Below are 576,716 nucleotides of genomic sequence, written 5' to 3' on the forward strand. Positions count from 1 at the left end.
GGATGAATTGGGGTTTGTAGCAAAAGCAGCCAGTGGGAATTTATAAGTATGGTTTTGGTCTCGATTATCGAAAGGGGGAGAATATCATTATACAATTCTAGAGTGGCAGCTATTGATCATGTTTAGGGCATTGCAATAAACAGAGGCTATCACCAGAAATAAAGTAGAATGTCACAGTAAAAACTGTCTATCCCATTAAAGGGTTAATGAAAGGCCTTCTAGACAAGGTGAGCTTGGCCTCACCTCTGAGGTGGTACAGTCATATATCCTGCAAACACAGCACATCTACCTACAATAAAGGGATGTCTCATCTACTGTTTTTTTAAGTGAGGCACTACAGGAGGTGCTGGGACCCATTCACTTTCAACAAATGGAAGGGTCAGGCATAACAATGGAGACATCAACTAGGCCAACCACCATATATAGGGAGCCCTGCCAATATCGGCTAGGGCCTGGTACACTGATGTGTCTAACCTGAGTGGACACAACACTGGGGCTGCTACAGGTCTTCCCAGTGAGGTATGCCACTCATCTGGAGACCATCAAGTGTCTTACCACTCTTAGTGTCATGTATGGTATGCCAAGGATAGAAAGTGATCAGAGCCTCCATTTCACAGACTGGAGGTTCCACTTATTATATAACCCAACACGTACTGGCCTCATGGGAAAAAATTTTAAAAAGCCCTGTTGAAAACCCAATTTGCATGCACTGTCCCAGGCTTACTCTTTAAGGTCCTGGACCAAGAATCTCCCTGAGGTCATGCAGACTTTGAATGGATCACTCACTACCACTCATGGCATCACTCCCTATGAATGGTTGGCCTGTAAAACAGGCCCCACAAGCTCTCAGGGTTACTTCTGAGACTCTAAGCCATGCTCTGAAATAGATGGTCAGACTGTGCTCCTGAGAACACCAGTGGATCTGTCAAGTGGCGAAGGCTGTGTGGACCTGAAGTTGAGCTGGAAAGTGGTCCCATATTGGGTCAGTTTTGTGGCACCAGAGGGCACCACAAAGACTGTCAGAGGGAGGTGATCCCAGCTGCGCTCCTTGATGGTGATGTGAGAGCCTTAAGATATCAACATGCAGCAGCACCAATACTTGCAGGAGCAGTCAGAGTGCATAGTGTGGGCAAGGCTGAAAACTTACCATTTGGCTATTATGCCCAATCCTAAAGAGGGAAGCCATGTGTATGGCACTCTAAGCCAGGCCTGGAGCCTACAAGTGGCCCTTTATAGGGCCAATGAGAAAAAATACAGCAGTAATAATATTATAAGAAATAGATACGCCCATGATGGTCCCTACTAGATACCTGTGTTTGTGCCTCTAAGCTTTTGTTCCTGCTACCCATGGCAACTGGTAATGTCTTCCGTGTCTGGGCTGTGACTACAGAAGCAGTCAAAAATCAGTCCAATTATTGGGTATATGAATATCTCCTCCTATCAAATAATAATGGTATGCCTTAAATAAATACAATGCCATTCTCCAGACAGAAATCAACAGCACCAATAATGCACCCAGGCTCCTTGTGGATTGCATCTATCTGGAGGCTTGATCGCCAATGCAATGGAGACCCAATAGCAGGTGCCCTTATCGGCACTACTGTTGTGCCTATATTCCTGATGAAGAAAATAATGTCACAGATGCTTTAGATCATTTGTCAACTCAGATCTATGACATAGCCTTATTAGATTTCTTTGACTCATTCTCAATTTGTTACATCACACCTTTCCTACTCATTGGAGTTATATTTTGCTAACAGGCATCCTAATTTTAGTCACATTCTGCTTTTTATGCTGCTGTGTGTACTGGGGGTGTAGCCTGCATGTAAGAGTTATGGCTCTACATTATAGACTTGCATAGTTTTTCCCCTAGTACCTCGCTCATTGCCTCTCACATAAGATTGGCAGAAAGAATGCAAGAGCTGGGGACAAGGTGGATTGTAGTGTGATGGGTCCCCCACAAGGTTACTTAAGGGTGAATATCTGCTGCCTAAAACCTAAACTCTGAGCAACGAGCCAAGGAGCAAGTGTCTCTGAGAACCCAAACATCTTGAAGAATATCTGAGAACCTCAGATAAAGTCCCATCACATACACACACACATGCAGTAGGTAAAGAGCAGAAAATTAGCTTAAAAGCAGGTTAGAGGTCCCCAAAGCTGACCTGCTATCATCCAGGAGCACCTCGTATTTAAGTCCTAATAAACTCATTTACTCTCCAAACTGGACTTTTCTGAGTCATTCTTTTGTCTCTCAGCCCCCTCCCTGTTTGGAGGATGGTTTTTGTTTTTGTTTTCTTTCTTTCTTTCTTTCTTTTTTTTTTTTTGAGACGGAGTCTCGCTCTGTCGCCCAGGCTGGAGTGCAGTGGCCGGATCTTAGCTCACTGCAAGCTCTGCCTCCCGGGTTTACGCCATTCTCCTGCCTCGGCCTCCCAAGTAGCTGGGACTATAGCCGCCCGCTCTTTTTTTTTTCAGTTCCAGGTTTTTCTTATTACAATTCTTGTAAGAATTATATATTTAAAATTACATATATACATGTGTATATATATGTGTATACACACACACACACGAGCCAGAAACTACCATTTGTGTGATTTCAGTGATTCCATGCACATGACAAATATTTAATTATCAGCGTTTGCAATTTGTATTGACCAACAGAAAAATGAATGGTAAAATTCATGCCAATAACTGAAAGTGTTAATTTTTATTACAGCAACATCAACAGCATGTAAATAAACATGAGAGGTCAACAAATATTTTAATCTTAGTATCCTAAATGTCCTGTTTCTCCTGTGTTTTGAATAAAGGACTCTGCAAATCATGTTGCCAGTCCTCACAACATTGTTCTATGATGCCTCTGGCCATTTGGGATTAATCTGAAAGTGAGAAGTGCAAATCTACTTTTGTATTGGCACTATAAAGCAGGAAAGATGTAATGGCGATACAACATTTAACTTTAAGGGAATAATTCTGAGTTCTGTATACATTAAAAGGGAAAGAGAGTTAATCCACAGAGTCCTTTGCTGAAAGATACAGATGAAGATCGGTTAATGAAATACTAACATCAAGATATCGTTGATACAGGCCTGTCTAAAATTAACTTGGTCTCTACAGCATTGTTTCCTTGAAAACAGCCACATTAAGATAAACTGGCTGTGTTTTGTCTGCTTCGATTGGAACACAGCTGGTTGAAGATTTGTAAGTTAGCATGCTGACTTGGCTCTGCATGCCTAAAACGGTATAAAACATTGATGGGAAAGGGGGCTCTTGCTTCTCTGTTTTAAGATGACCAACACACTCATTGGCTTTTTTCTGTGAAGCTCTGGGTGAATTAAGGGGATAAAAGACATTCTATACTTGGTAGCTCAAACATTTCCTGATGAGATGAACATGTTGTGCCTTCTGTATCTCCTTCCTTTTATGCTTTTTATAAAGCTAAATCAATATAGCATTAGATTAAACTTATTTGTGTCTCATGAGTCTGGTTGCCAATACAATCTCAGAACCACAGCTGTTCTGCCATAGAGTAGAGTGAGGAATTGTCTAGGCTTCCTTGTTTGACTCTATAGGACCAATCACTATGGTGTGGGCCGGTCAACCCACCTAGGAATTATAATAGTGAAATCTCTGAGGCAAATAACAGGGGATAAATACAACTATTGACATCTGGAGATATAATATTATCCCCTAGGGAATTGTCAAAGTGTATGGTCAAGGAGAAAAATGAGGAGATAATAGCTAAAGATAGTTGTTTGGAGCTTGTATTATTAGCCATAATGAAGGTGAAAGTGCTTGAGAGAGAGGTAGCGAAACCAAAGCAGCAATATGTTGAGTGTCTGAGACAAACATTCACCTTGGGGACCTGGTAAAACATTCCTTTAATCATGGCACAGCTTCATGACTGGTCATTGAAAATGCAATTTTGGGGTCAGATGGTGATAGAACCAGAGGCTGTAGTATAGGTATGATTTCATTGAGAAGAACCTTCAGATACTGGAAATCTCTATTTTTCTTGAATATTAGATTATAATTTCTGAGGGCTAATTTTTTTTATGGATACAGCAGAACCGAAAGGAATGTGTGATCTGTGTAATAATTCAATATTTAATGCAATAGTTGATATTCAGAAATTGCCATCAGTGATAAGAGCAATTCAACTTTTGGATAGAGACTGGAGTGACGTTAATTTTTGCAGAGGAGGAATACTGTCAACTTTCCTTTTGGCTATGAAGTAGAAAAATTCACAAGTCTTCAAAATGAAGTTAGTACTTCCAATAAATGAATCATCAAATTTTCAAGTCAGTTGTGTTATCATCTACTCTTTCTATACTTCTGTAAACAAAACCCTATTATTTACTAATATGTCTCATTCTCTACAAAAAATTCAGTTTCCTTAATAATGCTGACTCTGTCAAAGATACGTCTCAGGGTTACAATGATCTTATTTCAATAGTTACACCCTTACTTTGAAGCAAAGTACTATTGTAATGAAGAGATTGGAAAGAGATTTGACTACTTTTTCATTTTTCCTTTTTAAATTTTTCCTTCAGGCTACAGATCATCTTCTGAAACACTGAAACAATAAAGAGCTGCTATCACAGCAAGAACAGATAAAGGACTGGAAATTTCTCCTGCAAGTGACAAGTGCGATCCTATAAAAATGTGGTTTGTTGTTTTAGGGCAAGAAGAACTTTAGAGTACTTTTTATATCCTGTACTTTTTAGGGCAATTACACATGCAATTCCACTGAATTGAACCCAGGAAATACTTTTTTAAAGGACTGATAGAGCATAACCTAAATTGAACAACTGTCCTTTAAAAGGTATTCTAAAGGAGAAGGTCTTGCTTTTTGTGACTTTTTCATCTAGTGTTTAGGTGACACCCTAGAACAGTTTTTTATAACACTATCCAGAGGTAGAATGTATAGGAACTGTGCTCGATTCTTTAATTTAAAGACTTAGATCTGTCTAATGGTTAAGAATTTGGGCTTTGGTATAAAAGAGTTTGGCTTTGAATCCTGGCTTTGGCACTTTTCAGTTATAAACATGCTGATAAATAACTGACTTTCTAGGACTCTGTTTCCTTGTATATAAATATTAATAAATAATTGGTAATTGCCTAATAGAGGATTGCTAGATTAACTGACACAATGCTTGAAAATAACCTGTAGGAATCCTGACCATCTAGAAACAGCGTATTGCTGTTACTTTCATAGTTTTTATTTCTCCTGTTGTATTGCCCAGCTAGATAGAAAAATAGATGGATAGATAGACAGATAGATAGATAAATCTTAAAACATAAATGGATCAAAATTAAGAGAAAATGAAAATCTGAGGCTTATTAGCAAATTTTGTGTAAAACAAGAGTGAAAATTTAAAAATATGTGGAAACTGTCTATCTCTCAGATTCTTTTAAGAAAGTAGTTCTGTTTGATATTTTTAACCTTATGATATATGGGATCCTCATCTGTAATCCTCACTTGTGATTTAAAATATAGACAATTTTTAATGATTAATTAAGTAAGAGAACATGAGTAACAGCATGAAAATGCATGAGACATAGTATCTTCTTCCTAGTGACTGGAACTTAGTATTACTCATCATCATTTTCAGTGCGTATTAAAAGAGATCTTAATAATGCCATTACACCTAATAATGTAGTAATAGTAATGCTTAACATATATTGAGTGTTTATAATATTGTAGAAATTTCTCTCAGTGATATTTTACGTATCAGCTCTCTTAATTTTTCACTATAACCCTTTGTGAAAATTTTGCTATTATCATTGCCAGTTTACAGAGGAAAAGTTTGAAGCATAAAGTGGAATATGCTGCTAAATCCCACAATGTTAATACACAGTAAATTCAAGATGTGAACCCATGTCATCTTTCTCCAAGATAGGGATTTCGCCATAGACTCAGTTCATTTTATTACAAATGTTGTGTAAGATCTGCAGATATATGTGTCTGTTTGTGAAAATTAAAGAAAACATATAAAACAAGACACCCAATTAATGGTGAATCCATACAGCAGTTGCACTCTGAAGGAACAATAGAAATCTGAAATGTTGAAAGAAGCATGGTACTGGTACCAAAACAAAGATATAGACCAATGGAATATAACAGAGCCCTCAGAAATAATACCACACATCTACAACCATCTGATCTTTGACAAACCTGACAAAAACAAGAAAGGGGGAAAGGATTCCCTGCTTAGTAAATGGTGCTGGGAAAACTGGCTAGCCATAAGTAGAAAGCTGAAACTAGATCCCTTCCTTACACCTTATACAAAAATTAATTCAAGATGGATTCGAGACTTAAATCTTAGACCTAAAACCATAAAAACCCTAGAAGCAAACCTAGGCAATACCATTCAGGACATAGGCATGGGCAAGGACTTCATGTCTAAAACACCAAAAGCAATGGCAACAAAAGTCAAAATTGACAAATGGGATCTAATTAAACTAAACAGCTTCTGCACAGCAAAAGAAACTGCGATCAGAGTGAACAGGCAACCTACAGAATGGGAGAAAATTTTTGCAATCTACTCATCCGACAAAGGGCTAATATCCAGAACTTACAAGGAATTCAAACAAATTTACAAGAAAAAAACAAACAACCCCATCAAAAAGTGGGCAAAGGATATGAACAGACACTTCTCAAAAGAAGACATTTATGCAGCCAACAGACACATGAAAAAATGCTCATCATCACTCGCCATCAGAGAAATGCAAATCAAAACCACAATGAGATACCATCTCACACCAGTTAGAATGGCAGTGATTAAAAAGTCAGGAAACAACAGGTGCTGGAGAGGATGTGGAGAAATAGGAACACTTTTACACTGTTGGTGGGACTGTAAACTAGTTCAACCATTGTGGAAAACAGTGTGGTGATTCTTCAAGGATCTAGAACTAGATATCATTTGACCCAGCCATCCCATTACTGAGAGTATACCCAAAGGATTATAAATCATGCTGCTATAAAGACACATGCACACGTATGTTTATTGTGGCACTATTCACAATAGCAAAGACTTGGAACCAAACCAAATGTCCATCAATTACGGACTGGATTAAGAAAATGTGGCACATATACACCATGGAATAATATGCAACCATAAAAAGGATGAGTTCATGTCCTTTGTAGGGACATGGATGCAGCTGGAAACCATCATTCTCAGCAAACTATCACAAGAACAGAAAACCAAACACCATATGTTCTCACTCATGGGTGGGAACTGAACAATGAGAACACTTGGACACAGGAAGGGGAACATGACACACCGGTGCCTGTTGTGGGGTGGGGGGATGGGGAGAGATAGCATTAGAAGCTATACTTAATGTAAATGATGAGTTAATGGGTGCAGCACACCAACATGGCACATGTATACATACGTAACAAACCTGCATGTGGTGCACATGTACCCTAGAACTTAAAGTGTAATTAAAAAACAAAGTAAATAAAAAAAATAAAAAACCAACTCTCAGTTCCAAAGGAACAATAAGAAATAGTGATAAAAGGAAATACATGAGTTTGTGGAAAAAAAAATATTCAAAAAATGTTGCTTTGAATTAAATCAAAATCTAAAAGTTCTAAACATCATGTATAGCAGTAAAAATTAGTGTAAAATCTCACATGTAGACTGCTTTTAAAAGATGATGCTTATTTTGCAATCCCATTACTGGGTATATACCCAAAGGATTATAAGTCATTCTGCTATAAAGACATATGCACACGTATGTTTGTTGTGGCACTGTTCACAATAGAAAAGACTTAGAACCAACCCAAATGCCCATTAATGATAGACTAGATAAAGAAAATGTGGCACATATACACCATGGAATACTATGCAGCCATAAAAAAGGATGAGTTCATGTCCTTTGCAGGGACATGGATGCAGCTGGAAACCATCATTCTCAGCAAGCTATCACAAGAAAAGAAAACCAAACACCACATGTTCTCACTCATAAGTGGGAGCTGAACAATGAGAACACATGGGCACAGGGAGGGGAACATCACACACCGGGGCCTGTCGAGGGGTAGGGGGCTAAGGGAGGAATAGCATTAGGAGAAATACCTAATGTACATGACAGGTTGATGGGTGCAGCAAACCAGCATGTCATGTGTATACCTATGTAACAAACCTGCACATTCTGCACATATATCCCAGAACTTAAAGTATAATAATATTCAGAAAGAAGATGCTTATTTGATTATGTAATGCATGTTATTTAAAAATTTCTATAACAAAAACCTCACAAGTAAACTAACAATTCAGTATTTAATAAAAATTTAGATACAAATCTTTGCTCACAAAGTGTGAATTAGATAAGTTCTCTTTTCTGTGTTTTGTGAATATTACCATCTCTTTCTATCCTAGTTACTAAACTGGGGTCCCCAGAAAAAGCCTTCCCCACCTACATAAGAAAGAACAGGAATAGTCAAGATGAGACCTATAGAAAATTATATATTTCTTAAGGTTTTATCTTTGGTGCTCCCAATTTTTCCTCTCTGACTCATAACTTCTTATCTACAGGGATTATTTTCCTCACCTTTTCTTGATCTCTCCTGTAAGATCTGAGCAAACTTATTCCCAAGGAATCCCACTATTAGTCTCTGAAAATTTAACTTCCACTTAACTTGCAGTTTTAGCTCTTCTAAAGGGTTACCTATTTAAGACTCCTCTCTCAGTAGAAAGATTGAGAGTCAAGCATTTTGTAGAATTCCTCTCTCGTGAATTTTTTTTTTTTTTTAAATGCTCATAGTGGGATTCTGGGTTTTTCAAACAAAAATCATACTGGTACAGTTGCCATTTTCATCACATAATTTCACAGGTCTACACCATCAACGTGATTTATCACTATCATTGTTGACCAGGATCACTTTGTTGCAGTAATGGTTTTTATATGATTCATTTTTCTACGTTTCTTCACTATACTCTATGGATGAAAGTGTCAATGCACAGTTCACACTTACGGTGTGGGGACTTATGCTCACTCCCTTGAGGATAGAGTATCTACACCAATTATGTGAAGTTCTGCACAGTTTACTTATCACTTCTCCCTTATTTGTTTATCTACTCAGTTATTTATCTATATTGGTATAGGCTCATGGATATTTATTACATACTTTCGGATTATACTCCAGTGCTGCCCTAAGTATTCTACGAATCAATTGTTTTATGGCTTGGCTTATTGGTACTTCTTCAGTTAGCACCTATGTCCTTTTAACAAACCCCCATCAGTGTGGGGACTGTTAGTTTTTAACATTTCCTTGGTTTCTGGTACTACAGCACACTCTAGGTTTACCTTGTATATTTCCTTTCTCAATTTTAGAATCAATCATGTTTCCAAGAAACCCTGATTCCTTCTATTGGAGCATAATTCTGATGCCCGGTATGTTTATTGCTACTGGGTAACATATTTTCCAGGCCCTAACACTTGACAGAAACATATGTGATTTTTATGTAGGCATTTGTATCTTTTTTTTTTTTTTTTTTGAGACGGAGTCTCACTCTGTCACCCAGGCTGGAGTGTTGTGGCGCCATCTCGCTCACTGCAAGCTCCACCTCCCGGGTTCACACCATTCTCCTGCCCCAGCCTCCCGAGTAGCTGGGACTACAGGCGCCCACCACCATGCCCGGCTTACTTTTTGTATTTTCAGTAGAGACAGGATTTCACCGTGTTAGCCAGGATGATCTTGATCTCCTGACCTCATGATCCGCCCACCTCAGCCTCCCAAAGTGCTGGGATTACAGGCGTGAGTCACCCTTGGGCCTTATTTGCATCTTTATTTAGCAAAACATTAGTACATATTTGTGTCTCCAATTCTAACCAATTATCACATGTATAATCATTCTAGGTTAGAATAATTTATCAAATTTTAAAGAAGATTCAAACCAAATCTACACAACCTTCTACAAAGTAGAAGAGGAGTAAATACTTATCAGTTATGATTATGAAGCTATTATTACCATATCAATACCAAAAAATTGCAATAAATAAAACTATGAACCAATATCTCTTATGAATATAGATGTAACTATCCTTAACAAAAGTTAGCAAATAGAATTCATCAGTATGTAAAAAAATATATGTGTATAAGCCGTATTCAAGTCTGTCATGACAAGGTTTCAAGACCGGTTCAATATTTGGTAATTCAATACATTAGAAGCCTAATGAAGAAAATACATATGAAAATATTGATCAATGCAGAAAAACATTTCACAGAATTAACACTTACTTATGACAAAAATGCTCAGAGGAATAGAGGATAACTTATTCAACTTCATTAAGTACATAGACAAAATATGTATAGCTAATATTACATTGAAGGGTGAAAGACTGAATGCTTCCCCTCTAATATTAGAAACAAGAAAAAGATGTCTGTTCTCACTATTTATATTCAACACATGCTGCAAGGTATAGTCAGTGCCATAAATCAAGAATAGGAAATGAAAGGCATACAAATCAGGGAAGTAGAAATAAACTGCCTCTATTGGCACGTGACATTGTTGCCTATATTGGAAATCTCTAGGAATTTACGAAAAGAAATCATACAAAAAGCAACAAACACTTAGGCTCCAAAATTTAAAGAAATATAATACCACTTATACTCACCTCTCTTGCCCCCTTAAAAATGCTTAAATGCAAAGCTAACAACACATTTATAAAACTTGTATGCTGAAAAATATTTTAAAAGTGATGAATGAAATCAAAGAAGATAAAAATGAATGGAAAGTTTTGTTTTTTTCATGAATTGAAATACTCAGTAAAGATAGCAATTTTTCCCAAATTTTCATATAGTTTTAACATAATTCCTATCAAAATCCCAGAAAGAATTTTTTGTAGATATGGACAAGATAATTTTAAAATGTATGTGGAAATGTCAAGGAATCGGATAGTTAAAAAAGTATTTAAAAGATGAACTGGGCCGGGTGCGATGGCTCATGCCTGTAATCCCAACACTTTGGAAGGCAGAGAAGGGTGGATCACCTGAGGTCATGAGTTCTAGACCAGCCTAGCTAATATGGCAAAAGCCTGTCTCTACTAAAAATACAAAAATTACCCAGGTGTGGTGGTGGGCGCCTGTAGTCCCAGCTACTCAGGAGGCTGAGGCAGGAGAATCGTTTGAAACTGGGTGGCGGAGGTTGCAGTGAGTCGAAATCATGCCACTGCACTCCAGCCTGGGTGACAGAGCGAGACTCTGACCAAAAAAAAAAAAAAAAAAAAAAAAAAAAAAGATAAACTAAGTACAAAGAACCATTCTACCTCATTTCAAGACTAATATATAGCTACAGTAACAATATATTAGGCTTATACACTATCTAGTATTTGCAGAACAATAGACACATGGATAAATAGAACAGATTAGAAATCATGAAAACTGATCCACCTAATTGTTCATAAAGGATTTTAATAAAATTGTAAAAGCAACTTAGTGAAGGAGCAATAGCCTTTTCAAAAATGATGCTAGAGCAAGTGGACATCTAAAAGCAAAGCAAAAGAACTTTGATTTCCTTGATCTAAAACACATACTTTATGTAAAAATTAATATGAAATGTGAACTTAAATGTAAAATTATAAAACTTCAAAAATTGATGGAATAAAATATTTGAAATTGAAAGCTAGGCAATTATTTCTTAGCTTTGACAGTAAATGGACGATCCATAAGTGAAAAAAAATGATAAAATAGGCTTGATTAAATTAAAATCTAGGCCACACACAGTGTAATTCTAGAACTTTTGGAAGTCGAGGTGGGAGGATCACCTGAGCCCATGAGTTCAAGACCAGCCTGGAAAGCATAGCGAGAACCCTACTAAAATACAATACAATACAATTAAAATATTTTGTGATGCAAAATATCCTGTTGAGAGAAAAAAAATACAAGCTCCAGAGTGGAAAAATAATTTGGATATTTTTGATATCCAAATGTCTGATAAAAGAATAGTATCTAAAATATATTAAGAACACTGAAAACTCCGTAGTGTTTTATTTTGTAAACTAATGATACACTTAGAAAACAGATAAAACAAGATAAAACAAAACTTAAAGAGAAATTTAACTGGAGACCATTTGAAAATGGAAAATAAGCACATGAAAAGAGGCTCAACACCATTAGCTATTATGGAAATGCAAATTGAAAACACAATGAGATACCGCTACACATCTTTGAGAATGACTAAAATTAAAAAAAAAAAAAAAAAAATAGTGGCAACACTAAATGCAGCAAAGCCAGGGCAATTCTGGACCACTCACACATTGCTGCCATATGTTTTAAATCTTTCTTGATAAGGTTTGCCAGGTCACTAAGAAAACTAAATACGCAAATATGAAATGACCGAGAATTATACTCAAATAGGCATTTGTTTAATAGAATTGAAAATTTATGTTCACACAAATATCTGTACATGAATAGTCATAAAAGATTTCTTCAGGCTAGCTCAAAAAGGGAAACCATCTGAATGTCCTTCATGGTAAAACTATCTGTACTACATCCATACTATGGAATACTGCTGAGAAATGAAAGGAAATGAACTACAGAAATGCAACAGCATAGATAAATCTTCAGGCAATTATTCTGAGTGAAAAAAAAAATCCAATTCCAAAAGATTAAAGCTTTATACTTCCATTTATATAATATGATTGAAATGACAAAATTATATCAAAAGGTAACAGATTAATTCTTGCAAAGGTTTAAAGACAAAAGTAGATGTAACTAAGACATAGATCTAAGAGAATTTAGTAATGGAAATACTGTGTATCTTGGCTGTATCAATGTCAACATCCTGTTGAAGATACTGTTCTATGATTTTGAAAGATAACATTGAGATGATCTAGAAAAAAGGACACATGGAATATCTCTCCATTATTTATTAAAACTGACACATGAAGCTACAATTATCTCAAAAGAAAAAATTGACAAACAAAAGCAAAAATATGTAAAGTATTTATTTGTCTCATTGCTGCTTCCATTTTCCTAAATGTGTTACAATATAATCTTCCACACGTCTTGACCAATATGAAAATGACAAGTATTCTTTCTACTCACAGGAAATTTCCAATCCACTGAGGGCAATGATGTACTAACAACAACAATAAAAAATACAATGTAAACTTGAATATTGCTTTATAATATGTATCATATGTTCATGGAATAGCACATTACATACTTAAAATTAATTATAGCTAAGGTTATATTACATATGAAGAATTTGAGATTCAGAGAAATTAAGTAATCTACCCAAGTTTCCATAGCTTACACAAATTAAGCTAAATTCAGAACCCAGGTTTGATTCCTGGGATAATTTACTTCCAATACATTAATTCATATTGTACATGCACAATTCTTTTTTGTAGATATCGTTCACAAATTTTCATTAAATTTCAAAAGGAAAAGTGGTTGCCTACATTGTCAATAACATATCTAGGTATGACGTGGATTTATCTGTCTTCTAATTCTACATTATTTTCACCACATTCTTGCTTCTACATTAAAAACTATGGGTTAAGTAGATACACCATATTTTACTCAGCCACTTTCTTTTTGTGAGGACAGTTCACTGTTTTCCTATTTCTTCTTATAAAAAAATCATAATAAATATAAATAATATGAATGTATTAGTGCTTTCTGTCATTCTTTTTTACTTTAAGCTAACTGATTTTACAATCAAATTTTTTTTCACTTTTTGCTGAGATTTCTTGTTCAGTTTTACTTTCTCAATAATTAGGTTTTATTTATTTTTCTACTCATCAAACTTGTCAGTTCCACCAATTTTCCTATTATCCATTTAATTTGACTCTACAGTGAGCATATCTTCAACTTCCAGTAATAAATAAGGAACACAGGAATCTCAAGTTGTAGAGAATGGTTTTTTACAATTTTCAAACCAGAATTGTATTTGGACATTTAGAGTCTTTAACTGCTGATGTAAAGGATTTCCTTTTTGATTGTTGGATGTTCTACCCCATTCTCATAGATATATAAAAATGTGCTTTTTACTTTCTGTTTTGAAAGTAGTCTAATGAAGTACACAATTATCAAGAGACTAAGTAGTACATGAAAAATATTTGAGAATTACTGGCTTTAAATGATATTGTGAGTGATCCTTATAACATGCATTAGAAATAATTTAGGCAATCAATCCATTCATAACTTACTTTTTGCATCACTATTTTGTTTGTGCAGTATTGGTGGCCAAGGACAGAGACCTGCTCATGCTAGCTCTGATAAAGTGAGCTTACTTTAACAATATGCATAGAAGAATAAGGAAAAGTTTTATAAAATTAAAAAAATACAAAGTGGAGTATTTGTAAATAGTAATGCTGGAGTTCAGCTCTGCAATAAGGGGATAACTAGAAAAAAGCAGTAGTAGAAGTTTGATGTCTTCATAGAACCTGACCATTAAGGTCTCTGAGCTACAACTCATATGTCTTCTTCTTTCTATTTAATTACTGCCACCTACTTTTTAAATATCAGCACTAGGTAATAGATTTACAAAGAGTTTATCAATATTAAGTTCTAATGAGTCAGCAGAACACATAACTTAGATTTTTAAAATAGTGGCAAGGGGGATAAATTACTTTTAAATGGCTTTCTATGCCACACGTATCTTTAGCTTGTATTAGGACTCTGAATAGGCAATGTCCTTAAAGAGCGTGATTGGGCCAGAAGAGTGATTAACATTTCCATGACAATTATTTTCAATAATCTTAAATCTTTCAAAGATTTTTCATAGAGAAATTTCCCCATTGCATGGAATATCATCCAATACTCTTGCTATTCTTTTTTTTTTTTTTTTTTCTTTTTTCTTTTTGAGACAGAGTCTCGCTCTGTCGCCCAGGCCCGGGCGCAGTGGCTGGATCTCAGCTCACTTCAAGCTCCGCCTCCCGGGTTCACGCCATTCTCCTGCCTCAGCCTCCCGAGTAGCTGGGACTGCAGGCGCCCGCCACCTCGCCCGGCTAGTTTTTTGTATTTTTTTTAGTAGAGACGGGGTTTCACTGTGTTAGCCAGGATGGTCTCGATCTCCTGACCTTGTGATCCGCCCGTCTCGGCCTCCCAAAGTGCTGGGATTACAGGCTTGAGTCACCGCGCCCGGCCACTCTTGCTATTCTTAAAGAAAAAACTGAATCTCAAAGAAGTCAAAGGAGTTACCACAGCTTTTTTTTTTTTTTTTTAAATAGTAAAGTTCTAAGATTGCAATCTACGTCCAGTTATAAGTCCTAGGCTTTTTCTGTTGCATCAGAGTATCTCCATAAATGTCGCCTTACAGTAAGCAAGGTATTTTATATTTCTTGACCGAATAAGGAAATGGAAGCATAGGTAAATAAAATGATTTGCCAAAGCAACAGAAGGAATAAGTGAACAAACTACAACCTTTCTTCTTTAGTTCAAGTCACTGAACTACCATTAATAATTAAAGTGAATCGTTTGTGAACAGCATCAATTTATTTCTTGATTTTTTTTTTTTACATTGTCTGGCAATTTCAACTTTTCAAATGGGATGTAGAGTCCATTTACATTTAAAGTAAGTATTGTTATTTTTGAATTAATTCTATCATAATGCTAACTATTTTTCTTTGGGGATCATTTGCTCTTTAATCTTCACCTGTGTATATAAAGTTACTTACGTATTATACAAAATTATTCTATTACTTTATTTATTTAGTTAGTTAGTTTTTATTGTACTTTAAGTTGTGGCATACATGTGCAGAACATGCAGGTTTGTTACATAGGTATATATATGCCATGATGGTTTGCTGAACCCATCAACCCATCATCTACATTAGGTATTTCTCCTAATGCTATCCCTCCTCTAACCCCCTACCCCATGACACGCCTTGGTGTGTGATGTTCCCCTCCCTGTGTCCATGTGTTCTCATTGTTCAACTCCCACTTATGAATGAGAACATGTGGTGTTTGGTTTTCTGTTCTTGTGTCAGTTTGCGGAGAATGATGGTTTCCAGCTGCATCCATGTCCCTGCAAAGGACATGAACTCATCCTTTTTTATGGCTGCATAGTATTCCATGGTATATATGTGCCACATTTTCTTTATTCAGACTATTATTGACAGGCATTTAGGTTGGTTCCAAGTCTATGCTATTGTGAACACTGCTGCAATAAACATACGTGTGCATGTGTCTTTGTAGTAGAATGATTTATAATCCTTTGGGTATATACTCAGTAATGGGATTGCTGGGTCTAATAGTATTTTCGATTCTAGATCCTTGAGGAATTGCCACATTGTCTTCCACAGTGATTGAACTAATTTACACTTCCACCAACAGTGTAAAAGCATTCCTATTTCTCCACATCCTCTCCAGCATCTGTCGTTTCCTGACTTTTTAATGATCACCATTCTAACTGGCGTGAGATGGTATCTCATTGTGGTTTTGATTTGCATTTTTCTAATGACCAGTGATGATGAGCTTTTTTTCATATGTTTGTTGGCCGCATAAATGTCTTCTTTTGAGAAGTGTCTGTTCATATCCTTTGCCCACCTTTTGATGGGTTTATTTCTTTTTTACTTGTAAATTTGTTTATATTCTTTGCAGAGTCTGGATATTAGCCTTTTTCAGATGGATAAATTGCAGAATTTTTTTCCCATTCTGTAGCCTGTCTGTTCACTTTGATGATAGTTTCTTTTGCTATGCAGAAGCTCTTTAGTTTAATTAGATCCCATTTGTCAATTTTGGCTTTTGTTGCCATTGCTTTGGGTGTTTTAGTCATGAAGTCTTTGTCCATATTGCTTGGCTATAGTTTTTGTATTGCTATTGATTTTTTCAGGGATTTTAATATGCATTTTTACCTTTTTACAGTCTATATTGAATTAATAATATTTCATTTCACAAAAATATAAGAATCTTATACAATTCTAATCCAACTTAAAAACTCTTCCCCTTTGGGCTATCGTTACCATATATTTTATTTGCAAATAACCTTTAAACTCCACAGTAAAACTATTTGTCTTTAAACATCCAATTGGATCTTAAAGAACTTATGAGAAAGTATTTTTATACATATCCACAAATCATCGTTTCTAAGACTCTGTTTTCTTACCAAATATCCATAACGTAATTATTTCCTCAAACTTGAAAAATGTACCCTAACATTTTTGTCAACAAAAAACTGAAAATAAATTATGTAAACTTTGGTTTGTATCAACACGCCTTTAGTGTGCCTTCTGCAGCTCCACTAGGTTAAGAGCTTGTCTTGCTCTTGTGTACTTTTCTAAAGGTGTTTTTCCATTGTCTTCTGGCTCCTATTGTTTCAGTTTAGACATTGATTCTGTTTGCATTTTATACTACTGATGAATCATTTGTTTTTCTCTGACTGCTTTTAAGAATTTTTATTTATCCTTGTTTTTGAGCAATTTGACTATCATTTACCTCAGGGTATATGTGTTTATACGTATGTGTGTGTGTGCATGTGTGTGGGGTGTGTATGTGTGTGTGTGTATTCTCTATTTATCCTACTTTGGAGTTGACCCTTCTGATCAATATTTTAAGTCACTGAAGAAGATTTTTAAAATTTTTCCAGTCCAAACTTCTCCCTAATCTGTCCTTCTGATACTGCAATTACATGTAGATTCAGCCACTTTAAAATGGTCACTGAATCTCTGAATTTAATTAAATTCAGTGAATTATTGAATTCATTTTTATTATATTTATTTTACATCTGTGCTTCTGCTTGAATTATTTCTATATTTGTTTTTCTTCAAATTTTCTGGTCCTTTCTTTTTTTAATTCAAGTTGTCATTTATTTAAACCATTTGTATACGTAATTTTTTCCATTATAAGCACTGATTTTAGTTTTTTATTTGACATAGTTTTCAGGTACCTCCTAAAATCACTCTTCTTTTTTCCAGCATATCAGTCCATCCTATTACTTTCTTGAATATTTGGCATAGATGGTTCAAAGGCCTTATCTATTAATTCCAATATGCACTTTATCTGTGGATTTTGTATTATTGACTGGATTTCCTGCTGGCATAATTTATCTTTCCCTGATGCTATACATGTCTAGAAATGCTGTTGTATTTTAGACATTGTACATAGCATATACACATTGAATTATTTTACTGCTCTTCAAACATGTTGATTTTTTTTTCCTCTCAGGCACTTACATTACTGAGATCACATTTATATTTCAAAATGTAGATTTCACTAAATTGTTAGGACAGGTTAACTATGGTTTTGTTCTTAGTTCTGGGAAAATTTCTTAGTCCACAGAACTAGTCTTTATTACTGAAGTTGGCCTATCTATGATAGCAACAGAAAGCGGTAAGAATTTAATGAGCCTCTGGCATGAAAGGAATCAAATTGCAAATTGTGTCCTACTTCATTAGCCATTGGCACATACCTCTGCTCACGTTTTTCAGTTAGAGAACTGTCTTTTGCCCTGAAATCTCCAAAGTCTCATCTCATGCATGGGTGAATTAACAGAGAGTCAAGGTTTTAAATAGATTTTGAGCAAAGATATTAGGGATACCTTATCACTATGTGGAATCCCAAAAATCTAGCTTCTCTCTAATTCCTCAGCTAAAAAGGATTATAGCTTTCTAAGTGAGTTTAATTTGTTGCCGGAAAAAAAACAGTTCCTTCAGAAGAAAAACTGTATAAACATAAATCTCACCTTATATGAGTAAAAATATTGCTTTCTAGGGTCAAAATCCCTTCAGTTCTGGTTTGCCTTTGATACCATTAAAACAATATTATTATTGTTTCAAAGAGTGAAGTAATTACGCTATTTCTAACAGTAGCAATGTTTTATTATGTTACATTTACATAGGTATTGCATTTGATTTATACAAGTTTTGTCCAGTGTTTTATCATTTTTATAGTCATGAGGGTTATTCTAATATCACCCATTTTGCCTTTACCAGAAGTTAGAAACCTTTTAGATCTTAATTTATGCTTTTGCCTTCTTTTGGTTGAGGATATTTAATCATTTTTATCCTTCCATTTATAATGTGATATCTTTAGGCTATTACAGTGGTCCAAAGGTAAGCATATCCATGAAAAGGGAGAGAAGCCAAGAACTAAGATCATTCTCAAGCCAATAATATGCCCTTGGAAAAAAAAAAAAAAGCAAAACTGAAGGTTGAGTACAGTTAAATTTCCTTCCCTGAAATCCAGAAACGCGTTTTCCCCTTATTGATACTACAGATTTGCTTTGCCAATAGTTTACAAAATGCATTACTGTAAAAACAAACAAACACAAATTTCATTCAAAAGGAAACAAATAAAAGTTTTTGAGAGATTTAAACATTTGAATATTATGGTCTGGACTGAAAAGTCACATAAAAAGGGACAAATAAGAAAACAGAAGAAGAAAGAAAAGCACTGGAATGATAGTTGTTTTAAATCTGAGAAACCAAGGTAAAAATTCTGTTTTGTTGGCCTGGGAGGATATTGACTTTTGAGGAGAAAAGTTCTTTCTCATAGCTTGGAAGGCTCTTCAACATTACTTGAAGAATATCTCCTTTTGTGATCACTTCCCGTCTCTTTTCAGATTTCCCACTGAAAAGGAATTACCTTCCCAGGCCACTGAATATATCCTAGGCAAGTAGGTCTTGTCTGAACATGACTGGTATTACCCACCTCTCTGATTCTGTCAGTCAAGTGCCTCTTTAGAGAGAAAGAGCTACATTGTATTTCAAAACTAACCCAGGAATGAAATCCTTTCTAATTAATTGACTTTTAGATCAATAAGAGAAAAATGTTCAGGTGCTCTGTATAATACAATATTTGGTATTTGGCTCATGAGTTTCATAAATTAGTAAATAAATCCAAATAAGAAAAAACTTTGTTATAATCAAAGAATATAAATAAGCAATAGCTAGCTGAAATGCCAAATTTTTTTTTCAAAATAAAGAAATATGGAAGAGACTTATTAGGAGGAAATACCATATGATAAATTGTTTAAATTCACTAGTGTTTGATATGTTGACTTTCAGAATAATCAAATTTGTAGTCATAAAAACCAGTCCAGTCTTTAGATAATGATTAAATAGGTACTACATTTTAAAAGATGTTTTCTCTTTTAATGTAAATTGGTAAAGTTTTAAGTTAATATCTTCTTCAATAACATACATGTGTGTGAAAATAACGAGTAATTCAACCTTGAATACTTTGGTTCCTTGCTTGTAAGCCTTAAGTTTCATTGTCCTTTGACTTCTCTTAGCCTGTCTCAGAAATAAAGCCTTTAGAACTCTAGTTTCAATTACAGGTGTGAGTGGAGTGTCAGTAAGAAAGTGAAAAAAAGATTGAAAATAATTAAGCTAAAATCATCTATTATTAGTGAATGTGCAAATGTTTTCCAAAGCGTCAGTGATGTGGGTAAACCCAATGAAACATAAAGTCTTACTAAGGAGACATGTTAACTTTTCTGAAAAAGCAGCTCCCTGAGTCCTCCTAGTTCCCAACACAGACATTTATTGGTTTTATTATATCAGACATTATATCATTGATGTTTCAAGAGGTGTTTGAAATAATTCTCAAGAAAGACAATTCAAGTTGTTTTCCCTCTCAGGGTGAAGGTAGTAGTAACACTTTATTCTTATGATGAAAATAATTCCCTTTCTACACTTGCTCTTGAATGGTATCAGAGATCACGTGCCTGACTTTATGATTGCTAAAAAGATATGAACAATATATCCCCATACTTATATGTTTAGTTTACACACAAAGACTATATAAAGGCAGTAGCCTATATATAAAGGTAAGTGATAGAGATGGCAAAGTTGAGCGATGGCTACTTTTCTCTAACCTTCAGAAATTCTCTTCTTACTACAAGCCCCTCTTCCATGAATTCTAGATTCCCAATAGGTCTCATTATGTGTCTTATGAAACTAACCTTCATAAGTCATCTAGAAGTGGCAGACTTTGACTTTATTGCTACATTTGCTTCTCAAAAGTCCTAATCTTGTTTGTCATTGCTACAAAGCTTGATCTCATGACAGTAAATTTTTTTCTTGAACTTGCCCACACTAAAAATATGAAGAATGGTTTCACATTCTACCATTTAAAGAACCTATACGTTTTGATTATTCCTGGAAATTCAGGAAATGAGACTGTGATGATGGAGTTTCCATTATAATGCTGAATGAATTGGGAAAAATAATTCTTCATTTTGTCTTTTGTATCACACAGATATCCATTTATCCTATTTGCCTTTAAAGCTAACTTTGCTTAAATGTTTTATTCCAGCTCTACTATTATATCAACTAATTCAACTACTTTCTGATCACTTAAAGGAAGAAAAGGAAAGAAAATATTGTAATTGACTCATATAATATTCTAAAATTGCTGTAGTCTTGTCCTTACAAAACTTAATTTCCCTTAGATCACTATGACAGAGTGTTGCATTCACGGGTAGGTGTGTGTGTGCACATACATACAAGTGCCCAAGTTAATGCTCCCAGTAGGCTAGGAAGAAAAGTACTGAATTCTGTAGGTGGTGATGAAGCCAGTACCTTACCACTTTGCCCCTTCAAAGATTCTCTTCCTCTTACTCCTTTAACCACCGGCCCATCAGAAGACAAATACTCTGGGCTGCATCTGCAAGAGTGGACCACGCTGTCAGCTGTGTTTGCTCTCAGTGCAAAAGCCACCTGAATAATATGGGAAACAAAATCAAGAAAGAGTATGTGTAGAAATAATAGTAATTGAATTTATTCCATAGCTAAATAGAACAAATATGTATACATACACAATACTGTTCACATCTTTCAGAATGGCTATTACAAGCAGACTAGTAGTTTTTGGAATCACAGCCACAGGTACATGACCCTCCAACAAAGAGCAAGGTCATATAACTTTTAGAAAATAAAATATTGTAGAAATCTAGTAAACATTTTAAAATTAATGTATTAGTGATGTAAGCTTTCCACATACTACATCAGTTTATTCTTGCTCAATATGTCTTGATCAATTTATCAAACAGAAAAACAAATTTTTAGATAGATAACTTTGAACTATAGTTAAATCTGAAAGTAAAAGACTATGAGACTAAATTAAATCTAGCTTATTTTCCTACTCCTTGCCTTTAAAACTTAAATATGTATTTTTAAAACATTTATCGATTGTATAAATAATTACAAAAAACTAGCTCATCTACTAGGTTATTTAAACAAAAGATCATACTTTAAATTTTCACTTGTTGTAAGGCAATCTGCTTATGTAAAAACTGCTTTGATTTGATGACAGGCAATTTGGGGCTACGGGAAACTCCTTAATATCCAGCAGTTTCTATATGTATTAGACATTAAGTTGGTGAGGAAATAATGAAAGCACTGAGAAAAATCCTGCTACCCTCATTTGAATGCAAATCTTACTAATCTAATTCCAAACTAGGTTCCTAGAATATATTCCTTTTTCATTTTGTGTACATGTAGCAACCCTGTTTTTATTTCCTTAACGTAAACCCTCTACCAGTTAAATATTTTAAAATTCTCTTTGGATGGATGTTAGAAAAGTGGGCCTTCCACAAGCACAGCATTGTATTGTATAACGAACTTAGATTCAGATGTTCTTGAATGAACTAGTGATGCCAGCAATCCACCTCAAGAGTCTGGGTTGTGAATATTAACTGTCTCACTCCCATGGTGGGGTGGGGAGAGATGGTATTACAGGTAATTGTAGCAAATTATTTTCTCTTTCTAGATTTTCTTCTTCTAATTTTGGATGGGGGAGACTGGTGTGGATGATGTGCTTTCTAAAGTTATATTTAGAATGAAGTTTCTGTAATTTCTATATGATTTAGCCTTATAAAAATTTTTACTTTCTCAAAAGAATAACTGTCCTTCTTTTAAGGATAAAGCAGCTGAAATCCAGCAAGCTGAAAAGGCTTACTGAGCAGCTTAGATGATCAGCAGCAATACTGAAACGGGAGGAGTTTTCCCTTATCCCGCTTGCAGGGTGTGCAATGGAGGTGTGACTTGCTTCTTAGGAGCTCTGCAGCTCAAACTCCTAGGGCGAGCAGGCAGATGGGTAGGTCTTAAGGAGTGTAGGCTCCGACCCCAAGTGCAGTGTCCAGGATTAAGTGTTTACAGCTTCTGAAACCCCAGTGGGCGTGTAGTACAGTGTGCTCTTTCAGCTTTGCCATCTGCAGGTAGCTTGTGTTAATAAGTTCAATTAGACCTTCTGTCTTATTGCAAAGACAGAGGGCTTTCTGCATCCCAGGGTTCCTTCCCTAGTGTAGCAGAAAAATTGGATCACACGTGGGCTTGGAAAATGAATGCAAGGTTTTATTGAGTGGTGGAAGCTCTCAGCAGACGGATGGGAGCCAGAAGGTGGTCGTCCCGTGGAATCCTGCCACTCAGTGGCCGGGCTCTCCTCCCACTGTCCCAGGCCGAATTTCCCTCGGAGTCCACTTTATTCCACCAACGATAGCATGCTGGCCTCTGTCAGCGTGTTCCTCTGCCAGCGTGTTCCTCTTGTTTTCCATCCGCTTGTGTCTGTTCCTGCTAGATTCTTGGGGTTTTTGTAGGCACAGGATGAGGGCATGGTGGGCCAGGGTGGTCTTGGAAAATGCAGTATTTGGGCCGGGAAACAGAAGTGTCTGTCCTTACTTAGGTCCGTGGGCACAGGACTGAGGGTGGAGCCCTCACCAGGGACGCCGCCCTTCTCTGTCCATCACTACCCTACCCCTTTAAGCCAGTATCAGTACTGTACTAGCCACCAGCCTCTGGATTCCCACTCCAATGCTCTGTTGAAGTTTAGCAGCATTATACACAATTTCTTATTTTAGTTTTAGTAGTTTAATAGGAAGAGCATTCTTTAAATGAAGTTATTGAGACAGTTTCCTTTAGTTTTACATTGCGATGCTAATGTATTTTTAGCATCAAAATTTATAAAATTTTTGACAATTAGCCAGCTCCAAGTCAGTCATTTGAAACTTTATTAATCAATCCCTTATGTACATTTCACTATATTTTTGGCAGAGTCCTAAGCTCTTTGCAAATATTGTCACATTTAATTCTCATAATAACCCTATGTTGTAGGACATTATTATAGATCCATTCTACAATGAGGAAAGCTGAGAAACAAAAAGTTTAAATGACTTCTAATTAAATAATTTTGTACTCAAAGTCACAGGGACAGTAGAAGAAGAAGCCTGGATTCGAACCCTGACAGATTGACTCACCTAATCTATACCTGTCCAATATGGGAGCAAGATAATAGGAAAATTCTAGTTAAAAAATTTCAAGTAACAAAAATCTCATTTTAAAAATATATTTTTTTCTATCTCAAAAGGATGAAGATATTATTTCAAATTAAAAAGGGATTCTTCTGCACAAGTAACCTCATCCATGGCAAATATGTCATTTATGTTCAAAAAGAGCATACAGGCACTGAAATTCTGCTGTCAGTAATGTGTTTTGTGTTGATGGTTTCTAACATATTGATATGAGTGTGTTTACTAGATAGACTGAATTCATAAAATAGAAGAGATAAAAAAATAAGATCTTCAATGTTTTCATAGGGTAAGTTCACCTAGAAAGGGAAAGCAAACATCACAGAGAATGGGGTATATCCATCTCATCAAGTATTTATTCCATGTCTATCAAAACATTTCATGTACTTCATGAATGTATAAACCTACTATGTACCCACAAAATAAATAATAAAAAAATAAAATTATAAATCTGAAAAAAGAAAGGGGAAACCAACAAGCTGTAAAAGATAGAGGCTTCACTCTCCTTTTGCCAATTTTTAGTTGATATTTTCCTCAAGTCAGGCATTCTGTTGATTTTTCTATACCTATAGGATATGAATTCTTAAATGCTTTAAAATCAGACAGTTTGAACCAAAGTATACACCAATAGCCCTAAAATCAATTATTATTCCCATCGTGCTCATATGGAAAGGATAATGGGCTGCCCCTTCTGGGTCTACTTGGCTACCTTTTAGAACACATTCAAACTCCATTCCTACAGAGAAGTCATCATCCAATTCTACATTTGCTGTTCCTTGCTTACTCTGTAGGTTCACTGGTAACTGTCTTATTTGGCTACAAAATTCACCAAGAACACTTGAGGAAGGGAAAATTGAAAATGATTTTGGAAATAGCAAAATTCTAAGAGCTAGAGGTGGCTTTTATGACAGAAATGGTGAAGTAAAATCTAATTTTGGGGATCTTAGCTGAAGTTTTTGATATGCATAGATATAATGTCCTTGATTGTCTTACCATTGAATGTTTCTGGAAGAATGAAGCAAAGGTAGCATTTCAAGTGAAGGACCAACCTAGAGTGGAGCATCTATAGGACTTCCCATTCCCTCCCCACACCCACACCCCCAAAATTCCCCCATCTCCACATATAACCATACAGTCAAATATCTACACATCTATACAACCGTACCCAAATGTTCAATGACACATGCATAACTATACATATATAAACCTGCATGTACTAGTAGCAGAACCATCCAGATTGGAACCTAATAAAAATGAATTGCTGACAATCCATCTTAATAACTGAAGAGCTGGGGAAGGGGATAAACAGATTACAGATACTATTACTAAGCCTTTCATCCAATATGAATTCAGTATGTTTTGAAAAATATGAATAAGCCTACCCCAAAAACTTGATTTGCACATTTTTCTAAACTTGATATGTGTGTGTGCATGTGTGTGTGTATGCAGGTGTGTGTGTCTCTGTGTGTATGTTTCTTTAGCTAATAATAAGTAAATCCATCCTTTTTAATGTAAAATTATAGTGCTGGAGTTAAATATATACAATTTTGGCTATCAGTTTCCCTGCAGAAACCCCTAACTTTGGTGGTCTGAAGAGGAAGTCATGAAGGCAAAGGAAAGCCTTTTGGTAGGACTACTTTTTCTACAGGTCCGTTCTCTGATCTTGACCTGGAGAAAGTTTATGCCAAGGATGAGAAGATGCTGTTTTCCAAGAGATGGGAAAAAACAAGTCTGTTAGGAAAATGGAAATACTTTGCTCCTCAATAGATATTTATATTCCTCCTTTGATCAATGGTATGCTTTCCAGCTGCTTGGCCCTATGTCTTGGTTCTTTAGAAACTGTGAAAGATGAGATATTTGAAGTTTGATTATAATCAATGAAGTAGATTAAACAAACCTAGCTTGTACTTTGTCATCTTTATTATTTTAAAAATTGCTGCCATAACAAGAACAACAACAACAACAAATCCAAATCACTCTATTAATATGCATTCCTTCTTTTATTTAGGATTTTAGTTAATGAATAATTAAGATGTTTTTACCTGAATCTTATTCCTTTTTGTCTTGGCTTATTAGTGCTACAGAACACTTGGTCAGTCTATATACTTATGTATATAGTAGTCTACTACTATTATATACTATATACACATACATAGACTGATGAAATGTCTAATGTATACATATACATGTTAAACCTCTACATGCTTGTTAGAAAGTCACAACATTTTCTTTATCTTCATGTCCTTAACTTAAAGTGGAAATTTTTAAACCATATTTAGTCATTGCACTTCTTCCCCTCACAAGTATGCCCTTTAAAAGAGCTGCTATCATTTTGAATATCTTTCCTGTGCTTAAGGTATTTAAGCATTCTATTGAGTATAAAGTATGTTGGTGTGATGCTCATAAGAGATGCATTAAGTCAGCAATAATATGATTCTATTAGTGTAGTTAATACTTTTATTAAAGGCAATAAATCCTATATTATGACTTTGGTATGCTTTGTATTTTTCCCAAAATGCCATTACATTTTATATGATCTTGTGAAAAATATATTAAAATAAAAATGTATGCTCTTAGTATAATATTGAAAGTAATAAATGCTAGGGAGATGCAAATATAATTTTAAAATACTTATCTATTTTCCAAATTTTAAATTATCTTGTAAATGATAATTTTTTGAAGAAGTCAAAATACACAAGAGCAATAATTAGACTGATACTATTCAATACCTTAAAATATAAATAGGTCAAAGAGCTGCTCCTTGAAAAGACCCTAAAGCTTGGAGTGTAGAAAAACAGATACAGTGTTCACATGTTTATGATTATTTTTCATGCTTGAAATAGATTGTTAAAAAAACACAAATTTCAAAAATTTGGAAATAAGCAAAATTATAATAGAGTATCTTTTCAGTGTTTTACTAGAGCTTAGTGGGTAGGTCTAACAGTCCCATTCAAATATTAATTTATCTGTGGTTATGCAGTTTTCCTTAACTTACATTTTGTTTTTGTATAGGATATTTTACAATTCTGTAAAGGTTGATATTAACTTGTAGAAAAGTGATAATGGTGCAAATAATATTTGTGAAATAGTAAATAAAATGGATTTTGTCCTGTAGAGATACAAATAATTCATGTCTTAAAAAAAGATAATTCCCAAAGTTCACAGTTTTGTTGCCTTGTGGAACATTACCCAGTGTTGGATTGATTTTGGCATTATTATTTCAGTATTAATAACTTTATTTCTCTTACATTCCTTCGAACCAACATTTCCTTCTAGGTGTTCCATAAATGAATTACTTAAGTAAATCTTTGAAACACACTCTCCCTCTCATATTTGTAAGAAAGTCGTGTTTGTTTATTTTATTTTAACCTTTTCGAATCCATATTTTAGCCAGATACAGTGGCTCACACCTCTAATCCCAGGACTCTGGGAGGCAGAGGCAGGAGGATTGCTTAAATCCAGGAGTTCAAGACCAGCCTGGGCAACACAGTGAGACTGCATCTCCATAAAAAAAAAATAGACAAAATTAGTAGGGTGTGGTGGTGCATGCCTGTAGTCCCAAGTACTTGGGAGGCTAAGTTGGGAGCATCACCTGGGCCCAGGAGGTGGAGGCTGTGGTGAGCCAACATCATGCCATGGTACTCAGCCTGGGTGACAGAGCAAGAACCTGTCTCAAATAAAATAATAAATTGTAAAGAAAAGGAAATAAAAGATAAATTCATATTTTAATAAGTTTTTCTTCATTTTGTTCTTCCCACTTTAGTAGAGATACATATGAAGCTGAAATTGCATATAATCTGCTGCAGATTTCTATACTACTACTTCAAGGCTTAAATCTTTCTAATTACTTATTAAAACTTATTAGGTCTCTTTTTAATTACATTTTCCACTACTATTTACCTTCAATTATCTTGAATAATTTCAGAGTCCTCAAAAATTTTGATTTCTAAACATTTCTCTTAGGTTTAATCCTGTGACTTGGCTTCCATTATCTATCTATTACAATTATTAAGCTAAATTGAGTTTATAATAACATCTGTTCATCTTTCTCCCTCATTATATCTTATTTTTAGCCGTACTTACAAGTTTTTTAAACTCCCAGCTTATACAGGGGTTCCCTCAGGGATTTTTATTCTATTTTGTGAAAATTTTACTTTACGCAGTTTTTCTGTTGTTTTTTTGTTTTGTTTGTTTGTTTGTTTGTTTTTTGAGATGGAGTCTCACTCTGTCGCCCAGGTTGGAGTGCAGTGGTGCGATCTCGGCTCACTGCAAGCTCCACCTCCCTGGTTCTTGCCATTCTCCTGCCTCAGCCTCTCGAGTCGCTGGGACTACAGGCGCCTGCTACCACGCCCGGCTAATTTTTTGTATTTCTAGTAGAGACGGGGTTTCACTGTGTTAGTCAGGATGGTCTGGATCTCCTGACCTCGTGATTTGCCTGCCTCAGCCTCCCAAAGTGGCAATTTTTTTTAATGCAAATCTCTAAATCTACTTGGAATTTATTCAAATGCATGAGGAGAACAAAATTGTGCTTTGATTATGTTATTTTTTTTTCTGTTTCGTTACTTATCCTAACACTAATTCTTGACAGTTCATCTTTTTCCCATAAATTTGAGTTGACAACTTTATTGTGTATTAAATTCTCAAATGCAGTTGGGCTATTTCTGAATTTTCTGTTCTGTTTCATTGGCCTATATGTGTTTTCATATGTAAATACCATATTCTTTTAGTGATGCTATACATTATAAAGAGAGACTAAATAAAAGGTAAGACATAATTTTATATGTTAATATAGTGATCTAAAGATCTGGGATGAACTCTTTCCTATCCTTACAACAAGAAAAATGCTGAACAAAGTGAAAATTTATGTTTTCTTAAAATGACCTGAAAGCTGATGTTGAAAGGCAAATCACTAACCCAAAGTTTGGCAAGAAATAAGTACCTTCAGGGAGGAAAAAAAACACTCAAGTATTTTCTTACTTAGAGCCAACCCAAATGGATACCATAAAAACCAGTAAGAAAATCTCCAACCCTGAGCTGATCAGAGCAGGGGGAAAGAGATTTGGCAAGATGAAAATTAAAGAAAAGCTATAGAACCTTTCCAAAGTATTCTTGATGAATAGTGAAGGGGTATTAAACATATTAGTAAAAGGAGGTAGTGGATTTTACAAAGAAGAAATTAAAGACTTTCCTATTTATGCTCCAAAAGTAAAGATTCATCATTGACCTGGTTAACCCATTATCCTCCAACTATCTTGACAATATTAAGTAGGAGCAACAAAGCCAAGACTAAGATATCTAAACAATAGTCAAAATTCTAAGTTTGTAAATTAGAGATTATTATAGGATGTTCATTTCTTGGGAACTAATAAGCAGGCTATCTCCTGAATATTGAGTCACTATCAGATGTCAAGAGCAGCAGGCAAAAGATCTGGTATCTAGGAGTCAAGTAAGAGAACCAATGAATTAGTAGCATGAAACCAATGCTTAGCTTAAGCTCCCACTATCTGGCTCTTTTCATATATTCTGTTAAGGTAGCATTACTCTATGAATTGCCTGACCCCATATCATAGTGGAACAATAGTAATTGTCATATAACATAATAATTATAACTAAAATTAGTTGCATACTTAATGCATCATCAAGCACTCTTCTAAGTGCTACATCTATCTCTCACTCATCTTTGAATTATCCTATGAGGTGAGTACTATTATTAGCCCCATTTTTCTTATAAAGAAACTGAAAATGAGAGAGGAAAAATATCATACCACTTATTATGCTATATATTAAATAAAGTTAGCATTTGGTATTTGTGGGTTCTGCATCCATAGATTCAACGAACCACAAATAAAAAATATTTGGAAAAAAATGGGACTACACTGTACAGGTAAAGACTTTTAAAAATTGATATTATTTTCTAAACAACACAGTATAACAGCTATTTACATAGCATTTGCAATGTATTAGGTATTATACATAATCTAGCAATGATTTAAAGTATGATGGAAAATGTGCATAGATTACATGCAGGTACTGTATCATTTTATATAAGGGATTTGAGCTTCCCTGGATTTTAGTATCCACAGGGGCCCTGGAACCAATCCACCACAGATACTGAAGATGACTGTATTACTCTCTATTGTCACATACAAAGAAAAATGATTTAAATTGGCAGTTGGAGGCTAATTACAAATGTTTTGAAGAATATTGTGTGGTCCATAGTGTGACAGGAGGGAAGTCTGACAACTAGCTGCCATGGACACCATGTGGTGCATCTTCTATACACCAAGGTCAGATCCACATTCTTTTATGTCAGAAACCAACTCACCCAGGGACAATCAGATGCTCAGTGATAGATTCACACTAGGCTGATGGATAATGCTTATTTATAGTCATCCCAGTTCACATATTTACAGAGCAGGATATGTGCTTTAAAATGGGAAGAATGTCATAGTGCTTCCTAGAGGACTTCCTACCTCCAAATTAAGATAGCCATGACATCTATTAATAATCAAAAATTTAACTTATATGAGAAGAGTGACAGTGAAGACAAATGGATAACTGGATATATTTTAACTCAGACCATGGAGAAGCCTGAAGAAATCTCTCTGTCATATACCTATGGAAACATTTTGGTGACCAATGTGGTCCTATCTCCTATTTCCAACATCAAGCCCTATTCACTGCTGCCATCTACTTTTGTCCTGCTGAACTCCTTCCTTATCTGTGTACATGCTTTAGATGGATTGATGGAAGTAAAACTGCTCCTGTATATAAGCTGTTCCTTTACCACTGTCTATACGTTGATTTAATTAGTTTAACTCATAGAAGAGAATATTTTTCCATTATGGTAATTCACAATCTGCTATGTCCTGCTTACAGCAGGGATAATGGCAAAATAAGGAAACATGCAGATGAAAGTGAATTATTGAAAATGACTTTGAATAATTGTATTCAATAGGTACAAACCAGGGACTTTAAATCTGCATTTTTTAGTACGCACCATGCATACTTGTGTTTATTCTGTGGTACCTCAAAGGTTCTGCAGCTTCCAACTCTTCAGTTCTGAAGTACTGCTCTCATTTATTGAATTGTCTAATTATCACTATAATTAAGGGAGGTTAGGGCCAGACACAGTGTCTCATGCCTGTAATCCCAGCACCTAGGGAGGCCGAGGCAGGCAGATCACAAGATCAATAAATCGAGGCCATCCTGGCTAATACGGTGAAACCCCATCTCTACTAAAAATACAAAAAATTAGCCAGGCATAGTGGTGGGTGCCAGCTACTTGGGAGCTCGGGAGACTGAGGCAGGAGAATGGTGTGAACCCAGGAGGCAGAGCTTGCAGTGAGTCAAGATCGCACTACTGCACTCCAGCCTGGGCGACAGAAGGAGACCCCGTCTCAAAAAAAAAAAAAAAAAAAAAAAAAGAAGAAGAAGAAAAAGTTATTCAATTTACTCAAAAATTGTTAGGACCAGATTATGGATTGCTTCAAGTTAGGAGTTACCAATCTCAGGTCAAGAATGGCCAAGATTTTAGACCACAGTTTTCCACAAGGGAAAATTTGCAGTCCAACAAGCAAGCTGTGTTTTGCTTTTATGTACTTACTACTCATAATGGACAGGCACCGTAAATAATGTGGTTATGTTTACAATGTAGAACTTGATGTTCAGATGTTCAAGCCATGTGGAAGGTCACAGTTTCAGTAATAGAAGTCAAAATCAGAGTTGTTTGGTCAAATTGAGTAGGGAAAGCAGATTACATGAGAGCTAGAAAAGGCAGTGGTTTTCACTCAGTACTAAAGCTGGCAGATTACTATTGATCCCACAGCAAGGACTGCCCACCTTATTATTTAAGCAGTCATAGTAAGTGATTGGATAACAACTATTAGGTTGGTGCACAAGTAATGGCAAAACTGCAATTACTTTTTCACCAACCTACTATCTTGCTTTATTCCTTTCATTAGAGCAGAGATTTCTGGGTGGAGAGGATTGTCCTGTAAGTCTACTTTATCTAGAAGATCTTCAGAGTTAAAGCAGGTCACTTGGCATTCTCCTCAAATTTCTAGCTTCTACATTATCACATTCTTAGGAGGCACAAGCAAGAATGCACTGTCTGATCAGTAACAATAATAATATCTCCTCTTTGAGTGAAATAATAGACACTGGAAACTCTAATAGGTGGGAGGGTGAGAGGAATATGAGGCTTAAAAAACTAGCTATTGTGTACAATGTTCATTATTCAGGTAAAAGCCTAGATTTCACCACTATGCAGGTATCCATGCAACAAAACTGCACTTGTAACCCCTAACTCTATTTTGAAAAATATGCTGTGAGCTCTTTTCTTATATGGGTCAGATTGTAAATCTTCAAAGTTTGTCTCTTCTCTGAACTTGTGACATTTATTTTTATGAAAAAAAATAATATTTGGAAATCGTCAGCACTTTGATCTCAGATCATATTTTAAAAACTGTTTATAATAGAATTATTAATGTGCATGGACATATGAGAAAACATTTGATCAGGAGATTGATAACTATCAAAAACAGCATGAGTCAAATGAGTTCTAAGTTTTCTTTGAGTCTAGTATCTTAAGATTTTAAGATTTAGGGCTTGTTTTCTTTATAGTCTCATCCTTTTTAGGAAACTATATTTGCCACTTTTATGCACACCTTACCAAATATAGGATCAAACAAGATGTTTGGTCTTCTCTTCTGTTTTCCACGTCTATTATTGACCAGACAACTCAATCAGGAGAAACAAAGCACCTTTGTTTCCAGCTGAGCTATTTTCTTTTTGATTACTTTTGTCCCGCAGACCTAAAATAAATCTTCCCTGCTTCCTATCAATTGTTTTGCTTTCTTTGTATTTGCTTCATTACATTCTTGAATTGATTTCTTTTGTCTGTTGGGTACATTTGGCTCTGATCTTTTATTCCTCACAAATATTTAAGTGTGTGACAACTATAAAAGGAAGAAGATAATTTATACCTATTATTTATGTTTCAGAGTTTACCACCAGTTGTTCTCCAGCAGCATCAAACAGTCAAATAATCCACTTTGACTTCTAGGTTAGTATTGATAGTATTCAGAAAAATGGTGGTCCTTCTGAAGGTCTCTTGTTTCAGCTGAACAGTGAATCATGACTTAGTTTTCACTGCTCGTTTGACTTTTTGTTGACCACAAGGAAATGGTGAATGTATTCTATTTGTTTAAGCTGAAATTCGAACTCTATCGAAGACAATATATGTTCAGATTCTGAGTCAAACCAGTAACTCATTCTAGCCCAGTGTTTCATCTTTAACATAAAAGTATTCTACAGTGAAGACTTAAATTTTCCTTAAGACTTCATCAGAAATGGTCAGGAATTAACCCAAATATCAATGTTTGAGCAGAGTTTTGATAAATACTAAATATTAATTCATTGTACTAATACAGCAACTGGTGTTCTATTAGAGAACTCAGTATTATTTAAAGTTAAGATGATGAGCTCTGGTGCCAAATCACGTGAGTCTAAATATGTGCTCTGCCTCTTACTGGTTTTGGATTTTGAGTAGCTTGCTTAAATTATCTCAGTGTATTGATTTCTAAAAAAAAAATCTATCTGATGAATTGATGAGAGTCATCTTTGAGAGTGACCTGAAATGAAGAGAATATTCACTGCTGATCACTTTATTATTTGAGCATAGTTCCTGTTCTAAATGGAATACATGGTGTGAAGCAGAAGTGACGTTTTGATGTGGGATTTGTAAATATGTACCATGCCTAAAACAAAAACAAAAACAAAAACATAAAAACCAAAAAACCCAACCTACCTCACAAGATTAAGTGATATAACACATACAAAGTATTTAGAATATTAGAATAGTTTCTAACACATGCTAAGTACACAAAAAATTAAGTATTAAGTTGTATACTGAAAAATATGCTAAGTATGTGTGATGGTTAATGTTGACTGTCAGTTTGATTGGATTGAAGGATGTAAAGTATTGTTCCTGGGTTGTCTGTGAGGATGTTGCCAAAGGAGATTAACATTTGAGTCAGTAGACTGGGAAAGGCAGACCCACTTTCAATCTGGGTGGGCACAATCTAACCAGTGCCAGTGTGGCCAGAATAAAAGCAGGCAGAATAACATGGAAAGACTAGACTGGCTTAGTCTTCCAGCCTACATCTTTCTCCCATGCTGGATGCTTCCTGACCTTGAACATCAGACTCCAAGTTCTTCAGCTTTGAGATTCTTGGATCTTCAGCCACAAACTGAAGGCTGCATTTTCAGCTTCCCTGCTTTTAGGGTTTTGGGACTCAGACTGAATTCTTTGCTCCTCAGCTTTCAGATGGCCTACTGTGGAACCTCACCTTGTGATTGTGCAAGTCAATAATCCTTAATAAACTCCCTTTTATATATACATCTATCCTATTCTGTCGCTCTAGAGAACCCTTACTAATAGTGTGCGTAAGAAATTAAACATTCCTTCAAACATAAGTCTACTGTCCAGAATTAAGAATCTACAGAGGGAAGATAAACTTGTTTGAACCATTACATGTAGCATCAACGTGATCGGCAGTCTTAGCTTATTATTATTACCCCCACCCTATCTTACTCAGAAGGTTGTATTTTTTCCTCCCCCCTCTCAAAAGAACTGTAATCAACGTGGATTTTATTCAAATTTACTTGGGAAGACAAAGCAGCTTAAACTTCCCAATTAGTCAGTATTCCTCCCTTAGTACCTGTCAAGTCTTTAATATTGATTCCCTTCTCTATGAACAGTCCTCATCACCCGCTCTCCCTGTAATATTCTAGATGAGAAAGACTAAGATTCCGTTCTTACTCTACAGGCATGCTCAGATAATCAAAACGTGTTCAATTAGTTAGCTGTTCTCTTTTCTTCCACAAGTTAGACATATAACAGCCTCAGTTTAACAAATTACATTACAACAAGGAAACAACTGATGTGGAAGAAAGAAATAAAGTGCTGTATGACTTCAGAGGTGGAATAATTTATTTCTGTTTGGAGATGTTGTGGGAGGGTTCATGGAGTACATTACATGTGTATAGTAAAAGACTAACTCAGCAAACCTGGATTCTTTGAAATCTTCATATTCCAAAGAAAGGTCTGACCCTTAACTGGATCTAGAAGATAAGTCCTTAGAATATCTTCTCTTTGTTTATTTGGGGCTTTGGGCTAAGCCAGATTATTAGCCAGGTTTATGGTAACAATGTGATGTATGGTGAAGACATTGGACCATACAGTACCATATCAGTTTGGAATCTGGAAAGGCTGAAGATTATGTAAATAAGTCAGCCATGTGGGCACACCATGTCTACACACACCCTCTCTCTCACCCCACAATAAAATATTGGACACCAAGACTTGGATAAGCTTCCCTGGTTGGCAATACTGCAAGTATGTTGTCACACATTATTGCTGAGAGAATTCAGTGTGATTCATACTACTCCCCTTGGAAAGAACAGCCAGAAACAAATAGCAAGTCTCTCCTGGACTCTATCTATTATACCCTTTTCCTTTGCTGATTTTATGCTATACCCATTCATTGTCATAAACCATAAATACAAGTATAACAGCTTTTCTGAGTTCTGTGAGTTTCTTTAGGGGACCTCTAAACCTGAGGGTGTTACTGGGGAACACTAAGAACAATATTTCGTTTGTACTTTCAGTTAGATTTTGAAAAATGAATACACTTTTGAAAACGTGTAAATGAGTGGACACATGATGGAAATAGACAATAACAGGAACACAGGTTGCTTGAGATAGAAAAAACTAGAAGAATGTGAAAAAAGAGGAACACTACACCATATAGTGGGATCAATGAACAGTTTGGCCAAACGCTTCATTAAATGTTCTTTAAAAACAAGTCTATTACCTCAAGAAGCTTAGACAGTGGTGAAAAGATAAGATTCAACTAAATGAATAAATCAAGAATAATATGAGGCAAAGGATAAACACCAAATGGTCTGGGCTAAATAAGTTGGGAGGAGGGACTGTTGTGTGAAACAATATAATGTGAAAGAACTCTATGAAAGTCTCCAGTGGCCTAGATATATGCAGATGGGCTGTAGCCGGTAGTTGTGAGAACAGTGTTCCCAACCCCTATTTTAATGTGTAATAAAAATGAATTATAACATCACTAATTCAAGTGAATAAAATGCACAAAAATGTCTTTAGTGACTGTTTTCTCTGATATCACTATTTGAATTTAAAAGGTTAATTTGTAAAATAAATCAATTTTCATTATTAATGAACTCTGAATTTGCAAATTTGTCTACTTACCAAAATTTATTGGCAACTCCAAAGTCAATACTCACAGTACTTTCAAGGTTTTTTGCAGACATGTGCAGAGCACTGAAAAATGTGTGTTACCTGATGCACACAGTCCCACATGAGGTTGAATGTAGTGATGCTTTGCCTTCTGGTTTTGCTTTCATACTGCAAACAATGTAATTTTCATAGTCTATTTAATATCATTTTTTTTCATTTTAATTCTCTTTTTTTTGGTGATTCTGCTGTTTAAGATGACCCGCAACTGTAGTGCTAAGGTGCTGTCTGGTATTACTAAGTGAAAGAAGGCTGTAATATTGGTTTTGGAGAAAATATGGTATTGAATAAACTTCATTTAATCATGAATGATAGTGGTGTTGTCCATTTTCAAGCAGAGTAAACAGGCAACCCACAGAGTGGGAGAAAATATTGACAATCTATACATCTGACAAAGGACTAATATCCAGAATCTACAACAAACTCAAACAAATTAGCAAGAAAAAACAATTCCATCAAAAGTGGGCAAAGAACAAGAATAGACAATTCTTAAAAGAAGATATACAAATGGCCAACAAACATATTAAAACATGCTCAACATCACCAATTATCAGAGAAATATAAATGAAAACCACAATGTGATACCACCTTACTCCTGCAAGAATGGCCATAATAAAAAAAAATCAATAAATAATAGATATTGGCGTGGATGCAAGGAACAGGGAACACTTCTACACTGCTGGTGGGAATATAAACTGCTACAACCACTATGGAAAATCATGTGGAGATCCCTTAAAAAACTCAAAGTAAGAACACCATTTGATCCAGCAATCCCACTATTACGTATCTACCCAGAGGAAAAGAAGTCATTATACAAAAAAAAAATAATTTCACACTCATGTTATAGCTGCACAATTCGCAAATGCAAAAATGTGGAACCAACCCAAATGTCCATCAATCAATAAGTAGATACAGAAACTGTGACATGTATGTATATATATACACACACACACACACATATATATGAATACTACTCAGCCATAAAAAGGAATTAATGGCATTCCTATTATTCTAAGTGAATGGAAAACCATACTTTGTGTATTCCCACTCATAAGTGGGAGCTAAGCTATGAGGATGCAAAGGCATAAGTATGACACAATAGATTTTCTGGACTCAGTGGGCAGGGATGGGAAGGGGGTGAGGGATAAAAGATTACAAATTGGATGCAGTGAATACTGCTCGTGTGATGGGTGCACCAAAATCTCACAAATCACCACTAAAGAACTTACTCATTTAACCAAACACCACCTGTTCCCCAATAACCTATGGAAATTCACTAAATAAATAAATAAATAAATAAATAAATAAATAGACAACAGGAGTACTATGAAAAAAATATTAAATAAGTTATCTTTAAACAGAAACCACGTAATACATAATATGCATTTATCAGTTGACAAAAATGTTATTTCAAGAGCCTCACAGGTATCTAACTCTGTATTTACATGGAAGCAATGGTTCAGTATTTGTTAATTGTGTTTGTGGTGACTTCATAAAGCATAATTACTACGAATAAAAATAAATGACTATAGTTAAAATATTGTCTTAGCAAAAGATTTTAAAGTAAACACAGGGGCTATATTGCATCTTAACTCATGTCATGTCTTTTGTTTATACTATACAGAAATATAGGGATATGGAAAAGATCTTTTACAAATAAGTAAACATTTTTGTATTACAATTTACTGAAATATTCTTTACTTAAAGAAAATTTAGTTGCAACTTGAAAGCAACAAGGAAATGAGAGAAAATTATCTGTCCATGAAGAAATTATCTACAGAGATTAGTTGTGGCAAATTAAATAAGATGAGTAAGTCACATGGTAATTCTGAACTAGAGGTTGACTGTTAAGCTAGAACTTTCTACCATTAATGCAAAGTCACAATACTTTGTAAGTACTATAGAAATATTTGTAGGTACTGTATTTGTAAGTATGATAGAAATAGGAACTTTCTTACTTGTAGTCTTTTTTTCTTTCTTTCTTCATTTAATTGAGCTTATTCTGTGTCTATGGAATTATATATTTCACTTTATTCAAAGTTGATCAATAATAATAAACTTCAAAACCTAAGCAGTCATGAAGGTAACCTAGAAGAGGCAGGGACTACTGTCTTACCCTACAGCTATAGAGACTAGCCAACTGAAAAACATTTACTCAGACTTAAGGAAGCAGTATAGCAGGGTGGTTAAGAGGACAAACTCTGAAGTCAGAATTCCTCCACTAAATCTTGACAGTTACTAGCTATATGGTGGTAAGAAAGCTGTTAACACTTTCTATGTCTTAGTTTCCTTTGTCAATTGATCTATTAGTAATATTTATTTTTGTGCAATTGTAAAACTTAAATTATATGTAAAGCGCTCAAAATAGTGTCTTATTTATAGCAAATATTCAGTATATTTGCAATTATTACTATATACTCAGCTTCAGCCGACTATTTCTCAATGGCATGCAAGATCAACAGATTTCTTTAAATAATCAGGAATTATTTTTATAAGTTTTTTCTTTCTTTTTTTTTCTTTGAGACATAGTCTGGCTCTGTCACCCAGGCTGGAGTGCAATGGCGCCATCTCCGCTCACTGCAAGCTCCGCCTCTGCTTCCCAGCTTCATGCCATTCTCCTGCCTCAGCCGACCTAGTAGCTGGGACTACAAGCGCCCGCCCCTACGCCCGACTAATTTTTTGTATTTTATTTAGTAGAGACGGGGTTTCACCGTCTTAGCCAGGATGGTCTCTATCTCCTGACCTCATGATCCGCCCGCCTCGGCCTCCCAAAGTGTACAGGCCAGAGCCACCGCGCCCAGCATAATTTTCAATATTTGAAAACATTGTGTAACCAATTATAATATATGGATCAGTTGGTCCACAAGCTAGTAGTTAGCAACTTTTTCATAGCTAAGTAGAAGATTCTTTCCAAATCAGTAACATTAGGCCTCTACTTAATTGTCTAGAATTTCACTTTGAGGATGAATGTATGGAGAAGAAGATGTTTAATTATAATCATTTTATTGTGTTTATTTAATAGAAATAATAAAATAAGTAGGAATTACTAGGAAGGTTCACTATCTGAAAGCCCCCCAATTTTTCTTTCCTGTGAACCAAGTCTAAAGACATTTTAATTTATCTAAATAGTATGAGAGAGAAGCAACAACTCTGTAATATCCTTCTCCTTAAGGACACCATTCATATTAATTACCATTTTAAATAAGTTAACATGCATTATTCTTTCTGGATAAAAGAAAATATTAGCAGATAGAAAACGAAAGAATATCAAGTTACACTTTTTATTACTTTGACAAATTTTATTCATTGGATCAATAAAACAAACTTTTAAAGGTAACTTTTTAAGAGATATATTTAAAATTTAGTCTGAAATCCAAATCAAATGTTGTACAAAGTAAAATATTGTTTTAAAATCATTTTTAAATTGTGATAAAACAAGAAAGATTATTACAATTAATTCACTCTAATTTTTCTAAAGCATCATTTATGTATGAGGAATATTACATCAACTCTTTAGTATAAAGAAATCTCTGTATCCATATCTCCAAGATTAACATTCTGGTATCCCCTCTGAAACTTCTATATGTCTAACATTTCTGCTTATCTAGGCACCAAGACCCTTGCCCAAGCTACAAATTAAACTATTCTTTTTCAGATGTAGGGGTCAAACACAAAAGAAGCAAATACTTTCTTACTTTTTATTTTAGAAATTATGACTATTTAACTGGAGTAGAATTTCTAAAATGTTCTATTTACTATGATTGTAATTTCTAAAATGTTCATGTAATAAACAATATTTAATAAATAATTAGTCTTCAAAATTTCCCAAGAGAATGGAGAAAGTATAAAGAACGATAAAGGGGGAATATGAAGCAAAACCTATTAAAGGCCCATTCATATTCCCTAATAAAGAGGGAGGGTGATATTAATTTGGAAAATATTTTGTCACACATACAGAGAGAGACAGAGAGAAAGGGAGAAAGAATTATTATGGCCAATAGCCTGTGCAAGAAATAAACTTTAGGCACTCGAAAATTTCATCAAGCCGTAAGAATAAAAAGTGTTTCTGTTTTAATTTCCAAAGCACAGAAACTGAGAGTGGCCTCCCATGTTGAAGAAAGTATACTCCTAGACAAATGGTAATCTTATGAGTGTTTCTTTCATAATTGTGGTAATTCATATTTCATATAAAAGATGTCATTTATGTTAAAAGATATTTTAAAGTGACAATTTCTTTTCGTTCTTAGTAAAAATAATGCTAGTTACAGAAATATAAACTAGAGTTTAAAAGTTCTTTTTTTCCTGGAGAATCAAGCAGATGACCAATACCTTACAAGAGATTAGTAACTATAACTAACAGATTAGTAGCAGATTAGTAACTGTTCGCATAAGCAAACTTCCTGATGTGGTTTGGCTGTGTCCCCTCCCATATATCATCTTGAATCCCCATGTGTTGTGGGACGGACCCAGTGAGAGGTAATTGAATCACGGAGGCAGGTCTTTCCCATGCTGTTCTCATGAAGGGGAGCGATTATCATGAGATCTGATGGTTTTGTAAGGGGCAGTTTCCCTGCACAAGCTCTTTCTTTGCCTTCTGCCATCCATGTAAGACATGACTGGCTCCCCCTTGCCTTCTGCCATGATTGTGAGACCTCCCCAGTCACGTAGAACTGTAAGTCTATTAAACCCTTTTTCCTGTATAAATTACCCAGTTTCCAGTTTGTCTTTATCAGCAGCCTGAAAACAGACTAATATACCTTCTTTCTTCAAGAAGTGGCCTAAGACCAATCATCTCCAACCTGACAAATCCTCCAGTTCTGGGGGTTGGAACAAAGCTATTCCCAGAGACATAAAGAGATTAAAAAAAAAAAAAAAAAAAAAAAAAATTCTTAACTTTTTTTTGAAAAGATGACCAAAGGCAAAGTTTACCCAAGTATGCCATTCAGATAACGATTTCTCAATTCATCTGTCCTTTAGGTTTTCTCAAATGTGGACTCATCTTTCTTTTGGCTTTTTCTTAAAGTCTCAAGGCATAAAGTGATAAGAACGGACAGGAAGGCTAGTAAGAAGGCATTTTTTCACTGAGAACAGTTTTTAAATAAGATTAGTTGAAGTATTCTTAAAGGTTTCTGTTTCCTACAAAGCAAAATGTAGTTTGAGCTAGAAAATAAAAAAAGAAATGAATTTGAATTCAGACTGAATGAGGACTACCTCACTGTCATATTTAAACAGATGTCTAAGAAAGACCTCAGCACTACGGAAGTGACTCCCAAGCATGAGGATTAAGTCACCTCAGAGGACTATGCTTTTCTCATTTGAGGACTTCAGCCATAGTAGGAAGGGTGTTTGTACTGGATATCGATGACATCTCCAGGTTTGTCAACAAGCAAAATCTCAAAATCCAGATAAACCAACCAACAAACCAAACAACAGCAACAACAATGTTGAATAAGCAAAGTTAAATTTATTACTCCTACTGCAGTACAAGAAAATCACCTTGATTTTGTTTTCTTAGTAGTGTTATACAGAAGTGAAACACCAAAGAAAATCATTTGTAAGATATTGGAACCTGGGCTTTGTGATTTTAAACAAAGTTTTGCAAGACAGAGAGTTGGTTGAAATTTTAGTTTATAACATAAAAGTTTTAGATTACTTGCCATAGTAAGAAAGGGTCTTGAAGCAATTATTGACAAGCAACCAATTTGTCCAATTAAATAAGCTATTTTAGTTGGTCACAGTCTCATCTTTTAGAAGCAAGTATTTTCTCAATCAAATAGCTTAGTTGACTTTGCTTATTCTCAATATTAGTTAACCTATTAATTGGAAAGTATTCCCTGTTCCAATATTGTCCCACATAGAGACAGGAAATTATGTTGGCTTCAGTTTTCAAATTGTACAGTTAGTGAGGTAAACTTTGATTTCAGTCTCAGAATTTTTTCCCAAAAAGTGCTTAAAAGACTAAACATTTTTCCCAAAGACTAAAGTATTACATTAATTTTCTGAATTCTAGGACAGTTTTTACATTTGTTTCTGCATTATTCAATAATTTTTATGGTATATTATGTACTCAAAACTCACTCTATTGAGCCATTCACTCAGTGTGAACAAATAATGTGGATATAAAAAAAGAATACATGTGCAATATAAATATTTGGTCAAGAAATATACACTCATTATTTCTTGAAAACAATAAAATTCTAAAATATGATGAATATGCAAGTGACAAGAAGGAATAAGAATCACTTGCCTCATTGGATATTTAAATGGCTGTTAGATATTGTATCAAGGTTGTTTTATTTTTCAGTCTGAGAAGTCTAAGAAGCGGAACTGAATTAGATAAATACACATCCACTCTCCAAAACACTCTTTTTCCAAGTGTTAGCCTATTTTTCTGTGATTTTCTGCCAAGCTATTCATGCTTTTATATGCAATGCTCACAGCAAAGCATTCTTGTATACATTTCTTTTTATAAAAAAGCTTTCACCTGCCACTTGGAAAACACTTGATGCTTATGTGCAGAATAGTGATCGATAGTCTTATTGCACCTGCAAGTTTGTAACTCACTTCAGAGTTTTCTGCTGATGTTGTAGATAACAAGAACATCTCTTGAGTACTTTACAACTTGTTTTAAAATCCTGAGATTAAATTTAGAGAATGAGTATTTACTTTATATAAATGTATTTGTTTCCCTAAATGTGAGGATTAAAAAACTATGGATACATTAAATTTATTATCTAAGTATTTAAATAATTGTACTAAAAGAAAGGAGAAAAGTTTCTAATGTAAATTTTGGGTATCGTATTTCAGTGACTTGAAAAGAGAGGAATTACATTTTTTTTTCCTCAGCATGGCAGATTGGAAACACTGTGAGTATGCCTCTCCCACTTGGCAAGACAAAATAACGTGTAGGGGCTCATGCAGTGAACTCGTTTTTCAAGAAGCAACACAGGAACTTAATGGGAAAACTGAGAGAAACCACAGTCTTTTTGAAGGAAGTGGCAGGCTGCAGCATACACTGTGAGACAAGTGGAATACTGTAAGTCCCCGGAGCATAAGAGGAGGAGAAACTGCCTCTGGGATATGCACTCCCACTGGGGAATTTGGCAATCCAGGCCAACAAGGAAGGCCTTAACCCTACCCAGCATTGGAACCGATTTAATGAGCAGTAGGGAGTGTATGAGAAGGAACAACATCGGGCCATGCTTTGCTCTCCCAGACTCCAGCAAGTATGGAAGGTAGCCAGCCATTCCTGATCCTACCTCACAGGGGACCTCACGGAAGGCGGCTCACTCAGGAAGCGGCCACAGGTTGAGAGAAGCTCACAACTGAGATGCATGATATAATCTCAAGCAGGGACAAACTCACTTAGCCAGAACCGAGCGATGAGTGGGAAGTATGTTGTAGCCACAGACACAGGAGCTGGATGCCCTGCTTTGTGAGGGGACCACAAAGGCCATGGCCTCAAAGCCACAGTTTCTGTCTCAGTGGGAAAGGAATATGGCCTGGGTCAGTATTAAGTTCTGGGCACAGACTGCCTTGAAACCTAGCTGACTGTTGCTAGTGGAACACTGTGTGTGTGAGACGTGCCTTGTCAAGTGCATGGAAGCTGGATGGAGCTTACTGCCACCTGCTACTCTCCACTCCCCATATGAACTCTTCTATGCATGAGGGGCAGCTGCACTCCTTCTTGTGGCTAGAAGACTGCCCTTTGATTCCCACTGGGGCTGCTGCTTGTACCAGCACATGGGCATTCAGAGCATGAACTTGCCTGACTCAGCCCTGGCTGACTTTGCCCCTTCACTCGTCCTGGTAGCTGACTTAACACGAAGGGCGGAAACTTTGGGGAGTTCTATGGCCCTATCCATTGCCTGAGAGAGCAGAGTACCTCCCTGAGGTAGCATAAGGTGACACAAGTCCTTCTGCTACTACCACAGTTGGCATTCTTTTGCAAGGGCCATTTCTTGTCTGGGGACCAGCTGACACAGTCCATTTCAGCATCCACAGGCACAATAACAAAATGCCAAGGAAGGAGAAAATTTGTGTGTGACCTCAGCTATCATCATTGCCTGCATCACGCTGGCTAACCAGGATGTCCAGAGTCTGTCTACATGACCGGTTCTTAACTACTACAACTGGCATTGGTTAAAGTCCACACACTAAGGCTATTTATACCCGAAGAATCTCAGAGTCTATGTCACTCCCTTGCCATCAGAGCTGGTGCTGGTACCTGCTGCTGGGAGACTAGAGTACAGCTCACATACATCCTCAAGAGTTGACAAAGTAAATGTGTTGTGTGTGTGTGGGTAAATAAAAATATATACTGTGTATGTATATATATGTATTATATATAATATATACATATTATATACATAGGCATTACATATATTCAATATATATTCCTATATATTCCTATATATTCATATATATACACATATATATATATATGAATACTAATCAGCCATAAGAAAGAACAAAATAATCTCTTTTTAAAATCTTTTGCAGCAACCTGGATGTAGCTGGAGGTCATTATTTTCAAAGAAGTTACTCAGGAATGGAAACCCACATACTGTATGTTCTCACTTTCCCACTTACTTAAGTAGGAGCTAAACTGGGTACACCAAGGCATACAGAGTAATATAATGGACACTGGAGACTGAGAAGGCGGAGAGTGGGAGGGAGATGAGGGGTAAGAAACTACGCATTGGGTACAACGTACACTACTCAGATAACCAGTTTAGTAAAATCTCAGACTTCACCACTATACAATTCATCCATGTAACCAATAATCACTTATACTCCTAAAGCTATTGAAATAAAAGAAAGAAATGAATAATTACAAAGATAATTATCTTTTAAATTCTTTAAAATATATTTGTCAATAGTTTTGCAGTTTCAAATGATGGAAATGTAATCCCAAAGTGAGAATTGTTTTGCTCTCATCTCTGGGAAGAATGGTGATGTCATTGGAACCCATGGACCAGTCAATACATAGATTTGATTCTGTGAGGGCTCAACACTCCACCCTCAGCTTTGCAATTATCTTTGCATTCACTTCACTTTATTGCTCTGCCAGCAGTGAGCAGTTTCATCTACGTAGTGGGAAGTACAACTATCAAGAGCTCTTGAGCTTCATACTTCTCACTTTCTACTACCATTAACTCTCTTTATTTCCAATTAGAAAAAAAAAAATATCATTCAGGTTGATCGGATTTAATCTTCCCATGGCCACAGTTAGAGCCACATAATACACTTGCAGTTCTCATTGGGGAAATACAGATGTAAGTGGGAGAAGGGCAATACGGGGAGAAAAGACAAATGCTGACTCAAAAATATCTGAGATGTTTTTTTTTAAAATATCCTCTGAAAAACATAAAAATGCCATAAGAGTTATATAGCCTTGGTTAAATAACAGAAAAGTTGACTCAAACTGTTAAGCAATGTAGATACAGAGATAGATAGAGATACAAAATACATGAAAAGCCTAGAGGTGTATTTGACGTGATTCAACAACTCAATAATGTCCCCAATAGCTCAGTTACTTTATGTCTCTTTGCCTTGACTCTGCAATATGAACTTTAGCAAAGGGGGCTGTGCTTGCAGTTGTAAGATGATTACCATGAGCTCCTGGACATGGGTATCTTTGTACCAGTATTCTCTCCCAAAGTCCTAATACTTGCACTTATTAAAATATCTTAGACTCATGTGTATCCTGTAGCCACCCTTGTCCAGGGCAGTGGAATATTCTGATTGTTTATGTCCTCCTCTACTTTTGGAGCTGGGAATGGATACAAATTGATAAGTAACATAACTTGAGGGCTTTTGAGAAGCAGGAAGTGCAGAAATGCTTGCTAGAATGTAACCTAGACTACCTGCCATACATCCGTCTCTGTATCATTATTTTTAAGTTATTTTATTGGAATGTTATTTAAATGGAAGTTAATAAAATTTAAATAAAGCCAACATTGTTAGAGCTCATATATGTAATTTACTCCTCCTTCCAGGGAAACCAAACAATAATAAAATACTGGTTGTTGATCACCAGCTTGGTATTTTCTTGATAACTTTTATGATTGAGTTACAAATCACAGTTTAGATTTTAGACTAAATTATTCCTATTCCCTCTTTCCCATTCTATATGTTTGTAAAGGAATAATTGGGTGTACCTATGGAGAAAGAATGAGAGAAATAAGACCGGATCCCTAGAGAGAATATAACTCAACTTATCCAGTTCACTAAAGGGATTGGGACAGCCAGCCTGCCTTAAATACTTGCAGCATGTAAAAGTGGAGCCAGAGAGAGACAGAATGTGCTTTGAAAGAGTGCTGACTTACAACATAGTGACTTGCTCATACATGTCGATTTGCTCTTCTACCTTAGGGAATACTTCAAGAGAGAATGAAGAGAATGACAAAATCTCTTGTCCCTTATCCCCCTGAATGAAATAAGGCAGAAAAATTATGGGTTAAACTTTTCAATGAAGAGACAATAATTGTGTACCTACTTTTTTAAGTAACACATTTCATATCAGGTAAGAAACCTGATAATAACATACACAATTATATATGTGTGCATTTGCAGATTTAATTGTATATACAATAAAATTATATATATGTGTGTGTGTGTGTGCGTGTGTATATTTTTATATTTTATTTTCTGGAAGTTGTGTGTGTCTACATGTATCTTAAAATTATACCTATTCAGTGACAAGGGAAATGGATGAGAGAGAGAAAGATCAATGGCGGAGCTCACTGAAGTGGGCCCTTCACTGGAGTCAGAGTAGGAAGAAGGGAAATAGGCAGAAACAGATTTTTCAACCTGTTTATTTATTGTATTGATTATGTGATGATGAGAATGTGAACATTTTTGTAAGCACAGTTATTCCTAAGGCTTGGGAGTTTATTGATCCACTTCAGAGTTAAAACTTTAGCTAACAGACTGTTAACTACTCTACTTGTTTTTGTGTTTGCTTTGTTTTGTTTTGTTGTTTGTCTTTCTTAGAGGTAATCCACCAATACGACCCATTTATATGTACAATGGAATTATGGTGCTTGGTAAAGTAATAAACAGAAAAAAATATTGACCCAAGTCCTGAAATTCAACTCCTTTTCACCCCTTCTGTTCATGTTTAGATTCTATTTGTTTATACATTATTTTGTAAATGGCATTGCTTATTGACAAGGGCACAGTAGAACAAAGAATCTAGCCTCTTTTAGGCTACTAAGGAGTCATTGCGTTAGGATTGTTCCATGAGAGTTCATGAAAACAGATTTTTTTTAATAAAAAAGTGAAATTTCCTGATCTTACTATGAACTACACTATTTCATGTTAAAGATCTCTAACAGAAATAAGGATGCAAGGACCCTCTGTCAAAAGTCCTCAGGGCACTGTGTGGCCCTCCTAGGTTTTGCCACTTGCCTAGTTTAAGTGTTAGAGCCAAACAAATTGCAAAGACGTGACTCACAAGACTGTCTGTCAGACAAGCATAAAGAGGCCAGGCTATAGGGGATTTGAGTTGCATTAAAGCCAAACTTAAACAGAAGGTCTGTGGCAGATGTGACAATAATTATGTGAAGACAGTTATCAAACAGCATCACTATTTCCCCATTTTTCCCTTCACCTCACCATACTCCTTTCTGGATTCCAAGTGAGACTCCTCTAAGAACAGTATTTCTCTTGCCCTTATTATATAGCCAGGCAGTACCTCACTGGCCTATCCAGTCAGTCACTAGCTTTGTTCTTAGTGGTAAACCTCAAGAGGTCTGTCATAAAACCTGTCTTCATTATCCAGGTGCTCCTTTCTCAGGCAACTGACTGATGTATAAGATTTGACTTGTTACACATATTTCAATGTAGAGTCTACCACATCTAAAGCTAGCTGATATCAACCCAAAAATAAAAGTGCAATTTACATTGTAGGAAAAGGAACATTAGTTGTTCCAATGGCATTCTTTTCTTTAATAAGTGAAAAGGAAACTATGATTTTAGGAGTTTGATTTCTATCAAGATTCTACATCACATCATTTAGTTTCATTTTATTTCACTGGCAACTATTTTAGTAAATTACTATGTAGTAATGATCCTAATTTTTACATATATTTAGAGATTATAAATCTTATTTCTTGACCATCACTGTAAATCTGGGTCCTTTTATATTAAGAGTGTGTCAATTTGGCACCATAAAGTTATGTTTGGAGTATTATTAAATATTAATAGTCTTGTTGGAGTCTAATCTTGAAATAGAATTGAAAATGAACTTGGGCAGGACGGTTAGTATCTACTCCCTCCTCTCTGATCACTCTCAAATTCATTAATGGAAGATAGCATTGAATGGCCATATGTTTGCATAATGATACTGTGTTTCTTTTGCTTCCATTGACAGTGTTAGAATGGGTGTGTCAAACTAAAATATTTTTAAATTCAGGGTTCATTTGTAGAACTTGGTAAATCTAGCTAACTAGATGGTTTGGCGGTGTGTTTGGAAGTCTGTTATGCTGATGGTTCCCAGTGATCACATCTCTTGACATTTACAACCTAAGAATGCACCTTCCCTTGTATCTAGGCTGGGCCTGTGACTTGTTTGAACTATTCGGGTATGGGGAGAGCAATACTGTCTCAATTCTCTGCCTAAGACAAAAGACAACATGGAAACTTTCACGTTTGCACTATGGGGAGCCCTGAACTACCATGAAAAAAATCTGGATATTCTACTGGAGATACAATTTGGAGAGAGCATCTATGGGGAAGGGAGGCCCTAAGACCATCATGGAGGCAAGAAGATGTCAGCCATTCAAGACATCCAGTGCATCTCACCTTCTAAATTGATTGATCAGCTGAAATGTGGCCTTATGAAAAAGTACTGGCACAGAGAGCTGAAGACATCAAATGCAAATGAAATGGTTGTCATTTGAGAGACACAGTGTTTCTGGGAGTAGGGAAAGTGGTTATTTAGAACAGATAGGAATGGTGAAAATTGAGTATCTCCCACCCCTACACCATCCCCAGCCTTAGTCATGCAGTATACAGATTTAGATTCGGGGGGTTGGCCTGGGCAACCAGGGTCTGGGATTTATCTAGTAGTTGGAGTATGAAATGATGAGACACGTTGATTGGACAAAACAGTATCAGGACTCTTACTGAATAAAGTGTGGTTATTACTTATGGAATTATCTGTCCTAATAAGATCCCCTCCTGTAGCACATTTCATGAAGTACTTGCTACTTTCATGAAGTGGTTGCTACTTTGCCTTGAGAAGGAAAAATTATGTGTGCACAGGATATTGTTAGTTCTTAAAATCTTTGCAAGAATCAGTACTCCCTGCATTGCCACAACTTTCAGACACTGCTCTCTGAGTTCATCTTGAAAGGGACATTGCCTTTTGAGTTTCCTTAAAATTCTGCTTCCAGTTGTCTCAATTTTAAATTACTGTACCTGGTGTATATGCAGGGAGGTTATTATATGTGTGTGTCTGTGTGTGCAAATGCAAGCATGTGTGTAAATTTGGCCACAATACTTTGCAGATGCTAAAATGACTTTACAATATGGCCTTCGACTGTATTTTTGTCTAACCATTCAGGCAAATTTGACTATTTTAATTCAAAATGAGTAGATTTTGCTAAGAATATTAAGGGTTTTTCTGGAGTAGCTGTGTTTTAAAAAATATCTATACATACGTCAAATACAAACACTGATTCTCATATTAAGTGTAAAACTAAGTTTTTATAAAAATAATACATAACACTAATGCTGCACATGTAATGAAAACTTGTTAATTGGAAATCTCATAAAAATACTTTATGTTTATTACACTGTCAAATTAAAAGTATGATAATTTTTTTCAGCGTGTAGTATATGAAAATTACCTGGAATAATTCTTGAAAATATGTAACACTAACCCATATGTCTAGATTCTAATTACCAATATGTACCACTATAGAATTTCATTTAAACATATGTTTCAAAGCTACTTACTGATAACTTAGTAAATGAATCAGTAAGAATAATGTAAATATGATATGAATAAATTATATTTTCTATCTTATCAGAATTCTTGTGACACTTTAGTAAGAAATCAGATTGCTATAAAATGCTAAATTTCTACTCATGATTATGTTTGCACCTCCTGCAATTGTGACTTCAGTAATGTGCTTTCACTGTATCATAAAACTTGAACTGGTTGTGGTTTTCAATTGCTGTCTTCTGTTTTACAAAATTACAAATAATTATTAGGTAATATTTATTAACTATATTTACCTTGTATGGATAGTTTTTTATTTCTACAGTGTATGGAGATATATCTTTTCAGCAACAGTATTTTTAAACTGTAATTATTAGTAACTATGTTAACCCTTCATTAACATGGATATACACAAAATTATTTTAAAATTCTTAAGGAATAAAACTTCACTAGTAATTTTCTAGCTGTGAATTTGTTGTAACATAATGTCAAAGCAATCATACTTTAAGTATGTGTGTATTTTTTAAATTCACAGGCAGTTATTTAGTAATCCGAGGTCATATGTTAAATTCATACTCATCTCTTATTATTTATTAAACATTTATATTGATACAAAATGTTACTACTAGTATTTATGTTCTTATGAATTGGTCTTATTATGGGATATTGAGGATGGTTGAAGTAACAATGTTCTGATAGGAAACATCACCCTCAAGTTAGGCAGCTAGAGTAGAATTAACTGACGTCTTATTTAGGGACACCACAGAATATAGTGCTACAAGTTCTACCAATGGTGGAAGCACGTACAACAATTTGGGATGTGGACAAGAGTAATTTTCAAGATCCAGAGAGGACAACCGTATGGGAATGGCCTCCTGTCCGGAGCAGAAACTTGATAGAGAAATAGCAAATCAGCAAGAAAGGAATTTTGAAAACAAATATCCCACCCTCTCTCTCTGACTAGTGTCCATCTCCTGAAAGTGACTCTTTTTATTTTAACTAAGGTCACGAGGCAAGAGAGTCCACTGATACAGTTCATAGTGGTTTGTCTGTTGGGGCACAGAGGATTATAAAGAAAGATGGAGAGTGAATCTGGAAAGCAAAAGAAAATCTCCAGTATATATTGTTAACGAAATTTTGGAGAACCACTGTTTTAATAAATCAGATGTTTCATATAATAATTAAAATATTATGTCACTGATGTTTTCATGTATTATATTGTATGTGCTTTGCAAAGTTGACTTCATTGTAATGTTTAAGCATTCGTGTCTCTAAAAGTTGAATATTGGTTCCATAGCATCTTGGATACTTTCTAACTGAAGCACTATACTAAATCTTGTCACTACTTTTAAGGAGTTTCTCTCATTTTTCAAGGTCAGTTTATATTGATTTTGTGTCTCAAAAGAATTAAAACCTCTATGTACTTCAGAGTTAAGTGGAAAATTGCCAAGAGATATTATTATTCCGTTTTTGAATCACAGATAAAAGAATGACATTTAAAAAAATTACACCTGCCTCAATTTGCAGTAGGTACTCATTCATGATACTATAGAACGATGGATGAGATATAACTAGTAAATCACAAAATAATGAATCTGTTTGTGCACTCTGACAATTTGCTTTACAAGAACAAAAGTCAACTTTCTACAGTTATTTATAATATAATGTTTCATAGTTTACATTTTGTGTTCTTTATTTGAGCATTAGTAGTAGTCCTAATAATATTGACAGCTGAACTTAAAAGTATGCAAAAGCCAAGTTTATCAATAGTTTTAGAAAAGAAGAAAATGTGTAAATAGGAACTTCAAGTTTTAAGTAGGTGGATTAAAAATGTGTAGAAATAGTGGGAGTCTCAGCTTCAACCAGTAGCATCAGGTAAAATTATAAATAGTTTATAAACCATCTTATACTCAAATTCATACTGTATCAGGAAAAACACGCACACACACACGTGTGTGTGTGTGTGTATATATATATATATTCTGTGATACATGTGCAGAACGTGCAGGTTTGTTACATAGGTATGCACGTGCTATGGTGGTTGATGGGTGCACCCATCAACCCATCATATATGTTAGGTATTTCTCCTAATGCTATCTCTCCCCTAGTCCCCCACCCCCAGACAGGCCCCGGTGTGTGATGTTCCCCTCCCTGTGTCTGTGTATTCTCATTGTTCAACTCCCACTTATGAGAACATGTGGTGTTTGATTGTTCCTGTGTTAGTTTTCTGAGAATGATGGTTTCCAGCTTCATCCATGTCCCTGCAAAGAACATGAACTTATCCTTTTTTATGGCTGCATAGTATTCTATTATGTATATGTGCCACATTTTCTTTATCCAGTCTATCATTGATGGGCATTTAGGTTGGTTCCAAGGCTTTGTTATTGTGAATAGTGCTGCAATAAACATACATGTGCATATGTCTTTATAGTAGAATGATTTATAATTCTATGAGTATATACCCAGTAATGGTATTGCTGGGTCAAACGGTATTTCTGTTTCTAGATCCTTGAGGAATCAACACACTGTCTTCCGCAATGGTTGAACTAATTTACATTCCCACCAACAGTGTAAAAGCTTTCTTATTTCTCGGGAATCTACAAGGAACTTAAATTTACAAGAAAAAACAACCCCATTAAAAACTGGGCAAAGCATATGAACAGACACTTCTCAAAAGAAGACATTTATGTGGCCAACAAACATATGCAAAAAAGGTCATCATCACTGGTCATTAGAGAAATGCAAATCAAAATCACCATGAGATACCATCTCATGCCAGTTAGAATGGGGATCACTAAAAAGTCAGGAAACAACAGATGCTGGAGAGGATGTGGAGAAATAGGAATGCTTTTACACTGTTGGTGGGAGTGTAAAAAAACTTTAAATCTTAAATTTTATTTCTTTATATAGCAAAGTGATCTCATCAGATAATGTATACATATTGATCTTTATTTTTCTACCCTTAAAATAAAGAAGTTTGCCATAATATCCTCTCCTGCTTTAGAACATTTTATTTAAAAGTTAAAAATATTCACATTATTATTCTAAATGAGCATCATGTTTCTCTGTTAAAAAACTATAAACTAAACATACGTATTTTTTTTAAATTCTCAAATACCATAAATCTTCTTCAAACAATTATGGTAAAAAATATAAATTCAAATAGATTGTATCCAGTATGGAATCTAGCTTACAAGGCTGGGGAAGGGAAAGCTATGCCTTCTTTCCTTTCAGCCCTGTTTTCTATTACTTGGGTTACTTATGGTCTGTTCTTTTACCGTTTATTTAAAGAATACTGCCTATTGACTACTACATTATTCTCAGTTCAACCATGATGACTCTGTGTTTTCTCTTTGAAACCCATGGTCTTCTCCAATCAGCACATCCATGTCACCCAATAACTTGTTAGAGATGCAAATCCTTAGACCTCAACCAATCCTAGAACAATTGGATCAGAAATTCTGAAATCAGAGCTCATGCTATTTTGCATCACCCTAGGAATGACCTTTCTCCCTTGTCTACTTATCAAAATTTTTCCCATTATTTATGATTTGTTTTGGGCATGATGCATCATAACACAAAGGTAGCTTCTTCCTCTGGATGTGAACTTGTGTCTTATCAGTGGTCATTTTTATCCTGGCACCAAGCATAATTTCCCAAGGATAGAGCCTTCAACTAATAAATAGTAGTTCTAAAAAAAACTTTGTTATGTCTTTGAATTACTGGCAAAAACACAAAAATGTAAAAGAAGGTAACCATTCAAGCAATTGCATAAAGAGTAATAAAGCTTCAAGCCCTAATACCTTATCATCAACTGGTAAGATAAACAGGAGGTAGATCATGAAGAGCTGATTAGCCATGTTCAAGAGTTTGTACTTGGTCTGAAAGCTTTGCATAACATTTTAGTCTAGGCAGAGTGTTGATTGGTTATTGTTATGCTAGGATCACCATCACAGTGGTTCTGTGGTTGGAGACAAACTAAACGCACTTGAAAAATATGGTGGGTTTGTGTATGCAAATATAGAGGGAAGGAACTTCCTAGCAAAGAAAAAAGTACTTTGGACTTTTTCATCATCCTCTATGGTAATGGTAAAGAGTGCTGAGCAAATGATGTCTCTGGCTTACATTCTAATATTTAAATTTAAGAAAGAGAAATTTACCAAAGGAAGACAGAGCTATTTTTTTTTTTTTTTTTTTTTTTTTTTTAGAATACTGAAGAAAGAAATCTGGGAAAACCAAGATTAGCTCACAAATCTAAATAATGCAAGAAGACAAAACTATCATGATCATCTCCAAGAAAAATATCAATGGCAGATAAGAAGAAAGAAAGAAGCAGAACATCAGAGTACACAGGGTGTAAAAACTGAGACATTCCTCATAAATTCACCCATAATCTATGCAAATGGACCTGGCTAGCTTAAGATATGGGATCAAAACTGGGGAGATATATAAAGAGAGGCTCTGAATTAGAACATAAACAAGGCATGTAATATACTTTGGATATTGTCCCCACCCAAATCTCTTGTTGAATTGTAATCCCCTGTACTGGAGGTGGGGCCTAGTGGGAGGTGATTAGATCATGGGGGTGGATATCTCATGAATGGTTTAGCACCATCCCCTTGGTGCTGTCCTCACAGCAGTGAGTGATTTCTCATGATATCTCTCTGTCTAAAAGTGTGTGGCATCTCTCTCTCTCTTGCCTTTGCTTTTGCCATGTGATGTGCCTGCTACCTCTTTGTCTTCTACAATGATTGTTAGCTTCCTGAGGCCTTCCCAGAAGCAAATGCTGCTATGCTTCCTGTATTGCCTGCAGAATCATGAGACAATTAAACCTCTTTTCTTCATAAATTACCCTTCTCAGATATTTCTTTATAGCAATGCCAGAAGAGCCTAATACAGCACGCATGAAGAAAAACAAATCAGATTCAAAAAACTGACACATTCATAATGAGGATAATTTACATACAGAGTTTGGAGACATATTTATAAAACTGAGAAAATAATGGAATATACATTCCTTTCAGTAAGACATATCAGAACAAAAAGGCCAAAATAATAACTGTCTATTTAATTGCCCTGTTTATGAGAGAATCTTAAAAGGCAAGGACAAAGCAGTTTCTGTAACATTGTTCACTTCTTTGATAATAGGATTTAAATAGGTCTGATGATGAAATGTTGACTCAGTTAAATGTGACAACTTCAGAACTGGTAGAGAATGTTAATACCAATATATTTATTTTTCATTTTTCATTTAGCAACAAGATGAGAAAACTGTTTTTGACACTGCATGTATCAGTAATCAGGCCCGTGAGTCAAATGTAATAGCATAATAATATGTTGAGTTATCACAGTGTCTTTGAAATGCATTTTCCATGGCAGCATGATTATCCCCAATTTATAGATAAGAGGGGCATGTACAACTGTCAGTGTAAAAAGATGGATTTTGTGACTAGGCCTCAATAGCTACTGTCTCACCATTTTGAAGCATAATAGTCCTTGCAAGTTTAAAGCTTGTCCTCACGTTTGTCCTGGGTTCATTACTTTTTGTTCCTGGTAGGTTTCTCATTATTTTTTACATACTAGAACTGGCCATGCAACTGTTATAGATTCCTCAGCATCTGCAGTGGAGTGACAATTGTAAATGAAGAAAAGGTTTTTCTCCCTCTGTATTTTTACTAATTGATAAGAACACCAGATACTATAAAGATTATTTTTGAAATTGTCTTTAATTGCTTTTGGCCCTAGAATATGGAAGTGTTTTAACTTTTAGACATCTGAAAAAATGAGAATTTATATAGTGATGAATATGATGATAAAACTAACAAGAGTTTAAAAAGGGTTAGAAACTATCCAATTAGTGGCAGAGCTAAGGTTTGTACCAAGGATTGTTAAATTCTAAAAGTCTCTTTTCCACTAGGTCAAATAGTTGATTAATTTTACACAATATATTGATTTGCTTTATTTGTCAAAAATTTTCAATGTAATAACTTATAACTTCAATGTTTATAGGTTTCACATCTTATTTAATTGATCTTAGAATATTTGGTTTAAATAACAACTTTTGGTCACACACAGTGGCTCACGCCTCTAATTCCTACACTTTGGGAGGCAGAGGTGAGAGGATCTATTGAGGCCAAGAGTTTGAGGCCAGCCTAGGCAACATAGCAAGATCCCACCTCTACAAAAAAATAATGAATTTTAAAAATCACTTCTCTGTTGGAATATATGCTATCAAGAATATTTCACTTCATTTAAATTTGATTTCAAAAGAGCAGTCTTCAAAGATAGAATCTTTAATAAAGAAAAGTTAAATGAGACACAGTGAATGAGCAAATGTGAAGAACCATTTCTGTTAAAGCTCTGGGGTTAAGTAAAGATTTGTGAGTTATGGGAAAGCAGGCTTAATATACATACCTAATGTGTCTATTATAATTTTCTAGATGTAGAAAGGGTATATGCTTATGTATATAATACAGAAGTGAAGTCAGCTGGACTTTCTGGATCGAGTGGGGACTTGGAGAACTGTCTAGCTAAAGGATGGTAAATGCACCAATCAGAACTTTGTAAAAATGCACCAATCACTGCTCTGTGTCTAGCTAAAGGATTGTAAATGCACCAATCAGCACTCTGTAAAATGGACCAATCAGCACTCTGCAATATGGACCAATCAGCAGGACATGGGTGGGGACAAATAAGGGAATAAAAGCTGGCCACCCCAGCTAGCAGCAGCGACCTGCTCGGGTCCCCTTCCATGCTGTGGAAGCTTTGTTCTTTCTGTCTTCACAATAAATGTTGCTGCTGTTCACTCTCAGGGTCTGCACCATCTTTAAGAGCTGTAACACTCACCACAAAGATCCATGGCTTCATTCTTGAGGTCAGTGAGACCATGAACCCACCAGAAGTAAGAAACTCTGGACATACCATCTTTAAGAACTGTAATACTCACTGTGAAGGTCTGAGGATTCATTCTTGAAATCAGCGAGACCAAGAACCCACTGGAAGGAACCAACTCTAGACACATCTTGTCAACCCAGATGGGACTATCACCAAGCAGTGAGTACCATCAGACCCCTTTCACTTGCTATTCTGTCCTATTTTTCCTTAGAATTTGGGGGCTAAATGCCAGGCAACTGTCGACCAGCTAAAAGCGACTAGGAAAGCCATTCAGCTCTGGGGTCCTGACAAAAAGTTGGTTGACCCTGTAGCCATGAGTGGAACCCTCAAATCATGTCGCCCAAGTGATACTCTCCCATCTATCCTATCTGTCCTGATCCTTGCCTCCTGGTTCCTAATGCCTGTCAGACAAACTTCCTCTCACCTCTCTTCTCTGAGGCTAGTTCTGCTTCTAAAAACCACTCCCTGTCTCTTGTGCTTTTCTAGTTTCTCCTGTAAGAATGATTTCTAGTAAAAACTTCAGGACTCTGTTCCTTTCTTTAGGCACCCAGACTCACCAGGGAGAAAGACATAATTTTTGTCCAAAGCCCTATTGGTAGGGGAGAACTATCTGGAATTCAGGATCCCTCCTCAGACTAGCAGGGCAAACAAAAGCTATTCCTGAAGCTAGGATATGGGGAGCCTCAGAAATGATATTTTTCCTATTCATATGAAGAGAAGTGAGGACAAAGGTGTCAGTCTTCCAACTCTGGATATCCCTTCCCTCCCTCAGGGGATGGTCCTCCACTTCATTTTTGGGGTATACCATCTTTATAGGACAGGGATAAGGTCCCAATACAGACAGGAGCATGCTTAGGACTCTAACAGATTTTTAAGAATGTGTCAGTAAGAGCCACTAAATCTGACCTTCCTTATTCCTCTTTGTGGTCTAAGAGGAAAAATAGGGTTTCTGCTGCTGCATCAGTGAGCACAACCATTCCAATCAACAGGGTCCTGGGACCGTTGTGGGTTCTTGGGCAAGAGGGGTTTTTGCTGCTGTATCGGTGAGTGCAACTATCCTGGTCAGCAGGGTCCAGGGACTTTTGCGGGTTCTTGGGCAAGAGGGATTTCTGCTGCTGCTTTGGTGAGCACAACTATTTCGATCAGCAGAGTCCACAGACATTTGCGGGCTCTTGGGTGGGGAGGGGAAAACAAACAAAACCAAAATGGCGGGGTGTTTGTTCCTATCAGATGGGAAACACTCAGGCATCAGGCTCACTCCTGAAATGTATACTAAGCCATTTGAACCAACTTGACCTACAAACCCTGAAAAATAAGTGGCTCATTTTTTTGTTTTTGTTTTTTTCTGCTCTATGTCCTGGCCCCAATATTCTCTCTCTGATGGCGAAAAATGGCCACCTGAGGAAAATATAAATTACAATACTATCCTGCCTCTTGACCTTTTTTGTAAGAGGGAAGGCAAATGGCATGAAATACCTTATGTCCAAGCTTTCTTTTCAATGAAGGAGAATCCACAACTGTGCAAAGCTTGCAATTTATATCCCACAAGATGACCTCTCAGCTTATCCCCATATCCTAGCCTCCCTATAGCTCCCCTTCTTATAAGCTTCCTCTAATCTCCCCTGCCAAGAAGAAAACAAGCAAAGAAATCTCCAGGGGACCACAACCCACCCCACCCCCCTGGACTATTGGTTATGTTCCCTTTAAGCTTTAGGGGGAGGGGAATTTGGCCCAACCTGGGTACATGTCCCCTTCTCCCTCTCTGATTCAAAGCAGATCAAGGTAGACTTGGGGAAGTTTTCAGATGATCAGGATAGATACATAGATGTCCTACAGGGTCTATGGCAAACCTTCAATCTCACTTGGAGAGATGTCATGCTGTTGTCAGATCAAATCCTCGCCTTTAATAAAAAGAACGCAGCTTTAGCTGCAGCCCAAGAGTTTAGAGATACTTGGTATATTAGTCAAGTAAATGATAGAATGACAGCTGAAAAAGATGGACAAATTCCCTACTGGTCAGCAAGCCATCTCCAGTATGGATTGCCACTGGGACCTTGACTCAGATCATGGGGACTGGAGTTGCAAATATCTGTTGACCTGTGTTCCAGCAGGACTAAGGAGAATTAGGAAAAAGCCCATGAATTATTCAATGATGTCTACCATAACTCAGGGAAAGGAAGAAAATCCTTCTGCCTTCCCTGAGCGGCTACGGGAGGCCTTAAGAAAATATACTCCCCTGTCACCCAACTCCCTCAAGGGCCAATTGATCACAAAAGATAGGTTTATTATCCAATTAGTCACAGATATCATGAGAAAGCTCCAAAAGTGAGGCCTAGGTCCTGAACAAATTCTGGAGGCATTATTAAACCTGGCAACCTCGGTGTTCTACAATAGGGACCAAGAGGGACAGGCCGAAAAGGAAAAGCAAGATCAGAGAAAGGCCATAGCCGTAGTCATGGCTCTCGGACAAACAAACCTTTGTGGTTCAGTGAGGACAGAAAATGGAGCAGGCCAATCACCTGGTAAGACTTGTTACCAGTGTGGTTTGCAAGGACGCTTTAAAAAAGATTGTCCAACAAGAAACAAACTGCCCCCTCGCCCATGTCCACTATGCCGAGGCAATCACTGGAAGGTGCACTGCTACAGAGGACAAAGGTTCTCTGGGCTAGAAGCCCCCAACCAGATGATCCAACAACAGGACTGATGGTGCCTGGGGCAAGCGCCAGCTCATGTCATTACCCTCACTGAGCCTCTCATACGTTTAATCATTGAGGGCTATGAAATTGACTTCCTCCTGGACACTGGCACAGCTTTCTTTGTGTTAATGTCCTGTCCTGGACATCTGTCCTCAAGGTCCGTTACCATCTGAGGAATCCTGGGACGGCCCATAACCCGGTATTTCTCCCACCCCCTCAGTTGTAATTGGGAGACTTTGCTCTTTTCACATGTCTTTCTTGTTATGCCTGAAAGTCCCACAGCCTTATTAGGGAGGGAAGTATTAGCCAAAGCTGGAGCCATTATCTACAAGAATATGCGGAACAAGTTACCCATTTGTAGTCCCCTGCTTGAGGAGGGAATCAACCCTGAAGTCTGGGCATTGGAAGGACAATTCAGAAGGGTGAAAAATGCTCACCCAGTCCAAATCAGGCTAGAAGACTCCATCAGTATAATTACAACCTACAACTTCAAGCCCCAACTGATCATAGTAACTTCTGAGTCACCCAAACAGCTCCATTCAAATGGCTTGTCTGCTTCTCAGGAACTCCAAAAATCATCACCTCCTCCCTGCTTAACAAACAGTTCAGGTTTTGTATTGGCAAACATACTTCCTGCATGACCATTCACCCTGGACTGCCTGCAGCAGCGCCCCCATCACTAGTGAATGCCTTCTCATCCCCTCTTTCAATCACTCTTTCAAATGATTCCTAGTAGATACAAAATGGTTTTTAATCCAACGGGAAAATAAAACACAGAGAGCTACTCAGTTTGCTCCCAACACCTCTTTCCAGCCTCTCACCAGAGCTACCTTGGCAGGTACTCTAGAAGTATGAGAAAATGAAAACAACAAACTCACACACCTTTTTAACATACACAACCAGTTATGCCTACCCAGCCAAGGCATATTCTTCTTATGTGGAAAGTCAACCTATATCTGCCTCTCCACTAACTGGACTGGCACCTGCACCTTAGTCTTCCTAAGTCCCTACATTAACATTGTCCCAGGAAATCAGACCCTATCAGTGCTCCTCAAAGCTCAAGCATCAGCACAGAGCCATACAACTAATACTCCTACTTATAGGGTTAGGAATGGCCACTGCTACAGGAATCAGAATAGCAGGTTTATCTACTTCATTATCTTACTACCACAGACTCTCAAAGGATTTCTCATAGAGTTTTCAAGAAATAACAAAATCTATCCTTACTCTACAATCCCGAATAGACTTTTTGGCAGCAGTGACTCTCCAAAACCACCAAGGCCTAGACCTCCACATGGCTGAGAAAGGACGACTCTCAAGAAAAGGCTTCTAAAATTAGACAATGCCTTTCAAACTCTTATATTAACCTCTGGAGTTGAGTAACATGGTTTCTCCCCTTTCTATGTTCCATGACAGCCATCTTGCTATTACTCACCTTCGGACCCTGTATTTTTAACTTCCTTGTCAAATTTGTTTCCCCTAGGATCAAGGCCATCAAGCTACAGAAGGTCTTACAAATGGAATCCCAAATGAGCTAAACTAACAACTTCTACCGAGGACACCTGAACCAATACACTGGCCCTTTGGCCTAAAGAGTTCCCCTCTGGATGACACTATAACTGCAGGGCCCATTCTTTGCCCCTATCCAGCAGGAAGTAGCTACAGTTGTCATCATCCAATTCCCAAGAGCAGTTGGGGTGTCCTGATTAGAGGGGAGATTGAGAGCTGAACCCAGCTGGACTTCCTGGGTCGAGTGGAGACTTGGAGAACTTTTCTGTCTAGCTAAAGGATTGTAAATGTACCAATCAGCATTCTGTAAAAATGCACCAATCAGAACTCTGTGTCTAGTTAAAGGGTTGTACACACACCAATCAGCACTCTGTAAAAATGCACCAATGAGCGTTCCGTGTCTAGCTAAAGGATTGTAAATGTACCAATCAGCACTCTGTAAAAAGGGCCAATCAGCATTCTGCAAGATGGACCAATCAGCAGGATGCAGGTGGGAACAACTAAGGGAATAAAATCTGGCCACCCCAACCAGCAGTGGCAACCTGCTTGGGACACCTTCCACACTGTGAAAGCTTTGTTCTTTCATTCTTCACAATAAATCTTTCTGCTGCTCACTTTTTGGGCCTCCACAACCTTTAAGAGCTGTAACACTCACTGCAAAGGTCCATGGCTTCATTCTTGAAGTCAGCAAGACCACGAACCCACCAGAAGGAAGAAACTCCAGACACATCTGAAGGAACAAACTCTGGACACACCATTTTTAAGAGCTGCAACACTCACCATGAAGGTCTGCAGCTTCATTCTTAAAGTCAATGACACCAAGAGCCCACTGGAAGGAACCAACTCTGGAGACATAATCACAATATTATCATGATGCTACCATAATTTTTCATGGGATATCATGAAGTTCTCTAATAAGCACTTAAAAATTGTGTACATTATGCTATGTTCCTTAGTATCATTACTTTTATCTCTCTACAAAATGCTCTGATCAGTCCTCTGATTTGGATTATCTGCATGCTCCCTTGTCCCCTTTTCTTGACACTTTTCATTAATAGATCTTCCTACTCCAAAACTTCTTTTACCATTCATAGGTTTCCCTACTCAAAAAATTTCTCTTATTTTTCTCCTCAATATTACTCTCTGTCTGTATCTCTCTCTTCCTTTCTTTGTCTTACTGTTACAGATAAAGACAGGCTAGAGCACATCAAAATGTAGTCATTTTTGCCAAGTAGAATCTTCTGAAAAGGATGTGTATGGAAAACTTATTTAATTCAATGGCAAAATAACATCTAGGTTTAATTGCTTTCAGTTTTGAAATAATAATATGTGTTTAACTTTGTATCTCAATAATATTAAAAGACAAATTGAGTTTTTGGGGGTTTATCATGAAGAAGTATGCTTTTATTTTGTTGAGAAAGCAAAAAGAATTTCTCTGTGCAGTCTCAGAATTGAGAGATGACTAATATATCAGTGCCTTATTTTTCTAGTGCGTCTGTCACATTATTTTATTTTCCTTAAGCTCATTCTACTGATGGGACATGAGTATAATACTTATGACATTGAGTAATGAAGACTAAGTTTTCAGTTTTCCTTCAGATGTTTCAGCATTTTCTCCACAATATAAACTCAGAGAAAGATATCAGGGTGGAGAGGGGAAGAGAAAGAGAGACAGAGAAAGGAGGTGGTTTGTTGAGTTCATACACACACACACTTATATTTGTTTTGTCCAATTGAGAATAAAATACGTTAAATTATTATCATTCCATAAGCATCTTCTGCCAACATTTCACTATACCAAACATCCCATAAGGTATAGACATACTTTGGCCATAGGTTACAAGTCTAAAATATACCTATGAACAAGCACAACACACAGAGAGATTTATAGCTAAACTTTAATATCCTTAAAATCAGATAAGTGTAAGCTTTCATAGAGGAGGCCCTACCTATCAATTTACATAAGGGCTCATGCAAAGCAGTTTATCTTCAGGGAAGACAAGATACATTAGCTTAATCAAACAATAATGAGTCCATGTAATAGAGAAGCAACTATTTAAGATATAATAATATGAAGTATATTAATTGTTTCACTACTAAGGACCTTGTACACAGAGGCCACAGAGGAGATTATAACTCTGGGATGACTCATATCACTCAAATCTTTAAGACATGTGGAACCTATGGTAGTATTATTTTATGGTAGTGGCAGAGTGGGATGTGAAAGGGATTTTTCTCATTTTAGGGAGGATGATTTCTGGAGTCCACTGATGAGAAAAGACAAAACCCATGAAAGAAAAGGATAGTTTTAACAGCAAGAGGTCAGTTTAGCCTAGTTTTAGTTCAGCTGCCATGCCACCTGGGTACCCATACAGAAAATATTGGGAACAGGAGAAATCACAGCCATATGGAAACCAGACTCCTACATCAGAAGCAAATATATAGAAGAAGTGGTAGGTTAGGTGTGACAGATTAGGTGTAACAGATTAGGTATGACAGATAATGCCCTCATTGCCACAGGAAACTTAAGAGGTCATGAACAGCTTCTGAGATAGTAAAGAGAATGTCAGTTGGCTCAGTGGTCCTTAGCTAGTTGCAGCCATTCACAAAATTTTACTCTTAAAGGGAATGTAGAAATTGAGCAGTAGCTGTTCTGGGATTTAAGGTGAAAAAAAGTTTGTTTGTTTTTTTTCTTTTTTGAAGATGAAAAATATTCCAAAAAGTTGTTATGCTAAGAGGAATAACTAGTAAAATAGGAAATATGACTGTGAAGGAGAGAGGCCAGAAGGTGAAATCTAGTACACAAATGCAGAGATTAGCTTTGGGATTTTGGACTTGGTGCCCTGTCTCCCAGCCCCTCCACCTCCAGCTGTGCCTAAAAAGGGCCAAGGTCTAGCTCAGGCCACTTCTTCAGAAGGTGTAAGCCCCAAATCTTGGTGGTTTCTATGTGGTGTTGGGCCTACAGGTGCACAGAAGACAACAGAGCTCTGGAAACCTCTGCCCAGATTTCAGAGGATGTATGGAAACACCTCGATGTTCAGGCAGAAGTTTGCTGCAGGCTGGAGCCTTCATGGAGAACTTCTGCTATGGCAGTGAAGAAAGGAAATATGTGGTCGAAGCCCCCATACAGAGTTCACACTGGGACACTGCCTAATGGAGCTACCAGAAGAGGTCCACCATCCTCCAGATCCAAGAATGGTAGATACACCAACAGCTTACACCGTATGCCTGGAACAGCTGCAGACACTCAATGACAGCCATGAAAGCAACTGGGGAATGAGAAGATGTACCTGCAAAGCTACAGGGGCTTAGCTGCCCAAGGCCATGGGAGCCCACCTTTTGTATCAGCATGCCCTGGATGTGAGACATGGAGTTAAAGGAGATTATATTGGAGCTTTAAGAATTAATGACTGTCCCATAGGATTTCAGACTTACATAGGGCTTGTAGCCCCTTTGTTTTGGCCAATTTCTCCCATTTAAAATGGCAGCATTTATCCAATGACCAATTTCTCCCATTTAAAATGGCAGCATTTATCCAATGCTTGTCCCCACATTGTACCTTGGAAGTAACTAACTTGCTTTTGATTTTACAGGCTCCTAGGCAGAGGAGACTTGCCTTGTCTCAGATGAGACTTTGAACTTGGACTTCTGGGTTAATGCTGCAATGAGTTAAGACTTTGGGGAAACAGAAATATAGACCAATGAAACAGAACAGAGCCTGAGAAATAAGACTGCACATCTACAACCATCTGATCTTTGACAAACCAGACAAAAACAAGCAGTGGCGAATGCATTTCCTATTTAAAAAATGGTGATAAGAAAACTGGCTAGCCATATGCAGAAAACAGAAACTGGACTCCTCCTTACATCTTATACAAAAATTATCTCAAGATAGATTAAAGACTTAAATGTATAACACCAAACCATAAAAATCCTAGCAGAAAACCTGAGCAATACTATTCAGGACATAGGCATGGATAAAGACTTCATGATGAAAACACCAAAAGTAACTGCAACAAAACCCAAAATTGACAAATAGGATCTAATTAAACAAAAAAGCCTCCACACAGCAAAAGAAACTAGCATCAGAGTGAACAGACAACCTACAGAATTACAGAAAATTTTTGCAATCTACCCATCTGGCAGGTGCAATATCCAGAATCTACAAGGAACTTTAATAAATTTAAAAGGAAGAAGAAAAAAAAATCAAATGGTGGGCAAAAAATATGAACAGACACTTCTCAAAAGAAGACATTGATGCAGCCAAACAAACATATGAAGAAAAGCTCAGCATCATTGATCATTAGAGAAATGAAAAACAAAACAACATGCCATCTCATGCCAGTCAGAAGAGTGATTATTAAAAAGTCAAGAAACAATACATGCTGTTGAGGCTGTGGAGAAATAGGATCACTTTTACACTGTTGGTGGGAATGTAAATTAGTTCAACTACTGTGGAAAACAGTGTGGTGATTCCTCAAGCATCTAGAACCAGAAATACCATTTGACCCAGCAATCCCATTATTTGGTATATACCGAAAGGAATATATATCATTCTACTATAAAGACACACATACACGTATGTTTATTGCAGCTTCTTTGCAATAGCAAATATATTGAATCAACCAAAATGCCCATAAATGATAAACTGGATAAAAATATGTGGTACATATACACCATGGAATACTATGCAGCCATAAAAAAAGAATAAGATCATGTCCTTTGCAGGGACATGGTTGAAGTTGGAATGCACCATCCTCAGCAAACTAATACAGGAACAGAAAACCAAACACCTTATGTTCTCACTCGTAAGTGGGAGTCGAATGATGAGAACTCACAGACATAGGGAGGGAAAAAACACACCGGGGTCTCTCGGGAGGTGAGGGGCAGGGGGAGGGAGAGCATTAGAAAAAATACCTAATGCATGTGGGGCGTAAAACTTAGATGATGGGTTAATAGGTGCAGCAAACCACTATGGCACATGTATACCTATGTAACAAACCTGCACATTCTGCACGTGTATCCTAGAACTTAAAGTAAAATAAATTTTAAAAAATAATAAAGTAAAAGGAAAAGATTTTGGGGGACTGTTGGAAAGGCATGATTGGTTTTGAAATCTAAAAAGGATGTGAGATTTGGGAGGGGCCAGAGGCAGAATGATATGGTTTGGCTCTGTGTCCCCACTGAATTCTCATCTCAAAGTGTAATCCCCATAATATCCATGTGTCAAGGGAAGGACCCGGTGGGAGGTGACTGGATCATGAGAGCTGTTTTCCCCATGCTATTCTCATGATAGTGAGTGAGTTTTCATGAGATCTGATGATTTCACAAGTGTTTGACTGTTGCTCTTCCACACATTGTCTCTCTCCTGCTACCTTGTGAAGAAGGTGCCTGCTTTCGCGTCTGCCATGACTGTAAGCTTCCTGAGATCTCCCCAGCCATGCCAAACTGTGAGTCAGTTAAACCTCTTTTCTTTATAAATTACCCAGTCTTGGGTAGTATGTTTATACCAGTGTGAAAATGGACTAATACACAGTGGTTGAAAGTTTCTCTTCTAATTTTACTTGGGTCTTCAATTACAATAAAATGCCCAAAGTTTTGTGTACCATTGATTTTAGGTATGTAGAACCCCTTACTGTACAATTTTGCAACAACTGATGTAAAACTCTTAACCAAGGGAAGAGTTTCTTAAAGAATATAAGAGGCCCATCGCACTTCAACTTTGCTGCACAAATTCAGCAGGCAATTGTTGAAAATTTACTCTTAGGTTTACTTATAAGTCATATATATACAGCAATGTGGATGCATTCTGAGAAATGTGTCTTTAGATGATATCATCATTATGTGAACCAAATAGTGTACTTACACAAACCTAGATGGTATAGCCTACTAAACACCTAGGTCCTACAGTATAGCCAATTGCTCCTAGGCTGCAAACCTGTATAGCACATTAGTATACTGAATACTGTAGGTAATTGGAACACAATAATATTCATGTATGCAAGCATAGATTGTAATTAATTTTGGTTCTTATTTGGAACATAGGCTTCTAGGCAAAAGTGATTCTATATTCTACCCAACTGAGTCTCATTTTGTAACTGTTGAACTATAGCATAAGGTGCCATAATATAACCCCAGGAAGTACCATATATAGGTATGCCATTTTTAGAATCTTTATACTGTATACAGGTGTGCCATTTATATTGTAAAAGTACAGTATCTTTTTACAGTGTGCTTACTGTAAAAGTGAGTATAAAAGATTCTAAAAATGGCACACCTATCTTCCATGAATGAAGCTTGCAGAACCAGAGGTTGCTTTGGGTAAGTCAGTGAGTGAGTGGTGAGTAAATGTAAATGTACAGAGAATTACTGTACACTACTGTAGACTTTACAAACACTATACACTTAGGCTACACTAAATTTATTTTCTAAAATAAAGTAATTAGGCCACAGCTTAGCAGCAGCTACATCATCATTAGGTGAGAGTAATTTTTCAGGTCCATTATAACCGTATGAGACCACAGTCATATAAGCAGTTCTTCATTGACTGAAACATTCTCAAGAAGCATGTTACTGTAGTTCTTTCTGTTGACACCGACCCATGTCACCTTGCAATGCAAGAAATTACATCCTTATTTCTATTCACAGCATGATTTGGAAAAGGAATGCAATACTTAATAGAAGGGGGTTCATTTTAGTCTTATTTAAACATTCAGACTCATGAGATTTGGGTAGGCCACACTTAGTAGCAGGTTCATTTAGAATAATACATGATGAAAAAAACAGAACACAACAGCAGGGCAACAGCAGGAATTTCTCCTTAGTGGAAGTACTCAGAGCCGCCCATAGAGCAGTCCTGGGGTTATATTAAGGCACCTTATGTTATAGTTCAATAGTTAGTAAATGAGACTCAGTTGGGTGTGATGTAGAGTCACCTTGGCCTAGAAGCCCATGTTCCAAATAAGAACCAAAAGTTATTATAGCAATCCCACAGACATAGATACTAAGGGATCATTATAAGGAATATTCTCTGTTCCAATGTTACTAAGGAGATTCTAACATAAAGCTCTCAACTGGGTATTTTATTTTTTATAGTGCTCTCAATCCAGATAAACTTTACCAATTAGGGTTCATTTTAAAATAATCAATATTGCCTTGTAACAAAGACGACACTTCATTTTATAATCAGGTTCCAGGGGAATGGAGTTAGAAAGTTATTATAAGATTAAATTTGTCAATAAAGAGAAAGGATTTGTTAGCACATTTCCCAGAGTAAGAGGACTAATGTGCTTTAACTTACAACTATCTCTTTAAACTTTATAAATATTTTATTTTTTCAAAGTACTTTATTGAAGTATGATTGTCATGCAAAAATCTGTGCATATTTAATGTATAAAGCTTGATCAGTTTGGAGATACATATATACCTTGAAACCATAACCAACATCAAGGTCATACACCTACCATAACCTCCCAAAGTTTTCTCTGACACCCTTTGTTATTTTGTGTGTGTGTGCTGTGTATGTATGTGTGTGTGTGAATGGCAAAAACGTCTAACACAAATCTGCCCCCTTAGCAAATTTTAAGTACATAAATCAGTATTGTTAGCTATAGGGACTATACTGTGTAGATTTCCAGAACTTGCTTACCTTGCATAGTGAAACTGCTTACACTTTTTTTTCATAATCTACCCATTTCCCCCTCACTCTAGCTCTTGTCAACCACCACTTCACTCACTGCTTCTATGAATTTGACAGTTTTAGATTCCATATAGTAATTGTCTTTCTGAAATTGACTTATTTTACATAGCATAATGTCCTTCAGGTCCATCCATGCTGTTGTAAATGACAGGATTTCCTTCTTTTTAAGACTGAATAGTATTTCAATGTATGTATATATCACATATTCTTTATCCATTCATCTGTTGGTGGATATTTAGGGTTTTTTTTTTTTTTTCATATTCTGACTATTGTAAATAGTGCTGTGATGAACATGAGAGTGCGGATTTCTTCAAGATCTTGATTTCATTTCCTTTAAATGAATATCCAGAAGTAGGATTGCTGGATCATACAGTAGTTTTATTTTTAATTTTTTAAGAAGCATTCATACTGTTTTCCATAAAAGCTGTACCAGTATGCTTTTCTATCAACAGTGCACATGGATTCTATTTTCTCCACATCCTCATCAACACTTATTATTTTTTTTTAATATTGGTTGTCCTAAAAAGTGTGAGGTGGCATCTCATTGTGGCTTTGATTTATAGTTCCCCAGTAATCAGTGTTGATGTTTCTTATTCTTTTTGTCATATGTCTTTTGGTCATTTTTATGTCTTCTCTAGAGAAATGTCTATTCAGGTTCTTTGCCTATTTTTAATCAGGTTATTTATTTTCTTTTACTTTTAAGTTGTAGGAATTCTTTATATATTTTGGATATTAACCATTTGTCAGATAAACAATTTGAAAATATTTCTTTCCATTCTGTACATTGCCTCTTCATTTTATGGATTGTTTCCTTTGCTGTGCAGAAGCTTTTTAGTTTGAAGTAATCTCACTTGTTTATTTTGCCTTCATTACTTGTGTTTTTTGTGTCATAAGTTAAAAAAAAAAAAAAAAAATCATTGCCAATACTAATGTCAACTAGCATTTACCCTGTTTTCTTTTAAGAGATTAATGGTTTCAGGTCTCACAAAAACTTTCCAACGCAGTCATTAACACTCACATTTCACTGATAAAAGTAAGTTATTTTGCTCAAACTCTTCAACACTCAACAGTTTCCTTGGCCTTTTTAGTGCCAAACCGGTAGTGTGTCTGCAACATTATGGGTAGTTGTGTAATTGGGTTCAATAGATTTTAGCATATTGTTTACCAAGAATTTTATTTCTGGTACCCTTATTACAGTGCTGAAATATGTTCAGAAATACAGAATCTTTAGTGTTCTCTGCACCAGACTGTGAAAAGTACAGTATTATTTTATTAGTAGTGATAGTGCCAAGCCATCAACTTGACTCTGCAATTGCCTTTTTACCACCAAACCCATACTGAAATAGGAGAGTTCCCCGACCCCCCTCACAGGATGTTTGGCAGGGGTGTGGCTCATCTCTTCAGTAGCCACCACTGCTGAAACACCTTATGGGAAGGGGAGCACGCAGATGGACAGGTGCAGGAGTCCAAGTGGGAATGTGTTACACTGTGCTGTTTTTTTTTTTTGGAGACGGAGTCTTGCTCTGTCGCCCGGGCTGGAGTGCAGTGGCCGGATCTCAGCTCACTGCAAGCTCCGCCTCCCGGGTTTACGCCATTCTCCTGCCTCAGCCTCCCGAGTAGCTGGGACTACAGGCGCCCGCCACTTCGCCCGGCTAGTTTTTTGTGTTTTTAGTAGAGACGGGGTTTCACCGTGTTAGCCAGGATGGTCTCGATCTCCTGACCTCGTGATCCGCCCATCTCGGCCTCCCAAAGTGCTGGGATTACAGGCTTGAGCCACCGCGCCCGGCCACACTGTGCTGTTTTAGCATTGCTGTCCACAGATGGCTTCAGCATTAATCCAACTCAGCGGACCCTCTGCCTTTTTGAAAGGACAGAGAGCCAGTGTGACATCTTTCTGTATTTTGAGCTCTCGTCCAGCATCCCAGAAGAGTCAGGACACACACAGATTTGAAGAATGAATGCGGGGGAATTTCTGTTTCACTGAGTGGTGGAGGTGGTTCTCAGCAGGATGGATGGGGAGCCAACAGTGGGGATGAAGTAGGAAGGTGATCTTTCCCTGGAGTTTGGCCATCTGGAAGCCAAACTCTCTCCAACAACCCCAGCTGAACTCCTCTCAGTGTTCAAACATTCCTCCTCTTCTCTCTTTCTCTGTTGAGCCATTCTGCCATTCATCTGCTTCTCTCACCATCTCCTCATCTGCTCATTTGCTCCTGGAGCCTGGGGTTCAGGGTTTATATGGGTAAAGGATAGGGGACATGGCAGGGCAAAAGGCAAGTTTTGGGGCACAAAAACACAAATGCCTGTTCCCATTTAGGGCCACAGGTCTCCAGGCCTGAAGGTGGGGCCTTTGCCAGGGAACCTGCCTCTTCAGCCTAGTATTTCTCTGTCTCCTGTATGTATCAATATTGGGCATCATATGGCATATTACCCTTCCAAGTGCCCTTGGTTGCATTCCTTGTTCCTGGTTATATATTTCTACATATTTGAAAAAGGCATATAGGTCTGTCATTGTGTAATTAGTTGTTTCAGAAAGACTATTAGCCATGGTTTTAACCAAAGACTCTGGTTTTAACCAAAGACCTTTCCAGAGGTCACCTCCGGAAAGTGAGCAAAAGACCCCTCCCACTTTTCCCCAATTCACTTTTCAAAACATACCAGAGCATGGTGCAACTTAAGTGTTCCTCTCAGGGCCACTCATGCAGAAGCAGAACTGGAAAACTGCTGTTGTTGCTAGGTGGAATTTCTTTTGTAAAGCAATGTTGAACAATTTGAAGTAGTCTCTGATCATAGCTGAGTAGATGGCAACACTAGTCAAGAATGTTATTCAGGGGTTAAAAAGAAAGGAATAGAAAGCTATCTCTCCATGTCATTTACCTTAGACTAATATGGTTCACAGTACTGTAGTCCTGAAGTTATAATATTACCCATGATTATTGCAGATACTCAAGCATGACAGAAATCCCTCATTTGGACCACATCCAGCATTGGAACAAGCCATGAAGTCCAATAAATATACTCTGGTGCTAAGCTCTGACTTCTCACACTTTGGGGAAGGTTGGCAAGTATTCTTGTTCTTTACTATTTGGCAAGATGTTCTTTACTAGTTACTAATTCAGTGGATTTGATTATGCATTCAGGGCTTCATCTTATGCTTTATGTATTGTATCCCTTGTTTCAATATAATATTATACAGGATCCTATGTCAGTAGATCAAAACACTCTGTAGTTCTTGGATAGAGAAGTGCTCACCAAAGTTCTGCAGCCAACGAATGCAAACTCATGTCCATAATGGAAATCAGTTGTAATCAACACGAATCACTTTGTTTTTCAAGTGGAATGAACCTGATATGATCAACCTTCCTCCAAGAAATTGATTCCTTCAAAGTATGATTATAGGTCAGGAGTTCAGCATTGGCCTATGGCTGGCAGAATAGTCATGCAACCGTATCTAGGTAAATCAGCCTTGGTAAATGAAAGCTTATGTTTGGGGACTATGTTTAGCCTTTGTCCCTAAATCTATGATTACTCAGTGCATGCATCCATTATACTAGAACTAGACAGGCTGATAGCAGATGCTAGAGGATGTGAACTGATTTAGTAATTCTGTCTATTTGATTATTTAGTGCCTCTTCCATAGTGAATTCTATTTAGGGAGCATTAGCATGGGATTCAAAGATCCTCACATTTTATTATCACGTCTATAAGTTAATCAGCTTGTTTCTTCCTATGTTAAATAGTCCATTTTTTTTTTTCTAGGTTTATGGAATAACCAGCCAAGCTATTCACCATTTTCATTAGTCAGACTATGTTTTTACCTTGTCCTGCTCTTTCTATACAAAGTGGGTGAAATGGTGCCTATTGGGAGGATTTTTTCCTAACTATTGATCTTCAAGACTACTTCTGATTTTAGCTTTAGTGCAGCAGCAGTCCTTTATCAGTTTGCACTCTATGATGAGCAACTCATCTATTAAGCAAGCTTTACCTTTTTCCTTCTTTATTTGTTACTCATAAGGAAACCCAATGGAGACATAGATTTGAACTGAGGAAGAAGCTCCAGCATGACAGTAGTGGATGACATGGGGGCTACCTGCTCATACAGTGTATTTGTGTCCTCTTCTGCTTGCATCTGATCTTAAACATACCACTTCCACCATAAAATAGATTCTTATCGGGCCAGCTCTACCTTTGACTTGTTGGCTGTGACTGAACCTGGCTTATGATGGGGCAGTCCTGATCCAATGGTGACTTCCTGTCCTTCAGTCATACTGTCTGTCTCTGCCAGGCCTGTAGCATATCAGAGATATTTTTGTACACTGTACAATTACTTGTTACATATTTCAAAAGCTGGTCCATTAGTCAACAAGTTCAAAACCATTATTTTCATACTAGGGTCACCATATTCTTCACAAAGAATATTCTAAAAACAAAAGTTAATTTCTAATGTCTGTTGAGTTATATTGATCAAATGACAGGGCTGTTAGAATCATTATCTGGATCTCAAAGCCCTTTCCTATTTTGAGTCCTACTCACACCTGATAATCTTTTATGTCTTTTATGTAAAAGTGGTACAGTATTATTTACAAGTGTGAAATATGCTGCTGCTTGCCTCCAGAACCAAAAGAAGACTATCAGATGCATCATTTCTTTTTTATTGGTATGACATGTAAATGCAATGATTTCTCTTTTACTTCAGAGCCTATGTCCCCACATCCTCTAGACACCTGGATTGCAAAAAAAAAAAAAAAAAAAAAAAAAAAATCACATAGAAGGTGAAGCCTTTAATTTAAAAAATTTACATCTCCTGTGTTCTGGAGCAAACGTGTTTTACCAAATCTTACCTCCAATTTGCTTGTCAATTCTTGCTTATTGACTAACGTGATATTTAGTGGATTATATAGATTGTTCATATCAATTGAGACTATATTATGACAGAGGGCAGGAGATATTAATCCAACTAATCCTGGATTAATATCATACATATACACTGTTTTCTGTCTCATGAGATTGTGAAATGCTTCTGGTCTTCCTTTGTTATAAGGATGGAAAATAACACATTTGCCAGATTCAATTGCAGGTTACTGTATAATTGAGGCCATAATTTAATCTAACTTCCTGTTTCATCCTCTCTTGTTTCAGCATCTGCGGTAGCTGTTTTCATAGCTCTTATCCTGGATAAAAAAAAGCTACACATTCTATAGTTTTTTCATAAATATAATTCCTATGATGTTCATACTTTACCTAAAACGTGATTATCTTCAGCCTTTCACTATCTATTTATGATCCATTGTTTGCTCCAACAACACCATTGAGTATCTCAGATTTTATCATTAATATTTCACCCATATTTCTCAAAAAAAATTAAGACATTGCACCTGCCAGTATGTTTCCTGCCTCAGCAATAATAATGTCCTCATTACCAGCCTGCTGGTGGGTGATCCATGTCCAAAGTCTCACCTTAATATCTACTACCTTGGAGCACTCCTAGTACCAAAGGTCTTATATTGGCTTCTCTAGGAAATAGACTCTATGAGGAGATTTTTGTGCTGGACCAACATATGTAAGAAAGAAGTATAACGGGACACAGAGAGGAGCTGAAATGAGATGCAGCAAGACGAACAGCCTCAGTTAATCTGACAGGGTGCTATAGACTTAGAATGGAATTATTCCCTGAGGAAGAAAGTCAGACCTTTGTACCACTGCAGAGACCAATCATTAGAGTGGGATTGGAAAGGAGTGACCCAGGAAAAATTAGACCTTCCTGACTGATGACAATTCCCGGAGACAGATTCGGCTGAGCATTGTTAGCTTCCAATACGGTCAGAAGCTGGGGATATAAGTACTAAAAGAGGTTTGGGATGGCATACCACAACCTTCAGTAAGAATTTAAAGGACTCGATGAGAATAATAAGATGATAAATCCTCACTGTTTATGCCAAAATTTTACTCATCAAAGATATATATATAGATTAGAGACAAAAAGTGACTGAATATCCACAGTGGTGGGTCATAAGAATAGTGATCAATGAATGTTTTCTTCTAAAGGAACTAATGCTAGAACTTTGAGTAATCAGAGCAACTGTCAGAATAGAGATCTTGAAACTCTATTGTATCTTAAATGACATTTTTATTCTTCAAAAGACTGAACTGTGCAGTTACTGGGATGGTTTTCTGTCCACTTACGTCTCAAATGATCCTCATAAAGGCACTTGTGTAAATGAGTGCCCTTTCTTTGCAAACAAAGATAACAGTTTCTATAAGAGAAATAATATTTAGGAAAAAATAAAGCTTTGCCAAAATTATTTCAGGATGATTTATTTGCCTTGAGTTTTTCTGCTGTCAATTGCTTGCAAACATTTTTTTACAATCGTGATCAAATTAAATCTATAAATATATAATCTATAAAACTAATCTTGATCCTTGTGGTGGGGAACATTGTCTGTAATTTGATTATCATGTCAAATTAAATAATAGTTATCATTTTTAATGAATATAATTTGATGTAAGCAATAGGAAAGAGGTCAATTAAATGGGTAGCAGGGTAATACATTGTTTTAAATTATTTATTTAAACACAAAGCTAAAATTGATATGAGTAAATTTATGTTTGTAATAGCATAAGATCTATATTTCTCTATAAAATCTACATTTCAGCAGCTTATGTACATTTATAAGATATAATCTATTCTGGAAGACTATGTTCTTTTCATTTTTTCCCCATATTGTTGGCACTAAAACATTTTGAAACAATAATTGGGCTTAGTTTGGTAAAAAAAAAAAATATATTAAAGATAATCTTACTAAGTAGATGGATAGTACTTGTAGCATTGTATTTCATTTAATTTAAATGCTTTAAGGTATGTAATTGACACAATTCTGTAGCCCTATATTTACAATCAGGATAAAATCACTCTTTATTCAAGGGTTAGTTTTTAGCAGAATGAATTGCATTTAAATGTAAAATCACTTTTATGAGGGATGCAAAATATTTTTTGACCTGTAGAAATTTTAAAGAGATAATAGAATGGACTGATGCAATGTGGACAAGAATCCCTCAAGTCTTAATCAGTTAAGGATGAAACATAAGTTTGTTGAAGAACATGGTTATGCTAAAATCAGAAACAATTTAAATGTGATTAAAAATAAGAAAGGAGGTTTATGCCATCATTATTTTCAGGTGAAATAAAACAATTTACTCACTAAGTTACTACAGGAAATCAGATGCTGACATCTTTTTAAACAATATTATCTATTTTTGCACATACATTTTGAGCTCTGAAATTCCTATAGATGCATTTTTTTTTCAGGCTTTCTTTTTCATTACTAAAACTGATACTGTGCTGGTGCTAGAGACTAGGCATATCATATATATCAGTCTGGATTTTCTAAGTAAAGAGTGATTTCTAACTGTATGTTTACTTAGTTTAGAAACATTAGAAATGATGTCTCTTAGCAATATTTGGAGAGAGCAAAGTTTAAAAAATCAAAACACTTAATATTTTACATCTTGATTAAGGATAGTTTCAATAGAATTGATATAATACAATGCCAAAAGAACTTGTTCATTTTTGCAATGGCATTAGGTCACATAACTTTTAAAGAGCACATATTATATCTGTAGATATTTTATTATTATTTGATCCTTTTAATTATTACATAAAATAAAATGAATTTATACTACACATGTGCTCTAATAAAAGAAAGAGGAATCCTGCTGAAACGTGCAGGTTCCTTACATAGCTATACATGTGCCATGGTGGTGTGCTGCACCTATCAAACCATCATCTAAGTTTTAAGCCCCACATGCATTAGGTATTTGTTCTAATGCTCTCCTTTCCCTTTCCCCCAAACCCCCAACAGGCCCCACTGTGTGATGTTTCCCTCCCTGTGTTCATGCATTCTCATTGTTAACTCCCACTTATGAGTGAGAACATGCAATGTTTGGTTTTCTGTTCCTGTGTTAGTTTGCTGAGGATGATGGTTTCCAGCTTCATCCATGTCCCTGCAAAGGACAGGAACCTGTGATTGATCAGCCTCAGGCTTTTGGTTAATGGAGACTTCCTACTTTTCCACTGCCTGTAACTTACTTAAGCAGTAGAAATACCTTTGTTTGGCATCATTTTTATTTATATGGCTTATTTATGCAAACAGTCAGAGTCTATCAGAGGAAAAGTAAGAACAGGAGCACACTTCTAATATTTCACCATACTTAATTGGAGTATTGTTGTTTAACATGACAGAGTAGAGAAAAGTATAACTTGAAATATCTGACACGTGTGGTCTAAGGATTGAATAAGTGAGTTATGCTTTCTTAAAATCAAAGGAATAAGGTGAAAGAAAAAAAAGTTTTTGTTTAAATGCTGAACAACTGAAGACCAGTTTCATGTTCTCTTTCCTGTAGCTAGAAACTTACCAATACAATATTTTAGAATATAAAATGCACAGCTTAAAAGCATTAGCATTGACCAAGACATCAAGTTATTTTAAAATATATGTCAGACATAATACACAGAAAGTGTCTGCGTACACTGAATAAAAAAAATTTGAAATTCATGTAAATGTATTCGCTGATAGTTCTGCTCTACCTTTGGGAGCATTTTATACTGCAGGGATATTAATGTATACCCTTCCATTTATGAGCAATAAAACTGGAGTCAACAGCTGGTGCCTCATGAGTTACAAGGTAGTGATACAAATGGTCTGAGATTTAATCACTCTTCCTGTAACTGGAGCTTTTCTCTCTATTGAGCTTACTTGTGCTGGTTAAAAAAAAAAAAAAAAAAAAAAAATCTACTGAGTTTGATTTTACTCGGGTTTCTGGGAAATCTTTCAGACTAATAGATAGACTTGTATTAATAGAGTTTCACTGGAAGGTTAGCATCTTGAATTGATCACAGTTCCTCATTTTGTAACTTGGCATTGTAGTAGAAAACATCTGGATATAGTTCTGATGGCTTTCTGAAGGATACTGTTATAATACCAAGAGTTTAATCCTCCAATTTCTTATTTATTGTAATGTGTCTTCTTCCTTAAGAAAATCAGGATAAGATTTCTGAATAAACAAGGTATATTGAAATGATGCTTTTACTTCCATATTCACCAAATCTCACTAGTGACAGAAAATGACTTCTTATAAACCATGTTTTTCAAAGAAAAAAGATAACAGAAAGGCAAAAAATGTCTTGGAAAATGAAAAATAATAAAAACAAGGGAGAAACTGATCTAAATTTACCTTGTAAAGATTGTGTCCCCACCCTCTCTTTTCACTTGGTTTCTGGAAAGATAGCAGCCAGACTTATAACACGCAGGTATTAGAATATAGTATTATATCATTGTTTGTGGATGAGGCTAGGATATCACCATCCAAAGGGGAAAAAACAATCTTACATGAAGTAAAATAAGTGTTCCCTAATGAACAAACAATACTAGTAAATCCCACAATTTACCCAGCAATAGGCATAGACTCTCCAATTAACTTTTAACTGACCCTCTCATAAACAAGAACAGACAGAAAAAACTCCCCACACTATTAATTGAGCTACTATATCAAAGTCAGAGATGAAACAAAAGGGGAAAAAACAACTTGGAGGAGAAAGAAGAAAGAAAAAAATGTATATTTCAATAATATCCTTAGAGAGAGAAAAAAACATCTAATAAGTAAGAATAGGTACCCACGGGATCAGACGGCTTGTCTTTGCATCCTCTTACCGACCTTAGAGAAGTGTAAAACGGGATCCTTCTGGCCTAGCCTAGTTTGGGGAAGCCAATTATGAAAGGCTGGGCCTACCTGCTTTCCCTTACTGGATAGGATCATCCACAACATCCTTTCCAGGAACATAGTTTACAACATTTATACCTGTTGTCTCAGAATAAGTATTAATAATACCACCTCTCACCTTCAAATGTATTCCACTTTGGGGAGAAAAACATAGAAAAAACTACTTATAGGGTAATTCATCTGTTTTCAGCTGCCTGTTATCCCAGTAGTTTATGAATGGGAAAATGACAGGAGTAACACAACAGTGATACAGGGACCTAGGGCTAGAAATAGAACACGTACCCATGGGATCAGATGCCCCCTGAATCTTCATTTTTTTCTTCTATCCTGACTTCCTCATTTGGCCTATAAATATGGCTTACACATGGTAGGGCTGAGGAAACACTAACATGAAGTTGTTGCTTTCTTCTGCCTGGTTGTTGATGGCCAATTATCTAAGTCCTGTGCTACAAGGGTCCCATCACCATAATTCTATCATAGGTAATGTGCTAATTTTTGTAAACTTAGTGCTAGTGCAAATTAGTATTTTATGACTACTTTTTGACCATGATGGTGAGATAATCTGGTGATAATTAAATGATTTCTTGAACCCTGCTGTGAGGTTACTATCATGGCTACAGGGTATGGTAAGAATGTTTCTAGAATACTGGTTCTCAACTGGTAGTTATTTTTGTCTCCACTGAAGGGACACTTGGCAATGTCAGGGGATACCTTGGTTATAATAATAGGGGCTGTTACTGGATCTGAATGGAGGCCAGGAATGCTGCTAAACATCCTATAATAGCATATCATGACAAAAAAAAATTATGTTCTGGCCCAAAATGTCAATAGTGCAGAGATTAATAAACCTTTTTAAGAAAATGTCTCACCTAGAAAGAAGAGAGCATTTAAAATTGTGGGAAGGAGGGTAAGCTGCATACTCTCTTGAAAGTGAGTCTTCATGGGGGAGAGATTACCCAGTTTACTTTATTTTATTTGGTGCTTCTTGGTAATCTTATCTTTGTAACTCTCCCTGTATCTGCCAACAAGCTGGATCTACCTCAGAAGACCAAATAGCTATTGCAGGTTGTATTAGCAACATTGCTTTGCCTATTAGAGCTGTGGTGTCTCCCAGTGAAATTGACTGTCAACAACGGATCTGAGGCACAAGGCTGAGCAAGTCATGCAGCTGACTTTGCCAGAGATAATTGGAAGCCACTTGAAAATAACGCTGCAGGTTCAGGTAAGCCTTGCTTTAGCTCTCACATTGTAGCCGTGAATGTCTGCGTAGCTAAACCGTTGCCATCAAGAGACAGCCCGCTGTTTTTATTGTTTGTCTTTCTTACACATGGCCATCACAGTTTGCCTCAGAAAGGCATGATCTTTACCTTGGCAGTAGTATCCTTACAATCTTTTCCTTCAGCAAAATCAGTAAATAACATCTCAGCCAGCCCCATTAGAAATTATACAGAATTGCTGAAAGAAGAGAGAGTTTGCTTAGAGGGCACCTTTTGGGATCAATGAAGAGACCAGAAAGGTCAGCATTAAGTTCAAGCTGCTCTACTCCAAGGTGCCTTCCAGGAAAAGAAGTTGATTTCCTATAAACCTCCATTTCATGTCCTGATCAGCTATAGGACATGCAATATAGCCACCTGGTCACATCAATGCTCTGCTATGTTGAATTGCTATTTTATCCAAGCCCTGATTACACTAGGCAAGAGATCAGGTATTTCCTCATCATTCAATTTATAAACATCAGAGACATATGAAAATATAAGGAGAAATAAAGAGTTCAATAACATAAAAGAGCTCCAAGTACACTGTGAAAGCTGAAGAAAAAGCAGTTACAAGTGGTTGAAGGTAGAGACTGAAGTAACATTAGGATCTGGGATTAAACTTGAGACGTAATTACTAAGCAAAAAGGGCTGGGAATTTAAATGGAAAGAAATTAAAGGAACAGGATTACACATTTAGGTAAACACATGTACAAAATTTTTATATCAAAATTTACAAAGGAAAATCTGTAGTAATCTCCTAAATGTGCTGAAGGACAGTGGATATCTTAAAGAAACATTACTCTCAGAATCTAACATGCAGTGTAGTGAGTCCATATCACATGCCAGCACAGTACTTAACACTTCACAGTAGAAGCTCTCTTCATAAGTAAAATAAGGACACATATGCATTTGTGCATGCAGATAAAAATCAATTTAAACAAACTACAATTTTTTTTTAAACTCTACATCATAAAAATTATATTTAAAACTAGATCACTTATTCACCACTTTTTGGATATTTTACTAAAATATTTCATTCAGTATGGATCTGCTAATTAGATTTTCCCTTGTTTTTACCTCAGGTCAATCGTATCCACAAGTCACCTTCCTTGATGGCCATTTTTAATCTCTATAAAATGATTAAGAATGGAAAGTCATTTGGGAATTACTATGAGAAAAGTCTCCTTCAAGTTTATATACATATTCTCAATGTTTTATAATTGTCATTTTTTATTTAATTCAATAGATAATCTTTATATGGAAATTATCTTTATTAAATCTTTCACAGCATTCAAAGAAACATTTATCTAGTCATTTTTATAATACATATTTTTATCGATTTGCACTGTTATGCTAGATTTATTATGTTGATATCCCAATTTTCACCAATCCTTACATTCCTGCCTTACACAATGTAATCATGTAGAGGCTTCCCACTCTAACTCTGGATTCAACCATGTATTTTCCTTTGTCATATGACATATAAGCAGTTGTGACAGGCAAAACTAAAAAATAAAAATTGAAGTGCTTCTAAGATTCGCCTGCACTACCTCTGCATACCTCTGCAATGGCTGTGGAAACATGCCCAAGGTTAGCCTGATAGAAAATGGAAGACACATGGACACATTGTCTCTGTAGTACATGTTGAGGTCTTTCTAAATAATCTGATAAACAGCTGACCTCTACACACGTGATGTAAGCCAACAGTCTTTACAGAACTGCCTGGCCGAACCAGAGCTGATTACAGAAACATGAATGAGCTCAGCCAGATTTAGCCAAGAGCAGCCCAATTCAGCAGAACCCTAGTGAACTGTGAAATGAATAAACCTTGATTGTTAAATGCCACAAGGTTGCAAGGTGGTTTTTCACCCATCATTACTGTGGTCCTATACAGTTGATGAAGAGTTTAGTGCCAAAAGCAAATGGCAATTAAAATAAACAAATAAAACCTAAAAAATTGCATAAACATTATGCCTGAGTGGTACCCAAAAGCAAGAAAAAATGGTGAAGTAGAAGGAAAAATGTGAGAAAACTATTCGAAGAAACTATAAAATGACTAATCACATTCTGTGGTGGCTAAATGTTTGTGAAAACTCTAACCTCTGTTAAAGAAAAAATTGCACCTGACAAGAAGCCCCTAAATAAGTTGATTTTATTCTGATACTCTCACCACCAACAGGGAAGAGAGCACAGATCAAGTAGCCAGAGAGTTGCTAAGAGTTGGGGCGGGGGATAGTGAGCCACGTGTGTTTGCTAATTGTCTTTACCAAAAGAAGTACTCTTTCTTCTATCTTCAAGACAGCAGGTGGTTCTACAACAGGGAGAGAGGAAACCACTGACATTAGGTTTCTACTCTTCCACAAAAACTGGGATATATGGGCTCTATTTTCCTTAATGATTAAATTTCAAAGGATGGCTAGTAGATCACTGAGAAAGACATTCTCGGATTGTCAAACTGGCAAGAGGCTTTATAACAGATTTATATATCAAAGGAACACAGAAATAATTTTGAATTCCGAATTTGCTAAAATAAATATTCCAAGGTAAAGGAGAATGGGTGCCAAAAGTCAGAAAGTTACCTATCTAAAATTTAGTCAAGTGGAGTGGAACATTATGGTTTTCTAGTCACCTGTAGTAACTTCAAAAATACAAAAGTATCTAGTAAACTTCAGTGCCTAAGTAAACAGTTTTCCAAGCAGAATAATACATAGGTTTGCTTTCACAAAATCTCTATAAGTTTATAAAAGAATGATAGTCTAAGAAAAAACATGGCTAGTTTACAAGCAGAATTTAGAGGGAATACAGAGATTCAGGGATTTACTAGAATGATAATTAAAACTGTTTCTCTAATCTAGCCTTTAACAATAACAAAATATATCCAACTAAGACATAGCCTCAGGCTAACAATAGAACCAAAGGTTTGGGTATGACACTTTTTGTTAAGACCTTTGAAAGAATTACCGTAGTGCCACGTTGGACATTTCAGTTGTATACAATAGGCTCTAGAAATATTAAGCATTTGCTAGAGTTTGGGCAGGGGGTGACTTGCATTTATGGCCATCAGAGATACTGGCCTGAAGTTTTGTTTGAAGTTTTGTTTTTGTTGTGTCTCTGCCACGTTTTGGTATCACTAAAACTATAAAAACCTTAGAAGAAAACCTAAGAAATACCACAGGCCCTGGCAAAGACTTAACGCTGAAGACTCCAAAAGCAATTGCAACAAAAACAAAAATTAACAAATGAGACTTAATTAAATGATAGAGCTTCTATAGAACAAAATACACTATCAACAGAGTAAACAGAACCTACAGAATGGGAGAAAATTTTGCAAACTATGCATCCAACAGAGATCTAAAATCCAGAATCTCCAAGGAACTTAAACAAATTAAGCAAAAACCAATCCCATGAAAAATGGGATATGAACAGACACTTCTCTAAAGACATACACATGGCCAAAAAACATACGAAAACTGCTCAACATCACTAGTCATTAGAGAAATGCAAATCAAAATAACCTATAAGATACCATCTGACACCAGTCAGAATGGCTTTAAAAAGTAAAAAAATAACAGATGCTGGTAATGTTGTAGAGAAAGGGAAATGCTTATACACTCCTAGTGGAAATGTAAATTAATTCAGCTACTGTGGAAAACAGTTTGGAGGTATCTCAAAGAACTTAAAACGCAAATACTATTTGACCCAGCCATCCTATTACTGGATATATACCCAAAGGATTATAAATTGATTTGTTCTACCATAAAGACACATGCATGCATGCGAATCACAGCACTATTCAAAATAGCAAAGAAGGCCAGGCACGGTGGCTTACGCCTGTAATCCCATCACTTTGGGAGGCCGAGGCGGGCAGATCACTTGAGGTCGGGAGTTTGCAACCAGCCTGACCAACATGGTGAAACCCTGGCTTTACTAAAAATACAAAATTACCTAGGCATGGTGGTGCATGCCTGTAATCCCAGCTACTCGGGGGGCTGAGGCTGGAGAATTGTTTGAACCCAGAAGGTGGAGGTTGTGGTGAGCTGAGATCACACTATTGCACTCTAGCCTGGGTAACAAAAGCAAATTCTGTCTCAAGAAAAAAAAAAAAAAGCAAAGAAATGAAATCAACCTAGATCCCCATCAATGGCGGATTGAGTAAAAAGAAAATAGAGTATATATTTACCATGAAATACTATGCAGCCATAAAAAAGATTGAGATCACATCCTTTACAGGAATATGGATAGAGCTGGAAGCCATTATCCTAAGCTAATTAATGCAGGAAGAGAAAACCAAATAGTACATATTCTCACACAAGTGGAAGCTAAACATTGAGTACACGTGAACACAAAGAGGGGAACAATAGACACCTGGGCCCACTTGAGGGTGGAGAATGGGAAGGGGGGTGATAGAAAGACTACCTATCAGGTACTATACTCATTACCAGGTGATGAAATAATCTCTACACCAAACCTTAGGACATGCAAATTTGCCACGTAACAAATCTGCACACGTACCCCTGAACCTGAAATAAAAGTTGGAAAAAAAGAAATATTAAGGGTGTTTTCTACAGTATATTACCATGTGAAAATTAGTAGTGATTCAATCTAGAGAAAGAGCCCTGGAAAGAACTCTTGCGTTAACTTTTGTCACATCGAGTAGAACTTGAGAGCATTTTTTAATAGTCAAGAATTTTTGAGACCTTGATATAGAAGCACAATGAGCCTATGTTAAGAGACTAAGATTGGTTAAGATTTATGAAAGCTTCTCATCATTTTATGGAAAGAAAGTAGATTGAGAAAGTTAAGCAAAAGGCATATTTCCTAATACTTTTTTAGAAAGAAACAAAGAGGATGATGTTGCAAAGAAACTCCCTTCCAACAAACAGATTCAAGGGTGCTGCGGAACAACGTACGGGGGAATGGAGAAGAACTGGGGCTTAAACAACATTTCCCATCCCATGATGAGACGAACATGGCAACATTTACCCCACAAGACATTAGAGCTAATGACTGCTAAATGTTTTCAATTCATTCCTCTTTTGCATGATAATTTGTTCTGTATTTATACTATTCCTATTTCATCATTGTCTATTTAGTTCATAACTCTCTATATTGGGGGTGTCACATCCAGACTTGATATAGTTCCTATGATTCTGTACTCTGAGCTTGATTACGATTGGATGAGACTATGAGTATCCTGAGTTAGGATGTGCATATTTTGAATGCAGGAAAATAACTACTATTAGACCGTAAACCATAGTAGTTTGTAAAAGTAGCCCCAGTTCTTCACCTATACCTGTATGCATTCCTTTTGTTGCAAAAACTGTTGTTGCTCCCTTATTCTGATTTCTTGGTGGGTTATATAATTTTCTTTGTCCAGTGTGATGTCAGCAGATATGATGCAAACAGAGACTTGAAGAAGCACTTGCATACTCTTGTTTTCATGTGCAATTCGGTCATAACTATGCCCAAGGTAGCCAGGAGGAAGATGAAAAATAGGCACGAGGCAGGGTAATATTGCCCAAATTATGCCATCTGTAGCCATTCTAGACCAGCTGACAGTCAGTCAACCACTGACTTGAGGACAGCTGTAAGCCAACTGTTAATTGACTACAAATGTTTGATTGAGTCAGAAACCCCAACCAAGCTCACAGTTAGACCCCAATGAATCAAATAAGAATTTATTATTTTATACCACTAATGTTTTCAGTTGCTCATTATGCAACATTATCATGGCAATAGATAACAGATACATTTACTCAAGTGTTGTAACTATAATCACAAATACAGTAAGTGTAAACAGATTTTAAAGTAGATGGAATTGACCTATGATAGCTGAATTGAGAGCATTTACTAGAGATTAGCCTATGAAAGGATTAATCATGAGTAAGTAGGATATTGGTTCTATTGTGTAATCTCTTCAGTGAAGTAGAAATTGGTTATTGTAGATTCTACCATAGTTTTACCATTTAAAGCTGTAAAGTGTTTATTGAATAAAGGAATAATTTTCATTTTATACAGATAAAGCTGAGACTTTGAGAGGATAAGTAGTAGAATTGATGGCAAATCACCATTAATGAGAAGAACCAGAATGCAAAACCATATGTAACTCCACAGTCTATTTTTTAAATAACTATATTATGTTAATTTTCTATTAGATATATTTACTTTCCTCAAGTTATCCACTAACGTTATTTGGTTCAGGACTTTTTGAGAAGGAGGAAAACACATTTTAACTTATTACTGTGAAAAGAAAAAAAAATCTCAGGATCCCAATTTACTATGCCAAAAGCAAAAACTTAGGCTGAAAGCTGAGTCATGCAAGAAATTGGCTTTTCTTTCTTCCTAAGCAGATAGCTACAGATAAAAGGCCAGATATATCTGTCTGCAGGTAGCTTGGTCTACGTTCACTTTACCTTATGTCAAGTGTCAATTTACTGAATGCGAGACAAATACATAATTGATTTCCTGTATCTGCTCCTTTTCTCTTGCAACAACACATGGACTCAGTACGGGACCATACCTTCCTCTTTCCCTTCCAGCCTGCTTTTCCCCTTTAAATATTGAGGCCCTCAAAATCATCTTCGAAAAAAGGTAGGGACCAGATTGTTCCTATGGTTTTTGGGCTCCTTTATTTTTTTCCAGGCATGTCCTTAACTTTGGCAAAATAAACTTCTAAATTGATTGAAACCTGTCCCAGACACAATTTGGTTTACATTTAAAAATGACACATACTAAAGTTTTGGCCTATTGGAAAACAAATTTCTCACTTACATGATATTCTTCATCCAGTCCCTCAGATCATCTAGATACTATGATTCCAGATCCTATGTTGGAGTTACTATTCAACAGAAAATTGAGGTAAAAGAAAAGAAAATGGCAAAAAAAGAGAAGTGAAATTGGAGAGTCAGGAATGGCAATCAAAGTTAGAAACAAAACCTGCATGAAAACTGTGTTTATATGCCTCACCATTAACAGGTAATTGGGCTCAGGTATAACGATTTCTCAAGCAATGCCCTGATTTTACTACTTACAATCAAGATATACACAAATGCAACACACAAACGCACACCCACAGATATCCACTAAAGTACATAACCCTTATTTAGTAGGAAAATAACAAGTTCTCCATTTATCTTATGCTATTGAACACAGAATTACAATTAAACAAAATGTGTTTAGGAAAATTATCTTCCACTATATTAATACACTTGAAAGCATTTTTACTTGCAACCAAAATGTAGATGACTGTTAAGTAAAATTGTGCCACAGTATTAAATTTTTATAGTCTTTTTCATGTCACTAGAAAAGATGCCAAGTGCTTCTTTGCTTTTAATGAGTTTCATGCTGAACTTTGACAGGTAACAAAAGAAAATGAATGTAATGTGTGGGTTGTTAGGACTTTGTAAAAAATCCAGATTATTTTTTGTTCTATTTTAATTTCCAGAGCCTTATAAATAATTATACTACATCTTTAGCTTGCCTTCTTTCACAACCTATAATGTTAATTCATTATCATTTAGAAAATACATTAGTAGTATCAATTTAAATATGAATTTCAATATGACATCAACATTTATCCACATATTTGTCACAAATTTCTATTTGATTCACGTAGGCAAGGGACTACCTAATATGAATTTGATGAGCTATTTCAGAAAATATGGTTGAATAAATCCATTTTTTTGAGTACAGGTAGATGGACAGAGAGATAAGTACATATATGAAATATACTTTTTACCACTACAATTTTTGTAAGAAATCACAATTTTCATATAGTCTGCATATTTAAAAAAGAAATGCAATCTTTTATGATGCATAAAACAGAGCAGTTAATCTGTTGTATATATGGCTTGGGTATTATTTGAATATCAGCAAATTAGTAAGACTTCTCTAAATAATATGTCTCTTATTTTAATGACTAATAGTTTAGGCACTAGTCAGCTGAACTGTACTTATTTTCATAATTACAGTGTCAATCTCTTCAGTTTCTTTAGAGCTACTGTAAAATACAGTTACACAAGTAACAATTTTTTGCTCTCTTTATTTGTGTTTTTTAGTGACAAGATTGATATGTTCTGAAGTTTGTCCCTAATAAAGGGAAAGATGCTAAAAGAAGTTGGAGAGAAATACCACAGTTGCCTTGTTCACTTATACGAAGTTACTGCCCAGACTATTAGGGAAAAATATTAATTGGGCAGAACCCTTTACTCACGTTAGAAGAAATACCTGCAAAACTTATTGTTTTTAAGTATAAAAATTAATATTCAGCAAAAATATTAAATTAGAGCCAAAGGCAAAAATTGGTTGGATGTCAGTATGTTTGTGTCATTTGAATTTTTATAAATAGTATAAAATCATAAAAATCATTTAAGAAAATAATAGCATATGATGAAATAACAATGTGGTCTTGAATTGTATTTTTATAAAAAAGATGAAAAATTTGTGAAACTATAACTGAAACTACTGCATCTCAAGAAAACATTCTACTGTTACTCAGGCTAGTAATGCTCCTTTCTGTTAAGTAATCACTTCATTACTCTTGCAAATGGAAATACATCTCCAATATTAAGTACCTCACAATTGTTTACTTATATCTACTTAAGGAAAAGTTAATGGTTTTGCATCAATTACAAATCTATGCTAAAATACAGTTATAATATTAATTATAACTATTTAATATTACTTTGTCCTTAGAAGTAAAGTGAAAATATTTTTATATTTAGGTCCACACTGTCTGCATTTCCTCCTAGTCTAATGGCAAAATCGTCATGCATTTATTGTAAGGCTATGACGTCAGCTAAAATGTACCATTTGAAGACTTCATTATTTTCTCAAAGAAGTAAATAAATTTTGGCATGGCACTAATTAAATTTTAGTCACTAGGCTTGCTTATATATCTTTTGAAATGTATAAATTATGCCCTTAAGAAACTAAAAGAAATAAAATCACTGAGGGGAAATGATTACATATAATGATACATCCATATAGTGCTTAAGTAGAGGAAGAAATAAATTTGGGAAAGTGAAAATACAAGAAAACTCACAACACTTGGGATGGACAGGGAGGGTCACATAACAAAGAGCAGAAAAGGAAATAGACATACCGTGTACATATTTAGTATCAGAAAGTCTATTTTACCTACTTCAATATATAGTTTGCTGTTCTCTTGAATGATAGTAACAAGTAGAAAGAAATTTCCTCTTCTCAATGGTTTCCAAGTAGAGAATAAAGAAGTTGTAATCGTGCCATATATTAATATATATAGTATACATAATATGTACACATATAATATACATATACTTTTTGTAATGTAATTATACATACATATATACATCATATATATTATATATAATATATGTTATATATGATGTATATTATACATACACATATGTATTCTATATTATATGTGTATACAATATTATGTATTATACATACATCTCCAATATTACATAATGTATAATACATAATATATATAGTACATACATAATATTGTATACAATATTGTATATGTATATATTATATATACAATATTTAAATATTATATATGTACATGTATTTATTATATATGTGTAATTATATATGTGTAGTATATATGTATATTTATTATATATGTACAATGTATGTGCATATAAAATATATATACTTATTTTATTTATAATATGTAGATTTCAGAATATTTTATCTCAGTGTGAGAGACAATAGTATAATGTGTTGCCATATGTCATATTCACTTACAGTGCACACTTGCCTAGTAGGCTACACAAACAAGACTACAAACATTTAAAAAATGGAACAAATTCATTACTGAGAGACGAATCTACTTGTTTAAATTCATACAGTGTAAGGGCCCGGGTTCTAGCTGATATTTTAGTGCTTTACCAATTATTTTCAGATGTACAGAAACTTTTTGAAATCTTATACATTTTCCAATTTAAAATAATTCATTTTTTCATCATTATTATGAAGTTTGTGCATATATGGAAAGATCAACAGTCCTGGATTGTGTGTTTACAGATACTTCAATTGTTGAACTACTTTGGAAATATTTAGGAAGTCTCTTTAATTTATTTAAGAACATTGTGCTCTCATATGACAAATTAAGGCTAATTTATATAATATTAACAATTTTTACTTCTTTAAGTTAATCAGTTCATAAAATCTAATTTTTTCACATCAACCAGCTTATTACAATTTTTTTTTTTTTTTTTTTTTTTTTTTTTTTTTTTTTTTTGAGACAGAGTCTCGCTCTGTAGCCCAGGCTGGAGTGCAGTGGCGCTGCAAGCTCCGCCTCCCAGGTTCACGCCATTCTCATGCCTCAGCCTCCCGTGTAGCTGGGACCACAGGCGCCCGCCACCACGCCCGGCTATTTTTTTTTTGTATTTTTAGTAGAGACGGGGTGTCACTGTGTTAGCCAGGATGGTCTCGATCTCCTGACCTCGTGATCCGCCCGTCTCGGCCTCCCAAAGTGCTGGGATTACAGACGTGAGCCACCGCGCCTGGCCTATAAAAATATTAATAAGCAGTCAAATGAAGGCATACATAGGGCAAGGTCTAGAAAGGTACTGAGCACAGGAGCTTCTGTCCCAGTGGAGTTGGAATGCACCACCCTCCCTGCATGCCACTGATTCTCATCTGAAAACCTGCACATGTTCAGCTATCTGCAAGCTCTGATGGGAGCAGGCCCTTCACTCTAGTGTGTTTTTGTCGGACCAATGAATTTTGGAAGGTGACTACTCTTGGTGATGATTTTGGTAAACATTAAAAAGAGCATTATAATTTAAGAAGACTCATACAACTTTATAAAACAATTTCTAATGTAAAATTCATATTATTGATAAGAGACCAGGTACAGAGAAATAGACTTATGGGCACATTATTTTCCACTTATTACAGAAAATCTTGGTGATTCTATCTTTGGATCACGTGGGTGGTAAAACATATCTGAAGACCGTAGCCTCTGAGAAGAAACAGAGGGATAGAACACAATCCAGTTTGACAAATAATGTTTAATGAAATCAAAACTGATTCAATGTTAAAATTGGTACTATTTTTAAAAAATCATCCTAGATAATAAAAATATTTCATTTATTTTTACTTTAATTAAAACTGGTCAATTTACTGGTATACAACAGTTTTAGAAAATAAAATAAACAACTTTGATATTAGAACAATTTCAAATCTTATTTGTTATTTTTTATATCGTGTTTTATCTTGTTAGTAGTTTCATGGAAAAGAATGAAGCAATGTTCATTCAAATCATTCTGTTTCCATAGTAATAACTCTGATGAGATATTTTATTGTATATTTTGTATAATATTTTATTGTATATATCGGTATAATTCAGGTGTGTTCCCCACTCCCCTGTGTCAAAGAAAGGTCCTTAGGCCTGAAGGAAAAATCTGTTATCAATACGGAATAGCTTGTTATATCAGTTCTCATGATCACAGGACATAAAACTGATAGCTTTGAACTTTTTTTCTCTGATCACTTCTCTGAAGCTTGTCCTGGCTCCCTTTGTATATTTTAATCAATGTTTATACTAATTTCTTTATTTTAATTCTAAATCTATGCTGCTGGTATCATTATACATATCCCATTGTACTGAAATTATTAGCATAAGCTCCTCAATGAGAACTTGCTTAGAATTTAACTACACTAGTAATTTTCTGTATATTTGTATATTTATTTAGCTTGTAAGTGTTCCAAAATATAACCTAGAAGGTAATATGTTACATATCTGATGTATGAATTAAGGATTTTGAATCTATACATAATGTTTCTTTTAAGATAGCGATGTTTGTGAAATAAAAAAAAAAAAATCTTGGTATTCCAAATTCGCTATGTCAAGGGCAAAATTTAGCTTGGGAACTAAGTCACACAAAAAAACTACCTTCCTTTTGCTCGCAAGCAGATACCTGTATTCTTACATGCTCAGTTTATCCTACGCAAAATGTAGATTTACTGAGTATAAGACAAGAGCATAATTGACTTTTTCCTTTACTCCCTTCTTTTTCACATGCAAAATGTAGATTGAGCACTAATCAAAGTCTCACAATAAGATAAACACTTACCTCATTGCCTACCCTCTCTCCTTTATTTTTTCTTCTTCCCTTACTGCTTGCTTTTAACCTTTCATTGAGGTTTCCACAACCATCTTTGGAAAAAGCACAGGTCAGAGATCTTACTCTAATTTGTGTTTCTTTTTCCTGAGTGCATCTTCAACCTTGGCAAAATAAACCTCCAATCAATTGCAATCTGCCTCAGTTACTTTTTGGTTTACATTTCATAGGCCTTTATTTTCCCAATGAGGTGAAATTTAGTTTATTACATACAGTAAGGATAAGGCCTAGCAGTTATGTAACTAATTATTTTGCATACCTACTTTGCCATGTTTGTGCAATCATTTCCTCCAATCTGTGGTTTTGTTTTCTGTGGTTGCAGTTAACTGCAGTCAACCATGCTCTAAAAATATTAAGTGGAATATTCCAGAAATAAATTTATACAGAATTTCAGAAACAATTCATAGATTTTTAAAGTGTGCATCACTCTGAGTAGCATGATGGCAGTTCCCATCATTCCACTTTGTTCCACTGGAAACGTGAATCATTTCCTGCTCCAGCATACCCACACTGTAAATGCTACTCACCTGCGAGTCACTTAGTAGCCTCCTTGGTTTTCAGATTGACTGTAGTTGTATCAGTGCTGTGTTCAAGTGACTCTGATTCTACTTAATAATTGTTCCAAAGCACAAGAGTAGTGATGCTAGCATACTGTTATAATTGTTCTATTTTATTATTGTTGTTGCTAATGTCTTACTGTTACTCATTCATAAATTAAACTATCATAGGCATATATGTATAGACAACAACATTGTATATACAGGGATTGGTACTCTCCACAGTTTCAGGGACCCACAGATAAGACCCACCTCCACAGACAAGGTGGGTCTACTATAATTTATATGAACTGGTTTAGATTTTTCATTTTGTTATATTTCATTCTAAAATGAAAACAATGATTGTAGCAGTCTCATTCACTAAACTGAGTTGATTATGTATATGTTACATATATTTCAATGATTTTTCTCACTTCTGCCTTGTTCTTCTAAGTGAGTTTTCCAACATCTCTCTTCTCTTTATGCCCTTATGCCTGCTAATTTTAAAAAACAACCTTTGTATCTTTGGGATACTGTAGTGGAATGGATAAAACAAGTTTATTTTAAACAGGCTATGATTAATAATACTATCTGATGATTCGAGCTAATACGACAAAAACACAGGTAAGAAAATTGAGAAAATGTGTATATAAATTAAATACTACTTCATTGTTCTATCATAAATATGATCTAAGTGTTTCTATACCAAATTTCCAAAATTAGAAAATAAAATGTCAGTAATTTTCATGACATTTAGAAAAAAAATTACCCATTAACTCTATAAGAAAAAATAAACTAGAAAGAGCAGAGAGAAGGGAAAATAAAATTATAGAAAACACAGAGAAATACTCGGAAAATAAAGAATATTTTTTGTCAATTTTTGTATCTGCTTAAGATAATAAACTATTTTTCCACCAGATTTTTTTAATAGGGGTGAGATGGAGGAGATTAGCAATAGATACAATAATAAACAGCATGCCATCTGTAACAAGCTCATGTCATGAGAAGACGGTGAGTACACGTCTTGCTTACTTAAGATACACTCAAACGATCTTTCACAATCCCTTTAGTTGTAGCCAGAAAAAGATAATAGAATAAAAATTATAAGGCAGAAATATTATTTGATAGCAGCTATATTAGTCTGCTCTCATGCTGCTAATAAAGACATACCCGAGACTGGGTAATTTATAAAGAAGAGAGATTTAATTGACTCACAGTTCCACATGGCTGGGGAGGCCTCACAAGCATGGCAGAAGGCAAAAGAGGAGCAAAATCATGTCTTAGATGGTGGAAAGCAAGAGAGAGCTTGTGCAGGGGAACACTCATTTATAATCAGATCTCGTGAGACTTATTCACTGTCATGAGAACAATATGGGGGAAACTGCCCCCATGATTCACTTATCTCCACCTGGCCCCACCTTTGACACGTGGGGATTATCACAATAAAAGGTGAGATTTGGGTGGGGATAGAGCCAAAATATATCATTCTGCCCCTGGCCTCTCCCAGATCTCGTGTCCTCACATTTCAAAACCAATTATATCTTCCCAACAGTCTCTCAAAGTTGTAACTCATTTCAGCATTAACTCAAGATTCCACAGTCCAAAGTCTCATTTGAAACAAGGCAAGTCCTTTCTGCCAATGAGACATCAAGTTTCAAAGTGATCTCCTTTGATTTCATGTCTCATATCCAGGTCATGCTGATGCAACAGGTGGGCTCCTATGGCCTTGGCAACTACACCCCTGTAGCATTGCAGGGTATAGCCCCCGTCCCAGCTGCTTAGCTCAGCTGGCATTGAGTGTATGTGGCTTTTCCAGGTACATAGTGCAAGATGTCAGTGGATCTACCATTCTGAGGTCTGGAGGACAGTAGCCCTGTTTTCACAGCTCCATTAGGCAGTGTCCCAATGGGGACTCTGTGTAAGAGCTCCAACCCCACATATTCCCTCTGCACTGCCCTAGCAAAGGTTCTCCATGAGGGTCCTGGCCTCTGCAGCTAACTTCTGCCTATATACCCAGGCGTTTCCATACATCCTCTGAAATCTAGGTGGAGGTTCCCAAACCTCAATTCTTGACTTCTGTGCACCCGCAGACTCAATACCACATGAAAGCTGCCAAGGCTTGGGGCTTGCACCCTCTGAAGACATAGCCCAAGCTGAACCTTTGTCCCTTTTGGCCTCGGTTGGAGTGGCTGGGATGCATAGCACCAAGTAGCCTAGGCTGCACACAGCAAGGGGGTTCTGGAGCTTGCCCAGGAAACCATTTTGTCTCCCTAGGTCTCCTTCTTCCCCCAGATACCCTAATCATCTCTCTCAAGTTCAAAGTTCCACAGATTTCTAGGGCAGGGGCACTATGCCACCAGTCTCTTTGCATAGCAAGAGTGACCTTTACTCTAGTTCCCAACAAGTTCCTCATCTCCATCTTCATCATCACCACAGTCTGGACCTCATTATCCATATCACCATCAGCAATTTGGTTAAAGTCATTTAACAAATCTCTAGGAGGTTCCAAACTTTCCCACATCTTCTTGTCTTCTGAGTCCTCCAAATCTCTAGAAAATTCTAAGATTTCCCACATTTTCCTATTTTCTTCTAAGCCCTCCAAACTGTTCCAACCTCTCTCTGTTACTCAGTTCCAAAGTCTCTTCCACATTTCTTGGTATCTTTACAGCAGCACACCGCCACTGGTACCAATTTACTGTATTAGTCTGTTTTCATGCCACCAATAAAAACATATCTGAGACCTTGTAATTTGTAAAGAAAAAGAGGTTTAATGGACTCACAGTTCCACATGGCTGAGGAGGCTTCACAATCATGATGGAAGGCAAAGGAGGAGCAAAGTAATGTATCACATGGCGGCAGGCAAGAAAGAGCTTATGCAGGGAACTGTCATTTATAAAACCATCAGATAGCGATGAGACTTATTCACTACCACCAGAACAGCATGGGGGAAACCACCTCCATGATTCAAATATCTCCACATGGATCTGCCCTTGACACATGGGGATTATTACAATTCAAGGTGAGATATGGGTGGGGATACAGCCAAACCATATCACCAGATAAATTTAAACTTCCTGAAATATAAGATACTCTGACTTACATATTCTTGTGTATTTTAGTGGAATTCATTTAATGCCTTGCACTCAGTAAACAAACAAGTTGAGTGTTTAATGGATACCAGAGTAATGAAAACATTACCTCTAAAGAAACACATAATAAAATAATTTTAGTGGGCTCACCATGTTAAGGATAATTCAAGTGCATTCTCACACAGACAGCAAACATGATGTTATAGGCAGAGTGGAAATAATTATTAATGAATATGTGCTAAAATCCTAATGTTACCAATAATTTATCCATAGACACTTCACTTAATTTTTTGGTATTGATTGCTTTGTATACAGGAAGAAATATTTGAACTAGATAAATTGCACCATCTTTCAAGTTTTATGGCTATATCAATATCTTAAAATATATATAGTGAAAGGATTACTGTCCATTGTAATAAATTTATGACATCTAAATTTTATATATTTATCTTACAGTTACTGATGCCACCTTTATTGATTTTTCTATTGCTACATAACACATTAACACACTTTTTTTTTGGCTTAAAACAATACCTCTTTATTATCTCACAGTTTCCCTGGTTAGGCAGTCTGTGTACACCTTATTTGGATTCTCTGCTAAGGGTCTCACAAGCCTAAAATCAAGGTGTTACCCCCGGTAAGCTTTTATCTGACATTCTACAAGAGAAGGGTCTATTTCTAGGCTCTTTTAAGTTGCTGGCAAAATGCATTTCCTTTGGCTAGAGAATTAAGGGCAGCTTGTTTTTCAGAGTCAGGAATGAAGAGAAAAAGTCTCTGATTCTTCAAGTCTCTGACTTCAGGAAAGCTTTAGACGTTCTCTTATAGGCTGACTTGAATATATCAGCCTACTCAGGAAAATCTCTTTTGACTGATTAAAAGTTAAATCATTAAAAGTCAACAGGTATGTGAAAAAAAATGCTCAACATCACTAACATCAGAGAAATGCAAATCAAAACAACAATGAGAAATTATTTCACCCCAGTTAAAATGGCTATTGTCAAAAGTCAAAAGATAAATGCTGGGGAAAGATGCAGTGAAAGGGAAGCCTTCACACATTGTTGGGGCGAATGTAAAGTAGTACAGCCATTATGGAAAGTAGTATGGTGCTTCCTCAAAAACATAAAATAAAACTACCACATGACCCAGCCAACCCCCTGCTAGGTATATAACCAAAAAAAGAAAATCGATATGTCAAAGGGACGTCTTTACTTTCATGTTATTTGAAACACAATTTCACAATATCCATGATATGGAATCAACCTATGTCCATCAATCAGTGAATACATTAAAAGAATGTGGTATATATACATTATATACATAATTCTATACTTTAGCCAAAAAAATGAAATCATGCCATTTTAGAAACATGGATGAAACTGGAGGACATTATATTAAATGAAATAAGCCAGGTACAGAAAGACAAATAGACACATTCTCACTCATATGTGAAAGCTAAAAATATTGAACTCATGGAGGTAGAGAGAAGAATTACGGTTACCTGAGGCTGGAAAGGATAGTGCCTGAGGCTGGAAAGGGTAGTGGGGAGGGGGGAAATAGAGGGAAGTTGGTTAATGGTTACAAAAATACACTTGGAAGGATGGAATAAGATTTAGTGTTTAGTAGAACAATAGGGTGACTATAATTAACGATTTTATATTTCAAATTAGTTAGAAGGTTTAACATGTTCTCACCCCAAAGATATGATAAATGTTGGTAGTGATGGATACCCCATTTACAAGATTTGATAATTAAATATTGTATACTGTATCAAAATCTCACATGCACTTCATAAATATGTATAACTATTATGTATGCATAAAAATTAAAAACAACTTTAAAAATTGTTTTTAAAAGTTAATTTTAATCAAATATAAAATATCCCTTCACTTTTTTCATTCGCCTTTTCCATATAACATAACATAATCACAGGGTTAATATTCTATCAATCATGTTCTTCTATTTCTTAGAAGGGGAGAAGACTGCACACAGACATAAATAACAGAAGGCAGGGATCATGGGGCTTCTTTAGGGTATGTCCACCAGACCAGCTCTGTGCCAAGCTCCATGCTCTCCTAGGATTAAAAATATATGAGTAAGATAATAAACATTTTTTTAAGTCTAACTTCTGGTTGGAGACATAGGCAAACACATTTAAAGGTTAATAAAAATTTTACTGGTACCAATGATACAAGGGATATGGATAGAAGGGTTCTATTCTAGCGGGATCATCAGACAAGGGAACATCTGTGCTGAATCTTGAAGTCTTGCTCACAGATACGTAGGCAAGTTTTCTAGAACCAAGGAGTGAATGAAGAAGGATTGGGATATGTGAATTGACATGTCCTTGTGTGTTAGGAGAACACTAAACCATTTAATAATTTTTTTTAACTTGAGTAGTGACTATCCTTGCATCTGTACAATATTAGCACAGTGCACAAATCAGAGTGTGTAGTGAGTTTCTGTGTGTGTGTGTGTGTGTGTGTGTGTGTTGTGTGTTGTAAATGTGGTGCCCAGATCTCCACCTTAAGACTGAAATACTCCTTCCTTAGGCTGCCAGGATTTCTGCTTTCTGATGACTCATAGATGAGTCACTCTGGAAATTCCATTTAGCCAAAGAGAGCAACCTTTCTCAAGGTTATGCCTCATTAGATGTGGCTGCAGCTCACATCTAATGACTGGATGATATGGCTACAAAGGCCCTTGCTTTAGTTCAACATATATCATCTGAATGGTTAAATGTGACAGAGTACTCTAAAAGATGCTACAATTCCTTCCATGCTCTCTTACAATGTGGCTTTGTTTATCTCATCACTAACAGGTACCTCCTATTTTGCATCACATTGAATATCGGATGACCTGTGACAGGCTTTGACTAAAAATGTGGCAGAAATGATGTCCTGGCATTTCCAGAGATCAGACCTCAAGAGACCTTGCAACTTATCACTTACCATCACTTCTGGTATTGCACTTAGTAAAATTATACTTCTTTTACTCAAGACCCTAGTCCAGTGGTCTCCGTTCCAGAAGGGAAGTCCTTATATCAGGGGCATAGTAAGTTTCACATTAAACTGTGGGTTATGACAAACACCTAATAACTTTGTATTCCTTGTGCCAAGAGATCGGGAAGAACATTACAAGGAGGTAAAGCTGTTAATACCTACTGGGGACAGTGAAGTATACAATTGGCACCAAGATGATCCAGTGCAGGATCTCTTGCACAGTTCTCAATACTTTTGAAGGTGAAGAAAAAGAGCATGAAGATCAGAGGTGTGTAGATTTCTTAGGGGTGGTGGAGTAAGCTACTATATGAGCAGATGCACTAATGGAAGGTGAGGGGAATCTAGAATGGGTACTATAGGAGAAAGATGTTGAATTTCATTTGCAGCTGCTGAAGCTTTACTTTGCTCCAATGATTGGCAAGTTTTTCTAGGATACAAGACATCAGTACTTGGGAAGCTAAGGTAGGAGGATCACTTGATCACAGGAGGTCAAAACTACAATGAGTGGCGATTGTGTCACTACACTCCAGCCTGACAACAGAGAGACACCCTGTCAAAAAAAAAAAAAAAAAAAAAAAAAAAAAGAAGGAAAGAAAGAAAAGAAAAAAAACCATAATTCTAGTGAAACTATTCCCAGTTTGCATAAATGTATTATATCAAGCAAGTCAATCAAAGATGTACAAAGCTTGCACTAAAGAGGATGCTGTGCTGTGTCACTCAGATCCCCTTTCAGTACTGAGGACTTAATTCCCATGAGAGCTGAAAGTGGTAGCTGCTCCTCACTTGTAGCACATAGGCCCTCACAAATTTCCCAAAGGAAGCCAGCTGTTTGCTCAAAGTCACCTCAATCAACCCCTCCTATGATAGTCAACATTCAAGCACTCATCAATAAGAGAGCCCAAAGCCCAGACTCCCTTGCTTCAATCTAAGGCATCTCTGAAGGCCATCCAGGTTTAGAATTTCTCTGAGTTCTGTCAAGATCGCTGCTGAAAATATACCACAGTAGTTCAACTCCTCCCTCTACTCAATTCTGATTCTGTCACTGCTTTATAAACTTGTAGTTCTGAAAGCCATCCCCAGTAAACCTCCGCATGCCAGTATCTGTTTCAGAATCTGTTTCTGGGCAACTAAATTTACAAAAGAGTGTTTAAGTGTTGGGAGTCAAGAAAATACAGCTTTGTCAATGTAATCAGAGTACTGCCTGCAGAGTTTTAACATCATAGTTTTGAAGTTAGGATTTGAACAATGAGGGCCTCCTTCTTTGCTTGAGAGTGGTAATAATATAATCTGAAGTTCAGGGCTGTGAAGAAGTGGACTAGAGTATTACTATTCTCTTTGTAGGTAAAACTGCATCTCTCATGCTTTATTTTCTTTCACTAAATGTTTTCTTTCAGTACCCTTGTTCAGTACATCTGGGAGAAAATGTGACTGTTATAAAGTCCCCTTAATTGTTGAAATGAGAGAAGTCACCTTGTTACTGCCACTAATGTAGAGATTCACTGTCAAGGGGTTATTTTCTCACCAAGGTCATTGGCTAGAGAACATGTTTCATAATTGCTCTTGGCACAGGGTGAGTGATATAGATAATGGACGAATAAGGAAGCCCCAGAAACAGTGCACTCAAGGGATGATGGACTCCAAAGTGTAGCAATGGACAATTCTGTGCATTTTGCTGATTGAGCAGATCACACACTATAATCAAGACAAAATATATGTAAGCATATAGGTACTCTGTACAAAATGTCAAGAGAAATGACTGCTCTTTTTCTGATAAATACAATACACTAAAATAACAATTAGACTACATTCATGTGCTAATTTAAAATATACTGTAGAAATAATAGGAAATGGACAACAACTAAAAATGGACAACATAAATACCTGAAGAAAATTCTAAGATAAATTACTGGGCAGGAAGAAAATCTACTCTAAATTGCAGAATATAAATTTCATATTACCTCCTTTAAAAAATAATACTCTTGGTAGTCATCATTTTTTGAATGACTTAGCTGAAATGGTCACTTCTTATTGGCAGCGGGGTACAGTCAGTGATTCTGGAATTGACAGGTACTCTGTGACATATGAAAAAAGTGAAGTGCATTTGAAAATTTGGTAGTGACCTTAGTGTTTCCCTCAGCTTGACTAAACTTTTAGGCAGGCTTCTTCCTGACTCTAGGCCCTGACCTTCCTTTTCTTAGACCATTTACTTTTGAAATTTTCTCTGCCTTTTTGAGATGTAAATCTTCTTAAAAGCCTACTGCCAATTTTACAACCCAAGGATGTTTTTCTCAAGGACCTGAGAGTCATCTCATTGTAATGTAATCATCAAGAAAGACAGTGTAACTATCTCCCAGTCTCTAGGGGAGAGTAGAATTCTAGCTGTGGTGGTTGCCCTGCTCCAAGTTATAAAACTAGATGCTGTCACAAATTTAAAAGAAAGTTTACTTTTCCTTTAGAGAAAGATAATTAACAAACTCAGATGGTCTATGATTCCCTGCCCCTAGCTTTTAAAAACTCTCCTGTTCTTTTTTTCCAGCAAAATTGAACCTAGAGTTCTTACCTTTATCTCTATTGTAATAACCATAAATAAAATTTTTCTTGCCTGTTTTTTTCTTGCAAGTTTTGCTTTGAACAACAGCATCAGATAATACTTGAAAAAAAAAAATGTCCAAATGCTGCAATATCAATTCTTTATAAATCAACATTTGGTAAATTTATGTGTTTTATTTGCCAATTAGCATTACTTTTGCAGCATTCCTTACCTTCAGAACTAGTCACTAGGTAGCAGCTTGGACACATCACTGAAATTAGAGACTCATCAAAGAGTCATAAAAGCTCTTAAAGGCAATGTTTATCTCAACAGTCACACAGGGATCAGTGTCTATGAAGGAAGACAGCACCCCAGTGACCCTGAATCCCTTTATAAGTATAGGTGAACCTCCTGATAAAAATTTCACAGCCACTGAAATTATTACAAGGTGCTGAACATTATTCATATTTTATACTATTTTTATCCAAGCCTGCAATATTCATTGTCTTTTACAATCAGAGTGGATGAGTGGCTGTACCGAAAGTTTCATGGCACACTACCATGAGCGGGATTGTGGAATGGTACATTTCCTTTCATTTACATCAGTTAGAGAAGTTGTCAGTAAATTCTTGAAAATCTCTAATTTTTACTCATGACTCAACTCTATATCGATGAATTTAACTGCATCATTTAGCTAAAAATCAGAATACTCTGTAGCCATACATAGTCTGAATTTAACTGATAGATTTGAGATGTCCAATCTTTGTCCTAAAAGAGGTTATTAAATTGCTTAATTATGTAATTCTTAAGCTTTTGGGAATCACAGACACCTTGAAGATGTAATCAAGCTATTTTGTTTTTGGCCATGGTAGGAATGATTTTTAATATTTCACTTGAAAAATCTGCTTTAAGAATTCAGAACAAGGAAAAATCATTCTTCCATGTGAATAGCTATGCTTCCTTCTCTCAGGGATAGCGGGTGGCTTATCCATGGACTCCTTTGTACTGGAAGCCAGTGTCATCACTACAAACAGGAGGCATGGCTCCCCACTTAGGGCCACCTGGGAGAACACTAAGGATAGTCGGGGGGCACAAGGGGCAGGGGCAACATAGGCCTGAGCCTTTATTGTGTTTTAGTTTTGGAGGCGAGAAGTCCAAGATCCAACTGTCAGCATGGTCAGGCTCTGGTGAGGGCCTTCTTCACCATCATATTACATGTCCACAAAATATTAGGGAATTCAGACTCCCCTTACAGCCCCTTCTTTAATCCTGGTAAAATATGCCCAAATACAAGCCCCTCATAAATTGGTACACATTATGGGATTTAGCAAGGTAAAATAACTTTAGATTAGACTTTTAATTAGTTTTAGCATTAGAACCAGAAGACCGTCTCAGAACATTAGTGAATCCTAAATTGTGCACTTACTAACTTCATACCATCTAGAAAAAGTTTAAATATCAACTGGCTTACTCTAAAGCTTTCACAGTACATAACACAGTACATATAAATTGAATATGATTTAATTTATATTGTTATAACTTCATAGCCTTGGAATACACCTTTTTATCAGTGTCCGTTTGTTTTCTCCAGAAACTTAACTCTCCATGGCCTCTACTTAAATTATGTTTCCTCCACTTTCCTGGTCATTTTGATTTTTCTCTGACACCATAGTTTCACTTTTCTAGGTCTCTATGAAATTTGGGTTAGATGTCCAATAATTCACAAGCAGAAAGACACAAAAGTAAACTGTTTTTAATAATCTTCATTATATATTTAGAAACTATTAGCTTTAGAAGAAATAGTAAAAATAATTGAAATAGAATCAAAATGAGAGGAGATTGGAAAGCCTTCTTGACATCACTTAGATTGTTTGTTTCAGAATTTGTCTTCCTCTTCCAAATATGACTTACTGAAATGAGTAGTGCATCATATTTGATTAACTTCTCCTCTTCTGAGACAACCTGTACCTTTAATTTTTAAAAGTTTGTTGCAAAGCACCAGCATATTACCCTTTAATTCACATTTTAAATTTTAAAATATTAATTTGTGATCACTAGTTGTGTTCAACAGGGGAATTTAACAACAAAGATAAAACATATATTCTTTATTAATACATATTTTCTATTCTGTCCTTTGAAATGAGACTGATGTGCTGTGGAAGGTCATGCGTGCAAAGATTCAATGCTTTATCTGTGACATATGCAGTCAATGCTGATTTGATGAAGCTGGTGGGTAAGAACCTCAAGAACAAAATTTCTAAGTACCTGAATTTAATCTTATAAATTGTTGAGCCAGGATAAGTAGCTATAAAATTTATGTTAGATTTCAAATAATTTTCAATATTAATAATAAGATAAAATAGCCCAAATAATGAAATCATATGAGGAATAACAGCTCCTGATGAAAGTAATTTTACTGAACCAGGAACACTGTATTTATTTTAGAAAATAAAAATGGCATCTGTATTTGAAAAAAAAAGAAAGAAAACTTCGTAACTTTGAGTAAACAACATTGGTCTAAAGAACTGTATAGGAAGAAAGTAAATATATATGTCCATTTGGATATTTTGTACTTAAAATGAACACGGTGCTTGAAATATTTCCATTGTCAAGAATAATCAGTATGGAATAAAGACACAGAAAAAAATTAGAAGCAGGCAAGCCTTCCTTAGATGCTTTTTTGAGCTCATATGTTTAACTGTGATTGCTCTACCACTAGATGTTTATCCATAGGGGTGCCGGGTCTTATAGTCTACACATCTTTACCACACAATTAAAGGAATAAGTGATGAAAAATGAGTTCGATTTCTAAATTTAGGAGCCTGAAATATTTTCCTGTTAATGGGCATATAAACGATACATTTAAACTCCTAGATATTCTGGTTACTATGATTACATAACAAAATATGTTATCTAAATATTAGTGGCTTAAAATATCAATATTTTAGTTTGTTCACGTATCTTCAATTTGGGAAATATTTCACAGGTGCAACTTGTCTCTCTTTCACAGAGTCTCAAGTGCAATGATTCAAAAGCAGAGGCTAAAGTCACCTGAAAGCTCATTCACATGTCTAATAGTTGATGGTAGGAGAGCCAAAATAGTTGGTGATTGGAACAATAGAACAATTGGGGTTCCTTGGACAGTACAGTCTTCATGTGGTTTTTTCCCATGGGTTATCAGCAGCATGGATGATTCAGGTAACCAGAGTTTTTACATGTTGGCTCAGAGGTTCCATAATGCTTGTTCTGAGAGAACCAGATGAAATGTGTATTGCCTTCTCAGACCTAGCCTTGGAAGTCATCTAGCATTAGTTCCTCTGTACTATGTTGGTCTACACGATTAAAAAGGAGAGCAAATTTAGACGCTTATCTCTAAATAGAGGGATGTTAATATTGTATTTCAAGCATTTAGGATATGATGTATATTGGTATAGCAAACTTTGGAAAATACAATTGCTGTATAAATGATACATCTCACTTACTTTAGCTTTAAAGTTATTTATTTTTAGCACTAGGTTTAATATTACAATATTACTGCTTGGAGGAGTCATGGGAATTTTTTTTTAAGCTACCGAGTCCTTCATATATACCAGGTGCTGTGATAAGTTCAGCATCTCATGTTATCCCCTCAATAACTTTATGAGATAGTTACTAATGTTCTTCTCATTTTTCAGATGATAAACCAAAGATTTAACAGGGTAGATAATTTTCCACAGGTGTATGGTGAATGCACCGTTTGAATTCATATGTGACTGCTGAGTAATTGCTCTTAATAGCTCAGCTACACCAATACAGGTCCCTCAATTTAGGAAAACACGTTTCAGAAATAAGGTGATTTACTCAAGATCACACAGCTCCATGATCATTGACCTGGGACTAATGTTTAAAGATCTCTGAATCCCTGTCTACACCAGGCTGTTTTTTAATGAATTAAGTAGAACTCAAAATCCTTGAAGGTTTGTTTGCAAGAATTTTTTATAAGGTAACATAATATTTAAATGGATCAGAGTAGGACCAGAGTTTACTCTGGATAATAAGCTAGGCAGGCTGCCAGATCCCCAATGATCAATTCTCTTGATGGAAATGCTCACAAAATTGTTCTTGTTACAAAGGCTCATAGTATCTGTGCCAATACATAACAATGTACCCATGCTACCTCCAGGTGGTGCCCTCAGTCTTCAAGAAAGTCCTAGGATGACCTCCAGCCAATAAATAAACTCAGTCCTAAGTATATACAGATACTCTTGGCCACTTTTCGTGCTTTTGATTTTTTTTTTTTTTCTGTCTCACTTGAACTATATAAGGTCTTTGTGGTCCTTCTTTTCTTCTATGAAAATTAGATTTAAATTAAGAAAAGAAAGCTCAGTAGTTTTAAAACTGAATATGTCTATTGAGTTTCAAAACAACCTCATTTAAGATAAAAGATGTAACTCGATTTTTAAAATACAAAAACGAATTCTGAGTTTTAAAGCAATATGCCAAATAAAATTAAAGACAAATTAAATATTTCACCTTGAGACTTTTGGACTAAAAATGGTGTTTTCTGCACTCTTCAATTTCATTCCTTTTATGTAGAATAAATATGCCTTGATTTCTCCAGTATAGTTCTAATTCATCCTTGTTGTCCTGATGTCATTATTACTGGCATGTTTTTTGACTCTGAGGAGTGTTTTGGTTTGAATGAAAAATTCATCCTTCCTTGGTGCTTCTGGAAAACCAAGCTGAAGCCATAAGTTCCCCTTACCCCACTCTCCACAAGACGTTAATTTGACTAATATCTTGACTAATCTCTGATTGGGTGAAATGCTTTTCTTTTTGTAACGAATGTTTAGGCATTACTGTGTGTGTGTGTGTGTGTGTGTGTGCACGCGCGCGTGTACAAGCAAGTTTGCCTTCTTTAGGAATTTGTAATTGTCTCTATGATCTCACAAGCCAAGGAGGTGGTGACAGATCCTGAGCCCCTGTTAGATCCAGTCTAACCCTAACACTCAACTCATGATTGTCTCAAGCTTAATTTTAAAAACACTTGGCCAGTCTGGTTTAGGTAGGATTTTTATTGGAGCAAATCATGAAATATTGGCTCAATTTTTCCCAAACCAGCAAAGGAGTTTATTATATAAATAAGAAGCTCAAAGGAAGACAAGGAGTTCTCCTGAGGCACCTTTGGAAACAGAGCCTCAAACAATGTCATTAGCACATCATCTCTTTCTTTTAATCTGTCTCTCTTTGTCTGTCTCTCCATGAATACGTTTCCTCCTGTCTCTCTCCTCTCTCTTCCCTATTAGTTGTACTTTTCTCTGTACAATTTTCATTCTTCTCAAGCAGTTTTCCCTGTACTGACTAACAACTCAGAAGAAGCTCCAGCCTTATATTATACCAGAGAATAACGTGATGTTTCTTTACCATCAGTACTGACAAAAGGTGGGGCTGGCCAAGCGTAGTGGCTCATGCCTGTAATCTCAACACTTTGGAAGGTCAAGGTATCAGAAGTGTTTGAAGCCAGGAATTCAAGACCAGCCTAGGGAACATAGTGAGGTCCCATCTCTAAAATTAAAATAAAAAAAAAAATCAAAACTGGAGGCTGATTCTTATTGAGATAGTTTAGGCTACATGCTCATTTCCAAACCTATTATTGTGGTCAGGAGTAGAGGCATTCCAATTTGCCAACCTTAATAATCATCTGTTTATCCTCATATCAGTAAGTGGTATTATTTATAGTCCAAAGACACAGACAGAGGATGGGAGAACAGTCTTTCTCTAAAGGAAAAAAAAAAAGGTGGTAAAGTGGGGAATGGGTGTTGAAAAACAAAATACCTAACTATGTATTGTCCTACTTCTTTGTTCAAGTTAAAAATGTACCTGCATTAAGTGAAATACAGTTTCTGCAATAAGAAGAGTGTTATTTTCCCACAAATCAAGCAAACTGACCTCCATCATAGCCAGTTACATTTAAAAAAAAATTATATTCCCATTCATCCTCAAATATATGGCTGCACATTTGTGATCGCATTTATTCCAAATATCCAGCATATGCCTCTTCAATTTTGGGCAGATTTTTAATTCATTGGGGATATTATTCTATCATCACTCTCTAAGGGCTGAGGCTATGGTTAGGAAATGCTCATTTTTTGCTGTGCTTTATGGAGTATATCGAGGTCAGAATAGATTGGCTTATGTAGGACACCAATAATGATTCTAAATTCAGGATTGTGCATTCACTAAAGCCTGAGCCATCTCCTCATCCTTATTTTATCCTGTACCCCGCTCTACCAGCTTCTTGCACAGTGGTGGGTGATTACTACAAGTATGTTGAATGGTACATTTCTAGTCTTAAATTTTAACATGTCATCTTAATAAAACAAGTAATTGAAAAGAAGACACAGTATCCTGAAAACCAGTTTTTTAATATACAGAAAGAAACAAGTCGTGACACAAGGAATTCAGATGTTTTCTGTTAGATAAATTAAAGAACTTAAAGCAGTTTGACTTATTTATGATACAAAAATTTATTAAGTGCCTCCTTGTGCCAGTCCCATATTATCTAATGTTGATTGCAAGGGGTCCCTAGTCTCAGAGTATAGTCTGTTTACTGAGGCACATGACAGAGAAAATCAATATATGCATGAATGATGTTCTTAATCAGAGGTGAACATCAGAATGACAGAGGTCTTTATCAACATTCACATTCCTAGGGGCAGTTCCTGAAGATTGGGAAGGTCTGTAGTGTAACCTGAGTTGTACAGACTTCTAAAGCTTATTCTCAGGTGTTTGTTGGCAGGAATGCCAGATTAAGTCTGGCTATTTTATTAAAAGATTTTTTAGCTAGAATGGCTCTAGGATCCCTCAAGCCCTTTCTAACCCCATATTTTTAAGTAAATATTAAGATGCTCTACTCAACCTGCACTCGAGTAGAGATGTAAAAAATTGTTAAGATGTATCACTAAAAATTTTTCCACTGTTTGCAGAATAGTAGGAAATGCCTGAAATTTTGTAGAATTTATAGAATTTTTTTTTTTTTTTTTTTTTTTTTTTGGAAATGAAACACATGAAACTGTAGATAAAGAAGAGTGCCACATTTTCTTAATCCAGTCTGTCACGGGGAGGGATAGCATTAGAAGATATACTTAATGTAAATGACGAGTTAATGGGTGCGGCACACCAACATGGCACATGTATACATATGTAACAAAACTGCACGTTGTGCACATGTACCCTAGAACATAAAGTATAATTTAAAAAAAGAAGAGTGATAGAGAATAGTGATTTAACTCTCCTATTTTGTTATGTTGCAAATTAATTCACGGGTTTATTTTTGTTGTGGTTGTAAATGTGATTTTAATATATTTCCCAATGTTATTGTTATGACTGTACATTAATCAGGAAACTATTTAATAGTCATTAAAATACCACTATTGTCCAGGGAAGTTACAATAACCTGTCATTGGAACACATATCTCTCCTCCCTTTCCTCCTTTTATTTAAAAGTGACAGAAACTCAAGTGATTTTTTTAAAAAGGAAATTTATTAATTCATGTAATGCAAAACCACAAGAATTAAGCTAAGCAATGCACTCTATCTTTCTTCCTCCATATGAAGTGGGAGGATGGGAGAAAATATCTATGGTTAACTCCAGGCTTGTATTACTATAGTTCAGCAGTCTCATAGAGGAGAAACTTATTTCATAGAGGAGAAACCAATTCAATATATGTAAACCCGAAAAAGAACAGCCAGCTTTTGTAATAAACCCAATCATTGGGGCCGTTCACCATGACCTTTGCATATGATACTGTGATTAGAAGTTCTACCAGAATGACATGGAATTAAATAGGGAAAAACAGTTCTAAAGAAACATGTATGCGTGTGTGCTTCTGTGTATGATTAGGCAGAGTTAAGGTGGGAGCTGCTTCTAACAGAAGAAGGAGAAAACGGGTGTTAAGTAGAATAAGTCAACAGATGTCCACTACATATTCTCTGAGTACTAATTTTCCAAACAATGAATGCATCTTGGCAGAAGGTTTAGACTCAGAAGTTAAGATTCTTCAGTAAAAACTTTGTTCCCTGGGGTGGTATTTTAGAAAGCCTACAGAAGTCACAGGAAAATATTGGCTTAATTTTATTTTTTTTAAAAAACGTCTATGGACAACAAGACAAAATAGTGTATAGAAATCTAATACTTCATTTAGTCATGTTAAAAGTATATCCAAGGGTTTTTTTTATTATAGCTTTCCATTTGTCACCAGCACAGCCTCAAATGATATTAGTGCCATCACTGCTTGTTTTGGATCTCAAATACATGGTATAATATCATCTTCATGCTGTCCAGCTTCATCACAATATTCCATTATGAGAATGGAAAGCCTTGTAATGAGAAACTTTCATCTTCTAATTTTTATCTTCCTTCTCTTTCTCCTTCATATTTGAAATCTGCCCTCTTCAATATGTGCAAACAAATTTAATATTTCTCAAACAGAAAATAGACCACACGTTTCTTAATATTCTTATCCTCAAGAACATGACACATAAAAATGACTTATGCCTTTTATATTTGCTCGTTTCTAACAATATTCTAAATTCTCTGAAATCAATGTGCATTTCATACTTGACATCAAAGAAAATTTGCTAGCCTATTTTTTATTACCTTTTCTTGAAAAGCTCTTAGGAATACAATGGCTCAAATTGATGGCATTCTAATAGCACAGTAATATGGAATTAACTTTCACAGGAAGAAAGAAGCTGAACAAATACATGTTCCATCAGAACAGCATTAGATTGCCTAGGTTAAATCGTGGTTTTGCTTCTCATGAGCTGTTTGTCCTGGGGCAAATTATTTTGACTTTCTGAGCCTCTCATCTGTAAAATAGCAATTCTATAATTATTTATGTAATGGAATTGTTGTCAGAATTAAATTGGTAATGAATTAAATTAATATTTAGAATAGTACCTGGCATGGGATACATATTATGTATGTATTAATTATTATATAATTTTTAATGTAATTATTAAAATTCTTATTACAGTTAGGCTGTTATTGACATTCTTATTCACAGTACTTTCAATCTGCAAATAAAACACTTATAAAGCAACAGAAGAAGTAGATTCCCATTCTCAGAATCGTGAGAGTTGGACTATTTACATCATCTGTTTGTAAATATGTAATCTAGAGTGGACTGATCATACATTACCTGAAAAGGCACATTTTAGTTTTTTTTATTTAAAAGAAAAAATACAATAAACGAAAGAGTCTGGTGTTATAAGAAGTGTCATTTGTTAACTGAAGTTATTGTGCTTTCTACATTAATAGAAAGCTTAACCAAAGAATAACTTTAATTTTTCAAAGGACTGAAAAATAACACCTTTGCTTTTGATTAACCACTGATGTATTGCTACAAAATGGAGGTGTTTTGTTCCTGCACTTTAGAGTCAATTGGAATAATTGTGCAACTGGGAATATGCTGTAACTATGACAGCAGTAGAACCTGATTACTTCACTGAAATTTGATTGAATTTTCCACCGTTAGGCCCCAGTTGATACAAACACCTAAATTCATGCAGCTACTAAACCCATTAAGTGAAGTCATAATATGCCATGATGCAAATGCAAGGGAGATTCTTTTTTTTAGAGAGAGAGAAAAATGTGTTAATTCTTTAAAAGATACAAACAAATGCTGAGGAAAATGATTATAAATATAAGACCATTAAACTCACTTTGGTTTTATATAAGACCATTTTGCTAAGAAGGTAAAGGCAGTGATGTTTAGATTCTTTAAGATGTCCACTCACTAATGTGCACTAGTTTTTCTGTTTTGTTTTTGTCATTATTAATTTTTAATTTTTTTGTATATGTTCTTTTCAATGTAGTATTCTAATTCCCCAAAATTGGTTTGGTGATATATGTTTGAGTGCTGGTTAGCTTAACCTTAGTAAATAATAATATAATATTAATTGGTAGGAAAAAAATGCTCAATAGTAGAGGCTAAGGCAACCCCATCTTGAATGCTAATCTACCACGTTGACTTCTGATGAGCCCCAATTCCAGGAAGGCCTCTATGTTTTCTAATTTATCTAGTGTTATTTGTGTAAGAGCAGGTATTTGCTGTAAATCTTTCCCTTAGATCAAACAACCTTGATGTTACCACACTCCAATTGTCCTACACATGCATTCTGAATCATCCTTTCCCTTTGGTGTTAATACATAAACTCTGGGTCTGTGGGATTATGGTCCATTGACCCACCATCTTGTCTTACTGTTCCATGAGACACACATGTGGCTTCCGTTTATAATTCCCTATTAAATGTTTCTTCACAAGAAACTGGATTTGCTAGCCTCTTTCTTCCACTTCTCAGCTTCCCTGAACGTTAGGGGAAGGTTTACATAGGCCTACCTACCACTGAACAGTGATTTTGTAAATCAAGGACTGTCAAACACATGTTCATATGTGTGTTTACATGTAATATATACTCAGAAAAAGTGAGAGTATTTTCGTGTGTCTTAATACCTAGCAATGTTGTATGGCATAAACTTAGTATGAAAAGGGGGAAATACCTACCACATACAACACTCAATACACAACTCAGGCAGACTTTAAAATATAGCAAAGCATAAAGAATAAAGGTTTTTTGAGACATAATTTCACAAATAAGGTGCTTATCCATATTTGGGTACTAAATCCTATTATCTATATTTGATGCTGTCTTCTACCCATGATAGTACTTGAAAAAAAATTATAATTTTGGATTTTGAGAATATGTGTAAAGAATTTATGAAGAGTAAGGTGATAATTCCATACTAAAACAATGATCTACATTTTACTGACCTATCAAGGATATATAGTAAATTTTGGTATCAGTCTTCAGTTCCTCCTCACCAAGGTTTTCATGATAACCCTTAACCTGTATGACTAAGGAAACAGTTCTTACTGGAACTAGTTATCTTCTCTTTCCTCTTGTGTACCCTATATTGTTGGGTTCAATACAATCTTACCTAAGTTATCTGCTTCTTTTTCCTATGTTCTTATTAGAGGCAGAATATTACTGTTGTATTGTAGAATTTGCCTGGGTCTTCACAGATCTTGATAATTTGTCACACTTCAGAACACAAATATAAGAGTTTTAGTACAGTATCTTTTAAAATTGATTTCCAAAGAATTACCTTTCTTTCAATGGATTTTCAGAATACTGGCAGATTGCCTTCCTGCTGATCTCAAACACATCTGCATAAAGCTTCAGCTCTTTGGCCTTGAGCGATCTCTCTGTTCTATTAGCATCTGGGTGTTTTTGTCTAACTGGCATCCTCAACATACAGAGACCATGACAGTCCTGTTCACAAACCATTTTGGTTCGAGGAATAATTTCACGCTTGAAGACAGCACTGAGAGGGTTCCTTTTTTAAGTAATGACACTTTTTTAGTAATAATATCAACATTTCTTTAGTTCATAATTATCATAACTTATTCATGTTAATATTTCATGAGATACACCTATTAAAGCCTACAAAATAAAGAGGAAGAATACCATAATTTATGGAACACATACCATGAACTTTTAATGACCAGGGTCATTGTAGAATATCAGTTAAGACAACCAATTAAAATATTTAGAACTTGCATAACTATATCCACACTAGGTGGATGTCAGATTAGCCATTAAATATCAAATAGGTGTTTAGTTGGTAATGTACAAATTTGGTGACTTGAGTTACCTGACTGATACAAATTAGAAAATAGAAAAGAAAATGGAGATTTTTTCTTTAATCTGGTGGCAGCATTAGGGGACTAGCATACCATCTGAAACAGTATCAACACATGTAATTCTATGATTGTATTTGCATGTGAGGTGTAAATGAGGGAATCTGTAAATGTGTTAATATTTTTGAAGGGGTTTATTAGCAAGGGATGTTTAGAAACCACTCTGATTTGAGTAGTTCTGTGGCCAATAAAATAGGGAAAGAGTGAACATCAGGAAAAGTCACTTTGAAAGTATATGCGGCTGGCGCGGTGGCTCACGCCTGTAATCCGAGCACTTTGGGAGGCCGAAGCGGGCGGATCACGAGGTCAGGAGATCGAGACCATCCTGGCTAACACAGTGAAACCCCGTCTCTACTAAAAATACAAAAAATTGGCCGGGCGAGGTGGCAGGCGCCTGTAATCCCAGCTACTTGGGAGGTTGAGGCAGGAGAATGGAGTGAACCCGGGAAGCAGAGCTTGCAATGAGCCGAGATTGAGCCACTGCACTCCAGTCTGGGCGACAGAGCGAGACTCCGTCTCAAAAAAAAAAAAAAAAAAAAGAAAGAAAAAAAAGAAAGTATATGTGAGTTGCATAATGAAGCCAACAAAATAGTTGATTTATGCATGTAATAAAATAAATCCATATATTTACATATGAACAAATTAATAATCTGGTATCTGTTGAACATTGTATTAAGTTTTAAATTTTCACCAGATTAGTATATGATATGGTTTGGCTGTGTTCCCACTCAAATCTCAACTTGAATTGTATCTCCCAGAATTCCCACATATTGTGGGAGGGACCCCGGGGGAGGTAACTGAATCATAGGGGCTGGTCTTCATGTGCTATGCAGGTGATAGTGAATAAGTCTCATGAGATCTGACAGGTTTATCAGGGGTTTCCACTTTTGCTTCTTCCTCATTTTTCTCTTGTTACCACCATGTAAGAAATGCCTTTTGCCTCCTGCCATGATTCCAAGGCATCCCCAACCATGTGGAACTGTACATCCGATTAAACATGTTTTTGTTCCCAGTTTCAAGTATGTCTTATCAGCAGCATGAAAACGAACTAATGCAGTAAGTTGGTACTAGTAGAGCAGGGCATTGCTGAAAAGATACCTGAAAATGTGGAAGTGACTTTGGAACTGAGTAACAGGTAGAAGCTGGAACAGTTTGGAGGGCTCAGAAGAAGACAGGAAAATGGGAGAGTTTGGAACCCCTTACACACTTGTTGAATGACTTTGACAAAAATGCTGATAGTGATAAGAATAAGGTCCAGGCTGAGATAGTCTTGGATAGAGATGAGAGACTTGTTGGGAATGGAAGCAAAGGTGATTCTTGCTAGGTGTTAGCAAAAAGACTGGTGGCATATTTCCCCTGCCCTAGAGATTTGTGGAACTTTGAAATTGAGAGAGATGATTTAGTGTATCTGGCGGGAGAAATTTCTAAGTATCAAAGCGCTCAAAAGTTTACTTGGGTGCTATTAAAAGCATTCCCTTTTAAAAAGGAAACAGAGCATAAAAGTTCGGAAAATTTGCAGCCTCACGATGCAGTAGAAAAGAAAAACCTATTTTTGAGGAGAAATTCAAGCCCACTGCAGAAATTTGTATAAGTAACAAGGAGCCTAATGTTAATCCCCAACACCATGGGGACAATGTCTCCAGGCCATGTCAGAAACATTCATGGAAGCCCCTCCCACCACAGTCCCAGAGACCCAGGAGTAAAAAGTGCTTTTTCAGCTGAACCCAGCGTCCGCATGCTTTGTGCAGCCTGGGAACTTAGTGCCCTGTGTCCCAGATGCTCCAGCCATGGCTGAAAGGGGCCATTGTAGAGCCTGGGCTACGGCTTCAGAGGGTGGAAGACCCAAGTTTTGGCAGCTTCCCTGTGGTGCTGAGCCTGCAGGTGCACAGAAATCAAGAATTGAGGTGTGGGAACCTCCACCTGGATTTCAGAAGATGTATAGAAACGCCTAGATGCCCAGGCAAAAGTTTGCTACAGGGGTGGGGGTCTCACACAGAACCTCTGCTAGGGCAGTGTGGAAGGTAAATGTGAGACTGGAGCCCCCACACAGAGTCCCCACTGAGGCACTGCCTAGTGGAGTCATGAGAAGAGGGCCACCATCCTCCAGACCCCAGAATGGCAGATCCAGTGGTAGCTTGCACCATGTGCCTGAAAAAGTCGCAGACACTCAATGACAGCCCATGAAAGCAGCAAGGAGGGAGACTGTACCCTGAAAAGCCACAGGGGTGGAGCTGCCCAAGACCATGGAAACCTATCTCTTGCATCAGTGTGACCTGGATGTGAGACCTGGAGTCAAAGAAGATCATTTTAGAGCTCTAAAATTTGACTGCCCCACTGGATTTCAGACTTGCACAGGCCCTGTACGCCCTTTTTTGGGGTCAATTTCTCCCATTTGGAATGGGTGTATTTACACAATACCCATACATCTATTGTATCTAGGAAGTAACTAGCTTGCTTTTGATTTTACAGACTCATAGGTGGAAGGGACTTGCCTTGTCTCATATGAGACATTGGACAGTGGACTTTTGGGTTAATCTGAAATAAGTTAAGACTTTGGGGGACAGTTGGGAAGGCACAATTGGTTTTTAAATGTGAGGATATGAGATTTGGAGGGGCCAGGATTGAAATAATATGATTTGGCTGTTTCCTCACCCAAATCTCAACTTGAATTGTATCTCCCAGAATTCCCACGTGTTGTGGGAGGGACCGAAGGGGAGGTAATTGAACCATGGGCCTGGTCTTTCCCATGCTATTGTTATGATAGTGAATAAGTCTCACAAGATCTGATAGGTTTATGAGGCCTCCTGAGCCATGTGAACTGTAAGTCCAATTATACCACTTTTTGTTCCCAGTTTTGGGTATGTCTTTATCAGCAGCGTGAAAATGAACTAATACAGTATGTAACAAGATATTTGAAAAACAAACAGACAAATAAATAAATAAATAAATAAAATTTCACCAGGTAAGTTAAAAATTACTTTTAGTTCTAATAGCCAAAAAAAAAAAAAAAAAAAAAAAATCCTTTTTTTTTTTCTTTTTTTTTTGTTTTTTGTGTTTTTTTTCAGATGAAGTTTCACTCTTGTTGCCCAGGCTGGAGTGCAATGGCATGATGTTGGCTCACTGCAACCTCTGCTTCCTGGGTTCAAGTGATTCTCCTGCCTTATCCTCCCGAGTAGTTGGGATTACAGGCGTCTGCCACCATGCCCAGCTAATTTTTTTTTGTATTATTAGTAGTGACACGGTTTCACCACATTAGCCAGGCTGGTCATGAACTCCTGACCTCAGGTAGTCCTCCCACCTTAGCTTCCCAAAGTACTGGGATTACAAGCATGAGACCTGTGCCTGACAAAAAATAATTCTATATGGTTTATTGTTTCCCCTAAATCCCTTTGTAGTCTAGCAACAATATTTAGGATTTGGGAAGATTATTCATTCTAGGCCTCAGTAATCACAAATGGAAATGTAAAGAATGATGAGTAACCCCCTTATATAGTTAATAGAAGTAAATGAATAAATGTATGTAAAATTATGCTTAGGATAACACTGAGAACTCATGAAATTCACTATAATATTAGCTAACGTTATTATGAATGAACAAGTCATGCTTTCCTCCTTAGGTCTTTGGAAAGTAGAGAGATTATTTCTATAATCTACAACTTATAAATCTACTATGTAACAGTTCCAATGCTGTATTTGGCTGAGTCTCGGAAGTCCTTAATAATTTCTCGTACTTCAGAACACACATAGAATTTTACAGTTTTCAGTCTGATTCAGAGTTCTAGTAAACAATAACGGATTGCCATTTACAATTCTATTTTTACCTATATCTCTTTTTTTCCTTATAGGGAAGATATTAATAACATTTCGAAACTGGTAGTTACTCAATTATTATCTTCACAGAAGACTCTATTAAAATTGTAATTTTAAATTGTTAATAGCATGTTGTTCACTGAGAGTTTATTAATACTACAATAGCCAATCAAGATAATTTCGGATGTTTTATTATTCCTATATATTAGGTGACAGATGAGGAATAACAATTTAGCATTATGTTTCCTTGAATATGAAAGTAGTACATGTCACTGTCTAGCAGATATTTCAGCAACTACAGAATAGAAATTTTTCTCTAATTTTGTCATTGCAGGAAACGTTCTCCTAAAACCATGGACCCCTAAATGTTGTTTAACTCATGTTAAAAACAAAGGAAATGGGTCCTATTTGGCTGCCAAATCTCTACAATTTCCATATAGATGGCATCTTCCACGTATTGCGATGGAATGTTGGCAATGGTTCAGAAAAATACTGGTTTGAGAGGGAAGTTATCTTTAAAATATCATATGCCCATAATGTTCCAAGTTCTACTTTCCCCAACTGATTTCCTCTCTTGATATAACACCACTTATTTTTCTGCCCATAATCATTCAATATTTATTGTTGCCACTCTTTCATGTCCTTGTTCATCCAGTTTTTTGGTTCATGTTTTATATTCTTCAAAAATGCTTAGAGTTCTAGTCCGGAGATGATGTTTCTCTGTTTGTCCTCACATAGTACAACTATAAACACTGGAAATAGTGGAAGAGGCAATCACAGGTGAACTTTAAGAGATTTTGAGAGGAAGGAATACTGGTTGAGACCTAAGCAAGGACTTGGGAGAAATCACAGCAGCACGGTGTTTTATGTCCTCCCACCCAACAGAAGGAGGCAGTTAAAGTCCTGTACTTCCTTACCCAAACCTAATAAGAGAAGGCAGCAGAGGTAAGGTCATTTTTTCCCCCATATAAAAGGGAGACCTTCTGACAACACCAGGAAAGACCATATGAAGAAAACAAAAAGACAAAAAGCAGATTTGGAGAAATATTTGCAAACCACATATCCAACATAGGATTAGTGGCTGGAATACACAAGGAATTCTCAGAACTCCATAGTAAAAGAACCACAAATTTTCATTAGAAAATGAGCAAAAGACATGGCCATACCTTTCACTGAATAAGATATACAGATGGTAAATTATAGCATGAAATGATGTTCAGGATCATTAGCCATCAGAGAAATGCAAATTAAAGTCACAAGGAGCTATCACTGCACCCTTCTCAGAATGACGAAAATAATAATAATTAAAAAAATAAATGCTGATGAGGATGAGGAGAAATAGTGTCACTCATACATTGCTGGTGAAAATGAATTTTGATTCTGTTTGTGGATACATTAATCTGTGTACACATGTAATAAAAGTCTATAGGATTAAATACACATGCATACATCCAAGTAAAAGTAAAAGAGGAGAAACCTTAGTAAGACTGGTGGATTGTATCAAAGTCGATCTCTTGGTTGTGATATTGTACTATACTTTTGTACAATGTTATATTTAGGGGAATATGGTAAAGTTAATGGTATATAAGATATATTCCTATTATTTCTTAAAACTGCATGTGAATCTAAAATTATACCAATACAAATTTTATTGGACCAGGAATTCTAGTCCAATATGGGCAACATAGAAAGACCCTGTCTCTAAAAGGAGAAAAAAAAAAAAAAAAGACTATTTTTTAAATAGAGACTGCTGTGGCTTGAATATTGGTCCCCTCCAAAACTTATGTTGAAATACGACAGTATTGAGAGGTGGGGCTTTTAAGAGACGATTAGGCTCTGCCTTCATGAATAGATTAATCCATTCATTGATTAATGGCTTAGTATGAGAGTGGCATTACTGGCTTTATAAGAGGAGAGAGATCTGATATAGAACGTTTATTCCTCTCTCCACATGATACCCTGTGTCAACTCAGAACACTGCAGAGTCCCCATCAGTAGGAAAGCCCTCACCAGGCCCTCATCTCCTGACTTTGAGCTTCTCAGCCTTTGTAACTGTAAGAAATAAATTTATTTTCTTTATAAATTACCTAGTTTCAATTCAAATATTCTGTTATAAGCAACAGAAAGCAGGTTAAGATAAAGGCCCTGTGTTTTCCTTGCTGAAATTATTTATAATTATTTTATAATTCATGTAGTTATTGTTTTTGGGATTCAAAATGATAATTATTCAAAGGCAGGAAAGGACAAAGTCAGCTTCATTCGAGTAATGTAAGGATAATTCAACATCATTGAACTATTAATACAGTTTATTTTATTTACAAATTATAGGAGAAAATTATTTTATTATTGTAGTTTGAATCTCAGTGAACAAATTCTAATATGTGTGAAATGTAACTTACATCTCTTTATTCATTTGTGATTTTTTTAATTGCCTTGAACATGTTTCATTATTTACATTCTACTTGATGGTAGAAATTTAATTTGAGTCATTTCAGTTCTAAGTTCTTGGAGGTGGAGAGCAGAGTCAGCACTCTATGTGTCACAGTGCTTACAGAGGAGGGGTAATATCTGGTTTTTATTATCATAATACACTAAATCCTTGGATATATGGATTATGCCATCTTGCCCTTTTTTTTACTCAAAATAACTAACCGTTAGATAATCTTTTTTTTTTTTTTTTTTTTTTTTTTTTTTTTTTTTTAACCTAGTACACAGTCTCTGAAGTTTCAGCTTCCTCTCAGTAAATGCCATTCTCCTCTCAAGGGTCAGAAAATATTTGGTTACATTAATTGCTCTCATGTTACTCTGGGTCTAAATGAAATTTACGCAGCTTTTAAAGACTCTGTACATTCTCAGGGCTATTGACAGGTAAATACAGTATTATTCTACTATCACTGAACTGGGTTGAGAAGCAGTCTCAAATCTATCTGCAGAATCACCCTACATAGTGCTCTCAGTATGAGTTTTCTATTGCTTTGTTAAAAAAAAAAATCAGGTCAAAACTTGTTGGATTAAAATGACAAACACATGTATCACCATTGATTCAGGAATTCAGGCCTGTTTCTCTGGCTCAAGTTTTCTTACAAGGTTACAAGCAAGGTGTTATACAGGGCTGCAGTTATCTCAAGCCATCTTATGTGGTTGTTGGCTGACCTTGGCTAGAGACCAGTTTCTTTCCCTGTGAATTTCTCCATAGGACCACTCATCACATGATAGCCAACTTTCTCTAATTTGATGAAACAGAAAAAGAAAGGAGAATGATGGCAAGGTGGAAACCACAGTTTCAGAAATGACATGCTATTAATTGTGCTATATTCCATTTGACCGAAGGAAATTATAGATTCAGCCCATGTTCAAGGGAATGGGATGACACTAGGGCCTGACATTTGGTGGCATTGACCTTTGGAGGCTATCTCACAACCTACCACCTACATGCTGTGTCTGCCGCCTGGCAAAGGGGACATCTAGAGTTCCACTGCTCTCTTAAGAAAGGCCAGAAACAAATATCCTCTACTCTGGAATGATCAGAAGTCCAATGTCCTGCTGCCCTGCAGGCTCCTCTCCCTCTTCACAAATATACAAGTTGGACCAGGGATGGGGATAAATCAGGAAACAGGAACCTAATTCAGTGTTCCCTCTCAAGTTTATGACTTCTTTTCTTCCTGCGAGCTTTTATTTAATATGGCAGTGAGGCAGTTTGCCTCTTCATCTATTTTTTAAAATCTATTGTTTATGCCCTGGGTCCTTCAAGGTTTGGACTTTTAAAACCCATGGGCATGGCATTGACTTTATTGATTTTCACATTCTGCTGTGTCCTGCTTTCTCTGAAGCTGTAAGCAGAGAACAACTTCGCTCCTGCTTAAATAAGAGAAATATCATGAAGTAAAGTCAAGAGTGAAGGGAAAAATAAACCTACTACAATGCATCAAATGTTTATCTTGCTATATAATTCTACAGAATAATATTAAGGAATTTCAAAGAAATGATCATGAATTTTTAGAAAACATACATGTATCTAGAAGAAAATTTACTAAAATATGGTAGTTTTCTACAGAAAAATGGGTGTACCTATACAACCTTTGTCTCAAACCTGAGAAAGATCAAAATGTCACAGTATTCAGTCACAGAGGACCCTTTCAAGAGGTGAAGTGTGTGCTTCACAAATCCTGTCAATCAAACTGTAAGGCCTCTAGGAATTCGGAGGCACTTCAGCCATCTCAAAATAACCTAAACATCGAGAAAGGATTATCATGAAAAATAAATGTGGATGTGGCCTTTGTATAAAGACATGAACACCATCAAAACCCAGTGAAGACCACCCCTCTGCCCAAGTTTTCAAGAAAAGTGTTTCAGCAAAAACGCTGCCAGATGGTCCTAAAAATGACGAGTACAAAATGATGGGAGCCTGTTGGGTCTGCAAATGCTACTGGTGCTGAAGCAGGTGGACATACCACTCAGCAGCAAACACATGCAAACCATGTTTTACAGTTGTTTTACTATGGACTAAGAGTGAGATGGGGACACCTGTGTATGGCATTTATTTTGCAAAAGTTTAAATAATAAGATAGTTTTTCCACAGACAACATTCACTGGAAGAACTAGTTGTAGAGACTGTGTCATCTACCTGTTCTCAAAGACATTCAACATTTTTCTGATACCATCGAGTGTTCTCAGTATTTTCTGAGAGGGTTGATTTCAGGGTCTCCTAAAACAGGTAGGAGAAGAAATGACAACCAAGCAGACTTTTGTGACTAATAGTTATAAAAAAAAAAAGGCTTTTTGAGAAAGCTGTATTTGTAGATGTTTGCTAACAGCCTGCTTTTCTGCAGAAATCTCCCCAGGGCTAGAGATCAGTATGCAGTTTACAGATGTAGTTGATAAGTTAAACCCAGAAAGCTTTCTGGTAGAAACAGATGTCATGGTTGTTCTCTGGGTTAGGGTTGGTGCCCCGCCATAGAGAGAAGTGTTTTTGAGGTAGTAGTGTAGTTTTTAGATTGCTATTGATTTGAATGAGGCACTAAATTATTTGATTATTGTTTAGCGAGTTCTGTCAAATCATCCTTGGATAAAAATCTTCAATGGCTTCTTACCACATTGAGAAAATATATTTAAAATTCCATGAGATTTTGCCTTAGTATGGTAACTGCTTACACCATTATTATTGTGTCCCTCTTGTCTCTTGCGATGGTCTAACTTCACTATTCTGTTTTGTTTTGTTTATTATTTTAGTTTTTCCAGATGGTCAGACTCACGTCTGGGTTTTCAGGCAATACAATAATTTCTGGCTTAAATGTGTGTTTGTTCTCTTGCCTGAAATACACACATGCACGCATACACTCCTGATATTTTAAAAAGTAATTCCTACTAATTTATTTAGGAAACTTTGTTTACTTTCAACCTAAATTTTATCTTCCTCTTGAAATTTCTAATAAGTAGTGCTTTTCCTTCCTTGCACTCATTATATTTTATCATTATTTACTTGTGATATTTTAAAGAATCTGTTATTTCTGCTGCACTATAATTTCCATGAGCATAAGGATATTGCCTGCCTTATTTATCATGATTAACCTGTGTAGGTCACTACACATAGAATACATAAATATTCAATCAATATTCAGGGATAAATTAATAAAAGGATATATAAGTGAACCTTTCTTAATAGAAATTTTTGTAAACATATATTTAATATTTTGTACACATGTATTTAATATTAGCATTCTTCTTCCTATTATTGCTATATGACCTAAAATTTTTGTAACTTAATAGAAATTTTAAATTCCTGTTTATGTGATTGTACTTTGAAAATTCCCATTTAGCCTAATGAACACAGTAGTTTGCTGCTACTCACATGTTTAAGATTTAAACCTTGATCTGTCTTCTTCCAGGAACAAAAGATCTATAAATAGTTTCTGATTATTTGCATAGACAAGGAGAGAGCATGACAGCACTTCTTAATACATTGCATGTAAAAAGATACATTGTTTAGGAGAAAGGGAAATTGGTATCATCTAAAATTTTGTAACCTGAGACTTTGATGAAGTTTCTTATCAGCTTAAGGAGATTTTGGGTTGAGACGATGGGGTTTTCTAAATATACAATCATGTCATCTGCAAACAGGGACAATTTGACTTCCTCTTTTCCTAACTGAATACCCTTTATTTCTTTCTCTTGCCTGATTGTCTTGGGCAGAAGTTCCAACACAATGTTGAATATGAGTGGTAAGAGAGGGCATCCCTGTCTTGTGCCAGTTTTCAAAGGGAATTTTTCCAGTTTTTGCTCATTCAGTATGATATTGGCTGTGGGTTTGTCATAAATAGCTCTTATTATTTTGAGATACATTCCATCAATACCGAATTTATTGAGAGTTTTTAGCATGAAGGGCTGTTGAATTTTGTCAAAGAACTTTTCTGCATCTATTGAGATAATCATGTGGTTTTTGTCTTTGGTTCTGTTTATATACTGGATTACATTTTTTGATTTGCATATGCTGAACCAGTCTTGCATCCCAGGGATGAAGCCCACTTGATCATGGTGGATAAGCTTTTTGATGTGCTGCTGGATTCGATTTCCCAGTATTTTACTGAGGATTTTTGCATTGATGTTCATCAGGGATATTGGTCTAAAATTCTCTTTTTTTGTTGTGTCTCTGCCAGGCTTTGGTATCAGGATGATGTTGGCCTCATAAAATGAGTTAGGGAGGATTCCCTCTTTTTCTATTGATTGGAATAGTTTCAGAAGGAATGGTACCAGGTCCTCCTTGTACCTCTGGTAGAATTCGGCTATGAATCCATCTGGTCCTGGACTTTTTTTGGTTGGTAGGCTATTTATTATTGCCTCAATATCAGAGTCTGGTTATTGGTCTATTCAGGGATTCAACTTCTTCCTAGTTTAGTCTTGGGAGAGTGTATGTTTTCCAGGAATTTATCCATTTCTTCTAGGTTTTCTAGGTTATTTGCGTAGAGGTTTTTATAAGATTCTCTGATGGTAGTTGGTATTTCTGTTGGATTGGTGGTGATATCCCCTTTATCATTTTTTATTGCATCTATTTGATTATTTCTCTTTTCTTCTTTATTAGCCTTGCTAGCAGTCTATTAATTTTGTTGATCTTTTCAAAAAACTAGCTCCTGGATTCACTGATTTTTTGAAGGATTTCCTTAAGCTAATAAGCAACTTCGGCAAAGTCTCAGGATACAAAATCTACGTGCTAAAATCACAAGCATTCTTATACACCAATAACAGACAAACAGAGAGCCAAATCATGAATGAACTACCATTCACAATAGCTTCAAAGAGAATAAAATACCTAGTAATCCAATTTTCAAGGGATGTAAAGGACTTCTTCAAGGAGAACTACAAACCACTGCTCAATGAAATATAAGAGGACACAAACAAATGGAAGAACATTCCATGCACATGGATAGGAAGAACCAATATCATGAAAATGGCCATACTGCCCAAGGTAATTTATAGATTCAATGCCATCCCCATTAAGCTACCAATGACTTTCTTCAGAGAATTGGAAAAAACCACTTTAAAATTCATATGGAACCAAAAAAGCCTGCATTGCCAAGACAATCCTAAGCCAAAAGAACAAAGCTGGAAACATCATATTACCTGACTTCAAACTATACTACAAGGCTACAGTAACCAAAACAGCATGGTACTGGTACCAAAACAGAGATATAGACCAATAGAACAGAACGGAGCCGTCAGAAATAATACCACACATCTACAACCATCTGATCTTTGACAAACATGGTAAAAACAAGAAATGGGGGAAGGATTCCCTATTTAATAAATGGTGCTGGGAAAACTGGGTAGCCATAAGTAGAAAGCTGAAACTGGATCACTTCCTTACACCTTATACAAACATTAATTCAAGATGGATTCGAGACTTAAATGTTAGACCTAAAACCATAAAAACCCTAGAAGAAAACCTAAGCAGTACCACTCAGGACATAGGCATTGACAAGGACTTCATGTCTAAAACACCAAAAGCAGTGGCAACCAAAGCCAAAATTGACAAATGGGATCTAATTAAACTAAAGAGCTTCTGCACAGCAAAAGAAACTACCATCAGAGTGAACAGGCAACCCATAGAATGTGAGAAAATTTTTGCAATATACTCATCTGATAAAGGGCTAATATCCAGAACCTACAAAGAACTCAAACAAATTTACAAGAAAAAAAAAAAAAACCATCAATAAGTGGGCAAAGGATATGAACAGACACTTCTCAAAAGAAGACATGTATGCAGCCAGCAGACACATGAAATAATGCTCATCATCACTGGCCATCAGAGAAATGCAAATCAAAACCACAATGAGATACCATCTCACACCAGTTAGAATGGTGATCATTAAAAAGTCAGGAAACAACAGGCGCTGGAGAGGATGTGGAGAAATAGGAACACTTTTACACTGTTGGTAAGACTGTAAACTAGTTCAACCATTGTGGAAAACAGTGTGGTGGGTCCTCAAGGATCTAGAACTAGAAATACCATTTGACCCAGCCACCCCATTACTGTGTATATACCCAAAGGATTATATAGCAGGCTGCTATAAAGACACATGCACACGTATGTTTATTGCAGCACTATTTACAATAGCAAAGAATTGGAATCAACCCAAATGTTCATCATTGATAGACTGGATTAAGAAAATGTGACACACATACACCATGGAATACTATGTAGCCATAAAAAATGATGAGTTCATGTCCTTTTTAGGGACATGGATGCAGCTGGAAACCATAATTTTCAGCAAACTATCGCAAGAACAGAAAATCAAACACCACATGTTCTCACTCATAGGTGGGAATTGAACAATGAGATCACTCGGACATAGGAAGGGGAACATCACACACCGGGTCCTATTGTGGGGAGGGGGCAGGGGGAGGGATAGCATTAGGAGATATACCTAATGTAAATGACGAGTTAATGGGTGCAGCACACCAACACGGCACATGTATACATATGTAACAAACCTGCACGTTGTGCACATATACCCTAGAACTTAAAATAAAAACAAACAAACAACAACAACCAAAAAAAACACTTTTATTTTAGGTGGTCCATGTGAAGGTTTTTACATAAGTGAATTCATGTCATGGCGTTTGTTGTACAAACTATTTCATCACCCAGGTGCATCGTTCAGTACCTAATAATTTTGTTTCCTGTTCTTCTCCCTCCTCTTACCCTCCATTAAGTAGATGCCAGTGTCTGTTGTTCCCTTCTTTGTGACCATGAGTTCTCATCATTTAGCTCCGATTTGTAAGTATTTGGTTTTCTATTCCTCCATTAGTTTGCTAAAGATAACAGCCTATTAATGTTACTAACTCTCAATAAACTAGGTGTTGAAGGAACATACCTCAAAATAATAAGAGCCATCTATGACAAACCCACAGCCAACCTTATACTGAATGGGCAAAAGTTGGAAGGATTCCCCTTGAAAACCGGCACAAAACAAGAGGCCCTCTCTCACCACTCCTATTCAACATAATCTAGGAAGTGCTAGCCAGAGCAATCAAGCAAGAAAAAGAAATAAAGGGCATCAAAATAGGAATAGAGGAAGTCAAACTATCCCTATTTGCAGATGACATGATTCTATATCTAGAAAACCCCATAGTCTTGGCCCAAAAGCTCCTTCAGCTGATAAGCAACTTCAGCAAAGTTTCAGGACACACAATCAATGTAAAAAAATCACTAGCATTCCTATACACCACCAACAGCCAAACCAAGAGCCTAATCAGGAAAGCAATCACATTCACAATTGCCACAAAAAGAATAAAATATCTAGGAACACAGCTAACCACGGAGGAGAAAGATATCTACAATGAAAATTTTAAAACACCATTCAAAGAAGTCAGAAAGGACACAAACAAATGGAAAAACATCCAATGCTTATGGATAGGATGAATCAATTTCATTAAAATGGTTTACTGCCCAAAGCAATCTACAAGTTCAATGCTGTTATTATCAGACTACCAATGAAATTCTTCACAGAACTAGAAAACACTATTTTAAAATTTGTATAGAACCATAAAAGACCCTGAACAACCAAGGAAATCCTAGGCATGTCTAATAGACCTTATCTCAGGCACCTGCTGGCAATGCTTCTCAATGATTTGGTCATTAAGCATCTGCCTTTGCTACTTAGACTTGTCTTTCCTATATCTGGCTAACCTCAGAATCTCCAGGACGTTTTTACTTAAATACCAGTTGCCAGTAATCATTGCTAAAATGAGTCTGTGCTAGGAGCTCTAGAATCTGTATTTTTAAAAATTTCTCCAGAAGCTGACATAGACAAAATGTCAACATACTGGGTAGAGACTTGAAAAACCTGGCTTATCCAGTGCCTCAGAGATGCTGATTGCTTTCTTTTCTTTGCAGTTGTAAAATTAATATATAAAATTGTAGAAATCTTAGAAAATACAATTTAAAAATCCCATATTACTCATAAAATCAAAGTATAGCTATAATTAATAATTTTATTTTAATTTATCTAATATATACTCTGTTTCACAAAAAATATATTACACATGTATATGGTATTATGATAATAGGTTCATATTATTGTACACCATTGTCTTATTTAAGATTTAATGAACATTTTCTCAAAGTATTAAAAAGTCTTTAAAAATAGAATGCAATAACATTTTTTGATATGTGATTTATGTCATGGCCACTATTTATCATCTAGCTTAATTATTGTCTCATAAAAATACTGTAATCAATGCTTTTAGTTACGAATGTTAGTCTTTTCTTATTTTCATAAGTAGAAAGTCAAATAACTATGCTAAAATGAAAAACCTATGTGGACCACTGCCAAAGCCCGCACTGAGTTTGTCATTGCCCTGAGAATTTAAAAGGTAAGAAAGAAATGGACAAGGTTGTGTAGGAAGGTATTCATGTATAGTTAATAGAATCTTAGATTTCTCCTTTATAGAGAACAACTACAAAAATATGCATCCTCAGCAAAGATGTATTTCATAAGTAAAAAAAAAAAAAAAAGTTATGGCTGGGTAATGTGAAATTGAACATGTAACCTGTTTTCCTTTCTCCTTTTCCTTAACTGCTCTCTGTGACACCTACAGGTATTTTCAAAAATTTATTGAAAGCTATCTCAAAGATGGCTAATCTTCAACAAATGATAGTTTGAAGCGCATTTGATTATGAATTTTTTTCTGAGACTAATAATTTCAATAATTCCAGTAGTGTGTTTTATAAATCCAGATGCTTAAAGATAATTGATTTGTATCTTTTATGTAGAAATGAAAACAATTTCAAGTACCTTGTGAAAAATTCTGAGTCAGTACTCATGAGATAAGCTGTCAAGATCAGCTAATCAGCTGACCTCAGCTCTACTGAGAATGTGAAATTTCTTTGCATGGCTTTCTTTTTTCTATTTAAGATTTATTTATATTTATATTAATCCCTCAATGGCTTATATTCTGATGATCTTTCTACTTTCAATGTTTCTCCTAAATAGGATTTTTAATTAAATTGCTGACTGTCTATATACTGTTTTGAGAATGGTGGAAAATGGTTAAGAAACACTAGAATTATAAACTGAAATCTGAATATTGCTAAATCTTTTCTGATTATAAAAAACCTAGAGTTGGAATATTATGTTCATAAAATAACTGGTATTAAAAATATTATATGTCACATCTCAGAGTAGGCTAAAAATTTAAAAAGTGACCCTGGAAGAATTTATTTGTGTGATTAATTTTTAATAAAAATTTCTAAAGCAGTGAAGTTTGATTTAACTGTACAATAGAACCAGCAAGGTGAGAAGGAGTAAAAATAAAATGGAAATAACATTTAATCAGTGTGTGCCTGTTGTGAAAGATAGGCTAGCAGAATGAAGATGGCTCCACTTAACTTCCTGGGAAGGACCTCAGACTCCAGCAGACTTTGTGTACACCCAGCGTGCTAGGCTGGAATAAGCAGACGAAGGTGTCCTGCATGGGCATCCATCTGCAGCCTTGCTAATTATAAGAGAGCTGGGCTTAACTGATGAAATGCTGCAAACACTAACTTTTGACAATGAGAGAGGATTTTGAAATTAGAAGGGTTACGTTAGTCTTCAACTAAATCTTATCAGGTAGCACAAGTGACAGTTAAATCATTCTCAGCAAGGCAGCTTGCTGCTCCAAACGTGTGGTTTTCTCATAGTTCTGTCCTCTGAAATCCCCTCCACAGAAAAGGGCCTCTACATGTTTGTAAAGAGAGTAGCTCTAGATTATAACTAATTTCTTAGCCTGCTAACTGTACTTGCATTACATGAACAAACAGATAAAATTTGCAATCAGGTTTTAAAAATTATACATTCACAGGTTTAAAAGGAACTTTCTCATTTCACAAGAAAACTGGGAGAATCCATGTAGTTTGCCTAAGGCCAAACAACTAATATGAATCGGAGCTGGTGTTGGAACCCTGGTCCGTTTACCCCAAGTTTATGTAATTTTATCAAACCATACTGCCACCTGCTTCGAGCATTTGATGAAAACAGAATGTCAGCTGCTCCAGCAATTCACAAAATCTTAAACAACCATAATAGCTTTCAATGAATGTTGACTTGTATTAATTCAAGCTACTATCACGCTGTGATAGAACCATTATATCACAATATCAAATGCTGATTAAAAAATAATGGTAAGTTGACTTTGTTTCAGCAGTAGTCCATATTCCATAAATATCATTCTTCTAAGACATTTTAAGTTTCATTCTCAATATGTATGGCAAATTATTTGCATCTATTATAGTCTTTCTTCTAAAATATTTCCAATCTAAAATACCTCAAACTTGCCTTCCCCATGTTTGTATCTTTTATCACTAACATTTTTCATGCCTCCTATTCATTTATGTGATTTTGATTCCTGCAACTTTGTGTTCACACTGAAGACAAAGGCAAGGATTTTACACTACATTTCCAAAATGTTTATTCCTTTGGAACTTTGTTCTTGTCCCCCTGCCCCTACATTCATTTGTTTATCAGTTGCTCTTATTTCACAGATATGTATTATTGCCTGTTTTTCAAAATAATGAAGAAATGAGCAGTTGTGTAACATAAGGCACATCGGCTTCAGAGCAAGGGTTTAACATTTTTCTCACTATTACATTTAATACAATAAATCAGTTAAGTTGAAATATCTTAATGTGTTCTATATATTTTAAAATTTATTTGCAAATGCTGTGTCATATGGTATTTACACATTATATGGTGTTAAGTTAGAGAGTCTCTTATCGTGAGACCCGAAGTCTCACTGTCTGTCTCTTAGTAAGAGAAAGTGGGGAAATACATTAAGTATATAGGGCTCATGAATTTACTATTTAACTTAAAACAGTAATACGATGGTACATTCAGGAGTTTTATGGGAAGAAATTGCCTAAATACATCACTTAGCAACAACAGTTTCTCACTGAATAACTTGTTACGTTGAGAAAAATAAGGATTGTTGTTTTCTGTTTTTTATTTTTATTTTTATTTATTTTTATTTTTTTGAGGTGGCGTCTTGCTCTGTTGCTCAGGCTGGAGTGCAGTGGCGTGATCTGGGCTCACTGCAAGCTCCGCCTCCCGGGTTCACACCATTCTCCTGCCTCATCCTCTGGAGTAGCTGGGACTACAGGCGCCCACCACCACGCCCGGCTAATTTTTTTGTATTTTTAGTAGAGACGGGGCTTCACCATGTTAGCCAGGATGGTTTCGATCTCCTGACCTCATGATCCACCCATCTCGGCCTCCCAAAGTGTTGGGATTACAGGCGTGAGATAAGGATTGTTATTATGTTTTCTAGTAAATGCTTTTCATGTCAAGCAATAATAGTAAATATCCAAATAGTTGTATCCAAATAATACATATTAGTATAATCGATCATATTAAGCTACTTTTTCAGTCATACTAAAGCCCTCCCAGTTTCCCAATTATTTTTTGATTGCACTGCGGGGCCACTATCATGACAAATTGTGTCCACATATGTATAAGATTGTTTCTGAACTCTCTAGTCTGTGTCACTGTTCTATGTTTCTATCTTTGCACAATTATCATAGCACTTTTTAAAACCATTCATTTATAATGAAACTTTGCATTGTGTGTCCCAATTTTCCACAGTCTCTCTTGTTTTCAAGCCCTATCAGCTGCTTGAATATCTACCACAGAACACCCCTCCAATGCCATCTATTGTCAAGCTGGCTCTTATTCATACTTTATGCCTCAGCAACAATTTCGCTCTTCTAGCAAGTTGTACTAATTCCTTATTAAATATCTGGAATGACTTTACCAAAAGAGATGTTAGGCCACTATTATGATTAATTATTTGAAATTAGAGAAATCTAAATAAATAGGGAAAATATGTAACATTTTTGGGTTTGAAGGTTTAGTATCATCAAAAAGATTTGCTTTCCCCAAACACGATTTATAAGCTAAATGCAGTTCCAAGAAAAATCCCTAGTTTTTTATCGAAGAAACTGAAATGTTAATTCTTAAATTTATATAAAAATATAGAAATAATAATCAACATAGTTTTGAAGAGAAAAAAGTTATAGCACTTAAACTACCCAACACAAAGCTTCATTATAAACATACGGTTTTAAAAAGTGCTATGACAATTGTGCGAGGATAGAAACATAGACCAGTGGCACAGATAGAGAGTCCAGAAACAATTTTATATGTATGTGGACAAAATTTGTCATGATGGTGGCCCTGCAGAGCAGTCAAAAAGGAATAATATTGTCAAAATGAAACAAAATATTAACATCAGCCCCTTTCCCATAATGATAAACAAAAATCAATTCAATATGTTTTTTAGCTGTAAAAAAAAGAACTCTACCACTTTCATGACTTTAGGATAGGCATAACTTTCCTAAACAGGATATAAAAAATAGTAACTATAAATAAAATCATTGATAAAGTATACTAAAATTAGAAACTTCTTTTCATCAAAAGACACAATTTGGAGAATATAAAGGCAATTTACAGAGTTAGCAAATATTTAAAATACTGAATATAATTAGCAAAGGACTTGTAGCATGACCATTAAAAAAAAAAAAAAAAAAAAAAAAAAAACTTCTACAAATCAAGAAGGAAAAGACAGTCGGCGCTCTAACAGACAATGAGCAAGAGGCCAGAAGAGGATATCCAAATTACCAATAAATGTATGAAGCGGCTCTCAAAGTTGTTAATATAAGAGAAACACAAATTAAAGTCACCATGCTATATCTGTACACATTCATCAGAAAGGGTAAAATTAGACAGATTAACAACACTAAGTTTTGGTAATGATGTGTGGCAAATAAACCTTTCACATGCAGCTGATACAAGCATAAAAAGGTACAACCATTAAGAAGAAATATTTGTAGCTTTCTAGGACAGCTAAAAATATAGTACAGCTACATATGTATAAACATATTTAGATATGTATCCACAGAAATGCCATGGAAAAATTGTTGCCATAGTTGTTCACAGTTGTTTCATGGTTATATTTTAATGCCTTAAGGATCTGTAGTGATGTCCCCTTTTCGATTTCTGATACCTTCTCTCCTTTTTCTCTCTCTCTTTTCTGCTTTTCTCTTTCTCTCTCTCTCAATATTTCACAGCAACTGCTCTGCTATAAGCTTCTCCATAATTCCTTGTGTCTTACCTCGTTTCTCTCTGGCTTAGCTCTTTATTATACAGACCCAGGGAGCTTCTGCCTTGTTCAGTGTTCCTTTTTCTCTGCTTCCCAGATTCTTCATAATTGTGAAAGTTTCCGGGTTTTACCCTGCAAGTTGGAAGCCTCATCCTTAGAAATCAGGGAATTACAAAAATTCACAATTGAACATGTCTTTATCCTTTTTTATATTTAGACTAACATGGCAAATTTTCCTAGTAAAATTCATGTGTGGAAAGAGTAACAACTGAAAACAGCCATCAAACAACCTTTAAACTTTTGGACAAATTTGGGAAGTAGAATCTACAGAAAGGAAAAAAAGAGGAAATGTTAATGGGAAAAGTAACTTTTTTTTTTGGTGGCAGATGAGCAGAATGCAGGACTTTATAGAGTAATGAAAAAGAAGGAACCCAGTATTAGATAAATGAAGAAGAGGAAGCAACAGGGAAAAAGTAAACATTTTGTTTTCCAGTTTTTCTTGTGCAAAGCTTTTTCTTACCTCCAAATGCTTAAAAAGAGTGTTGTGAAGAGACAGAATAGTAAGAATTTTTCATGGTTTAGCTGGCTTTCTTTGCTTTGTTTGTAACCTAATTACTCAGAAGGGAGAATGAAATTTTGTTTAAGTGAGAGGTATATCATGTTTAACTATTAAATCATCAAAATAAAGGGTTAGAACATGGAGATGATCATAGAAAGTTTGCATTTAAAAAGTGTTTATTTTTTATTTTCTATAAAATGTTTTAGTAACACAAATTTTAAAAAAGTATTTTGGTTTTTCTCTGTCATTGCAGTTCTTATTTTCTTATAATAACTTAGCAATACTCAGGATTTCTAAATCACGAAGCTTCTTTTCATAGCATAGCACAGTAATTCCCCTTCATTAATACTGAGTCTTAATTATTTGCAACATTCACATATGGCACTTTCACCATGTTTCTGTTCATTCATGACTCATTCTATCGGGTCAAGTATGAGTCTAAAACCAATAAATTAAGCCATAGTAGAAATTCAATAAAAATAACTTCCCCCAGAATTGGAAATAGGCACACAGAGGTTATGTTACAAGCCTAGAAGGAATTGTGTATTGGTGGAGAGAAGAGAATTAAAATGTGCACTCAAAGTAATGATTATGGTATGATAACATGACACCTAATCTCCCACAGAGGGAAAAAACATTAAATGCCTTCATGTTACTATAGTGTTCATGATTAACAGCTTTGAATATGAATGTTCTCCAATAGCAAGTTAAGCAATTTAAAGCTAGAGTAATTTTGGAGGAAGATCTCAATGGCAAACTCTGGCAAAGTCCCAAGAGTGCTTTATATTACACTGTATGGTACAATAATTCAGAAGAAAAACATTAATAATCTCAGGGTTAGACTTGAAGAATTTTAATTTGTTTTAATTTACAAAGCAAAATGAATGTGTACATAAACATTCTGGGTAAATAAGCTCTTCTAAAACTGTTAATGCTATTAACATTATATATTGCATCTGTTAGCATAATAAAACTTTGGATTCATTTTTATGATCCAGTATATGAGATCATTTATCTAGTCATTACCAAAGCATTTATTGTATAGCAACTATGGCAAAGTTTTTGTTTGAGGAAGTGAATGTAAAGATTCATAAAATACATTTTATGCTCTCAGGAGTCATAGTATATTATGTTGGTTAGTAATTTTGTCGTCATTAGTGCTGTTTACTATTATTCTAGACAAATAGTAGGATAGAACTTCTGAGATTCCTTGGAGTTAGGCACAGACTTATGACTTGCTCTCACTAATAAAATGTAAGATGGAGTGTCTTGTGTTATTTGTATGTGACGAATGCTCCTTTACTCTGAGATATATATATGTGTGTGTATATATATATGTGTATATATATGTGTGTATATATATACACTTTAAGTTCTGGATTACATGTACAGAATGTGCAGTTTTGTTACATAGGTATACATGTACCCTGGTGGTTTGCTGCACCCATTAACCCGTCAGGTACATTAGGTATTTCTCCTAATGTTATCCCTCCCCTGGCCCCACACCTCCCGATAGGCCCAGTGAATGATGTTCCCCTCCCTGAGTCCAAGTGATCTCATTGTTCAACTCTCACTTATGAGTGAGACCATGCGGTGTTTGGTTTTATGATCTTGTGATAGTTTGTTGAGAATGATGGTTTCCAGCTTCATCCATGTCTCTGCAAAGGACATGAACTCATCCTTTTTTATGGCTGCATAGTATTCCATGGTATATATGTGCCACATTTTCTTAATCTAGTCTATCATTGATGGATATTTGGGTTGGTTCCAAGTCTTTGCTATAGTGAATAGTGCCACAATAAACATACATGTGCATGTGTCGATATAGTAGAGTGGTTTATTATCCTTTGGGTATATGCCCAGTAAAGGGATTGCTGGGTCAAATGGTATTTCCAATTACAGATCCCTGAAGAACTGCCACACTGTCTTCCACAATGGTTGAACCAATTTACACTCCTACCAACAGTGTAAAAGCATTCCTATTTTTCCACAACCTCTCCAGCATCTGTTGTTTCCTGACTTTTTAATGATCGCCACTCTAACTGGCATGAGATGGTATCTCATTGTGGTTTTTGATTTGCATTTCTCTAATCACCAGTGATGATGAGCATTTTTTCATGTTTGTTGGCTGCATAAATGTCTTCTTTTGAGAAGTGTCTGTTCATATCCTTTGACCACTTTTTTATGGGGTTGTTTTTTTCTTGTAAATTTGTTAAGTTCTTTGTAGATTCTGGATATTAGCCCTTTGTCAGATGGATAGATTGTAAAATTTTTCTCCCATTCTGTAGATTGCCTGTTCTCTCTGATGATAGTATCTTGTACTGTGTAGAAGCTCTTTAGTTTAATTGGATCCTATTTGTCAATTTTGGCTTTTGTTGCCATTGCTTTTGGTGTTTTAAACATGAAGTCTTTGCCCATGCCTATGTCTTGAATGGTATTGCCCAGTTTTCTTCTAGGATTTTTATGGTCCTAGGACTTACATTTAAGTCTTTGATCTATCTTGAGTTGATTTTTGTAAAAGGTGTAAGGAAGGGGTCCAGCTGGCTGAATAGGAACAGCACCAGTCTGCAGTTCCTTTACTCTAAACATGGAAACAATTAAAGTTCCAAATATGAATGTTTTATCAGCCGGGATCCTTGATTAGAACACTATAAAGCAGAGTCCTCTGCCATCCCAAGATGGCCACGAAATTCAAGCAAGAGACAAATTAACATTTGCTATTTTCAGGTTTAAATTTTATTGCTGCAGTTGCTATTATAACATAGTTCAATGTATTTTTTTTTTTTTTTTCTGTTTTAACTAAGTTGTTACACCATAAGTAGCCTCCTCTGTCTTCATGGTGGTTCCTTCTATGAAATAATCTGTGTTCTAGGTTCTATGGACATGGATCAGGGCCATGTCCATACACACACAAGGTGGGGAAAGAGAAGACATAGGCTATTCCTGCTAGGGAGGGAGTGGAGCTATGTGGGTAGTTGACAATCTGGGAACAATGTGCAACTAGGAGAGATTGAATGTGGAACAAGGCACAAAACAAACAGATGTCAAAGGGAGCCCGAGTCACCAGAGAAAACCGAGGACAGAAGAAAAGATTGAAAACGTATTACAATTACGGGAGAGATTCAGGACTCCAAGAGCTAAGAGGATGAGGAGGGAGAGGATGTAGGATCAGACAGAATGAGGAGAAGCTAGTGCAAGTTGTGCACAGAAGTATTAACATCTCTATCAGCTAATATTTATTGAGCATTTATTATATGCCAGGTATTTTGCTCAGCATGTGCCATACTTAACCTCATGTAACCCTTATAACAACCTTATGAGTTAAGCACTATTATTTCTCACACTAAAACTAAATAAATTAAAAATCAGAAAATTTGAATAATTCATCTAAAATCATAGAACTTTTAAGAGAAGCTAGGTTTCAAATCGTGTTTTTCCTGAGTCAGTACTAATAACTGCAAGTGTTATATTTTCTAAATTAAAATGACAAGAAAGAAACCAAAGGACTTTCTATTACTAGGAATTGCAGAAAGACCTCGAATTTTTTTGTATTTGCTTAGGTTTCAGGTTTCAAGACTCTCATTATAATTTCATATTTCTTTATCTAATTTAGTTTCCACCAGCTTGATATACCAATTCTACCTTTACTGGTATTTGTGTAAGATACAGTATTCAAATAATCATTGTTCATGAGGAATTGTTGATTTGTACTTGCTCAGTCTGAACTGCAGAATCTGATCGTGACAATCACGTAGAGGCCATGACATTCCATGGTCTTTTATAACTTAGAAAGTTATAAAGGAAGGAAAAATAACAATAGTTGCTGAAAAGGTCAAATTTGCTCTTGAAAGGAGAAGTATATACATTTTTACCTCTTCATTTATAAAAATTATTTTTTAAATTGGCATTTCTGATATTGGTGCCTGTTTTTGTTGCTGCTACACTTGATTTTCCTCAACTACTGTAGTAGGAGTATAGTTTGTTGTGTATCTGTAAGTCCATTTTTGCTTCAGGTAGTTATTACAGAGCCTTACATTTTATACATTTTCTTACTTTTAATATTAAGCATTTGATAATTGACTTCTTTGGAAGATATTGCTTTTCAAATATCCTCTCATTCCTCAGCAGCCCAAATAGTTGATAGTAAGCCATTGAATGCCTACAGTGTATGGAATACACATGCAAAATGTTTGCCGCAGTTACCTAGGTTTCTCTTTTCTGTTTGGTTTCTTGTTTTTGTCTTTGAATCTATGTTTCAGCAATAGGAAGGGTCATAAGACTTGTTTAGTTTGGCATGCAGAAAAGAAAACCTTCTGAGGTGATATAAAAAGTTAGTGATTCTCGCTTGAACCCAGGAGGCAGAGGTTGCAGTGAGCCAAGATCACACCACTGTACTCCAACCTGGGCTACAGAGTGAGACTCCGTCTAAAAAAAAAAAAAAAAAAAAAAAAAAAGTTAGTGATTCTATATGATTTTCAAATTTCACTGGTAATCTGTTTTTCACCGTAAGATTTCACAACCCAAAATTTTGCTATGTAATTATGTCAGGACAAGTATGTGTTTCGAATACAACAGCTCCGCTTTGAGCATGGATGGTAAATGAGATCCATTTACCAAGCCAGTGTTAGTAATTTGGAAGTGACTACCTTGCCCACCCTCAAAAGAAAATGAGTACTAAAGTCCATTACATGTCTGCCACAGTTGTAGGAGGGAAAATGACAACCTGGATGCATTGGGATATGGTAATATTAATTTATAAAGAAAAACCCTTTCTCTTATTTTCTGTTTTAAACCTTATTTTTAAATTGTTTAAAAGAACTTTAAAGTTATATATAATATATCCTCATTTTGAAATACTTAACTTGATATTTTAATTTAACTACAAAAACAAGGAAAGGAAAAAAGTCCTACACCTATAAGAAAAGCAGAAGTAAAGGAAATGTTGGGTGAAGTGTTTACATCAATCTCTGGTCAGACTTACTGCTATTAATAGAGATGGTCTAAGCCAATTGACATCCTGGTATAGGAAGATAATTCTCGATCCATTTGTCAGCCACATCAGAGTGTGCTGTACAAGCTTCTCCAATCCTTCCATGTTCCAAAATAGAAAGAAAAAAAATATCCATCTGATGAATACAAGAAAAATCCTCACCTACAAGAGTAACAAAGGGTGTTATCTGTCTTCTACTATTATTCATTGATTATTATGATCTCAGCTGAATCTTGTCATTTTGCTCAAGTATAATCTCTTCATTTTCTATTTTTATTCCCAGTGACATTCTGATTAGCACTGATGCTAAGCTCTTGCAATGGAATGATATATTTATTACAATGATCAATATGAAATAAGCAGGATAAGCCCATTCAGAGTTGATAGTCTGTGTCAGGCTCTCAGATGGAAATCATTAATATAATTAATATGAAATCAATTTGAGAAACATGTTATAATTTGCTGTGTAAGTCTTTTAATTATGTTTTTTTCTTTTGTAATAAAAACAACTAAATGTTCACCAATTATCTCATTTCATAAATGATGTTCTCATTGAACTCATCAATAAGCTCTCAGATGATAAATATAAAATGATCTTAGTAAGAAAAAAACAACTGTTCAGTATTGGAAGCATCCCAAAAATGTATTTTATGTGGTTTAAAACTGACAGTATTCTTTCACCAAATAACAAAGATTAGGTACTTTTGTTTGGGAAATTGTTTGCTTTAAAAGTACTTAATTTTTAGTGCATGTTTCATTTACCATTGACCATCAGTATAATCAAATTTGCATTTGAATACTACATATGTGACCTACAGTTGTTCCTTAACCTTTCTGAGTCTTAGGTTTTGCATTCATCAATGTGTATCTAATAAGGTTTTTGTGAGAATCAAAATAATGCAAGAATATAAAATAATAGAATGAATATAGCTTGATAATTGACTGCATAGATAAGCTCTGTAAATGAATAGACCTGGCTTTAAACTAGACTTCATCACTTACTAACTGGGTAAGCTAGATGTGTAGCTTGTATAAAAAAACCTCAGTTTTTTCACTGGCAAAGTGAGAATAATAATAGTACCTACCAACAGGGTATGATGTTTCTGAAATAATGCATGCAAAATACTTAGTGTGGTGCCATGTGCAGTCTTTGAATCAATGCTTGCAATTAACACTTTTGTTGTGGAAATCAAAAAATAATAGATGTTCTCTTTTTAATTTTTAAATTCTTTCTTCATCATTCATCTGCCTTGGGAATGCCCAGCTTCAACCCAGGATTTCTTTCTTTCCATTATTTCTTCATACTGATCTTACGAAGCTCCACTTTCTTGTCATCAATTTTCTTTTTGGTTGTCAGTGACCTCCCCATCTCTCACCCCTATGTGTCTAATACAGTATATCTAAGCTCTAGGAGATAAAGTTGTGCATTGTCCCAGTGGCTTTGGTAGTACCCTGCATATAGTATGTAAAGAATAAGCCTTTGGAGAAACATAATTTACTTTAAGCCTTAACTTTTTTCCATTTGTAAGAGAAAAATACTCCTACAAAAAGATAATTAATACATATGATGTAGGTTTCTGAACTGTTGGAATAAGATAACAAAGCTCTTAACACAGTATTTGGTGCATTGCATGTGTTTGGCAAAAGGGAGCTAATTTTACTCTTACTGCTTACCAACTCCAATTTTAGAAAGTGTCTCCTTATATTTCTTCAAGGTTTGCCTACCTCTTTTACTTGCTCTTTGGTTTTATAGTTATCATGTGAAGCAACATTCAGTTTTTTATGTCCCTTTAGATTGAACAGTTCTTCAAAAGGTGATTCCCTAATAAAAATGTTGAAATAGCACAATATATTTGGTTTTAACTATGGAACAAAATGCTATTTGTATTAAATAAAATAGAATTTCCTCTCCAATAATTTATGACATTTAAGATAAACATATACCTCACAGTCAAGACTGGATATTACCGATCAGCAACACTTTGAAGGAAATCACTAATGAAAAAATATAGGAGAATGGGAGAAGTCTGTCTAGAGTAGCAGTATTATTCTCATGTGTGTTACCTCTGCAGTTCAATACTTTGTCCAGGCAGTTATATTTAGAACCATTATGTCTAGCAAATGTCGCAAAAGCGGGGAAGATTTCTTAAAATATAATGCAAGCAGCATGTACCAACTGTCATTTTTTCAATTTCCACAAATTCCTGAAATAAACCTTAAAATGTACAGAAAACACTAGGGCATGAAATTATACACAAGGATTTGTTTTCACAGCTCCTTTAGAGAACAGCAGGATGTTCTAACAGTTGGGAATTCCCAGAGATCCACTCTGTGTTTTCTTTGCATCTTTATATCAAAAGGCCAGAAGTAGGGTAAACCAAGTGAGGTACCTACAGTGTGAAATTTAACGGACAATTGCTTTCATCTTTTTTCTTGGAGTTATACTGATATACTGATTATCATTGATGGGCATTTATAAAATCTAACTGGTAGACTTGCTATTTTCTTCTTTGGAGGAAATTTATTATCATATAAATCTGTATATCCCTCAAGCATCATTTGCACTTATGTTACCTAAGGCAAAACCAACAGAGCTCCCCTGAAAAATGCTGCCTCCCTATTCCCCTTCCTGCTATAATTTTGCATATTTTTTACATTCCTATTAGGATCTGGTGACTTAGAAATTAAACAAAATAATACTAGTGATGATAAATATGTTTTTAATAGTTAATGCTAGACACTCTTTAAAACAATATGCATATTTTGACATTTAATTTTCTTAACAACACTATGCATTAAGAATAATTATCACCCCCATTTCGAGATGTTGCATGTAGGATAAGTAACCACCCAAGGTCATGTGACCACAAGGTGCAGGTCTATTATGGCATCTGTGCTCTTAGTCATGAAGCTAGATTGCCTCTTAAAATACACCTTTAAAAAATCTGTTGTTGTATCACACTGAAGTATTATGGTTTATCTTAGTATTTTTTAGCTGCATGTTTATGCTACAAATTGAGTTTTATTGATGTTACTGTTGTTTGCTGCTGATGCTTTTTTCTCTATTTTTCTCTTCCTCCATTCGAGTGATTATTCCACCCTTGCTTGGATCTCATGGCTATGATATTTTAACTATATTGAAGTGAATCCAAGTTCCAGAGTTTAAACTTTATTTTTTAATGGGTATTATTGCTTGAAACCTCAAAAGAGGTCAGAAGCAAGCACTTCCCAGAAATCACTCATACATAATAGTCCAGACAGGGTAGTTTAAAATAGAGTTTACAAATACTTGTACTATGAAATTTTTAACTATATCTATACCAGTGAAGCATGACAAATTATATATTTCTGGGAACTTTTCTTTGATTCTGTTTATGAGAAAAGTCCCAAAACAAAAGTGTTCTTAAGATTAATTTGGAATTTTTCCAAATTTTCTTTAAGGCAAGAAAAAGTACTACAAGGAAATTAAACAACTCATAAAATGTCTATCCATGTAGTAATTCATTCATTCAACCAACTTTTATTTATATAGACAGGTAAAGGTTTAAATTTTGACTCATTACTTAGTAGCTATGTGATCTTGGGCAAGTGGCTTAAAGATTTAAGTTTTTATAAGATAGAAATATAAAATAAAGCTGCAGGTGCAAATGTTCACATGCACCCCAGTGACTCCAGCCCCATCCCTCCTCCACCACTGTCACTGCTGCTGTCAATGCCCACAAAGAGGCTGGCAGCCTCTGGTCGACCAGTGCCCTACCCCAGCCAATGAGTGTACACCCCACCACGCTGCCACTGTTGTTGATACAAGCAGACAGACATGGATCTCACTGCCACTGCTCAATGAAGGGTTTTGGCTTGTACAACTCATTGTAGTGCTGTCGCCAACAGTCTTGGAACACCTAGATCCTGCCAGCAAAGCAGGTTCCCAACCTTGAGGGGTCAGAGAACCACTCTTGGGGACCAATGCCAGCTCCACAGAGTTAGAAAGGTTCCCAACCATGAGGGGCCAGCGAACAAAGTCAGGGGACCAATACCACCTCCCCAGAGTTAGAACATGCAGCCCTGTGGAAAATATGATTCTTACTTAGAGAACTTCATAGTCTCTGCCCAAAAGCTCCCTGATCTGAAAGAAAACTTCACCAAAGTTTCAGAATACACTATCAATGTACAAAAATCAGTAGCATTCCTGTACACCAACATCAAGCTGATAGCCAATCAATAATGTAATCCCATTAGCAATAGCCACGAAAAAGAATAAAATACTTATCAATACAGCTAACAAGGGAAGTGAAATACTCTACAATCAGAATTACAGAACACTGCTCATAGAGGTCAGAGTTGACACAAACAAATAGAAAAACATTGTATGATCATGGATAGAAAGAATCAATATTGTTAAAACGGGCATACTTACCAAAGCAATTTTAGATTTAATGCGATTCCTATTAAACTAACAATAGCATTCTTCACAGAACTAGAAAAGTCCATTTTAAAATTTATATGAAACCAAAAATGAACCCAAGTAACAAAGGCAACCTAAAGGAAAAAGAACAACACTGGAAGAATCACAATTACCTGACTTCAAACTGTACCATAAGGCTACAGTAAACAAAACAGCCTAGTAGTAGTACAAAAGCAGACACATAGACCAATGGAACAGAATAGAGAGCCATGAAATCATGTCACACACCTACAACCATCCTGATCTTTGACAATGTGGACAAAACAAGCAATGGGGAAAGCACTCCCTATTCAATAAGTGATTCTGCGATAACTGGCTAGTCATATGCAGAAAATTGAAATGGGACCCCTTCCTTTCACCATATACAAAAATCAATTCAAGAGGTATATAAAACCTACAACTATAAAATCCCTGGAAGATAACCGAGGAAATACCATTCTGGACATAAGGACATTCTGGGAATGTAAATTAGTTCAGCCATTGTGGAAAGCAGTTTGGTAATTTCTCAAGGATCTTAAAACAGAATTACCATTCAACCCAGAAATCCCATAATCAGTTTTCAAAAGAAGACATACACATGGCCAACAAGCATATGAAAAAATTCTCACTATCACTAATCATTTGAAAAATGCAAATCAAAACCACAATGAGATGCCACCTGACATCAGTCAAAATGGCTATTAAAAAAAAAAAAAAAAAAAAAAAGCAGATACTGGCAAGGTTGCAGAGGAAAGACAATGCATATACCCTGCTTGTGGGAATGTAAATTAGTTCAGCCATTGTGGAAAACAGTTTGGCGATTTCTCACAGAACTTAAAACAGGATTATTTTTTGAGCCAGCAATCCCATTAGGAAGAATATACCCCAAATAATATAAATCATTCTACTTTAAAGATACATGCATGTGTATGTTTATTGCAGTTGTATTCACAATAGCAAAGATGCCCATCAATGGTAGACTGGATAAAGAAAATGTGGTACATATACACCATGTCATACTATACAACCATAAAAAAGAATGAGATCATGTTTTTGCAGCAACATGGATGGAGCTGGAGGCCATTATTCAAAGCAAACTAACACAGGAACAGAAAACTAATCATCACATGTCCTCCCTTATAAGTGGCAACTAAACATTGAGTACATATGAACACAAAGAAGAAACAAAAGACACCAGGGCCTACTTGAAGGTGGAGGATGGGAAGAGGGTGAGGATTGAAAACCTACCTACTAGGTACTATGCTTATTCCCTGGATGATGAAATAATCTTTACACCAAACCCTCATGACACGTAGTTTGCCCAGGTAGCAAACCTGCACATGTATCCCTGAACCCAAAATAAAAGTTAAAGGTAATAGTGCAAAATAAAATAAAATAGAAATAGCATATCTCTTAAAAGATTACCTGGGTCACTAAATGAGGAAATGTATAAAAAGTACATAGTACATTACTAACATTGGTCTTCTCATTTATTGTGGCTTTCTCTCTTAATCTACCCAGAATTCTACTGCCATATGAATAACTTAATAGTGTTAAATTCATCCATCTTTGTGGTAATCGTTTATTGTTGCATAACAAATAATCTTCAAATTTGTCACCCTAAAAGCAACACACATTTATATTCATATAGTTTCTGAGACTCAGAAATCTGGGAGAAATTTTGCAGGGCAGTTATAGTTCAGGGTCTCTCATGTGGTTGCAATCAAGATGTTAAGTGGGCTATAGTGTGTCAGACTTGATTGCAGCTAGAAGATGTGCTTTCAATCTTAGCTGCATGACTTTTGGCAGGAGGCTTCTGTTCTTTATCATGTGTGCCTCTCCATAGAGTTTATGACATGGCTTCCCAAGTATGAGGGAAGAGCGAGGAAGACAAAAAAATGAAAGAGAGAGAGCAAGATTGAAATCATAGTATGTTTTATAATCTAATCTTGGAGGGGGTATATATCACTTCTGCCATATTCAGTTAGTTACAAAGACAAAATTGTAGTACACTACGAAGTTGGGGAGGGTACCATAAAACTGTATGTATACCAGTAAGCTAGAATCATTGTAGGGTATCTTGGAGGCTGGTTACCAAAATCAACATTCCCCTATTAACAAAACTTTACAAGGCTCTCTTGTTTTTGTAAATTGTTTGAATTATTTATTCTGATTTCCCACTACTTTGAGAAAGATACTTGAAACCAATTTGTACAATATCACCAAGTAGCACCCATACTTGGTCTCGTTTCCTCTGGTTCTGCTCTGTAAGATGCATGCTAGTTCCTAGGCAAACCACAACATGCACTCCATGCTTTTGCGTACTCCTTTTCTGCTAAACTGCCTATCGTCTTTTCCCCAGAAACTGAAACTCTCTCCACTCATTCCAAGTCCAGTCTAAATCCTATCTTCTCCACAAAAACTTTCTAATTCTTACAATGGGTTGTTTTACTCTTTTGGAATCCCAAGTGTCATTTCTATAAACTTCTTCAATGGCAATTATATTATGCTGTATGATATTCCAGTATTAAATTCTCCAATCTTCATGAATGGATGAGGTAAGGTGAGGTGAAGTTATAAAACCTAATCTTTGCTTCCCATCCAGTGTCAAGCACAGTGTGTAGTAGATATAATATACACATCAAATACGGAATCACTTCATGGATGCCAGTGTGGAAAAAGTAATAATGGAAGGGCAGTAGCATGACTTTCACAGTGACTGACTTTTTCGAGATCTTGTCAATTCCCTTTACTTTTACCAACAGATGGACAGGTAGCGGGCTCATTTGGTTAATTTTAATGGTGTCAATTTGGTTATAATTTTGAATGGAAATCATCACATTTTATTGTGAATAATTGTGTTAAAATGTCACGTAATGGTATACACTTAAGCAGAAGGCAATGAAGAGGAAATAATAGCATTAATTATCTTTATTCTACATTGCATATTTTCTAAGTATAAATATCAGTAGGACAATTTGACATATTAAAAAATTTCCTTCATATTTAGGACTACTCTGTTAGAAGTAGAGTTCAGTTTTGCAGCTTTTTTAAGGTAACGATAAAAACAAAGACTGGTACAACTTTTGGGGATTTTCAGTTTTATTAATACCATAAGGTGGTGGGCATGCCAGGGAAAAGTGATCAGATATTGCTTTCTTTTTTTCTACTTTCATATTTTAGTGCTTTTATAATAGAATAAGCATAAAATAGACCATCACATATCATTTTATACTTATCTCTGGAGAAAAAAAATAGTGCTAGGCAAATGCTGTCTTTCACATGCTGCTTTAAGTTTAAATAATTTGACATGCAGTTTCATGCAAAATGTAATAAAAGATACTATTATAGAGAAATGTAGCTTAGATATTTCAAAATATAACACAGTTTACATTACTGAAGCCTATGTTATTATTGGATCTTAAAAGGATAAAAGATACTTTGTATCTAAAGGAGTATATTTTCTTTATTCAATAATACATTTATAAGCTAGTCTGCTTCCTGTATTGTAGTATTAAAAACAATCTTGGAAGTTCTTTCTCTATCTAACTCAGAGGTAGAGTTGGCAATTTTTCCAAGTATATTCTGTATGTGACTGTTTTCCTGCCTCTGAATACTGAAATAGACTAAAAAGGGTGTTTCAGATTATCCCTAAAATGGCACTGAACCTCAACAAATCGCTGAGGTATCTGTCGCTATCTTTCCTGTATTAATAAGAGCACCTGCTCTGACCCAGACATTCCGCATATACTGTTTCATTTAATTTTTTCTCATAATACTAGCATGTGCCAGGATTATAACTCCCATATCTGAGACAACAATACTGAGTTTCATAAGAGACTATTAAAATTAAAAACAACATTCCAATTAGACAAGGGGAGAGATATTAATGAAGAACTGATGAAGATACTTATGAAGAAGTGAAGGAAAACAGCTATTTATTTACCTATATTTAATTTCAATTGGTTCTGGAACTTTTGTGTTGAAGTTGAACCTTTTATCAGAAATTTAAGAAACAAAACACATTTGAATTTCACTATTAGATATCTATGCATTTCAGGTGACCACATCAAAGTCTTACTCCATATGAAAGGACTGGATATAATAGAATACAATCAAAATTTAATTTTATGTTCCATAGTCACAGCTCTTTAGCTCCAGTCTGATGCGTCCCTTTAATGAACATTTTACTTCCTAAACTCCATCTCAGTATCTGCTTCTGAAAATTCAATTAGTCAAAATGGATAATGAGTCAATGATTACATAACTGATTTGTCCAGCTCTTAGCAAGTACTTTCCTTTAATCAGTGTGAAAAACAGATCTCTAAAACCTCCCCTAGAAAAGGGAGAGGAAGTTAACAATAGTTTTATTGAGATATAATTAACATACCATATAGTTTACTCATTTCTAGTGTACAATTCTATGATTTTCAGTAAATTCACAGAACCACAATCAATTCACAGAATTACAATCAATTTTACAACAGTGCCATCGACCCAAAGGAAACTTCGGACTCTTTAGTTATCATTCCCCTACTTCCCCCACCCCCAACTCCCCTAGTTCTAGGCAATCATGAATCTACTTTCTAAATAAGATTGAGCTCTTCTGGACTTTTCATATATATGAAATAATACAACACAGTCTTTTGTGAGACTGGCTTCTTTCACTAAGCATAATGTTTTATAGGGTCATCCTAGTTAAGCATGGTTCTTCATTCATTTTTATGGCTGAGCAATATTTCATTGTATGGATGGATAGGCCCTATTTTTTTATCCATTCATCAGTTGATTAACATTTGGGGTGTTTCTATTTTCTGGCTATTAAGAATAATGATGCTATGAATTTGTGCAAGTTTTATGTGAATGTATTTCTTCATTTCTTTAGGGAAAAAGTTGGTGCAAAAGTAATTGTAGTTTTGCCATTACTTTTAATGGTAGAAACCACAATTACTTTTACACCAACCTAATACATAGGCATGAAATTGCTAGGTCGTATAGTAACTCTGTGTTTAACTTTTTGGGGAACTGCCAGACCTTTTACCACAGCAACTATGCTATTTTACATTCCCACTAGCAGTGGATGAGGGTTTCAATTTCTCTACATCAACAGCAACTTTTGCTACAGCAACTATGTCACTTAACATTCTCACTAACAGTGTATGAGGGTATCAGTTTCTCTACATCCTCATCAATCTTTCTGGGTGCATGTTCTATCTCCACATACTAGTACCTGGGGAAGGTCAAGGACAATTCTTTTTTTTTTTTTTTTTTTAAATCATGAGGAAATTGAGTCATACAGATGGAACGATTTGTTCAAGGTCACACAGCCTATTAGTGAAAGGACCAGGACTAGACCTTTATGGTCTTATGAGGTTCAGTCCCTTGGGGTCTCAATATTCACTGTATCTAAGCAATGACACTACTCAGGCCGAGACAGTGGTCTAAATTTTATTTTATTTTAATGGAAATTTTTATGTAAAATTTAAGAATACAGCTTCTTCTTATGTTTCTTTCTTTTTTTTATTATACTTTAAGTTCTAGGGTACATGTGCACAACGTGCAGGTTTGTTACATATGTATACATGTGCCATGTTGGTGTGCTGCACCCATTAACTCGTCATTTACATTAGGTATATCTCCTAATGCTATCCCTCCCCTTGCTCCCTCCCCACAATAGACCCCGGTGTGAGATGTTCCCCTTCCTGTGTCCAAGTGATCTCATTGTTCAGTTCCCACCTATGAGTGAGAACATGCGGTGTTTGGTTTTCTGTTCTTGCGATAGTTTGCTGAGAATGATGGTTTCCAGCTGCATCCATGTCCCTACAAAGGACAAAAACTCATCCATTTTTATGGCTGCATAGTATCCCATGGTGTATATGTGCCACATTTTCTTAATCCAGTCTGTCACTGATGGACATTTGGGTTGACTCGAAGTCTTTGCTATTGTGAATAGAGCCGCAATAAACATACGTGTGCAGCATGATTTATAATCCTTTGGGTATATACCCAGGAATGGGATGACTGGGTCAAATGGTATTTCTAGTTCTAGAACCTTGAGGAATCGCCACACGGTTTTCCACAATGGTTGAACTAGTTTACAGTCCCACCAACAGTGTAAAAGCGTTCCTATTTCTCCACATCCTCTCCAGCACCTGTTGTTTCCTGATTTTTTAATGATTTCCATTATAACTGGTGTGAGGTGGTATCTCATTGTGGTTTTGATTTGCATTTCTCTGATGGCCAGTGATGATCAGTATTTTTTCATGTGTCTGTTGGCTGTATGAATGTCTTCTTTTGAGAAGTGTCTGTTCATATCCCTTGCCCACTTTTTGATGGGTTTTTTTTTTTCTTGTAAATTTGATTGAGTTTTTTGTAGGTTCTGGATATTAACCCTTTGTCAGATGAGTAGATTGCAAAAATTTTCTCCCATTCTGTAGGTTGCCTCTTCACTCTAATGGTAGTTTCTTTTGCTGTGCAGAAGCTCTTTAGTTTAATTAGACCCCATTTTTCTATTTTGGCTTTTGCTGCTGTTGCTTTTGGTGTTTTAGACATGAAGTCCTTGCCCATGCCTATGTCCTGAATGGTATTACCTAGGTTTTCTTCTAGGGTTATTATGGTTTTAGGTCTAACATTTAAGTTTCTAATCCATCTTGAATTAATTTTCGTATAAGGAGTAAGGGAAGGATCCAGTATCAGCTTTCTACTTATGGCTAGCCAGTTTTCCCAGCACCATTTATTAAATAGGGAATTCTTTCCCCATTTCTTGTTTTTATCATGTTTGTCAAAGATCAGATGGCTGTAGATGTGTGGTATTATTTCTGAGGGCTCTGTTCTGTTCCATTGGTAGAGATCTCTGTTTTGGTACCAGTACCATGCTGTTTTGGTTAGTGTAGCCTTGTAGTATAGTGTGAAATCAGGTAGCGTGATGCCTCCAGCTTTGTTATTTTGACTTAGGATTGTCTTGGTAATGCAGGCTCTTTTTTGGTTCCATATGAACTTTAAAGCAGTTTTTTCCAATTCTGTGAAGAAGCTCATTGGTAGCTTGATGGGGATGGCATTGAATCTATAAATTACCTTGGGCAGTATGGCCATTTTCACGATATTGATTCTTCTTATCCATGAGCATGGTATGTTCTTCCATTTGTTTGTGTCCTCTTTGATTTCACTGAGCAGTGGTTTGTAGTTCTCCTTGAAGAGTCCTTCACATCCCTTGTAAGTTGGATTCCTAGGTATTTTATTCTCTTTGAAGCTATTGTTAATGGGAGTTCACTCATGATTTGGCTCTCTGTCTGTCTGTTCCTAGTGTATAAGAATGCTTGTAATTTTGGCACATTGATTTTGTATCCTGAGAATTTGCTGAACTTGCTTATCAGCTTAAGGAGATTTTGGGCTGAGACAATGGGGTTTTCTATGTATACAATGATGTCATCTGCAAACAGGGACAATTGACTTCTTCTTTTCCTAACTGAATACCCTTGATTTCTTTCTCTTGCCTGATTGCCCTAGCCAGAACTTCCAACATTATGTTGAATAGGAGTGGTGAGAGAGGGCATCTCTGTCTTGTGCCAGTTTTCAAAGGGAATTTTTCCAGTTTTTGCCCATTCAGTATGATATTGGCTGTGTGTTTGTCATAAATAGCTCTTATTATTTTGAGATACATTCCATCAATACCGGATTTATTGAGAGTTTTTAGCATGAAGGGCTGTTGAATTTTGTCAGAGGTCTTTTCTGTATCTATTGAGATAATCATGTGGTTTTTGTCTTTGGTTCTGTTTATATACTGGATTATGTTTATTGATTTGTGTATGTTGAACCAGCCTTGAATCCCAGGGATGAAGCCCACTTGATCATGGTGGATAAGCTTTTTGATGTGCTGCTGGATCCGGTTTGCCTGTATTTTATTGAGGATTTTTGCATTGATGTTCATTAGGGATATTGGTCTAAAATTCTCTTTTTTTGTTGTGTCTCTGCCAGGCTTTGGTATCAGGATGATGTTGGCCTCATAAAACGAGCTAGGGAGGATTGCCTCTTTTTCTATTGATTGAAATAGTTTCAGAAGGAATGGTACCAACTCCTGCTTGTACCTCTGGTAGAATTCGGCTGTGAATCCGTCTGGTTCTGGACTTGTTTTGGTTGGTAGGCTATTAATTATTGCCTCAATTTCAGAGCCTACTATTGGTCTATTCAGGGATTCAACTTCTTCCTGGTTTAGTCTTGGGAGAGTGTAAGTGTCCAGGAAGTTATCCATTTCTTCTAGGTTTTCTAGTTTACTTGCATAGAAGTGTTTATAGTATTCTCTGATGGTAGTTTGTATTTCTGTGGGGTCAGTGGTGATATTCCCTTTATCATTTTTTATTGTGTCTACTTGATTATTTCTCTTTTCTTCTTTATTAGTGTTGCTAGCAGTCTATCAATTTTGTTTATCTTTTCAAAAAAACAGCTCCTGGATTCATTGATTTTTTGGAAGGTTATTTGTGTCTCTATCTCCTTCAGTTCTGCTCTGATCTTAGTTATTTCTTGCCTTCTGCTAGCTTTTGAATGTGTTTGCTCTTGCTTCTCTAGTTCTTTTAATTGTGATGTTAGGGTGTCAATTTTAGATCTTTCCTGCTTTCTCTTGTGGGCATTTAGTGCTATAAATTTCCCTCTACACACTGCTTTAAATGTGTCCCAGAGATTCTGGTATGTCGTATCTTTGTTCTCATTGGTTTCAAATACCATCTTTATTTCTGCCTTCATTTTATTATGTACCCAGTAGTCATTCAGGAGCAAGTTGTTCAGTTTCCACGTAGTTAAGCAGTTTTGATTGAGTTTCTTAGTCCTGAGTTCTAATTTGATTGTACTGTGGTCTGAGAGACAGTTTGTTATAATATCTGTTCTTTACATTTGCTGAGGAGTGCTTTACTTCCAACTATGTGGTCAATTTTGGAATAAGTGCGATGTAGTGCTGAGAAGAATGTATATTCTGTTGATTTGGGGTGGAGAGTTCTGTAGATGTCTATTAGGTCCACATGGTGCAGAGTTGAGTTCAATTCCTGGATATGCTTGTTAACTTTCTGTCTCATTGATCTGTCTAACGTTGACAGGGGGGTGTTAAAGTCTCACATTATTATTGTATGGGAATCTAAGTCTCTTTGTAAGTCTCTAAGGACTTGCTTTATGAATCTGGGTGCTCCTGTATTGGGTGCATATATATTTAGGATAGTTAGCTCTTCCTTATTAATTGATCCCTTTACTATTATGTAATGGCTTTCTTTGTCTCTTTTGATCTTTGATGGTTTAAAGTCTGTTTTACCAGAGACTAGGATTGCAACCCCTGCTTTTTTTTGTTTTCCATTTTCTTCGTACATCTTCCTCCATCCCTTTATTTTGAGCCTATGTGTATCTCTGCATGTGTGATAGGTCCCCTGAATACAGCAAACTGATGGGTCTGGACTCTTTATCGAATTTGCCAGTCTGTGTCCTTTAATTGGACCATTTAGTCCATTTACATTTAAGGTTAATATTGTTATGTGTGAACTTGATCCTGTCATTATGATATTAACTGGTTATTTTGCTCATTAGTTGATGCAGTTTCTTCCTAGCATCGATGGTCTTTACATTTTGGCATGTTTTTGCAATGGCTGGTACCTGTTGTTCCTTTCCTTGTTTAGTGCTTCCTTCAGGATCTCTTGTAGGGCAGGCCTGGTGGTGACAAAATCTCTAACCATTTGCTTGTCTGTAAAGGATTTTATTTCTCCTTCACTTATGAAACTTAGTTTGGCTGGATATGAAATTCTGCATTGAAAATTCTTTTCTTTAAGAATGTGGAATATTGGCCCCCACTTTCTTCTGGCTTGTAGAGTTTCTGCCGAGAGATCTGCTGTTAGTCTGATGGGCTTCCCTTTGTGTGTAGCCCGACCTTTCTCTCTGGCTGCCCTTAACATTTTTTCCTTCATTTCAACTTTGGTGAATCTGACAATTATGTGTCTTGGAGTTGCTCTTCTCGAGGAGTATCTTTGTGGATTTCTCTATATTTCCCAAATTTGAATGTTGGCCTGCCTTACTAGGTTGGGGAAATTTTCATGCATGATACCCTGCAGAGTGTTTTCCAACTTGGTTCCATTCTCCCCATCACTTTCAGGCACACCAATCAGACATAGATTTGGTCTTTTTCACACAATCCCATATTTCTTGGAGGCTTTATTCATTTCTTTTTACTCTTTTTTCTCTAAACTTCTCTTCTTGCTTCATTTCATTCATTTGATCTTCAATCACTGATACTCTTTCTTCCAGTTGATCAAGTCGGTTACTGAAGCTTGTGCATTTGTCATGTGGTTCTCGTGTCATGGTTTTCATCTCTATCAGTTCATTTATGGACTTCCCTGCATTGGTTATTCTAGTTGTCCCTTCTTCCATTCTTTTTTCAAAGTTTTTAGTTTATTTATGCTGGGTACGTAGTTCCTCCTTTAGCTATGAGAAGTTTGATCAACTGAAGCCTTCTTCTCTCAACTTGCAAAAGTCATTCTCTGTCCAGCTTTGTTCCATTGCTGGTGATGAGCTGTGTTCCTTTGGAGGGGGAGATGCACTCTGATTTTTTGAATTTCCAGCTTTTCTGTACTGCTTTTTCCCCATCTTTGTGGTTTTATCTGCCTTTGGTCTTTGATGATGGTGATGCACTGATGGGGTTTTGGTGTGGGTGTCCTTTCTGTTAGTTAGTTTTCCTTCTAACAGTCAGGACCCTCAGCTGCAGGTCTGTTGGAGTTTGCTTGAGGTCAACTCCAGACGCTGTTTGCCTGGGTATCAGCAGCGGAGGCTGCAGAAGATAGAATATTGCTGAACAGCTAGTGTTGCTGTCTGATTCTTGTTCTGGAAGCTTTGTCTCAGAGGTGTACCCAGCCGTGTGAGGTGTGAGGTGTCGGTCTGCACCTAGTGGGGGATGTCTCCCAGTTAGGCTTCTCAGGGGTCAGGGACCCACTTGAGCAGGCAGTCTGTCTATTCTCAGATCTCAGCCTGTGTGCTGGGAGAACCACTGCTCTCTTCAAAGCTGTCAGACACGGACATTTACATCTGAAGAGGTTTCTGCTGCTTTTTGTTTAGCTATGCCCTGTCCCCAGAGGTGGAGTCTACAGAGGCAGGCAGGCTTCCTTGAGCTGAGGTGGGCTCCACCCAATTCCGGCTTCCCAGCAGCTTTGTTTACCTACTCAAGCCTCACCAATGGCAGGCGCCCCTCCCACAGCTTTGTTGCCACCTTGCAATTAGATCTCAGATTGCTGTGCTAGCAATGAGGGACGTTCCATGGGCATGGGACCCTCTGGGCCAGGTGTGGGATATAATCTCCTGGTGTGCTGTTTGCTAAGACCCTTGGTAAAGTGCAGTATTATGGTGGGAGTTACCCAATTTTCCAGGTGTTGTGTGTCTCAGTTTCCCTTGGCTAGGAAAAGGAATTACCTTCCTCCTTGCACTTGCCAGGTGAGGCGATACCTGGCCCTGCTTCAGCTCTCACTGGTTGGGCTGCACTAGCTGACCAGCACCAACTGTCTGACACACCCCAGTGAGATGAACCCGGTACCTCAGTTGAAAATGCAGAAATCACCTGTCTTCTGTGTCGCTCATGCGGGGAGCTAGAGGCTGAAGCTGTTCCTATTCAGCCATCTTGGGTGCTCCCTCTGCTGGTCTAAATTTTAACGCTTAAAAATGTGGGAGCCTAATATTTTCCTTTTTAATTCCAAAAGAGGGTCTAGTAAAACTCTATTGCCTTAAAAATTAAAAATAAAACTGCCCCTGTGATCTCTACCTCCAGATAATCACACCCTTGTGTAACTCCCCAGCCCCTTGAGGTTGGGCTGAACCTAGTGGATTTCTTTAAGCATAGAACATGAAAAGGTTGATGCAATATCCCTTCTCATCTATTATTATGTTACAAAGGATTATGACCTCATATTGCTAGCAAACTCTTTTGCCTTCTTGACTTGATACAAGCTGTCGTGTTGGAGAACCTGCCTGGCAAAGAATTTTGGTCAGCCTTTATCCAAGAGCAAGCTAAGAACTGAGGACCTCAGTCCAACCGCCAGTAAGAAATTAAATACTGCCAATGACCATTTGATCTTGGAAATGAATCCTTTCCCAGATAAGCTGTGGAGTCACTATCATGCAGCCACCACCTCAATTTAAGCATGTGAGAAATCCTAAGGAAGAAGATCCGTACATTTCCAGATTCTCGATCCAAAGAAACTATGAGATAGTAAATGTTTGTTATACAACTCTAAATTCTGTGGAACTTTTGAAACAGCAATATATAACTAACAGAGATGTGCTGTTAGGAGATAGTTTGCTTTTAATTATTAGACAATTATTTGTATGTGAATTAATGTATACATCAATTATGTTGTGGATTCAATAAATATTTTATTAAGTCTTTGCAACAAACAGTACAAAAGGAGAAAATTATAGAGTCCTGGATTATCTCTCTTTCTGTATATTATATATATGAGAAATGATTTGGAGATTATATATATTATTTGTTATATATAATTATATACATAATTGAATAACATATTATTTGTTATCATGATAGTATTGACATAATTATTCCAGAGTATATGAGAGTATATGAGACTGTGTGCATATCTGAGTGTATATATTTGTGTTGATAGGTATGGTAGAGAATAAGTCTATTGTCATTGTTGACTTTGGCTTTTTATTATCAGGTGTTATTCATAGACAATAGGAAAACTCTTGTTTTGTTATATTAAAGATCTTATTGTACTTGGATGAGCTAATCTAAATATTGTTGTGAATTCCTACATCGTAAAAGGAGAATTCTACTGCTTCCTCTGTCCCTTGTAGGCTTCATAGAACAAAGTAAAATATTTTTTTGATTACAGGAAGTGTTCTTCCACCACAATATTCAAATGTCATGAGTAAATAAACTCTAAGAATAAAGCTAATTTAGTATAATTAAGCCACCTGGCCAACAGTTGGGAGTGCAATAATTTTCCTGCAATAATTAAAAGGTCATACACTGAGTAGAAGTCCCCTGCCACATACACACACATTATGGCAATAGATATATCACTTTTAAATGATACAGATATGACGGTAAACTCTGTTTTTGGACAACTTATCCATTTCACAGTCATGAATGAAAAGGAGGATGAGTGGTCATCACAGCCTCTTATGGCTAAAGGGCTTCATGTGGGTGATTCTGGCTGAGCTCCAAAACATTCTGATTAAGATTGAGGAGCCCATTTGTGAGCACTTCACTATGCCAGTAGGGATAAATGGAATGCAAAACACTGGTTTGTGGCCTAGTAACGTGAAAGAAGCTTCAAAGAGCAAAGCTAAGGTGTAGCACACTGTACAGCAGAGTTTCTTGAAGAAGAAAGTCAGATTGAATGTGCCTCCATTTATCAAAAGAAAAACAAAAGGAGAAAGTTACAGAGTCCTAGAAAGTCTCTATATATACACATATAGATATATTTTTTCCAAATTATTTATCATGAGAATATTGGCATAATTATGCCAGACTATATTATTTTTCTATATAAGAAAATATACCCTGGAAGGATACATAGGTGGTCTAAATTTACAAATATACCATGAAAGAGTATCTACATAATCCAAGATAAAAGTTTAAAATAAGGAGCAATGCCTACTGTTTTAGTACTTGTGTATATTTTAACTCCAAGAAAATATAAATATAGAAGGGAAAACAGTGTACATGTTCATTATTTTTATTTGCTTAAGACTACAAATTCAAGAATAAATTTTTTCTATGAGGTTCTTGCTACAAATTAACTCTTCATATCTTAGTACTTAATATAGGTAAGATTTTCACTATTAAATTATTTAGGTGAATTTAAATTATAGTTGCTGAAAGCTGATTTTTAAAATTTGTATTTTTAGAAATATTCTTCGTTCAGTTTTTGGTAAAGAAATTGTTATCAAGTATTATATATTTTCTTAGAGATAAAATTAAATATATAATAGCAACTATTTTATGAGCTAAAAAGCACAGAAACACATTAGAATAACATAAATGTTATTTACGTTATGAACATTTACTTACAACCATAAATGTTCATATGAGATGGTAGACATTCCAGGCACCACATTGATAATTTGGGACTGTATATTTTTGCTTGGATCGATGATTTCTAAAATATTTATTCTAATAGATTGAGTTCTGATACTAGTACTACACCTCCACTAGGCATTTCCTTGTCAGTAAAATAGATGATGCAGTACAATTAGTTTTTCGGTTATATTCTACATACATAGTCGGTCTTTGCCAGTCTTCTCATTCTGCCTTGCCTAAGTGTGTCTCAGGAACAGGTCAATAGACACTATTCATAGGACCTGTTTCTTATTCTTATTTTGATATATTTCTTGTAGATAGTATTGTTCCACATGTGGTATTTGACAAAATTTGAAATTAAATGTAAATCTTAAAACCTAATATAATCTATACCTATTAGTCTGTCTTATCACCACACTTGGGAATTTATTGTTCCCTGTGCTTCCAAATTAATTAATGTATTTTAAAGAATTTTAATTGTGAGATAAGAAACCTTCACATTTGGAGAGGTGACTATTGTACTCTTAGGGAGTATATGTGATCTTCTTTGAATATGTTAAGAAAAAAGACTTAAGTATAAATAGGCGGACGATATGTCCTTGTTTGTCTATTTTCACCTGTTACCCCAGTACAGTTATTATACGTATTCTAGTTCACACCCAAGTACATTTGTTTTGTAAGACAAATTGCATAGTCATCCTACAGTAAATCAAACTGATGAAAGGGTGAGACTCACCATCTCCTATTCAAGTAACATAATGGAGAAAGTGGTTTTGTAACCAAATACTTAGAAAGTTATTTGTATATCAATGATTTTATACATCAATTCCATTTGTGGAGTCAATAAATATTTCATTAAGTCTCTATAAGCCAAGCACTAGGCCAGGCATTTGCTGGTTAGTACTGATACACTTTCTAGAGGGAAAGATGGCAGTGTCAGCATAGATTTCACATCTCATTTGAATACTTCTATAAAGACAGAGAGGACATTTAAATATCAGAACCAAAACCAAATAGAAACATTTACAACAGAGGCATCAAGATATCTCTACTATGTCCAAAACACAAATAAAAATATAAAATACAAAGGGCAACAAAGAGGCTCGTACCTGCATCTGCTCAGAACAAATGACAGGAAACAGCAGGGAATCTGGGGATCCTGAGATGTGGAGGACTCCAAATTACCAATAAGGTAATCACTAGAAGGTTGGATGGACCAATCTGAGAAAATCAGCCAAAACTAGGGAGGTGAAAATATTTGTCATTTCCGATAACAAATGATTCTAACAAGACACATGGTAATACTGAAGACTAGAGTAGTTCTTGCTTGTTAACTCTCTAAAGTGACTTACCAAAGTTCCCTTCCAGTTTAGGGTCAAAACTGAAGAGAAATTGTCAAGAATGGAATCAAAATTGACTGTATGGGGGAAAAGATGGTGGAAATAGAAGTTGCAAATGAAAGCAGGGAAATAGGACAGAGTCAGGAAATCTCAAAAACAAGATAACATTGTTTTTGTTGTTGTTTGTTTGTTTGTTTGCTTTATTTTACAATAAAATAACGGAAGAGGGATCTAGCTCTGTTAGGAAAGTTACTCTAAATCACATATTCTTCTAAACATTCAGGAAAATTCATTACAAAAAATTAAGCAGCAGAAAAATCAAATACAATACCAGGTCATTATAATAAAAAATTATAGGAAAAATAAAAGCATGGCAGAAAAGACATGATCAGAGCAAACCTCAAAACTGTAATTTTTATTCCAAAACAAACTAAAGAAACATTAAAGATAAAGGTAACACATAGAAGTTATCATATGTCAAAATTAGAAGACACACACATTTGAACTGATATAGCTCGGGAAATAATTAGAAGAGAAAAATAAATCATTTCATAAACAAACTGTAAAACACAAGAAACACTTGAGTGAATGAACAACAGCTAATGCCTTAAGAAAAACAGAAGGTTATAAGGTAGAGCGAAAGTAAAATAAAATAAAGAAAAAAAATTTTGTTAAAACACATTTAAAAGAAAGTGATAAAAATTAGAATGGAAGAAAGATATCTAACATATGAATAATAGGAGTCCCTGAAACAGAAAAGCAATTTCACAAAATAGAACAAACTAGAAATAAACAAAAACTTAGAAGCTTCTTAAAAGTATATAAAACTATATATAGAATGATACGAAACTACATGTAGAATGATCATATCATATATAGTACTTGAAAATATCCCCATCAAGCTACCAATGAGCTTCTTCACAGAATTGGAAAAAACTGCTTTAAAGTTCATATGGAACCAAAAAAGAGCCCGCATCTCCAAGACAATCCTAAGTCAAAAGAACAAAGCTGGAGGCATCACGCTACCTGACTTCAAACTATACTACAAGGCTACAGTAACCAAAACAGCATGGTACTGGTACCAAAACAGAGATATAGACCAATGGAACAGAACAGAGTCCTCAGAAATAATACCACACATCTACAGCCATCTGATCTTTGACAAACCTGAGAGAAACAAGAAATGGGGAAAGGATTCCCTATTTAATAAATGGTGCTGGGAAAACTGGCTAGCCATAGTAGAAAGCTGAAACTGGATCCTTTCCTTACTCCTTATACGAAAATTAATTCAAGATGGATTAGAGACTTAAATGTTAGACCTAATACCATAAAAATCCTAGAGGAAAACCTAGGTAGTACCATTCAGGACATAGGCATGGGCAAAGACTTCATGTCTAAAACACCAAAAGCAACGGCAGCAAAAGCCAAAATTGACAAATGGGATCTCATCAAACTAAAGAGCTTCTGCACAGCAAAAGAAACTACCATCAGAGTGAGCAGGCAACCTACAGAATGGGAGAAAATTTTTGCAATCTACTCATCTGACAAAGGGCTAATATCCAGAACCTACAAAGAACTCAAACAAATTTACAAGAAAAAAACAAACAACCCCATCCAAAAGTGGGCAAAGGATATGAACAGACATTTCTCAAAAGAAGACATTCATACAGCCAACAGACACATGAAAAAATGCTCATCATCACTGGCCATCAGAGAAATGCAAATCAAAACCACAATGAGATACCATCTCACACCAGTTAGAATGGCGATCATTAAAAAGTCAGGAAACAACAGGTGCTGGAGAGGATGTGGAGAAATAGGAACACTTTTACACTGTTGGTGGGATTGTAAACTAGTTCAACCATTATGGAAAACAGTATGGCGATCCCTCAAGGATCTAGAACTAGATGTACCATATGACCCAGCCATCCCATTACTGGGTATATACCCAAAGGATTATAAATTATGCTGCTATAAGGACACATGCACACGTATGTTTATTGCAGCACTATTCACAATAGCAAAGACTTGGAATCAACCCAAATGTCCATCAGTGACAGATTGGATTAAGAAAATGTGGCACATATACACCATGGAATACTATGCAACCATAAAAAAGGATGAGTTTGTGTCCTTTGTAGGGACATGGATGCAGCTGGAAACCATCATTCTTAGCAAACTATCACAAGAACAGAAAACCAAACACCGCATGTTCTCACTCATAGGTGGGAACTGAACAATGAGATCACTTGGACTCGGGAAGGGGAACATCACACACCGGGGCCTATCATGGGGAGGGGGGAGGGGGGAGGGATTGCATTGGGAGTTATACCTGATGTAAATGACGAGTTGATGGGTGCAGCACACCAACATGGCAGAAGTATACATATGTAGCAAACCTGTACGTTGTGCACATGTACCCTACAACTTGAAGTTTAATAATAATAAATAAATTAAAAAAAAAAAAAAAAGAAAATATCAAAACAGAAAACCAATACTCACTGTAATACAAGCTACTGGAATTTCAATTATTTTCTCTAGATAACTAGCCAAATATAATAACTAGGTAGTTATTTATAAGGGGAAGGAAATTAAATCATCATTAACTTTCCTGGTAGCAGAGGTTTAGGTCAGAAGATCTTGGAATGAATATTTAAAACATTCCAAGGAAAGAAATATAATAAAGCCACACTGAGGTCAGTGGCAGATAATTCCGGAAAGAGAGACCAGTTTCTCCAAACACAAATACAGGAACACAAATGCATGTGCACATATACTCATCAACAAATATGCATACACAAATACATGTATGCACACACATGTGCAAACACACACACAGTATAAAGAGTTAACAGTGTATTTTAATGATTTAAAAGTTTTTTGTTTGGGTACAGAACAACCTGGCTATTTTTCAAAAACAAAACCCAAATACTACTTTTAATCTTTATGTATATAATCCACATATTAATTTACACAAAGAATTTATAACTCTAAGAAGAACTTACTGGAAAAAATTGGAACAATTTAATATTCAAAAAGGATGATGATAAAAATTTATTGAAACCCACCAAAGAGGTTTAAATGAGTGAATTCACAATAATATATTTTTTAAATGACAATAGTCATTTCTTATTTGCAAAGGACATGTTCCAAGACCTGCTGGATGCCTGAAATTGTGGATAGTATCAAACCTCATATATACTGCTTTTTCATAGACCCACATACCTATGGTAAAGCTTAATGCATAAATTAGGCATAAAGACAAACAATAACGATAATAAAACAAGATAGTTATAGCGATATGCCAACATTACTTTTGCACTTTGGGACCATTATGGAGCAAAATAAGAGCTACATGAACACAAGCACTGTGATACCACAACAGCTTACCTGATAACTAAGAGGATTACTATGTAACTAATGGAGTAGTAGCATATACAGCCTAGATATGCTGGGTGAAGAGATGATTTGCATCTTAGTGGGCCTGAGTGGGATGGTGCTAGATTTCATTACACCACTCAGAACAACACACAGTTTAAAACTTATGAATTGTTTATTTCTGGATTTTTCCATTTAATATTTTCAGACCATGGCTGATCAGGTAACAGACCACAGAAAGTGAAACCTCAGATGAAGGGGATTATTATAATTTGAAAGATAATTAAGAAAAATTCTTTATCTAGAAAACCTATACCTGAAAGATAAAGCTCTTCCCTTTTTATATGAATTTGGTACCACTGGATAATCAAATAGCAGATTAGGAGAATTGTTCCTTTACATTTACTAATAAGTGAAAAGAGATGATAAAGAGTTTCTCCTTCACCTGACTCAAGCCAGTCTCCTTTGAACCATTTCTCGACTAACCCTCCATCTTGGCCTATAAAGACTAGAACAAAACACGAACATAGTTTCTAAAAGCTCAGGGCCGCAACTCTAGGATGACACCAGTCTTCCTCAAAGGCTGGAAAAAAAAATTAAAGTTTATTCCAATTAGTACTTGAAGATTGGGACCCTGGCTCCCAGGCTCTGGCGTTTAAGGTAGTAGAAACATAACATCAATAAGTGCCAGTTAGCAAATCCAGATGAATTTCACACAGATCAATGCCTACTTCCTGCTTTGGCTTTTAACAATGCTTAACATTCCTGACTATTGAGCACCTCTTCTCTTTCTCCCACCTCCTCATTCCTTCATTCTATCTTTAAAATGCCCAGTCACGTGTATAAAAATCAAAGTTGAATTCAGGTCATGCTGGACTCTTTTCTCTACTGCAATAGCATACTACTGAATAAAATTTGTTCTCACTATTTAACTGATCTCCAATATGGCTTATCTTTGAAAGACTTAGAATATCACTATTCTGCAAATCCAAATGAAATAATGGATGTAGGTATGACACTTGAACAACAGCTAACATCAAAAAAAGAGAGAGCAGACATTAGATTTCTCTTGATAAAAGAATGCAATAGTCTGGCCCCATTTATGCTTTCAGCTCCCAATTTGCAGAGAACACAGAAGATGCTTCTCTGTAAACTTATATACATCAAATGCTCTGGGTTCTTTACCAGATTAAATGTAAGGGAAAATAATGGTTGAGGGGAGATGTGTAAAATAAAGGGGCTTAAAAGATAATAAACTATGAAATAAATACAAGGTAGTGGTGACTTTGAAAGTCAGATGATGGTTATATTTATGGGAGGAGGCAGGGCTTGTACTTGGGATGTAACTATAAGTTTCGTTGGTGTCTGGTGGAGTTCTGTTTTTACTGGGTGGTGGCTACAAGAATGACTACACATTTTAATAATCATTAAGCTATCAATTTGTTTTTTGGGATTTTCTGTATCTGTTTTTTATTATGTTCAAAAATAAAAATTAGCATTATATTCTGCCCTACTACATTATAAATATTTTTGTATGTAACTTATCTCTTTTAAATATCTATCAGTGCCTGGCTGACATTTCATGATAGATAAATGGAACCAATAATATAATATTAATAATATTGATAATCATGAACATTTACTTATTATTCTATATTCCTGATACAGTGGCCTTCTTCACTCCCACAACTCCCAAAGCTAGATATGTTCTTTCAGGCGAAAAAGCTTGTAACCACAAATCTTATATCCTCTATCACTTTCCAGCCAAGCAAGAAGTACTAAAATCTGTTCTCTGATTCCTAAGGCTAGAAAGACTATAACTTTTTGTTTGAATACACCGCTACTCACTGTCTCTCACTTCCTAGACTGCCAAGTGTTTTTTGGCAAAAAGTTACAACCACAAGTATAAATTGGTCCAATTCCTTTCTTCAGGCTCCATCTCTCTCCAGTTTCTGCCTGCTTTAAGTTTCTCTCCAGTTCCTTCATATTGTTGCTCGCTTTTTTAACATCTTTTCCAGATTATATAATTTTTATCTGAGCAATGATTATTTCAATAGGAGCTACTCTTAGAAGAAAGAAAAAAATTATGACTGGGTAATTTCTCTGTTATTATTTATGTATTTTGATATTATTTAAATACCAATTGTCACTACACTCTTGTTAAGAGAATAGTTCTGAAGAATAAACAACACCTTTACTCCACTAAGAACATTTCTGTAGGGAAAAAAGATGTTAATAATTTTGATGAATGGGATTATTACATAGTTGTAGCTCCATCCAGAGTATTTGCTTGCTTGGTCATTTCCAACAGACCAATCAGTAATTACTTTGATTTTGTTGAGAAATAATACTCTTAGAAATAATTAAATACATGTTTAACCAGAAGAATTAATTGTGTATCATTTTCCATACTAAAAATAGAGACTTTAGAATATTATGAATTGTACTGTCTTAGAACACAGAATTTACATATTCAAGTGACAAAAAAACTGCTTTTGTGCTAATTGCTTCACTTTGTGTTTGCCCAAATGTATTACACCTTTATTTGTTTATTTTTATTGATTGATTGATTGAGATGGAGTTTCACTCCTGTTGCTCAGGCTAGAGTGCAATGGCACGGTCTTGGTTCACTGCAACCTTTGTCCCCTGGGTTTAACTGATTCTCCCATCTCAGCCTCCCAAGTAGCTGGGATTGCAGGTGCCTGACACCACGCCTGGATAATTTTTGTAGTTTTACTAGAGATAGGGTTTCACTATGTTGGCCAGCCTAGTCTCGATCTCCTGACCCCAGGTGATCCACCCACCTCAGCCTCCCAAAGTGCTGGGATTACAGGTGTGAGCCACCGTGCCCTGCCATATTACCTTTATGACACAATGAATTATACTTCTTGTCTTTCCCCTATGTCCTTTGGTCAAAAAATATACCAAATGGGGTGAAATTTTTACTTTGAATCAAAGAATATTGTGTTTTTATTTTTAAACTTATCTCCCATAATTTCTGATAAATTTTGTTTTGTTCTTTGAATTTAATTATCACCTAATCCTTAATATAATAGGCCATTCATATCACAAAAGGTCCAAAAATGAATATTGTCTAGAGTCAGATTTGCCAGACACCCAAAAGAGATGTAGAGTAAAAAAATTGATAAAATATCAGAATTTAGCTTTCAGCAGGATTTGACAAGTCATTGTTAGGTGCTCATCCAAATGCATGACCTTTTTTTCTTTTTTTCTGCATACACAGAAAGGTTATATTTCCAGCTTGTTTTATAGGCAAATTGTAGACTTTATCTGGGGGTTCCAAAATATATATGCAAATATTTTCTAAGATTCTTTCAAGCTTGGACCCTAAAATATCTCACAAAATTCTTAAATTCTTTTTTATATTTTCTCATCAAAATGCAGAGATGCATGTCTTCAATGATGGAGCTACTAGAACATGAAAGAGCCCTTTCCGTCTGATTATGGAATGACTAAACAGAAAAATTTCCCTACCCTCCAAAACCATCAGACATGCATTAAATCTCCATTATGAAAATACATGAACCTTTTTATGTTATGCCACAAAGACAATAATGATGAATATAGTTTCACACCCAAGCCTAATGTATCCTGATCAGTACAAGGAAAATATCTTGGCTAAGTGCCAAATCTAGGAGGTGAAATAGTATGATCAGTGGGAAAGGGATTTCCGAATGTATGATCTCTGAAGATTAACTGTACTACCTTTTTTTTTTTTTTTTTTTTGCTTTTAATGATTATTTTACGTCTTTTTATTTAGAATTTCTGTATATCTTTTAAAAGGTCACAGTTGAGGCTGTCACATGCTAACTTGGTGAACTGAGTTTTTAAAATTTTAGTTCATTTTCATAAATCTGCATTTCTAGGCATAGACAGAATATCAAAAATGTTTCTTTTCTCAATCCCTTAGGTGACCAGCTGAGTTCAGCCAAACTCAGTGTTTCTAGAGTCCTGTTCTCTGTAGACATAATGTTTTTAGCACAGGTTGGTGTTATTATCATTTCTACATAGCAAATTACCCCAAATTTAGTTAGATAGAAAAACAAACAAATAACAAAGCAAAACAAACAAATGAACAAAAGCCCATTGCATATTTGTTCATGGGTATGCTGGTTAGAAATTTAGAAATGATACAACAGGAGCTCCTTATCTCTGCCCCATGATTCTTCTGCTGAAAATGTTCAAAACCTAGAAGTTTCTTGATCGCTCAAGGCTGGAAACGTCTGAGGATTTATTCATTCCTATGCCTGGCACCAAGACTAGGAGGACTCGAAGACCAGGACTGCCAACCAGAAAACCTACAGATGGCCTCTCCAAGTGGACTGGCTTTCTCACAGTATGGTGGCTTTGCATTAGATGGGCTTCTTAGGCAGTGGTTCAGGACTTCAAGTACGAGTTTTCCAGCAAATAAAGTGAAAGATAAATCAACTATTATGAGCTAGCCATGCATTGTCACTCCTGCCAGGTTCTTTTGGCTACAAATAAATCATAGGCCACCTAGATTTAGGGAGATTGACATTGACCTCCATCTCTCAAAGGGAAAAATATGAAGAAACTTGGGACCATTTGTTTTAGAGTCATCATGGTGAGTACCCCATGGCTTCTTAAAGTGTAGGAATCACCTGAATTTACATGCAAAATATTTTATGTATATGTACTTTCATTTTGAATGGGTCTAAAATTTTCATCTTAGAAATTATATTAGAATAATCAAATCTCATTCATTATTTTTGTGACTGCATATGCAGGTATCACATTCATAAACTGGGGAATTTTACTCACCCCCATTTGGTACATGAAACATTTAGAGTGGTTTCTTGCAAAGGCCTGCCATCATGTGGAGGTATAAAATGGCTGCAAGTTAAAATGTAAATGAATGTAAGGGGCATCTGTAGAGAATGCATGACTCAGAAACCTCTGCAAGATGTTAGGATTTAAGTTGTCTATGAAAGTTATTTAAATATCGTTAGAATAACTTTTTTTTCTTAATTTGTATTTAGGGCTCTAGTGATGTTGAAATGACCCAGAGACAATTTTTCTTTATCAGTCAGGAGCTCATTCTTGACAAAAACACTCCTCCCAGACTAAAATACTGGTACCTTTTACATTCCAACATATGTTTTAATTTTTTTGAAGATTTAATGGTAGCTTTCTTTTTATGTGACTTTTAAAAAGTGACTACAATACATTTAGATATCTTGTATATTTTTAACAAGGTTGGTTTGGTTTTTAAAAATTATCTTTGAGTAAAATACAGAAGATGCCAGACAATAATAAATAGTTCTCTGCAGTTATCATATTCATAATTTAGCAGTAATATTTATTTCTACTTGATTGGGATGGGATATGTGATCAGACAGAAACAGAACATGATGTGTTTTAAAAAATGGATTGTGTTCATGAGGCCATTCACTTGTTGCTTACCTCTCACACTGATGGCTTCTTTTTTCAAGCCTACTGACTTTTCTATTTTTAAAGTAAAGTGGATGCCTACATTTGGGTTTGAAAATTTAGAAAATAAGCTTCTAATAAAGGAGTGACAAAAGTACTTCTGGGTACCCATATCATATTTATAACCTTAGCTGTTTAGGTATATTCTTTTCCAGGCTTTAGGATTAAGAAAGTACTTAGAGAACTAAGGCATTGAGTTGACAACGAAAGGGAGGATTGCACAGGTAAACAGGAGATGGACAAAGAGTGCTCTAGGCAGAGTGAACGGGATAGATTAGGCAAGAAAGAGGAGAGACAGCTTGTTCGGGTTTATATGGAAAACAGCAGGAAAATAATTATCAACACAATGTAATGGTTGAGATCATATTACTGAATTTCTTGAATGTAGAGACACTATGCATTTTGGCTTGGGGAACTACACTATTAAAACTGTGTCTTATGCATATTAGATTTGAATGAAGGTTTGAATTAAAATGAAGTGCAAGATAAATTTGCAGCCCATTTATGAGACTAAAATTTTTAAGAGTTGTTTCCTGTTCAGGAAATCTTGATGAAACATTGTCTCTGCAAATTACCCAAATACAAACTGCATTTAATTTGTTTGAGACATATGTAAAAATAGTGATTTTCCTCTTCAATTAACAAAAGAAAAAAAGTCACAGCTTTTTCTGGGAAAAAAATAGTACCATTGTGTGTGTATGTATATATGTATGTTGTAAATTTCTGTTTAGCTACCCAAATAGCCAAGAAGAATAGTTAGAACTCATCTTTCTAAATAATCATATTATTATTAGATTATAGAGAAGGGCTACTGGACTATAGCAAGTTCTCACAAAATCAGAAGGGAAAAAGCAATGGAATATTAATAGAAAATAAAATAATAAAACAGGAAGCAGAAAAGCGTACCCATTAAGAGATAGAAAGCTTTAAAATCCAGTGTGTTACAGAGGAAGTCTTTAATTCATCTTGAGTTGAGTTCTGTATATGGTGAAAGCAAGTGGTCCAGTTTCAATCTTCTGCATATGGCTAGACAGTTACCCCAGGAACATTTATTAAATAAGGAATCCTTTCCCTATTGTTCGTGATTGTTGACCTTATTGAAGATCAGATGATTGTAGGTGTGCAGCTGTATTTCTGGTTCTCTAAGGTGTTCCTTTGGTCTGTATGTCTGTTTTTGTACCAGTACCATGTTGTTTTGGTTACTATAGTCTTGTAGTATACTTTGAAGTTGGGTAGTGAGATGCCTCTGGCTTCATCCTTTGCTTATGGTTCTTTAGGTTACTTGGACTCTCTCTTGGTTCTATATGAATTTTAAAATAGTTTTATTCCAGTTCTGTGAAAAATGATTTTGGTAGTTTGATAAAAATAGCATTGAATCTGTAAATTGTCTTTAACAACTTTGATTTTAACAATATTGATTCTTCCTATCCATGACCATGGAATGTTTTTCCAATTGTTTGTATCATCTCTGATTTCTTTCAGCAGTGTTTTGTAATTCTCACTGTAGAGATGTTTTACCTCACTGGTTAGCTATATTCCTAGGTATTTTATTCTTTATGTGACTATGGCAAATGGGATTGCATTCTTGATTTGACTTCCAGTTTGGACATCATTGGTGTATAGAAATGCTACTGACATTTGTACATTGATTTCACATCCTGAACTTTTACTGAATTTATCAGTTCTAGTAGCTTTTGGGCAGAGACTATGGAATTTTCTAAGTGTGGAATCATATCATCTGGGAAGAGAGTTTGACTTTCTTTCTTCCAATTTGGATGCATTTTATTTCTTTCTCTTGCCTGATTGCTCTGGCTAGGACTTCTAGTACTATGTTAAACAGGAGGAGTGACAGCGGGCATCTTGTCTTGTTCCAGTTCTCATTGTGAATGCTTCCAGCTTTTGCCCATTCATTACAGTATTGGTTGTGAATTTGTCATTAACAGATGTTAATATTTTGAGGTATGTTCCTTTGATGCCTAGTTTGTTGAGGGTTTTTAACCTGAAGATGTTGAATTGTATTGAAAGCCTTTTCTGTGTCTATTGAGATTATCATGTTTTTTGTTTTTGGTTCTGTTTATGTGATGAATCATTTATTGACTTACCTATGTTGAAACAACCTTGACTCTCAGGAATAAAGCCTACTTGATCATGGTGAACTGCTGGATTTGCTTTGCTAGTATTTGATCGAGGATTTTTGCACCTATGTTCATTAGGAATATTGGCCTGTAGTTTTCTTTTGTTATTGTATCTCTGAAACAGGTTTTGGTATTAGAATGATGCCGACCTCATAGAATGACTTAGGGAACACTCTTTCCTCTTTGATTTCTTGCAATAATTTCAGTAGGTTTGGCTTCCTTGCCATCCAGATTCTGAATTCTATGTCAGTCATTTCAGCTATTTCAGCTTTGTTAAGAATCATTCCTGGGGAGCTAGTGTGGTCATCTGGAGGAAAGAAGACACTCTGTCTTTTAGAGTTGCCAGAGTTCTTGTGCTGGTCCTTTCTCATCTGTGTGGATTGATGTTCCTTTAATATTTAAGTCTGTTGTTTTTGAATTGGGGCTTTTGCTTTTATATTATTTGATGCCCTTGAGGATTTGACTGTGGTATAAGTTGGGTTTAGTTGATTGGCTTCATTTCTGGATGTTTTCAGTGGGCCAATGCTCAGCTCAGCACTCCTGGGCAATGTGCCTAGTGAGTTAGAAACAGGCCTGCAGCTTTTTATTTTGACCCTTTGAGGTTAAGCATCTGCAGCACTGCTGGGGCCAACGTGTTCTCAGTCTGCTGACAACAACACTTCAGTGGGGGCTCCTAGTAAATGTGTTCTAGTGGGGCAATAGTCGGCCCAGCTTGTGTGTGCACTGGTGGGGTGCTGGGGAGTTCACATATGCATGCACACCGGTGAGGTGGAAGGGGGAGGCTGCTGGTGACTACATGCCAGCAAGGAAAGACTGTGGGCAGGTGCGCACCAGCAGGCGGAGACTGTGGATGGGTGTGCACTGTCAGGGGTCTATTAACAAAAGCTCTCTGAAGATTAGGTGAGATTTGCTGGTGAAAGAACTGTAGATGTCAGTGGGCCTTAGCAAGTGCTTCAGTTGGGCAGCTAACACTGCGCTATAAGAAGGTGCAGCCAGGTAGATAGAGGCCCTGGGAGACGCCAGCAGACACTGGGGTGCTCAGATAAGACTGGCCCTATCCTACTTCCAAGACAACCCTTCTCTGTTCAGATCTGGCAGCCAACAAAAGCTAGAGTTGCCTAGAGAAATATGGCGCACTTTCAGGTTTGGGTGCCCATGGCCATGCTCCACTGAAGCCATTATGCCATGCCAAACCCTCCAGGCTCCATGCAGTCTGGAGTTCTGTCTCTGCAAACTCTCCATTCAGTTCTCCCTGTCAACTCAGATGTTTGTCGGGGTCATGGCGTCTCCCACAGCTAGGATGCTGGAGGTTCATAGTAAGAGTTTGCCACTCTATGCCTATTTCACTCACCCCTTTCCTACAAGCAACTCAGGGCCAGGAATAAATCCTGGCACTCAGCAACCCTTGCAGGATTTCCAGTTTCCTCTCCTTTAAGCCCAGGTTCTGTGTCTTCCCTGTCTTCACCTTTTTTTTTTTTTTTTTTTTTTTTTTTTTTTTTTTTTTTTTTTTTTTTTTTGAGGCAGAGTCTCGCTCTGTCTCCCAGGCTGGAGTGCAGTGGCAGGAACTCGGCTCACTGCAAGCTCCGCTTCCTGGGTTCACAGCATTCTCCTGTCTCAGCCTCGTGAGTAGCTGGGACTACAGGCTCCTGCCACCACGCCTGGCCAATTTCTGTATTTGTAGTAGAGATGAGGTTTCACTGTGTTAGCCAGGATGGTCTTGATCTCCTAGCATCGTGATCCGCCCGCCTCAGCCTCCCAAGTGCTGGGATTACAGGCATGAGCCACTGCACCCAGTCCCTCTCTTCACTCTTAAAGCCTCCTTTCTGAAGATCTGTTCAGTGTGTGTCAGTCTACTTGATGGTCTAGTGTCTTTAGGTGAGAGAAGCTGTTCCTGGCTGCATCTAGTTGACCATCTTGCTTGAGTTTTCTTATTTATTTAATTACGTTTTCGAAGGGTGGAGGTTTTAATTATGAGAATATGAAATTTAACTTTGTTTTAAGATTAGTATATTTTTGTGTCATAATTGGTGTTAACTTCAGGAATAGTTTTCACCTTCCTTGTTGGTTACATCCTTAACTGATTATAATAATATTGCTTGCTATTTTCTAGAATATTTATTTTGATAAAAGGCCAAATTGCTTGACATGCATTGAGCAGATCAGTATGACGAGGTTGCTCCCTGCTGACATAAACCGACAGCTTCTCCAGCTAGGTGGTCTTCGAAGAGTAGCAGAGATACAATGAAGTATTGCTAACCAAATTCAAATTCATGAATATTTTATAACTTTCAATATGATGATATGAAGAATGAGAATTTTTCATGTAAGAATAAGTAAATCTACCTACTTTGCTTTATTTTCACTTTATCTCCCTATTCTCTAGCCAAAGATAAATCTCTAAGAAAAGTAAACAAATGTATGTCTGCTTATGCAACCATAAAGGGATGCCTATCTCAGCATTGGAAAATCCATGAGTTGAGAATTAACTTTGATTGCTATGCTACCTTCATACATTCAACAATTGAATAATTATTGAGTGTCTCCCTTCTATCACCATGTGCAAGTCTAATAGACTAGTGAGCAAAAAACTATATAGTCATATAACTACAACATATATAACATAATTTGAGAATTGCTAGACCATATATATATATTTATGAAAGTCCATAGACTGGAGTTTCTAATTAGTTGCCAAAAATATCCAACATTTTAAGCATGAGAAATACACACACACATATACACACGTATGTATATAAACACATGTATACACACACATATATACGTATCCCCCACGCATATATACATACACAATCTGTGTTCAACAATTTACTTTATGCATTATCTAATTCAGTCTTCTTCCATAGGTAATATTAGATTCAACCATATTTTGTAAGAGAAGAAAGTAAGATACAGAGATTATAGCTTGATCACACATGTGCCAGAACTGGAATTAAAATTCAGGCTGCTTGTTCCTAAAGTTCACTTCCTTACATGGTATGTTAACATCTCCTAATACTTCTAGAGGACTCAAACTAAGCTTCTCAGGAAGTGACATGCTAGCTAATTATGAAATGACAATCTGAAGTATAATAGAAGAAATTCTAGACATATTGGATGACACACAACAGGACATACAAAAAAATTAGTGTGTTCGCAGAATTGATAAATTCTTGAGAGGCTATAATAATGTAGAGATAGAAAGAGAGCTTGCAAGAAGTACAGCTCTAATTGTAGCCAGGAGATCAGCTTATTATATGGAAAAATGTGTGTCTTCCCACTCCAACCTTTTTTCTTTATTTCAGATGGCCTTGAGCTAACGTCTGTTGAGGGAAAAAGTAGAATAGGCAACAAATAAAATAAAATGAACTTTCAGTGTCTAAACTATGTCTAAAGGAGATGTTTGGCTTGGGATCTTGAACACAGAAATGATTAAAGCAAAATAACCAGAAGAAGCCTACTAAGACTTGAGGGGATTTTATTTATAAATAAAACAAGTGCTTATCCCTAATTTCTATGATTTCTTCATTTCTAAATCAACTCCTAGGCCCCTAAACTTATGCTAGCAGAAAATTATCTGCAGATAATTCCTTACAATCCTGTATGAACACTTTAACACCTAAATAGAAATAGCTATTCTTACATTAGACTGTGGTAGTTTCTGTTTAAAGAGTCCCCAAATGAAAGTAGTTAAACAAGATAAATATTTATTTTTATATGTAAAATTTAGGAGAAGTCAGCTCCACGGTCATCAGAGACATGGGTTCCTATTTTGTTGCTCTCCCATTCTCAGTATGCAGTTTTATTTTGTGGCCCAATAAGGCTGCCACCTTCAAATCTGCCTTTCAGCCAAAAGGCAGTGATTGATGAGAAGGAACAACATACTCTTTTTCTTAAGTGGTTATAATTTGTATACTGATATATAATTTCTAAACATATTCCATTTGTTACAACATAGTCATAGAGCCACCTTACTGTAAAGAAGGCTCGAACAGTCTCTTTTTTAAATTTTTGGGTTTTATTTTAGTTTATTTTATTTTAGTTTATTTTATTTTATTTAGATGAAGTCTAACTTTGTCATCCAGGCTGGAGTGCAGTGGTGTGATCTTGGCTCACTTCAACCTCCGCCTCCCTGTTTCAAGCAATTCTCCTGCCTCAGCCTCCTGAGTAGCTGGGATTACAGTCGCCTGCCACCATGCCCGGCTAATTTTTGTATTTTTAGTAGAGACAGGGCTTCACCATGTTAGTCAGGCTGTTCTCAACTCCTAACCTCAAGTGATCTGCCTATCTCAGCCTCCCAAAGTGCTGGGATTACAGGCATGAGCGACCTTGCCTGACCTCTGTCTCTTTATCTCGGAGAACATATCCCTAGTGAAACACATTTTTGTGTATAGAGTGGGAGATTTTTACGGGCTGTTTAAATGATGAGATTTTATAAATGTGCATAGGATCTTAAGATAATAAAAAAGAAAAATGTAAATATTAGTCTAATAGCTTATATAAAATTTTAACATGTGGTTCAGACAATAGCCAAATGAAATTAAAAGGGAGGAGAAAAAAGTGTGTGTTGTAAATATAAAAATTTTGATAATGTGATAATAAATTGTAGCAATCAATAAAAAGAATCCCAATATGATAGCCTGACAGAATAAGGAGCATAATATTTCTCAAGATAAGAAAGACAAATAGTGAATGACATAAAAAATAATAGTAATAAAGGCAATAGCATAAAAATAACAGTAATTAAAATAATAGCCATCCTCTGAGAACAAAATATATACCATATGCATAGCTATGCATATCACTTACCAGCATTATGTTATAATTTTAACAACCCTATAAAGCAGCTGTTATTATTTTCAACACATCTAATATTGAAGTTTGTGACTAGGGTGACAAATTCAAAATCACAGAGGTAGCATATTACCAAGCCAGGCTATAACCCCACTTTTGTGTTACTTCTGAGTTAATATCACATTTTACTCTTAAAGGGAAGGAAAAAAATGCCCCATTAATAACCTGACAAAGCCAAATTAATGCAATTTATAAGACTGTAAAATGGATACTACCAGTAATACATAATGCAGCTATGGTATTATAGACCAACTACCTCAATTACATATGATTATTTTAAAATTAATATTATTAATTTGGAAATAATTTGTCAAAATAAATCTTAAATAATTTATAGTAGCAAGTTTTTCAAAGAAGCAATTATTTAACAAAAAGAAAAGACATAAGTATAGAGAGCTACTTTCTAATATAGAGAGTATTAGGAAGATAAAAGATTCAAATTATAGTTACAAACTAACCAGTAGAACAAAAATGGATATCATATTATTTTTAAAAAACAAAAAAAAATGCCATGAAGTAGATAAAATGTAATAGTATACTTAAGTGAAACAAAATACTTAAAACTACAATGTAAAATATTCAAGTATAACTAGGATATCACATGCCTATAACAACAATTAATGTAAATGAGCTATATCAATGTATCCAAATAATGAGATAGTGGTTGGGCACAGTGGCTCACACCTGTAATCTCCGCACTTTGGGAGGCTGAGGTGGTTGGATCACTTGAGGTCAGGAGTTCGAGACCAGTCTGGACAATATGGTGAAGCCCCGTCTCTACTAAAAATTCAAAATTAGCTGGGGGTATTGTTGCTCACTTGTAATCCCAGATACTCGGGAGGCTGAGACATGAGAATCACTTGAACTCAGGAGATAGAGACTGCAGTGAGCTGAGATCTTGCCATTTCACTCCAGCCTTGGCAACAGAGCGAGATTCCGTCTCAAAATAGTAATAGTAATATGAAGAAGATATTTATGTTAAATTTCAATTTAATATAATTTTATGCTATGCGCACATATGTGCTATATAACAATGTCCTTTATATATCTATATGTATATAGATGTGTATATGCAGTGAAAATAAATTAATTTTAGAAGCATTACAATGCATTGGGGAAAAAACCTACACTTAAAAGAAGAAATCAATAATTTAGGAAATAAATACAGACATAATATATAAATTTAAGGACTGATTCTTGGAAGTCATGGAAATAGATATGTCATTAACTATATTAACGAAAAATGTTGAAAGTTGGAGGAGAGTCATAAAGCAAAAAAATAAAAAATAAAGTAGTAAAAATAACCACAGGTGCATACAAAACTGACATATTCTTTGTTCACCTCTATGCAGAAAATCAGAGTTCAAGTGACAATGATTTCTAGGTTATGATAATTAACAACACTGATCTTAAAAAAGGTAGAAAGAGTACTGATTATTAGAAAATAAATTAAAACAATAAAATGATAATTCTGAGTCTCCTGTCCAGTCAGATTGCCATCCCAAGTCCTAATTTGTTGAAATGATAAACAGTTGATACAGCTTTAATAGAAATCATATGATGCATATATAAAGCTAAAGCTGTTTAATGATGAGGGAACAGTACTTAATTGTTCTTTTTATATTAAAGTTGGAATGTACATCTAGAATAGTTGTATAATGCTATTATTAGTAAATATCCATTAACTTTGTTGTTCGTGTGCATGTTTTCCTGAGGTGATTGTTTTGGTAATTTGACTAATCTCTTTTGTTTTCCCTAATTATCCCTATTGTTACAGAAACATTACATGCTATTCAGTTCTTTCTACTTAATAGTTCTCTACTGAATCATAGCTAAAGGAGAAATTGTTTCTGTATTACAAATAATGTTACAAGGTCTCTTGTCAATAGATTTATATAAAGCAGTTATTTCATTAGAAAACATATTTAACTAACTGGCAGTTTCTCTATCAACCACATTGTTCAACAGTTAATTATTATTTATTGAATTTTTTTTTTTACTGCTCTTTTCCACAACTATTAGTATCAAATAATTTAGACCTGAAAGAGACTTCAACATGATTTGATACAAGCTTATCCCTAGGGGAAAATACCTGAAAAATATTTCTGACTTAGCACCATTCCATTTCATTTAGTTCCATCAGTGACGAATAAAATATAATACTCAATGCAGCCATTTCTAGCATTGAATCCCAGCAATTATTCATTCCACATCGTTTCTGGTTCTGCTTTACAGAGGAAGAATACATTTATGCTAAATATAATTCTACCTCTTCAAAAACAATTGTGCACCACCTAAGGTTCATTACCTCAGTGATTACTTCTTTTGGTTTCTTAAAATATCTATTGCCCCATTCTGCTCCCTGTCAGTGGGTCTCATCTTGCTTTGTTATAGAAGGATCAGGAAAAGTAATCCAACTTGTAGGCTTGTTGGTAGCAACAAAGCCAACTCATAAAGGCCCTTAAGAGAATGAGGTTCTCTATTTATAAACAAGGGATGTTTTTATGTGTGAATTCTAATTTGTACCGTATGGACTCATGAGTACTTGGTTTATAGACACTGCTCTTAGAAAACACTCCTGAGCTACCTAAGAAAGTATTCACATGCAAGCTTTTCCCCCGCCTCTTACTTCTTTTTTTTTTTTTTAACTGTTTAACCAAATATTCACCTACATGTAATTATTTTAGCTTTCTTATATTTAAATATAGTTCTTAGATTTTATCTATATGTATTTTGTATTTGGTCATCTATATTAAAACAATGATAACTTTTTAAATATTTTACATGATACATGGTATGTATGCATACTTATAAGTATGCACGCTCATGTATGATATTTTGTTACATGTGTAGAATGTATAATCATCGAGTCAGAGTATTTGGGGTATCCATCACCTCAAGGGTATGCATCATTTCTATGTGATGGGAACATTTCAAGTTCCCTCTTTCAGTTATTTTGAAATATACAATACATTGTTGTTAACTATAGTCATCCTACTGTGATATTGAACATTGGAAATTATTTCTTCTATCTAGCAACATGTTTGTACCCACTAAATAATCTCTATTCATCACCGCCTCCACCCACACACCCTTCCCAACCTCTGACATCTATCATTAACCTCTTTATCTTTATGAGATTAACTTTTTTAGCTCCCACATATAAGTGGGATGTCTAAATGTAATGCTAGGCTTGGGAAGTTTTCAGAGATTATTTCATTGAATAACTTGTCTATCCCTTCCATGTTTGCTTCACTTTTTGGGACACCAAAACCTGTAACATTTGGCCACTTTTTGGTGCCACATATATCCCACAGGCTATGTTCATACTGTTTTATCCTTTTAAAAAAATTTTTGTATGACTGGGTTATTTCAAAAGTCATGCCTTCAAATTCTGGTATTTTCTTTTCTGCTTGATTTAGTCTATTATTAATGCTTTTGAACATACTTTGTATTTAATTCAAGGAATTATTCAGTTCCAGAAGTTCTGTTTACTTCTTTTTTGTGTGATATCTATCTCTTTGGTAATTTTTCAGTAACCTGAATTGTTTTTTCTCATTTGTTTGTATTGTTTGTCTTTGTTCTCTTGTATCTCACTACACTTAAAAAATCATGATTTTGAATTCTCTTTCTAAGATTTCATAAGGTTTATTTTCACTGAACCTTACGAATTTTCTTTATGCTGGAAAATTATTGTGTTCTTTGGAAGTGTCATATTTCCTTGCTTTTTAACTTTTCTTGTGTCCTTATGTTGATATATGCATATCTGTTGTAACAATCACTTCTTTCCATTTTCAGAACATGCTTTCATTGTGAAGCATTTTTCCCTGAAGTTGTATGTACCATTTGTTGGTTAGGGCCCTTTGGCTTTGAGTCTTTGTGTGTGCAGTAACGTAGTCTCTGCACGATTTCTTCAGCTGTAAAGAGCATCAGTGGTGTTTGTGATGTATTCATCGTCTTAGGTTATGGTTATTAGTGGAGGCTGTGGTGAAGTTTTCCTGGGGATGAGGATGCCAGATGGGCCAGTCATTGGTTCCCAGTGATGGCAGCAGCAGGTTAAATGTGACTTTCCTTGTGCTGTGTGGTGGCATATGCTGGCACAGTTGTAATAGGATTAGGTAGGCCCTTTCTTGGACCGTAAGGAGGTTTGTGTAGGTGCCAGTAGTGGCAGTGTTGGGCTGGGCTAGTGAGTGGGTAGTTGGACCCTTGGGCAGTGGGCATGGTATAAAAGCTGGCAGTAGCAGTGGTGGGACAACCCTCTGGCTTCCATGCAATTCAAACTGATGTTAGTGGTGGCTTCAACAAGAGGATTAGGCCAGTATGCAGGCCCATATGTGGTACATTTGGGTTGGTTCCAGCTGTGGTGGTATTGCCAGGTTGTATGGGCTCAACCTTATGGATCTAGGAGGAGCTCATGTGCCAATGAAGCTAGACATAGCTGGGCTATTCCCAGTCCCTCGGACAGCATGTGTGGGGACCAGTGTTGGGGAGCAAAGCTGGACCAGCTGGATCAGTTCTCACGCCTCCTTGCAGGTGCTACCCATGGCGTAGATATGGACATGGTAATCCTAGGCTCCTGGTGAAATTCTCAGGTTGGGAATGCAGTGGCTGTGCTTTTGTCCTGCTACTAGGAAGGGTGGGGTAGCTTTTAGTGACAGCAGCCATAGCATAAGCATAGGGTGCTTTGCTCCCAGATGGCAGCTGTGGGCAAAGTAGCCTGTCCTCAGGGTGCTTGGAAATGTGTGGTGGTTACACTGCTGGGAGCAGCAGAGTCATTGCCAGTGGCTTGTACTTTGGCCTGAGTGGCAGTGGCCAGCAGTGGTGCCAGCTGTAGGAGGATGATGTCAGTGGGACTCCAGGAATGTGGAGATTCAGAGGCTATTGGGCCCCAGGGCAGGATGCAGTCTGGTGTGGGCTGGGCTCTCAAAATGGAAACCTGCTCTGGTGCCTTAGAGCTATAACATTTTTCAAAAAATACATTATAACATTAGGCAAAGCCCGATATAACATTGTGTGAAACTGAGTATTAATTCTCAGTTTGTGTTGAAACTGGGAAATAACTTTTGATTGCCATTTGAAAAATTAATTACAATTAACTAGTGTGCAGTATACAGTCTTTGATCCTCTCATTAATGGCAACTGATGATTCTACTGTCCTTTCTTGCTTTGAGAACCCTGTAATGGCTAACTGTTCTGGCTGCTATACATTTTTTCTCTAAATTCTACCTGAAATATAAATACTTTTTTCTTTAATTAATTTATGTATTATTTCATTTTATTATAGAAAGATAGAATAAACCAGATTGCATTTTCAACATTCTATTCAAAAATGTCTTTAGCTAAGTCGGCAACATTATTAGGTACAGTCGACCCTCCATATTTATAGGTTCCACATCCATAGGTTCAACCAAACACATGGAACAAAAATATTGAGAAAAAAAGTGGATGATTGTGCCTGCACTGAATATGTACATATGTTTTATTTTCATTATTCTCTAAACAATATAGTACAATAGCTATTTACATAGCATTTAATGTGTTAGGTATTATAAGCAATCTAAAAATGATTTAAAGTATATGGAGGATATGCACAGATTATGCACAAATACTACACCATTTTATTTAAGGGACTTTAGCATCAGCAAGTTTTTGGTATCCACATGGTGGGGATACCTTGAAACAGTCTCCAATGGATACCAACGGACTACTGTACTTTCTCTTATTTTCCACATCACCACAAATAAATGTCTTCCACAACTTGACAAGGGCTCCCATTTCCCTAGAATTCCATAGTTATTTTCTACATTTTACTTCAGAACTTTACCAACAGCCTCCTTAAACTTCATTATGCTTCACTAAGGCCCAGTCCAATAATCAGCACTCTATGTTTTACATTTTGTTTTGGCAGCAAACTTCTTTCAGTTACCAAATTCTGTTCTATTTATCAGTTTAAAGCAAACCACTCCAAAGTTTAGCATCATATATCAATAAGTATTTTATTATGCTCAAACATTTAGGGTTCAGAAATTTAGAGCTCACTGGGGATGTCTTATCTCTGCTCCACGATGGCTGAAAACTTAGTTGAAAAGACTCAATGAGCCCACCACGAATTGAACACCTTAGGGCTAGAATCATGTGAACATTTCTTCACATATATGTAAGGCATCTGTGCTGAAATAACACAAATGTTAGGCACAGTTGGGAGTTGGCCAGGGTGACTTTGAGTGTTCTTTCCTTTGTGTAGCTTGGAATTCCTTGCAGCATGGTACTCTCAGGTTTACTCTGACTTCTTACATGAAAGCTAAAGACTCTGAGAGCTAGTGTATCAGTAAACAAAGTGAAAACTTCCTGGCATTTTATCACCTAGCCTAGAAAATACATAGCATCACTTTTGTCACATTCCATTGCATAAATCACAAACCAGCCCAGATGGAAGAGTAGGAATATAGATCCCTTTCAATAGGAGATATATTGAAGAATATGTAGGCATATTTTAAAATTACTGGATTTGTAATATTGAGTTCTTAATTATGTATGAAGTGAAGCCTCCTTTTATATGTTCATTGCCATCTGTGTTTCTTCTTTTGTAAAATGCCTCCTCAAGTTTTACCTATCTCTGTGGGTTGTATACCATTTCATTACTGACTTGTTTTATTTTATGTTAAAATTTGATCTAACATCCTGCTATTCATTTAGCACACAGAATACATGTATATTTTAATCAACCCAGACTATTTAGTTATTCTTATGAGAAGTTTGGACCATATAAACTCATTCAAAAATTACTCAAGGTGAAATTCCCAGTTTTTCTCTCTGGAACTGTTCGGGGGCTTCCTTTTATGCTTAATATTCTGTAATTTCTCAAATTTTTGATTGGGTAGGAGTTTTTGTCTTGATCATTTGAGGGACATATTCAGTCTGAAAACTCATGCACTTTAGTTTTAGTAATTTTATGTATTTTTGTTATGATTTCTACTTACGTTTTCTCTTTTCCAAATGACACTTTATAGTTTTACATAGAACCTTCTGAATTGATCATTCATTTATATTTTGTATGATTTTCTACGTTTTAACAATACTGTTATCTATTACTGTTTTTGAAATATTTTAATGCAATTTTTACAGTTTCTGGAAAGTTCTTTGTGTTCAGTTATTTTTTTTTCTTAACACCCAATTCTTGCTTTATAGATTGAATATACATTCAGATGTTTCTGTGTATACAATTTAGTTTAGAGACTTTTTTCTAGCCTTTTTGTTCTTTGTTTATGGAGGAAAAAAAGATAGTTGACAACTCTATATTCAGTCTGGAGCTTTTTATTGTTTCAGCTTCACTAATGATGAGGGTTACCAACTGCCAGAAATTAGAAAACTTTGTACTTCTTTTTATCCAGCCAGGTATACAGAAATTCTAGCATTTTAGTATGTATTTGTGTGTGTGTGCGTGTGTGTGTGTGTGTGTGTGTATTCCTTTATATCTTCTATATATAGTTATATTTACTTACTTTTATTTTTAATTTTTTCCAAATTTTAAGTTCAGTGGTACACGTGCAGGATGTACTGGTTTGTTACATAGGTAAGCATGTGCCATAGTGGTTTGTGCAGCCTCAAATTTAAATTTTTAATTCCTACTCTCCTTATTAGCTAGCTATTGGTTGAGAAGACACTCTGTTTTTTTTACTAGATCCTTTTTAGTTATATCCTACTTAACATATACTCTAGGCTAAGTATGTCTCTGGACCGCTTTATTGGGTATCACTATTCTTTCTGCCTATCAGATATTTACCAAAATCTTACTGTATTGATGTTTCCCTTCCATTCTCTTCTGAATTGAAGATTTATACCATTTTTATATATTTACTTTCATTTTAGTGGAATCTTGGAATACAGGCACAGTCATTTATTCAGTCTTTAATCTATACTGAGACTTCAAAGTACTTTTTTACTGAGGAGCCCAAGATTCCTTGGGTGATTCTGGGAAAAGGGCATCTCTTTTCACTGTTTTATAAAATCTTGGCAATGGGGAATAAAGTATATGATGGAATACTGGGTAGGGATGTAAATATTTTGAGAACAGTATGGAGTTACCATATCCTGGTATCTTCCTGTCTCATCCCTGGGGTTCAGATTGCATCTCTTCATAGTGGTAGCTTTGATATGAAAGTACTGGTCCTCACCAAATGTTCATAGTTGACGTACAATCTAATATAATAGGAAAAAAACTAAGTTTGTGCTTGATATAGTTTACATGAGTACTTTTGAATTCACTCTATTAACGGAATCCATGCAAGTGAGGGCTAGGCATTGAAACCATTGAACTCTTAGAGCCTACATGATCGTGATTAAATGATGGCTAAAATGAGGATCTAAATCTATTGTATCATTACTTTACAATCAGAAATAAATGATAAAAGTAAAGTATTTTATTAACTTGTTTCTGAGGTAATAGAAGAGGAATATGTATGATGGGGAAGAATGAATTGATTTGGACTAGTAAGGAAATGTGATTTTAAGAGAAATTTGCATGCCTAATTAGTATGCAGGAAGGTATGGAATGCACAAAAGGCCTGAGATAAAATTAATGGCTTAAAAAATTATGAGAGCTGAAACAGCCATGCACCATTCTATTCAAAAACAAAATAAGCACATGCTGAAACATTTCTTATCTTTATGTGAGGAAAAACTTGATGTGCCAGAAATAGTAAAACACAAGAAACCATATTCTCAACTGATAGAAATGGAATATCTTGATTTATCAAATATTATAGAACTTTGCATAAGAAAAATATCTTTTCTTCAGAAATATGTACTTGGGACCAAATTGTATCACTTAATATTATTTAATATTTTAACTATGAGATTTTTCTAGGACTTGACTTTAGTCCTTAGTGTATCATTGATTAGTAATTCTTGCTACAGTATGATGAGGGCAATGACATGTTTGAAAATTTAACCTTAAATTTTGGCTAATTCCAGTAGTAGCAAAATATTTATATACCCCTAAATAAATGTTGAGAAATCAAAGGGTGATACATAATAAGTGAATATATGTAAAATGTTGGTTGCAAACAAAAGAAAGATGATTTTCTGAGAGAAAATAATTTGTCAGGGCATTTTATTTGCAGGTTGTAAAAAACAAATACAACAAAACTCAGTGGTCATAAATTAAAATGAAAAGCATTGATTCTCATAACTGAAGCACATCAGACTATATACTAATGTGGGAAAGAGCATTTATTTTAGTTACGTTATTAACTAGCTATGTGACTTTGGACAAGTCACTTTATCTTTACTTCAGTTTTCTTATATATAAAATTGGACAATAATATCTATCTCATAGAGTCCTTGTGAGTATTAGATACATTAATCTTATAAAGTACATGAAATAATGCTTAGCACATAGTATTTGCTATATGAGTATTATTTATTGTCAATAGTATTCTTATTAAGTATCTAGATTTAGAGCTACCCTCAGGCTCTACTGAATACAGTATGTAAGAAATTTCTAATTGTAACTTTCTCTTTTCTGTTTTGCATACATTTCTTGCAGGATTACCTGAAGAAATATTCTCAGTATTGTTCCACATCAAGATGGCCACTAGTGAGCTTGTATCTTACTAGCTAAGCTACTTTTTCAGAAAATGAACATTATTTTACTCAATAATTTCAACAAATTTTCTAGTTAAGTTTCTCATTAGACTAAGTTAAATCATGAGCATATTACAAAATAAACCATATGGTTAATGGGGTAGCATCTTTATTCTGGACAGGTTGAAACATATTATAACCACTGCCCATGATGATTAGGTCAATTGCTCTCACATGGTGTGAAAGAGAGGTAGAATTTCAAAAAAGATTGAAATGCTGCTACAGAAGAAAAAGAAAATACTGAGATCTCTATAATCACAGATATTTATGTTATAAGAAATCAATATAGATTAAAAATTAGGTAAGAAAATTGATTTACTAATAATCTTGATCTTTAGCCACAATTCTCTGCAATAAATTTGCTCTGATGCTGTGATGGGGATTAGCAAGCTACGTTTTCCAAGTTCCTTCAAGTGGGATCCTGCTAGGTTCTGCTATTGGGAGGTACTAAAGAAACACAGAAAGGCAAGAGCATGGAAGAATATATCTCCTTTTCCTGTTTGTTTGCTGTCCTTGCCAATATTCTCCCAAGAACATCCCCTTGCCCTAGAAGCAGTAATTGTTTCAGCTTACCAATTTTTTCAGAGACCCAGAAAGTGCCTCTTCAGAGGTAATAGCAGCAGTTGGAACATATCTCTTCCTCAGAGGTCTAGCCTCAGCTCAGGAAGGCTTTTACTCTGAGTTTACAAATTTTGATAACTCCAGTCTCTTCCCTTTGTTCATCTAAGCTTCTGAAGAGGCCCCTATGTGGCCTCCTTGTAGAGATGGTGGCGATAGTTGCATCTTGCAGTCATTTTCTTTGCTTTCCACAGTGTTGTTACTTTTTTCTCCTATTTCCTATGTGGTCATTTTTTTTAATATTAACTCATAGTCATAGTGTAGTGTTAATACTTTATGTGAAATGAAATGTTTTATATAATGTAGCCATGACCTACCAATAGCATATTTTCTTTTAAATTTGATAACATATATTTTGCTTCAGTGGCTTTATATTCTTTTTTGTTGCCCAAATTAGTTTTTTATATACAAAACGTCCAATGTTATCCTGGTCTCATCATTTCTTCTGATATCCATTGTCCTGCGATTTGTCCTGGAAAGTGAATTATTATCTGTCCATTTCACTCTGTGAAGTCATACAGATGGATCTATCTAGAACTCCTGTGCTACAATTTATTCCCTATGTGAAACTGGATAATTTATTAATCTGGGAATATATTTCTTCATGTGCAAATCAGAGATAACACTTACCTCATAACATTGTTTAGAGCATTAAAAGAAATATAATATGTTATCTGGCACACAGAATTTCCCTGGGTGTGAATTGAGCAATGCCAGTTTTTCTCCCATTTAATGTGAAAACTGACTATATAAATAAACAAAAAGGACAACAAAAAATGTATAAAAGAAGAAACAACAGTATCAATAAAAATCATTATAAAATGTGTATACATTAAAATATTATCAAGAGTCCTATATAAATTGAGTTTTTAAAAAATAATAAGGATTGTAACTTTTATACTGTGGTAATGCAAGGAGCATTATCAAGGAGAATCACATGTCTAGAGCAAAGTGATATTAATAGTGTTTATGTTTGAACCAGATGGAACTCCTCATAGGAGCACACAGTGCTCATCTCCTCCCAACTTTGAATTCAAAGAAATCATGTTCATAGGCCAAAATTGGTCACAGAGGAAATATTCAACACCACTAAATTAAGCAAACTAAAAATACAGCAGTTTTTCTTAGTGACATGGTTGTTAATACATACTAAACCACCACTAGGTGGTATAGGCCCTCATAAATGACAAAAGAAAAATGGGACTGCTTAGTTTCTATTTCATTACTCTCTTTATTTCTGAAGAGAATGACCTCAAATTTTAACAGCAGAGAAAAAAATATAGCTATGAGAGAATCAGACTTTCAAGTATGTGAGCCTGTTTTAAGGAAGGACATAGATTTTCTAAATTTATCCTAGCCAAGAAAAAAAAAGTGCTTGGTTGGCTACAAATGAAAATCAATAAAATCCTCCCATAGGATTATTGATCAGTCTAAACCAAGGGTCAATTATTTTTTTTTTTTGGTAAAGGGTCATATTGTAAAAATATTGGTCTTTGTCAGCCAGTTTCTCTCTCAACTAACAAACTCTGCTGCATTAGTGTAAAAGTAGCCATAGACAAAGAATATAAATGTAAATGAATAAATATAATTGTGTTCTAATAAAATGTTATTTGTATATCAAAATTTAAATTTAATATAATTTTAGCATGTCATGATAAGTTATTCTTTGGGTCTTTTTCAATGAATAAAAAATGTATAATCTACATTTAGTTTGCTTGCTATACTAAGTGAGGTGGGGGGCCAGATTTGGCTTGAGGAGGTTGGCTAGCCAAATCTTAGTGTAAATAATATATATACACAAATATATTATTTAATATTCCTTTGAAGTCAAGAACTTGGTTATAATCATGATAAGCTAACAAGTGAGTTGTAAGATAAGGCCTATTAGGGGACTATATTTGTTAAGGTTCTACGGAGAAACAGAACCATAACTGAGATAGATAACTAAGATAGATGTAGACATAAGGGTAGACATAGAGATAGAGGAGATAAAGATACAGATAATAGAGATAGATATAGATGAGACAGAGATACACGGGCAGATGAGGTAGAGATAGAGATAGAGATAGAGATAGAGATAGAGATAGAGACAGAGACAGAGATAGAGATAGAGATAGAGATAAAGATAGAGATAGAGATAGCTAGAGGAAGATAATTCTTGGGAGGAATTGGCTCACAAGGATGTTGAGGCTGTGAAGTTCCACAATCTCCTGCCTGCAAGATGGAGGCCTAGTTGATGATATAGTTCAACCTAAGCCAAAAAGCTTGAGAAACAGGTGTTCCAATATTGGAGGACAAGAGAAGATTGATGTTTCAGCTCAAGAAGACAGATTAAATTCAACCTTCCTCTGCCTTTTTGTTCTATTTAGGCTCTGAATAGATTGAAGGATGCCCATAGATATTGGTGAGGATAATCTTCTTTACTCAGTCTACCTATTCAAATGCTAATTTCTCTGGAAACACAGATACTCTCAGAAATAATGTTTTATCAGCTATGTGAGCAACCCTTAGTCCAGTAAAACTGACACATGAAATTAGTCATCACAGGGATGTCTAGGAAAATGCACGTCTTTCTTAATTTAAATAAACACATGAATAAATTATTTTCTTTCTCTATGTTTTTTCCTTCTTCTTTCTCTTTCTTTCTTTCTTTCTCTCTTTCTCTTTCTTTTTATTTTTAACTAAAGGGCATTTCGTAAGCACATGAAACCAGAGAATTGCAGTAGACATATGGCTACTATGAGGTGAGAAAAAGGAAAGGTTTTGCATCCTGTGGATCTGCCCCATCTATGGCCTTTGTGCTAACTGAGATGACAGATCTGTTACTATCTAAGCTACCTTTAGTAAGGTCTTCCACTACCCTTATGTTAAAACACTTTAAAAGATAAAATTAAAAATATAAAATTTTGTCATTTTAGAGTGGAATAAAGTTGGCTTCCATAAGCTCAGATGTGAATTTTACAGTGATTCTGGCCAAATTTTTCAGATAATTTTAGAAAATTATTGAAAAATGCTCTATAAATCTACTGTTAATTATTAGACTTTTTTCCAAATGTTGTTAATATTATAGTGTTAGATGAAGAAAGTATAATCATTAGGAATGAATCTAATTTCTTTAAAAAATACAGATATCAGGATCCTCTAATAATACATTAAATGCCCACTGAAGTCAGAAGTATGTATTTGGTAATGTACCTTACTATATTCTTTTAGACAAGACGAAGCAATACGGATTAGGTAATGGAATAATTTGGTAAATTATTTAATGGTTAATATATATATATTACTAACAAATAAAATGGTTTTAACCTGAAAAATTCATTTTTGTTTATATTCTGGTAACATTTTCATCAGTGCTGTAGACATGTTCATCTGTCAAACACATGAAAAATAAAACAGAATTATAAGGATTATCTAATAGGTTGAATGGCAAAATAAAAACCTATATAGAGTCTGCGCATTATAATTATGGAACAGCTTTTAGTCAATAGAACTAAATAGGAAAGACCCTTAAATATTACATATTTAACAATAAACCACATATACACATAATGACAATGCTAGGATGAGAGATATATGTTTTAAAAAGCAAGGTTTTACTACAACAAGCAGTGTTTATCTAGCTAGGCTGTAAACCAAGGGTTGGCAAATTATGGCCTGCAAGCCTTATCCAGCCAACAGACTGGTTTTGGAAATAAAGTTTTATTGCAGCATGGACACACTCATTCATTTGTGTATTGTCTATAAATGTTTTCTCACTGCAACAGCAGAGACGAATAGTTGTATAGAGATTATATGGCCCACAAAACCTAAAATCTTAGACCCTTTCCCTTTACAGTAAAGGTTTATTAATCATGCCTAAAAACAATTTAGCAGAGTAATTTGGCTATAAGGAAAATAAAGATTTTCTCTTATAAGTTTAATGTCTGGACAAGGTTAATGAGAGTTATGTTTTTCTCCAGGTATACTATACAGGACATGCAGTTTTTATACATATTTTAACAGGAAGACACTAAAGAGTGTTCAAATATAGGACATCCAAATGATATAGTGGTTTAAAATAATATTGTCAAGTGTGGCTAACAAAACTAGGGCCACGTTTTTCCTAAAGAATAGAGGAAAATGGCAAGATAGGATAGTTTTGGCACATAAACTGCATCATATTTTTGAGAGTCCGTCATTTGAAGGCATGGTTTAGTCTAATCTTGGTTTATCTCAAATGTAAGTTCAGAAATTATGGATGTTACAGCAAGACATAATTTGACTCTAAATCAGCAAATACTGTCAAATATTCAGAACTATCTGGAAGTGAAAACAGCTTCCTCTGTAGACTGACAGCAAGTTTCTTATCTCAGAGCCCTGTAGATAGACCATCTGTGCAGGTTATAATCAGGAGATTCGAGTGTGATAATGACAACATGGTCACAATGACAATGAGGCTTTTTGTCGTACAGATTAAAGTAAATATGTACTCTATTATGCAAACCTCCTAGCAATTGAGAATAAACTTAATCTTGGGCTACAAATAGATACAAAGTATTCCCAGTTACATTTTACATGTATACATTTTGAAATTATTATTTTAAAAAAAATAAACAATGACTTTTTAAAAATTTTACTTACTTATTCATTTATTTATTTACTTTTTTCTTTTTTTTTATGGAGTCCCACTCTGCTGCCCAGGTTGGAGTGCAGTGGCATGATCTCAGCTCACTGCAACCTCCGCCTTCCGGGTTCAAGCAATTCTCCTGCCTCAGCCTCCCGAGTAGCTGGGACCACAGGCATGTGCCACCATGTCTAGCTAATTTTTGCATTTTTAGTAGAGACAGGGTTTCACCATGTTGGCCAGGTAAGTCTCGAACTCCTGACCTCAGGGGATCCGCATGCCTCAGCCTCCCAAAGTGCTGGGATTACAGGTGTGAGCCAGGGTGCCCAGCCAATTTTCTCATTTTTGATACACTAATTCTAAAGTAAACTTTCCCCTTCATTACTTGAACATTTATTTCAGGTGTTTTTCAATTCCTCCTAATTTCAGCTCCTCAATTCAAATTTGGCTCACATTATCTGTTCTTGGCACATAGAAAATATAAAAATAGGACTTTTACTGAATTCTGTTTTTTAAAAGTTCTAAGGAAAAAGCTATTACATCCACATATATGTGTAAAATGAAATGTAGACCTAAGAACTACTGTGAATAAACAGCTTGACTTTTAATAAAAGAGAGTATATTGAATTTATGTTAAGGCTAATAACCAGGGAATTCTTAAGTACTGCCTGCCAGGAACACTATTATGTCAAAAATAACAAAAAGGCTTATTTGACATGATTTGCTGATCACTAAGCCCACTGAGGGAAGCCCTCCAAGGCTTACGTGAGAAGTAGTCAGTTTGTTTTTGTCTTACTGGTGCAGAAGAAGTGCTTTTTATTGCCTATGGTCTCCAAGGATGGTACTGAGCTCCACAGAGCAACCACTGGGGAATATCAGGTAAATAGCATGAATCTGTTGTTATAAAACAAGCACACTGTTTCGAAAACATATTTAAAGTAATTCGTGAGTTGGATGTTTCCTGGTAGGTATACTTTTCAGCTTAGGCATTTAAAAAGAAAAAGTCTTTTGTGTTCCTTTATTTTCACTTTTACTTTGGTGTTTTGATGTCTATAGAAATGAGCAGTTTCTCTACTTCTTTCCCAGAAATTTATCTCCAATGCTGACATGAGCACAAAGACCTTATGTACTGTGCTGGAAAATATTTTGTGTCTTAAGAATAAAAATTTTCATTAGAGTTAGTCAATGCATCATAGATATTATCCTTCCTGACAAGAGGAACACTGAAGCACAGACACTGTGTTGGGCTATGGTTCTCAATGGAAAAATAAAGCTTTTCAAAATGTTAGTCACTGCCATGCTAGATGTTTCTTTAAGTCATTTTTACAACCTGTTTTGATAGATTCTAAGAATCAGTCTTACATTATATTTTTCTATGGCTTACTATTAAAATCTTATTCATAAAATTAACTATCATGCATGGAAGTAGTATATACCAACATCATAAACAAGAAAATAATTTATATTTAACCCTCATAACAATACTTCAAAGTAGAAATTATCTCATACTGTAGAGGAAACACAGGCTCAGATAGGATATAAATTGTCCATATCACAAAGTTAGTAAGTGATGGAACTAGAATAAAAACAAGATCTGCCTATTTACAAAAATCAATAATTTTCCTCCATAACATATTGTCATTATATGCCTTTGGTTTTTAAGTGAAATGCACTCAACCTCACATTGTAAAATATGCCACAAATGTACCTATAAAGTAAGTGAACATGACTATTGAGTGGGATCACAATTATTAAAAAGTTTGCCTTGGGAACTTTGTAACAAAGACAGTATACTGTATCAGGGAACTGAATTACATGCCCAAAGGGAATATGTGCCATCTCCCTGTGCTCAGTTTTGGCTTTCTGATATGTGCAACACCTATTTCTGTTTCTTTAAGCTTTCCTTTATAACTTCCAGACCTACTTCTGATGATGATGAATTCTTTCAAAACCTAATCCTAGATATGGGGTCAGCTTTAGGCACAATTGTGAGCTGCTAGCTAACAAAAGTAGCTAATATTTTCATGAAATGTCTTATTGTTAAGCTAAATGCCACGCACTATTCATCACATGTATTAATCAGTTTAGTTATCACAATTTTATGAAGTAGTTATGACCATCATTTTTATTTATCAGTTGAAGAAACTAAGACACAGAAAAGTTAAATATTTTACCCAAAGTCATGTTGCTTGTGGAGAAGTTATAATTCATCTTGGTTATCTTGACCTAGAGTCTGTATGCTGGATGACTATTTTAGACTGCTATGTGTGCATGCAGAGTTCAGTGCTTGTCTAGTCCCACTCCCTCCTACCCTTCTGTCCCCTAATGACTTCATCCTGTTCCCTACTTCTCAAGACTACTCCTCTTCATGGACACTTTTCATATTCCAGAACTAATTATTGTGTTTCTTTTTTTTTTTTTTTCTGCTCATCATGCCAAAGGCAAAGTTAGGAGGGTAGCTGAAATACAGGAATTCATACTGAAAAATGCCATGCTCAATTTGTAAAATTTTCCAGAGTTAAATAGGTAGAGTGAAAGGTATAATTTCTTCTTTGAAGAAAACAAGGTTGAATTTTACTTAAATGAATGATAAATATAGTTTTGACATGTATTTACAATCTGTATGACTAATATCATATCCTATCGTGCTTCACATTCTCACACTATTATACCATTAATGATCTCTACATCTGTCCCCAATCATCTAACATCTTTCTTCCTCAGCTGTGTTATGTCAGGTCTGAAAATTAAGTTTTAAAAGTAGTTCCAAAGTTTTAAACATTTATTTATTTATTTATTGTTTTTCCTGGAAGGACATGATGAGTAACCTGATTGTCAGCAAATGCCTTAGGTATTAAGGAGAACAATTCTAATGGCAATAGCTAATATTTTTTGGCAGGGCCAAGTTTTAGTGTCTCTTTGCAACTGTGTGACAGCATTATTATATTAATTCTTATTACAAACCTATGAAGTGGCTATCCACTTTATTTTAATTTTATAAAGGAAAAAACAGGTCCTTAGAGAGTGTAAGTAACTTGGTTCTGGATTTGAACTTCAATCAAGCTATCTCTATAACTTGACCTTTAAACATTATACCACCTTATATGTCAAACTTACCTTGAAAACCAACAAGCAAACCAAATAAATAAAACAATAGGAACAATTTATAATAAAAAGTCTTCTCAGCCGGGTGCAGTGGCTTACACCTGTAATCCCAGAATTTTGGGAGGCTGAGGGGGGAGAATGGTGTAAGCCCAGGCGTTTGAGACCAGCCGAGGCAACACAGCGAAACCCCATCTCTACAAAAAAAAAAATATATATATATATATAAAAAATACAAAAACTATATAGGTGGACATGGTGGTGCTCACCTGTAGTCCCAGCTACTCAGGAGGCTGAGGTAGAAGGATTTCTTGAGCCCAGGAGGCAGAGGTTGCAGTGAATCGAGATCATGCTACTGCACTCCAGCCTCAGCAACAGAGAGAAACCATTTCTGAAAAAAAAAAAAAAAGAAGAAGAAGAAGAAAAGAAAAGGACTTATTGTTATTGAATTCAATATATTCTGTAATAAACAAAAAATACCATTGAATGAATGGTGAAGAAAATTAGATCAACTGCTTTGAAGTCAACTTGTTTACTTCTGATCAAGAAATAGCAGCAGATTATACCTCTGTGGTATTAGTAAAATCTATCTTTGCCTTGGTTTCAAATACATTTTTTAAATGTTTGATACATGGGGACACATCACAGTGTATACTATCAAATTACTTTAAGTGAGTTATAAATAGAAGAGGAAAATCAAGATAGGAAAATTATAATAGCCTTAAATCTCTCAGTTGATAATAAAAATACTAAATTCTGGCAGCTAGGATAAAATTAATGTAAGAAAATAATAGATACAGCACTCACTTTTCTATAGCCCCAGTGTTTTAATTATTTCTATATTTGGAAATGAATTCATAATCTATTAGTCACATTATTTGAAATTTCAAATTATAATTTTATTTGTTTCAGAAAAAAAGCCTCATCCTTTGAAAACATACGTTTGGATGAATAACCAAAGCAAGCTTGCTATGACTTTCATATAAACTACTTTATCATCCTATATTGCTCCATTGAGTTAGTGAGGTCCAGGGTTTTGATAGAATGAGAACATTCATACAGTGAATTGCAGATATATTTGAAGGTTTTAAAAAATGATGTTGTCTTTGTCTAGGGCTGAGGATGATGGTGCAGGGCAAGTGTAAAGGACAGAGTTACGTAGAGATTCCTGAGAACTAGAAAGCAGCCAGTGAGTCCCAGCATCTGAAGGCAAGGAAGTATCAATGTAGTTCCGTATAAATTTAGTAAAACATAAAGCAAGCACTCAATTGTTTTCCAATACAGTATGCTAATTGGAGTGGAAGAATTGCATGGTAGAAAGAACATACAAATGACAAATATATTCACAACACTATACCAAGTGCAATGAGAGGTACAGTCACCTAAAGACATGCATTTTCAGACATTATAGTCAGTTTGAGTATTTAACATATTAAATACTCAAATATTAATCACGTACAGAGATCTGAAATTTTCTTGAGTACCTATTATGCATGTTGAATGCTAGGAAATGTGTACTAAGTATTTTTTTTTCTGGATTCTCTCAGATAAAACTGACCTCATAGCTCTGAGTTAAGTAATTTTACATTTACCACATAAGAACATTGAAGTGCAACTTGTCCAAGACTATACAGCTGCTATGCAGAGCACCTGGGATTCAAATCTAGGAATGAGTGAAGAATTGTATTACTAATTGCGTAAGTAAATACATATGTCTAACCCAGTAATATATTCTTTGTTGGTTCTATGACCCAATATTGCAGAAAATAATGATAGAATTAGTAGTAGTAGTAGAGAGGTTGAGTCTTAATCCCAGTGATCTGACAGCAGTGATCTCATTTGTGGGTACGATTCCAGAATCACTGTTGGAGAATGTGAACGCATATTTAGACAATGCATAGTTCCTAGCAACAACTAGAGTCTTATCTTGCTCTGGGAGTAAAGAAAATACATTATGATAACTTGGTAATACTGTAATGTGATCAGCGTAAAAGAATAACTTACAAGAAAAATATTAAGAAGTTTTCTGAAGCAAGCTTCTCTTGTGGCTTCCAGATTAATGTGCTTGCATATTCTAAGCAGTGTTTTCCACAGACAAATTTTCTGTGTAAGCATAAATTGGCTTAATTTAAGGAGGTAGAAAGGATGGTAGAGTATTTTGTGTTCACTACAGAGGTTGGCTGCCATTTGTTAGTGCAGTAAAATTTTGTAAAGCTGCTCTGAGATTCTTTGAAATTCATTTATAAAAACGAGACTGGATACTTTACCATCTGCTGTAAATATTTCCTAGGAGATTTAGTTACTCAAGTTCCCTACTTTCTGTAGTTTATTTCCATTCGATGATTGTTTGTCTTTGAAATAATTTCAACAATTCAATCTGTTTAATTTATCTGCTTCTGAGAAAACATTAGCTAGCTGACAAATTTAACAGTTTAATCCAACAGGCCTTGAGTGGTATATATCTTCATGTGCTACTAAAGGAGTCAAGAAATTAACTCCAGCTCTTAAACATTAAAAAAAAAGGAAAAAAGAAGGTAGGGGAGGGAATCTTGATAGCCACCTTGGTAATGAAGCAAAGTGAGAGAAAATATCATCCTGGAGCTCAAGGGTGAACATTTTAGTACACTTAACGGCAAAAGAAGTGAGAACTGACCACCTGTTCATCCACATAGTGAGATATGGACAAATACCTCTTCTTGAGAATGAATGAGTAGATATATAAATGAATAGGTGAATGAGCAAATGAAGGCTTATCTATGGATAATCAAACTGGAAACCCACAGTCAGTTTACAAGCCTCTTGAGGATTTGGTCATAACTTGAATATCTCACTGAGATCTAACCCTTTATATGGACTTAGTTCATTTACTTTCTCATTTGCTGTTGAAGGTCCTTAGTACCCTGCTCAAAGGCTGAATTCTTAAAAATATACTACCACCACTAAAAAATAACAGAAGAAAATTTTTGGAAGTGAATAAGTATGTTCAATACCTTGGTTGTGATGATGGTATTGGTGTATGCACACATATCCAAACTCATCAAGGTGAATATATTAAAGGTATACAATTTTTATATTAATTACACATCAATAAAACTTCTAAAAAATTATTTAAAACTAAACAGCAAGAACAACAGAACACTTAGGAAACAAAAGAAGTGTCTGTCCCTAGTATACATATGTAACAAACCTGCACGTTATGCACATGTACCCTAGAACTTAAAGTATAACAATAATAATAATAAATTAATTAATTTAAAAAAATCGAGTTGATGGGTGCAGCACACCAACATGGCACACGTATACATATGGAACAAACCTGCGCGTTATGCACATGTACCCTAGAACTTAAAGTATAATAATAATTAATTAATTAATTAAAAAAAAGAAGTGTCTGTCCCTGTTCTAAATGTTAAGTTTAAAGGTTTGATTGAGAATTTATTTTTTAGTGCAGAAACATGATTTTCTTTTTCAAAACATAAACATTATAATACAGAGTTAGTTAAAATCTACACATTTCCCTTCATAAAGGCAGAGACCCTCATGCAACAATCATCTTTAGAAATAGAAGTCCCTGTAAAACCACAATGCATGGCTTTTTGATTGTTTATGCATTAATAGCATTTTTTTTGTTTGTTTTTAGCCTTGGAAATACATCATAAATAGATCTCCAGACTGTGTTTGCATAGGTCCCTTAGAAATGACTTAAATATAAGCAATATTACTTAAACAATGTTAAGCTATGCTGTAGCACTGTATTACTGCTTTAAGAAATTCATGTAGTTAAACTAAATATTGTAGCAGTAATTCATGTTCATAGAAAAATCGATCAAAGGTTTTGACAAGTTTGAGGCAAGAAAGGAAATAAAGGTCAGGTACTATATTACAAGTTCCCTGTTCTAAATTGTATTTCTTACAAATAGGCTTCTGAGGTCCCATAGCTTTAGCAGGCCTCTTACATATGCCTTCATTTTCTGTTCTTTCAATGACATTCAGACATTTATTTCTTTCTCCCTCCCATTGTGTCCGAGTCCCTCACACTGTTGAACTTGTGCCTCTCTCTCCTCTTCCTTCTGTCTCTCTTTTTAATGCCCTAATGCAGCAGCAATGGATGGTGGGATGCATTTTATTCAGCTCTCAAGGCAGTCAGAGTTACACTTGAGTTCATGTAGCATCTGTTATAACAAGGTTAAAATTACGGAAAGTACACAATTTTATTCCCTTTAGCTGAAGGACAACAAAGGTGGATTTTCATATTTCCTTGTAAAGTGCTGCTTCAGAGAAAGCACATTTTGGTATCCACTAATCTCAAGTAAAGTGACTTGGTTCCTGCTGTTGGTTTTGCCATTAACCTGGTGGCTTTGTTAGGTTATTTATTTTCTTTAAGCCCATCAACGCTTCAGTTACTCCTCATTCTGCCTACTTGTTAGTGAAATTTAAAAGATCTCCTAGTAGCTCCAATAGTTACAGTATAATAGAAACAAGCAAATACTCCTTTAAAAAAAAAATTCTATGAGGGTAAAAACACTTGGATTCAAAAGTGATTTTGGACAATATCTACCAAGTGGTAATTATATATACTCAGATTTTAAACTAAAAATACACCATAAGAGTATTGTACCCTCCTACTACAGTCCCAAGGATTACTGAAAAGTTGGAAGAAGAAAAAAAATAGTGGGAACTTCTTTTAGTTAAAATGCACATCTTATCAGAATTACCATAATAATTGTAATTGTGACCTTTAGTTTGAATTTCTTTTCTGGAAATATAAAGTCTTAGGGAATTGTGATATAAATCCCAAGGCTAAAATAGGTATCCACTGATGGTTCTGATTTTTATTTGATAATAGTCTTCCTAAATAGACTATTATTCTTATAAAATGGAAGGAGCAAGTTGGAAAGCTTAAGAAAACTTCAAAGAGCAGGCATTTCTAATTAGGAAGCTATAGGAGGAAAGGCTTATGACTATCCAAAGCACTTACGCATCTGATGTATTATATGGAATGTCTTTCTCTCTTTCCTCAGTTATTATCAAAGACAGAATAAGTTTAATGGTATTAAAACAAGAAAAAAAATAGTCTTAGTTGGATTAAATAGGCCTTCAAAGGGCTCTCTGAATGATATACTCATGAAATTATTATACAACTCTCAAACTTAATCTATATGAAATAAAAAACATGTAGAAGACATCCCTGAGTTTTTAAGGGAAACTCAAGGATTTTCTAATATTGCTCTACGTAACTGCTTCTTTATTCCAAACTTTACCTTCTGTAACAACAAGCCATGATATAACAGACTCAAGAGCTAGACAGTCCAATGGCAAGAATGCTGACAAAGGTAGTTGTATAAGAAAGAATGAATCATATTTTGAATGACAGAAATGATTAAAATCTTATTTCTTGCGTTTTTATATTGACAATTTTTTCTATGTTTTAGAAGAATTTAGAATTAGAAGGTTGATGTATGAGAGCATGATTTATAAGAGTATAGGCAAATTTAATTCAATTTATTAAATACTTATTGAATCTGCAAAACATTGTGGAGGATATAGAAAATTGTTACAATATGAATCTTATCCTCAAGGAGCATAATCTCCCAATAGGAAGTTTAAGAGACTACTAAAAATCGATCTTCTTGTTAGAACAGATTATAATGGATTTTGCTCCTAAATCCAATGTAATAATGGCACATTTAGAAACTGAGATAAAAATGTGAAATAAAACTTAGAACTTATTTGATATAAAACTTTACTGGGCAAATCTATTAACAGCAGATATTATGAAGAATTTAAATTCACCTACCTCAATTGGAAAGCAATAAGGTCTCATTATTATCTTATGCTCATGCATAAAATCCAGTGCATTTTCAGTTAACCCTTGAACAACACAGTGGTTAGGCTGCTGACCCCTATGAAGTTAAACATCACTGGTATCACTTTTGACTTCAACTGCTGTTAATGTAATAATAGTCTACTGTTGATCAGAAGCCTTTCCAATAACATAAACAATTAATTAACATATGTTGTACATGTTGTATATATTATACACTTCATTCTCACAATAAAGTAAGCTAGAGAAAATGTTATTAAGAGAATTACAAGATCTTCACTATTCACCAAATGGAAATAGATCATCATAAAGGTCTTCATCCTCACCATCTTCATGCTGAGGAGGCTGAGGCACAAGAAGAGGAGGGATTGATCGTGCTGTCTCAGGGATGGCAGAGGCAGAAGAAAATCCATGTATCTGTGAACCCATGCAGTTCAAACGTATGTTGTTCAAAGGTAAAGTATATATGGAAATTATAGAGGGGGAACACAATTAAATTAATTCAATATTTAAGTACATAGTTTACAGACACAAAACCAAGAAGGGGGCAATACACAAATCTACACAAATGAAGAACTGTTAAGAGTGTGGTGCGCGCGCGTGCGCGCACAAACGCGCATGTATGACAGGGAGAGAGAGAATATATGAAAATGAAAATGTGGATCTTTTCATAGTAAAAGAGGGGTTAAAAGGTCCAAAATTAAATTAGCTAATTCCTGATTAAACTGCAATGCCCATATGAAAACTTTGTAATTCATCCATGAACTTACAAGCACACATATACATATACTTCCCCCACACGCATTTATGCACTTATAGAGACATAGATAAATAGGCAGATAGATCAATAGACCACTTCTGTAGTAGTTAAAATCATTGCCAATGGTAAAATATGAAAAACTTGTATGGTGAGAATAAGAAGATATTTAAATCAATTATTATCAGAAATATATAGAGAGAATCAGTAATGAGAGCATGTGACTATCAGAATAAAAGTTGCTTCAGTTTCTAAATTTTCTTTTTTTATGTATAATTCCAAATTATTATTATTATTTTTTAATTATAATTTAAGTTCTAGGGTACATGTGCACAACGTGCAGGTTTGTTACATATTCAAATCCCAAACCCTGTGTTTCCCAGAAAGCTAACCCTTGAGTGCCACAAAATCTCATCTTAGAAATGACATACCATCACTACTGGTATATTCTACTGGTCATATAGATGAACCCTGGTACATTGTGGGAGGAAACCATACCAGTGCATGTATACCAGGAGGAGTATACCTTCTTAGAGGACAGTTACTGTAGATTGCTCTCTGGCTCCGAGTAATGCGCACACCTCACTAATTGTATCCCTAACTCTACCAAAGCTTCATCTTATTACAGCATTAGCATGAAGTCTAGAATCTTGTCATTTAAATCAGGTCTAGCTGCAAATACAACTCCTTGAGTATGGTTTGTCTTGATTTGAAGACCTTTGAAACTAAAGAAACAACTTACCTTACCTATCTTTCACACATCCACCATAAAATGATGAGACAGGCATAGAATAATCATCATAGGCACTCTGATTTAATAGAGGAAAAAGAGAGACATACAGAAGTCAGCAGTCAATGAGAGTTCTGAAATATAGCTGGGGAAATGTTAATTTTTTTCTTTTTTTGATGAGGATTTAATCCTACTCCTATCTATTAATGACTTTATATTTCTTGATTCCACTGTCTGGTTTCAGTTCTATCATTTGAAATATTCCTCCTTTTTCATAAAAGTTAGAATACATTTAAGTCTGACTAGTTTACTCAGCCTGCTATCTGCTTAAAGAAGTTTGGGTGGCCCACTTTAAAATGGCTCTGGCTTAGTCAGTTTAAATTATCAATAGTTTTACATATGTAATTTAACTTCAAATTTTTGTAGGTTTACTGTGAATCTTACTGAGATTCACTCATACACAAAGGCTAATTCAGTAACCTTTTCAGAAATATGCTCTTCTCTTTCTTGAACTTTTGTTGAGAAGGCTGTAGAGCAATGCTGTGACTTCATGCAGGTCCTATTGTTCGATTGAGTTATCTGTATATCATATACTTTATATTTTAGAGGACTGTTTGTCTAACTAAATGGCATTCCAAAGCACCACCTTTGATCTTTCTGTAACATATGGAAAATTTTAAAGTTATCTTTTTGGCTACAATTTTGGACCATACTTTCCCGACAGTGCCCTGGATTCTATCTTTGCTTGAAAGTCATTTATTGATTTTAGCATCATTTGCCATCTGGTGAATCTCAGAATTTTCTTTTTTCTTTTTTTTTTTTTTTTCTTTTTTTTTTTTTTTTTTTTTTTTTGAGATGGAGTCTCCCTCTGTTGCCCAGACTGGAGTGCAGGGCGCGATCTGGGCTCACTGCAAGCTCCATCTCCCGGGTTCATGCCATTCTCCTGCGTCAGCCTCCAGAGTATCTAGAACAACAGGCGCCCACCACCACATCCAGCTAATTTTTTGTATTTTTAGTAGAGACGGGGTTTCACCGTGTTAGCCAGGGTGGTCTTGATCTCCTGACCTCGTGATCTGCCCGCCTCGGCCTCCCAAAGTGCTGGGATTACAGGCGTGAGCCACCGCGCCCAGCCGAATCTCAGAATTTTCAAAGCCATTACATCTATTATTTTTAAGTTAATATGATTTATGTATTATAAAAACAAAGGGTACATATATGCAAAAGTAGTACATTTTGAAGTCTATGGAATGTTTTAATCAAAACTAGGTTAACAAGTAATTATTGAGCATCGCTTTTATGTTATGCAATCTATTCTGTGATGTAAAAACAGATACAAAGTACTTACTTCCATAATGATTACCTTATATTTGATGTAGACAAATAATAAGTAAATTCATATTTTTTGGATTTTATCAAGTACATTGAATAAAGAAATAGGGGGCAATACGAGCATTGACTGGTAGTCTCTGTTTCAGCTAAGATATTCAGGGAATGGACATGATGACTGTATTTGTCAAAGTTATGTAGAGAACAGAAAAAATGTGTATATATACACATCCATGTATATTCAACGTAGGTAGCCCTCGTCCAGTCAAGGACTTTGCTTCCTCTTCTAGGGAAGGAGTTAGTGCATTTTTGGTTGCCACAGAATAGTTGTATCACATCAGGCAGAATTATGACCTTGCTATTTTCTTTATTTGACAGTTAAGTATGGTTTAGTGAGATACATAGGTGCCACGTTGACAAGCGATGAACTTATAATAGCAAATTTTATGTGTTGATTTGTCTAGGCTATGGGGTGCCCAGATATGCTGACAAATGTTATTAAGTGTATCTGCAAGGGTGTTCTAGATAAGATTAATATTTAAATTCATGGAGTGAGGAAAGCAGATGGTTCTCTCTAGTGTAGGTAGCCCTTATCCAATCAATTGAAGAGGTGAATAGCACAAATAAAGCTGATTAAGAGAGGGATCTTCTTCAATGTTTCAAATAGAAATATTGTCTTTTCTTGGGTATTGAGCCTGCCAGCTTTTGGACTGAATCTTACTCTACCAGCTCTCCTGGTTCTCATGGGTTTGGTCTCAAACTGGAACTACGTTTCATCTCTCCTGTGTCTCCAGTTTGCCAACTGCAGATATTGAGACTTCTCAGCCTCTATAAGGATGGTGTGAGCCAATTTCTTATCATTTCTCTCTCATCATATGTTTCTCTAGATAACGTTGAGTAATAGAGTTATCATATCCATTCCATGACGATCTTAGCTGTATATAGCTCGCGCTCTCTCTCCCTCTGTCTGTCTCTCTCTCTCTCAATATTGAGGGATTTGATAATAGTGTTCCTAAATAGACTATTATTCTTATAAAATGGAAGGAGCAAGTTGGAAAGCTTAAGAAACCTCCTAACAGCAGGCATTTCTAATTAGCGAGCTATAGGAGAAAAGGCTTATGACTATCCAAAGCACTTAGGCATCTGATGTATTATTATACGGAATGTCAATATTGAAAGAGAAAGAGATTACAAGAAATTGGCTCACATTATTATGGAGGCTGATAAGTCTCAATATCTGCAGTTGGCAAGCTGGAGACACAGAAAAGCTGAAGTTTAGTCCCAGTTTGAGTCCAAAAGCATGAGAACCAGGAGAACTGATAGTGTAACCTTCAGCCCAAAAGCTGGCAAGCTCAATACCCAAAAAAAGCTCATGTTTCCACTTGAATTTATGTTTATTGCTGCACTATTCACAATAGCAAAGACTTGGAATCGACCCAAATGTCCATCAGTGACAGACTGGATTAAGAAAATGTGGCACATATACACCATGGAGTACTATGCAGCCATAAAAAAGGATGGGTTCGTGTCGTTTGTAGGGATATGGATGCAGCTGGAAACCATCATTCTCAGCAAACTATCGCAAGAACAGAAAACCAAATACCACATGTTCTCACTCATAGGTGGGAATTGAACAATGAGATCACTTGGACACAGGAAGGGGAACATCACACACCGGGTCCTATTGTGGGGAGGGGGTAGGGGGGAAGGAATAGCATTAGGAGATATGCCTAATATAAATGACGAGTTAACGGGTGCAGCGCACCAACATGGCACATGTATACATATGTAACAAATCTGCACGTTGTGCTCATGTACCCTAGAACTTAAAGTATAATAAAAAAATAAAAATAAAAGCAAGAAAAGACTAATGGCCCAACTCAGGTAGCCAGGCAAGAGGAGTCCTCCCTTAAACAACTTTTTTGTGCTATTCAGGTCTTCAATTGACTGGATAAGGACTACCTACTTTAGAGAGAACAATCTGCTTTACTCACTCTATGAATTTAAATATCAATCTCATCTAGAACATCCTTGCAGATACACCAATAATATTTGTCTGCATATCTGGGCACCCCATGGCTTAGTCAAGTCAACACATAAAATTAGCTATTATAAGTTTATTCCTTGTCAATATGGCACCGATATGTATCTTTTAAAACCATATTTAATTTTCAAATAAAGACAATAGCAAGGTCATAATTCTGCCTGAGAGGATACAACTATCCTGTATACAACCAAAAATTGCACTAATTCCTTCCCAGAAAGAGGAAGCAAAGTCCTTGAATAATGTTCAGTCTTCTCAATATCCCCTAACTTAAATACTATGATATAAAATTAGCATTAAATACTGTGAAACAAAGTCAGTACATCTCATATTATATGATAAAGTCATGAAAACAGAAAGCAACCATCTCGCTACGGAGTCACTACAGATAGGTGATAGTGAATTCTGTCACTCTCATTTACACTCCTTGATTCCTGGAGCCAAGAATTCTGCTACGGTAAAAACAGCACCATATATTGAATGCTGATTCAGAACATATATAGCTTTATGGAGAATTTGTCCCAGTTCTGCAAGATATTGCCACCTACCTGGTGCTGCAGCAGAGTTTTTAATAGGCTGTTACACCATTCTATGAATCCAATTGCTTCAGGGTCATGGGGAATATGGTAAGACCATTGGATCCCATAACCATGGGCCCATTGCTGACATCTATTGCTAGGGAGTGAGTTATTTGATTACAAGCAATGGTGTGTGGTATATTGTGATAGTGTATAAGGCATTTGTAAGTCTGTCATGGTAATTTGGGAAGAAGCACTGCATGCAGGGAAGGCAATCCATATTCATAGTGTCTATTCCTGTAAGAACAAAATTCTACTTCCATGATGAAATTCGTTCAATGTAATCAGCCTGTCCCCAGGCAGCCAGCTGATTACTCCAAGGAATGGCACTGTATCAGGGGCTCAATGTGTCCTCTGCTACTGCCAGACTGAGCAATCAAGTCAGGCTTGGTGAGTGGAAGTTCATATTGCTGATTCCATGTGTAACCCCCATCACTACAATTATGACGGCTTTGTTCATGGACAATGAAGGGAGTGACTGGGGAAAGAGGCTGAATGGTTTCAACTGAACAGTTCATCCTATCCACTTGATTAGTGAAATATTCCTTTGATGATGCTACCTTTTGGTGAATATACACATAGGACAAAACATTACATTGTTCTCCCATTTACAGAGGTCTGTCTACATACTTGTTCCCTAAATTTTCTTGTCACCAACTTTTCTATCATGATACTTCCCGGTCGACCATCCAGGCAAACCATTGGCAAAGGTCATGAAGTAGTATATAATCACTAGTCTGGCCATTTCTCCTTCCAAGCAAAGTAACTAGCCAGATGCGCTTCTCGAAGTTCTGTCCACTGGGAGAGTTTCCCTTCACTACTGTCCTAAAAGGTTGTACCAGAAAAGGGGTAGAGTGTACAAATGTCTACTCTTGAGTGGTAGACATGTAGTGTGCACTACCACATAGTGCAGAATCATCTGTAAATTAAGTCCAAGTTTTATTTTCCTCTGTCAACTGATTATATGAAGCCACAGGTATAAGATTGGAGAGAGAAGGACGAGTAGCAGGCACAGGAATTATGAGCATTTAGGCTACTTCATGTAACTTAGTAGAGACTTCAGGGCTTGTTTGGACCCAATTATGTATATATCACTTCTACTTAATAAAGAGATGCACATTTAATTTTCTGACTTGGTGAGTCACACAATGCCCAGTTGATAATAGGCATCTCAGGTCACATGGTAACTTGGTGGCCCATGATTAAGTGTTCAATCTCTACTAAGTCACAGCAGCAGGCCAATAGCTGTTTCTCGAAATGGTAGTAATTATCCATATAGGATGGAAGGGCTTTGCTCCAAAATCCTAAAAGGCTTCACTGTGGTTTACCTTAGGATTCACCAAAATCCTAAGGGCCTTCCAAACGCTCCAAACGTCTCTGATACTTCAAACATCATTGGATCTGCTGAATTAAATGGCCCAAGTGGCAGAGGAGCTTACACAGCAACCTGGATCTGCTATGGAACCTTCTCTTATTTTGAGCCTCCTCCCAAACTCGCAGCTTTTGGTGACATCTGGTAAATAAGTTACTGCAACACATCCAAATGAGAAAAACATTATCTTTATCTTTAGTGTCCAAAAAGACACAGTAGTCGTGCTTCTTCTTTTTTTTTTTTTTTTTTTTTTGGTTTTAGGGGCCAGGTGCAGTTGATCCTTTATGTTAAAAGGAATATCTTGACATGCCCTATACCACTTGTACCCTAAAAATTTCACTGAGGTAGAAGCCTCCTGAATATTTTTCACATTTATTTCCCATCCTCTGACACACAAATGTCTTAACAATAAGTCTAGATTGGTGGCTAATTCCAGTCTCTAAGTCTAATCAACATAATGTAACGTATACGTGTGATATCTTATGGAAGGGAAAGGCAATCAAGATGCTTGAAAACTAAATTATGACATAGTGATGGAGAGTTGATATACGTCTAGGTGGAACATTAAGGTGTATTGCTGGTCTTGTCCCCTGAAAGCAAAATACTTCAGGTGGTTATAATTGACAAGGATGGATAAAAATTTATTTGCAATATAAATACCTGCATACCAGGATCAGGAGATGTGTTAGTTTGCTCAAGCAATGAAACCACATTTGGTATACCAGCAGCAATTAAAGTCATTACTTGGAGTTTTCAAAAATCACTGTCATTCTCCAAGATCCACTTTTTTTTTTTTTTTTTTTTCTCCACAGGCCTCATAGGTATGTGGTTGGGATCACAACCCCTACATCTTTCAAATCCTTGATGGTGGCACTAATCTAGACAATTCCTTAGGAATTGCAGTTTTTCTTTTGTATTTGTGTTTCTTTTCATTTTTGTTTTCCTAGTTTCCTAAGCAGTTATAGTGGCTTCCACGTGGCCATTTTTACCGTAATAGTCCTCGGTCCACAGGTAAGAAAACCAATATGGAGATTCGGCCAGCTGCTGAATATATGTATTCCAATTATGCATTTCAGAACTGGATAAATAACCAAAGGATGGGTTTGGGAAGCCACTGGATCCATTGTAATATAAACATGAGCTAAACCTTTGCTCACCTGACTTCCCAAAGTCCCTACTCTGACTGTGGACCTTAGTGACTGTTTGGGTCTCCTGGAATTAGTGACAGTTCAGAGCCAGTGTCCAGTAGTCCCTGAAAGATCTCATTACTTTCTTTTTCCAAATGTAGAGTTACTCTGGTAGAAGACCATAGGTTTATTGAGGAAGACTTGGAGAAAGATTAACAGTATAAATGTTTTAGCAGCGTACCTGGGTTTCTTCTAAGAATAGCAGCCTACCCTTCATTTAAGGGATTCTAGGTCTGCCAACTGACTCAAATCTGGGAATTAATTGATGGATTATGATTCTCCCTCCCTATGATTCAGGTTAGATTTTTGTGCACCTGACCTACAACTTTTCTGCTTACACAGATTAAGTAGTAATTTAGTAGGATTCCTAACTGTTTCGCTTCTAGGAACACCAAAATCAACTAGCTGAGACCACAATTCTGCAAAGGCAGATGATTTTAACTGCTGCTTTGACTCTGCTGTCCAAGCCCACCTTGCCTTTGTGGTTGAACACCATAACTTGGCCCCTGCTGCCCCCAGGATCCAGTTACTTCCACTGCATTTAGGTTTTCCAATTCAGTGACTGTGATTCCCATTATAAGGCATGCCTACAGAAAAGAGTGACCACAGAACTCTTCAAGGATGCTAGGTTTCCCCTCACAAATATATTTTCCACAGTCATGATGAAAGGTATGTCTTCTGGCCGCTTCCAGTGTGGGTGAATATATCTGGAATCACAAATTCACTCTAACATTCCCATCTTCCTAAGCATTTCAAACCCCTTGTCTACATTAAACCAAGGCAGATCCAGCATTTCCAAATTGCTATATACCATTTGTGAATCCCATTTTGACCTATGTTTCAGCCAACCAATCAAATTGTTAGAGTTCTTCCTATCTCTTCAAGCTGCCACGTTAAATTGGCAGGTTCTCTGCTTAGAAAGCCTATATCAGTAAATTCAGCCAGACCTAACTTCATATTCCTTCCACCACTATCCCACATTTTCACTATCCATTCTCACACATATTCACTATTTATGGATAAATTAGAAAACTCAAGTAGTTATCTTTGAGTGTAGTGTAACTCCTGGGTCACACTTTGTACCTCACCTCTAGGGGACTGCTGTGATGTGAGTCTAGTTATACTTCTAGAAGGAAAAAGGGTGGTGAGGGTGAGTCCTCAGGAAAATCAGCATGATCTTGCATGACAACTGCCTCAGGGGAAGCCATCACAGTTTTCTCAGATAATGCAGATTTAATCTTCTCTGACAGGAGTGAAGAGGAATAGAGTTTAATAGAGTAATGTTTAATAGAGTAATGAGGAAAGGCCTACCTCAGGAGGTGTCACTTGAGCTAAATGATGAAAAGGAGGTAGTAATGTAATGGTCTGAGTGTTCAAGATAAATAACAGTATGTGCAAAGACCCTGAAGTGAAAAAGACATTGGCATATCTGAAGAAAAAGAACTTTCATATATAGTTCTTCTGTGTAGATGTGTCTTGGATATGAAGTTAAAATAAAGAAGAAAACCTATTTTACACTAGAGTACAAACTGGAGTAGATAATTTAGCAAAATTTGCAATTTTAATTCAGTAGCAATTTTGATCTCCCCAAAGTTATTTTCTGCTATAAAATTGTTTGCTTAGAGTCTAACTTGATATATTTCTCCTTAGAGTCACTGAAGCTCAAAGCATATTAATCTTTCGTAGTACTGCTATTGCTGGTATAAAGATTTTATTCAATTGTATAGGTTATATCAGATTCTTTACTAATTCTTTACTAATTCTACCCATTCCTACAAATGATACATCCTAACAACGTATGTTTTCTGTTTAGACTTGACATGCAAGACTTTGAAAAATAAAAATTAGGATGAGTAATACATCACAATGAAAATTTCTAGAATTGATACCTTAATGTGTCTTTTGTAATAATTCATAAATCTATGCGTGTCTGCACTAGAAGCATTTTCCCTAAAGAAAAGACTGACCATTTACTGTTCGGATTTTAAATATGCATCTTTCCTGATCTTAGGTATTATAACCAGACTTCCAGTATCAGACACACAACACAATGCTCATATTCACAAACAGCCTCAATCCATAAATAATATTATTTACTATCTGGAAGAGAGCACAGAAAATTAAGGAGCTGTGATGGCAAAGATTTTTACAAGAGTTTAAAAGGAAATAACAAGATGAATACACACTTTGCCATTACTTGTTTTAAAATTATTAGCTTCTGGTTTAGCCAGCACCAGCTTTCTCTACTTCCTGCACACACACACACACACACACACACACACACACACACACGTGTGTGTATATACATATTTAAGTAACATTAATCGTGTGGGTAACCATGTGGTTGTTCATGGATTTTATAATATTTCAATTGTATATTGATTCATTAATGTAACTATAAAATAACATATTAAAGCAAGGATTTTTAAAAAGCTGTTAGCTGCACTTACTGAGCCCATGAAAATAGACAAGTAAACACAGAAAACATAATTGCCAAATTATTTATGAAACTTTTCTTAGCATAAGTATTTTTAAGACTGCCCATGTATTTCCAGATAGATTTGACAGCAGATAACATAAAATTATATAATTAGAAAATATAAAAACCGTTTCTTCAGCCTTGAATTATTCATCAGTATCACTAGGATATGTGCAGAACAATGGTTACAAATGTTGATTTGTACTTACTGGACACTGAGGTAGAGTGAGAGCTTGTTAGGATATTGGTATTCAGGAACAAGCAATGACTTAGAAATCTGTATGACTAAGGTTGAAGTTTATATATTTATCACTTTCTAGAATAAAGAATTGAAAATCCAGAAGATCAAAAATAATGATAATGAAAAATGCAACAGAAGATATTTGTTTTCTTAATATTTTAATACTCAGGGATTAGGATACCATTCGTGGTCTACTGTAGAAATAGAATTAGAAATTCAGAGAAGAAAAGGAAATTTTGGCTAGCAAGTTCCTTTTGGATGTTTTTTTAAACAATTGCAACTTGAGTCGTGGTGCAGAAACCTTAAAGTGCCAATAATGAGGTGAAAGTCATTTCTTATAATTAGAAGTCTGAAACACTTGAAAGGAAGAACTAATTAGGACTAGAGAAAATTTTAAGAGAGAAGATGGCAGACTAAATGGCCTAGTGAGCTCTCGATTTTAGCAAAAAGTATCTGACTTTTTTTTCAGTACTATAGATATAAATAAATATACTTTGAGTTGACCAAGGAAAAGATCACTGAAATGCATTTTGGCTATCCTTCCTTCTATGTCTTGAAATCTATAGAGGTATGCTGTTTCCCAGTGTGTTCTTTTCAAGATATTCTTCAGATTTTGCAGTAATATTCCTGAGGACTTTCATATGAGATGGACAGTGTAATTTTGAGTTCCTTATTTGAGAGTATTGAATGCCAGAGCATGTTTGAATGAGAGGTCAAAAAGAGGCTATACGGGCAGAAAACTTCCACTTCTATCCTCTTCAGTTTTTAGTTGGGTCCAAGAATTACACTGACATAAGAAAGGTTTTATAAAGCTCGGGAACCCTCATAAAGAAATGAAGATCAGAAGAACCAGAGTCAGTTACTTACATACTATATTGGACAAAGAATACTAAACAGTGAAAACATGACTAAAATATGTGGAAGTTTAAAAGATAAGTTATTCTAGCAAAGTCTCTGCTGAATTCTCTTAATTTGAACTTCTTGTCCTTGAGGACATGGATGCTACATATGTCAAGTATAGAAAGGGTTTCTTTCACACAGTAATTTCATCTTCTGCTTTTAAGAAACAGTCTGAAGATCAAAGTGTTTTTCTTACACCTGCTATTTTTCAAGTGCCTTTTCTTAAATAGTCAATATTCCAGAATAGCACAATATTTAACCCTCTCAAACCAAATACTTTGTTGAAGTGACTATCTTTCATGCTGGGTATCAAATTTTAGGGTTAGAAAATCAGAGTTATTGATGTAAAGCTAAAGTTATCAAGTAACTTTACTGCATTATTATACATAGTTAAGGTGATCATAGAATTTGTCTAAATGTGAGATTCTTTAAAGGAGAAAAGAGGAGGGACAATTGCTTAGTTATGTCAGGACATTAAGACAACATTAGTAAATGAAAACTGCACAGAGCAAAGTAAAATATAAGGGTACCATTGAGAGAGGCAATTGTCTCCTCTTTGTATACCTATTCTCTTGTCCTAACACTTGTGGCATGTTGAGAACTATTCTGAGTGGTATCTTAATCTGAAATCTACTTGTAACTTAGTAGCTTTTCTCCCTGTCTTTATTATCTGTGTTTTTCCCCTCATGTAGGCATATCATAGCATCCTAAGAACCATTCACGGATGGCACCCATCAGCACTTTCAGCTTTCTCTCTTTGTTTGATTAGAAAACAGATGCATTTTCTATCAGAGTAAGCTTGTTTGTTTATACTTGCTGAAAAGAAACACACTGAAAACAGAGAGACATGGTTGCATATTTTCTTGAGAAAAACTTGGTGGCATTTTTTCTTTATTTACAACATGCTAGAAATGGAATACTCTTAGGATTTCTATAAGAAGATAAAAGCAAATATTTACATTTTTAAGTATCTGAAATTCTGTAACCATCTTCCCAGAAGCAAATCTCAAGAGTTTCCTTTTGGTTTATTTATTTTAAATAGTTAATAATATGTAAATTTTGATCTCAGCTTCTCTGGAGACAGAGTAAGGAAATGGCTGATTCAAAATTATGTTGATCTTACATCCAAATGTATTTTCAGTGATAAAATTGATTTTTCTATTCCCTGCAAATATAGTATTCAGTCAAGAGAGATTTATTGCTATGTTAGTAGTTAATTCTTACAGTCTGGATGAATTGTTCAAACATCAGTTTGTTAATAACAAATATATTTATTCATTTATTTCTTTGAAGAATACCCCACTCTTTTTACTGCGTTTTAAAGAGAAAATAAATGAACCTTATCAGAGTCTCTATGGTGAGAGAAGAATTACACTCACATACAGTAGCTGTAGTCCAGAGTTCACTGCGTTAGAGTTGAAAGTAGATATTACAATACTCTAACCCCCTTCCAAATTTAGGAAGTTAAATATCTGGAAGGATTGGAAGTCAATTAACATTTAATTGATAGCTGGCAACAACTATACATAGAATAACTATCTGAAACATACGTTTAAGTTAGAGTAGATAATTCTGAATATATTCATTTCATTTTAAATTAGTAACTGATGTTGATTAGCAGAATTCTATTAGTTGATACAAGTATAATGAAAACCTCTTGTAGAAATCTACCAATGAAGTTTGGTGAGATCAAATGGCTGGATAGAAATAGGAAAGGCCTTGGTGAAAAGACCCCTTGGACAATGGGTGGGGATTAGACATGATTACCTCTAAAAAAAGAAAGTGAAATACCAGCATTTACCCAAGTTAGAAGTGGGAAGAAAAATCTCAGAGACATGTAATCCTACCCTTGAATACAGCAACTACTGTCTCTTTTACCTGTATGGTATGTAAAATGGAAATTTGGAGTGTCTGGGTATCTGGAACAGGGGTGAGGAAACAGAATCTCCATCTGGCATATTTCCCAAATATGTCAAACCTTCTTTGATTCAGAAAAAGTCACTTAGAGGGACAACAAATCTAGAAGTTCATTTCCTTTCTACTAGTTCATTGTGTCACTCAGGATGAGGGAGATTGTTGCTTATTTTGCATCCAGTCCATTTGATCACCACTGTCTTAGCTGCGACACCTAAAGGACTTCCTCATACCCGCCTCTGTACTCTCTACCACTCAAATCTATTTTTCGTATTGCCAGTCAGAATTATTTTTCTAAAACATATGTCAGATCATATCATTTTCTTACTTCAAAGCATTTAGTGGCCTCTGATCACCTATGAGTTTTGAACTGCCTTCATCTTGAGATGAACTGCCTGCATCTACAAACCCGTCATGTCAACTCCTTGTGGTTTCCTGAGTCCCCAGTGGCTTTTCTATCACTGATTTGGTAACATTGCAGCCATCTTAAGCATGTTCAGAAATCTACATATGTGCCATTTTACTTCCTCATTTCCTCACTAAATATTTTATATGTGCCCTCCATATGCATACAGAAGTACTAGAACAGGAAAAGAACAGTGAACAAGGCACTTACAGACTCTCTCCTCAGGGAACCAACTAATTCACCAGGCACTTTTACCTCTGACTGGATTAAATGCTTTTCTTCTGGGTTCCCACAGCCTACTCTGCATACCTCTGTCTAAACCAAGCTTTTCTAACCTGTGGCCTATTGGCCACATGTGGCCCAAGATGGCTTTGAACGTAGCTCAACACAAATTTGTAAAATTTCTTAAAACATTATGAGATTTTTTTTTTTTTTTTTTGCATTTTTTTAGCCCGTCAGCTATTGTTAGTATTAGCGTATTTTATGTGTGGCCCAAGACAGTTCTTCCAATGTGACCCAGGGACACCAAAAGGTTGGACAACCCTGGTCTAAATGCTCATTAAAATATAGCAAAATATGTTGTTTATTCCCTTGTAATCCCAATGTACCATGAGCTCCCTTAGGGGAGTACTAAATTATTTGCATCTTCATCCCCAACATATGTCATGATTCTACAAATTGTATTGAATTTACAAGAGAAGTGCCTACATGGTGTTTTGAAGACATATAATGATAATTGTCATCTGCATAACAAGCACGAGTTATAAAACAACAGCTAATAGGATTTCACATAAAAGGCAGAATTGATATAAAATGTGAACAAAAAACCTTACTGAAGAGTAAGAATATTTTACTTCTCAAGTAAAATAAATTTGAGAAGAGAAATACTGCAGTAAATAAATCTGTCATACACCAAAAAAAGAAAAAGAAAAAAGAAAATCAGAGAGAAATAACGTGAAATGTAGACAACATTAAGGAAATGGAGATGAAATAATTGGAATGTAAACCACAGGGACAATCTAGTTATTAAGTGAACCAACTCAAAGTACGAAGATGAAGTATTACGGGATGGATGAATGCTGATGAGAAACGGTGATGTATCATCAGTCAGTGAGAGAAAAATGATGATAATTTAGTACAGAACATTAAGAATAAGAAGTGCTTAAATGAAAATATGGAGACGAGTTTGGCTGAGGAATATAAAAGAGGAAGATATTGAAAAGGAATAGCACCTTTCATTTATATATTTAAGTAAATTCTGGACAAAAGCTAGTCAAGAGGATCTGTGATAAAAGAAACAGAATGGCTAGTACAACATATTGTTTGGGTTCTGAAATAATAAAGAGTCCTTAAGAGTAAGATTGGAGGGGGAAGACATACATATCAGCATAAATAAGGATTGGAATTTATGCCAGAAGAAACGTTAGAGCATCTTGCAGATCAAAGCTATTCAGGTACTACAGGAGAAGGGAAGGGTAGCATTAAGATATCAGACAGGAGGAAAAAGTGTAAAGCCAGTTAGAAATGAAGAAGGTGGGCACACAAGAGGCAGTTAATCCAAGTCCAAGGAGAGATGTGCAGAAATGGCCACTTAGTCAAATGACTTGAAGAACTGGCAGATCCAGGCTTCTAGGAAGAGTCAATTGAGAGCATCTGGCTGTAGGAAAAATGAAAAACTGTATGATCTGGCCACTTTTCAATGACAGCTGGCTTTTGAGTTTTATAATCGCTATTGGATAAACAGAAAAAGAAGAGATCTTTATAGGCAAGGAAACATTTTCTAGTGTCAAGGCAAAATACATCTGAATAGATAAGAAAGGGATTAAAATAACCAATAATGGGTTTAGAGGGAATTGTTCATAAAATAATGGATGGGAAAACAAATATCAAGGCAAGAATTTTGATTTACGGCAAACGATGACTTAACAGTTGTAGAACTAGTGTACAGACTTGCGATCCTTGCCTAGCACCAGAAACTTCTTTTTTTTTTCCTTTTGGAGACAGGTTCTCACTCTGTCACTCAGGCTGGAGTGCAATGGCATAATCATAGCTCATTGCAGCCTTGATCTCCTGGGCTCAAGGAAGGATCAAGAGATCCTTCAACCTCAGCCTCCAAAGTAGCTGGGACTACAGGCACATGCCACCATTCTTGACTAATTTTTGTATTTTTTGTAGAGACAGTGTTTTGCCATGTTGTCCAAGCTGATCTCAAACTTCTAAGCTCAAGCAATCCTTCTGCATCAGCCTTCCAAAGTGCTGAGATTATAAGCATGAGCCACCATGCCCAGCCCAGAAACATTTAACAAGTAATTATGGAGAAACAAGAATAGATAATTGAACCACACTCAAAAAGTAATACTGTAAGTGTTCAAATATATAATTACCAACAATAAAAATGCTCTTTAAGATTTAAAGATATTCCAAAAACTTCTCACTCATTTGTGTGAGGATAGTGGTTAGTTCCAGTTGGAAAAAAGCTGTCAAACTAATAGAAAATGGCTTTGTCCATCTTCCTGCTGTCATAAATTCAGAAATCTATAAGGAAAAGGCTAGAAAAAATATCAGTGAAGCTCAGAATGTCATCTGAATTAGAGAGTCAGAGATGTAGATAAGAGTGTGAAAACAACTAGTAACAATTAGGAGAGGAGGTGGAGCAAGACGACCAAAATGGAAGCTTTCACTGATCATTCTCCCTACAGGAACAACAAATTGAACAACAGCACCTTCATAAGAACACAAAATCCAACAAAACAGCACCTTCAAAAATCAGTTTAGATACCAGCTTGGCCACAGTGGGCTAAGGCAACCAGTGGGCACTTGGGATCCCTGATTCCAGGCCTTGCCTCGTGGACAGCATTTCTAGACCTGCCCTGAGTGAGAGGGGAGCCCACTGCCCTGAAGGGAGAATCCCAGGCCTGGCAGCATTTACAACAAGCTGACTGAAGAGCCCTTGGGCCTTGAGTGAACACTGGTGGTATCTAGGCAGTACTTGTCGTGGGCCTGGGGCAGTGTTGGCCATGGAGAGAGACTCCTCTACTTGTGAAAAGGGGAGGAAAGAGTGGGAAGAATTTTGTCTTGTGGCTTGGGTACCAACAGAGCCACAGTAGAATATAGCACCAGTTAGATTCCTAGGGTTTTCAATTCCAGACTCTGGCTATCAGACAGCATCTCTGAACCCACCTGGGGCCAGGGCCTATTATGGGGAGGGGGGTGAGGGGGGAGGGATTGCGTTGGGAGTTATACCTGATGTAAATGATGAGTTGATGGGTGCTGATGAGTTGATGGGTGCAGCACACCAACATGGCACAAGTATACATATGTAACAAACCTGCATGTTGTTATGCACATGTACCCTAGAACTTAAAGTATAATAAAAAAAATAAAAAAATAAAATAAAATAATGGGTTGTAAGACATTATTAGAAAGCCTCGTGGTAACCTCAAATTAAAAAACATGTAACAGATACACAAGCAATAAAAAGCAAGAAATTAAAATACATCACCAGAGAAAAATACCTTCACTAAAAGGAAAACGGGAAAAAAGTGAAGTGAGTCTGGCACAGAAATACAAACTTTTCATTTAATCACTTATTTGTGGGAGCTAAAAATTAATACAATTAAACTCATGGAGAGAGAAAGTAGAATGATGGTTACCAGAGACCCAGAAGGGTTTCCGAGAGGGAGAAGGGAAAGTGAATGAGTACAAAAACATAGTTAGATAGAATGAACAAGAGCTAGTATTTGATAGCATAACAGGGTGACTACAGTGAATAATAATGTATTGTACATTATAAAATAACTAAAAGAGCATAATTAGATTGTTTTTAACACAAGAAAAGATAAACGTTTGAGGTGATTGTTACCCCATTTACCTTGATGTGGTTATTACACATTGTATGCCTTTATCAAACTATCTCATGTACCCCACACATAGGTACAACTACTATGCACTGACATAACTTAAAAGTAAATTTTTTAAAAAATATTAAAAACAAGAAAAAACATTTAATTTGAATACAAATGATAGTACATAGAAATAGCATTTACAAAAAAGGAGCAATGACATCATGTGACAACAGTGGTGTATACAATAAAGCTCTAAGACAAAGTGACAACAGTAATAAAGAATGAATGCACCTCCAAAGGAGAACTGAACATTTCTTTCAATCAACTAACTAAAAACTAATAATAATAATAATTTCTGCTTTAACAAAACCTATCTTTTATATTTGCCTACTAATCTTGAAATACCTCTGAGAACAACTAAATTTGATATATCAAGAATTTAAAAAGAAAAATCATAGCATTTCTTTTGGTACCCAATCTGGTATAATTCTCCTTTTAAAAACAACTTCTGTTGTGAAAATCAGCTTTTAGGTCTTAGTTGGGAGGAAGCCACATTATCATATTAAAACCAAAGGTCAGACATCTGTGAAACATTATATTAAAAACCAAGAAGCTGAGGCAGAAAAATTATTTCTGCTTCATCTCAATATAAATTGCAGATCATACAGTGACCTGGATTTACAATGGCCATCCAATCTAAAATGAATTGTATTCCATTTAACATCTAAAATGTCATACTGGGCCTTCTGTGTGGTTTTAATTTTCAACTGCCTCAGCCTTGTTCTTGGTGTTTGTAGCTTCCAAATGTGTCTCTTCACCTTCAGATGATAGGATTTTATAAACAGAATGAACAAGTAAATTTTTTTACATTCATTGTTGTCAAAAATTGCTTATTTGCTTGTTCATTTATTTTAAAAATATATTTACTTTGTGAATCAACAATAAGAAATATAATTTTAACTAAATTATTTTAGTAGATGGTAACCTACGAAAATATTTTTAACATTCTGTGCAACAGGAAATATTTGAAAATGGGAACTTGAAACTCATTTTCTCAGCAATATCAAGAATTAATAGCTATAACTATAATAATTAGCACACATTTCATGTCTACTCTATTACATATTTCACACTGAGGGTTGATAAGCCTCATAATGTGGTTGTTAATGATGTTCTCAACTTTGTTAGTTTCTGCAAAAAAAGTAAGTTACTATGAAGATAAATTAAAACCACCCCTACAGAAGTTCACTTTGGAAAACCAAACTTATAAAAGGAGAATGTTTTACTTCCTTCACATCAGATTTTCCCAGACTAATTTCCAATACATGTTTGCCTAAAAGTAATGCTGAGGTTTAAAAAAACAAAAAAACAAAAAAAACAAAAAAAAAAACAAGCACAATCAAATAAAAAGAAACACTTTTCTTGCAGTTTTTATTAGTGTAAAGGAAAGCAAACCAGAGGAAAAAAATTCGTTATGCACAAGTAATAAAAATGGAAGCAAAAAATCCAGCAGACTGAATCAGAGGCAATATATGAAAAGTGAAAGAATGGGCTTTGGAGGCACACTTGTGTTTGAAAATCAAGCTCGTCCACTTACTAGTTTTGTTAACTTGGAAAAATTTACTTTCTGAGCCCCAGTTTTCTCATGTGTAAAACAGGTTTGATAATGCTTACTCCAGAAACTGCTAGGAAACATATTACCTAATGCCTAAAAGCAGGTGATATAATGTAGAATCAATAACGTGTAATTTTTACTGTTAAAGCCATTTTTTAGATGAGTTGGATTTGCTGTCATGCAATCAGCAAAATAAATATTGTTTCTCATCATTCTATCACATGATCTTACAGCTTTTCAGGCAATTTTTCTAGTCTGGGTAATAGTCAAATATTTAATAACATGTTCAACATGGGCACTAACACAACACAGTCAATCAACAGGACTGTGATGCTGGGGAGTCCCTCCTACACCAAGCACTAAAAGAGTAGTTGCAAAATCGTGGTTAGGGTATGGGGTACCCAGAATATCTCAGAGAAGTTCCTGGTGTGGCTAGAATAGTAGAGCACTTTTCGGCCACTACAGAAAACTTCATTAAAAAAAAAAAAAAGACAATACTGCTACTAATAACACAAAAGAAATGAATATCAATCTTGCTCTCAGAGGTGAAAAATCATTCCCTTTTATTTTTTGGCATTTTCAAAAGCCTTGTTTGGTATATGAATAAAATTTTAACACCTTTGTTGATTTAATATTCAAGATTGAATTTGGCTAATTAACCTGATATGGAAAACTTGAAGATGAAGGAGCCGCTCAGTTGCATAATATTTCTGCCTACACTCTGCCTCCTTCCTGCATCCTCCTCCACTCCCTGTCTTGCTTCTGGTACTGTTTGGGTTAAACCAAAGCAGGGGAGGAGAGGTAAGGAGTGTAAAGGGCTTATAAGACTATAACTTTGCATTTTGGTACTAGTGCTATGTGTTCTTCAGGACCCCTCTCGGCACTTTCATGAGACAGGCCAAAGTGCAAGCTTATACTGACCTTGTTAGATTTCCCTCTCAATTTCTATTTCAATATGTTTCAAAATAGTTCTATTTTGGGGAGACATGATACCCTGCCAGTCATCCCCTTGGCTAGGGTCACTTTGAATATGCTTTAAACCTCACAGCTTTCTTCTGTCTCCTCAGGAACTTTGCACTTTTACTCTTCCAACTTGAAAGTGCAGATCACCACCGTCCTTTCTTCTCAATCTCCCACCAGAGGCAACTCCATCCAGCCTCATACCCTTTAGCTTTTCAAGGCAAGAGTCAGGCACAAACCTGTAGCTTCTACTAGCTCCAGAGGACTCATATCAGGTTCATCAAATAGCTCTTTTGAAGCTGCTTTCTCATGGCTTGGATGTGGGGTATGGCGGGAGCTGAAAGCTCCCCTTTCTCTCTGATCTTGTCCAACTATCTTACTTATCTGGGGATGTACTATATGGACTGTTTTGCATACTCTGTTTTGAATTCCTTTGCATGAACTATTTGCATAATCAGACACTTCTCTTTAGACTACATGAAAATTTGCTTTTAGTTTTTGGGGCCCAATTAAAATTGAAACACACAGAAAAAAAATCCCTCTTACTCTTACTATGCTGTATTTTTGAATAAGAAAAAGGAATACTCTTTTTTTTTTTTTTTTTTTTTTTGAGACAGAGTCTCGCTCTGTCGCCCAGGCTGGAGTGCAGTGGCACGATCTCATCACTGCAACCCCTGCCTCCCCAATTCAGGCGATTCTCCTGCCTCAACCTCCCAAATAGCTGGGACCACAGGCATGTGCCACCATGCCCGGCTAATTTTTTTGAGGAATACCCATGTTCTGAAGCCTACTTCTGTCAATTCGCCCATCTGATCCCCTGTCCAGTTCTGTTCCCTTGATGGAGAGACATTGCAATCATTTGGAGAAAAAGACACATTCTGGCCTTTTGGGTTTTCAGCATTTTTTCATTGATTCTTTCTCATTTTCATGAGTTTGTCTAGTTTCGGTCTTTGAGGCTGCTGACCCTTGGATGGGGTTTTTGTGGAGGCCTTTTTTGTTATTGCTGGTGGTGCCATTGTTGCTTTCTGCTTGTTTTTCTTTCAATAGTCAGGTCCCTCTTCTGTAGGGCTGCTGCAGTTTGCTGTGGGTTCACTTCAGGGCCTATTCATCTGATTTGCTCCAGTCCCTGGAGATGTCACTCAAGGAGGCTGGAGAACAGCAAAGATGGGTGCCTGCTCTTTTTTTGAGGACCTCTGACCTCAAGGGGCACCCACCTGATGCCAGTAGGATCACTCCCATATAGGGTGTCTGGTAGATCCTGTTGGAGGTCTCACCCAGTAGGGTGGCATGGAGAATAGGACCCTTTGTTCCTTGGTGGAGGGGCTGTGCTTTGCTGGGCAGAAACCCACTTGTCTGGGTTGCCCGGATTCCTCAGAACTACCAGAAGGATAGCCTAAACCTGCTGGTCCGTAGAGACTGCAGCCACCACTCCCACTAGGGGCGTAGGCCCAGGGAGATCTGAATTCTGTCCCTGAGCCTCTAGCTGCAGTTATTGGATATACTGCAGGGAAGCATCACACAATGAGCAAGAATGGGTCAGGTTTAGCCCTGAAGAGGCATTCTGGCTGCAGACTGCCACAGCCAGTGTGTTGGGCTGTGGGGACAAGTCTTGGGACCCAGACATCCAGCCTCCCTGATTCCACCAGGGGAAAAGTGCAGCCTGGAGCTATAGAAATGGGTGCTGCCCTTCCCCCCGCCCAGGGAGTTTAGCTTATTAGGCAGTTGCCAGTCCCAGTGCTGACTGCTGCCCCTCCCCCAAGGAGTGCAAATGGCTTAGACAGCAGGCAGCTGCTGCTGGTATTGGTCACCCCTCCTGGCCAGGAGTTCCCTAAGCATAAGCAGATTCCAGCTAAGAGGCTGTAAGAATCTGCACATTCCAGGGTTGGGACACTAGGCCCCGGTGACGTGGGTTTGAGAGTGGGATCTTCTGATCCATGAGTTGCACAGTTATGTGGAAAAAACACAGTTTCTCCAACTGGGTAGCACGCTCACTCACTGCCTCCCTTGGCTGGAGGGAGAGGGTTCCCCTTCCTCCTGTCGCTCTCAGGTGGGCCCCTGCACCACACTGTTCTTCCTTCTCTCCGTGAGTCACGCCAGCTTCCTAGTCAATTTTGATAAGAGAACCTGGACACCTTGGCTGCCGGTGAAGGATTCACACGCTTATTATGTTTTTGTTTTTGTTTTTTTTCATGGGAGCCTCCAAATGCCACTGCTTCTAGTCGGCCATCTTGGCTCTGCCCCTTCCTTACACTTACACAAAAATTAACTCAAGATGGTTTAAAGACCTAAATGTAAAACCCAAAACCATATAAACCCTAGAAGAAAACCTAGGCAATACCATTCAGGACATAGGAATGGGCAAAGACTTCATGACGAAAATGCCAAAAGCAATTGCAACGAAAGCCAAAACTGACAAATGAGATCTAATTAAACTAAAGAGTTTCTGCAGAGCAAAAGAAACTATCATCAGAGTGAATAGGCAGCCTACACAATGGGAGAACATTTTTGCAATCTACCCATCTGACACAGGTCTAATATCCAGAATTTACAAGAAACTTAAACATGTTTACAAGAAAAAAATCAAACAACCCCACCAAAAATGGGCAAAGGATATGAACAGACACTTCTCAAAAGAAGACATTTACACAGTCAACAAACATATGAAAAAAGCTCAACACCACTGTTCATCAGAGAAACGCAAATCAAAACCACAATGAGATACCATCTCATGCCAGTCAGAATGGCAATTATTAAAAAATTAGGAAACAATAGATGCTGGCGAGGCTGTGGAGAAATAGGAACACTTTTACACTGTTGGTGGGAATGAAAATTAGTTCAACGATTGTGGAAGACAGTATGGTGATTCCTCAAGGATCCAGAACTAGAAATACCATTTGACCCAGCAATCCCATTACTGGGTATATAACCAAAGGAATATAAATCATTTTACTATAAAGACACATGCACATGTATGTTTATTGCAGCACTAATTTACAATAGCAAGGACTTGGAACCAATCCAAGTGCCCATCAATGATAGACTGGATAAAGAAAATGTAGATACACAGCATGGAATACTATGCAGTCTTAAAAAGGAATGAGATACTGAACTTTGCAGGGACATGGATGAAGCTGGAAGCCATCATCCTCAGCAAACTAACACAGGAACAGAAAACCAAACATCACATGTTCTCACTCATAAGTGGGAGTTGAACGTTGAGAACACATGGACACACAGAGGGGAAAAACACGTACCAGTGCCCGTTGCAGGCTGGGGTTGAATGGAGGGAATTTAGAGGATGGTCAATACATGCAGCAAACCACATGGCACATGCAGAACTAGGTAACAAACCTGCATGTTTTGCACATGTATCCCATTTTCTTTTCTTTTTTTTTTTTTTAGAATACAGAAAAGAAAAAGGAATACTGTTTTCTCTTTTTCTTTTAGCAGTCAGGAAATCATCCTCCTATCCTACTCAAATTTCCACTCACATTTATTATATCAGACATCTATGAACCATCTTTAAACATCAGGAAACAAATTAGGTCCCAACAGTCTTAACTGGGATTTGCCTTTTGTAGTGATTTGAGGGAGAATAGCAGGCTGTGGTTTTCGAACTTGGGAAACCTATTCTCTAAGAAGCAGCTCATTTGTTTTTGATGAAACGAAGAATATTACCATTCAGCACAGGCTCTGCTGCCTGCCCTTTGAAATTTTCATTGTACCTCCTGTATTGTTTTTCTTCCTTTTAACTGACTTGAATCACTGTCTTGCTGTAAACCCTGAATTCTATGTAGTCCATTTCTCTGGATGGCTTACCTGAACTTTCATCCTATTATTTGGTTTTGCCTCTTGTGTGATGATGCCACCCCAAATGGCCAAAAAACGACAATGTGTTCAATGTTGGTTATCTCTCTTAAATTTTTTTCAGGTAGATTTTTTCCTTCATTTTTCCTCTTCTTTATTGTATTGTGAGTTCATATTTAAGCAAGAATTCTATGCACCATTATAATAATAAATAAAAATCTGGAGATAATCTCAATATAAAACAGTAAGTATTTAGCAAAAGTTGCTAAACAATATAAGTAACATAAGTATAAATATACAAAATTGCTGAACAGTGATAGATTACAAAATAGTATGTTTAGTATACAAAAAATTAAAGTGTATTAATAATTGAAAATATATCTTCTAAGAACTCCTAATTTAAAAGATTAGAAAAACAGAATATTACATTTAGCTTTAAAATAGAGAACAAAAGGAGAATTCAGAAAAGAAGTTCCAAAATAAAAATCCTACAAAATTCTAGATAATTTTATGTTTTTAACTTTTGTTTACAATATTTGTTTTCACAAAGCAATAGTCAGTCACTAAAGAAGACAAAATACACACACTCATAAACAAAGAACATACACAAACTGTAGTCATCATCCATGAACCACTGCATCCCTCAGGTGTACAACTTTTCAAACTAATTTTAAAGTGTGGGTGGTTAAAATTCATATCTACATAAAAATAACCTTATAAACCTGTCTGCTCTATAGGTACAAATAGATGGAAGGGGAAAGAGAAAATAAAACCCCAAATTTGGAAGTTCTTTATTGAAATCAATAAAACAAGTATAGATAGATAGGTCTTTCTTTTATGAGAGTCATTAATGAGACCAAATACATAAATAAAAGTTCTAAGCTTAGCAGAAAACAGAGAATAAACTTCTCCAGCAGAGTAAAATAATGGAATTGAGTTTTGAAGAACATAAAGAAATTAATGAAGTCAGAAAAAATAAATATGTTGGTAGATATTAAGGGATGTGTGGGTAAGTGTCTAACTTAAGTACAGGCATCAAGCTACATCATATGGCATTCCAACACATGATGAGTACACCTCCTGCTGTTTTTGAATTCTTCATTAAAAGCTGCAGGTACAGAAACACCTCTGAGTCCTTCAGAGTTAAATCAAAGTGAGGAAGGAGAGGTAAAGGCTGAAAAGAACTTACATGACTGGCAAATGGTTTGGTTTGGTTTTAATTATGGGAAGGGAGAATCCAAGACAATAGGCTGTGTTCCACGTAGGGATAAAGTCTCAACAGAGGAAAGAGGATAACCATGGCAATTATAAGATGAAGTCAGTTTTCTAGATCATGAACAGAAGTAACCATTACAATGAAGTCCACAAAGAAATTCATGAAAAAAATTAATATTATTTGACTTCTCTAAAATCAGAAAATAGAGATTTAGTATTTTAGTAATTTTTATTTATATTTATTAACTTATATTTTCAATCTAGTTGAATAATAAATGCACCTCATCAAAATGAATTCATAACAAAATGTCATCAAAATAAATTCATAACAAAATACTATGTTGTATTTTATTATAATTTAATTCTCTACATTAAATTATTTTAATTTTCTTTTTCTTTTTTTTTTTTTTTTTGAGACAGAGCATAATTCTGTCACCCAGGCTGGAGTGCAGTGATATGATCATATCTCCCTGCAGCGTCAACCTCCTAGGCCCAAGGGATCCTCCCACTCCAGTGCCGCTATACCCAAAAATTTTTGTAATTTTTGTGTTTTTTGTAATGAAAGGATCTCGTTAAATTGCCCAAGATAGTCTGAAACTCCTGGCCTCAAGCAATCCCCTCAAAGTGGCCTCCCAAACTGCTGTAATTACAGGAATGGGCCACCACACCTGCTCTAACTTCCTAAATTTAACAATACAATATGAATAAGCTACCAGCGAGTTTGTTCTAAAATATTCAAGAAAACAACTTACAAATCTAAAAAAATAAACAAACAAACAAAAACCTCACGAATATGTTTTGGAGAAATTTTCTTTAATAAATTATTATTTCAGTTCAACTTTATTCTAAATATGTTTTCAGAAATATTTGTGTTGGAAACACAAGAAAACAGGGTAACAGATTACCCGCTACACCCTCTAGAAGGAACATAACCCTGCCAACCTATGTTAGACATCTGACCTCCGGAACTGTAGGAGAGTAAAATCTGCATTGTTTTACGTCCCTGTGTCTGTGGTAATTTGTTATAGTGGCAATAGGAAATGAATATAATATCCACTGAAAAACATCTAGAAATAATGAACAATTCATTTCCAATGTGTCCACTAGACACTTACATTCTGGAATCTGAACACAATTTTCTATCAAAAGAAATCAATCAGGTATCCTTGGAGAATGGCTGATTGAGATATGGGTTAGAAAGTATACAAGATGTTGCTATAACATCTTATAGAATCAGATAGCAAAAGTGATATGAGACGACTAGTGTCATGTTAAAAAGTCCTAGAGACCAGTTTGAAGAGTTTCTCCTTGGATACAGTTGAGATAATTTGACCATCAATAAGAATGATAACTGCAATAGATTGAAATTTATCAAACATATTTAAATTTATGAGTATATAATGATATCAAAAGCCAACACCAACCAAACAAACAAACCAAAATCAAACAAAAAATAATCAATGGTTACAATTAGAGAATAATAGGTAACTAACTCATGATATTAAATACTGGGTAATAAAAGAAAAGAATCAAAGAGGTTATCTCTCCTTACTATAAAAACTGTACCTCAATTCAAATAAATAATTGATAAGAAAAAAATTATAAAATTATGCCAATTACTTCTTTATGAGAAATGGTAGAAATAGAATATCTCCATAATCCAACTTCCAACAACATATTGGCCCCTAGAAATATCATCAATGGCTGTCAACAACACATAAACAGAGGCAACTAGATGTTATGTGTTTTCTGATGGAAATGTATACCATCTAAGAAATATTCTTTCCAAAACACTGATCCATCTCTTTAAAAATATTTTTCTCATAAATATAAGAGACAATCTAACATTTAGCACTTATGTAAGGTTACATGTAATACACAAATTCTGAGATCTCTATTGACAAATTACTTGAAGTTAAGTAACTTTTTTCAGATATTAGATGATTCCTATGTCTATTTAAAACATTCTTGTCTTTTAGAAGATACACGCTACATACTTGCATCATTGTAAATTACAGATAAAAATGGCAGACATTTGCTTTAAAATGAATCAGTACAGAAGTACAGATGCATTAAGATTGGCCCTGAGTTGACAATTCTTAAGCTGATGAAACAACTTTTTTATGAGTTTGAAGTTTACCCTGATGAAAAAGGTTTAAAAATTACAATTATTTTCATAATTTCTGTAAAAAAAAACTGAGAGAATCAAATAACATAAAGTGTATCTTCTAAATAATCACACATGCCATTTTAAAGTTAGGTACTATTGCAAGCAGCATATGAATAATTTTGGAGACACAATGAGGAGACAGATATATCCTAAGAGTACACACTTGTATATATTCCAAGAGTATACACCTATACAGCAATGAGCAAACAATGAAGGTTTTAAAACTGTACAACTGATTGCTTATTTTAAAAATTGGCCTGATCTTGATGTGACTTGTATAAAATCAGTTATTTCACTATTTTGCTGGTGATTCAAACTAGTAGTTTGAGTTAATTTTTGTGTAAGTGCAAGGAAGGGGCGGAGCCAAGATGGCCAACTAGAAGCAGTGGCATTCTTGGATGCTTTTGTATAACCCATCCTAAAACTAAAGAGAAAACTTTGCTAATACACACAAACAAAAAATTGACAACTCACAGGCAATCCTTGGAATAATTGTGTGAGACGAACTGAAGTAGATTTATTTCTCCCTGAAATGATGAAGGAGATTTAGCTGCTATTGAAACCTTTGAAGGCTGTTAACTTAAATTATAGATACTTGTAAAGATAACCTCTTCTGAGCCCTTTCACAGATTTCACCATGTGAAACACAGGAATCTGATCCCATAACTCTCTTAGCTCTGTTGTGCCTAAAGATCCATAATGAATTGCATTCTCCAGCCTCTGCTCTGAAACAGAGCCTTATAGTTTTAATATCGTTTACCCTTACATTTATTTCCAGGACCTTTAAGTCCCTGAAATTTAGTTTTTGCTCAGTAAATATTTATTGAATGTTTGATAAATGTTTTCTTATTCTTTTGGTTTCAGTTTATGTACTTGGTATTTTTATGAGAAGTGATTAGAGGAAGTAAAGAAAAATATTGTAAAGTGTTCACAGCTCATAATTCAAGTATCATGAAATGCAGGGTGACTCTTTGTATAAGAGTCCTGTTGTTGCTTGCAATGACATGAACTGTTTATGTTCCCCCAAAATTTATAATGTTGAAACATAATCATGAATGTGATGATATTAGGAGGTGTGCCTTTGAGAGATAATTAGGTCATGAGGATCTACTGTGTTTTATCAATGTCCTTATGAAAGAGGTACCATAAAGCTACCTTGCCCCCTTCCACCATGTAAGGACACAGACAGAAGCCACCATTTATGAAGCAGGGAGCAGGTCATTACCAGACACTGAATCTGTTGGTGCCTTGATCTTGGACCTCCCATCCAACACTGTGCGAAATACATTTCTCAACTGTGAGAAATAATTTCTCATGTTCATAAATTGCCTAGTTTAGCGTATTTTGTTAGAGCAACCCAAATAGACTGAGACATATGAAATTGCTGTAAGACAATTATGACTAACATTATGGGTTACAACAACACAAACTTATTCTATGGTTCTGGAGGTCAGACATCCTAAATGGGTTTCAAAGAGATAAAATCAAGGTGTTAACAAGGTTGGGTTCCTTCTGAGGCTTTCAAGGAAAATACGTATCCTTTCTTCTTCCTGCTTCTGGAGGTTGCCTGCACTCCTTGGCTCATGATCCCATATTCCATGTGCAATGTCAGCAGTATAGCACCTTCAAATATCTGACCTCTGCTTTCATCTTTACATTTTCTCTCCGACTATGACCTTCCTGTGCTTCTCTTATAAGAATACTTATGATTACATTAGACTCACATGGGTAATCCAGAATAATCTCTCATTTCAAGATCCTTAATGTAATCACACATGAAAAATCATTTTGCCATGTAAGGAAACATATTCACAGGCTCTGGGTTAAGACTTGAACATCTTTGGGAGGTTATTATTCTGTCTATGGTAATTTACTTTAATACAAATAATGAACTGCTTCACTAAGAATATCAAAGTACTCTAAGCAGCTCACTTATGCTTAAGATTACTGTCTATGAAAGATTGACCAGGCACCATTAGATTACACAGAAACCCAAACAGAGGCAGAAAAAAACTCTATGTAAAGGTAATTTAATTATAAATTATATATGCATAAATTATACATATTTTATATATATGCTTTTATATATATATGTATAATATTTCTTTATCCTCCCATTCCACTACAAGCATAATATATTAAAGGATGAGTTTTTTTTGTTTTTTGGTTTTTTTTGAGATGGAGTCTCGCTCTGTTACCCAAGCTGGAGTACAGTGGTATGATCTCAGCTCACTGCAACCTCCACCTCCCGGTTCAAGCAATTCTCCTGCCTCAGCCTCCTAAGTAACTGGGATTACAGGTGCCCACCAACACGCCTAGATAATTTTTTTTTTTTTGTATGTTTCGTGGAGATGGGGTTTTGTCCTGTTGGCGAGGGTAGTCTCAAACTCCTGACCTCAGGTGATCCGCCCGCCTCGGCCTCCTAAAGTGTTGGGATTACAGGCATGAGCCACTGCGCCCGACCTGACACTGAGTTTTCTATTACTAAATAAGTAAATTAAAAAAGTCATTTAAATCAAATTGTTCTAACCATTCTATTTTACTTTCAAGGAATATGATTGACCCTCCTGTTTGCTATGCATTCCACCTATGATTTAACAGAATGATCTGAAGTCATGACACATAAATTGAACTCTTTCTGTCAGTTATTTAACACAGGTAGTATCAGGCAGGTTGCAACTTCTCTGAGACACAGTTCCCTCTAAGAAAGCAAATGAACTCATGGCCACCCCCTATGTTTGAAATTATAAAAAAAAAAAAAAATCTAGAAGAGAATAGTGTGAGGAGAAATTTAAATTATATTAAATCAATTAAAGAAAACCACTGGACGGCCTAAAAATTAATAGGAAAGTGATACCTAGACATTAAAACTGCACTGCTACAGTTTGGATTTAATAACCTGGTAGATGAAATCACATGCGAAAAATCTCCAGTATCTATACGGAGTTTAGAGGTTTAAATATTATTTTTTATGCATTTCTAGAGATGATCCCCACATAAGCTTGCTAAATACATACCAAAAAAATACAATTTACTTTCTCTACAGATGAGGAAACAAAGCTATATTTCACATTTTTCATTTATTTCATTTATTTATATATTTATTTAATAAGCACAAATGTATTTGGCATCTTTTATGTTCCAGGCAATGTGCTGGATGTTAGGTATTCAGTAGCAAGCTAAAGAGCCAAGATATTTGCCTTCATTGGATTTATTTTATATTCTAAAAAGAGACATCAACAAAACAAATGTATGCAGACAAATAAATGTATAGTCATAATTTGCAAAAAGTGTTATGAATGAAAGAACTAAGTTATATTACTCAGAGTTCTCCATATACACACACACACACACACACACGTATATACACACAGAGACAATACACACACACACACATATATACAGAGACAATATTTTATATATATATATATATATGTATGTATGTATGTATACAATCTGCCCTCTATAAGCTGTAGACCCAGAAGAGCAAGCCAGTAGCATAGTTCCTGTCCAAGTACAAGTGAGGATGATGTCTCAACTCATAAACAATCAGGCAGAGAGAATGAATTATCCCTTATCTCGTCTTTTGTTCCATTCAGGCCTGCAACAGATTGGGTAAGTAAAACCCACTCACATTGGAGAAGACAATCTGCTTCATTCAGTCTACTGATTCAAATGTTAATCTCATCTAGAATCACCCTCACACTTACACCCAGAGTAATGTTTAACCAAATATTTGGGCATCATGTAGCCCATTCAGTTTGACACATAAAATTAACCATCCTATAGATGCTATAAAAATAGCTAGAAAGGCCCTTTTTTGAAGGTCTTGAGATTGGAAAGATAAAAAGGAACAAGTCAAGTGAGAAATGAGAAGAGTGTTCCTGGCAGGGGGAACGTGATGTTTGAACCTCCTATTTGCTAGTATAGCTCAGCTCTATTAGTGGCATTGCATGGCTGTGTTTGTATAGGGAGGGTATGTTGGGGAGTCTTTCAGGTCTCTATCACAGATCTCACTTCCTCAGAGCATGACCTTTTAGCTATCTTTACTGTGAAGCTTTACATAAGACTATAAAGTAGAAGAGACTGAGAGGGCAAACAGAGAAACTGGTCATGTATAATACTTTTGAGTACATGCAGATCTCAAGTACAGGAAATTACTGTCCAGTCTTAATGCTCTGTACATGGATTTTTGGGGGCCAAATTACCCAAGGTGAAGAGACAGGTGTCACATCAGTAAGATGTTCCATATACGATGGCTCAATTTTATCTTGCAATGTGACACTAAGTTATCTTATATCATGGCAAGAAGGTGATACCTCTGTGGGGTTTCCTAGGATGCAGAATTTCCTCTCTCTCTCTCGCTCTCTCATTTTATTTAGCTATTTATTTTATTTTTATTTGTTTCTTAAAATTGTATTCTGCATCAAGAAAACCTATTAGACTTTTCATAAAATCACTGAAAACATGTATGAGTTCTTTGAAGTTTCAAAGCCTGTCTCATTTATTGCATAACAGTTTTCCTCCCTTGAGGAAAGATTAAAGTATTTTCTGTGAAAATGAGAGAAATAGAAAAATGAAGCACTCAAAAAAATGTGCCATTCTTATGCCATTCAAGTAATCAACATTTCCACAAGTGATTGATTTCAAAGGAAATTGTCTAAGGAAGCAAAGATAAATTTACTAAATTGATTATGTACTTCTAGTAGGCCTCATTTCCAATTGTAGCTAAACATAAGATGGTGAAATTATAAGCACAGCAGAATTTTATATATTACTGAGTGCAATTTTAGGATTTGAAACTCCACTGTGGCAAATCTAAGGAGATTAATTTTATGGTAATAGAAGATGGAACACGTGCCTTATATTCACTGCATATGAAGTTAGTTTTGCTTACAGACTCTCAAACCTGGTGACTGAAAATGGATATGGATAATTCCAGAATAAGAGCCTAGTCCACAATGTAATCAGAAGTGTTACTGTCATTAACAAGTAGTTCTAACACAAACCTAGAAGTTAAAAGGATCTATGCTTTCATGCTTATCCCTTTCTTTATAAATTTCTACCTTTCGGTATAGGCTTGAGCCCAGGAGTTTGAGACCAGCCTGGGCAACATGGCAAAACCCTATCTCTACAAAAAGATACAAAACTTAGCTGGATGTGGTAGCACACACCTGTAGTCCCAGCTACTGAAGAGGCTGAGACAGGAGGAGCCCTTGAGCCCAGGAGATGGAGGTTGCACTGAGCCAAGATTGCATCACTGCAACAAAAAAAAAAAAAAAAAGAAAGAAAAACAACAACAAAAAAAGAATCAGCTTTAGCATCACCCATGTTTCATCTCTGAAAACATTCCATGCAATTATTTGAACAAAGGATCAATGATAGTTAATTTTAGTTGCCAATTCGGAGGGTGTATTTGGATGAGATAAACATTTTTTTATTTATTCATTTTTTTATAATTTTTTAAATTTGAACTATTATTTTAGATACACAGAGTACACATGCAGGTTTGTTACATAGCTATATTGCACCCAGATGGTGCATATAGTAAAATAGGTAGTTTTACAACCCACATCTCCCTCCTTCCTTCACCCCACTGGTAGTCAGCAGCGTCTATTGTTCCCATGTTTATGTCCATGAGTGCTCAATGTTTAACCCTCATTTATAAATAAAAACATGTACTGTGTAGTTTCCTTTTCCTGTGTTAATTCTCCTAGGATTATAGCCTCCAGCTCTATTCGTTTAATGCAAAGGACATGATTTCATTCTTTTTAAGACTGAATAGTATTCCATGGTGTATATGTACCCCATTTTCTTTATCCAATATATCCATTGATGGGCACTTAGTTTAATTCCATGTCTTTGCTACTATGAATGGAGCAGTGATAAACATATGAGTGTATGTATCTTAATAGTATAACAATTTAGTTTTCTTTGGGTTTATAGCCAACAATGGGATTGCTAAGTCGAATGGTAGCTCTAGTTTAAGTTCTTTGAGGAATCTCCACACTGCTTTTCACAATGGCTGAATTAACTTATATTTAAACCAACAGTGTATGAGCATGCCATTTTCTCTCCAGCCTCACCAGCATCTGTTGTCTTTCTACTTTTTAATAATAGCCATTCTAACTGGTGTGAGATGGTAGAGATTACCATTTAAATTGGTGATCTTTGAGTAAGCAGACTGGCCTCCATAATTTGGATGGGCCTCATCCAATCAGCTGAAGGCTTAAATGGAACACAAAGACCAGCTTCTCAGACTGCCTTCAGGCTTCATCTGCACATCAGCTTTCCTCGGTTTCCACTTGCCAGTTTTCAGATGAAACTGAAACATCAGCTCTTCTGGGTCTCAAGCCTGCTGGTTCAGCTCACAATTCAGATTTTGGACTTTCCAGCCTCCATTATCATATGGTCTAGTTTCTTATAATAAATCTATTTGTATATATAAAGGGTTCTGTTCCTCAGGATAACACTAATATAGGACCTGATATATACTTTTCTAGAAAATAAACACAAATATTGAAATATGTAACTTTATTACTATAACTGCATTGCTTTTACAATATATTTTCATTCTGTCAAACATAAAAAAAAAATCCGGCAGTTTGGATTAATCCCATTTATTTGTAAATTTCTGCAGCCAACTCAAGATTTTTCTCTAACTCTTTCCACTCTAGAAAGATTCTAAATCCCAGGGGCTTTTCACAGTGAAAGAGTGATAGCACAGGAGCGACAACTATGACTTGGACATTTTTCTGAAGACCGTCTATTTATTTATCCAAATTTACCATTCAAATATCTTTTGTTGAGATCCATATTTTAAGAATTTCTCTTCTCTTGTAATTTGCTTTCTCATTTTTGTGGGATGTATTTCCCGTTAGCTTCCTAAAAACTGAAGCATTAGAAAAAAATATTTGAAACTTTGCAAATGCTTTTTCTACTTTTCCTTTTCATGCTAGTTTGGGCATTAAATCACATGTTGAAAGTAATTTACCTCAAGTAAATGTAAATTTCAAAAATAAAATATTTTTCAGTTACCAAATTGGAAAAATTTTTAAAGTGTGGATATTACTACGGTAGTAATTAGTATACTATAATGGAAATTATTATAATGTTTCTAAAAAATTATTTTACTCCAGTATTTATAGTCATTTTACTTCATTTTGTTTCTTTCAGAAAATATTACAAATGAAAAACCTGAGAATGTTGGCAAAGATGTTTTGTATAAAATATTTTTTAATTTAATCTACATAATTTCCAAATTATTATTTCCAGTCCAAATCTCTATTTAATGTATAAACTGTAACATTTTGAATATTAACTTTACCTCTAAGTTTTTCAAGTTCTCATCCTATACACATTTTAAGCCAACAGTTACCTCCTTCATAGATATATAATAAAGATTAATGAGGTACATTTTAAAAGTTATCTTTTCATTATAACTTTGCCGCACGTTGGGCAGTTGGACTTGTCTCTAGAGAAGCTATAGCTATTAGCTTTGTAAAGTAGAAATAATATCCTATTTTTAAAAAGGAAGGATTTTGTGCATTTGGGAATTTTTTTTTACTAATTAATGACTGACCATGTCACTTAGATTTAGTAAAAATGTACCATCTTTATTTTTTTGAGAAAGAATGGAACACACAGTTGAAAAATAATGTGATTAATGTAAACTTGCATAAGTGTTTATTCAGCACATAACTATACCCCGAAGCTCACAAATAGGGTTACTACATATGAATACAGTATAAAGTGGGAAAAACCACTCACTGAATAAGCAGAAACATGGAAAAAGAAAACAGGCATTCTAAATCCTAAGTGATGACTTGTTAGCTGTGTTCCCATATCTAAGTCACTTGACAGCTCTGGTTCTTGCTTCTGAAATGGAAATTACAAATTTCCATTTGGAATTTGGGGCCTTTGGGAGATGATTAGGTCATGAGAGCTGAGCCTCATGAATGGAACTAGTGCCTTTATGAAAGAGGACTAAAGGAGCTCATTCCCAGTTTCCAACATGTGAAAACAGGGGCAAAAAGATCACTGTCCAAGAACCAGTAAGCAGGCTCTCACCAGATACCTAATCTACTGCATCTTCATGGTGGACTTGTCATCCTCCTAAAATGTGAGAAGTAAGTTGTTGTTTATAAACTACCCAGTTTATAATAATTTGTTATAGCAACCAAAAACTAAGTCTTATGGTTTTTCAAATTTGTGGCACATTATTCGAGCTCCACTTACTTTCACTAGTGATACAGAGAACATCCCTTGGATTACAAATCCAGTCATTCAGCAATGGTTAATTACACAGTGAACTTCTGTGTGTAAGTTTTTAGGAAAGAGAAATGCTCACATACATTTCTTATTCTCCCTTTTTATTCATTCTGCAATTATTATATTCATTTTTGTATACTTACATATATTTTTCATGAGAAACATAGCATAGTTTCATAACTGTTAAATATGGCATTATATATTTTTAAAATTTAAAAATGTTCTAAGTCTTTTAATTTGTTTAATAACTACCCCACGTGCACAAACACATATCCAAATGCCTTTCCTTCCCTCAATAATTTAATGTGTGTGTACATGTATTTATTTTATAATGAAAAGAGGCACTGACTAATAGAGTGAAGTTATTAATGCAATTTATGGCCCTCACTCTTAAAACACAAACGATTATTTGCCCAAAGTATTGTTTAGTGTTAATATCTGTCCATGATTCATTTTTCTAGACAGGGAAATGAGATAAAAACATTCCAGTATTTATAATAGGAAACAAAATTTCATTCCCAATGAACAAATAAAGCATGACACAAAAATGGTTCTAGGAAGAGTAAAAGTGATCTAATCAATTATTAAATAAAGGAATGTGACCTCTAGTATAATGATTAAATAATTTTGGATGGTTCAAAGTTATGGAATCATGTTGTATTTCCAATTGATAAAATGTGTGTACTAATCTTCTTGGACTGCCATAAAAAATGCCACAGATTTGGGTGGCTTAAGCAAAAGAAATTTATTTTCCCACTCTTCTGAAGCCTGAATGTCCAAGATCAAGGTGCTGGCATGGTTGTTTTCTGCTGGGATCACTCTTCTAGGCTTGCAGACTGCCACCTTCTTGCTGTCTCTTCACATGGTCTTTTCTCTGTGTGCATGTATTCCTAGTTTTTCTTATTATTACTGTAAGAACAGTAGTCTTACTGGATTAGGGACCCATGTAACTTCAATTACCTCCTTAAAGTCCCTATGTCCAAATACAGTCATATTGGGATTAAGGACTTTAACATATGAATTTTGGGGGAAGATAATTCCGTCCAAAACAGTATGGACTTAAAAAAATATTATAAAATACTGTTTATAATAGCAGTGACTACAACTCTAATTTAGGGTCAGTACTCTTGGACTATCCACACATATGTTACTATCAGTCATCTCAGCCATTTTTTTTTTTTTTACCTAATAGATTGCAGGTTTGTTGGAAAATGTATCTAGGGAGATTGCTTAAGTTATATTTCATTTAGTCCATATTTTGTTTATTTATGTCCTACCTCCTTCCTAAGTAGGATTGGAGGCTGCTCATTTTTTCTCTGTATCTGGTGTGAGATAACATTTTTTTAATCAGTATAAATTATTATGATGATGATGACGCTTTAAGTTCTGGGGTACATGTGCAGAAAGTGCAGTGTTGTTACGTATGTATACATGTGTCATGGTGGTTTGCTGCAACCATCAACCCTTCACCGACATTAGGTATTTCTCCTAATGTTATCCCTTCCTTAACCGCCTGCCCACCCCGGAGTGTGATGTCCCCCTCCCTGTGTCTATGTGTTCTCATTGTTCAACTCCCACTTATGAGTGAGATCATGCAGTATTTGGTCTTCTGTTCTTGCATTAGTTGCTGAGAATTATGGTTTCCAGCTTCATCCATGTCCCCGCACAGCACATAAACTCACCCTTTTTTATGGCCGCATAGTATTCCATGGTGTATACCACATTTTCTTTATGCAGTCTATCATGGATGAACATTTGGGTTGGTTCCAAGTCTTTGGTATTGTGAATAGTGCCACAATAAACATATGTGTGCATGTGTCATTATAGTAGCATGACTTATAATCCTTTGGGTATATACCTAGTAATGGGATGGCTGGGTAAAATGGTATTTCTAGTTCTAGATCCTTGAGAAATTGCCACACTGTCTTCCACAATGGTTGAACTAATTTACACTCCCAACAAACAGTGTAAAAGCATTCCTATTTCTCTACATCCTCTCCAGCATCTGTGTTTTCCTTACTTTTTAATGATCACCATTCTGACTGGCGTGAGACGGTATCTCATAGTGGTTTTGATTTGCCGTTCTCTAATGACCAGTGATGATGAGCATTTTTTCGTATGTTTGTTGGCTGCATAAATGTCTTCTTTTTAGAAGTATGTGTTCATATCTTTTACCTTAGCCATTTTAATGGATGATGTTAATACATTTCTGCCCAAAATTATCATGGCATTTTGAGTAACATGAAAAGTATAATGTAAAGAAATCTGAACTGTTCTTCTTATTGTATAATTTATACACAGATAATAACATTAGTAACTTATATTAAGAACTCACTGTGTGCCAGTGTATTGGTTCACTCTCACACTTCTATAAAGACATCCTGAGACAGGGTTATAAATTAAGAAGTTTAATTAACTCACTATTCTGTGGGCTGCACAGGCTTCTGCTTCTGGAAAGGCCTCAAGAAATTTAAAATCATGGCAGAGGGCAAAGGGATAAACAAGGCATGTCTTACATGGCAACAGGAGAGAGACAGAGAAAGAAAGAGAGAGAGAGAGAGAGAGAGAGAGAGAGACGGCGGGGGGGAGAGAGAAGAAAGCCACACACTTTTATACCATCAGATCTCATGAGAACTTACTCACTATCATGAGACTATCATGGGGGAAACTGCTCCCATGATCCAATCACTTCCCACCAGGTCCCTCCCTGGAAATACGGGGATTACAATTTGAGATGAGATCTGGATGAGGACACAGAGCCAAATTATATCACTGTATAGCTGTTAGAAGTTTTCCAGACCCTAAAACTTTGCCAAAGCCTGTGACCCCCATTTAATTGATCAAGATCCAATGCTGAATTCTATAGAATTAGCAATTCATAAGCAAATTAATTTTTAATGGGAAGACATGAGAGAAAGAGGCATAAGTCAGATCTTCCTGTTGTTTTTACCAAATTCATTAATTAGATTGATAACCCCAACTTCTCTGGATTGAATAAGGAGAAGAGGCAAAAAGGAAGGAGGAGTGCTCACATGAAGGAGAAAATCAAGTGTAAATGATAGGCATTTTCTCCCCCAAATCCTGCCTCAGTTGTAAAAATTATTTGCATACATTTATGCATGTACATTACCAAAATTTAGTTTGACTAAAATTACAACATGACTATATTATGTGAGTGTAAGAGAGAGAGAGAGAGAGAGAGAGAGAGAGAGAGAGAGAGAGAGAGAGAGAGTGTGTGTGGACAGTGGGGTAATAAAAGAGATTTGGATCCTTATCTGCCATACATGGATATAGAATATTCTTTAAATCTGAAAAATAGGTTTAATTATATTTTACATGTATGAAGGAAAATATTAGGAGAAATAGCTATAAAAGTTCAAAGTTGTTGTTTCAAAGGAGCATAACTCAGGAGTGGGATAAAGTGGTGGCTAGAAAAATATCTCACTTCTTTTTTAAAATTTGTAGTATTATTTGATCTAAATAAATGCATACTATTTATATGGCATAATTTTTAAATACCATGAAGTAATAACATTAACAATAGAGTCATTACCTGTTTTATGGATGCATAAATACAGCCAAGAAAATGTCCAAAAAAAAAAAAAAAAAAGGAATAAAGAAAACCAAACCAAACCAAACCAAACAAAACAAAAACTAACAAAAGCTGCATCTGGGAGCAGGCAGAAACTTATCAGCAAGTCAATACAATGATATGGCATGACTGTAGGTTCCTTCTCACAATGAGAAAAGAGAGAATGCTGTAGCATAAATATTTTCAAAATACATTTTTAGAGACATAACAGCTTTTAAGTTTTTTAGAGTTGCACTGTCCAGCATGGTAATGATTAGCCACACGTACTTATTTAAAATTCGGTTTTCAAAAAATTAAATTTAAGTTAAATTTAAAATTCTATCAGTCACACTAGCCACATTTCAAGTGCTCACAAGCCACATATGGCTTCTGGCAATCTTTTTGGATAGCAGAAATAGACATGTCCATCATTGGAGAAAATTCTATTAGCATTACTTACGGCTTTGTTGTTTTATTGGTTGAATATACATGGACACTATGCCCTGAAGCCCAGTCTTGAAGACAAATGAACAACTCTGCCAAGGCCATGGATGTCTTCACAAAGCTAAGCATTTTGATGTCATTTTGAAGCAAGTTTAATATTATAAGCCTGAATTCACAGTAGTTTATTCAGATTCTATAGATATTTGTTGAATACCAACTCTATGATACCTATGCTGCACAAGATGATCAAAACCCAGAAGTGATGTCAGCAAGATAGCTGAATAGTAATCCATAAATCTTGTTTCTCCACCAAAACTCCAACTTAAAACAACATATGGTCCAAAAAATCTTTATAAGAATTCCTGAAATCAGGGTGATGCAAGCTCCAAACCAAAAACAAACACATTGAAATGGGTACGAAAAGCCATTTTGACCGTGTCAGCTTCTCTCCAAGTCTGGCATAACTGGGAGAAAGAGACCAACTTCTGGCTTCTCTCAGAAAGTAAAAGGAAGAGTAGAATGTTCCAGATTTTTGGTGTGCTGTCTGAGGGACTAATTTCTGTCTCATGTGATTCAGAGCACAAATGGGTAACCATCATACCTTGAATGCTTTGGGACATAGAGAACAAGAGAGCTCAGTGGCTTGTGATAGATAGCATGAGAACACAATGAAAACCACACAAAAAAGCACAAAAACCACAGACAAAAACCAGCATGATTCACTACTTCAGGATTAAGAGACTAAGTAATGGCTTGTCCCCTGGGAGGGAAAGAAAAGAGTGGAATATGTATCTAATTGCATAGTTTTTCAGTGAGCTGTGAGAGGGACTGATTTCAGCCTCACCTGACTCAGAGCACTGACAGAACAAGCATACCTTAGATACCTAGGGGTATGCTGAGTATAAAACAGCTCAGCAGTGGACTTAGTCAAACAACTTGCAATACCAGAGATAGACACCAGAAGGTTGAAGATAATACAATCTCCTGAAAAAGAAAAAAGGAAAATTTTTAATTGTTAATTTGCATGCACAATCCCAGAGAAGACACATCCCCAGAAAAGACTGGAAAGGCTGCTAGCATCTTTAGCCAGTCTGATTACATACGTGTTTCCTAGTATGAAACCAGAAAGAATGGAAGAGGTGGCTGTTATTTCAAATGTGGGAGTCCCAACACAAAATTACAAGGCATACAGTAAAACAGAAAACATGATCTAATCAAAGGAACGAAATGAATCTTTGGAAACTGATCCTAAGAAAAATTGAGGCATATTAATTACCTAACAAAGAATTCAAAGTAACTGTTGTAGAGATGCCCAATGGGCTTAGCAAACAAACAATGAATGAGAATATCAAACAAGAGACAAATTTTGTTTTTGAAAAATCACAAATTTTAAAGCCTAAGAACACAATAACTGAAATAAAAAATTTCATAGAGAGGCTCAACCCCAGACTTAATCAAGCAGAAGAAAAAACCTGCAAGCTAAAAGAAAGGTAATTTGAAATTATCCAGTCACAGGTACAAAAATAAATAAATACATACATACATATACACATATACATATACAAAGTGGGACTTCTGGTATACCATCAAGTGGAACAATATGTGCATTATGAAGGACTTAGAAGGAGTCTATTAAAATGGTATAAAATATTCCATGAAAATAGTAACAAAAAGAGTATGGGGTGAGTGAGCACACTAATATCAGATAAAATAGACCTTAAGTAAAAACTGTCATAAAACACAAATAATAACATTATATAATCATGAAATGGTCCATTCACCAGGAAAATAAAATAGTTATAAATATATATGCATCCAATATCAGAGGACCCAAATATGCATTTTTAAAATAGTGACAGAACTAAAGGGAGAAATAGAGAGCAACACAAAAAAAAATAGACAATTTCTAAACCCTACTTTAAAAAACTGATGAACATATAGATAAAAATTCAATAAGGAAACAGAGGACATTAATAAAATATAGAGTAAATGAATCTTATGAACATATAGAGAATACTTTATCAAAAAGCAAGACAGTACACAGTTTTGTCAAGCATACACAGAACGTTTTACAGGATTAATTATTTGATAGGTCACGAAACAAGTTCTAACAAATTTTTAAAGTTTTAAATTATGCTAAGTGTATCTTCCAACCAGAATCGAGTGAAACTACAAATCAATAGCAAAAAATCATCCTAAAAAGCCACATACATGGAAATTAAATAATACACTCTCAAACAACCAACAGGACAAGGAAGAAATCAAAAGTGAAATTAGAAAATATTTTGGAATAACCAATTGGAAACAGAACATACCAAAATACACGAGATGCAGCGAAAGTAAAAGTAGTAAAAGATGTAAGTTTTTAGTGGTATATGCTAACACTATAAAAGAATTTTTTAAAATGAACAAGGTTTCTGAGAAATATGAGATTAAGTAAAGTGACCAAACCTACACATTATTGGCATTCCTAAGAGAGAAGGAGAAAAATTAAACAACCTGGAAAACATATTTGAGGAAATAATCCAAGGAAACTTCGTTAATCTGGCCAGAGAGTTAGACATCCATATACAAGAAATCCAGAGAACCTTTGTGAGATACTATACAAAAGGAACATCATCAAGGCATATGGTCACTGGACTATCCAAGGTCACTGCCATAGAAAAATTGCGAAAAGGAAGCTAGGGAAACATTTCAGATCACATACAAAAGGAGTCCCATCAGGCTAAAAGTGGCCAACTCAGCAGAAACCGTACAGGCCAGGAAAAATTGAGGGCCTATTTTCAGCCTTCTTAAAGAAAAGAAATTCCAACCAAAAATTTCATATCCTGCCAAAGTAAGCTTCATAGGAGAAGGTGAAATAAAAATCTTTTGCAGAAAAGCAAGTGCTAAAAGTTTTCATTGCCACAAGTTGAGTATTACAGGACAACCTTAAGGGAGTTCTAAACATGGAAACAAAAGAACAACAACCACTACCACAAAAACAAACCTAGGTACATAGCCTGAAGACTGTAAAGCCACCACACAGTAGAAACTGCAAAGCAGCAAGCTAACAACTTTATGATAGGATCAAAACCTCACATACCAATATTACCTAATATGTGAACAACCTAAATGCCCCACTTAAAAGCCACAGAGTGGCAAGGTGAATAAAAAAACAAAATCTATCTAATTGCTCTCTTCAAGAGACCCATCTCACAGGTAATGACACACATGGACTGAAAGTAGAGCATTGGAGAAAGATTTACCATGCCAATGAAAAAAAAAAAAGAGCAGGGGTCACTATTCTCGTATCAGAAAAAAACAGACTTTAAATCAACTACAGTAAAAAAGGACAAAGAATGGCATTACATAACGAAAAATATTTCAATTGAATAAGAAGACTTAATTATCATACATTTATATATGTACCCAATGTTGGAGTACCCAGATTCATAAAACATGTACTTCTAGGCCTATGAAAAGAATTAGGTAGCCACACAATAATAATCAGGGACTTTAACACCCTGCTGACAGCGTTAGACAGATTATTGAGGCTAAAACTACCAAAAATTTCTAGACTGAAAATTGTAACTAGACAAATTGGATCTAGTAGACATGTACAGAATGTTCTGCTCCTCAACCACATTATACAGATTCTTATCATCTGCACACAGAACCTACTCCAAGATCAACCACATGCTTGACAATAAATCAGTCTCAGTAAATTAGAAAAAAAGAAAATCATACCAACCATACGCTGGAACCACAGTGGAATAAAAACAGTGAACAATACCAAGATAGCTCAAAACCACACAAATACATGCAAATTAAACAGCTTGCTCCTGAGTGACTTTTAGGCCAACAAATAACATCAAAGCAGAATAAAAAATATTTGAAATAAATGAAAACAGAGACACAACATACCAAAATCTCTGGGATGCAGAGAAGCAGTGTTAAGAGGAATGTTTATAGCACTAACGCTAATCTCAAAAAGTAGAAAGATGTCACATTAACAATCTAACATCAAATCTAGAAGAACTATAAAAACAACAACAAACTCACCCCTAAGCTAGGAGAAGAAAAGCAATAATTAAAATCAGAGCAGAATTGATTTTATCCATACAAAGAGTCAATGAAAATCCATACAGAGTCAATGAAACCAAAAGTTGTGTTTTTCAAAGGATAAACAAGATTGATAGACCTCTAGCTAGATTAACAAAAAAGAGAAGATACAAATAAGAACAATCAGAAATGACAAAGGTGACATTACAACTGATCCTACAGAAATACAAAAGTTTCTCAGAGACTATTATGAACACCTCTATGAACACAAACTAGGAAAACTAGAGAAAATGAATAAATTTTGGAATTGTACAATCTCCCAAGATTAAATCAGGAAGAAATTGAACCAATGAACAGACCAATATCAAGCCTGGAACTGAACGAGTAATAAAAACTCTACAGGCCAAAAAAAAACACCAGATCAGAAGGATTCACAGTCAAATTCTGTTAGACATATAAAGAAGAGCTGGTACCAATTCTACTGAAACTATTACCCAAAAATCAAGATGGAGGGACTACTCCCTAACTCATTCTATGAAGCCATCATCACCCTGATACAAAAACCTGGCAAAGACACAAACAACAACAATAGAAACTATAGGCCAATATTCCTGATGAACATAGATGTAAAAATCCTTAACAAAATATTAGCCAACCAAATTAAACTGCATATGAAAAAGTTAATTTGCTGTGACCAAGTAGGCTTCATTTTTGGGATGCAAGTTTGGTTTAATGTACACAAATCAATAAATGTGATTCAGCACATGAACAGAATTAAAAATGAAAACACATGATTATATCAATAGATGAGGAAAAACCTCAACATATATAAAAGCCATATATGAAAATCCTACAGTAACATCATCTTCAACGGTGCAAAACATACAGCTCTTCCTCTAAGGTTAGGAATAAGACAAGGGTGCCCTCTATCACCACTTCTATTTAACATAGTACTGGAAGTCCTAGAAAGAGAAATGCGGCAAGAAAAATAAATAAATAAACCCAAATCAGAAAGTAAGAATAAAATCATCTCTGTTCACAGATGACATAATCATATATGAAGAAATTCCTAACGATTCCACACAAAAATTGTTACAACTAATAAATTCAGCAAGGCTACAGTGTAAAAATAACACAAAAATGAGTGGTGTTTATTTATACCAACTAAACAATTTGAAAAGAAAATTCAGGAAACAATTCCATTTATAATTGTATCAAGATTTATAAAATACTTTGGAATAAACTTAACCAAGGAAGTAAAAGACTTGTACACTGAAAACTACAAAACTTTGCTAAAATAAATTATAGAATATGCAAGTAAATGGAAAGGCACTTCATGTTCTTGGACTGGAAAATCTAATCTTGTTAATATTTTCATACAACCCAAAGTGTTCTACAGATTGAATGTTATCCCAATAAAAATCTCAACAGCATTTTTTCCTTCAGAAATAGAGAAAACAATTCTATAATTCATATGCAACCAGAAAAGTCCCTGAATAGTCAAACAAACAAACAAAAAAAATCTTGAGAAAGAACTAAGCTGGAGGTCTCACAATTTGTGGCTTCAAAACCTATTACGAAACTAAAGTAACCAAGTCAACGTGAAACTGGCATAAGGACAGAAATTTAGACCAATGAAACAGAATAGAGTCCCTAGAAATAACCCAAAGTCTATACAATCAAATGATCCCAGACAAAGGTGCCAAAACTACATGATGAGGAAATGATAGCCTCTTTAACAAATGGTGTTGGAAAAACTAGATATCCACATGCAAAATAAAAGTGGACCTCTATCTTACAAACTGCACAAAAGTCAAATGAAAATGGATTAAAGACTTAAGTGTAAGATCTGGAATTTTAAAATTGCTAGAAGAAAATGGAAGGGAAAATCTTTATAACATTAGTTATGTCAATAATTTATTAGATATAACACCAAAAACACAAGTAACTAAAGCAAAACAGACAAGTGGGAATAAATTAAACTTAAAAGGTTTCTGCACTGATAAGAAAACAGTCAGCAAAGTGAAAAGCCAATGTATGGAATGCAAATATCTGATATAGGGGTTAATACCAAAATACATGAGGTGCTCCAATAACCCAACACAAAAACAAATGATCCAATTAAAAAAAGGACAAAGAATTTCAATAGACACTTCTCCAAAGAAGAAATACAAATGGCCAATCAGCATATAAAAAGATGCTCAGTACCACTAATCATCATGGAAATCTAAATAAAACTATAATAATTTATCATCTCATACCTTAACAGGTATGGTCATTATAAAAATAAAATACAAACGGGAAAATGTCATAAATAACAAGTGCTGATGAGGATGTGGAGAAATTAGAAGTCTGTCAGTGGGAATTCATACTGGTCCAGCTGCTACAGAAAACATTATGGAGTTTCTCCAAAGAAATTAAATAGCAGAGCTACCATATGATTCAGCCTTCATACTTCCAGATATTTGTCCAAAAGAATTGAAATCAGAACCTTGAATGGAATATATCTGCACTTTAATGTTCATTGCAGCATTATTCACAGTAGCCAAGAGTTGAAAAGGATCTAAATGTCTATTGATGGATGAATGGATAAAGAAAATGACACACAGTGTCATTTTTAAATGACATTATATTATCCACTTTTTAAAGACAGAGAGAATATTTTCATATGTCATCATATGAATGAACATTGACACATAATACTACGTGAAATAAAATGATCACAGAAACACAAATATTTAATGATTCCATTTATGTAAGGTATCTAATGTCTCAAACTCTTAGAAACAGAAAGTGGGATTGGGGTTGACTAGGGTTAGGAGGAGAGGGGAAATGAGAATTTGCTGTTCAGTAAGTATACAGCTTGAGTCCTGAAAGATGAAAAATATCTACAGACCTGCTATACAACCATGTTCATATAGTTAACAATTATATACTGTACATGTAAACAGTTTAAAAGGTAGATTTCATGTTACATATTTTACCACAATTGACAACATGTTTTAAAATGTTCTAAATCCATGAAAACCTAAATATGGCTATATAATATTGTTTACAACTGCGTAATAAGAGCCATTGTAAGACAGTATATAGAGAGTGGTATGGGAAAATAGAGAAGCAGCATGTAGCTAATGTCCAATGGCTGTCAGGATCACCAGGAAAGAACTTTCAGAAGAACTGATATCAAAGCAAGGGATGGCAAATGAGTGGTATTTTTCACATAAGTATGCAGGTTTTGATGACATGATATTTCAGTCAAAATGAAGAGCATATGAGAAAGGTTAAGGGCAACCAAAAGCAAGTTTTACTTTAGGGTAGGGGGATATAGGTAGAGAAAAATGGGAAAGTGAGGAGGGGAAAATAAATAGGAAAATACTTTTAAAAGTCATAAACAGTCATTATCATGTAGGGATTAAAAAAATGTTTAGAGAGTTTGGTCTCTCAAGCATTCACCTAATAGACTGTAACTTTTATATCTGTTTTATTCAAACTCTGTACCATATTCTCCACATTAGTACAATGTGTTGCACACACTAGATGTTTAATAAATATGCATGGAAAGACTTAATAAAGCAATGAAAATATACAATCAGATTTACATTTTAGAAAGCCCTACTTATCTTTGGGGAAGGGATTACAGAAAGCTCTCAAAATATTAACCCTGAACAGTCTTCCAGCTTGCATCTGAAGAGCAACCATGGTGTCATATATACTCATGAAGCATACTATATATATATATGAAGGACGGTGTACATAGCTATGCCTCTAGCAAAATGTTTTAATGACACATTTATACTTTTACTGACAATTTTATTCTGAATTCCAAAATTTAACACTCTTTATATAAGTTCATTAGTTAAGTTTGGGGGTCAAGAGAATAAACATATGCACCCTCAGCATATCCCTAGTGACTTCTTACATAAAAAGGTTAGGTGCTAATGGAATATCAACAAGGCAAAGTATATTAGTTATATCCTTTAAACTGGGAACAGAAGTTCCAGTAAAAGCACAGACTGCATTAACAGTTGGATAGGCATTAACCATGACACATTTGTCCTTGATGTTCAAAGATAATAGCCACTGGGTGGGTTTCTCTCAATGTGTGAACATATTTGGCAAACCAAAAGTGTGTGACCAGCTGCTCACAGGTGAAAGCTCTGTTGAGCCTTTCATTTTTTGGCAGCTCAACCTCTTTGACTCATGCCCTACATATGCCATTTCTTGAAAAAAATGTACAGAATCCCCTATTGTTTTACACCAATTCAATTGACTTGCTGCTGTTTCCTACTAGTGCACAGCTGTGTCACAGGGCTTGCATGCTGCCTCAGAAGCTACAACCATAAGCTTAATAGCAAACCACTTTTAAATGGAGCATCAATTATGGCTTTCAGATAGACTGTTTAAGACCCAGAACATACGTGACTGAAAGGGACAACAAATTTTCATCAGAGCCTTCTCTTTTATAAATTTAAAAATGTGTTTATAAAACTTAAATTCATTACCAAAATTATGAATTGGCTAGCAACACAAGTAAGGCTGGTGTCTTTTCCAATATATAATATTGTTATTAGAATAGTCCGTTGACATCTTTCTTTCCTTTCCGATTTTCTTCATTCATGACTTCTTTTCTTCTTCTTTCCTTTCTTTCTTCTTTCCTTTTATTTAGGCAACCACTTAACTTGTTAATTCATTTACTTATAATTTTACTTTCCAAGCACTTATTACGTTCTAGGATCACTGCTAATTTTGAATGATATAAAAATATGCTATAATGACAGCTATAAATAAAGTTTCAGAAAGAAGATGGTGTTGATTCACTTTTTTCTGTTCCTCTTCTCTAAGTATAATTCTATACTCTGCAAATTATTTAATAGACAATAAAAGGATTCTGAAAGCTGAAAAGAAGGCAGACAGGCTAGAGACTACAGGACTTGAGAAATAATAATGTGATGAGTTCCCTGAGATTTCTTTTTATTTTCTCTATATTGCAGGTATTGGAAAGGCCTGTAGCAAGGAACAACCAATAGGCATAGAAGAAAAAAGGGGAAAAACTTGCTCTTTCTGACCAAAGGCCAGGCAGAGTAGAAGCCAAGAGACCTAATGGGGATTGCTAAGAATTTTCCACAAAAGAGGCCTCTGTTAATGATCAAATTCATTACCAGCAGTGAAACAATGAATCCTCAGCCATCTCAGCCTTTGCTCCATGACTCAGGCCAGGTGGGTGTTATGGTCTCCCAGCAGCTGCAGAAGTAAAGTCCAAGTTATTCAATCCCCATTTTGGATCCTGGGCCCTGAGAGTGGCCCCATCTGCTCACAGCTACAACAATAGCAAAGCCCTGTGTCTCCTTGGCTTCCACCCAGTAGCATAAAAAGGCAAGATTCAGTAGCTTCTAGCTTCACCCCAGAACGCTGTCCAGTGATCCTGCAGATAGCACTGGTTGGGGGCATTCAGCAGGAGGAGCTCCAGCAGCATGAGAAAATAGAGCAGCCAAGAATAAGACTGAAAGGGTTCGGGAACTAAACTTTATGAGAATGAAAGTTCACAGAAGTAGAACAGAACTGACACATCATTAAACTTAAACTAACTTCCTGATAAAACAGAAGACTTAGATAGAAAAAAGAATTACCTAACAGAATAACCAAAATGTCCAGGATACAATAAAACATCATTCATTATACTAAGAAGCAAGATAACTAAAATTTAGCGAGAAAGATAAGGAATGACAATATGGAGACGAATTGGAGTCATTTGGGGGAGAATTTTAAAACCACTATCATAAAACTGCTTTAGAAACCAACTACAAATTCTCTTGAAACATAGGAAAATAGAAGATCTCAGCAAATATACAAGTTATACAAAATAACTAAATGGAATTATGTAGCTCAAAATCCCATCACTGATAATACATAGACATCAACAAACCTCACTTATGTAAACTGATATATAACAAATACATACACATAATATACTCTAAATGTTAAAATGTCTAAACATGCACATTAACAGACAAGATTTGACAGAGTAGATTTTTAAAAACCAACTATATGTTCTTTTTAAGAAACTCAAAATAGCAACACAAAGATTAAAAGAAAAATTATGCAAAAAGAATATATTCTGCATATATTAATAAAAATTGAAGCAGTGCCTACATTAGCATTATAAAGTTAGGCCTTGGAACAAAAAAAAAATTACTAGCAGAAAATATGGGCATTACCTTATAATTAAAAATTTTAAAAAACCCATCAAGAACATATAGCAATATTATACGTGTATGAACCAAACTCCAAGGCTTCAACCTATGTGACAAAAATACAGATAGAACTGAAATGAGAAATAGACAAATCCACAAATACTGTGGGAAGTTTCACCATTCTGTTTTCAACAATTGGTAGAATGACATGACATAAAATATGGATGATAGAACGATATCATCAACCAATAGTTTCGATTTTGTACTTATACAACATGCCAGGAAATATTAATAATAAAGATACAAACATAAATCAGTGTTATTGAAAACAGAGAACATTTATAGAGAAACAATAAGCCCAAAGTTATTTCTGAAAAAGAAAGTCTACAAATGAATACAACTCAAGCTGGCTAGTTAAGAGAAAAAGAGAGAGGAAAGAAAGGAGAAAGAGAGAGAGAAAGAGAAAGAGAGAGAGAGAGAGAGATGGAGACAGAGACAGAGAAAGAGACTACCAGAAATAAGAGAGGATAAATTACTACAGATCCTCAAGAAATCGAAGGCCAGGTGCAGTGGCTCATGCCTGTAATCCCAGCACTTTGGGAGGCTGAGGCGGGCGGATCACCTGAGGTCGGGACTTCGAGACCAGCCTGACCAACATGGAGAAAATATCTCTACCAAAAATACAAAATTAGCCGGGCCTGGTGGTGCGTGCCTGCAATCCCAGCTACTCGGGAGGCTAAGGAAGGAGAATCACTTGAAGCTGGAGGCGGAGGTTGCAGTGAGCTGAGATAGTGCCATTGTACTCCACCTTGGACAACAAGTGCTAACTCCATTTCAATCAATCAATAAGAAAAGAAATGGAAAGATTATAATTTAACCCTTGTGAACACTTTATTCTAACAATTTTGACAATTTAAAGAAAATAAAGAAAAGTCTTGAAGGATATGAATTATTAAAACTAGTTAAAAGAGAAATAAAATATAAATAAATCTGTACAACTTTATCTACAACATGTTGCAGACAAAAGGCAAAGAACATATTCATGATTTGAGAGTTATCTATGTTCATAAATTAGATGATTCAAAACTGTTAAGGTGACCATTCTCACCACCTTTATAGATTTAATGGAAACTCAAACCAAAACTAAGGAAATCTGTTGTAAAATATGATGTTAATTATAAACTGTAAATGGAAATGGAAATGACAAAAAAAGCCAAAACTATTTTGAAAAATGAACAAAGCTAGAGGATATAAACTAACCCACTACAAGAATTAATATTAAAATACAGTAACTAAGACTCTGGTATTAGTATAAGAATAAACATATACATAAATGAAACAAAAGAGAAACTCCAAAAATATATCTACTTAGATATAGTCAATGTTATTTTTGACTAAAATGTCAAACTAATTCAAAAGTGAAATATATTTCAAAAAATGGTGCTCAAACAATTGTACAGTAATATTAAAAATGAGCCTCAACATCTATCTCATGCTACATCAAAAATTTACTTGATATTGATCATAAATATAAATATTTGAGTGGAAAACATAAACTTTCTGCCAGAAATATTTAAGAAAAATGTTTTGGCCTTGGCTTAGACAAATATTTCTAAGATGATATGCATAAAAGTAAAAATCATAAAATGTATATTTGATGTAATGGACAACTACTTTATAAAAATTTTCTTTTGGTAAGATATCATTAAGAAAATTAAAATGTTTGTGACAAAGACAAAATTTTTGCAAACTGTACATCTGACAACAGTCTTGTGTCCAGAATACATAAAAAATACTTGTAAGTATTATAATAATTACAATAGAAAGTCAAACCCCATTTTAAAAAATCGGCAAAAGATGTAATCAGACATTTCACAAAGAAGGTTTTATTTATGTACTTCAGATATCTTTAATAGTCCCTAAATACTCATGCTAAGACTGTTCCCTAAGGAAGGCCTATATCCAGATAGATGACCTATTAGCTCCTAGAAAAACACAAATCATTAACATAATTAAGAAAAAATGCTTAATTTCAATAGAAACCCAGGCAAATATAATTGTAAAAGTATAATACTTGGAAGAATTTTAACGAGCAGAGGATTTGTAACGCACCTTTGATTTAAAATCTTAAGATAGGGAATAAATATCTTTGTATACCTCAATAAAAATTCCTATCTAGATATCAAAAATCAACAAAAGAACTGAGAAAAATGCCAGTATATCACTACTTTTAAATGGCACAGCACATTGTGACAATGAAATAATGAAAACCAATACTGTAATTACCATGATTTTACAAATTTTAATTACCTGGAAAACTAATTGTTCAAATTATATTGGTTTTGGACATAGAGTATTAATAAGATAGAGAGATATATGAATGGGGGGAAAGGCAACAAATAATTTGTTTTTTAATGTATTTTCTTCAATGGCAATACAAAGTTACCTGAAGATTTATGACATTTCCTCATAAACATTTTTTTTTTAATTTATTATTATTAAACTTCAAGTTGTAGGGTACATGTGCACAACATGCAGGTTTGCTACATATGTACACTTGTGCCATGTTGGTGTGCTGCACCCATCAACTCGTCATTTACATCAGGTATAACTCCCAATGCAATCCCTCCCCCCTCCCCCCTCCCCATGATAGGCCCCGGTGTGTGATGTTCCCCTTCCCGAGTCCAAGTGATCTCATTGTTCAGTTCCCACCTACGAGTGAGAACATGCGGTGTTTGGTTTTCTGTTCTTGTGATAGTTTGCTAAGAATGATGGTTTCCAGCTGCATCCATGTCCCTACAAAGGACACAAACTCATCCTTTTTTATGGCTGCATAGTATTCCATGGTGTATATGTGCCACATTTTCTTAATCCAATCTGTCACTGATGGACATTTGGGTTGATTCCAAGTCTTTGCTATTGTGAATAGTGCTGCAATAAACATACGTGTGCATGTGTCCTTATAGCAGCATAATTTATAATCCTTTGGGTATATACCCAGTAATGGGATGGCTGGGTCATATGGTACATCTAGTTCTAGATCCTTGAGGAATCGCCATACTGTTTTCCATAATGGTTGAACTAGTTTACAATCCCACCAACAGTGTAAAAGTGTTCCTATTTCTCCACATCCTCTCCAGCACCTGTTGTTTCCTGACTTTTGAATGATCGCCATTCTAACTGGTGTGAGATGGTATCTCATTGTGGTTTTGATTTGCATTTCTCTGATGGCCAGTGATGATGAGCATTTTTTCATGTGTCTGTTGGCTGTATGAATGTCTTCTTTTGAGAAATGTCTGTTCATATCCTTTGCCCACTTTTGGATGGGGTTGTTTGTTTTTTTCTTGTAAATTTGTTTGAGTTCTTTGTAGGTTCTGGATATTAGCCCTTTGTCAGATGAGTAGATTGCAAAAATTTTCTCCCATTCTGTAGGTTGCCTGCTCACTCTGATGGTAGTTTCTTTTGCTGTGCAGAAGCTCTTTAGTTTAATGAGATCCCATTTGTCAATTTTGGCTTTTGCTGCCGTTGCTTTTGGTGTTTTAGACATGAAGTCTTTGCCCATGCCTATGTCCTGAATGGTACTACCTAGGTTTTCCTCTAGGATTTTTATGGTATTAGGTCTAACATTTAAGTCTCTAATCCATCTTGAATTAATTTTCGTATAAGGAGTAAGGAAAGGATCCAGTTTCAGCTTTCTACTTATGGCTAGCCAGTTTTCCCAGCACCATTTATTAAATAGGGAATCCTTTCCCCATTTCTTGTTTCTCTCAGGTTTGTCAAAGATCAGATGGCTGTAGATGTGTGGTATTATTTCTGAGGACTCTGTTCTGTTCCATTGGTCTATATCTCTGTTTTGGTACCAGTACCATGCTGTTTTGGTTACTGTAGCCTTGTAGTATAGTTTGAAGTCAGGTAGCGTGATGCCTCCAGCTTTGTTCTTTTGACTTAGGATTGTCTTGGAGATGCGGGCTCTTTTTTGGTTCCATATAAACATTTTTAAACAAAAACTTTTGAATGGATTAGTAACATCTATAGCAACATTGCAATATTATAGAATAGATGGATTTGAGTAAAATGGGGAATAATCCTCAGATTGTCCTCATTATTTTAGTGATTTTTCCAAACCACTCACTTTGTGCACCTATGAAATACTGGCTGTCCTGGGGTGAATCTTGATAGCTATTGAGTGGCAAACCAAATCAACTTTGTGTTCAACCTGAGTTCTGAATAATAGATAACTCTTCTTAAATGGAAAGAGTTTATATAGATAGGGTGAAATGATCTCCCTTGAAAATTAGGCTGAGGCAATAAGAACAACCCAAACATGATTGTAAGTGCAACAAGTATGTAAAAATAAGTTTGCGACTTTAAAATAATCCCTTTAGCTTTCAGGCACTTTTCATGGTGTTTTGGTTTATTACTAACATAAAACAAAAAGGAAGAAGCTGTAGGGCTAAATCATGATTAGAAAAAATCCAAAAGGTTTCATGTGCATTTGCTCCTAGTGAGAAACCCTTTCTCATGAGGGCACTGCAATTTAGTTCTGATGGTCTGTGTCCAAATTGCATGGATGCTGAGCATTGTTAAAGAAATGACAGACTAAAATAGGGAATTGAACAGTGTGTAAGTCAGAATCTATCCATCTGGAACTAGCAAACCAAGGCAAGAATTACCTTATGATCTGCAATTTAAATGCTAAACATGAAGATCCCTCCTAAAACAAAATGCAGTATCTTGATCTGAAAATTCCGGCAAGTACAGCAGTAGCTAACACCACTGGTGACTCTCAGAATCATAGTTCACAGAAGAGTAGTACCAGCTTTCTAAGCTAAATTTTAAGCTTCTAGAATGGTATTTCTTAATTATTATTTTACTGAAACTATAAATTAGAGTTTTAAGTTTACTGAGGAAGTTGACATCAAAAAATGAATAATAGGAAACAGTGAAAGGTAAAGATTGTAAATTATAGTAAAAATGCATTTGAAAGAGATAGTGTATTGGAAAACTAATCCTTGTTGTATACTTTTTAGCATTTATTAAGTTCTTACATGAAAACATATTCCCAAATGATTTCCGCAGTTTTTAATGTTCTGGCTTTATGTAAATATGACCTGCAAAAGAAACTGATGAAAACAGAAACAAAAATGTTAATAACATCCACTGTGTGTCAAACCTAAGTTGAGGCATTTTCAAAAATTAACTTTTATGGTTTCTCGTAAGAAATATTCTAGGCTGGGTGTGGGGGCTGACACCTGTAATCCCAGAAGTTTGGGAGGCCAGAGCGGGCGGATTACCTGAGGTCAGGACTTCAAGACCAGCCTGGCCAACATGGCAAAACCCTATCTCTATTAAAAATACAAAAAATTGCCAGGTTTGGTGACAGGGGCCTGTAATCCCAGTTACTCGGGAGGCTGAGGCAGGAAAATTGCTTGAACCTGGGAGGTGGAGGTTGTAGTAAGCCGAGATTGCGCCATTGCATTCCAGCCTGGATGACAAGAGTGAAACTTCATCTCAAAAACTAACAAACAAAAAATTATCATCACTATAATCATGATGTAATAAATAAGAAAACTGAATTACTAAGTAAATTATCCAAGGTTACAAATGTGCTAGGTATTTTAACTTCAATCTCTTGTTCCAAAGACAAGGCTCTTTGCATTTTGCCATGAATTGTGCTGTAAGAAATCTGACGATAAACATCTTCAGGGGAAAATTCATTCTCTCTGATCAAAATAAATAAATAAATAAAAGCCTCCTTTAGCTAAGGTTGGCCTTTGGTCATTCTTTGTCCCAGTCAAATTTCCTACAAAACACATTTAGAAAATATGGTTGAAAATAAAAAATATTGAAAACACTGGTAATTGGAATGCTGTGAGGAAGGGTATTTCAAAGACTATTTGTACTAAAACCTCTCGGGTCTAACTCCAATTGGCACATGTAATACAGCAGACTTTGATGTGACACAGATTTGACTCAGATTTATATTTGCCACTTCCCACCTCTGTGGCTTTAGTAAGTTAGCTTTCGTGAGCTTCTGTTTCCTTTCTACTGATTTGGAATAATAAAAGTCAATTGAGAGAGTTTTCTTTGTGGCAACTAAATGAGAAAATATGCATTTTTGAAAGCCTAATATAGTGCTGTTGGATTGATACATGTGAATTTTGGTCACGCAATCCATAAGATGCCAGGTTAAAGAAGAAACTGGTCCTTTTCTGAACTTACAAAATACGCATCTCAGTTTTGTACTTGCTGTTGCCTTTTTCAAAGCACTGTGACAATTAGTACTTGAAATCTGCAGAACAGAGTTTTGTTTAAATTTTTATTAAGGAAAAAAAAAATCACCTAATTGTTTCATAGCAAAATATCTAGTTCTGTCAATATAATCTTACTGAGAATAAAATATTTACACTTTGTGCCTACTTCCTTTTAAACAAGGTGAGGTTATTGTGTCAAACTGTTATCTGAGTATGCATTTTTTTCTAAAAGTCTAACTTTTCCATGTGTATATGTGTATTTTAGATACTTATGTAGATAAAGAAGAGCTTAACAACCTAGCATTCAGTCTCATCAATTCCAGACAATTCCTGGGGACACTTGGGGGTAACATTGGTTCAGTGTCTTACACAATAAGAATGTTAAATATTATCTGAAAATTATTGGCAGCCAAGCTTTTAAATACCATATAGAAGTGAAAATGCAAATTAAAAATTTTAAAAACAAAGAAAAAGAACCGTAACTTATATCTTCCAATCTAATTAAATTTAATCTCTAAAAAAAAAAGTCCCAGCAGGATTTTTAGCAGAAATTGACAAGTCCTTCCTAAAATGTATATGAAAACGCAAATTACTCAGAATAACCCAGATATTTTTATCAATGGAAAAGTTGGAAAACTCACATTTCCCAATTTCTTAATGTACTATAAAGGAGCAATAATCGAAACAATGTGGTGCTGCCTAAAGAACAGGAATACTAATCAGTGAATCAGAGTTGAGACTACAGACACCAAAATACATTTATGGACAACTGATTTTTAAAATTTTATTTTTATTGATACATAATAATTGTACATATGAGGTTGTGATATTCTGATACATATGTAACAATCAAATCAGGATACTTAGGATATTCATCACCTATAACATTTGATATTTCTTTGTGTTGGGAATAACTGTCTAGAAGAGAAGATTTGAAATTGCAGTAACTTATATGGCCCATTGATTTTTGAAAACCGGGGTCAAGGCAATTAAGTGAGGAAAGAATAGTCTTTCAACAAGCATGCTGCAGAAATTGAATATCCACATACACAATGATGAATTTAGGCTTTTGCCTTATACCGTATACAAATATTAGCTCAAAGATAATAAATGTCGGAGCTAAAAACTAAAAAAAATATATATATATATTGAGAAGAAAATACTGAAAAAACATTCCATAACTTTAGTCTGGCAAAATGTTCTTAATAGCCTAAAAGACATTTCAGAAAATGAAAAAACAAGTCACAGACTGGGAAAAAACATTTTGCAAATGATGTATCTGATTAAAAAATACTTCTATGTAGAGTAGAAATAACTCTTACAACTCAATAGTAAGAAAACAACCTCCCTTTTGCAAAATGGGCAAAGTATCTGAATGGACATTTCATTCAAGAGGATAGGCAGATGATAATAAACATATGAAAATATGGCCAATATAATTAGTCAGGGGGGAAATGCACAATAAAATCACAATGAAATACCACCTTAGACCCACTAGAATGTTTACAATCAAAATTACTGAACACACCATGTAAAGATGTGAACAAATTGAAACCCTCGTATATAGTAGGTGGGACTGTAAAATGGTAGCACTCTAGAAAATACCTCAGCACTTCCGTGAAAAGTCAAAACATACATTTATCTTTCAACTCAGCTATATCATATCTAGTTATCTACTCAAGGGAAATGTCAACATCTGTTCACTCTTTTTTTTTTTTCTTTTTCAGATAGGCACTTTCTTTGTCAATCAGGTTGGAGGGCAGTGCACTGTTGCAGGAATCAGAAGGACTAGAAAGATTACGGGGTGAATAAAGGAGGATCTTTAGTGAGTGCACTCAGACCTAGCGTACTTAACATCTAAAAACTGGACTAAGAAAAAAGTCAGGTCTTGGCTTTTATACACACTTAAAAAAGGAGGTTGGCTAGTTTGAAGCAAGCTTACAGTGGTGTGAAGTGTAGTGGCATGAAAGAAGTGTGTAGAAGCAGAACAAAGACAGTTAATCACATTGTATCAGGTGCATAACTCAGGATTATATACGACATCTTGCTATGTGGCCTAGATGACTGTTACCTAGGTTTTACTCAAGTGCCTTGTAGGGGCTTATCTCATAACTTCTGCTATGGCACCTAGGTGGCTGTAGTTCGGGCCTGCTCAGGCTTCCTATGATCTTCTCTGTCACTTAGATAAAACAGAATACTTGATGTTACTAGTTGCAGAGAATAGGAATCCATAAACTCATAGGTTTACTCATATCATTAGAGAAAATTTGTTTTTCTTCTCCTTATGTTCAAGGAGTGTTGAGAGAGTCTCCAAAGCACATTCCTTTGAGCCCTGGCTTCTTAGATAATGTTATCAGAACTTTTGCCTAGGTCTAGCTTTTGCCTGTCACTGCCTTGCAGATGAGTCAGCTGAATACAGAAACCTTATTCTTTCTAATTTCATTCTCCTTTCTTTCTTTAATTTCCACCTCACACAATCAGGGGTCACTGCAACCTTGAATTTCTGGGCTGAAGCAAATCTTCTGCATCAGCCTCCCAAGTAGCTTGGACTACAGGTGCATGCCAGCACACACAGCTAAGTGTTGTATTTTTTATAAAGACAGAGTCTTGCTATGTTGCTCAGGCTGGTTTTGAACTCCTGGCCTCTTCTGGTCAGGAAGACCTTCTGGTCTCAGCCTCCCAAAGAGCTGGGATTACAGTCATAAGTCACGCTCCTAGCCCACATAAAAACTTCTAATGGAAAGTTCATAGCAGCATTATTTATAAAGGTCAATAACTGGAACAATACAATTTCTATCAACTGGTGAACGAGTAAACTGTATCTGGTATATCCACATAATGGAATATATTCATCAATAGACAGGAACAAATTATTGATGTATACTACAACATAGATGATCCTCAGAAACACTGTGCTAAGGGAAAGAAGAAAGATGCAAAAACCTACATATTGTGTACTTCCTGAATGTGCATAAGAGGCCAGTCTTTTGTCTACAGTCTTAGACAAAAACTGTATCATTGTTTTTTCTGGACCAGGGAGTAGGAACTGCAATTCACTGCAAAGAGACAAAATGGATCTCTCCAGGGTGCTAGAAATGTCTTACAACTGATTGCAAAATTCTGTCAGTGTAATAAATCACTAAATTTTATACTTACAATCAATACATTTTAGGCATGTGATTTCTACTTTTATAAAACTGTTTTAAAATGTAGGTAAAATAATGGGGATTCCTTATTCCCAAAGCAACACTGAAAACACACAATAAAATCAGAAAAAATATATTCATTAGTTTATTAAAGCAAAAGTATTTTGCTCATCAAGAGTCTGAGTCCCTAATGAACACTTTTTTTTATTATCTGCCATTTAAGTTTACTGTGTAGAAGTTGTGATCAAATATAAAATTTGCTTTAATGCATTCAAACACCCAAACCAAAGAAATATTTATCAAGTTAGTTTGTTTGTTTTTTGAGATGGAGTCTCACTCTGTCACCAAGGCTGGAGTGCAGTGACGTGATCTCTGTTTACTGCAAACTCCACCCCCTGGGTTCATGCCATTTTCCTGCCTCAGCCTCCCAAGTAGCTGGGACTACAGGCGCCCACCACCACGCCTGGCTAATTTTTTTTGTATTTTTAGTAGAGATGGGGTTTCACTGTGTTCACCAGGTTGGTCTCAATTTCCTGACCTTGTGATCCGCCCACCTTGGCCTCCCAAAGTGCTGGGATTATAGGCGTGAGTCACCGCACCTGGCCCAAATTTGTTTTTTAAATAAAATTTTTATCATTTTGTCTAGTTATGGAAAAATGTTTTTCAAAAGTTACTATGTCCAAAAGTATCTTTTAAAAAAAAATTCAGCAGGTTAAAATAAGTTTTAAGACTGTTTGGAGAATATTTAAGAAATAGTGGAAAAACATCCATCAGTTAATGGATGTGATATAAATGTAGAAATATTCCATTTAGGAAGGTAGAAGAAATATTTTTGACAATTACACAACACATGGAATATTTTACTGTATATATTTAAGGTGTACAATATGATGTTTTGCTATACATATACAAAGTGAACTGATTTCTACAGGTGCATTTTTAGGCATCCTTTGAAATAATTATAGCACATGTGCTTTATTTAAGCCATTATTGTTTAAGCCTCTAAGTTAATAAACATCACAATAAAATTACATTTTAGCTACCTGTGAATAAATGTGACACAGGAAGCAAACAATCAGAGATTCTATTCAGAAAAAAAGGCTAGTGTTAAAATTCAAGGAGATAATTAAGTGAATTTCAAGATATTACTTTTTAGATAATGTTTACAATGTGAGATATTCACATGCATGCAAAGATATATGTAGACTGGGTAGAGAGAGAGAGGCAGGGAACATATGTATATATTAACATACATATGTATTTTTATATAATATTTTATTTATTGGGTTTCCATGACTCATTTAGATGATCTTGCCTCAAGGAAGTGATGATCTGGAAATATAGCTTCGATTCCTAAAACAATCCTGAGAAAGATAAACACAGCAAACAGAAGTTTCTATGCAATAGAAATAGATTCCAAAAGTATGATGTTGGTTTTGATGTTTTATTAAGTACTGGAGGAGTTCTGCCTATAGACAAATGCAAAGATATGTTTTATCTGCTTATTTATATTTGCTTAATGTTCTATAAATCTACATGAATTTGCCTCCAAGCTCACTTCATATATTTTAATAATATAGTTGGATATTCTATTTAAGTGATAATGCAACTATTTTCAGAGCCATTTCGTATGTGCCAAACAATAAAAGCTGCATATTGGACAACACAGAAAGAAGTAAGACTTAGATTCAAACTTTTTAATTGATCTACTGTTATTTTCACTAGAATTTTAGGCCAGATCTCTCCCAATCAGAGCCAAGTGGAGGAGGAAACAGAGTTGGTAAATTTATGCAGTATGATATTTAAAGTCCTATTTTCCAACTTCACCTTGTAGCATATCATTTTGACTTGCAATTTGTTGTTTTATCCTTGAACGGTTTGGTCTTCAGTTTAACCAAACACTATTTAAATTTAGATGTTAACAGTGATGTTATTGATATATTTGGAAAGTATCTTATTCAAAAGGCAGTATCTTCACAGGAATTTGTGATAAATAGATCAAAGGGATCTAAACTCTCACACATAAAGCCAATCCCTGCCACTTTAGTCAAACTGTGCATTTTAGGAAGTGTCATTTCTCTACTGTATCATAAATGTAAAATAGGTAGACAGTGTTAAAAAATAGACACATCAAGTAGAAAGAACTCTTACTAGTCAAGCAAGAAGATTCTTTATGGAATGCATAGGAAAAATGTTTTTCACTAAATCAGAAGTATGCATACAATACAAATTGCAATGGAGAGCATTAAAACGTTGGCAAATGAAAAATTGCTGAAAATTCTTCTAAGAATTTTCTGTATTACACATCTCAATTTATTTATTTTAATGCTTCTGTCACTGTAGGTACTGCTCTGACACTAGAAACTCATCTGTTTTCTACAAATCCACAATATGTCAGTTACTCAACTATACTGATTCTAGCATTCTTTTCTTTTTCACTCTATAGTCAGCATAGGGAATGCCACTGATGGCCACAGTTTCAATTGCCTATATATTTATGTTGATCAAATATATATTTCCAGTTCTCACATTTTTCCAAGCCCTAAACCTCCTTGTTCATTCAAGACACATCCAAGTGTCTTTTAAAAATATACACATGAATAGCTAAAACACTTCCAATAGGTGGGTCAACAAAATCAAGTTGAAGATCTTCCTCTGTCATTTGTCAAATAGAATTATCTTCCAGGAATCACTATTTAAATAAATTGCATCACAGTTCATCCAGTTGCACCATCAGAAACTGAAGTAACATATTTTATACATAGTTTAGTAACTCCAACGTATCCAATGAATGATAAAACCTATGAATTATTTTACATAAATATATTGAGCTATTTGTATCTTTAGTGCCAAGTTACTTATTATAGAATCCAAAAATGTTTTCACCTTTTACTAAGGCCACTGGAATAATAACATTTTTCAACCTTTTATTTTTCCACCCATGATTGAGGCTTAACTTTGCAATACTAAAACCTGACTTGCCATCTAATTATGAATAAACTTTCAATAGATTTCTACCACGTTTATATAAAACCAATATCCTTAAAGTGGCCTACTGTAGCCTTGCATAAATTGTCCCTAATATGCATAGAACAAATTATTATTACTATCAACTATTAACAAAAATAACTTTTATCCTCAATAAGCTTCTTAGAAAAGAAGAGATATCACTCAAATAATTCTACAAGCAGATGTAAAATGCAACTGTGACAACAGAAAAAGTCTGTAGAGCTTTGTGAGCCTATAGTAAGGAGGTCTGATATAGGCATATAGGTGAAGGAAAGTTTGATCGTGTCTGAAAAATCTGAGCAAAAATCTAGATCGTGTCTGAAAAATCTGAGCAGAAATCTAAAGATAAATTGGGAGTTAATTAAGTCTAAGAAAAATACTGCAATATTAGCATACATCATCACATTCAATGCATATAGGAGGCTATTTAGATCATTTACAAACAAAAAACCTAAATATTGTGTATTGTACTATTCATTTATAATTGTTCAGGCTAATTTTATGACCCATAATATGGACTTCACTGTTGGGTATACACCAGAAAAGCATGACTATTCTGCTGTTAGGTTCAGTGTTCTATAAATTATTATAAGTGGCTTACTAAAATCTCAACAATGACTATGGATTTATCTATTTCTCCTTGCAGTTCAGTTTTTGATTCATGTATTTTCATGGTCTCATATTAGGTGTACAAAAACACTTATGATTAAGTTCACATGATTGACCCCTTTATCATGATAATATCACTTTCTTACTTCTGGTGATAGCCTTTCGCCTAAAAAAATATATAAATATAACATATAAATATATATATAAATATTACATATAAATATATATTATAAATACATATGTAAATATCATAAATATGTATAAATACATAAATATCATATATAAATGTGTATAAATACTATATAAAAATATGTATTATATAAATATATAAATACTATATATAAATGTATATTATATAAACATATATAAATATACAAATGTATAATTATTCAGCATTCATCTAACTAATATAAGCATGGAATATTTTTTCCATCTTTTTTTTTTATATTTAGTGTACTTAACACAATTTTGCTGTTGTATCCAATCTAATAATCTCTTCCTTTCAATGGTATAGTTAAGATATTTACATTTAATGGTGATAACAAATATGCTTAGGCTTACCCCTATCATTTTGCTATTTGTTTTCTATTCTCTTCATTTTTTTCTTTGTTCGTCTTCACTTTTTCTGCCTTCTTTTGGATTAGTTGTTTATATTCTATTTTACCTCCTTTATTGATTTGTTAGCTACAATTCTTTGTTTTAGAAGTTTGCCATAGTTTTCTATTCTTGTGTAACAAATTATCACAATTTAGAATCTTAAAAAACACATTTATTATCTCACAGTTTCTATAAGTCAACATTTTAAGACAGTTTCACTGGGTCAAGGTTTTGCATTCTGCTCAAGGTCTAAGTTTTCAATCAAGACGTTTAACTGAGTAGCGTTATTTTTTATTTGATTGTTTGTAGAAACGTAATCTGCTCAGGGCTGTTTGACTGAGGGCCCCATCTACTCATTGCTATCAGCTCAGGTCTATTTACAGGTCCTAAAGGCCACTCACAGTTCCTTGCCATGTGATACTTACCACAGGCAATTTACAACATGATTGCATGCTTCTTCCAGGCCAGAAGGAGAATCTCTCTTTTTTTAATGCAGTCTGCTAAACTTCTGCTATACATGAAAATGGAGGCATGAGTGGAATGATATCCCCTCTGCCTAATAAACAACCTAATCAATAGAATGACATCCCATCACCTTTATTGTATTCTATTGGTCACAATTTCTGTCTGCACTAAAAAGAAATCACACAAGGAAATGACTCATTGGTAGCCCCTCTAAGGTGTGTTGGCACTATTGCTTCAGAGACTCTACTGCACAGTTTAAACTCATCAGTTCACCTTCAACTGATACATAACCTTCAGAGAAACTGTACAAGCATATAAATTTACTTTTATTTCTTCTCTCCCACACTTTGTGCTACATTTTACTTTTACATGCTATAAAACCCACATCACAATTTTTGTTTTCTTTAAAGATAGGGTCTCATTCTGTTACCCAGGCTGAAGTGCAATGGCATGACCAACTCATCACAGCTTTATACTGGGCTCAAGTGATCGTCCCACCTCAGACTCCTCAGTAGCCAGGACCACATTTCATTTTTTTTTTTTTTTTTTTTTTTTTTTTTGAGAAGGAGTCTCGTTCTGTCGCCCAGGCTGGAGTGCAGTGTCCGGATCTCGGCTCACTGCAAGCTCTGCCTCCCGGGTTTACGCCATTCTCCTGCCTCAGCCTCCCGAGTAGCTGGGACTACAGGCGCCCGCCACCTCGCCCGGCTAGTTTTTTTATTATTATTATTTTTTAGTAGAGACGGGGTTTCACCGTGTTAGCCAGGATGGTCTCGATCTCCTGACCTCGTGATCCGCCCACCTTGGCTTTCCAAAGTGCTGGGATTATAATCGTGAGTCACCACGCCTGGCCTAGTTAGCCTTCATTTTTGAAAGCTGTTTGCTGGAAATAGAAATCAAGGTTGACTTTTTTGATTCTTACAGTACTTGAAAGATGTTACTCTATTGTCTTCCTTGCATTGTTCCAAAAAGAAATTTCCTGTAATCCTGATATTTGTTTCTATGTAACATGTGCCCTAACACCCCTAATTACTTTAGAATTTTTTATCAATAGTTTTAGGTTATGAATTATGGTATAACTTGATGTAATTTTCTTAATATTTCTTTATTTGAGATTTGTGACGCTTCTTGAATATATGAATTACATTTTTCATCACATTTTAAATTTTTTGGTCTTTATTACTTATGTTTTCTTGTCCTCTCCCCTTGCCTCTCTCTCAGAGACTTCACTTTCAAGTATATTAGGCTGTTAGAAGTTGTCTCACAGCTCACCACTGATTAGTTCATGTTACTTTATTTTCATTTTTTAATATTCTGTGATTCATTTTGGGTAGTTTCTGTAGAGCTATGTTTCACTTTCATTCTGCAATGTGTAACATACTATTAACACCATCTAATTCCATCTATCACATTGTAGTTTTCATCTCTACAAGTTTGATTTAGGTCTTTATTACAAGCTTTGCGTCTTTGATTAACTTTTTTTAACAGCTTTTATGACAGCAGTAAAGTGTAAATTTAGTGGTTTTCTGTATAGAATTGTGCAACCTTCACCATAACTTAATTATAGAACATTTTATTTACCACTTTAAAAGAAACACTATATCCATTTGCAGTCCCTCCCCATACTCTCTCAACCTCTTATTCCCACCAATTCCCAGCCCTGGACAAGTACTATATAAATTTACTTTCTGTTGCTACAGATTTGTCAAATCCAGACATTTAACATAAATGAAATAATATATTATGTGGTCTTTTATAATTAGCTTCTTTCACTTAGTATATTTTCAAGGTTCGTTCATATTTTAGCATGCAGTAACCGTTATTTAGCATGTAATAAAGTTCTCTTTATTACTGATTAATACTTCATTGAATGAAAGTATGTGTTTTCACTCACCAGTTAATGGACCTTTGGGTTGTTTTTACCTTTCAGCTTTTGTGAATAATGCTGCTATGGATGTTTGTGTACTTTTGTGTCTCCATGTTTTTATCTGTCTTAGATATATCACTAGGAGTGAAACTGTGACTCTCATGGTAACCCTATGTTCAAAGTCTATGCAGCATTTTACATTCCCATCATCAACATGAGAATTCCACTTTCTTTACATCTTTACCACCACTTACCTTTTTCATTATAGTTCTGATAATCTTTTTTGAAGATAGGGGATACAGTTACAATAACTGTTTTAATGTCCTTGCCTGTTGATTCTAACATTACTTCAGTTCTGATCAGCAATTGATTTTTCTCCTCATTATGTCTTTTTTTTTCTTTTTCTTTTTGCAAGCTTGGTAATTTTTCATTGCATGACATATGTAAATTGCACTTTAACTGGTTTGTGAACATTTTTCTATTTCTATAAATACTACTGAAGTTTGGTCTTGTCATCTGTCATGGTTTGTTAAGTTTGATCCATTTGGGTCTTACTTTTAAGAGTTAGATGGCACTAGAGCACTGATCAGCTAGGACTAATTACTGCCTACTAAATAATTACTAAACAACTACTAAATCAAGACTTTTTTTTGTACTCTATCCAACGTCCAATGGACTATGAAGTTTTCCACCCTGGTCAGTGGAAATAGTGACTATTTCTGACCCTCTGTAATGTCCTTTTTTTTTTTTTTTTTTTTTTTTTTTTTGAGACGGAGTCTCACACTGTCACTAGGGCTGTAGTGCAGTGGCGCAATTTCGGCTAACTGCAACCTCAGCCTCCCGGGTTCAGGCAATTCTCCTGCCTCAGGTTCCCGAGTAGCCGGGATTACGGGCGCCCGCCACCACGCCTAGCTAATTTTTTTTTTTTTTTTTTTTTTTTTTTTGTACTTTTAGTAGAGACGGGGTTTCACCATGTTGGCCAGGCTAGTCTCGAACTCCTGACCTCGTAATTCACCTGCCTCGGCCTCCCAAAGTGCTGGGATTACAGGCGTGAGCCACTGCACCCGGCCATGTCCTGATACCTTTAAAAATCTTTTGGCTAGTTTATTGAGACACATACTGCTCAGTAGTCAGGTGAATGAATACCGAGTTCTCTCTGAGCAGTTCTCTTTCTCCTGTACTCTGCAAAGAACATTACCTACCTTGGTTTCCCAAGAATATCCGTTCTATTTTGCCAACGCAGGCAATCCGCTGGGCTCTGCTTGAGTTCACTCTCCTGCATCTCTTCTATAAAATATTAATATCTCTGAAAGCAGCTCGCTTTTTTGAGCTCAGATCATTTGCTTCCTGTATCTCCCGGATCACTATTCTTCTTTACTGATTCCCAGCGTCTTATAAACAGCCCCACTGTTTTTCGGGTTTTTTTTTTTTTTTCTACAGCAGTAGTAAATATTTTAAATAAAGTGTCAATGCTGTAAGTGTCCCCTAAAACGCAAACTCAAGGAAATACTTTCCCTCTTTCGAGTAGAGCAAGAACTTCACAGCGCGCGGCAGAGTTCAAGCCCCACTTAAACAGTCTCTGGCACCACTTACGGTCTAGCGCGCAGGCGCAGAACCCGTGCGCGCCTAGCCATAACCGCGCTTGCGCCAAGCAGCGAGGCACGCCAACGTGCGAATCTGCGCCTGCCAATTAGAGCGCAGAGTGGTCGTTGATGCCCGCCCACTAACCCCTGCAACCAATCGCCTGCCCCGGCGCGAAGTCGACTGTGAATTCAAAGTATACCTAGGGATTGTGGGAAGGCGGCTGAACGCGGAGCCTAGAAGGATGGAGGCGGCGGAGACAGAGGCGGAAGCTACAGCCCTAGAGTAAGTGTTTGCGGCCAAGTGGCAGCTGGGGGCGGGCCTGGGAGGACCTTGTGGGCCCCTATGTGTAATGATTGCTGCCCTCGACCTTGTACAGCTTTTGAGGTTCGACCCTGCCGTGAATTGATTCTCACCGCAGTCCCGTCTTAGGTTCCTGAGGTGACTGTTGTGCTCCAGGAGTACGGCCTTTGGGGGACCGTTCGCCGCTCCCCACACCCACATACTCCACACGATGTGCTCTAGGAGACTGTTTCACTTCTGTCTTCCTGTCCCAACACGACACATTCCCAATCACTTCTCATCCCCATCCCTGCCCTCTCGTAGACTTCTCCAGTCCCTAATAATGAAAAACCCTAGAGTAGAGCCAGGCATCCAACCCTCTGCCCTGAGTCCTTTCTCAGCTTTTCCAAGACCCTGCCCCAAGGCTGGTGCTCACTGCCAGGAGGGATCCCAAGGCCCAGCATTCTTCCCCTTCCATGCATATCTCCCCGGCTTCCTTCACATCTTGACTCAAATGGTTTCTCTTCAGTGAAACACTCCCTATTTAAAATCTCAGCGTTTTTCTCAAACTCCTTATCTACTAACCCTGCTGATTTTACTTTGGGCACGTATTATCACTGTGTGCCCTCCGTGCACTCCATTCCTGGTTGCAGGCTGTAGGCCCTTCAGGCCCTTGTGTAAACTCTGGTCAAGGCAAGACTCTCAATAGTATACATACTGATATACACATCCACATTTGTGTACACACAAGAACTGTAGAACTAGCATCACAAGAAACTGCAATTTCCTCTGTTTCCTTACCCCTCCAGGGTCCTGGCTGAGGTGGCAGGCATCCTGGAACCTGTAGGCTTGCAGGAGGAGGCAGAACTGCCAGCCAAGATCCTGGTTGAGTTTGTGGTGGTATGTACAAGATGAGAGCGAGCCTTTCAGAAGCCAGGGTCTGGTCCTGGCTCCTCTTATTGAGATACAGGGCAGCACTGGCAGAGAGCAGACTTTAAGGAAACCCGTAAGGAGGTAAGGACGTTCCCTGTCTCTGCCCTCCCTCTGAGCAGGACTCCCAGAAGAAAGACAAGCTGCTCTGCAGCCAGCTTCAGGTAGTGGACTTCCTGCAGAACATCCTGGCTCAGGAGGACACTGCTAAGGGTCTGGACCCCTTGGCTTCTGAAGACACGAGCCGTGAGTAGGCAGGGGATTGGAGTAGCATCTGGCCTGAGTGGGGAAGGAAGGAGGATTTCAGATAGGTCTCCCATTTGGCTAATGGGAAGGAGGCCCAGTGTTGCAAGGAGGCAGGCTAGCAGGCCACCCTCACTCATGTTCTCATTCCTGGTGGCTCATCTCAGGACAGAAGGCAATTGCAGCTAAGGAACAATGGAAAGAGCTGAAGGCCACCTACAGGGAGCACGTAGAGGCCATCAAAATTGGCCTCACCAAGGCCCTGACTCAGATGGAGGAAGCCCAGAGGAAGCGGACACAACTCCAGGAAGCCTTTGAGCAGCTCCAGGCCAAGGTACACCCAGGGGTCCTGAGTACAGGGAGGGAAGGGCAGTCAGATAGGAAGAGGGAAAGAGTGAGCAAGCTGAGTTGTGCCAGCTTGCAATCTCCCAAAATTCCAGCCAGAAAAAATAGACTTCTTCTCCTGGTCCCTCTCCCTTGCTTATCTGCAGAAACAAGTGGCCATGGAGAAACGCAGAGCAGCCCAGAACCAGTGGCAACTACAACAGGTAGGTTCATCCTCCTAGGAGAATATCCTTTCCCACCACCATGCCATCGTATGGACTGTGTCCCCTGTCTAGAAAACCTTCGTTTTGCTTCTTCCTTTGAGGCACTATAATATAAATACCAACATGGGCTTGAATCTCAGTATCACCACTTACCACTGCATGACCTTGGGCAAGTCACCTAACTTTCTGTTTCTTTATCTAAAATGGAGGCAATAATACTACCTACTCTAGAGAGTTATTAAGATGATTAAATGATCATTACAGCAAGGGCTTAAAATAGTACCTGGCACATAGCAAGTTAAATAAGTTTTATCACCTTTGTGCCCCTTCCCTCCAAGAATGCCTCACCCTAGGACAGCTCATTCTGATCTTTCCTTTTCTCTAGGCCCCTACTCCACTCTGAAGTGAAGAGAGTCCCTCTTTTCATCATTGAGCCTGAGCCCTGAGCTGGGTGTAGGCTGGAGGGGTTGGAGGGATGGTTCTAAGACCTCAACATCTGATACATAATGTCTGCACACTCACTCCTGGCAGGAGAAGCATCTGCAGCATCTGGCAAAGGTTTCTGCAGAGGTGAGGGAGCGTAAGACAGGGACTCAGCAGGAGCTTGAGGGGGTGTTTCAGAAACTTGGAAACCTGAAGCAGCAGGCAGAACAGGAGCAGGACAAGCTGCAGAGGTAAGGTTGGGAGCATGGGTTGCGGATTCAGAATGATCCAGCTGAGATTCCTTTCCTTCACACTTACCTCCTCTTTACAGGTACCAGACCTTCCTCCAGCTTCTGTATACCCTGCAGGGTAAGCTGTTGTTCCCTGAGGCTGAAGCTGAGGCAGAGAATCTTCCAGATGATAAACCCCAGCAGCTGACTCGACCCCAGGAGCAGAGTACAGGAGACACTATGGGGAGAGATGCTGGTGTGCCCTTCAAGGTAAGTGAGAGATGGAACAGGTGGGCATGGGCAGGCAGGTGGAGACAGAAGCTGGGAGACTGGCCTTACCCACTGTCTATACTGTATTTCTCCAAGGCTGTGAGTCTACAACCTGCTGGAGATGCAAATTTGCCGTGACTTCCCGGAGGACAACAGCATGGAGAAAGATCCTAGAATAGGTCAGACCCAACTTAGGCCTTGGTGTCCCTGGATGCAAGTGTGGAAAGAGGGAAAGCCTCTCTGTGCATCTGAGCTCTGCTACCCATGGAGCAGATGGATGGTGGGAACAGGAAAGAGCTTATCTTACAGTTTAACACCTCATTCTTCTTCCCCAGGCCTCTGACTTCCCTCACCACCCTCAACCATCATTCCAGGAAAGACTGAACTCCTGAGTTCAGCCTGATTACTGACTACATCCCAGCAAGCTCTGGCATCTGTGGATTAAAAGCCCTGGATCTCTCTCAGTTGCGTATTTGTTCTTCTTCATATGCTGGCAGGAAGAACTATTAGTACAGATACTCAGAAGCCAATAACATGACAGGAGCTGGGACTGGTTTGAACACAGGGTGTGCAGATGGGGAGGGGGTACTGGCCTTGGGCCTCAGGGGTTGCTTCCCCCTATGATGCAGACATGCTGAATTTAATTCAAGGAGGAGGAGATTGCTTTAGGCAGGTGGTTATATGTGGGAAGATAATTTATTCACTAATCCAAATTTTATTCATGGATCCAAATGTTTGTTGAGTCCTTTCTTTGTGCTAAGGTTCTTGATGTGAACCAGAGCTGTAACAGTGAGCTCATCTGACTGTTTTAGGTTGTATAGCCTAGTGTTAACATTCTTAGTGTCTTTTTGTGCCTTAAAACATTTCTTGATCACTGGTTTCAGATGTTCATTTATAATATTCTTTTCAAAGATTCAGAGATTGGCTTTTGTCATCCACTATTGTATGTTTTGTTTCATTGACCTCTAGTGATACCTTGATCGTTTCCTACTTTCTGTTTTCAGATGGAGAAGATGTACCTTTTTGTAAACTCTTATTTTGTAAACTCTTATTTTTATCAGATGATCAACTCATGTACTTGAATATTTGTTTTCTCAAATAAATATTTAAGGCTATACATTTCTTCTGACTTCCTTTATTTTCACAATCATTCAATTCATAGCATTTTCTATATTCTGTTATAATTATTTCATTGATTCATAAATTTCTTTGAAAAATAATTTGGTCTTCTATTGATTGTGGGAAGATAATCTAAGTTTATAGAGAATGTCATCTATTTAACAAACTTTGAAATTTGGTGAGTGAATTATAGCCTCGATGTAGTGATCTTTTTTAATGTTTTACATAGGTTTGGAAAGAATGCTTTTTAGATTGTATGTAGTATTTTCTATTAGATTATGTTGGCAATTTTTGTTTCAATTTATATCTTCTATATACTTAATTTTTTGTTGTCTGAGTATCACCTGAGAGAGGTGTGTTCAAGTCTCCAACTATGATAGTGGATTTGTTCATTTCTCTTTATAGTTCCATTTTCTTACATATTTTGCAGCTCCTTTATTAAGGTATATGTAAATTTACATTTATATTTTTCTTCAGAACTGAACTCTTACCTTTGTGTGGTAGCCTGCTTCATCTATAGGCTAACGTGTTTAGCCTTGAAGACTAATAGTTTTAATATTAATATAACTTTGTCACTTCTTTTGGTTACCCTTTGCTTGACATCCTTTCTCTTGAATTTCAATCCTTTTTTAGTTTCAACCTTTCTTTATATTTACCACTTGTATATTGCATTTAAAGGGTTATTTTTTAAAAAAAACCACAGTTTCACATTTGTCTTTATGATTTTCTAGTTGCGTCAATTTTTTATTTGCTTTTTCTTGGTTTTTTATCCCTTTCATGCCTTTTAATTTTTTTATTGTTTTTTCATGCTTTTTTTGTTGTTTGTTTGTTTAGAAAGTCTCATTTAGACCTGCTAGTTTAGCTTTCATAGTTAGCAATGTCTCAAGTAAGGTAAAGAATTAATTAAAGACTCTTGATCCTTTTCTTAATAAATGAAGCCTAAACAGCTGTAACCATTGACAGATCATCCCACTCTAAACTATTAAGGTATTTTTGTCCAGTTTATTACTTCTAGCCTGTTTGTATTCTCATAAATTATTTTTTTAAATTATTTTATACAGTCAATGCTTTATTACTAATTTATTTACTATTTTTGCCCACATTATTTTTACATTTCAGAGTCATGTAGAATACTTTTTCCAGCTGAAATAAATGTCTCAGAAATTCCCTTAGAGTTTGTAGACTGTATAATGCTTTAAATTTTACTATGAAAATATTTTTATTTCATCCTCATTCTTGAGAAATGTTTTTATTATGTAGAGAATGCTTGGTAGTGACTTAACACATTGAAGATTAACTCACTGATTCTTTGGTCATCTGGTTTTGGTCCTTGATGAGAAGTCAAATGTCAGTTTAAAAGCCCTTCCTATAATTTTTTTTTTACCAACTTGGTGCTTATAACACCTGTATTTAGTGCTCTATAGTTTTACTATATTGTGAATAGTTTGGGACTCTGGTTTACTTATTTATTCATTCATTCGACTTGCAATTAACTGTGCTTTCTAAATTCCCACTCTTTCAACAATTCTGGAATATTTTCAGCTTTATCTGTTTAAAAAGACACCTCTTATGTATTAGCTTCTTCTAAGATGCCAATTAGACATCAATTAAATTTTCTAACTTTTTCCTTCATGTCATGCAAATTTTCTTTTGTAGTTACCGTTGCTCTTTCTCTTTAGATTGCATTCTAGATACTTTTCCTAAGTCTATTTTAACTTTGTATACCCAAGCTATTGTTTTATCATCCATTTCTTAATTTTTGATCTTTAATTTTCATTTCATTAAGTTGTATTAGATCTCAATTTACTACTGCTTTTGGATATTTTCTTCTGGCTTACATTTTGAGCTTTAATTTTTTTAATTTTTAATGTATTTGACTATACAGTAGGTACACATATGAACTTATTTTTTATTATCTTAATATATGGACACTTCGTTTTCTTTTTTGGAAAGGTTCTTAATATATAACTTTTTTGGCCTATCTCATACTCCCTGTTTAATATAGTTCATGTAGTTTTACTTCGAGCTGCCTATTTTTCCTGAATTATACCGTTATGGCCTGATACAAACATTGAGAGAATTTGTGTTCACTTCTGTCAATAGCTTGTGGGCATTACCTGTATAACGCTTAGAAATGTTAAAATGAATGTTTGTAATGTTTTTTATATCTATGTGCTATCCCATTTTTCATTCCTGTTGTTTGTTTTTTTTCTTATTAGTATTTCCCAGAGGCTTCTTTTCTACTATATATGTCTTTCAAAAGTACAGGTGTTGGCATTATTTTCTTTAATGTTGCTTTTAATACATTTTAATTACTTTTTGTCTTTATTATTCCCTTCTGCTTTTTTAATATTTGTAGGATTTTAAAAAATTAATATTTGATAATACATATATGTTCTTATATTCCAACAAATGCATTTACATATTTACATTTTTATTTGACCACCACTCTGAGAATAATTCATATATTTTAATACATAGGCCATTCATTATTATTTTTTTTTTTTTTTTTTTTTTTTTTTTTTTTTTTTTTTTTTTTGAGACGGAGTCTCACTCTGTCGCCCAGGCTGGAGTGCAGTGGCCGGATCTCAGCTCACTGCAAGCTCCGCCTCCCGGGTTCACGCTATTCTCCTGCCTCAGCCTCCCAAGTAGCTGGGACTACAGGCGCCCGCCACCTCGCCCGGCTAGTTTTTTGTATTTTTTAGTAGAGACGGGGTTTCACCGGTTTAGCCAGGATGGTCTTGATCTTCTGACCTTGTGATCCGCCCGTCTCGGCCTCCCAAAGTGCTGGGATTACAGGCTTGAGCCACCGCGCCCGGCCTCATTATTTCTAAATAGATTATAATTTTAGTATTGATTTTATTTTAAATCAAGGAAGTTTCATTTGTTGCTGTTGCCTCTCAAACGTATTGGGAATGGTGTTTAGTTCCTCAATGGATTTAAGATAATTTTCTGTTATTTTTAATCCACCAAATTTTGTAATTTCACTCTGCTTTTATTCAATTTGCTTCAAATGGTATGACACTTGTGAATATTGTTCCTTAAAATTTACTGGTTACATATGGACTTATGTATATGTGTAGTCATTATATATGTTCTTACAGGGAAGAGACTTTATCATTTTTGTTCATCACTGAACCCACAGGTTCAAGAAGATAGAGGGTAGATCCACAGACATTGGTGAAAATGTAAATGGTTGACAAAAATGAAAAAGGAACACAATGCATACATGAAGTATTCCAGATTTTTAGTGTGTCTTGGAGGTTTGTATGAGATTTCACAGAGGTAACCCACAAAAAAAATTTTACTTCTATATTATGACTTCTATTACATCCAGTTTTTCCAAAATTCTATTTTTTTCTGACAGAGTTCTAAACATTGAAAATCATTTAACACAATTTAACACATTACATTCAGTATTTCTGACCATTTTTATCTAACCAGTTACCAGGATGAGTTTCTAAAAAACAACATGAGAGAGATAAAACTTGTTCAAATGTACCCCCCTAAAATTATTAAGGTCTTCTATATTTATGTGACTTATTCCTATCAGGTAGATATTCTTATTATCCCAGATAGTGTCAGCAAAGCTAATACTGCACATTCTGTCTGTACAGTTTTGAAATTTATAAAACTAAGGTTTCATTTCTAATATTCTCCCCTGCCATAACAAGATGGGGATTTTCCGCTGCTCTTTATTTCTTATAGTGCTAAACTTGTACTTTTTGCAGCAGTGGTGATCAGTGAGGGTTTTGAATATCTCTAAAAATAAATGGCTTTCTTCCCTGTACTACAAGTATATAGTCATACAATACTAGGCGTATGTATCGTATTGAAGTTTTGTTTTTATGAGCTTGTTTTTCCAAAAGGGAATAAAATATCTACAAAGTGTGTCAGTGATAACTTCTGAGAAGTTTCTGCTAACTCTGAAAATGCCGTAACTATTTTCACACAATGTTAATTTTCTTCTACTGTAGAGCCTTTCTGAGGTTAATACACCACATTCCTGTCTTATAGAATTTCTATAACTTGTATTGAATGTTTATGTCTCTTCTTTGAGCCTTTTTATTTGTCTCTTTTATGTATAAGTTCTGAGATATGAGTAGAGTGTGAAATTAAATAATTTTATTTCATTATTATTCCCAGTCCAGTTTTTAAATGATCTTTTGTATAGATAGAACATTGGACTGTGAGGAACTTCCTATTTGAGTTTGTAATTCATTAATTAACAAACATACCCCACTGATACAATTTGCTCTTGAAACCCTGACTATCCTAGATTGTTTTGAGACCCATTTAAAACTGTCATAAATTCATTATGTCCTTAAATTTATAACTGTTATCGAAATTATGAAAAAGCAAAAAACCTTCATAGACCTCTGTAATATACAAAGACTAGATTTTGGATGCCATGTTTGTATGCATTTCTAAATTTTAAATTGTCAGATGAACTCTAGGAAACACTATCCAAGGTGTGTGTAATTCATTTCATCATGCATTATGTAGTAATTATACCCAAATGTAGAAGTTGATTGTTTACATGGGTAGATTACTATATACCTAAAATCATGTTTGATGAAACCAGAGGAAATTCAAGATCATGCTTTCAGAAAGTGATAGGACTATTAGATAAGGTTATCACTAAAATTTTTAAAATAAATGTAAAAAATATACTTTAGTGCAAACATATTATGTTTATATATACTATAAAAAAATAACATGAAGTGAAATAATTTGTTTTCTGAAAAAATGAATTGTTTAAAATATTCTGTAGATTCTCCAGGTTATCCAATATATGAAATTTTATTGTAAAACTGGGTCTAATCTTAATAACCAAACAGTAAATGTCAATTTTATTAGTCTAGTTAAAAAGCCGTAATATTAAATATTCATACTATCACTAATCATTGAACAATAATTTATTTTTTATATGGGCATTTGAAGAAAAATACTTCTCTTTGGGGATAGAAGCCTGTCCACAGTCTCCATATGTATGAGGGCTGGATAAAAGTAATTTGAAATAATTTATTTACTGAAATATAGCATTATCTTTAGTAGGTTCATTCTGTTACTTCATAAAGATAATAGATGGTGGGGGAAGATACATGGGTTTCTAGCTTGAAAATTCTGTTAATAATTACAAAGCATAAGTTTGTTTCAGTATGTTTTCAACAGGGAAATAAGAGGAAAAGGAAAGAAATGATAAATTCACTAGAGAAATTCAATCGTAAAAATACAGAACATGTCTGTGTATGTGGTATTGTTACAGGGGGTCTTTGTTCTTCAAGCTCCCAAGATGGTGGCTGGCCGCTCCTAAGATGGTGGCGGACCTTTTCTCTGACCTGGGGTTCTTGGCCTCAGGGATTCCAAGGAATGGTACCTTGGGGCTTGTGGTGAGTGTTATAACTCTATTAGAAGCTGTGGGTCACGGAAGAGAACCGTGGAACCCAGCTATTTGTGTTCAGCTCAATTAGGACGAACCCAGGCACTCAGCTGTGCAGGAACAATGGTGAGCCTTTAGCCGGATGGGGAGCAGCAATGGGTGCCTGGCGGGATCAGGAGGGCAGCAGACACCCTGCCAGATCCGGAGGGGTATAAGTTAGCGTCAAGTCTGCAACAGTCGCTTTCAGCAGTGGTAGACAGTGAGCGAAAGCACAACTGGAGCCGGAACAAATAGGGACCAGAAGAGTGTGCAGTTGCAAGATTTAATAGAGTGAAAACAGCTCCCATACAATGGGAGGGGACTCAAATGGGACTGCCCACTCCCAGCTCGAATACCTGGGGTTTATATCCCACTGTCCCTCCCCCTGTGCTCTCAGGCGATAGATGATTTGATTATTTCTTTATCTCCTGTTTTTAGCCTAATTGGTATTTTAGTGAGCTCGCTACTACCTAATTGGTTGGGTGTGAGCTGAGTTACAGCCTCATGTTTAAAGGGTGGTGCAGTCACTTTCCCCAGCTAGGCTTAAAAATTGTTAGTCAGCCTAGGAAATCCAGCTAGTCCTGTCTCTCAGTATGTCTTTGTACATATATACATACATAACGTAGCCAGGGATAATGGAAATAAAATGGAAGAAGTAAGTGACTACTTGAAGGATATTATGGTATTTTTCAGATTCAGACCCTGCCATTAACCACTTGCTCTCCTAATTCCTGTACACGGGGACATAACATCTTTGCATCCACAAATGAACATATATCAGTACCTTCAACATTAAATATACTTACTTAGTAAATGTTCATTGTATAGTATTAGGGAATATTTTACAAAGAGCTGCCTCTTAAGCTTAGCTTCAAATAGATGAAATTATCCAGAGGCAGATTTCATCAAACATTTATTGAATGTCAGCTATGTGCTGAACATAAGTTCTAAGAATCTTTTAAAAAGCAAAAACTCAATAGTCCTACCTTCTTTGAGTTTAAATTTGGAGTCAGGCAAGAAAAAAAATTATGAAAAATAATTCTATTAAAACAGTGTTTATTATTTTCAAAGACTAAGAAGCAGGATGGTTTGGCAGCACCAAGGGTAATCTGTAATACTAAGCAGGGGAAACATAAGTGAAATAAAGGAAGTGAGAGACTGGTAGAATCAGGAATGCAAGTGGCCAAGCAGAGTTTGGAACAGAAGATGGAAAGGAGGAAATGGGAATAGTGAGTTCACAAGGACTTTATCTTTACCCTGATGACTATAGGGATTCAAAGTCTTCACCCTGAAGCCATGGAAACCTCTTGAAGTTTTCTTTCCTACGTTGTCAAATAATCTCCAGGTGCAATTTAGTATATTGAAATAGAGCTATCAAAGAAGTCACACCATCGATGGGCACATTTATGAGTTCTGGGCAGAATTCACATTTAGAAAGCAGTGCAAATGCTTCCATCCTCCCGAAGTAAACACATTTCCCTGAGTAACCATTGCTTATTATTGGAGCTTGCTATAATGACAGCAGCTAAAGAGCTGAAATCCATTTAGACAATTAGATACACTAAAGGAACATTGGAGTGGCACCAGAATGGAGCTTCTATTTCTAAATGCTTAAATGCCTCTATTTAAACATAAGTCACTACTTAAAAATACAGTTATCATAATTATGAATAGCTGTACATGCTAGCCACTAAAATAATTCCCAAAGTAGTTAAATGGCACTAGTATTCCTGGATGGTCACAGCAATCAAAAACACATCTACTGGAAAGTGATGAACCATCCATCCCACAGCTCAGTGCTTTTTGGTATATAAGTCACTGAAGACTCATGGCTTCCTAAGAACATTGGAAAGCATTTTCAGCAATGCAAAATCACTTGTGCCTGAGCAACAGCCTCCTTATCAAGGCTTCAGAGACTAAGAATTGAAAATATGGAAAAAAAACTCATCCATAATGAATTTGTATTAAATGTTTGTATTAATAAAGAATAATACAAAATGTTTGTATTGAAGAATACTAATCTATTTCACATTAATTAGCAAAATCACAGTTTTTCAACAAGACTCTATTAATAACTTTAATTTTAACAATTATGTTCAACAGTATTCAGATTCTTGGAATTTAAAGAGAAAAAGTGCCATACATTAGGTGCCTATGTCATCCTTGGCAGTAGCAGGAGGGTGCTGTAATTCTTTTGAGGAAGTAATAATAAAAATTGTATTTGATTTATACAAAGTTTCATTGGTATTATAAGAAGAGGTTTTCTCTTTTACCCACTTCACTCCTGTGTCTATCACCATCTCAAGAATTTTCAGGAACTAACTAGCTAAATCTAACTCTTGGTGTGGTGGCAGTGGTGGTGGTGGTAATATGAAAGAGTAGAAGTAGTAAAGAAATGTTATCACAACAAAAAGGAAGGTTTAATAAATATTCAGGTAATTCTAACAATCATCATTACGTACTGCATATATTTTGTATGATACACAAACTGAAACCATGGGGTTCCATGCCCCTCGAGGCATACCTTTTGTTTTCTATTTAAATAATAAAATGATTTGGGCCTTTGCATTGCATTTTATGTATTTCTAGAAAACTTAGTCTCCAATAAGAAAGGTGTTATTTAAGAAAAACATCTTCATTAAAGTTCTTTTCAATAAAATAATACTGTCTGTTAAAAATGTTAACTTAATTTTTATCTTGTAAACATAGGTTATAAAGCTGTTTGATGACCTGGTTTGGTTTATCTAGCTAGGTATCTTAAAGTGTCAAATATATTAAAAATATATATTCATTTACATATATTCTAAACTGTTGTCAGGCATCCTTCTCTTCATAATTTAATTTATTTTGCTTTATTTTTTAAGAAGTCATTTATTTCCATTAAAAAGACACCTGGAAGCTACAGGAAACTCATCTAACTTAGTTGCAGTTCTGATTGCTATCAGCTGTTTGCTATTTTTTACCTGAGTTTCCTGTTTATTTGTAAAGAATCTAAATGGCAGCCTGGTTCATTTTTAAATTTTGTATTAGGAGCAGCATTCACATTTTGTGCTGTGTTTGAATTCAAGAGATGTTTGTCCCTTGGGTGTTTGTCTTAGTTGAATAATATTTAAGTTTTGTGAGGAGAACAGTGTACTTGTTTTACTTGGTCTCAGTTGAGGTCTATATAACATTTGTTATGTGGTTATATGAAATTATATGAAGGTCACTGTAATAGTCAAAATGTGTTATCTTGGAAGATAGTACCACTGAGCTTTTAGTTCTTAAAATTTGACGTGCAATAGAGCCACTTGGAAGTGGTTTTTAAAATGCAGGTTTCAGTCATCTCTGAGAGATTGCAATTTTCAATTCCTGGTTTAGATTTTCAAAAGTTACCAAATGCCTCAGGTGATTCTGATGTAGTGGATTTAGGGAACATTTTCTGAGAAACCCTATACTATTACTCATTAAGACTTTAGCATATTAACAACTCACAAGATGATACTTAAAACTATGCAACAATAGACATGTACATTCTGAATAGGACTGGACATCCAGAAAGGAGTTTAAAGTACTGTTATACTAGGAAGAGCTGGGTATGATATAGTGATGGTAGCACTGAGTTCTGGCCTAAGGCTGAAGTCAGAAAAGATGTGCACCCTGAGGCAGAAAGATGATGCTGAAAAGATAGTAATGGTAGAGTGAAAACAAACTTCTGCTTTAGAGTGTTTTAGCAAAGTAATATTTTTATTAAACTCACACATGCTCGCGTGCACGCACACACACATACACACACACACACACACACACACCTGAAAAGCAGATGACGTTAGATAAAGTGAGTATAAAATCTTGTTTTGTTCCCATAAGAAATAAACTCAGAAAATAGAAATCCTTATCTATGAAAAGATAAATTGCCCAATTTACTGGCTGTTCACCAAACACAGAGCTCAGTGACAGTCCCTATCCTCCTTTGGGATTAGATGAAACCATATGACTGGATTATAGCTAAAAGAGTGTGGGAAGAAATGATATATACCACTTTAAACTCCAGCTCATGAAATCCTCCCACATTCCGTCTTCCATTCTTTTTCTGTCTACTGACTAATTAGACAGGACACTGAGGAGCATGAGGAAGGTAGAGTCACAAAATGGAGAGAGACTGGATCCTTGTCACTTGGAAGAAAATGGTTTAAGTAAGGATAACTGTGTTGGATTACTCTGAGTGAGACATGGGAAACAGAAAAACAACATTATGATTATATGAAGTCACTGAAATATTGAGGTTGTGATATCAGAGAGTTTAAACATTCTGAACACTATCCTGATTTCCCCAAGCCAATATTTGAAGAAAATCTCTGTAACTATTGTTGATAATAATTAAACATGTGTTGGGCTAGGAAAAGCTAATCTTTGAAAGATCTTTACCTTCAGTATTAAAAAAAAAAATTATAGGCACACGCAATTTTCAACTGGAATTTCCACTTTAAGACGGATTTTTGTCAAAGGCAGGAATGCTTGTTGCCTCAAATTCTCCATTTCCCACATTAAAGGTGCAAAAATGTGTTACCATATAGTGCTTTACTCACTATTCCTTCAGTCTCAAATATTCTGTGCTTAAATCCCAAGACATATTGATTTGAAAAATTGATTGCTGGGCTATTTATAGTTTAAAATATATGGTAAGTCAAAATATTCTTATGTTCTTAGGAAGACTGAACAGTTTGAATCATTTGAAAGATACCCAATGTTTATAAACTCTCTAAACATGAGTCTTGCCATGACTAATGAATTCTTTGATCCCTGACCAGATAAAAGTTTTGTTTGTTAGGTTTATAATATGCTCAGCTTCAACCTGTATGTAAATCAGTGAAACTTCTAATTGTCACTCTGAGTCTAGAATATTTTGTTCTTGTACTTTCTTTGGGAAATTGTTTACTCAGTTGCTGCATTTTTCCTGCTGTGAGTCATTTAATTGTACACATTTATATCAGCATTTGTGCCACCCCTTTTTTCTTATCATATCACTTGCATGACTATCTTACCTGTTTGTCAGTTTCCTGAACCCTGAAGAACTTATGAGAAGGTGAGTGAACCAACATCATAAATGGTTATAAAATTTGTTTAAAAAAAACTTACAGTATTATGATTCAATGTTGTTATTTTGGATCCTCCTCTTGAAGCTTTCATGTTTGAAATGTAAAGTTTATATTAAAGACTCTACAGTGATTTACTTTTACCTGCTTTCAAATTTCAAATTTCTAGAAGCCACATCTCATTTTTTGTATTGTAATATATACTTTGTAATTACTTTCCCCAGCCTCTTTCTGCCCTTCACCCTTACCCAATCAAACATATACACATGGGGATAAGAACTCGCTATATAGGATGGTGAGGTTTGGGGGTGGTTTTCCTTATTTTTTTCCCTAAACTCATTGTTGTTGAATATTCTGTTTACCTATAGACAATAATTTCTAATATTGTCTTTTGGAAAAATTGAACAAAGGAATCTCAAGTGTTATTTTTATTTTAAAAGTATGATAAATAATAAAAGTGAAAATGTTGATTTTCAATAGTGTGATGTTTGAATGTAATCTCTGAATATTTCAAAATAATTGAGTTGCTATAGCAATACCTGTTAGTGCAAATGCAAAAAAAAAACCTTTTGATAAGAAGTGTCTTGATTGCATCTCTTCCTAATTGATACTGTATCATATCCATTATTTTCATTAGTTGTTTTTGTAACAATGTAATGGGGTAGATATGTATCAGCAATAAGATGTTTTATAGATAGGGAAACTATCACAACTTTATAATGTTTATCTTAAAAATACAAAATATATTTTAGCACTTTGACAGATCCTTAAAAAAACAATGTATTTATCAGTTGTCTTCAGCATATCTCAGGACAAAGTGTGAAGATTTCCACTGCATCTGAGCATGCAATGTGTGAGTTTAGCACTCACCAAATTTTATTGTAAGTATTATTTACATTTCTAATTTAGTGCTAAAACTTTCTCTTTTTTTTCCATTTATTATTACTGCCAAATACAACAGCTATTGCATAGTAGGTATCCAAAATTATTTCTTTGCAATGTATGATGATGTTTGTTCTTCTTATACTTTTTAACCTATATGTCAGTGGCATGGACTGAATTCATCAGGCACTCTGTCAGGATACATTCAAAACTAGAAATGTGTAAGGACAGATCGATGGGGCTTTCACAATGATCTCCAAATGAGTAAGAGTGTCTCATTCCCAACAACAGTGTGACATTCTAAAAGATATAGATGCAATTTTTATTGCAGAAAGATATATATGTGTATATATTTATATATTTGAACAAAATATTACCAAAACTTACATTTTAACTATTTTTAGGTGCAGAGTTCAGTGGCATTAAGTGCATTCACATTGTTATAGAGCAATCATCACCATCCATCCCCAGAACTATTATCATCTTCACAGATTGAAACTTCATACACATTAAACAAAGCACATCATTCCTTTCTCCTCTAGGCACTGGCAACTACCATCTAATTTCTAGGAATTTGACTGTTCTAGGTACCTCGTAAAAGTGGGATCATACAATACTTGGTTTTTTGTGCCTAAACTATTTCATTTTGCATTATGTCCTCAAGGTTCAACCATGTTGTAGCATGTCAAGTAGTTTCCTTATTTTTTAACGTTGAAAATAACACATTGTGTGTATATACCATATTTTATTTAGCCTTTCATCCACCTTTTGGTGCTGTTGTGCCTATGGTATGCAAATATCTGTATGAGTCCCTGCTTTGAATTGTTTTGTGTAGATGAACCAAAGTGAAATTACTGGATTATATGGAAATTCTAAATTTAATACTATTTTCTACAGTGGAGGTACCATTTTAGATTCCCACCAGAAATGTACAAGAGTTGCAATAAATCCACATTCTCATCAACACTTTTTATTTTTTGTTATTTTGATAATAATAAACCTAATGAATGTGAAGTGATTCCCTCGTTGTGGTTTCAATTTGCATTTCCTTTTCCATCAGTGATGTTCATGTCTTGAAAAACATGTCTATTCAAGTCCTTTGCTCATATTTTAATTGGGTTTGTTTTTGCTTTTCAGCTGTAGGATTTCTATATATATTCTGAATATTAATATTTTATTAAATATATGATAGTAAATACTTTCTCCCCTTCTGTGGGTTATCTGCTGACTTCATTAATTATGTCATTAATACATAAAAATTTAAAATTCTGAAGAAATTTAATATGTCTACATTTATCTTTTGTTGCCTTACTTTTAGTGTAATACCCAATAACTCTTTGCAATCAAATGCAATAAAGTTTCCCTCTATGTATTCTTCCAAAAGTATCGTGTTTTATTTCTTAAATTTAGGTCTTTGATCCATTTTTGAGTTAATTTTTGCATATGGCATAAGGTAAGAGTTAATTATTTTGCATATAAATATTCACTTCTCCTCGTACCATGTGTTGAAGAGACAAATCCTTTCCTCATTGAATGGTTTAATGCCCTTGTTGAAAATAATTTGGCCACATATGCAAAGGTCTTTTTGTTTTTTCCACCTGTGGTCTGTATTTTATTTTTTTCACTGATTAAGATGTCTGCCTTTAGTAGCATACTCTTTTGATTGTAGCTTTTCTTCTTCTTCTTCTTCTTCTTCTTTTTTTTTTTTTTTTTTTTTTTTTGAGATGGGGTCTTACTCTGTCACCCAGGCTGGAATGCAGTTGCAAGATCTTGGCTCACACCAACCTGAACATCCTGGGCTCAAGCAGTCCTCTTGCCTCAGCCTCCCAAGTAGCTAGACTACCGTCATGTGCATCCACACTCAGCTATTTTTTTAATTATTTTGTAGAGACAAGATCTCACTATGTTGCCCAGGCTGGTCTTGAACTATTAGCCTCAAGTGATCCTCCCACCTTAACCTCCCAAAGTGCTGGGGTTACAGACATTAGCCAATGTGCATGACCCTGATTACTGTACCTTTGTAGTAATTTTTAAAATAAGGAAGTATGAGTCCTTTGATTTTTTTCTTCTTTTTCAAGGCTATTTTGTCTATTTGGGGTACATTGAGATTTCATACAAATTTTAGGATGAATTTTTATGTTTTTATTTTATGTAATGCAATTGTTATTTTGGTAGGGATTGCAGTGAATGTGTAGGTTACTTTGGGTAGTGCTGACATCCTAAAAATGTTATTTTCTAGTCCATAAACAGGGGATGTCTTTCCACTTGTATCTTTAATTTCTTTTGGCAGGTTTTTGTAGTTTTCAATGTACCAGTCTTTTGCCTTTTTGCTTAAGCTTTTTCCTAAGTATTTTATTCATTTTGATGCTGTTGTAAATGAAATTGTTTTTTTAATTTCCTTTTTAAATTATGCATTGTTCGTGTGTAGAAATACCACTGTTTTGAGAGTTTGATTTTTGTATCCTGCAACTTTGCTGAATCCATTATATTAATTCTAATGTTTTTGCCTTGTGGAATTTCTAGGATTTCCTACATTTGAGATGATGTCAGCTGGGATCAAAGATAATTATATTTATTCTTTTTCAATTTGAAAGGATTTTATTTACTTTTCTTGCCTAATTGCTCTGGCTATGTCTTTCAATATTGTGTTTAATAAAAGCAGTGGCATCCTTGCCTTGTCTGTGATCTTAGAGGAAAAGTTATTCATCTTTCAACACTGAGGATGATGTTAACTAAATGCTTTTGATATATCGCCTTTATTGTGTTGAGGCAGTCTTCTTCAGTTTTTAGTTTGTTGAATGTTTTTGTCATGCAAGTGCGTTGTATTTAATTCTGTCAATAGATAAGAAATAATTCTGTCTTCCTTCATCAACTGATATTCTGTTAATGTCAATTCTTTCTGTTAATGTAGTGTGTTTCATTGATTGATTTTATTTGTTGAACTGTCCTTCACCCTAGTAGTAAATTTCATTTAATCATTGTGAATAATCCTCTTAACATGCTCTTGAATTTGATTTGCTAGTATTTTGTTGAGGATTTTTGTGTCAATATTCATGAGGAATATTGGTCTGTAATTTTGTATGCTTTTCTTTTAATGTCTTTGCCTTTGATATCATGGTATTGTTAGCCTCATAAAATAAGTTAGAGAGTGTTCCCACATCTTCAATTTTTTGAAGGAGTTTGAGAATGCTTGATGTTAATTCTTTAAATGTTTCTTAAAATTCACTAATGAAGCCATCTGATCCTGAGATTTTTATTTTTGGGAAATTTTGCTTATTGATTCAATTAACCTACTAGTTATATATCTATTCAGGTTTTCTAGTTTTTTTATGATTCAGTCTTACAGGTTGTTTGTGTGCGTGTGTTATAATGTTTAAGTGAGGGAAATAAGGGCCTGGACTTTCTTGGTCAAATACTTTGTTGACATCACTCTCTCTTGAATTACTTTTACCTTTGTGTTATTAACACAACTGCTACCTCTTTGTGTTCTCTAATTAGCATTCTTCAAGTAAATTCATTCACTTGTGTTCCCTTTCCTTAGCATCTGTGACCACGTTCTATTACATTGTATGATTAACCAGAACTACTCAATTGTAGAAGTGTGTCTCAAGACCCCCAGTACTCTGCTTAGCTGCATCACAGGAAGAAAGTTGTCATCCAAGAAAACATCCATTAGCAAGTAAGCATTGAGTAGAGTTTTATAGTCCTATTATGCTCTACTTCTTTAAGTATACTGTCTTTTTATTTTCTTTTTATCTTGCAAAGTCAGTAATTATAAAAATAATCTATACTTTCATTTTTTAGTACATAAGTTAATATGTGTTTTAAACCTACTACATGGTGCTGTCCTATGTAATCTGGTGAGTCCAAACAGCATTTTATACATTTTTCCATGAATGGTGCATAACATGACCTGTCGAAAGCCATGTACACTTTTACGTGTACGACTTGAAAAATAATATTTGAATGTTAACATTGAGGGTAGTCTTGGCTTATGTCTTCCTTAAACACTTTACCCAACTGCCACCACTAGGAACAAAAATCAAACACACACACACACACACACACACACACACATTCTCATCAACTGCCTTTTGTTTACCACTACATTTTTCTTCTGTTAAAATCTAAAGTTTATATGTTTTTCTTACAATCAAGGACTCCTAAAGATGCAAAGGAAATTTTCAAATATAAATGCCTTGAGAGCTATCCTATATAAGTTCATGACAACAGAACACAAGCTTGTATAGTAAGAGCTAACTTTTCTTGTTTTCCAGCCGAGGGATCTCTTCCATGTTTTCAACATTGAGTGGGTATATATGATTGCACCATTAAAATTAATGATTAATGTATGCACAGCTCTCTTTCCATGAATAAAGTCAGCATTTTATACTGAAGTCAGCACATTTTAGTGCAGAGAGTAGCAAATTGGCTTTTGAGAAACATGGGCTCATGTTCTAAGCCTGGTGATAACCAACACTGATATATTTGGGACTCAGTCAGTTCAACTATAAAATGAGAGTGTTGAATTAAATTATTTCTAAAGGCCCTTATATATCTAACTCTTCATGATTCTATAATCAGATAGTTATTAAATTTTGAATCTAGGTATCATAGTATAAAGAGAACAAGAAATAACTTAAAAGCATATCCATCTGAAACATTTTGAATTAGGTTACCAGAAATCCTCTACAGAAATAGCAAAGGAGGCACTAGGGTGAATTATTACAGCTTAAGACAACAGAATTAGACTCTTAAACAAATTTGTATACCCAAGTCTTTCAGAAAATGGTACAGGTTGTCTGCAAACTTTACCCTGAAGGTAAAATAGATCACATCTCTGGGAGTTTTCCTGGAGGGAATTGCTGGCAGGAAGGCTCTTTGGAGTGTAACATTACAAGATACAGCTCAGATATACTTTGATTCATTCCTAGGAAAACATGGTACAAGTTTTTAATAAAAAGAGATATAAGAACCTTAGAGAAAAAAACCCACCTTTGCTAAAATGTTATAAAACAGGAAAGGAAAAGAGCAATGAAGAGCAATTTCAACCTCAATAGGGAAGGAGTGTCTTCTCTATTTAGCGATCATGACATGAGAAGTAAAGAACAAAATATACCTGAAATGATTTCAAAAAGCAAACAAAATTCTATAAATACTCAGTTTACTAAAGATAAAAATATAATACTATTGAGTAATGGCCTAAAAACTTTCTTTTTGTTAATATCCTCTCTTATTGGCTTATAATTTACACATAACTGAAAATTGTTATAGTTTATAAATGTCTAATGTGCATTGCTATTTATGTAACATTTCCATGTGCTATTCAAAGATACAATGCCATTATCTTTCGTTTCTTCAAAAATTTCTCTATTTCACATTTTCATATATATGGTAGTTAATTTATATTACTTTCTCTGCTCATGAGTTTTAATAATAATGGAGAAAAAACATAGCTGAAGAATAATGAAAACATTGAAGAGTCTATTTAAATTTGAATAAAATAATTCAAAAATAGGTGAAAGTTTATGAATTTTGCAAAATGTATTTTACATAAGGTTACAAATGTGAATTAAAAACTAGGATATTTTGGCCAGGATTTCAGTCTTCAATCCAGGATGTAACTTCACATTTTTTTCTACAGTATAAGAAATGAATTCATTGGAAAATCAATGATTACTTTGTTTTGAGACATACAAGTTATAGAGATGTAATTTTATGACATAAAAAAACAAGGGTGTGGGGACAGAACTGTCAAGGAGCAGAGGGTTTTTTTGTTTGTTTGTTTGTTTTGCTTTTTGGTTTTTTGTTTATTTGTTTGTTTTGAGACAGATTTTTTCACTCTAGTTCCCCAGACTGGAGTGCAATGGCACAATCTTGGCTCACTGCAACCTCTACCTCCCTGGTTCAAGCGCTTCTCCTGCCTCAGCCTCCTGAGTAACTGGGATTACAGACATGTGCCACCACACCTGACTAAGTTTTTGTCTTTTTGGTAGAGACAGGGTTTTTCCACATTGGTAAGGCTGGTCTCAACCTCCCGACCTCAGGTGATCTGCCCATCTCGGCCTCCCAAAGTGCTGGGATATCAAGCATGAGCCACTGCATCTGGCCTTAGTTATTTGGAGAGTAAACAAAACTGACAAAACTTTAGCTAAATTGACAGAAAAAAAGACTCAAATTAGAAAAATCAGAATTTAAAGTGAGAACATTATTTTCAATTCTAAAATAACAAAAAAAAAAATCATAACATAGTTCAATGAACAAGTATACACCAATAAATTGGATACCCTAGATGAAGCAGAAAAATTTCTAAAAGCACTAAACTAAATCATGAAATATAGAAAATCTGAATATATCTGTAATTATGTCAGTAATCAAAAATCTCCCAACAAAAATGATTATTCGAGGTGATGCCTTCAGAGATTAATTCTAGCAAACATTTAAAAGTAAAATAACACTAATCCTTCTCAAACTCTTCCAAAAAATTATAGATCTAGGAATACTTTCTAACTCAATCTCTGAGGCCAGAATTTCTCTGATATTAAACCCAGATACCAAGACACTTTAAGAAAACAGAACAACAGACCGATGTCCCTTATCAACATTAATATAGAATTTCTAGACAAAACATTAACAAATTGAATTCAGCAGTATATTAAAAGAATTATATACCATAACCAATTGGAAATTATTTTTGAAATGCAAGGATGCTTCAACATATTAAAACCAATGCAATAAACTCCATTAGCAGAATGAGGGAAAAATATTACCAGGATGATAATATTTATTGATGGAGAAAAAGCATTCAACATAATCCAACACTCTTTCATGATAAAATTACTCAACAAAAAAGGACTACAAGAAACTATCTCAACATAATGCAGGCCATATATAAAAACCCATAGTGAACATTATATTTAATATTGAATGACTGAAAGTTGCTCCTCTAAGATCAAGAATAAGGCAAGGAATCCTGCTTTTAATAGGTCTACTCAACAAAGAATTAAAAGACCTAGCCAGAGCAATTAGGCAAGAAAAAAATAAATGTCATCCAAATTTGAAAGTAAAATGTTAAATTATCTCTGTTTGCAGCTTGTATGATGTGATATGTACAAACCCCTGAAGATTGTAGAAAATTATTTAGAGCTTATGAACAAAATTGCAATATAGCAGAATACAAAATAAACACAAAATTAGTTGCATTTATACACACCAACACTGAAAAATCTAAAAAGAAAATTAAGAAAAAATTGTAATTTACAATAGCATAAGATTAAAATACGTCAGAATTGGCTTAACAAAGGAAGCAAAATAATCATAAAATAAAAACTACAAAATATTGTTGAAACAAATGAAAGAAGACATCAATATATGGGAAATCATTCCATGTTCATGAATTGGTAAAGCTAATATTTTTAAGATGTCAATATTAGCAAAAGTAATCTACATATTCAATTCAATCCTTTTCAAAATCACAATGCCTTTCTTTTTTACAGAAATAGAAAAATCTATCCTAAAATTTGTATGAAATCTCAATGGACTTCAAATAGAAAAAGGACTCCTGAAAAATAAAAAGTCAAAGGACTCACACTTCCTTTGTTAAAAAATTACTACAAACTACAGTAATCAAAACAGTGTGGTACTGGCACAGAGACAGACGTCTTAACCAATAGAAGAGACTAGAGACTATGGAAAAATAAAACATTGTATATATGTTTAATGATTTTCAACAAGTGTGTCAAGACCATTCAATGAGGGCAACGACAATCTTTTTAAAAATATTACTAGGATAATTAGATTATCTATATGCAATAAAATGAAGCTGGGCATTTACCTTGCATCATATACAAAAATTAACTCAAAATGAATCAAAGTCCTAAATATTAAGACTATAAAACTCTTAGAAGAAAACATAAGGCAAAAGCTTCATGACTTGAGATTTGACAACATTTTTTTTTTCCAGAGGAAAAAGACACCAAAAGCAAAGACAACAAAAGAAAAATATAAACAAGTTGAAATTTATTTTAAAAATCAATCTTAACAACTATCCATACACAGAATTACCTTCACAAGAGCTAAGAAAACCAGGTAAGAGATCACAGAACCTGCTTGTAGCACAACAATAAGAAAAGATAAATTGAGGTTACATAGAAAAAAACAGTATTATATTATTTACATCACCCCTATCTCAACCTCAGGTGGCACTGTGTGAAGAGAGATACCATTCTTTGGAAGCAAATAGAAAAGTGAGCATAGGACTTTGCCTTGGACACAAACATCACGTCCATCACAGTAAAACCTAAAAATGAGTAGACTTCCAGAACCCAGGCTCCAGGCTAGTACCCACAGACTGAGCCTCTATGACTGCCCTGGCACCAGGCTTCAAGGCTGCATCACTGACACCTGACTTCAGAGACCCTATGCTCTAGACAGCACTCAGTGACAAATGGGACTCAATGGACCCTGAGCTTCTTGTGTGCCCCAGTGCCAAGTTGATCAGAGCAGGTCCTGGGCTTTAGATCCATGCCAGATGGCCTGCCTAGAATCTCTGGACAGCTAATGGTTGAAGGGTTTTCTGAGAAAAACCAATCTGTGAAGATGACAATAAATACATACTCCTTCAAATATGGAGACATTGATTCATGGCCAAGGATCAGGAAAAATCAGGGAAACATAAAATCACCAAAGGAACAAAATAGAATACCAATGACTGACTCTAAAGAAATGGAGATACATGGTATATCTGACAAAAAATTTACTTTAAGGGAGCTCAGAGAACTTCAAGAAGAGAAATGATTCAATCAAATGAGGAAAATGATAAGTAACTAGAATAAGAAATTGAATGGAGAGATTGAAAAAAATAAAAATAGATAAAATATAAATCCTGGAGCTGAAAGATACAACGAATGAAATGAAAATTGCAATAGAAAAACATCAAGAGCAAAATTGGTTAAGCAGAAGAGTCTGTGAAATCACAGATAAGTTATCTGAAAATATGCAGTCAAAGGAGAAAAAAAAGAGTGAAAAGTAATGAAGAAATTACAAGATTTATGGGAAAGCATCAAAAGAGAATTATTTTTAGTCAGGAGTTTGAAAAAGAAGAGAAGTATAAAGAGTAGAAATCTTATTTGAAGAAACAGAAGCAGGAAACTTTCCAAACCTGGAGGAAGATGAAAGTATACACGTAGACAAAAGTTAAAGGTCTCTAATTAGATTTAATCTGAATAAGACTATTTCAAGACATATTATATCAAACTGTCAAAAATCAAAGACAAATAGGGGACTCTGAAAGCAGCAATAGAAAAGAAGCAAATAGCAAAAAGAATTTCCAATATAGCTAGTAGCAAGATTCTCAGCAAAAACCTTACAGTCCAGGAAAGCATAATGTGATATACTCAAAAGTTTTGAACGGGAAAAACCTGACAACCAAAAGCCCCAAAGTACTATTTAGAACAAAACTGTCCCTCAGAAATGAATGAGAAATAATGACTTTCCCAGACAAAGAAAAGCTGAGGACCTGTCCTACAAGAAATGCTAAGGAGAGTTCTTCAAGATGAAAGAAAAGGATCCTAATGAGTAACATTAAATCATATGCTAGTGTAAAAATTACTAACAAAAGTAAGCACATAGATTCAGAATAATACTATAATGGTGGTGTGTAAAACACATATCTTAATATAAAAGGGCATACGATAACATTGTTTTTTCTTTGCATTATTCATATTTATGCTGCTATATGAGTTTCAGAACCTTATTACTTTAACTGTCTCCATGGTCCTACTTCTGTACAACTGAAGCTCAAATTTGATTGTCATATTTATCAGTCTTGCCTTCCAGTCTACTCAGACTACCTACCTACAGTATTACCTACAGTATTATTACACTGTAATAATCATTGACAATAACACAACTTATATTATTGTCTATGACAAAATAAAGCACCGATTGATATGCCTCCTGATGAGATTTGGCTGTGACCCCACCCAAATCTCACCTTGAATTGTAAAAATTCCCACTTGTCAAGGGCAGAGCCAGCTGGAGATAATTGAATCACGGGGAGTGGGGGATGATTTCCCTCATACTGTTCTCCTGGTAGTGAGTAAGTCTCACGAGATCTAATGGCTTTATAAATGAGAGTTCCCCTGCATAAGTTCTCTTGCCTGCTGGCATGTAAGACGTGTCTTTGCTCCTCTTTTTGCCTTTTACCATGATTATGAGGCCTTACCAGCCATGTGGAACTGTGAGTAAACTAAATCTTTTTCCTTTATAAATTAGCCAGTCTTTGGTATGTCTTTGTTAGCAGTGTGAGAAAAGACTAATACACCTCCAAACTCTATTTAAATTATAAAATGTGCAAATTAGCCACCTCTTGTATAAGATTTTTTTAACATTTAAAGTGCATGAAGCACATAAAGTATAAAAAAGAACAGCAATATCCTCAGGGTTCATAGAAAATTGTATTCTGGGTTACCACTCCAGACCTTCTGAATCAGAGTATCTGGGGTTAGAAGCCATGAATCTGTGTTTTACTACGTTCTCCAGATTATAGTTATGCAAAATAAAATGTGTAAACAGGCAGCTTATTTTTTTCTGTAGCAAAATAACATGAGACTTTCCTCGATTATTTCACGTAGTAAAGAAAAAATTTGCAGGTAGTTTAGTATTGAATTACTTGTATAGATGAATGATTAATTTTTTAATAGAACGATTGAAAATTGTGAAAATTGAATAACACATGTACGTAACACATAACACATAACACTATGTAACTCATTATTATTTTCATCATCATGGTATTTTAAGATAATCATTTTTATATTTTAGTATATTTTAAATCAGTACAATACTTATAACCAGTGCAATTGGAACATTTATATATTGATTTAATTTATAGCTGTTTTCTTTCTGGAATGTCTTAAATAGAATACTGTATCTTGCATAAGCATGCTATATCATCATTCCTTTTTTTTTTTTTTATTTCTGCCTCTGCTGTATATGGAATGTAGTAAAACATTGTTTTTATTGGTCTTAGTTCTGTCATGAACTTACTGTGATTCCTTAAACAAGTAACTGAAATTATGCAAGCTTCAGGCTCTTTCATAAACTAAGCAGTCAAAACTGCAATTTCTTCATCTATAAATTAGGGAGACCAATTGTCTCTCTAACTCTAATGTTCTATAATTTTATGAAACACTATTTGAAACAAGACCAATTTATGGTGATGGATCAAGGAATTATGGGTTGGAGGACTGAGTGGGCTAGGAATCTCCTGAAGAAACAGTTTTGGACAATAAGTAACTGTATGGCCTAGACAGATAGAATGAAATGAAAGGGAAAGCCATTATAAATCTAAGAAAAATGTCTAGGATCTATTCCTTCTAGCAACAGTGGAAATAATTTGGTAATTGTGTCAGCTTCCAGAAAAGAGTTTGCCAAGGAGAAAATAATTTCTATGCAGCCTATGAGTTACCCAAACAAGAAAACTCCTTGATAACCAAGGAGTTAGGAAGGATGGTTCTGTAAGGATAAATGTCAGAGAGTTGTGGCTACTTCCAGATTTCAGAGTCCACTGAACTGTCACAGACAAACTGGGATAATTAATATGGAGGGCAAGTACATCTATAATTTCTATATATACTTCTTGGAAATAAGGATGAAAGCAACAATGTTGTGTTTAATTATATTTCTTAATATGCTTTAGAGCAAAATTTGCTTATTCCATATTTAATATATTTTCTGAAAGTACTAGAGGTAAAATTAAGTCACCTCAGATGATTTCATAGCATTAATTGTCTTTATTTCAAATCACTCTGAATAATTTTTATACAAATAATTTATTTGGAAGGTGATTCTAGGAACTTTTGGATTTGAGTTTGAAATAAGAGTGGGACAGGAAGAAAGCCAACACAGCATTTAATCAGTATGCTATAGATGTAGGAAATGAGATGCACACCCACTGTGATTTCTAGGTGATGGCATACAACACCTTTCAGAGTTGTTCAAATGGAGTGGTAAGAAAGCTGGAGGGAATATTTAACATTTTCCAGTTTTCATACATTGAAGTTCCTTCCAAAAGTTTGAACTTCCTGGTACCTATACTCTGCCATATATGTGAGTAGAATATGTTCTTCCAGCCGGGAAAAAAAAAAAAAAAAAAAAAAAAAAAAAAAAAAAAAAAAAAAACTATATGTATATATATCAGAGTTAGGAATAAGATACATTTGTGCCAAAAAAAAAAAAAAAAAAAAAAAAAATTTGAGTGGGATGCCAACAGTTTTTTCTACAGCCTACTACTTGCATTCTTCAAATCCATCTGTATCTCACATTATGTTTCTCATGTCTTTTCACTGATTTTGCAAGATCACAGTAAGTCACAGTTTTAAATACATATTTACAGCAAGGGAGTTTGTGGTATAAAATACAGAGAGCACTGCATTTTTTTCCTGATTACTTTAAAAAAAAGTTTTATTTTGAAATAATAATTGTAAATATACATACAATTTCAAAAGATAATATAGAGATCCCATATACTCTTCACACAATTTTTCCTAACTACAATTAACCTTACGTCTATAATTAGTAATCATTTTCTCCCTTTGAACCGCAAAGTTTAGATTTCCTTCAACCTCTGTCAACATATCTGGTGATTTAGATTTCTGGCTCAGCAGAATAAAATAGATATTTAACTCTGAGGTATTTTAACAACAAGTTACTCTGTTCTTTTCAGCTCCTTCGTCTATCTGTACTTTACTGGTTCTTTACTTTCAACACTTTCTACTCTGACTGTAGGAAGAGGAAATAAAGTTATTTTAAAATGTTACCAGGTAGACCTTTTGTCTTACAAAACATGCTCTGAGTTAAAAGGTTTGCCTAAGTCTCTTTATTTTTTCTTCTAGGACTACTTTGATTTATATTTACATTTGGCCTGAAATCCTATAAGCGCTAGAGATACTGTGAAAGCTAATGCAGGCTCTTCCACCATACCGGCTATGGTCTGAATTCTTAGTCCCTCCAAATTTATGTTAAAACTTAATCCCCAGTGCAAAAGTCTTAAGTGGTAGGCCTTTATGAGATGATTAGGTCATGAGGGTGCTGCCCTCATGAATGGGATTAGTACCTTATAGAAGAGCTCAAGGCAGCTTGTTTGGCCCTGTTGCCCTTCTTACTATGTGAAGGCACAACAACAAAGTCCTATCTTGAAGTAGAGAGCAAGCCCTTACCAAATGCCAAATCTGCTAGCACCTTGATGTTGGATTTCTAAGCCTCCATAATTCTGAGAAATAAATTTCTATTATTATAAATTACCCAGTTTAAGATAATTTATCATAGCAGGACAGACAGCCTAAAACAGAAAATAGTTCTGAGAAGTGGGATGCTGCTGTAATACATGTCTGGAAACGTAGAAGTCCCTTTGGGACTGGGTAATGGGCAGAGGATGGAAAAGCTTGGAGATGAATGCTAGATAAAGCCTGTATTGCCATAAATGAAGTGTTAAGAATGATTCTGGGCCAGGCATGGTGGCTCAAGCCTGTAATCCCAGCACTTTGGGAGGCTGAGACAGGCAGATCACAAGGTCAGGAGATCGAGACCATCCTGGCTAACAAGGTGAAACCCCGTCTCTACTAAAAAGAAAAATACAAAAAAACTAGCCGGTTGAGGTGGCGGGCGCCTGTAGTCCCAGCTACTCGGGAGGCTGAGGCAGGAGAATGGTGTAAACCCGGGAGGCGGAGCTTGCAGTGAGCTGAGATCTGGCCACTGCACTCCAGCCTGGGTCACAGACAGAGGGAGACTCCGTCTCAAAAAAAAAAAAAAGAATGATTCTGGTGAAGAAGACTCAGAAAAGGAGAGCTATAGAAACAGTCTCAATCTTCTGAGGCATTACCTAAGTGTTTGTAAAAAGAATGTAGAAATATGGAGCATTACTATAAAGCAATGGCTTTAAAACAATTGCTATAAAGCAATGAAGAACTATGAAGAATTGTGTTTATGTCCTAGTGTTTCATGGAAAGAAGAACTTCTGAGTCATAAAATAAAATATTTGGCAGAAATCTCTATGCAAAGTCTTGAGGGTGTGGCTTGGCTTCTCTTAACTACGTATAGTAAATGTGAGAAGAGAGAATGAAGTAAAGGCAGAATATATAATTAAAATGGAAGTAGAATGTAAAGATTAGGACAATTCTCAGCCTGGCTATGTAATACGGAGTGGAAAAGCATGTTCAGGTGAGAACACCAAGGATGTGGCTAAGCAACCATTTGATAAGGGGATGAATATGGATAGGCAGAATCCAAGTGCTATTCTTCAGTATAATACAAAAATGACTCCCAAGGCATTTTGGAGATTATCAGTGCTGCCCCTTCTATCACAGGCCCAGAATGCCAAGATCTGGGGGACAGAACTATGTCAAAAGAGGAGCCTTGGGTGCTAGAGAGACCACGGCACTACTGTCCAGTGCTGCCTCAAGTCTCCGCTCCCCATATTCTGGTGCAGCACTCCTTTGCTGCCCCAGGTGTGACTCAAATGGACCCAGGCACTTTGATCTTGAAATTCCCAGTCTCCAGAAATGTGAGGAATAAATGTCTACTATTTATAAATTATTGTTATATTTACTGTTATAAATGTCTATTATTTATAAATCATATTACTGTTATAAATATAAATATATTAGTATTTATAAATTATTTTATATTTAATTGTTTACTTTATAAATGGTTATTTATAAATTACCCAGACTAAGACATTTTATTATAGCAGCACAAATGGCCACCCTAAGACAATACTTTATCCCAGTTTAATATAAATGTATCTTAGAAATTTATTTTTACAACATATCATGGGTTAATACTAGGCAACTTATTGTCCAGGCAGTGATCATTCTGTTAGCATGTTGTTGAAAGATGCCATATTCCCCACCTAAAACTCTGATTTTTAGAGCCACATGTGACACCGTCTTAGTTTAGGTTCCAACAAATGAGACCCTGATACATAAATTTGAGTTCGAGCAGTTTATTTTGGAGGCAATCTCGAACAACACTGAAAAATTGGGTAGTTTGCACAGAGTATAAATACACGTGAGTGTGCCACTTCCATGGATAACTGATTCTAAAACCCTTTTGAGACTCAGTGGAAACAACGTATGACAGAATTCTAACTGAAGCATAAGGAACCTGGATCATCTTTGGTTGCTTTCAAGGGCATCATCATTTTAGCAACTTGAAACTGCTTTGCACATGTGCCAAGAAAACTTCCTTGGGCTGAAAGAGTCATCACTCATCATAGAACTGCAGGTCCTTGCATTAGGAAATAATTGATATGTATAGAAAAGACATGAGTACATATGGGCATATGGTTATTTTTAGTACTATCACACCACTCTTTAGACAAATTAATAAAAACTCACTGGGATGAAAAGTCATTTATTTTAAATAAAACTAACAAGGAGGTTATACTTTATTTTACATCCTTTACATCCTAATGCATTCCAGTGCATTAACTATACTTTTGAGGTAGATTGAGATTTCTAGCATCACAAAAGTAAACAATAATGCTAAATTCACCAAGAACAAGTAGCTGGGTATAGATTTTCACCAAAATTTGTTTGAAACCAATGGCTAGAGAACCTCAGATGCGACCCAGGCTATTGTTTATTATGTGATATTAAATTATGCAATTATCAGTCTTTTTTGTGGAAACTCTGAGCTTCACAAATAACTAGGTAAAAATAATTGCTTTCTATTCAGTTTCATAGATGGAAAACCTTCAGGCATTTAATCTCAGCTGATGACTGGCAATACAAGGAAATGGATCATGGTAAAAAAAAAAAAAAAAAAAAAAAAAAAAAAAAAAAAAAAAAAAAAAAAAGATTTATTCTCTGTAACTCAAAGTTTAGTTCACTTTTCCTCTAAAATTACAGATCTTTCTAGGGGAAAAAACCCACAAGAAATACTGAAGGCAAGTGAATATGAAAGGATATGTGTATTTGCAATCAACTTTCTGAGTGATAAACAAAATACTCTTATTTGAACAATTTTCCTTCATGTGTTTTCTAATTTGAGGAGCTAAATATCTAGGGATTTACTCCTTATAAAATAATAGCATTATTATCGTCATCTCCATCATCTCAGAAAAATGCTAAATTAAGTGATGAAAAGCAGTAAAGAGAGTGGTTGGCCCATATGTAATTGAGTCTGCAGCTTAAGAACCAGCCTTTTACCTTACTTGAATTTCGTGTCTATTTGTTTCACATTTTAAAATTTGGTTGTGGTATTTCTTAACTTCATCCCTACTTAAGAAATATGCTTATAGTGTTGATAGTTTGGGCCAGTGATTCATATCAGCAAGTTACTTTTGTTTTGATTTACTTAAATACATTAAAGATGCCAACAATAAATTCATTTGTTCTTAGAGCAAAGTCAGTGCTTAATGAGTTCCATGTTTTGTTCTTACCACTTGGTATCCAATGGTGAAACCAAATCCAGTGAATTATGAGACTGAGCAATCAGAAAATAGGGAATGTAATGTCATGGAATCCTATGAAGAAAAAAAATGAAAGTAAAGGTAAAAGAAGAAAATAAAAGGACTTATATTAGATACGTGGTTAGCACTGATTAAGTGACATCTGAGCATAGACAAAAAAAGACACGGCAGGCAGAAAGCCAAAGGAATAGAGTCTTGGAGGGAGGAAGTATTACTGCAATGCGTTGAGACAGAAGAGTATTTCATGTCTTTGTGGGATAGTTAGAAGAGCATAATGGTTAGGGCAGAAAGTGTAAGGAAGAGGGAGAGAAGAAATGAAATCTGAAAGGAAGTTCAGGTCCATGTCATATAGTAGCTTTACAGTCTATGGTAAGAAATTTGGATTTTATTCTGAATGAGTTAGGAAGCCAGGAAGGATTTTAAACGAGGGAATGGCATGGTCTGACTCATTTTAAAAGACTGTGTAGCTGCCATGTGGAAAATAAAATGTAGCGGGTTGCATCACTTGGGAGAGTAACATTGGAGGTGGTGATAAATGGTCAGATTATGCATATATTTTGAGACAAGATCTGGCGTAGTGTGTTTCTCCCAGGTTTCTCTCAGATATATAGCTATAATAAAGTTTTGTGGTCAACCAGTGGTCTGGTGTGTGCAGTTCACTGTGGCCAGTTTGTCTGAATCTGGAGAGATGACACACCCACACAAAACAAGTTACATGAGGCGAGCTTATTACTTACAGGTAGGCATCAAGGGAAAATAGCTTAGGATTTATTGCAAGCTGGCCTTCCAAGGAACAGAAAAACTGCTCCAGGGAGGAAGGGGTATTGTGTGTATGTGCCTTACTTGTACCACAGCTGAAGGACTCCTGAAAGCAGTTTGTCCTGAGTTTTATGCTCTGGGGGTAACATGAAACATTAGGCCAAAATGATGAAGGATAGCTTGTTTCTAATGACGACTGGAACCAAGTGCAGGCTCTTCCAGCCAGTTCCTCCCTACTCAGGATTTTGCAGTCTTTGCACATTCAGCAGTTATCCTTGGGAAATACAAGTGAGAAAGAGTAGGGAACTAGGTTGACAAAAATCCACCCAGAAAATTATCCTGCACTATGGCCCACTAGATTTGACAGAATTTATCTAGTCTATGTTTTGACATTCCTCCAATACTTCACATGGCACCAGGTGGCATATTGAAAGTAATAAATATGATAGGATAAAAGAGCTGACAGGAAGAAACAGAAGAGAATCTTTTCTTAAATTAAGCCCCTTGTGACTGGAGGAGGTCGATGCAGTTGCTTTAGCCTAGACAATCTCAGACTGTGGCTGTCAAGCTTGTCTTTCATCCTTCTCTAGTGATACCCTTGCCTTGGTTGCTGGCAGTGGAACTGGATGGTTCAAGTGTGTCTTTCCTTGACCATTATGTTCAAGGATTGCTAAGGGAGGCTAGTGAGAAATGCACACAAACAACTATTTAGAAAGGGCTCTGTTGGGAAGATGACCTGCTGAACTTCCAGATGGAGGTCATTCTCCACATCTGCACTCATCACTGTGGAGGCAGCTGTTCTCACTGACATATCACACTCCTAAAGGGATGTTTGTCCTTGATAGTGAATGTTCCAATAATCAGGTTCAGAAGGTCTTGGAATTTAAGTGCTGGAGTATCTTAGAGACATTTTATCTGATGGATAAGCAAACTAAGATATCAATGTTAAAGATAATAACCTTCTATCACCACACAGTTGAATAGAGACAGAGCTAAGACCAGTTTATACCTTCAGTGGCATAGATGGCCTATTCTTTCAAGAGTCAATCTGAATTTGTAAAGATTGAATTAAGCAAGAGTTGTAAATTGAAATCTGGGACTGGATAAGACCTTTAACACCAGAACGTCATTATTCTTGGTGGGATTGTAATTCCTAATATTGATAAGAACAGGCTTTCCTCTATTTTTGTAGGTATCTGAAAACGTAGTCCCACTTTTTTTTTTTTTTTTTTTTTTTTTTTTTTTTTGAGAGAGTCTCACTCTGGCTCAGGCTGGAGTTCAGTGGCATGGTCTCGTCTCACTGCAACCTCTGCCTCCTGGGCTTAAGCGATGCTCCCACCTCAGCTTTGTCAGTAGCTGGGACTACAGGTGTGTGCCATCACACTAGGCTAATTTTTGTGTTTTTGGTAGAGACGCTTTCTTCATGCTACCCAGGCTGATCTGGAATTCCTGAGCTCAAGTGATCTGCCCCCTAGGCCTCCCAAATCCTGGTATTACAGGTATTAGCCACTGCACCTGGCCTTATTTTTTATTTTTGTTTTTTTGTAAACTATGTCTTACTGAAAATTTCAGTGGAATTATAAGAATAGCTCAAAATAAATCACAATATTCAAAAAACTTCCATAATCCTGAAGAACTGTACAAAAAGTCCCCAGGCAATTAATATTAAACATTTACATGTCATTCAGTTTTTTTATGGAGAATTGGAATGTGAAATGTGTACACATTATGAATTATTGGGTGAGAAATTTTTACTAGCCAATTTCTTGTCTCTCAACTGTGAGAAATAAAACACAATTATGTCAGTAAGATTTTTCCAAACTCTATAAGAACACTTTACCATACAGGCCAGAATTTCTACCTACCAATAAAACTTTTTCACAGGAAACTTTTTTCAAGTATACTGTTAGGAAAAACATTGTCTTTAGATTTTTTTTTTTTATTTACTTATTTTTGAAAATTCATGGTCACTCTTAATTTTCAGGGTCATTCTATACTTTCATGATGTAACGTGTCATATGAAGCTCAAATGGGACTTTCAACCATTAGTTTTAAAATTTGTCTCTTTAACTCATATTTGCAAGCTAGCAATAATGCTATTTTGTCTTGCTTTTGCGCATTTGTAAATGTTTTATATTCAAAATTGTGCTGATAGACCAATTAATTTCAAAAATTACATTTTTAAATAAGATCAATAACATTTTTAAAGAGATCAGGGAGTGGAGTAAAAAGAAAGAGGAGTTGCAGGACATGGGAAACTAAGGCCATGCAAGTACAGGAATAAGAATATACAAATGTTTGTTTCCTGTGGAGAACTCCCAGGCTACTAATTATTGTGCTCCTTCTTATTTTCTTCTGTCTTTTTCATCCTGTAAATAATGATCCTGTAAGGTAATATGCAACATTCACCATTCTTTATTTTTGTCTTAATAGCTAGAAATTACAAATATCATTACTAACATTAATTAATGCATGCTAATAGCTACTTCTATGAAACATATACTATGTTAAGTACATTTCATCTATTTCATTTGTCAATAGTTTAAATTTTGATAATTTATCTTAAAGATAGGGAAGCTGAGGCTCAGAGATATTAATTATCCTCTTCAAAATGGCTAAGTGACGAAGCAAGTATTTAAACTCAAGACTGACGTTAGTGTCTTAGTTTGTTTTTTCTTCCTATGCTGTGCGTTCCAATCAAGTCTAAATGGAAAAGAAGTTGTTCTTTAAAAAGCTGAATATTCAGCACTTAGTCATATAACTTAATAGAATTGCTAAGAGTAAAACTATTACTTTCCTAGGTATCTTCTTGAAACTTATTTTTTGTGTGTGTGAGGAAAAGTGGATTCTTTCTTGTTGTTATGTTAAACTCAGTTCTCACCTTTGGCCTTAGGAAAAATAAGAACATACACCCTCAGATTTCTTCCCTTGAATTTTCCTCCTGAAAATGGAATCTTTAGTTCCTATCACACATTTCTAGCATAACTACAATAAAATTATTTAGCTCAGAAAGGTTGACTCCACTGTGGGGAATCAGACATTTGGTAGAATTACCCCCAAAATTCTGAGAATCTATGAAGTATGATATTTAAGGGCAGAAGATGATATTTTCCTCTGACTCCATATGATCCACAAGTCATGTATTGATGCTTAAGATTTTATGTTTAGAATTTAAAATGTTTTTCTTAAAACTTTTTTTTTTTTTTTTTTTTGAGACGGAGTCTCGCTCTGTCGCCCAGGCTGGAGTGCAGTGGCCGGATCTCAGCTCACTGCAAGCTCTGCCTCCCAGGTTTATGCCATTCTCCTGCCTCAGCCTCCCGAGTAGCTGGGACTACAGGCGCCCGCCACCTCGCCCGGCTATTTTTTTTGTATTTTTTAGTAGAGATGGGGTTTCACCATGTTGGCCAGGATGGTCTCGATCTCCTGACCTTGTGATCCGCCCGTCTCGGCCTCCCAAAGTGCTGGGATTACAGGCTTGAGCCACCGCGCCCGGCCGTTTTTCTTAAAACTTTTAAAGCACATTGAGGTATTTTTGAAAACCCCAAATATAAATTTACCCACTGAACATTTTTCTTTCTAGCTGCTCAGCAAGGAATGGTCCTGCTGAGAAGAATCTGGCTTGTTATCATCAGCAAAAGCCAGGTGTGGAGGAATGTGAGGTCTCCCCGCCAAATGATGGTAGACCAGGTTGCACTGCCTGAATGGGGGCCTCCTCAGCTGAGCATAAGTTTGGCACGCTTGATTCACATCAACTCTGTTTTAAATTCTACTCTGCTCATTTACACCGCATCTAGGGATGTGCTTGCTTGGCAATCACAAGCACAATAGCAAGTACTTTTCCCAGTAGCAATTTATAAAAATAATTCAGATGAAAGACTGCTCTCAGAATTGTTAATGAAGTCAGACACAGAAAATGCCAGGTTTTCTTTTCTAAAAACTCACATTGTTTTTCAAATTGCCAGAAAGCTTTGCTACAAAGCTTTGCTCCAAATTTCTTGTGCCTAAATAAATACTACAAAATGGAGGAAACTGCATTAAAAAAGACTAAGTATTAGTGCACCATAGTGTTGGACTTTAGATTCCATTTTCTTTTTCAACATTTTGTGCATGATTTACAACTTTAAAAATGAATTTCAGTAGACAAATATTGAACCAAGATACAATTGTAAAACTATGATATTTTCTTTCATATTTTATACACTTATTTCATGTCTTCTATCATCTGTTAATACTAGGATCTCATTAACCTAAACTCTCATTGGTAGTTATGTGTTCAGAATTTGTCTTCTTCTCTTCCAGTATTCCTTTGATTACATTCTAGTGCAGATGTTGAAACAAACCAATAAATAAAATATAATGGCAAAAGTGCTATGAATAAAAATACAGCAGAGAGGAAGAACACATGGTACCAATGGGATAAAGGGGAGTGTCACTGTTTGTGGTTTTGGTTAGAAAAATATTTAAATAGAATCAGAGAATGCTGCGCTGATAAAGCAACATTAGTACGAAGACCTGAAGAAAGTGAATAAGTGAGGCATTTGGATATATGGGAATAAATATTGCAGGCCAAGATAAAAACAAGTACAAAGGACTATATGGAAGAGATTTCAGTGCATTTGAGAAACATATGAAAACTAGTGGGGATGATGCAGAGTTAGAAATGTGAGAAAAAGTAACATATGCAACTTGATCGTATAGAACTTTGTAGGCCATTATGAGGGCTTTACCTATTACTCTGAGAGAGATGCCTGTCACGGTAGAGTTTTGAATAACATTATCTGATTTACATTTCAAGAGAATGATTTTGACTTCTATATGTAAAATCGACCTGAGGATAACAGGATGAAGGAGGAAAATTTTATAGGAGGTTATGATTTGGGTCAAGGTGTTGGTGACAGAAATGGAGATAAATGGTGAGTTTATGGATAGAGTTTGAAGGTAGAGCCAACATTGTTTCCTTATTGATTAGATGCAGAGTGTCAGAGAAAGTGATATGTCAAGGAGATCTCCAAAGTCTTTTGTTCTGAGGAACTAGGAAGATAGAGTTACCTAATACTGAGTAGTGGAAGAATACTTTGGAATGGAGATCTGAGCCAGATATCGGGTGTTTAATTTTGGATGGATTAGGTTTGCAATGCCAAATAGAAATTCAAGGGGATAATTAGGCAGTTGCATCCACAAGTCTGGAGATCACAGGTGACTTTCAGACTGAAAATATAAATTTTGGTTGCTTCTGTAAATAGATCTTATTTGTAACCATTAGAGTAGAGGGAATGAGCACAGAAAAAAGGAAAAAATAATTACAAAAACTAGAAGGAGTACAACCTTTAAAGATAGGAGAGAAAAGGAAAACTCATTGAAAAAGAAGTTGATAATGAAGGAGATACAGTAGAGGAGAGGCTGGTGTGGTAGGTACTAATGGGATGCCTCTTCTGCTGGCTTTTATTTTTTCTGGTGAATACAAAACGCCACCAGCTTTTCACATATTTATATTATGTGTGTTGTACTCTGCAAGAAAAGGAAAAAAATGTTGTCCTGGGGGATGGATGGTTTATCCGCTGAGAATAAGAACTGAACGGATGTGATGGAGATTTGAAAAGACAAAGTCTGAAGGTGTTGTCTAGGAGAGTTAAGAATTATTGGACCATGAAAATGTAGTAAGATTGTCTGTTGGCACTAAGAGCCTGTCTGAGGTTCATGGCAATGAAATAGGTCTAATATTAGACCTGTTTGCTCTATTATGCTGTATAGGTGCAGGTACATTGTAGCCTAAGAACTGAATTCAATGAGAGAATAGTTTGACCGAGAAAAGATTATTAAAAAGTCTCCTCTTGGAGATAGTCATGGCCATGTGATTTGTGTGGCCAATGAATTGAGAACAATATGACTTCTGGGCAGAAGTCTTTATAAACCAATTCTCTATGCTTTGTTTCCCTGATACAGCAAAACCTGAAGTATCATGTTGAGAAAAAAAAAAAAAAAAAAAAAAAGACACGCTACAAGATGTAGTGTTCTAGAATGGTGAGTCACTATGTAGAGGAAGATTCCCTGGAGAATCTTGGATCAATGAGATTGTGTGAGAACAAGAAATAATATTTTGCTGTGGTAAGCTACTGAGATTTAGTTTAGATTGTTACCATAGTGTTATCCAGCTTCTAAATGAGTAGATTTTAACTGTGCTTATCACAAAAAATAAGTATTTGAGATAATGCCTATATTACACAGCTTGATTTAACCATCCCACAGTGTACACATATATGAAAACATCATATTGTACTCCATAAATATATACAATTTTTACTTGTCATTTAAAAATTTTTTTAAATGCTTATTTTTTTAAAGTAGAGGTATACTTATGATAATAAATAGCTGAGGTAAAAGAAGGATAAGATGAGAAAGACCAAGATATAGAAGTATCATTGATATGAAGACTTAAATCACCAAGAATTATGAGGGGATAAGTGATAGAAAAAGTAACATTTACCCAGGAGATAAAATGAGCAAAGAATAGAGGAAAGAACTTGAAGGTATGTATATGGTTGATTGTATAAGTATGTCAGTTTATTCTCTTACTGAGAAAGAAAAATAAAAGTCTTAGTATCTTCTCTGCTCAATTTTGCTATGAAACTAAAACTGCTATGAAAAATAAAGGCTACTTAAAAAATACAGTCCATTTGTTTCCACTTATCTGAATTTATATTCATTATAATTTTTATTTCAAAAACTCTATATCATATATTTGATGAAATGAATTTTTTTTTTAAATTTTACTTTATGGTCTGGAATCTAGAACCAGAAATACCATATGACCCAGCAATCCCATTACTGGATATATATTCAAAGGATTATAAATCATTTTACTATAAAGACACATGCACACATATGTTTATTGCAGCATTATTTATGATAACAAAGACTTGGAACCAACCAAAATGAATCTTTATCCCCAAGTATTTGTTTATTATTATTATTGTTTTACTTGGGAAAAAAATTTTCTTTGTTGCTTGGCAAAGTTTACTACTTTGAAGAATTTAGAAACACAGAGAAGTAAAATAATAAATACTACATTAGCATTGCCAATATTTTTGCACACATTATTTGAAGTAAATATTAAGTGGCAATTATGCCACAAGTAATAGAGAAAAAGCTAAGGTAAGAAGAAGGATAAGATGAGAAAGACCAAGATATAGAAGTATATCTTGTCTTGAGTCGTATTTCAGTGAAACTTTTTTAGTGACCTTGAAAAACTTATCAACTTACATTGACTATAGATAAAAACTTGCTGACAATGAAACCTACCTTAATAAAAAATATACAAGTTTGATCTCATCAATGCCATGATACATGATTAAAATAAATAAAAACTTTCATCATCAGTTCTGTTTAAAAACTAAAGTTATTTGAAGTATTACAATTTTTACAAATATACTCAGTATAATAACAATTCAATTTTTATTTTCAAAAACTTAAACATTTGATTATATATAGTCATACAATTCTTTCTATTTTATTTACTTATTACAGAATTTTTCAGAATTCTTAGAATAATTTGCATAATTGCATGCTAATTTAAGTTTGGCTTTCATTCTCTAGGAAATGAATACAAAGAACATCTATAAAATACTAATTTTTATTTTATAAAACATTTAGAACTTTTCTATTTTCTTCATGAAGCAAATTTTTTAATATATCATCTTTAAAATTTTCTTTCAAATTCATTTTTTAAACAATTGTTTCACTAAAATAATTTTGGTTACATCTTTAGCTATAAACACAATTTCCTTAATGCACCATTCTCAGAAAAATCTGAACTATTTGTCTAAGAGTTCCCTATTTGCTACCCCTCTCACCCAAGTTTGCTAATCCCCCTTGATTCATTATATATAATACATCTTATAAAGTGTATTAATGTTTTTTAAACTGAATGTTAAAATTTGCCCCACCAATCAGAATGAGGATGGAATATTTTATAATTATTTCACTACCAATTTTTATCAGGCTTTGCCATATCCTTAGTTCTTTAATAACTTAGTAAGAGAGCTGTTATTACAAGTAAATATCTATCATGCTCTGTTCTTAATAATTTACATTTACTCTTCACCAAAACTTTTTGAGATAAGGTAATTACCTACTTTTACTGAAAACTTAGTTTCAGTATCATGTTCTGCTTATATTTACATAGCTAAGGTATGACAGTTTAGGACTCAATCATGAAGGCTGCCTGGTTTCAAAGTCCACCTCCTAACCACTGACCACATTTGCCAAAATATGGTCTTCAAATTATGCAACAAACTTCTTTAAATACAGTTTCCTGGGTGCCAGTTTAGATCTAGTGAGTCAGACTTCAAAAAGGGGTAGGAATGGGAGTCTGAATTCTTACAATGTATTCCAAGCAATTGTTCAACACCTGAAATTTCAGAACAATTCCGCTCATTTTACCGTCTTGATTCCCCCAGTCATGCATGGTTTGGTACCATACACTGTTTCATCCTATCTTAGTTCTCAAAGTTATTCTCACCTGCGGCAAAAGTAATGAAAAACTGACATCAAAGAAATTAGTGACAAGCCAGTGCTGAGTCTACCATTGCTAAATGAACTTCTGTCCAGTCCCCTTGGCAAAACAAAACAAAACAAAACAAAAACAGAAATGGGTCATTGTAAAGATTTTACAGTCTCACTTATTTGAAAGGGCTAGGCTGGAGCTTTACTATTTTTATTCAAAGTTTAGATGCTATATTTAGTACATTTTGGCCCATTTACTTTTGGATGCATTGTCACCGTGTTCTGCCCATATTTGGGTAAGTGCTACCAACTGCTATTGTAAACTGAAGGTTTGAACATTGTTTTTTTTTTCTTTTTTTTCTTTTTTTTTTTTTGGCTGAACTGAGACTTCTTACTACCACATGCAACTGAGTCTACCCTACTCAGCTCCAGTGACCCAGATCTGGATAACTTTTGTCCTGTGATGTGTCAAGTGTCATTTGTTAAAACACAATACAGCATAATTATATGTAATTAAGGGAGATGGTAAATAACAACAATAAAAATTTGGTCTAAGCCCAGATGAATCACAGGAATCATGCTTTCTTAGGCTCCAAGACCAGTGTATTATGAGGAGTTTTAACCTCACTCATGTATTATAAGTGTAAGCAAAGGTTGTCTGATATAATTTCACATAGGACAGAAATTCCACATTTTTAATACCTACTTACAAATTGTCAAAGTCCCTCATAGTACAGTACTTCAGAAATTCCATAATACATCTAGATGAGTTTTGTCCTTTTGCTGAAGCCACCATGATAATCCCATTAAAATGACTTTTATCAGGATAAAGCAAATATTTTTAAATCTAAATTTGGTTTAAAAGTATACTGTCTTGGTCAATTAGGGTTGCTGTAACAAATACTATCAACTGGGTAGCTTAAACAGCAAACATTTATTCCTCATGGTTCTGGAATCTGAAACTCTGGTAGGATGCCATCATGGCTGGTTTCCTGGTGATGGCCTTCTTTCAGATTAGGTCCTTACATAGTCTTTCCTTGAAGCATGCATGCAGAGAGATCTCATGTCTCTTCTTTTTATAAGGTTAGTAATCCCATCATGGGGATCTACTCTCATGACTTCATCTAAACTTAATTACCTTCCAAAGGCTACATCTCCAAATCTATCACATTGGTGATTAGGGCTCCAACATATGAATTTTAGGGGGGAAACAAACAGTCCATTTTGTGTGTGTGTGTGTGTGTGTGTATGGTGTGTGTATGTAATCTAAAGCAAGGCATGTAGATATATACACATATATAATCTAAGATCATTTAAAAGTGAAATGTAATAAATAAATTTTAATTTTAAATCTTACAAAATAAAACCCTTTTGTCTATGTACTTTTACTACTGACACAGGATTCTTTTAGAACCACTTTGCCAGTGAAAAGTCTCTACCACTGGCACCTCTGCCTGGGCTTTCCTCAGGCCCACAGGACTGGTTCCACCTACTTGGCCTGACAGGCTGAAGTCAGCTAATGCTACCACCAGAATCCTGCACCAGCTGTGGCTCTGGGTTCAGCCCAGAGGCTGATGTTAGCATGGTGCAACAAGCTTCTGCCTTGGGCCCTGGCATCTGGATAAGGGGGATGCAAAGGTACCTGAGAACTAGGAGATGCCAGCAACCACAGAGGCCCAGGGAGAGTTGCAGCTTTTGCTTGTGGAGCCCCAAGGTCTGAGCCCCCAGGAGATGTTACAATTCTCGCCTGTTCCTGCTGCCTACAGCTTGGTGCATGGGGGTGTGTGGCATTCAGCAGTTTTTTCATTCCTGTAGCTTGGTGAGCAGGAACGCGTGTTACAGCTCCTTTCACACACACCTTTTGGTGTGTTCCGAGTTGTTATCCCACAACCAAGAGGAATGAGGTGGACAGACACCAGAGAGCAAGCAAGACAGAGAAGAATTTTATTGAGTGACAGAAAAGCTCTCGGCAATGAGAGGGGACCCAAAGTGGTTAGCCTTCTGTGTGGCAGAGGGAATGAAAGCAGGTAGCCCTCTGCGAGGCTGAGTCCAGGATTTGCATCGGCTTAGAATGGGGGAATGTGTGCTAATGAGTCTGTGGGTGGGCCTATAAAGTGCACCATTTGATTAGCTAAAAGGCAGGGAGGAAGTTCTCACTCAGGTCCTGGACTCCATCCAGAACTGGTGGCTCAGTTTTCAGGCTTCAGGCTGTCTTTGGGTAGAAGGTCAGATTTCATTGAGGACCCATCCCTGCCTGCCTAGGAATTTGTCTTTCTACTGCCACTATCACCATTTCCAAACTAATCACATAAACTGTTTGTATAATTTTCATCATTATATTTAAAGCTGTATGGAATAAAATTAATTACACTTATTTAAAGTGTACAGTTAGATTAGTGTTTATATATCTATACATCCTTGAAATAATCATCACAATGCATGAAACAAACATATCTATCTCCACCAGAAACAATATCTTCATGTTACTTTGTACCTCCCTGGTTTTCTTGTGCCATCTCCTCAATACAAAAGAACTTCGGAGCTTGGTGTTCCATGACCCTGAGTCACAGCCTGCAGACTATCTCTAGGCAGTAAGGTGAAGCAATCATAAGGATGACTTCATTATTATTCTCTTCCCCAGAAATCTCCACCCCACATCACCTGATGTAGAATGTCTGATAACAATTGTTTAATTTATTTGTCTAGTTTTTTAGTCATTTCCAGTGAAAGTGTAGTTCCTATCCCTCTTAACTACACATGGACTATAAGTGGAAGACCCAGTGGCAACCACCGGATGTTCATTTAATTTGCTGCTCCCTTTTCATCATCTGTTGTTTATCATGTCGTCTTGTTTTGCTTCCCAATTCTTACCCTTTGCTGTAGTTTGAATGTGTTGTCTTTAATATTTAGGTGTTCAAGCTTAATGACCAATGTAAGCATATTAAGAGGTATGGCTTTAAGAAGTAATTAGGTCACTAGAGCTCCTACTCTTGTGAATATAATTAAAGCTTTAGTAAAAGAATCTTCTTAAAGTGTTCAGTTTGCTTGCTCTCCTGCCTTCTACTATGTGAGGAACAGCATTCCTCTCCTCCCAAGAAGCCAATTTAGAAGCAAAGATTAACCCTTATTAGACAGCAAATCCTGTGAAGGCCTTGATCTTGGACTTCCTAGCTCCTAGAACTGTGAGAAATAAGTTTCTGCTCTTTATAAATTACCCACTCCATATTTTGTTATAGCAGCAAAAATGGACTAAACCCTCCTGTTAGGCATGTTTATTTGTTGGCATTATTGGTATTGATTCCAGAATTGTTTATGGATTTAACTGAATATATTACTAAGTATTCATAGGTGAGCTAAATAATTTATTTTCAATGATCACTTGGAAAGAGTTAATTGCATGCCTTTTTATGGGAGAAAACTATTCATAAGCTTCCTGTGTTTCTGCATGCCTTTCAAGCAGAGGAAATAAATATTTTTGTTCTTAACACTTTTTTCAAAGATGTTTCCATGGAGACTGTCCATGGAAGACACAGATGATGTCTTTTTCTACAGTAAAGGGCATGTTTGCTTACAGTTTTGGACGATAGAGATGTAATCTCCCTTCAGGGCAAAGGTACAGCATGTTTACTGTTCATTATAAAACATCCATGATCCTTGACTTTAGTGTTCCTCTCTGGTAATATAGCCCACTGTACAGGCACCTATTCTTATTATTTTTTTCATGTAGCCCTATGGGAATTAAGGCTTAAACAAACAGCACAAGAAAACGTTAATATTCTGACTATTGCTATTTCTGGGAGTAATAAAGTCCTTTGCCTCTAACACAGAAGTCTTAGTCTTCTGCCAACATTCTTGATATTGTGGCAGATTAAATTCTTGTTTGAACGTAGGGCAAAAATCTCAGATTCTGTACAGTATTGAAAAACTTTTGTAAATGATTTGTAAACCCACGTTGAATGCAATTATTAATTGAAACGAATTTTGATAGGTTCTAAATCATTACTCATGTGTGAAAGCTATATAAAAAGAGTGTTTTCGACCACACTGGTTCACTATAAAATATTATTTTAGCATCTCTTGAAAGTGAGTAAGTGAAATGGATAAAATGTTTTATTTCAATTCTATTCTGAATTGATTGGTAAATTTAACATAATGCATAAAGAAATACACTAAGCACGCACTAAGGAAGCTTTTGCTGCTTTCTTCACAATTCTGTCCTGGACGTATCAAAACATAGCAAAGGCAGAAAAATACAGCCTATTGAATAGAAAAAAGTGTTTATTTTCTTCCTCAATTCTTTTCAGTAGACCCTCAAACAAATTTTTTTTTTTTTTTTTTTTTTTTGAGCAAGAGAGCAATGTGAACTATAATAAGATTGTGGAACTTCCCATGTCTGGATATTTACGCCTAAGAAATTGTAACTGCTTTGATTAAGCAACCCAGATTCAATGTAAATCACATTTATTCTTGAGTGTTTTCTAACATATTGAGCAAAGTAAAATCAGCGTAAATACAAAAGGCAGACAAACAAAAGTTACTTAACCAAAAATAATTTTGTGTTTTTACTTGAGGAAATGATTTAACCTTCCTGCAGTTCTGCTTTCTCATATGTAAAAAGCAAAATAATAATATTTACTTCACCGGGTTGTTGTAAGAATTAAATTAATTAATGTATGTAAGAAGGTTAGAACACAAGTTTACACTTAGAAAGAGATATTATTCTTTAATTAATCATTGACTTTAGCTATAAAGGAATAGACATGATGTCAAAGAAATTGAAAGAGAACAATAAAATTTTAAAAAGTGAACAAAAGAAGGTATAGCTTCCTATGGCTGCAGTAGCAAATATTATACATTAGATGTCTTAGAACAAGGGAAAAGTTTTGTTTCATAGTTCTAAAGGCTAGAAGTGTGAAATCAAGGGATGATGGGCCATGCTCCCTCTAACCCGTAGAGAAGGTTACTTCTTTGCCTCTTCCTGCTTCTGGCAATCCCAGATGTTCCTTGGTTTGCAGCAACATAATTGCAATCTCTACCTCCATCTTCAGTGGCATTCTCTCTGTGTATCTTCATCATCTTCCCTCTATGTGTCTGTGTCCAAATTTTATCTTTTCTATAAGCAGCCCAGTCATATTGGATTAGGATATCCTAATGAGCTCATTTCAACCAGATTACCTCTGTGATGATGCCATTTTCGAATAAGTTCACATTCTAAGGTCCTGGGGGTTACAATTAGTGTATCTTTTTTACATGACAGAATTCAACACATAGCAGAGAAAATTAAGGTATATATGAAAATAGTGTAGATATTTTATTTAAATATATATAATATTAGATAAATAGGTATGTCCTGAAAACCTTTAAAAATTATCATATTTCAGGATAATCTTGACAATACATAGAGAATACTTTGTGTCTTAGCTATAGTGATGCCACCTTTGTGACAGTGTAAACACAATTTACAATTTACTTCAGTTGGCCAAATTTTCTTGAACTTCTGGGATTTGTGATCATAGCGGTGAGGGCCAAACAGTTTTGTATATGATCATTTTTTTTCTTAAAAGTCTATATCATGTTCTATCACATTAACATAATTTGATTGACATAAAATATTTCACTGTGTAGCTGGAGCATTCTGAATGCGTTTGTACAAAGCCAGACTTGTAGGTAATATCCATTGGGTCAATAGGTTTTAAGGCTGCTGCATTTTAATATTATATTTCTAAGTATTGATTTGTTATAATTCATATGATATTGATTAATGATATATAAGAATAATTACTGGCCGGGCGCGGTGGCTCACGCGTGTAATCCCAGCACTTTGGGAGGCCGAAGTGGGCAGATCACGAGGTCGGGAGGTTGAAACCATCCTGGCTAACACGGTGAAACCCTGTCTCTACTAAAAATACAAAAAAATTAGCCAGGAGTGGTGGCGGGCGCCTGTAGTCCCAGCTACTTGGGAGGCTGAGTCAGGAGAATGGCGTGAACCCGAGGCAGAACTTGCAGTGAGCTGAGATCGCACCACTGCACTCCAGCCTGGGTGACAGAGTGAGACTTTGTCTCAAAAAAAAAAAAAAAAAAAAAAAAAAAAAAAAAAAAAAAAATTTATATCGAATTATTTTGATACAAAACGTATTTATTATCTCAGCTATGAAAAAAGAACTAAAGATATACATTAGACTTTTGCTTTCATTACTTTAAATACCTTTGTATTTAAATATTATTAGTTTCATTTATTATTTACAATCACAGGCTGATAACCCAATTAGAATGTCAAAAATATTGTCAGAAAACTGTGCCCTCTAGGTGGAATAGAACTCTTCTCTGGTATTCCAAATTCTTCTTTGTCAGTACTGCGTGAATTGGGGAAAACAGCTGACACCAGATAATCAATACTTTTGATCAAGCATTCTGGCAAAGAGAAATATTAAAAGGATTAATGAAAGTACTTTGTTACCGCAAAATCTAGGCCTGTGTAGGACAAATGCTAAAATATTTCAGATATTTTATGATAAACCGAATCAGAGAACTACAGATATTTAGGGTATTACTTCTCTACATTGTCTTGGAGTAAGATTTCTCTTAGAACTCAAGGGATTGGGCCGGGCACGGTGGCTCACACCTGTAATCCCGGCACTTCGGGAGGCCGAGGTGGGTGGATCACGAGGTCAGAAGATCAAGATCATCCTGGCTAACACAGTGAAACCCCATCTCCACTAAAAAAAAAATGCAAAAACTTAGCTGGGCGTGGTGGTGGGCACCTGTAGTCCCAGCTACTTGGGAGGCTGAGGCAATAGAATGGTGTGAATCCGGGAGGCAGAGCTTGCAGTGAGCAGAGACCATGTGCCACTGCACTCCGGCCTGTCCAGTCTGGGTGACAGAGCGAGACTCTGTCTCAAAAAAAAAAAAAAAAAAAAAAAAAAAAAAAAAAAAAAAAAAAATTAAAAGAAAATAAAAAGAACACCGGGGATTGAATATAGTCAGCTACAAAAGAGTAGAAAAGAATACATGAAGATGAATATATCAGAAGTTGTGGGTAGAATATTCCAAGTCTTTCATATAGTTTAAACTTAAGGGAAAATTGATTTTCAAGTTAGGCTCTAAGGTATCATTTACAGTTAAATTATTTTTAATACATTCAGATTCTTCTAGGGTGGGACAAAATCTCACTGACCTGGGACATCTCTATTGTATCATCAAAATTATACAGCAATGTCAAATATGCAAAGCACATTGCTTTACTAAGATAAATTAGAGTATAAGATATTCTGTAAGTTCTACAAATATGTAGGAATAAGTAGGAGAAAGAGGTAAACCGAGTGGAATAAGGGCCTAAGGAAAATTATGGAAATGTGGGGTTAGCTTTTATGATGGTAGCTACAACATCTAAAGCTCAAGGAAAAAAGGGATGTATGGGGTATGAACTTGATTTAGAAATATTACAATATTTATTTATGTATAAGAATAAAGTAATTGTAACTACCATATTTTGAATACTCGGTATGTGTCAGACACTGTGAGAAATATTTGGTGGATAAATCTTTAACTTGAAACAACTTACTGAGTTGATAGCATTATTTCCAGTGCAAAGATGAGGAACATAGGACATCATATATTGAATAACTTGGCATAGCTGAAAAGCTTCAACTTGATGGTAGAAGTTGTTCAGGCAGCAGAGAGCAGTCAAGTCATCCATTGTTCCTAGTGAGAAGTTCACATACAGCATGAAGCCATAAGGTTACAGGGCATAAGGGAACCAGAATCCAGCCTGAAAAGAACTAGGAAGAAGATAAGGATTTCCACTAATTATATTGAAGCTATAAGCATGAATTCTGTCCTAATACTGAGTTAGAGTGTTAGACACCAAAACAGGGGTCATTTAGTAGTTAAAAATAATAAGGCCAGTTACGTTTTATGAATTACTATATAAGCAGAACTATGCTACACAATTTACATTCATGCTTGTATACACTTGGCAAATTACTTTTCTAAGTTATACATACAGTGACTGTCTCAACTGGGATACAGACCCAAATTTACCTGATTTCAAAGACTATTTGATTTCCATTATATTTGATTAATTTACTCACAGCAGTGAGGTATAAGGCCACTCATGGTCCGTAAATGTTGAGGTTGTTTGAAAGGAATGGCATGAGTGACTTCAACTGGCAACATGATTACTTTATGGAATATAAGGAGTATTCTACACTTCAAAGGTTGAGAGAAAATGCTTCTATTCTTTTGAGAAGTAAACTATTTTATTTTTATTTATTTTAAATTTTGAATTATTTATTTATTTTTTAATGTTTAATTTTCTAACTTTTATTTTAGGTTCAGGGGTATGTGTGCAGATATAAGTAAATTGTGTGTCACAGGGTTTTGGTGTACAGATTATTTTGTCACCCAAATAATAAGCGTGATATCTGATAGGTAGTTTTTCGATCCCCTCCCTCCTCCCAACTTCCACTTCAAGTAGGTGCCAGTGTCTGTTGTTCCCTTCTTTGTGTCTGTGTGCACCCAATGATTAGCTCCAACTTATAAGTAACAGCATAGGATATTTAGTTTTCTGCTCCTGAATTAGTTTGCTTGGGAGTATGGCCTCCACTTCTATCCATGTTGCTGCAAAGGACATGATCTCATTCTTTTTATGGCTGCATAATATTCCATGGTGTATATGTGCCACATTTACTTTATCCAGTCTACCATTGATGGGCATTTAGTTTACTTCCATGACTTTTCTATTGTAAATAGTGTGGCACTGAAGATATGCATGCATGTGTCTTTGTGGTAGAATGATTTATACTCCTTTGGCTAAATACCAAATAATAAGGTTGCTGGGTCAAATGGTACTGTTGTTTTAATTTCTTTGATCAATCGCCACACTACTTTCCACTATGAACTAATTTACATTTAAACCAGCAGAGTATAACCATTCCCTTTTCTCTACAACCTTGCCAGCATCTGTTATTTTTTGACTTTTTAATCATAGCCATTCTGACTGGTGTGGGATGGTATCTCACTTTGGTTTTGATGTGCATTTCTCTAATGATTAGTGATGATGAGCATTTTCTCATATGCTTGTTGGCCACATGTATGTCTTCTTTTGAAAAGTGGTCATTCATGTCCTATGTCAACTTTTTAATGGGGTTGATTTTTGCTTCTTAATTTATTTAAGTTCCTTACAGATTCTGGATATTAGACCTTTGTTAAATGCATACTTTGCAAATATTTTCTCCCATTCTATAGGTTGGCTATTTACTCTGTTTTGGTCTGCTTTGCTGTGAAGAACATCTTTAGTTTAGTTAGATCCCATTTGTCATTTTTTGTTTTTGTTGCAATTGCTTTTGGTATCTTCATCATGAAATTTTTGCCAGGATCCATATCCAGAATGGTATTTACTAGATTAGCTTCCAGGGCTTTTATAGTTATAAATATTGCATTTAAATCCTTAGTTCATCTTGTGTTGATTTTTGTATATGATATGAAGAAGAAGTCCAGCTTCAATCTTCAGAATACGGCTAACCAGTTATTCCAGTATCATTTATTAAAAAGTTAGAGTGATGGGTTGATCCATGCAGCATACCACCGAGGAACACATTTACCTATATAACAAGCCTGCACATCTACACATGTACCCCAGAACTTAAAATTAAAAGAAAAACAAAAAACAAACAAATAACAACAACAACAAAGTGAGTCCATTCTTTATTGTTAGGTTTCATCAAACTTGTTAAAGATCAGATGGTTGTAGGTGTGTAGCTTTATTTCTTCATTCTCTATTCTGTTCTATTGGTCAATATCTGTTCTATTGGTTGAACCAAACAGTATGATGCTATTTTGGTTACTGTAGCCTGGTAGTATAGTTTGAAAATGGGTAATGCCATATGTCCAATTTTGTTCTTCTTGCTTAGGAATGCCTTGGCTATTTGAGCTCTTTTCTGTTTCTATATGCATTTTTAAATAGTTTTTTTCTATTTTTGTGAATAATGTCATTGGTAGTTTGATAGGGATAGCATTTAATTTGTAAATTATTTTGGACAGTATGGCCATTTTAACAATATTGAATCTTCCTACCAATGAGCATGGAATATTTTTCCATTTGTTTGTGTCATCTCTGATTTCTTTGAGCAGTGTTTTGTAATTCTCATTGTAGAGTTCTTTCATCTCTCTGGTTAACTGTATTCTTACGTATTTTAATCTTTTTGTGCTTATTGTGAATGTTAATTTGGCTCTCAGCTTGAATGCTGTTGAAGTATAAAAATGCTAATGCTACTAATTTTTGTACATTGATTTTGTATCCTGAAATTTTGCTGAAGTTGTTTATCAGATCTAGGGGATGTTGGGCAGGGACTATAAATCTTTCTAGAAATAGAATCATATAGTTTTCCAACAAAGATAGTTTGACTTCCTCTCTTCCTATTTGAATGTCTTTTATTTCTTTCTCTTGCCTAATTGCTCTGGCTAGGACTTTCAGTACTATGTTGGATAGGAACAAGACACATAGTCTTCAGATACTCCAAGGTGGAAATGAAAGAAAAAATCTTAAAGGCAGCCAGAGAAAATGGGGCAGGCCACCTACAAAGGGACCCCCTATCAGGCTAACAGCAGATCTTTCAGCAGAAACCCTACAAACCAGAAGAGATTGGGGCCTATATTTAGCATTCTTAAATAAAAGAAATTCCAACAAAGAATTTCATATCCAGCCAAACTAAGATTCATAAGTGAAGGAGAAATAAGATCCTTTTTAGACAAGCAAATGCTAAGGGAATTCATTACCACTAGACCTGCCTTACAAGAGGTCCTTAAGGGAGTGCTAACTATGTAACTATTGAGAGAAAAGACCATTGCCCGCCACCACAAAAACAACCTTAAATGCATGGACCTCTCACAGTTTAAAGCAACCATATAATCAAGCCTTCATGATAACCAGCTAATAACTTAATGACAGAATCAAACCTATATGTATCAATATTGACCTTGAACGCAAATGGTGTAAATGTCCCAATTAAAAGGTACAGAGTGTCAAGTTGGATAAAGAATCAAGAACCAACTGTATGCTGTCTACAAGAGATCCATATTACAAGCAATGGCACCCATAGTCTCAACGTAAAGGAATAGAGAAAATTCTACCAGGCAAATAGGAAAAAAAAAAAAAAAAAAAAAAAAAAAAAAGCAAGGGTTGCTATTCTAATTTCAAGCAAAAGAGACTTTAAACCAATGACAGTCAAAAAGTACAAAGAAAGGCATTACATCATGGTAAAGGGTTCAATTCAGCAAGATCTAACTATCCTAGATATATATGCACCCAATCAGGTAGCACTCAGATTCATAAATCAAGTTCTTAGAGATCTATGAATAAATTTAGACAACAGACAATAATGTTGGGAGATGTTCAACACCCCCCTGACAGTATTAGACAAGGACATAAAACTAATATAGATATTCAGGATGTGAACTTGACATTTGACCCAATGAATCTAACAGACATCTAGAGAACTCTCCACCCCCTGAAAACAGAATATACTTTCTCTTTATTTGCACATGACACATATTCTAAAATCTACCACACAATTGACCATAAAACAATCCTAAGCAAACTTTAAAAAAAACCTGAAATCATACCAAACACATTCGTGGACAACAGTAAAATAAAAATAAAAATCAATACTCAGAAAATTGTTCCAAACCATAAAATTATATGGCAATTAAATAGCTTGCTCCCAAATGACTTTTGAGTAAACAGTGAAGGTATGGCAGAAATCAAGAAATTATTTGAAACTAATGGGAACAAAAATACAACATACCAGAATCTCTGGGACACAACTAAAGCAGTATTAAAAAGGATATTATTAGTGCTAAATGTCCACATCAAAAATACAAAGATCTCAAATTAACAACCTAACATCACAGCTAGTTAGAGAAACTAGAGAAATAAGAGGAAACCAACCCCAAAGCTAGGAGAAGAGAAGAAACAACCAGAGTCAGAGCTGAGCTGAAGGAAATTGAGATGAGAAGTAAACAATTTAAATAGAAAAGTGAACAGTAAGTCAGTAAATAAATACATTCTGATATAGTCAATTATTTTCAAATATGAATTGTTAAATCCAGAATTTATAAAGAGACATGGATATGTTACTACTTTATTTCCTCGCCCTCTTTGCGTATCATAGTCACACTAAAACTCTGCTTTCAGCCAGCACTATAAGGTAGATTTTGTGTATGAAAATCAACAGTAGACTTTAATTAGATTTCTGGGCATGGGCATGGTGGCTCATGCCTCTAATCCCAACACTTTGGGAGGCTGACGTGGGCAGATCACCTGAGGTCAAGAGTTCGAGACCAGCCTGGCCAACATGGTGAAACCCCATTTCTACTAAAAATACAAAAAATATTAGCCAGGCATGGTGGCAGTCACCTGTAATCCCAGGTATTCTGGAGGCTGAGGCAAGAGAATCACTTGAACCCAGGAGTTGGAGGTTACAATGAGCTGAGATCGCACCATTACACTCCAGCCTGGGTGACAGAGGGGGACCTGATCTAAAAAAAAAAAAAAAAAAAAATCTGAATTAAATAATTCTGAATTTGTTTTTAGATTCAGCCAGTTATGTTGACAAAACCCCAACTCTTGAGACCTAGTTCCTTTGTCAAATGAAAATAGATATCAATGTCCACAGCATAAATTCATTGAAATAATGCAATATGTTACAGTATCATAATTTTCATCATTTTTATTAACAACTCTCCTTTCTCTCTACCTCACATATCTTTGCCTTTGGGTGTGGAATAACTTACTGTCTCCTCTAGGACACCACAATTTATTCCAAATATGTTCAATAAAGTTTAAATTCTTATGTTATTTTAAGATTCTCATGCCCATGCTCCAACTACTCAGCACCTCATTGTGATATTTGTTTTTAAATCAAAGGAGGATTTCAATATTTTACATAACCCCTTACTGATGACAAAATTTGTCTTTTTCTGTTTAATGGGTTTAATGAAAACAAAACCCTAATTTTACTTTTTGCCTAAATGAAAGATTAAGTACTTTTAATTTATATCAATAGTAACATTTTGCATGTCAAATAGGAATTAATACCAGCTTGATTAACCTTGACAGTGTCAAAATTTTATCTAGCATCCCCATCGTTCAGTATTCTGTGGTTATTGATCATTTGGCAGAAGCCTCTGGAGTGAAACAAGAAAGCAAACAGGGCTGACCTAACAAATATTGTGATTTTTCTTATTTATTTGGGAGAGATTTTATGGAGTTTTTATGGATTCTGTACATGTTAAAGGTCAGTTCTAAAAATGATAGCTGGTCTCTTATGCTGTTTTTTTTTTTTTTTTGGTTTTTTATTTTTAGTTTTAGTTTTAGTTTTGAGACAGAGTCTTGTTCTTTGACCCAGGCTGAAGGCACATTGCAACCTCTACCTCCCAGGTTCACACAATTCTTCTGTCTCAGCCTCCTGAGTAGCTGAGATTACAGGCATGTGCCACCACACCTGGATAATATATTTTTTTTAATTTTTATTTTTTGATATAGACAGGCTTCACTCTGTTGGCCAGGCTGGTCTCAAATTCTTGACCACATGTGATCCACCTGCTTCGGCCTCCCAAAGTGCTAGGATGACAGAAGTAAGCCACCATGCCCCCCTATTCTTTGATCATTCAAAACACATCGTTATGTTGTACATCTAATTGCTGGCCAGTGAGGATGGATCAAAAGTCGATTGTTGCTCAAATTTTATGGAATAGTGATATCTTGCATTAATGTTCACTTTGAAAATTGATTAGCATTACTGGCTTCCACAGGGAGTTAGAATAAAGCATTATAAACAGGAAAGATTGTAGGGAAATCATATACCCCCTACTCTTTTTAATTTTTTGAGGCCTCTCTTAATATGTCTTTGGTCTGAGAAAAAAACCTCTTAACAGGTTACAAATAGCACACTAGTAGACCAACAAAGATGAAGATTAGGTCATTCTAGACATGCAGAAACGCAGATGCTAAGTTTTTATTATTTCATTCCATATGTTTCCTAAACATATGATAAATTATATCTTATACATAAATTTTACCTTCATCAGACTATGAGATTTTCAAGATTAGGCTCCTTTTCTACTACTTTTAAATAATTTTCTCATAAATTAGCATAATTTTGTACACATACACAATTTTGTTAACAGATTTTAGAGTGTTGAAGGTTTTGATAATGCACCAGGCACCCTTTAAAGACTTTCAAATTTTGAAAATACAATTATATTCCCATTTTTACATGAGAAAACTGATAATCAGAAAAATTATTTAGTATTTTCAATGTTATACAGCAAGTGAATATTGAATTCAAAATGTAAAATTATGTCCATTTGACTCTAAAAGTCATTCTATTAATCAATATGATGAAGCTTTGATAACCCTATTTAATAAATATTTATTAGTTGTTACTTGATGCATTACTAAGCACATTTTAAACTTATTTTTGGCTCCCATGAAAGACTCAAAAATATGATTTTAGATAATTATAATTTAAGTAATACACATGCCTATCAGATCACCTTACACTGAATTTCTTTTCAGGATGCTGTATCCTTTAGGAATATATTTCGAATGCGACAATCTTTAGCCCTGGTTTTCCACAAATGACCCACATTTTGAAAATGTTCAATCAATGTGTTTGGGGCAAATACATTTTACTAATTTAGAGGTTATGTCCTTGTAACCTCAAACTTATGAAAAATAAGAAATGATTAAAAAGAAACTCAAATTTGCCAGAGTAATTCTTTTGCTTTTAACATTTGTGAAATTGATTAAGAATGAGCATGAAGATCAATATTATGTAACTGTTTAGAATTTTGCTGAATCACAAAATGTAATAAAAGATCAATATGTAAAGTAAGAGGAAGAGCAAAAGAAAAAATCCAGGCACAACTCACATCTACAACTCAGTGCTGCACTGTTTTTCTTTATTTACTATGTATGGAAAAAATGATCTAGAATATAGCCTATCGCATTAGATATACTAACATTTATCACAGTGGTGATGAATAATAGGAAACAAATTATATTAAGATCTCTTCCCTGAAAACATCAAGAATCTACTATAATGTGTTCTCCATTGAAAGTAACTTAAAATTGTTAAATAAGTTGATATTAAATATTTTACCTTCAATTACACAGAAAATTCACAGTGCTGATTAACTCATTATTCCTAAACGAAAGACAATTCATAAATAGACTATACTTTTAGATAGCCATTTATACATAGCAATCTCTATCTTTAAAAATGTCAATAACTATTTTCTAGGAATAATAAAAAAATTATGAATTCTGGATTTATCTGAAAATAAAATAGGCACACACTTGTAGATATGTAATATAGACATATACAAATATACACATCTAAATACATAAAATACATTCATAATAAATATTCTGAAAAAATTGTACAACTCAAACTGAGCTGGTTATTCTCTTTTCTAAAGAGGATATGACAGATGTCTCTAAAGACTACAAGAAATCTGGTGTCCAGATGCATGCTTCTTATTACTAAATGTAAAACCTCCCTTTGACAGCTGGTGACTGCAAATGAGTTTAGGAAGCAGATGATGGCAATAAGTTAACTGAAAACAGAAATTCTCATAATAGCCAGCTACCCTAACTGCTCATATCAGACTATCACCCACTGGGCTTCCAAGCATGACAAAAACTTCTTTCAAGAAATTTCATTTTTTGAATTCAAACTAAATGTCATGCAAACACCTAGTGTTTCTCATAAAGATATCATTGTGGTTGCCAGATGACTATGAAATGTAGCTCAGAAAGGATATTATGGAGCGCAGCTCAGAAAGAAAACCTACACTCTTTCTCAAATACTCCAGGCTACACATATTCGACAGTAGCACTTACTTATATTATACAAAGTACACTTTGATTTGGTTTTCCTTGAGTTGTTTCATTTTTTAGTTAGTTACAAATAGACTGTGGGTGATTGTAGAATCTAGATCTAGAATCTACAATCTAGGCAACAAGCTGAATGCCTAATAGACTGCCTTTAGTAATTAGCTACACTTCCATTTTTCTGCCACCACTTCCATCTATAAATGAGAAAATGTTTTATCTTCTATAAAATTAGTATATTGGACTCAAAGGTACCTAGTTTAAATAAGCAATGAACCACCTGAAATTAAGTATTCCATTCTAGTTTAGAAGAGTAACATGTAAGAGTCAGGTAAAGCATAGGCACCATGAGGGCAAGAATACATTCATTTACTTTTCATGTTCCCCTCAGCACTGGTTAACATGACCTGCATATCCTCTTGGGAGGTTCATTCATACCCGTTGGCCTGTTAATCCAGTGCTGGAGATATAACTGATGAATAGACAAAAAGTCTACCTATGACTTTCTTTTCTGGGTTACATCTACAACAAATTAAACGGAACTCTCTTAAATATACAAGCTTTAACCACAAGAAATGTGAAAGTGGAAAAATAAAAAGATGTAAAGACACAATAGTGATAATTTGAAAATAATCTTAGCCACAATCCAGAAAATATGTATATCTATGTATATTTTTAAGTGTATTTTACCCTAGTTGCCCCAAAAAGTACTTCACACAATAAAAGATGCTCAAGAAATTTCTGTTGGCTTGATTATTTTTTAATTTAAGCAGTTGATAATGGCAATTGTATTAATGAGGTCAGTTATTAAAGCAATGCTTACCTCCTGAAAGTTTACATAATCTACATGTGGAGAACTATTTAAACATTTTGGAATTAAGCTTCATCTGAAAGTATCTTGTCATTTGTAGATGCTATTGGTGTCCTCCAGTCTTGTATCATTATGTATGCAACACAGCCTAGAGGACAGAGGACTGGAAAAACAGCAAGAATTATGTTAACTGTAAAAGAGCACTACCAACTTCCCTGCATAGCTTTGATGCACAAAGTTGTCATTCTTCCAGCCTACTAACAGAAACAGCAGTACATATAGGTAGAAGAAATACAAAAAATACCTATAGGGATAACAGAATGCAGCAATATAGGAACTCTTTTCTAAAGAGTCTGTAAGCTGGTACACACAATAGAAAACTGTTGGAATTGTTTGGTAGAATCAAAAATGTACAAAACATCTTAAATAGATTAAATGTATAAAATAGTAAGGTAAATCTGAATGGCAGTATTTCATAAGTATAGGTCTAACTCTGAGTTGTTCCTTGAACACAGACTCCTTAATAAGTACTACATATATCAAGAAATGAAAACAGGAAAAAATCTCATGTATGCATATTTCTTAATTATAAAGAGTGACAGTTGATATTACAGTAATTGTTCAGATATCTACAAGATTCTGGAGTCCCTTGGGAAAACATAAAAAACAGGAGTAAGCTGGATTTCATTACATTTCTGAATAGAGTGTATTTTGTTAAATGCCAATATTTTGATGACTAGCAAACCACAGGAATGTTGAATGTAGAAAACGTTTATTGATCATCTTATCTGAATACGACAGTGTGCTAGGTGATTTGGGGAAAAAAGATAAAAGATACATCCAAGTTTCTTATAATGTGTTAGTGGGGCTAACAGAAAACACAACTATTTTATATATTCCCTTACTAATTTGGAATAGTCTTACTTGTAAATAAAATTTCAAAGTTGGATATTGATAAATCTGATTTTTGGGTGATAAAAGAGAATTTCAGATAATTTTCTTAAACAGAGAATTAGTCTCAAAAAGTCAAAAGTAATCTTCACTGACTCCCTATTGCTTTTAGAATTAATTATAGATTTTGCTACTTGTTCCTAAAAGTATTATACATCATGACCTAAATCTATGTACTTTCTACCATTATTTCTCAATACTGCATATGTAAATGCCTAACAAAATAGAATTTATATTTCCATTCCCTAACCACAATCTGTGCCTACCTGAATCAGTAGCTTGGTTTATGTCCTAGAATATCATTCACTTTACTAAAAACTTTATCTCCTTTTCAAGGCTTAAGTCAGTCCATCAGCTGCATTAATATTATTTTGGTTTCTTTTCAGAGCTGCGTTGATACTTCGCTTTAATCTCTCTTTCAAATTACCAATTATGCAAAGTGAAAACACCTGGCATGATGCAAAGCCCTATATAAATACTGGTTTTTCTTATTTCCTCTCTCTTTTTTCTGACTCTTCAAATATGTGATAAAGTAGATCACAAGGTATCAAACTGTTGCTTGACAGTAGGCATCCTCAAAGAACTCAGTCAGTATCAAATGACATAGAGGGATAAGTAAACTGACGTTTATAGTATAGAAGAAAAATGACTACGGGAGTAGTAGGAGAAGGAGCAAACATATTGAAACATAAAACACAGACTTGGGAAACAAAAATGTCTTCCAAAATTCAAGTACTAAAGTATACCTGAAAAAAAAAATAATGTGTTTGGAGGAATCATAGAAGATGAGTCTAAAAAGAATAAAAGAAAATTATGAACTGTTATGTGTGATAAACAAATATCTTTGAATCTTATTCTGAAAGCTGTAATTAACATGGAAAGGTTATAAGCAGATTAGATCTGTGTCACAGAAAGACTATTGTGGGATCAGTGTGAGTCATAGTTGAAGACCAGATCCTCTTCTATAGAAAGGGTCATGTGATTAGGTTAGCCCTACTCATATAATTTCCTCATTTTAAGATTAATTGGCAAATGACCTTGATTACATTTGGAAAATCATTTTTGCCAAGTGGGATAACATAATCAAGGGAGAAATGCCTGGGTATACAAATCATGAGAGCCATTTTAGAATTTTGCCTGCCACAAAAAAGGGATGTTAATTGCCATACATAGTCACTATACATAGTTTAATTTAGATGTAAATAAAATGAAAATTAACCAGCCAGTGATTTCCAAAGATACTTTTTACTGTAAAAGTATGTTCTCATTGTAATTATAACAGGTTCTCTCATTTGCTATGGATCCACCTTTAGGTACAGCATATACATATCTAAATAAAACACATCATAATGTTTTTTATGTATTTATTCTTGAAGACTGCTATCATTTGGGATGACAATCTCTATGTTTTTATTTTTACTATTTTTGCCAGTAAAATTATAGACCTTATTTTCAACCATCGGGATAAGAGCTAATATGAAGTCTTTAATAGTTAAAAGTAACATAAAAATTTATACTTTTTATAACCTATTTTATTAGTAGTTCTAAATATGAGTATTTTGTATTCAAACACTTAAAGATAACTTGTGGCTTAATTTATATGGCAGGTAAGATATCTGGAATACATGAATTTATTTTATATGGAATATGCAATATATTTTGTTTTCTAAGTACCCTAGGGCCTTGAAGTATATCTTATCAAGACCAGACAAGTGCTCAGAATAAATATTACTTAGTACAGGGGTATTAGTATGTTATTCAGTGTTGATTCTCCAATAGTTTTGCATTTTCAAAACTAATTCTATATACATACATATACTGATCCTATAGTCATATCATTAAATCAGTTTACTATTTTCCCAGTTTTTTCAATCCATTTAGGTCAGAGCTATGCAGGGATACCATATCACATAATTTAGACAATATATTTGCATAGTAATGTCATATTATTTTATTTGGAATTGCATGAGATGTTTTCACAGTCAAGTGCATTGTTGGATTAGTAACTTGAGCTCACTCTAAATCAGAGAGTCGAGGATCATATTTAGAGTCATGAGTTTAAAACACAACCTTTGTTTGTATAACTAGCCACCCTTTTATAAAAGAACTAACCAAGTAAAGTTGACCCTATTAATCAATCAACAATAGCAATACGAAAAATCAGTTTGTCTGAAGCTGGCTGAGTTGCTCTTTTTGGATGAAGATAGTTTTAACCTTATGTTTCTTTTACTTCCTTAACCCTACCTATTTTACCACACACACACACACACACACACACACCCATTATATTGCTTATAACAATTAACTTAAGAATAGACCTAGGAACCTTGAAGAACAGTCACAAATACATGCTGCATTGGATATGAGAGGCTGTTTTAATTTGTTTGTTTATTTGAGCAAATATTGACTATAGATTTTCTGGGCAAGTACAGAAATATTTAGAATTAGTTTGCAGACTCTCACTTAAAATAGACAAAGAAATAAACTCAGGTTTTTGTGACCCAGAAAATCTGAAAACAAAATGCATGATTTTGGAAAGCCATGCATTTCATAAAAGGAACAATGTAGAAATGAACATAACCCCATTATATTTAAAAATAGAACTAAATATTCAGTTACTTAACCCTTTGTAAAATCATTATATAAGCATAATTTAAAGAAACACAGTACCTGCCTTAGAAGCAAAGAATGCCTAGTGAACTTCAACCAGTCTCTTAATTCATGGCTTCCAATAGTTGGAACCATATATATCAGTGGAACCATATATATTTTTGGCACCAGGTTTTGTGGGAGATTGTTTTTCTGTAGACAGAGTCGGGGTGGGGGGTAGTTTCAGGATGAAGCTATTTCACCTCAGATCATCAGGCATTAGTTAGATTCTGATAAGGAGAGTGCAACCTAGATGCCTCTCAGGCACAGTTCCCAATAGAATTCTTGCTCCTGTGAGAATCTAATGCCAGCTGATCTGATTGGAGGTGAGCTCAGGCGGTAATGCTAGCTAACCTTCTGCTCATCTCCTACCATGCCCTTCCTAACAGGCCACAGAAAGCTACCAGTCTGAAGCACGGAGCAAGTCTGCGGCCCGAGGGTTGCAGACACCTACTATATATTGTAAGGAAATTTGAGGATTTTTAAAATCAATATTCCTAATTTGGTTATAAAAATGTGTGTGCTTTATAATTTCAAACAATTAATATTAAATAGAGAAGGAGTTTTATTGAAAACTGAGGCAATCCAAAAGGCTTTTAATTTCTTTTGTAAACTTAAGAAGAAAAAAATACCAGTATCGTCCATATAACATTCCTCAGAATATAAAAGCCTATAGGGAGGTAGCTTGGGACAAAGAAGGAAACGTGGCACAGGCAGTACAAGCTAAACTCCAACTGGGAGCTGTGTGAACTTTGGCAAGTTACCTCTGCTCTCTGAACCACAACTCACTCATCTATTTAAAAAATATATATATTTTTAAATAGATATATATGTCTTAAATATGTTGGAGTTTTAAAGGTCAGAATTTTTATAACGATCCAGTGAAGTACTTATAGAAGAGGAAATAAAAAATCAGAGTCTTGTTTGGTGTCAAAAATTACTTCCGTATAATTTCATGTAACTAATGGAGACTCTATCTGAGCTCAAAAGACACAAAAAGCAAGTCCTCAATAATTTGAAGACAGCTATGATCTTCGAATCCATTGTTGTATGTTTTCACCCCTAAACTACACCTCTTCCATTTCTTTAACATTTGAGCTGTTTAAGATATTTGACAATTAACTCCCTTAATTACATTTCTTTAGTTCGTCTCAGAATAGAGCTAAAAGTGAACATCATACTTAAGCCATGATTTGACTAGTACAATTTGAGGAGTCTACCTTTCTGTTCTTAGGATAGAATATCTTCATTAAAGATAGAGGACAGGAGTAGTGAAGATAATTTATCTTTCAATGTGACTCACATTGAGCTTGTCCACATCAAATCTTCACATTCTTTTCAAATATGCTATTTTTTGTGAAATGTTTCAATCTATTCACATTTTCTGTATCATATTTAGAGTTGTATAATTCACCTAGTCTTCAATACCAGTGTCTATAGAATAATTTTTTCTAACGATGCTTATTGCACTTCAGATAAAAACAACATCAGATAAAGCAAATAATTAACTTATGTGATTCAACATAATGATCCTATTCAAGAAGAGAATGACACAACATATTAAAATAACATAGTGCTTTGATTTTTTACATAAAAACTCAAGTACTTCAGACATGTGGTTTGTTCATAGGTAACACTGATTTCTATAAACAACAAAAACTACAAGCCCCTGGATCTTGATGGCATTATCTTGCATACAAAACTATTGCTATGGAAACAGAGTTAAAATTATTCCAATAATGTTACACTGACTTTTAGTCAGCTCAAATAAGCTCTTGTGACCAATTGATTCAGAAACAAATTGCTAGATAGTCTTCCAATTGAGAGTAATTTAACAGACTTCATAATTAAGGTAGATATATCTCTCATTTGTGACAACATTGGACACTTAAGATTTAAATTTAATTTAAAATTTCTCCATTATTTCTAAGCAGTCAATGATTTTGATTTACTGTTGCTATTAAAATACATGACATTAACTCTAAAGAGGTTCGTATAAATTACTAAAAAAATAATTTTACTAAGGGGAAATATTAAGGTCCTTAATCTGAGAAATGAGGTAAAATTAATGAGTAGATGATGTCTTTTAGTATAGTATTTTCACCTAACATTTTATTCCTGACAATCATAAACAAATAATTTGGGAACAGACTTACTGTCAGTGATTATCTTAGAAAATATTAAACAACGTGATAACGTTAAGCACTTAAACCCTGGAGTTTGATGTTCACATTCCAAACCTGCTCTAGCATTATTAGCCACATAAGTGATTGAGTTCATCTGTGCCTTAGCTTTCTCATTGGTAAAATATGAATTATAATAATCACTATGTTATATGATTAAAGTAATAAGGAATAGATGAGACTGTGGTTTTAATATTACTCAGTACAGCATTTGACACCTTAATAATTATGGCTGTGGGAGAAAATAAAACCTCTCAAAATGAGAAAAAATAATTTTTATATCCTTAACCATCCACTCAATAACAAGTAATACTACAGGACAAAAGAATCACTGGGGATCACTGTTGGCATCCTGAAGGCAAAGTTAAAGAAACAAAGATGGCAGAACAGATCCCACAGTAGTTAGCCTTATATGGACCCTGAGAGTTAGGGAGTTGTGGTGCTTGCCTATGCTGAAGAGTTCTAGGCTAACCCAAGGCAGAGGCCTTATGCAAATATCAGCCTCAACACAGCAACAATGGTGATTTATTTTGAAACCTGTAGATTTATTGCATTGCGGAAGACAAGCTCCCAAGGCTAAGGATGAGAAATTCTTGTCTATTTTCTTTTCTTTTCTTTTTTTTTCAAGTAAAAAATACCTCCCTAGAAGCCCAGAAATCAGTCTGTAATTGCCAGCCTATAGTATCACCTACTTATGTTACCTATTTACTTCACATTTTACTGTTCACACATATCTTTGACACTCTGTTTCGAATCAGGATGTCTTACTTATTTATTCCAGATAGCAAATAAGTAATAGGGCCAAGATAAGACCTTCTAGTCCCATTTTATTTAACGATTTCTCATAATGGCTGAAGCTAGTCAAGTAATGCACTGACTAGCTTTAGTAGGAGCACGGAAATAATTTAACTTATTGTATTATTATATTAAAAGACACTGGTGGGGTAGAATATAAAGAATATTGGGCAGTAACTTAGTAAAGGATGACTAGGGCAGGAAATTAGGAAAATAGTAGAAACTATGTATCTTAATGTCTGCAAATTCCCAGTGGCCTACTGAGTTATTGATAATAGCAAGAGGAGACTTGGAATCTAGAAGAAGTACTACAGATATACTAGAATAGGGCATATCTCAGAGGTTATATATTCCAAAACAAATTACTTCCAGTATATTTTCTTCAGGTCCAGTATTTATGGCATTTTCATATGTTATTTTAAATTCAGGAATTATTTTATTGAGTCAATAGCTCATAAAGGCTATTATACGACCTTATAACATATTTGGTAGAAATGTGACATTTTTTTCTTCTTTTTACGTTTAAAAAGAAAGGCAAAGGCGAAAATATCATAGTATTTTTTTGTGTCCTAGTGCTCAGCTGGGGTTTAGCGAGGTGGCCTTTTTATAGGCTGTAGTAAACTTTCCATGCTGTCCAAGTGGGTTCATGTTTCGCTGAATTACAAAGGGCAGTTATAATATACTTACATGTGTGTTGTGGATTCATGTTTCTCTGAATTACAAAGGACAATTATAGTATACTTACATGTGTGTTGGAAACCGATGCTCCATAAATATAAAATCCCATTCTTTCATGAGACTGATTGAAATCTCAGTGCTGATTGAACAAGTAACACCTAGATTGCTCCTCTCATTGCTTGGATCGTATGGACAAGGCAAGCCATCCATCAACATAGACTGGCATAGAGGAAAGGATGTTGTTTCTGACGTGAAGGCTACCACTACATGCCAGAGTTGGCTTATGAAATTAGTCATGAGTAGGAGTTTACATTGAAATGCAGGAGTTATTTTCTCTATAAGATGGTACAGACATTTGTTTAATGTCTGTTAAATGATGTTTACCACGGTCTACTAAGGTTCATCAATAGTCCACATGACTATTTTAGCTCTTCAAGATGACCTAGTCACCTTCTTTATAAGAGGAAAATGAGAGGTGAAATGAACAGTGAACATTTAACCACCAGAAGCTAGGAGAGGGGCATGAAACAGATTCTCATAACACCTTTCAGAAGGAACCAACCCTGCCAATTCCTCAGTCTTAGAATTCTAACCTTCAGAAGTATGAGAATAAATTTCTGTTGTTTAAGCTACCCAGTTTGTGGATTTCTTTACTGCAGCACTAACACAGTACACACTGACCAAGAAATTTAAAAAAAGAAATAGGACAATTAACAAAAAATGTGAGCCAAAAACCACGTAAAAATTCTAGAAATTTAAGGCAGGCAGCACTTCCTCATACTGTATAATTCGGAATTTTAATTGTCTTTATTTTTCTCATTTGTTGAAAGATGTTATGTTATTTTGTTATCAACTTTTAAAAAAAAATAGCATAAATACGTATTCATTGAGTATAATACCTAGAGTTTCACACTTCTAGAGTAAAACTATAAGAACATGGACGAGTTATATTGATACCTACCTGTGCTAACTATATGCACAGATCTTTAGAAATGTTTAATCTCAGAAATGTGAAATTCTGTATTTGTTGAACAATAACTCACCTTGGTACTTTTATTATCTTTTATGTACTTATGGTAAGAAAATAATCACATATTAAATATGGTTTTTTTTTGCTTCTAGAAGACAAAATATATTTTTTATTAATAGTATATATGTAGGGAGCCATATAGGATCCCATGTGGGACACTGGTGGTAGAAATGGTTCATGCATTGATGGTGTTAGATCCATGACTTCATATACAGCTATGAAAAATAACTAGGTTTTTCTTCTTAAGAATATGTCATGGAACTTGCTCATCACTATAGATTTTATTATTTTCCCTTTGAGTGTCCCAGAGTCACACAGAGTGCCAATAAGACCTTTCTTATTTTATGACACTGAACTACACAGGAAACAACAGGAGGACAAATTCCATTTGTGGCTAATATGATGTTCAAGATTTCTCTTTTGAAAATAAGAATATTAGCTATGAGATCCATAAATCAGAGCTCAAATCTGCTCACATTTTAGGGGGATATTAACAGAAAGAATTAGGTAACTCATTTAGGACACATGCCTTTCTTCTCAGGTGGCCCAGGGTCTAAATTCTGCATAATTGTTGTACAAAAAGCCTGTAACTTCACAAAACAAATTCATATTTTTCATGTTAATCCTAAAAGCAAAAGATCCTGCACAGACGCAAACCATTCAAAGAAAAAGAATGCGAGTATGGCTTCATAGGTCTTAGGGTAAAGGAGATTCATTCCCTACAGTGTCAGATCAAATGCATCATGCTTTCCTTTAATGATTCGTTTCCTACCACACCCTCTAAGGCAAATACAATGATAGCCCATTTATAGGAGGTCAACTTGCAAAATAATTGACTTTTCTAATAGGAATCAAGGAAGAACTTATGATATAGATATACATGGTTTTCTTTCTGGTGATGCTTAGTGTTTTGTTTTTTTGGTTTTGTTTTGTTTTGTTTTGTTTTGTTTTTGTTTGTTTGTTTGAGACAGAGTCTCACTCTGTTGCCCAGGCTGCAGTGCAATGGCGTGATCTCCGCTCACTGCAACCTCCACATCCTGGGTTCAAGCAATTCTCTTGCCTTGGCCTCCCAAGTAACTGGAATTACAAGCACCAGCCACCACCACCACGCCGGCTAATTTTTTGTATTTTTAGTAGAGACAGAGTTTCGCCATGTTGACCAGGCTGGTCTTGAACTCCTGGCGTCAGGTGATCCACCTGTGTCAGCCTCCCAAATTGCTGGGATTATAGGTGTGAGCCACAACACCCGGCCTGGTGATGCTCGCTTTTTAAGGAATTAGAAATAGTATGTTATTGAAACTATCCTGATAATCATATTCATTCTTTCCAGTACCACCAAATAATGTCTCTGTCTTAATTTTTGAAAAAGGCATTGTTGAAAAAAAAAAAACAAAGTACATATTTTATTATTTAAAAATACTTCATTATTGATGTAATACGAGAAAAAATCTCCAAACCTTTTTTGCTTAAAATAGAAGTAATATTTATAGACCTTAAAAACTAAACATTATAACCTTTTACAGGAAAGTACATGAGGTTTTGAAATATTTGTAGAGAGATTTAAAGATTTTTGTAAGTGTGACCTGGAAACTTTATGGGAAGCATTTGCTAAGGCAAATATAGTTCCCCGGCTGTTGAATTTCTGCAATTTTAATTTTAAATTCAGGTAATGGTTGTAAGAAGATTTTTTATCTAACTCAGAGTATTTTAATTTACAAATTTCAAATATTTAAATTTTTGTTTTATGGATAGGTTTGGTATTATAAGAAAAGCTAACTTTGAAAAATATAATCTTACTTCAGTAAATAGCAATGTTAAAACTAAAATTTACTGGCGACATCATAGTAATGCTTATAAAAGCCCATAAACCTTACAATAAGATATGTCCATTTATAATTTTGGAAATTAGGAATCTGAAGTTGTTAGTGTTAAAAAGAAAGGAAAATTAAAAACCCTAATAAATCAGGGAGATTCAGAAAAAATAAAGATAGTGTGTGGAATACCTAAAAGAATTCAAAATAATGTTATTGAGAAAGCTCAGTAAGATACAGAGTAAAAGATAAGCAATTCAAGTAAATCAGAAAAAGAATTCAGGATATGAATGACAAATTTGTCAAAGAGATGTCATGAAAAACTAAAAAAGAAAATTTGAAACTAAATAATTCATTGGAAGAAATTAAAAATACTCTTGAAAACTTCAACAACATACTAGATCAAACATAAGAAATAATCTCAGACCTTCAGAACTGGTCTTTTGAAATTGCCCAGTCAGAAAAAAAAAGAGAAAAATAACGAAGTCTACATTACATATGAGACATTATAAAGTGAACAAATATTTATGGTGTCTCAGAGGCAAAGAAAAAGTTAAAGGGATAGAAAACTTACATTACAAAATAATAGCAGAAAACTTCACAAGTCTAACATGAGATTTAGACACCCAGCTACAGGAAGGGCAGATATCTCCAAACATAAAATTCAAGAATGTGTACTACACAGTACTTTATAATCAAACGGTCAAAATTCAATGACAGATAATTCTAAAAGCCACAAGAAAAAGTGTCTAATCACTGATAAAGAAACTCCCATCAGATGAACAGCAGATTTCTCAGCAGAAAAGCTACAGGCCAGGTAAGAATAAAATAATATGTTTCAAGTACTAACATTTTAAGACAATTAGTTAAGAATAGTATACCTCCCAATGCATACCTGATGTAAATGACGAGTTGATGGGTGCTGACAAGTTAATGGGTGCAGCACACCAACATGGCACAAGTATACATATGTAAGAAACCTGCACGTTATGCACATGTACCCTAGAACTTAAAGTATACTAATAATAATAAATTTTTAAAAAGAATAGTATACCCAGCAAAGTTATTCTTTATGAATGGAGGAAAAATAAAGTATTTCCCAGACATGTAAAACCTGAGTAAATTCATACTAGACTAATAGCACAAGAAATGCTTAAAGGAGTCGTAACCTAGAAGGAAAAAGATGCTATCTAATACCATGGCAGCACACAAATGTATAAAACTGACTGATGGAGAAAACATTCACTATACAAAACAAAAACAAACGCTATACAAAACAACCTGAAATCAATTAATAAAATGACAGTAATAAGCCCTTACATATCAACAACAACCTTGAATGTAAATGGAATAAAATTTCAACTTAAAAGTTATAGACTTGCTCAATGGATTAAAAAAAATGACCCAACTATATGATTCCTATAAGAAACCTATATCACTTGTAAAGACACACATAGACGGAAAGGGATGGAAAAATATATTTCATGCAACAGAAAACAGGAACAAGCAGGAGTAGTTATACGTATAAGACGGACTTTAAGTCAAAACAGTAAAAAAAGATAAAGAACATCATGATATAATGATAAAGGGATCAACTTAGCAGGAATATATAACAATTCTAAATGTATATGCACCTAATACTGGAGCACCTAGATATATGAGGCAGATATTAGTAGACCTCAAGGGAGACTCCAATATAATAATATTTGAGTACTTCAGCACTTTGCTCTCAGCATTAGAAAACCATCTAGACAGAAAATTAAGAAAGAAACACTGGATTTAAACTGCACATTAGACCAGATAGACCTAGGATATATTTACAGAACATTTTTTTCAAGACCTCAGAACACACATTCTTCTCCTTAGCCCATGGAACATTTTCCAGAATATGCCATATGTTAGAGAGTTCAATACTAAGAGGAACTCTTAGTTGATAGGTTTCCAAAGTTGGAAATCTATCAAATACATAAAAATTAAACAACATGCTTCTGAATGACTATGGGGTTAAGGAAGAAATTAAGAAGGAAATATTCCTTGAAAAAATGAAAATGGAAACACAAAATACACAATATTAAAACCTATTGGACACAGCAAAGGCAATGCCAATATAGGAGTTCACAGAAATAATTGCCTACACCATAAAAGTGGAAAGATTTCAAAGAAACAATCTAACAGTGCATCTCAAGGAACTACAAAAGCACAAACTCAAAATTGTTGTAGGAAACAACAAAGTTCAGGGCAGTACAGAATAAAGAAGAGACTAAAAAATTAATACAAAGGATCAAGAAAATAAAAAGATTTTTTTAAGGTAAACAAAATCAATAAACCATTAGCTTGTCTAATGAAGAAAAAAAAGAAAGAACGAAAAGACACAAATAAACAAAATTAGAAAGAAAAAGGGGACATTACAATGGGTATCACAGAAACACAAAAGCTCATTAGAGATTATTACGAACAATTATACACTAAAAAACTGGAAATCCCAGAGGAAATGGGTAAGTTCCTAGTCACATTCAATCTACCAAGAAGGAATCTGAAAGAAATAGAAAGCTCGAACATACCAAAATGAGTAACAAGTTTGAACAGCAGTAAAAAGTCTGCCAACAAAGAGAAGCCCAGGACGTGATGGCCTCACTGCCTAATCCTACCAAACTTTAACGGAGGAATTTATACCAATTCTCAAACTATTCCAATAAGTAGAAGACAGAATTCTTCCAAATCATTCTATGATGTTAGCATTGCCTTGATACCAATCAGAAAAGAACTCAACAAGAAAGGAAAACTACAGGCCAACATTTTTAATGAGGATAGACAGAAAAGTTCTCAACAAAATAGTAGGAAACCAAATACAACAGTACATCAAAAAGTCATTTATCACGATAAAGTAGGACTTATCCCAGGGATGCAAGATTAGTTCAACATACACAAATTAATAAACATAATAGAATGAAAGACAGTCATCAGTAGAATGAAAGACAAAATAGAATGAAAGACAGTCATCAGTAGAATGAAAGACAAAAAACTATCGTCTCAATAGATGCAGAAAAATCATTTCATAACATTCAACATTCTTTTATGATACAAATGTTCAAATATCTTGGCATAGAAAAAAATACCTCAATATAATAAAGGCCATATATGATAAACCTACAGCTAACATTATACTTAATTGGAAAAAAACTTAAAGCCTTTCATCTAAGAACTAGAATAAGACAAGAATGACATTACTATTCAACATAGTAATGGAAGTCAGAACAATCAAGCAAGAGAAATAAATAAAAAACATCCAAATTGGAAAACAGGAAATCAAGGTATCCTTCGTTGCAGATGTCCTGATCTTATATCTAGAAAACTCTAGACTCCACTAGAAAGCTTTTACAACTGAAAAACAAATTTAGTAAACTCACAGGATACAAAATCAACGTGCACAAATTAGTAGCATTTCTATACACCAATGACAAACTAGCTGAAAAAAAACCCAAAAAAAACAAAAAGGTAATACCATTTGCAATAGCTACCACTAAATAAAATACCTAGAAAAAGATTTTACCAAGGAGGTAAAATATCTTTACAAGGAAAACTATAACTCACTAATGAAAGAAACTGGAGACGACACAAAAAGCAAAAAGAAATACCATGCTCATATATCAGAATAATTAATGTAGTAAAAACAATCATATTTCTCAAAGAAATCTACAGATTCAATGCAATTCCTATCAAAATACCAATACCATTCTTCACAGAATTAGAACAAACAAAACAATCCTAAAATGAAAAAGAGGAGCATAAATAGCCAAGTCAATCCTGAGCAAAAGGAACAAAGCTAGAGGCATCACACTATCTGACTTCAAAATATATTGCAAGGATATAGGAACTAAAATAGCATGATATTGGTATAAAAACAGACACAAACTAATGGAACAAAATAGAAAACCCAGAAATAAACCAGTTTTAAAAGCCAACTGATTTACAACTAAGGCACCAAGGATATACACTGGGAAAAGGACACTCAATAAATGTTACTTGGATCCCAGCACTTCGGGAAGCTGAAGCAGGCAAATCACTTGAGGTCATGAGTTCAAGACCTGCCTGGCCAACACATTGAAAACCCACCTCTACTAAAAGTACAAAAATTAAGCTGGGCATGGTGGCAGGTGCCTGTAATCCCAGCTACTTGGGAGGCTAAGGCAGAGGTTTCAGTGAGCTGAGATTGTGCCACTGCACTCCAGCCTGGGTGACACAGCAAGACTCCATCTCAAAAATAAAAATATATGTTACTTGGAAAACTGTATACCCATATGCATAAGAATGAAACTGGACTCCTACGTTTCATCTATACAAAAACCCATATCAAACTGGTTTAAAGACTGATATATATCAACTGTGAACATTAAAAGTACTAGAAGAAAACATAGGGAAAACACTCGAGACCATTGGTCTAAACAAACATTTTATAGCTAAGATGCTCTAGAACACAGACAAACAAACAAAAATAGGCAATTAAAACTATATTAAACTAAAAAGTTTCTGCACTAGGAAGGAAATAACCAACATAGTAAAGAGACGAACTGTTGAATGGGAGAAAATATTTGCAAAATATTCATCACCAAAAAACTGGTATCCAGAATGTAAAAAAAACTCAAACAACTCACCAGAAAATTTTCAAACAATCCCACTAAAGAGTCTGCAAGTGATCTAAATAGGTATTTCTGAAAAGAATATATACAAATGTCCAACAGCTATATGGAAGATGCTCAACATCAGGAATCACCAAAAAATCAAAACCGAAACCACAATTTGATATCATCCTACTCCAGTTAGCATGATCACTATGAAGCATTGTAGTGGGAATTGGGTTTTCCCTTCATCTAGTTGTTTATTGTCTTTATTTTCTTGAAATTATGTCCTTAATTATTGAAGAACTTTAAGCTTCACATTGTGTATTCTGAGCTAAAGCAATAGCATTCGGAGTAAAAGACAGGTTTAAGGCTTAGCAGATTCATCACACCTTGGAAGTCTTTAGGTCATTTCTAAATCAAGACAGGCCCTCTCTCCAGAGTCAATGCTCATAAAGTATACTGAAGTGAAAGGGATTCACTTGTGTTTCTCATTGGTGGGTATTGGGCAACTTAAGGCAGGGTGCAAAAGTGAAGTAAAACAGGTGGACAAAGTGTTAGATGACAGATTGGAGAAATGAAGTCACTGAATTAAATAAACATGAAGGAAGTGAGCAAGGAACAATACAGGTGCAATTGGCAGTTTGGATTACTTGATACCCCAGCCACCGTCTTCCTGTCCAGAAGATTGTATACTGGGATTCTACAACATCTTAGACCTCTCCTAATAAGTACCTTGCCCTGAAGATTGTATGCTAAGAGTCTACAGCATTTTACACCTCTCCTAATAAGCACTAAGCAACCATTTGAAATAGAAAATAAATTCTAAATCACTGAATAGTGTTGCTCACAAAGCACGTTAAATGAGGTTTTATTGTTAAGAATCAGTTCCAAGATATAAAAGACATTGAGTGGAGATTATTTTTTGCCACATTCTCACATATACAGTCACAGTCTGAATTCTCAATTTCATAAAAGCTCATGGAAAAATTCTCGTCACTTTTTATGTAAAAATGATTAGCTGCAGAAGACTAACTCTTAAGAGCATATTCTCTTTATACAAGTACAGTCCCTGTGATCCTGTTACATTTTGAAGGAAAATTATTTAAATAAAATTTGGGATGTATCTTTTAGTAAACATGGGAAATGACAAGAAACAAAATAATTATATGTGTTTCCTTCAGTGTAAGAACAAAAAATGCTGTAAATATCAACTATAATGACTTCATATTTGGTCATAAATTCCAAGAAATTTGGAGGCACTATTCTGATAAAATTTTCTGTATCTCTCTTTTTTCTTACATGAGGAGGCCCTACTTTTGCTATATAGAGTTTATAAAATTTATGTGTAGTAGCTGTTCACTGAATGGCATAGGTTGAAAAGTATGAATAAATCCAACAAACATTAATTCAGTACATTAGCACGAAATCAATGAGAAATGTAAATTTAAAATATTATAGGTTGGATATTTCTGACTATTCTGCTGTAAGCTATCAATGAAAGTAGGTTGAGTATCTAAAAATAACTAGGATAAGGCAAGACCAAACTAAAACAAAAATGTCTCAATTCATCAGCTATACATCATTATACATTTTTAAAGCAGATTTGGAAAAAGAGTACTAGAAATGGTAAAACTCTACAAACAAACATATATATATATATATAGTTTTATATGTGTATATATAAAAACATTGAAAAATATCAGGGAAATAAGAAAATCAGAAAATCTTAGATATTGAGTAAAATATTTACAAGAAGACAGTTTCTCTATCTGGAGAATTATGATTTATCTGACAAATCCACTTCTGCAATTTAATTTGGATATAGAAACAGAAAAAAAAATTATATACACACACACACACACACACACACACACACACACACACACACACATGAATTAACCACAAAAAATAAGCCAGGACCTGATTTATTAGTTTTATAAATTTTAATGATATAAAGAAGTTAATAATTTGATAATCTTTTGTTAGTATGGAAACTGTGAGAATTATATAGCTTCACTCTACCAATATGAACATTGAAAGCCAGCCATTTCTTCTCTAATGCTTTGCTCATATAAAAACATATATGTATATTCATATTTTTTCTGATAGTTTTTTAAAATGACACGTAAGTAAATGTTACTTCTTCTGTGCAAGAAAATTTGTCTAACTTTTTGTCATAAGAATTTTCCAAAAATAATATACCCTTTTTAGAGATGTATTACAATGATGCCTTGCTATGTTTATTATTATATTTATGACTCATTATTGCATACATATATAATTTTGTAACAGTAAGGAATTAAGTAATACCCTGAGAGTAATATGAGCCTTACTGATTAATAACATGCTAAGCAATCTCAAATTACATAGGAATTCTTGTGTCAAAGTTATATAGAACTTTATTTTCTTGATTTTCTTTAATAAGTTACGTAATACATTTTTCAGTTTGTTTGCTGTTGCATTGAGCTCTCTCTCTTTAATTTAGTGAAATTTGAAAACTCAAATATTGAAGTTTAAAAACATTGTATGTAAAGTAAAAGCTAGTTAGTATCCTGTGAAACTTCTATGTTTTACTTGGGGAAAAAAAATCATTTGCATTTTCCCAGAGGATATTGTCTTATAGGGTTGAAGTCTTTTTAGTAAAATAATTTCCTACATTTTAGAAGAATTACACATATTTAGTGCATTAGATAGTGGAGATACCATTATACACTTACTGATAGGAATTTCAGTATTATCAATTTATCCTTATAAAACCATTTTTTAAAATTGCTCAGCCATATAGCATGACAATCTAAGCCTGCTGAGTATTTATGACAAGATTGTAATTATATATTCAAATAAAAACAGATTCATGAATTTATCTCCTAGTAATAAAGAATGTTACCTACATTTTTACTATAGGTGAAAACAATAATTTCTAATTAATTTAAACAATTTTATTATGTTTAATGTTAGACTAGGGTAAAAAAAATGATACATTATTTTGTAAATGTCATCCTGCCAATGTTTCATTATTTCATTAATATTCTTACAAAATAGTGTTGAAATATTTTTCTTCAAAATATAGCATGCAATCAATTAAATAGGAATATATTTGCCTAACATAAAATATTTTCAGCAAACATATTTACAGAAAATATTAAAGGAACTCACATAAAGAGGTACATAAAATATTTCCTTAGAATTATTACAGATGATTTGAAAGATATGTGTATGTTTAATAATAAATATAGTGTGTGTATATATATATTTTTTATATATATATATTCCAGGCAACCATGAAATAATTAATTCTGTTCAGGAATAAATAAGAATAACGTACTGACAACATATAACATATAGATGTTATATGTTATATATGACTGACATATAACAAAATAGACGTCTCTCAAGCGCATTACTCTGAGTCAAAAATTTCGGATACAAAACACCAAATACAGTTTGATTCATTTTATATAAATTCTAGAAAGGGAAAAAACAAAGTGCTAGAAAGTAGGGACCATAGGGCAGGGGTAAAGGACTGACTGAAATGATAGAATTCTTTGGGATGATGGAAATGTTCTACACTAATCATATAAATTAGTCAAATTAAACTTGACAAAAAGTCTTTGAACTGTATTTTCACTTCTATATTCAACACATAGTGTAGCAATTAGAAAGCTAAGTGAGATCATATAAATGAATAAACCTTGACATCATATACTACAACAAGCGTATATCCAGTTTCTTTGTCGTATATATTGCCTTAAATAACTGGTATTGATAAACCATACCAGAGTGTACAATGCACATCATACCCAAAACTAAAGCAATACTCAAATAAAGCAAGAAAGACCTTTTGTGTATGTCATCATCATATGGAAAGAAATTTAAAGTTTCTGAATTATGCTATTTCCTGAATATGGCAAGTTTTAATTTTACTGGTGGCACTTTGGGGATGACTAAAGAGCAGATAGCACTTTTTTTTTTTTTTTTAATCAAAGATACTATAAAATTTTATTCAAAAAAGGGTGTGTTACTATGCTATTAAAATAATTTGTTTCCTGTTTCATCATAGTTATTTGATTACTTAAGAACTGACAGATAAAATATACTAGGGCTATCCAGTAATGTAAGCAGATCTCTAATAAACAAATTATACCGAAAAGCAAAAGGTTAATGTAAAGCATAAATAAGAAGGCAAAATAACACAAAATGTCAATTTGAGTCTAATAATTGTATAAAAGTTATCAAGCAAGTAGGTGCCCATGAATACTTACCATATATGCTTGCATTGATTAATGGCAAGATAAATAAAACACATACTTTTTAGTTTAAAAAGCAAAAGTCTCTAAAATCTTCACAGACTGAATCTCATAAAGCAGTGTTTAAATATTCTAATATAGCTGAAACTATAGGAAAGAAAACATACTATAGAAATTCTGATAGACAACTAGCTGGTATATACAAATCAATGAGTATTTGGAAGAGAAGGAGTAAGATTTGCAACACTCTAATAAATATATCAGCCAGGTAGTCAAAAACAATGAAATATTGATAACACTGCTTCTCAAAAGTTTAACAGATTATTAAACTAAAAACAATAAATAATTTAAGAGTGTATCATTTTCTAAAATGGACTGATCCCTGAAATTGCTTATTGAATAGCACAAAATCTTTAAACTTGTTACATGAAGCAACAAAATCAACCACCTCCAAAAAATCTACTTTTTGCATCTTAATTCTATTTCTGTTACAGTTTTTCTAAAATATGCTTTCACATTATGGGTAAAGCAAATTGTAGCAAAACATGTTTTCTATTTTTTTTGGCGAGTAAGAAAATACACATAAAAAATACTCCTAAACAATAAAAGTCAGAACAAAATAATCTCTACTTACATAAGCATTCCAAAGAAATGGAAGATGTAGAGGTCTAAGTAGGCATTTTGGGGAAAGATCTATAACACAAGACTTACATTGCTTAATTGTTGAGTGTTTTGATAAGTAGAACATTTTGTAATTACCAACAGAGCTGATACATGGTGCTGAGTCCTTGGAATTAAATATGCCTTTTAGTGCCCAAGCTGATTTTTGGTTGATGTATAATGTTGTAGTTAAAGGACATACTCTATGTCAATAACCATTAAGATTGTAATAAGATGAGAAAGAAAATCTATACAGTCAATTACTGTAATATAATTTCATTGTTAATGCTAGATTGCCTGAAAAATCATCAAACAAACAAGAGGCACAGCAAATGTTCTTTCTGACATATGCTATGTGATCTCTTATCTGTTGTAATGGAGTTGTTATACATTATACATTAATAGAGTTGCTCTTTCTAGAAAATAAAGAAAACAGTCAACAATAACATGGTAAAAGCTCAACATCACTGATCATTAGAGAAATGCAAATCAAAACCATAATGAGATACCATCTCACACCAGTCAGAATGACTGTTATCAAAAAGTCAAAAAATAATAGATGCTGGCAAGGTTGTGAAGAAAAAGGAATGCTTATATTGGTGGGAGTGTAAATTAGTTCAGCCATTATGGAAGACAGTGTGACGGTGTGGTGATTTCTCAAAGACCTAAAGACAGAAATACTGGTCAGGCACCGTGGCTCACACCTGTAATCCAAGCACTTTGGGAGGCCAAGGTGGGTGGATCACCTAAGGTCAGGAGTTCAAGACCAGCCTGGCCAACATGGTGAAACGCTGTCTCAACTAAAAATACAAAAAAAAAAATTAGCTGGGCATGGTGGTGGGCGCCTGTAATCTCAGCTACTTTGGGAGGCGGAGGCAGGAGAATCGCTTGAACCCCGGAAGCAGAGGTTGCAGTGAACCAAGATTGCATCATTGCACTCCAGCCTGGGCAACATGAGCAAAACTCTGTCTCAAATAACAACAACAACAGCAACAACAAAAAGAAATACCATTTGACCCAGCAATCTCATTACTGGATATATACCTAAAGGAATATAAATCGTTCTATTATAAAGACAAATGCATACACATGTTTATTGTCATGCTATTCTCGGTAGCAAAGACATAGAATTAACCTAAATGTCTATCAGTGATACACTGGATAAACAAAATCTGGTACATATACACAATGGAATGCAATGCAACCATAAAACAATCAAACAAAACAAAACAAACAAACAAAAAAACAAGATCGTGTCCTTTGCAGGGATATGAATGGAGCTGGAGGCCATTATCCTTAGCAAGCTAACACAAGAACAGAAAACCAAGTGCTGCATGCTCTCACTTATAAGTGGGAGCTAAGTGATGAGAACACGTGGACACATGGAGGGGAATAACACACCGGGTCCTATCAGAGCGCAGAGGGTGCAAGGATGGAGAGGATCACAAAATATAACTAATGAATACTAGGCTTAATACCTAGGTGATGAAATAATCTGTAAAACAAACTTCCATGACACAAGTTTGCCTATGTAACAAACCTGCACATGTACTCCTGAACTTAAAATATAAATTAGAAAAACATCTGTAAATGAACAAAAATCTGCCAGACAAATTAGTTACTTGCTTCACAAATTGCTCTCCACCTGTCTTCTGACGCCAATGTCTATTTTCAAAGAAAACTAATATTACTGCTTTAGTAATATTTCATAAGCTATCTCAAATATGGAAATTGTCATTTTTATGTGAGCATATTAGTTTTCTAGGTATGCTGTAATAAAATACTCCAAATTAAATGACAAAGGAAAACAAAAATTTATTAATATTTTCTCACAGTTCTGGAAGTACTTTAATCCTGAAATCAAGGTATCAGCAAGGTCATGGTTTCTCTGAAACCCATAGGGGAGAACTCTCTCTCATTTCTTTCAGGCCTTTGGTGATTTGCTAGAGATCCTTTGTTTCTTAGCTTGCAGCTTCAGAACTTCAATTTCCACCTCCTTTGTCACATGGTGTTGTCCCTTTATGTGCTGTGTCCCTGTGTTTCTTCTCATCTTCTTATTAGAGCATCAAATATATTGCATTAAGTAGTCACCCTACTCCAGTTACATTTCATTTTTACTTAGCTAGTTATATCTGCAATGACCTTACTTCCAAATAAGATTACACTGTGAGGTACCTGTGTCGAGAATATCAGTATATTTTTTATTTTTGGAGAAGGACACAATTCAAGTCTAATGGTCAGAATTCTATGGTCATTCATGGCATTCATGGCATTTTTGTGGACATCTTTTACAACAGTTCATTTAATACTGGTTTGCATGCTCTATGAAAGTTGACATGGTACTTATTCATTTTTGCATTTCTAGTTATTAGCATAGTAAGTTCAAAATGCATATTGCTATGTGAATGTAGGACCTGGATTGGGAAACATTCTGAAGTTTAAATAAAATGCCTTTTTATCTCATTTTTTATTACTGCCCTCTTGCGTTTCTACCCTTCATAAACATGAACTATATCATGAAATAAACATGATAGTGTATATAGAGTGCTTAGCAAGATGCTTAACAATCAGTAAGCATCTAATAAGTAAACCAACTAGTATGATCATAACTTCACTCTGATTTATTCTTCATCCCCTCACTCTAAATCCAAATCTTTCTACTACAACTACTCAGCCAAAATTTGCTTTCTATTGATAGCAGTCTCATATCAATTTATAGGAGATGATAGCAGGTGAAACTAGAATTTAGAGGTAAGGAATATGCTTTTGCAACATATTAAAAAATATACCACGTGAACTAGGTGTCTTTTGAAGACACCACTTTTCCCTGAAATATATCTCCTGGCTGGTATACTGCTATAGTGCAGTAACAGAGACACATGTACCTCTGTGGTACTTTATATGATAAATGTAAGTATAAACTACTAGAAGAACACATTTGAGAAATCAATTAACTTCAAAAGGAGAGATTAAACTAAAGATATTACTAAGTTACGTTTCAACTAACCCTTAAAATATGAGAATACAAGTGAGGTAGTGGTGTTTCTGAACAAAATCACAAAGGCATGAAAGTTTATTGTGCCATTAGAGAAACATTAATGAACATAAGGGCCCACATATAGGGTCTGTTAAGGGTAAAGTATGTGTAGATACTACTGCTAAAGATAATAGATGCATGTTTCCGTGATGTCAAATGTTAAATTGAGATAATTCGTTCAAGATTTCAAAGCCTATTTGATACGATCTAATTTTAGAAAGATAGTTCATGGGGATAATTTATTTCAGTAGAGGCGAATGTTTGCAGAACTGTCGTAATAGTGCAGCAATAAGGTAAGTAGGGTCAAAACAATAATAACAATGGGAGGGAATACAGAATTATAGAACTTAGAGCTATGTCCTAGGCAATGTAAATAGAACACAGCTTTAAATGCCTTAGGACCAAAATCTCATCTGATATTAGTTTGGTGCAGCAGTAACTGCAGGTTTTGTCATTACTTTTAATAGCAAAAATCACAATTACTTTTGTCCCAACCTATAATTATTGACATTATCAGTCTGGCCTTTGGCAAATATTGAAATGTCTGTCCCTTCTTTGGAGATTTCCAGTGAAATTTAACAAATTGGTGGTTCTGAGAATTTCTTCAAGAAAAAAATGATTAACTTATTTTTGTCTGGGATTTTCTAAAATTAATTTGGTTATGAGGTCCTTTTCATGTATCACCATGATGTAAAAATATTTCATGTAAAATATTTACAAGATGTTTATAAAATACATAAATTTTCTATATAGCCGTAAAGAGTATGTTATGTATAGTTGTAGCACAAGCATATTATTAGTTAAAGACAAAAAACACAGGTGATGCAATCTATCCTATAGCTTCAGGGTGTGTATAATTAAAACATAATGCAGTTATTTAAAGCAATAACAGTGTAAATTAACATTTTTCATTGGAAATCTTATTTCACTTTGGAAAGTGACAAAAATATATGCAATTCTTACTCTTGGGCATAGTGTCACTTTAAAAATCAAAATTGCCTTATTGTGTCTATGAAGAAAACAAAATCATATCACAAACATGTCTCAGGACTATCATATTGTTAATATCAGTGCAGTATCTTCTAGTTATCCCCATGACACGTAGGAAAATGAGTCTGTGTAACATAATATTAAATTAACAATATTAAATTAAATGATAAATGATTAACAGCATTTATCATTTTTTGACTATAAAGAGATCCTCCCCTAAGCAAGCCTTTTGAAATTCAAAGACTCATTAAAATATGTCTACTCTATTATTGATTTTGTAAAATTAGGAGTTGTAATACATTGTCAGCATAAAATTTAATTACCATGTTTAGTTTGAAATTGCAAAACCAATGACATTTGAGAGACATATCGGGAAAATGAAAAACAGCAATATTAATTATTTTACAAAAATTTAAAGTTTGTTTATATTTTTAAAAACATCTTCTATCACAGAAGTCCTACTCTTGGCTAGTTAATTTCCCCTATTTTCTACTACTTCATTGCCTTCCATCACAGGTTTTTTCACAAAAATGTAGGTGTGAAAATTTATCAAATTCTTGTAGTGTTGGGAAAGTACTGCTTATAATTCAGTACAATACAAAGCAAGGCATTCTGTTCATACGCATTTATTTTCCACTGGTTATCCTTGAACAGGTAAATATTGCTTGTTTGCCTGCTAAAATTTATATTAAAAAGTCACATAATATTTATTACCTTTCTGAGGTCCTCTAAAAATTCTGCAGTTTGTAATTATTAGGGACTGAAATCTGCATAAATCCTTGCCCTATATTCTATTGATGAGCAACCAGTAGTTATTGCATGTTTTTAACATTAGGAAAAATAATGCTTTGAGCCATACTATTAATAAAATATATTTATTTAATAAATTAAATGGAATTAATTTATCAGATGAAAGATAGAATTCATACCAAACAACTTTCTGTCTCTGTTCATTGTTAAACTCTATTTTCAAGGCAGTACTTTTGTTTTTTCTCTTCCCTCTCTCTATCCCTCTATTTCCTCATCCCTACCTCCCTCCATTCCCTCTATTTTTGCTTTTTAACACATTATTAACTACTGTTTGTGAGGGCATAATAAAGCAGGAACTTTCAGCCTTTTCAATGGAGAGCAAAATGTGAATGTGAATCCAAAATTTCAGAGTTCCTAAGCGCTGATGTGGTGACTATATTTCTGGAAATGCACCTGTATTAGACTCCTAGGGATACTAGAACAAAATACCACCGAATGAATGGCTTAAAAATTAAAAATTTATTTTCTCATGTTTCTTGAGGCTAGTACAATCTCAAAGTATCAGAAGTTTTGGTTTCTTCTTTAATATATGAATTTTGGAAAACATCGTTTTGTCCATAATAACATCAAAATAATCAGAGAAGTTGGGTACCTTTTATGTAAACCAAATATATTGCAGCTTTATTATTTAACGTGGAAACTTGAGAATGAATTAAGTGCCTAGAAATATATAAGAGTTATAGAAAGTATGTAATATCCATATAAATTTAAAATTGTAATTAAAATAAGATTTAGAAACCGTTTTACTGACATGTAATACAATATATTGTTAAGTGAAAATAGCCATTTACAAAAATATATATTCAATGTTTCCAGATTTGTGTCATCTAAACAAGTAAATATGTCAACAAAATCCATCATTTAAAATTATTATTTCTAGTTGAGATATTTATGAACATTTTTTCTCTTTATCCTTTTGTCATTTGAAAATATTGTACCATTTAAAATTTTAAAATGCCTTAAAATATGCCTTCACTTTCATACTTCAAATTAATAAGAACATCTAAAAGCTTTATATATGCCCAAATATAGAAACATTATTTTAATAAACTATATAAATTGGACAATTCCATAAAATATTTACTCCTTCAAAACTGAACTCATTTAATCACTACATAAAAGTAAAAAGTCAACATGAAGAAATATAACTCATCTGACACTTCTAGGCAAAATTAAAACTTTTAAATGCCAAGACTAGGTTTTGAAGCTATGGTCATTGCATATATGACCTTCATTATCTTTACACCACACCTCTTTTAAGAGATAACCAATGTCAGCAGAAAGTTAAAGGTGCCAGTGAAAGACCACCAGAGAACAGGATGCTCAAGTTAAAAGCAAGGCTGTCCTTACCATCTGCTAGTTAGTAGAAAACATATTACAGTCTCAGACTGGTCATAAGAAAGTAGAACAGGAATGTGAGACAGGACATAGGGAAGAACTCAGTCAACAATTCTTAGTTCTTAGGAATAGTGACTAAGAATAAGTAAGTCCCAAAGAAATGTATTCTGCGGTTCTGGGTTTATAAAATAGGAGTGATTTAGTCCAGGTGCTTGTTAATCTTTTTTCCCATAAGGTGTCAAAAATATATTAACAATTTAAATTATACATGAAGAACTATTATTTATTGCATCAAAATTAATTAAAAGATGAAGAGAAGGGCAGAACTTAGGGCAAGAAACATGCCTTTAATTTCTAGACTCTCTTTTCTTATACTAGTGTGTCTTGTTTGCTATTGATCCTAAAACAACAATAAAAGTAATGATTTCCAGACCACACAATGCTTTATGAGTCACAAATATACAGAGTAGACATAAAGTCTGAAAACATAGATTATATTCTTTATATTGTTACAGAGTGAAGTTTTTCTGGGCAATAATTTGTATATTTACCTTTTTCCTTCTGAATTGATAGACATACTGTAGTAGTGTTCTTATAAAAATAAAGCAACCTCGTGAACAATGGGAAGAAAATCAATACATTGCATCAATGGGACAGAGACTTAAAATCAAAGCTTTCTATTGAAAGATATAAAATTCCATAAATGCTTTAGAAATTTCTCTTAGTGTTAGACTGCCTGATATTGCTATTGATTTTCTAAAAAAGAGCTTCAGAAACCCAAGTTGCTTGATATACTTCTCCAATTTTCCTAAGCTCATGAACGATTTCTTCTGTGTTCTTTAAACTAAAACCTAGAATTATCGCTTGTTGACCTCCTACTCTATGCTTATAGTCCTCTTGTGAAGGGGACCTGACCCTCTTGACAAAAGCAGGAAGCAGAGACAAGAACTTAAGCAATATTACTTCTCCAATATTTGCTCTGATGCTTTGACAATTCACAAAGACCAAGTACTGAGTAATTTCTATATTTTTTTTCAGACAGTATTCCTTTCCATATAATAAGATGGACAAAAGGAATAATTGTGCTAACAAAGACCCACAAAACTGTTTGTTTTCTTTATATTGTAAGCAGTAAGTCTTTATTACATCAAAAATATCTTACGAAAACAAACTCAAAACAATATTTTATTTACAAGCTGCGTTCATCCTATTGGGATTACATTTTTTTGCTCTTCACAATTTCCTCCCAAAATCCTTTCTAAAGTTTTGGTAAAAGATGAAATTTTTAATTTGCATATGATCAGTCAATAATTATTACTGTTTAGTTAATTGCCCTGATACTTATTTTATTCTATTATCATTTATATGGGCAAAGGACATTTTATCCAAAAAAACCCTTCTTCTAATATGTGTTTAGCTAATTTCAATCTTGAGGCCACAAGTATATAATTTAATTTGATTTTATCTTCCAATAACCAATATAATATTTTCTCCTTTTAATGCTACTTTGAATAACTCAGCCAGATACTTAAAATATCAATAAATACTAATCTTTACCTGTATTTCTTACCCCTTCCAAAGACTACTTAAAAATAAAATTGTAGTGAATAAAAGTATATATGTAAAGATGCAATTTATTATATATTCCCATTATTTTATCTCTAACAATATGAATTACCTCATTTATACATGCAACATCCCATCAGAACTACCTCCAGCTAAAATGAGATGCAAGGAAAGGTTTATCATTTGTGAACACATGCCAGTTTGCCAAGTCTGTACTTCTGTTTTATGTCTTTTTTTACTGAGTCAAATTATAAAAATATTTTCTTCCTGCAGAAGTCCTACTATTAAAAGAAGATATTAATATCTCTCATTTTCTCTGAAATAACACTCCTTTATCTAAATCAATACACATTCCTTTCTTCTTACAATAATATGTTTGCTCAGAATATTATACTGTCAGTTTTCATCTCCCTTTTCCAAAGTTTAGCTAGTTTTCAGTTGATTTATTCAAGTAGACTTAAAAGACTCAGATAATAATGACTACTTTAATAACATCTTACTTCCATCAACTATGTCTACATTTTTACTTGGGACAGCTGAAGAGTCTTTTAATCCAAAAACTGAACACTTGAATGATATGCACTGAAACCATGAACTTCCCACAAAATGGCAGGCTTGATTACCATGGACACTTTTTTCCATTCCTAACAGAAAAGTCTCGATATAATACAAAACTTCTAATTTTTTCAATAACATTTTTATTTTAGAATAGCTAGAGATTCACAGAAAAATTACAAACCCTGGCATCCATTCACCTTTTGTCCATTGTCATAGTTTTGCCTTTTCCAGTATGTCAAACCATTGTAATTATCCAATATGTAGCCTTTTCAAACTGACTTTTTTCATATAGAAATATGCATTTAAAATTCAAACATGTCTTTTATGGATTCATATTTCCCTTCATTTTATCACTTAATAATATCAGTTCTACAGATGCATCATACATTTTTTATTCATTCACTTATTGAAGGAAATCTTGTTGGCTTCCTCATTTGCCCGTATGAATAAAACTGCTCTAAGTATTTACTTGCAGCTTTTGCTGTAAATGTAAGTTTTCAAATCAGTTGGTGAAAATCATGGAGCATGCAGCCGTAAAAAAGAATGAGTTCATGTCCTTTGCAGTGACCTGGATGAAGCTGGAAACCATCATCGTCAGCAAACTAACACAGGAACAGAAAACCAAACACCACAGGTTCTCACTCACAAGTGAGAGTTGAACTATGAGAACACATGGACACAAGGAGGGGAACATCACACACTGGGGCCTGTCAGGGGGCAAGGGAAAGGAGAAGGAGAGCATTAGGACAAATACCTAATGCATGCAAGTCTTAAAACCTGGATGATAGTTTGATGGGTGCAGCAAACCAAAGTGGCACATGTATACCTTTGTAACAAACCTGCACATTCAGCACATGTATCTCAGAACTTAAAGTAAATTTAAGAAAAAAATCATGGGGCATGATTGCTGGATTATCTGATAAGACTATGTCTAGCTTTGTAAGACACTAACAAATGGTTTTCAAAAATGGCTGTACCATTTTGCACTGCCATCTGCAATTAACTGAAATTTCTTTTGGTCCACATTCTTGCTAGTAATTGGCATTGTCAATTTTTAAATGTTCATTCTAATAGGCATAGTGGTAACTTATTATCTTGACTTGAGATTCCTTAATTATAGAGGATGTTGAGCTTAATTTTTTATATCCCTATTTGCAGTACGAAAATCTTCATTGCTGAGGTCAGGCCTCTTGCCCATTAACATTTTTTTCTTATTGTGTGTTTTAATAGTTGTATATTTTGTATTCAAGTCTTTTGCCAGATATGAGTATAGAAAACACTTTTTTCTCAGTCTGTGGCTTGTCTTTCAATCTCTTAACAGTGTCTTTTCAAAGTATAATTTTTAAAAATTTTATAAAGTCTACTTTCTATATTTTTTCTTTCTTGAATCACACTTCTGGTGTTATATAATTAAACTCACAGTTACATAAATTTTCTCCCATGTTTTCTTTTAGAAGTCACAGCTTTGCATCTTACATTTAGATCTACAATACATTTTGAGTTAATTTTCATGAAACGTGTAAGGCTTGTGTCTAGGTTTATTTTTCTGCAGACAGAGGTTCAATTGTTCTAGCACCAATTGTTTGAAAGACTCATTTTTATTGAATTGCCTTTGCTTCATTGTAAGATATTCTTTATATATTGTGTGAGTCATGTCTGGGCTTTATGGTAAGTCCTTAAATTAGATGAGTCCTCCATCCTTGTTCTTGCTCATCAGTTTTGCGTTGGCTAGTCCGAGTCTTTTACTTTTCCACATAAAGTTTAGAATCAGATTGTAACAACAAAGGCAAGTCCCTGAGCTGATTCCTCAGAGCTACCAGACAGGTCAAAATACAACCAAAGTTTCTTTATACCAATGTCTATATTGACCCCTGAAGCATCCGCGAGCCACAGGAAGAACCGGGGCAGCCATTCTCACAGCCACTGCAGAGATGTGGAATGTGAGATGTTTTGCTGTTCTATTGCTGGGTGAACATTTTATTTACCTTCTGAAAGTGTTCCCAGACCCAATACTCACAAGGAATTTCGTTCATAGCTACCATTCCCATTCCATCCTCTACTTAGAAAATATTTCCTCTTATGTCTTACTCCCCATAAAAGCATCAGCTAATTGATGTTTTTGTTATAACTTCTTCACATTTATATGGCAAATTTTTAACATACTATATGTTATAATTGAGCCAATAAGTAAATATTTATTGAATGAATTGGCCAAGAAGCAAAGGTCATGCAATAATTTTCTCATTTTATCTCATTTCTGCTCTCTTTAAGAAACATCTTTCCATAATTTTTAATAGATGACATGCTTTAAAGCATACATTATGGTAAATAATTAGAATCACTTAAAGAACCAGCATGCTTAGGTATCATGTTGTCAGACTAAAGCCTGAAAAATATTGAAGACTTATTAAATAATATTATGCCTAGTGCAGGTAGAGTGAAATAAAATTTTTGTTTTAATTTGGAAAAGTTATCCTGGAAAAAGAATAAATTCAGTGAATATGTACTGCAGAAACTGACACTGACTGAGAGTGAAAGCTTTCTTTTATTCTTCCAGAACAGGAGATAAAATATGAGAGAATAAGTAGTTTGGCTCTTGTCAGACACACCAAGAGCCATTTAAAGTAATACCATGTTTATACAGTTCTGATTTCTGACAAACAGTGGTTATGATAAGGAAGAAGAAGTTGTCCATCCAGGTGCAAAATTTGTAAAAGGACAACCCACAGCAAAGTCTTGTGAGCTGTAAAGAGGAAAGAGAAAAATTGACACTAAAAAGCAATACAACTTCACTGACAGTTCATATTGCAGCCTATGATATTTGTGGAAGCATGAATTGAGGATATGTTGAGATATACTTCTATGAGGAACAACAACAACAAAAATCCTTATTTTAAACATAAGATGCTAGTCCAAGGGATTTTTAACAAAACACGTTTTTTTTCATATCATTTCACTGACCTTTCTGTGAGATTTTTAGATTGCATATGCCATGTTTCAGAAAGATAAAGTAATAGCTCATAATGCTAGTCATAGATGTATAGAAAGGGGAAAAAGTGCTGTCCAGTTAGGGCAAGGTGAGAAGAAAGATAATTGTTTCCATTATTTTGAGAAAAATACTATATATATATGTGTGTATGTGTGTGTACATATATGTGTGTGTGTATATGTGTGTGTGTATATATATGTATAATTCTATAGCACTGGAAAGTATTAGAAAACTTGTGTGGAAAACTAAAGTCCCTAAGTTTACAGATTTGTGTTTCCCTCCAAGTGCTCTTCACTGTTTACCTTATATTAAGATTTGGTTTGCTATTTATTGACTAACCTATCCCTCCTGATTTAGATGTTTTGGCTTTGTCTAATTGTGTCACAGAGCTTGTAAAAGTAATGTGTGTGTCTTTGAGAGTTACAGCAAAAATTAGACATATTTCTCTTATAAGTGTTTGATGGAATTGTTGCCTAGGTTGTTAGTCTTTTTTTTTTTTCCCTCTCAAGTGTCAAGCCACCTTTTTATAAGCATATGTTTCTCTTCCCCCAAGGAAAATAGATACTTAATGTTTTCTTAGGTTATGATCACTGCATTTTTCAAGGTAAAGACATTTTCTTCCACCTAAATGTTATTTTAATAAGACCCATACTCTAATTCTCTAAGCCCCCATATTCCCTTGCTTTCTCCAAGTGAATGCAATCATAAACGGGGGAAAAATGAGCTTGCTTTGCTTTTCTATTTGCAATGATAGAAAAGATTTTTGCTCTGGCAGGTGATTTTACAGCTTAAGGCTTTCCTTTCAATATTTCTCTGTTTTCCTCTGGAGTCGCAGCATATGAACTTGCCCAAGTTCACCACTTTTGGAAGGTTTCTTATTAAGCTTTTGAGAAGCTCTTATTCCACCTGTAAGAAATAGCTGCCAGGAGCAAATAATTCATTCTGGGCTTTAACAACATCCAGTCTCTGTTGTGAGATATAACTTTAGTTTTTGCACTTTAACAGCTTCACCACTAAGAGCTCTCAAAGGAGCTGTTTCTTGCAGAAAAAAAAAAAAATGACTATAATTTAATTTCTTGTAGAAAAATCTTTCCTGCATGTACATGTGTGTGCATGTGTGTATATGTATGTATATATGTGAAATTAGGACATTTATTTATTTAAACTTACTATTCTCTATTCTCTACATTCTCAAGAAAGGCATTTCTTTTATTCCCTAACTTTCCTCACTCTTAATAGCAAATTAGACAATTTTAGAGGAATGTGTTACTTAATTTTACAGAATTGAGGTAATGTAATTTCAGGGAATGAGAGTCTGAACAAGACTGAAAAGTGAATTGTGAAATAGCATTGGGATGAAGTTTTAATGTTGGAATTCAAAGAAATAGAATATTGATTTTAAGGGCCAATAATTTGACACAGATATAGGTCTAAGAAATGATTTTAAGACCATCCTATGATTTCCTTAGGGTTAAGAAGTAAAAATAAATATTTCCAGATCTATTGTCCTTATGTATGATGAACTGTTCAATAACTAGTCAATCAAGTTCTTGATGCAGATCAATAAATACTTAGTGATTAATTTGTAATCACCAGTATTAAGAGTAATGAGTGAGTAATGAAAAGTATAAGATATAATTTCTGCTTTCAGTGAATATGTTACATAGCTGCAAACACTGGCCACAAATCTAAAATAAAAGACAAATAATAATAATAAAACAGTTGCCATTTTTTATATTATTCAAAGTGCTAGGTACTATTCCAAACTATATGCACACACACGTGCACACACAAACACACACACACACACTCTCTCTGTCTCTCTCTCAATTCCCATAAAAGCATAGTTAACATGATCCACATTTTGTAGACAAAGCAACCTAGGAAGCATGACTTTAAGTAATTTACCCGACAGTGCACAACTGGTATGTGTGGAGCTGAGATTTTTTGGCACCATCAATGCAGTTTTGCAGTTGGTGGTTTAAACTATGAGATTATTCAGTACCTGAAAATTGTGAGAGCACAAATAATGATTAAGTGTGAGGATTAAGCAGAAAAAAATATAATAACTACGATTAAACCTAAGAAAATCTGAGTTAGAAACAATTCCATTTTTGTCTAGGTATGTGTCTTAGACTCACTGTTCCTGAGTTTCTTTGTCATAAAATTTATAAATAACATTTACTAAACACTCACTATGCTCCAGTCACTCTGCTGATCATTTTAAATCTATTATTTATGTCATCCTGTTATCAAGAAATCAGATAGAAGTTATTCTTTGCTCCACTTTGGGGATGAGAGAACTGAAGCTTTGAGAATTTAAGTATTTGCCTTAGGTCACATAATTAGTATATTCACAGGCAGTCTGACCCATATCCTCTCTTAACCTATAATGCCATGGACTGTGGTGAAAGACTAAAGGAAAAAGTTGGAAAATCTGAGTACTATTATTAATTATATTCAATGATACGCAGTTTGAGATTTGTAATGGTGTATAAATTGAGAGATTTCAGTGTAGGCTGTGAAACAGAATGGCTTTCCAGATAAAAGTAAGCCTGACTCAACCCTAAACGAACTTGCTGTAACTCACTTTTTGATACATTTCATGGACTTAGAGGATTAGAGTACAAATTTAACCCAGCTCTACTCAAGTGCTGTCATAACCTCATGCTGATTGAGTGCTTCTAAACTGTTTTGGCCAGGTCCCAGAAACTGAAAATGATTAAGTTTTATTGGCAGATGTGAGTGCAAACTGGCTTAGAAAATGAAAGACAAAACAAACAAACAAACGTGAAATGAACAAAAATAGTCTGAGTCTACAATTTTATGGTCTGTTTTGTGTCTCCCTCCTTTATTTCTCTGAATTATCTTTTCTGCCTTCTGTTTTATTATTGAATTACCTTTTTAGTATTTCATTTTATCTATTGATTTGGTAAATCTGCATTTTTTTGTAAATTGTGGTTACATTGTGTTTATAATATGCATATATAACTTTTCAAAGTTTATTTACAGTTAGTATTACTGTAATTTAACAAGATTTTAACTAGAGAAAACAAGCACATTTTAACAAGAGGAAATAAGCATATTAAATTCACCCAGAAATGTACAATTTCTGTTGGTTTTCCTGTATTTTAGGGGGCTCACATTTGTCTCTGTTATTTTTCCCTTCTAGCTGAAGATCTGCCTTTACATTTATTTCAGAGCAGTTATACTGGCAACTTTCTTACTCTTTTTTCATAGGAGAATGCACTTTTTCACTTATTTCTAAAGGATATTTTGACTGGATATGGAATTCTATCTTGACAGTCCTTTTCTTTCAGCACTTTGAAATATCTTTCAACTGTCTGTTGGCCGCCATGGTTTCTGATGAGAATCCTCCAGATTTTTGAATAGTTGTTTACCTATATGTAATGTGCTTTTGTCTTTGGTTGTTTTCAAGGTATTTTTCTTTATTTTTGGTGTTCTGTGATTTATGATGCATTTTTCCATGATTCTCTTTGAGTCCATCCTGTTTGAAGTTTGCTAAAGTTTTTCATTTTAAAATATATGTTTTTCACCAAATTTGGGAAGTTTTCAGTCATTATTTAAATGCTGTTTGTGTATTAATACTTTTGTCTTCTTTTTTCAAGGAATCTAATAATAGCATTGTGTCAAAACCTCAAAGTTCTATTTATTTCTTTCAAGGAATCTAATAATAGCATTGTGTCAAAACCTCAAAGTTCTATTTATTTCATAGTCTTTGCTGATTATTTCTCAGGTTAAACAATTTCTACAGATTTTAACATTACCGATTCTTTTCTCTGTTGACTAGTTTTGTTTGTTTTGTTTCTGGGTTATTTTATTTTCAGTTTTAAAGCATTTTTTGACTGATAACTTTTCACTCCCCAGTTAATTCAAGAATGTTTGCTGTTAGTTCATGGAACTTGGTTTTAGTAGCTGTTTTGATGTCTTTAATAATTCCAACATTTCTGTAATTTCAGAGTTGGTATCTGGGTAGTGTGTAAAATAGAGATTTAATTTTCTTTACTTCTACATGTTTAGTCAATGATTTCTCCAATATGTGCTTTTTGAATGGCCTCTTGTTTTCTAACTGCTCTGCCATTAATACTCTTACAAATATAGCTTTGTTATATAGCTAATTATATGCTTATGCTAGAGTTTGCACTTTGTATTATATTTGTCTACATGATTAATAAAATGTGTTGTTCACGACTTAGTGAGCAACAGAATTGTATAATTGTGTGTGTATGTTTGTGTGTGTGTGTGCACATGTATGTGTGTCTTAGTCTGTTTTGTATTGCTATAAAAGAATACTCAAGACTGGGTAGTTTATAACCAATAGAAATTTATTTCTCATAGTTCTGCTAGCTCAGAAGTCTAAGATTGAGGGATTGGCCTCTGGTGAGGGCCATCTCACTGCATCATATCATGGAGAAAGATGAAAGGACAAGAATGGGGCAGAGAGAGCAAAAGATGGCCAAACTTATTTTTTAATAATGGACCCACTCCCATGATAAAGGCATTAGTCTGTTCATGAGGGCAGAGTCTTCGTGGCCTAATCACCTGTTAAAGGCCTCATTACATTTCAACATGAGTTTAAGAGATAAAAAGCATTTAAATCATAGCAGTGTTTGACATTTTATATACACAATAAATATTATTACAGTTTTATTATAAGTGAATAAAAAGTTGTATGTATATATGTAATCGAATAATAATCTAATTTATCTAGCAGGGTATGTGCCTCTCTCTATTTTTTGTGTAGGATGTTCTTGTCTATTACTTTTCTCATTATTCTTCCATATAAATATTAGAATGAGATTGTCTTTTGTTTACAAAAAAACAACCTGATTTTAGAATTTGACTTAATCTTTACAACACATAGGGTATAATTGGCATCTCTGCAATAATATACTCTTAAAATATAAAGCATAGTCATTATTTCCTTTTTAAAGTCTACCAATAAATATTTATACATTTCTTACCTTTATGTATTTTTTCACATAGATCTTACATGTATCTTAGCAGAATTATTTAAAATTAGATAAATATATAGTGGAAATGGTATTTTTATGTGTTTTTAGTGTTGTTGGTTTCCAATTATTTTCTTTTTAATAGAAAATTATTGATAACTCCAAAAGACTCTAAGCATAGCTTTTACTTTTAAAATATAACAATAAAATCTCCATAGAAAAAAGTTTTAACTGAAGAATGAATTTTCATTAATAGTATTGTATCTATCTTTGCTTCTCATTTATTTCATTCCTTTGTTTCACATAGATAAGTAGGAATTTTCTAGAGTTTTGCAATAAAATTTTCTGGTTACTTGTCTAACCATATTACAAATACTTATTTATACTGTATTGTTTAAGTTTTTAGCTTTATAAAATATACTGTATATTATTTAGCCATCTGGGAATTTTATATTTATCTACAATTATTTTTCTTACTCATCTATGATGCATATATTCATAGTTTATTTATTTTCTACTGTGGTATAAGATGTTAAATTATTCAATCTTTTGTTCAATATTAATTTTGCAGAAATTAATATATGATTGAAAAATTAATACAAATATACTTTGTAAAAGTGAAGAAAAACTTAAAAATGAATCTCAGTAGAGACTGTGGGACTTTAATGGCTATATTGTAAATCACATGACTTTGTATTCTTAATATTATCTATCAATATTTTATATTAGTGTTGCTACATAGTTGCTAAATATCTAGAAATATTATGCTAACTTTTTTTTTATATATACTGCAGGAAAAGTACACTTTAGATAATGTAATTTTTCTGATAGAAGGAATTTTTTGTCGTGTATTCAATACCCTTCTTTGCAGTTGAGAGAATTCATTTTCCAGAGAGGTTAGGTCAGTCAGTGAAAATTAAACAGTTTGTCAACAAGTTTTCCAACATAGTAGTTTAATGTTTAAAATGTAATAAGTACTTATCATAAATTTATTCCGAGTGGAGTATGATTCTGTAAAGCACATTCATTTTGGAAAGCATCTAATGGCTTTATTAATAGAGGTTATCAATAAAAATATTGTTTTATTTTATTTTATTATCTTCTCTGTACTACAGCATACACTATGCATCCAGAAGCCATTGTTAAATTCAGGAAAGAGAATGGTATACACACAATATTTTAAGGAAGATAGGTGTCATCACATTTGAGATGTCTTCTCACCTATATTCTGTAAATATTTTATTTTTTTTAATTTGTAATACCAGCAAGATATACGCTATCTCTAAAATTTCCTTTTTAGATATAATATTTATTACTCGACTATAAATATGAAACTGTATATATACATTTTATGGTTATGCTCTGTGTCCCATCCCAAATCTCATCTTGAATTGTAATCCCCAGGTGTTGAGGGAGGAACCTGGTGGAAGGTAATTGGATAATGGGGGCAGTTTCTCCTATCCTGTTCTCATGATAGTGAGTGAGTTCTCACAAGATCTGAAGGTTTTATAACTGTTTGACAAGTTCCTCCTTTGCTGGCTCTTCTCTCTCTTGCCACGATGTGAAGAAGGTCCTTGCTTCCTCTTGGCCTTCTGCCATGATTGTAAGTTTCCTGAGGCCTCCCCAGCCAAGTAGAACTGTTAGTCAATTAAACCTCCTTCGTTTATAAATTATCCAGTCTTGAGTATTTTGTTAAAGTAGTATTAGAATTGACTGATACAATACATATGTATTTGGTTATCATATTTTCAAAGATTTAAAAGAGTGATAGTGTGTGCTGGCAAAAATTTCGGAAAAGTGACGTTTTATTCCCTGAGGGACTGTAAAATAAATAATATTTTTAATGAAATTCGACGATGTGTATCAATGTTTTAGATCTTCATTTCTTTGATGTAAGAATTCCACTTCCAGGGCATGTGTGCAAATGTGCACATGTTTATGTAGTAGCACATTCATTAAAGCATTGGAACTAACTTAAAATTGAAAAAAATGTGCATTTATAGACCCTAATTATGTAAATTATGTATTATAGAGAAAATTGATTGTTAAATACAAACAAATGACAGAGTAGAATGTGAATTTTTTTTTTTTTTTTGAGATGCAGTTTCTCAGTTGTTGCCTAGGCTGGAGTGCAATGGAGCAATCTTGGCTCACCACAACCTCCACCTCCCGGGTTGAAGCAATTCTCCTGCCTCAGCCTCCCGAATAGCTGAGATTACAGACATGCGCCACCACGCCTGGCTAATTTTTGTATTTTTAATAGAGACAAGGTTTCTCCATGTTGGTCAGGCTAGTCTCGAACTCCCAACCTCAGGTGATCTGCCTGCCTCAGCCTCCCTAAATACTGGGATTACAGGCATGAGCCACAGCGACTGGCCATATGTGAATATTTCTTTCCTATTTGTTTATTTGTTTTTCTTTTCTATTTATATTGAATATATAGGCATTGAAATTCTCCAAGGATGTAAATTTAAATATTTCTAGGATACATCTTGAGGAATTGTTTCTGGGAGGATGAACAACTTCATATTTAAAAATGTATACCTCAATTTTCTGAATTACATTTTTAATATATATGTATATGCATATATATACACACACATATACATATATACACACACATATATACATATATACATATATACACACACATATATACATATATATGTATATGTTAACTGGGCAACAAAAAATGAAATATTGTGTGTGTGTGTGTGTGTGTGTGTGTGTTAATTGGGCAACAATAAGATGATATATTTCCTTCTTGGCAAAAATATTTTTAAATTTTCTAATTTTTTTTCAGGCTCAATATTTCTATCATTTTTTTAGTGCAGTGTCCTGAAGGGTAAATATTTCTGTTAAATAAAATATTAATTCAGATCTACTAATGTCAACATCTGCCTTATTTCCATTGTACTGCTTTAGGAATGTGGTCCAAGATTTCTAAATTTTATGCAATAAGAATTCATATAAATTTAACATGAAAACTTTTTTTTTTAGTTTAGCTAAAAAGTACACAATATGTTGATATTCATGTAATTCATGTTAATAATTGCTCAGAATTGGTGGTGGTCTATCACTGCTCACAATTTCTTATTATAGTCATTCTTACTCCCATCATTTGCAGAAGCAAACCTTCAATCTGATTGTGATGTAAGAATGTGGGTGTTAATGAGTTGAGTAGCTTGGATATCAGAAGTAAGGCATTTATAAAAAGAATAAAATACAGTATTTCACTAGGCCATAGATCCAGTGTAAAAACAGAGATTACGAGTAAAATGGATAAAAATAAAGAAAATAATTGAGAAAGTGTAATTTTCAGAATGATATTCAAGAACAAAAATATCTATCAGAATAAAGAATGAAATACTTTTCTGTAGTTGCACAGTTGAAGCAGCTTCCCAACTGAAAAAGTTCTGTAATCTGGTCCCATCCTACTGATGTGAACTCTCTTCTTGACTAAAATTTAGACAAGTTCCCCTGAACTCATTTTTGTAGGCCTTGACCTTGGCCTGCTGCTTATTCTTGGCCAGCTGAGCCCAGTTTTTAATAATCTTTATCCAGAATCTTTCCACCCTTGATTTCTGATCAAGATCCTCATCTCCACCTTTGGTACCTAAGTCTTTGGCCTGCCTTTAGCAATAATTCTGTTAAGAGAGTTTAGTAAATATCTCCCTACACTTGGTGTCTAATAAAGTCACTCTTCATAATTTTCTATCCAGTGATCCCTTCACTCCATTAACTATCAATCCCTAGCTGTGTTTGTTGTGTTTGGAATTGATCTCAGAGTTCTATACTGAACTCTGTTTCCCCTATAGGAATAGCTCAAATAAAATGTCTTACTATTTTTCATATGTGTCCAGTCCAAAGTTTTTCTTTTAAACTACCTTTCAGAACTTGTAGATTTCCCCAAATAACCAACATAGTATCTCCTGCATGGAAGTTGCCATATCATTCTACTCTTATTTTTGCTCATAGTTTTACTTAAATGTATTCTTTATAACCTAAATATAAATTCCTTCTAAATTCATTCAAAAAAATTTCAGCAAGCTCTCCAGCTCATACAACTATTCTTCCCCCTCAAATTATCTACTTACCTTATGTCATTACTGTTCTGAGTGAATCTGGAAACTCACTGTTTCCATTCTTATATTAGCTAAACCCACAAGTGCATTAAACAACAGCCTGCAGCATCTTCTCAACTTTTGGGAATTCCTTCAGATTCTACTTTGTACTCATAGCGTCGATAGTTTTCCTTTGTCCAGATTATAGCCTTTTCTTCAACTCTCTTATCTCATGACTAAAAGTGACATAAAAGGGTATTTAAATTATGTCTCCAAATGAAACTGTCATCAGCCATAAACAAAAATAAAAGAAAAAAAAATTTAAAAATGAAAATATTTTAAATAGCATTGGTATTTCTACTCACTCTTCCACTCAAAGCATTTATGCCCTAGAGTGTAACTCTAACTTTTAAATCCAGCATACCTCTTAAGCTCACATTAAATGTCATGTAGAAAGATTAAACTGCATGAATGTTGGAGAGAGAAAACACACTGGCTGTGTTAGATTTATTAACAGATGGTATAGAGTATTGGTCTATAGAGTACTAATTTTCTAAAGTGGTTTAAAAATAATTTTGACATTTTCAAATATTGCCTTTTCAAAATAAATTTATAATTTGGCCCCTCAGAAGCTGTGATGTTTTACCTAAATTATTCCCCTGCCCAGCCTTGGAAGACATTTGAACTAAATTGTTTATTACCTATAGTTTTGAAATATTTCTTTCCAGACTCCACAAATGGATTAATCACTTTCTCCACTTACTGCTTCCCAACGGCCAGTGGTCATTGAAGAACTCAAATCAGATGCAGCCTTGACCTCCTGTGCTCAAGCCTTCCTCCCACCTCATCTTCCTGGGTAGCTGGACTACAGGCATGCACCACCACACCTGACTAAATTTTTGTAATTTTTTGTAGAGATGAGGTCTTACTATGTTGGTCCTGATCCCCTGGGCTCAAGTGCTTCTTCTCCCTTAGCCTCCCAAGTCCTGGTATTACAAGCATGAGCCACATTCCTTGTCTAGAGTACAACTCTACTTAGTCTAACTTTATTATTTCAGGTTTTTTGTGTTTAATTTTTATACCTCCTGTTCTCAACCTGCAGTGATTTTACAAATGAGACACTTGGCAAATATATGGAGATACTTTAGGCTCTCAGAACAGGGTGAGAGACCAAGGGCTACTGGCATCTAATGAGTAGATATCAAGGATGTTGCTAAATATTGTAATATGCACTGGACAGCCAACAATAATAAATACTTGACTCACCTAAAATGTAAATAATGCTGAAGTTGAGGAAAATATGCTTTTCGTAGATCATTTGGTTCCCTGGGGGAATTGTAAGCTCTTGACAGATGAAGCAAATACTTTCTATTTCATTTGGAAACCATTCATTTTACAAACAGCTATGTATTGAGGGCTTCCTATCTGTTAGATAATTTACTAAGTTCCAAGCACAAAATTGTGAACATCCTAATGAGATGTACAAGGGATCTGTAAATACTAGTTCAGTGAATGCCTTATTTATCACTTCTTAACCTATATATAGCACAAGACATGACATAAAATTTTCTATTTAAATTTGAGTTAGTTTTGATATTAATGGAGGAAAAAATATAGCACTCAAAATGTCAAGGGAAAAGGAAGCTTCTGTAGTAAATGCATTGAGGTTTCTATAAAAGGTTGCTTGATTTCTAATATCAAATACATAGCTGTTTCTAGTATATTTCTGCAAATAACTCATTCTTACTCCATTCTTAGTGAAATTGTAAGGAATTAAATTCATAATTTTGTGGCAGAAAATTCACTCTATTTTGGGGGGGGGGGAAGTTATGACTATTCTAATCTGATTAATGACTTGGAATGCCAAAAATTCATTGTTCTTGGAGCAATATGTGTTGGAGCATATTTACAACAAATTATTTATATCATCAAGTAGCTCAAGCTTAGTATATAAAATAGCTTACAAAGACCAAAATAAAGCACAAATAGTGTTTCTCAATACAATTATAGGCAATATTTTGGAGCTATTTCCATAAAAGATATATGACTTACATATTATACCAGCAGGATGACCAACTTGTTCCAACTGATCCAAGACCTTCCTGGTTTTAGCACTGAGAGTTCCATGTCCTGGATATCTGTTAGTTCAGATAAACTGGAGTGGTGGGTAATCTATGTGGAGTGTTATTTCAACACTAGTAACTGAATTCTGCGCAGCTATGAGTTTTGAGATATTTAGTGTAAGTACAGCTTTTGCCCATGATTAAATGTTCTGGCAGCAGTCTGCAGTTTTATTAGTTTATGTAAGAAGTGTCTTACATGTTCATTCGCATACATAAACAAACATATTGTGAACAGTTCTGTTGAATAAAGTATTTACAAGTCCATTCCTCAGAGTTCCACATGTGGTATTGTTTCATTGAAGCTTGACATATAGTTCTGTAGTTATATATTTTATTTATTAGTTATTTGATTGAAATTATATGAGGATTGGCCTTGACTAAGATAGTATTGTCCTTTACCAAGAATGGAGCTGCTGAAATACTGAATGCAAAATCTAAGAATTTGCAAAGAGAATATTTATTTCAATTTGTTTGTGTTAATGTATGAGAGTGTCTGGAAAATACCAGAAATCAGATGATAGCATAAAGTGCCTGTCCCACATAAAGAAAACATTCCATAAATGCCAGGGACCATTTATGTCATAATATTCCTGGCCACAAATGCATAAATAATTTCACAAACTTTTATGTAGAACAGATCTACTGAATCCATGGGAGTTTATCTTTGTTACAATATCATTCCTGCATCCTGTCTATTCTAGCAAAACATTTTGTTTAAACAGAAAGAAATTTTGTAATAATCAAAACAGATAGAACTGTTCATTATTTCAAACCTCTGGACGACTAAAAAACCATTTATTTAGTTTCAAAATTCATAATTTTTAGACATACTTATATACAATTTGAGTTATGAAGAAAAACATCTCTTCCAAAAATGCTCTTGTGGCATATGCAATTCAAGCAGAGTTATTACATATCCCCTCAGGTAGAATATATATATTCGGAATATATATTATGTATACTTTCTGGTAGAATATATAAACTGAAAATTCACTGGCTGCCAAAAATCCTGGATTTTAAGAGGTAATATGGATATATGTTATATAGACAACAAAGTTCTTACTGTATGTACCTGGCCCTGCTTAACTCCTATAAAGACTTAACCTCTTTCTGGGCATTGCTAGTTGAGCCATATATAAAAGCAATGACCTTAGTAGTTCACATTCATGCAACTTTCTTCAAAGCTGCTTTCATTTCCTTACCTTTTACCTTCTCCAGTCCTTTGCAATCACTCCTCATTAACCATCCGTTTTTCTCTTAACCCATGATATAGTTTGGATGTGTGTCCCCTCCAAATCTCAAGTTGAAATGTGACCTTCAATATTGAAAGTCGGCCTAGTGGGAGGTATTTGGGTTATTGGAGGAGATCCCTTTTGAATGGCTCGGTGCCATCCCTATGGTAATGAGTGAATTCTCACTCTGGTAGTTCACATGACAGCTGTTTGTTTAAAAGAACCTGGAACCTGCACTCACCTTGGTCCCTCTCTCACCATGTGACATGTTGGCTCCCCATAACCTTCTGTCATGCTTGTAAGTTTTCTGAGGCCCCCACTAAAAGTATTAATAGATACCCACACTATGCCGAAAAGTAAGGAGGAGGTACTCCTCCTTGACTCATACCACAAAGTCAGTATCATCGTAATACCAAAACTGGCAAGTACACCACAAACAAAGAAAACTACAGGCAAATATTTCTAATGAACATAGGTAGAAAATGTTTACCTAAATGCTAGCAAACCTAATCTAATAGCACATCAAAAAGATAGTTTATCCCTTCCCGAGTCCAAGTGATCTCATTGTTCAGTTCCCACCTATGAGTGAGAACATGCGGTGTTTGGTTTTCTGTTCTTGTGATAGTTTGCTAAGAATGATGGTTTCCAGCTGCATCCATGTCCCTACAAAGGACACAAACTCATCCTTTTTTATGGCTGCATAGTATACCTGATGTAAATGACGAGTTGATGGGTGCTGACGAGTTGATGGGTACAGCACAGCAACATGGCACAAGTATACATATGTAACAAACCTGCACGTTATGCACATGTACCCTAGAACTTAAAGTATAATAATAATAAATAAATAAAAGAAAAAAAGAAGAAAAAAAAGATAGTTTATCACAATAAAATGAACTTTATTCTTGAGATGCAAGGATAGTTCAATATATGCAAATCAATACATATTATTAACCACACAAAGAGAATAAAAACAAAAACCATATGAATATTTTAATAGATGTTGAAAAATCTTTCAAGAAAATCCAATATTGTTTTATGATAAAAACCCTCAATGACTATGTGTCAAAGACACATATCTCAAAATAATAAAAACCATCTATGACAAGCCCACATCCAACATAGCACTCAATAGAAAAGCACTGGAAGCATTCTCCCTAACAACTGTAATAAGACAAAGATATACACTCTCACTACTCCTATTCAAGATAGTATTGGAACTCTTAGAGCAATCAGACAAGAGAAAGAGATAAAAGGCACACAAATAATAAAAAAAAAGCAGAAGTGAAATTATCTCTGCTCACTGGTAATATGATTTTATACCAAGAAAACCCTAAAGATCCCTCCAAAAGACACATAGGCTTGATAAATGATTTCAGTTGCGTCTCAGGATACAAAATTAATATACAGAAATCAGTAGCATTTCCATACACCAATAATGGTCACATAGAAAACCAAATAAAAAACACAATGCAATTTACAATAGCCATTTAAAAAATACATAGGAATACATCTAACTAGGGAGGTAAAATGTCTCTAGAAGAAGAATTACAGAAAGCTGATGAAGGAAATTATAGGTGTCATACACAAATAGAAAAACATTCTATGATCCTTAATTGGAAGAATTAATATAGATGAAATGTCCATATTCCACAAAGCAATCTACAAATTTGATGCCATTCCTATCAAATAACCAATGTCACGTTTCAAATGATGAAAAAATCAATTCTAAATTCATATGGAACCAAAAAAATGTCCGAATAGTCAAAGCAATCCTTGGTAAAAAGAACAAAGTTGGAGGTATCACATTACTTGTCTTCAAACTATACTATAAGGCTATTACCAAAATAGTATGGTACTGGTACAAAAATAGACACATAGACAAATGGAACAGAATAGAAAACCCAGAAATAAAGCCACATGTCTACCACCAACTGATCTTTTACAAAGTTGATAAAAAGAATAAATGAAGAAAGGATAGCCTATTTAATAACTGCTGCTGGGATAGCTGGCTAGCCACATGCAGAAGAATAAAAATGGACAGCTATATTTCACTATATACAAAAATTACCTCAAGATAGATTAAACTTTTAAACATAAGGCCTCAAACTATAAGAATCCTAGAAGAAAATCTAAGAAAAAGTCTTCTGGACTTTGGCTTCTGCAAATAATTTATGGCTACGACCTGAAAAAACAAAGGCAACAACTCAAAATTTGACAACGTGGGCTTAATTAAACTTTTTTATTTAATTTTTTTATTATACTTTAAGTTCTAGGCTACATGTGCATAACATACAGGTTTGTTACATATGTATACTTGTGCCATGTTGGTGTGCTGCACCCATCAACTCATCAGCACCCATCAACTCGTCATTTACATCAGGTAAAACTCCCCATGCAATCCTTCCCCCCTCCCCCCTTCCCATGATAGGCCCCGGTGTGTGATGTTCCCCTTCCCGAGTCCAAGTGATCTCATTGTTCAGTTCCCACCTATGAGTGAGAACATGCGGTGTTTGGTTTTCTGTTCTTGCGATAGTTTGCTGAGAATGATGGTTTCCAGCTGCATCCATGTCCCTACAAAGGACACAAACTCATCCTTTTTTATGGCTGCATAGTATTCCATGGTGTATATGTGCCACATTTTCTAATCCAGTCTGTCACTGATGGACATTTGAGTTGATGCCAAGTCTTTGCTATTGTGAATAGTGTCGCAATGAACATACGTGTGCATGTGTCTTTATAGCAGCATGATTTATAATCCTTTGAGTATATACCCAGTAATGGGATGGCTGGGTCATATGGTACTTCTAGTTCTAGATCCTTGAGAAACTGCCATACTATTTTCCATAATGGTTGAACTAGTTTATAATCCCACCAACAGTGTAAAAGTGTTCCTATTTCTCCACATCCTCTCCAGCACCTGTTGTTTCCTGACTTTTTAATGATTGCCATTCTAACTGGTGTGAGATGGTATCTTATTGTGGTTTTGATTTGCATTTCTCTGATGGCCAGTGATGGCGAGCATTGTTTTATGTGTCTGTAGGCTGTATGCATGTCTTCTTTTCAGAAATGTCTGTTCATATCCCTTGTCCACTTTTTGATGGAGTTGTGTTTTCTCGTAAATTTGTTTGAGTTCTTTGTAGGTTCTGGATATTAGCCGTTTGTCAGATGAGTAGATTGCAAAAATTTTCTCCCATTCTGTAGGTTGCCTGTTCACTCTGATGGTAGTTTCTTTTGCTGTGCAGAAGCTCTTTAGTTTATTTAGATTTCATTTGTCTATTTTGGCTTTTGTTGCCATTGTTTTTGGTGTTTTAGACATGAAGTCCTTGCCCATGCTTATGTCCTGAATGGTATTACCTAGGTTTTCTTCTAGGGTTTCTATGGTATTAGGTGTAACATTTAAGTCTCTAATCCATCTTGAATTAATTTTTGTATAAGGAGTAAGGAAAGGATCCAGTTTCAGTTTTCTACTTATGGCTAGCCAATTTTCCCAGCATCATTTATTAAATAGGGAATCCTTTCCCCATTTCCTGTTTTTCTGAGACTTGTCAAAGATCAGATGGCTGTAGATGTGTGGTATTATTTCGGAGGGCTCTGTCCTGTTCCATTGGTCTACATCTCTGTTTTGGTACCAGTACCATGCTGTTTTGGTTACTGTAACCTTGTAGTATAGTTTGAAGTCAGGTAGCATGATGCCTCCAGCTTTGTTCTTTTGACTTAGGATTGTCTTTGCAATGCGGGCTCTTCTTTGGTTCCATATGAACTTTAAAGCAGTTTTTAACAAGGATATCCAGGAATTGAACTCAACTCTACACCAAGTGGACTTAATAGACATCTACAGAACTCTCCACCCCAAATCAACAGAGTGTACATTCTTCTCAGCACCACATCTCACTTATTCCAAAATCGACCACATAGTTGGAAGTAAAACACTCCTCAGCAAATGTACAAGAACAGAAATTATAACAAACTGTCTCTCAGACCACAGTGCAACCAAACTAGAACTCAGGACTAAGAAACTCAATTAAAACCACTCAACTACACGGAAACTGAACAACCTGCTCCTGAATGACTACTGGGTACATAATGAAATGAAGGCAGAAATAAAGATGCTCTTTGAAACCAATGAGAACAAAGATACGACATACCAGAATCTCTGGGACACATGTAAAGCAGTGTGTAGAGGGAAATTTATAGCACTAAATGCCCACAAAAGAAAGCAGGAAAGATCTAAAATTGACACTCAAACATCACAATTAAAAGAACTAGAGAAGCAAGAGAAATCACATTCAAAAGCTAGCAGAAGGCAAGAAATAACTAAGATCAGAGCAGAACTGAAGGACATAGAGACACAAAAAACCCTCCAAAAAATCAATGAATCCAGGAGTTGGTTTTTTGAAAAGATCAACAAAATTGATAGACTGCTAGCAAGACTAATAAAGAAGAAAAGAGAGAAGAATCAAATAGATGCAATAAAAAATGATAAAGGGGATATCACCACCGAACCCACAGGAATACAACCTACAATCAGAGAATACTATAAACACCTCTATACAAATAAACTAGAAAATGTAGAAGAAATGGATAATTTCCTGGACACTTACACTCTCCCAAGACTAAACCAGGAAGAAGTTGAATCCCTGAATAGACCAATAGCAGGCTCTAACCAACCAAAAAAAGTCCAGGACCATTTGGATTTACAGCTGAATTCTAGAGAGATACAAGGAGGAGCTGGTATCATTCCTTCTGAAATTATTGCAATCAATAGAAAAAGAGGGAATCCTCCCTAACTCATTTTATGAGGCCAACATCATCCTGATACCAAAGCCTGGCAGAGACACAACAAAAAAAGAGAATTTTAGACCAATATCCCTGATGAACATCAATGCAAAAATCCTCAATAAAATACTGGCAAACTGAATCCAGGAGCACATCAAAAAGCTTATCCACCATGATCAAGTGGGCTTCATCCTTGGGATGCAAGTCTGGTTCAACATACGCAAATCAATAAATGTAATACAGCATATAAACAGAACCAAAGACAAAAACCACATGATTATCTCAATAGATGCAGAAAAGGCCTTTGACAAAATTCAACAGCCCTTCATGCTAAAAACTCTCAATAAATTTGGTATTGATGGAACATATCTCAAAATAATAAGAGCTATTTATGACAAACCCACAGCCAATATCATACTGAATGGGCAAAAACTGGAAGCAATCCCTTTGAAAACTGGCACAAGATAGGGATGGCCTCTCTCATCACTCCTATTCAACATAGTGTTGGAAGTTCTGGCTATGGCAATCAGGCAAGAGAAAGAAATCAAGGGTATTCAGTTAGGAAAAGAAGAAGTCAAATTGTCCCTGTTTGCAGATGACATGATTGTATATTTAGAAAACTCCATCATCTTAGCCCAAAATCTCCTTAAGCTGATAAGCAACTTCAGCAAAGCCTCAGGATACAAAATTAATGTGCAAAAATCACAAGCATTCTTATACACCAGTAACAGACAAACAGAGAGCCAAATCATGAATGAACTTCCATTCACAATTGCTTCAAAGAAAATAAAATACCTAGGAATCCAACTTGTAAGGGATGTAAAGGACCTCTTCAAGGTGAACTACAAACCACTGCTCAGTGAAATAAAAGAGGACACAAACAAATGGAAGAACATACCATGCTCATGGATAGGAAGAATCAATATTGTGAAAATGACCCTACTGCCCAAGGTAATTTATAGATTCAATGCCATCCCCATCAAGCTACCAATGAGTTTCTTCACAGAATTGGGCTTAATTACACTTAAGAGCTTCTGCACAGATAAATAAATATCAACAGTGTAAACAGACAACTTACAAAATGGGAAAAATATTTGCAAACTATACATCTGACAAAGGACTAATATCAATAATCTAATTCAAATTATTCAAAAAGAAGGAAATTACATAATTCAAAAAGAAGAAAAAGCAAATAACCACATTAAAATGTGTGTGAAGCAAGTATATATATGTAACAAACCTGCACGTTATGTACATGTACCCTAGAACTTAAAGTATAATAATAATAATAATAAAAAGTATGCGAAGGACAGGAAAAGACACTTTTCACAGAAGACATCCAAGTAACCAACAAACATATGGAAAAGAAATCATTCTAACCAAAGAGACACATGCACTGGTATGTTCATCACAGGACTATTTGCATTAGCAAAGACATGATATCAACATAGGTGCCCATCAACAGTGGATTAAATAGAGAAAATGTGGAACATACATAGCATATAATGCTATGTAGCCATGAAAAAGAATTAAATCGGGTCCTTGCAGCAACATGGATATAACTGGAGGCCATTATCTTAAGCAAATTAATGCAAAAACCAAAAACCAAATACCTCCTTTTCTGACTTCTAAGTGGGATTCAAATAGTAGTTACAAATAGACATAAATGTAGAAACAATAGACACAAAGGAATCCAAAAGCAGTGAGGAAACCAAGGGAGCAAGGGTTGAAAAGGTCTATTTCATACTATGTTCACTATTTGGGTGAGGAGTTCAATAGGAGTACAAACCTCAGCATTACATAGTATATCCATGTAACAAACCTGCACATATATCTTCTGAATCTGTTAAAAATCCCTACATTTTAACTTCCTTTGGGAAGTTTATAAAAATGTCATTTGTCAGTATAATGACAAGGACATTAGTAACGTCAAAGATCATTCTCAATAGTAAATGATTATACCTGAATTTGCCTTTTGCTGCAGGGAAAAATTGGCTCTTTTACTATTAATATATTTATTTTCCAAATAAATTTGTTTAGTGTAGAAAAAAATCTGTGTTTAAAATGAATATTCATGATTTTAGACCTCTTTATTAATATACGCTTTTGTTTACTTAAGTTAGTTGTGTTTGGCTCAGTGTACAATTATATTTATGTCCAAATTGGGGACGCTTGGGCTATTTGCATGTAGATATAAAACCAATTTATGAAATGATGGCTATAATAGTACAAAAAAGAACAACCTATTACATATTTCCATAGATGTTAGAAAATCTATACTACACATATAAAATTGAATGAGGAAATTTGCTATAACCAAGAGGATGTAAAATGTTTTTGCCTTAACCAAAAGTGGCATCAACCATAAGTGTTTGAAAACATAAAACATCCTCTAAAAAGCTCTTTCCCAAATTGATTTTCATGGGTTCCTTTCTTGTGTGATAGTATGTGTTTCAAGATAAAATGAACCACATCATTCAAAGTAAAATTCAACTTCAATTAATGACATTTCCTCCCTTTTTTGAGTCCTAAACTTTTAATGCCTACATTGAATTATATACAATACTTGAATTATGTCATTCTTCCCTGTATTGAAATCTTGTATTTATGCAGTTAACTCTCTTAGGTTTCTTGTGATTCATTATGGAATTTTCTCTTAGTTAGTTTGTGTAGTCTAATAAAAATTCAATCAGGTATGGTATTTAGTTGAATTCCTCGATTCTGGAAATCAGATTTTAAAGATAACTTGTTTAAAGAGCCATTTTGAAAGTGTCCCGAGGGAGCAGTCAAGATGGCCATGGAAGGAACAGCCAAGATGACTGAATAGAAACAGCTTTGTTCTGTGGCTCCAACTGAGAAGAATGAAAACAGAGTGAATTCTTCTTCCTCAGTTTAAATATCCAGGTTCTCTCATTGGGACTGTCTAGGCAGTTGGAGAGACCCCAGAGAGTGAGAAAAAGCAGAGTGGAGTGAGGGCCCACCAGAGCTGCACTGGGCAAAGGGAGCTCCTCCCCAAGACAAGAGAGACAGTTAGGTATTATGCTACCCTGCCCTGAAAACTACATATTTCCAATGGGTCTTTGCAATCCATGGAACAGGAGGTCCCCTCCTGAGCTCATGCCACCAGGGTCTTGGGTCTCAAGCACAGAGGTATGCAGACTCATGGTGGCTGCTTGAGTGGGCAGAAGCTCAGGCAGTCACTGAGACATAGAAGTTTTTGCATACTCTGGCTCTGGGAACTCCGGTGAGGCAGGAGATCTGTCCACTCCTGTGGGAAGTGGACTGAAGCCAGAAAGTCAAGTGGCCTCTGTCAGTGGGCCCCACTCCCACTGAACCCCACAAGATAAAACCCACTGGTTTGGAATCTCTGTTGGCCAGTTCAGCAAGCTGGAGGCTGCCAAAGAAGACTGAGTTCTCGGGGGGAGGGGCAGCCATCATCACTGTGGCTCCAGTTCACTATTTTCCCCTGCTGCTGGTGCCAGTGAGACTGGGCAGTTTGGACCAGGAACAATTCCACACAGTGCAGCACAGTGGCTGTGACAGTGTGTGGCCAGACTGCTTATTTAAGTGGGACCCTGAACCATTCCTCCTCACCAGGTGGGGCCTCCCTGCAGGATTTTCAGCATCCCCAGCCAGGGATTTATGGACAGATCTCTGATCTCCTGGAGAGGAGAGGTGGCTGCAGTACTGTGGATCAGCAGATCTTAGTCTTTTCTGCCTACCGGCTGTGGAGAGTCAGGGCAGCCTGGATGAGGGGGATTCCCCCCAGTGCAGCAAAGCTGCCCTACCAAGGGGCAGCCAGACTGCTTATTTAAGTGGGTCCATGATCCCATTTCTCCTTACTGGATGAGACATTCCCAACAGGGTCTCCAGACACCACATACAGAAGCATTCTGGCCAGCATGAGGTTGGTACCCCTCTGAGACAGAGTTCCCAGAGGAAGAAGCAGGCTGCCATCTTTGTTATTCTGCAGCCTCCACTGGTTATACCTTCAGGGTTAGGAGGGACCCAGGCAAATAGGGTCTGGAGTGGACCTCCAAACCACTGTCAACCTTACAGAAGAGGGGCCTGATTGCTAAAAGAAAAACAGAAAGCAACAATAACAATCAACACCCCACAAAAACCCCATCCAAAGGTCAGCAGTCTTAAAGATCAAAGATACATAAATCAATGAAGATGAGAAAGAATCAATGCAAGAAAGCTGGAAACTCAGAAAGCTACGGTGCCTCTTGTCCTCCAAATGACTGCACTACATCTTCAGCAAGGGTACAGAACTGGGATGAGGCAGAGATGGATGAATTGATAGAATTAGTCTCCAGAAGATGGGTAATAATGAACATCGCTGAGCTAAAGGAGTATGTTCTAACCCATTTCAAAGAAGCTAAGAATGATAACAAAACACTACAGGAGCTGTTAACTGGAATAACCAGTTTAGATAGGAAAATAAGTTACCTGATGGAGCTAAAAAACACGACAGGAAGAACTCCACATTGCAAACACAAGTATCTAATAGACTGAGCAGAAAAAAGGATATCAGAGCTTAAGGACTATCTTGGTGAAATAAGGCAGGCAGACAAGATTAGAGAAAAAAGAATGAAAAAGAATGAACAGAACCTTTGAGAACTGCAGAATTATGTGAAAGGAGCAAACCTACAATTGATTCAGGTACTTGAAACAGATGGGGAGAATGGAGTTGAGTTGGAAAACACACTTTAGGATATCATCCAGAAGAACTTCCCCAACCTAGCAAGACAGGCCAACATTCAAATTCAGGAAATACAGAGAACACCACTAAGATACTCCCTGAGAAGATCAACCCCATGACACATAATCTTCAGGTTCTCTAAGGTCTAAATGAAGGAAAAAATGTTAAGGGCAGACAGAGAGAAAGTCCGTGTCATCTATAAAGGGAAACCTATCAGGCTAACAGCTGTGGAAACCCTACAAGTTAGAAGAGATTGGGGGCCAATATTCAACATTTTTAAAGAAAAGAATTTCCAATTTAAAATATCATATCTGGCCAAACTAAGCTTTATACATGAAGGAGAAATAAAATCTTCTAGATAAGCAAATGCTGAGGGTATTTGTCACCACCAGGCCTGCTTTGCGAGAGCTCCTGAAGGAAGCACTAAATATGGAAAGGAAAAACCATCACCAGTCACTACAAAAGCACACTGAAGTATACAGACCAATGACACTAGGAAGCAACAATATAAACAAAACTGCAAAATAACCAGTTAGCATCATGATGACAAGATCAAATTCACACATAACCATATTAACTTTAAATGTAAATGAGCTAAATGTTTTAATTAAAAAACACAGAATGGCAAGCTGGATAAGGAGTCAAGATCAATCAGTGTTCTGTATTCAAGAGACTCATGATCCAGGAGCACCCAGATTCATAAAACAAGTTCTTAAAGATCTAAAAAGAGACTTAGACTCCCACACAATGGTAGTGGGAGACTTTAAAACCCCACTGTCTATATTAGGCAGATCATTGAGACAGAAAAATAACAAACATATTTAGAACTTGAACTGAGCTGTGGATCAAGTGAACCTCATAGATATCTACAGAACTCTCCATCCCAAAACAACAGAATATACATTCTTCTTAGCACCACATGGCACTTAATCTAAAATTGATCACATAATTGAAAGTAATTCACTCCCCAGCAAATACAAAATAATTAAAATCATAAAAAATAGTCTCTCAGATCACAGCACAATCAAATTAAAACTCAAGATTAAGAAAGTCACTCAAAACCACACAACTACATGGATTGAAAAACCTGATCCTGGATGAATTCTGGATAAGTAATGAATTAAATTAAGGCAGAAATAAAGAAGTTCTTTGAAACTAATGAGAACAAGGAGACAATGTATCAGAATCTCTGGGACACAAGTAAAGCACTGCTAGGAGGGAAATTTTAGCACCAGATACCCAGATCAAAAAGCTAGAGAGATCTCAAATCGACATCCTAACATTGCAACTAAAGGAACTAGATAACCAAGAGCAAACAAATCCGAAAGCAGGCAGAAGATAAGAAATAACCAATTTCAGAATGGAACTGAAGGAGATAGAGGCATGAAAAACCTTTTAATAAATCAGTGAATTCAGGAGCGATTTTCTGAAAGTTAGTAAAATAGATCACTAGCTAGACTAATACAAAAAAAGAGAGAAGAATCAAATAGACGCAATAAAAAATGACAAAGGGGATATCTGACTCCATAGAAATACAAACAACCATCAGAGAATATGATGAACACTTCAATGGAAACAAACTAGAAAATCTAGAAGAAACGGACAAATTCCTGGACACCTACACCTTCTCAAGACTGGAACAGGAAGAAATTGAATCCCTGAATAGACCAATAACAAGTTCGGAAATTGATGAAGTAGTAAATAGCTTACCAACCAATAAAAGCCCAGGACCAGATGGATTTATAGCTGAATTTTACCAGAGGTACAAAGAAGAGCTGATATCCTTTCTTCAGAAACAATTCCAAACAATTGAAAAGGAGGGACTTCTCACTAACTCATTTTTTGAGGCAAGCATCATTCTGAAACCAAAACCTGAGATACAACAAAAAAAGAAAACGTCAGGTCAATACCCCTGATGAACATTGTTGCAAAAATTCTCAATAAAATACTGGCAAACAAAATCCAGCACCACATCAAAAAGTTTATCCACCTGATCAATTTGGCTTTTTCCCTGGAGATGCAAGTCTGATTCAACATACACAAATCAGTAAACATAATTCATCAAATAAACAGAACTAAAGGCAAAAATCACCAGTAGATGCAGAAAAAGGCCTTTAATAAAATTCAACATCCCTACATGTTAAAAACTCTCAATAAACTAGGTATCGAAGGAGCACACCTCAAAATAATAAGAGCCATTTATGAAAAACTGATTGCCAATATCATACTGAAATCTGGAAGCATTCTCCTTGAAAACTGTCACAAGACAAGGACGCTTTCTGTTACCACTCCTATTCAACATAGTATTGGAAGAACTCGGCAGGGCAATCGGGCAAGAGAAAGAAATAAAGGGTATTCGAGTGGGAAGAGAGAAAGTGAAATTGTCCTTGTTTGCAGTTGACATAATCCTATATCTAGAAAATCCCATTGTCTTAGCCCAAATGCTTCTTAAGCTGATAAGCAACTTCAGGAAAGTCTCAGGATACAAAATGAATGGGCAAAATCCATAAGCATTTCTACACCACCAATGAACAAGCAGAGAGCCAAATCATGAATGAAACTCCATTCACAATTGCTACAAAGAGAACAGAATACCTAGGAATACAACTAACAAGGGAAATAAAGTACCTGTTCAAAGAGAACTACACAACATTGCTAAAGGAAATCGGAGAGGACACAAACAAATGAAAAAATATTCCATGCTTATGGATAGGAAGAATAAATATCATGAAAATGACCTTACTGCCCAGATTAATTTATAGATTTAATGCTATTCCCATTAAACTATCATTGACATTCTTCACAGAATTTGAAGAAACTATTTTAATATTATATGGAACCAAAAGAGAGCTCATATAGCCAAGTCAATCTTAGGCAAAAACTGGAGACATCACATGCTATCCAACTTCAAACTATATCACAAGGCTACAGTAACCAAAACAGCATGGTACTGTTACAAGAACAGACACATAGACTAATGGAACAGCATAGAGATCTCAGAAATAAGACCACACATCTACAACAATCCGATCTTTGACAAACTTGATAAAAACAAGCAACGGGGAAAGGATTACCTATTTAATAACTGGTGCTTGGAGAACTGGCTAGCCCTATGCAGAAAATTGAAACTGGATTCCTTTCTTACACTCTGTATAAAAATTAACTCAAGATGGATGAAAAACTTAAATGTAAAACGCAAAACTATAACTATCCTAGAAGAAAATCTGGGCAATACCGTTCAGGAAATAAGCATGGGCAAATATTTCATGACAAAAACATCAAAAGCAATTGCAACAAAAGCAAAAAAGTAACAAATGATATATAATTAAACTAAAGAGGTTATGCACAGCAAAAGAAACTATCATCAGAATATACAGGCAACCTGCAGACTGGGAGAAAATTTTTCAATCTATCCAACTGACAAAGATCTAATATCCAGAATCTACAAGGAACTTAAACAAACGTACAAGAAAAATGAAACAGCTCCATTAAAAAGTGAGCAAAGGATATGAACAGTCACTTCTCAAAAGGAGACATTTATGCAACCAACAAACGTATGAAAAAAAAAAGCTCAATGTCACAAACTACAATGAGATACCATTTCACACCCGTCAGAATGGCAATTATTAAAGTCAAGAAACATCAAGTGTTGGTGAAGTTGAAGAAAAATAGGAGCGCTTTTACACTGTTGGCAAAACTGTAAAGTAGGTCAACCATTGTGGAAGAAGGTGTGGCAATTTCTCAAAGATCTAGAACCAGAACCAGAAATACAATTTGACTCAGCAATCTCATTACTAGGTATGTACCCCTGCAATATAAATCATTCTATTACAAAGATATATGCACATGTATGTTCATTTACAGCACTATTCACAATAGCAAAGACATGAAATCAACCCAAATGCCCATCATTGATAGACTGGATAAAGAAAATGTCATTCATATGCACCTTGGAATACTAGCAGCCATAAAAAGGAATGAGATCATGTCCTTTGCAGGGAAATGGATGGAGCTCAAAGCCATTATCTTCAGCAATTTAATGCAGGAACAGAAAACCAAACTTCGCATGTTCTCACTTATAAGTGGGAGCTGAACAGTGAGAACACATGGAGACAGACGGGGAACAACACACACTGTGGCCTGTCTGAGGTCATGGAAGGGAGAGCATCAGGAAAAATAGCTAATGCATGCTGGGCTTAATATCTAGCTGATGGGTTGATAGGTGCAGCAAACCACTATGGCACACATTTACCTATGTAACAAACCTGCATATACTGCACATGCATCCCAGAACTTAAAATAAAAATAATTTTCTTTCAAAAAAAGAAAATGCCTAATTTTTATTTTATATGCAATTATTATGAGAATTTGAGGAAAAATGTTCCTGTTTCAAATACAAAATATATATATTTTCCTCCATTTTTTTAACATAAAATTTATATGGGCCTACTATTATGCATATATTTTTATGTTTTCAGTTATATTTTTGTTAAATACATCTGAAATTAAATGAATTACTTAGGAGAAAACTTAATTTTGGAAGGTCAATCTACTCTTTAGTCATCACTGTCAAATAGAAATATAATGCCCGCTAGATATAAAATTTTAAATTTTCTCATAGCTATATTAGAGATTAAATGTATATCTAAAATTTATATTTTAAATAACAAGCAATGTAAAATATTAGTGCAATGTTATGCATTAGTTTTTAGTCCTCTCTTCAAAATATAGCAGGTTTTTACCTTTTTTAGCACATCTCAATTGAGGCTACCTCCATTTTAAATCCTAAATAGCCAAATTTGGAATAATCACTGTATTGGCCATAGTAGCTATAGACTGCAAGATAGAAATGGAGTGAAATCTGATACCATTCTAAGAACTTCTGTCATCACACCAATATCCAAAACATGCCTTATACTTAACACTCAGATCTAGTAGGATTATGTAGGACACATACATCAATCCTGGACATCTGGGCTTAATCCCTTAGGCTTTCCTTTGTTCTAAATATTTTCTCCAAAATTGATTCCTTGGTTTACATTCTTTGAATACCAATCTCTCTTTTAGTCACCAGTTTGTTGTCTCTGCTTTTCATTTAGGATAAATTATAGACTTAGGGCAGGTGAATAGGGCCTGGATTGCATTCTACAAATCTGTTTTTCTTCTTATATAAAACACATATGAAATTGTTACAGTGTCATAGGAATTCTAAAGAAAAAATACACAATATATAAATAATGATGAGTTTTGGCTAAGCGAGGTAGCTCATGCCTGCAATCCCAACACTTTGGGAGGCCTCAGTGGGTGGATCACTTGAGGCCAGGAGTTCAAGACTAGCCTGGCCAACAAAGCAAAATTCCATGTCTATTAAAGATTAAAAAAATTAGCCAAGCTTGCTGACATATGTACCTCTAATCCCAGCTATTCTAGAAACTGAGGCACAGGAATTGCTTGAACCGAGGAGATGGAGGCTGCAGTGAGCTGAGACTGTGTTACTACACTCCAGCCTGGGAGACAGAGTGAAACTCAGTCTCAAAAACTAAACAAATGAATAAAATAAATAAGTAAATATATAAATAAGTAAATAATGATGAGTTAGCATTTTATGTCTATGTAATAGCAAAAATTTCAATAAAGTTTGGAGCCTTGATTTTACTTAATCAAAATATGGTCATGTCTTTTCAAAATGTAAAATGTTATATTATTTTTCTTAAAACATATTAAGATGTGTAGCACATTATGGTAATTTTCTACTTATAATTAGAAGTATATGTTACTTTTATACTACAGATCAGTGATTGCTTATTAAATATACATGTAACCATTTAGCACACTGACAAACAAGGTAATCTGTACAGACAAGTCTGATTATGTGAGTTTAACATAAAAATATATTAACTGTACAATTCCTCACTTCTCACATTCCCCCCACATTCCTGTATGAAAATCTGTTGCCAGGTAGCATCACAGCTTCTTCCACTAAAGAAGAAAGTATATATTTCCACTCCTTGACTTTTAGATAGGCTGTGAAACTTGTTTCAGACAAGAGAATGTTCATGGCATGATATGATCAAATGCTTAAAACTTCCTTGTGTATTTGGGATTCTTGCTTTGTACCACTGTCATTTTCAGGGGATGAATATACCTGGGCAACTTATTTTTCTTTTAGGGAATATAAATAGCATGTAAAATAGACACAGGATAAGCCTTGATCAGTCAGCCTTTAAATAACTTGAAGACTTGTGAGCTACATAAATGCCTTGTGATATTGCAAAATACTACTACTAATAAATGATAGCTAATCCTATTAAATGCAAACTAATTTTAGTGATAGAAAGTGATAAAACTTTTGGGAGTGAGTAATATGTTCATGTTCTTGATTTTACTGATGGTTTCACAGGTGTGATAATATGTAAACATTTATCAAATTTTACTCTAAAAATGTGCAGTTTGTTTTATGTCAATTCTAGCTCAATAAAACTATTAAAATGCTTATTGTCGTATGTGCAGAGGTTAGGGTGGTTAACCAGCATGTTGTGGCCATAGTCTGAATAAGTACTTTGTTCTATAAGTAGGAGCTGTACCATATCTTACTTTTGTTACACCATGATTGTTTTAATACTAAAGGAACATAATATTTGCAGCATAATTTTGAATAATAATATTATTTTCCTATGCCTATTGATATGATTTGACTCAACCCAAGTCTTGTCTTGAATTATAGTCTCTATAATCCCCACGTGTGGTGGGAGAGGGCCGATAGGAGGTAATTGAATCATGAGGGCAGTTACCCCCATGGTGCTGTTCTTACAAGATGTGATAGTTTTATAAGGGGCTTTTCAACTTTTTGCTTGGCCTCTCTCCTTCCTGCCATCATGTGAAGAAGGATGGTTTGTTTCCCCTTCTGCCATAATTATAAGTTTCCTGAGGCTTCCCTAGCCATGTGGAACTGTGAGTCAATAAAACCTCTTTCCTTTATGAATTACTCAGTCTCAGGAAGTCCTACATAGCAGTGTGAGAACAAGATAATGCAACTATATCAGTAATATTAGATGTCATTTGTTGGTTAAGCAAATATTTATAAATTGCTAGCTTTGTTCTAGGCTTGGCTCTAGGTTCTGGGGAAATAAAGTGAATAAAAAAGTTAAAACATTCACTCTGTCTACATATAACTTAAATTCTTATGGGTAAAAGAAAGACAAATATGAGATTAATATTTCATTTTTCTCCCCAAATTTTATTTTAGCTTTAGAGGTCACATGTGCAGTTTTGTGTATGGGCAAATTGCATGTCAAAGAGGTATGGTATGCAGATTATCTCCTTACCTAGATAATAGGCATAGTATCTTGTGAAAGGAAAATAAATCTTGGTGCCACCAAATCACTAAACTAAAGTAAAAAACCAAGCTGGGAACTGCTTAGGGCCAACCTACCTCCAATTCTATTCTATATCACCTCTCTGCTCACTGAGATAAATGCATATCTGATTGTCTCTGTTGTAGAGGTTAATCAGAAACTCAAAATAATGCAACAATTTGTCTCTTATCTACCTATGATTGGAAAGTCTTGTCCCTGCTTTGAGTCTTCCTGCCTTTGCTTTGAGATGTTCCACCTTTCCAGACCAAACCAATATTCACCTTGCATATGTTGATTGATGTCTCATGTCTCCCTAGAATGTATAAAAACAAACTGTGCTCTGATTATTTTGGGCACATGTCCTCAGGACCTCTTGAGGTTGTGTCACAGACATGTGTCCTCAACCTTAGCAAAATAAACTTTCTAAATTAACTAAGACCTGTCTCAGTTTTTCAGGGTTCACAACCATCCTTGCCCTCTTCCATCCCTTCCATGCCAAGTAGGCCCCAGTATCTACTACTCCCTTTCTGTGCTTATGTGTACTCAATTTTTAGCTCCCACTTATCAGTGAGAATATGTGGTATTTAGTCTTCTGTTCCTGCATTAATTTGCTTAGGATAATGGCCTCCAGGTGCATTCATGTTGTTGTAAAGGACACAATAACATTCTTTTGTGTGGCTGTGTAATACTTCATGTATAAGTACCACATTTTCTTTATTCAGTCCACCATTGATAGGCATTTAGATCGAGTCCATGTCTTTGCTGTTGTGTATAGTTCCATAATAAACATATGCAGGCATATGCCTTTACAGTAGGACAACTTATGTTTTTTTGAGTTTGTACCCAGTAATGGGATTGCAGGGTCAAATGGTAGCTCTATTTGAAGTTCTTTAAGAAATCTCAAAAAACTTGTTTCCACACTGTCTAATCTAAATTACATTCTCATCAACATTGTATAAGTACTCCATTTACTGCATATCTTCACCAGTATGTTATTTTTAGACATTTTAGCCATTCTCACTGGTGAAATGGTATCTCATTGTGGTTTTAATGTACATTTTTCTAAAGATCAGTGATGCTGAACATTTTTCATTTGCTTGTTGGACACACAATGTCTTTATCTGAGAAATGTCTGTTCATGTTCTTTGTCCATATTTTAAAGGGTTGGTTTGTTTTTGCTATTAATTTGTTTAAATTGTATGAGGCCAGCATCATACTGATACCAAAGCCTGACAGAGACACAACAAAAAAAGAGAATTTTAGACCAATATCCCTGATGAACTTCAATGCAAAAATCCTCAATAAAATACTGGCAAACCGAATCCAGCAGTACATCAGAAACCTTATCCACCATGATCAAGTGGGCTTCATCCCTGGAATGCAAGACTGGTTCAACATATACAAATCAATAAACGTAATCCATCATATAAACAGAACCAAAGACAAAAACCACATGATTATCTCAATAGATGCAGAAAAGACCTTTGACAACATTCAACAACACTTCATGCTAAAAACTCTCAATAAATTAGGTATTCACAGGACTTATCTCAAAATAGTAAGAGCCATTTATGACAAACCCACAGCCAATATCATGTTGAATGGTCAAAAATTGGAAGCATTCCCTTTGAAAACTGGCACAAGACAGGGATGCCCTCACTCACCACTCTTATTCAGCATAGTGTTGGAAGTGCTGGCCAGGGCAATTAGGCAGGAGAAAGAAATAAACAGCAGTCAATTAGGTAAAGAGGAAATCAAATTGTCCCTGTTTGCAGATGACATGATTGTATGTTTAGATAACCCCATCATCTAAGCCCAAAATCTCCTTAAGCTGATAAGCAACTTCAGCAAAGTCTCAGGATACAAAATCAATGTGCAAAAATCACAAGCATTTCTATACACCAATAACAGACAGAGAGCCAAATAATGAGTGAACTCCCTTTCACAATTGCTTCAAAGAGAATAAAATACCTTGGAATCCAACTTACAAGGGATGTAAAGGACTTCTTCAAGGAGAACTACAAACCACTGCTCAACAAAATAAAAGAGGACAAAAATGGAAGAACATTCCATGCTCATGGATAGGAAGAATCAATATTGTGAAAATGGCCATATTACCCAAGGTAATTTAAAGATTCAATGCCGTCTCCTTCAAGGTACCAATGACTTTCTTCACAGAATTTGAAAAAACTACTTTAAAGTTCACCTGGAACCAAAAAAGAGCTCACATTGCCAAGACAATACTAAGTCAAAAGAACAAAGCTGGAGGCATCACGTTGCCTGACTTCAAACTATATTACAAGGCTACAGTAACCAAAACAGTATGGTACTGGTACCAAAAAGAGATATAGACCAATGGAACAGAATAGAGCCCTCAGAAATAGTACCACACATCTACAACCATCTGATCTTTGACAAACCTGACAAAAACAAGCAAAGGGGAAAGGATTCCCTACTTAATAAATGGTGCTGGGAAAACTGGCTAGCCATATGCAGAAGGCCAAAACAGGATCCTTTCCTTACACCTTATACAAAAATTAATTCAAGATGGATTAAAGAGTTAACGTTAGAACTAAAACCATAAAAACCCCAGAAGAAAACCTAGGCAATACCATTCAGGACATAGGCATGGGCAAGGACTTCATGGCTAAAACACCAAAAACAATGGCAACAAAAAGCCAAAATTGACAAATGGGATCTGATTAAACTAAAAAGCTTCTGCACAGCAAAAGAAACTACCATCAGAGTGAACAGGCAACCTACAGAATGGGAGAAAATTTTTACAATCTACTCATGGGACAAATGGCTAATATCCAGAATCTACAAAGAACTTAAACAAATTTATAAGAAAAAATCAAACAACGCCATGGCTGTGCTGCAAGTGGGTACAGCGAAGCAGGGACCCAGGGAGAGGCCAGCAGTCAAGAGGAAGTTCAGATCAGACTGTTCCTATTCCATATGCAAGACCACTCGGCTCTGTCCAAGTCTTACCATCAACAAAGCAAAACCATTTAGAGGAGCATGGTGAGTTTTGGGGGATGGATGTTTCTGGCAATGCTCCACTCCAGCCGTTACTGTGCCAAACCATCTGGGTTCAAAACTGGTTGGAGCCCTGTCCCTGTCACCACTCCATATAGTAATTCCTGTCAGCTCAAGTGTCCATGGGGGTGGTGAGGCCTCCTGCTTCTTGGAATCCTGAGGTCTATGGTGAGAATGGCCCACTCCTCACCTGTTTAACTCACCCATTCTCCAAGAGCAAGTCCTGGTGCTCAGAAGCTTTGTGAAGGGTTCCAAGCTTCTTCCTCCTTCATCATGGGGTCTATGTCATTTCTTTATTCATTCTCAATGCCTTCTGTCTGAAGTTCTGCTCGGAATATGCCTGTCTTTGTAATGATCTGGTCTCTCAGCAGGAGATGCTTTTCTTGACTGTATGTAATTGGTCACTGGGGAGATAAATCTAAACCATCAAATGCATTAGGTTTTGATTACTCTGAAAAAAATAAAATAGGATAAGAGAAACAGATAAAATACTGTCCAAAAATGGGAATAATTATAATTGTGTTCAGTTTCTATGTGAAGTAATTGTATCTTGTTCAGTGGTTGGACAATCAAGATGTCTTCTTACAGCAAAGTTTGAATGAAATTCAAAATATGTTTATTGTTCTAGAAACCTTTAAGTACCTATTTATACTAAGCAATATAAAGATGAGGAATGATTCAGAGGTGGTCATGTTGGAAATAATTAATACATATGCATAAAACCAAAATAAAACAATTTCAATTATTTAAAAAGGGGTAATGACTTCAGACATCTTCAGGAGGTAAAGAATTAACTACAACCTGTGAAAATACACAAATATGAGGTTGTGGGGGTATAGTACTGATGATGATCTCACTTGCACATGCCCCAATTACAGGCATTCTTATTCACTCTTAAAAAAGTATCCAGTGTCTTCTAAACACCACATGCTTGCACGTTAAATACAGGCCTTGAATTTCCAGTCTTTAACCTGTGACAGTATTGTTTAAATGGTAATGTCTTTAAATTAGTTCTGAGATAATTTCAAGTAGGGGGTACAATCTCAATGACTTATAAAACAAAATCTTATTTGTTTTTCATGTGAAACCCATGGCAGAATTCTTAGTTGGGTAGTTTTTGTACTTGCTATCTTTTAGATAAGCCTAAGGGACCTTGTTTCAATAGTGTCAAAATCCATTCCTAAGCAAATTATTCTAGTTCCTGTTGGTACAAATTAGCCACAGCCTGCAGTTATTTGATGAATAATCACTTTCCTCCCATGTGGGGATAGTATTACTTTCATCAGGTTCTGCCATTTTCTATCAATCGTAGTCTAGAACCAATGAGGAGAGATAGAGGCAGGTCTTCAGGGGGATAAGAATCGTCTTTTCAGATTTTCACCTTAAATGAAGCTTTCTTCAGGCTACAGAAAGCAACTATAGTTTAACAAGAGATAGTAGGAATTTTAATCTCTGGGTGTTCATATTAACTTTGGGGTTTAAATTATTATGCATTTATATGTCTGTATTAAAATATCTCATGTACCCCATAAATATATATACCTACTATGTACCCACAAAAATGGAAATAAAAAAAATTACGGGTTTAGAGTCTCAAACATATCCAGCCCGAATGCACCATCCTAGGCCTCAAAGGTCCTATTTCTTTATTATTTTCCTGACTTTTGAGTTGGAGATCTGCAATAGTTACTAATAATTTGGTCTACCTTCTAATTCTTGCACATTTAATATGAAATATTTTGTTTGACTTTAAGCATAGTCTGTCCTTCAGTTATTGTCCCATAAACACTGCTTCTACAACTATTGCATAAGCTAGTATATTCAAAATCTGTATTCCACCTTGGTTCACCACAGGTCAATCTTAGTAATTCTGATACTATAGCATATGAACATTTATCACTGTTTCATCAGGGACATGAGATCCTCATTAATATCTGCCCAGAAAGTAGGCCGGGCCCAGTGGCTCATGACTGTAAACCTAGCATTTTGGGATTTGTGACGGGCAGGTAACTTGAGGTCAGGAGTTTGGGATGAGCCTGGTCAACATGGTAAAACTCCATCTCTACTAAATATTGCAAAAATGAGTGTGGTGTAGTGGCAGGCACTTGTAATACCAGCTATTTGGGAGGCTGATGCAGGAGATTTGCTTGAACCTGGGACGTGGAGGTTGCAGTGAGCCAAGATCGTGCCGCTGCACCCTAGCCTGGGAGATGGAGTGAGACTTTGTCTCAAAAAAATGAAAAATCTGCTAAGAAAGTAATCCAATTCTGGCTGGGCACAGTGGCTCATGCCTGTAATCTCAGCACTTTGGGAGGCCGAGGCGGACAGACTACCTGAGGTCGGGAGTTCGAGACCAACCTGACCAACATGGAGAAACCCTGTTTCTACTAAAAATACAAAATTTGGCTAGGTGTGGTGGCAGATACCTGTAGTCCCAGCTATTCCAGAGCCTGAGGTAAGACAATCACTTGAACTTGGGAGATGGAGGTTGCAGTGAGCTGAGATCGCACCATGGCACTCCAGCCTGGGCAACAAGAGCGAAAACTCCATCTAAAAAAAAAAAAAGAAAAAGAGAAGAAAAAGAAAAAGAAAAGAAAAGAAAAGAAAAAGAAAGAAAGTAATCCAATTCTGCTAAATCTATGCATGCATGGGCTCTACTTCCTAGGAATTTGCCAGTCTCAGCTATTTTAAGATATATTTCCCCAGGAAAAGACTGAAATAAGTTTTTATGTTCCAATGCAGTAGTTATTTGTAAGGTAAGAGGTGGTAAAAGTTTGATGAAAGCCAACGTAATGTGCTTTGTTTAGCAATTTACCACTCTAATCAATTGAGATTCTTGAATTTGGATTTTGCAGTCATTTCAGCCAAATGTAATCTTAACTCACAGAATTTGTTGTTTGCTATCAAGAGCTCTGACTGCTCAGGTACATTTATTGAGTTTTTTTTTTTTTTTTTTTGGTGACAGGCAATGTGCTAAGATATTTATATACACTGTTATTTGATCCCTTAATAGTTCAATGGAAATGCTGTTATCTGCCTTTTACAGAATATGAATTTGAAGCTCAGAGGATTGCCTCAGTTTCCTTAAGTTACACATTTGTTAAGTGACACTACCACGTCTTGAATTCATATCTGTCTGAGTAAAACAATTCATACCTTTAATACTGTAGCACTTGATATGTGATTCTACATTAACAAAAAAAATCATGCTTTTATTGAGATGAAATTTGTATTGCTCTAGCTTAGATTCTTTGTGTTCATACAATGCCATTTACTATTGTACCTCTCTCTCACCTGAAAGCTTATCAAATACTAGACTGTAGATTGTAAAAATCATATCCCCTAACTCATCACTGTTATTCTACAGGCAAACACATTATTTAGTTTCTGTTTATTGTTGTTATTATCTAAATATAAGCATGCTTTAAATTGTGTCTTCTAACAACTACTATCTAGAACAAAATATAAAATTTCCTACATAGTCTTTCTATGTGGCATATCATAAGATGATCACCTCACCTTTCTTGTGGAATATTTATTAGAATAAACATTGTTTGAAGCTTTATCAACTTTTGAATCATGTTGAATAAATTTAATTTTTAACCTTTTTATATTAAATACCATTTTACTAGCTTTCTCTATTCTGAATGTATCATGCTTTAGACTTGGGTGTAGAATCTTGCCGTTATCAATGTTTTATGTTGCAAATATTAACTAGTAGTTTTAGGTCTGCCAATATCTCTTTCAATCTTGAATTTATCAAATTTATTCTAGAATCCATCTGGATTTGCTTGCTAGAGATACAACAAATAAAAGAGAAAACTTCACAGCAATATCCCTTATGAATGTGGATGCAAAAATCCTCAACAGAATACCAGAAAACCAAATTCAGCAGCACATCAAAAAGATAATGCACCAAAATCAAATAGCACTTATTCCTGTGATGCAAGGTTGGTTCAACATATGCAAATTAGTAAGTGTGATTCATCCACATAAACAGAACTGAAAACAAAAATCACACAATTATTTCAATATATGTAGAAGTGGCTTTCAATAAAATTTTTACCTTTTTCTATCAGAATGGCTTGGAATGGGAAAAAATAAGAAAGAAGTACCATGTCTGGAAGAAAGTCAGCAAACACACCAAACTTGTGTTGCCACTTATCACTCTGCTACGGGAGACATTCGTAATCCATCCCTACACTGGTTCCTACTGAGCTCCTTTTCAGAAACACAATCTTTATCAGCACATTGACCAGAAAGCCACTGTCAGTCAGGGGGTGTTTGTTCCCAAGACATTAAAGAGTTTTCTTACTTCAGTACATAATAGGAAATTTGACTATATTTTAAAGTTGTAATGTATCAAAAATATTCCCTGCCCTGTGTACAAGTGTTCTCACATGTACCCTAGAATTTAAAGTATAATTTAAAAAACAAATACATAAAAGAAACATATATATTTGTTAGCTCTAGAATTTAGCTCTAGAATGCTAAAAAAAATACATATATGTAATATATATAATTATAATATAATATAATATAGGTATTTGTTTTTAAGTTATAATTTAATAATATATATTATATATAATATATATATTACTATTCTCAGCAATAAAGCTTTAAAGACTACACTTCTTTCCCATCCACCACAAAAAGAAAGCAGAATGTCATGTAAATTTAGAAGTGCCAGCATCCTCTTTCTTGAAAAATTGTAATGATATTGATTATCAACAATAATTGATTTAGAGACAGTTTACTATTTCAAGCCTTGTGCTAAGTAATTAATTTCATGGATTATCTCAAGTTTTATTCACAGGGATATTATGAGAGAGATATCCTCATTTACAGACGAGAAAATCTAAATAAGGGAATTTATTTGACTTGTTAGATATAGTATAGACATTGAGTGGTGGAACCATGACATAAACCTGTGCAGTCTGAATCTAAAGCTTTCATTCTTAAGATTTATTGGTTTTTTGACAATGGCTAATCTGAAAATACACACCCTGATTAAGTTTTCAGTCTCCCTCTCCCTCTGTGTGTGTGTATATTATATAATACATCTATAAATAGATGTATTTTATATATATACACATACATATTTTTATATATGTATTATATATGCATATACTCAGTATATGTATTATATATGCATATACTCAGTATATGTATATGAGTAATCTCACGTACTCAGGAGGCTGAGAAAGAGCTTAAAATGGGCAACATTTGATTTGCTTCTGGAATCAAACTATTTTGTTAATCCCACAAATGGGTAAAACTGCTAGAAAAAATTACTCAAATACATACTATATATATACATACAATATAAATATAAATATGTATATAATATACATACTATATATACATACAACATATAATACATACAATATAAATATACATACAATATATAATACATACAATGTAAATAGATATTATATATAATATATAAATATATGTACACATATATAATCCATATCTAAATATATATGTGTATATTATATATAATCCATACATAAATATATATTTGTGTATATTTATATATATTTGTGTATTTCACTGTGTGTGTTTGTGTATATATAATGCATATATAGTGTGTGTTTTTGTGTATATTATATATATAATATAATATATTTTTGTATATATTTTGTGTATATTATATATATAATATACACAATTTCATGGATTATCCCAAGTTTTATTCACAGGGATATTATGACAGAGATATCCTCATAATATATTTTGTGCATATTATATATATTATATATTATATATACACATATTGTATTATATATTATTATATATACACATAACACACACATACATATACACATGTTGTACACATGTGTATAATATATAATATACACAAAAACACACACAGAGTTAAATCTCTTAAATTTAATATTTTTTATAGAAGTCCTGGCCGGGGCTGGGCGCAGTGGTTCACACCTGTAATCCCAGCACTTTGGGAGGTCGAGGCGGGCAGATCATGAGGTCAGGAGTTTGAGACCAGACTGACCAACATGATGAAACCCTGTCTCTACTAAAAATATAAAAATTAGCTGGGCATGGTGGTGGGCACCTGTAATCTCACGTACTCAGGAGGCCAAAAAGAGCTTAAAATGGGCAACATTTGATTTGCTTCTGGAATCAAATATTTTTTTGTTAATCCCACAAATGGGTAAAACTGCTAGAAAAAAATATTATCTTATGAATCATAGTTAACAAAGGCAGAAAATAATAAATAAGAAACGACACAACCTAGTATCTTTAATTGACATCTAGTTTTTTTCCAAAACGCTTTTTATTCTTCAAAAAAAGCAACAGCCACATTGGTTTGATGACTATTTTACCAGGCTGACCCTTGTCTTTCAAAACACACACACATATATTTTAGGAGGAAATACTTAGCTTTGACCATTGGTTTGATACTCAGTGGGGCAGAAATATTAGCGATTTGGTATCACTTGTCCATCTAAAAGAAAGTTATTTTCTCAGAGGATAAAAAAAATTTCTAAATCTGTTTCTAAAGTTATGAAAGATCAAGCTCAGAGCCCTAAGTGCATACTGATGCAAGAGGCTAGCATCTAAAGCCAAAGTGATTACTTCTTATTAGAATGGCATAAACTAAAATAGGTAATCATTGAAAAACATCAGCTTTTTGGAGCACGCCTTTTCTTTGGGTGCACACAATCCTTAGAGACTTGATATATCAATTTTACTTAATTTAAGAAGAATACAGAGAATACAGAAAATAACACAAAAAGATGTGAAAGGTATAATGCAGAAAGGCTTTTTGGAACTAAGAGAGGTGTAACAGCTAGATATGTCTGACTATTGTCAGACGTTTTACCTATTTGTGGGATTAACCCAAAAAAAAGTTGATTTCAAGAAGCAAAGCAAGTGTTCTCTGTTATCCTCCAAGTGTCCTGCTGCTTTGTATCTTAGGAACATACTTATTTCCATTCAGCCCTACCCAGGCTATTTTCCTGGATTTTAGTAGTATATATTAATTTCTCCCCACATCTGTGTACTGCTAGTCTTTTTGTAAACTACCTTTTAATGATATGAAGTTGTTTACAAGGTGCTTGGATTAAACTTAAAGATTTAAGACTTGGTTACTAGGATACGTCAAGCTATCACTAGTGTCTACCAGAGGTTGGCAGGCTCTTAAGTACACAAAGTCCAGAGAACCTGTTTTAGCAAAGGTATGAATTTGGAACTTGATAATAGCACAATTTTAAAGCAAAGCAGAATCTGAGATCACCTCAGACTGGGCAATATCTTGGAACTCTAATAATCAAATAAGTTGAACATGGTCAAGATGCTGTGTTTCAAAAAAAGTGTTGACTGTTATGTACAACAGTCCTAAGACACCACTACACTTCAGGATATAGTTCCTAGCAGTCCTTGTTGTATAGCTTTTCATCAAGATTCTGACCCTTGAGAGACTGAAACTGGAAAGTTTTCCCCAAGCCAAATGCAAAGAAAATACATTTTTGCTTTTCGCCATTTGACACACCAACCTTGCTCTTCATTTTAGATATTCTTTCTTGCTTGTATTGTCTCCATTCTCTGTGGTATTCTTATCTTGCATTTAAAATTCCCAACTGCAGACAAGTTTTTAGGAGAAAACTGAACTCTGTCTCTGAATTTCAAATTTCATTTTCTTTCCCTTACAGATCATTTGTGAAGAGGAGGACAGGCAAGGACATTTTTAATAGTATTCATTAAAGTGGATTACTTTCTAGGTGACAATTTAAATAAAATTATTTCATTTACATGAATGCCTAGTTTAGTTGCTGAAATATGAATATGAATAGAACAGTGCTTTAGCAAAGAAGGTGGATGCCCTATAATACAGAATGGTGAAATTCTATTGAAATGCTGTCTTTCATTTAAAGTCTGGGAGTAGTGGTCTTAAAAATAAAAACAAGTTGAGTGCAGCTAGTCTGTCTAAGTGGCATGCTGGATAGTAGATGAGGCTATCTAGCTGCACATTTTCTCTTCTAATGTTTATGCCAAAACCAGTTTTCTTTCAGTGTGATACAACCTTTTTTTCGTGTAATTGAGAGCCTGGGATCTTATTTGTGAAGATTAAGACCATTATTCTGCCCAGTACTTTGTGATTATCTTTTACTGACATTTCACTTTTCCTATATTTATGTCGTTAGTATCCAAACCAAACAATTTTGAAGGGTATAGGCTCTATACATGTTTTCTTTATTTTAATCTCTCCCTATACCTAGAAAGGTGGTTTTTAAATAATAGGTATTGAAACATTTGTTTGTTGTTTGAGTATACATTTTCTGTTTCTAGGAAAAATGTATCTTCCTTCCTAAATGCTACTTCTGGATTAAACGTCCCTATATTCATATACTTTTGACATTGAATATTATATGAAACCCTTATATTTCAGAACAAACTAGTATTTTGTTCTAATAGAATAAGATCAGTTGTGTAATGTCTAGACTCTGGAATTTATCCCAAAATTGAGTAATCCTTTATTGTCCTTTGCTGTGGAAATATCTGTTGACAATAATATCAGTGATCTATAAAGTATAAGTTGAGAGGGATTTGGCTAGGATAACAAAAGTTCACACTTTTAAATAATATACATATCATACACATCATTTGGCCTTACAATCTTTTAATTGATTTAATTCTGTATCTGAAAACCATTTTAGATTTTGTGCTGATTTTTCTAATGGACATTCATCTACTCTTAAACTTTGACTTAAAATGTAACTTGATGTTATCCGTAAGTTTAAAGTAACCTAATAAAGTAAACTGAAATATGAATATACATAGAACAGTGCTTTATCAAGAAGGCGAATGCCCTATAATACAGAATGGGGAAATTCTATTGTAATGCTGTCTTTCATTTAAAGTCTCGGAGTAGTGGTCTTAAAAATAAAAGCAGGTTGAGTTCAGGTTTTAGCAAAGGTATGAATTTGGAACTTGTACATAATTAATTTAGTGAATATTTTGTTTTATTTGGAACTAAGTACATACTTTTCAACTTACAAGACACAATCTGTAGAATTGTCTCTACTGAGGCTTCATCAACTTTCATCAGATCAACTGAACACTTAATTTATAATGCAAAACAGTAATTCCATCATATAGCTATCTTAACAAGAATGATCACTACTCTATATGACATAATGGACTCCAGATTCGGTTAAATACACAGGACATAATGATTACCTAGAAAAATAACCTTTCCTAAGATTACTTCAAAATGGTACTTGGATAGTGTCATGAAATCAGATCTGTATAAAGTAGGCTTTGTCACAAAACAGAATAGTTTATTGACCCCAAAGCCTGCACATTGTTTTAAGTTTTTCTGTTGTATTTGAATAATCTATACATACAATATAATATGATCATTCAAAGAGCAACATTTAGTTTTGATCCACACAAGAAATTATTTTCTGCAAGTGTGCTACCTTTCCAGTCACTCCTTTTCTGAATAATGGGTGACTTTTTCATCTTTAGCATTCATCTTAAGCACTCATTTTACCCCACTCCTTTGAATTTCTGTAAAAAGAAAGCCAAATGCACTATTTGATTTTAATTTCCATATTTGGTATCTAAGTTAAGTGCCCACAAGATGACTTACTAGCTGTTTAGAATATAGGAGAGAAAAAAATCCTCAAATCCATTTCCAACATTATTTCTCCTGGCCCGATTAGTTTTGAGGACTTTCTATAGTGTCATGCCACACCCAGGATGTATAGCTTTTAGGGGCAGCATAGATGAGAGTCCACAGGAAAAGGGGAAGAGTGTAAGTAAAATTGTGTTGATTACCAAATGAATCAGGAATCATTATTTAATAATCTGTTTTTGAGATGTAAGTTTGTATTGACTCTAATATGAGTTATAATATATAAATTGAGCAATGAAATATAATTAGTCAAGTCTGGTGGAAGCTAAAACCTTTCAAACCTGGAAGTGGTTTACATATAATACATTCCTTCTACTGAAGTTAAGATGACTCCTGCTAAAGAAACATGCTTCCAGAACAAAAATGGCCAACTCTAAAAGAAGAATCTATATGTATAAAAGTCAAAAGATGCACCTTTCTAATTGTTTTCTTATGTTTGAAGATTGTCCTAAAGCCTCATGTGTTCCAGTAACATCTAGATTTCTCAGAATGCATGAAAATATTGCAGATAATTGTATAGCAAGAACTTACAAAAAACAGGATCTCTCAAGACAAATAGTAAAGATTGCAACAAGCTCTGCTTTTCGTGATAAAACTGCTTTATACATGTTAAATAAATTTGTATACCTTTTGCCCAATTGGAAACAAAAGTACTCTCAGTCTCTCCTATCTCCACTGCCCACCTCAACACACACACACAGGTCAATCATACTGTTTATTGAAAATAAGAAGGAAAATGTGAAGGATGACAGAATCCTTAGTTGTTATTTTAATTTTAGACCTTGCTAAATCTAGTAAAATTCTCTCTGGGTAAGTCTTGGTACAGGCATCACTTGATCACCATGGCATGCCAGGCACTTTATGGTCAATCCAATATCTTAAAATATTGATAAACAAATGGTTTTTATATAAACTATGGAAACACAGGAACCATTGCTTTGGAAGAGAAAGAAGATAGGATAGGAAAGGGTCATATACCCTTCACAATCATATTATAATTGCAGGATTTATGACTTATGGATAATCAATAAAATTTGCTCAGTTTTGGAGTTAATGAGATACCGTATTAGGTAGTAAAATTATATGAAAATAAGAAAAAGATCCAAAATGTTAAAGCTGAAAAGATAGCATAACAGCTAAATAAATAAGAAAGATACAAGAAAGCAGATTGAAAAACTAGTGAAAGAAAAGATGGAATAAGGTTCAAACAAATAAAACACAATATTCACTAATTCAATGAATATTGAATTCCAAAATCTTCAGGAGTCTTTCTCTCATGTATAGCATGAATTATATCTCTGGTTCTTGGGCCAGTTATTAAAGGGATGAACCACATCGACTCAAATAGTAGGGCAGCATAGCAGCTTTAAGGACCAATGACCTTTATCAGCTTATCCAACCAGGAGTCTCTCCATGTGATGGGAACATGAAGGCAGGTGTGATTCCAGGCATTCAGGAAATTAATAAATAAATAAGTTATTTAATTTGAGCTATGTTATAATGACTGATTATTATAAAATGCTTCATCCATGTGCATATTAATGAAACAGTGACTTTAAACATGACTATTTTCTACTTTATAGACCTCCCACTCTATGTTTTTGAAACCTTTTTTTTTTTTGAGAGGAGTCTCCCTCTGTCGCCCAGGCTGGAATGCAGGGGCCTCAGCCTCCGAGTAGCTGGGACTACAGGCGCCCGCCACCACACCCGGCTAATTTTTTGTATTTTTTAGTAGAGATGGAGTTTCACTGTGTTAGCCAGGATGGTCTCAATAACCTGACCTCGTGATCCACCCACCTCGGCCTCCCAAAGTGCTGGGTTTACAGGCGTGAGCCACAGCGTGGGGCCCCTTTTTGACATCTTTAAGCTATCGCCTGAAGATTCATTTTGTTCACTTACTGTCAACACCAAATAGTTGCCCTCTTTGATGTACTTTATAGATTAAACTCTCTGAATTTTGCTTTTCATACATAGTAACCTTATATATGAAGCTTTCCATTCTTAAAGTTCTTTGGATAAATCTAATTTTTAAATCAATAAGAATATATATTCCTTACCTCACAAAGTGTATTTCCTCTAGAAAATGTAAAATTAAGATGTGGAAATTAGATTATTTAATAAAGTATTAAAATCCATGGAATATGTATGTTACACAATAGGGTGCTTTGGAAGTCATCAGGTCACACTACATAATAAGCTTCCTCTATGAGACTTATTCTGCTTACCTCTCCTACATTCTTCTTACTAAAATCATTCACTGTGGATTATTTTGAAAGTATATCTTGAAAATAAGAATCTATTACCTAATCATCATTAATTAGGAATATTTTTATCCCATGAAACCCCTAATGTAATAAAATGCATCATGATGTTTTTTCTAAATGTTTAATGTCTCAGGTTCCTAATACAATTTGTATCCCAGGAATGCTCAGATTTAAAAATCAGGCTACAAGCAGACTACCAAAACTCTGGGAAATAGTATGACATGTAGGTAGTAACATTTCATGAGGAAACTAGGAAAACAGACAGAAATTTCAGTGAGCTAAAATATGAAATACCTGAATGACCTACCACACGTATTCAAAAACACTATAAACTCTGTGTTTCAGCATTGAAATACGGCTTTAATTTGTCATTTCTAACTTTTCATCCCATCCTTTCTTCACTCTATTCCCTTGCCATTGGTTGATGTTATTGGATATTTTCAACTTGAAAATAGAAGTTTAGAAGTAAAATAATAATGAAAGACTCTATAAGCACTGCAGAGTCAACCTAGGAACCAAAATTAAATTGAGTTTTTTCTACATATTGCCACTAAAAACACTACTATCAGAACTTTTAAAAAAAATGCTGAAGATGCACCATGGGAAATGGAATCCACACTTTTCAGAAAATATGTTATCTCTCTGTAATGACCAAGCTGAGTCCCCAAACCAAACTATATCCTTGATTCTGTAGAGGACTGCCTGACTGTCTAAAATGGGGAAATATATAAAATCAGGAGAGAAAGAGACGTTCCCATTTTAGTATTTTTCCACTCTTTGAGTATAATTTATATACTTGTTTGTTGATTTATGATTGTTAGTCTACATATTTTTTATACCTAAAAATAAGTAAACAAAAATGTTAAACATCTGAATGACTGGCACAATACACAGATACAGTCTACATATGAAAAGCTATTTACTAATATTTCACTAATCTGTGTGTTTCTTTACTATTACTAAAAGCAAGAGTGTGATTTTTCATATATTTCATCAGGTTAGAACTCTTTAATGTATTTTAGACAACATCCTAACCTACAATATTTGGAAATAAAGGAAAATTTAGTGAAATACAATTTCCTATGTTTTTATTTAGTAAGAAAAAAAGTTATAGTGAACTAAGTAAAAGTAAACAGTAATCGATGTATATGTATACACAAGACAAAGAAAAATCCTTAAGAACATTATGGGGAGAGAAAAAAGAGAACAATCCAGTCCTAGCATCATACTTTTAGCAGAAAAAATCAACCAGTGATCTCTGATTCATCTGTACAGATTATCTTTTACTTGTAATGAATTTGTGTTTCCTCCAAAATTATTTTTAAAAAATACTTACATAGGCATTTAGAAGTGTTTCATTGAGGGGGCATAGGTCAAAGAACAAATAAAGAGGTAAACTTCATTTACCCTTTTGTCCTCTTATCTCTCAGTGCATGTGTGTATCCAACTATCTACCTTACAGGCTTTCACCTGGGAGTGATTCCAAAGTTCCTTCCTATGAGGGCAATAATGATACGCTTTTTATATCATTTATTTCTCTGACATATACCTTACTCTTAACTGTGAGGCTTTCATGGTGGTGCTAAGAGATGTAAACCTAAGTCTGAGCAAGGTTGATGTCTAGGCATGAATTAAACAGAAGTTTGAGAGGTATTTCAACAACCTTTATGTTAGAATGTCAAACACGAATGCAAAGAAAACAAGCATTAGCTGTTGGACTCGGAGATGAAATCATCCTGGATTAGGATGCACCCTAAAACCAATGACAAGGTTTCTTAAAGAGAACGGAAGGAGACAAAAAACAAAGAGTGGAAGACCACATGAAGACAGAGGCAGAAATGAATGTTATGTTGCCACAAGCCAAAGAACATTTAGAGCCACCAGAGCCTAGAATAGGCAGAAATAATTCACCCCTAGAGCCTTCGAAGAAAGAGAAGCCCTGTCAATAATTTAATTTTATATTTCTGGGCCCCAGAACTATGGGGAGATATGTTTTTGTTATTTTAAGCAGCCAATTTTGTCATAATTTGTTAGAAAGCTCTAGAATGCTAATATAAAGACCTACCTCTCTTACATAGTAACAGCTAAAAAGAGCATTTCTCACATTCTTAAATGAGAGCATATCTGTCATTGTGCTTGGATAGCCATCAACTAAAGACTATCCTAGTTGGTGTATTTCTAGTGTTTCATGCAAGAGATAATTATGGCCTGAACATAGGTACTGATGGTGGAAATGGAGATAACTGAGCAATACTTAGGAGTCAGAAGTAGTAGGATTCAGTGATTCTTAAGATGCCAGTGGTTAAGGAAGAGTGAAAGATCAAGGATGACTGTCAGATATCTGCATTCATGAAAATCAGATATACAGCATAAGCAAATTATATATCTGTTACTCAGTGTGTCAGTAATGGATTAATATTAAAACAAGAGATAAATTATGTGGTGATGGTGGAATGTCACACCCCATCAAATATTAAATTTGGGGAATATTTAAGAAAAATGATAATGGCTACGCTTTGAGCCATTTGGTTGAACAGTTGCATTCTTTTCATGTCACTTTAGAGTTGTATAATAATATTTTACTTTATCTCTGCAGCAATGATCTGAGTACAGATATTTTATTTTACACTGGAAATTCCCATTGTATTTTACTATTTTTGTGACTGAGAATTAAGAATTCATTACTCTCATTCATATGATAAAAGCTATTTCTCTTCACAGAGTCACATCTTTGCTTCTGTCTCATTCCCATGCATTTAACACACAAGAGAACACTTCTAAAGAATGTTCCAATTCTGACCCTTGTTTCAGAACATTCACGTACGCACAACACAGACGTAAAACACACGTTCCTTGTTTCAGAACATTCACGTACGCACAACACAGACGTAAAACACACGTTCCTTGTTTCAGAACATTCACGTACGCACAACACAGACGTAAAACACACGTTCCTTGTTTCAGAACATTCACGTACGCACAACACAGACGTAAAACACACGTTCCTTGTTTCAGAACATTCACGTACACACAACACAGACGTAAAACACACGTTCCTTGTTTCAGGCATTGAGGCCAGCCTTAAAAGCAAGTGAAACTAAGTTTAAAATTAGAGTCCTATTAAAAGGTCCAGATAAAATCTAGCTAATAATTACACGATGGCATCAGTTTGCTAAGCTCGTCAAGAGTCCTGCTGGTGTAGAATATGAATGAAGGGTGACTCCCCAAGAAAGTACTTGATGACTGTGATTCTCTTATCTGATCAAGTCATTAAACAAGAAAAAAAATGATGTGAAGTATTACAGTGCAAGCTTGGAAAAACAAAACAAAGTCAGACATGTTCCTCAGAAATCAGTATGATGGAAAAGCTGTTCTACTTCACCAATAATGATTCTTCAGTCCCATGAGTCTACGCTTGTCCTGCTCTCGCTATACATATTCATCTCACTTTTCAATTTTTTTTTTTCTTCAGAAACTTAGCAGTGCCTCCCCAAGGTGAAATTAGGTGCATTTTCCACTTACTAAATCCCACTTACTAAACCTTACTAAAAAAATCACTTGCCATTTTCATTTTATTATTACCAGTATTGTCTTTTCTTCTAAAGTGGCAGTGTCTGTATGTCAGGGGGTCCGTTTTCACTCCTGTATTTCAAATTCCTAGCATAATACCTCATATTTATTGGCCAGTCAATAAGTGTTTCCTAATTTGCCTTAAAGAAAAACTTCAATCTCATTTTATGAGATGGTCTAATTCCATTCCTTTTCACTCATAAATCTAAATTCTGTTCCTCTTTATGCTTCTGGTTCATTCTTAATCTACTCTTAGAAACTACTCAAACTCAAGATTTTTTTCTCCTCTACTCTCCTAAAGTCAGTTAAAGAAACCATAGGTCTTCATTTTTTCAAGACAATTTCAAATTTGTATGTTTGTTACCTATATAAAAAACTACCAATCCTGATTCTTAATCTTTGCCTGATATTGTATTACACAGAAATATCTAGATAGATTTTACTAAATTTGAGATTGGTTGATTTAAAATATTGACTACATAGCAAGTATTAATAAAAGAAAATATATTTGGAGGCTCTGGAGGGAATTAAAGGATATATATACACACATACATACATATATAATAATCAAACATATATAATGATACATATGTATATAGTAACTAATATAGTAATAACATATACATATATGCAATAACATATATATACTTATATATGTATATATGTACAATAATATATATTATTGTATTATTTCTTCAAACAACTGTAGGTACTTATTGGTGAAGAGTTACAAGTGGGCAACTCTGAGTATAGTGGTTCCCACTTATCCACAGGAGATACGTTCCAAGACTCCCAATGGAGGTCTGAAATTATACATAGTACTGAACCCTATATATACTCTGCTTTTTCCTATACATAGACACCTATAATAAAGTTTCATTTAATTAAAATTAAGTTAATCTGGTTCAAAATATTGACATCAATCACAACGTTTTCTATCCATGTCTTCTACCCACAAATATAATGCCTTTTTCATCTTATGGCAGCACTTACAGTTTTCCAGTTTGATACTTAGCAACAAAACCAGCACAAATTTCTTTTTTCTTCACAATTTCATGGACAATATTTGTTCTTATTCCAGATCTTAGGAACCTCAGCATATTTTTTTGTTGTTGTTGTTCTTTCTTGTCAAGAACTCTCACCGTTTCAGTTAAAGAAAAGTATTTTATGGCTTCTTTTTGACATATGTGAATTGCCAGTGTCACTTCTCTTACACTTTGGGGCCAGGAGTAGTTTAAATAAGGGCTACTTACATAAGCACTGGGATACAGTGACAGTGGATCCAGTAGCCCAGAAGGCTACTATGTGAGTAAGGGGCGAAGACTGTGGACAGCGTTGACACACTCAACTGAAGGAGAATTCGCATCCTGGGCAAGACAGAAGGTGTGGCATGAGATTTCATCATGCTACTCAGAACAGCATGCATTTTAAAGGTCAAGATTTATTTCTGGAATTTTCTATTTAATATTTTTGGACTGTCGCTGACCAGGATAATTGAAGCCACAGAGAACAAAAGTCTGGATAAAGGGGGGACTACTGCAGTGTATTTTATGGTAAGCTATGGCAGGATTTCCTTATTACAGGAAGGAAAATGATGAAACCATATGGAGAAGCCTATTTTCACTAGTAAGACAGATATTCTATATAGACTGAATTTCTCCATGGATTGTTTTATCCTTGGATTATCACTGCCAAAAAGAGTAATGACACAACACGAAGTATACTTTGATGATCATTTGCTAATGGCTAATTCGTGATCTATTTGCAGATGGGAATACTGAGTTTGAAAGAAGATAAGTTACACTTCTACTATATATCCACAAAGATATACTCATAATTTAAAATCAGACCTCTCTAAATTAAGATTAAAACATCACTTTGTAGCCAATATAGTTTGCAGCAGATGATGATTTAAGATGAGTTAACCTAGAAAATAAACAGAATAAAACATTAGATAAAAGCACATGTAACCCCAAATTTGTTTTGAAAAAGACAGAAACTTTTTTGATGAGGCCTATTTATTTTGTTATGATTTTTTTTCTTTTCTTTTCTTTTTTTTTTTTGCTGAATACATGCTACCTCTAATACTATATGTTTTCAACATGTAATTCTCAATTTGTTTGATATCTTCTTAAAAGTTTGTTTTGTCTAATTTCTTTTTAAACCATCTCAGAGTTTTCTTTCCTATTAAATTCCAGCGTTATTTACTGATTGCATGGGTGCACAACTGTAGTTAGCAGCATTTTTAGAAATAAAACAACTTGTGACTAAAGTTTTAGAAATTATATGTTTAACCATTCATATCTTATTCTTGATCTTAGGGAAAAGCAATTAATATTTCACCCTTAAATATCATGTTATCTGTGGATTATATGTAACTATCTTTTATGTTGAGGAAACAGACTTCAGTCCCTACTTAATTGAGTGCTTTTATCATAATAAAGAATTATTGATTTTTGTAAAACACTTTTCTCAGTGTGTATTAAGATGATCTTTTTTTTTGTCATTTCTTCTATTTATGAGATACATTTAATTAGTTGATATTAAGAGGTTAATCCAACCTTGGGATATATTATGATTTTCATGTTGTAAAATTCTTTTTATATTGTCGAATATATTTTCATCAATATTAATAAGATACATTGGCCTGAAGTTTTTGTTTCTTTTGATGTCTTCATTTGGTTTTGGTATCAGAATAATCCAGAACTCATTACTTTTTAGTCTTTATGAAATACTCCAGTAGATTCAGGTTTAGGGTAAGGCAAATTAGGCACTTGACTTGGGTGCAAAATTTAAAGGATTGACAAAATACTTAATAATCCAGTTAAATATTAAAATGCAGTATTCTGAAATACCAAAATTAATGCAAAATTTATAATAAACAGAATAGCAGGCTAAAATAAAGATAAATCCAGTTTTTGTCTTCCTTTTCCTAATTCTCTAATATGACTCACGTAGCATTGCTCTCGTCTTCCATGTCCACATTTCCATACAAAGGGATAAAGATGTGAGGTATCAGTCTTACATCTTATTTGTTTGTTCTTTCTAAGTGACTGAAATTGCGTGGTGCTTCAGAATAATTCCAGTTTTAAAATTCGATAATTGCTATAACAAGTTTAGTTCTCATCTGACTTGGGCTAACATGTTAGTATGCTCAGCACCCCTGCCATATAATACCCTGTGCTATCATGGGACTCTTCAGAGAGTACCTTCCAGCAAGAAGGTTCTCACCAGATGGGCTCCCGCCACCTTGGACTTCCCAGCCTCCGTAGCCATAGGAAATACATTCCAATTCCTCATTAATTACCCAGTTTCATGTGCTACAAGAAACAGAAAACGAAGTAAAACAGAAAGACATAAAAAATTATAGGCCAAACATACTTGTGGAAATATGCTCACGAAAATATTGAAAGCAGCACATACAAAACGAGAAGCTTGTTTACATGAAATTTTATCATATTTATAATTAGTTGTACATTGAAGCAATAGATGTTTTTAAAGATGAAAAGAAAATGGGTATAATCATTTTCTGGACAAAGACAAAAATAAACTCAACATATTGCCATATTTAAATCTTATCCACCAATTAGTGTTCCACAAAGACCAATATCAGCTTTGCCATGATGTTGCCTCCTATTCTGTCAAAACAGATGGGGAAAAAGGAATTTTACTGTAGTAAACTCTAATAAGGGTGCTTATAGGCATAGGAAAAAATTGAGTGAATTTTTAAGCACATTCTAAACATGGTGAATGGCCTATCTTCTGTCAAGATAGAGATCACTCTTATTGAACATAAGATAAACAGGAAGAAAAAAAAAAATGGCTTCAGATAACCACAGAATGGTATATGTCATTATTGCTTTACTCATTCATACTGAAGAATAACACTCCAGGCACAATTAAGAGATATGGTATGTATGGATTAATATAAGAAACATTTCTCAATTGTCAGTTAATGACAAAAGGTGTTTATTTCATACTGAGAATTGAATATATAGAGATTTAAATCTCCTGTCTTTCTAGAAGTCTCCACTGAAAAATTATGTAAGCAGTGTGAATCATGGATAAATAAAATTAAACATATCTCTCTTGATGTTACAAATGAAAACTAAGACAAGAGCCAGATAATTAAAGTGTTTGTTCCCTTAACCACTATAAATTAGATTTTCAAGGATACATAATCTGTTTTCCAAAATAAAATTAATTCATAATGACATTACCAAGCAGTCTCTCTCTTTATATTTTCATTTCTTTAGAAAATATTTTGGACTGAGTATTATTATCAGTTGAAAATGTCGAAAAACAATTTCTCAACTAGAAATGCCATGTATATTTTAGCTCCTTACCTGGAAATAGCATGTATATATGTTAGTTTATAGAATTCAATCAGATCATTTATATAGATAATATGGATATAATAGTTTTAGTTCTGAGATAAGTTATACTGGAAAACAGTAATTAATTTTTGAATAATTCAGAAATGCATAATATAAACAAGTCACAGTTGTCAGACACATAAAAGTCATGGTTCGTGACTGGAATTATATTGTCCCAGAAATAAATTGGTAAATCAGTATTAACATAAAAATATAACATAAAAAATACTCATGTACCCCTAACTTCCAACAGTGTGATATTGTGTTGGCATAGGTGGTGAGTTTAGTGTAAATGTTAAAGATGAATCTAGGAGCAGTTTACATGGAAAACTAAAAGAAAATTATAATTTTAACTCATTTGCTATTGCTCTCATTCTATCCTGTCAGGTGAGAGGAATTATACTTCTAAATTTTTAGCCAAGTTTCTGTGATGTTGCAGAATTAATGATTTTTTAATAAATATTTTTTCCAGAAATAAGATTTATGTACAACTATAACTTAACTGTGAGCAGGGGGGCCTCACTGTCAATCCTTATCTGAGAAAATTATCCAGTCTGTTCTCTCAGCATCATGGCCTGAGGTAGACCACACAGACTTTCCAAGATTTCAGCAAATTCCCATTGGATTTTCACCATCCAATGGGATGGTGAAACTTTCACCTCAAAACATATTACTTCTTTCTTTCCAGTTTAGCCAAGCAAGATACATGATTCATCCTTTATATGACAATATATGAGAGATTTTGTAACTTGTGTACAAAAGGGATTAAAAATTATTAAATATGTACCCGTTTTCAGGTAATGAAAACAAGTTCAAATATGATAATATTCTTATCTTGTATCAATATTCACTTAGACCTCTCTTCAGCTCAGCTAGTTCAAGCTATTATCCATCTGAACTCCACATCCTTTATCTTCTCTGTTACTCATAATCTCTGAGGGGAAGTAAGTCTTCAATTTTCACTTTATTTAAGTGCAGAATATGTTCGTCCTGTTTTGCCTTGGATAGTAATTTGTTTGCAAGAATCAAAATTGTATGAGGATGGTCTTTCAGACACCACAGATCTAGGCTAAGTAAATCAGAAGATCTTCCAAACCTACATTAATGTAAGTTCTCTAAATAGTAAGTTTAGAACTGTCTAGATAAACAATTTACACTACACTCAACAAAATGCTTTCAGGAATGGATGCTTTGGTACTATGAACAAAACATGAGTACTATGAAGAGTGTGAATTCAACTTTTTGATTAAATGCATGGGCATCATTTTAGAACTATATATTTTTTAACTAAATTGTTAATACCTGATGACTAAAATGTATGTTCCATGAATGCAATTTTTTTTTTTACTTTTAAAAAAATATTATAAGTCCTCTTTCCTAGAACAGTGATAAGTGCATGAATACATAATAAATATTTGTTAAATAGTCTACATGCAGAAGTTAAGTGTTTTATGGTTAGACTGAATAATAGCCTTCAACCATTTTTATGATTATATCGAAAAATAGTTCTTTCCTGAATGCAAAGAGGGTAATAAGAAAGGGATGTTATCAATGATAAAATAATGGTTCCAGCTTTGGACATTGGGAGATGATGTGGTTTGGAACTGTGTCCCAACCCAAATTTTATGTTCAACTGTAATCTCCAGTGTTGGAACTGGGGCTTGGTAGGAGGTTGTTGGATCATGGGGGTGGTTTCTCAAGGTTTAACACCATCCATCCCCCTTGGTGATGTCATCACAATAGTCAGTTCATGAAATTTGGTTGTTTAAAAGTGTGCAGCACCTCCCCGTATCTCTCTTCCTTCTGCTCCAGCCATGTGAAGATACCTGCTCTGGCTTTGTCTTCCACTATAACTAAAAGCTCCCTGAGGCCTCCCCAGAAGCAGATGCTTCCATGCTTCCTGTGCATTTTGTGGAACCATGAGCCAATTAAACCTCTTTTCTTTATAAATGAGCCAGTCTCAGGTATTTCTGTATATCATCGTGAAAGCAAATACAGGAGCTCTTTAAGAGTGGCTTCTATGATCTTTTTTATGATTATATCCTTAGATTTATTTTTTTTTCTGATCATTTCTTTAAGTAATCATAATACATTCCAAGGTCATCTTGTAACTCACATTGTCTCTGCCCCAGTCTTGGAATCAATATGTTCTTGGCTAAGACTTTCTGCATGATGTGAATAGAAGCATGGTTTTGAACCTGAAAGGGAAATGGCAAAATCATTTCATTTTTCAATTATTGTATGAGTTAGCTTTAGGTCTTGCTTTTGTTTTTTTGTGCATTTCTGTTTTTGTTAAATACCTTTAACCAAGGTAAAGAAGTTGCCTTAGATTCTTTGTTTTCCAAGGGTTACTGCTTTTGAATTATGATGAATAATGTCAAATGCCTTTTCTGCACCTATTTAGATGAGTTTTTATTCTTTGATCTGCCAATATGGTGGGTGATAGTCATCAATTTTTAAGTGCTCAATAAATATATTTTTTCCTTGTGTTACCCCTCCTTTCCTTTTATTCATGAATTTAGTTTTCTAATTATGTTGAGTATTTTTGTATACATGTTCATGAGAGATTTGAGGTTGTATTTTTCTTCTCTTGTACATCTTGTAACCATTTGGAAAATGCTGGCCTCATAAAATGAGTTGAGAGTATTTCTTCTTCTAATCTCTGAGAGATATTGTGAAAAATGAACATTACTCTTCTTTAACTGTTTAATAGATATTTGCCACTGGAAAAAGAAATCTGGATCTGAAGTTACTTTTGTTGGAAGTTTTCTAACGAGGAATTCAATGTAATTTAATAGTTATGACTATCTACCTTTCCTTGGGAGGTTTGTTTATGTCTTCATGAAATTTTTTAAAAAGTATTCCATGTGTTCTGTTCTGGTTATCTATTTACCTACCTTAAGAACTCTTAAGATTAGTCACTGGCTAGCATCATTTCAGAAACTATAGTCCAAAATAATATGGAAAAGTTTTTTTAAAGCTTAATTTTACTTAATATATCATTTGCACCATAAGCCACATTATTAAAGCACATACACAATTAGAATAGTTTATTTAAAATTAAGAGTTTTCTAGCCTATGATGAGCCTCTGAGAAAGCATGTTTATATTTGCCTTTTATAGCGTCATATGTAAATTCATTAAATATGAAGCAGTAAAGAAAATGCTTTAAAAAGGCAAAACAAAAAACAGAAATTTAAGAGTTTGTATATATTTCTTTAGATTATAAGTTTTTGCTATGTTTTATTTAATCTTACTACATCAAACTTCTGTGAAGCCCAAAAGAACTAGTTGAGTATAATATCCTCTAGATAAATCCCAAGACCCATAGATCTTTTAAACGAAACAGTAAGAAGCCATAGCAGTTGAACGCATCAGTTCATTTAACAAGATGATCCTAGTGTCATCAAGGGAAGACACTGACTTTTGATATGTAAATCTTAGAAATGATGAAAACTTAAATTTTAATCCTTGAGTAGACATTTCCAGTTGGTAATTTGTTTTAAATGTTGCTTTCCAAACTCTTAAGCAAGGATTAAACTGATAGACCAGTATTAAAATTCAATGCAATGATCTATATTGGAGAAAAATTAGTTCATTTGAGAAACTGAAAGCCATGAATAGCCCTTGGACAAGAGAAGAATTGAACTACAACATCCGAATCCTAACTCAAGCCTCTTAAAATCACTAAACCATTAGCTTTCCTTGTACTTAATAATTATCTCACCATATATAAAATGCATACAACTAGTAAGTTTTAAATGTTATTATTAAAAAGTCAAACTGCCAAGCCAGCTGCTATGCTGAACAGAAAACCCTGGCTAGATGCCGAATAATGAAAGATAGCACAGGAAGGTAGAGGATACAGAGGAACCCTTAGAAGTCAGTCATGTGACTAAAGCTTTCCTGGATGTTGAGCTCAGCCCTACCACCAACTAAAGATAGTCCTGCGTGTGAACACAGCCATTACTACGGGGATAGCAGAGAAACCACCTAGTTAGCCACCTCCCACACCAATTCTAAGCCTAGAGAATTATAAGAAAAAATAAATTGTTGTTGCTGTAAGTCACTAAAATATAAAAAGTCAATAAATTCCTATGCCAGCATCATGGTATTTTAAATATGTAATAAAGTTATTTCACAATAGTCATATTTTCCAAAATATTTTTGTTAAAATTGTATGTTGAAACCCATGCTCTAGAATGTTGTTGCATATTCTGATTGCAACAGTAATATAAAGTCATTGTTAAACTTTGATAATATAAATATTTTGTTTTATTAACATGCTAATATCTCTGCCTTGTTTCAAATGTGAATGTGCAAAGATTTAGTTAGGAGGCATTAAATACAGAAAACAACTTTGCAATATGCAGATTAAAGCAACGTTATATAGAATTGTTTAATATAGGAATCCTCTGACCCTTTTTTCTATAACAATATATATTATGAATCAGTAGGAAATGTATATAAAATGCAGTGGCTACATAAAATGAACTGAAGTGCATACCCATTTTATTATGAAAACCTATAACTGGTTAACAATACAGGTATATAGATGTATAGACACTCCTGATGTAATTATTAGGTATGGACTTTCAACAGCAGGTCTCTTTGGGACATATTCTTTTTTCTTCAACTTTATAGGCCATTTTCCTTTCTGCACATAACCATAAGGTGTACATAACTCTAGTAAAATAGAATATTAATACATATCTGAGGATATCTTTATTCTTACTTTTTATTATATGTTTCTATTTGTTAGAATATTGAACTTCTACCATACATGTCTTTGTTCCATGTGAAAGAGCATCTTTGCTCAACACCAAGCAATGATATTTATAAACAATAATGACCGCAGTTTGCAGAGTCCAACTTATATATTTTCAGTGCCTTTGAAACAAATTTTATTTTTAACTTATTATTGGGTATATTTTCTGAACTGGGTCACATAGAATCTTTCTAATTTTCTGTCATTAAATAGAGCAAACGTCAGGATGAAAGCTAATAATGAATAACCTTTGAAAACGCATTCATTTAATGTTACATATCCATATCCCATTTTAGAAGGTTTGAATAAATTAAAGCAATTTAAATTTACTTTCAACCTATGTTTGGAATGGTAGTTCTAATTTATTAAAATGAATACTTTAACTCCCAGTGTGCTCAAATAAATTTTATTATTTCACACTGCTCTCTGTATTACAGTCTTATTCTCACCAATCTTTTTCAAAACCACTCTTCTGGCTAGATTTCTCTAAGAATAATGTATAATTCCATTAAGTGTCAGCCTAATGAATAATGGGTAAAGAGGAAGTTACACTTGGGTGATTTAACTTCACCAGTATAAGCACAGAGGTTTGTGGTTTAGAGAGGTTGTTGAATTCCAGTCTTAGAATAGAATTATACCAAATACATAAATGAATAAATAAATAAATAATAGACCTAGATAACTAATATAAGTTCAGGCAGAAGATTAGGTTCAAGAAGTAATTACCCAAAGTTATATGGAATAAGTCCCTTACAACACACCAGAAAAACACTCAGAGACGCCAAATGTTTTGCCTGGGTTTCAACCTATTCATAAGTTACTTCCTCAGTGTCTACTACACTTTCTCTCTTCACACCAAATAAATATTAAAATATATAGCTTGTCTTAGACACTAGTTTCTCATAACAGCTTTACTTGACTTCCAGATACTTGTTTAGGTTCTCCACCTACATGTTTCTTGGCAATCTGCTTTCAGATTGTAGGTATATGTATCATACTTTATTGCAGTAATTGTGTACTTTGACATCTTCCTTACTAAATGGTAAACTTCTTCACGTTAGGGACTCTGACTCTAAAATAATTAGTTTCAGTTTGTTATTTTTATATCTCCAGTTGTTGTAACAATGTCTAAACATTGGATGTGGCCAATGGATAAATAATTAATGTAAAAATCAAAGAAGTATTTAGAAATCATTTTCATTTTGTAGCTTTCTAACTGAAGGTATCGTTATTATCTTGGCAATCTCAGCAAGGAGACTGTGCCATTTGTGTTTTTTAAGGCGTTCAATTTTATCTGGCTTTACGATCCTTTCAACTAATTACTGTTGTGTATTTGCATTGGCTTTCCAGATTTGTGTCCCAAAATCTGTTGTTCATGGTAACAGAAATTAGATAATAGAGACTCCCAGGAAGACTACAGAAGTCTGGGACTATTTTTGGATTTCTTACTTTATCTAATACTCTAGCATATTCCCTTTATTTATATTTAGTATTGAGAGAATCACACACTCCTAACAACTTACACAATTTTAACAAACACAGTCTCTGAAAATATGCTACTTCCTGATATCCATTTTTATATTTAAGTGGGTATCATTTCGGTGGTCATACTGAGATTCACTGCAACAAAGTTAAGCAAGTGAAATAGGAATGTACTAAATTTTAGCCAGCCCAAGACTAAATACATCTTTACAGACGTCCAAAGGGATGATCCTGAAACTCCCGTTTTTTTTAATGTATTGGGTATCTTTCTGCTATTCTTAAATGTAGAGTCACCTACTCAAATAAGACAAGATCTACTGTTATTGACCATTAAAAACCTGTCATTTCTGTTTGAAAAAACATATGACACAGATTACATAGGAAAATATTTTGTAAAGTTAAGAAATATGTAGTACTGGCCGGGTGCGGGGGCTCACGCCTGTAATCCCAGCACTTTGGGAGACCCAGGCGGGCCGATCACGAGGTCAGGAGATTGAGACCATCCTGGCTAACGCGGTGAAACCCCGTCTCTACTAAAAATACAAAAAAATTAGCCAGGCGTAGTGGCGGGCGCCTGTAGTCCCAGCTACTCGGGAGTTTGAAGCAGGAGAATGGCGTGAACCCGGGAGGCGGAGCTTGCAGTGAGCATAGATCGCGCCACTGCACTCCAGCCTGGGCGACAGTGCGAGACTCCTTCTCAAAAAAAAAAAAAAAAGAAAAGAAAAGAAAGAAATATGCAGTACTTATTAAACACATGTGAAGTATTATTTCAGTTTGCTTACTTGGACTCCAAATTATTAGGATTAAATGCTTTTTTTTTCCCATTAAAATATTCCAGACTAAAGGAGAAAATTACTTAGAAATATAATTTTAAAAAAACTGCGATTTAAGATATTGAAGTTCTACTGAATGCCTGTTAACTTACTCTGACTGTTGCATGTAACTGCAATGTTGTTCACTAACTGCACAGGACATTTTAAGTACTTTATAATTCAAAGTAAAAACCATTGTCAATTTGAAAAAGTTTCGAATAAACTATAGATATATGACAGGATAGCCAATTTTTGATAGTTTTACTGCTAGATAGTCACACAACAATTTTAATTAATTTTCTGAACTGAATCTGAAATAAATATCTGTATTTAAGTGTGTTATTTTTAAATTTTATCTTTTGGGAATAATCTAAATGTCTAGTCAAACATGTAAAGTTAAGTAAATCATAGTACATGTGCCTGACACAACCCTATGTGGTCATCAGGAAGTCACAAAGATATTATAGAGATATGCCAATTATATGTTAAATATTTATTCATTATGCATAAATGCAAAGCTATACAATAATTTCATACATGCCTACGTACATACATACCTAGAGATGTCTTAATATTACATGTCTTCATTTTGATATTTTTCTCCATTTATGATATATTGCTTCCATAATTTGAATTTAATTTTTTTATGTTTCTGGAAATTCCCCAAAAATAATAAGTATGATGCTCAGGACTGATTGACAGCAAAGAGAGATTCAAACTTACCTTTTGCTATTTTGCATTTTTCTTTTTTTATGCAGAAACAGTATTTTCTGTCTGAATAGAGAAAATGAACATAATAAGAGGAATCTGAATTTTCAAATAATTGTAGAGTTGCTAGGAGACTTGATCACTATAAATGAGTCCCATGGTCTTTATCTGAATGTATGAACTCATAGATTAGGGGTTAAGTAATGGAAAATGTGATCATTACAGAGCTAGGGAGAACAAGAGAGGAATCAAAAAGCTAAAGATGGGCAAATGATTAGGTTCCCAATAACACCAGTGTGAATAGTATATAACATTTGTCAGTAATGTTAAAATAAGTCACAGATAGATTTTAGGATGCATATTTTAGATAATGTATCAGTCATATCTATAGTTATTATAGGAAGATACGGTTTCTTAAAAACAATGAGTTACTTTCCATATATGCTTTTTAAAAAACACTATTTGGCATACAATTTCTAGTCTAGAAATACAATAATGATAGTGAAACTGGATTTGAGCAAAATATTTGATAGGGTTTCTGAGATATTTTTATGAGAGAGTGCTGAGCTACATGCCAGTCTAATAGGATTTTAGTCATTATTTAAAGTATAACACTCAAGAATAATTTAGAATTAATCTCAACTTGGGTATTTTAACTACTATGTTATATTTAGCCTGTTTCAATTGATAATTATTTTGTGAGGTTATAACAAACTGTTTTACTTGGAGAAGACACAAATATTGATGATTTCTTGACTAAGTTTGATAGGTTAAAGATTGAGAGAGATATTGGTAGATCTAAAACTGCTAATTAATATTTACAACAAAAAGTGTTAACTGCAAGATTCCACATTCAAATTGACAACATAATACATTCAGAATAGAGAAAGCTAGTTAAATGGTAGTTAATATATAATAACGTTAAAAATTCAATGTATTCGACATGATTCAAAAGTACGATACAGCTTCAAATAATGGTTGTTTTAATAAATATTTCACAAGAGAGGTGAGTTGATCACCCTATGATAGAACACATAGAAAGGCTCTCTAGGATATTTTCTTTTGTTTTCCAGATAGTAGTTATTAGAAGACACAATCTATGCTTATTTTTTCTTTTCTTATTTATTTATTTATTTATTTATTTGAGACAAAGGCTGACTCTGTCACCCAGGCTGGAGTGCCCTGGCACCATCTATGCTCACTGCATCCTCCGCCTCCTGGGTTCAAGCAATTCACCTGCCTCAGCCTCCCGAGTAGCTGGGACTACAGGTGGGTTCCACCGTACCAGCCTAATTTTTTGTATTTTTAGTAGAGATGGTGTTTCACTATGTTTGCCAGGCTGGTCTCGAACTCTGTACCTCAAGTGATCTATCCTATCGGCCTCCCAAAGTGCTGGAATTATAGGCATGAGCCACTGTGCCCAGATCCCGATTTTTGTTTTTTTTTTTTTGATCAATTTCAATTTTTATGGCTACGTAGTAGGTGCATATATTTATGGGGTGCATGAAATATTTATTTTAATACAGGCAGATAAATGCATAATAACTTAAACTCCAGAATATATTTGAACTCTATGAGATTAAAAATCCCTACTTTCCCTCGCTAAAATAAAGCTGTTTTCTATGGCCTGGAGACTATACAAAAGCTTCATTTATCATGAAAATCTAAAAATTAATTCTTATTCCCCTGAAAAGATGTCCCTGTCTCCCCTCATTGGTTCTAGATTATAACAAAGAAATGAAGGCTGTGACTAATTTGTACCAACTGGAACTAGAATAATTTGCTTACAAATGGATATTGAGACTATTGAAACAAGGTCCCTTAGGCTTATCTAAATGATAGCAAGTAACTATAGTAAACTCCCCAACTAGAATCCTGCCATGGATTTCACATGAAGAACAAATAAATTTTTGTTATGTAAATCATTGAGATTGTACCCCTTACTTGAAATTATCTCAGAACCCAGTTAAAGACATTACCATTTAAACAGTACTGTCGTGGGTTAAAGACTGAAAATGCAGGGCCTGTATTTAGCATGCAAACATGTGGCATTTAGAAGACACTGGATAATTTTTAAAAAGAGTGAATGAGAATGTCTGTGATTGGGGCATGTACAAGTGAGATCATTGTCAGTACTATCCCTCACAATCTCATATCTGTGTATTTTCACAGGTTTTCGTTATTTACATACTTTTCTAAGATGTCTGAGGCCATTATCCTCTTTTTCATCATTGGTATTATTTTATTTCAGTTTTATGCATAGGTATTAAATATTTCCAATATGAATACCTCTGAATCATTCCTCATCTTTATATTGCTTAGTATAAACAGGTACTTAATAAATGTTCCTTGAATAATAAGCATATTTTGAATTTTAGGTAAACTTTCCTCATCTTTATATTGCTTAGTATAAACAGGTACTTCATAAATGTTCCTTGAATAATAAGCATATTTTGAATTTTAGGTAAACTTTGCTGTAAGTAGAAGACATCTTGATTATCCAAATACTGCAGAAGATACAATTATTCTGCATAGAAACTGAACACAATTATAATTATCCTCATTTCTGGACAGTCCTTTATCTGTTCCTTTTTATTCTATTTTATTTTTTTCAGAGTAATCAAATCTAATGCATTTGATATTTTAAATTTATCTCCATGGTGACCAAATAGATGCAGCCAGGAAAAGCATCTCCCACTGAGAGACCAGATAATCAAGAAAACAGGCACACTCTGAGCAGAACTTTGGAGAGAGGGCATTGAGAGGGGAGGAAGAGTGAGTTAACTAGGCAAGGAGTGGTCTGTTCTCTCCATGTGCCTCAGGATTCCTAGTTGCAGGAGACCCGACTACTCCCATGGACATTTGAGTTGACAAGGAGAGCTGCATGGAGAGGTGACAGGAGCAAGACTCTAGACATTTTTGAACCAGGATTGTTTGGTACAGTAATGGCTGCAGTAGAGCACAACCAGCAACATTCACGCCTCAAGACTTACCATGGTCTTCTAGGTGGCTTTACATTTTGTTGATGGTAAAACCTGGACAAAGTAGAATGGTCTTGCCCATGGAATGGGAAAAGTCTAATCTGATCACCCTCCTGCTTACTGGTCTCTCCCAGGGTTCCTGCTTCTCTGTATCCACTTGCAACACAGCCTTGGATGCTCAATCATAGCACATCTTGAGGACCACCACCATAGCTCCTTCACTGGCAGAACTCCCTAACCATTGGAGAGCTTTAGCAGACAGGTCTTTACCAATGTAAACTCACCAACAGCCTCACTCCACCCAGTTGTTGCCATAGGCATGAACATATGTAGACCTTGCTGTCACTACACTCCCCCAACATTGGCACAGGTGTACACAGCCATGCCCCTGATGCTGCTGCCTCATACATGATTGTGGACACTGTCACATTGCTACCACTGTTGCTAGCATATGCACACAGACTTGGCACATCACTCCTGCCAGCTTGAAAGAATCCAGCTGTGCCGTAACCACCAGCATATGTGTGTACATGGAAAATGGTGCATCACCAGCACAGGTGTGAGCGCGCCTGTATGGATGCCATTGCTCCACCACTGCTAGCGCATGCATACCCCACCACAACATCACCCCATCAGCACTAGTATGTGTGGATTCTGCCATACCACCACTAGTAATATAAGCTCACAAGCACGGATCCACCGCCACTACTCCAACAAAGTGCTTTTGCTGGCATGCTCCCTTGGAGTGTTGTTGCCAATGGACTAGGAACAACGTGGCTCCTCCAGTATAGTAGGTGCTTAGCCTTGAGGGGCCAGAGAACAAAGCTCTGGGCCTGATATCAGCCAAGCAGGGATAGAAGACACAGCACAGGAGTGCTGAGAGGAGTGTTGGCCCACTGAAATTATCCAGAAGTGAATTCAGTCGACTGAACCCATCCTTATACTACAGCCTAATCCTCAAACGAATTAAACAATATAAAAGTAAAAATCTTACCTGAAAGATAGCAACTTCAGAGATAAAGGACTATCAGGCCACACAGACGCAAAAAAAACAGAACAAGAATTCTGGCAACTGCAAAAGCAACAGCGTCTTCTTACCTCCAAACAACCACACTAACATCCCAACAAGGCTCTTAACCAGGCTGAAATGGCTGAAATGAAAGACACAGCATTGAGAATATGGATAAAAGTAAAGACCACCAAGATTTTGTAGAAATCAAAACCCAATCCAAGGAATCTAAAGAATCCAGTAAAATGCCTTAAGAGCTGAAAGAAGAAATAGGCAGTTTAAGAAATAATCAAACTGATCTGATAGATCCGAAAAACTCACAAGAATTTTCTAATGCAACTGGAAATATTAATAGCAGAACAGAGCAAGCAGAGGAAAGAAATCTCAGCGCTCAAAGACCAGTTACTTAAATCAACTCAGTCAGACAAAAATAAAGAAAAAAGAATATAAAAAAATGAATGAAACCTCTGAGAAATAAGGGATGTTATAAAGATACCAAACCTATGACTCACTCTTGTCGCTGAAGGAGGCAGAGACACAGAAAGCAACTTGAAAAACATATTTGAAGATAAAGTTCATGAAAATTTTCCCAATATTGTTAGTGGGGTCAACATTCAAATTCAGAAAATTCACAGAAACACTGTGAAATACTATACAAGACAACCATTACTGAGACAAATACTTGTCAGATACTGCAAGCCAACATTAATGAAAAAAACAGAAAAAAAAAAAAATTAAACACAGCTAGAGAGAAGGAGAGGGTCACCAACAAAGGAACCCCATCAGGCCTGTCTCCCCTCATTGGCTCTAGATTATAATTGATAGGTAATGACAGAGCCTGATGAAAATAACACTGTCCCAACATGGGAGGAAAGAGATTATCTATCAAAGAAATGAAGGCTCAAACTAAAGGAATGGAATGGAAGAAATTTTTTTTTTTTTTTTTTAATTATACCTTAAATTCTAGGGTACATGTGCACAATGTGTAGGTTTGTTACATATGTATACATGTGCCATGTTGGTGTGCTGCACCCATTAACTTGTCATTTACATTAGGTATTTCTCCTAATGCTATCCCTCCCCCTCTCCCCACCCTACAACAGGCCCCGGTGTGTGATGTTCCCCACCCTGTGTCTCATTGTTCAATTCCCACCTGAGAGAGAATATACGGTGTTTGGTTTTCTGTCCTTGCGATAGTTTGCTCAGACTGATGGTTTCCAGCTTCATCCATGTCCCTACAAAGGACATGAACTCATCCTTTTTTATGGTTGCATAGTATTTCATGGTGTATATGTGCCACATATTCTTTATCCAGTCTATCATTGATGGACATTTGGATTGGTTACAAGGCTTTGCTACTGTGAATAGCTGCAGTAAACATACATGTGCATGTGTCTTTATAGTAGTATGATTTATAATCCTTTGGGTATATACCTAGTAATGGTTGCTGGGTCAAATGATATTTCTAGTTCTAGATCATTGAGGAATTGCCACACTGTCTTCCACAATGGTTGAACTAGTTTAAACTCCCACCAACAGTTAAAAGTGTTCCTATTTCTCCATATCCTCTCCAGCACCTGTCATTTCCCGTTTTTCTAATGATCGCCATTCTAACTGGTGTGAGACGGTATCTCATTGTGGTTTTGATTTGCATTTCTCTGATGGTCAGTGATGATGAGCATTTTTTCATGTGTCTGTTGGCTGCATAAACGTCTTCTTTTGAGAAGTGTCTGTTCATATGTTATTCTAATTTCAGGCAAAACAGACTGTAAACAAACAACAATCAGAAAAGACAAAGAAGGGCAATGTATTAGTCTCTTCTCACACTGCTAATAAACAAATACCTGAGACTGGGTAATTTACAAAGGAAACAGATTCAACCGACTTACAGTTCCACATGACTGGAGGTGCCTCACAACCATGACAAAAGGCGAAAGACATGTCTTACATGGCAGCAGGCAAAGAGAGAAGGAGAGCTAAGAGAAAGGAGTTTCCCCTTATAACACCGCCAGATCTCATGAGACTTATTCACTACCATGCGAATAGTATGAGAAACACTGTCCCCATGATTCAATTATCTCCCACAGGGTCCCTCCCACAACATGTGGGAATTATGGGAGCTACAATTCAAGATGAAATTTGGGTGGGGACATAGCCAAACCATATCAGTCATTATGTAATGATAAACGGTTCAATTCCACAGGAAGACTTAATTAGTATAAATATATATGCAATTAACACTGGAACACCCAAATTCACAAAGCAAATTCTCAGAGACCGTCGAAGAGACTCAGATAACCACACAATAATAGTGGGAGACTTCAAGACCCCCTCACTGATAGCACAAAACAACTGAGGTAGAAAAATAACACATATTTTGGACTTACTTTCAAAACTCAACCAAGTGGCTCTAACAAACACGTAGAGAACAACCCACCTAACAAAAACAGAATGCACATTCTTCTCCTCTTCTCATTTGCATATGGCTCATACTCTAAAATCAACCATATGCTCATCCATAAAATGATTCTCAACAAATTAAAAAAACAAAAACAAAATCATCTAACCACATGTTCAAAACACAGCTCAATATAAATGGAACTTAATACCAGGAATATCTCTCAAAAATGAATAAATTACATGCAAATTAAACAACCTGCTCCTTAATGACTTTTGGATAAATAATGATATTATGACAAAAATCTAGAGATTCTTTGAAACTAATGGAAACAAAGACACAACATAAGAATCTCAAAGACACAGTTAAAGCAGTAAGACAAAAGTTCATAGTAGTAAATGCTCACGTCAGAAAGTTAGAATGATCTCAAATGAACAACCTAACATCACAACTAAAGGAACTAGAGAAATGAGAGAAAATCCACCCCAAAGTTAACAAAAGAAAAGAAATAGAAAAAATCAGAGCTGCATTGAATGAAATTGAGCCTCAAAAAATCATACGAAAGATAAATCCAACCAGAAGTTAGTTCTTTGAAAGATAAAATAATATTGTTATAGCATTAGCTGGACTAATAAAGAAAAAAAAGAAGAGCCAAATAAACACAATAAAAAATGACAAAGAGGACATTATCACCAACCCCAAAGAAATACAGACAACCATCAGAGACTATTATAAGCATCTTCATGCACACAAACTAGAAAACCTAGAAGAAATTGGTAAATTCCTGGAAACACACAAACTCCCAAGATTGAACCAGGAATAAAAAAAAAACCGTGAATGGACCAATAACAATTTCCAAAATTGAATCAATAATAAAAACCCTACCAATGAGAAAGAGTGCTGGATCAGATGTGTTCACAGCCAACTTCTACCAGATCCATAAAGAAGAACTAGTACCCATCCTACCAGATTTCTTCCCCAAAAATGAGGAGACGAGACTCCTCTCTAACACATTCCGTGATGCCAGCAGTGTTCTTTTTTTTTTTTTTTTTTTTTTTTTTTTTTTGAGACGGAGTCTCACTGTGTCACCCAGGCTGGAGTGCAGTGGCCAGATCTCAGCTCACTGCAAGCTCCGCCTCCCAGGTTCATGCCATTCTCCTGCCTCAGCCTCCCAAGTATCTGGGACTACAGGCGCCCGCCACCTCGCCCAGCTCATTTTTTGTATTTTTAGTAGAGATGGGGTTTCACCGTGTTAGCCAGGATGGTCTCGATCTCCTGACCTCGTGATCCGCCCATCTCGGCCTCCCAAAGTGCTGGGATTACAGGCTTCAGCCACCGCGCCCGGCCAACCAGCACTGTTCTTATACCAAAACCTGGCAGAGACACAATCAGGAAAGAAAACCTCAGGCCAATATCCCTGATGAACATCAACTCAAATATCCTCAACAAAATACTACCAAACCAACTCCAGCAGTACATCAAATCTGTGACAGTCAAGTAGGGTTTATTACTGGGATGTGAGGTTGGTTTAAAATTTGTAAATCGGTAAATGTGATTCATCTCATAAACAGAACTAAAAGCAAAATCCACATGATCATCTCAATAGATGCAGAAAACTTTCAATAAATTCAACATCCTTTCATGTCAACAATCTTCAACAAACTTAGAATTGAAACCTAAAATAATAACCATCGATGGCATACCCATAATCAACATCATGATGAAAGGGCAAAAGCTGGGAACATTCCCCCTAAGAAGCAGAACACGTCAAGGATTCTCATCTTTATGACTCCTATTCAGCTGGAAGTTCTAGCCAGAGCAATCAGGGAAGAGAAAGAAACAAAAGGCATCTACATAGGAAGAAAGGAAGTCAAATTCTCTGTCTTCACAGATGATATTATTTTATACATATAAAATCCCACAGTTTCTGCCCAAAAACTCCCTCATGTGATAAACATCTTTAGCAAGATTTCAGTATACAAAACCAATGAACAATAATTAGTAGCATTTCTATACAACAACAACAAAACTAAGCTGAGAGCCATATTCTAGAATTGAAGCCCATACACAAGAGCCAACAAAAAATAAAATACTTATGAATACAGCAAACCAGAAAGGTAAAAATATCCACAACAAGAATTTAAAAATGCTGCTGACAGAAATCAAAGACAACACAAACAAATGAAAACATATACCATGCACACGGATAGCAAGAATCAATATTGTTAACATGATTATTCTACCCAAATAAATCTACAGATTCAATGCTGTTTCTACTAAACTGCCTATGATGTTCTTCACAGAATTAGGAAAAACTATTCTGAAAGTTGTATGGAGCCAAAAAAGGACTTGAATAAACAAAGAAATTCTAGGCAAAAAGAATAAAGCCATAGAGATCACACTACCCCACTTCAAACTACATTACAAATGTACAGTAACCAAATCAGCAGGTACTGGTACAAAAACAGACACAAAACCAGCGGAACATAATACAGAACCAGAAATAAGGCCCTACAATAAAGCCATCTGAACTTTGACAAAGGTGACAAAACAGGCACTGGAGAAAGACTTTTATTCAATAAATGATGCTGGGATAACTGGCTAGCCATATGTAGAGGACTGAAGCTGGACCCTTCCCTTACAACATAAACAAAAATCAACTCAAGATAGACTAAGGATTTAAATATATGACCTCCAATCACCAAAACCCTACAAGAAATCATAAGAAATAACCATCTCAACATTGGCCTTTGTGAATAATTTTTGGCTAAGTCCCCAAAAGCAATTCCAATAAAAACAAAAATTAATGAAAGGGTCCTAATTTAACAAAAAATCTGCACAAAAACAACAAAAAAACCTATCGGCCGGGCGCAGTGGCTCACGCCTGTAATCCCAGCACTTTGGGAGGCCAAGGCGGGTGGATTACGAGATCAGGAGATTGAAACTATCCCGGCTAACACTGCGAAACCACGTCTCTACTACAAAATACAAAAAATTTAGCTGGGCGCGGTGGCGGGCGCCTGTAGTCCCAGCTACTCGGGAGGCTGAGGCAGGAGAATGACATGAACCCGGGAGGCGGAGCTTGCAGTGAGCCCAGATCTCGCCACTGAACTCCAGCCTGGGCTGCAGAGCGAGACTCCGCCTCAAAAAAAAAAAAAAAAAAAAAAAAAAAAAAAAAAAAAACTATCAACGGAGTAAACAGACAAACTACAGTATTGGAGAAAATAACTACAGTATTGGAGAAAATATTTGCAAGCTCTGCATCTGACAAAGGTCTAATATAGAGAATCTATAAGGTAGTTAAATCAACAGGCAAAAAACAAATAACCCCATTAAAAATGGGCAAAGGATAGAAACAGAGACTTCTTAGAAAAAGATACATATACAGATACATAAAACAAACATTAAAAAATGTTCCACATCACTAATCATCAGAAATGCAAAGCAAAACCACAAGGAAATACCATCTCATGCCAGTTAGAATGGCTATTATCAAAAAGTCAAAAAGCAACTATGGTGGTGAGGCTTCAGAGAAAGGAGAATGCTTATATTCTGTTGGTGGAGTTGTAAATAATCTACCCACTGCGAAAAGCAGTTTGGAGATTTCTCAAGGACTTAAAGCAGAGGTACCATGAGATCCATCAATCTCATTACTGGGTTTATACCCAAAGGAAAATAAATTATTTACCAAAAAGACACATACACTGTTATGTTCATTGCTGCACTATTTATAATATCAAAACCTGTATTCAAACTAAGTGCCAATCAGTGGTAGATTGCGAAAGAAAATGTGGTTCATGTACACCATGGAATACTATTCAGCCATAAAAACAATGAAAGTATGCCTTTTTAGCATCAGGATGCAGCTGGAGGCCATTATTCTAAGTGAATTAATGCAAGAACAGAAAACCAAATACAGCATGTTCTCAATTATAATTGGTAGATAAACACTGAGCACACATGTACATAAACATGGGAACAACAGACATTGCAGACTATTTAAAGGGAAAGTGGAGCAGAGAGTGTGTTGAAAACTAAACAAACCTCTGGGGGTGGGAGTTGGAGAATTTAGTTGTTTTATTAGAACTACATGAAGGCAGAATGGCATAGTGACCAATATAGACCTGGATATGAATGCTACTATTGATCAAACTAGTTAAATACACTGAGACTCAATTTTATTGTCTTTAATAAAAGGAGTTTATTTTTCTTGTAATAATGTTGCATCAGGAATTCAATAGAGATGATATATGAAAATATCTTATTAGCCTGGCATTTACGAAGCAATCAAAATACAATCTATTATCAACTGTAACATAGCCTATATCATCTTATGTTAGAGATGATTAAAATGGTGGCCCAGAGACTTGAATTCGTTTTGCTTAAGGATACCTAATAATTTAGCTGAAGAATTGGACTAGAACCCAGAGATACTTAGTTCTAGAACAGTATAAAAATTACATTAGTGAAAGAAAACATTTGCTGTATAGTAGTTTAAAGAAAAATTCCACAAATTAAAAAAGTGTAACAAATCTTGGTTATTCAATAATATTTGATCAATATTGTTAGAAATACATTATTCAAAAATAAATTTGAGAAGGTGAAAATCTTATTTGCAAATCTCTTTTATTGACATTTCAGTCTGGCAATTTTCAGTCCTGTTTTTGCAATACATAAATTTTTAAAAGTTTGGTACTCTTTAACACATTCTCATTTCAATTTATTAAGAAGACCCTAGCTAGAAGACAGGTAGGGTCTACTTAGTATTACCTTAACGAGGTAATATTATCTATAAGGCCTGGCCCAAAGCCAGGTTTTTTCACATTTTCTACATCTTACTATGTGTTCTGAAAGATTGGCTCAACTTTTATTTCATGTGTTATTTTTTGATATGCATACACATACATGTGTTTACACATACATATACAAATATAACTCTGAAAACTGTATTATTTTTAAGAAAATTTTTAATTTTCTTTTTTTCATTTGGAAAGGAGAGCTTTATTTCTCACAAAGGGCTACAGCCTTAAGTGTGGCCATTCTGACAGGCTGGAAAGTAAAACCTCCAACCAACCAGAAGCCAGAAACAGATACTTCCTAATTTTCTGATGATAATTTCTTCATATGTTAATAAACTTTTTAAAAATGAAAGTATTATTTTCTCAAATCTCACAGAAGATATTTACTTTCTAAAGTTACCTCTACTCACTAAATTATATCTGTTCTCCTCTCCACCTATATGCATTTGCTGTTTTTCTTCTTTATCTTTCATGTTGTTAATTTCCCTCACATCTGTAGGTTTTATGGTTTTATAATTAATATCCATGTTTATTCGTATGCATATTTGCAAGTGATACCACAGATGCTGGGTGAATAGGTGCCTTGCCTCCATAAACTTGCACGTGGTTGAGCGGAGTGACTGGGAGTGCTACATCTTTGGCTTGTGCCTACCGAACATTTCACTTCAGCGGCTATAAATAGAATCAGCCTCAGGAGCTATTATGAGAACGGCTTAACTGATGCCATTTGCTATTCTATAATTTCTCACTTTCCTCAGTTATTTCTGTCCACTAACCTTCAAATTTTCCATGAGTAGAACTTTTTATTACTCTATTTTCTAATCCATATTTCATTTTGCACTCTGCGTCTGCAATTCATTAACAGTGAACTCAGCAGCTCTCTGGAGTGTCTCTGCCTCCAAAGTGGGTGCCTCACATCTTCCCAAAAGTGAGGCATTTTCTATTGGTTTCATTGTCAACACATTCCTATTTAGGTTTATCTGAAAAATTATTTAGCTTAGAGATTTTATTGGACTCTTAATTATCTGCTCATATGCCAATTAATTTTTAATTTGTTATTATTGTTATCTTCCCCCCGCCTCCTTTGGGTTTTCTTGTTAGACCCATGGTGGGCTTCCTGTGTCTATAATAATGACCCTTAAAGTTATCTATTATTTTTTGTCTTTTTATTTTTCTCAATAGTTCGGGCATTTCAAGTGTCACTAACTGCTGCCTCAGCTTTTGTAGGCAATAAACTTTGTTGGAACAAATATCTTTACATAATACTTAAAAGATTAACTGCAAAGTATAGCGGACCTACCAAAAACTAGCCATATATATTTTCCAATGTTTCCAATAATGCTCAACGGTCCTTTTTATTTTCCAATGAGGATCAAATTTCAGGAAACCAATAAAACAAATAATTTTCCTCTTGATGCCCAGAGTTCAAATTTTGGACCCTCTGCGACCTTCTGAGTCATATGGATCTTAATGTAGTTATTTTCAAGAACAAATACTAAAAGATCATTCTAAAATTTAATCATCAGTATTGAAGTAGCTTATATAAAACAGCATTCGTCTATTATAATTGCATAGTTTAAAGAGTTTAAGATATGTACGTATACAGTTATATGAACACATTATATATAAATTATATTTAAATTAAATATGTTTAAATATGAATGTCTATTCTGGCCACATAAAGTAATTTGGATGTTTTCCATCATTGTCTGTTCTCTGAAAGTGTTTAGGAAGGATTTTCTGACTTGAATATTTGGTACGATTCATCATTTTAGCAATCTGATACTGATGTTTAGTTTTAATTTATTTTTTAGTTCCTATTTTTTATTTTGGTGACAATATTTTACTTATGAACTCAAACTATTGTATACGTATAGCGTTTTAATTAATGTTCTATTTTTCTCTTGACAATCTTGATACTTGAGTTTTCCACACAATTTATGTTTTATAACATTCTTCTATTATTTACTTTGTCAGTAGAGTCTCTGTTGAGATATATCTTTTCTCTTTCTGATAATTCTAATGAGTTTCTTTATCTTTTTTTTATTCCTGATAGTTCTAACGAGAGTTTAATCAATTGTTTTGTTCTTTTCAAAAAGTATTATTCAATTTTTCTATTGTCTGTTCATTTAAAAATTTATTATCTGTGCTCATGTGTACATTAAATATTGTTCTACTTTATTTAGGTTTAATTTGTTTTTATTGCTTCTTTAATATTTACATAAGCCCTTTTAATCTTTTAAAATACAGACATTTAAAGTTAAAGATTTCACTCTAAGCCTTATCTCAGCTGCATCTTACACATTTGATATATTGGATTTTCATTTTCATTCAATTTGAAATATTTTCTAATTTCCCATGTAATTTATTCTTTAACATATCACTTATTTAGAATGATCTTGTTAATTTCAGAATATTTAGGATTTTCATGTATTATTTTCTTAATTTATAATTTAATACCATTATGGTCAGAGAATACATTCTACATCATTTTATTTCTCTTACACTTATCAAGAGTTGTTTTGTACTCCAGCACATGGTTTGTGTTTGAGAATTTGCCATGTACACACTTCAAAATACACTTTGAAAGAATGTGTATTTTACTATTTTATATGAAGTGGTCTACAAATGTTAAGTGACATCGGTTGATAGCATTGTTCAAGTCATCTGCATACTTACTGATTCTCTGTCCACTTAATTATTGATTACTGAAATAAGACTACAGGAATCTCTAATTGTAATTTTGGATTTATGTATTTCTCTCTTCGGTTCTGTCAGTTTCTACTTCTTTATGCATTGTCTAGTTTTGTAATAAAGTTCATATACATATACAATTCTCTAGGACTATTGTTTTTGTCTTGATATTACATTATCTGATATTAGTAGAACCATTCTAGGTCTCTTCTCATTAGTGTATGGAATATATATCTTCTTCCATTCTTTCAGTTTTATTTGTTTGTTTATATTTAAAATTTATTTCTTTTGAAAAAGATATAATTTGGTCATGATTCTTTTTTTTATTATTTGGTATACTTTAAGTTCTAGGGTACATGTGCACAACGTGCAGGTTTGTTACATACGTATACATGTGCCATGTTGGTGTGCTGCACCCATCAACTCATCAGCATCCATCAACTTGTCATTTACATCAGGTATAACTCCCAATGCCATCCCTTCCCCCTCCCCTCTCCCCACCATAAGCCCTGGTGTGTAATGTTCCCCTTCCCGTGTCCAAGTGATCTCATTGTTTAGTTCCCACCTATGAGTGAGAACATGCGGTGTTTGGTTTTCTGTTCTTGTGATAGTTTGCTGAGAATGATGGTTTCCAGTTGCATCCATGTCCCTACAAAGGACACGAACTCTTACTGAGGCTTATAATCTCTCTCTGAATTACAATGATTTTAGTATATATTAATTATCATTGTGGTACATTTAAGTCTACCTTTTTGCTATTTGTTTTCTAGGTATGCAATATGTTCTATATTTCTTTTATCTGTTATCTTTCCTTTGTGTGATTTTTTTGTTTGGTTTTGTTTTTTGATCAGAAAACTAATTGAAAATTTTACTACTTAGGTTTTCATATTTTTTCACTACTGGCTCATTATCTGTAAATCTTTGTTAGAAAAAATATGTTAACATGTATCTTTAATTTATCACAATCTATAGTCAAGCAATATTATACCACTTCAAACATAATGTAAGAAACTTACGTAAGTTTATTTCCATTTGTCTCTTGTTTTGTGCTGTTACCATGTATTGTACTTCTGTATTTATTTAAAAACCAAGACTATATTTATAATCATTTTTAAATTTATTTTTGCTTTAGTCAGTCAAGTTTAAATAAACATGCAAAGTATGTTATATTTATCCACATGTTTACCAATTCTGGTTTATTCAATTCCTTTTTGAAGATCCAATTTTGTTTACGGCATGTTTTTCTTTAAAAGCACTTCATTTAACATTTCTTGCATGGAGATTCTTTCACTTACATTATATATATTTGCCAGACACAGGCTATTATTCAATTTTTTATTTCATCACTTTAAAGATGCCATTCCATTTTCTTCGGCTTTGAATTTTTCTGATTAGAAATTTGTGATCTTTCTTTCTAATTTGTCTTTCACTCTTGTTTACTTCAAGAGTGTTTCTTATAACTGCTTTTCAGCAAGGTGTTTTGATGTGATTTTCCCTCTGTGTATCTGGTCTTAATTCAGTCTGTCTCTTTAATCTTTGGGATTATAGTGTTCAAAATTTTGGAAAACTGTTAGTCATTATGTCTTCAGTTCTACATATTTTAAACCACTCTATATTATTTCAGCATTCATTAAGGATCTTTTCCTCATTTTTCTTGACATAGTTTTCCCTGGGTCCTTCAATTTAGATAGTTTCAATTTTTAGTTAGAAAATGTTCTTATTTTGACCACTGATCTTATTTTCTGGAACATAATTGATTTGAAGCCCATTCTATGTATTTTTAATTTAGATATTGACATTTTTCTTCTTTAGAATTTTGTTTCTTTGATAGTTCTTCATTTTTCTATTATGATTCTATTTTTCTTTAATCTGAGTGTGTTTATAATTACTTTTTTAAAGTACTTGTCTACCAATTCTTACATTTCCATTATTACTGGGTATTTCTGTTTTCATTTCTCTTTCCTATGGTTCACTTTTTCCTGATTTTTTGCATGTTTACAAATTGCATTAGTGAATAATTAGTAAACACTGTATTAACTTGTATGCTTATTAATATAATTGTATGCTGTTAATGTTACATTATCGCGTGTTTGGATTTAGTAATCTTCCTTTTAAGAGTGTTAAACTTTGTTTGGGTGGGCAGTCAAACTATTTGTGGGTCAGCTTAATTCTTTTGGGACTTGTTTTTAGCTTTACTAAGATAGGTATAAAGTAGCTTTTGCTTTTGTCCTAGATTCTTCTACTAGTATTGCACTGCTGAGTTCTTTATTGAATACCGTCATGTTCATCAACGTACCTCTACTCTGATTGATTGTAACTCAAATTTCTTCCAGCACTGTACAGATTCTGTGAATGTCCAAGTTTATAATTTCTCAGGTACTTTTTGCTTTGTCTTATAAAATTTTACCTTATGTGTCCTTTATTATGAAGTAACAGACCAAAGGAAGTTCAGTAGAAGTTGTTGCAGCTATTTCCCTAACATCTTTTTACTCTGCCCTGAGAAGTGTAGTTACTTTGGTCACCTCTAACACTGATCTAAATTTTCTCAACCCAGTGAGACTGCCAGGTTTTGTTTATAGTGACCTTCCTTGCTGCTTGCAAGAAATTCTCTCTGGGAAGAAATTCTGAGAAATCATAGTGTTTCTGTCACTATGTCACTTATCAGACTCTTACATATTTTGAACAATGTCTGCAACATTTACTTGTAGTTCTTTTCCAATTATTTTTAGTTATTTATGGAAAAGTCCAGCTATTGTTAGTAGAGATGGAAATCTTCTAAGTGTTCCTGTTGATTATACTGTTTATATTATAAATCAGACATGTCTATGCACTTTAGGTGGTATCTTTTATAAGTATTATCAGAAAAGCAAACACTAATTTTGGAAGTTACGAGTTATGAAAATAATGCTACCTAATGAAAGCCCTTAACTTTAGCAGTTGAAGTTATATATGCATATACTTAATTTAATGAACCTATGTGAAATTTAAATTTGAAGTTAAAATATAAAGTTACTAGGTGTAAATTAGATATTTTTCTCTACCAATATCCTAAGTGGAGTTTCTATGAAGATATCAAACCAAAATATTGCAAATAAACCCTGACTTTTATAATGAACATTTCAGGGCACAATTTCAACATGTGACACTTCTCAGTGTCTTCTATAATTCTTCTAATTGTGAAATGAGGAAGGCAGGTTTTTCGTAACATTTTCTCCTGAGATATATTTGCTTCAATATTTTTCAATGACTTATTTTTATGTAACTCCATTTTCCTTATATCAAATTCCCATCCATTTAGGGTGAAATTACTGTCATTGAATTCTATTATCTGTAGTAATAAACATCCTATTTGACTGGAGTTTCAGTAGCTTTGAAAGTGTTTTTCCTTTTACAAGACAGTAAACATTTTTAGTATTATGTTCTCAAAGTTACACCAAAATGTGAAATTGATATAGCCTTATGTAAGACACATTATTCTTAAGTGAATTTAAAATCTTCTTAGAATGAATTTAAATTTATAGATGTATTTATATGTTAATGTGTTTATGTGCATGTATATGCATTGGCATCTACAAGTGTGTGTGCACATATAAACAGTGCGCATTTAGTATAAGTAAACACTTTTAGATAAAAGTGTGTGCGTGTGTACATATAAACAACGTATTTATATTAAGTAAACTTCAAACTTAAAATAAGCTTAGTTTTAATTTCAATTAAAGTTAACAATGCATATGATTTAAGATTTCAAGTATTTTCATAAGATTTTCTAAAAGTTGCACAATTCTACATTTCTTTCCTCTATCATTTTTTCCCCAGAGGCAATCATATTCAATTCCTTTAGCTGATTATTTTAATATCCCTTCATATCTTCAATGTTTGCAATTTTCAACCTTTAACATATAGATATGATATATTATTTTTTTTTCACTTATGGAAGATTAACATTTAGCATCCCACACTGTCTCTACACATATTTTCAGCACAAATCCTCCCAATATCACTGTAAGTATAGCCACTATACAGGCTTATCATTTGATCACCACAGAAAAAAATTCTGAGCTGTCCATGCAGTATTCTATGATTGCTTTTCATTTTCTTCACAACGTATTTTTTTTTTTGCTAGCAATAGTATCTTATTTCCGTTTACTTAGTTTTCTATGTTCGTATTTCAAATTCAACCTATGACTCTGAGTTTCGTAAAGCTTCTTCATAATATATGCTGATACATTAGACGATGCATTGATTTTATTTTTTTAAATAAATCTTTCTCAGGCCCTCTGAACAATTTAGTTTTACCTTGTTGCTTTTTTTAGTTTGATGCAGAATTTTTATATAGGTATATTTTTTCGATGTCATTGTGAGAATTCTTTTTGTCTGTCATCCATTTGAATTGCTCGTTTCTTGATGCCTATAACTTTTATATTCTCATTTATTTCTTTATTGTAGTGGAAAATCTCCTCCAATATATTTCTGAGAGAAGTTCATTGTGTAGAAAAGTTTCTGAAACATTGTATATGAAAATGCCTATATATGCCCTCCTCTTCAAGCATATAAAAGAAGTTTGGGGGATAAAGCGATCTAAGTGGGAAATATTCTTCCCACAGAATATGAAAGACATGTTTCTTCATGTCCTAGGATTTAGTGCTATCATTGCAATCCCATTCTGATTCACATTCATATGTATGAAATGGTATATTGATTATGCCTTTCTTTGCACTTAATTTTGAAATTTTTCATTGATAAACTATAGTGTGGATTAATTTTGATGAATTTTCTGGGTACTTAGTGGCCATTAAAATCTAAGAATGTAGCCATTAAAATCTAAGTAGCCATTAAAATCTAACAATGCCTATCTTTTATATCTGGTAAATAGTTTGATTATCAATTTCATTATTATTTTATTTTCTTTGAGAAAATTATAGATTCATATGCACTAATAGTCCTGTGTAAACATTATTAATTTTCTTCTGATATCAAAATTTTTGCCAAACTATAGTGTAATGTCACATCCATTAATATTGATATTATATAATCAGCTAATTTAGTGTAGATTTCCCTTATTTAACTTGTGCTTATTTTGTGGGATGTATCTGTATTTTCAGTTCTAGACAATTCTTTCACATATGTAGTTTTTTGTATCCATCACCACAGTCAAGATATTTAACAAATCCATCAACATAGGCAACTTTTGTGTTTCCATGTTATAGCCACATCAGTCTCACTCCTACATCCCTCTTATCTTTAACCCTTAATAACAATAATCTGTTCTTCATTTCTAAATGTTGTCACTAAAAATGCTATCTAAAAGGAATAAAATAGTAATAGCTTGAGACTGGCTTTTCTGACTTAAATCAATTCCCTGAAGATTCATCAAAGTTGTTTCATATACCCTTAGTTGTTCTTTTTTATTGCTGCATATTATCCCATGTATGGATGCATGTATAGCAATTCATCTGTTTGTCCAACAAACATATGAAAAAATGCACATCATCACTGGCCATCAGAGAAATGCAAATCAAAACCACAATGAGATACCATCTCACACCAGTTAGAATGGTGATCACGAAAAAGTCAGGAAACAACAGGTGCTGGAGAGGATGTGGAGAAATAGGAACACTTTTACACTGTTGGTGGGACTGTAAACTAGTTCAACCATTGTGGAAGACAGTGTGGCAATTCCTCAAGGATCTAGAACTAGAAATACCATTTGACCCAGCCATCCCATTACTGGGTATACACCTAAAGGATTATAAATCATGCTGCTATAAAGACACACGCACACGTAGGTTTACTGCAGCACTATTCACAATAGCAAAGACTTGGAATCAACCCAAATGTCTGTCAATGACAGACTGGTTTAAGAAAATGTGGCACATATACACCATGGAATACCATGCAGCCATAAAAAAGGATGAGTTCATGTCCTTTGTAGGGATGTGGATGTAACTGGAAGCCATCATTCTCAGCAAACTATCTCAAGAACAGAAAACCAAACACCGTATGTTTTCACTCATAGGTGGGAATTGAACAATGAGAGGACTTGGACACAGGATGGGGAACATCACACACTGGGGCCTGTTGCGGGGTGGCTGGAGGGGGGAGGGACAGCATTAGGAGATATACCTAATGTAAATGATGAATTAATGGGTGCAGCACACCAACATGGCACATGTATACATATGCAACAAACCTGCACGTTGTGCACATGTACCCTAGAACTTAAAGTATAATAAAAAAGAAAAAAAATTTTAAAAAAAAGAAAGAAAATGTGGCACATATACACCATGGAATACCATGCAGCCATAGAAAAGGATGAGTTCATGTCCTTTGTAGGAACATGGATGAAGCTGGAAACCATCATTCTCAGCAAACTATCACAAGAACAGAAAACCAAACACCGCATGTTCTCACTCATAGCTGGGAATTGAACAATGAGATAACTTGGACACAGGATGGGGAACATCACACACTGGGGCCTGTTGCGGGGTGAGGGAAGGCGGGAGGGACAGCATTAGGAGATATACCTTATGTAAATGATGAGTTAATGGTTGCAGCACACTAACATGGTACATGTACACATATGTAACAAACCTGCATGTTGTGCACATGTACCCTAGAACTTAAAGTATAATAAAAATAATAATAGTAATAAAAAACGATTCATCAGTTTGTATAATAATTCATTTGTTGATGGATAGTTGAGTTGTTTCCAGTTTTTGGCTAGTAAAACCAAACTGCTACATATTTCAATATATATATTTTTTTATGTGAACATAAATTTCCATTTCTATAGGATAAATGCCTAATAAAAACACAGAAAGTCCTACTCAGTACAATCAGGCAAGAGAACAAAATAAAAGGCATCCAAATAGGAAAAGAAAAAGGACAAATTATCTCTCTTCACTGACAATATGGTTCTATACCTAGAAAACCCAAAATACTTCTCCAAAAGGCTTTTGGAATTGATAAATGACTTTGGTTAACTTTCAGGATACAAAATCAATGTTTAAAAATCAGTGAAATTCCTGTATACCAGTAACATCCAAGTTGACAGCCAAATTTAGAGGGTAATCTCATTTACAATAGCCACAAAAAATTAAAATACCTAGGATATATCTAACCATGGAGGTAAAAGATCTCTAAAAAGAAAATTACAGGACACTGCTGAAAGAAATTATAAATGACAGAAATAAATGGAAAATACTTCCATACTCTTAGGCTGGAAGAATCAATATCATTAAAATGTCCTTACTGCTCAAAGCAATCTACAGATTCAGTGTTATTCCTATCAAACCACCAACATTTTCTCACAAAATTCGAAAAATAAATATTCAAATATGTATATGGAACCCTCAAAAAGAGCCCCCAAACCAAAGCAATCTTAAGCAAAAAGCTCAAAGCTAGAGGCATCACATTGCCTGAATTCAATCTATGCTATAAGGCTACAGCAACCAAAACCATATGGTGCTGGTACAAAAACAGACAGATAGACCAATGGAACAGAATACAGAATCCAAAAATAAGGCTCTACACCTAAAGCCATCTGATCTTTGACAAAGTCAACAAAAATAAGCAATGAGGAAAGGACACTCAATTCGATAAATGGTGCTGGGATACCTGGCTGGTCGTATGCAGAGGAATGAAACTGGGCCCTTATCTTGCACCATATACAAAAATTAACTCAAGTTGGATTAAAAATTTAATGTAACGTAAAACTATAAGAATAATAGAAGAAAACTTAAGAAATACCATTCTGGACATCAGCATTGGGAAATAATTTATAAGTAAACCTCAAAAGCAATTGAAACAAAAACAAAAATTGACAAGTGAGACTGTGTTCTCATGCTGTTATTAAAAACTACCCAAGACCGGGTAATTTATAAAGGAAGGAGTTTTAATTGACTCACAGTTCTGCATGGCTGGGAAGGCCTAAGGAAACTTACAATCATGGTAAAAGGGGAAGCAAACACGTTTGCTTCTTCACATGTTGGCAGGAAGGAGAAGTGCCGAGCAAAGAGGAAAAAGCCCTTTATAAAATCATCAGATTTTATGAAAAATCACTCACTATCATGAGAACAGCAGCATGTGGGTAACTACCCCCATGATACAATTACCTCTCACCAGTTCCCTTCTACTACATGTGGGGATTATGGGAATTACAATTCAAGGTGAGATTTGGGTGGGGACACAACCAAACCACATGAGGGACCTAACTGAACTAAAGAGCTTCTGTACAGCAAAAGAAACTATCAACAGAGTAAACAGACAACCTACAGAATGGGAGAAAATATTTACAAGCTATGTATACAACAAAAACCTAATATTCAGAATCAGTAATGAACTTAAACAATTGAGAAAGAAAAAAAACAAATAGCCGCATTAAAAAATGGGCAAAGGACACGAACAGACATTTCTGAAAAGAAGACATACAAGTTACCAACAGATATATAAAATAAATGCTCCAAATCACTAATCATCAGGTAAGTGCAAAGCAAAGCCACAGTGAGATACCATCTCAAACCAGTCAGAACGGCTATTACTAAAAAGTCAAAAAACAACAGATGTTAGCAAGGCTACAGGGAAAAGAGAATGCTTAACACTGTCAGTGGAAACATAAATTAGTTCAGCTGCTGTGGAAAGTGTGGTGATTTCTCAAAGAAGTTAGAACTACTGGTCTACCCAGCAATCCCATTACTGGGTATATATCTCAAAGAAAATAAACTGTTTTACAAAAGAGACACATTCACTCATATGTTTACCACAGCACTATTCACAACGGCAAAAATATGAAATCATCCTAGGTGCCTATCAGTGGTGGATTGTATTAAAAAATGTGGTACATATGCACCGCATAATACTACACAGTCACAAAAACCAATGAAACCTTGTCCTTTGCTGCAACATGGATACAGCTGGAAGCCATTCTTCTGAGTGAATTGATGCTGAACAGAAAACTACATATGACATATTCTCACTTATAAATGGGAGCTAATATTGGATAGTCATGGACATAAATAAGGCAATATAGACACATAAGGCTACTAGAGGAAAGAGGAGGGAGAGTGGCAAGGGTGGAAAACGAAAAACGATTGGGTACTGAGCTCACTACCTGGGTGATGTCATTCATACCCAGACCTCAGAATCACACAATACAGCCATGTGACAAACCTGTACATGCACTCCCTGAATCTAAAATGAAAGTTGAAAATTTTTTTAAAAAATGCAGTAACTGGATTATGTCAGAATTGCAGTTAGTTACATACAAAACTGACAGACTGCCACAGTGGAGTATTTTGCGTTCCCACTGTTGTGGAATTTTGCTCCTTAGTTTAGCTAAACCCAGGTTTTCCTCATGCCACCAGGAAAGAAGGCTCACGGACACATTGAAGCGTGAGTAGAGTGGGATTTGTTGGGTAAAAAGGAAAAAAAACAAAAAAACAAAATCTCAGTAAAGTGAGAGGCAGTACTGCTAACAGGCCCCAACCTCACAGGTTGATTCTATGCCACAACACAGGAATTGAAGATGCCAGCCTTCCTCTCCGTGAACAGGGCTCGAACTTCTCGTGGCTCCACCCTATTCCCCCCGTGCGCATGTGGGCATTATTCAGAAAGAATCAGTTGGGAAAGTCTGGGCTACCAGGGGCAGTTGTCTCTCTGGGTCACATGTTTTATCTGGGACCAGGAGTTCGTTTTTTCAGCACTCATTCCCTTTTAGGCTTGAAGGCAGGGTTTCACCAGGGACCCTTGGCTGTCTCCTGACTCTATCACCAACAGCAATGTATGAGTGATCCAGTTTCTCTAATTCCTCCCTACTATCTAGTGTTATGATAATAACAATTTTTTAAAAATTCTGAAAGGTGTGTAGTGAGATCTCGTTATGGTCTTTGTTTGCACTTTTTGGGTGTTGAACATTTTCATGTGTGTATTTACTATCTTTTTATCCCTTTCCGTGACTTGCTTGTGTCTAGTTTTAACACTGAAATTAAAGTTTTGCTTTCAGATATCTCTAGTTTACTCTGGTGACTGACCTTTTAAATTTAAGCTCAATCCAAAGTTCTGTCTCTAGGTTATGTCTTTCTCCTTATTGTGGCGGCCTCAGCTGAGTAAGGCAGCCCGTGTGTACAGTAGAAGCAGACTAGTGTGTTTCTCAGCTCAATAATGATACAGTAAAGCTCCTGATATTTGGTATAAATAGGTCTCTGCTGTAGCAGGAGTGTGTATTCTTCTGAGAGGCAGATATTGATGTTCAGTGTCTAAATGAGCCCCCTAAAAACATTCAAAACACGTTCTGGAATGAGGGAGAAATGTATGGGTTTTTTTCTAGGCTAAATAAGAGTAATTTCAGTTTTCTTCCACTCTCTTCATGAACTGGCAGAGAGTTACATCAGGTCAGCAAGAAAGCCCTAGGTATAACTTCTAAATCTAATTCTTATTACAGAGGCAGACAACTTAACATCTTTTCTCTTCTTCAGATCTCTGGCTTCTCATAATTGGGACAAAAATAATTACGTATTTAGAAGAGTTGGGTGTTGGAATTCAGGATTGTAAACAGAGAGTACTCCTCTTTAATATTTTAAATTACAGGTCATTATAACTGAGCAAAATTTACTTACCTTGAATCTTGTTGTCCTTAAGTAAACATCGGTTCTAAGACTCTAAGAAGAATTTAGTATCAGTTATTAAGCAGGAAAGAGAATACTGGTGCCGACACTATTGATGCACCAATTACAGAGACATATCCTCAATACAAGTGAAGCCAGGTTAGACTGCCACTAAGTCATCCTAAAATAGTTTAAACTGCTTTCTTCCAATAAAAAATCTCAATAACACTTAGTAATTCCTTCAATTTTAGAAATAACAAATAAATCCAAGATAATATTTAGTCAATGGATTTATGATCGATCTACCTGTTGGAAAAAATATTACATAAAATGTAATTATATAAAAAGCTATTGAAAATTTGATTTCTTATACCCTGAAACAGGTCAATTAAAACATAATTTCTGGAACTGGACCCTGTGAAACTGTATTGTTTTTAAAGCTTCTCAGATGACACAGATATTCATCCAGGCCTAGAAAACACTGAGTTGGAATCCAGACAGGCAACAAGTCCAGAAATAATATGTTTGTAAGATATTAAAAAGCCAAGGAAAAACTATCAAAATTATAACTAGAAATCTGGAGCATATGGTAAAACTACTGTGGTATTTTCCAAATCACTGATTTTTTATAATTGTTTTGTATGTGTCTGATAAGATATTATTTTGCTCTCCTGAAATGATTATGACTTTTGATGATGATGGTTTATTAAATCTAAATGTTAACATTTTGTTTCCATGAACCATATCAGTTATGGGAGTAAATGAATCCTCATTAGTTATGGGAGTAAATGAGTCTTATGAGCTGGAAATGATTTCTTGGCTACTTTAATGTATTAGACATTTTTGGCCAACAGATGAGTGAAATAGACTTGGAAACCAAGAGATGACTTCAGCTAAAATAACTGGCTTTCTCTAGAAGTTGCCAAGCAGCAGTAAAATTTGCTGAGATAGCTGTACAGTGGTCCCATACCTCTCAGAGTTGTTTATTATAGTGAAAGATTTTGTATCTTGAAATCAGTGTGGACAGATTGTTGCTTTAAATTCTATGTGCATATGTGGGTGTGTGTGCATATACGTATGTAAATAATAATAAATAAATCTCATTATAAATGAGATGGGGTGTGTGTATATATATTTATTAATTATTATATATTATATTTATTATTTTTATATTATATATTAAAATGTTATTTATATAATACATTTATATTTATATATAATATACACATAATATACTATTTAAGTTAATATAATGCAGAATAATAATGCCCATATTTTGGGAAAGTATTCTTTTGAAATATTTTTCTTCCCTGTGCATTTTATTTTTATTCCCTGTGCATTTTCTCGTCACTACTTGTAGTATAAGAGCTCATAGTTACTTTCTCTGTGAGAAAAAAATTATGTATTTATTTCCACATTATCTATAGTGGTCATTATTGTAAATTTTTTAAATTTAACAAATATTTACTATTATATTTAAAGTTATATAAATGTACATTTCTACCTAACAGTATTCACATTATATAACACTTAAAATAGAAATTTTAAAATAATAAAATAAGGTTAACATAGGTAGAAGTTAAAATATTTTCTTCTGAAAATCTAGTAATAATTTTTGGAAGGAGACATTCAACATTGAGGCTTATCGGAATGGACAAAATAAGGAGGGTCACTTTTTGAAGAAAATATCACTCTAATCAGATTGGGACCACATTGGTTGTCACCAATAACTAGTCAATTTAGGGATGACCTAGGTTACAGTAGAGCAGGATCATTCAAACTTATGACTTGCTATTCCCATTCCCTTGTAGCTATAAGTAAAATGCACAGATTGCTAATTTTAATCGATATTTAACACATATTATGAATTAATGCTTCCTGTAACTTATAAACTACTTTCTTACTCATTATCTACATTTACCACATCCTCTGAGTTTCAAATTGATTTAAGAAAATGCTAGATTACATACTATTTATGCTTAACTTTTTATGTGAATTTCATCAATCTTACTTGATTTTTTAACATTTATAATGGGAAAATTCAATATTGCTGGATAATACAACTAACATATATTGTACCTATTCTAAAATATTCAATTCACTAACACATCATTACAAATAAGTTTCAAACTAGCAATTACAAACATAAAACATCATCTTTATATAGTTCACCACATCAACCTAAGCACAAATACTCAAGTCCCCCCAAAGTCCCAAGGACAAGCTTTCCAAACCAATGACTACTCTGTATCTACCTAACAGTGATATTTGTGCCTAATAACATAGATGTATGTTATTACATAACTTTATTTGAAAACACAAGATGTTTTGCTATGTGGTTGTAATATTTTACACACCTATCAGCAAGTTATGAGAGTTCCATTTGCTCCACATCTTGACAACTATTTATGTTGCTGTTCTTTTTTATTGAAACCCCTTTAGCAAGTTTAAAGTGGTAATCAGTGTGGTTTAATTAGAATTTCCTGCTAATTAATAATTTTGAACACATTTTCTCATGCTATTCATATATTTTATTTTACATAGTCTGTTTGAATCTTTGCCTAATATTTGCAAGTATCAGTTGTTTGTCTTTTTAATGAACGTTCTTATATGTATCTTCATATAGGTTTTTCTGGGCATCTTTATATCTTATTTAGTGAAGTCACTGTCCAGATCATTTCTGCCTTGTTTATTGTGATGGTAGTGAACTTAATCTTGAGTTGAAAGATTTCTTTATATAATCTAACCACAAGAGATTATTGATATACATGCTGAGAATATTTTCCCCAGATCATGGTTATATATTCATTTTTTGCAGGCATTGGGTGTAGTGTTCTGTAAATGTCACTTATGTACTTGGTGAGAACTTTTATACTTTTATTAATTTTTCTCCTGCTTGTTCTATCAAGTACTATCAAATACTAAGAAAGGATATTTAAATATGCAAGTCAGTCTGTAAATTTGTCTAATTTATTTTTTGAATTCTGTCATTTTTGCTTAATAGTTTTGAAGATCTCTTTTTTAGGTACACATACATGGAGAATTTTCTATTTTCCCTTTTGGAGGGTGTGAATGGACATTTTCTATTTCCACTATAAAATGTTCCTCTATATCTTTAGAATTTTTTTTATTTAAAGGCTATTTTATCTAATATTAATCTAACTACATCGGTTTTCTTATATTTAGTGTTTCTGTGTTGTCGTTGTTTTTTCATTTACTTTCATCTTATACTTAGTGTCTCATCTCATATTTAGTGTTTCCATGTTGCTATTTTTTCATTTAATTTACTATCGTCCTAACTGCCTGTAGAGTAAAATGTGTTTCTTATAAATAGCAAGATTTCATCTTGCTTTTTGTGCATTTTTACTTCCAAAAAAATCTATCATTTTACTCTGTCTTTGAAATAGGCTGAAGAGTTCATTATAGTTAATATAATCAATGATATAATTACTTTAAATCTTTCTTATTTGCTTTTGTTTTAATTTATGCAACCTGCTTTTATTCTTCAGTTCCTTATTGCTGCTTACTTTGTGACGAATTGCATAATTTGTAGTATTCTATTTCTCATTCCCTCTCTCCTTTTCTACACATACACACACACACACACACACACACAAACTATACCTCATGTAGTCTTGTCTAGTTGTTGCTGAAGAAATTACAATATTCATTTTTGAACTATCATATTCTACCTTCAAATATGCTATTAGAGAAATCATACAAGGAACATCTACCTATATAATTCTACTTATTCACTTCCCACCCTTTTCGTTCTTATTGTCTTGTATTTTACTTCTGTGTATTCTAAACCCCACAATATATTCATGTAATATTGATGTATTTTTGCTCTAAACAGTTATTTTTATATTAACCCAGATATGTTCTCTTAATAATGTTTTCATTTTTGTCCTACAGATCCAGGACTCAATCAGACATCATTTCTTTTCACACCAAAGAAATTCTGCTAGCTTTTCTTGAAGTGTAATTCTGCTGGAAACAAATTATATCACTTTCTGTCTGTTTAAAGATACATTCATTTTGCCTTTATATCTTTAAGAGTAGTTTTACTTGATATGAAATTCCTGGCTCACAGGGTTGTTTTCCTTTTCCTTTGTTTTCGAGAGTTTAAAATTTCTAGTATTTTTATTTTTTTCTGTCTTATAGTTTCCTTGTCTTTGCTGGAATTTAACATTTTGCAGCAAGCTGTCTACCCTTTCACTATATCTTTAGCCTTCTGTCATAGCCACTATAGAGCTATTACATATTTGTTCATACAATTTTAATATTTGGGTAGTTTCTCATCCTGCTTCTATTCACTTCTCTCTTGATTGATTGCCACTTTTTTCTCTTGTGTCATATTATCTTCATGTTTGTGCCAGACCTTATGTATAAAAGGTGTACCTTGTCTTCTGCCGGGCATCTAAAGTGAAATCTATATCAATCTGCTATGCATATGAGCAGGGTCTGAACTTTGCTGCAGCTTTATTTTGATTCAGTTTACTACCGCCTTCGTATGTTTGGGAGGCAGGATCAGGTGTTTTGTTTTGTTTTGTAGAGCCAAGAAACCAAACACATGTAAAATCCTAGACATCTGCCCTTTTTCACAGCTCAGATGCCTACTTCCAGAATTGTAGAAATTTCTGTCTGCTTTACAGACCAGACACCAGGGTTTTTGGTCACTGGAAAGTAGTCTTTGCTCTCTTGTTCCTCCTTTTTTTTGGGGGGGGGCGGGGGGAGTGAGGGGCGGTTGTTTTAATCTAAGGGAATATATTTTAGCCCTGTTGTTCCTCTTATGCCCTCCTCTGCTTCCTTCCTTCCTTCCTCTTTCTTTCTTTCTCTTTCTTTCTTTCTTTCTTTCTTTCTTTCTTTCTTTCTTTCTTTCTTTCTTTCTTTCTTTCTTTCTTTCTTTCTTTCTTTCTTTCTTTTCTTTCTTTCTTTCTTTCTTTCTTTCTTTCTTTCTTTCTTTCTTTCTTTCTTTCTTTCTTTCTTTTCTTTCTTTCTTTCTTTCTTTCTTTCTTTTCTTTCTTTCTTTCATTCTTTCTCTTTCTTTCTTCTTTTTTTCTTTCTTTTTCTTTCTTTCATTCTCTTTCTTTTTCTTTTCCTTCCTTCCTTCCCTCCTCCTCTTCCTCCTTCTTCTTCTTATTTTTGTTCTTCTTTTTCTTCTTCTCCTCCTTCTTCCTTCCTTTCTTTTCTTTTTCTTTCTTTCTTTTCTTTCTCTTTCTTTCTCTTTTTTCTTTCTTTTTCTTCTTTCGCCTTCCTTCCTTTCTCTCTCTTTTTCTTTCATTCTCTTTCTTTCTCTCTTTCCTTTTCTTTCTTTCTCTCTTTTTCCTTCCTTCATCCTCCCTCCCTCCTTCCTCTTTCTTTCTTCTTTCTTTCTTTCTTTCTTTCTTTCTTTCTTTCTTTCTTTCTTTCTTTCTTTCTTTTCTTTCTTTCTTTCTTTCTTTCTTCTTTCTTTCTTCTTTCTTTCCTTCTTTCTTTCTTTCTCTTTCTCCCTTCCTTCCTTCCTTCCTCTTTTTCTTTCTTTCTTTTTTTTTTTTTGACTAAGTTTCGCTCTTTTTGCCCAGGCTGGAGTGGAATGGCACAATCTCAGCTCAGTGCAACCTCCGCCTCCTGGGTTCAAGTGACTCTCCTGCATCAGCCTTCCAAGTAGCTAGGATTACAGACATTTCCCCCACCTTTCAAAGGCATTGATCTAACACTCTTTGAAGGCATGTAATAGCTTGAAGGATTCTTCAGCTCCAATATCAGTTATTGTTTGTTGAAAGTTGGAAATGCATCTGATAAATTACACTTACCTTGCCTACTTTGTGCCTGCCACCTGAGGAAACATTCTATTTATGAAAGAACTGTTCACCTCACAGGGATAACTCTTAGCTCTTATTCTCTTCAGTCTCCTAATAACCCTCAGCTGTGGCCCAGCTACCCACCTCTGCTGCACTTGAAGGCTCAATTAAAGAATTGGTAAGTGGTGCAGACTTTTATTAATGGGCCTACTCAGGATTCTAATCTATCATGACAGTTTTATATATGGTCGTTTAAAGTTTCTTAACAGTTTGCCTAATTTTGCCATGTCCCCCTCTAACAGATTTCTTTTTCAAAATTTTGCTAGGAATATGAGCAGCCCATGAATATTTTCCCTCCTATAAAAGGCTTATTGTTTTCTGAAGTTTAGTTTATTTACATTTCTTTGTATCCACAGATCTCTGGTAAAATTCTAAAAATCATTATTTTGCAGCAAAAATTAGCTTTTCTTTTATTTTAAGTTCAGGGGGTACATGTGCATGTTTGTTACATGGGTATATTCCATACTGTTGGGGACTGGGCTTCTAGTGTACCTATTACCCAAACAGTGAACATTGTACTCATTTGGCAAATTTTCAACCCTTGCCCCCCTCCCACCCTCTCCCATTTTGGAGCCTCCAGTGTCTGTTATTTCTGTCTTCATGTGTATGCATGCCCATTGTTTCACTTCCACTTATAAGTGAGAACATGTGATATTTGGCTTTCTGTTTTAGTTAATTCACTTAGTGTAGTGGTCTCCAGCTCCAACCACGTTGCTGCAGAGGACATGATTTTATTCATTTTATGACTGCATACCATTCCATAGTGTACATATACCACATTTTCTTTATCCAGTTAACTGTTGATGAACACCTATGTTGGTCCCAGGACTATGCTCTTGTAAATAGTGCTTCGATTAACATATGAACATAGGTGTCTTTTCTTTATAATGATTTCTTCTCCTTTATGTAGATACTCAGCTGGGGGGTGCTGGATCAACTTGTAGTTCTATTTTTACTTATTTGAGAAATCTCCATTCTATTTTCCATACAGGTTGAACTAATTTCATTCCCATCAACAGTGTTAAGCATTCCCTTTTCTCTGTTTCAGTGCCAACATCCGTTGCTTTTTGACTTTATCCTTTTTGACTGATGTGAAGTGGTATCTCCTTGTGTTTTGATTTGCATTTCACTGATGAATAGAGATATGGAACATTTTAAAATATATTTGTTGGTTACTTGCATGTCTTCTTTTGAGAAGCGCCTATTCATACCCTTTGCCCATTTTCTTTTTTTAATGGGGTTGTTTTTCCTTTTTGAATTGTTCAAGTTCTTCATAGATTCTGAATGTTAGGCCTTTGTTGGACAGATCATTTGCAGGTATTTTCTGCTATTCTGTAAGTTGCCTGTTTGCTCTACTGATAGTTTCTTTTGCAGTACAGAAGCTTTTAAGTTTTAACTAATTCCCACTTACCTATTTTTGTTGTTGTTACATTTGTTTTGAGGTCTTCATCATAAATTATTTGCCTAGATAAATGGCTGGAAAAGTTCTTCCTATGTTTTCTTGTAGGACTTTTATAGTTTTAGACCTTTATGCTTAAGTCTTTAATCCATCTTGTGTTAATTTTTGTATATGGTGACACATATGAGTCCAGTTGCATTTTACCCATATGGCTAGCCATTAATTTGCTTCTTAAAGTTACTATTAAGGAGAAAAATAATCTCTCATGAATTTCTACATCTGAAATTAAGGTTTACCCTGTTATGTATATTATGGTTATAAATTCCAGGGAATCAAGGCCAATTGTGTAAATGAATTAATGCATGAAAGATGCACTATTACTATTCGTTTATGCTATCATACCTTACATTAATATAATCATTTTTAGTTTTAAAGGCACTTTTATACATAAATATATACTTTATACTTAATAATAATAGAGCTAGCCGAGCGCGGTGGCTCACGCCTGTAATCCTAGCACTTTGGGAGGCCAAGACGGGCAGATCACGAGGTCAGGAGATCGAGACCATCCTGGCTAACACGGTGAAACCCCGTCTCTACTAAAATAAAAAAAAAAAAAATTAGCCGGGCGCGGTGGCGGGCGCCCGTGGTCCCAGCTACTCAGGAGGCTGAGGCAGGAGAATGGCGCGAACCCGGGAGGCGGAGCTTGCAGTGAAGAGAGATCGCGCCACTGCACCCAGCCTGGGCGACAGAGTGAGACCCCGTCTCAAAAAAATAAATAAATAAAAAATAAATAAATAATAGAGCTAAGGTTTATTGAATGTCATTTCAGTGTTACACATTGAGCCAAGTACTTTACCTAAAATATATTTCACTGAATCCTCACAATTTATGAATTTTCTTAATTCTCAAATTACAAGTAGGAAAATGAGGAACATCAATGTTTATAAAACATGCAGAGCTATGATTTGAACCAAGATTATTCTGCTTGAAATTATCTAGTTATTAAGTATAAAGTACTGTTCTTTCATTTGTATATCCTTTTCCTCAGTAAAAACCTCTCTTTTTCTCTCTTTGCTTTCTCTCTATCAATCATACAGCTAGCTAGCTATCCAGTAATTAGCATTTTAGTTTAGTAATTCATAATTCACTTTCTAATGAAATACTTCTGTATTCTAAGAAAGCTTAAAAAAACCTCATACTGAGAACTAAGACTGACAGCCAATATGTCATTTTAATGATCTGGAGGGTCAAATTAAAACTACAATTTAAGACTTTCTTCACTCAAATTACATTTTAATGTTATAATTCCCCTCTCTCCTCAAAAAAAAAAAAAAAAAATACTAGGTTCACAAAACAAATATTCGCCTTTCATAGGTTTCAGCTTCAACAGTTAAAATGCCATAAAATAATTCAAAGAGTAAAGTCTTGATTAAAATTAAAAATGCTTACTGGGGAGTATCATTTTTCATTCTCTTTATCATTTCATTGTGTCAGAAAATTAGAGGAGTTAGCAATAGATTGAACCTCCTTCCAGCAGAACCATTTAATCATGTAGATGAACTTAATTACTTTTTAATTGAATTAAGCCTGGTTCCCTTTTTTTGGCAGCATAGTAGGAGAAGAAACCCTATGAGGGAAATGCATGACATTTGTGTTAATTTGGAGTGCAAACATGGAGGATTTTCCTCAGATATTGTACATGATCCTACCCTGCCATTATGTTTTTGCTTTTACTATAGATATCTACCTAATCTGACACTTGTTAATTTATTTTACACATATATATCCCCCAACCTGAATGCATGCAGCTTAAAGAAGTGATCTTGTCTCTTCTCTTCACCCTTGTATCTTCAGTACAGTTTAGGTTCTCACACATGGTAGGTGCTCAATAATGGTTAATAAATGAATGAATGGTATATACAAATGCTTTAGTGTAGTCCTTTAAACATAATGTTAAAAAAATAGTAGGTACTATATTTTTAAAGAGATGCTGTCTTGCTCTGTCACCCAGGCTGGAGTGCAGTGGTCTGATCATACTATTCTTAATACAATATCAAAATATTAGTTTTTGGATGTTAATTGTCACTAATCAATTCAAAATCACATTATGCTATAGAATGGTGGGGGGTTAGTTGGATTGGAAATTTCAATTCAATATGCAAAAATAACTTAATGGTGGAAGAGATGAGTCAATGAGACAATTTAATTATTTCAACTAGCTTATGGGAAAAAGTAAAAACTCAATTATAACCTTCTAAATGGAAGAGTCTTTCCTTATGTATCTGTTTCTTATCACTGAACCCAGGACCGTGCCTGAAATACAGAAGTCATTAGTGAATGTTACTGAGTGAGGAATTGCAGACATGTGTGTATTTGTGCACATATGATACTATGTAACTAAGGAGGATCAAAAGGTAATATGAGGAAAATTTTCATAAACTCTGTTTTTATTTGAAGCCATTTTCCAAAAAAGAATAAAAATGTATTCAATTCAATACAAACATTTTTTATGATCATCTCTTAGCCCCCACCCAACCATTCCAAATTCTACATCATCAGTATCCCTATTCAGTAAATCATTCACATGGATTTGAGGAATTTGAATAATTTTAAGAGTCTAAAATAAACAAGGCACCAATATCAAATGCTCAGAACACTTAGAAAATTGTCATGCACCTCATATTAAATTTTTCTTTGTTTTAGATATTTAATCTTCAGGTTAAACCGACAGTGTGTACTTTTGCTAATTGAGACACCAGAGGTTTGCAGATCTCAGACAGTGTCGTTAATAATGTCATGCTGGCAGTTCGTAGCATGATCATTAGTAGCAATGGACTTCACACTGGTAGGCTCTGACAGCGTAAGTCAGGTCGTGCCAGCATTTCCCTGCGTTTCCTGTTGAGTATGCAGAGCTGGATGGAATGCATGAGGAAAGTGTCAGCATTCAAGTTGATACCACTGGTTAACTTATCAACTGACAGTATTTTCTCTGACCACACTGAAATAGCTCCAGGGGAGAGAGAGAGCACATAATACCAAAAGCAATTAAGATAACAGACATTTTTGTTTTTCAATTTTTTTTTTACCTGAATCAAGTTAGACAGAATAGGCATGCTAAAGAATCCTCAGTGGCAGCCTGCCTTTGCTCTTTCCACTTGGACAGTGTGTGAAATCTTTCCTCAGAAGAGTTGGATTTGGCTGATTTTTGCATTTTTAAGAACAAGTTATCCAGTTGGATAATTTGTAACTAGGAAAAATTACAGGTTTCAGAGATACTGACTATTCATAAAAAGTCTTCCTTGCTTAGTAGCTTGTGAGAAACTTAAAAAAACATCAGCTGGGTTTTTATTTAAATAATCATTTAGATAAAATTGTATCTCAGCTTCTCAATAGTCCAATTACTAATATGAAGATGTGCAAATCTTGGCTAATCTACCCTGTGTCATTTGATTTGCATGAAGATGTGCAAATTTTGGAAAAAAAAATAGATAACTATACTAATGTGGAGACAACTGCCTGCTGTGAACCTTTTTTTTGTCTGATTACATTTCCTATACTTCAGCTGTTTTTATTTCTAGAAAATGTAAGCACTTTGACATTTAATTTTCCAATTCATATTGATATGAACGGATGAATAAAGTGCAGCGTAAATGTTCCCACTACTCATAAGGAAGACGTTTAAATATATAAAACTGGGTTTATTGTTTTCAAAACTCAAAAAGATGGAGCTTTCTTTGGGGCTTTCATGAAATGTCTTATTATTATTTCTTCTTCTAAATTTTGTTCTCTTCATTTGAACAGTAGAAGTTATTATTACGTTTTGTTTTGTTTTGTTTTTCCTGTCTCTTACAGAGCTCTTTGGTTCTGAAATATAAACCAAGCATTGCATCTAAACAGAAGAAAGTCTGAAAGTAAGGTTAAAGTTTGTATGGTCCGTCTGGGCGTGGTGACTTACGCTTGTAATCCCAGGACTTTGGGTGGATCACTTGAGGTCAGGAGTTCGTGACCAGCCTGGCAAATATGGTGAAATCCTGTCCCTACTAAAAATATACAAATATAAAAATTATATAAAAATTATACAAAAATTAGCCAGGCGTGGTAGCAGGCGCCTGTAATCCCAGCTACTCAAGAGGCAGGAGAATTGCTTGAACCCGGAGGCGGAAGTTGCGGTGAGCCAAGTTCGCACCATTGCACTCCAACCTGGGCAACAAGATCAAAACTCTGTCTCAAAAATAAATACATACATACATACATAAAAGTTTGTATGGCCTACCCAGTTTGTCTTACTGAGTCCAGTGAGTCCAATTTCACAAGCCATTAACAGTCTGAAAGGGGAAATTAATTTGAATGTTATATTCTAGAAAGAGAGACAAATATTAGAAATTAGTGTTTAATTGCTTTGGAAAAGACAGCCTAATAGAAAATGCATTTATATCATTATAAAATAATGAGGTGAATTTGTACAAAGTGGTGCAGGATTCTCCTTAAATTGTTTATTAATAACTTCAAAAATGTCCTCTTCATCCTTGGGAAACTACCAGGAAAACTAAAGAAAACAATGTAGGTTGCACAGAGCGCTTTCTAATAAACTCAGTAATAAATAAGAGCATGTAGGACACGTGAATTAAAATGTGTGTAACTAGGGAGACCTATAGAGTGGTATGGAATTAGTGTCAGGGATACTAAAATATAGAACGGTTTTGTCCTTGGACATTTTTCAAAACCACAAAGTGAACTTAAATGTTATCAATCACATAAGAATAGCAAATGATACAGAATTGGCTACCTGCTTAGAGTTGGTGGCAATGATTCAATAAATCATAGAGAGGAATGTATATTAACTTACTTTTTCCTTAATTTTAACTTACTTTTTCCTTAAGTTCCTTAATTAAGGAACTTACTTTTTCCTTAATTTTTAAATTAAGATATGCTTACATAAAAATTAAATTAAATTAAATTAAGATATGCTTACATAAAAAGTACATGTGTGTTACGAATACAGTTTGTTTTGTCAAATGTTTAAGCAGCATACCAACTAAGCTATAGAACATTACTTTCACTCCAGATTTTTACAAACTATTTACTTGTTGGATGTTTTTATCTATTCTGGATCAAGTTTTGTTCAGAAATGTATCTGTGAATGTTTTTTCCTGCTTTTTTTCATATTCTTGATAAGGTCTTTTAATAAGATTGCTTTTTGTTATTATTTTTGCATTTTGGGGGTGTCCCCTATACTGGAAAAGATACATTAACTGAGAAATAAACATCCTTTTGACTCTTCTTGGACTGAAAAATAATAATAATACAATAAAAACATTCCTCTAAAACCTCGGATACTAATTATCATAGTCAACATGCGCTCTCTCTTTTAGGGCTTATTGAACTCTGTATTACTTTTAAAATAATATAATATATTTCTTAAAGCAGTTATAGATTCACAGTAAACTTGAACAGAAGGCAGAGATTTCTCATATACTCTCTACCCCCAAACATGCATTGTCTTCTCTACTATCATTGTCTCTCACTAGAGTAATGCATTTTTTACAATTAATGAACCTACATAGATAAGCCATTATCGCTCAAAGTCTATAGTTTACATTAGGTTTCTTTCTTGGTATCACACATTGCATGGGTTTGGACAAATGTATAATGGCATGTATTCACACTCACAGTACTATATATATAACTTATATGTGTATATATAACATATATATATATAAAGTTTCATTGCCCTAAATGTTCTCTGTTCTTGGCCTGTTTATCCTTCCCTTCCCACTAACCCCTGACGACTACTGATCTTTTGTTTCTCTCCAATGTCTTGCCTTTTTCGAGATGTCATATACTTGAAATCCAACAGTATGTAGCCTTATCTGATTGGTTCCTTTTACGTGGTGAAGTGAGACAGGGTGGCTTAAAGTGGGTGGAGTTGGGCGTTTCCTTTCTCAATGTTGATGGCTAGAGGGTGCTGGAATTAAGCATTTGTCTTCCTTCCCATGGAAAGCTAGATGATTACTTCCCTTCCCCAGATCTCCTAGACTCCAATAAAACCCCAAGAAGTTAAGCCTTGTTTAAATAGTTTGTCCCAAGGGCAGAAAACAGAAGGCTCTGTTATATTTCATAAGGATGTCTTTTCTCTTTCCCTTGCCACAGCGCGAGAGGATTTTTCTCCAATATTTATGTTTAGATGCTGTTATAGCTTCAGGTGGTAAAACTCACTAAAGTGTGGGGGCTTTTGATGGCTGGAATTTATAACTCTTAGACGTGTTCCCCTGAGTCTCCAGGAATTTTGTCAATTACATTTTAGGTTTTTCTACTTTAGCATTGGTTCCCGCAGAAGTTTCATTTTATGGATGTCTGTTTTGGCAGGCTGTGATTCTCAGTGTTATTCTGTCTGTCTCACTTTTATGGGGCAGCAGTTTGCTCTATAACCTCACTTTTATTAATGTTACAGTACAGGCTTAAGAAGAGTTGTTAATTTTACAATTTGTTCAGATTTGTACTTGTTAGGAAACAGTCACATCTGAGCTCCTTATATGTTAAACTAGAAACTGGGAGTTCCCCAGATTGTTTTTATATAAAAGTCAATTTAGCCATGTATTTTTAAAAATGTTTTATTTAAATGTTCTTCAATACTTTATTTTAATAGCTGTAATTTTCCTTGTATATTTATGTGTGTTAATTTTTGTTATGAAGTGATGTAAAGTTAACACTGTTCCCCTTTTTAAAAATTATAAATAGGCAATTGATACACAATAATTTGTGGAAAAATTATTTTACTCCAATTTAGATTAATTAATATCTTTGTTAAATATAATTGGACCACTCAATGTGAATTTTTTTCTAGTTAATTAAACCTTTTGACTATTCTTATTCTGATACTACACTTTTACTGTAACGTTATAATAAGTTTAAATTCATGTTACACTAATGCCTTTGACTTTGCTCTGTATTTACAGTAGTGTTTGTATAAGTCTATACAAACTTTAGCATTAACTTGTACATATCTGAAAAAAGTATGCTGAATTAATTCAAATTTGAAGGAATACATGTCTTTACAATATCGAGGCTTCTCACAAATAAGCTTGTAATAATTTTCCAAACAGTTAGTCCTTTATTTCCCTCAGCAATGTTTTGTGACCTTCAGTGTAGAAGTCTTTTAGATTTTGTTAAGTATATTTTTAGATATTTTACATTTTTGGTGCTACTGCAGATAGTATATTTAATATAATCTTTGTTCCTAAAGTAAATGAATTACTTTGTTCTTAGTGTAAAGACCTAGTGATTTTTATAGATTAATATTATATCCTGAGACTATGAATTTACTTTTTATACCTAGCAAGTTTTTTGTACATTCTTTTGAACTTTCTAAATGTGCAATTATGTAATCCACAAATATGTATAGTTGTGATTATTTATTTCATGTATTTATGACTATTATTCATCCTTCTCCCTCTTCTTTATTCTGTGTCCTGTTGAATTGCTAAAATCTTCCAGTAAAAATATTAAATGGAAGTGGCAAGAGACTATAATCTTACTTCAGATACAAAGCAGGTGTATATGCAGGGAAAATCTTAACATGTTAAAAGACTAGGAAGTGTGTACTTGGAAGGAGGTTGTTTAAAGTAAACAATTTTTACACAGATGATAAAACTGATACCTACATAAATAAAATGATTTCCAAAGATCTCCCAGACATTTAATGGAAAACAAAGACAAAATATTTGTTTCTTAATTTTCCATTGTATTTGAATGTGTGAGCATGTTTAAGAGACTCTCTGTCACACTATAGTATTGCTTGAATTTATCCATTTGAGAAAACTATATATTTGTATAATAATGTTGTTGCCTGAAATGTATTCCATATATATTAATGGATGAAGATGCAAGCACATTATTCTGAATATAGTGAAAGTCAGAAAACTGATAGTAACTGATTAAAGAAGAAACATGATTTGAATATTTCAATAGATATTATTAGATAAGAGTAAAATTCAACAACCTTTTCTGAATTTTAAAAAATGCCTGTAGCTTAATAATAATAAACACTAGAAAAAGTATTCAATATTATATCCTGAGAATTACTATATTCTTATTTACTTAGAGTATTTACCATTACTCATTGAATGCCTTTAAAAATAGCTCTTCTAAAATATTTGTCAGATAATTCCCATATCTGTGTCATCTTGTCATTAACATTTTTAATTGTAATTTTTCACGAAACTTGAAATTTTTCTGTTTCTACCATACACTATGGTTTGTGCTTTAGAAATTTTCAGTATTTTGTTATGACACTGCAGATCTTTCTTTAGCCCTATGGTAGAACATAGATACCTTGTTTTGTTTTTGTTCTGGCTTAGAACTCAACCACCTCCTTGAACTCAGTCGACAAATTCTGATCAGCTTTCTGTAGGTTGTGGTTTCAGTGTCAGGTAAAAGTTTTCAGAGCGTCTGGAATCTTATTCAGGTCTTTGCCTATAAATGCCACTCAGTTGCTTCTCTGAGATTTTTGTTTGATCTTTGGTTCTCAAAATCCACTTATGTTGTTTCTGGTCATATCTGTAGTTGTGAGCCAGTACTTCCTCAACAACATTAATGGGTTGATTCGGTAAGCTCCTATGTCTCCATTCTTACTGAGATTTTCTGTTGTGCTGGGCTCTTCTTTCAGGTATTTTGGCAAGAAAGCTTTTGTTTCAGTTGATTGAATTAAATGCCAGATAATGACAAGAAAGAATAATTTCTGAAATTTCAACTTTGTAGTCATATAGAGTATCTATTAAACTTTTAGCATTTTCACGCTTCTCAGTCCGCACAAACCTTAAATAAACATTTCCTAGTCAGGAAAACCCAATAATTAAATAAATAAAGCATCTCTGTATTTTATTGGAAACAACATGATTTCAAACATAAAAAAAATGAGCAGTTTTATACGAAAAGTTTGTTTATTCTAACAGAAATTTAACTCCACTTAACTAGGAGAGATGCTGCCATACGAACCATCAACAAAACATAAATCATAGTATTTGTACCCACTTGAGACGAAAGGTCACTTTTGAAATACAAAGTTGGTTAATTGAATGATTCTGTGTGTGAAATCCAGAAAAGTTAGCATTACTCAATATTATCCTCTGTACACAATTTAGTTGTTACAATGTAATTAAATTACTGTAATATTTTTTGTAGTTTCCTACAAATGAAATCCAAAAAATGAACTATTATTTAAACAATTTTTTTCATATTTCTCTTTCACTAGTAGAAAATAAATTGTTGTAGCTGAAAGTGTAGCTATGAGCTTAACTTCTAGTGTATCTTTTAAGTGGCTCGAAACTATTAGAAACCCTCAACTAATGTTTATGCAATTATAATGAATAATTTATGGAGAGCAATTAACTGTACATCAGTTTGAAGCCACATGGAAGTTAATTTTCTTTGTGTTGTAGGAAAAACAAGTTTTTCTTTGTTTTTGTGTGATGAAAACTATACACTTTTGATGTGGAGTTTGCTTTAAAGCATTGCAATCAATAAGAATGTGGTCATATTTTCTAGGAAATAGCCCAGTTGCCACTATATACAAATGTAGTCTATTCAATAATCCCTTGATTTTTTGATAGAATATTAATTAGCTCTCACAAATGGTCAATAGCAACTGTTTATATTGACGTTAACAGCTTGGAGAATAATTGTTACAATATATAATGATTACTCCTGAGTAAATTGCTTTCAACCACTTTAAAAATCTATGTCTCAATAAGAAATTTGCTATTTGCAAATATAATTTGGAATCTCCAAGTGTTTTATTTTCAATTTATTTTTTATTTCAAGCGTTCTGGTTATTTTTAAAACAATTAATGGCTTATGCAAAATCTCTAATATCATGAAAATGCTTTATTTAATAGGAGTTTCAGAACACTTAGAATAAGCTGGCTTATTTAATTACTGATGTAGCTTGAGCAGACATGCTAGATCTTGGGTTCTGCAATTTAGCATTTCTTTAGCCCTCTTGGAATCCCAGTGTAGTATTTTACTTAGTGATCTCTGACTAGTGATCATCCATGAATATCCATATCAACTAAACTTCAATTACATAATTTAAATTTGGGTATGGCTGTTCTTAGAAGTCTTGTACTGTTAGATGACTGAAACAACAAAAATGACAAAATACAATTAAGAAGTCAAGCCCCAAGACAAAGAAAAAAAAACTTGCACTAGTATTTTAGATTTTGAGACATATATGATCAATGTGGAAAGATCTGTTCAGTTTCCTTAAAATGTGTACAATTGATATTATGCATGTGTAAATCAGACTTTAGACTAGAAACTGGAGTTTTGTCCAGCTGAGTTTGTATAATCATCCATTAAATAAGCTTAATAATCTTCTTGTCTGAGAGATTTTTGTCAAAGTTATTAAAGCCATTACTACCAGTTAGTTCAAAGAAGTTGTGCCATGAAGCCTGCAAGTCTTCACTTAGCTGATCCATGACCAACCTCAAAAAACAAAAACAATAAAAGCAAAAAACTAAAAAGCAAATAAACACACAAAAACCCTGCTTTAAGAGAAAACCTGATGGGCGCCGTGGCTCACTCCTGTAATCCCAGCACACTGGAAGATCCAGGCAGGTGGATCACCTGAGGTCCAGAGTTCGAGACCAGCCTGACCAACATGGTGAAACCCTGCCTCTATTAAAAATACAAAAAAAGTTAGCCAGGCATGGTGCTGGCCACCTGTAATCCCAGCTATTCCAGACACTGAGGCAGGAGAATCGCTTGAACCTGGGAGGCAGAGGTTGCAGTAAGCCGAGATCCCGCCACTGCACTCCAGACTGGGTGACAAGAGAAAACTCCCTCTCAAAAAAAAATAAAATAAAATAAAATAAAATAATAATAATAATAAAGAGGAAACCTAAGAGTTATTGTAATGGAGGAAATTTAACATTACTGTCATAGCCCAGTATTGTGTAAGTGATGAAAAGGATATTAAAATCTCTTGGGAACAATATCACCAACCTATTATGGTGATATGGTTTGGCTCTGTGTTGCCACCCAAATTTGAATTATAATCCCCACGTGTACAAGGAGGGAGCTGTAATCCCCACTTGTAAAGGGAGGGAAGTGATTGGATTATGGGGGCAGTTTCCTCCATGCTGTTCTCATGATATTGAGTTAATTCTCAGGCAATCTGATGGTTTTATAAATGGAAACTTTTCCTGTGCCCTCACTCTATTCTTTCCTGCTGATTTGTTCCTGCTTTCCCTTTGCCTTCTGCCAAGATTGTAGGTTTCCTGAGGCCTCCCCAGCAATGCAGAACTGTGAGTCAAACCTCTTTCTTTTATAAATTACCCAGTCTCCAGAAGAATCTTTATAGCAGTGTAAAAATGGACTAGTACATAGAGAAATATTTTTGCTATACTTTTACTTCCAATCAGGTAAAAAAAAAAAAATATTGAAACTAATTTCTTTTCTATATCTCAGTCTTCGTTTTAGCTTTTTAAAATTTTCACTAAGTATGAAACAATTAGATGAAAATCAAAGTCATACAAGATAAACCATCTGTTTTTAAAATACTGAAAATAACAAAATGGTCGATTATTGTGTTTTATTTATAATATTACCAAAATAAATATGTGAATAGAAATAAGCATTGTTAAGCATTAATCAGTTTGAATTAATCATGAGGAATATTACCAATAAGACCTAAAAATCCAGGTTTTTAAAGATAATCCAAGTAAAACTTTCCACATATGCAATTCCAGATGAGGTTGGCTTCTTGTCTTGTAACAGAAAAGTAAAAACAAAAGCAGAATTCTACAAACGAAGTAATAAGGGGATGTGTTATTTCATATAACAAGAGGTTAGTGTTAAAAGAAGACTCAAAGCACAGATGTCAAGAGTTTAGCTCTTCTTTTCTCTAAATATTTTTGGTGCCACTCCTTCTCTGTATTGGCTTCCTCAGGAGTCTCATAGAAAAATGGCATAAAATTTTGGAATGTCCTGTCCAGTCATAACAATTTCCAGGGGAAGGAAGAGGAATCATCTCTCTGTGTGGATTTATGAGGTGTTAAAGAGACCTTAACAGAAGCTCTCTATTATAAGAAAATACAGATCAATACCCTACAAGAGTAAAAATACAGAAACCTCAACAGTATATTAGCAAATCAAATCTACCAACATATAAAAATGATAAAACATCAAGATTAAGTGAGATTCATGCCTGTATTACAAGGTAGATTAAACAACTGAGTATAAATCAATGTTTTTTTTTAATATTAAAAGAGGAAAAAAGCCATATAATCACATTAATAGGTGGATTTTGTAGGCTAAATAAAAGCTCCCCAGAGCTATCCATGCCCTAATCTCTGGAACCTGTGAATATGTTACCTCACATGGTAAAATAAAATTTTCAGATGTGATTAAGGTAATGATTTTGAGACTGGGTATTGCTAATAAAGCCAATGTGTTCAAAGGTATCTTTATAAATAGGAGGCCGGAGAATCAGAGTCAGAGAGAGAAGATAAAGATGATGACTCAAGCCATGGGATGTAGACAGACTCTAGAAGCTGAAAAAAGGAAACAGACTAATTTCTAGCACACCCAGAAGAAATGCAGGCTTGCAGATGTCATGATTTTAGCCCAGTGAAACTGATTTTGGACTTCCGAAATCCATAACAATAAAATAATAAATTTGTATTGATTTAAACCACTAAGCTTGTGGTAATTTATTATAGCATCAATGGGTAACTAATACAATACAAAATGAGTATTTTTAATAATTCAGCATTCAGCATGGTAACAACTGTGATTGAAGTGGTAATTAATGAGAAATTTATCAACTTGTCATACGGCATCTATTAAAAACCTATACCTAATATCACAGTTTTTAGTAATACAGAATGTACTAATTCTATGATCTGTCAATAAAGTCAAATAACCAACTTTAATCAGTGCCATTTAACATTGAAATGGAGGTCTTAGGCAGTACAACATGACAAAAATATCAAATCAAAAAGTTCATGGTTTGAAAAAAGAAAATTAAATTATTTCTATGTGGTGCTGGAGAAAGATTAGGCAAATAAATCAGTGGAAGAAAATAGAGGATGCATTCATAAGTCTACACATATATGGTGTATTAGTCTGTTCCCATGCTGCTAATAAAAACATACCTGAGACTGGATAATTTATAAAGGAAAGAGATTTAATGAACTCACAGTTGGCTGGGGAGGCCACACAAACATGGCAAATGACGAAGCAGGAGTAAAGTCATATCTTACATGGCAGCAGGTAAGAGTGCTTGTGCAGCGTAACTCTCATTTATAAGACCGTCAGGTCTCATGAGACTTATTCACTACCGCAATAATATGGGGGAAATTACCCCCATAATTCAATTATTCCCACATGGCCCTGCCCTGGATACAGGGGGGTTATTACAATTCAAGGTGAGATTTTTATGGGAACACAGCCTAACTATATTATATGGTCAATTACTTTTAGAAAAAGTTGGGAAGCCACTTCAATGGAGAAAGAATAGCCTTTTCAATATTCATACTGAACAACTATATATAAACAACGAACTTCAAGTCATACCTTTTATTATATAAAAATAAAATTTTAAGTCATTCTGGACCTAAACATAAAACCCAAAACTGTAATTCTTCTAAAAGAAAATAATAGAAGAGTGTATTTGCAAGTTTTGAGATGGGCAAAGATTTCTTACATTGGATTGAGAAAACACAAAACGACAACAACAATAGTAATACATTACAGTTCATTAAGATAAGAAAGTCTACTCTTTAAAAGATATTGTAAAAACATTTAAAGCAAATCACTCACTGAAGGGAAGCTTTGTAAAATAATTATCTGATAAAGGACTTCTAACCACAGTAAATAAAGAACGCTAACTCAATAATCAAAAAGTTAAAAATGATCAAGAACTTTCATTATAGACTTCACCAGAGAATATATAGAGATGACAAATAAAAAACAAATGAATTGATGTTTGACAATATTAGTAATTAGAAAACAGTAAATTAAAATTACAAAGTAATAGCACAGCACACCTATTAGAATGGCTAAAATACTATTTAAAAACTGACAATATCAAGTGATGACAAGAATATGGAATGACTGAAGTCTCATGCAATACTGGTTGGAATACAAAATCGTGTACTTATTTTGGAAAGCCATTTATTGATTTTTAAATAAAACTAAATGTGTACATAATATACAGCCTAGCACTCTCATTCCTTGTTATTTACCCAAGAAAGATAAAAATAAGCAAAAAAGGGATTTAGCCTAAGAAAACATGAACTTTTATTCCATATCTTAGGTATTTAAAACTGTCAACTATTAAGTTTGTATAACACATACATTTCTCCTTTTGTGGCAAAGTCTTTTCCCCCATTTAAATATTCTTTTGGTTTGATGTCAATTACTGCTCACTTATCCAGTCACAGGTATAGCCATGTGATACAGACTGGTCAAACTGTAGTGCCCCATCTTCCTGAAAACTGTGGGAACCTGTAGTGATGGGAACAAAACATAGGCAAAGCCATTTTGATTTCTCCTTTTTGTGTAAAATACGTAGAGTTGTGTTACAATAACTGGAAATTAAAAGTCTTAAAACAAGATGAAATTCTCACCATTATCCATAGGTCCTATAAAGTCTGACTCTCATTTGCTCTTTGATCACAGTTTCTCCTATATTAAACTAACTTTTCTTCTTGATATCCCTTGATTACCCCCAAGCAAAATTCTGCTGCAGAGCTAGTATATTAGGATCCTAGCAGCCAGGATACAGATATTTTGATTCCTCCAGATATCTAGGACACAGATATTTGGATTTACAAAAGCCCTTGTTTCCTTTACATGTTTCTTTGAATGTTATTTTTTTTTTTTCCTGTAAGAAGTATTCTGACCACTATATATGAAATTACAAACTGCCCCATCAGTATTCCAATTTCCCTTACTCTGCTCTATTTACTAATAGCATTTATATTCTCCATTGCTATATATATATTATTCACCTACCTATCTGTCATCTATCTATCTATATTTATATATTACATTTCAAAAACACCTTACTGTTTAAAAGTTCCATCCTGGCACCACTATTGAACTGCAAGTCCTACCAGGGTAGGGGATTCTCTCTTTTCTACTGTTCTTTTTCTGGAGGCTAGACTATTACTTGCCACATACAAGTAAATCAATGAATATTTGTTGTAGGTAAGGGGTCCCTAATCCCTGAGCACAGACTGATACCAATCTGTGGCCTGTAAGAAACTAGGTCGCACAGCAGGAGGTAAGAAGAGGACAAGTGAGCATGACCACCTGAAGGCACTTCTTACATGGTGACAGGCAATAGAGAGAGTGCAGGGGAAGCTGCCAGTTATAAAACCATCGTATCTCATGATAAGTCACTCACTATCACAAAACAGCATGATTGAAACCACCCCCACGATCCAATCACTTCCCACCAGGTCCTTCCCTTGATACCTGGAGATTAGAGTTTGAGATATGATTTGGGTGGAGGACACAGAGCCAAACTATATCTTTATGTCCCTGGCCCCTCCCAAATCTCAATTCCTTTTCAAAACCAATCATGCCTTCTCAAGAATCCCCCAAAGTCTTAACTCATTTCAGCATTAACTCAAAAGTCCAAGTCCAAAGCCTCATCTGAGACAAGCCAAATCTCTTCCACCTCTGAGCCTGTAAAATCAAAAACAAGCTAGTTACTTCCAGGATACATGGGAGTACAGGCATTGGCTAAATGTTCCCATACCAATAGAAGCACTTGGCCAAACAAAGGGGCCATGAGCCCCACACAAGTCTGAAACCCAGTGGGGCAGTCATTAGAGCTCTGAAATTATTTCCCTTGACTCCATGTCTCACATCCAGGGCACACTGATGCATGGAGTGGACTCTTTTGGCAGCTCTACCCTTGTGGCTCTGTAGGGTACAACCCCTGCAGCTGCCCTCACAGGCTGGCATTGCGTGCCAGCAGCTTTACCAAGCACGTGGTGCAAGCTGTTGGTGGATCTTCCTCTGGGGGCTGGAAGACTGTGACCCTCTTCTCACAGCTACACTAAGCAGTGCCCCAGTGGGGATTCTATGTGTAGACTCCAACCCCACATTTCCCTTCTGCAATACCCTCACAGAGGTTCTTCACTAGGGTTCCACCCCTATAGTAGACTTCTGCCTGGACATCCAGGCTTTTCCATACATCTTCTGAAATCTAGGTGGAGGTTTCCAAAGCTCAACTGTTGTCTTCTGTGCACCTACAGGCCCAACACCATGTGGAAGCCACTGAGGGTGGGGCTTACACCCCCTGAAGCAGTGGCCTGAGCTGTACTTTGTTTCCCTTTAGCCACAGCTGGAGATAGAATGGGACACAGGGCACAAAGTCCTGAGGCTGCAGAGAGCAGCAGGGCTCTGGGCCTGGCCCAGGAAACCATTTTTTCCTCCTAGGTCTATGGGTCTGTGATGGGAAGGGCTGCTGTGAAAATCTCTAATATGCCCTGGATACATTTTTTCTATTGCCTTGGCTGTTAACCTTTGGCTCCTGGTTACTTATGCAAATTTCTGGAACAAGCTTGAATTCCTCTCCAGAAAATGGGTTTTCCTTTTCTACCACATGGTCAGGCTGTGCATTTTCCAAACTTTTACACTCTGCTGCCCTTTTAAACATAAGTTCCACTTTCAGATCATCTCTTTGTGAATGCATATAACAGAACACTTTCAGAATAATCCAGGTTACCTGTTGCCTGCCATTGAAATTTCTTCTGCCAGATACCCTAAATCATGTCCCTCAAGTTCAAATTTCCACAGATCTTTAGGTTCAGGGCAAAATGCCATCAGTCTCTTTGCTAAAGCATAGCAAAAGTGAACTCTGCTCCAGTTCCCAAGAACTTCCTCATCTCCATCTGAGACCACCTCTGCCTGGACTTCATTGTCAGTATCATTATCAGTATTTTGGTCAAAACTATTCAGCAAGTCTCTAGGAAATTCCAAAATTTTCCTCAACTTCCTGTCTTCTTCTGAGTCCTCCAAACTGTTCCAACCTCTGTCAATTACTCAGTTCCAAAGTCACTTCCACATTCTGAGTTATCTCATAGCAATACCCCACTATCTCGGTATCAATTTACTGTATTAGTCTGTTTTCACACTACCATAAAGAACTGCCTGAGACTGGGTAATTTATAAACAAAAGAGGTTTAGTTGATTTACAGTTCTGCATGGCTGGGGAGGCCTCAAAAAGCTTATAACCATGGTGAAAGGCAAAGGGGAAGCAAGGCAACATCTGGTGGCAGGTGGAGAGAGAGTGCGTAGGGGAAACTGCTACTTAGAAAATATATCGTATCTCGTGAGAACTCACTCACAATAATGAGACCAGCATGGGGGAAACCATCCCCATGTTTCAATCACCTCCCACCAGGTCCCTCCCTCAACATATGGGGATTACAACTGGAGATGAAATTTTGGTAGGGACACAGAACCAAACCATATAAAGTGCAAACCCTAATGTGAACTGTGCATGAGAGGGATTTAGGTTGTATTCTCATTATGAGAATCTAATGCTTGATGATCTGAGGCACAAAAGTTCCATCCTGAAACCATTCCACCATACTCCTGGTCTGTGGAAGAATCGTCTTCCATGAAACCAATCCCTGGTGTCAAAACGGTTGGAGACCATTGTCGGTGTTCAATAAAAATTCAGTACACAGGCATAAGAATGAGTCACTTTCTCTGAGCATGCCTCAGTTTTAATGTATTTAATAGGCATAAAATAATAGCCGCTCTCTCCATATTTTACATGTATTGTACACATCACATATTTTTATTTGAAAGTGTTTACAAAGTTATGTTTGGTGATATAAGGTCATATTTTCAGAGCTAACTCTATATACACACACGTAGACACACAGAAAATACATTGTTAGCCTTTTTTTTATTTTTAAATTACCCAACTCAGCTTTGTCTTGCTCCTCAAGAGGACAGCTAATAGTTAACAAAAAACAAATGTTTTGGAGAAAAGTATTTTTCCCATGATAATGTCACAAATATTTGTTCTTTAAAATTATTTTAACAGTTACTTATAATGCTATTAAATTTTAAAGTAATTGAATACACTGCTATTTACCTTATAGAATGAGACTTTTTAATGCAATTTGATTCCATAGTCAAATTATTGACATAATAGAAGACTTAATATATAATTCATATATTAGTCATGTTACTGAGAAAGCAATAGGTGAAACAATAATTTTATAATATCCTGTAAAAGAGTTTAGCAACAGTGGCAAATCTTGAAATCTAGTTGTGGCTATGTGTATAACATGGATCATAACCTTGTGCAAAATATCTTGTTTTCATACTTTGTTTGCATTTATCAAATGTGCTTAGTATCCTTCATATTTTGAGGTTCTTTTAGAGTCACAGTTGTTAATACCTGTATAGAATACACACACAGACACACAAACAAATATATATGCTTTCTAAGAAAAACATTCTTAGAAAAGTAAACAAAAGATATCCTAGAAACCAGATAATGACTTCAGGCAATCATCTGCAGTAATCACAGATGTTCTCTTTAGGGTAGTACTCTTTGAAAAAAAGAGTTGTTTTCCTTGCCCATATTCTGACAGCTCTCTAGTCAAGCCATGATCATTTTCCTTAAGGCGTTCAAAACTGCCTGGATAACCTTCACTTCTTTCCCCAGCACTCACTCTCACCAGAGACAGTTGTTATGCTTATCCACAGCCCTCAACCTTATAGGCCACCCTTCAAAAGTTACACAAGTGTCAAAGCCAGAAATCACAGAGGAAAAGACTGACAGACTAGACTTCAAATATCTTTTAAACATCAATGTAACAAAACTATCCTCAACATGTAAAAAATAAAAAAATTGCAAATTTGATAAAATATTGTCACGCATAATATACAATAGGTTAATATCATTTCTAAATAAAGATTTCATATGCATCAATAAGAATGAGGTAAGAATTCCAGTAGACAGTAGCATAAGGTGTTCGTTTTTAAATTTTTAACAATATTTTTCAATTAAATAATCCAAAAATCAATTTAAAATAGTGCTATGTTTTTTAAACCTACTTATTAGGCAATAATTCTAAACAGAGAATGATTTGTGTGGATAAGTAGGTGAGGTACAAGGCACACTATAAACATCAAAAAAACTATTTGGAAAGCTAGTTATCAAAATGTGACTATTTTCAACCCACCAGTACAATCATGAAAAATATGTATTTAGAAAACAGTTGTACAAGAAAGCACAAACTTATGTTTCAGCACATTTACACCAACTGTGCCATTTTAATAGTACTCCCCCTAAAAAAACAATTAGATGGCATAAGATAGAAAACTGGTAAACATTTTTTATAAATTAATATGGACAATGATATAACTCCTTGTGTAAAATAGTCCTGCTTTCATTCTTTCTTGGCATTTATCGAATTTGCTTAATAACCCTGTCTCCAACAGTATTTCAAATTTCTTTTAGAATTACAAGTGTTAATATATAGGTTATATATATATATATTCTATCTATATATGTATATACACCCATATATATATACACACACACATGCACATCATCAAAAGGATGATAAAAATCTATATTTTTAACCTCAAAAGATGATAAGGATATATTGGTTGAAAAAAAAAGTCTATAAGCATCACGAAGAACTTTTTGTAAATAACTTTTACAATATTTATAGTTATACATAAACAAAAATATATATATTTTTAGAAGTGTTTATGCTATTAACAATTGTTATCTATAACTTCAGGTTATACTGATATTTTGATTTATATCTTTGTATATAGCCTACATTTTAAAATGAGTATATTATTAAACAAGATTATATTAAAAAGTAAACATATTATCAATGAACATTATGCTTTACTTTGGAACAAAAAGTAGAGTAAGATTAGTTGAGACACAAATAGAAAACACATTAAAGTTCATATGTTTGGGGTAAATACTTTCCTCTTAAGCTTAGTAATATCCTAATTATATTTGCCCCCTCTCATTGTCTACTTTCTAATTGTAATTTTTTGGTCTCTTAATCATCTTCTTTTTGTCTGTCTGATCAGTACATCAAATATGACACCAGCTGGTAATGAGGAACTAGTTTAAATGTACAATATGGCCTTTCAAGTAAAACAGATTTGGCTTTCAAATTACAGCTCGATCACTTTGTTAGGATATTAATGTGAGATGAATTAACCTCTCAGTGCCTCAGTGTCCTCTGTTATATTAGTGACAGTATACTATTCGGCACATAAAAGTTACTATCGACATAGTAGACCCATCTTCCCCTTTCCTGATCTCACTTGATTCGGAGCCAGCCCTTACTACCACTCTTTTTGCTACTCCTCAATCTAGTTAGAGTCCTATAATTTATTGGCTATTTAAACCTTGCTAGATTGTCCTCATATTTATCAACTAATCTTGCAACAAAGAATTGGGAGAGGTAAAGACAACTATAATGAACAAATGCTGTCTGATTAAATGTTAACCTTCTGGACTTAAATAATCTTTCCATCTTGGTTTTCTGCTATCTTCCTGGTCTAGCTCAAAGGTACTGCAAAGGCTGAAGGGTTAACATTTCTAAAACACCATTTTATTATGGTTTGTGAATATTTTCTGATAACTGTAGTAAAAATTATTATGACACATTCAAATGCAGATGAAGTGCCAAGGAAACACTGTGCCAGCAGATATGCCTAACAGAATTACAAAAGTGTTCATGAATATTTACTAGAAGCATAATTGTATTATACGTCTCCTAGCTCTTTTAACATAATCTTTTGAGTTTTCTAACATGGGTGTTATTTCTGCTGAGTTATTTCTTTGAACATCATATAATGAAATGACTAACTAACATGCATAAGTTCCTTTCAAAACAAATATGTAAAAGAGTCAAGCAGTCTTTCCTAAAGACTTCAGGAAGTTAAAAAATAGCTTGCAGTCTGTGCTTCCTAAATTCACATTGAGTTCCATTAATAATGATGGAAAAGTTAAAGCTTTAAGTTTTTGGAGATGAGAGTTACACACATATGCACACCCAGCATACACATTCACTGACAAATTTCTATTACATTCGTAGCACAGAATCTCCACTGTGAAAATACACATGGAATTAAAGTAATTTGGAGGGACTTACGTAATAAGTGCTAAGTATTGCATTATAAAGGCACATCCTTAGAAATTTCACGTGCTTCACTTATTTTTATTCCTACATCTTCAAGAATACCTAAGAGATGTGATGACTGTACTTTTCTGGACTCCATAAATGGAGGCAGTTCTAGTACTTGAAGAGAGTTCAAAGGAAAGTCTCCAAGAAAATTAAATGTCTATAAAGTTAAATGCATTATGCAAAGCTTAAAAGAACTTTTGTTAGAGGAAGCAGAGCAAAACTGACCTTTAAGCAAACATGGCATGTGTGCAACATGGGACAAGAGTGAGGTGACTCTACTATCACATGGACTGGTAAACAATGCCAACAGTAAGTAAAACTAAAATAAATATAAACATAAAGACATAAAAATGACCAAATGGATTAAGTAATAATTGGTTTCATGGTGCTTGTGTTATGTTGATTTATGAAATTTTAATTAACAAAGTTGAAATTAGCAAGGACTTTGATTACCTTGCATACTACTTAGTAGTTATTCACAACATATTCCCAACAAACAGAACCGAATTTTGGATGAAGGGTGTAATCAATCTATCTAAAAAATCATGCAAAACATAAAACAAGACTAAGAAGAAAAGCATTGAGAAAACCTTTCATGTTTCTGGGCATCTTTGAAGCTAAAAATTTCCTTGTGTCACAGCTCTGTATATAGTCAGTGAGGTATTTTTGCCTTTAAGCTTCCCCTCATTCTTCTGGATTGTAACATGGGTGTATATTTAATTCTATTATCTCTAGGATTTTGAAACTAAGAGACTTGCCCGAGTAGCCTAGCAGCAAGATAAAAATTAGTGCAATACAGTTCAAATGGGATTAAAAAAATGAGAGGCACTCTTATTCCAAGCAGCAGTGGTCTTTCCATGGGGGGCAGAGAGTCATCAGGGTTTCCTAACGTAGCATGGGATGAGAAGTGGAAAAGAAGAACCCATGTGGACGCTCTGGCAAGTAACACGCTAGGAAACACTTTGGCTAGAGAAGTGAGTTGGAACTGTGAGCCTCTGAGTCAGAAGAGGCGTAATGATTTTTCTCTAAGAGAAGGGAACTGCACTCAAGACTTATATTCAAATTTTTACTCAGCTACTTGTTAACCCTATGACCCTGGAAAAGTTCCTAAAAATCTTTGTTTGAATTATTTTGTTTTTAAATAAAGAAACAAAAAAACTTCACAAATATTCATATGTGAAGATTACAGGAATAACCATATATTGATTATGCTTCATGTACATATTCTATGTGCTGATGAGGGCAGATAAAAAGAGAAAAACACATTTTCTCTTGATAATGTCATAGGGCCTATGAATATTTTGAAGAATTTGAGACCTGTGAATGGTGATTTTCCTTTTTCTATGTACAGAGAAGTAGCATAAAAATATTATTTAAAACTCATCTAAATATTTGCTAATGAAATAGTGAAATAAATATTCCTAGAGTGATGTCATAAATAGGGTACATTTAAAGGTATTTTCCAAAAAAAGAAAACTTCCACAGTGTAATGGTTTGGTGCATCTTAGTAATTGAATACAAGGTTTTAAGACATAAAATATTTTATCTGAATAAATTTTATGAAATTGGATGAAAGCAAGAAAAGAAAAAGAGGATAAGAGTACAACTTATGTTATGATCTGCTTCTGGGGGCATAAAATGACTTTAATAAATAACTTTCTGTAAAGCCATCTACTTTTCAACCCTTCTCTATTCTCTGTATCTAGAATTCCCATGCTTCCATCATACATCTAAAGAAATCTGAGGGGGAACTCTCTTCTTATAGACATAAAAAGTCAAAATATTTAAGGAAAGTATAAGAAAATAATTTGTATTAGAGATTATTAGCAGAAACAAATTAATTTTTCTCCCAAAATCATGATATTTTAAATTTACAGCACATACAAGTGATCAAATGTTGCATGCATTCCTAATCGAGATAATTATCTATTAAATATAGATTATAAAGAGATAAACCCAATTATAAAGTAGTCATAATAAGCATTTTGACATGCTAATATTTCTGATAATTTTATGAAGAAAACAAAGAAAATCAATTAGGCTGACAAATATATGTGGAAGGCAGCAAATATTAAATTAGCAAGGAAACATTAAAATTAATCATACATTATTACTTACTCCACAGATGGTCAATTCTTTGAATTTCTCAGAGTAATCAGAATTCAAGGATTTTCTTTATAGTAAAGAACACAGGATTTCAGAATAGCTTAGAATTAGAAAACAGACTCAATTATAGAAGCAATCATTCTTTTTAACCATAAAAATGATGGACAGCAGTACCTCTATTCTTTGATGTTCAAAAAATTTTTTAAAAATCTTAATTTCACTATTCCACTTGAAGCAATTACCTCAATGTGTTTTAATCTACCCTGGTGGTTGCAGTGTGAAAGATTTCAGTAAAAGCCTAGATGTTATCTTTTTATGATTTCTTAAAATTCTATTTGCTTAAGTGTATATTAAAATAATTGTTACCAGATTGAGCATTTATTTTAAACACAATAATAGTAAAACTAAGGAATATAAAATATGTTTTAGACACTGGCTATTGTGTACAGAGAATAAATATAAATGTTTTATTACTTAGAAATATTGATCCAGTTATACCTGATAATTTGAATACCCACTTAAATATTTATAAGATGTTAATTATTTTATGCTAGTTAAGGACTTACATAGAATCTAAAGCCTAAAATTAGTCTTTTCTTTCTTGAGTTCTAATATTTTAAAATTAATGCTGATTGAGATTTTATTCTGATATGTTTTCATTAACTATATGTTAACATCAGAGTGTAAATTAAACTTTAAATATTGCTTTTAAGTATTGTTATTTAACACACGAACTTAAATGTTGTCAGCATGATTGCTAAAATAGATTACTTATATTTACCTCTAAATTTTCTTTACTCATATTGAAAAAAGTACATATGCAAACAATCAACCACTACTATCTTCTTTTAGCTTGATCATCTTCAAACAAATTTGTGTAACTGGCTTATGTAAATACATCTCAAATGCAGAGAGAACCTGTAAGGAAAAGCAGGTCCTACAAGGAAATTAAACTAGTGGGTCCAGCTTTAACCTAAATGAACAGAGATGACGTTATCATACAACTTTCCCATAAATTCTTTGGCATATAGTTAAAGAAAGGGAAAGAGAGAGAAAGAAGAAAAGAAAGAGACAAAAGAGGGAAAGGAGGAAAAGAGGAAAACATCAACACAGGGAAGGGGAAAATGTATATATATATACACAGACACATACACACACAGAGAGAGAGAGAGAGATTTAGATATAGATTGAGAAAGAGAGAAAAGTAAAGCAAATAGGAAAGGAAGGGATGAAGAATGGGAAAGAGAGAGATGGAACCAATGGAAGAAATTCCATTGTATAATTACTTAGAGAAAAATTATCTAGTCCTTTTACAACCAAGTGGTTCAGTTCTACACATCCAATCCCTTCAAAAAGTGTTTCAGGAGTTACAGTTTAACTCCCAGCTACTCTTCTCTGTTCTAGTCCCTGCCCACAAACTTCTTGTTCTCTCCCCCCTTATTTTCTTTTTAAAGACTGTTTAATAGTAAACGTTATTTCACAGTTACATATAGTCTAAATAACCACCAATAATTCTACCAGAAGTAAATGCTAATACAATGTGCACAAAAGGAGGCACAGAGTTTAAGCCAGGTCATCCAGCTGTGGTATTGGATGCTTCCTGGACCACCTGGAAGTTTCTCAATTGCCTAGCCACACTTATGTTGTGTTGTGTGGCCAAAAGCTTTGATTTCTTCTGGTAAAATGTGAGTATAACAGGACTAGAAAGGAACAAATTAATGGTAATTAACATAATTATTAGGGCTTTAGATCCTTAAGGAAAGCTTGGTATAGCTAGTACAACATTCTCTGAATGACAAACAGAAAAGTTCATATCTGTGTAATTTAAAAAAGTCACAATCATAGCATTAACAAACAACAACAATAAAAAGGCCCAGCATTGTCACTAAGTAAGACTGTGTTAGAATCCACATAAGAAAAAAAGGAGTGCTTTTCATCAAGAGTAGTAATTCAGTTTGTTTTCATCTGATTTTGGAATAGCAGGTTTTCTTTACTCTCACAACAGTGATCTGAGAAACATAGGATGCAGATTGCTTTATGTCAACAAATAATTGCTGAAAACTGTAAAAGTATGAGGCTCTGGGATTTATAAATGCCCATCATTTTATTTGCTGTTAGGAATTTTTTCTTTACAGGTAAACAGACATGTCAGGCAACCGGCCGTGTTTGACATTTTATATCAGGTCAAGCTTAGAAGTTTTAAAATTCTTTTAAAAAGGTTAATATTTCCCTGCAAATATTATTTTTGCAGGTTTAAGGAAAATGAGCCAAAATGAAACCCATAGAAAGGTTGCAAGTACAGTACAGAAAATTTTTTTTCCGAATCATTTGAAAGTAAGTTAATAACCTAATGACCCATCATCCTCTAAGACATAGATGTGCATTTCTCATAAACAAGGATATTCTTCTACACAACTCCACTATAACCATTAGAATCAGCTATATATCTACAAGAAGCCCCGAATCACTGTAATGTAAAATAATACTTAGAAGTCAGGATCTGGCGCTAGTTTTACACATTGCTATTGTAGTAGCACTGTTCCCAGATCCTCTAAATGAACATAGCCAGGGAATATATATATGTATATGTGTGTGTATGTATGTGTGTTTATGTGTCTGTGTGTTTGCATTAACTTACATATATTGAAGAACTATGGGTTATTAATTGTTCCCGGCCGGGCGCGGTGGCTCAAGCCTGTAATCCCAGCACTTTGGGAGGCCGAGATGGGCGGATCACGAGGTCAGGAGATCGAGACCATCCTGGCTAACACGGTGAAACCCCGTCTCTACTAAAAATACAAAAAACTAGCCGGGCGAGGTGGCGGGCGCCTGTAGTCCCAGGTACTCGGGAGGCTGAGGCAGGAGAATGGCGTAAACCCGGGAGGCGGAGCTTGCAGTGAGCTGAGATCCGGCCACTGCAGTCCAGCCCGGGATACAGAGCAAGACTCCGTCTCAAAAAAAAAAAAAAAAAAAAAAAAAAAAAAAAAAAAATTGTTCCCAACACTGTTACCACTGCAATATTCTCTTTTTCCATATTTGTAAATTTCTGTACATCTGTAAATTTGTATATGTCTTCTGCACCCAAAAACCCAACTTTTATTACTCACATTATCACCAGTATATTTACTTAGAGCCATTTTCTGTATTGGAGCTTCCAGATTCACTCTTTTTTATCTGAAATCCAAATTTAATAGACATTGTTTTATAGATGAGTTTTAGATTCATAAAGTCATTGAGTGGAAGGTACAGAGATTTCCCATATACATTCTGCACCCAGGAATTTATAGTTTCTTCCATCGTTAGCATCTCCCACAAGAATGGTACATTTGTTACAATTTGTTGAACGTACATTGGCACATCCTTATCATCCAAACTCCACAGTTCACATTAGAGTTCACCTTGGCGTTACACTCCAAATTTAACTGGTTGTTCTGTTCTATCTGATAACCCATCCTGTATATAAACAAATCCTGGAGTTCTCACTGCCCTGACTCTGACACAGATGCTCTCCTTCTCCACATTCAGTCTCTGACATCTGTGCTGCTATGCCTCTGTGGTGTAAACACCTTGTTCACCTTGCTTAGGCTCTGACACTTGCCTTAGGTTGCCCCTCCATGTGTATGTTTTACTCATCCTGCTCAGATTCTGAGACCTCATACTGGTTCTCTCCTCTGTAGACTTAAGGACTGGTCCTCCTTGTTCTATATCTAATGCTCCACCTCCCCCTTACATGCATCCCTTCCTCCCACTGACCAGGTTCTGACTCCTGTGCCAGGTCACCCTACCTTGTGGAAACAGGTTGTACTACTCCACGTCCTCTTAACCTCCACATTTCATCTTACTTTCTCCCTCAGAAACTAATTATTCATACTGGCCTACCCTCCCCTGGATGTCCTTATTTTTCCTGGCCTCCAATACTCTGTATTTGGATACCATATCTTTCCTATAATAGCTGTGATACCAGATTTCTTCTGCTCCACATGATGCTTTTAAAACTGTTTCCATTTTTTTTTCTAAATCAGGGAGAAAAGAGAAAAGGAAAGAAGTGATGAGGATTAACAAAATTTTGTGTATGAAATGGTATGAAGAGAAAATTTATGATGTTAATGTATTACAACATAAGAAGATGAGAACTAGGACTAGGATAGAAAAAATGGCCTGGCAGAGGCAATGACATGAGTGCCAAGGTGTATTAGTCAGGGTTCTCCAGAGGGACAGAATAGGATGGACATATATATATATATATAAAGGGGAGTTTATTAAGGAGTACTGACATACAAGATCACAAGATGAAGTCCCACAATAGGCTGTCTTCAAGTTGAAGAGCAAGGAAGCCAGTTTGAGTCCAAAACCCTCAAAAGTAGGGAAGCAGACAGTGCAGTCTTCAGTCTGTGGCTGAAATTCCAAGATCCCCTGGCATACCGCTGGTGTAAATCCAAGAGTGCAAAATTTGAACAACTTGGAGTCTAATATTTTAGGACAGGAAGCATCCAGCATGGGAGAAAGATGTAGGCTGGGAGGCTAAGCCAATCTAGTCTTTTCAATGTTCTGCCTGCTTTTCATTCTGGCCACACTGGCAGCTGATTAGATTGTGCCCACCTAGATTAAGGGTGGGTCTGCCTTTCCCAGTCCACTGACTCAAATGTGAATCTCTTTTGGCAACACCCTAACATACACACACAGAGACAATACTTTGCATCTTCAATCCAATCAAGTTGATACTCAGTATTAACTATCACACAGGGAAACTTTGTTTATGGTAGGGGTAAATTATGAAGAGAGCATTCATAGTGGAGGCAGCAAGGTTTAAAATGAGAGAATGAGTATTGCATATTTAATGAGAAGAAGCTATGAAAATATCCCCAATGTTGCTGGCCTTGCTTACTGCCTAGAATTCACCAAAATCATGATCCTAGGAAGGGAGGCAGCTTGAAAACAAGAAAGGAATTCAGTGCAAGACATATCACAATTGACACCCCTTAAAACATCCACAAACTAGGCAAATGAAAGGGTTTTTGTTGTTGTTGTTGTGTGCATTTGAGCAATGGAGAAAAAGAAGCATAATTTGCAGGTTGTAATAATTTTTCAAACTATGCAGAAAATAGTATAGAAAATATGTTGACTTTGGCATGGTTTAACTGGTAACATTCCAGTTGAAGTAGAATTTCAGAGAAATAATTAATTTTTTTTTCAGTAAAAGCATATTTCAAATACTCTATGGGGCATGCTTACACTAAAAATATTTGTTGTTAAATTCAAATTGAATTGGGTGTCTCTCAGTTTTATTTGCTGAATCTGTCTATCTTTATACTTGAAGAGAAAGAAAAATATATTGACATATTCTTTCATTTAATTGCTTTGGCCTAGAATACTTTTGATCTGAGATTTGTAATAACTCAATCATGCCAAAATCTAAGCTATATCTTCAAATTACATTCTGGTTTTCATTATTAAAATTCAGTACCAAAAATGCCATATATATGAAATTCTTGCATTTCACTTATCCATAGACAAACACACCAATTGCTACGGGGACACCCCCCAGTCTTTAAAGATCTCATTTTATACATTTTTGCACTGAGAAACTCAAAGAAAAGACAATAAAACTATTGTGTTTCTAAAACCTAAAATGAGTTATTTAATATGTTGATCAAATCAAATGGCTTAGTGCTAGGTCACGAACAACTGCCAGTCAGAATAAGCCAGAAAAAAAAAAAAATATATATATATATATACACACACACACACACACACACATATATGGGAGTTGGATCACTGATGTTAGCTTGAGCAGAATGCAATGGATGGCATTCAAAAACTAGGTTTCTGTGGTGACATAAAGCGCTTTATAGAGTGGTATTCATCACTAGGTAACTCAGAAGGGTCAGCTCTGATGAGATCTAATCTGTCATAATCTGTCATGAGGCTACCAAAAAGCAAATCCGGAGTAAACAGGGCATAGGTTCATTGTTGAGTAATTAATTCTTTAAAGGAGGAAGGAACAGGGAAGAAACAGACAACCATATTCACAAGGAAAATCCAGATTATAATTAACCTTCCAGTGATGAAAGCTATTTGAATTCTACTTTTTGAGATATTTGGTTTTTCACCAAAGTGGGCTGGCAGGAATGAAGCAAAACTTACCTGCCAGTATGATAATAAAGGTCGATTGTGGCAAAGGTTTGGCTATCCAAAAATAAGATGAAAAGAAAAATAAAAGTATAAGTAACCTCTCATTACTTTTGCATTTAAATAGGAGAGATCAGAGATCAATTTAAGATAAATCACAATTTTACCTTTTTATTTTATGCCAAGCAATACAAATGATAGAATTGAGAACCATACATTTGGACTTAAAGTTGTTTTTCTCTTATAACATTTTTAAATTTGCAAATCAATAAAATATTCAAAAAAAGAATGAATTACAGAATTGTAAGACATATTACAAGTAGTATGAATCAATAAACAGATAGAAAGATGTTTCCTTATTGTCCTTACCCTGTAACTAGTAATACCAATATAAACCTACTTTAAAACACGTTATGGCAATTTTCTCCCACTCTGTGGGGTTGTGTATTTTCTCTGATCACTGTTGGGACTAATATTCAGAATCTACAACAGACTGAAACAAATTAGCAAGAAAAAAACAATCCCATCAAAAAGTGGGCTAAGGACATAAATAGACAATTCTCAAAAGAAGATATGCAAACGGCCAACAAACATATGAAAAAATGCTCAACATCACTAATAATCAGGGAAAAGCAAATCAAAACCACAATGCAATACTGCTTTACTCCTTTAAGAATAGTCATAATAAAAAAATCAAATATAATAGATGTTGGCATGGATGTGGTGAACAGGGAACACTTCTACACTGCTGGCAGGAATGTAAACTAGTACAACCACTATGGAAAACAGTGTGCAGATTTCTTAAAGAACTAAAAGTAGAACTACCATTTGATCCAGCAATCCCACTACTGGGTACCTACCTGGAGGAAAATAAGTCATTATACTAAAAAGATATTGCACATGCATGTTTATAGCAGCACAATTCACAACTGCAGAATGTGGAACCAACCCAAATGTCCATCAATCAATGAGTGGATGAAGAAACTGTGACATGTATTTATAATGGAATACTACTCAGCCATAAAAACGAATGAAGTAATGGCATTTGCAGCAACCTGGATGAGATGGGAGACTACTATTCTAAGTGAAGTAACTCAGGAATAGAAAACCAAATATTTTACATTATAACTCATAAGTGGGAGATAAGCTATGAGGGTTGAAATGCATAAGAATGACACAGTGGACTTTGCAACTTTGCACACTCAGGGGGAAAGTTTGGGAAGGGGTTGAGGGATAAAAATTACAAATTGAGTGCCCAGGTGATGGGTACACCAAAATCTCATAAATCACCACTAAAGAACTTACTCATGTAACCAAACACCATCTTTTCCTCAATAACCTATGGAAATAAAAACATTAGAAAACAATAAAAGTAAAAATTATAAAAATAAAATTGTTTTTAATTTAAATGAAACTCTTTATGGCTATAATGGCATGACAGAGACAAGAGTGATCCTGCCACTGTAAACAAACAGAACGACAATCTGTAAAAATATATGAACAAACAATTTCATACCAGAAGTGTAGCACTGGGATTCCGGAAATAAAGGAAACAAATGGTAAAACCTATAATATCACAGATTTTTGACTGGAGAAACATTCCAGAACACATGACAGTGAGGAAATTAGAGACAGTATAACAAGGAAACAATAATAAAAGTTCAAGAGTCCTAGGAGACTGGAAGTTGTAGAACAGAATTCTACTATGCAGAAAAATAATTCCAGAAATCTTCATAGAGGTACCACTGAGTTTCTCTAAATACTAAGCTACTCATGTATAGGGTAAAACTGCACGAAACCTAGCAAGGAGTGAAAAGGGAGCTAAACACTGAGTATGAATGTGTGATGGTTAATACTGAGTGTCAATTTGATTGGATTTAAGGATGCAAAGTATTCTTTCTGGGTGTGTCTGTGAGGGTGTTGCCAGAAGAGATTAACATTTGAGTCAGTGCGCTGGAAACAGCAGACTCACCCTTAATCTAGGTGGGCACAAGCTAATCAGCTGCCAGCGTGGCCAGAATAAACATCATGCAGAAGGTTGAGAAAAGACTAGACTGACTTAATCTCTCAGCCTACATGTTTCTCCCATGCTGAGTGCTTTCTGCCCTCACACATTGGACTCAAAGTTCTTCAGCTTTGGGACTCAAACTGGCCTCCTCGGTCCTCATATTGCAGATGACCTATTGTGGGACATGGCAATTGTGTGAGTTAATACTCCTTAAATAAACTCCCCTTTAGATACACATCTATCCGATTATTTCTGTCCCTCTAGAGAAGCCTGACTAATACAGAATGCTAATCAGAAATCATACAGACATGTGAATTCTATCCAGCCAGAGTGGAGAATCATTACTGATAACTAGGGCCTTTGGTGGAGACCACAGAAAGACTTAGTAGTGGGTCTAATCACGCGCTAAAGAATAGAATGGTGAAGATGTGACAAAAGATAGATAAAATACTTTCTTAGAAAGGTCCAAGTACATGATACAAAACTGAAGCACCTAATGAAATGAAGACCAACACTGATTAAAGGAAGGCAACACAATAGAAGTAGTCAACATTATAAAACTAGAATTTCCAATATCAAATCAAAAATTACTAAGCATATAAAAAGAATGGAAATTTGACACAAATTTAGAAGATAATTCATCAATAGAAACAAGCCCAGAAGTGACAGATATTGAAGCATTAGTCAATAAGGACTTTAGAAAACAGCTATTATATTTACTCTGTTGATAGTTTCTTTTGCTGCACAAAAGCTTTTTAGTTTAATTCAGTTCCATTTGTCAATTTTTGTTTTTGTTGCAATTGCTTTTCATATCTTTGTCATGACATCTTTGCCAGAGCCTATGTCCAGAATTGTATTTCCTAGGTTATCTTCCAGGATTTTTATACTTTTAAGTTTTACATTTAAGTTTTTAATCCATCTTGAATTGATTTTTGTACATAGTGTAAGAAAGGGGTTCAGCTTCAATCTTCTGCATATGGCTAGCCAGTTATCCCAGCACAATTTATTGAATATGGAGTCCTTTCCCCATTAATCGTTTTTGCCATTTAGTTTAAAATCAATATTCAGAATTTGTGAGGAACTTAAACAAATTAACATACAAAAAACAACCCCATGAAAAAGTAGACAAAGGACATGAATAGACAATTTTCAAAAGAAGACCTACTCATAGCCAACAAGCATATGATAAAATGCTCAACATCACTAATCATCAGTGAAATGCAAATAAAAAAACAAAAGGAAATACCATCTCACACCAGCCAGAATGATTATTCTAAAAAAGTCAGAAATAATAAATGCTGGTATGATTGCAGAAAAAAAAAAAAAAAGGATTGCTTGTACACTGCTGGTTGGAATGTAAATTAATCCAGCCATCATAGAAAGCAGTTTGGCAATTTCTCAAAATTAAAACAGAATTACCATTTGACCGAGAAATCCCATTATTGGGTATATATTCAAAGGAATAGAAGTCGTATCATAAAGTCACATGCACATATATGTTAACTACAGCGCTATTCATGATAGGAAAGTCGTGGAATCAATCTCGATGCCCACCCACAGTAGATTGGATAAAGACAATGTGGTATACATATACCATGCAATAATTTGTAGACATAAAAGAATAAGGTCATGTCTCTTGCAGCAACATAGATGGATCTAGAGGCCATAATCCTAAGCAAACAGAAAAACAAATACTGCATGCTGTCACTTGTAAGTGGAAGCTAAACATTGAGAACACATGGATACAAGGAAGGGAACAACAGATATTGGGACCTACTTTAGGGTGGGGGGTGGGAGGAGGTTGAGGACTGAAAATGTCTATTGAGTACTATGCTTACTACTTGGGTGATGAAATCATCTGTACACCAAACTGCCATGACGTGCAATTTACCTATTTTACCAATAACAAATCTGCACATGTACCCCTGAACCTAAAAGAAAAGTTAAAGTAATCTACCTATTATGACTTGGCTTAAAAAACATGCTTATGACAAGGAGACAAATGGAATATATATTTAAAAAACTAAATAGAAGTTTTACAGAAAAAATGTACAATATCTGAAATGTAAAGTTTACTGGATGAAAATACCAGCATATTAGACACTGTGGAAGAAAAGGTTAGGGTGTTTGAAGACATAGTAACAAAGATTATCTTAAAGCACAGAAAGAAAAAAATTATGAATGAATTTGCAGTCTCAGTGACCTGTAGGGCAATAATAAGTGATCTGATAGGTGTGTACTTGAAGTCCCAGAAGGGATCAGCTGTGGAATTTAAAAAATCAATGACAAAATTGAGCTATTAAGACAGAGACCATATAGCCAAAAAAGCTTAAAATATTTAATGTCTAGCCCTTCAGAGCAAGCATTTTGACATCTTATTTAGATAACTGGGATTAACAACGTCAAATAATATTGGTATATGAATTTCTGATGCTTTGAAGACAAAACAAATTTTAATTTTAGTTACCATTGTTAATTCTACTTCTTCACTCACTTAAAACTCTAACCAAGAATCTCATTTCCGGATTTTCTTTTCTCCATTTAGGCTGCTCCTTGGTATTTGTAATAACTCAGTAGCATTTTATATTTTTGATTATCTGATCAAGACTCTATACACTAATACTTTATTATCCTAAGGATGACAGTTCATGCTGGCCTATGGAATCTGAACATCTCTTGAAAGGAATAGAGAATATTGAGAGGACAAATAATATTTTCAACTTTGGTGACAATTTTTGCTCTATTTCTTAGACTGTTTGGGGCTTCCTTATATCTTCTTCCTCTAGATAAGTCTTCATTTCAAGAGCAAATGATAAAAAGAAAGGTAATGGCAAGTTAAAATAATATTTTTGATAAGGAGGCTTTTTATGAAAGATAAAGCAATCCAGGATGACAGCCCTGCCACAGGACACTGGGTTGTTTTAACTTTTAAATGAACATTCTGAACTAAGTAAAAAATATTAGCTAGTGTTTAGTTTTTCAGTGTTCAAATTACAGAATAAATGTTTTATTATGTATCTCATTGGGATTTAAAGTACTCCAAGGAAGGTTATTTTAAGAATTTAGAGTTGTATGGCAACTCATTTTCCCCTCCAAATCTCAATGTTGTTACAAGTTACCTTCCTTTATATTTTATCATTATAACTCACAGAAATGGAATAGAAAATACACCTGAGTATTTCCTTTGAGAGCAAGCCTGCTTTAAATGTCCATTATATTAAGCTTTGAAAGATAAAAGAAAAATAATGTGACACCACAATCTACATAATTTCTTAATATTTATCATAATAGGCTATTTTGCCAAGTTCTTATTGAGTATTGGCATGAATCTCTTGCTTGTTAACATTATTTTCTTCATTTGAAAAACTAATCTTCCACTTTCTATGACCATGAGCTTAATTGTTTTTATTTTTAGATCACACAAATAAGTGAGAACATGTGAAGTTTATCTTTCTGTGCATGGCTTGTTTCACTTAACATAATGACCTCCAGTTCCATCCATGTTTTTGCAAATGACAGGATCTCATTCTTTTTTTTATGGCTGATTATTACTCCATTCTGTATAGATATCACATTTGCTTTATTCATTTGTCTGTTGATAGACACTTAGGTTACTTCCAAATATCGGCTATTTTGAATAGCGCTGCAATAAACATGGGAGTGCACATATCCCTTTGACATACTGATTTCCTTTCTTTTGCATATGTACCTAACAATGGGATTGCTGGAACATATGGTAGTTCTATCTTTAGTTTCTAGAGGAATCTACATACTGTTCGTCATAGTGGCTGTACTAATTTGCTTTCATCAGCATTCATTATTGCCTGTCTTTTGGATAAAAGCCATTTAACACGGGTGACCTATCTCATTGTAGCTTTGATTTGAATTTATCTGATAATTAATGATGCTGAGCATCTTTTTATAAACCTGTTTGCCATGTGTATATCTTCTTTTGAGAAATGTCTATTCAGATATTTTGCCCATTTTTTCATCAGATTATTAGATTTTTTTTTTTTCTGTAGAGTTGTTTGAACTCCTTTTATATTCTGCTCGTTAATCCCTTGTCACATAGGTAGTCTGCAACTATTTTTTCCCATTCTGTGAGTTGTCTCCTCACTTTGTTGATTGTCATTGCCTTCTTTTCTGGGCAGAAGCTTTGCAACTTGACGTGACCCCATTTGCCCATTTTCACTTTGGTTTGCCTGTGCTTATAGGATATTACTCATGAAATCTTTGCTCAGACCAATGTCCTGGAAAGTTTCCTCAATGTTTTACTTCAGCAGTTTCATAGTTTGAGCTCTTAGGTTTAGATATCCAGTCCATTTTGATTTGATTTTTGTATCTGGTGAGAAATAGGGATCTAGTTCATTCTTCTGCATACGGATATCCAGCTTTCCTACATCATTTATTGAAGAGAGTGCCCTTTTCCCCAATTTATGTTCTTGGCACTTTTGTCAATTCAGTGTTGGTGTATGGATTTATTTCTTGACTCTCTATACTTATTCCATTAGTCTATGTGTCTGTTTTTATGCCAGAGCTGTGCTGTTTTGGTTATTATAGCTCTGTAGTATAATTTGAAGTCAGGTAATGTGATTCCTCCAGTTTTGTTCTTTTTGCTCAGAATGACTATGGGTATTCCGGGTCTTTTGTGATCCCATATTAATTTTAGGATTTTTCTTTTCTATTTCTCTAAAGAACGTCATTTTCTTTTTGATAGAGATTGCAATGAATCTGTAGATTGCTTTGGGTAGTATGGACATATTAACACTATTGATGCTTCCAACTCATGAATATGGAATATCCTTCCATTTGTTGTGTCCTCTTCAATTTCTTGCGTCAATGTTTCACAGCTTTTATTATAGAGACCTTTCACTTCTTTGGTTATGTTTATTCCCAGGTACTTTTTTTTTTTTTTTTTTGTAGCTATTGTAAGTGGGATTACTTTCTTGATTTTTTTTCAGATTGTTTGCTGTTAATATATAGAAATATTTCTAATTTTTGTGTGTTGGTTTTATAGCCCACAATGACCACTGCCTGGCTGTCACTGATGTCCACTCAAGGCCCAAGGACTTTTCATTCAGCTTTTGGTAACGTTAACCAGCCTGACTTTCTTCCTATAGAGGCAATGGGCTCCCTTTGGACCCTGGATGGGTCTATAATTGCCTTCCAAGAGCCAAGGCTTAGAATTTGGGATCCAGGAGCCTATTTGGTGCTCTACCCTACTGTGAGTGAGCTGGTACCCAAACTGCAAGACAAAGTCTCCTTTACTCTTTTCTATTGTTTTCTCAAGCAGAAAGGGTCCTCTCCCCATGGCTACCACAGCTAGGAATATGCTGAGTCACACTTGAAGCCAGCACAGCACTGGGTCACACCCAAGGCTTGCAGTGAGTACTGCCTAAGTATTGTTGATGTTTATACAAGGGCCAAGAACTCTTTAGTCAGCAGGTCATCCTCCCAGAACTGGGTATATCCTTTCAAGGCAGTGGGTTCCCTTCTGGCCAGGATATGTCTAGAAATGTTACCCAGGAGCTAGGTCTTGGAATGGAGACCTCAGGACTCTGCTTGGTGCCCTGTTCTACTGTGGGGCAGTGGTTATCCAAGTTGCAAAGCCAAGTCCTCTTCACTCTCGACTCTCTGCACCTCAAGTATAAGTAAGGAATCTCTTCTGAAGCAGCAAGTTCTGCTGCCTGGGCTTGGGATTTATGTGATACAAGCACCATACAAATTTCAGGATTGTTTTTCTATTTGTATGGAGAATGTCATTGGTATTTTGACAGCAATTCCATTGGATCTACAGATTGCTTTGGGTGGCATGGTCACTTTTTACTACACAATTCTTCCAGTGTATTAGCATGGGATGTTTTCCACTTGTTTGTGTCCTCTTCCATTTTTATTTAATCAGTTGTGTAGTTTTTCTTGCAGATTATTCACCCAGTTGGTTAAATTTAATCCTAGATTGTTTTTGTAGCAAGAGTAAATAGAATTGCTTTCTTGAATTCTTTTTCCACTATTTTGTTATTATTGTACAGAATTGCTCCTGATTTTAAAATGTTGATTTTATATCCTGCAAATTTACTCAATTTGTTTATCAAATAAAAGCATATTTTTCTGGAAACTTTAGAGTTTTTTAAAAAATCTAAAGTCATGTCATCTGCAAAGAGAGACAATTTGGCTTTCTGTTTTTCACTTTGGATGTCCTTTATTTCTTTTTTTCCTTCCTTGAATGCTCTGGCCGGAACTGCCAGCACTATGTTGAATAAGAGTGTTGAAAGTGAGCATACTTTTCTTATTCCAGTGCTTAGAGAAAGGTTTTCAGATTTCCCCATTCAATATGATGTTAGCTATAGTTTGTCATATAGGCTTTATTATGGTGGAGTATGTTTTTCTTATGCCTAATTTGTTGAGAGATTTTATCATGAAGGGTTGTTGAATTTTATCAAATATTTTTCTGAATCTTTTGAGATAATCATATGATATTTATGCTTCATTCTGTGTGATGTGATGTATCACATTTATTAATTGGTTACATTGAACTATCTTTGCATGCCTGTAATAAATCCAAGGCCTTGCTGCTTTGTGTAGTCTTGGGCCTTGGTGCCCTGTGTCCCAGCAATGGCTAAAAGGTCCAACGTAGGACTCAGGCTGTTGCTTCAGAGGTTGAAAGACCCAAGCCTTGGCAGCTTCCATGTGATGTTGAGCCTGCAGGTGCACAGAAGTCAAGAACTAAGGTTTGGGAACTCCCGCCTAGATTTCAGAGGATGTATGGAAATGCCTGGATGTTCAGGTAAAAGTTTGCTGCATGAGCAGAGCCCTCATTGAGAACTTTTGCTAGGGCAGTGCAGAAAGGAAATGTGGGGTCAGAGCCCCCACGCAGAGTCCTCACTGGGGTACTGCCTAATGGAGCTGTGAGAAGAGGGTGATCATCCTCCAGACGCTAGAATGGTAGATCCACTAACAGTCAAAGGAGATCGTTTTGGAGTTTTAAGATTTGACTTCCCCACTGGATGTCAGGTTTGCATGAGCCTGTAGCCCCTTTGTTTTGGCCAATTTCTCCCATTTGGAATGGGTGTATTTACCCACTTCCTGTGCCCCCATTGTATCTAGGAAGTAACTAACTTGTGTTTGATGTTATAAACTCATAGGCAGAAGGGACTTGCTTTGTCTCAGATGTGACTGTGTACTGTGGACTTTTGACTTAATGCAGAAATGAGTTAAGACTCTGAGGGACTGTTGGGAAGACATGATTGGTTTTGAAATGTGAGGACATGAGATTTGGGGGGAGCCAGGGGTAGAATGATATGGTTTGGCTGTGTCCCCATCCAAATCTCACCTTAAATTATAATAATCCTCACATGTCAAGGTGGGGCCAGGTGGAGATAATTGAATCACGAAGGTGGTTTTGCTCCATACTGTTCTCTTCGTAATGAATAGGTGTCATGGGATCTGATGGTTTTATAAATGAGAGTTCCCCTGCACAAGCTCTCTTGCCTGCTGCCATATAAGAAGTGTCTTTGTTCCTTCTTCCATGATTGTGAGGCCTCCCCAGCTATGTGGAACTGTGAGTCAATTAAACCTCTTTCCTTTATAAATTACTCAGTCTCAGGTATGTCATTATTAGTAGCCTGAGAATGGACTAATATAATTCTGGAGGATGTTTATGTACTGATGAAAAACATGTATATTCTGTAGGTGTTGAACACAATGTTCTTTAAATTTCTATTAGGTCTATTTTGTCTACAGCACAGATTAAATCTGATGTTTCTTTGTTTATTTTCTGATTTGTCCAATGGTGAAGGTGGGGTGTTGAAGTCCCCAGCTATTAACCTACTGAGGTCTACATCTGCCTTTAGCGCTAATAATATTAGCTATTTAAGTCTAGATGCTGTGGTGTTGAATGCATGTATATTTGTAATTATTATATCCTCTTTAAGAATCAGTCTGTTTGTCAATATAATGATCTTCTTTGTTTCTTTTTATATTTTTGACATAAAGTCTGTTTTCTTTCTGCTATAACTATAGCTACTCCTGCATGCTTTTGATTTATTTTTATGTAGAGTATATTTGCCATCTCTTCACTTTCAATCTATATGTGTCCTGATGAGTAAAGTAGGTTTCTTACAGGCAGCGTATAGTTGGGTTTAAAAAACCCCATGTAGTCAGTCTATTATTTTAATTGGGGAATTTAGACTATTTACATTCAATAATGTTATTGATAATAGGATTTACTGTTATTTTCTAAATATTTTCTGATTGTTTTGTATATCTTTTGTTCTTTTCTTTATCTTTTATTGTTTACTCTTACAATTTGTAGTGTTTCTGTAGTTTTAATTTTTTTTTTATCTTTCTCATCTGTGTATTTGTTGTTTCTGTGAGTTTTATACTTTAATGGGTTTCTATGATGGTTGTTTCTGTACTTGAGTTTTGAGTTCATTTTCTGTCCTTATATATTATGCAAAATAATTTAAACCTAACTTCTATATACCTGTAAATGGTTGATTCATAATATTAATGTGGCCATGTGTCTCTCTAATTTCATTTTTAAACTATTTATATGTAGTATATAGAAAAATCATAACTAGTCCAATATAAAAGATCCTTAAAAATCTCCCATTTCTTTATTTCAGAAACTTGATCTTCCTTAATGTCATCATATCATTTTGGACTCCATTGATTAAATAAAGCATAACCATGATGTTCCATGCTTCTCTTATGACTACATCCTTTCCTAACTATACCATGTGTTTTCCTTCAATTACACAAATCTTATACATTTTTCAAGAACAGCCAAGGTCTCATGTTGAATAAAGTAAAGTGACAGTATAATGTCATCTAAATTAAGCTATGCAAAGAGGGAAAGGGAGTAATTAATAATGATATTGGGGCACCACTTGTAAAGTGCGATTTTCCTGGGCACTTTGACCCCTATGGGCACTGTAGATTAAGGTCTTCCTTTCTCAATTTGTTTCAATTCATGTAAAAACTCTATGAGGCACCATATTATACTTGAAATGTTTATGTGAATATCTTCCATGTTTAACTGTAATCTCATGAAGACACAGATTGTTCTTTCATCATCTTTGTGAATATGTGTTACCATGACAGATACTAAAGATGACTACAAAAAGTAAAGAAATTGACTCATAATCTTCATTATTAATATCAGTTATCCAACTCTTGTATTACTGTTGCATCTTCAGTTTCCTGAGGGATAAGATTGCTAACCATCACCTTATATGTTCACAGAAGCCATCAAGTCAGGTGTAAGTGTGTGTTTTGCAGTTGCCCCCTTAAGTGTCAGTTGTTCCTTGCTTGTAATGGCAGTATCTATTTCCCATTTTTATCAAAGTTATCATTGGCAATGATTTAGAAAACATATCCTTGGGCCGGGTGCCACAGCTAATGCCTGTAATCCCAACACTTTGGGAGGCTGAGGCCGGCAGATCATTTGAGGTCAGCAGTTTGAGACCAGCCTGTCCAAAATGGTGAGCCCCTGTCTCTACTAAAAATACGAAACTCAGCCAGTCATGGTGGTGCACACACCTGTAATCCCAGATACTCAGGAGGCTGAGGCAGGAGAATCAATTGAACCTAGGAGACAGAGGCTACAGTGAGTCAAGATTGTGACACTGCACGTCAGTCTGGGTAACAGTGAGACTCTGACTCAAAAAAAAAAAAAACCTTTTATCTCTCTCACACACACACACATGCACTGTTAAAAAAATAAAAATTACATTTTTGGATTATGCTTGGGAATTTAGAAATCTGGAATGAAGCTAGCTCCCACATGCAATGTCAACAATAAAAAGCCTTATTGTCAATATTCTATGACAACCTTTCTAGAGATTAGAGAGCTAATGTCACAAGGCAATCAACTACTTAAAAATCGAAAAATCACTTGTGCCTACAAGAGGAGTTAGAATATAAGCACTTGCTGACCAAGGGTGGTTGCAGTTGGACACTAGAAGGAAGAATTCCACTATTCAGTTAATGATTTAACACAGGCCAAACATGGGTTAGCAAGTGAGTATAGAATTCATAGGGCCACAGTTACAGGGGAACTTCACATGCTCTTTGCTGGCTTTTTTCCATGGAGTTCACCAGGTGTTCAAAAAATGATTGTTGAGTCTTATAGTACAGGCCTAAGGCTAGTATGGGAAATAAATGAAATGCATCCAATTCCCTCTCCCTTATGTCTCTAGAAAACAAAGGCCTTAAACTCTATTGAGAAGAACAATACATACTGTCACCTTGATAAAAGGGAACATAAAAATTAACTCTGACCCCCTAGGAGAGTCAGAAATACATACTGAGTCCAGAACCACAGCTGAGGAGAACAAGGTGAAATGTGAAGGACACCTCGCTGAGACACAGAAAAAGAGCTTCTGTGTAAGAATGAGGCTTAATAAGGAACAAACCAAAAAACAACAACAATAAATTAAAACATAATAAATTAGTAAATGTGTCCCACCACCACTAATAAGCGTCACATAACACATTTTGGTGGGGTATTTCTGAGACATAGAGAATATGGAGAAAATTCCTTTTTGAAGCATAGCATAAAAACATACTAAAAGCTGAAGGCAAGATTATACAATATTAGAAAAAAGGAGAATTATTTTCTGGAAGACTAATCATGCCAAGCACATTAAAGGAAGTTATTCACTCAGAAAGAATATTACAGGAGTCATGTATTTTTCTATCAACTAATAAAGATAATTCAAAATGTAACACATGAAGGTAACTTTTTTTTTTTTACTTTTATTATCATAAAGGTAATTAACTGTCTACAGCAAGAATAGTAGTGAGGCATTGTGTGTTTTCAGCATATAAAAATAAATCAATGATAGCAATAGCTCAAAGAATGGTAGGTAGAAATTGGGAACTGATTAAGATCAGTGATAGTCTTATACATATGTGATGGTTAATTTTATACTATGTGGTGGTTAATTTTGTGTGTCATCTTGACTGTATCACAAGGAACCCAGATATTTTAAACATCATCCTCAGTGTCTGTGGTGTCTACGAGGGTGTTTCTGGATGGGATTAACCCTTTAATTGGCAGAATGAGGAAGAAGATAGCTCTCTCCAATGTGAATGGGCCTCATCCAGTCAATTGAAGGCCTGAATAGAATAATAGTAGAGAAATGGAGAATTCACTCTTTTTCTGTTTGATTGTCTTTGATCTGGAACATAAATCTGTCTCTATACATGGACTTAGTGTAGATGTTATACCAATGGATCTCCTGGTTCTCAAGCCTTCAGACTTAGACTGACACTATACCCCTGGCAACCACTAATCTGTTCTTCATCTCCATACTTTTATCATTTCCAGGATGCTACATAAATGGAATCATACAATAGGTAACCTTTGGAGATTGACTGTTTTCAGCCTACTGTCCTTAAGGTTCATTCAGGTTGCTGCATGTATCCATAGCTCATTCCTTTATATGGCCGAGTAGTATTCCATTGTTTGGGTATGCCAGAGTTTTAAGCATTCACCCTTTGAAAGACATTCAGATTGTTTACAGGTTTTTGCCATTACAAATAAAGCTATTATCAGAATTCATGTACAGATTAAAAATTTAAAAAAAACAAAAACAAGAATGAAATATGCCCAGAGCACACTCTAAAACAAATGCCCACTCAACTGAGGAAAGAAATTGTCCTATCTTATTCCTCCTGGGATAATGTGTTTCTGCCTCTCCAGACCCCTGTAAACTTCCTGTGTTTACACAGGGATAGAGAGGCTAAAAAACACTGATGAAAGTCACAGTGTATATGGCACAAGCTCACTAAAACATTGACATAAAATTTTAAGATTATAGAATTTCCCCTCCCCCAAACCTTACCATCATAACAACAGCACTCCAGTGTAATAACAGTAGATTACAGCCAAAAGAATTGCAAGACACAGCTTATCTTTGGGCATGAGTACTTAGGGAAGCCAAAAGCTAATAGAAGAGGCAAAAACAAGGACACTAGAAGAATCTGTCACTTATAGCTACAGCAAACATTAAACACAGGCCAACTCTGAGCCAAATTATCATGAAGTCTCACACTAAGGACCTATTTACCTTAGTTCCTATTACACAATACACCAAGTCTGGATTTCAATAAAAACCGTTAAGATGCAAGAAAAGGCAAGAAAAAAGTGGAAATTGAACAATGAGCTCTCTTGGACACAGGAAGGGAAACATCACACACCGGGTCTGTTGGGGGGTGGGGGGTCGGGGGAAGGAGAAGGGATAGCATTAGGAGATATACCTAATGTAAATGATGAGTTACTGGGTGCAGCACACCAACATGGCACGTATATACATATGTAACAAACCTGCACATTGTGCACATGTACCCTAGAACTCAAAGTATAATAATAAATAAATAAATAAATAAATAAGAGAGAAAAAGCAAATATCAGAAGCAGAGTTAGATATAAGAGAGATGTTGGATTTACCATAAAGGGGATTTAATATAGCTAAGATTAACATATTAGGGGCTGCAATAGAAATGTAGACAACACTCAGTAACAGACAGGTAATATAAGAAAAGAGATGAAAACTTTAAGAAAGGATCAAAGAAAATGCTAGAAAAAAAGAAAACAAATGAAGACTGTCTTTAATGTGCTCATCAGTGGACTGGACATAGTTGAGGAAAGAATTAGTGAGTTTAAAAATAGGTCAGTAGAAACTTCACAAGTGAAAATGTAAAGCAAAAAAAAGAAGAATGAATATTGAACCAGAACAGCACATCCAAAAACTACAAAATTTTCAAAAGAGAAACATAGATAACTGACTTGCAAGAGTAGAAGAAAGAGAGAATGGACATTCACTATGGTAGATCACACTGTATGTAAATAAATACTACTTGAAGTTACTAAAATAATAAAAACAAAACAAAGTAGTTTATGAAATCACAATGGAATGAAAATAGAAATAAATATCAGAAAAATATAGCTAGAACATCCCCAGATACTTGGAAATCAAACAACACATTTTAAATAACACACAGGTTTTTCTTAAATAAAAAGCCCCAAAATAAATTTTTTAAATGTTTTTGACTATACAGACATGAAACACAAGTTTTCAGAATTTGTGGGATGCAGCAAAAGTAGTGCTTAAAAGGAAATTTATATCATTAAAGACATTTTTTAAAAAACATAAAATCAGTGTTATGTTCTTTTTGGAAACTAGAGAAAAAAGAGCAAGGTAAGCCTAAAGTAAACATAATAAAAATATATAAATAACAGAAATCAGTGAAATTGAAAACAGAAAATCAGAGAAAATTGAGAAATCCCAAAGCTGTTTTTATGTAAAGGTAAGTAAAGTTGATAAGCTTCTAATCGAGTTAAACAAAAAAAAAGCATCAACATGTAGGTTATTAATGTCAGAAATGAAATCAAGGCCATTACTACTGATACCATGGGCATTAAAATAACAATGAAAGAATATTCTGAACAACTCTTTGTGAGAATTTTGATAATTTTGATGAAATGGACCAATTCCTCAAAGTCAATTACTATAACTCACACAAAGGGATATGAGTAGTATGAATAAGTCTATACCTACTCATGAAATTGAATCAATAAATAATAACCTTTCTCCACAAAAATCACTGGGCCTAGTTGGTTTCACTACTGAATTCAACTTTAAAGTTTAAGTTAAAAAAAAGATACCAAATAATTATCCACAATAACTTCCAGAAAATAAAATCTGAGGGAAATCTTCCCAATTCCTATGCCAAAAAAAATGAACCTAGACACCACTAAGCTTGCATCTTTCACAAAAATCAACTCAGTACAGATCATAGACCTAAATGTAGAATGTAAAAGTATAAAATGCTGAGAACTAAACATAGGAGCAAGTCTATGTGACTTGTAGGTAATAAGTTTTTAGACTCAACACCAAAAGCATTTGTGTGAACTAGCTTCAGAAGTCGTATCCTGTTCTTTATATGGTATACTGGTGGTTACACAGGTTAGTCTTATTCAGTGAGCAAAGTGACTACACAAAGGGTGAATATCACAAAATAAGAATCTTTGAGGGACATCTGGAGGCTGCCTACCACTGTCATTCAGGTCAAAATTTCGAACTCATAAAATCTGATTCCAAAAGCCTATTAATTCTGGCACTGCCAGTCACCAGCTGTGTGACTTTAGGTAAATTACTTTAACTCTTTTCACTTCTCTTCATTTCAATTTTGCACGCATGAAATGAGGATGGTGAAAGTACCTCCCTACAGAGTTATTTATAGAATGAAATAAGAAAATGCAAGTAAAGCAACACACAGACTACAACCTAGTAAAATTTAATAATAGCAGCAGCAGCAACCATCACCACCATCACTACCATCTTTGAATGCATAGATTGTATTATTTATTGTACTAACTGGTTAAATGCTTTCCACATATTCCCTCATTTAATCCTCAATTTACCATATTAATCCATTTATAGTTAGAAAACTTAAAAGGTGCAATATTTAATCTACTCATTTTAAAGAAAACTACTTTGTAGTTTTAAATTTAAATTTAAATTATTTAAATTTATTTAAAAATAAATCCTGAAGATTTATTTTTTCTTAAAGTTATTTCAATATCAAAGAATGCAGTTTCTTAGGGATAGTCAATGAGAGGAAAATCATACTGTACCAGCTAAGTAGCCTAGTAGCCTGTAAACAGACTTCTCCTTAACCTGTAATTCAAGCTCTGGATAGCAAGTGCTTTCTGTCTGTCTCTCTGTCTCTCTTCATATATCTATAAATTTATACTTGAACTTTTGGCTTTGAATGTTGTCAGACTTAAATCTCAGGATCAGAAAAACTGTTAAGTAAAATGATTACCAAGCTAAACTGGTGAACATCACAGAAAGTTAACCTGTAGAATTTAGGCTAATCTCTAACTCGTCATCCTTTGATAATATTCTGAATTTAAAAAGAAAGCTTTAAGAAATGAAACTTGCCAGGCATGGTGGCTCACACCTGTAATCCCAGCACTTGGGAGGCCTAGGCAGGCAGATCACCTGAAGTCGGGAGTTCAAGACCAGCCTGACCAACATGGAGAAACCCCATCTCTACTAAAAATACAAAGTTAGGCAGTCGTGGTGGCGCATGCTGTAATCCCAGCTACTTGGGAGGCTGAGGCAGGAGAATCACTTGAACCGGGGAGGCAGAGGTTGAGGTGAGCCAAGATCACACCATTGCACTCCAGCCTGGGCGACAAGAGCAAAATTCTGTCTCAAAAATAAAATAGAATAAAATAATAAAATATAGAAAAAAAGAAAAGAGATACAAGAAATAATAACATAATAACTTTTGCCATCATGCTTTAACTATCTGAGAATTTCAAACAAGTGGTAACACTGAATAACAAAGAGCAATATAAAAGGGACATTGATTCTATGATTTACCAAAAATGGGGCTGGAAAGATTCAGCCACTTCAGTTGTTTCTTTTGTCAGTTTTGTATAGCTATTATTTTTTCAGTGTAAACTGTAGCTCCATGGATTACATAAGAGAAATTCGAAGAGCAGCATAAACTTAAATCTTAGATGTTTCCTTTCCATGATTAAGAACGATTATTTGGGTTTGTACTTGCTTCACCATGGCTTAGTAAGAGCAACCTAATTCAAATAGAGCACTTAGAATCACAGTATCATAACATTTTTTAGAGGAGAATGGTGTCTGTATATGTTTATGATATCATCCATCTTATTTCACAATTTAGAAAGCAAGAATGCTGGAAGTGAATATATTTCTCAAAGTTTATAAAGGCCAGAAATCACCAGAGTCCTAAAGATTTTAGTATTACAAATTGACACACTACTAGTCCTATATAAATATGAACTTTTAACGAATAATTTTCTAAAAGGTAAAATCATGCACATATAAGACAACATATACCAAAGATTTTATGCAACATATTAATTAATGAATCTCTAAGATGTTCAAATTATTCCAAAGAGAAGTTTGGAAACAAAGTGTTTATGGGTAACGTTAGGATATCACTCTTGGTTGGATACAAAACTGGTTAATATTCAAAATACCATAAACTATTATCAGTGGAATTGTCTGTTCCACTGGACAGAAATTATTCGAATCTCTACTGAGTGAAAATCTCAGAGTTTCAGATCCTAAAGAACTGTAATATAGAATATATAACACAAAGTCTCCCAGCACCTCACTGAAAGAACACCCAGTAATTTGTTGTTCTCTTTTTGCACATTTTGAATAATTTTTCTAATGGTTTTGTTTTTGGAAAGTACATTTCCAAAGTAAAACTTTCTCTTTTTCTTTTAAAGGCTTCTGAGAATTACATGAAATGGGAAATTATAAGTGAAAATGCTATGTAAACTAACTAAAAATGCAGATGTCAAGCTGATTTTCTTCCTAAATATATTTATTTTATGAAATAAACCATTTTTGTTAGTGTTGATGGTGTATATTATACATTTTCTTATAATAAAATTATCACTTAATTCCAATCAGTGAAGCTCTTATAGCAAACTCCACTCTGCAGAAATACAGCTGCCACCTTGGAGCCACTGTCAAATGGCATTCCCCTTTACTATAAAATAAAAGTATATCATCTGTTTCTCCAAATGCCTGGACACTTCTGCCTTTTGCAGTGTACATTTAGTGAACTTTACTTTGTAGTTAAGAAATTGTCACCTTTATAGATTTTTATAGCTTTTTTCCAGTATATTATTGACTATCGTGTGCTGGCTAAGTGTTATTAAACATACAATTGAGAAAAGCCATATCATTTTTGCCAACTACTTTAATACTGTGTACCATAAATGCCATTTCTAATGGAAAGCCCAGGAAAGCCCTGCAGTTAACCTCCTGCTTCTCTATTTGGCGAATTGAAAGGTCAGAGCCTGAAGGCAATGTCAACACTCGATCAAACTAAAAAGAATAAATAAAGATACAATAATAGTCTAACTCCTTGTTGACAGAACGTTTCTAAGCCCTTTTGAGAGACAGTGTCAGTTCTCTGCAAATATCAATCCATGTCTGATGCTTCCTGACAAATGAAGAATGATACTTACAAAATTGTGAAAAAAGGTGAGTTTTTATTTGAAAACTTTACAAATCCCCTTTGCAAATCTCCCTTTATTTTCAATCTCTATTTACTGTGAACCCCTGAAGATGTCAAATATAAACAATTATAAAGTCCATAACATATAAGGATATAGCCGATAAAAAATTGTGCATGCATGTGTCTGCATGTGTTGTATAATTGATGGGCTTTCAGGGAAATTTCTGTGCACATGCATACATATGCTTTTTTAAAATAAAACTTTCTTCAAATTCTTCTGATTGTGCCCATCCTTCATTGTGAGCCATATGTTGCGAGGAATTTTAACTAAGAAAAACTGAAATCTGTATTATGTGAACTGTATGAATATACTGTGTGAAATATCCTGATTTTTAATACTGGACTAATTTTTATAAAACATGAATAACAGTCAAACAAAACATGTCTGACCAGAATATGTGTGTGTCATGGCAGTAATAATGGCAAAATTTAGTTACTCGTTTTAACTATAAATACTTCATTATATTTTACTTTGATGGAAGTAAAAAAGAAGCTGAATTGCATTAGAAAAATATTTATTTTTAGCTTCCTCACAGAGTTGTAAAATTTATTTAGTATTCAGTTACTAGGAACAGAATTGGAAAACAAAAAGCATTATCATAAAATTCCAATATTTAAACAATTAAACTAACCTATAAATTAAAATAATTATGCAAGACTTTATAATTGTTTAAGAAGTAAAATTTTTCCCAAACATAACTAAAACTTGTTATTTATTCCCCTTTGATTCATTTATTCAAAAATCTCATTCAGTGGAAAGGTGGAATATAATATGTAGTGATTTTGCCTAGTAGCATAATGTGTCGAAATGCTTTGGCAGAAATTTCTAGTCAATTAAGGTAAAGATGAGATGGCCTGGAATTCCCATTAGCAAAACTTTGCCACTCAGTGAATTTGCCAATGTCATGGCGTCCACTTAAAATGAGTAAATCGTAAGACAGCAAATATAACCAAATTCTGCTAAATGCGCTCCTTCTTTAAGTTAAGCCTTGTTTAAGTTAAAGTTCATAATCCTCTTGTTTTAGCCTGGCCTAGATTTCAGTCACACCTCTTCCTTCCCTACTTCTTATCACTAGCTGGTGTTGCAAGAGTCAGACCATCTTACAATATTTAGTAGAAGAGCTTCGCGGTGGCTCACACCTGTAATCCCAGGACTTTGGGAGGCCAAGGCGGGCAAATCACGAGGTCAGAAGTTGGAGACCTGCCAGACCAACATGGAGAAACCCCCGTCTCTACTAAAACTACAAAAAATTAGCTGGGCATAATGACTGGCACCAGTAATCCCAGCTACTTGGAAGGCTGAGGCAGGAGAATTGCTTGAATCCAGGAGGCAGAGGTTGCAGTAAGCTGAGATCATGCCACTGCACTCCAGTCCGGACAACACAGTAAGACTCTGTCCCCCAAAAACAAACCAAAACAAAAAAGAACAAGAATTCTGGGCCAAGTAAATTAATCTCTTAAGTCTCAGCATCCTCATTTATTATTTTTCAAGTTTCAGAATGCCACAATTTCTAGTTTTAATTTCTGAAAAATAATTAAATGTATATTGTAAGAAGTAGGTTATTTATTTGGTAGAAATCTGTCACCTCTGGGAAAATAAGTAATATGTAATTACAGTAGAAATGTCATTTTTGCTAGGCCTGGAAATACACTGATGGTAAAGTTTAAAAAATCACACACCAAAGAAGATCAAATAAACTTTAATGTATTTAGTACCTCAATTCCCCACAAGTAAGGCTAGACTTTTTTCAATTGAAGTGGTCAGGTACAGTCTTGGTCTGTTTTGTCTTGCTTTATATCCGAGACTGGACAATTTATAAAGAAGAAAAGCTTTATTTGGATCATGATTATAATGGTTGGTGAGTTCAAGATTGGGCACTTGCATCTTGTGAAAGTCTTATTAGGCTGATTTTTTTATTATTATTAGACTTTATGTGCGCAATGTGCAGGTTTGTTACATATGTATGCATGTGCCATGTTGGTGTGCTGCACCCATTAACTCGTCATTTACATTAGGTATATCTCCTAATGCTATCCCTCCCCCCTCCCCCCACCCCACAACATGCCCCGGTGTGTGATGTTCCCCTTCTTGTGTCCAAGTGATCTCATTGTTCAATTCCACCTATGAGTGAGAACAAGCGGTGTTTGGTTTTCTGTTCTTGCGATAGTTTACTGAGAATGATGGTTTCTAGCATACACCATGGAATACTATGCAGCTATAAAAAAGGATGAGTTCATGTCCTTTGTAGGGACAAGGCTGATTATTTTTATGACAGAAGCTGAGGGGGAGTCGTATTGTGCAGAAATCACACAGTGAAGGAGGAGAAAAGAGAGAGGTGATATGCCAGTCTCCTTTAAACAACCAGCTCTTGAAGAAACCAATAAAGAACTAACTTACTTCTGAGGGAGGGCATTGATCTATTTATGAGGAATTTACCCAAAACACCTCCCAGCAGGCCCCACTTCCAACACTGGTAATCAAATTTCAACCTGAGGTTTGGAGGAGACAAACATCCCAGCCATAGCAGGTACCTAAATCATCTCATTAGAAAGGAGTCGGAAAGGCTCAATTGAAAATAATCAATTCAAAAACAAAACAACTAAATAGCTTTAGTCTCTTAAGTGCCATAAAGAACTATACAAGAGTTACTGTATTATTTAATATAAATAATTATTTATTAGAGAAAAATAAAGAAAACATAAAGAATAAACTTTAAATGCTCATTATTCTACTACTCAATTACAAATACAATATTGTAGTAAGTTTCCTGATTTCTATCTGTGATGTTTTCTATTAACATTGCTGTAATCGACATTTAGATTTATTTTTTCACTTGGCTTTGTACTGTAAACATAGTGTCATATAATTAAAGAAGGTTCTATTAACTATGTATCATGATCACAAACTCACATAACCAATAACCAATTACAAAGAAACCTTAGTGACTTAAAGCAATATAAATATTAATATATTATCTTGCAGTTATGGAGGTCAAAGGATTACAATGGGGACTGCAGAGTGGCATTCCTTCTGGAGGCTTTAGAGGAGTCTGTTTCATTGCATTTCCAATTTCCAGGGAGAGCTTGTGTTGCTTAGCTCATGATCTTTTAATCTTCAAAGTCAGCAGGGGTGCATTTTCAATTCCCTGTGATCTCTTGCCTTCTCCCTCATAAGGAACCTTTTCAATACATTAGGCCAACCAAATAGGATGATACAAGACACTTTCCCCATTTCAGGATTCTTAATTTAATTTCTGCAAAATTTATTTTACCAAACAAGATATCATGTTAACAATTTTGAGGATTAGAACATTGACATCTTTGGGGCCATTATTTAGCTTACAACCTAAACTCTATTTTTGACATGTGTTTTTATTTTTTCTTGTTATAACTAACTCTGCATTTCATATATGGATGAATATACATTTTCTACTTTTTTAGATAACTTCAAAAAAGTATTTGCTTTGGTTTGCTTTCAGGATAAATCTTTAGGAGCATAATTATTCAATGTAGATTATTAAAAACACCATGGTCTTTAATTCATTTCCCAGTTAACTTAAAAATTTACATTTTTACCTGCATCAATTTACATTTCTCCCAGCAGTTTGAGAGTGTTGAAAATGGCTTGCAAATTGTAAATGGATTAACAGACTATGTTAACTCTTAAATGAGCTGAGGCTATGTTAAAATACCGACAGCTTTTGTTCCCTCACTCACTCACACACAGCCGATCCCTCACTCACTGCAGCCAATTCTTCCTCCTTTCACAATTTTGTCCGTGCCCATTCTGACTTGCACAGTACAGAGATATTTAAGATTCATAGTGTATCCCCAGTTCTCTTACACCTCTACTGTTATAGGGTCTGCCTCCACTGCCTAAAATTTTATTGTACTCCAAGTCTATGTAACAAACCACTACACAAACTTCAGGTCTGTCTGCCTATCAATACCATTAATAATAATAACAGAAAACATTATTTGGAAAATATTTTCTAATTTACAAATAGCATTCACATCCTAATCCTAAACACCTAGTCCTAAATGCTGAGATTCATAGATCTGCCCATGTGTAGATGATGCTCCAGAGAAGCTGACATTTGAGTTTAGAGGGAGAAAAATTCCAGAGAAATGTTTAAATATTATAAATTATTTTGAATCTTGCTTTTACTCTATGATTATAAAACTCTTTCCATGAATTAATGTAATAGCTTTGCTGTTGCTGCTGTCATTTTTGGTTTTATAAAAACTATTTTTATTTTATAATAGTTAAATATTCACAAGAAGTTTCAACAATAGCACAGAGATGTCCTTTGTACCCTTCATTTTTATTTTTGCAGTGGTAATATCATATATAACTGTATCACTTCATAACAGGTGAACTGACATTGGTACAATGAGATCATAATTAGAGAACAAACAGGGTTGCATGCAACATGGTTCCATCTCAGTTTGTAAGTATAATTTATGGAGACGTAGGGTATGGATACTTCTGAATTTCCATTTATTTTCAATAAGTTTCCCATAGTTCAGAGACTATATTCAGCATACAATTTTCATTATTGTTCTGTTTTCTCTAAGACTTCTACATGAGTGATTTGCAGTTGTGAGAAGTAAATATTACCTTTTTAAATATCTCATAGATATTAAAGTTCCCAGGATATAGGAAGCCTTGGGCATATTATTCAATCACCCTTTATACAAAGGCTTTTAAATCATGTAAAGGCTTTAGATTGGAGTCATTCTAGTGAACCTCTACATTTAGCATTCTGTGATCCTGTATACTTTCAAGATACAAATGTTAAATTATGAGAAGTTTGCATGTGAAATGCCTAATTTGACAGTTCTCATTGAAAACCTTGGCGACACCACTCCACTGTCTTTCCAAGTAAAAATGGTATTTCTGAACATGATATTTTATTTTACTTATATATAAATAATCATTCTTACTCAAAAGATAGCAACACTCTTCAAATACAATGAAGTGTGTGCCTTTCTTAACAACAAGAAATATATTATTTGATCGTTGCTTATTTGTTTAATCAGAGCAAGAGTTGTATTTATTTGGGACTATTAGATCACTTGTGAGTGCTGATGACCTTAAAAGGAATCTTGATTTATATTTGAGTAGCTAACAAATATATTTGCCTCTTTTATCTTTTCTAAACATATGAAAATCTTCACAGAAAAATATGGCAAAAAGATGAACTAATTACTAGATTCTCAGATGTTATATACACAAACATAAAAAGATAAATCATTGCCATAGGAACAATAATAAGTTATGGAGAAAACCCATTCTATGGTGTAATTAGCTTTGAAATAAAAGATCCACTTACTGTTATTTATAACAACACTATATTTTTTCTTAAATTAATTCACTCTTCTATTTGTAATAACAATACCTGAAAATTTTTAGAAAAGCAACAATATAAGAGGATCGTCGGACTGGGTGCGGTGGCTCAGACTTGTAATCCCAGCACTCTGGGAGGCCGAGGCGGGCGGATCACGAGGTCAGGAGATGGAGGCCATCCTGGATAACACGGTGAAACCCCATCACCAATAAAAACACAAAAAAGTAGCCGGGCGTGGTGACACGTGTCTGTAGTCCCAGCTACTCAGGAGACTGAGGCAGGGGAATCATTTGAACCCAGGAGGTGGAGGTTGCAGTGAGCTGCGATCGAGCCACTGTACTCCAGCCTGGGTGACAGAGAGAGATTCATCTCAAAAAAAAAAAAAAAAAAGGATTGTCTTTTGGAATTTTTTTCAGAATGTACATTACATTATATTATTTAAAAATGTATTTAGAATAACAACTACATGAAAGGCACTGTTGTTTAGAACTGAAATATCACTAATCTTGTACTTTTAGATCTTACTGTTCATATCCATTTAGTATAAAGTTTAACAGAACAACTTGAAGGTCAAACATTCAACTCGTTACTTTGTTTCTATCATTTTTTGCTTCTTTAGTAAGCAACTTGAGTCCAAATGGACACACATACAGACATGCAAACACACACACACCCATATGCATACCCTTTTTCTCCTGTAAAATTGTTAGATATTAACATGCATTAGTAAGAAGATAAAAGAAGCAGAAGCACTGTTATCAGATTTATCAATCATCCAGTTTTAGATTCAGTGTGATTTTTGTGACAAATCACAGCTATTTATAGTTGATTATGATAAACTTAATGTTATTCTGGAGTGTATAGTTTAGGTAACAATGACAAAACAGTATATATATAGAAGTAGTGCCTAGTCTATTTAGAGAGATAAAAGCTAAGAATGTGAAATAAATAGAGAAGAATGCACTTTTGTATGAGCAAATAACTTTTAAAATTGTGTAATGACCATCTCTCTGACATTCAGATGCACACACAAACCCACACACACCCACACATACCCACACACACCCACACACACCCATACACACCCACACACAAGAGATTCTTATGGGATAAGTTAGAAAAGAGCACATGTTAATGATAAAGAATAACAAGTAGATTCATTAGTTTTTACATTCTTAGCTTGAGAGTGATTTCTGGAAGTATCACACAAGTATATAGTAAGTGCCGACTATGTGTTTAATACTCTTCAGAAAAATATAATTCAGAAAAGAATCACTTAATAGAGTTTGTTTACAAGTTATATTTAGTTTCCTTTGAAATAAAAAGCCAAGCCATATGAAATGAATAGTAAAAAATACAATTTTATTCCACCTTTAATAATACATAGAGCCTCCAGATAGAAAATCAATAAGGAAGCAGCAAGTTTGAATAACATTGTAGACCAAATAAACTTTCCAGACATATACATACTTTTTATCCAACAACAGAAGAGTACACATTCTTTTTAAGTGCATGAGAGAGAATCTTGAGGATAGATCATATATTAGGTCAAAAAACAAGTCTTAAACATTTAAGAAGACAAAAAAATATCAAATATCTTTTCAAAGTGCAATTGATGAAAACTGGAAATCACTAACAGCAAGACAATGTGTATAAATTAATAACATGCCCTTGAACAAGCACTGGGTCAAAGAGAAACTCTAAGGAGGATTTATAAATATCTCAGGATGAAAACAAAACATATTCAAACTAATGGAATGTAGCAAACATAATGATGAAAGGAAATTTTATAATGCTAGTACTGTTGGAGGACTTTCCCTTTAGTTCAGCTAAAAACAGGATCCTTGTCACACAACCATGAAACATTAAGCTTACAGACATTTTGAGAGGTAAGAAAAATTGAATTTATTTGGCAAAAGGGAAAAAAGGGGTAACAGGGACTCTTCGCAGAGTGAGAGTCTTGCTAGTACAGGCTTCCCACCCTACAGATTGAGTTCCAGTTTCCACCTAGAACAAGAGAGGCCAGGCTCCTCCCCCCTGCAAATGATGCTGACTTCCTGAAGCTCCACCCCAGTGCGTACTCCTCCTGGTATGCAGGTCGGTTGGAGTTTCCCTGAGGACTTCTTTACATTTGGCTGTCTTAATACCTATACTGTAAAAGATATATCTCAAATAAACAACTTAACTTTACAACTAAAGGAACTAGAAAAAAAAAAAAAAACAAATTAACAGGAAGAAACAATAAAGATCAGAGAAGATAGTAAAATAGAGAATAGAGAAACTATAGAAAATATCAACAAAACTGAATTGTTTTTTCTTTTTCTTTTATTTTATTTTAAGTTCCAGGATACAAGTTCAGAAAGTGTAGGTTTGTTGCATCGGTATACATGTGCCATGGTGGTTTACTGCAGCTCTCATCCTGACATCTAGGTTTTAAGCTCTGCATGCATTAGCTATTTGTCCTAATGCTCTCCCTTCCCTCACCCCCACCTCCTGATTGGCCCTGGTGTGTGTTGTTCTCCTCCCTGGGTCTATGTGTTCTTATTGTTCCACTCCCACTTATGAGTAAAAACATGCCGTGTTTGGTTTCTGTTCCTGTATTTGTTTGCTGAGGATGATTGTTTCCAGCCTCATCCATGTCCTTGTAAAGGACATGATCTCATTCCTTTTATGACTGGATAGTATTCCGTGGTGTATATGTACCACACTTTCTTTATCCAGTCTACCATTTATGGGCTTTGGATTGGTTCCATGTCTTTGCCATTGTAAATAGTGCTGCAATAAACATACGTGTGTATGTGTCTTTATAGTAGAATAATTTATATTCCTTTGGGTATATACTCAATAATGGGATTGTTGGGTCAAATGGTATTTCTGGTTTTAGATCCTTGAGAAATCGCCACATCATTTTCCACATAGTTGAACTAATTTACATTCCCACCAATATTGTAGAAGCATTCCTATTTCTCCAGAGCTTCATCAGCATCTATTGTTTCTTGACTTTTTAATAATCACCATTCTAACTTGCATGAGATGGTATCTCATTGCGGTTTTGATTTGCATTTCTCTAATTGTCAGTGATGTTGAGTTTTTTTTTTCATGTTTGTTAGCTGCATAAATGTCTTCTTTTGAGAAGTGTCTGTTCATATCTTTTGCCCACTTTTTGATGGGGTTGTTTGTTTTTTGCTTATAAATTTAAGTTCCTTGTAGATTCTGGATATTAGACCTTTGCCAAATGAGTAGATTGAAAAAATTTTCTCCCATTGTGTAGGTTGCTTGTTCACTCTGATGATAGTTTATTTTGCTGTGCAGAGCTCTTTAGTTTAATTAGATCACATTTGTCAATATTGGCTTTTGTTGTAATTGCTATTGGTATTTCCATCATAAAGTCTTTGCCCATGTCTGTGACCTGCATGGTATTGCCTGGGTTTTCTTTTAGAGTTTATATGGTTTTAGGTTTTATATTTAAGTCTTTAACACATCTTCAGTTAATTTTTGCAAAAGGTGTGAGGAAGGGGTTCATTTTCATTTTTTGGGATACTGCTAGCCAGTTTTCCCAGCACCGTTTATTCAATAGGGAATCCTTTTCCCATTGCCTGTTTTTGTCAGGTTTGCCAAAGATCAGATGGTTGTAAATGTGTAGTGTTATTTCTGAGATCTCTGTTCTGTTTCATTTGTCTATATGTCTGTTTTGGGACCTGTACCATGCTGCTTTGGTTACTGTAGCCTTGTAGCATAGTTTGAAGTTAGGTAGCATGATGCCTCCAGCTTTGTTCTTATTGCTTAGGATTGTCTTGGGAATATGGGCTCTTTGTTGGTTCCATATGAAATTTAAAGTTGTGTTATCTAATTCTGTAAAGAATGTCAATGGTAGTTTGATGGGAATAGCATTGAATCTATAAATTACTTTGGGCAATATGGCCATTTTCATAATATAGATTCTTCGTATCCATGAGTATGGAATGTTTTCCATTTGTTTGTGTCCTCTCTTACTTGCTTGAGCAGTGGTTTGTAAATATCTTTGAAGAGGTCCTTCATATCACTTATTAGCTGCATTCCTAGGTATTTTGTTCTCTTTGTATCATTTGTGAATGAGAGTTTGTTGATGATTTGGCTCTCTGCTTGTCTATTGTTTGTGTATAGGAATGCTTGTGATTTTTGCACATTAATTTTTTTTTATCCTGAGACTTTGCTGAAGTTGCTTATGAGCTTAAGGAGTTTCTGGGCTGAGACGATGGGGTTTTCTAAATATAGAATCATGCCATCTGCAAAAGGAGACAATCTGACTTCCTTTCATTCTATTTGAATACCCTTTATTTCTTTCTCTTGCCTGATTTCCCTGGAGAACTTCTAATACTATGTTGAATAGGAGTGGTGAGACAGGGTGTCTTTGTCTTGTGCCAGTTTTCACAGGGAATGCTTCCAGGTTTTGCCCATTCAGTGTGATATTGCCTGTAGAACTGTCATAAATAGCTCTTATTATTTTGTGATATGTTCCATCAATACCTAGTTTATTGACAGTTTTTAACATTAAAGGGATGTTGAATTTTATCGATAGCCTTTTCTACAGCTATTAAGAAAATCATGTGGTTTTTGTTATTGGTTCTGTTTATGTGATGGACTATGTTCATTGATTTGTATATGCTGAACCAGCCTTGCATCCCAGGGATGAAGCCGACTTGATCATGGTGGATAAGCTTTTTGATGCGCTGCTGGATTTGTCTTGACAGCATTTTATTGAGAATTTTTGCACTGAAGTTCATCAGGGATGTTGGCCTGAATTTTGTTGTTGTTGTTGTTGTTGTTGTCGTTGTGTCTCTGCCAGGTTTTGGTATGAGGGTGATGCTAGATGAGTTAGGGAAGAGTTCCTCCTTTTCAATTGTTTGGAATAGTTCTGGAAAGAATGGTACCAGCTCCTCTTTTTACCTCTGGTAGAATTTGACTGTGAAACTGTCTAGTCCTGGGCTGCTGTTGTTGTTGTTGCTGTTGTTGGTAGGCTACTGATTACTGCCTCAATTTCAGAACTTGTTAATGGTCTATTCAGGGATCAGACTTCTTGGCTTAAGTCTTGGGAGGGTGTATGTGTCAAGGAATTTATCCATTTCTTCTAGTTTTGTTTTTTCAAAGAACAAAATAAACAAACCTTGGCTCAACTAACTGATTAAAAAAGACAGAAAATTCGAATAAAATCAGAAATGCGGGAGAAGATATTACAACAGGTGCTTCAGAAATTTAAAAAAGGATTTTATGGGATAATTATGAATAATTATAATCCAACAAATTGGATAATCTAGAGGAAACAAATACATTTTTAGAAACAACCTACCAATGCTGAATTAAAAATAAATACTTTAATAGAACAATAACAAAGAGATTTAAGTAGTAGTAAAAAATAATCTCCCAACAAAGAAAAGTCCAAGAACAGATAACTTCCTGATTAAATTCTACCAAACGTTCAAAGAATTAATACTAACTTTTTAAAAACTCATCCAGAAAACAAAATCAGAGGAAACATTTTCAAACTCATTGTATAAGCCTGCATCACCCTGATACCAAAGCCAAACAAATATACAAGATAGCAAGCTACAGGTCAACATGAACACACATGCAAATCTCCTCAATAAAATAGCACCAAACCAAATTCAACATCACATCTAAAAGATTACACACCATGACCAACTGGAAATGTTTCCAGGGAGGTGAGACTGGTTTAACATACACAAAGCAATCAACATGATACACCACATTAACAGAATGAAAGGTGATGAAAGCACGTACTTATCTCAATAGATATAGAAAAAGCATTGAAAAAGTTAAACCATCATTCATGATAAAAACTTGCAATAAATAGATTAAAAGAAAATTTTCCTCACAAAATATGACCATTTATGAAAATTCCACAGCTAACATCATAATCAATGAAGAACTATAAATGCTAGTCCCCTAAGATATAAAAATAGGCCAAAAAAATGCCCATTCTCACTTCTACATAACATGCTATTGAGAGTACCAGCAAGAGCAACTAGAGAAGTAAAACAACAAAATCACATCTATATCAGAAAGGAAGAAGTACAAATATTCCTGTTTGCAGATGACATGATAGGATATATGTAGAAAACCCTAAACTTCATAAAAAATAGAGTTAAAACTTACTCAGTAAAGTTGTAAGATACAAAATCAACATACAAAAATTAGTAGCATTTCTTTGCACCAGTAACAATCTGTGCAAAATGAAATTTTAAAAATCTCATTTATGAAAGCATCAAATTAAAATCCTTAACATGAGTTTAACCAGTAAGTATCAGATCTGTGTGATGAAAACTATAAAACACTGATGAAGGAAATCGAGAAAGACACAAATAAGTGGAATGATATCTTGCATTCATGAATTAGAAAACTAAGCATTGATAAAATGTCTGTACTACCTAAAATGACATAAAGATTAAATGCAATCCCTATTAAAACCCCAATTTTCATTTTTTTACAGAAATAGAAAAAGCAATCTTAAAATGTGCATGGAACTCAAAAGACCCTGAACAGCCAAAACAATCTGGACAATGAAAAAAAATGAGGGATGTCAGACTTCCAGATTTTAAATTATATTTCAAAGCTATAGTAATCAAATAAGTATAGTGACATAAAACCAGACACAGAGACCAGTGGATCAGAATAGAGAGCCCAGCAATGAACCCAAACCTATACAGTTAACTAATTTTCAACAAAGCCACCAAGAAGATGCAATGGGAAAATAATTATTTCTTCAAGATATGATGTTGGGAATACTATATCTATATGAAAAATAATGAAATTGGACCCTTACTTATACCACACACAAAAATCAACTCAAAATAAATTAAAGACCTAATTCCATCACTTTATACCATAACACTTATACAAAGAAACATTAGAGAAAAGCTCCTTCATATTAAAGATAGCAATAATTTTTAGATACCACACCAAAAACCGATGACAAACACAAAAATAAACAAATGGGACTACATCAAGCAAAATAAGCTACTGCACCACAATCAACAATATGAAAAGGCAGCCTAAAGATTTGGAGACAATAAATTCACACCATATATTTGATAAGGGATTAATATCCAAAATGCATAAGAACTTCACACAACTCAATAACAACAACAAAATCAAACATTTAAAAATGGGCAAAAAATTTCAACTGACATTTTTCTAAAGAAGACACACAAATAGCCAACAGGTGTATGAAAAGGTGCTCAACATTACAAATCAGGAGGAAAATACAAATCGAAAAACACTATATCACTTCACACCCTTTTTAAAATTTATCTATTTATTTATTTATTTTTGAGACAGAGTCTCACTCTGTTGCCCAGGCTGGAGTGCAGTGGCACTACCTTGGCTCACTGCAAGCTCCGCCTCCCGGGTTCACGCCATTCTCCTGCCTCAGCTTCCCAAGTAGATGGGAATACAGGTGCCTGCCACCAAACCCGGCTAATTTTTATATTTTTAGTAGAGATGGGTTTTCACCATGTTAGCCAGGATGGTCTCGATCTCCTGACCTCATGATCCACCCGCCTCAGCCTCCCAAAGTGCTAGGATTACAGGCATGAGCCACCGCGTGGTTACCAGCATCATGAGGTGGAAGAAATTGGGTGAAGTAGGTCACCCAATTTGCTATTATGATAAATGAATAAGTCTAAAGATCTAATGTATAGCTTAAAAATCGGATGTTAACCAGCCAGGCGCGGTGGCTCACTCCTATAATCCTAGCACAAGCACAACCCTGTACACAAGCACATCTTTTGAATGCCTTGCAAATTACATAATTTAAATAAAGTGTTTCCATAGTAAATAATTTCTTCTGCCACTATTGACCATGCTGTAAGGAAGAAGTTACACTTTTAAATCATTTGAAATAACTGGTTTTAAGTTTATAACAAAGACTAACAGAACATGCAGAGTAGAATAGGATAGTACAATAATAGAAAGTACAGAAATTTGAAGCTGTCCATGTAGTGAGTGGGCAAATTTCAAAAATCATCTCTCGTGATCCTTACCTGCTGGTATTTTACCTTTATGTTATTCTCTTCACTTTGTATTTGGACTATACTTAGCCACTTATAGCCTCATTATATTGAGAATATAACATTTTCATGTTCAGGATACAAAAGATTGTGGTATTCCTAATACTTCAACTCACTTTCAGTTTTATTGGTATTCTACCTTGCACTCTTCCATTCAAGAAGCTATCTGTCATGTTTTGAGAGAGTTTTCAGATAGGACTATGAGTCAAGAAACTGAAAGAGACATTCAGCCACAGCTCCTGAGGAACTGAGGCCTTAATTCAAGAAAAACTGAATTTTGCAACAATCATGTGAGTGATCTTGGAAATAGACCTTCCCTGGTGAAGACTGCATATAAAACTGTAGCCCTGGCCAACACTTTTACTGCAAACTTGTGAAAGATTCCTGAGACATAGGTACCCAACTACACTGTGTTCAGTTTCTGACCCACAGAAATTATGAGATAATAAATATTTATTGTTTCAAGCTGCTGATTTTGAGGATACTTTGTATTTGTTGTGCATTAATAAATAACAATTACAGTAAGGAATTAAAAATTCCTTTAAGCACATTAAAAAATACCTTATAATGCATTATTTCCCAATTTTATTTGAGGTTATATAACCAAACTTAGGTTTGGCTGCTTGCTGCTGGAAAAATCAGACACAAGAAGTTGTATTTTAGTAAGTCCCTATCATCCAATTGCAAATTCCTTAGGTATTTTGCCAATATCTTACCAAAAATAGTGGGCGAGTTTTTGAACCCTTGCGGTAACACCATCTGACAGCATTGGAAAGTCATCTTTGTTTCTGGGTCTTGTCATTAAAAGGCATACATCATTTGGACTCTTTCTTCAATTGAAACACAGAATAAAGTATCGTTTAGATCTAGTACTCAGAACCATCCACAATTTCCAAGTATAGAAGTAGGAGTTGGGCACAGATGACTGAATGTTTTGGACAATATGATTGACAACTCTTAAATCTTGTACAAACTGATATTCATTTGACTGTGCTTTTTTCACAGGTAGGATGGGGTATTATATGGGGGACCTGCAGGGACAAATTAGATCATTCTTCAGAAATTTTTCTGATACACGTTGTATTTCTTTTAAGGCCTTCCTTTTTATTTTTTTCATTTGTAATTTTTTTTAGGTAACTTAGGTCCCTCTTTCATTTTTGTGTGCACAATCTGTGTATTCTTGGCCTTGCCTGGAGTCTCATCTACCTAGACACTTTTACTCACTTATTTATAGTTCTCCAGAGGGAAGAGTTTCTCTCTTTCCTCCTTGGAGTGAGTGATCAACATGTGCAGGACCTGTTCCATCAGGACCTGTAGGTGAAGCTTCTGCTTCTCCAAAGAGAAGGTCCCCTGGGCAGCTTCAGCCCCAGCAGAGGATTTCGATATTCCAGCATATAAAGGAAGCTGTGTCTCAGCTTCAAATCTCCTAGCCTACATTCCAGAAGCTGGAGGAAAGCCTTTTACTGCTTTTATGTTACCAGTGACCTCTGTTACAGGTTCCATCATTTTAGTACTTCTTGTCTCTCTAATGTTTAGAATTAAATTGCACCAGTCAATATCAATTAGAAAGTCAGTCAATTTGGTCTACACTACCAGTTGTACTAGGCACTACAGGGGGAAATTATGATCCACTCTGAAAGATTTAGGGGACCCAGTGGGCTTTCTTATTCATTACTGGAATCATAGTTCTGTTCCCCATCTGTAGATGTGCCTTTCCCTATTATTATCTGTCTTTTTTCCTGATCTTTCTGTTTTTTCTTCAATTAGGGGCAGTCAGATTTCCAGTGACTTTTTTCTTAACAGTAGGCATATTGGTCATAACCTAGAACTTTGCTCTGACTGACACTTGCCTTTGATATTTTTTTCTCTTTGGAGTAAATTATTTCCCACCATTTCCTTGTACATCATGACCTGTTTTAGCTTTCTAGCCCCCTGGCATTACGTACACTAAAGGCAATATTCACCAATTGAGAGTTCATCCCAAATGCTCCCTCTTGTTTTGTAGTTTCCTTTTAATATTGGGCTCATTCCGTTGGATGAAAGTCGTGTTTATCATTCTCATATTTTCAGGAGCCTAGAGATCAGCACAGGTGTATTTGCAGTAAGCCTGGTAAATATGTTCTAAAACTCCAGAAGGGTCTTTATCTGCTTTCTGTTATTTTTTTTATTTTTATTTATTTATTTTTTTTGAGACAGAGTCTCTCTCTGTCGCCCAGGCTGGAATGCAGTGGCCGGATCTCAGCTCACTGCAAGCTCCGCCTCCCGGGTTTACGCTATTCTCCTGCCTCAGCCTTCCGAGTAGCTGGGACTACAGGCGCCCGCCACCTCGCCCGGCTAGTTTTTTGTATTTTTTTTAGTAGAGACAGAGTTTCACCGTGTTAGCCAGGATGGTCTCGATCTCCTGACCTCGTGATCCGCCCATCTCGGCCTCCCAAAGCGCTGGGATTACAGGCTTGAGCCACCGCGCCTGGCCTGTATCTGCTTTCTGAACCAGTGCCTGAACTTTATTTAAACTTTTGTGTTTTGGTGTTCCTTTCTTTAGTCCTGCCAAGATGCATTTTTTGTTATGGTCCATCCAGGGCATTTTCCCATGATTATGGCCTTAATTAGAATCCACGGGTGGAACAGCTCCCTCAAGGTCAGGAGTTCTATTTGGATTTTCTTGGCGGAGGCGTCAAGCCTCTTCATTGGCTTTACCTATTACATAATACGAGCCTCTTCTTGTCTGCATTTGAATGATGCTCAATAAAGCCTGTACATCTTCACATGTAGGTTGGTAGGTAATAAAAGTGGAGGTGAAAAGATCAGCCATTCCGTGTAGATTCTCCCTAAAAGGCAGATTGGAACTTTTCCAAATAACAAGTCAGACATTGAGAATGGGCTGTAGGCCAATACTATTTGGCAGGCTACCCTTATTGTTTAATCCACTGATAGGATACTGTCTTAGTGGATATTGCCCTGCTTCAGTCACAGTCATATCCTGACCAAATTGGGTGCCCTGCTATGTCTTAGAGGGGAGACCATTCTTATTCTTATTCTCTTGCCATATTGAGATGAGGCCAGCATTCCTAGTACAAGGCCTGATTCATCTGTACCAAAGGGGCTGGTGCCACTGGTGGAGGGGGATTCCAGGCATTTATGAGGTCAATATCACAATTATCATTTTCCTCTTGAGTTTTACTTTCTGGAAAGGGAGAGGCTTTCTCCCCGTTCCTCTGTATAATTAACCTAGATCCTTCATGGGCTGTCGTTATTGTGTAATAGCATAAATGCCTAGACATGTGATATGTGATATATCATCCAATTTTTCAGACTTTCAATAGAATGGCTTCAACTGTAATATAGTGTAATCCTAGAGGGAATCATTCAAAGGCCACCATTTGTCATCTAACATGACATAAGCCAAGCAGGGTTTCAATAAAATAAAATATTTTTAGTCATGGGTTCATAACTGTAAGTTTTCCAGTCACCCAAGATGTGGCCCCAAAGGGCTTGTGGGTGGTCTGGAAACTGAGCTGCCCATGTGCAGAAAAGAAAGTAAAGGATCACAGACACACAGATATTAAAATGAACAAATGGAGTACCCCCAAACCAATTAGCCTTTGGAATTAGATTAATCTTTGGGATTCCCATAGACAAGAGACTGGAAAGCTAACAAATTTTATCTCAAACCAACTGGTACCACAGATGTCTTATATTAGGTACAAATGGTAAGGAAAGTCTGAACAGCAGAGATGGGATTTCTGGCATACACACCTGTTCAGTCCTGAAGCCCATTAACTTCACGATGACATTTTTTTCTGCACCAACAAAATGTTGCAAGCAGCTGACGCCATGGTGAGGAGAGGAGAGAGAATCCCTAAGAAAAAGAGGTCTCGGTAGCTGCTGGGACATCCTCAGAATCCCAGCTGTGGAGGCAGCTAGCTGCGAACAGCTGGCACTCACAAGTGGTTGTTTCTCTGTTCAGTGGTGTACCAGGTGAGCCCTAAGGCCCTGCCATTGACCAGTTTCTCCATCTGTTGTAAGCAGCAGGCTAGACCACTTGGGGCATATAGCTCCACATTAGGTGCTAGATAATTATAACCAAACTCAGATTTGGCTGCTCATCACTCAAATAGCAAGATAGGACAAGCAAGTGTTGGCGTAAGGAAAACAGGTTTATTTCAGTGCTAGCGGCCTGAGGATATGGCCTAACTCAAGTCTTTGAAAAAAATCTCAAATTTTAGGCTGGCTACAAAGAACTTAAATGGGAAGGTGGCATGGATGCTATGTGCAGAACTGGTGCAGGGTGCAGGTCTGCTTGTCATTTTCTGACATCTCTCTTTTGTAAGAGACCATCTGGAGGTCTAGTGGACATCAATACAGTGGAGTCAGGTTATGGATTAACTACATGTTGACTTCTTGGAGGAGGGAAAATAGCAATGTCATTGCCACTTCATGCTTGGATTGTTTCAAGATTAGCCTTTGAAATTCCTAAGCAAATAGGTAGAGATAAATGTGTAATAAGAAACAAAGCAAGGGGGAAGCTACTTTTTGAAGCAAGCTAACTGACTGTTTGTACTGGTTACAGTTAAAATGTCTTTTATTCAATACTGTTTGTACTCTATAAATCCCAAAATTAAAGCTTTGCCTTTTGCACAATACTGTACTAGATGTGCTTTCATTCCTTGAGCAATCAGAATGGTCTTACAAGGCAACTTCCTCAAGGGAAGTCATTACACTTTCCTTAGGCAATGCAAGATTAATCCTCTAGGATGGCTGTGGAGCAGTTTCTTCTCCTGAGGGTGATTCTACTAGGGAAGAAGAGTCATCAGAATTTCAGGGCTCAATATATGCACTTCTTCTCACTCTTGCCTTTTCCAACTTTCTGGATCCCTTTCCTACTAAATCAATGCCCTCGTTTTAACAATAGATATCCTAAGAGCCCAAATTCAAGTTGCCTTGTAATTCAGTCATTTTCAGAATGAGAGTCTAGATTTGTTTTTTAACAATCCCAGGCCTATAGATAGATACAGGAGATAAGGGTTTCTTTTAGAAACCACAAAGACGCTTTCAGGTCATTTAAGGCACTGCTTAAGCTAGAAATCCAGATCCCTGAACTCACTAGTCCAAGAACCAATTCGGAAAATTTATCCTTAAGATTCTATACCTCTAAAATACTTCTCAATACCAGAATCTATATCTATTAACCCAGGTTTTCAGAGAATCAGAAACAATAGGAAATTATATTTATATATGTAAAAACATAAATCATAATGTATTATTAAATTATGTATTAATATGTAACATATGCATAATTTCATACATATATGTATGTGTGTGCATATATATATTTTATGTATATATATATAATTTCATGTAGAATGAGGAAGACCCGATGTTGCAGACAAAGTCTCAAGGCTGGAGAATTTTCTTGCTTAGAGGTAGCTACTCTTTCTGTTTTACTCAAACCTTTGGTTAATTTCACGACCCATATTCTGGAGGCAATCTACCTTATTCAAAGTCTATTTATATAAATATTAATTGCATCCCATAACACCCTCACAGAAATATCCAGAATAATCTCTGAACAAATATCTGGGAATTGTGTGCCCCAATGAAGCTGACCATAAAATTAACCATTGCAAATACCTATAGCAGACTAGAAATACAAAGCTCGACAGTTGAAGGAAGTCTGTTGAAATTTTGGAGACGAGAGCAAAGCTTAAGATTCCACAGATTTTACCCATGCTTATAAGAGTCACAAAAGAAATTTACATATAAATTTTTAAATTATATTGAGCTTAGAATTTTACTGCTTAAAATAGCCCTAGTATTGAAGAATGTAGAGCAAAATTCAGTATACCAATTTATCTTTATATATTCACATTTCACAGTCTATGATAGACTCATTATGACCACCTTAAAGGTTAGTTTATATGTGTGACTCCTCTACTATAATTTTCTCAAAAATCAGGATATTTACTACCTCACTGTCCATACTTTTGGACACAGCATTCACTCTGTAACAATCATCAATCAATACTGGCAAACCAACACAATTTTTGACTAAAGTTTGCCATGTAAAATCTACAGTTTTAATTTTATTAAACTAGTTGATAGGTAATAAGTTATTACTTAACTTATTTTCTGTTAGAAATGTGTAGTTTCCCTCTCTTGAAGGTAAAATGCTGACATTTTCTGGGCAGCTTCTCAGAGAGCACAGATAAAACCCTTCGTACGACAAATGAGGCTACCAAGCTTCAGAGAGATACATTGATGGCTCAGATTAAAACTCCTGTGGTCAGAGTCTAATCTTAATGCTTTTAAAGCTAACCAAACGTGTTTCTACTCCATAATTTTTAGAAGATGTTACAGATTACCATGATTATTCTGCTCACATTTCACAAGAATAAAAGCATGCTTTTAACCTGTAGTTTAAAAAGTTTTTATCTTAAATGACAATGTATTATATTTTAACATCTAAAAATAGTGTTTCTTTTTTCCTTTCAAAATTACAGGACATATTATTGAGGGAGTCACTGTTCCTTATTATTATACTAAATTATACAAAGCAAATATAGGACAGTCTAAGGTTTAGTTTAAGATACAACTAATTATTAGCATTTTTACAATACAATGTAATGTTTACTAATGAGGATTCTAAATATAAAACCATACGGTTTGCTAACAAATTGCCTACGCTTTTTCCGAAACTTAAACCTTAAATCATGACCTTCAACAATCTCATCACAATAATTACATTTTATTGCAACAATCTGCCTTCCTGGTACTTGTCTAGATTGAATGGCAAACATTTTCTGGTGACAACTGGTGATATTGTGATGCTGATGTTTGAATGTTATGTGCAGTGGAGGATGTTCAACCACAACTTGTATTGCTGAGCACTAAAACCAGTTGTTACTGCGATAATTTAGCAGTCAGGGTGCCACTTAGCTACACAGTAATCTAAATATTAAATATGATATCTTCTTCTAGTCCTGTCCATTTCCACTTTCTAGTATGTCTTCAGGGTTTACGATTAAAAATTTCTGGCTTCTCATCAAGCTCAAGGGATTTGTGTGAAAATTTTTCAATCTCAAGGCAAGTGTCTAAGAAATACAACATTGCTTTTGTAATGTAGAGACATATATAGATTAATACAGGTATTTCATTACTTATTTGTTTGCTAACTGTTTTGGTTTAGAGAGCATATTTAATTACGTTGACACTGGCAACTGTCTTCCCAATGAAGTTTTAGATTGTAAATTCAACTACTATAATTTCGAGAAAGTACAGAACTATATATACACACATTAAATATAAATGTATTAATACAAATATAAATTTGAAATTCAGTACTATTTTAAAACTTCAAAAAATAGTCTTTTTCTAGGATTACTGTGAAAACATTTAAGTTAGATTAAAGATGAAATTCAACTGTCAGCTTGTTATATTTTCCATGTTAAAAAGGCCTCTACAATTCCTTTGGTACTTCCTGCCCTATGTACCACACCCAAGCCTTTTTCTTTTTTATGGTACTTTAAGTTTTATGGTACATGTGCACAAAGTGCCGGTTTGTTACACATGTATACATGTGCCACGTTGGTGTGCTGCACCCTTTAACTGGTCATTTACATTAGGTAAATCTCCTAATGCTATCCCTCCCTCCTCCCCCCACCCCACAAAAGGCCCTGGTGTGTGATGTTCTCCTCTCTGTGTCCAAGTGTTCTCATTGCTCAATTCCCACCTGTGAGTGAGAACCTGTGTGGTGTTTGGTTTTTTGTCCTTGCAATAGTTTGCTTAGAATGATGGTTTCCAGCTTCATCCATGTCCCTACAAAGGAGGTGAACTCATCCTTTTTTATGGATGCATAGTATTCCACGGTGCATATATTCACATTTTCTTAATCCAGTGTATCATCGATGGACATTCAGGTTGGTTCCAAGTCTTTGCTATTTGGAATAGTGCTGCAGTAAACGTAAGTGTGCATGTGTCTTTATAGCAGCATGATTTATAATCTTTTGGGTATATACCCAGTAATGGGATGGCTGGGTCAAAAGGTATTTCTAGTTCTAGATCCTTGAGGAATTGCCACACTGTCTTCTGCAATGGTTGAACTCTTTTATTTCGTTGAGCAGTGGTTTGTAATTCTCCTTGAAGAGGTCCTTCACATCACTTATAAGTTGGATTCCTAGGTATTTTATTCTCTTTGAAGCAATTGTGAATGGGAGTTCACTCATGATTTGGCTCTCTGTCTGTTATTGGTGTATAAGAATGCTTTTGATTTTTGCACATTGATTTTGTATCCTGAGACTGCTGAAGCTGCTTATCAGCTTAAGGAGATTTTGGGCTGAGACAATGGGGTTTTCTAAACATACAATCATGTCATCTGCAAACAGGGACAATTTGACTTCCTCTTTTCCTAATTGAATACCCTTCATTTCTTTCTCCTGCCTGATTGCCCTGGCCAGAACTTCCAACACTATGTTGAATAGGAGTGGTGAGAGAGGGCATCCCTGTCTTGTGCCAGTTTTCAAAGGGAATGCTTCCAGTTTTTGCCCATTCAGTATGATATTGGCTGTGGGTTTGGTTTGTCATAAATAGCTCTTATTATTTTGAGATACATCCCATGAATACCTAGTTTATTGAGAGTTTTTATCATGAAGCGTTGTTGAATTTTGTCAACGGTCTTTTCTGCATCTATTGAGATAATCATGTGGTTTTTGTCTTTGGTGGTTCTGTTTATATGCTGGATTACATTTATTGATTTGCATATATTGAACCAGCCTTGCAACCCAGGGATGAAGCCAACCTGATGGTGGCGGATAAGCTTTTTGATGTGCTGCTGAATCCGGTTTGCCAGTATTTTATTGAGGATTTTTGCATCGATATTCATCAAGGATATTGGTCTAAAATTCTCTTTTTTCATTGTGTCTCTGTTAGTCTTTGGTATCAGGATGATGCTGGACTCATAACATGAGTTAGGGAGGATTCCCTCTTTTTCTATTGATTGGAATAGTTTCAGAAGGAATGGTACCAGCTCCTCCTTGTACCTCTGGTAGAATTCGACTGTGAATCCTTCTGGTCCTGGAGTTTTTTTGGTTGGTAGGCTATTATTTATTGCCTCAATTTCAGAGCCTGCTATTGGTCTATTCAGGGATTCAACTTCTTCCTGGTGTAGTCTTGGGAGGTTGTGTGTGTCCAGGAATTTATCCATTTCTTCTAGGTTTTCCAGTTTATTTGCGTGTAGGTGTTTATAGTATTCTCTGATGGTAGTTTGTATTTCTGTGGGATCAGTGGTGATATCCCTTGTTGATATCCCCTTTATCATTTTTTATGGCATCTATTTGATTCTTTTCTCTTCTCTTCTTTATTAGTGTTGCTAGCAGTCTATCAGTTTTGTTGATCTTTTCAAAAAACCAGTTCCTGCATTTATTGATTTTTTTGAAGGGTTTTTTGTATCTCTGTCTCCTTCAGTTCTGCTCTGATCTTAGTTATTTCTTGTCTTCTGCTAGCTTTTGAATATGTTTGCTCTTGCTTCTCTAATTCTTTTAATTGTGATGTTAGGGTGTCAACTTTAGATCTTTCCTGCTGCTTTCTCTTGTGGGCATTTAGTGCTATACATTTCCTTCTACACACTGCTTTAAATGTGTCCCAGAGATTCTGGTATATTCTGTCTTTGTTCTCACTGGTTTCAAAGAACATCTTTATTTTTGCCTTCATTTTGTTATGTACCCAGTAGTCATTCAGGGGCAAATTGTTGAGTTTTCATGTAGTTGAGCAGTTTTGAATGAGTTTCTTAATCCTGAGTTCTAGTTTGATTGTACTGTGGTCTGAGAGACAGTTTGTTATAATTTCTGTTTTTTTACATTTGCTGAGGAGTGCTTTACTTCCGACTATGTGGTTAATTTTGGAATAAGTGTGATGTGATGCTGAGAAGAATGTATATTCTGTTGATTTGGGGTGGAGAGTTCTGTAGATGTCTATTAGGTCCACTTGGTGCAGAGCTAAGTTCAATTCCTGGATATGCTTTATAACTTTCTGTCTCATTGATCTCTCTAATGTTGACAGTGGGGTGTTAAAGTCTCCCATTATTATTGTGTGGGAGTCTAAGTCTCTTTGTATGTCTCTAAGGACTTTATGAATCTGGTTGCTCCTGTATTGGGTGCATATATATTTAAGATAATTAGCTCTTCTTGTTGAATTGATCCCTTTACCATTATGTAATAACCTTCTTTGTCTCTTTTGATCTTTGTTGGTTTAAAGTCTGTTTTATCAGAGACTAGGATTGCAACCCCTGCCTTTTTTTTGTTTTCCACTTGCTTGGTAGATCTTCCTCCATCCCTTTATTTTAGCCTATGTATGTCTCTGCACGTGAGATGGGACTCCGGAATACAGCACACTGATGGGTCTTGACTCTATCCAGTTTGTCAGTCTGTGTCTTTTAATTGGAGCATTTAGTCCATTTACATTTAAGGTTAATATTGTTATCTGTGAATTTGATCCTGTCATTATGATGTTAGCTGGTTATTTTGCTTGTTAGTTGATGCAGTTTCTTTCTAGCATAGATAGTCTTTAGAATTTGGCATGTTTTTGCAGTGGCTGGTACTGGTTGTTCCTTTCCATGTTTAGTGCTTCCTTCAGGAACTCTTGTAGGGTAGGCCTGGTGGTGACAAAATCTCTCAGTATTTGCTTGTCTGTAAAGGATTTTATTACTCCTTCACTTATGAAGCTTAATTCTACACACACACACACGCACGCGCACACACACACACACACACGCTCCTCTTCTTTCTCTTTCTTCTGTTTCAGTATTATTACCTATAAATCAGTAGTTTCCAAATGAAAGTTTCAGAAATTTTTATCTCTCTATAATCACATGAGGAAAAAATTATAATTCCAATGTAGCCTACATTTACTTGCCAATTTCAGGCTAACATCTGTCCTTCTTAGGACAAATTTTGTATAACTTTAGGATTATACCCTGCCAATTTCTTAGAGTCAAAATCTGCTTTATGAAAATATGATGATGCTTATAATATTTACATTGTTGTAGTGTTTATCTGTTTGACGTTGTTTGGGAAAAAATAAAAACTAGTATCAATTTTTTGGACCCCTTATTTTATTGAGTATCTGAAATTGAATAGTTGGAAAATCACTGCATTGTTTACAAAAATTATTTTAAGCTTTGAAATCTTAGAAGTTTAGAATCTTTATTTTAACTGAGAATTAACTGAGAATTAGACTGACAACATGGCAGAGTCACAGGATCTGTATTCCAATTTAAGCTCCATTACTTCTAAGATCTATGATATTTACAAGATTATCTCTGAGTCTATTTATCCATGAAATGCAAATATTAACTCTTGACTCAAACAAGCAAGATTTATTGCCAATTTGTAACATTGGTTTAACATGTGAAAATCAAATCAGTGTAATACAGCATATGATAATCTTTGATGTGTCAAGTTGAATAGGCAGTTAGTCAGTAAAACACATATTTAGGGGTTGTGAGTGTATTTTGCAGATATGATTAAAATCCATAATCAGGTGACTTTAAGAAAGGGGGATTTTTCTTGATAATCTGGAAGGGTCTGTTTCAATCAGTTGAAAGGTTTTAGAAGCAGAGTTCAGCCCTCCCTGAAGACGAATAAATTCTGCTTATGGATCATAGCTTCAGCTCTTATTCTAGAGCTTCAGGCTATCCTTTCTTATAGCCTATCTTACCAATTTTGGACATGCTTAGCCAGTCTTCACAAATTGTGTATACTTATTTATTTTAATACATTTCTTCTAATAAATCTCATAGTATAAATCTCTTCATAGTTCTGCATATCTGATTGAACTCTAATTAACCAATGCCCACTGTCTTAATAGAATAAACACAAGAAGCATCTGATCATTTAAACAGATTCAGCAGAAACATTTGACAAAATGCAACATACTTTCATAACAACACTCAACAAACTAGAGATAGAAGGAACTCTCTTCTAGCAGATAAAGAGTATCTATGAAAAACCCACAGTTAACATCATAATGATGAAAACTTCCTTAGGATCATGAACAAAACAGGTATCTGCTCACACCACCTCTATTGAATATTTTACTAGGAGTTCTAGATAGAGTAAATAAGCAAGGAAAAGAAATGAAAAGTATCCAGATTGGGGGAAAAAATTAAAAGGTAAAACAATTGTTATTTGTAAAAAGCATGTTGTGCATAGAAAATCCTATTAAAACTTCTTAATCTGTTGGAACTGAAAAATGATTTCATGTGAACTATGGGATATAAGTTCAATAGACACAAAGGGACACCAAAGGACCATCCTGATCTGAAATACTGAAATCCTATTGTAGAAATGAACAATTGGAAAACCAAACACCGCATGTTCTCACTCATAGGTGGGAACTGAACAATGAGATGACTTGGACTCGGGAAGGGGAACATCACACACAGGGGCCTATCACGGGGAGGGGGGAGGGGGGGAGGGATTGCATCGGGAGTTATACCTGATGTAAATGACGAGTTGATGGGTGCTGACGAGTTGATGGATGCAGCACACCAACATGGCACAATTATACATATGTAACAAACCTGCACGTTATGCACATGTACCCTAGAACTTAAAGTATAATAAAAAAAAAAATAAAATAAAATATCAATAATTTCCAAAGAGTAGATATACTATAAAACCAGCTTCTGATCAAGCACATAAGGGCAAACCATTAAAATAACAAAATAAAGCATCACAAACATGGAAATTAAAAAATAAATGAACAAATAAAATAATATTTATAGTTATTGACTCACAAACTAAACTGTAATTGCCGAATATTTATAAGATTATTTCTATAAAAGATAAATATTTCTATTAAACAGAAACTTAACAATAAATTTCAGGAGAAATGGAAATTATGGAAAGTAGATCAATTACCACAATAGAATGAAAGAAAAACATCAGATTTCTACTCATATATAAAGCATCAATCCTAGGGAATTTTATACAGAAATTTTTCCTAATGTACTAAAAGTCATAAGAATGTCATTTAAGCTAACCCATAGAATAGAGAAATGAAGAAAAACACTAGTATAATTATTTGGAGAAAATAATATTGGCATCAAAATTTATTAATTGAAAACCTATAGATAAACATGATGGATATATCATTTAAAAATTCTTAGATACAATAACTGGTAAATTTTGGAAAAGAAGACTAATAAAAGGAGGCATGACACTGCCAGATATCAAAGAATTGCACCAATGAAAAGAAACATAGCACTAGCCCATAAATAGAAAGTCCAGAAATATTAAAATGCTTAATTTAGTTTGTTGTACAACATAATAATGGGATAGATCACTTGAAATAACTTTTTAAAGAGTGAGAAAATCATGGATATACCAATAGAAAGCATTGGGACAACTAATTGTTTAGATGGAAATTAAAAAAAAAAAAAAGTAGTCATCAAACTGCACATGAGTATACGATTACAAAAAAATCACAATACATAGTTAAAAAAAAGCACAAGTAATTATGTAAAACAGAAAAGGGATATTTACATACACACCTGTGTTCTTTACTTTTCATTTTACCTGGGAATAACTGCACTTTTAAAGATAAATTATCACCTTAAAGTCAAAGGTAACAAAACCTGTTCTTAAATGTCTATTCATTTTTGCGTTAAATTTGTAGCATCAGAATTGTGCACGCATCTATGTGTGTGTTTGTGTGTCTATGTGCATGCACACATTTAGCATTAGTGTTTTATATTTTGTGTTTCAATTTTTGCGATGACATCTGTAACTGGTAACCAAATTATCATCTGTTTTTAAATATTTAAGACGGAGGTTAAACATTGTTATTTCCACAAATGATTCAAGTTGTGAATACTCTTGCTGGTGTGGCCTTGGTGTTTATCAATTAATCCAAAATATATATTAATACAAAAGTAAGATAATTTGAGATACTCAAATTAGACATTCGATTGTATTGATTGCTATTCACATCTGTTCCAGAGCTTTATGAATTTCTGAGCTTACATGCAAGAATTTTACTTTCTAATGTGGAAGATAAGGTCAAACATTCACATGCACACACACGTACATAGAAACACACACAGGGTCAAAACACAATTATAAAGTACTTGAGATTAGCCATACCAATGGCTGGATGTAAGAAGTTGTAAATCCTAGTGGAGGTAAATTGTCTAGAAACCTTAAAATAATAATAAAATTGACTAATAGTCTGCTTTTTGTCTGATCTTGATGTGCAGGCAAGCCCCAAAAAGACCAATTATGTAATATTCTTCCCTGAAATATAATCCTTTTGTGTTCTAAATTTTACACCTCGTGGTTGTAAAAGACTTTTATTAATCTATGCTTTTGTATTAATAAATACACATATTCAACATAGGAATGTTTTATTAGTTACTTATTAAGAAACTTTGTGGTTTTCATGGATGTTAATTAGAATAACTGACAGTTAATCAAAATAACTCAAAATGTGGGCTTAGGGACACCAACCTTTAATGGAGAGTATTTTTGTAATTGGGAGTTAATACCAGATATGCTTTGTGTCTACTCCTGTGCTAGCTCCCATTTATTATTTAAATAGTAGGTTCAAAAATCAATAAAGACGGCACAATGGTTACAATGGTTGTAAAGAGGAAGAAATAGAATCTGAATTATTTCAATCCACTCATTCTTTGTAACTATTTAGATATTTTGTGTTTCAAATTTTAAATATTAAAATGTAATACAAACCACAAGATGTAATATCTTTATTAAGGGGAAAATTTTGAATTATACATACAATGTTTTACAGAATCTGAATAATATGCTTTAATTGAAATTTATCATTTTAAAGTCATTAATTGTTTAAATCTAAAGGAATCAAGAAACTACTATTACTGAACTATTATATAATTATTATTAAAAATGCTTTTATTCAATAAGAAAGGGTTTTTAAAAAATTATCTGCTCCTGGTGCCAAAAATCTTGTTACATCACTAGAAGACAATATAATAATTTGCAATGCATACAAGAGTGTGTAGGAAATAGTTATGTCCCCACATGGACCAACCTTACTTGGCATATTTGGTTTAATGTTTATTGATTACTAATAACTTTCTGAAGAGGAATGACCAGGAACTATGCAGCGACAGGTGAGCAAAATGGGGATGCTGTTCTTGCCTTACTTAAGTCTTGGGATGTATTTTCAACCATACGATATTTGCCTGCAAAATCTTTGGTTTCTAACATGCATTATCCAGCTTTACTGAGGGTCAAAACTATGTCACAATGAGGGTAGCAGATAACCAGCATCTAAAGATACTACCATTGCATGACTTGCTAAAACAAGTGTGAAAATGCGAGTCCAACATTGTTACTGACAACTAGAAATATGCCAAAAAATTCTTCAAGAACAATAAATACCAGTGTTAATTTTATCTGAATAGGGAAATTGCATTAACTGTTTCTCATCACAAGCGCGTGGCTCAGGCTAACTGAGGCAGTAATCTCCTGTTACCCAAGTGACTCATTAAAATTAATACTGTGTTCAAAATGTGCCTTTTTTTTTTTTTTTTTTTTTTTTTTTTTTCGCCTTCTCACTTTTTGAAGCTTCCCTGGAAGTTTGGTTTTGCAATTATCTAATTTTTATCAAATGATGCCAGAAAATAAAGTGGCCATTTCACTGACGGCAGTGGGAGATATATATAATTGAGCACTGCTTGAATGACTCGATGTGACTTTTAAAACGATGACCAAGGAGAAATCTCTCTTTCAAACACAGGTATATAAATATATCATGAATATCTTGAAAGTATATTATTCTCTCATTTTCTTTTTCTTTTCTTTTTTTTTTTTTTGAGATGGAGTCTCGCTCTGTAGCCCAGGCCAGGCTGGAGTGCAGTGGCCGGATCTCAGCTCACTGCAAGCTCTGCCTCCCGGGTTCCCGCCATTCTCCTGCCTCAGCCTCCCGAGTAGCTGGGACTACAGGCGCCGCCACCTCGCCCGGCTAGTTTTTTGTATTTTTTAGTAGAGACGGGGTTTCACCGTGTTAGCCAGGATGGTCTCGATCTCCTGACCTCGTGATCCACCCGTCTCGGCCTCCCAAAGTGCTGGGATTACAGGCTTGAGCCACCGCGCCCGGCATTATTCTCTTGTAAACACATCCACTGAATCTTACCCCTAAAGAAAAAGAAACTGTTTACCTTCTTTTGATGAGGCACTATCAAAATCTGTAGTATTTACTACTGAAAATTTCAGCTTACTCTTCCATATTCATACGACTGATTAAAATTGAACAATTGCATAACGTAAGTGCCACACCAGATTATTGAGTGAAATGTTCACAACCACCTTAACTGAAATGTTTCTTAACGAGAAGATTGTTTAGGAGTTGTCATAATCCAATCAATATATTTTTAAAAATTATAAGGAAAGCCGTAGTTACTACATTATTACGCAGAAAACCTGGTTCTATAAAATTTATCCCGAACTCATGTTTTCAGAAATAAAACTGAACAAATACATTAACCCAAGATAAAGTAAATAATAAACTGTTGGGATAAGGATTTTAAGCAAAATAATCCAAACCATCAACTTCAGTACTCACTCCTCTCACACCATCTTATATCTGTACACACATACACACCCATGTAAACTACTGATCCCATTTAAAACTGAGTATCAATCAGAAAGAAACGTGAGTGGGACTTAAACATAAATGTTAAGAGGTAAAAGAGAATGGAATAGAAGTAAATAACTACATGAAAAACATACATCCTAAGAGGTATTATTTTAAAATGTGATAGTTTTCAGAAGAAAAAAAAAAAAAAAACTAAAAAGCATTTCTCTCTGTTCTCAAAAAATCAGAAAGTACATAACCACTTAAAAACACCTGAAGGAAGAGCAACAAGGATTCTAATACATATTATAAAACAGAGGAAGATGGGCCAGGGGTGCTGGCTCATGCTTATAATCCCAGAATTTTGGGAGGCCAAGGCAAGTGGATCACCTGAGGTCAGGAGTTCAAGAGCAGCCTGACCAACATGGTGAAGCCCCGTCTCTACTGAAAATACAAAAAATTAGCCGGCGTGATGGCAGACACCTGTAATCCAAGCTACTTGGGAGGCGGAGGCAGGAGAATCACCTGAACCTGGGAGGTGGAGGTTGCAGTGAGCCAAGATTGTGACACTGCACTCCAACCTAGGCAACAAGGCAAGACTCTGTCTCAAAAACAAACAAACAAACAAAACAGAGGAAGATGAAATGAAAGTGGTGGATGAACTCAGATATAAAATTGAAGAGAAATAAATGTCTGCCTTCTTATGCACACAGTTTAAACATAAATCTATTTTTATGTTTAGTTCTAATTTTCTAGCTTAAGAAGTGTTCAAAAAAAAGGAGAAAGAAGAGGTAGGAAGAATTTACTGAAAGCTAGCAATAGGACGATGGAACTAGAATTTATTAAGATAAAGATCACATCACATACATCCTCGATTTGTTTTAATTTTCTATTTCTATCCTCACCAATGCAAATCTCCTTCTGAAACATAAACTCAGGACATGAGGTGATAACTTACAGTAAGATCTCAATAAAACTATGATGATGAGGAATAGATAATACCACATGGTGTGCCTAAGATTGTGGTAAGTAACAGAAGACACACTAGAGAAAAAGAGTAATCCTGAATCCATAAATATTTAAAGAAGTCAAATAATGTAATGAGCAACTTAAATCATATATGCAATGAAATTATTTAGTTGCAATAGCAAGTCTTTATTCCTTGTTGAATTGAAATCACCACAGGGAAAAATTGTGAATATTCACATGTATTCTATATAAAGCTATAAAAGGGCCATAATAAAAGATCACTATGTTAATCTCATAAAAAAGGGGTTATATTTACAGTTAGCAATAGCATACATAGCTGATTGACAAGAAATGCAGATGCAGTGAAATTGCAAGCTAAAACCGTATTAAACCTCTAACATGGTTTTATCTGACAACCATTATTACCACCTAATCAAGGACTATATAAATGTAGAACCACACAGTATTTACAAAAAAAAAATCTAAATCCATAGAGTGCTGAAGTCAGAAAACTTTGGCTGTGGTCCAGGCTTAGCCACACAATTGCCTTGAGAATTTTAGCAAATAGTTTCGGTTCTTGGACATCATATTTCCACAAGTCAATTGATAGTTCTAATGATGAATATTTTAATGCTTATGAAAATGCTTTGTAAACTGCCTACTGTATACTATAATTTACAAATTTTAAGCGACACCTTAATTTTCATGTATTTAATATATCTGAAATTGAGTTGCATCATATAAATGCTAGTCATATAAGTGCTAATATAAGTGATAATTTCAATTTGTCATTGAAATTGACAGCTATTTTTCTTTGTTAATGTACTTTAAAAATAGTGCATCTTACAATTTATGGTGTTAAAAGAATATCCATTCATTTAGGGATGCAAACTAATGGAATTCATGCCCTCTTCAAAATGTGTTTTTTTTTTTCTTGTGGGGAATTTCTTGACTCTCTGCCTGTCTATCTCTGATAGCAACATGGTTTGTGTGGTGGGTAAGTCCTTACACCCTAGTGAGTGTGAAATATAGACTCCCCACTTAGCCTTTGTTGGTGTAGGTGAGGGTGGAGCAGGTTTTACCCTGGTGCTTGCCTGGATTGGAGCCATTATTTTCTCAAAGTTTTTATATTGTGATGCTGCTTCCTTCCTACTCCTTCGATGGGGCCTTTTCTGTCTGTACCCATTGGGATTTCTGGGTTGCTTGTTTCTTCAGTTCCAGTTCTGTAAAATATGAATCAAAAAGAATACCCAGGGAACTCACCACTGTGCCCTACCTTGGGTATTGACGTCCCCAGAAAGTCCAACTTCTCTCTATCTTTCATAGTCTTCTTAAGTTTTGTAAATAATGTTCAGCATTGTTTGTTATATTTACTAAGAGAAATTGGGAACAGTATGTGCCTTTCTGAAAGTGCTTTATAGCCAGGTTGTAAGAATATCACAAATTAAAAGGAAGAAATCAGTGTACCAGTATCTTTAACGTGGTGATCCAAAAAACCCCTAACCAAAAACATTGTATTCAATATCCTGGAAATATCTTGCAGGAATGAAGGGGAAATCATTTTTAATACAAAATGAACAAAATGTATCACCATCTAATGGAAACTCCTTCAGTTGAGCGAAAATTACATTGGGAAAAACAAACAAAATTTATGACCTTATGAAGGAATTGGGAGCATTTAAAAAGATACTCATATGTATAAATGGAAAATAATGTCATGCCATCTTAATTTATTTAGTATACACATGACTACAAATAGACACAATAGTTTCTTATCAAGTATATGGCATGTAAATGTTATACATATGGTAATGTAATATCTGCATAGATCATTGAAATTACTTATATTTTACATAAAGTGGTAAATATTAATCATAAGTAGCCTTCATTAATATAAAAGAAAAATGACACTTTTTAATCCATAGAGTAGCTATTATTAAAAATAATTTAATATGTTATTGGCAAACATAAACAACAAATAGTAATTAAATTCCAAAATTTTGCATGTCAACCAAAAGAAGACAGGAAAGAAGGAAGAGGAGAATAAAAATTTGAGGAGTAAAATAGAAAAGACATAAGAGATGGTAAACCTAAATCTAACCACATGAATCTTTCAATTAAATGTTAATACAGTAAACAATTCAAATAAATGGCAAAATAGTTCTAAACTACAGATAGCTTAGATGACTCTAAATAGGATAATGGATGCACGAACTTTGGTGCATCGATGTAATGTGATACAAATTGACAATATAAAGATATAATCTACCGATATATTAGGCAATCTGAACATATGATGCTGAGAGAAAGAATGCTTAGAAGAAAACAATATAAACTGTGTAATGCCACACTGAGGAAATCACAGAAGCTCCACTCTGGTCACACTCAAGTCATTATCTACACAAAAATAAACATTTTTCTAACATTAAACAGCCTTAATCTGTTTTGTCTGTGCTAAAACTTCTTGTGATTAGCATCGTACAATACATATTCCTCTGTGTCTGATTCACTTAAAATTTTTTGCCTGTTACAACCATTAATACTGTCGCTGAGAGTTACTATTCACTTGTTTTCATTGCTATATTCACTTGTTTTCATTACTCACTTCATGAATAAACCTAACACATTTAATAAATTTTCCTGTTAATAGGCATTTGGCAAGTTTACAGTTTGAACTGTTATGAACAATGCTAATACAAACATTTACAATAAATGTTTGTCCATGTATTTTAAATATATGTAAGCATTATAGTGGGTTATATACCTAGGAGTAAAATTGTGTGTCATGGGATTTGTATATGTTCACTTCTTCAGTTACTAGCAGTTTAATGATGCAATTTTATCCATTAAATATTTTGTCTGCAACATCAATGCGTTTTGAGGTGCTGCACATTGTTGCCCAAACTTGATATTTAGTATTTTCTTTACTTTAGACACTCTATTTTGCAGGTAGTTGTATTGGGTTGTAGCTTAATTTTGCATATTCCTGTTAATTAATGAATGTGAGAACTTATGTTGATATCTGGTTAATCCAATATCATTTGTTACAAAAATCATAGTTTTCACTGTAATGATCATTTTACCGTAAGTCATGTGACTGAACATATGTGGGTTCATTTATAAGTTGTCTGTTATTTTTCTATCCCTACATCAATCATATACTGTTCAATGTTAAAAAAAAACTTTATTTTTTTCACAAATTATTTTTTATGAAAATTTAGAAATAACTTGTATATTTACATGCATAGATATTCACACACTCATATGGTTTTGCTGTGTGCCCACCCAAACCTCATCTTGAATTGTAATTACCATGATCCCCCTCCCTGTGTCATGGGAGGAACTCAGTGAGACGTAATTTAATCATGGGGGTGATTAGCCTTATGCTGTTCTTGTGATAGTGAGTTCTCACGAGGTTTGATGGTTTTATGAAGGACTTTTCTCTCTTTTGATCAGCACTTCTCCTTGCTGCTGCCATGTGAAGAAGGACGTGTTTGCTTCCCCTTCTGCCATAATTGTAAGTTTCCAGAGGCCCCCCCAGCCATGCAGAACTGTGAGATTTCTTCAATTTATTTCAATATATGTGATTGTTTGAATGCTAACATAAATAACATTATCTTTAACTGTTTATTTTTTTCTGGTATAATATTGACAGGTATCCTTCTTTAATTTTAATTTAATTTTCCAATGTTAAACAAACTGTATAATAAAACTTACTTGATCGGGATTTGTTATATTTACATGTAAGTAGAATCAATTTTTTACATTTCATGCAGGATAGGATTTTTCATCTGTATTCATAAAAATATTGTGTTGTAATTTGTAACTTTTGCAATCTTTGTCATATATTTATTTTGTTATACTGAATCTATCTCATTTTATAAATTAAAAATTGTAACACAAACATAATAATTATATTATCAGTAGGCAAAAACTTGAGCTGACACTTAAAAAAATAATTATATAAAAATTGACATGCAAAAGCACATGAAAAACAGATGAGCATCATTTTCATGATAGAATTGCAAATTAAACTGCAATAATATAGAACTTCATACTTATTGTGTCCAGATTGGTAAGTGACCGGACAGAAAAGTTTCAATTTACCCTCCCTCTTGGGCTTTAGAATCTTATTTGGTATTCTTCCATGCTCAATTCTGGTGGCTTTGAAGCATACCACTTTGTTTTTCTATGGCTTTGGCTTAATTCTTTAACTTCCAATATTACTCAATTTTCATAATTCTTTAAAGGATCTGAAGGAGAAACCTTGATATTAAGCCAGTGCCAAGAATGGGGTTGTGACTTCCAGGTCAAATGTAGATTCTCAGCCCTTCTCTGAAAGCTTCTTGCCTCTTTGAAATTTATTTCCTCTTAAACACTGTTGTATCAGAAGTTTCATAGGAAAGTTGAAAAAAATCCAAGTGCTTTATTCTATATCTAACAGTGAGTCTTGCAATGAGGGTGAGATAATCATTTTAAGAGATTATATTTTGACCTTCATGAAGCTTTCCTACTTTGAAAGACAAAGATGTAACCAAGTCAACTACAAGACAAATGTTTCATGAAAATAAAAGTGCATAGTCTGCCCTGGAAAGCATTTTCCTAGTTTTAGTATGAGTATATTTAGCCATTTTGTTAACCTCACTGTGCTTCATCCATCACACACATTTTATTTTTCTCTCAGGAAAAATTTGAGACATAAGAATTTTTATGTCTAATAGATTTTTGGAATTGGAAGAGAGATTTTTTAAGAATTGACTGTTAATGTTAATGACAGTTCAAAAATTAACACCAGACAAGAACATTAACACAGTTCTGTATATATGAGTATCTTGTACAGAAAATTTAATTATATCATGGTTAAATCCCATGTAAGAGAAATTATTTCCTTTCTTTTCTCTTCAGATATTTCTGTAAAAGAAGCAGATGGCATAATCTAGTTATTAGCAGCTGGTACAACAGGTAAAAAATGAGAAAAAATTAAGGGCTATTGAATGCTAGGGAGCAATATTCATTCAGGCACACAGGGAATTAACAATGGAGCTCTTGTCAGTTTTAACGAGCATGTGTGGCCAATCTGGAAATTTGCACATTGAATCAGCACAAAGTTATGTAGCACAGGTGTTTAATTGTCAATTGATTTAACATCTGATCTGAATGAATTAGAAAAAAAAAAAACAGAAATAAAAACTTATCACTTGCAAAGATAGAAAGTTCTGGAAAACAAAATTATGTTAAATTAGATATTTTTAAGAAAATTTGGAGGCCAGGCATGGTGGCTCATACCTGTAATCCTGACAATTTGAGAGGCTGAAGCAGGAAGGTTACTTGAGTCTAGGAGTTCTAGATCAGCCTGGTCAAAATAGTGAGGCCCCATCTTGAAGAAGAAGAAGAAGAAGAAGAAGGAGAAGGAGAAGGAGAAGGAGAAGGAGAAGGAGAAGGAGAAGAAGGAGAAGGAGAAGGAGAAGGGGAAGGGGAAGGGGAAGGGGAAGAGGAAGAGGAAGGAAGAAGAAGAAGAAGAAGAAGAAGCAGAAGAAGAAGAAGAAGAAGAAGCAGAAGAAGAAGAAGAAGAAGAAGAAGAAGAAGAAGAAGAAGAAGAAGAAGAAGAAGAAGAAGAAGAAGAAGAAGAAGAAAAGAAAGAAAGAAAGAAAGAAAGAAAGAAAGAAAGAAAGAAAGAAAGAAAGAAAGAAAGAAAGAAAGAAAGAAAGAAAGAAGAAAGAAAGAAAGAAAGAAAAGAAAAGAAAAAGAAAGAAAGAAAATAAATATTTAAGAAAATTTGGCTGGGCAAGGTGGGTCATACCTGCATGCCTATAATCCCAATACTTTGAGAAACTGAAGTGGGAAGATTGCCTGAAGCCAGAAATTTGAGGCCAGTCTGAGCAACATAATGAGACCCCATCTCTACCAAATGAAAGAAATAAATATTTAAGAAAATTTGAGGGGTATCTTAGTAAAACATAATTCCATCTCATTTAATAATTTTATATGTGTATCTATGCTTTTGTTTCCTAAACAATAATACATTAAAATATTTAACATTTTCAATGTCAGTGTTCTGTACTGTGTATGATTCAATTTACAATACTATGAATTTGTATTCAAATATATTCTATAGAATGACATTTATTTTCTGATTTCCATCACTAGAATTTGCTTTATTAATGGGTTTGGAGTAGAATGGCTCCAATATACGCAGGACATGTGTCCGCGAGTGTGAATGAATTTGTGATATGTATTTTGTTCATTGAAGTTGCAACTTTTTATCTTGTTATATAACCTGAGGTAGAAGTAAGTAAGCACAGCACTGACCATATGTAGATTGTCTTTTGCCAATCACATTTATCTACACATTCTTGCTCTTTTCGTATACAAGATATGCAGAAATCTCAGGAAACTTGATATTACTGACAACTCCAAATAGTTACTTTATTCAGTTTGTTTTATAAGATATTAAAGAGTTACCTCATGGTGACTTTACAGCTTCTAAATTTATGACATATACCCTTATGTGTATGAAAATGAATTGTTTTCAGAAGCTAGACTTTATTCCATTGCTCTTTGTCCTAATTTGTCTGAGCAGTTATAATTATACATGATATGGTATTTTTAAAAATCAACATTTGTTAACCCATTTTTAAAAATCCCATTCATTTGGAGATGGCAAAACCTGAATTGCGAATATGTGATTTGCTTTTTCACAGGAAAGTTAAACTAGTGATTATAGAAAAGGTCTGTTTATTCAAAATATACATTCCTATAACTATATATTGTGTGGTTAAGTTATTTATATAGCCATACAAACATGGATTTGGAATAATTATAATGTCTTCTTCCAGTGCACACCTTCTTAGGCTATTTGATCTATCCCAAACTGATTTCTGATATACAACAGAGATATAATATGTGTTTTCAGGATAAAAGGAAACAAAGAGGGCCAAGTGTGGTAGCTCATGCCTGTAATCACAGCACTTTGGGAGGCTGAGGCAGACAGATCACCTGCGGTCAGGAGTTTGAGACCAGCCTGGCCAACATGATGAAACCCTACCTCTACTAAAACTACAAAAATTAACCGGGCGTGGTGGTGTGTGCTTATAATCCCAGCTACTTGGCAAGCTGAGACTGGAGAATCACTTGAACCTGGGAGGCGGAGGTTGCAGTGGGCCTAGATCTCGCTGCACTCCAGCCCAGGCAACAGAGCAAGAATCCTTTTCAAAGAAGAAGGAAAAAAAAAAAAAAAAAGAAAAAAGAAAAAGAAAAAACAGAAAGAAAAAAAGAAACAAACGGTGTCTGTAACTTAAGGAATAACATTGTATCTTTTGTTTCTCATACTTTAGCAAGCAAGGGAATCACTTGAAGACAGTGTATTATTCTGGTTTACCAATGCCACGTTTCTGATTCAGTAGGTCTGTTTTACAGCTTGGCAATTTCGTAGTTAATAAGCACCTCATGTGACTCTGATATATGTAGCCCATAAACTAGACCCTCTACCTTGTCGCAAGGAGAGAGGACTTTCTGTATCCTGGGTTCTTGCCTTGGTGTACTGGAAGAATTAGGTTACACGTGGACTTGGAGAATGAGTGTATAGTTTTATTGAGTGGAAGTAGCTCTCAGCCCATGAGGGAGCCAGAAGGGAGATGGTCTTCCTCTAGAGTTGGGCCACTCAACAGCCCTGGCTCTCCTACAACTGCACCCAAACTCCACCTCTAGCCTCCGATGGATGGCCTGCTGGCGTGCCGGCATCTGTCAGTGTGCTCTTCTGCTGGCGTGCTCCCCTTGACGCCCTCTTGCCTTCCAGCTGCTGGCGTCTTCTTCTGCCAATCCGCTCCTCTTGACGTCCAGCCGCTTCTGTCTCTGCCTTGCTAGGGTCTTGGGTTTCTACAGGCCCTGGATGGGAGCGTGGCAGGCCAGGGTGGTCTTGGAAAAGACGCGAAAGCAGGTGTGCCAGTCCTCACCGAGGTCCATGGGGGTGGAGCCCTAGCCAGGGACCCGCCTTTCTCTACCCAGCACTTCCCTGCCCCTCTCCCATATCATCAGCACCATATTATTTTGATTACTGTAGCTTTGTAGTAAGGTTTAAAATTAGGGAGTGGCCTAGGCCTGTTATCCCAACTGCTCGCTACTCAGGAGGCTGAGGTACAAGAATTGCTTGAACCCGGGAGGCAGAGTTTGTAGTGAGTCGACATAGCGCCACTGCACTCCAGCCTGGGTGACAGAGTGAGACTCTGTCATAAATAAATAAATAATAAAATAGAATTAGGGAGTGTGACTCCTCCAACTCAGTTATTTTTCAATACTGTTAGGGTTATTCTGGGCCCCTTGTAGTTCCATTATGAATTTGAAGATAATTTTTTATATATCTGCAAAAACAGCTGTTGGGATTTTCATGGCAATTGCCCTGAATCTGTTTATTACTTTAGGTAGTGTTGGCCTCAGAACATACATACATAGATGGTAGATAGATAGATAGATAGATAGTCTTATTACTTGTAATAAATGTTATGTATAGTTGCTGCAAACATTGAATTAGCAATATTGGACAATTTCACTTTGAAGAAATAGGGTTAAGTTCCAGTGAGCATCAATCCAAAACATTTTTGTCAACCAATCAACACATAACTGGTTTTATGTGTGTTTCTATTTTAAAATACATTATTTAATATACATTGTTAATTATATAACATTGAACTCATAGCCAGCAGTGCTATAACTTGTACCTAAACAAAGCTTATTTAATATATGTATTTTCTCTGCCTTCTTGTATGTGTGAACAGCAGACAACACTCAGTCATATGTTTAGAGGGAATTTTAAGCAACAAAGTCAACAAAAATAGCACAAAAATGCAAAAAACATGGGACTTAATAGACTACAAAAAGAGTATATGTTTATAGTATTAGAACTGAAACAAGAAGAAAGAACACCACTTTATTCTACTTCAGCTCAGAAAATGTGAGCTGGATGATTCAAATTTTTCACTGCTCTGCATATGTCAATACTGACTGCAATAAGGCTATAAGTAGTATTGACTTTGAAGGTAGAAATATATTTAATGTATAGGGGAATTCTGAAATATGGAATCTATGACTAGTGAGAAACAACTATATAGGAACAAATAAATACCCATACACACATATATTTCTGTATGTATTTACATATAAATATATAGCTTTTATTATGCATACATGAATGAACATATGGAGTTTTATTAGGAGGTTTTAAACATGAGTTATTTGGAGAAGTGTGAGAGGACAAGAAACACAACCAGAAATGAAGAAAATAGTGTACATCAAAAAGAGCTAGTGGCATGTATGATTTTACAACATAAACGATGATCATTTGTTAAAACTCTAATCATTAGATTATTTAAAGTTTGATATTCTTGATTAAAGTCTTTCAAGTTTTTGTATTTTAAAGTGCTTTAATTTATAAAGCAAATGTTTACACATGCAGAGAAAAATAAATGAGCAAACGTTTCATAGCTGCATTTTTTCTGGAGAAATAGAATAAAGAGTAACAAACATCTGGGAGTCATTGTTAATAAGAAATAAATAGTAGTCATAACAATGCATATATGAGGATCCTATTTACAAAAACAAGATATATATATAAATGTGTATATATATATATATAGATAAATACAATGAATAGTTCATATAATGAACACATTATATGGATATCAAGGTTTTACTTCAATGCATGAAAGGAGTGAGGTGAATTTGAAAAAATATTGCCATAGTTTACTCCATACCTTTGTATGTCACTTGAATAATTCACATTGAAAATGTATTTATTTATTTAATAGTTGTCAATATTTTTGCTGATAGATATAAAATCACTGATATATTTTTTAAATGAATGGTGGTGGGTGGATTCAAACTTTTCTTAGTATAATTTTTAAAATTATAGTTGATACATAATTTTACATTTTTATAAAACATATACTTCATTACATGTATACAATATATAGTGATCAAATTTAGCTTATTGGTATATGCATCACCTCTTAAATGTTCATACTTTCTTTATGCTGGGAACATTCGAATTCCTCTCTGCTAGCTATTTTGAAAAATATAATAAATTGTTATTAGTCAACTGTACTATGCTATAGAACACTAGAAAGTTATTTTGTTATTTAACTGTAATTTTCTACCCATTAAACAACCTCTCCATATCTCCCCTTCCCACCTATCCTTCCCTTCCTCTGGTAACCACTATTCTAATATATACTTTTATGACATCAACTTTTTAGCTGCCACATATGAGTGAGAACATGTAGCATTTGTCTTTCTGCACCTGGCTTATATTAAATGCAATGTCCTCCACAAATGGCAAGATTTCATTCAATTATCACTTCAACGTATGCATTTCCTTTCTTTCAGAAAATATATTTGGTAATGAGATTACTGGATCACATGATATTTCTGTTTTTAGTTTGTTGAAGAACAGTCATATGTTTTTCCATAATGGCTATAATAATTTACATTTTCACCAACAGTGTATAAGAGTTTACTTTTTCTGCATGCTTGCTAATACTTACCTTTTGTTCTTTAGGTAATAACCATTCTAAGAGGTGTGAGGTGATATCTCATTGTGGTTTTGATTTGCATGTCCCTGATGGTTAGTGATGTTTAGCATTTTTTAATATACCTGTTGGCCATTTGTATGTCTTCTTTGAAGAAATTCCTCTTCATGTCCTTTGCACACTTTTTAACGAAATTTTTAAAAACTATTGAATTCTTTTAGCTCTTTATATATCCTGAATGTTAATTCCTTGTTGATGGAAACATTGCAGTTATATTCTCCAATTCTATAGGTTGCATCTTCACTCTGTTGGTTGTGGCCGTTGCTGTGCAGATATGTTTTAGTTGACAGAGCTTAATCTGCCTGTTTTTGCTTTTGGTGCCTTTGCTTTCGAGGTCTTACCCAAATAATCATTGCCTGGACTAATAGCCTGAAGCATTTCCCCTACGTTTTATTCTAGTAGTTTCATAGTTTTGGGTGTTACATTTAAATTTTTAATCTATTTTGAGTTGATTTTTATATGGTAAAAGATAGGAATCTAGTTTCATTCTGTTGCATGTGAATATCCAGTTTTTCAGCCCCATTTATTCAAGATACTTTACTTTCTCCAATGTATGTTTTTGGTGCCCTTGTTGAAAGTGAGTTGGTTGTGGATACATAGATTTACTTCTGAATTCTCCGTTATCTTCCATTGGTATACGTATCTATTTTTATCACAGCACCTTGCTATTTTGGATAGCTTTGTAGTATATTTTAAAGTGAGGTAGTATGGAGTCTCTAGCATTTTTGTTGTTGTTTTGTTTTGTTTATTTTTGCCCAGGACTGTTTTGGCTTTTCAGGGTCCTTTTTGTTTTTTAGTAAATGTTATGATTGTTTTTCATATTTTTGTGAAGAATGCCATTTTTATTCTGGTGGGTATTGCATTGAAGGTATTGCATTGAATCTGAAGATCCCTTTGAATAGCAAATTGTCTAGTTTTTAAACAGACAAAAGGATGGCAAAAATGTGACAATGCCCTGATTAGGGTTAAGAAACAATATAATTTTATTTTTTATACATTTAATAAAATTGGAAAAAATGTAATGTACTTTTTAAAAAAGCTGTTTAGTTTTTAAAAATTCTTGAGTGGAAAAAATATATCTGTAGATATTTTATTTGCTTTTTAGTAAACTGGTTCTCATACAGGAAAAGGTCAATGTACAAAAGCAAGATTTTTACAAATTAACAAACACATAAAGGATAAACATATTACTCGCAAATGACTTAAACTGCAAACTCCCCAGTTATTAAACAAATATCCTAGATTTTCTCGATCTGAGCCTGTATTAGTTTTATTGGTCCATCTCCTCATTACTTGCAGTCAGTCCTTTTAGATAGACAAATGCAATTTACTGCCTTTAGGCTCTATTTACTATTTCCCTAGATTTGAATTCTCTATCTCTACCTGTTCAAATATTATCTAACTTACAAGATCTAGCTCACGCATCTCTTCCATGATTACTCCTCTGAGTCTGATGCAATTGCTCTTGTCTTTACATCTATTAAAATCTATTAAGTACTCTTCTATATTGCAGGTAATTACATGAACTTTTATGTTACCATTATTAGATAGCAAAATCCCTTAGAGCAGAGGCTATGTGTGACTTCTTACTGAGTTTCACTCCACAGCCAGAAAAATTCCTAACACATAGCAGATGTTTCATAAAATGTTTGTTGAATCGAACTGCCTGTGAAATTGTTAAGTTCTCATTTCACCTTGACCACCGCACAGCTTGCAGAAGCATGCTGGTGATGATAAATTGATTTTTGGCAGATTTTTAATGCTAAGTTGTCACAGGTGAAAAGATGGCTAAAACGAACATTCACTTAATTATTCAAACATATGAACAGAGTAAACAGACAACCTACAGAATGAGATAATATATTTGCAAACTATGCATCTAACAAAGGTCTAATATTCAGACCTTATAAGGAACTTAAATTAACAAGAAGAAAAACAACTCCATTACAAAGTGGGCAAAGTAAATGAACAGAAACTTTTCAAAAGAAGACATACACATGGCCACAAAAAGTTAAAAGATACTCAACATCACTAATCATCATAAAGAAAGCAAATTAAAACCACAATGAGATACTATCTTACACCAGTGAGAATAGCTATCATTAAAAAGTCAAAAAATTAACAGATGCTGGCCAAGTTACAGAGAACAGGAAACACACATTGCTGGTGAGAATGTAAATTAGTTCAGTCATGTGAAAAGCAATGTGGTGATTTCTCAAAGAACTTAAAACAGAGCTACCATTAAACCCAGCAATCCCATCATTGAGTGTACACCCAAAGGAATATAAACCGTTGTACAACAAGAACACATGCACGTGTATGTTCATTGCAGCACTATTCACAATAGTAAAGGCAAGGAATCAATCTAAAAGCCCATCAACAGTAGAGCGAGTAAAGAAAATGTGGTAATACACACCATGGAATACTATGAAGCCTTAAAAAAGAATGAGCAACATGGATGGATCTGGAGGCCATTATCCTAAGGGAACTAACACAGGAATAGAAAACCAAATATGACATGTTCTCACTTGTAAGTAGGAAATGTATTAAATCTCACATTGCTATAAAGAAATACCCAAAACTGGATAATTTAGAAAGAAAAGAGGTTCAATTGGCTCACCATTCTGCAGTCTGTTCAGGAAGCATGGCTGGGGAGGCCTCAGGAAACTTGCAATCATAGCAGAAGGCAAAGGGAAAGCAGGCATGACTTTATGGCTGGAGCAGGAGGAAGAAAGGGGTGGGGAGGTACCACACACTTCTAAACAACCAGATCTCCTGAGAACGCTATCCCAAGATAATAACAAAGTCAGAAATCAGCCACCATAATCCAATCGCCCCCAACAAGGACCAAGCTCCAACACTGAGGATTACAATTTGACATGAGATTTGGGTGGGGACACAAATACAAACCATATCAGAGCTAAACATTGAGTACATAAGGATACAAAGAAGGAAACAATAGACACCGGGGTGGTCTCCTTGAGGGTGGTGGCTGGGAGAAGGGTGAGGATCATCAAACCACCTATCCGGTGATGAAATAATCTGTACACCAACCCCCCCCTTCACACACAATTTAGCTATGTAACAAGCCTACCCATGTATCCCTGAACTTAAAATAAAAGTTCAAAAAATTTATTTTAAGGTATACAATTTTCAACATCATAGCAGATGTAATCGAGAATATACCCAAAAAATTACTTTCAAATTTTACCTTCAAAAATTTTTACTTTCAAAAAATTACTTTCAAATTTTACTTTATCAATAGATTAAAAGCCTAGAAATTGTATTTTTCATATTTGTTGTATTATTTGTAGTAGATATGGATAAACATAGTATCCATCTACTTATCCATTTCCATGTAGTAGATATGCCATATCTACTACAAATAATTCTCTGCTTCTTTTTCTCTGACCTTGATTTCTATGTCTACAACACACTTTTCAATTATGCTACAATGGAAATTTTCTTAAGGATGAAGTTACATGTGGTGCAAAAGCTTCACAAGGCCTTTTTATTAGGTGCTGAGACTCCTGTCCATTTTAAAAGCAGATATAACTTCCGTCTTCAGATCAAGGAGGAAAGGCAATCACCCTAATAATAAATGTTTAGAGATTTTATTGGAATAAAGAGAGCAGGAGGGAAAAATAGTTAACTAGCATGGGAATCATTCAATATGGGAATAACCCAATGCTTAAAGTGAAGATAAGCCTTGGAACAAAGAGGACAACACAACAGGTAGAAAGCTTGGATGGGAGGAAAGGGGAGAATCTGACATCAGAAATAAAGGAGGAAATAACTCTTTTATTTATTTATTTATTTTATTTTTTTTGAGATGGAGTCTCTCTCTGTCACCATGCTGGAGTGCAGTGGCGCGGTCTCTGCTCACTGCAACCTCCACCTCCCGGGTTCAAGCAATTCTCCTGCCTCAGCCTCCTGAGTAGCACGTGCCACCACACCCGGCTAATTTTTGTATTTTTAGTATAGACGGAGTTTCACCATGTTGACCAGGATGGTCTGGATCTGCTGACCTCATAATCCGCCTGCCTCGGCCTCCCAAAAGACTGGGATTACAGGCATGAGCCACTGCCCCAGCCCAAGAACTCTTAATATTAGATGATCTAAAGCAAAATCAAACTTCAGTGACGGTAATATTTAAACAACTATCAATATAAAATGAGATCTAAAATTCAAAGTTATTTTTCTTTCTTCCAAAGTCTTCCCAAAATGTTTTATACCTTAAAACATCTCTTTAGACATGATTATACATGTTTCCTTTTACTGCATATTCTTAGATACATTTGAAAACACCAGACTATTATTAAAATATTGCCATCATTGGTCGAGTTCTATGGCTGAGGCCTGTAATCCCAGCACTTTGAGAGGCCGAGGCAGGAGGCTCGCTTGAGCCCAAGAGTTGGAGACCCACCTGCTCAACATAGCAAAACCCCACGTTACAAAAATTCAAAAATTACCTGGGGATGGTAGTGCATATGCATGCACCTATAGTCCCAGCTGCTTGGGAGGGCGAGATGGGAGGATCTCCTGAGCCAGGGAAGTCTAGGTTGATGTGAACCTTGCACCAACTGCACTCCAGCCTGGCTGACAAAGAAGACTATGGCCAAAAAAATTAAAAATTAAAAAATAAATAAAATAAAGAAAAGAATTACCATCGTTGTTAGGAGGGAGTAGGTGAAGAGATGTGACTAGTAATTTCAACCATGTCATGTATATGAAATAAACATTACTCAATACACATTGTGGGGTATAAATGTCATTTTCATACATGATGGATTATCCAGATATATATTATGCCCCTATTGTGTATTATGCAAAGGCAGAAGATAACAATTCATATATAGATGAAATATATAATGATTTACTTTAATTAGTGTACCCTAAGTCAGCAGCATATGGTATATTTTAAATGTTTTCTAGAACTCATTTAACTTGGTTTAATTTACCAGAGAGTAAATTACTTGATACATTATACAGAAAGCAATGAGACAATCAGAAAGCCATTCTTTAAAATATTTAAAATTAAGGATGTCATATAACTACAGATTTGAGGATTACAACAAAATTTAAGCTATTTAATATGTCAGCCATGATTTACAAAAAGAAAATACTAAGAAAGCATAATTATTTAATGTAAGGCAATGTACTCATCCAGAACTTATTCTTTGTTATGATAAAGATTAACTTTCTTAATTTGTCAAATTCCACCTCCTATAAAAATTAACTTTTTACAGTAAGTGGAAAAATACTCAGAGAATTCAGGAACATACTGATTTCAGGGAAAACAGGCTACTTCCATTTCTGATCTACAACGAATGAGACAAAAGAAGTGAGAAGATGGTAATTGGAACAATAAAAATAGTAATTTTATTGCACCTTAACAGCCTTATTTTATGTAGTGGATCTTCCCTATGAAATAAGGTCATAATCATCTGATCTACCAATAAAATAATGATTTGCAATTGAAATACCTACTTGGCCGTAAAGTCAGCTGCCTCAAATATGAATATATGGCAGTATGGTTATGTCAATTAAAGTCCCCAAGGAAATATTTCAAGTGTCTCATTAAAATATACAACCAGGGATTTCTGTATGGTTATGGTGACAGGGGATCACAACTCATTTTGTATTACCTAAAATAATGTCGTTACTGAACTGAGCTAACTGCAGTGGTGAAAATTATACCAAAAAAAAAAAAAAAGCCAATATAGTGAAAAAGAAGCTACCTCAAGCAGATATTCAAACTGTATATCAGTATCTGATAGTGAGATTGGGGAAATCACACGCTGATAAGTGCTCATGTGTCTAGTATTTTTTTCTTTTTTCTATGTTTAGCAATCATCTACCATGTAAGTAGCTTTGTGTACATAAGTTTGCTTGGTTTTGATGACAAAATCTTGAATTTATAAAAGCAGGCCAGGTGCAGTGACGCATGCCTATAACCTCAGCAGTTTGGGAGGCCAAAGAGGGCAGATCACTTGAAGTCAGGAGTTTGAGACCAGTCTGGCCAACATGGCAAAACCCCATCTCTACTAAAAATACAAAAATTAGCCAGGCATGGTGGCGCACAACTGTAATCCCAGCTGCTTGGGAGGCTGAGGCAGGAGAATCATTTTAACATGGAGGCATAGGTTTCAGTGAGCCGAGATCATGCCACTGCACTCCAGCCTGGGTGACAAAGTGAGGCTCTGTCTCAAAAAATAAATAAATAAATAAAAATCTAAAATAAAAAAGGAACCTAAAATTCATACAACCCAGATAAAAAGTATGTGCATTTGTAAGAACATTAACTTTACTGTGATGGCTTTAATATTTTTTCCAGATTCTACATTCACATGTAAAAAATGGTGTTGAGGAGAAAGCGTTCTCTGCAGCAAGCTTCCATAGAAGAGGTGCTTTTAATAAACAGTAGAAAACCTCACAGGATGAAAGAGGTTTTTTTAATCATGTAAAGGTAGCTGAGAATAGGATAAAAATATGACAATTACTAGGAACAGTTTATTTTAGATAGGAACCATCTCTTATTATGGGCTAAAAACACCTCTTTTAACATAAATTGTTATTTTGTCTTCCCTAGGTGGCTATAACGTTGGATTCTCAACATAAAGTGGAATAATGTATTTTCTATACTTATGCTGGAAGTATGTGAACAAATTTATGAATGGCAAATTGGATTTTATATATGACTATATTTAGTCAGTTCAAAAACTAAACTATATGCTAGGTTTACTAAGCTTTCATCATTTCACATACTAGTGACAACTTTCTAAAGACAAAGTGGACTGTCATTACAAGGCATCAACCTCACTGGCAAAAAGTTCTTTACAAGATAATTAATGAAAACTTACATTGCTTCCCAAATATTGTAAAACTTGTTATGATTCTGGTATGTGTTAGTTGTTTAGAAATTAAACGTTTTCTATGTCTCCACAGATTTACACATTCTGTAATAACGTGGACAATACTCGATAGAATACCAGACATAAAAAATCTTGATCATTGGTTATTTAAAAATATCTACTACAGTTTCATTGACAGTTATTTCCCTAGCCAGTAGAAATTAATAACTTCTCTGAGTAACAAATCTATTACTTATATTTTGCTCTTGTTATCATAATTTTTTACTCATATCTAATAAATACAATTAGAAACTTTATCGTATTGGGATTGTGAGCACAAATAGTGTTGAATTTTAGGTTTTTCTCCCCTCCCCTGGAAACATTAATGTTTTTAGTGAAGTTTGCTCCTAATATGAGTTTTTCATGGTGGTTTTAGTCACGAGGAAATTAATAAAAAGATCACCACAAAACAGACCTTTGCAGTGGGAAAGCTATAGAGACAAAGAAAGTCAGGTGGGAGATAATTAAGGGGATTCTAAGTTTTCTATATGAGAAAAGCTCTTAAAAATCAGATAAATTCTGAATTAATCCTACTTTAAATCTTTTTTTAAATTATAAATATTATAAGTAAATATACTGGCATCAGATTAACAGTTACAAAGAACAAAATTAGGATAATGTATTAGGTTATATATATATGTGTGTATATATATATACACACACAAATCTGTTTGTGTATCCATATAAATTTGCATGCTTAAATATTTTTCTCAAGTGATCTATGCCACTGGAATTTTTCTATATTTGCCTAAACAGCTCTATTAAGTGAAGAAGGGAATATGCCACTATGTAAATGTGTTTTTAAAGAAGACAGATGTTTGTCTTTCATATACTTAATAAATGTTAGTGTGGGAGAGAACTATATAGCACAGATTGATGATTCACTTTTACACTGAAAGAGAAAAGAAGAACTGATATAAAAATCAAGTAGTGCCACTGTTTGTAAAGTAAACTCACATCATTGATTTTTGTAGTTTTTAGTCGCTTTCACAAATCATATTTCCCCTAACCCATAAAATCTTACAATGAGAAAATTATGGAATACGCACACTAATACTTCTCTAAAAACTTATTATTGTGAGAATCATTATATAGAAGTTTGTGCTTCTTGAACTAAAACCATCTTTAAATTTTTATGTGAGCTAAAAAGTATCCTATTTACAATAAGCCAAATTATTTTGTTACCACAAAACTGAGGAAACACCTCCATTTTATTTTACTTGATTCAAGTTTCTAATAACTTCCTTGCATGACAAATATATTTTGTATGTTTTGCTCCTGTCATCATTAATTTGTTTCACTACCATCTAATAAATACAAATAGGAACTTTATTGTATGGAGAGGAAACATAAATAGTGTTGAATTTATCTTTTTCAAATTGAAATTTAAGGTACTGTAAAATATGATAAGTAGTTTTGAATTTAGGACATTGATACAAGAGCTACTAAACAGAGGTACTCACTACAATTAATTTTCCCATTTTTCCCCATTTTCATTCTGCCTAACTTCAAAGTCATGTAGGGATATATATCTATAAGGAAAAAATATTTTTGTGAGTCTTGTACAGAATTATGTCTATGTATTTTTGGGGGAGAGAGGGATCAAAACATTTCTCCAGAGAACACATAACATTTTGAAAAAGACAATGGAATCCTCCAGCACATACTCCCAAATGATCAAATAATAAGGCAAGACATGTATTAAAATATTCATACCATCAGTAGTAGTACATACTGTTAGAAAAACAGTGATGAGCAGAAGCAGTGATTATTCTGGGTAGTCTGAAAGAAAGAGATCGCTACTTGTTTCAGCTTTTAAGCTGATGTTTTCTAAGACAACAAACATGTCATTTCTTATTCTTTTCTTCTTTTTGACCAGGGTAGAAAGTGTTTGTATCCAAAAAGTAGGCTTGGCTGAATATAATGACCTGAATCATAATCAGGACTTTGGGAATTGAACCATCATTTCAATACAGCTGAACAGAAGTCTTGAATGTGTGACAAGCTTTTTGATGAAAATTGCTGCTGAGCTGAATTGGTTCTCTGTCATATATACTTGTTTCTTTAGGTCTTAGATATTTATTCTATGAATCATCTTAAAATCTAAGCTTTTCGATGTCCTCAAGAGGTTAGCAAGATAGATAATTTTAAATATGTTTTCTTGATTAAGTGTCTCAAATAATCTGAGAAAAACTATTCTCTGTGTAAAAAATTAAATAGTTTAATTATTAAAATAAATGAATATTCAGACTTTATATTTATTTTCGCAGCTTTGCTGCTTTTTTCCTATAGCATATTAAAATTGTGGGTTTGATATTTTTTCTTTTTACCTTGACAAAATGTTTTTAAAACACCATAAAACTCCATAATGTGTCAACAATTATCTAGTTGTAAGTATGAAAAGAAGAGTTGGTATTAGTAATGTATGGAAAATATTTTTTATTTTTAAATTTTAAAACATCAACTCTATTACTCACTGTTTTTATCTTTACATGTATATATGTGTTATATATATGTGTGTGTCTGTGTATATGTATGTATATAGGTTGTAATGGCCGACCAAGGAATGTAAAATATGAATATAGTAGGTCAGTATTTCATTTAAAGTAGGTGAATTGATTATATTCAAATATTTTGAAATTACATTTGAATTGATTCAAATATAATTTTAATACATTATAGCATGGTTACAAACATGTAAACATATAGATAAGTCAATGACACAAATTGGTTTGATAATAGTCATGTTACACAGTCTTACCACCTCAAATAAAAGTAAACAGGAAGATTATTTTGTTCTAGCATGTACCCTTATCATTTATATTCCTTACCGAACATTTTCCAAGGCCATCTTTAGCAACTGAACCCAGTGCGGGCCGGTAGAGCCCTCTGTTGAAGAGCACCAGGACCTGGCCAGGGAACTGCATGAGATTCAATCCCATTTCTGCCATTTGGGATGCTTTCCAATTCTCTTTTGTGTAGAGTTGGTTGAATTCCTTGAGGAATCCTGGGAATTATCTCTACGGGTTACTTCTAGGTCCCTATCAGAAGAAGGGAGCCTGATGAATGAATCTCTTCCTCTTGTTGATGAAGATTTTTCACATAAATTAGGGAGACTGGCCTAACGAATGTTGCTGACATGTTGAATTGAGGTGAATTTCATACTAATCAGACACAAGATGAGGAAACTTCATGGGCATCGATTGAAAATAAAATAAAGAAAAATGAAATGAAATAATATATTTTACACATTTTTTAGCTTACATGGTTTCTGTGTAAAATATTATTTTTTGCCCCTCTGTGTAAAATATTATTTTCTCTGCCTGCTTTTAAGATTTTCCTTCATCTCTGTCTTTAAGCTATCTGATTATGATGTTCCTTGAAACAAATAATAATAATTAAGCAAGTAGAAAATGTATAATACAAAGAATAAAGTACTTAATGCTGTTGCAGAATCTTTGAGTAAACTCATGGAGGAGGTGATATTTGACCCAAGTCTTCAAAATATTGATTCAATAGAGAAATGAGAACACATTCCAAGCAAAGAATGTTATATTCATTGTTTGTTGTTGTTGTTGTTGTTGTTGTTGTTGTTGTTTTGGTGGGGGAGATATTAAATAATATGATGTGGGAAGATTTGATGTGGGAATGGGGGCAATCATAGGGATTAAGAGAATCATTTGCACATATTAAGTTGGAAATGCTTACAAAAGGGCTAAGAAGACTTAAAATAAGCAGTTTTGTGTTTAAGTTAGCAGCTATGAGAATTTAGAACTCATACACCTACACACATATGTAAGTTGCAGGTGATATGTAAAGTCATAGGGAAAATTTTACTCTAAGAACTGGTACAGAACACAGAAAATGCAAGGCTGATTTAAGTGTTCACTAACAGTTCATAATAACAAAATGCCATTGATTCTCACGTGGACTATAATTATAGTCTCCTTCCTCGTTTATCTGTTTTCAAGTTCACCCTGGGTGCTGCTTCTAGATGTGTAAATATATGTGAATACACACACACACACACACACATGATCTATCGTGTTTTTCAAAATATTTTGTAACTCCCCTCCATCTATGGAATCAACTTGAAGCTTGTAGCCTAGTAATCCAAAGGCCTCTGCCTTTGGCAGAAGTAATTCAGTGCTTCTTCACTGTGAGTATTTTCAAAGCATTAATTTTCCTCATTTAACAATCCAATTCCTCTTTTATGCAAGGAAAGAGGACATAAAATAGGATCTTTTCTTTCAGGAATTTCACAGTCTCTCCAAATCACAAAGTTTTTCTTCCATGGATCAGGTTTTCAAGAGCCTAATCTGATATCCACATGATAACGTTCTTAGATGATGTGAGAACTTTATCCATGTTTATGTGTTTCTGGTAATTAATGTTTATTTTCTATGTTAAGACATTGCCTTCCATTTAATAAGTAAATGGATGTCTCAGCATTTACTTTTCATATCAAGTACATAGCTTCAGAAATATGAGAGCAAATTAAATGTATTCTTGAAAGGAATACAAAGATTTTAATGGTGTAAATTGAGCTATACAAATTATACAAAAGAAACTTTGGAAGCTTAACTGCATGAAGTATATCTTCATCAAGACTTTAATGACCTCTGGCTTTCTGTTTCGTTTGGCCCCCAAAAATCACCTGTAGGAGATGGGAGACAAGTAGGAGGGTGAAGTCTGGATATTTACTTCCTAGTTGTCTCTTTACAAGAAGGTTGACTATGTCCTTCAATGGATTTCTACTCTACAAAGATCACCAACGCTACAGAAATTTCTCCTTTGCTCTCTCTTGGATTCTAATTACTACTTCCACTTTTACCATTTTGGGGCTAGAGGTTGCTACTGCCACAGCTGCTAGTAACTCCAGGTTCTGCATGAGCAATTGCGGTTCCCTTCTACAAAACTTTGAAATTTTTTTATAAATTGCATTTGCTTCAATTTATCATATGAGTGAGCTATACAATTTTGGGTTTGATACCAGACTTCTAATGTCACACTTTATGTTCTTCACAATGTAATGAAAATATAAAGTCATCATATTTATTGGTTTACTTTTTGCTGGGTCTCTGCCCACAAAAACAGGGACTTTTTCTGCCTTTTGTTAAAGAAAAATCGTACATTGTGGAGATAAGCAGGTAAAGAAGATATTACTCAAGACTGTTGCAATAAGGGAAAGAGATTGATAAACGCTCCTGGGGAGAAAAGGCAGGAAATGTTTTAAACATTGGATGGAGCTAGTGAAGAAGTATAGGAGGACAATAGAGGGGATGTTGATCAATGTGATTAGGCCATCTGTTAGCAAATTGGCACTTTCGAAGTTAGGCTCCCCCGCCCACATAAATGGGAGATAGAGGCCCAATCTTAATGATCCCTCAGTTGTAAAATTGGCAAGAGACTTTTAAAAACATTTATACTTCAAAGGGTCATAGAAAGACTGTATATTTGCAAGTTTTCTAAAGTAAATAAGAACAAGAACCCATATTCAGGAAAAAATCTGTCTAAGGTGAGGCGAACATTAAGGCAGGCCATTTTGATCATTTATTCTTTGTTCTTTTACTAGTACCTAAGGGTATTTCCTGGTATATAGCAAGCATTGAAGGTATATTTAGAGAAGGAATAAATAATATTTAAAAATAAACGACAATGACAATGTGCAAGTAGGCTAATTAACACGTGGACATACAAGATGAATTGACTTCCAATTTAAAGCTTATGTCTAGAAACTTCCATGTTCTTCAAGGAAGCTAAATATTAAGCAACTGCCCAGTGACTTGAACTTCATAAAATTACACAGCAGGCGGCCAGGCACAGTGGCTCATGCCTATAATCACAACACTTTTAGAGGCAGAGGCTAGAGGATTGCCTGAGGCCAGGAGTTAGAGAACAGCCTGGGCAACACAGTAAGGTCCCATCTCTACAAATAATAATAATAATAATTTGCCAGGGGCAGAGTGTGTGCTTGTAGTTCTAGCTGCTCAGAAGGCTGAGGAAGGAGGATTGCTTGAATCCAAAAAGTGTGAAGCAGTGAGCTATGATTGCACCACTGCACTCCAGCCTGGACTGACAGAGTGAGACTTTGTCTCAAATAAAAAAGAACAAATACACAGCTAGGAGATTTTTGAATGATATGGGGAAAAAATCCATATGGATATTTCTTTTAATAATATCAAGGAGTTAAATCTTTGTCAATACATCGACTTTTAGTAGCTACTTTTAACGTAGGTAAGACGTTTGCATTTTATAGGCAGGTAACGATTGGGTGACAGCTTGGTGATCTTTTTTTTCTCCTGAAGTACATTACAACTCAAACTGACTGGATACCAACCAATCACCTGTCAGTTGTGTTCAATTCATCAAATAAATTTTGTTCAGAAGCACCAATTTGCTTCATCAGAGAGAATAGTTGTTGGAAGCAGTGTGTGAACTGATGGGACCATTGAAAACACAAATAGGATCTATTAAAACATCTACTAAGTCTTCCAAAATTTGAGAATTCTTTTGTGTGTACTACCAAAATAATTATCTGACAAGTGGTGACTTTTTTTTTCCTGAACTCCAAGTGACTCCTTAAGTTGGCATCAAGTTAGAGCATGGAGGACTTTTTATGACTTTTTTGCCATCATTTCAATTAATACATAAACAAAGATGAATAATATCGTATGTTCTGACTCTTAGAGATCATAAGATACTAACAGGTGGCCAAGATTCCAAATATAAATATAAGTGGGAATAATAAATTATGTGATAAATTTTTAGCAGCTTGTTTTCCTGTGAAATGATGCAATACAGTTTCAAACAACAAGAACCTTGTAAGTTGAATTCTGTTTATTCTGGGTCAATTTACTTATTTGAAAAGAAAATTTAAAATGTAAGTCTGATATGAGATCTTATGTTATTATTTTTCCTCTAATGTGCCTTTTCTGAAATAACAACCATACATCTGCCATCATTTTATTTTTGTGTTTTGAAAATAACTTTAGTGTCCTCAAAAAATATTTCCTATCAATTTTAAGTATACTATATATGATTTTCCCATTTTCGGATACATTTTTGACCATTTCAAAGAAAGGATGAAAGGTAGTAGAGGATAAAGGTTAAATCTCAAGCAGAAAATATACGGAGGTTCTGAGATTTTTTAAACCAGTGGCTGAGATATATTCTATATTGCTTGCAAGGGTAGTAGACAATGACGAGCATGTGATCCCACTCAATTGATTAGATTTGCCTGACATGGTTTGGATATTTTGTTGCCTCCAAATCTCATGTTGAAATGTGTTCTGCAGTGTTGGATTTGGGGCCTAGTGGGAGGTGTTTGGTCATAGGGTCAAATCCCTCATGAATGTCTTAGTACTGTACTCAGGGTACAAGTGAGTTCTCGCTCTGTGAGTTCACTTGTGATCTGCTTCTTTAAGAAAGCCTTGCACCTCCTCCCTCATTCTCTTGCTGCCTCTCTTGGAATGTGACACACTGGCTCCCCTGCACCTTCCACCATGATTGTAAGCTGACTTAGGCCCTCAGCAGAAGCACAAGCTGGCACTATGCTTCATGCACAACCTACAGAATTATGAGTCAAGTAAACATTTTTTTCTTTATAAATTACCCAGTCTAAGGCATTCCCTTATAGCCATGCAAATGGACTAACACGGAAGATTGGTACCTAGGAGTGGGATGATGCTATAAGGATACCTGAAAGTAGGGGGGGACTAAGATGGCCTAATAGAAAGAGTTCCTGTCTGCAGCTCCTAGTGAGATCAATGCAGAAGGCAGGTGATTTCTGCATTTCCAACTGAGGTATACAGTTCATTTAATTGGAACTGGTTAGACAGTGGGTGCAACCCATGGAGAGCAAGCAGAAGGAGAGTAGGGTATGGCTTCACCTGGAAAGTGCAAGGACCGCCAGGGGGACCTGCCTCTCCCAGCCAAGGGAAGTGGTGAGGGACTGTGCTACCCACCCTGGGTACTACACTTTTCCATGGACTTTTGCAATCTGTGAATCAGGAGATTCCCTCGTGAGCCTACACCACCAGCGCCCTGGGTTTCAAGCACAAAACTGGGCTGCTGTTTGGGCAGGCACTGAGCTACCTGCAGGAGCTTTTTTCATACCCCAGCAGTGCCTGGAACCCCAGCAAGAGAGAACTATCCACTCCCTTGCAAAGGGGACTGAAGCCAGGGAAACAGTGGTCTCGCCCAGCGGGTCCCACTCCTACAGAGCACAGCAAGCTAAGAACCACGGGCTTAAATTCTCACTGCCAGCACAGCAGTCTGGAGTTGACCTGGGACAATCGGCCTTGGTGGGGGAGGGGCATCCACCGTTAATGAGGCTTTAGTAGAGGATTTTCCCCTCACGGTGCTAAGGAGACTGCAAGGTTTGGACTGGGCAGAAATCACTACAGCAGGGCTAAGTGGTTGTAGCCAGACTGCTTCTCTAGATTACTCCTCACTGGGCAGGGCATCTCTGAAGGAAATGCAGCAGCCCCAGTCAGGGGCTAAAAAATAAAAGCCTCATCTCCCTTGGACAGAGCACCTCTGGGAAGGGGCGGCTGCCTGAACAGCTTCAGGGGATTTAATCTTTCCTGCCTGCTGGCTCTGAAGAGAGCAGCTGATCCTGACAATGGGGATTCTCCTAGCACAGCGAACCAGCTCTGCTAAGGGACAAACTGCCGCCTCAAGTGGGTCTCTGAATCCCATGCCTCCTGACTGGGAGGGGTCAACAGACACTTCATACATGAGAGCTCCAACTGGCATCAGGCAGGGGCCCCTCTGGGATGAAGCTTCCAGAGGAAGGAGCAGGCAGCAATGTTTGCTGTTCTGTAGCCTCCACTGGTGATACCAGGGTGAACAGGGTCTGGAGTGAACCTCCAGCAAACTGCAGACCTGCAGAAGAGGAGCCCAACTGTTAGAAGAAAAACTAACAAATAGAAAGCAACAACAACAACAACAAAAGAACCCCCGACAAAAAACCCATCCAAAAGTCATCAGTGTCAAAGATCAAAGGTAGATAAATCCACAAAGAAGGGGAAAAACAAGCACAAAAATGCTGAAAATTCCAAAAGCCAGAATGCCTTTTCTCCTCCAAATGTTGGCAATACCTCTCCAGCAAGGGGGCAAAACTGGACTGAGAATCAGATTGACGAATTGACACAAGTAGGCTTCAGAAGATGGCTAATAAAATTTCTCTGAGCTAAAGTACCATGTTCTAACCCAATGCAAGGAAGCTAAGAACCTTGATAAAAGGTTACAAGAACTGCTAACTAGATAGAATAACCATTGTAGAGAGGAACATAAATTATCTGATGGAGTTGAGAAACACAGTATGAGAAATTCATGAAGCATACACAAATATCAATAGCTGAATTGATCAAGTGGTAGAAAAGATAACAGAGATTGGAGACCACTTTGCTGACATAAGGGATGCAGACAAGATTAGAGAAAAAAGAATAAAAAGGAACTAACAACACCTCAAGAAATATGGGACTATGTGAAAAGACCAAACCTATGGTAGACTGGCGTACCATAAAGTGATGGGGAGAATGAATCCAAGCTGGAAAACACACTTCAGGATATTATCAAGGAAAACTTCCCCAACCCAGCAAGACAGACCAACATTCAAATTCAGGAAATACAGAGAACACCACTAAGACACTCCACAAGAAGATCAACACCAAGATACATAAACATCAGATTCTGCAATGTTGAAATGAAGAAAAAAATGTTAAGGACAGCCAGAGAGAAAGGCCAGGTCACCTACAAAGGGAAGCCCATCAGAATAACAGCAGTTCTCTCTGCAGAAACTGTACAAGCCAGAAAAGATTGGGGGCCAATATTCAACATTCTTAAGGAAAAAATTTTTCAACCCAGAATTTCATATCCAGCCAAAGTAAGGTTAATAAGCAAAGGAGAAATAAAATCCTTTCTAGGCAAACAAAGCCTGAGGGATTTCGTTACCACCAGGCCTTCCTTACAAGAGGTCCCAGAGGAAGCACTAAATATGGAAAGGAAAAACCTGTGCCAGCCACTGCAAAAACACACCAAAATATAAAGACCAATGACAGTATGAAGAAATTGCATAAACTACTGTGCAAAATAACCAGCTAGCATCATAATGACAGGATCAAATTCACACAGTACAATATTAACCTTAAATATAAATGGGCTAAATGCCCCAATTAAAAGACATATACTGACAAATTGAATAAGCAGTCAAGACTCACCCATGTGCTGTATTCGGGAGACCCACCTCATGTGCAAAGACACACACAGACTCAATATAAAAGGATGGAGGAATATTTACCAATCAAATGGAAAGCAAGAAAAAAGCAAGGGTTGTAATCTTAGTCTCTGAAAAAACAGACTTTAAACCAACAAAGATCAAAAAAGACAAAGAAGGGCATTACATAATGCTAAAGAGATCAACGCAACAAGAAAAGCTAACTATCCTAAATATATATGCACCCAATACAGGAACACCAGATTTATAAAACAAGTTCTTAGAGACCTACAAAGAGATTTAGACTCCCAAACAATAATAGCAGGAGACTTTAACATCCCACTCTCAATAATAGACAGATCAATGAGACAGAAAATTAACAAGGATATTCGGGACTTGAACTCAGTTCTGGATCAAGTGGACCTAATAGACATCTATAGGACTCTTCACCCCAAATCAACAGAATATACATTCTTCTCAGCACCAGATGGCACTTATTCTAAAATCCACCACATAATTGAAAGTAAAACACTCCTCAGTAAATGCAAAAGAATGAAATCGATACTCTAACATCACAATTAAAAGAACTAGAGAAGAAAAGTAAACAAATTCAAAAGATAGCAAAAGACAAGAAATAAACTAAGATCAGAGCAGAACTGAAGGAGATAGAGACACCGAAAAATCCTTAAAAAATGTAATGAATCCAGAGCTGGTTTTTTGAAAACATTAAGAAAATAGACCACTAGCTAGAATAACAAAGAAGAAAAGAAAGAAGAATCAAATAGACACAATAAAAATGATAAAGGAGATATCACCATTGACCCCACAGAAATACAAACTACCATCAGAGAATACATTAACACCTCTATGCAAATAAAATAGACTTCTAGAAGAAATGTATAAATTCCTGGACACATACACCCTCCCAAGACTAAACCAGGAAGAAGGTGAATCCCTGAATAGACCAATAACAAGTTCTGAAATTGAGGCAGTAATTAATAGCCTACCAACCTGTAAAAGCCCAGGATCAGACAGATTCACAGCTGAATTCTACCGGGGGTACAAAGAGCAGCTGGTAGCATTCCTTCTGAAACTACTACAACCAACCAAAAGGGACTCCTTCCTAACTCATTTTATGAGGTCAACATCATCCTGATGCCAAAACCTGGCAGACACACACACACATACACACACACACACCCCAAAAAAAAAAAAAATTCAGGCCAATGGAATTTTGATGAACTTAGATGTGAAAATCCTCAATAAAATACTGGCAAACTGAATCCAGGAGCACATCCAAAAGCTTATCCACCACAATCAAGTCAGCTTCATCTCTGGGATGCAAGACTGTCTCAACATAGGAAAATCAATAAATGTAATCCATCACATAAAAACAACCAATGACAAGAACCAAATGATTATCTCAATAGATGCAGAAAAGGTCCTTGATAAAATTCAACATCCCTTCACTTTAAAAACTCTCAATAAAGTAGATATTAATGGAACGTATCTCAAAATAATAAGAGCTATTTATGACAACCCAGAGCCAATATCATGCTGAATGGACAAAATCTGGAAGCATTCCCTTTGAAAATCAGCACAAGACAACAATGCCCTCTTTCACCACTCCTATTCAACATAATATTAGAAGTTCTGGCCAGGGCAATCAGCCAAGAGAAAGAAATAAAGTGTATTCAAATAGGAAGAGAGGATGTCAAATCATCCTTGTTTGCAAATGACATGATTCTATATTTAGAAAACTCCATCATCTCAGCCCAAAAACTCCTTATTCTGATAAGCAACTTCAGCAAACTTTCAGAATGCAAAACCAATGTGTAAAAATCACAAGTGTTACTATACATCAACAATAGACAAGGAAAGAGCCTAATCACGAATGAAATCCCATTCACAATTGCTACAAAGAAAATAAAACACCTGGGAATACAACTTACAAGCAATGTGAAGGACCTCTTCAAGGAGAACTACAAACAACTGCTCATGGAAATAAGAGAGAACACAAACAAATGGAAAAAAAATTTCCATGCTTGTGGACAGGAAGAATTAATATCATGAAAATGGCCATACTGCCCAAAGTAATTTATAGATTCAATGTTATTCCCATCAAGCTACCACTGACGTTCTTCTCAGAATTAGAAAAAAACTACTTGAAATTTCATATGGAACAAAAAAAAAAAAAAAAAAAAAAAGCCTTATAGTTAAAACAATCATAAGTCAAAAGAACAAAACTGGAGAAATTACTCTACCTGACTTTAAGCAGTACTACAAGTCTACAGTAACCAAAACAGCATGGCACTGGTACCAAAACAGATATATAGATGAATGGAACAAAACCAAGTCCTCAGAAATAACACTACACATTTATAGCCATCTAGCCATCTGATCTTCAACAAACTTGATGAAAACAAGCAATGGGGAAGGGATTCCCTATTTAGTAAATGGTACTGGGAAAACTGAGTAGCCCTATGTAGAAAACTGAAACTGGGCCCTGTCCTTACACCTTATATAAAAAATAACTCAAGATGGATTAAAGATTTAAATGTAAAACCCCAACCCATAAAAACCCTAGAAGAAATCCTAGGCAATACCATTTAGGACATAGGCATGGCAAAGATTTCATGACAAAAACACCAAAAGCAATTGCAACAAAAGCCAAAATTGACAAATGGGATCTAATTAAACTGAAGAGCTTCTGCACAGCAAAGGGAACTAGCATCAGAGTAAACAGGCAACCTACAGAATGACAGAAAATGTTTACAATATATTCATCTGACAAATGTCTAGTACCAGAATCCACAGGAACTCAAATTTACAAGAAAAAACAAAACAAAACAAAAACAGACAACCCCATCAAAAAGTGGGCAAATGATATGAACAGATACTTCTCAAAAGAAGACATTCATACGGCCAACAAACATTTGAAAAAAAGCACATCATTACTGATTATTATAGAAATGCAAATCAAAACTGCAATGAGATATCATCTCATGCCAGTCAGAATGGCGATTATTAAAATGTCAAAAAACAATGGATGCTGGTGAGGCTGTGGAGAAGTAGGAATGCTTTTATACTGTTGGTGGGAGTGTAACTTAGTTCAACCATTGTGGAAGACAGTGTGGCTGTTCCTCAAGGATCTAGAACCAGAAATACCATTAGACCCAGCAATCCCATCACTGGGTACATACCCAAAGATTATAAATCATTCTACTATAAAGACATATGCACACGTATGTTTATTGCGGCACTATTTACATTAGCAAAGACTTGGAACCCACCCAAATGCCCATAATTGATAGACAGGATAAAAAAATGTGGCACATATATATCATGGAATTCTATGCAGCCTTAAAAAAGAATGAGATCATGCCTTTGCAAAGACATGGATGAAGCTGGAAACCATCATCCTCAGCAAACACAGGAACCAAAAACCAAACCCCACATGTTCTCAGTCATAAGTAGGAGTTGAACAGTGAGAACACATGGACCCAAGGAGAGGAACAGCACACACCAGAGCCTGTCCTGGGTTGGGGGACAAGGAGCAGGATGGAGTTAGGACAAATAGCAAATGCATGCGGTGCTTAAAACCTAGATGACTGGTTGGTAGTTACAGCAAACCACCATGGCACATACATACCTATGCAACAAACCTGCACATTTTGCACATGTATCCTGGAATTTAAAGTAAAATTTAAAAATAAATAAATAAAAATAACAGGTTAATTAAAAAAAAAAAAAGATACCTGAAAATTTGGGAGCAACTTTGGACCTGGATAACAAACAGAAGTTGGAAGATTTTGGAGGGCTCAGAAGAAGACAGAAAGAGAAGAAAAGTTTGGAATTTCTTTTGAGACTTGTTAAGTGGTTGTGACCAAAATGCTGATAGTGATGTGGACAGTGAAAGCCAGGTTGATAAGGTCTCAGAGAGAAACAAATAATTTATTGGAACTGCAGCAAAGGTCATTCTTGTTATGACTTAACAACAAATTTGGCTTCTTTTTGTTAATGTCCTAGGGATCTGTGGAAGTCTAAACTTAAGACTGATGACTTATAGTACCAGTTGGAAGAAATTTCTAAGCAGAAATACATTCGAGAAGTTGCATGGCAGTTTCTAACAGAGTGTGATCAAATATAGGAGCAAAGGAATGACTTAAAGTTGGACTTTATAATTAAAAGGGAAGCAGAGTGTAAAAATTTAGAAATTTCACAATGTGGCCATGTGGTAAAGAGGGATAAAACATTTTCAGGAGAGAGATACAAGTGAGTTGCAGCGAAGCCACTTGCCAGAGAGATTTGCATGACTAAAAGGGAGCCAAGATAATGGAGAAAAGGTTGTAGAAGACATTTCAGAAATCTCCAAGGCAGCCCTTCTTATCACAGGCTCAGAGGCCTAGGAGTAAACAATGGGTTCAAGGGCCAGATACAGGGTCCCACAGCCTTGGCACACTGCTTCCTGTAACCCTGCTGCTCCAGCTTCGACCATGGTCCAAAGTCCTGAATGCAGCTCAGACTGATACTCCAGAAAGCACACACTGTTAGACTTGACAATTTCCATGTGATGTTTACTCTGCAGGCACACGGAATGCATGAGTGGAGGAGGTTTGGCAGCTTCTACCTAGATTGCAGAGGATGTATGGGAAAGCCTCAGTGCCCAGGTAAAGCTTGCTGCTGTGGTGAAGTACCCAGAGAGATACTCTAATAGGGTAGTGCTGAGGGGGAATGTAAGACTAGTCCCCACCAGGGCACTGCCTAGTGGAGCTGTTGGAAAGAGGCCAATGCCCTCCAGACTCCAGAACAGTATAGTCACCAGCAGTTTGCACTCTCAGTGGGGGAAAAAAAAAACTGTAGGCACTTAACTCCAACCCATAAGAGCAACCATGTGGGCTGCTCCCTGCAAAGCCACAAGGGCAGAGCTACCCAAGGGCTTGAGAGCCTACCTGTTTCACCAGTGTGTCCTGGATGTGGAACATGGGGTCAAGGATTATCTTACAGCTTTAAGGTTCAGTGTCTGCCCTTATGGGTTTCAGGCTTGCCTGGAGCCTGTTGACCTTTCTTTTGGTGGATTCCTCCCTTTAGGAATGGGTGTGTTTACCCAATGCCTATTCCGTCATCGTATCTTGGAAGTAAATACCTGTTTTTGATTTTACAGGTTCATAATTGGAAGGAGCTTGCCTTGTGTCTCTGATGAGATTTTGGACATTTGACTTTTGAGTGATGCTGGAATGAGTTAAGACTTTTGAGGACAATTGGGAAGGAGTGATTGTATTTTGCAATATGAGGAGAATATGAAATTTTAGAGGTGCCAAGGGTAGAGTGATATAGTTTGTATGTTTTGTTCACTCCAAATCTCATGTTGAAAGGTGATCCCCAATGTTGGAGGTGGGGCCTAGAAGGATATATTTGGGTCATGGGGTGGATCTCTCATGAATTGCTTTTTGCTGTCCTTGCAGTAATGAGTGAGTTTTCTCTCTGTGAGTTCATTCAAGATTTGGATGTTTAAAAGAGGCTTGCAACTCCTCCCTTGCGCTCTTGTTCCGTTTCTTGTCAGATGACACACTGGCTCCCCCTCACCTTCTGCCGTGAGTGAAAGCTTCCGTAGGCCCTCCACAGCAGCAGATGCCAGCACTCTGCTTGATGTACAGCCTGCAGAACCATGAGCCAAATAAATCTCTTTTCTTTATTAATTACCCAGTCTCAAGTATGTATTTAAATCAATGAAAACAGACTAACACAGTGCCCTACTCTGCAAAAACCTAGATTAGGTGATGAGACAATAGTATAAAAGGTAGTTTTGTGAGTCTCAAGAAATTGGGGTAGAGACAAAACAATATAAAACACTTATAAGTTAGCAATTATTTTTAAGAGGATATAAAAATAAAAATATCTTTAAGATGATCACATTTAAACAAGAATTAAAAAAATGTTTAGGGAGGAAATTGATGTGATGTAATTTACAGTATAAATGATGTGTAATCAGTTAAAGGTAGCAAACTCTGGAATGGAAAGTCTTTGCACATTTAAAAATACACTGTACAATGTCAGCAGGAGCTGTGGGGATGATATGTTAAGCTAAAGGATTTATGAAGCAAAGTCATGTTTTGCAAAATGAGGATAATACATGGATGGACAGAAGGTTATTCCGAGTAGATAGAAGTTACCTAAAACCAGTTTTGGAAGGTAGAAGTAGAACAGTTGCTTTGAAGGATGATTAAACTTTAGGTTTGTCCAGGCACAGTGGCTAATGTCTGTAATCCCAGCACTTTGGTAGGCCAAGGTGGGAGTATCGCTTGCACCCAAGAGTTCAAGATCAGCATGGGCAACATGATGAGACCCCCATCTTTGAAAATAAAAATAAAAACTTAGCCAGGCATGGCGGCCCACACCTGTAGGCCCAGTTTCTTGGGACGCTGAGATGGGAGGATCACTTAATCCTGCAATGTAAAGGCTTCAGTGAGCTGTGATCACACCACTGCACTCCAGCCTGAGCAACAGAGTAAGATCTTGTCTCAAAGATGAAAAACAAAATGTTTGAAGGCTATTACATATGTGATGCCTCTAGGCATCTGGGAAGAGTGTTTAGCAAGAAGTTGAAACTGTGGAAATAATTCTACAAAAAAATTAATCTTAAAAATCTAGGTAATTAATGAAAGGACCATAATAATACAGAGAATGAATATCACAGATAAGATTACCCAGAAAGAGAGCATAGAATGAGATAACAAAAAAAATTAAAAGGCAAATATGAAAGACCACCAAATGATGAAGGGCAGGGGGAGAAAAAAGAGTGTTAGCAGTAGACCTTAAAAAAAAATTCTAAGGGACATAGAATATAATCAAAATCTGTTTTGTAACAAAAGTTAGGATAGGACATTGTTACAAGTAGAAGAGTTTAATGATTGCTAAGTGTATTTTGATACACAAAGCATCAAATTTTTAAGGGAAGAAAACAAACCATTGAAAAAGGTTCTTCGTAGATCAATAATTGTTTTAGCAGAGACCTATTTAAAATCTGGTATATTGAAATTCAGATTATAGTAGATTTGTGCTTGAAATAATATAAGCAAACCACTCCATGTAAGTAGAAAGTAAGAAAGTAGAAAGTAAGGATTCTACTTTCAAAAAATTTGGTGTTTAAAATACCTTTGTGATCAAGAGAGGCAGGCTAGAAGAAATGCCACTTTAGGATGGGAAAACTTGATTCTTTTTGTGAATATAAAAGAAGAAATCAATGAATATACAGAGATTAAAGATATAAATTATAAGATATATATTATATATGAAGAAATAATGTACTGAAGATATACTTAGATGCACTAGTTTACTTCAGTAGCAAAGTAAGAAATTTCAAATTAAACTACACTAAATCAGAAAAGAAAATTGTGATTTCTAATAATGAAGTACTGGGGATTTATTGATTAAAGATGCAAGGCCTAACCTGACAGGGAAGTACAAATGGCAGTTAATAAAATGACAACAAGATTTGGTTACAAAATACAAATGGGAAGAGGGCCTTGGGTAGAAGCACAAGGTCAGTTCCACCCACGACTTACGTTCATCCCACACATTTGAAACAACTGCACCAATTGCTAAAGTATTGAATACACCCACACTGGCTGATAAATGAATAAATTAATGATTGTCAATTTGCCTCCTTGCTACCCAAAGTGTTTCATTTCCCCCAAGAAACACAAAATGTCCAGCATCCAGATAATATAGACTAATTTCTGGCCAAACCTGGGAGACTCCAAGACTCAGCTTCAGCTGTGAGGTCTGTATCATTCTGACAGGACAATGCCATACAATTTTTATAGATTGTGAATATTATCCATGGTTTCATCAATGCAGGAAACAATACTTCAGGAAGAAATACGGGTCTATATACTGAAAGCTTTAACCAGCTCAACAGAGAATATACAGAATAAAAGTCAAGTGTTGAAAATCAAGAAAATGAGCCAGGTTTCACAAAAAGCTAGGAACGAAGGGTGTTGAAAGGGGTCATTTCCTATACCAAGTCAATTTGTTTACAGTTGCTGAAGGAATCTGAGTCCTGATATGGTTACTATTCCTTATAGTATCTGGCCAAACGAAGGCTAGACTAGATTTATTGCAACTTCTTAGAAAAGTCTGACCATTTTTCCTCCTTTTCAGGTACTCTGTTAGCACATATGGCCCTTCTGTACTAGTTATAAAAAATATGTTCCTGTGAGCAGACCATTCATAAATGTCACCTTCTCAAATCTCCCATCCTCTGAGTTGACCCCTCCACATTAGAACCGCTGGCTTGGTGAACAGAGTATGGAATGGATTTCAAGTCCTATTTGTGTCTCCTTTGCTATGTACAGCTTTTATTAAGGCACTTTGGGCAGGGTAGTACTAGCATACTTCCCCATATGCTCACATAGCTTGATGGTTCTTTGGCTGCGTTGATACATTGGATGGTTATTCTGGGTCAGACTAATCTAGCTTTTCTGAAAAGGATACACGTAAGTTGCCATAAAGTAGCTGGAATGGATTTCATAGCCTTTTCATTTCTCTTTTATTTTTCAGCTTGCAGAGTGAATCTTCATGACCTCATTTATTCTGTTCAGTTGGAATCACTTAAGGGTTGAAACTATAGCTTTTACACTTTGGGAGAAAAGGTTTCAAAACTTATTTAAAAGTAAAAAATATATATATTTTTTCACTCTATCAGTTTTTTTCTTGCAAGGCAGCTCTGAGAACATTTTCCTTACAGTTCATATAAATGGCCTCTATACATCCTAAAGTTCATAATAATACTCACTCTTGTGGATGCTTGTTTAGTGTATCTGCCCTTTATACCGTAAGCTTTTTCCATAGAAGCTAAGATAACCTTTTCACATATATACAATACAAGGAAAATACATTATTTATGAGTTTGAATTGATTGAGCTCCCAGCTATCACACACTTGCATTGCAATATTTGATATATTATGATTAAAAAAATAAAAAAACTTAGATTTTATTTCTCAAATAGGCCCATGGAGTGGATTTGAAAATGCATACTTAGATCACTAAAACCCTGTGACAGATCCATATTTCACTTTGGAGAAAGACTCTCTGGTGGCACTCTGTTCCAATGCATCACTAGTACAATGGTGCTGTGATAATATACTACCCAGTCTCATCTGTCAATGGAGCACTAGGGAGAGGAGAGAACTCAGTTTAATTATTTACTATTGCAGTGTATCATCACGGTGTCACCAGTTTGTGCTCAGGAACATGACCCCAGATATGAGATGCCATACTCTTATTTTCATAAGTAGTATCCAGGAATCCAAAGTGAATAAGCCTAGGCTCATTACAATACTTTTCTAAGAGAAAATGTTATAATTGTATTGTGAAATCAAAAATTGACAAAGATGTCAATGATCAAATAGAGATAATTTAAATTTCCTTTACAAAGCTGCTGCCTAAAAGCTTTAATCTCAAACTGTAACAAATTTTATATCCTTTGTGATGCAATTCATTTTGAACCATGATTCTTCTTTAAAGAAAAATATATTTTAGAGTCTGTACCTATATTTTTCTAATAAGGAGTGCACTGTTTACTGGTTATATCCATATACCAGTTAATGATGATGGAATAGATGAACATTGAGTAAAGAAGAGTATTCCTTTCAAATGTATGTTTTTAGAAAACTAGTCACATTTTGTTAATTAAGACAGTAATTCCACTAATATTCATTGAGCCTATTACATGCCTGGTGCTATAGAGAGTTCCTGGGGTATGATAATTCATAATCCTTTAATCCAAGAGGTGTATTATCTTAGAGGGAAAATGCATAAACCAATGTAAAGCATACTATAAGATAAGCAGCCCTTGACATTCAGAACTGGGCTGACACTATCGCCCAGGCCTTGGTGTCACTGTGAACCAGAATGAGATTTACAGCCAGGACTTGGCATTCTTCTATTGAACATAAATAATGTCACAGAACATGAATATCAAACAAAGTCATTCTCTGATAAAGAATAACCAAAATAAAAATAAGACTCTTCCATAATTATGTCTGAACATAGACAAGCATGATCATTGTCCAAGTTACAAAATACCAAGCATACTTCTCTTATGACTAAAATAAGTGACTCCATTTTTTTTTTTTTTTTTACCATTTACAACTGTAATTTTTCTCTAGTCAGCCCTCTTTATAGATATTTATTTAGATTCCCAACCCAGTCATACAAGTACTCTACTTTCTGACAATACTTAATCAAAAACAATGCCCCTTTTCTTTAAAACCTTCCACTAGGAATAGCCTGTTTCAAGAGTCAAACCACAAGGAATCCCACAGCTCCCCAGGGTCCTGCTGGCCCATTGTGACTACTGCAGTTGAATCATGTGCCGGAGAATATTCACAGAAGATCCAGTGATGAGGAGACACAGGACTGAGATTCCCTGAGCAGGAGAGAGGTGTAAAATGAGTGCAAATCAAGTATCATGCCCACGCCATCAACTTGTGTGTAGAAGGAGGAAGAGGGACACTGTGTGACCAGGCAGCCTGGTACACCCTAAAGACGTTACCAAATTACCAGCTTCACCAGTACGTGGACTCACAAGGGCAAAGCAGCTATCCAACATTTCAGAAACCAGCAGTCTGCCACAGGAATGAGGGGAGCCAAAAACACCCCCACCTACCCCTTTCATGGGACTTCAATATCACCAGGGTTCAATCTCTGCTTAACTCTTGCTCCTTTTTTGTGCCTCAGCTTCTTTCTGTGAGTTCTCTGACATGTTCAAGCATTCTCCCCTCAATATTACATTTAAATTACAATTATTCACTGGTAAATTATGTCCTTTTTCAGGAGAACTGGCATACAATGTCTCTGTTCAACCACCTTGAAAAACATTTTCCTGTAATAACTAATTTTAAAGTACAGCACAAGTAGACATGTATGATCAGTTGTCTATTCACAGTTATCCTTTATAAATACTTGTACTTGTAAACTTCATATTCAGTTACAGCTGTTCTTCTTTTCCTTTAAAAATGGACACAAATATTTACTAGATTTAAAAAGCAATGGCCAGTTTGTTTTTCCTTAGAAAACTCATTTCATTTCATTATATTTGCATGATACACTTTCTGTATAAAATATGTATATTTTTTTATGGCTGTATAGTATTCCATGGTGTATATGTGCCACATTTTCTTAATCCAATCTGTCACTGATGGACATTTGGGTTGATTCCAAGTCTTTGCTATTGTGAATAGTGCTGCAATAAACATATGTGTGCATGTGTCTTTATGGCAGCATAATTTATAATCCTTTGGGTATATACCCAGTAATGGGATGGCTGGGTCATATGGTACATCTAGTTCTAGATCCTTGAGGATGAGTTTGTGTCCTTTGTAGGGACATGGATGCAGCTGGAAACCATCATTCTTAGCAAACTATCACAAGAACAGAAAACCAAACACCGCATGTTCTCACTCATAGGTGGGAACTGAACAATGAGATCACTTGGACTCGGGAAGGGGAACATCACACACCGGGGCCTATCATGGGGAGGGGGGAGGGGGGAGGGATTGCATCGGGAGTTATACCTGATGTAAATGACGAGTTGATGGGTGCAGCACACCAACATGGCACAAGTATACATATGTAACAAACCTGCACGTTGTGCACATGTACCCTACAACTTAAAGTATAATAATAATAAATAAATTAAAAAATATATATGTATATTTATTTATTTCTAAATAATTGTATTTCAGGAATTAGTTACAATTAATTAATTGTAATTAATTGTAATTCATCAAAATAAGCAGTCCTCTATAAGCACCTACCTTGTGAAGAAAAGGTAGAAACTACGGTATTTCAATCTTCCACTCTGAAAGTAGTTTGTAATATTTTGGTTGCCCCTTTTCAAGTGGGTATAATTATTATCATTATGATAAAAATATTTGTGTAGAATATATACATTCAGAAGTAAATAATTTGAATTAATTTATTCAAGTAGTGAAAATTGATTATTCAAAGAAAAGAAAGTTTCATCATCTGAAATTAGAAAAGTAGAATTCTCAAGAACAATATACATATCCAGAGATCAAGTTAGTACATTTCAAAATAATTGTGGGCATAATAATGATGACCATGATAATGGTGATGAAAACGAGAAAGGGCTATTGATTATCTTCCTCAAAATTGTTTCATAAACCATTTCTTCTGCTATGAGATAGAATGACAAAATTTTTCAACTCGAGGACCATCAGCATATTTGAAAATGCTCCTGTGACTCTTGATTCTCTCTAGGATTGTTGAATTTGTGGTGTTCAATTTCATAATTTAATAAGCACCAAAAAACATGTTCTGTACTATGTTGTGCAACTGAAGATTGCTATTTTTTATGACTAATATTTCTGTATTAGCAATCATATGTTTGTAAAGTTAAAGCCAAATGACCTAGTGCTTTTTGCAAACTAAGACTTTCAGTAATTTAAATAGTACAAAAAGTCAGGGGAACTAGGTTTTCACACAGTATACTCTAGTGTAGGCAGCAGAATTCAAAGCAAGAGATAGTATTATAGCCACATTTTCAACAGATAGCTCCATGTATTTGAATCACCTATTTGCACATTACTACCTGAAATATTCTCTTCACAAGTTTTAATAAATATGCCAGGAGTATTTTTCTGTTCTAACAATTATTGGATTACATATTGATTCAATTCAGAATTCATTAAACTGCAAGGTTAATATTATATTTAAGGGAATAAGATGGCATTATAATAAATGGCACACCTTTAAAGTGACAATTCTCATTAGTTGAGTGTTAGATAAATATGAGGTCTAATTATCTATAATAGGGAAACAAAGCCTTAATATTTTCAGGTACATATTGTGTAACATAGTTTGTAAATCAGTGAACTTTACATAAGTAGTACTGAAGTAAAAGAGGAAAAAACATTAATTATAGAACAAAAGCCCGCACATTATATTTCTAATTTAAAAACAAAATCAGTGATTTATTTCCAGCTCAGTATTATAAGCAATCCAGTATACTCAATTAAGATTGTTAATTAGATATAATTTTACTGCTTTGGTTATTTTGTTTATGATTAATTTATAAATTTGTCTCTAACTTATAATTGTTTAAGTACATAAGCAAGAGGAATGTAAACATAGTTCTTTATTTGCACAAATAAAAATAACACTAAAATAAAATGGAGGCATAAACTTACATTTTATTTCAAATAATTCATATGTGATTTATATTTGAGAATGTTTCTTAATATGAGTATTATAATAAGAATATTTAAATTTTTAACATGTCTTGCAGTTTACAAAATATTATATATATGCTTTATTAGTCTCTCAAAATCAACTTGTTTTATGTGTGTGCTTTTATTGAAATTAGTATGACCTTGAGCTGGACCAATTTCCCCAGTTCACTAACTGGTAATACGAAAATTATATCTGTTTCCCTACATGTGCAGGTTTATTTTGTCAGAAAAAAAAAGATTTAAAATGCTTTTAAACAGAGACAAACACTACATTCAAGAAGAAAGCTTGTGGCAAATAGGAAACACCAAGACTTACATACAAGTCCATTTTACAGACTCCATAAGTTATCAAATGGGAAACATTATAAATGAAAAAGTAAAATTACAAGGGAAAAGAAAATAGCCAATGTTTCCCTCAGGCTGGCTATTTTGTTTTATAGTATTACCCTTGTGAACTTCCAGAAGCAGTATTGCTTTTTGTCAGCTAATTGATAGGAGAGATATATAAATAAGAAAAGCATTCCTGGAAGATTTACTCAGTTTAAATATTATTAAACTGATTCTGGTTATGAAGGGGGAAGGAAGAGAAAGCACAGCACTCAGAGAAAGTTGTCCTCCTCTAGTTTTCACTGAAGGTAGTGACTTCTCTCACCATTTCAAAATAGATCTGTCTGAAATTTTGAATTCTAAATTATATGACCTTAAAGTATGTAATAATATAAGTATGACAGTTAACTAAAATTAATTCATTTTTTGAAGAAAACATTTATTTTTTATATTGTAATTGAGATTTCATATATTCTCAAAGTCTTTTTTACTAAAGCTCATGTAAATCCATTGATTCGTGAGTGAATATGTACTTTTTCCACGTTACTGCAACTAGCCTTGAGAAATTTTCTCTTTAAAAAAAAAAACATTTTTTTATGTTGCAAACATCATGCCAGTAATTTCTTCACTCTAAATGCTCTTAACAGGCCTCAGTTAAAAAATAACAAAAATGTATCATGTCTCTTTATAATTAGGTGTATACATTTTACTCTTATGAGTTGCTATAAAAATGAAATATATATGCACACACACACACACACACAGACACACACACACTTTTATAGTTGCTGACCAAATGATATGATTATCTCTTATGCCTTCTGGCATAGTTACAATGACAAGTTAATTACTTCTCTGAAGCTCTTTTTTCCAAGAATTCTCTCCTATTGAATTCTGTCACAGATTAATGTGAGAATGGGTAAATATTCTTGTGTAATACTGAGGATAATTCATGAATGCTCTCAAGAAAGTGCATCACTTTAGCTTTACTATGATGAATTGTGGACAGGTAATATTGATACTTTGTGGTAGGCATAATGATGGTTAATTTATGGATATATTTGTTATGGATAAACAGAAAGAAAAAGTTTCAGAATGACTTCTTACTTGAGGAGAGATTTCTATGTCCAAAAAAGGACAACAAATAAAAAGCTAAATAAGCTTAGAAAAAATTGTAAGAACAGAATCTGTGTATAAATATATCACTAGACTTTGACAAAGAATACACTGACCAGATGTGTGCTTGAGATATAGATTATCTTGTATATATGCCTATATTATTAAATATGTACCAGTATGTAACTTCCCATAGGATCAGGACTAATTCCTATATTTAAAAAACAAAACAAAACTTTTTAATACTACTCATGCAAAGTTATTATAAAGAGAATGGGAATTTTAAAAAGTTCCCACAAAGAAATGTTTTACCACTTTAATCTTTTCTCATAAATTCTTCCACCATTTAAGGTGAAATCAATACCAATTTTACCATAAATCTTCCACATTATTAAAAAAACACCAACACTTTTCAACTGAGTTTATTAAGTCAGTGTAATTTGACTAAAATATTAAGAGTAAAAAGAGAAGAAGACTAATTGTCTAGACTATAGAAGGAACATATCAAAACAAAAATTTTAGCAACTCAAATATAAAGATATTTTTAAAAACATAATGCATTATGATCAAATTGGTTGATTCCAGTTTAGCATATGATTTATTCTTTGAAATTCAGTCACTGCAATTCAGTACATAAACAGAAAGAAAGCAATATTTTTTACACAAGCTGAAAAATAGTTAATAAAATGCGACATCCCAGGGCATAAGAAGCTACTGGAATTGATACTTTCTCATAGAGGAAGCCCCTGAATGCAATAATCATCTTGGATGAATTCATAGTTATTCATTTTCTATCCCCCCAGTTCTTTAGAGATGAGTTTTTCTGCCTTTCTTATGTTTATTATGTATTTTTGTAAGCTTATTTTTTTCTCCATCTTTTTACTATCCCAAATAAGAAGATAGTATTTTTCCAAACTCTCCTAATTTAAAGCCAAAGATTCCATACCCTTGAGTTGAAGGGAGGTATTACATACACTAATGGGGATATAAGTAATTGAAAATAGGGTAAGAAATGAGGATATATATTTATCCCCATAAACAATATGAACATATATACACATACAGAATGTGAATATATATATATATATCAGAATATACATATACACACATATTTGATGCATTAGAAGAAAAAGAACAGATAAGTTAATAGGTAAGAGATGTTTTTTAAATAACAATAGTAATATACTTCTGAATTAAGATTCATTGCAATTCAAATCTATTCCAACTCAACCTTTCCTTGGTCTCTAGGTATTTCATCTCAGTATCTAGAATAAGGGCTGTGGTATAATGAGTAAGTTGAGACCTACAGCATTACAAAGAGATTGGATATGAAGAGGTAGTCATTGTGTAAACTTAAAATTAGAGAAACTGCAGAAAGACTGAAAAGAATAGACACAGAAATGGAATCTATCATTGCTATATTAGTATTACATCTTGTCATGCTATATGTCATAGTAATCTAAAAGTAGAAAGCAGGGTAATGATTCAAGTTCAGAGAGGAGTGAGGAAAAGTTGTCTTTGGAGGAAAAACCTTAATTAGTCTAGAAATCTAGTGATCAATAGATTTTTATAGTTTCTGAGGGTCTCAGTTTGAAGCAAGGAATTGACTGTAGGTAATTTGGATTTGTTTCTAAAGAATAAGAATGAAGAAGCATGGGATGTGAAATACAATGGAGAGAAAGCCAATATCAGGGTATTTTATAAAAGGCGCTGATTTAGAAGTAAGCAATATTACCCCAGGACTTCAGAGAAGCTTACAGAACGCCTGCCAGAAATTGTCTGTGGAACAGGTTGGAAGCCAAGATATTAACTGAAGATTCTTACTGTTTAAATTGATAGTTGCTCTGATGGGAGTTAACTCTTCCTTATTTCCATGATTTCCTTTTACATGAACTGATCATTTTGAAGACTTTAGAGAAAGTGTAGGGTCCAAAAAGTAGAAATGCAAACACATTATGTTTAGGTAGGACTTTGTCAATGGAAGTAAGAACTGTCTGCCACTTTTGGCCTGAAAATCATAGACTCAGAGAATGTTTTCTTCAGTCACCAAAAACACCTGCCAACATTAAACTAGAGATTCCTTCTAGTTCAAATGCAAAAGAATGTGGATGTGGGAGAAATTCAGTTCCAATAATTAGTTCATTTATTATTCAATTTAAACAGCATTATTGCTAAAAATAGGATACGATGATGAACAAGTTCCTATACTTGCATAGTTCATAGTGTTATGTTATGATAAAGGATAAAAGGGAACACATAGGTAGGGGTACATAACCATGCGTTGTCAGGAATTGATGTGGGAACCTGAAAGTCTACTTGGGGCAGTAAATTCTAAGTTGAAACTTGAAGAATGAGTTGTAATCACATTGCAGGTGTTGTGAAAGAATTTGTTCCAGGCAGAGAGAAATTCTTCATATTCTTACACAGAATTCATCTTACACAGCCATTCATCTTTCTGCCTCTATATATTTTAACTGCTCTGAATTGTATTGGAATCAGTTTAAGATAGACCCCAGCATGTGTTAACTGACCAGTAAAAGTTAACTTTTACTTTTAACGTCGTCAGTATCTTTATTACTAAAACTGGGTGTATTTTTAAGCAGATATACTAAGATTTCAGAATTCCTTTGACAATGATATAACACAAGATAGAGATAATATTTAACATTATTTTTATGGAAAGGCAACTAGTAAAACCAGCCTGAACAGTGTAATGAAAAGCGTTGTGAGGTTTAGAAATTAGTATGGAAATAATGAAATATTTAAAATGCACTATCAAAGAATGCCTCTAAGTCTGGAATTCAGTATGAGAAAGGACAGGGTTCCTGAATGACTCTCCCACTTTCCTGAAATGTGAATTCTTGTAATAATTACATCTCTACACATTTCAAGTTATTTAACTGCAAAATGAGTATAATTATAGTTTATTAACTCAGTGCTGTTACATAATAATTCCTGAATAATATTTACTGTAATTATCTTTTCTTGATAATGATCAAATAAGATAATAATGTAATCAAACTGTAATAGTAAAAAAAGATTTCCAAGAATGGCATTTGTCCCTAGGATTAAACAGTAATAGAACTACATTCTACTGCTCATTAGATTATCTCCTTTCTCCAAATTTTATTTGAAAATAAAATTATCATTACTTGTAGTTGTACATATGCTAGATATTAATAAGATTTAATTGAAATTAATATGTGTTACTAATATGTGCTAACTCACAAAATAGAAAAAGCAGAAATATCTTAGGGTGATATTGGAGCCCTCCTTCCCTTTACAAGAAGCGGTGATCCTGCCACATCGAAGAACAGGCAAGCTTTAAAGGTATCTATATTGGATTGAGTGATGAGGTTATGCCATGGAACCACTCCCATAGAGAGTCACAAAACAGGCATTCCCTGTTGGTTTCAACCATATTATAGCCCAGAGATAGACTCCGGTATGCATCTGAACTAGGAGTCAAGGGACCTGGAGCAGGGTTGCAATAGGGAAACAGATTTCATTCCTGCCTTTTTAGGACAGGGAGCTGCGGCAGTCTCCTCAGTGCACTTCACCAGGAATTTCACCCAGCCACCCTCATCATGGCAGGTGCCTACACTCACCACTGGGATATTAATGGGCAAGTGAGGGGCTCCAGCTCTGCCTAGCTGTGTCCTACCACCTCAACAGTAAGGATATTGGAAACCCCACTGTTCAGTCCTTCACCTGAAACTACAGAAATTACCTCACAGTAAACAATGATCAAGTTCATACACACCTACTTATGCAGCAGTTGGCTCTTATTGCAAATATCACCTATTGGCCTGTAGGTTGAACCACACACCACAATACAAAACTCGCTGCTAGAAGTGCAGAGGACTATAGAAGCAAAGTCAAAATACCCTACCCAATGCAACACTCTCCAGATGAGAAAGAAACAGCATTAAGATTTCTGCCACTATAAAAAATCAGAATGTGTGACAACTGAAAACTTTCTGGCAATGGTGCGAAGCCAAAATATAGGTACAGAGATAACAGATGGAGTATTCAAAACATGGATCACAGAACTCAACGAGCTCCAAGATGAGGTTGAAAATTAAGACAAAGAAACCTGTAAAGCAATCCAAGAAATAAATGAAAAGGTAAACATTTAAAAAAGAAATCAGCTACTGGAACTGAAAAACTCACTCACAGAATTTCAAAATGCAATTAAAAGCTTTGTCAATAGACTAGACCAAGCAGAAAACAAATTTCAGAACTAGGTGATCAGTCTGTTGAACTAAGCCATTCAGACAAAATTTCAAAAGAGAATTACAAAAATGAACAAATCTGCTAGAAATATGGGATTATGTAAAGTAATCAAACCTATGAATTCTTAGCATTCTTGAGGGAGAAGGAAAAATATAAACAATCTGGAAAACATATTTGTAGGAATAGTTCAAGAAAATTTTCCTAATCTTCCTCGAGAGGTAGACATTCAGATATAAGAAATCCAGAAACACCTGCAAATACAACACAAAATGAACATCACCAAGTCATATAGTCACTAGACTATTTAAGGTCAAGGCTAAAGAAAAAATCTTAAAAGCTCAGATGACTTACAAAGTGATCTAACAGTATACTTATCAGAAGAAACCCTTCATCCAGAAGAGATTGTGGGCCTATGTTTCACATTCTCAGATAATAAGCTCCAACCAAGAATTTTACACCCCACCAAACTAAGTTTCACAAGGAAAGGAAAAATAAAAACTTTTTCACACAAAGAATTGTGAAGGAAATTTATTACCACTAGACGAAGCATACAAGAGATCCTTAAGGGAATTATAAACATGGAGATGAAACAAGAATACCACAAAACCATGCCCAAGTACATCACTCACAGACCCTTTAAAGCAACTACACAACAGGAACTACAAAACAACCAGCTAACGACTTCATGATAGAACAGAACCTCACATATCAATATTAACATTGAATGTAAATGATCTTAACACCTCACTTAACAGGTACAGAGTGGCAAATTGGATTTAAAAAAAATAACTATTTGTTGTCTTCAAGAGACCCATCTCTCACATAATAACAACCACAGTAAAGGATTAGAGAGAGATATGTCATATCTCAGGAAAAAGAAAAAGAAAAAAAAAAGCAGGGATCACTATTCTTATATCAGATAAAATAGACTTCAAATCAACAACAGTAGAAAAGGACAAGAACAGCACTACATAATGGTAAATGGTTCAATCCAACAAAATGACTTAACTATCCTAATTATGTATGTGCCTAATATGGAAGCACCAAGATTCATAAAGCATGTACTTCTAGATCTACAAAAAAGACTTAGATAGACATACAATAAGAGTGAGGGACTTCAGCACTCCACTGGCAATGCTAGCCACATTATTGAGGCAGAAAACTAACAAAGAAGTCCTGAACTTAAATTTGGCACTTTACCAATTGGACCTAATAGATTCTTACAGGACTCTCCATCCATCGACCACAGAATATATGTTTTTCTCATCTGCAAATGAAACGTATGTAAGTTCAACCACGTTTGGCCATAAAACAAGTCCAAATAAATTTAAAACAGTCAAAATCATACTAACCATAGTCTCAGTACAGAGTGGAAGAAAAATAGAAATAAATACTAAGAAGCTCTCTGAAAACCACACAATTACATAGAAATTAACAAACTTACTCCTGAATGATTCTGGGGTAAACAATAAAATTAAGGCGGAGATTTTAAAAGATCTTTGAAATAAATGAAAATAGAGACACAACATACTAAAATATCTGGGATACAGCTAAATCACTGTTAAGAGGAAAGTTTATAATGCTAAATATCTAAATTAAGACATTATAAAGACCTTAATTTAACAATAGAATATTGCACCCAGAGAAATTAGGAAAAAACAAAAAACAGAAAAGAACAAACTAATCCCAAAGCTAGCTGTAGTCTGTTTTCATCCTGCTGATAAAGACGTACCTGAGACTGGGAAGAAAAAGAGGTTTAAAGGACTCACAATTTCACATGGCTGGGGAGGCCTCACAATCATGGAAGAAGGCAAGGAGGAGCAATTTGCATGTTAAATAGATGACAGCAGGCAAAAAGAAAGTTTGTATAGAGAAACCCCTTCTTATAAGTGGTTACCAGGTCTTGTGAAAGTTATTCACTATTACGAGAACAGCATGGGAAAGACCTGCCCCATGATTCAATTACTTCCCACCAGGTCCCTCCCACAACACACGGGAATTCAAGACAAGATTTGGTTGGGGACGCAGCCAAACCATATCACTAGCAGAAGCAAAGAAATAACCAAAATCAGAGAAGAACTGAATTATATTAAGACCCAAAAATCCATACAAAGGATCAACAAAATCAAAAGCTGATTCTTTGAAGGAAACAAGGGGATTGATAGGCCACATCTAGATTAACAAATTAAAAAAAGAGAGAAGATCCAAATGAGCACAATGAGAAATGACAACGATGATCTTACAACTGATCTAAAGGAAATACAAAAAATTCTCAGAGACTACTATGAACGTCTCTATGCCCACAAACTAGAAAATCTAGAGAAAATTGGTAAATTCCTGGAAACACACCACCTCCAAAGACTGAGTCAGGAAAAAATCAAAACCCTGAACAGACCAATATTGAGTTCTGAAATTAAATCCCCCAAATTTTTTTTTTAAAGCCTACCAAAAAAAGAGCCTGGGACCAGAATGATTCACAGCTGAATGTTACCAGATGTATAAAGAAGATCTGGTACCAACCCTACTGAAACTATTCCAAAAAACAGAGGTGGAAGAATCCCTCGCTAACTCATTGTACAAAGCAAGCATCACTCTGATACCAAAATCTGGCAAAGGTTTCACCACATAAACAGTACTAAAAACAAAATCCATATAATCATCTCAATAGATGAAGAAAACACTCTTGATAAAATCCAGCATTCCTTCAAGATAAAAAGTTTTAGCAAAGTAGGCATCAAAGGAACATACCTCAAAATAACAAAAAAGCCATCTATTTCAAACCCATAGTCAATGTTATACAAAATGGGCATCAACTGGAATCTTTGCCCTTAAGAACCGGAGCAAGACAAGGATGCCTACTCTCACCACTCCTATTCAACATTGTACTGGAAGTCCTAGTCAGAGAGTGCAGGCAAGATAAATAAATAACAGGCACTTAAATAGGAAAAGAAGTTAAATTATATCTCTTCACTGATTTTCTAGGTATGATTCTATTCCTAGAAAAGCCTAAAGTATCTGTGAAAAAGCTCCTAGACATGATAAAGGACTACAGTGAAGTTTCAGGTTACAAAATCAATGTCAAAAATCAGTAGAATTATTGTATACCAATAACATTTGAGCTGAGAGTCACGTCAAGAATGCAATCACATTTATTAGGTTGGTGCAAAAGTAATTGCAGTTTTTGCCATTTAAAGTAATTTTTGAACTAACTAATACAATAACTGCAATTTTGCACTAACCTAATACAATAGCCACACACACAGACACACAAATACCTTGGAATACAGCTAATCAAGGAGGTGAAATATCTCTATGCAGAGAATTACAAAACACTGCTGAAAGAAATCATATATGAAACATATGAATGGTAAATTATTCCATGCTCATTGACTGGAAGAATAAATATCACTAAAACGGCCATATAGCCCAAAGCAATCTACAAATTTAATGCTATTCCTTTCAAACTATCAATGTCATTTTTCACTGAATTAGAAAAAAAGTCATTCTTAAATGCATAAGCCAATAAAAAGGAGTTTAAATATCCAAAGCAATTCTAAGTAAAAGAACAAAGCTAGAGGTGTCTCATTGTCTGACCTCAATGTACACTTTAAGGGTACAGTACCTAAACAGCATGGTATTGGTACAAAAACAGATACATACCAATGGAAGAAAATACAGAATCCAGAAGTAAAGCTGCACAGCTATGACCACTTGACCTTCAACAAATTCAACAAAAATAAGCAATTGGCAAATGACTCTGTATTCAATAAATAGTGCTGAGATAACTAGCTTGCCATATGCAGATATTGAAGCTAGACTCCTACATTACAGGATATATAAAAATTTACTCAAGATGGGTTAAAGATGTAAATTTCAGACGTAAACTGTAAAAGACAACCTAGAAAATATCATTCTGAACATCAGTCTTGGCAAATAATTTATGACTAAATCCCCAAAAATAATTGCAACAAAATCAAAAATTGGTAAGTGGAACTGAAGAGCTTCTGCACAGCAAAAGAAACTATCAATGAAGTAAACAGACAACCTTTGGAATGAGAGAAAGTATCTGTGAACTCTACACTGACAAAGGTTTAGTATCCAGAATCTATAAGTTAAACAATTCGACAAACAGAAAACAATCCCATTTTAAAATGGATAAAGGACATGAACAAACACTGCTCGAAAGAAAATATACATGCAGCCACCAAATATATGAAAAAAAAAATGGTCAACACCACTGATCATTAGAGAAATGAAAATTATAACTGCAATGCAATAGCATCTCACAACAGTCAGAATGGCTATTTTTAAAAAGGCAAAGAATAACAGATGTTGGCAAGATTGCAGAGAAAAGGGAATGCTTATACACTACCGTTGGGAATGTAAACTAATTGGCCACTGCGGAAAGCAGTTTGGATATTTCTCAAATAACTTAAAACAGAATTACCATTTGACCCAACAATCCCATTACTGTTTATATAGCCAAAAGAAAATAAATCATTGTAAAAAATATGCATGCATTCAAATGTTCATCGCAGCACTATTTGTTATAGCAAAGATGTGGAATCAACCTAGATCCCTACCAATAGTGAAGTGGATGAAGAGAATGTGGTACACATACACCATGGAATACTATGCAGCCATACAAAATCATATTCTTTGCAGCAAAATGGATGCAGCTGGAGGCTATTATCCCAAGTGAATTAACACAAGGATAGAAGCCCCA

At 34.9% G+C, this 576,716-nt stretch overlaps 1 protein-coding gene, 1 long non-coding RNA gene and 1 other non-coding gene across 7 annotated transcripts; 2 read left to right on the forward strand and 1 right to left on the reverse strand.

The window, feature by feature from the left end:
• Positions 1–20,511: 20,511 nt before the first annotated feature.
• LOC119627935 (uncharacterized) lies at positions 20,512–265,392 on the reverse strand. 3 transcript variants are annotated; one of them, XR_012093996.1, is made up of 3 exons: positions 265,001–265,392; positions 192,233–192,354; positions 20,512–21,615 (listed from the first exon to the last, which is right to left on the reverse strand). It is a non-coding gene; the product is annotated as an uncharacterized lncRNA (long non-coding RNA). The 3 variants fall into 3 exon arrangements; XR_012093997.1 differs by lacking the exon at positions 20,512–21,615 and adding an exon at positions 96,472–98,129; XR_012093995.1 differs by lacking the exon at positions 20,512–21,615 and adding an exon at positions 187,506–187,627.
• On the forward strand, positions 33,802–33,869 carry LOC119628240 (small nucleolar RNA SNORD2). Its single transcript, XR_005244540.2, has one exon. It is a non-coding gene; the product is annotated as a small nucleolar RNA SNORD2 (small nucleolar RNA).
• Positions 265,393–265,562: 170 nt separating the features above from the next.
• On the forward strand, positions 265,563–269,420 carry ZWINT (ZW10 interacting kinetochore protein). 3 transcript variants are annotated; one of them, XM_007963409.3, is made up of 9 exons: positions 265,563–265,664; positions 266,471–266,561; positions 266,714–266,837; positions 267,002–267,168; positions 267,326–267,382; positions 267,914–268,056; positions 268,137–268,305; positions 268,402–268,484; positions 268,641–269,420. In XM_007963409.3, the coding sequence occupies exons 1-8, from the start codon at positions 265,624–265,626 to the stop codon at positions 268,441–268,443; spliced, it is 834 nt and encodes a 277-aa protein (XP_007961600.3). In that variant the 5' UTR covers positions 265,563–265,623; the 3' UTR covers positions 268,444–268,484; positions 268,641–269,420. The 3 variants fall into 3 exon arrangements, with proteins under 3 accessions (XP_007961600.3, XP_037865143.2, XP_007961601.3); XM_038009215.2 differs by having other exon boundaries at positions 267,914–267,952; positions 268,156–268,305; XM_007963410.3 differs by having other exon boundaries at positions 267,914–267,952; positions 268,174–268,305.
• Positions 269,421–576,716: the final 307,296 nt, after the last annotated feature.

The sequence above is a fragment of the Chlorocebus sabaeus genome, chromosome 9 (genome assembly GCF_047675955.1).
Source record: "Chlorocebus sabaeus isolate Y175 chromosome 9, mChlSab1.0.hap1, whole genome shotgun sequence".
NCBI lineage: Eukaryota > Metazoa > Chordata > Mammalia > Primates > Cercopithecidae > Chlorocebus > Chlorocebus sabaeus.

What these genes read in the sequence shown, in the direction of transcription:
- ZWINT (XM_007963409.3), top strand. Translation starts at nt 265,624, where the DNA reads ATGGAGGCGGCGGAGACAGAGGCGGAAGCTACAGCCCTAGA. An exon ending in TCCTGGTTGAGTTTGTGGTG is followed by an intron (nt 266,562 to 266,713) that starts GTATGTACAAGA and finishes CCCTCTGAGCAG; the next exon opens with GACTCCCAGAAGAAAGACAA. An exon ending in GGCTTCTGAAGACACGAGCC is followed by an intron (nt 266,838 to 267,001) that starts GTGAGTAGGCAG and finishes GGCTCATCTCAG; the next exon opens with GACAGAAGGCAATTGCAGCT.